The sequence below is a fragment of the Microcaecilia unicolor genome, chromosome 9, assembly GCF_901765095.1.
Source record: "Microcaecilia unicolor chromosome 9, aMicUni1.1, whole genome shotgun sequence".
NCBI lineage: Eukaryota > Metazoa > Chordata > Amphibia > Gymnophiona > Siphonopidae > Microcaecilia > Microcaecilia unicolor.
The window spans coordinates 116519914-117096629 of NC_044039.1; the positions used below are offsets into that span (position 1 = coordinate 116519914).

At 44.5% G+C, this 576716-nt stretch overlaps 1 protein-coding gene across 1 annotated transcript; it reads left to right on the plus strand.

The window, feature by feature from the left end:
* The first annotated feature begins 260 nt into the window (after positions 1-260).
* Positions 261-258983, plus strand: TTC6 (tetratricopeptide repeat domain 6). Its single transcript, XM_030213691.1, has 36 exons — positions 261-530; positions 8226-8242; positions 17973-17990; positions 18350-19511; positions 22639-22728; positions 26179-26268; positions 37790-37879; positions 38462-38629; positions 52690-52823; positions 65948-66124; positions 80457-80616; positions 85438-85542; positions 88102-88203; positions 109736-109822; positions 112382-112770; positions 123338-123833; positions 131514-131643; positions 134337-134512; positions 143460-143596; positions 153154-153323; positions 169325-169445; positions 179650-179800; positions 181492-181574; positions 184365-184441; positions 189019-189170; positions 201827-201961; positions 205045-205194; positions 214176-214316; positions 221693-221806; positions 222001-222036; positions 227896-227969; positions 237706-237916; positions 238267-238419; positions 245406-245576; positions 256656-256881; positions 258623-258983. The coding sequence occupies exons 1-36, from the start codon at positions 261-263 to the stop codon at positions 258760-258762; spliced, it is 6303 nt and encodes a 2100-aa protein (XP_030069551.1). The 3' UTR covers positions 258763-258983.
* The last annotated feature ends 317733 nt before the right edge of the window (positions 258984-576716 follow it).

A 576716-nucleotide genomic window follows, 5' to 3' on the forward strand; every position in this document is an offset into this window, starting at 1 on the left:
AATGGCAGATGGCTCTGGACGCAACCCGGGACCATACGGCATGAAGGGACCGGGAGGGCAGAGTCCCCACTGACCCTCTGGTGGAGATCCGCGTGGGGACGCAATTGATGAAGGCCCTCCTAGACACGGGGGCCCAACGTTCCGTCATCACCACAGCCATCGCCCCGGCCACAAAAGAAACCATACCAATTATCGGTGCTTCTGGAAAATCGCTCACAGCCCCCCTCCTCAGGGAACGCCAAGTCCAGATCGGTGGGACGATGGTGTCTCACCAGTTCATCCATATCCCCGAGTGCCCCGTCCCCCTGATTGGCCGCGACCTACTGTGCAAACTCCAAGCCACCCTGAAGTTTAAACCAACGGGCGAAGTGGAAGCCCATTTCGAAGACCAACCAGTGACGCTCCTCTGCCCGGTGCGGGAGGAATGGAGACTATATGCCCCCCTTATTGCAGGCCCTAACGACAGCTGCTATTACCAGGACACCCCTTTCGCACAACAGAGAAGGGACCTAATGGAAGAGGTGCCCAACGTATGGGCGGAGGTGAACCCTGGTGGACTAGCCGTCAACGCCATCCCCCTCTGGATCGAACTCAAACCAAATGCCCAAGTTGTCAACCAAGGACAATATCACATCCCTTATGCAGCCCGGCATAGCATGCAAACACACCTACAGAAACTCCTTCAGCACGGGGTCCTGAGACCTGTCAGATCTGCTTGGAACACCCCATTATTGCCCGTGAAGAAGCCAGGAACGTCGGAGTATAGGCCCGTCCAAGACTTGAGAAAGGTCAACAACCAGGTAGCCGACATAGTTGCCCTCGTACCGAACCCTTATTCCATTCTCGCCCAAGTGCCAGCCCAGACCAAGTGGTACAGTGTCATTGATTTGAAGGACGCCTTCTTCTCCATCCCCCTTGCCGCCGACAGCCAGAAATTGTTTGCCTTCACGTGGGAAGACTTACAGACTGGTAATAAGCAGCAGTTTACCTGGACACGACTCCCCCAGGGATTCAAGAACTCCCCCACCCTCTTCGGCGGCCAACTCGCTCAGGACCTGAAGACGTATCAGGACGAGTATGGGCCGGTCGTCCAATACGTGGATGACCTGTTGGTGGCCCGTGAAACGTACACGGACTGTGCAGAAGCTACCCTTTACCTCTTGAAAATCCTGGAAGCCCAGGGGTACCGGGCCAGTCGCAAGAAGGCACAGATATGCGAGATCGAAGTCGAGTATCTGGGGTTTCGCCTCCGAGAAGGAACCCGAAGGCTCGGTATCCCCCGAACCCAAGCTATCCGCAACCAACCCACTCCTGCAAATAAGAAGGAACTACGGGCACTCCTCGGAGCCGCTGGATATTGCCGCATTTGGATCATCAATTTTGCTATCCTGACCCACAGTTTGTATGCCAAACTGAAGGGGCCTGAACTCGAGGGCCAAGATCTCCGGTGGGAGAAAAGCGAACTGAAAGCCCTTCAGGACCTTAAGGATGCCCTTGCGGCCCCACCAGCGCTCGGACTGCCAGATGTGACTAAGCCGTTCCACTTGTTCATCGACGAAAAGAAGGGATTGGCACTTGGAGTCCTCACTCAACTGGTCGGCACCTGGCAACGCCCTGTAGCATATCTCTCCAAGGGAATGGACAATGTGGCACGAGGATGGCCGGGCTGCCTCCGAAGCATTGCGGCGGCCTGTCTGTTGATACACGAGGCCAATAAACTCACGTTTGGCCAGACACTCTTTGTGACTATGCCCCACACCATCCGCGGCCTACTCGAGAGCCACGGACCCAGATGGATGACCAACTCCCGATTGGTCAAATACCAAGCCCTCCTGTGCGAAAATCCGGAGGTGCGGATCCTGGACACCGCTAACCTTAATCCCGCTACTCTCCTTCCGGCCCCTGAACCACCACTCCACGACTGTGAAGAGGTAATGGCCACTGTGCACTCGAGCAGACCTGACCTGAAGGACCAACCCTGGCAAGGGGGCATCACCCTTTTTACCGATGGAAGCAGCCAGGTGATAGAGGGAATTCGAAGAGCTGGCTATGCGGTGGTGTCTGAGGACCATGTGATCGAGGCTATGGCTCTGACACCCGGAACATCAGCCCAGAAAGCGGAGCTGATCGCCCTCACCAGAGCCCTCCTGTGGGCTGAAGGAAAAGTTGTCAACATTTACACCGACTCCAAATACGCTTTCCTCACCCTCCAGGTGCACGGAGCCTTGTACAAGGAGAGGGGATTTCTGACAGCTGAGGGGAAAGGACTTGCCAATGCCGCTGAGATCTGCCAGTTACTCGAGTCAGTATGGAAACCGAAGAAGGTGGCTGTGATGCACTGCAGGGCCCACACCGGAAGAACGGACCCTATTGCCCGGGGAAATCAGCGGGCAGACGACGCTGCAAAAAGAGCAAGTCAACTCTCTTACCTTTCTTGTTCCTCTGACCCTGTATTCGTTGTTCACCTCCCCACCGAGATCCCTATCTATGCCCCGCAAGAAATGGAATGGGCCCGGCAAGAGGGCCTGGAGTCACGCAATGGCTGGTGGATGCTACAAGACGGACGCATATGGATACCCGAAGCCCTGGCGTGGACCGTGGCCAAGGAGGCCCACGAACGAACCCACCTAGGCAAGAACGCTCTGGGACGCCTGCTCGAGAAGACCTATTACATTAACAAATTATCTCTGTGGACCAAAAATGCTTCCAGTCAATGCTTAACTTGTGCTCGGAACAATCCAAGGACGGGACCCGGTCCGACGCCAAGCCATGTTCTCCGGGGCACTAGCCCATTCCACGTTTGCCAGATTGATTTCACGCATATGCCCCCAGCACGAGGATATAAAGCCATCCTCGTCGCTGTGTGTACCTACACTGGATGGATTGAAGCGCAGCCCACCAGAACGGAAATGGCGAAGGAAGTCACCTCCTTATTGATCCAGCACATTCTGCCGAGATACGGCCTCCCCAAGCAAATAAACTCTGACAACGGCCCTGCATTCGCCAGCGAAGTTACGCAACAGCTCAGTACGAGACTGGGCCTCGACTGGAAGTTGCATTGTGCCTGGAGGCCCCAGAGCAGCGGTATAGTGGAGAGAGCTAACCGTTCCCTGAAGAATCAGCTAGCCAAGCTGTGCCAAGAGGCAAAGGCCAAATGGCCCGACCTGCTCCCACTGGCCTTGCTACATATGAGGTGCACCCCCAAGGCCACAGGCCTTACTCCTTATGAGATGATGTATGCTAGACCACCACCACTACCCTCTTTTCCCGACTCCTTGCAGATACAGGGCGAGAATTCCTTAGTGAGACAGATGAAAGCCTTACGCGAGGTAGTACAGGACATCCAACAATACACTGAGAGTGTAGGTCCCTTAGTCCTTACCAGTCCTACACACCAGTTTAGGGTGGGGGATGAGGTTTGGGTAAAGGAGTGGGATGAATCGGACTGTCTGAAACCCAAATGGAAAGGGCCCTCCCTTGTTCTCCTAACGACTCCAACCGCTGTTAAAATTGCAGGAAGCCCAGTGTGGATACATTGGACCCAACTGAAGCCTGCTGCCCCCACTAGCAGTACCCCGCAGCGTTGGACTGCACATCCACATCCTGACGCTCCACTACGGCTGACCCTCAGAAAAACGTGAACCGATAGATTCATGCCTGCCCAGCAACAGGAACTCAGCTTTTGGACCCACTGCATCTTTGGCTCTTTGTTTATTGCAGCCTTCATCCTGGGCCTTATCATCTTCTTGTTGCAAAAGCTCGGATACCTCCCACCACATATATAATGCTGAGCCTGCTACTCCTCCTTTGCTCAGTCCCGAGCCATTACCCTCTGAGCCAGAACTGCACTGAATGTTTGCGCCTGGTGCGCCATCGTATAGAAGGAGGGTACCACCTAGTCACCACCCTCATCCACCAGTCGCAGCCCCCGGACAGCGGTTGTCGGCTCCTTCCGACTTGCGCCATCAACACCCCGGCTGGCCTCCAACAGTTCCACAGGTGCCTTCAGGGCAACCTCACCGTCTGCCATAGCCCTACCAAGCCAAGATACTACAATGTCACCCTCAGTGTAGGACTCCCTGCATATGTGGCCGGGTCCCCGGGGGTTGAAGGGGATGGCATTCTGTACTACGTTAATTCCACTCGCATCCTTGCTGGCGGTACCCAAACTGTGGCTACACTCACCTTCGACGTTTGCGCCGCCATGGACAAACACCCTTGGTCCCGTAAGTGTGGAAGCCAAAGTTGGCGTGAGGCATATGTGAACGACCACAAGTATGTCTGCCCTTTCAGTCCAGACATGAGATGCTGCTCCCCTTGGGTTTGGCTCCCGTGTGCCGGCGACACTCGAGCCTCGGGCTGGGAACGAGTATGCGCTTACACGGGAGGAGGATATACCGGATGCACCGGCCTGGGCGAATTTCGTCGAGGTTCCGGTAACTATGTGTCCCTAGACTGGCCCATCCGAGGCCACGATATGCCATGGAGAGGAACGTGGGGCCTTGGCATTGACGGAGGAGGAATGGATCCGCTGACGTATATTACCATATATCAAAGCCTCGAAACAAAGCCTCCCACGCACTACCAGACTACTGTCGTTGGGTACCAAGAGGTATTCGATGAAATCGCTCGCGCTGAAGAAGCCGCGACTAAGTTCCCCATCTCCCCAGAAGCGCGGAATATGTTCCTTAACCTGGCCGAAAACATTGCCTTCTCCCTGGGGATTACCAACTGTTTCGTCTGTGGAGGCACCGATATGGGAGAGCAATGGCCTTGGGAAGCGAGGGAGATCCGACAACAGACATGGAATGCGCTCAACACCACAAACATTACCTTTCCCCAGCGCCCGAAGCCGTACGAGTGGGCCCTGAGAACCAATATCATAGGTACCCTCTGCGCTAGTCGAGCGCCATCGAAGCATTATTCTGTACCCGTGGGGGATTCCGCTTGCACGGGGGTCCTTCAGTTTAACGGCAGTCGACATACCTGGTGGCAGACGGACCGCCTGCCTGCCCCGGAGCCCATCTGGACTGAACCCACCTTGAACGTAACGTGGACGCGCGGGGGAAATGCCTCCCTTAAGTGGGTAGCCCCGGAGGGCTACTACTATATTTGCGGGCGCAGGGCTTATGAACAGCTCCCGGCCCGCTGGTACGGTACCTGTTTCTTGGGCACCGTCCGACCTAGTTTCTTCCTTCTGCCCCTGCGAGTCGGCGAGACATTGGGCATCCCCCTTTACATGGAAACGGGGCCTAATAACATTGGCAGACGTAAACGGTCCCTCCCAAGTACCAAACCCAAAGTCCAGATAGGAGACTGGAAGGACAACGAGTGGCCGCCAGAACGTATTATTCATTACTATGGACCGGCCACATGGGCTGAAGATGGTACATATGGGTACCGTACTCCTATCTACATGCTGAATCGCATCATCCGCTTGCAGGCGGTGCTTGAGATCCTTACCAATGATTCGGCCTTTGCCCTCAATATTTTAGCCCGACAGAACACTAAGCTTATTACCGCAGTTTACCAAAATCGCTTGGCTCTTGACTACCTCTTGGCCCAGGAAGGCGGGGTGTGTGGCAAGTTTAACCTCAGTAATTGCTGCTTACAGATTGATGACCAAAGCCAAGTCATCAGCGAGATAACTGACCGGATGGTCAAATTGGCCCACGTCCCCGTCCAAACCTGGAACAGCGCTTGGGATTGGACCTCCTCCCTAACTAGCTGGTTGCCGACCTCCGGGAGCCTAAAGGGTCTCCTCGTCATGGGGGGCCTGTTTTTGCTGTCCTGCCTATTAATACCCTTGTCTCTCCCCTTTGTTTTCAGGTGTCTCCGCTCCACCATGGAAAGCATCGCTGACCGCCGTGCTGCTGCCCAACTTATGGCTCTCCAGATGTACTCCCCCATTCCCCAGTCTGATGAAGCTGATGATGAAGCACCTTGTGGCTGACGTGCATCTTTCACCTCCTGAGTCACTTAATGGGCCAGTACCCTTGTGTCAGCATAAGACCGGATACAAAGGGGGGGGGGGGATTCCACTAGGGGCCCTCCGTCTCAACCCCGGCGAAGCAACCAACGGCTGCGCAAGGGCTTAGGGCTCGCTTGTTGCCTCCCTCGCTAACTATCCTTGTCCTTTCTTTCCTTTTTCAGGGTTCATGGAGGTGATACTCTCCACCAGATGGATGTTCAAGTATCAAAAGGGGGGAATGAAGGAGTGGAACGCTGGATACTACTCGAATACTATGAATACTACTGACCACCAGAACAACCTCATGTTTTGTGCCTACTGATGGACTTATACTTATGGACTCTATCTCTGCTTTTGGCCTTTTAGCCATACTTTATTAATGCACTGGACCTTTTGTGCCTTACATATAATGAGCCTACACTAAGACCAAAACCTGTGCAGTTTAGACTTTTTACTAGTAGTATGTATTTGTTAACCAGCAGCTAGATAACAAATTGTAGTAGTCAGCAATTTAGGATTGTATGGAAGGCAGCTGGCTCTGCCAGCCCAGTCTCGTGATCCATGCATAGAGGCTGTATTGTGTAGATGTGCTGGAACACTGCAATAAGTTACATTTCTTGCAAAGTAACAATTTCTATGAAAGCTATGAAACTGACGTATCTTTTCTCTGTGAGAACTACAGAACTACTAATGTATTGCGCATGTGCCTGTACTGCGCATGTGTGTGTGTGACGTATGATGCGTTTTATGCGCATGACTAATAATCTGTATAAGAACGAGTGTCAGATGACGCTCGCGACGCAGTATTCTGAGATTGTACTCGGGGCTGTGTGAATTGCTGGCAATAAAAAGCTGTTTTGTTTTGGAACCAATTTGTCTTTCGCCTCCTGATTTTCGGACCCGTTACATGTCCTCATTATTCAATATCTGCCTTTTAAATAGTTGTAATAAAAATATCAAATGCATTTTTATAATATACCACTGCAATCCACAAAACAAAAGGAGCAAGTTCCCAAATGCTATCTTTTTCTTTTAATCTAGGCACAGGAAAAAAAATTAAAAAAACAAAGATTTTAAATGCTCCCAGGTTTCAACATAATTCATGTTTGATGTGGGAAATAAATGTCTTAAATAAATAGAAAGTGTAAACGTTGAACACCTGATTCTCATAATATAATGTCTGTTTTACTGGCCCTTTACCAGGAGAAAAAAAAATCTCTGCACGAATATAACACGTGCTACGGTACGGTGTTCCTATAAACAGACCTTCCAAATGACACACTAATTACGATTTAAAACAAATTACCACTCTGTCTATGTAAAGCTATTCCGTTATTTTACTTCCTCTGTGGACATTCGTATGCTGAAGAAGCTGGCATGTTTGAAAATATAAGTGAGATTAAAATGCTACCAACAGTAAAGAACGACAACGTGGCTGCAGCAATTCATAGGTTTGTTTGCTTTGAGTGTACGGGGATGACGGCACCGAGAGGAAGCGGAAACAGAATAACGTCAGTGGCTTTTTCAACTTTTTGACGTCATCCCGCCTCCTGTTTTTTTTCCACTTTCTTGAGAGGGAGAGATGTTGTGTGTATCCTAGGGGACGGGGGCGGGGCATCGGATATGGAAAGCTGTGGTGGGATTGTTAGTGGGCGATATCAGGTATGAGTTTCGACTGGGGTGAGGTGGATTCCATATCGCGGACAAGGAGAGTGGAAGGTAGTGAGAGAGGTAGCAGATCATGGGGCGGGGAGCCCGAGCCATTCCCCCGATTCTCCAATGCGTGTGAAGAGACCGGTCCCCCGATCCCTTTATGCGTGTGAGGGGTGTTCGGCGTGTGAGTGTGAGTACAGCCGAATGCGTTTGTCACACGCCAAAACGCGTGGTATCTTTGTACCAGGTGTCTGATGCCCTAAGCCCTTGGTCTTCACTATTAGGGGCCGATTCTCAGAACCTACCACCAGTGTTAAGGGCAGTTAGCACCAGAATAACTCCTATGTTCATATGTGCAGATGTTAAAAGGGATCTAGGGTAGGAAACGACCTGGTGCCAAAAGCAATTTGTATTTAAATGTATGTGTAGTCAAATAATGCTAATGAGGTTATTCCTTCCAATTCTCGGAGAACAGCCCATAAACAAGCCCTGTCCTTAACGATGGAATTCTAACGCCAGCTCAGAGCTGGCATCAGAGGATTTGAAGAGAGGATTTCTTAATCTTTTCTGTTTAAAATCTGCTGGTTTTCATTTCTTTTAGAAGCAGATGGAACACAGGTACTGATTTATAATGCACCAATCCGAACAAACCTGAAAGTGAAAACACACATTGGTGCCTGTTTTCTGTGGTTAAATATAAGCCTTCCAAGTAAAAAAAGAAGAAAAAAAATGAAAAGCTTATATTTAAAGGTGCAGAAGTGCGGCCGCTGATGTGTGCTTATTCAGAAACTCTTTTGCACATGCCAAATGGCAAAAATTTTCCAGCCCAATATAAATATTAATAAGGTAGATATGAAGATTAATGAGATTAATATATTAAATATAAATAAATCATGTTATAAATATTAATAAAGTAGCCACAATCATAAAAGGACCCCCCCCTTACGAAGAAAAGAACTTACTGAACTCACCATACATGGCAGACTGAAGCAGTAGAGAGTGACTGAAAGGCTTCCCGCCACCACACAGGCGCACTCAGGCATTTAAAATAAGCCTGCAGCCCGCCTCTGCGGGGCTTCTATTAGTCCACTAGCCGTTAAGCCCGTTAAAACGGGCGCGTATTGGAATGTTTTTTTTTCCCAAGGCCCCCCTCCCATTGCAGCTGCAAGGCCACCTGCCATCCTCCTTCCCTGCCAGCTCCAAGGCCCCCTCTGTCCCTCCCTCCCAGCTCCAAGGCTCCAGTCCTCCCCCCTTCCCAGCTGCAAGGCCCCCTGCCCGCCCTCCCTCCCTGTTCCAAGGCCCCAGGCCCTCCCCCCCAGCTCCCAAGGCCCCCTTCCCTCCCTCCCAGTTCCAAGGCCCCCTGCTCTCCCTTACAACTGTAAGGGGCCCCATTCCCTCACAACTGTAAGGGCCCCCCTGCCCTCCCAGTTCCAAGGCCCCCTGCCCCCCCTTGCCTTCTTCCCAGCCAGCTGGAAGGCCCCCTTCAGTCCAGCTCTCCCAGCTCCAAGGCCCCCCTCCTTCTGAGACCTCCCATGTCCCCTCCCCCCCTAAGGTAGCCGCTACCGCCCCCCCCACCCCGGAGTCGCCCCGCCCCCCTTCACCCGGCCCGGGCCCTCTCTTCGTTATTCAACTTACAGCAGCGCCAAAACAGCAGCAAGCAGCAGCTCCCGTTGGCCTTCCTTCACTGCCTGTGCCTCGCCCTCGTGTGATGTCGCGAGGGCGGGGGCACAGGCAGGGAAGGAAGGCCGACGGGAGCTGAAGCTGAGCTGCTTGCTGCTGTTTCGCCGCTGCTGTAAGTTGAATAACGAAGAGAGGGCCCGGGCCGGGTGAAGGGGGGGTGGTGGCGACTCCGGGGGGGGGGGGGGCGGTAGCGGCTACCTTGGGGGGGGGGAGCGGTAGCGACGTCAGCGGTTCCCTCCCTCCCCTTCCGCGCAGTTTCCCTCTCTGTCCCGCCCCCTCCCCCCGTCATCACGTCGACGCGGGGGCGGGACAGAGAGGGAAGTCTCTACTGCGCATTTGCAGGTGAGTCGGTCACTTGCCATTTATAGGTTTGATAGGAAAAAACAGCCAACCCGCGGCTGCGGCAGCAAAAAGCTCCTGCAACCCATGGCTTTCAAAGAAAACCATGGCGGTCGTGAGAAACCTGCCCAGCAGCTTTGCCGAGCATGTTCCTCCCCTTTTACAGCTTGCATATAATTTGAATACCATTTCCTTTGAGCATTGGAGGAATAGTTTTCTACGCTGTTCCCATGGTATGGGCTGTGCGCTGTTCACTTTAGTGTGGGAATTCTGAGCATCGGGGCCTTATTTCTTGAGTGTGGCCAACAGCTATAGAAATGATTTATAGTAGTAGTAGGTCAGGTATTTCAGGATATCCCTAATACCTCCATCGTATTCAAATCCTGCTCATTCATAATCCTGATCCATTGATGGCCCTCAAGGGCTGTGGGAGTGAACACTAAGCCCTGGAGCAGGGATTCTCAACCCAGTCCCTGGGGTACACCTAGCCAGTCAGTTTATCAGGATATCCACAACGAATAGGTAGCAAAACAGCAGTTCAATGTCAATAAAAAGTTCAAATTTATTCACCACATAAAAGCATAAATACATAAATAGTTAAAAGCCTGAGATGGCTATGTTTTGCCTTCTCATGGGCTGTTTAAACCTGTACATAAACGTTAGTTTAAATCATAAATACAATTAAATCTTTAAAAATTAAAAAGCCAAATCATAAACCATAGACTTCAGCCGAAACCACATATAGATTCTGTAATCGTTTTTTTTATTTTTATTTATTTATTTATAATTTACAATATATAACAAAGATACATAATCTTTGAGGAAATAACACTAAGGTAAGTTTCACTAAGTGTTAATTATTAGTCCACATTAAGGAGATCCAAGATGTTCTAAAAAAAAAAAAATCCAAAGGGAGTTGGTATCTCAAGAAATAACTCAGTGTCCACAATATAAAGGCTTACTCATTTACTTTAATCCCGCTAATGGCTTTGTTCTTGCCCTTTAGCCTTCCTGGTCTTAAGAAAATCACTCAATTGTTTAACATCATAAAAAAACATATTTCTTATCTTTAAGTATTACTAAGCATTTACATGGGAACCGTAGTTGAAAACGAGCCTGTAAAGAGAGTACTTCTTGTTTCATTTCTAAAAATGTTTTCCTCCGCTGTTGTGTCCATTTAGATATATCTGGGAAAATAGAAATTTTTCCTCCCAAAAAGTCCACCTTGGCTTTTTGAAAATAAGCTTTTAACAGCGCTTCTCCTGGAGAAAAACAAAAGTCACAAGAAGTGTTGATCTGTTTTTAATTTCTTTTCTAGATTGCTCTAGGAAAGCTGATAAGTCCAAACCTTCTAGATCTTCTTTGTTTGAATCTGGTCTTCCTGATCCTGTTGAATGTTAGTTACATTTTACGGGTAAATAAAACAGTTTCTGAACAGGTGGAAGCATCTGTTTTGAATATTTAAATTGTTCCTTCAAAAATCTGAAGAACATCTCTCTTGGTGAAATCAAATCACTCAAAGGAAAGTTTAGAATTCTAAGGTTTAGATTTCTCATATTATTTTCTAAGTTTTCAATTTTTCTACTAATTAACAGTTTATCACCCTCCATTTGAGCTTGAACTTCCTGTAATTTTTGTAGTTCCATTTCTGTTTTCACTTGTTTAGCTGATAAAGTTTCCATGCCGCTTTTCATATCTCTTATTTGAGTAGAATTATTCAAAGATACAGTAATAAATGATACACAGACCTTGTGAAGGTTTTCTAGGGCAGTCCATATAGCCTCCAGCGATATTTCGGCCGGTCTCAGCAGCGGTTGAGTCGCCACAGCACACAACAAAGTCTCTGCTTGAATCGCATTCGGGGTAATATTCTTTTGTTCCACATCAACTGCTGGGGCTCGAGATAGCTGGTCTCCTTCCATTTTCTCCCCCACAATTGATCTTTCTTCAGGGGCCTGCCTCCCCTTCGGAGATAAGTCCACTACGCTCTCCGGAACTAAAGCTCAAATAGGTTGTGGGAATGGAGGGGTTAGTGGGCCTGTCGGGCTGAGCGAATAATTGCTCTCCAAACCTGTGCTCTCCCTTGCACTGGAAGCAGATATGCCTGTTGGAGTAGAAGCCAAGAAAGCTAAAATCGATGTTTGCCGAGGTCCAGGGGTATCTACTCTAAGGAGAGGAGGTCCCTTAGGTGTCCCCTTTCTTTTCGGCAAGCTCTTCTAAGAATTCAAGGCAAAAGGTACTCAGTAATTCAACAATGCGAGCGTTCCCTAGAGAGCAAGCGTCTCTGCTTCCTATACGTCCGCCATCTTGGATCAATCTCCTGCCAATCATTTTTTTATTTTGACAATTTTTAAGCCCTGGTTGCATTTGACAGATTGAAAATATGTGTTTTAAATTATTTTTGAGCATAGCTGTACTCTTTTTAGCTGGGCTAGTGTTAGACATTCAGGGGCCCAGTGTAATTGCCCTGTTTGCCACCCTCTAATGCCGGCTCTGCTTTTGCATCATGCCCTTATTTATTTTAGAACTTATTGTTGCAGCCTTTTAGAGATTTTTTGAAAGAATAATTAAGCCGAGCAGTGACCTGTAACCCCTACACATCCAGCTCAAAGAACTTGTACAGAAAAATGTTATAATAGAAAGCATAAGGAAAAACAATCACAACTGTTTCAATTGACTAAAAGATAAGAAATATCACTCAAGTCCTCAATTTTGGATCAAAGATTACAAATCTAGAAGGGAAAAAAGAAGCAACATTGAAAAGAAAGAAAATATACCTGAAGGTTACCTGAAGGGTTAGATCAATATATATAAAGGTTCAAAGAAAACAAACTTCGTAGATTGATACCTGACCACACATTTATAACTATATCTAAGAAAAAATGTGGCACCAACACCAAAATGGATCACATCTGGGTTCAGTAGTAAAAACTGCCTTTGCTTCTTCTGAGTATCCCTGGCAACATCTGGAAAGATTCATACCTTAAGACCTAAAAAGAGCAGGCACATCAAGAGGGTCCTCATTTTGTTCAATATTGTCACGTCTCTCCAAGGTGGTAGTATATCTGAGAAAAAGGTGATAAAGATTCTTCAGGAATCCCCAAAACCCCTTTGAGATATCTCCGAAGCATATCTCTAGGTGACACTCGTATCTACCTGAGGAAAATTCAGGAAACATAAATTATTAGACCTAATATAGTTCTCAAAGGACTCCATAAGTACATAAGTATTGCCATACTGGGATAGACCGAAGATCCATCAAGCCCAGCATCCTGTTTCCAACAGTGGCCAATCCAAGTCACAAGTACCTGGTAAGATCCCAGAACAGTACAATACATTTTATGCTGCTTAATAAGCAGTGGATTATCCCCAAGTCATTTTAATAATGGCTTGTGGACTTTTCTTTTAGGAAGCTATCCAAACCTTTTTAAAATCCCGATAAAGTAACTGCTTTTACTACATGCTCTGGCAACGAATTCCAGAGTTTAATTACATGTTGAGTGAAGAAAAATTTTCTCTGATTCGTTTTAAATTTACTACTTTGTAGCTTCATTGCATGTCCCCTAGTCCTAGTATTTTTGGAAAGAATAAACAAGCGATTCATGTCTACCCATTCCATTCCACTCATTATTTTATAGACCTCTTATCATATCTCCCCTCAGTCTTCTCTTCTCCAAGCAGAAGAGCCCTAGCTGCTTTAGCCTTTCCTCATAGGGAGGTTGTCCCATCCACTCAATCATTTTCGTTACCTTTCTCTGTACGTTTTCTAATCCCACTATATCTTTTTTGAGACGCGGTGACCAGAATTGCGCACAGTATTTGAAGTGCAGTCGCACCATGAAGTGATATAAAAGCATTATAACATCCTCATTTTTGTTTTCATTCCTTTCCTAATAATACCTAACATTCTATTTGGTTTCTTAGCTGCCGCCGCACACTGAGCAAAGTGTTTCAATGTATCATCAACGATGACACCCACCTTTCCTGGTCGGTGAGTTCTAATGTGGAACCTTGCATTACGTAGCTATAATTCGGATTCCTCTTTCCCACATGCATCACTTTGCACTTGCTCACATTAAACGTCAGCTGCCATTTGGATGTCCAGTCTCCCTGTCTCGTTAGGTTGTCCGATTTATTCCTCAAATTTCCAAGGTCTTTAATAAAGCCACTTGGACCTTCTGAGTCTCATCAAAATCTTTTTCCAATACTTGACAAAGTCTTTAATACAGCCTCTTTCCCAAAATTACAGATTTGGGGGCACAAAGCCTCCCCAAAATCCACAATTATTGTCCAGAGGTTATCCAAGGTAATCTCAGGTGATTTCACCCATTGAAAAGTAGAAATTTGTGGCGTTGGTACTTGTGGAACTGAAGAAACTTGGTCACTTCTCAAGTGGTTCTTGAATCCTCCCTGATAAAAGTTGATGCCGGCACTGACTCTCCCCTGGTGGGGGGGGGGGGGGGGGCAAAGATGTTAAAACTGCCACCCCCGTCACAGCTGCTGGATGAACTGGAGCCTCACACATAACAGTGTCCACTGCACTTCCTGGTTGTGACACAGGCCGTCCAGCAGCAGTGAGCTACTACTGCCTGGTTGGGGCTCTATTATTGGGTCATAGTGCCTAAAATTAGGTGTATGGAGGGTGCCTGCTAGGAGCTTATTTTATAAAGGAATGCAGATACCTACTTTCCTTTTCTAGAATACGAGCCTAACCAGGTAATTTTTATTTATTTATGATAATTATATTCCACATTATCCCAAAAACAAGCTTGAGTTCAATGTGGCTTACAGTTTAGATTAAAAATACAGAGTTTGAATTTCAACAATAATGAAATAGTATGATGAAGTGGCTGAGAGTAACAGATTAGCAAATAAACTACAAATCGTTTACGTATTGATAGATTTTTTTCAATACAGAAAAGCGACAAGATTATCAACTGGTTATTGTTATATTAACTAATGTACTGAAATCTGGAATGAATTGGTGAAGAAATGAGTTTTTGCAATTTTTGGAATTGTAAGTATTTAGGATGAAATCTAATAGATTTTGGATGAGAGTTCCAACATTCCAACATAGATAAAATCAACAGAAAGTACCGATTTATATACCGCGTTAACATTTAGGCATAAGCACTTATGGCAGCCATAGTGCTAGTGTTAGTACCTAAATGCTAATGATATGTGCCTAAGTTATAGTATCCTATAATTTAAGTGTGTAAATGTGAACTCTGCACATAAGTATGCTCCCCCCTTGCAAATATGTGCTACATAAGTGTTTATAGTGGAGGCCAAGGTCCCCTCTGATAACTACCTAGTCTCAGGGAAAGGCTATAATATATGGGAATTCCTTCTCTGATATATTTCTACTTACCATGGGAAATATACCATTTGGACCTATGGGGCAAATAGGGTTTCTGCCTCCTTACACCCACCCCAAGGTACAGTGGACAGAGGAAGCAGAGAAGACAGAGACTATGTTCCTTCGAAGGGGAAAGTCTTTATTACTTACCAAATTAGGTAACAACAAAGCATTCAGTCAGTAACAAATTTGTTATGAGAAGGGAGAGAGACCGCTGTGGTAAAGAGTCACTCAGTCGATCATCTCAGCCTCTGTCCAAATACCACACAGCAGCCACTTATATATTTTTTTGCACAATGGAAATTCCCTCCCAAATCATACAACCTTGCAATTTCAGCTATTTTTTGTCTTACTTCAGCTAATTTCTTACTTTATTGTTTACATAAAATGGAAAACACTGAATGTTATGGAATACAGAACACACAATATCTAAATGTTTATGAAAAACAGAAGTCCAAGGTTTCTTTCACAGAAGATTATAGTCGCCACTCTGCTACAGGAATCTTTCCAAAACCCAGGTCTTATCTCTATTTTGTCTAGGAACCTCAACACATCTTCTCTCTCAAACTGTTTACATATTCTTTGTGTCCTTGCTGAGCTAGAGTCGGTGGCACCATTTCTGTCAGATGAGGGGAAGAGCACTCCTTGCTGGTATGACCTTGAATTGTCAGCTCTCAGCAGAAAGTAAAAATGCAGCTTTCAGGCATTTTAAGTTTGAGCCTTTAGTTGTGCAGTTCATGGGTCATAACTGAGTTGTCAGCAGTGGCGTGGCGGGGGGGGGGGGGTGGTCTGCCCCGGGTGTCAACGGGTGGGGGGGTGCTCCGCTTCATCCATCCACACCCCCCCCCCTTGGCATGGAACCGCCTCCCCCACCGCCTCCTCGTCGGCTCTTCCCTCACTGTGTCCCGCCCTCTGACATAACTTCCTATTTCCTCGAGGGTGGGACACAGAGGGAAGGCCTGACGTCGACGAGGCGATTTTCTTCTTTTTACAGCAGCACTGCAGATGTGAGGCACCATGCTGTTGTGGACAGAGCTGGAACCTGGTTGGCAGGTGGGGACTGTGTCGAGGGGGGAGGCGGCGCCACACTGGGGTGGACGGAGCTGGAACTTGGAAGGCAGGTGGGGACTTTGTCGAGGGAGGGTGCGCGCCGTGTTGCCCTGCACCTGGGGGGGGGGGGTGCGCAGTGGCGATCCGCCCTGGGTGTCAGGCAACCACGGAACACCACTGGTTGTCAGTGGTCAGAAAAGTGCAAATCAATTCATAAGTTATGCAGATATTTGCAGAATAGGCATTTAGGCAGAATTATTTGTGCACGTATGCATACAAATGTCATTACTCTTAAACATTTAGATGTGTAATGGGCATGTAAATGTTAACGCCTGTGTTATAGAATTGCCCCTATAGCACTTGTCAAACTAACTGTGGCTGTGACACCATTATCATGGCCACAGAAAGCATGTGACCCCCCCAGAGGCACAGGCTGATGACACGTTATGAACAGGCTACCCAGGTTGTGACTCTAAATGTGGACTCTGCAGCCCCCCCCCCCCCCCCCCCCCCCATTTAGAGCCGCAATCCACAGTTTGGGAAGCCCTTGGCATTAAGGTTTCTTGGTAATTGCCTTTAACACCGCAATTAATGTGTTAAATAAAATTAATCACAGTTAGTTGAATTAGTCACAGCGTTCTCCTGCCCACATGTCTGGCATATTGTTCCTTCCCCTCTTCCCCAACAGCACTTACTTGCTGTGACTCTGAGTCCAGCCTTAGCATTCCAAATGCTACGTCATCTACTTGTTGTTGAAGAGCCTTTGGATTTGGCTGTTTGGCTGGAGGTTGCTAGGGAGCCAATGGGCTCCTATTGGGGGAGGCTGCTAGATAGGAGTGCATGGATCTACTGCTGCCACTATGCCTGCTGCTGAGGAAAATGTTGCTGCCAAAGCTGTCTCCTGCTTCTGCCTACACCACTGTTAGCTGTAGTGTTGCCTGCCACTGAGGAGCATATGCTGCTGCTGCTACTACTGATGCCACTGCCAGTGAGTGATCCTAGGGTATGGCCACGAGTGGGCCCAGGCCCACCCACCTTCACCCAAGACCCACCCAGAAATGATAAAATAAAAAAAAAAGAAAGAACACATGGGGCTCATTTTCAAAGCACTTAGACTTACAGAGTTCCATAGGTTTCTATGGAACTTTGTAAGTCTTAAGTGCTTTGAAAGTGCGCCTCATAGTCAATTAAAAAAAAAAAGTGCAGCTCTTTCACCAGGCAATGTTAAAGAAACTTGTGTGCCTCAGTGGCTGGCTCAAACAGTAAGATAATGTATGCTTATTATTTTCCATATGCTGAATGCATTTTAGCTGTTCTTATGTTAAAAAAGACATTTTTGTTTGTATGTTTGCTTTCTTTATGCTGAAAGTGTTTTTTGGCTGTTCTTATGTTTAATAAACTCAATATTGTTAGTTTCCTCTGCTCACTTGTCCTTATGTGCATGACTAATAGTGAATTACATCCAAATCTAGCAAATTATATACAGAGAAACATAACAATCGAGAATGTAAAAAAGAGAGAAATTCTATAACTTACTGTAGTAGATGAAGGGCGCAGAACACTGGTTCAGTACGGTAGGCACACTTTTAAACATATATAGGGGGTCTTTTACAAAGCTGCGTTAACGTTTATTTGCTCACGCTACAAATTGACATGCACTAAACGCTGAGATGCCTATTATGTACCTATAGGCATTTCAGTGTTTAGCGCAAGCTGATTTTTAGTGCAAGCTAAAACTGCTAGCCCAGTTTTGTAAAAGACCCCCTAAGTAACCAAAATACCAGTAGAGGGTGAAAGAGACTGTATATAGTTCTCAATTATAACTCTTTCAAATTTCCAGCTTGTGTACTAAAACAGATTATGACAAAATTTGGGGGAAAAAGCCTCAGAATCCTTCCTCTACTGTTTTTTGCTCTGTAGGCAGCAGGATTTTCCAGGGTAAGTTACATCACGGGCATATAAAAAATAATCCCAATTCCAAGTCATTAAAACTCTGTGTATTCAATCCATATGGATACCCTATTTTCTAACTGTGACTAATCTTTAACCCCCCACCCCCACTCCCACCGCACACACACACAGAACTTAACTTTCACTGGTGAGTACTGTCAGTGCTCTATTATCAACCCCCACCAGTGGAGGAAAGGTTTTGAGGCTTGTCATACTCTGTTGTGGAATCCTTTGTTTTGGTACACAAGCTGGAAATTTGAAAGACTTATAATTGAGAACACTTTTAAACACGCACACATATGAGAATATTAACGTGCTGTCTCAAAATTGTATTTGTAATCTTCTAGCTGCAGGTCATATAAGAACATGGCAGGAAAACAGAAGCCTTTACCTGTTGGGCTCAATTATTCTCAAGAGCAGAAGATGAAGAAAGAATTAGAACGTTTACACAAGCAGTCCCAGAAGGATTCTTTTTATTTTAAGGATTCGGTGAATGCTACAGGTATACAACCATTCTCTACAGATCTAACATCAGATCAGTCATCCCCCCTTCACTCTCTTACTCTCCAAATGCCTACAGCCGTCTGTAAACCAGTCAGCAACATGACTAATACCTTTGGAAAGGAACATGATAGCACTCGGAATGTTGACAAAGAAGAGAGAGTTTGCTCCTCTTCAAGACAAGAAGGCCTTGACCATGAAGTAGCCACTAAAGGTACCAAATCCTCCCTCCGAAACGAAATGAAGAGTAAGTCTGCTGTCAGAAAACAGGGGAAGTATTTAGAATTTAAACTTTTGACAAAGGATGATTCTAATAATGAGTTTAAAGGTGGAAGGAAACCAGCTATAGCATCATTTGCAGGCACTATCAAGACTGCCATTGTGCTTCCACGTCCAGAGCCTCCTGTGAAGCAGAGGCCTTACAAATCAACTGTTCAGCCAAGAGAACGTTCCCAACAAACTCTTAGCTTGCCACAGAGAAAAAAAATTAATGCAGAGAGGGAGGAGATATTTTATTCATCAAGCAAGACTATAAGCACAACTGAAAGAGTGAGCAGTGAGAATGAAGAACACAATGAAAGTCACTTTTTAGCCTTTGACTCGATGATGAACAGGGATCATCAACAACAAATAAAAGAAGCAAGCCAAAAATACAAGAAAGAAATGACAATGGATAAGGAACAGCTCATAACTGCTGAGCAAGCTTTGGCTGTTGAGAAGAAAAGTAAAGAGATGAAAGGGAGCACCAGTTTTGGCAAACCCTCAAATGCAAATCCTCAGGCAGAAGAGACATCGGAAACATCAGTGGTATGCAGGGAAGACCTTGAACAGCGCCAACCAGAAGCATTGAGTTCTCCAGAGCCAGCACTTAGGGTCACTGCCAGGTCTTTGTCTGAAATTGTTGCCTCTCTACGATCCCCAGGCACGACTGACCTTCATGCTTCAGACTATGTGGTGAAAGAGCTCATGGAGCGTGTTCTTGGTCAGAGCTACAGCTTTCATAGGGATGTAAGTAAAGTAAAGTCTGAAAAATATTTTCTATTTGGTAAATATTACTTTTGGAAATACAGAGCAGAAGTGGTGATAACTTGAGTAGTACATATCCTGACATCTTCCAACATAAGGCAATATTATTGCTACTTTTCAATTACAATTGGATAAACAAATTAGGAAACAAAGGAAGTGATTTTAGAAAGCTTGTTTTCAAATCAGCATATGCGTTTATGTATTGACTTCAGAAGAGGCAGTAGTCATATGTTTCCTTGTCATCAAGCAGATGAAGCCATTAGGTATGGGTTGTGTCCATCAACCAGCAGGGGGAGATAGAGAGCACTCAACTTTTCACAGTGCCTCATGGCCAGCCAGCTCCACTGCCTCTTCAGTATTCTCTATCTCCCCAAGCAGGGTGGCTGCAGCTTCTTCGAGCTGCATCAAAAATCTGCCTGGGGGTGGCTCCTGGCTTGCCAGTTGTTAGCCGGGGTGTTAGAGGCTATAGCAGCTTCACTTTGAAGGCACATAGGTTAGCCCTTTCCCTGCCTTACCCATGCCCCCGTGGATGTGGACATATTAGCTTGATTTTCCCTGTCCTTTCCCACTCAGTGGATGCAGGCACATTGGTTCGCCTTTCCCTGCCTTTCCCACTCATCTGAGCCTCCGGAGTTCTTATTACCTCTGCTTTCCTCACAGCATAAAAAAAAAAAAAATGGAACAGAGGTTTCCTTTGATTCTTCTATGGGACCGGAGCTGTGATACTCGGTCCGGTGAGGTAAGAGTGCTTTTTAACTCCTCCGGGGTGGGCCCGCGATCGGGGCGTTTTTGGCGCAAAACCGCCATTTTGAATTTTCCCGCCGTTTTCGGCGATGGCTGCAGAGAATGTAAAGTGCTGTTCCCGGTGTGGCAAGCGCAAATCAGCAGCGGGGCTCTGTAAATCGTGCTGTACAGGTGTAAGAGCCGGCCTGAGCATGGCGAGCGATGATTCTTCTCGCTCAGAGCTGGCAGCGGACTCCATTTTGAATTCTCTGCATGGTGTGGCCTCCGTAGAGACGGAGAGCCGTGAGCCCGGGGGGGGGGGGGGACCTCAAATTGAAGCTATTCAGGGAGCGGCTAGCCCCGGACGGGATCTGGGAGCCCAGGGCGAGTTTTTCTCCCCTGATTTTGTGTTATTATTGCATAAAGCATAATGCTGAAAAGAGCTCTCCCTCAAGGGTCGTCTGAGGCCCCTTCTATTGTCCCCCCCCCCCCCCCGGTGGATTCTGGCCTGGGACTGCCCGCTGAGGCTATTTTCCCTGATAATTGGCATAAAGAAAAGCGTAGAAGGGCTAATTCCCCTTCAGATTGTGGTGCACCTCCTCCCCCCCCCCCCCCCCCCCCCCCCCCCCCCGTGTTCGGGCTGTGAGGATTCGGAGAGTTCTGGCAGGCCTTCGTGGTCTGAGGAGCCAGAGTCAGGTGCAGAATTACCACAGGATCTGGATGATCTCTCCGCGGTGAGGATTTTCCACCAAGCTCTTCCGAGCAGGGACCGTCCTTAATTGTTAATTTGTACAGCGCTGCGTAACCCTAGTAGCGCTCTAGAAATGTTAAGTAGTAGTAGTAGTAGTGATGAGCTGCCAGCGCTTATTTCAGATGCCCTACAGGTCCTTTCTATTGAAGAGCCTGACAGTGGCAAGGCCTCCTCTGTGAATCCTAGGATGGTTAGTACCAAAAAGCCTGCTCGAGCCTTTCCTTTGCATGACTCCATCCAAGAGCTTATTTCCGCTCAGTGGGCTGACCCCGAGGGACCTTTGAAAGTTTCTAGGGCTATGGGGCAATTATACCCTCTGCGTGAGGAGCATTTGGCTCGCTTTGCAATGCCTAAAGTAGATGCCCTAGTCACTGCGATGACAAAGAGAACTACCCTCCCTGTGGAAGGAGGAGTTGCCCTGAAGGATATACAAGACCGTAGGCTGGAAGCAGCATTTAAACGGTCCTTTGAAATTGCAGGTCTTACTGTTCGGGCGTCTGCATGCAGTTGTTATGCTGCTAGAGCCTGCCTGGCGTGGTTGCAACAGGCAGTGGAACAGCCCGGAGATGGAGCGGAGCCCTTCTCGGATGTGGCTCTGCGGCTGGAGTCGGCCTTGTCCTTTTTGACTGATGCCCTTTATGATATTGTCAGAGCTTCGGCTAAACAAATGGCAGTAGCAGTGGCGGCTCGCCGTCTTATTTGGCTATGACATTGGGCCGCGGACATGGCCTCTAAGCAAAGGTTGGTGAAGTTGCCCTTTCAAGGCCTTCTCCTATTTGGTGAGGAGTTGGAGAAAATTGTTAAAGGCCTGGGAGATCCTAAACCCAAGTGCTTGCCCGAAGATAGGCCGAGGCCTTCTTCCAAGGGCCAGACGGTTCACTCCTCTTATAGACCTCGCTTCCGTGAAGCTAGAAGGTACCGCCTGGGGCGTTCTGCTGGGTTCACTTCTCGTGCCCGTTTTTCAGCAGAGGAACTCCTTTCGCTCGGACAAGTGTTCCGCAGCCACCGGCTCTAGGCCTGGAGTTGGGGGGATCCCTCCACCAGGGAAAGCTTTGCAGTGGGGCAGGATCAAGTCGGGCCCCCTGTTGCAGGTCACACTGGACTTGTGGTAGCAGCGGCAGCCAGAGTGAGGACAGATGCCCCATTGGACCATCATGCTGTTTTTTTTTTAGTGCGGAGTCTGGGGGTCCTCTGGACCTCCAGAGCCTTACTGATGGGGAAGTCTGGGGGTCCATTGGACCGCTGGAACTGACACTGATGGTCCATGTCCTGGGCATGCATTCAAAAGCTGTACTTAACGCACAACTTTTGAATGCATTCGCCAGGTGCCATCCACCCGCTTTGCTCCCTCATGATGGAAGCTAATAGCGCACATATCATTTGCATACTATTAGCTTCGATCATGAGGGTGTTAGGTCAAGGTGCTGCTGTGGTGGTAAAACTCGTTGCTGTTCCATGCAGTGCCAGAGTTTTGATTGATAGGGCCTCTGTCACAATTTACTGTGTATTAATATTGGCTATGTACTGCAGATCCTTTGTGCACTTTAGTATATAGGGGCCTATCTACTTTGGTAGTTCTACATGTTTAATGGTCTTGATTTAATTTTATTTCTGGGGTTATATTTTCCAAAACAGGAGACAGAACTGAGTGTTGAATCAAGTTCCATTGAGAAAGAACCACTTGCAAAACAAAAGTTGCCATCTGCTGATCAGCAAGCAGACCAGGTAATGTGCATCATTTTCTAGAGAAAATAAAAATGAAAAAATATAAAGACTTATACTACTATGTAGTGGTTTTTGTACTATTTCAGGAATATATATGCAGTTACTGTTGGGGGGTGAGTGGCCTGGTAGCATATTTGTTTTGTTTTTGTTTTTATTTACCTTTTGGTAGGCTACTTCATCATTCCTTTTGGGTTTCTGGCTCAATCAGAATCCAATTCAAAAGTAGATACTGTACACCTATAGTCACAGTCCATGGCTTTTCCCCTTCTTACTATACTCTTCACATTACCGATCCTCCAGCTGAATGGCACATCCTTCTATTCCATCTGCAGTCCACCATAAGTGAGCTTTGAATTGCCAAAAGGTGTCACTGTTATGCAATGACTGGGACTCCCTCCAACCCAGGGAATGTAAATACTGCTTCTGCAGTGTTCCCTATTTATTTATAGACCTCTCTATCTCGCAGTTCTAGACAGTTTCCAGAATAACATACACAGTAAAATCATACAAAATAAATTGGCACTATCCTGACCCTGTCCTGGCCAGTCTAAAAACATTGCTACCGGGCCATAGGGCTGATCAATCTGCGTGTTTCTAATGCATTTAAAATTCCAACGGATTCATAATTAATCACATTAACATCACAAGCAGGGCTGGCTCAAGGAATAGTGGTGCCCTGAACCAACTTGCTTTGGCAGAGCCCTCCCCCACCCATTGCATTGTTTCCTGCGCCCCCTCCCTCCCTTCCCCCATAGGTTTGGCATTTTTCCTCCCAGTCCAGTCTCTCTTCCACCCTCCCCCCCTCCCCCCACAAGTCTGGCACCTCTCCCTCACCTCACTCCCTTGCAGTCCTGTAAAACCTTTATCGGTTGCCGGCAACAGCAGCATAACAGGCTGCCTTTGGCTAGCCCTTGGGTCTTCCCTCTGCTGCATCCCGCCCATGGGAAATTGCATTAAAGGAGGCAGGATATACTAGGAGGAAGACCAGAGGACTGGCTGAAGGCAACCTGTTATGCTGCTGCCACTGGCAATTGATGTAAATTTTACAGGACCACAGAGGAGTGAGAGAAGTGATGGAACAGTGCCGGACCTGCAAGGAGAGGGAAGAGGGAATGGGAGAGATTGAACTTAGGAGGGGGAGGTGAAAAGGCTTAACCTGTAGACTAGGTGAGGTCAGAGGCTGGGTATTTTGTAGCCCCTAATCGTCAGTGCCCTGGGCCAGAGCTTAATCTGGTCCAATGGTTAAGACGGCTCTGATGACAAGATTAGCTTCACCATACATTAAGTTCTACAGTTTGTTATTGTCACTTGTGTCCTCATTGTGATGTTGACCCACAGCTCTGTATGTTTTTAGGAACTTGATTTAGATGTTTCGTTTTACGATATAAATTAAGTTTTACTTATGGAATATTTTAAGTTTTATATGCTGAGCCGACAGGCGCGTGGCTGCTCTCTGCACACCTCCAGCGGCGTGCACCTCCATACGCTGCTGCCTGAATATCATATGTGGTCAGCAGATGGGTGCCTCTGTACCCCTCAGAAAAGAATTGCCAATCGCCACTACAGACGTTCAGATATTTGAAAGGTATTAATCCGCAAATGAACCTTTTCCGGTGACGGGAAGGCGGTAGAACTAGAGGACATGAATTGAGGTTGAAGGGGGGGGCAGACTCAGGACTAATGTGAGGAAGTATTTTTTCACGCCTGATTATAAAGTTTCAGATCAGGAATCCCCAGGCCTCCTTGTCTCCAGTCTCTCACCAAAGACGCCATTCTCATTTTTGGTTTCTTCCCCGCCCAACAGAACTTACTAAATAACCTGTATACACTTCTTAAATCCCTTTGAAGTAACCTCAATGGAAGCACTTGAAGCATGTATAACCATCTGGGAAACTGAACCATTTTCAGAAGGCTTATCCTCCCCATCAGAGACAATGGAAGATCCTCCAACCTGCCAGTGCCCGGCGGGTACCCTCCAATAGACTCCCCACATTTAATCTGTACAGTTTTCTAGTGTCCGTAGCTAGTTTGATTCCAAGGATGGCAAGGCCTCTGATTTTTCCAGATTTAACTGAAACCCCGCAAAATCTCCATATTCCCGAAAGGAGTCTAATAACGTGCAGTAAGAGACTCTCTTGGGTTTGTCAAATGTACCAAGATGTCATCGGCAAAAGCCACCACCTTAAAATATTGTGCCCCCATCTGAATTCCCTGAATATCCGGGTTCGCCATCCACCCGCTTTGCTCCCTCATGATGGAAGCTAATAGCGCACATATCATTTGCATACTATTAACTTCGTTCATGAGGGTGTTAGGTCAAGGTGCTGCTGTGGTGGTAAAACTCGTTGCTGTTCCATGCAGTGCCAGAGTTATTATTGATAGGGCCTCTGTCACAATTTACTGTGTATTAATATTGGCTATGAACTGCAGAACCTTTGTGCACTTTAGTATATGGGGGTCTATCTACATTGGTAGTTCTACATTTTTAATGGTCTTGATTTAATTTTATTTGTGGGGTTATGTTTTCCAATAATGAGCTGAATACTTTTAAACACTTAATCAATGTACTATGTATCTATGTACTATGTATCTTTTTTCTATATTAAACTCGAAGCAGAGAAAAAGACCTCATCAGTCCTTGCATGGCGTTACTGTGCTTAATGTGCTCAAACTCCAGCGTTCCTTGGACTCCGTTATAATCCTCGGTCTTAAAAAAACTCTGCTTCTATATAGTGGATTATGAATATAATAATAATCAATAATAGTTAATCGTGATATTTCTTTCCTCTAAAATCTAATATTGTAAACAATACTTAATGTTACTTAGCTTTTAATCTTGCCCTATGGGGCTCTCCGTTTCGCTATATGAAATAAGCTTCATCAGGAGGCCAAGCAACTTTTGGCTGATCACGATATCTTACAACATGGCATCTCTGCTACTATGACACCGGTAGTGAAAAAGCCCCCTGATGAAGCTTATTTCATATAGCGAAACGGAGAGCCCCATAGGGCAAGATTAAAAGCTAAGTAACATTAAGTATTGTTTACAATATTAGATTTTAGAGGAAAGAAATATCATGATTGACTATTATTGATTATTATTATATTCATAATCCACTATATAGAAGCAGAGTTTTTTTAAGACCGAGGATTATAACGGAGTCCAAGGAACGCTGGCGTTTGAGCACATTAAGCACAGTAATGCCATGCAAGGACTGATGAGGTCTTTTTCTCTGCTTCGAGTTTAATATAGAAAAAAAGATAAAAAGAGAAAATAAGAGAAAATAAAAAAAGACAAAGATAAGTAGGATCAATAGAATGGATACCGCATTGTACATAGTACATTGATTAAGTGTTTAAAAGTATTCAGCTCATTATTGCTACTACGGTGAAAGTTTTTTTGCTGAAATTGTGTCCAATAAGATCTTTTTGTTATGTTTTCCAAAACAGGAGACAGAACTGAGTTTTGAATCAAGTTCCATTGAGAAAGAACCACTTGCAAAACAAAAGTTGCCATCTGCTGATCAGCAAGCAGACCAGGTAATGTGCATCATTTTCTAGAGAAAATAAAAATGAAAATTTATATAAAGACTTATACTATTATGTAGAGGTTTTTGTACTATTTCAGGAATATACAGTGGGGGAAATAAGTATTTGATCCCTTGCTGATTTTGTAAGTTTGCCCACTGACAAAGACATGAGCAGCCCATAATTGAAGGGTAGGTTATTGGTAACAGTGAGAGATAGCACATCACAAATTAAATCCGGAAAATCACATTGTGGAAAGTATATGAATTTATTTGCATTCTGCAGAGGGAAATAAGTATTTAATCCTCTGGCAAACAAGACCTAATACTTGGTGGCAAAACCCTTGTTGGCAAGCACAGCGGTCAGACGTCTTCTGTAGTTGATGATGAGGTTTGCACACATGTCAGGAGGAATTTTGGTCCACTCCTCTTTGCAGATCATCTCTAAATCATTAAGAGTTCTGGGCTGTCGCTTGGCAACTCGCAGCTTCAGCTCCCTCCATAAGTTTTCAATGGGATTAAGGTCTGGTGACTGGCTAGGCCACTCCATGACCCTAATGTGCTTCTTCCTGAGCCACTCTTTGTTGCCTTGGCTGTATGTTTTGGGTCATTGTCGTGCTGGAAGACCCAGCCACGACCCATTTTTAAGGCCCTGGCGGAGGGAAGGAGGTTGTCACTCAGAATTGTACGGTACATGGCCCCATCCATTCTCCCATTGATGCGGTGAAGTAGTCCTGTGCCCTTAGCAGAGAAACACCCCCAAAACATAACATTTCCACCTCCATGCTTGACAGTGGGGACGGTGTTCTTTGGGTCATAGGCAGCATTTCTCTTCCTCCAAACACGGCGAGTTGAGTTCATGCCAAAGAGCTCAATTTTTGTCTCATCTGACCACAGCACCTTCTCCCAATCACTCTCGGCATCATCCAGGTGTTCACTGGCAAACTTCAGACGGGCCGTCACATGTGCCTTCCGGAGCAGGGGGACCTTGCGGGCACTGCAGGATTGCAATCCGTTATGTCGTAATGTGTTACCAATGGTTTTCGTGGTGACAGTGGTCCCAGCTGCCTTGAGATCATTGACAAGTTCCCCCTTGTAGTTGTAGGCTGATTTCTAACCTTCCTCATGATCAAGGATACCCACGAGGTGAGATTTTGCGTGGAGCCCCAGATCTTTGTCGATTGACAGTCATTTTGTACTTCTTCCATTTTCTTACTATGGCACCAACAGTTGTCTCCTTCTCGCCCAGCGTCTTACTGATGGTTTTGTAGCCCATTCCAGCCTTGTGCAGGTGTATGATCTTGTCCCTGACATCCTTAGACAGCTCCTTGCTCTTGGCCATTTTGTAGAGGTTAGAGTCTGACTGATTCACTGAGTCTGTGGACAGGTGTCTTTCATACAGGTGACCATTGCCGACAGTTGTCTGTCATGCAGGTAAACGAGTTGATTTGGAGCATCTACCTGGTCTGTAGGGGCCAGATCTCTTACTGGTTGGTGGGGGATCAAATACTTATTTCCCTCTGCAGAATGCAAATAAATTCATATACTTTCCACAATGTGATTTTCCGGATTTAATTTGTGATGTGCTATCTCTCACTGTTACCAATAACCTACCCTTCAATTATGGGCTGCTCATGTCTTTGTCAGTGGGCAAACTTACAAAATCAGCAAGGGATCAAATACTTATTTCCCCCACTGTATATGCAGTTACTGTTGGGGGGTGAGTGGCCTGGTAGCATATTTGTTTTGTTTTTGTTTTTATTTACTTTTTGGTAGGCTACTTCATCATTCCTTTTGGGTTTCTGGCTCAATCAGAATCCAATTCAAAAGTAGATACTGTACACCTATAGTCACAGTCCATGGCTTTTCCCCTTCTTATTATACTCTTCACATTACCGATCCTTCAGCTGAAAGGCACATCCTTCTATTCCATCTGCAATCCACAATAAGTGAGCTTTGAATTGCCAAAAGGTGTCACTGTTATGCAATGACTGGGACTCCCTCCAACCCAGGGAATGTAAATACTGCTTCTGCAGTGTTCCCTATTTATTTATTTAAACATTTATAGACCTCTCTATCTCGCAGTTCTAGACAGTTTCCAGAATAACATACACAGTAAAATCATACAAAATAAATTGGCACTTTCCTGACCCTGTCCTGGCCAGTCTAAAAACATTGCTACTGGGCCATAGGGCTGATCAAGCTGCGTGTTTCTAATGCATTCCAACGGATTCATGATTAATCACATTGTTAACATCACAAGCAGGGCTGGCTCAAGGAATAGTGGTGCCCTGAACCAATTTGCTTTGGCAGAGCCCTCCCCCACCCATCGCATTGTTTCCTGCGCCCCCTCCTTCCTTTCCCCCATAGGTTTGGCATTTTTCCTCCCAGTCCAGTCTCTCTTCCACCCTCCCCCCCCCCCCCCCCCCCCCCCACAAGTCTGGCACCTCTCCCTCACCTCACTCCCTTGCAGTCCTGTAAAACCTTTATTGGTTGCCGGCAACAGCAGCATAACAGGCTGCCTTTGGCTAGCCCTTGGGTCTTCCCTCTGCTGCATCCCGCCCATGGGAAATTGCATTAAAGGAGGCAGGATATACTAGGAGGAAGACCAGAGGACTGGCTGAAGGCAACCTGTTATGCTGCTGCCACTGGCAATTGATGTAAATTTTACAGGACCACAGAGGAGTGAGAGAAGTGATGGAACAGTGCCGGACCTGCAGGGAGAGGGAAGAGGGAATGGGAGAGATTGGACTTAGGAGGGGGAGGTGAAAAGGCTTAACCTGTAGACTAGGTGAGGTCACAGGCTGGGTATTTTGTAGCCCCTAATCGTCAGTGCCCTGGGCCAGAGCCTAATCTGGTCCAATGGTTAAGCCGGCTCTGATGACAAGATTAGCTTCACCATACATTAAGTTCTACAGTTTGTTATTGTCACTTGTGTCCTCATTGTGATGTTGACCCACAGCTCTGTATGTTTTTAGGAACTTGATTTAGATGTTTCATTTTACGATATAAATTAAGTTTTACTTATGGAATATTTTAAGTTTTATATGCTGAGCCGACAGGCGCGCGGCTGCTCTCTGCACACCTCCAGCGGCGTGCACCTGGGGCGGACCGCCCCGCCCTTGGTACGCTGCTGCCTGAATATCATATGTGGTCAGTAACCTCAATGGAAGCACTTGAAGCATGTATAACCATCTGGGAAACTGAACCATTTTCAGAAGGCTTATCCTCCCCATCAGAGACAATGGAAGATCATCCAACCTGCCAATGCCCGATGGGTACCCTCCAATAGACTCCCCACGTTTAATCTGTACAGTTTTCTAGTGTCCGTAGCTAGTTTGATTCCAAGGTAAGTGAAATAATCTACTGCCCATCTAAGAGGAAATACCTGTCCCCACAACTCCTGCACCTGGAGCAAGGATGGCAAGGCCTCCGATTTTTCCAGATTTAACTGAAACCCCGCAAAATCTCCATATTCCCAAAAGGAGTCTAATAAAACAGTAAGAGACTCTCTTGGGTTTGTCAAATATACCAAGATGTCATCGGCAAAAGCCGCCACCTTAAAATATGTGCCCCATCTGAATCCCTGAATATCTGGGTTTGTCATAATTTCTCTTATAAGGGGGTCCAAAGACAAAACAAATAGCAACGGCGAAAGGGGACACCCCTGCCTCGTACTCCTGCGCACCGGAAAAGATGATGATTTCCTCCCATTCACCAATACCCATGTCATAGGCTCCGAGTATAGTGCCCTAAGAACCGATAAAAACCGGCCCGAGAAGCTATAAGCCCTTAAGGAAGCAAACATAAAATCCCAACGAACTCTATCAAAGGCCTTTTCTGCGTCAAAACTAATAAGAATCGATGGAACGGCTTTACGCTGCATAAATTCCAGAGATGCTAAAATTCTACAGAGTTTTTTCGTAACCGAGCGACTCTGCACAAATCCCACCTGTGCCTTGTGAAGCAATCCAGGGAGAACCGGAGCCATTCTATTCGCCATAATTTTTGCCAGTAGCTTAGCCTCATAGTTTAAAAGAGAAATAGGCCTGTATGATTGCGGCAGCAGAGGATCTCTGCCCGGCTTAGGCAGAACAACAATATTTGCCAGTGCCAGAGAAGGTGGCAACAACTCCAAGCCTTACTACCTTGTTGAAAATTTTGTTAAGGGGGAAACCACCTCCTCTCCCACAAGTTTATAGAATTCCGCCCTAAAGCCATCCTCACCCGGAGCCTTGAACATCTTTATTGCCACCAGCACTTCTTCCTCCTCAATTTGAGAGTTCAAAAGTACTACTACTACTACTTAACATTTCTAAAGCACTACTAGGGTTACGCAGCGCTGTACAGTTTAACATAGAAGGACAGTCCCTGCTCAAGGAGCTTACAATCTAAAGGACAAATGTACAGTCAGTCAAATAGGGCAATCAAATTGGGGCAAGTCTAGATTTCCTGAATAGGTATAAAGGTTAGGTGCCAAAGGCAACATTGAAGAGGTGGGCTTTGAGCAAGGATTTGAAGATGGGCAGGGAGGGGGCTTGGCGTAAGAGCTCAGGAAGTTATTCCATGCATAGGGTGAGGCGAGGCAGAAAGGGCGGAGCCTGGAGTTGGCGGTGGTGGAGAAGGGTACTGAGAGGAGGGATTTCTCCTGTGAGCGGAGGTTTCGGGTGGGAACGTAAGGGGAGATGAGGGTAGAGAGTAATGAGGGGTTGCAGACTAAGTGTATTTGTAGGTTAGAAGGAGAAGCTTGAACTGTATGCGGTACCTGATCGGGAGCCAGTGAAGTGACTCGAGGAGAGGGGTGATATGAGCATATCGGTCCAGGCGGAATATAAGACGTCCTGCAGAGTTCTGAACGGATTGAAGGGGGAATAAATGGCTAAGTGGGAGGCCAGTGAGGAGTAGGTTGCAGTAGTCAAGGCGAGAGAGGTAATGATGAGAGTGGATTAGAGTTCGGGTGGTGTACTCAGAGAGGAAAGGGCGAATTTTGCTGATGTTAAAGAGAAAGAAGCGATAGGTCTTGGCTATCTGCTGGATATGCGCAGAGAAGGAGAGGGAGGAGTCGAAGATGTCTCTGAGGTTGCGGGCAGATGAGACGGGGAGGATGTGGGTGTTATTGACTGAGATAGAGAGTGGAGGAAGAGGAGAAGTGGGTTTTGGTGGGAAGACAATCAGCTCGGTCTTGGCCATGTTCAGTTTCAGGTGGTGGTTGGACATCCAGGCAGCAGTGTCAGATAAGCAGGCCGATACTTTGGCCTGGGTTTCCGCAGTGATGTTTGGTGTGGAGAGATAAAGCTGGGTGTCGTCAGCATACAGATGATATTGGAAACAATGAGCTGAGATCAGCGAGCCAGGGAAGAGGTGTAGATTGAAAAACGAAGGGGTCCAAGGACAGATCCCTGGGGAACTCCAACAGAGAGCGGGATGGGGGTGGAGGAAGATCCATGAGAATGAACTCTGAAGGTATGGTGGGAGAGATAAGAGGAGAACCAAGAGAGGACAGAGCCCTGGAACCCAAATGAGGACAGTGTGGCAAGAAGTAAATCATGATTGACAGTGTCAAAAGCGGCGGATAGGTCGAGGAGGATGAGGATGGAGTAGTGACCTTTGGATTTGGCAAGGAACAGGTCATTACAGACTTTAGCGAGTGCTGTTTCTGTCGAAGTGAGAGGACGAAAACCTGATTGAAGCAGATCGAGGATGGCATGAGAGGAGAGTAAAATCAAGGCAGCAGCTGTGAACGGTTCGTTCAAGTATCTTGGAGAGGAAAGGTAGGAGGGAGGTCTCTATCTCCTTGAGTCAGTGAAGGAAGAGCCATATTATCTAGGTAGAACTCCCGGGTAATCCCTCTTCAGCAGGGTGTCATATAGCTCACGATAATAGTTAAGAAAAACCTCGCCGATGGCCTCATCAGAGTGTACTCTCTGCCCCCTCTTATCTTGAATTGTTAGAATCTTTGGAGACCCTCCCTTAGGGTGAACTAACCTAGCCAATAGCCTACCCGTCTTATTCCCCTGTCTATATCACAAATATCTGTAATATATCTGAGATTTAAGCACGCTCTTAATTATCTCCTCACGTAATACCACTTTCGTAGTTTTCCAATAAAGAATGGGGTCCGACCCATGGTGAGCATTAGTGTTCTCGAACCCCTTCCAACAGCTCACCAAACGCTCCCGAAGGCCCGGGCCTTTGTATAAGTCTAGGGGGAACTGCCATCTATATCGGCCACCTCCCAAAGATCCAAGGACCACTCCATCCACACCCAAGCATGGTCAGAGATAACATAAGGTCCTAACTCTGCTTTGATTACTTTACTAAAGTCCCTTTTAGAGACTTAGTAACATAGTAAGTGACGGCAGAAAAAGACCTGCACGGTCCATCTAGTCTGCCCAACAAGATCAACTCATATGTGCTACTTTTTGTGTATACCCTACCTTGATTTGTACCTGTCCTCTTCAGGGCACAGACCATATAAGTCTGCCCAGCACTATCCCTGCCTCCCAACCACCAGCCCCGCCTCCCACTACTGGCTCTGGCACAGACCGTATAAGTGTGCCCAGCACTATCCCCACCTCCCAACCACCAGTACCGCCTCCCACCACCGGCTCTGGCACAGACCGTATAAGTCTGCCCAGCACTATCCCCGCCTCCAAACCACCGGCTCTGGCACAGACCGTTTAACTCTGCCCAGCACTATTCCCGCCTCCCACCACCGGCTCTGCCACCCAATCTTGGCTAAACTCCTGAGGATCCATTCCTTCTGAACAGGATTCCTTTATGTTTATCCCCACGCATGTTGAATTCCGTTACCGTTTTCTCCTCCACCACCTCCCGCGGGAGGGCATTTCAAGCATCCACTACTCTCTCCGTGAAAAAATACTTCCTGACATTTTTCTTGAGTCTGCCACCCTTCAATCTCATTTCATGTCCTCTCGTTCTACCGTTCTAGGATATAATCTATTCTGGCCTGTGTAGAGTGGCCTCTAGATAAGTGAGTATATTCTGTCTCCGTTGGATGGATCTCCCTCCACACATCAATGAAATCCATTGCATGCCCCAATTGTCTCAGTCCCTTGTTAGTGTGATAGCCAGTGGCGTACCGAGGACAGGGCGGTGGGGGCGGTCCGCCCCGGTGGCACGCTGCTGGAGGGGTGAAGGCAGCCGCGCGCCTGTCCGGCTTCCGCTGGTCTCTGTTCCCTCTACCCCGGAAAGGTTTACTTCCTGTTCCAGGGTAGAGGGACAGGGAACCAGCAGAGCCGCATGGCTACTCCCAGCAGCTAAGAATGCACCCGGGGGGGGGGGGGGGGGGGAGTGCGCAGGAGCGATCCGCCGACCAAGGATCGTCACTGATGATAGGAAGCCTGTCAATCTGGTTTAGATGTATCCAAAATGGGATCCCAGATCGCAATAAAGTCCCTTCCCAACCACCCAGGAAGCGTTTTGATGTTGTAAGAGAAGGTTAGTCACCCTCTAAAGAAAGTTGCAAATTAAAAAGATATGTTGTTTCACTGTCACCTCTGCTAGAAACAAACCTCCCCCCCCGAATCCACTGCTATTTTCTGCGACCCTACCGGCCCACCCTTTCCTAACCAAATTGCAACCCCTCCTTTCTTCCCCCTGGGCATGCCGCTGTCATACATTCCCCCACCCACCAGGTTCAGAGCTTAGTGTGTTCCGAAGCTTGCAAATGTGTCTCTTGCAATAGTGCAGTATCTATACGATTTTGTTGTAGGTGCTGCAGAATTTTTGTTCTGTTAACGGGCCCGTTTATTCCTCCCACATTCCAAGATACTAACTTTACCATGTGTCATACCAATAAGGAAAGGCCCATCTGCAAAGCCCAAAGATTTTCCTGTTTCCCACAGGAGGGTCCCAGCCATCCCTCCCCTGGAACTCCATTTCACTTTGAACACAGCCTTTCACCATCAAGAAGGGAGAGAGAGAAAAAAAAAAGAAAAGGGAACTGCCTCCCAACCCACCCTCTTCCTCCCTGCCCCTCACCCCTCCCACTCCCCTTGCCCACCCTCCCACCTCCAACATAAGTTCCCCACTCAGGAACTGTCATGTATAACGCCACCCCAGCGAATCCAGATCTGAACAGACCTACCCCCTGATGTGCACCCACCAATATAGAAAATTACCACAACATCCTTACCACACATACTTGAGTAAAGTAATAATAAAAAAAAAGAATTATTCACTATCCTCCCCATTCACTCCAAACTCAGACATAACAGTACCCAATCCCACAAAATTCCCTCAGAGACCATACCAACTGCTCAAATGATCGCACTCCCTCCCAGCCCAGACAGAGTCCCTAGTTCACTCAGGAATGCCTCCAGGCGAAAAAGCCATCCACTCTCAATCCAATCAGTCTTATTCCTCCTTTACTCATCTTTATCATGAACCAGCAGGCTGTGCACTTTCCACCGTAGACAGGAACTCACGAGCCTCCTCCACTGCCATTATAGTTTTAGATGATCCATTATATGTGATTTTCAGGGTAGCAGAGTAAACCAGAGCAAATTTCACTTTCAGGGCAAACAGTTTAGAACATATTGGAGCAAATGCTCTGCGCTGCGCCGCGACCCCAGCTGAGTAATCCTGAAAGCACAGAATCCGGTGATGGTCATACGTCAGCGCTTTCCCCGTACGCGTTGCCTGAAGGATAGCTTGCTTATGCATGAAGTCCAACACCCTTAGGATGACCACCCTCGGCCTGTTTGAGGAACCCTGCTGAGGGCCTACACGGTGCGCGCACTCAATGCGTAGCGGGCCCCTGCTCCTTGATAACTGCAATTCCTTAGTAAGCCATTCCTCAAGAAAGTCAATCAGATTCTTATCAACTATGGACTCTGGCAGGCCCACTAGTCACGATTATTCCTTCTCGATCTATTCTCAAGGTCCTCCAATTTTGCTTCTAGCGCTGTCACCTTCTTTTGCAAGAAGAGACTGCGTCCCCTCCACCTCTGTGACCCTATCCTCCACTGCACTTGCTCAGGTTTGAAAAGATACACATCACGGGAAATTTCTTCCAGCTGAGATTGCAGTCGCTCTTGCTTAGAATCTATCGGGAGAGGCACCGTTCCAACAAGTCCTCCAGGACCGCTGACATCTCTGCTGTTATCTCCACAACCCATTCTGACAAAACTGAAAGGCCCGCGGGACTGGAATACGCCGCCATTTTGTCTCCACTGCTTTTGCCACGCACCTTCTCTCTGTGCGCTGTTTTCGCCGCCATTACTCACTTGCAACTTATTTAAAGTGAGCCAGAGGGTTCCTGGGTGTCTCTGATGAACAAATTTGGGGTAAGCCTCGGCGGATGCCTTTGTAAAGATGCTGGAAAATGCTTAAGGGTCCGGAGGAGCTCTGCCTAGCGTCTTTCTTCGGACATGACGTCACGTGACCTGTGTTTTTTAATTTATAATTTATGTTTAATTAATAGTCTCTGCCCCTGAAGCAGCCTGTAATACGCAAAATGAGGACATGTTGGGCTATCTTTAATGAAAGCCATTTTACTCATTTTCTGTGATCCACTTTTTTTTCTGCTACTACTGACTGGGGATCCACCTGCCTCCTTGTCTTAATCTGCAATCCATCATAAGTTAGCTTTGAGCTTGTCTAAAGGTGTCACTATTATTCAATGAATAGGACTCCCTCCAGTGAATGTAAATACTGCCTCTGCGGTGGTTTCCCAATTTTTGCCAGTCCAAAATCATTGCTACTTGGTCCATAGGGCTGATCAATTTGCATGTTTTTCTAATGCATTACAAATTCCAAAGGAAAGTCAGAAGTAATAGTGCTAAAACTAGTAAAAAAGCCCCGTTTCTGATGCAAATGAAACGGGGGCTAGCAATGTTTTCTTCTGTGTGCATGTGGGAGTGTGTGTGTCTCTGGCCTCTCTCCCCTCCCCCCTCTGAGTCCTTCACTGTTACAGAGCCAGCGATTTGATTTCGTGCTCTGCTGTTTTCCTTCACTGACTGTGTTACAGAGAGGGCGGGGCAGACACTCATAGGGAAACCGGATATCTCGCCCCCTTCACACTTCCGGCTGGAGGCTTCATAGAACGTTGGTGTTGCCTTTTATATAGAGAGATTATTACTCAGTAGCAGTTGGTTAAATGGCTCTGACTTGCCCAGAGAGTTAAGGAAAAAGGACATTTCATTTTTCCATCCCAGGAATTTTCCTAACTTTACCATTAGACCACACCTGATTGTGTTCTTGTTTGTAAGATGGATTTCTCAAAAATATTATTAGGTCTTGGATTTTCCTCCTATGCCTTGCCATGTTACCACAATTGGAGATGGTCAAATAATCAGTCACTGTACTTGATCAGTCCATATTGGCTGTTAAGTCACACATTACATCACATAAATTTTGAACCAAAGAAAACTCCCCGCACTCACTGATCCCCCTGATCCATGTTCAATTTGAAGCTCCTATTGCCTCAACCCCTGATCCCTACCAGCACCTAACAGGATGGGGGCCAGGAGCCTTCAATTTGAACTTGATCCTGGGATGGGAACCACATTTTTTGAAAGGATCAGGTAGTGGTGGGGGTTTAGGAAGGATCCCAGGAGAGTCGTCATGATTTAAAAAAGGATTTGGGCTTCAGGGAGTCAGTCTGGGAGTACACTATTACAAGTGCTTTGCAGCTCATTATTATTTAACGTGCATGAAGGTAAAGTTTTGGCATTAAACTGCGTTATTGCCAATTAATGGGTATTAATTTTTCTCAGCAATGCACATTATTGCTAGTTAATGCAGTTAATGGGCATTTACATGGTTTGAAAAAAATCAATGGTATCTATGGCTATAGGATGATACCCACCATCTAAATAACAATGTGTTTGTAAAGAACCAGACTGTTTTTGAATAATCAATGACCAGCATATTTTTACCATGTGATACTTACTTTTGATGTTAGATAGTATATTTCAAAACAAAGTTATACTCTTTTATCTCCCTACAGGCATATGAATGAAGGTACATAAGCATCATGGGGTCCATATTCAAAGTGATTTAAACAGACAGGAGAACCTCCTATTTGCTTAAATGACTTGTGCCTATCTAGCTGCTGATATTCAGCAACACTTTACTGGATCGTGCCACTGAATATCGGCACTCACCAGCCATGTTGGAAGTGAGCAGGTTGAAAGGTGGTACAGGGAGCGGAATTGGGGAGGATCTGGGAATTACTCGGGTGCCAGATATATTCAGTGCTGGTGCCTGCATAGCTGACCAGACATGTAGGATCACATAAAGGGCCATACTAACTTTGCCCGGCTAGCTATGCCAATGCTTGCATAACTTCTGGGACCTGGTCTGCAGAATACAGTGTCCTCCACCGTCTCCTACCCATCCCGACGAGCTGTGAAAGCCTCTCCAACTCCCCCTCTCTGACATGTCCCAATTGCCCCTCCCACCCTTCTGATGTAATAACTGTCCCCCTTCCCTTCCCACTGAGAACATGTTAAATGTTTAATGGTCTTGATTTAATTTTAATTGTGGGGTTATGTTTTCCAAAACAGGAAACAGAACTGAGTGTTGAAACAACTGCCATTGAGAAAGAGCCACTTGCAAAACAAAAGTTGCCATCTGCTGATCAGCAAGCTGACCAGGTAATGTGCATCATTTTCTAATGAAAATAAAAATGAAAATTTATATAAAGTCTTTTATACTATTATGTAGAGGCTTTTGTACTATTTCAGGCCCCAGGCCTACTTTTAGTTCATGATAGTTCAGTGGAGTGACTGGGGCAGGAGCAAGTGGGGTTCACTCCTGCTCCACAGGGACTGCTAGGGGCTAAGGTAGGCTTGGGGCCTGCTCTGAATAAGGGTGGGAGGAGTGGGGAGAGGGATCAGTGATTATGTGGAGGTGTGGGAGAGGAGTTCATGCATACTCCGTTTATGTGGTTCCTGGCCAATATTCAGCCAAGACCTGCATAAGTTTCTTATGTGGGTTCTGGCTGAATATCGGCTGGGAACCATATAAGAGCCAGCAGACTGACCGAGTCTGGTCAGACGCCAGTGTTCAATGCTGGTGCTTGGATATGGCCCATCACTGAATATTGGAGCCTAAATCTGATTGCGGCAGTCAATGATTAAAAAATTACTGACTGCCACCAGCTGAATATTGACCAGAATGTCACTTTTAGGAGAAGATAGTTCATTTGTTCATTATGGTTTTTTTTTCCCCTGTAGATTTTGAAGTTAGTCGTTCCTGATCAGGCATCACCAGAAAATTTCCTTGTCAATGTGCCATGTCAAACACCTGTGGAAAGTGCTCATTTGAAACGTCCAGTTTCATCAGCAGTTTCAATGCCCCCTAAACTAGCAGTTGGTACCCCTAATGTTGCAAAGGACACAAAGGTAAAATCTGTTTCTTTGGATGTTTTGGGCCCTGTTTTATTGATGTGAATGCAAGTATTTTTCCATCAGTCCTGCCTAAGCTCTGCCCCTCTGAACACCCTTTTGCAAATATACGATATGTAAGTTAAGTGGGTATTTGTACACTAGCACTTAGGCACCACGCTAGCTCTCATGTGTGCAGAAGCGCACATATGTATGTAAATGCTAGTTTCCTTAGCGTATGCAGCAGATGAATCCAAGAACTGGTGGGTTGTGTCCATCTACCGGCAGGTGGAGATAGATAGGCATATTTTCAAAGCACTTAGCCTTCCAAAGTTCCATAGGTTTCTATGGAACTTTGGAAGGCTAAGTGCTTTGAAAATATGCCTAAGAGATTACAAAGCTGAAGGCACTGATACCAGACGGCCAGCTCCTCCTTCACCTCAGTACATCTCTAGCTTCAGCAGGTGGTGGACGGTGCTTCAGCAGCTCCTGGGTTTGTCTGTTGGATATACTCCTGTGTCCCGTGGGCCAGTTGAGTTTAGGGGTGTCTGGCTGGTGTTGCTGACTTTGGGAGCATACTCAGTCTTCTGGGTCCCTGCTTCACCCTTTCCCCCCTTGCCTCCGGTCTTTAGAGCTCTAGCCTTCCTCACCAGTTAAAAAAAAATCCAAAAAAACAAAACCAAGAGAGCTCCTTTGCCTTCATATGTTGTTAAAAAACAAACAAACAACAACAACAGAAGAAACAGAAGATTTCTGACAGGACCGGGCAGTACAGGGTTTCCCTGTCTTACAAGCAGATGATCAAAAGCAAACGCCGGCGCTAGAGGCTGTTTGTGCCATACTAGCACCGGCGTTTGCTACCACCCCATGATCAGAGCCCTCGAGCGTGAAACAACGCGCTCGAGGACTCTTAGCGCAAGTAGCATGCAAATGCATGCTAAACAGGGCTCTTATCGCAAGTAGCTTGCAAATGCATGCTAATCAGCACTTAACGCATTCATCCCCAATGATCAGTGTCCAGCGCACCAAAGATTGGGTCGCTGGCCGCGACAAACCCTACACCAGCTCTGAGCTGGCGTTAGGGTTTGCAGATCATTGGGGATGAATGGTGAGCCCTGTCCAGCATGCATTTGCATGCTGGCAGGCCCCCATTTCCCCCTACAGCAAACCTGCCAGCGAGGGCAGTTGAGGACATCCAAAATTTGGACGTTTCTGTGACGGGGCAGTTGAGGACGTCCAAATTTTGGACATTTCTGCAATGGACAGTTAAGGACGTCCAAAATTGGATGTTTCTATGAGAAAGACATCTTTCTCATAGAAACATCCAATTTTGGACGTCCTTAACTGCCCGTTGCAGAAACGTCCAAAATTTGGACATCCTCAACTGCCCCGTCACAGAAACGTCCTCAACTGCCCCGTCGCTATACCTCTAACACCCCCTTGAAATTTGGCTGTTCCTCAACAGGGCAGTTGAGGATGTCTGTCTTCCGATTTAAAGATGGGTGTCCTTCTCTTTTCATTGGTCTCCAGCCCAGACCTGTCAAACAAGTGCGGGAGGATTGTGCTGAGCGCATGCTCAGGCACAATTCTCCCGCACTTCTACCCCATAATCAGAGATAATTGCACTGCTTAAATTTGCATGCATTATCTCTGTTTCAGCGCTATTTTAGAGCGCTGTTTGGAACAGCACGGGGCTTTTGATCATCTGCCTGTTAGTGCTGTGCTTTGTCTGTGTGCTGGTTAGGCAGCAGGCTGCTGCGTCTGTGGGACTCTGCTTCTCCTCCGGAGACACCTGCTGTTCAGTGAGTCCCTGCCTTTCTCTTTTCGGCGCAGGGGTACCGTGCTTTAATGTGGGTGAAGCTGGCATTTGAAAGCTGTTCCCGCTGCAGTAGCAGATGCTCCGCAGTGGGACTTTGTGTGGTGGCGTGTTTGAACACCGGGGAGGGAAGTGCTGAAGTTCCCCTTCCCTGAGCAGCCTATTCCCGCGCTAACGCGCGCATTTTTGCTGGTGTGGCCCTCTCTTTTCTCCTGCTATCAGCTCTGATCCTTTCCCGCCCTGCAGCCTTGATGTGGGCAGGGGGGAGCGGCTTCTCCTAAAGGATCTTGTGTTCCATTAGAGGTTGCTGGTACAGGGGATTCCCCTTTATTTTCTCCAGTCTATGGTTTCCTTTACCAAAATCACTGTTGAGTCAGAAACTGTGTGCATGTAGCTGGGGCAGTGGCACAAATTATTCTCAAACTGCCTCCATTATGCAAGGGGATCCATGGGAAGAACAGAACTACTTTAAGCTGTTTCTATATCTTCTGGGCATGATGTCCTCTGGGACCCTTAATTTGAACCTTTCTTCTTAAAGAGAGCTTGGTCTCTGTAGCCCTTTTCGTTATTGGGGGGAGTTTTTATGCCTGTCTCTGGCAGATGAGTTCTAGAGGGCTAAGTTTTCCAGAAGGAATCTGATGGTCCTGCGAGATGTGCCTTGTTTTTTTCAGGATGCACGTCAGCCACTGGAGGCTTCTCTGGGGCAGGGGATTTCTGACCCCCCCCCCCCCCCCCCCCCCCGAGCTCATTCTGCTGCTCTGTATGCCTATATGTTGCAGACGTTTGGCAGGGGAACTGACTGTTCCTTTTTAGTTCAGCCTTTGGAGTTTTCTGGCTTGTTCCCTGTCTCATTCTCCTCTGATGGACCCTGCCCACGAAGAGGGAATGTTTTCTCTCTAGCTCTGCAGTAGGGTCCATTTCTCCCCTGTCTTCCTCTATTCAGAGGGAGTCTTTTCAGGGCAGTCCCATTCTGCACAAAGGCAGCAAGAATCACCTGAGCTGGAAAGCCATGTTTGCCTAAGTGGGTACATTGATAGCAAAAGGCCTCACTGTCTGTGGTGAGTTTAGATTTTCTTAAAGTTCCTGTGTTGGCTAAGGGAGCTTTCCTGGCTGTGGGAAACAGTGAACAGCATCAGAGCAGGGCTCCTTGTATGTTGGCCTCTGAAAGGGCCTATTTAGTATTTTTATTTACAGACCTCTCTGTCCCCATCAGTTTTTCTCTGAGGGCAGTTGCTGAATAGCTTGGAAGTTTCCCTCCTTCCTTTGTGAAACTCTTTTTATACTGGCAGTACAGGCATTGCCTTGAGCACACCACCCTGAGTGTGCTCTTTCTTTGATCTTGGAAGCTCAGCAGGTTGGGCCTGGCTGCTTTCTACTTGGATTGGAGACTGCCTGGGAATACAACGTGCTGTAGGTTTTTGTTTTTTCTGCTCCTGCTTAGTGTGCCTTTGGCTCCAGGTTTCTGTGGGAAATGTTACATATTGTTGTTTTTCCTAGGGCTACTGCTGTGGTCTCCATGGTAACCATGGAACCTCAGTGCTGTCATGGGGGTATTTGCTCCAGGTGCGGTAGTTTCAGCAAAACAGTTTTCTTTTCCGGAAGATGGTTGGCTTTCAGCCTGAAGGTCACAGATTTAAGGCTGGTTGTGCATCATCATTAGAAGCTGTGGCCCTCGGCTCCTTTCTGTGGGCATATTTTACTTCCCTCTCTCATACTGCTTGCCTTGACAAGCAGTTCTTTCCATAGCTGGGACAGTTTACACTAGGCTACAGTACCTAAGGTTAGCTGTGGTTGTTTCCTACAGCAGCTCTGTTCTTCTAGTTTTGCTCTCTGGACACTGATCAAACTATTGCATTCCAGCTCCGGCTTCCACTGTATCTGTGGCACCTCTAGCTAGCAATTTGTTGCAGTGTCTCTAAGGCTTTTATTGCACTTTTTCTTTGTATTGGACAGCTAGCTATATTCAGAGCTGCTTCAATTTAGCTTGCACTTCAATTTCCCTGCACTTCTCCCTTAGGAAGCATTTCTTTTCTTTCCTCTTTGGCCCCCTCATCTTCAGTTTCTCTGTTTGGCCGTTCTGAGCCCTCAAGTTCAGTTCCAGGCTTTGCCTGTCGGCATGGCTATGGCTCCATTCACCTTTTCCTAGGTTTGGGTGTTTTGCGGCTTTCTCCGCAAGAACAGCATCAGAGTGCCACCTCGCACTAGATGAGATCCTGAGAGTTTTTCTTTCCGGGTCTTCTCAGAATCCTTGAGCTGGGTGGTCACCCTTTAAATGAGCCGTCCCATTTCAGACAGCTCTGGTACGATTTTTTTCCTTGGACTGGGGATTGGAGGATCTAGGTTCAGACTTGGGTGCACAGTCTGCTGAGGGCACTGAGGCCTCGGGCCTGGCTATGCATTCATATCTTGGGCTCTGTGGCCGGCACTTTGGAGGTAGTGCTGTGGGCGGTGCTCAGATGACATCTACAGCTCTAGCTTCTCGATGAGTGGTCCAGAAGTGTCAGCAGTGTCTTCCGTGGCTGCTGTTGGTATGCCTGCGCATGAACTGGTGGCTTCGCAATTCCTCCCTTTGGAAGGGATTCCTTGGCGCCTCCGCAGTGGATGATGGTGGTCACGGATGTGAGTCTCTCGGACCGGAGAGCCCTTTGCCTCCTCCTTCCGTCTCCGGGGTGGTGGATGGCACAGGGGACGGTGTAGCTAATCTCCTGCCTGGATCTGCTTTTGGTGCTGTTTGTCTTCTAGCCTTTCAGGACACATTGCAGGCCCGGTGGTGTTTGTGCTGTCTCCTCTGGCTGGACCTGCTTTTGGTGCTGTTCGTCTTCTAGCACTTCAGGAGACATTGCGGGCTAGGTGGTGCTTGTGCCGTCGGAGAAGATGAGGCAGTGGCTGCTTCCTTGGCAGAATGGGACCCGGAGTCAGACACTGGCCATCAGGGCATGTCGCCCCCATGGAGTGGGCAGAGGACCTTGTGTTCCATTTCTACCGCGGCCCACTTTGCAGGCTTTTCCTATGGTGATTTCTCTTTTCTGCCGGTCTTCTGGTCACGGCAGAATGGTTATTCCGCACCAGTGCTTTCTCCAATAGGCCTCAGGTAGAGAGCTCCGTGGGTAGATCAGATGGCGTCCCAACTGGACGCCCAGGTGCCTTCTGTCTCATAGAGAGGGGTGATTCGGCAGGGCTGGTTGTTCTATTGCTTCCTTAGCCGGAGGATGTTCTTTGATAGGTGTTCCTCTTTGGCCTCTCTGCGGCCGAGTTCTTTTTGGATCGATCTCCACCGGGGTCAGTCATTCTGGTAGCTCCGGATTAACCACGGTGCCCTTGGTATGCTGGATATGGTGAGGCTCCTGGTGGTGCCTTCATTTTGGATCCGCTTGACTTTGGGCTCTTCTGGTTCCGCTTCTGAGTGGATGATCCCTCTCGCTTTGGTCTTACGGCCTGGTTTTTTGAGAGGCCGACTCTGAGGAACAGAGTTCTTTGGATGCTATGGTTGCTGTTCTGTTGCAATCTTGTATGTGGTCCACGGTCCACTGCAACCGCGTATTCTGGGGTGTTGAGGATTTTTTGAGGCTGGTTGCGGCCCACACTTGGTCTTCATTGCGGGCGTCTGTTCCTCAGCAATTGAGTTCTTTCTGCAGGATGGGTTGCAGAAGGGCCTGGTCTGCCCTTGCACTTGGAGGTGGTGCATTTCTTGCAGAGTGCTTTGCTCCTCCGCTGCTGTGACCTTCTTCTCCTTGAAACCTAGTTTGTATTCTCCGAGTCTAGCTTGGGGCTCCTTGCCTACCGAGCATTGCTTCGGACTCCTTTTGTTCCTTTGCAGAATGCTTCGCATAGGAACTTACAAGCATTGTTCTTGGTCGCCAATTCTTCGGCACGCAGAGTGTCTGAATTTTTAGTACAGCCATGCCGAGCTGTTTATTTCTGCAATTTGCTGAGTCTGGAGTGTCCTTGCTTTCCGTTCTTTCTTTCTTTTCCGGCTGTGGTTTGGCGTTTCTTTTTCAGCCCCTCTTTCTTCCCTCCTTTCGGGAGGGGGATTTTCACGTGGAGTACACGGTTCTTCATCTTCTGGATATTCAGAGGGCTCTCCGGTGTTTGCAGATGTTGCATATTTTTCAGCGTTCAGATCCTCTCTCTGTCTTTGTCGCTGGTTCTTGCTGTGGGACGGCAGCCTCTGGTCTGATCTGATTTTTTTCTCTTTGGATTGCAGATACTTTGTGGATTTTTTGGAAAGGTTGCATCCCGCCGGTGGCATTTCAGGCTCGTTTCACGAGTTTGCTATTTACTTCTGGGCGGAATGGGTGTGCTTTCACTATTCAGATTCTGCCTTTGCAGTGGCGGTTCTGTCTCAGGGAGTGGCGACTTCCCACCCTACTTAGGGATTGCTTTGGTACATCCCACCAGTTCTTGGATTCATTTGCTGCATACTAATATTATGCCTTACCTGCTGATAATTTTCTTTCCTTTAGTAGCAGCAGATGAATCCAGGATCCCGCCCTTTGTCAGCCGCGCTTGTTTTGCCTATCTGTTCTACATAGTAACATAGTAGATGACGGCAGAAAAAGACCTGCATGGTCCATCTAGTCTGCCCAAGATAAACTCATATCTTGAATTTGTACCTGTCTTTTTCAGGGCACAGACCGTATACGTCTGCCCAGCAGTATTTCCCGCCTCCCAACCACCAGTCCCGTCTTCCATCACCGGCTCTGGTACAGACCGTATAAGTCTGTCCTCCCCTATCCTAGCCTCCCAACCACCAACCCCTCTTCCCCCCACCTGCTCCGCCACCCAATTTCAGCTAAGCTTCTGAGGATCCATTCCTGCTGCACAGGATTCCTTTATGCATATCCCACGCATGTTTGAATTCAGTTACCGTTTTCATCTCCACCACCTCCCGCGGGAGGGCATTCCAAGCATCCACCACCCTCTCCTTGAAAAAATACTTCCTGACATCTTTTTTGAGTCTGCCCTCCTTCAATCTCATTTCATGTCCTCTCGTTCTGCCGCCTTCCCATCTCCGGAAAATATTTTTTTGCGGTTTAATACCTTTCAAGTATTTGAACGTCTGTATCATATCACCCCTGTTCCTCCTTTCCTCCAGGGTATACATGTTCAGGTCAGCAAGTCTTTGCTCATACGTCTTGGAACGCAAATCCCATACCATTCTCGTAGCTTTTCTTTGCACCGCTTCCATTTTTTTTAACATCCTTCGCAAGGTACGGCCTCCAAAACTGAACACAATACTCCAGGTGGGGCCTCACCAACGACTTGTACAGGGGCATCAACACTTCCTTTCTTCTGCTGATCACACCTCTCTCTATACAGCCTAGCAACCTTCTCGCTACGGCCACCGCCTTGTCACACTGTTTCGTCGCCTTCAGATCCTCGGATACTATCACCCCAAGATCCCTCTCCCCCTCAGTACCTATCAGACTCTCCCCGCCTAACACATACGTCTCTCGTGGGTTTCTACTCCCTAAATGCATCACTTTGCATTTCTTCGCATTGAAGTTTAATTGCCAAACCTCAGACCATTCTTCTAGCTTCCTCAGATCCCTTTTCATGCTTTCCACTCCCTCCCGGGCGTCCACTCTGTTGCAAATCTTAGTATCATCCGCAAGTAGGCAAATTTTACCTTCTAACCCTTCGGCAATGTCACTCACAAATATATTGAACAGAATCGGCCCCAGCACCGATCCCTGAGGCACTCCGCTACTCACCTTTCCCTCCTCCGAGCGAACTCCATTTACCACCACCCTCTGGCGTCTGTCCGTCAACCAGTTCCTAATCCAGTTCACCACTTCGGGACCTATCTTCAGCCCATCTAGTTTATTTAAGAGCCTCCTGTGATGAACCGTGTCAAAAGCTTTGCTAAAATCTAAGTAGATTACGTCTATAGCACGTCGATGATTCAGTTCTCAAGTTACCCAATCAAAGAATTCAATGAGATTGTCCTGGTCTTTAGTTTCCAAGAAAAAAAAAAAGGAGAAGAGGAAAGAGAACAGAAAACACTGAAGAGGACTCCATCGCAGTCGTGGTTTCTCTTAAATCAGACTGACAAGTTTCTGTTTTCTATGGTTGGTGAGGAAGGCTTCCTGGTTTCTTGTCTGATTCTGCTTGGTGATGAGACATGTACTGAGGTGAAGGAGGAGCTGGCCATCTGGTATCACTGCCTTCAGCTTTGTAATCTCTATCTCCACCTGCTGGCAGATGGACACAACCCACCAGTTCTTGGATTCATCTGCTTCTACTAAAGGAAAGAAAATTATCAGCAGGTAAGGCATAATTTTACCATTCTGTAGAGTTAGAGTTGCCCTGTTAATATTCTTATACCTTGAAAATTAGCTTCTGGTATCCACAACATAGAAACTTCTTCTATTGTCACAGCCAAGGCCTACTTACAAATGTCAGGTTATATGGCCATTGTGACCCACGCTCCTGTTGTCTTTTTTTTTAAGATCGCCATCTGACCAGGATGAGCTGGTCAGAAATCCAGCCTGGAGGGGGGTTCTGATCCAAGATGGCGTCTGAAGCAGATATGCGTTCGGTTAGTTCCAGACTACCAGAGAAACGCCAATAGCCTGGGGCTTCCTTGGAACCATTGATGGGGAAAAGGAAAGGAAAGTCTGTGGTGCCTACCTCCTCAGGCCGTGCAGATTCTTCAACCATGCGACAGGCGACTCTGGATACGATGGTCCTACGAGCGCCGGCATTCACGTTGAACGCTTCGGTAATTCCACATCAAGATCGGGGTCCAGGGGAAGAGCCTAGGGGCCAAGAAAGCAGGAAAGGCGACAAGAGCAAGGTAAAGAGCTGCACATGACAGTAAAAAACGGTCACCCGGCAGTCAACAGTTTCTGACTGTTGCACCAGCTAGCCTGGAAAGAGTTAAGGACACTTACCGTGATAGGGGAAGAAATAGAGCCATAGAATAGCTAATGCCTGCATTTGCAGCTTTCGGTATGCAACACTGTTCCCGGCCTGGGCCCCTCTGTCTTGTAGGCAATAGTGACAGGGACTCTGTAGTACTCTCTGCAGTGGATATTTGGTTACCGTGCTTCTTGTGGTGTCTTTTTCTCCACTCATTGCATCTTGATTGCTTGGAGACATGGCCTGTACTCTTGTGTTGCATACCTGGTCCCGCCTTTATTGTTCCTCCCGCCTTTCAGGGGACAAGTCTTCCAGCACAGTGGCAGCCTTATAGATATTTGGGGAATAGGCCTCCTGGCATTCCCTGTCTCTGGTGGCTGCACTACCCGTTCCTTGGCTGGATCTGCGGGTACTTTTGCTTTGGGGTCTGCATCCTGGTTAGGTGCTTCTCTAGCCATCATCCCTGCCCTTTTAGGGTCCCTTTTTGAGGATGTGTCAGCTCGGGTCGCAGGCTTCCTCCCTGATCTAGGTATTTCCTTTGACCCCTTGGGCTCTGGGTTGGTTATCTTAGCTTGGGATTGACAGCACTGACCATTTTTCTGTTTTGCCCATAATGCTGCAGTAGCACTGGTTACCTGGGGCACACAGACCCTTGGGTTCTTTTTGATTCATCCTCAGTGCTGTCAAGTTTGTCTCATTAAGTTTCCTTGAGTTCACTACTGGTTTTCAAGCTCATGGATGGCACAGCAGGGTGTCAACCTTTCCATGGGCAATAGTGCTATGTTGGATTACTGGCTTTCTCAGTGAGCTGTTATTTTGTTTTCTGCTTATCTTCGGCTGTGTAGCTTCAGTATCCTAATTGGCTTTGCAAGATATTGGGTATGGGCAGTGTGTTCCTATGTTTTCCATAGTGTCTTTCTTTTGGTGGCTTTAATCTAGCTATGCTATTTCCTACATGGTGTCTTGACTGCTCTCCATTTCTGTTTAGGGCAGTACTTTGGTACCCTGTGTGGTACCAACGTCTTCTAGGCTGAGAGTTCCAGCTTTTGGAGGACTCTGGTCTGGAGACACAATTTATACCTTGGGACTCTAGAATCCTTAGGGATGTATTGTAGCAGTCTTGTAGCTGTGGTTGTCAGCACATTGTTTCCCAGGGGCTAGCAGCTCCTTCTACATGGTGAGTGCCTGGCAGCACACTTTATGTCGTGGTGTGGTTTCATTCCTGTGGCAGCATTTGCCAACATTCTGGTAGGCTGTTTCTTGGAAGCTTCCTGGTATGCTGCACGTGATTTGCTTTTATTATAGCTCCTGGAACTTGCGCAGGGATGGTATAGTGAAGGTTGCCAGCTTCCATGTTCATCTCTTTATGGGGACATCCTGGTAGACTATGCAGTACCAGCATTGTTCTTGGTGCAATGGAAGCCCTGTCTGTTTCTCGTTTTCCCGCAGTGTGCCTGATTGAACAGCCTTGCTCATCTTTGGATGTGGAGACTTGCACCATATTTGAATGCTGAGCCTTGCCCCATCTTTGGACTCATAGTCTTGCTCCATCTCTGAGCGATGGGTCTTGTTCAGTCTCTAGTCGTCGAGTGTTGCTCCATCTTTGGATGACAAGTCTGGCTCCATCTCTACCTCACCAGCTCTCTCTCCACTAGTCCGTTCCCCTCTCTCTCCTTCCCCTCATTCCCTTTCCTCCTTTCCTGAAGTTACTATTGAGGAAACTACACTTCTCCTTTCTTCCTCAAAATGTACCACCTGTTTCTCTGATCCCATTCCCACCCACCTTCTTAATGCCATCTCTCCTACTCTTATTCCTTTTATCTGTCACATTCTCAACCTCTCACTTTCCACTGCGACTGTCCCTGCTGCCTTTAAACATGCTGTGGTCACACCTCTCCTTAAGAAGCCTTCACTTGACCCTACTTGTCCCTCTAATTACCGACCCATCTCCCTCCTTCCTTTTCTCTCCAAATTACTTGAGCGTGCTGTTCACCGCCGCTGCCTTGATTTTCTCTCCTCACATGCTATTCTTGACCCACTACAATCTGGTTTTTGCCCTCTCCACTCAAACGAAACTGCGCTTACTAAAGTCTCCAATGACCTATTACTGGCTAAATCCAGAGGTCAATATTCCATCCTCATTCTTCTTGATCTTTCCGCTGCTTTTGACACTGTCGATCACAGCATACTTCTCGATACCCTGTCCTCACTTGGATTCCAGGGCTCTGTCCTTTCCTGGTTCTCTTCCTACCTCTCCCTCCGCACCTTTAGTGTTCACTCTGGTGGATCCTCTTCTACTTCTATCCCTCTGCCTGTCGGTGTACCTCAGGGTTCTGTTCTTGGTCCCCTCCTCTTTTCTATCTACACTTCTTCCCTTGGTTCATTAATCTCATCCCATGGCTTTTCCTACCATCTCTATGCTGATGACTCCCAAATCTACCTTTCTACCCCTGATATCTCACCTTGCATCCAAACCAAAGTTTCAGCGTGCTTGTCTGACATTGCTGCCTGGATGTCTCAACGCCACCTGAAATTAAATATGACCAAAACCGAGCTTCTCATTTTCCCCCCCAAACCCACCTCCCCGCTCCCCCCGTTTTCTATTTCTGTTGATGGCTCTCTCATTCTCCCTGTCTCCTCAGCTCGAAACCTTGGGGTCATCTTTGACTCTTCTCTCTCCTTCTCTGCTCATATCCAGCAGACCGCCAAGACCTGTCGTTTCTTTCTTTACAACATCCGTAAAATCCGCCCCTTTCTTTCCGAGCACTCTACCAAAACCCTCATCCACACCCTTGTCACCTCTCGTTTAGACTACTGCAATCTGCTTCTTGCTGGCCTCCCACTTAGTCACCTCTCCCCTCTCCAGTTGGTTCAAAACTCTGCTGCCCGTCTCATCTTCTGCCAGGGTCGCTTTACTCATACTACCCCTCTCCTCAAGACCCTTCACTGGCTCCCTATCCGTTTTCGCATCCTGTTCAAACTTCTTCTACTAACCTATAAATGTATTCACTCTGCTGCTCCCCAGTATCTCTCCACACTCGTCCTTCCCTACACCCCTTCCCGTGCACTCCGCTCCATGGATAAATCCTTCTTATCTGTTCCCTTCTCCACTACTGCCAACTCCAGACTTCGTGCCTTCTGTCTCGCTGCACCCTATGCCTGGAATAAACTTTCTGAGCCCCTACGTCTTGCCCCATCCTTGGCCACCTTTAAATCTAGACTGAAAGCCCACCTCTTTGGCATTGCTTTTGACTCGTAACCACTCGCCTCCACCTACCCTCCTCTCTTCCTTCCCGTTCACATTAATTGATTTGATTTGCTTACTTTATTTATTTTTTGTCTATTAGATTGTAAGCTCTTTGAGCAGGGACTGTCTTTCTTCTATGTTTGTGCAGCGCTGCGTATGCCTTGTAGCTTTATAGAAATGCTAAATAGTAGTAGTAGTAGTAGTAGTAATGTCGAGACTTATTACGCTTTAGGACGTTGAACCTTGCTTCGACTCATGTCATCGAGCCTTGCTCCATCTCTGGATGTCGGGCTGAAGCTATTGAGTCTTGCTACGTCTGGATGTTGGACCTTGCTCCATCTCTGGACATTGGGCCTTGCTCGATCACTGGACGTCGAGCCTTTCTCATTTGCTGGATATCACTCAATTTACCACTCCATCTCTGGATGTCACTCAATTTACCACTCCATCTCTGGATGTTTGGCATTGCTTCATTTTTGGATGCCGTGCCTTGCGCCGTCTTCAGGTGTTATCCTCCTACTGTGGTGGCACATGGCCCTGTCTGAGTATCAAAGTGAGCGCCTTCGCATAAGGTTGGGGCTTGCCCCGTCTCTGGTTGATGGGTTTGGCTATGTCTCCAGATATCAAGCCTTGCTCTATCTCGGCCGGCTGGCTCTTCCTTTGGCGCTGGATGCCAAGACTTCATCATCTATGGCTATCGGGCTAGGCGTGTTCTAGCTGTGCAACTGCTTTCATTTTTGGCTGCCGCTCTTCGCTCCGTCTTGTACACATAGACTTGCTCTGTATTGGCTGGCTCTGCCTTGGAAGTTGGCTGTAGCTCCGTCTCCGGGGATCATCCCTACTTCTTTCTCTAGATGCCATGCCTTACTCCTTTTCTGGGGCTTGAGCTTGCTCAGCTGTTCCAGGTAGTACCTGACCCATTTCGTCAGTTTATGCCTTGCTCTGATTGCTAGGATTTGAGCTTTTCTCAACCTCTAGTTCATGGTCCTTCCCTGTTTCTGGAAGTTGGGCCTTGTACCGTCTCTATGGTCTAACCAGGTTTTGTCCCTATCACATTTTACCACAGCTTAATTCATCATGGGAGTCATTACCACAGGTCAGTAACTCCCACAGTAAATTAATAATGTAATTTGTGATCAACCTTGCAAGCTATGTTATTTTTTATCAGTGGGCCGCTAACACGTGGCCTGATGTGACCTGAGGGCAACTTAAAGGGGCCAGTAGTAAGGGAAGTGCCACATGGATCCTCTTCCCATTCAGCAAGGATCCCTCTTATTCCCCTGAAGATAAGCCCCATGCCATGGAACATCCGCCCCCCCCCCCAAACCCCTGAAGACACCCTCCAACCCCCAGAAACAGACCTTCTACCTTCCCAGAAACATCCCCAGTTATGCCCTGAGCCGGAAATGTGCCCTGTGCAACATGCCCCCTAGTGCTCCTATCCCGCCCACTATGTTGTGGTAAAACAGGGGAAGCAATGGATGGGATACAATTTTGGCACCTCTGCTTTCTTTGTACCCTGTGCCCACCACCTGCACATAGCTCGCTGTGGCCCTAGATGACCCCCATTCCCCTGGAACAGAACCCCAGACCTACTAGCCCAAGCTTTGGTGTCAGACTTGGGGGTACCGGAGTGATTGATCCTCAGTCACTCCTGTCTCCTAGGCTGCCAGGTTCAAAATGGCACTAATGGTAGTCCTTATTTGGCAGCTTGAATGCTAGCGGCCTGATAACTCCACAAAGAATGCAGTTTAATGCAATCTGCATTAGTCAATTTGAATAATAATGAGGTGCTTTGCATACATTTGCATGCTTTGCATTTCATTATGGAGGATTCATTGCGGTGAACTAATATGCATTAAGTGGCAAAACTCCTGCATCATCCTTCTAACACAGGTTAGTAATTACTTCCCTTAGGGGCACAGAATAATTCAAAGTGGTTTACAATATAATAAATATAAAATTGCAAAATAAAATAAATAAAAAAAGTTCAATTAAAAACACACAAAAATATTTAAGATTTCTTCATCCCCATTCTAGCAGTAAACTCCCTATACTAAAAACATATATGGGTGTACATGTATTTAGTATTTTGGAAAACTATTTGTTGTTTTTGTTTTTTTACCCCTGAAATGTATGCTTTTTTTTTAGGTCTCAGACTCGCTGAATGTGAAAGGAAAAGCTGTATTGATTAAACCACTGGAACGTTTTGGAAAGACATCAGACAAAAAGTCTCCGAGATACCAACCTGTATCTCTACTTGCCACGTGGACTCAAAAGAACAAGTACAGTCATGTTGATATACTACCAAATTGAACACTAATTAGAATCAGACTGGACAATATTCATGTATCTGGTTAGCTGGTTCTGCTAACTGGATATGTGCTGACGGGTGGGATATTCAGCAGCACTAACTGCATAGTGTTGCTAAATATCCTCTCTGACCATCTAGGCACTCTCTGGACAGTGCTGGGGCAGTCCATAGGTGAAGGCAGGGGATATCTGGTTAATGGTATTATTCAGACTATTAACTGCTGCTAAGCAGATTCTAATGCTGGTCAGCGCTGATCACTGGATATTCAGTTGTGGCCTGACATTGAACATCTGCTGACTGCCATGAGCTGAATTTCAGCCCCAGAATATGAATGATTTGAAAAGTATTGAAAAGGAAAATTTTGTGAAAGCCTTCTAGAGTGAATCCTTAGGTACAACAAACATTTTATTAAGTCTCAACTCTTTAAAATAATGAAAAGAACTTTGTTCTAATCTGTTGGCCACTTCCATCTTAATAAACAGTCTTATGAAGTGGACTATGTGCATGAAAAAATTAGTTGTAGCATGACATTTAACCTTCATGTAGACATACCGGTTAATGTAGAAAATGATTTAACTGGCCAAACATGGCCGCTGACCAGTTAAATCACTTGTTCGGGGCTATCTGCTAATTTTTAGTGGCACTTAACCGGTTATCGCTGCTTAAAATTAGTGGTTAGTGCCTTAGTGAAAACTGGCTTATTTTGGGGGTGTTCCTGGGTGTAGTCAGCAGTTGGCCAGATAAGTTCCGATATTCAGCTCTTAACCGGCCAGGGGGACTGCATAAAACACAGTCCTTATCTTCATGTGGTAACCCATTGCCACTTAAGTTCTGAATGTTGACTTAAATGACTGTGCATTAGCTGGCTCCACATAAAGCCCAGGCATGACCCTGTATTGAATATCCGGGAATAATGCTGGCAGTGGTCAGCAAAACGCTCACCACCACTGGTTGAATGTTTACCCCATAATTTACAATTGTTTAGTTTAAAATAGCACCTAGTGTCAGCCCTGTGGCTTAGGTCATAATGCTGTGCACGTCAGCATGGGGATATGGCTGTGGTATATTAGGATCCTCTGGGGTTCCTGTGCACCAAAACTTATCAGGTTTTTCCTTATAATTTGAGAGCTGTGTGGGACTACTTTTAAACAAAATGTATGTGTGTGTAGCCTGCAGACCTTACATCATTTTTTCAAAAGCAAACATTTTCCTTTGAAAACTGAGTCAGGAAAAGTCTGTGGCTAAATGTAATCCTGCTATTTGTGTGAATACATTTTATATGTAAACTTATATACATACATTTGGCAATTCAACATAATGTGTAGAAGCCTACTTTCAACCACCCCTCCAAAAACAGCCCCCCAAGGTGCAGGTAAAATTAATGTAGTAGTAGAACTATAGATATAAATTAACCTGTAGTAATCATGGATAATTTTCATAGACTTTATTTCTGCACATAAAACTCCTTTTATTTGTGGAGATTCCTTTGAAAATTGCCTTCATGAGGTGCATGTAAAAAACCTGTATAATGCATCAGCCAACAGGGGCTAGGCTTTTCCATGAACAGAGGCCAAACACATAACAGATGAGTCATGTATGGACTAAATGAACTGTACCAGTTTATTGTTTAATTGTACTTGATGTACTTCACCATTCAAAATAGGCCAAGGCAGTGCACACAATACAATTAAATAGGGAAGAAAAGAACTCCAAAAATCAGACCGAAAAGAACGCATCCATACAGGACATAAATCATTCAGGAAAAAGTAAGAAGCCAGTGAAGCAGGTATAGATCAGTGCCCTAAGTACCATTCTCCCAAAAAACATCAAATGCATCAGGGAAAAAATGGGTCTTTGAAAGTATTTTAAACATGTTAAAAGAAAACTCCTCACTCACTAACAGAGGCAGTTGGTTGCAAAACATAGGGCCTAACCAGAAAAACGCACAATACCATGTAGTAGCCAGACAAATTAGAGAGGTGGAAGGGATAGCAAGCCGTCAAATATAAGGATCTACTCGGTATGTGAAGCCAAATAGGAAAGATTACCTTCATAGTATGCTCTGTGAATCAAAATGAGAACCTTAAACTCTATATGCCAACAGACTGACAACAAGTGGTATCATATTAACAGTGGTGTCATGTGGTCAAAGGGCTGCACTCTGCCAATCAGTCGTGCTGCAGCATTTTGAAGAGTTTGAAGTAATTTAGGTTGTTGATCAGTTTTAGCATAAACCTTATTGCAGTAGTCTAGTCTTGAAACAAGTAATGTGTGGAGCAGTGAATGCAAAGACTGCTCATCAAAATACGGAATTCAAAAAGGCATGGGATGAATACAGGATTTCTAATTAGAAAATGAATGATATAAAAAAACAAACTTAAATGGTGGCACTTAGATGGTGATTCTGGATGGAAGGCCAGTGCTGGGCAAGCTTATACGGTCTGGGTCCCATATATGGCAATCTGGTTTAGGATGTGGCGGGAGCTTCGAGGGAAACTCCAGTAATTTGAAATGTGAGGACAGTGACAGGCACACTTCTACGGTCTGTGTCCTGCAAATGACAAAACAGATTTGGATAGGCTAAAGTGGGCTTTGGCAACTTCAGTAACATAGTAGATGATGGCAGAAAAAGACCTGCACGGTCCATCCAGTCTGCCCAACAAGATAAACTCATATGTGCTACTTTTTGTGTATATCTTACCTTGATTTGTACCTGTCCTTTTCAGGGCACAGACCGTGTAAGTCTGCCCAGCACTATCCCTGCCTCCCACCCACCAGCCCCGCCTCCCACCACCGGCTCTGGCACAGACCGTATAATCTGCCTAGCACTATCCCCGCCTCCCTCCACAGTAGTTGGAACGTAAGGACAGGGCTGGGCAACTTCTATGGTCTATGTCCCAGAAATGCAAAGAGAGACAATGGCATATGAAAATATGGGAGGAGGTTTTGGAAGCCAAATTTAGGCTCTTAGATAGAAAGCTGAATCCCCAGATCCTCCAGGGTAGCATTTTCAGAAATACTCCCCATTCCACGCACAGGACCCAAGGTAGGCAGAGCTCTGAAATCTCAATGCATGACTGAGACGATGGTGCAGGGATGAAGGATTTCGATTTGTTAGGAAATGTGTAACATTCTGGGAAAGGGGGAGCCTGTTTTGAAAGGATGGGCTCCACCTTAACCGAGATGGAACCAGGCTGCTGGCGCTAATATTTAAAAAGGAGATAGAGCAGCTTTTAAATTAAAATGGGGGTGGGGGGTGGAAGCTGAAGTTGCCCAGGAGCGCATGGTTCATTGTGGAGTATCTCTGAAAGATACTGTTGAAACAGGATTTTTAGGGAATCCAAATTGAGAAGTTTTTATAATGATGAAAGAAAGCCAGGACTGTTTAATGGGAGGATGCAAATTGGGGAGTCGGGATAGGAGGTAGTGTCCTACTATGGATTAAAAACTGGTTAAAGGGTAGAAATCAGAGAGTAGGGTTAAATGGTCAGCATTCTCAATGGAGAACGGTAGATAGTGCAGTTTCTCAGGGGTCTGTGCTGGGACCGCTGCTTTTTAACATATTTATAAATGATCTAGAGATGGGAGTAACTAGTTGAGGTAATTAAATTTGCTGACGACACAAAGTTATTCAAAGTTAAATTGCGAGGGGATTGTGAAAAATTACAAGAGGACCTTGCGAGACTGGGAGAATGGGCGTCTAAGTGGCAGATGACGTTTAACGTGAGCAAGTGCAGAGTGATGCACGTGGGAAAGAGGAACCCGAACTATATAGCTACATAATGCAAGGTTCCACGTTAGGAGTCATGGACCAAGAAAGGGATCTAGGTGTTGTCGTTGATGATACGTTGAAACCTTCTGCTCAGTGTGCTGCTGTGGCTAAGAAAGCAAATAGAATGTTAGGTATTATTACGAAAGGAATGGAAAACAAAAATGAGGATGTTATAATGTCTTTGTATCGTTCCATGGTGCGACCGCACCTCGAATATTGTGTTCAATTCTGGTCGCCGTATCTAAAAAAAGATATAGTTGAATTAGAAAAGGTGCAGAGAAGGGCGACAAAAATGATAAAGGAGATGGGACGACTTCGCTATGAGGAAAGGCTAAAGCGGCTAGGGCTCTTCAGCTTGGAGAAAAGGCGGCTGAGGGGAGATATGATAGAGGTCTATAAAATAATGAGTGGAGTTGAATGGGTAGATGTGAAGCGTCTGTTCACGCTTTCCAAAAATACTAGGACTAGGGGGCATGCAATGAAGCTACAATGTAGTAAATTTAAAACGAATCGGAGAAAATATTTCATCACCCAATGTGTAATTAAACTCTGGAATTCGATACCAGAGAATGTGGTAAAGGCGGTTAGCGGAGTTTAAAAAAAGGTTTGAACAGTTTCCTAAAGGAAAAGTCCATAGACCATTATTAAATGGACTTGGGGGGGAAAATCCACTTTTTCTGGGATAAGCAGTATAAAATGTTTTGTACGTTTTTGGGATCTTGCCTGGATTGGCCACTGTTGGAAACAGGATGCTGGGCTCGATGAACCTTTGGTCTTTCCCAGTATGGCAATACTTATGTACTTATGTACAACATACATGCTCTATATGAAACAGCAGCGTGGAATCTATGTGGATAGAAATTCCATATGTGAAGGGAAGGAGTGTACTGGTAAGGCTGTATTATCATCTGCCAGGACAGAATGAATGCACAGATTAAGAAATGTTTACAGAAATTAGGAAAACTGGCAAATTGGGCAACATTATAATAATGGGTGATTTCAATTACCCAAATATTGACTGGATCATGGAGTGCTAGGATGGTAAAATTCTTAGATGTAATAAATGACTGCTTCTTGGAGCAACTGGTCCACGAACCAACAAGAAGGGGAATGCAGGGCATGGTACAAGAGATAACTGTGTTGGATCCACTGGGAAAAAAGTGATTTATAACATGATCAAATTTGAGCTGATATCTGGAATAAAGTCACTAAGGAAATTTACTTTTAATTTTCTAATGGGTGACTAGGACAAACTGAGGAAAATGGCTAAAAAGAAGCTAGAAGGATTGGCCACAAAGGTTAGGACTTTAAATCAGGCATGAACATTGTTTAAAAATACCACCATGGAAGCCCAGACCAGATGTAATCCACATATTAAGAAAGATGGAAAGAAGAGCAAATGACAGCTAATGTTGTTAAAAGGTGAAGTGAAAGAGGCTATTAGAGCCAAAAGAATATCCTTCAAAGAATGGAGAAAGGATCTGAAGGAAGAAAATAAGAAGCAACATAAGAACTGTCAAACTAGATGCAAAACATTGATAAAGAAGGCTAAAAGAGAATTATCAAGAAAAATTTGTTGCAGAGAAAAAAACTCATGGTAACACCTTTTTCAGGTACATCAGAAGCAGAAAGCTTGTGAGGGAATTCTTGGGGCCATTAGATCATGAAAGAGCAAAAGGGGCACTCAGGGAGGACAAGGCCACAGTGGAGAGATTGAATGAATTTTTTGCTTCAGTCTTTCCTGAAGAAGATGTAAGAGATCTACCTGTATCGGATATGATTTTCAAGAGTGTCAGTGTGGATAACCTGAAAGAAATCTTGGTGAACCTAGAAGGCGTACTCAGGCAAATCGACAAGTTAAAGAGTGATAAATCACCTGGACCGAATGGTATATATCCCAGGGTACTGAAGGAACTCAAACATGAAATTTCTGATCTGCTGTTACGGGTCATTTTACTAAGGTGCGCTGAAAAATTGCCTGCCATAGCATAGACGTGTGTTTTGGGCGCGCGCAGAATTATTTTTCAACGCACCTACAAAAATGCCTCTCTTATTTTTGTTGAAAATTGATGTGCCGCAAAATGAAAATTGCTGCGCATCCATTTTGGGTCTGAGACCTTATCGCAAGCCATTGACCTAGCAGTAAAGACTCACACGGTAACCAGGCAGTAATTGGTCTACGCGTGTCAAATGCCATTTGACGTGCGTAGCTGCCGCGCATCAGAAAAAATTTTTTTTTTCGATGTGCATAGCGGATGCGCGCCAAAATTGAAATTACCGCAAGGGCCACACGGTAATTGAGAGTTAACTCCAATTTGGCACACATTGAGCGTGCTTAGGCGCCTAAGTGACTTAGTAAAAGAGCCCCTTAGTGATCTGCAACCTGTTATTGGGTGATGTTAGGGGAGTGCAACCAAGGCAACTGCCCTGGACTCCTGTACCATTAGGGGCCCCAAGCCTGCTCAAAGCTGTAAGAGGCACAACCTGCTGGTGGGCATTGTGACTCCCCTCTCAGTTTTTTGTGTTGGGCTCCAGCATGTCTAACAATGTCCCTAGATAGTTGGTTAGTTTACTAAATGGGCACATAAAAATGTCCAGTGATGAAATCTAGTTAGTGTCTAAATCAAAAAAAAAAGTAGACTTACCCATGTGGAAAGAGTTGGTAGCCTTCATTCAGGTACCAAATGACAAGTTTTGATATGAATAAAAACATAATTACAACAGATACCATTTTGATCAGTTGAAGCGGAGAGACAAAGAGTTTAGTAAGCACAAAAACTGCATTTTTATTTCTGCAGCTGAGGGGTTTTATGGGACAGTTTAGAAGTTGCTACTCTGCTGTCTGTTCTGAATCTGTTCTGTTGCTACATCTAATGCTTCAGTCTCATATTTCACTAGTGATAGGTGTGTAACAATAATTTAAATACTATATTATTATTTATCAGCTATTTTATATTCAGAAAATACAGCTGATGATAATCCTGTTGTCCTATATAGCACTGTGGTTGTATGACCTTCCTATGTTGTTTTTTAAAAAAGTCCTCATTTTAGGTCCCTATTTATTTAGTGCTGTTCACCTTGTGTCAGGTAATACTGGGTGACTTTTCACCTTTTCCTGTCAGTAAGAGCTTTACAGCCAGGCTTATTGTGGAAGGGTAAGCGCTGTTCTATCCCTTCACTCTTTATTGAGGTTAAAAAGCTTTTTATGATTAGCTTTTGTTGTTCGTGATGGGCTTGTGATGTTTGCTGGGTATAGAAGAAGTCCTTTTTATGTTGTCTGATAGTTTGTAAATGGATATTACTTAAAATTAAACAGCTGTGAATAGACTAATTTAAAAAGAATGTAGAAACAGTCAGATTGGCATTTAAGTGACCCCATGCATGCCATTACTTATCTGCAATGCTTAAGACTTATTTTGGGAGGAGGGGGACAAGATTAGGTATTAAAACAAATAGTGGCTGCAGTCAAGGGAGTATTTTCCTGCTCATAAATAGTTACTGTCAGATTATCAATGGTGCAGAAACTGCATGAAATTTTTTCAAACTTTATTTAGGGCAGTAAGTGGAATAGGCCACACACAGAGTTGTCTTTTCTTGTCTGCTGTTTCAAAGAATGATAAATTACCTGTTTAAAGAGTGTTTGTGCTATGAAAACATACACCTTTACCTGTAACATGTCCCAAACAGTTGTAGCTTTTATTGGCATTCTCTTTCAATACTCGCCCTTTCAGTGAAGTTCTAACCTATGGATAAAATACAAAAATCGGATCAAAACATTGCTAAATGCATTATAACTAATTTTAGAGTGCAGTTAGACTTTTTATAGCCATTAAAAAAAACAAACCACTTGCACCAAGAATATTTGTTTAAACAACTCCAGAATACAATGTTGTGAGCTAGCATATAATGAAAATGATTACTTCCCACATTTTTTAAGATTTGCTGTTCAGTAAATGTATTCAAATTTAATTTTAGTTCAGGTATTTATATTAGTTTCAAACTTCATTTGAACAGAAAAGACAAATCTTTGGTAGGAGCTTTTCAGAAACTCAGAGTGTAGTTTTGAAGGCCCTGCAGTGGAAAGTCAGAGGTCAGAGGGTAGTTCTCCTTGCTAAGCAGGATGACACTAGCCACACTTATGTGTTAGCATATGCTGTTTGCACTAACCTTTAGTAAAAGGACTCCTATCTGTAGTTTCCATCAAGGGCATTCCTTTCCCATATAGGAGGGCCATCAAGATCCTGGGTGTCACTCTTGACCAAAGCTCTGCTTGCATTCTTATGTTTCCCAGTTGATATTCTCTAGCTTTTTTTTTTTACCCTGAAGAAGATTAGATCACTCCATCTGTTACTTGAGCTTCCATCTCTTCCTAACCTCCTTTTTGCCTTGGTCATTTATAAACTTGATTATCGCAGCTCGCTTTTCCTTGGTCTTCCTAATTCAAAAATCCACAGACTTCAATTGTTTGAAAACATAGCCATCAGGCTCTGTGTTTGGAAAAATTTGACCATGTCTGAAAATTGGCTTCCCATACCCTACAGAATTCCCTATAAGATACCGCTGACCCACAAATTCAATCCTAAAGACTCCAGGAGGCATATTTTCAAAGCACTTTGGGAGGCTAAGTTCCATAGGTTTCTATGGAACTTTGGGAGGCTAAGTGCTTTGAAAATGAGCTTGCAGGTCTTTTTAGGTAACCTCCTCATCCCTTACAATCCCCAAAGGACACTTCGGTCCTCCAACCAACATTTATTGGTCATTCTATCTTATTTTCAGGTCCACTGGGAAGCCATTTGCCAGTCCTGCTTTAGTGTCTCAGCACCTCCCATAAGGAATAGTCTCCTGCTTTACCTCAGATTGGAATCATCCTTTTCTAACTTCAAGTCTCATCTTAAGGCTTTGTACTTTTCAGCTGCCTTTCCATCGGTTCTGGACTAGTAACACTGTTCACGCTTCTCAGGGCCTGTGGGGACAGTGGTCAGGCATCATGCCCCAATATCTGTCGTTCTCTTCCCTACTGTTTTCTCTGTGTAATTATTATATCCTTACCCCTCATCCACTCCTCTTGTCTCCAGTCCTATTGTGTCTTACTTTGTCCTCATTCTCCTTCCCCCATTTTTTTCTTAAAAAAAAAATGATGTAAACTGCTTAGATTCTATTTTTGATGTAGACAGTTGTGATAGTATGAATGAGAGTTGAGCACTGAGCCTTGACAGACCAACTGGATCAGGTATGGAATTTAAGAATTATTTATTTCTTTAAATCAAAATATACTGAAGCCCGTTTATTGCACAAGCAGGCTATCTTACACATAGAGTTGTTTGTAAAGTCAGTCAGAAGTCCTCCAAGGGTTAGCTTTTGTCCAACCCCAAACACAGGACGCAGTAGATTAAAGATAGCTTTTCTCTAACTCAGGCCTACCCCTAGCCTTGCCCCACAGGTTCAAACTCTCCTACCTTGGCAGTCTTCTATTCTCATACATATATAGTGGAGGCATATGTTGAGGGCAGTTCTCTTATTCTCCTGGGCCCTTCTTCATACACCTAAGCCCTTTCTGTTCTGGAGCCTTCCTGTTCTGCTCCCCCTCTAGGAATTTTAATTCTGTCTCACTCTGGGCCTCATCCTTCTGGCTGAGCAGGCTAGCTCTGCCTGTTTGAACCAAAGTCCTTTCTACTGTCACATTGCCCGTCTGTATCCTCTTAATGTGATTCTGTGAGGGAGTATTATGAAGGGTGACTAGCAATTTCCTACATACTCCCTAACACTGTATATCAAATAAAATTGAACCTTGAACCAATCACCAACATCAAAGATCACTGCTGGACTCTCCTAAGGCTCTCAGCCCCCGTAAGAAAACCTGTCCCATTAGGAGAACTTTTTGTTACTACTGCAGAGCATTAAGGTGAATCCCATGATAGAGACTCCAACAGCCTCATCTTGTTTAAGCACAGAGGCCAAGACAGCAGGATAAGCCTGAACAGAAACCAGAAATACTGGGACAACCCATGGGATACCCGGGTTTTTGAAGACTCAAAACATTGTCAGTCCCTTTCTCCCTCATATATCCCAGTTGGAGGCAGAATTTATATATTCAAAGATGATGGGAGTACAATAACTACAGACAGTTGGTTACTGTGGATAGTAATTGAAGTTTGAAAGCTCCATTTCCATCAGATCCCAAGGGATCACACCCTTTTCTCTGGCAAATGGAAGGGCCTTGTGGTATCCTCCTCCTGAAGGAAGTGGATTCCTTGCTTCAATACAGGGTAATCGGAAGAGTCTTTCAGAGGGAGATTAAAACAGGCTTTTATGCTGCTAGGTATTTCTTGATTCCAAAGAATTTGGGAGCTAGAGACCTATCTTGGACTTGAGAGCTCAACATATTTTGCTGGAGAGAAAAATTCAAGATGAATTCCTTTTAAATCACTATCCCCATGATTGATGTGAAGGACTGGTTATGGTTTCTGGATCTAAAAGATGCATGTACCCACAACTCCAGTTCATCCCAGACGAAAGGTTTCTGAGATTCATAGTAAATGAAGCCCCTTTTCTGTACAAGGTCTTGTTATTTGGCCTCTCAGAGGCTCTAAGGCTGTTCATAAAGGTGGTCATTTTAAAGCCCTATTTGCATTTTGGACATGCAGAAACCAGCATTTATATGTGTGTTTTATACAAATCTAAATCCTGATTTTAGGAAGCTAGGATATATATGACAACTTGCAAATATGTGCATATGGCAAGGGGGCATGGTCTGGGTGTGTTATGTGTAAGATTAATACAAGACAAAAAGATGCACGTGCATTCCCCGTTTCTTTCTTTTTCTTTTTTAAGAATTTTATGAGGTACCCAAACATAGCGTACAAAACTCAAGAGAGGCAGAATAGATGCACAGAACTATTTATAAGTAGACACACATTAGGCTGCAAACAGGTCTGTAAGTAATAGAAGACCAGTTTCAACATAACCTCCCCCCCCCCCCCAATAGAGAAACAACTAACAAAAAAAAGAAAAGGGGCATAAATTTGTGTACAAGTCAGATCTAACAGCACAAGAAAACTTACGTAGTAAGCAGTCTTCTGCGAGCCATGTGTGAGAGACAGTTCCAAAACGGCTCCCAGGTCAAGCGGAACTTCTCCCCAGGCGTAGAATCCAAATCTGTAAAGGCGCGCCGTTCCAATATTGCTTGTTCAGTCATGCTCCAAATCTGCCAAAGTGATGGACTCCACCATCTAAGCCAGTAAGCCATTTTGCAATAATTCCACAACCACCATGGTTAGTGATGCTGTGGTTATAAAGATCTGGCCTTTTTCATTTAAGTTTGGGATGTAATCATAGTTCTTTCATGCATATCAACCCAGCACTCATGTACCACCATTGTTTATGGTTGTAAATACTGCTTAATAAAGATTTACCCCAATACTTTTCTGGAGGTGTGATGCAATCATTCTACTGCTGTTTAGAGTGGCAACCTCTGTTCCAGGCATGTTACTCCAGTGGTTACTGTTTAGGGTTCCAACTGTTGCTTCATGCAAATTACACCAGTACAATCTTGGAAAAATTAAGTAGTCATGTCACTACTGCTAAGAGCTGAATTTTCACTCTATGCAAATTACTCTAGTCTTTCTTTACTATATTTTTGTTTCCAGTGATCATCTATGTTTATTATACTATTTTGAATACCATTACTGTTTCTGTTTTCATGAACTCCTCCGGAATGGCATTCCAGACATCTATTACTCCTTCCATGAAGAAATCTCTTCTGACATTTTTCCTGAGTCTATTCCCTTAAAGCTCATATGTAAAGAGGACACAGGAGCAGTAAGCAGGCAGGGCCCACTAATCAGCCCTCTACTGGACATGGCACCCCAGATCTGGGGACGATTACATGGGTTTTCCACCTGTGGTGGCTGCTTTTCCTTTGGGTTGAGCCCTTGTTAGCTTCCCAAAAATCTGAACCAGGGGTGCGGTGTGATAACCAGCCCTGGATGAAAGGCAGAGAACACATGCATACAGGAACTCATCAGGAAGATTTAGATGCAAAGCAGAAATTCAGCATGGACTTGGTACAAAGTCAAGGTGATCTCTGCAGAACTGCATCGAGGGAGCCAAAGTGATAGAAAGCACAACAAGGTGCAGAGCAAGCTCTGGTAAATAGGTCTAGCTGGGTTTAAATACAGACCGTAGAGGAACACGATGGCTTTTGAAAGGAAGTGGCAGACATACTGCAGGCTAGGGCAGCCAGTAAACCTAGTGGAGCCTATTGACACCTGCTGGCTGGAGGTCAGAGGTTCACCCGAATGAGGTCCTTCCTGGAACTGAGCCACTTACAGGCTGGTATTTGAACATCACAATATCATGACCTCAGTTCTAGTCTCCTTTTCAATGAAAAAGGTTTCATTATTATGCATTTTTGATATCTTTCAGGTTTATTTACATGTCTGTATCATATTCTTTCTGGCTGTCCTCTTTTCTAGGGTATGCATAACTAGGTTCTGAAAGGGTATCGCATAGGGTTTTTATTACAGACCCTGCACAATTTTGGTTGTTTGTCTGTGGACCCTTATGCTTTCCAAGATATGGCCTCCAGAACTAAACATAGCAAATTAGGTTAAGCCTCTGCAATGAGCTATACAATGGTATTATCACCTCCTTTATATCCACTGGCTGTGTCTCTTCTTAATAACATCGGAATTCTTTGGAACTTGCTACCACCTTATTATACCATTTCATTGTCCTGAGATCATCAGGTGTTACTGTCTCAAAGTCTCTTTTCTTACCAGTGCACATCAGCTTTTCACTTCCTGATATGTACTGCTTCCACATATTTGTGCACCCCAGGTACATGACACTGCATGTTTTGGCATTTACTCTTAGGTATCGAACATTCAGGCAGTCTTCCAGCGTTCTCAGATTGCTTCTACTCTCTCAGAGTTGCAATATTATTCACAAAGATGTTCAGCACAACTGGCCCTAGAACTAGGTACCCTACTAATCACCTTCTCTTTTTGTATTAAATTCATTTTGCCACTACCATATGTTGTCTGTTACCTACATAACTCATATAAAATGTACAAATTTAAAAAAATGTACAAAATTTAACACAAGCTGGTTGTATTTAACTACTGTAAGGTGCCACTCCTACTATAAATAATGTGGTGATGCAAAATGACTTTGCTCTCTACTTATGTAACAGCCTTAAGCCAGGCAATATCTACATTCACCTGTAATCTGTTATTTGTTCGTTTGTGGGACTGTTGTAATCTCAAAAGCTATTATGCAAAGAAAAGTGAAGATACTGAGATTTGATTCTTTTTATTTTGCAGAGGTCCTCAGCGCCTAATAATTCATCACTTGTGCATGGCTTCTTTTAGCTATGTGTTACCATCTTCTTTCCAACTGGCATCAAGAGTGCTTCACACAGTGGACAAATATGATCATCGTGTCACATCTGAACTTCAGAACCTGGATATCAGAACCTGGAACTCAAGGGAGAGAAGCCGGTAGGAAACCTCTTACCAAAGTTTTTTTTTTTTTTACTGTTTTCATTAATTGTAGTTTATGGGATGTTTTTTTCATTATTGCATATTCATTTTTATCCTTGTCATCTATACCAGATCAATCCATACTAATGTGTTATGTCCATGTACCAGCAGATGGAGACAGAGAAAAGTAGTTCCAAGTAATTCACTTTTTAACGGTATTGTGCAGCCTGGAATATTCAGTATTTTCCCTCTCTCCAAGCGGATGATAGTTGGATTGTGTAGCTCCTTGTTGGTGTTGGTCTGGCAGCTTCTGAACCGGTTTTTTATTGGTGTCAGTTGAACAGGGAGTTACTTTAAGATGAATTTGTTTTTTTTCTCTGGGATTCCTGCTTGAGCTAGATAACACCCACTGGTTCTGGGTCCCTCATCTTCCCAGCTGGTGTGACGCTCAGTGGTGCTGGGTTGCTCTCCCCCCTCCAGCTATCCTCCTTTATTGGGTTGTGCTGGGCCGCTCTCCTCCGCCTGCATCTAAATCCTGGGTTGTTAGTATAAGGAGTGAAATGAGGCAGATGAACAGGATAAGACAGGCACTGCTCTGTGTGGGGGAAAAAAAAAGGTTGTACACTCTCAACCAGGAAGTATTTTCTTTCTGGTTAATGCCTTTCCTTCTCCAGGTTTTTCTGGGTGCTGAGGTAAGTGTTTTCTTTTTCTGCACTTGCAGAATTTTGTTCTATGGGACGTGTATTTTTGTGGCTCTTTTGTTTCAGGCTCATTTGTTCCAGTTACAGCGGCCGTGCTGATGCGGTTAGCGGAAAACTTTGGCACTAAGTGGCTCCTATGAGCATTTTTTCTTCTCCTCTTGGCTGAAGGTTGCTCAGTGCTGATTTGTCATCTTGTTGCCATTTTTTACTTTCAATGGTACTATTTTTCTCCCGCTTCTTTGCAGAATGGAATCCCGCCTTTAGGTCTGGATGGTTTGCTGAAAAATTGCCTGGTTCCAGTTTTCTTCCCAAGTTTAGTGGGCTGTGGGGACTGTTAAGGTTCTTCCGTCAAGATGAGCTGTGGTCTTGTTAGCGAGGCCTTTGTGGAGCTGTGGGCAGTAATTATTGTTTCCCTGTAACTGGTATGTTCCTGTTTGCAGCCTGTTGCCCTCTGTCCTGGCTGTGGCGCAGTGTCTCATTTCCCATATCTCTCATTTTTATGAGATGGCAATCTGTTTCTCTAGGGCATGGCTACAGACAAAGATCTCGTCTCCTGCTATAACTAGGGCTGTAGAAGGCCATTTGCTCAGAGTTTGCAGGCTTCTCTGGTTTCGGGGTTCCACATAGTCCCATTTCTTAGAGGTTCCTCTTGGGGAGGATCCATCGGTGGTGAGAACTTTCCAGCACCTGGAGTTGTCTGGACTAATCTCTCAGGTGTTGCAGGTTCTTAAACTCTTGGAGGACCAGCCTCCTATGGACAGAAAGAGTGACTCTCTTTTCAAGGGCATTCGCTGGCTGCCTCAGACCTTTCCCTATAATGATGACTTGTGAGAGATTGTAGAAGCAGAGTGGCAGTCCCCAGATGTGCCTTGCATATTTGCAGGGCCATTGCTTGGCTTTACCAGCTCCCTTTGTCTAATCAGAAGACTTTTAAATTGCCAAAAGTGGATGCTCTGGTTACTTCTGTCACCAAGAAGATAGCAATCTCAGTGGAAGATGGGGTGGTGCTTATGTACCCGCAGGATAGAGGCTCTCTTGAAGAGATCCTTTGAAGACTCAGCATTGGCATTGCAGGCTGTCATTTGTGGTGGAAATGTGACTCGAGCTTGTTTCAGGTGGCTGAGTTTGCTGAACCCTCAGGGATCAGTTTGACCCAGGCTTCTTTGGATGTCATCAATTTGGAGATGGACACTTCCTTTTTAGTGGATGCCTTGTGTGATATAGTCCATTCCTTTGCAAAGAATCTGGTTATGGCAGAGAGGCGTTTCTTGGTCTGCAACGTGGTGTTCAAGGTATGTTTGAGTCAGCTTCCCTTCAAGGGCAAGTTGCTTTTTGGGGAGGAATTGGGGAAGTTGGTTAAGAATTTGGGGGAGTCCAAAGTCCCAAGGCTTCCCGAGGGTAGGTCACAGATGTTTCCTGTTCTTCGGTTAGGGGCATCTTAAGGAACTTAGGAGGTATCGGCTGGAATAGGGGGCAACTCTTCAGTCCTTTTGTGGCGGATGGCGAGGTGGTCACATTAGTGGCCAAGGTGGGGGTGGGGGGGTGGAGGGCAGTGCCTTCCGAGCTTCACATTGAAGGTTCCCATCAGAAGCAGGTTGCAGCAGTTTTACCGAAGGTGGTCCAGATAAGGGCAGACCAGTGGGTCCTATAGGGATGTGCTGTGGAGTTTCATCATCCTCTTCAAGACACCTTTCTAGTGTCACCTTGCAAGTCTCCCATCAAGACAGTAGTGGTGCATCAGACCCTTGACAGGCTCTTGGCTCTCTATACGGTTATTCCTGTTCCCTTGGATGAGAGAGGTTCTGGGAGAATATGCCATTTAAATTGTCATGCCCAAGAAAGAGGGTTCCTTTCAACCAATTTTGGATCTCAAGCAGGTGAACTGGGCATTGCGCGTCTCCTCCTACTGTATGGAAACCCTCAAATTGCTCATTGAGGTGGTGCGAGACGTCACTGGATCTGTTGAATGCATACCTCCACATCAGCATTCACCCAGAACATCGGAGATTTCTGGGTGGCCACTACCAATTCTGGGCATTGCCTTTTGGTCTGACTACATCCCCAAGGATCTTCTCCAAGTGCTGGCAGCTCATCTCAGGAAGGATGGCATTTTAGTGCATCCTTACCTGGAGGACTGGTTGATTCGGGTGAAATCATTCAAAGAGGGTCAGGCTGTCACATCCCAGGTGATTCGCCTGCTTCACCATCTTGAATGGATAGTGAATCCCGGCAAGAGTTCTCTTTTTCCGGGTCAGTCCTTGGAGTACCTGGGGGTGCACTTTACACTTATGAGAGAAAAGTGTTTCTCCTGGAGGCAAGGATTCAGAAGATCCATTCTCAGATCTGCTGGCTTCTTGGCTGTAGCAGCCCATCAGCCTGGGAGGTGCTGCAGGTGTTTGGGTCCATGTCTGCCTCCATAGAGGTTGTTCCATGGGTTGAGAGTCCACATGTGACTTCTGTTTGCGCATTGGTCTCCTCAGTTGGATCCCCTTTCTTGCAGGATCTTGCTTCAGCGGCCAGTGCATCGCAGTCTTCAGTGGGGCTAAATAGGAACCATCTGATTCGGGACATGGCCCTGTATCCTCCAGAGTGCATTCTGGTGACTACAGATGGCAACATGTCTGGTTTAGCAGCACATTGTCAGGGTCAAGTTGCTCAGGGGTGCTGGTCAGTGGAGGAGTCCCTCTGGTCTACCATCTGGAGACGCAGGTGATTTGGCTAGTGCTGCGGGTGTTCCAATTGCTGGTGCATCACAAGGCAGTCCGGGTGTTGTTGGACAACATGACAGCAGTCATTTATGTCAATCGTCAGATGTGGGGGAGACCAAGAGCCCTCTTCTGGCACAGGAGACCGTCATTCTTATGTCCTGGGCAGAACAGCATCTCCTGTTGCATGGGCAAGCAACGAGGAAATGGATTATCTCAGTTGCCATCTTCTGGATCTGGGAGTGGTGCCTTTTGACCTTTGGCTTTCAGTCAATTGTTCGTCAATGGATCTCATGGTCACGGCAGAAAACACAAAGACTCCAAGGTTTTCAGGGAGAAGTTGTCAGAGGGTTGGATGTGTTGCCTCAGCCTTGGCCTCTTTTAGGACTGTTGTATGTTTTTCCTCTGTAGCCTCTGATAGGTTCTGTTCTCCAAAAGATTCAGGATCACTGTGGTCAGGTGGTGTTGGTAGCTCTGGACTGGCTAAGAAGTCTGTGGTACGCGGATCTGGTGCAGTTGCAAGTGGGCACTCCACTTTGGCTACCTGTGTCAGATAATCTGCTGCGTCAGGGTCCTGTGTAGATGCCAGATGCTGAATGCCAGATGTGGCTTGGTTCTCACTGAGCAAGTGAGCTTGCTGAAGAAGGGTTATTATCCAAGTGTCATTCACACTTTGTTGAGTTCTAGAAAGCAGCCCACCTCCTTAGCTTATGTTCGGGTCTGACAGATTGTCGAAGCATGGTGAGATTGTCACTCTTTGAGCCTCCTTGAGTCAAATCTTGGAGAAAGGGTTGGCCTATCTTCACTTTGGGTACATTTAGCGGGAGTTGCTTGCTTCAGAATTGATGATCACGCTGAATACAGACGTTTTGTGTTTTTTCCAGGTGGCTAAACATTTGCAGCACATCATCCCTTCCGTGGAATTTGAATTTGGTATTGTCGACCTTGGTTAAGGTGCCTTTGAGCCCTTGAAGTATGCGTCCTTAAAAGATCTCTCTCAAAAGGTGGTGTTTCTGGTGGATATCACCTTAGCTAGATGTATTTTGAAATGCAGGCTTTGTTATGTCAGGAGCCCTTCCTCATCTTTTCTCAGGAGAAGGTTTCTTTGCAGCCAGTTCTGTCTTTCCTGCCTAAGTTGGTCTCTTCTTTTCATGTCAATCAGTCTATTTCTTTGCTTTTCTTTTCACAGGAATATTCTCCTGAGTCCCTTTTTCTTCTTGATGTCTGCAGAGCTCTGTGGTATTATGTACAACGGACAGAGTAGTTTCAGAAGATGCACCAGCTCTTTGTGATATTTGGTGGCCTGTGGAAAGGGGAGGAGTTTCAGAAGATGGACCAGCTCTTTGTGCTATTTGGTGGTCCGCGGAAAGGGGAGGTGGTATCTGAGGCCTCTATAGCCCGTTGGATTAAGGAGGCAATTTCTTTAGCATATTTGCGCAGCGGCAAGCTGCCTGAGGCGTTGAAGTCTCGCTGCACAAGAGCACAGGCCTCCTCCTGATCTAAGCATTCTTTCATTCCTCTGCAGTGTATTTTCAGAGTGGCGACTTGGTCATCACTTCATTCCTTTGTGAAGCATTACCGACTGGATGTCCAGGCGAAAAAGGTTGCATATTTTGGGGCTTTGGTGTTAACCCGGGGATTTTCCCACCCTCGTTAAGTACTGCTTTGGCACTTCCCACTCATTGGGAATGATCTGGAGCAGTCAATAAAGAAGGGGAAGTTAGATCTTACCTGCTAATTTGCTTTCCTTGAGTCTCTGCAGACCATTCCTGCACTAAGCCTGGGAGGTGTTTCTGCAGATGGTGGGCATGTTTTCTATGTGGGTGGGGGAGTCCGAAGCTAAACTTTGTCCGGTCTGTTTCTTGCAATCAGTGATACCTTTTCTGGGTATCAGTAGATGGCTGTTTTCTATGTGTTTGCTGCTAACTGTCCTGTAGTTCCCAGCCGCCTCTTTAGGAACTACAAAATAAAGGACTTAGAGCAGTAGTGACAGTGGGAAAAAAAAGACTTTGAAAGCCCAATGAGTAATTCTAAATAACCTGGCTTCATCACTGTTAGAATGCTGGTCTTGATGGACCATCAGTGTGTCTGAACTTGCCACTTCTTATGCTTTTTCAGCACTTTAGAGTCTTAGAAAAGTAATTTACTGGGCAGCTGAGGAGGCCCACAGTAAAACAGGAGGAACCTTTAGTGAAAAAGTGCCACAAGGGAGAGAGAGAGAGAAAAAATGTGCATCCTGACGTATAACCCATTTGGTGACCTTACCCTGAGAGAAACCTGAGTTAGCATGTTTTTTTTTTCATAGCTTATCCTATAGGGCAATGATAGACCTAGTAATATCTTAATCTTTTTAAGGTACTATTTTCCACCTGCCCCCCCCTCCCCCCAATAAAAAGCCTCAAAGAATTTGTCCTACACAGATCAACCTTTCTTTCAGGAATTTATGTACTCACATGGAATCAGCAAACCGTGACTGACCTCAGCATTTAGCAGGTTCTACTAATACAAGGAATCAGAGCAAAGCAAACACATGTTTTGTGAGTGGGACAGTCATTTCAAATCACTAGCATTTAAAGTAAAAAGATTTGTGCTACAGCTAATTGGTTTAGTTTTACTAGGAGTATGCATATTGATTGACATTTGCTTGCTTATATTATCCACCACTTGAGGCTGCATTATTCCATTGTAAACTTTTGCAGTGGGATTAAAGATACAAAATAGCAATAACCTGAAATTTGTTTAAAGTGGAATTTCAGTGATGAATAGCATTTGGTAAGTTTGAGGCCTTCTTGTTCTGTATGTTTGACTGCTCCCTGACATTTAGGACTCATTCGTTAACCTTATAGATGCATTGACTTATGAAGCTAGGATGTGTTTTATCCTGAGCTGACATTGTAATGCAAACTGCAGGTATCGCAACTGAATAATATTAAGTAATTTATTTGATACTAAGGCCAGGTCATCTGGGCCACAGAGTACTTTTTAGCTCGCAGCGAATTTTTGCTCTTTTGCGTTTCCAGCACAATTTGAATGAGCCTTAATTTACTATTTTTGCCCATTACGTATTTTTGCCTCCCTCCTATCCTGTCTAACCATTGCCATAATAGTCCTTTGGCTTAGAGCCATAGTCCATGGTTTCCTCCAGAACCTGGTTCAAGTACATTCTTAAGCTAGCCATAGACATTTGGAGTAGTTTAACAACCACATTTAGGACATTGTGGAAGTGTTTTAAATAATATTACCATAGTAGAACTATAGGACATGAATTGAGGTTGCAGGGTGGTAGACTTAGAAGTAACATTAGGAAGTACTTTTTCCACAGATGCTTAGAATACCCTTTCACGGGAAGTAGTGGGGACAGAAACAGTGACCAAATTCAAAAACACGTGAGATAAGCACAGAGAATCCCTATATAGAAAGAGGATGGAATCAATGCTTCAAGTGGATGGGTAGACTCTACTCTCTGCTCAACAAGGACTTGGGATAGGCTGTTTTGGCTCCTAAAGGTGGATGGGTTTAGTCATGGCTGTGACTAAGAAGATGACAATCTCAGTAGAGGCGGGCTGTACCCTTCAAGATGCCCATGACAGGAAGGTGGAACAGCTCCTGAAGCAAGCCTGTGCCTCCTCTGCAGTTAGGGTGTAGGCTTTGGCCTATGGAAGCTACGTTGCTTGCACCTTGTTGCATTGGATTCAGCAACAATTGCAGTCCCTAGAGGTGAGGCATTTGGTGGCCCAGAGGTGGATGTGGCTGAGCCGCTGGGTGGCCGATGTGGTCTCAAAGGCATGCTTGTGTAAGATTCCCTTTTCTGGTCGCCTGCTATTTGGAGAGGATTTGTAGAAGCTGGTGAACGAGTTGGGTGAGGCCAAGCCTCAGCAGCTTTCAGAGAACTGTTTTCATGGTGTAACCCCCTCATTCCTCAGGCCAAACCACGTCCTTGAAGCATCAGAAGGCTTTACCCTTTTGGCAGACTCAGAGGATGAGGGATTCTGACCTTATCTTCCATGGTGCCTGGTAAGAGATCCCAAGGATGGTCATCTAGGCTTTTTGGTAGTGTGGGTGGGTGGCAGACTTTCTCTATTCCACCACTAATGAGCCTGCATCACTTCCAATTAGTGGGCGCTAGAGGCGATGCACCAGGGGTATGCCTTAGAATTTGTCGAACTTGTTTCCAACAGCTTCAAGATTTTCCCCATGCGGGTCCACAGGGGTAGGCAACATTTATATGCAGAGGGCCACATGAATGTCAGTGTTATCCCTAGCAGTCTGCACACAGAAAATTAGTAAATGTGCCATATTATTCACTGCCAACAAAACTCAATGTGATGACTAAATCAACATAAATTATTATCAGAATGGTCTGTTACCATATGCTACTGTCCTTTCCAGACAGTTGCTAATACTGTCAAACAAGTCTTCTCCTATTGTTGTATCCTTCAGTGGTTCAATTGACAACAGAACTCTGGTTAATGCCTCTCTACAAGTTTCACATTTCAGAATGGAAATTTTGCAGTCCATCATAGCTTCTGTATGGATGAATGAGTTTCTGACCTCTTTGGATCTTGCAGAGGCCTATTTCAACATTGCCATCAAGGAGTCTCACAAGTACTTCCTGCACATTTGCATTTTGGGCAAGCATTTCCAGTTTAAAGCCCTTTCCTTTGGGTTGACTTTTCCAAGGGCTTGGTTGTCATGGAAGCACATCTTAGCAAGCTGAGTATCTAGATGCACCTGTACCTGGACGATTGGCTGATTTGCATTGGGCTCAAGGGCAGCTAGTGCAGAGGTCATCCAAGTTATGCCAAGAGTTGACTCCCAAGCAGGAGCTGTACATTAGAGTTTGCTTTAGCACTAGGCTGGGGGCTGTGTTCCTTCCCAAGGAGCATATGCTCAAGCTGCAGTCCCAGAAAAGTGGGCTTTGTGCTCAAGAGAGCCCTCAAACCTGGGATGACTTACAGTTTCTGGCAGCAAGATGAGGTAATGCTATGGGCCAAGTCTGCATTAGTCCATTCCAAAGGACTGTACTGTCCTCCTAAGCCCTGTGGTCCCACGAGTTCAAGAGGTGGCTCCCCTCATTCCCCCCCCCCCCACCCCCAGATACCATGCTGGAGCCTGGCATGGTGGGATGATCTCCACTACCTGCTCAAAGATGTCTCTCTGGATCTTTGCGAGTGGATATTGGTGACTACTGATGAGAGCCCCCAGGGATGTGGAGTCTACTGCTTAGAGTGGGTTGCACAAGGTCAGTGGACTCCAGCAGTCACCCGGAGACAAGAACCATTCATTCATTTGGTGCTACAAGAATTTCTCCATCTGTTAGAGAAGAAGGTGGTCTGAATGATGTTAGATAGTACCACGGTGGTGGCTTACATCAACAGGTAAGGAAAACCCCAGAATGCAACAGTAGCCCTGTAAGCTGCTTGTATTTTCAGTTGGGCTAAGGCTCATTTTTCTGCAACATTAGTGGCCCATATGTTGGGTGCAGAGAATGTGCAGGAAAACTTCTTCAGTTAGAACGTGTTGGACCCGGAGAGCAGGAGCTGTGCCTCTTATCCTTTCAGGATTTGGTGGCGCCTTGCCTGAATTCTAAGTGTGTTTGGATTTTCAGTCAAAGGAAGGAGCCCATCTCAGCGGAGCCTCTTTTTCCTAAATTTTATAAAGAGTGCTAAAAATTGCATGTGCAAATTTGAGCACATATCCAATTTGCATGTGTTTAATTGAACAATAAGCTAATTAGCACCGATAATTGAGATCTTAAGCAATTATTGGTGCTAATTGAAATTAATTAAAATGTATGTGCATTAATTTAGGTGTGGTATCTGCATGTAAATTACACTCATGGGTCCAAAAAAGGGGGTGCGACCATGGGAGGGTCAAGGGTGGATCAAGGGCCTTTCTTTAATTTATGCGTGTTGTTATGGAATAAAGGGGATCTGCATCAAGGTTTCGTTGGTGTAAATGGTCGCACCTAAATGTAGTCACGAGTCCTGACGCTAAGTTCTATTCTATAAATGACGCCTAATTTTAAGCGCCATTTATAGAATAGCAGTAAGTGCTGCTTTTTTCCGTGTCGAATTTTTTAGATGCTATTTATAGAATGTAGTCCTTTATGTGTTTCTCCTGTGGCCTCTAATCACCTGGGTCCTCTGGAGGGCAGCTATCCACTCTTTTCTCCTCCTTCTGGTGAAATAGGTCATCTGTACTGTCTGCATATGCCCCTTGTAACTTCCACGCCCGCTCCAACCTATTCTGCTGCTTCCAAGAGCCCACATACAAAGTTGAACATTTTTTTTTTAAAGAAAAGCATGGCAGTTGGGCTGATGATTCACTGAAAACCCTGACAATACACCACTGGACTGTGTACATATGTATATAACTGTCTAAATTCTGCCTAAGCGCTGTTCTGTAAATACCCACTTAACTTGCATAGCACATATTTGCAAGGGGGCATACATATGTATGTGACTCACACATGCATATATGCAGCATTTAGGTGCTAATACTTGGAAAATAGGTGCCTATGTGTATTTATAGAGTACTCGCCTAATTATAGGTGCCCAGTTATAGAATTGGTCTCTAAGGGGACAATTCATCAACTGGGTGCCTCCGTTTAGGTACCTCAAGGATCCGCCTATTCTATATGGCATCTGGGCACACAGATTCTGTTATAGAATACTAGTGTAACCCAATGTTGACATGCCTAACATTATACGTGCCTGTGGTTACACCAGCCATAGAAGTGGAATAACTGCAGATGCATAAATGCAGAAGAGACATGCATAACATACAGTATTTTGTAAGTTTTGTGTCTAATGGGAGCACCACCATGTGTATGTCCACTTTGTCACTTATGCATGCCATTACAAAATAGTGTATTTTTAAGGATCTACAAAGGAACATTGCAAACTACCAAAGCCTACTTAAAATTCAGAAATAATGACTAGAAATATAAGTAAAAATACATTAAATTTTCTACCTATAAAACTGTGTTGAAAGAATGTCCTTTTTTTTCCCCAACATTGCAATCACATTTCAGGTTTTTCTCATGAAAATACAATTTATGTGTTACACCAGCAGATGTTGCTGCCATATAACATTCATTCATTAATGAGGCTATGTTGCTATGGGATACATGAAGCGTTGTTAACCTGTAAGCTCTATTGAACAGGGACTGTCTCTTCATGTTCAAGTATACAGTTCTGATTACGTCTAGTAGCGCTATAGAAATGATAAGTAGTAGTAAATACCAAAGTACCCATAGATTAGGTAACATTGAGGACATTCCTAGACATACTGGCAGAGTCACAAGGCCGTGGCCTGCTGTTTACATCAGTTATAAAACGTGAAAAGAAACTGCATGTTTGTCTATTCTTGTTCTGAAATATATTAAATTATATATTGTAGCAGCTGCACAGATTGTGATGCTTCAAAAATCAAGAGACATGAAGTGCTTAGGGGTCCTTTTACAAAGGCATGCTGAAAAGTGGCTTGCGGTAGTGTAGGCACGGGTTTTGGGTGCGCGCAGAATCATTTTTCAGCGCCCTTGTAAAAAAGGCGTCTTTTTTTTCCCGAAAATGGACATGCAGCAAAATCAAAATTGCTGCATGTCCATTTTGTATCTCTGACCTTACCACTAGCCATAGATCTAGTGGTAAAGAATTTATGCGGCAAGGACCTATGAGCGTCAGATGCCACTTGGTGCACATCCGAAAATAAAAATTATTTTTCAGACGCGCATTTCGGTCGCGTGCCAAAAATGAAATTACTGCAAGAGTCACGTGGTAGTCGGGTGGTAAGTCCATTTTGGCACGTGTTGGGCACGCGTAGGCAGCTATACAGCTTAGTAAAAGGGGCCCTTAGCTTCCTAATCTAACTATAGTGCAGTACAATTGCTCTGGTAATCCACTCTAATGTGCTGAAATAAAGATCAGTGAAAGACTTGTGCAGTTGGTGCCGATGCTCACCACATAAGACTTTTTTCTTATATATTTGCCCCAGTTATGTGCTGTATCAAATACGCCTAGTAGAGGAATCCAGTCATAGAGCCTAAAAAAAATGATATTTACATAGCATCCTATCAGACCAGTCCAGATCAATGGGTTGTGTTCCTCTACTAGCGGATGGAGACAAAGGAAGAAAATAGTTCTTGTGATTGTCCCTTAAGGGTATTTATGCATCATAGAATGTTCAGTATTTTCTCTGTCTCCCAAGTGGATGGATGATGGGCTAACAGCCCTGCTCCTGACCTGGTTTATAACCAGTTTCAGTTGAAATTTAACTACCCTTTAGGTATTTTTTGCTCCTGAGCCAGTTTTATACTGAGACTCGGTTGAGTCTGGGAGTGCCTCTTTGGCTTGTTCTCCTGAACCAGCTTCTCAGCTGTGTTCCAGTTGAGTTGGGGATGCCCTCCTGGGTTTATTCTCCTGACCCAGTTTAATGCCTGAGGTTCAGTTGTTGGGGTGGCTTCTTTGGCATAAACTCCTGTTTAAAAAAGAAGGCAGCTGTTCTATGGAGCTGAGGTATATCTCAGGTCTCTGAGATACCTACCACTCCTCCCCCCACCCCCTACCGGCCATTGGACCACCAAAATCTCCTGTGGAAGTCAGCCTGATTTATGTCAGTTATTTCAGCACACTGATGTTTGTGCCTCTGTTTCTTATGACGTTCTGACTGGTATCCGGCTTGACCTTTTCTCACTGAAGGGCTCACTGACAGGAACCTTTGTCTTCCTGTTTCTATAAGCAGTGAAATGTTCTGTGTGACTGTCTATAAGCAGCGAATATTTCTTTGATTCTTTTATGTGGAGGATTAGCTACTCCTGTTTATTTGACATTAAATTTTCCTCAGTGTTCTAGACTATTAAAAATTTTCCTTCCAAAATTCTTTTTCTGTTTGTCAACAGGTGTTCATTTTTTTTCAAGTGTTTCCTGGCTGTTTGATTCACAGTAAGCAAATCAAGTAAAAAAAAAAAAAAAAAATTTACCCCTTACTAGGACATGTGCTCCTGTTCATTGCTGTATGCTGCTGTTTGATTTAATTTTGTAATAATATCTCGGCTATACTTGAACAAACATTGGATGCAACAACAATCCAATCTACTTTGATAGTATCTTTAATTTTTGAACAGGACTTAAATAACATTATGAAACTTTACATCAAAAACCTAAAAACCTGTTTTGGTGGAATTAAGGTGCAGATTTTCCCAGATGTGACTAAATCAACACAGCAAAGAAGGAAAGCCTTTTTGGCATTGAACGCTAGAACTCTTGAAATAGGTGCTACATTATTTCTTGCTTACCCCTGTAAGTATATTGTCAAATTAGGACAGGTTAAATACATCTTTTATGCAGTGGATCATCTAAAATCATTTCTGAAATAACATCAAAATATATAATGGGAATATTACGCCAAACTGTTACTAGATAATTGTATACCAAAATCTTCCCTAATTCATACTTCCCCCTCGTTTTCTTCTTTTTTCTTTAATGGGGTCTAAGGAAGCAGAACTATTATGCTATATATGATTTAAAAATGTAATTTGAATGTAAAAAAAATTTCCTTAAAATATGATTATCTGATTATGTATATGTAATTATGGCTGTGTTTCAATAACAAGGATGTTCTTGTTAAAATTTAAAAGCTAATAAATTAAATATAAATATAATTTTGTATTTTCTGGTGCAGTCACCTTAATGGTTACAGTAGCTGCCAGAATAATAGATATAGACTCTAATACTTTTCTCTCTCTTTAATTTGGGTATCAATTAGGCCAAGTCTGTTCTTATATGCAGCAGTCGGTTATTAATTGCGATTAACGTTATTTAGTTTTTCCTGTATGGAGTTCCTAAGAACTAACTGTACTTATCTTCTTCAGCCAGCTGGCTATATTTTAGCATAAATAGCCAAACTTGCTTTTTTTTTTTTCCATCAGCAGTATTATTCTTAAAAAAAAAAAAACCAAGAAAAAAAGATTCCTATTTTGTTAAAGCTGTACATTACAACTCTTTGCTGTGTTTTACCAAATTTGATGGGTGCACTCTGTTTTAACATGAGTTACTCATCTTGCTTGCTGAATTCAGGATACTTGCATTAGTTCTGTTCAACTGTGGTTCACTTCCACGTATATCCCCTGATACTATAAAGGTTGCTGAAAATTGCGTGCAAAATTTAGGCGCAGTCTTGATTTGCTTGTGCAATTTAATAGGATAATGAACCAAGTAGTGCTAATAATTGGCTTTTTAACAAGCAATTGGCACCAATAAGATTTAATTGGGTCTTGTGTAAAGTTAGGTGTGGGATAAAACCTTCAATCTTCACAGTCCAGTATATAATTCAATAATGTTTAAAAAATATCAACGATTCACTTATCTGTTGTCTGTTGATGTAACAATATTTATGCAATGATGTTCCCAAATAGACCAATGAAAAATATCTTCATTCAGAATGCTTTTAGATTAAAATTATATTGAGAGAAGCCCACATTATTGCAGTTACCCTTCAGTCTTTTTTTTCAGTAGTTCATCACAAGTGTCTTTCTCTTTAGTCATTATATCTGTGTTTTTCTTTAGTCATGACTTTTTTTATGTGTGTTTTTGGCATTGATGTTCAGTGGTTTCATATGCTTAGGCCTCCTCATTTGACTGATCCTGGCCCCAATAGTGCCCTCAGGTTTTGATTTTTGTTGTTTTTAGAGTTTTCTTTCCTTTTTACATGCCATGATTATGGGTACTTCTTAAAATCATGGTGTATAGTGGTCTTGATGGAATTGATTTGAATTATTCATTTGTTTGATGATGTCAGAGAAGCATCCCAGCACCATCAAGAAGTATGCATGCTGTAGTTACACCTCTTCCTTGCTTTCTTTTTACAAATATTATATGGAAAATATTCCTGAAATCATGTCATTTCCTGCTTTTCCTGCTTGTTATTTATTCCTTATTATAGAATTCTTCATCAAGGAATTCATGTCTCAGAATTGTTGGAGCACAATTTGAAGGATGGCATTCAGGTTTTACCCCCTCAGAAACCTAAAGGTATAGCTGAATGGCAGAGCCTCGCTGAATACTGTGTTGAACGTCCACAGTTGCAGCTGCTGGGGGAAAAAGTAAGATTTCATTCTTTTTTTTTTTTAATGTTTTAAATTTCATTTTTTAAAAACTACATTACAATCATTCTTATTATTATAACCTGTATTTTGCGTAAAAAGCACATGTTCAAGTGCTGCTGAGCCCCTATAAAACTGAAAAAAGGCCTAGTAGGATTCTCCAAGCAGGGAGGATATGGGGGTGAGTGAGCACACCAGGGCCCAGGGAATACAGGATACAGTCATACAAAAAGACAAGACTTAACACACTGGGGTACATATGCTCTAAACTCTGGTGCTGTTCTGAACAGCGCCGGAGTTTTACCACCCGATCAGCGCAGCTGATCAGCTCCCTCGTGCTCAAAGCTAATGACATGCAAGTTTAAGCGCGGTCATAGCATTGAGCATGAAGGACAACTGCGGGCAGATAGTGCCTGGGCATACGCTCAAGAGCTGTGCGTTAGGCACGGCTCTTGAGTTCATACCCAGAAGGCATAGGAGAAAAGCCCTGATTTGTCATACCCCTCCACCCTCCAAAGATGTGAGGGCCTGGTGGTCCGGTGGACCACCAGGCCCTCACCGCCCTTCAGGAGGAGGGAGTAGTATTCTGTCCCTCTTCCTCCATCTTTTGAGGGGGGGGGGGATGTCCCAGCTAAGGGGTCCCGCTGGCCAGCAGGATTAAAATTGTTAAGGTTTAGGGTCTAACTGGACCACCAGGGTTATAGGGTTATAGATTTGCAGGAAATCTCCAACGATATTAACCAAAGTCTGCACATCATGCACTCATGGGCGGATGCATTCAAGCTCAAACTTAATGCAGAAAAAACCCAATGCTTAATACTCACCTCTCAACACAATACGAGCAAATTCACCACCATAAACACACCAAATCTGACACTCCCTATCTCGGACACCTAAAAATCCTTGGAGTGACTATCGATCGTCATCTAACACTTGAGAATCATACGAATAACACAAAAGATGTTCCACTCAATGTGGAAATTAAAAAGAGTAAAACAGTTCTTCCCAATGACAGTCTTCCGTAACTTGGTACAATCAAATGGTGCTCAGCCACCTAGACTACTGTAATGCACTATACGCCGGCTGAAAAGAGCAGACAATCAAGAAACTCCAAACAGCCCAGAACACCGCAGCCAGACTTATATTCGGAAAAGCAAAATATGAAAGTGCTAAACCACTACGAGCAAAGCTACACTGGCTCCCACTCAAAGAACGCATCACGTTTAAGATTTGTACACTGGTTCATAAAATCATCCATGGAGAAGCCCCAGCGTATATGTCAGACCTGATAGACTTACCGACAAGGAAAGCCAAAAGATCAGCCCGCACATTCCTCAATCTTCAACTCCCAAGCTGCAAAGGTCTAAAATACAAACTTACACATGCAGCAAACTTCACCTACTTGAGTGCCAAGCTATGGAACGCACTGCCGCACAACCTGAGAGGGATCTACGAACTAACAAACTTTCAAACATCACTGAAGACCCATCTTTTTAAAAAGGCATACCACATAGAATAACAAATATAAATGTATACATCTCTCACACCTTTACTCAGAACTATTTTTATAATTTCTGCTTGCTTTATACTTCTACTGTATCACTCAAAATCTCTTTTTAACAATAAGTAACTACTTTTATAATATCTGCTTGCTTTAAACTCTAATATGTTGTTCAATATCTCTATGTAACAATAAGTGATTACGTTCTAATCTATTACCACCAAGAACAATACATTGTAAGCCACATTGAGCCTGCAAAGAGGTGGGAAAATGTGGGATACAAATGCAATAAATAAATAAATAAAATAGTCCTTTGGAGGGATGTGTGTGTGTGGGGGGGTCCCGCTGAGCCACCAGGTTTAAATTTTATTTTGAGGGGCAATTGGGGGCCTGGAGGGGCCTGGAATCCACCGGATCACAAGGCCTCTCACATCCTTGGGGTGGGGGCCTGGAAGCATGCAAATGCATACTGAACAGGGTCTCTCCAGTCTTCCCCAATGCCCTGACAAACTCTAATGCCAGCTCTGAGCTGGCATAGGATTTGCCACGGGAGCAGCACCCTTGTTTGGCGTGCTGCCTGCTGAGCATTGGGAAGGAATGTTAATGGCCCTGTTTAGCATGCATTTGCATACTATTATCTTCAGAGCCGGCGAGATTATTATTTCATGTGCTCGCCAGCTCTAAACATTTTGTGGAAATGCGGCATTAATGGCCTCTAGCGCCTGCATTTGCTTTTGAGCATCTGCCTGTGGGGGTGGGGTCTAACTACCCTTGCGCATTTGCCAATAATGTAGCTCAGCACAAGAATTTGGACCCTAACACACATTAAGGGCCTCTTTTACTAAGGCACGCTGGCATTTTTAGCATATGCTAAACATTAGAGACATCCATAGGAATATACGGATGTCACTAATGTTTAGCGCACCCTAAATATTAGCGTGTGCTAAAAATACTAGTGCGCCTTAGTAAAAGACTCCCTAAATGAACTATGAATCATACAAATACATGCAACACAGCTCATTATTACACAAAGTAAGTAATGGAGACTTCACAAGTTGCATTATTTATTGAACGTTAACAACATCTCAACACCTTACTTTCTCCTGATAGCATTGGCTTCCTAATGTGTGAGCTGATGCTCTCAGGGTTGGTTTTAAAGAGTACAGTGAGGTATAAAAAATTGCTCCCCTTAAAAGAAAATTGTCTCCCTAGAGACCAACCATCTACCCTGATCCCTTTACAAATTGAAGACACTGTTGGGATCTCTGATCCTTAATTTGAAGTCTAGCCAACCCCCCTGCCTCATCCCCCAGTCTTCAAGTCTAACGAAGCCCCACCTTGTCAGTCACCACCTGCACCCCACTCTACTTAGGGTATACGTGGTAGGTTGTGTGGGGCAGGAGCAATCCCCAGTCATTGCGATTTCAGCAGCTTCCTCTTTACAAATGGAACCTGTAGCCTCTCAGCAGTAGTCTTGTAGTACTACCAATAGAGATCAGGTTGCCAAATAAAGAAATGCCCCTGCCCCTCATTACCTATCAATAATAGTCCGGTAGGTACTAGAGGTGGGAAAGGGGAACTTCAAGTTAAAAGATCAGTGTCTTGTGGGGCCTTCAGTTTGTAAAGGGATCGTTGGTAGCATGGAGAAAATTGTTTTGCCTTTGTACAGGAATGGAGCCAGAGTTTGACGCCTCCTGCAGACTATAACTAGGCACCCTCAAGCATCTCATCTCTCCTTCCCCTACCCCTCCTTCCCCTCTGATGCCACTACCACCACCCTACCTCTCCTAGTGAAGAAAACAACTTGGTGCAAGTTTTGCAGTTGAAGAAAGGGCAGGAGCAACAGAGGTTCTAGAGCAGCAGGTTTTGGTGCCCCCCCTCCCCCAAACATCAGCGTCACCTTATCGTGTTTACTACATGTATCATGTTGTTATCTCATTGGCATGGTCGTTTAGAATATAGTGGGCCTGAAGTGGGGCCTGCTGTCTTTGTGTTGCTGTGGCCAGTAATAAGCAATATTCCTGGCTGTAGCAACAGAAAAAATATGCAGCACATGATTCACTAACCAGCCACACTGCTTACATTTTCTTGTGGTAAAATAGCTCACAAACAGCCCATTTTTACTGTGGGTTAAAAAAGAGAGACTTGGAGGGGCATTTTCAATATGGCATCTAAGTCCAACTTTGGACGTTTTGCAAAAAACGTCTAAAATCTGAATAGAAAAAGAAGGTCATGTTCAAAAAAGAAAAACATCTTGTCTCTTTTTTTTTTTTTTGAAAATAATGTTTTGAACAAGGTTTTGTGATTTGGACATTTTGTTTTTTTGTCCACTAACCCCCCCCCCCCCCCCCCCCCAAAAAAAAAAAAAAAATTATCCAAGTGCAAAACGCACAATATCAAGCATTGGGATGTAGGAGAAGCCAGCATTTTTAGTAGACTTGTCCCCCAGACATCCCAGGAGATGGGGCACTTGCAATCCTGAAAAAAGCACTTGGACAACAAACCACTGTGTACTGTATACAGTGTCAAGCCAGCGGTTTGTTGTCCAAATGCTTTTTTCAGGATTGCAAATGGAGACTTTATCTGATGATATTTCTGGGAATATGTAGGATTTGACTTAATTCCTAAATCCTGATGCAGGCCAGTAGGGCCAAAACACAAGTCATTTCGGGTGTCCTTTACTGCTCTTGAAAAAATCTTGAAATTTGCTGAAATAAAGAAGTTTGTTGAACACCATCTGTGAGAGGTTTCCTTTTTTCTTCCACTGTTTTTGCCTGGCGCATTCCATCCAAGGAGTTTTTTTCCCTTCTGTTTGGGATCACAGGCTCCGCACTCATTTATATTACACCACATCCAGTGCTGCTGCTTTTGCCTTGCCACCCCACTTAAAAGAGTTGAACTAGGGAAGTGAGACGTCAAAGAAATAAATCTAGCTAGGTCCCTGGCCCAAAGAAGAAAGTAGTGTCACCTGCTGTTTGAGCAGGGACTGTCTTTTTTGTGTATGGTGTACAGCGCTGTGTATGCCTTGTAGCGCTATAGAAATGATAAGTAGTAGTAGTGGTGCATTTGGAGAGGCCATTGTCCACATGCCTCCCTAAAGCGACCATGAGTAGAGAATAATAGGAATCCATAGCAGATAGCAAAGCAACATTGTTTCTCGTTTTGAAGGGCAGTCGTAGCCAACATTAGTATAGCTTATGCTCTTTTATACATTCCACTAAGAATTTATAAAATTATCTGTACAGTATGTATTATGGATAGTTATAGGTATGTTTGTTAAGACTGCAAAGTTTCTTATTCAGAACAAATTTATTTCAAAGGTTCCTCTTCAAGCAAGAGCTCTAAAAATGTTCTGGACTCCAGCTCCTCCAAAATTCTATGCACCGCTGTCACTTGTAAAAGAAGCCTTATTTCCAGAGTACAAGGTAAATATTTGTTGTTGCTACTTTTGCTTATACATTGTAAACCTTCAAAAGACATCCAGGCACTCATCATGATGGTATAGGTTTTTATTCCATGTTTATAATTAAAATACAATGTAAGTAGAATTGTATCATGAGTCAGAATAATGGTTTCCTGCTGTAGATGAAAATGCCAGTATTATAATAATTGTCAAAGTGAGGTGCTTACTGGTGAAACTCAATTTATTTTTATCTTAATGTTATTTTGTGTTATCAAAAAATAAAATAGTGAGGCAAATTATTTCTTTGAAGAATGGCAAATCATATTACTGGTCAATACAGTGGATCTTAAATTCTACATGCATATTTTATAAAATGTATGTAAAGTACATTCTGACAATTATTCCTGCTCTTAAGGAAGCATAATGGGCCAAATTCTATAAATGGCTCCTTAAAAATCGGCATTGTAAAACCATGCACTTAGCACAATTCTATAAACTATGTCTACATTTAGGCCACCTAAAACCAGGCCTAAATACTGTTGCCCAACTTGGGCGCAGATCGGGTGTATTCCATAATAATGCACATAGTTGTTTGAAATGCCCATAAACCGCCCATTCCACACTCATGGCTCTTTTTTGGCTGCATACATTGGAATTTACACACCACATTGTACAATATGCCTAAAAAGTTGTGCACATAAATTCTAATTAAAGCCAATTAGTGCTGCTAATTGGTTGTTAAGTATCAGTGCTGATTGACTTGTTAATCACGTTGTGTGCACAAAACTACTGTGCACAACTTAAGGCACCCTTTATAGAATTTGCGGGAATGTCTGCACCTGTAATCTAGGCATGACTTCTGCAGAATTTGTGCTAATATTTTATAAAGACACATAGGTGCCTATGTATTTTTTTTAAAATATGGGCTAAATTAGGGACAATTCTGCCCTGATATTTCACAGTACTATCCAATAGTACCATTGAATGTCTTTGCAGACCACCTCGACACTATCCGAATGGTACTGAGACAGAGTGAAGACGTAGCCAGAAGTTATCTGGTTAGCGACGACATTCAGTTTGCTATTCAGATAACTAGATAAAGTTAGGACAGCCTTTTTGCTGTATATTGCTGCTATCCAGATAGTGGCGCCAGTCACCATTGAATCTAGTTGTCTAATGCTGGCTATTTTAAGAAAATGACAACCATTGAGGTTGAATTATAGGGGTATGATATGTTCAACTATGCCAAACTTATTCATGTTTTTTTAGGTGAGAGATTTAAACATATACCTCCTGATATTCAGAGCGATTTAAATGGGCAGAAAAAACTCCGTGATGCTAACTGCCGATATGTTTATTTATTAAAATCTTGACATACCGCCTGGACTGGTGATCAGATCACATCAGTTTACAGTCTAAAAAAATTAATTAATAATGGAAAAGAACTACAGTGTTAAAAAGAAAGCAAAAACACTCATCCAAGAACAAAGACAAAATGCATTCAGTGGCACTAAACTGAGCAGTGCTGCTGAATATCATCTCTGTCCACCCATGTCAAAAGTGGGCAGGTTGTGGCGGCATTGGGGAGGTGCTGACGGTTAGGTGGGTGCTGGCAATATTCAGTGCAGAAGTAGTATATCTAGGCCGGCCAAGTACCTATACTAGTACTGCGAGAGATTGTAGCAGCCATGTTCTCTTAGCAGCCACAAGGTCCTTCGCTTCTGCTCCCATCGATCCCACTGGATTACCAGGGATATCAGGTAGGCCCAAGGGGCCTACTGAGATGGGAGGGGTCGAGGGGGGTCGTTCCGGGGAGTAGTGAGAGGGGGTTTGTGACTCACGGGCCTGGGGAAGGGGAAGAAAGGGGAATTTTCTTTTGAAGGTGGAGGGGAATCAAGGAGCTACAAAAAAAAAAAAGTTATGTGGGTCCTGACCAATATTCAGTCAGGGCCCACATATGTCTTATGAAGGCCCCAGCTGATTATCGGCATAAGCTCCAATGGCCAGGGCCTTTTTTAGTTAGCCAGTGCCCAGGCTGAATATTGGGGCCGGCCTTGCCCAGTGTCGGTACCCAGGCTGAATATTGGGGGCTAATATAGCTGGCCACAGTAAGTGTTTAAAAAAAACGCTGACCTGTACCGGCTGAATATCAGCCGGATAATATATATGTGTTGCAGCTGAATATCACAGCTTACATATTAAGATTGTTTGTATAGGCTGTGCCGACTGTTGAAATGCTCTGAGTCTGACCCCCTTTTTTCTAATGTAATTCTAAATCTATAGTGGATTATGTATCCTGAATTACAGCACTGCTGAATTTTCCAAAAATAAAAGTATTTGCCTGTATAAGAGCTTTTGAATATTGGCCCAAATAAATTTGTCCATAGGCTAATAAGATAGCATTATAGTTATGTCACCCTTTGGAAGTAAGCATAAACTTTGGACAAATACCTTAAGATGGTATCTGCTTTGGCGTTTATCAAACTGGGATAGGGTTATTACATTATGTTTTAATATTAAGTCATTGAGTATTTCCTTTTTGTTTTGTTAATGAAAATCATTTTATTTTGTTAATATTTAGAGCAGCTCTGTTGATCCTGGTGTGTACGAAGTATTCCTCTCTAGTCTGGGGGAAGATACCTTGGAGGATGAACTGATGTATCTAAATGAAGTAGATATTGTGGTATGTATCACATCAATAAAGCATATAATTAGGCACATGAAGAGCAATGCTATAACAATGCACATGCATTTATATGCCTGTGGAATTCATAAATGTACAGAATACTAGCACTTATATGTGAAAGTGCATACTTACCCATGAACGGAAAAAGAGGGTGTTTTGTGGGGCTGGTGGAAGATGGCAAAGTGGTAACAGGTAAATAATATATCTAATTTTAAATGGACAAGCATCTGTTTAACGTCGGGTGAATTTTCAACAGAGCAACTTCTACAGAGAGAACTACTGTATTTTAAATGGATTTTTTTCTCCATGAAAGTGCCAGCAGATTGCCTAAGTACTATTCTGTAATGGCAAGCATAAATGGCATACTATGTAATTGGAAGGAGGGTGTACATGTGGGCAGAGAAAGTGTTGTTCCATATCATTATGCTGATCAATCCATAAACTGGTGGGTTGTGTCCATCTACCAGCAGGTGGAGATAGAGAGCAATCCTTTTGCCTCCCTATATGTGGTCATGTGCTGCCGGAAACTCCTCAGTATGTTCTCTATCTCAGCAGGTGGTGGTCACACACAGCAGCAGCTCTGGATAGGCCTCCAAGCCTAATTTTTAGGTTTTGTTGAGTGCCTGGGGTTGAGGGCTCTTCTTGAGCAAGTGCAAACCTGGTGGTGCCAGGTCCCTCCTTTTCTCCCCCCTCCCGCTGGCTCCGTTAAAAAAAAAAAAATTTTGGACATCCTTAAGGGCGTTTATTTCGACGTTTATTTAAACGTTTATTGCAGCTACTCACTGGGACACCAGGTCGTTACAGCTCGGAGCGGAAAGCAGGTAATTTTACCTTTTTGTAGCAGGCAGGGGGTTCCCCGATTGATCTCCACATGGCTGATGTCGTCGGAGGGCGAGGGCGCAAAGAATCGCTCCCCGGACCGCGTGTGCGCGTCTAGCAGGGATGTGGGGGTTTTAAAGTCTGATTCGCCCTTGTTGGGTGTCAGTTTGGAGGCCGGTCAGTGTCCCGGTTCTTCCTCTGGTGCGGCGGTTTTTCCCGCCATAAACGCCCATCCCCCGCTGCTCGCCTCCGCCATCTTGGCCGGCCACGCTGCTCGGACGGCTTCTTCTTGGGCCGCCCTTGAGGTGGGAGACGTTAATGCCATGGCGCCCTTCATTTGGGCGACGGCAGAAAAGCGGCTAAAGTTAAGCGCCGTTCTTCCCGCGCGGCTCCTTCACGGAGTGTCGCGCCGGACGCCATCTTGGATGCGCAGCATGTTTCTCCCCTGCTCTTGCAAGCGCCGGTTGAGGGTGCGTCTAGGGCTGTAGCCCAGGCTGCTGAAGTGCACAGTCTGGGGGGTTTCTCCCCTGAGTTTATTTTGCTGCTGCATCAGGCCTTTCTTATGCAAAACACTGCCCCTTCTCCCTTGTCCGATAAAGGGGTTGAGGCCCCCGGAAGTAAACGCCCTCGGGTGGATTCCCAGGCCTTAGAGGACTCTGTTTCCTCCGATGTAGATGAGGGCAGCGTATCTGAGTTCTCCCAACGGTCCTTTGGGGATTCCTTGGAGGAGACGGATTCCCGCTCGGATGGAGCGGATGACCCCTCTGCAGCACGGATCTTTCGCTCAGAGGATTTGCCCAACCTGTTAGTGCAGGCCATGAGCATTTTGAAGATTTCCTCTCCAGAGGACATCTCTCCCTCAGCCCCTGTTGGCTCCGCCATTATGCTGGGGACGAAGCGCCCGCCTAGAACCTTCCACGTGCATGATGCCATGCACACCTTAATTTCGGCTCAATGGGATGTCCCGGAAGCAAGCCTTAAAGTGGCTAGGGCTATGTCCCGCCTCTATCCTTTGCCTGAAAGTGAACGGGAGACCTTTCTTTGGCCTACCGTGGATTCTTTAATCACTGCGGTGACTAAGAAAACGGCGTTGCCGGTGGAATGTGGCACGGCCCTAAAGGACGCCCAAGACAGAAGATTGGAGGCGGCCTTAAGGTTGTCCTTCGAGGCGGCTGCCTTAAGTTTGCAGGCCTCAGTTTGCGGCTCCTAAGTGGCCAGGGCGTGCCTGACGATTGTGCAGCGGGCTTCCCCCTCGGATCCTTCCTTGAGGGCTGACTGGCCGGCCCTGGAATCGGGCCTGGCTTATTTGGCAGACTTACCGTATGATGTCTTGAGAGCCTCGGCTAAAGGTATGGCTCAGACAGTCTCTGCGCGGCGGTGGCTTTGGCTGAAGCATTGGTCTGCTGACCACGCATCTAAGTCCCGCCTGGCTAAGTTGCCTTTTAAAGGCAAGCTGCTCTTTGGGGTCGAGCTGGACAAAATTGTGACCGATCTCGGCACATCTAAGGGCAAGAGGTTACCAGAGGTCAGGGCTCGGGCCAGTGGTGCTCGCCCTGGTAACTCCAGAGGACGGTTTCAGGAAGCCCGTCGGTACTGCCCGGGCAAGTCGTGCTCCTCTGCCCCCTCTTCCTTCAAAAGGAACTTCTCCCCCAAGCAGCATTCCTTTCGCAGAGACCGCCGTCCCGGAGGTGCGCCCTCCGGTCCTCCCCCAGGGTCTCGTACCCAATGACGGGGCCCTGGTCCATGGCCCAGTGCAGATTGGAGGACGCCTGTCCTCGTTTCTGGGCGAGTGGACCAGGGTAACTTCAGACGCTTGGGTTCTGGAAGTCATCAGAGACGGCTACAAGCTAGAGTTCTGCCGACCCTTAAGAGACGGGTTTGTACTCTCTCCCTGCAAGTCTCCGGTCAAGCTGTGGCAGTGCAGCAGACCTTGGACAACCTGATACGCCTGGGTGCGGTCGTTCCGGTGCCAGAAAATCAGATTGGCAAGGGACGTTACTCCATTTACTTTGTGGTACCAAAGAAAGGAGGTTCTGTCCGGCCTATCCTCGACCTCAAAGGGGTCAATCGGGCCTTGAAAGTGCGGCACTTTCGCATGGAGACTCTCCGCTCTGTTATAGCGGCAGTGAAGGCAGGGGAGTTTTTGGCTTCCTTGGACATCAAGGAAGCGTACCTGCATATTCCCATCTGGCCTCCTCATCAACGCTTTCTGCGTTTTGCAGTCCTGGGCCGACACTTCCAGTTCAGAGCCCTCCCTTTCGGGTTGGCTACTGCTCCGCGGACCTTCTCCAAAGTAATGGTGGTCATCGCGGCCTTCCTGCGAAAGGAAGGAGTACAAGTCCATCCTTATCTGGACGACTGGTTGATCCGAGCCCCCTCTTATGCAGAGTGCGGCAAAGCTGTGGACCGGGTGATTGCTCTTTTGAGCTCCCTGGGGTGGATCATCAACTGGGAGAAGAGCCAGCTGTGCCCGACTCAGTCCCTGGAGTATCTGGGAGTTCGATTCGACACCCAAGTGGGCAGAGTGTTCCTGCCGGACAATCGGATTGTCAAACTTCAGGCTCAGGTGGACCAGTTCCTAGTAGCCTCTCCTCTTCGGGCTGGGGACTATGTGCAGCTGTTGGGCTCTATGACGGCCACGATGGAAGTAGTGCCCTGGACCAGGGCTCATATGAGACCACTACAACACTCTCTGCTGCAGCGCTGGACTCCGGTGTCGGAGGATTATGCTGTGCGCCTTCCCTTGGACCCAGCAGTGCGCAAGGCGCTGAGCTGGTGGCTGCAGACAGACAAGTTGTCTGCAGGAATGCCTCTGGTGACCCCAGAGTGGATTGTCGTCACGACGGACGCCTCTTTGTCGGGCTGGGGAGCCCACTGCTTGGGAAGGACAGCGCAGAGGCTCTGGTCTCCTGCAGAGGCAAAGTGGTCTATCAACCTCCTGGAACTCAGAGCCATTCGGTTGGCGCTTTTGGAGTTCATCCCGGTACTGGCGTTGAAGCCAGTACGGGTCCTGTCGGACAATGCCACGGCTGTGGCCTATGTCAACCGCCAGGGAGGTACCAAGAGCGCCCCTCTAGCCAAGGAGGCCATGAATCTATGCCAGTGGGCGGAAGCTCCCGGAGAGTGGCAGCTATCTGCTCAAGGGTTCTTGGACATCACGAAGCGCTGGGGCCAGCCGAGCCTAGATCTGATGGCGTCATCGGCCAATTGCCAAGTGCCGCGCTTTTTCAGCAGAGGACGGGACCCTCGATCCCTGGGAGTAGATGCTCTTCTCCAACAGTGGCCGACACAGGAGCTTCTCTATGTGTTCCCGCCCTGGCCCATGTTGGGCAGGGTGCTGGACCGGGTGGCAAAGCATCCGGGCCGGATAATCCTGGTGGGTCCGGACTGGCCCAGATGTCCCTGGTATGCGGACTTGATCAGGCTCTCAGTGGACGATCCTCTGCGGCTGCCAGTGGAGCAGGGCCTGTTGCATCAGGGTCCCGTGGTGATGGAGGATCCCTCCCCCTTTGGTCTTACGGCCTGGCTATTGAGCGGCAGCGTCTGAGAAAGAAGGGCTTCTCAGACAAGGTCATCGCCACTATGCTAAGAGCGAGGAAGCGCTCTACTTCTACTGCTTACGCCAGGGTTTGGCGTACCTTTCCAGCGTGGTGTGAAGCAGGCTCACTTTCTCCCTTCACTGCTCCAATTTCTTCAGTGTTGGCGTTCCTGCAAGAAGGTCTGGAGAAAGGCCTGTCGCTCAGTTCCCTTAAAGTCCAGGTAGCGGCTCTGACTTGCTTCAGGGGCCGCCTGAAGGGTGCTTCCCTGGCTTCGCAGCCAGATGTGGTGCGCTTTCTCAAGGGAGTTAATCACCTGCGCCCTCCTCTGCACTCAGTGGTGCCTGCGTGGAATCTCAACCTGGTGCTAAGAGCCTTGCAGAAGCCGCCTTTTGAACCCTTGTCAAGGGCATCTCTGAAAGACCTGACGTTGAAAGCAGTCTTTTTGGTGGCTATCACTTCAGCCAGAAGAGTTTCCGAGCTCCAGGCACTCTCATGTCGAGAGCCCTTTCTACAGTTCACTGAGGCAGGAGTGTCTATTCGCACAGTGCCTTCCTTCCTGCCCAAGATTGTTTCTCGCTTCCATGTGAATCAGCAGCTCTGTCTCCCTTCCTTTTGTAGGGAGGACTACCCAGAGGAATACTCTGCTCTCAAATATCTGGATGTGAGACGAGTCATCATCAGATACTTGGAAGTGACCAATGATTTCCGGAAGTCGGATCATCTGTTTGTCCTGTTTGCAGGTCCTCGTAAGGGTCTGCAGGCTGCTAAGCCTACAGTGGCATGATGGGTCAAGGAAGCCATTGCAGCGGCTTATGTGGCCGCGGGGAAGGTGCCGCCTATCCAGCTGAAGGCTCACTCCACTAGAGCTCAGGCGGCCTCGATGGCAGAGTCCGGGTCCGTCTCCTTGGAAGAGATTTGCAAGGCGGCAACTTGGGCATCGGCCCATACCTTCTCCAGGCATTACCGCTTGACTGTGGCTGCTCGGGCGGAGGCCCGGTTTGGAGCTTCAGTGTTGCGGTCAGGGATTTCTATGTCCCGCCCTGGGTGAGTACTGCTTCGGTACATCCCACCAGTCTATGGATTGATCAGCATGATGATATGGAAGGTAAAATTATGTATCATACCTGATAATTTTCTTTCCATTAATCATAGCTGATCAATCCATAGCCCCTCCCAGATATCTGTATTGTTTATATTCTGGTTGCATTTCAGGTTCAAGTTTAGTCTTCAGTTCCTGTTCAGGAGGACTTCGTGTTCAAGTTTTTCAATGGATTCTTCAAGAGTTGAGACGAATTTGTGTTACAGTGAGCTGCTGCATTCCTCTCCCCTCCGTTTTACGGGGCTGGATTGAGACTTAAATTCTGCCGGCGCTCCCTCCCGCTTCGTGCGGCAGTAGGGCAGCTTTGTACCCCTCCCACTTCGGCGGTGTTAGGGTCAGTCAGCTCCTCCCGCGGTTGCGGTTGCAGGATAAGCCAGATCCCCCCCGCATCGGCGGGTGTGGTGTCCCTCCCCCGCTCCGCGGGGATGAGCTGGACGGATTCCCCTCCCCCACTTGTGTGGGGATGAGCTGGGTTAATTCCCCTCCCCCGTTTCGGCGGTGGTGAGCTGGGCAGAGTGTCCCTTTGTGGGTGTAATTCTCTAAGTGCTGAGTCCTGCGGCTGGAGCTTGGATATCGACATACTGAGGAGTTTCCGGCAGCACATGACCACATATAGGGAGGCAAAAGGATTGCTCTCTATCTCCACCTGCTGGTAGATGGACACAACCCACCAGTCTATGGATTGATCAGCTATGATTAATGGAAAGAAAATTATCAGGTATGATACATAATTTTACCTTGCTTACCTGTAACTGGTGTTCTCTGTGGGTAACAGAATAATGCAGACACACTGGTAGCCCTCTCCGCAGGCTGGCTGCCTAGATGCACTCTCTCAGCTTAACCCATTAGTGCCCAACGTTTCCATTTTATTAAGGGAACATTAGGCACTAATGGGTTAAAGCTGATTGGATTAAATTCGACCAATCAGCATAAAGATACAACTTCCCGCCTCCTGCCTTGCTCTTGGCAGCAAATCCCCAGTTAACTGAGTAGCCAGGATATCGCCGAAAGTTGCAAAGATAAAGCAGCAAAAAGAACTAGAAAAACATTACTTGGTAAATGAAGGTAAAACAAAAGTGTATTTATTAAGCAATGGAAAAAAAAAATACAAAGAACATGTAGAACTGAGAATACATTCTGTTTTTAAATAAATTTTACTATAACAGTATATCCCAATAGGGGTGAAGGAGGGAGGGATGGTGTGCCTGCATTATCCTGTTACCCATGGAGAACACCAGTTATAGGTAAGCAACAACACTTTCTCCGTGGGGCCGGATAATGCAGACACACTGCTGATTCCCTAACAGAGGGTTACTAAATAGTATATAATCTTGGGAATGCAACCTAAAACAGTGAAAAGGGTGGGGGACAGTCATGTAAACAAGTTTTGAAGAACCGTCTGACCAAAAACAGCATCTGCAAGTGATGCAGTATCAAGACGATAGTGCTGTGCAAATGTTTATGTGGCAGACCATGTGGCCACTTTGCAGATGTCGAGAAACGGAAAACCTTTGAGGAAAGCTTGTGTATGCACAGAATGAGCTCCAGTGGCCGTCGGCACTGATTGCGTTGAAGAGAACAGAAGGAGATACATGCTGCAATCTAGGAGGATACAGTTTGTTTGGTTACTGGTGAGCCAAGAGACTTTTGGTGATAGGACAGGAAAAGCTGAGAAGAATGTCTGTGAGAATTTGTATGCTTAAGATAAAATAACAAAGCTCTTCGACAATCCAGTGTATGAAGAGATGCTTCTGTAGTTGAAGAATGAGGTTTTGGATAGATCACAGGTAAAACAATATCCTGATTGAGATGACATACAGTGACCACCTTTGGTTGGAAGTTGGGTTGAGTACGTAAGGTAACCTTGAAAGGGAAAAATTGTGTATATGGAGGATAATGCACCATTGCTTGTAGTTCACTTATTCGTCTGGCTGAGGTGATAGCTATTAGGAACAACATTTTCCATGTAAGGAACTGCTAAGAAGCTGATGTTAAAGGCTCAAATGGTGGTTGCATTATTTGAATAAGGACTAGGTTGAGCTCCCAACCTGGTGGCTTGTTTGGGGGGTGCAAATGTATTAGGCCCTTCAGGAAGCGTTTGATTAGTGGGTGCATGGAAATTGATATTGATCCCACCTTGGAAAGAATCTGGAAATAGCTGCAAGGTGATCTTGAACTGAAGAAGGTTGTAAACTTGAAGCATAGAGGTGGAGCAAGTAAAACAATAAAGAAGAAATTGACAGAGTCCAGATCATAGTCGTTTGTCTTACACCAGTTGAAGAACCTTTTCCTTTCCAGTAAATAAGATTTGTGAGTGGAAGGTTTATGAGCACATGCAAAACATCGGAGACTGTCAATGTTTTAGAGAACGACGTGACCCTTGAAGTTTCTAAGCCATCAGTGACAGTTTTCCTGGGATTGAGATGCAGAAGGTGGCCGTTTTGCTGAGTGAGGCGGTGAGGATGAGTTTGCAGAAATATGGGCTTGGTCTGGGAAAGTCTGAGGAGCCATGGATACCATGGTTGACAAGGCCAGTTGGGTGCAATGAGGATAAGGAGTGCTGCATCCTGAATCACCTTGCGGATAATTCTGGGAATTAGAGGGATTGGAGGAAAAGCATAATAGAGGCCTTTTGTCTAAGGAAGGTGAAATGGATCCTTCTGCAGACTGAGAGCTGAGGGAAATCTGGAACAGAACTGTTGACATTTGTAATTGTGATCCGAAGCAAAGAGGTCTAAGCAAGGTGCCCCCCCACCGCAAAGGGGATATAGAATCCATTTTACTCAGAGAAGAACAAAGACTTATTTACTTTTTCAACAGTCTACAACCAAATGGACGTAATGCAGAAATAGATTATAATGTCTTTCTCTGAATATCTGGCCACCCATTCCGTTATCCATCTTCATCCTGCTCTACTCCATCTTTTAACCTGTTTCCCATGTGGTATCCCATCAAATTAACATTAGAATTCTTTACTTATATTTTATTATTTAAAACATTTTTTTTACTTTTTATTTTAATGTTCACTCTTAATCTTTTATCTATGGTTTTATGCTTTCAGGTTTATATATATTGTAAGGAGGCTGGAGGGTCTAAGCAGGTCAGGAGGAGGTATGGGGCCAGACTACATTCCCCACAAGGCCCTGAGAGAAGGAATCAGAGGGGTAGGTTCCAAAACCCGGTAGGGACACCACGTGGAAGGGAGGGGGAAAAGGACTGGAAAGAGCAGCTGCTGTGGCGGACGAGGGCCGGAAGGGGGAGCTGTGATGACAAAGCTCAATTCCCTTGGGTCAGAAATCAGTACAAGATTCCTTCCACCTGGGAGGGGGAGGAGGTCTCTAACCAACAAATTAGCAGAGAAGCAGAGTTAATGGAGTGCTTGGAGGAAGGAGAGTCTGGAGGGCCCAGCACACCAGGTTTGGAGGAACCAGTTGACTTGGACTCCGGGCAAGTCACTTAACCCTCCATTGCCCCATGTAAGCCGCATTGAGCCTGCCATGAGTGGGAAAGTGCGGGGTACAAATGTAACAAAAAAAAAATTGTACTCTGGGGCAAAGTTGCAGGGATTGAAGGCAGTGGGTGATCACAGGAGTCAAGTAGCTGTGTTGTGGGCGGTGTACTGCCATTCTGCAACCACCCAAGCGGAAAGACTTTTAAAACTGAAACCCAGGCGGTTGGAACTGGGAGAACTTGAATTTAAATGGAAGGTTTTTTCCTTTTTGCTTTGTTTTGAAACTGAAGGGACCTTAACCCCTTTGAACTGAGATTTGGGGAGGAGGGGAAATAAACTGCTTTGAACTAAAAGCTGTGTTGTCTGGAAGGACTTTGTTTTTGGACGGCTGAAGGGAGCCTACCACCCCCCTGAGGGTTTGTTACCGGGATTACAGTTATTACAATATATATATATATATATTGTAATAATATATATTGTAATATTGTAATATATATATATATATATATATATATATATATATATATATAGTTGTTTAAAATCACTTTTCAAACTTTTCAAGCAAAGCAATAGTATCTGGAAGAATGAATACAAATTTATTCTTATGACATCTCACATCACGGTCAACCTTAGCTCCATTTTTAAGGTCAAATGCATGATATCACGTTATTAGCTTCAAGGAGAGTATGTGTCAATTCATCACTATGTTAACACCCAATTTTGTTAAGTTTACACACAGTTTTATGTTATTCTAACACAGTTCATACGTTATAATAAATGTATGCATTCATTTTCCATTTTTCATATTTTATGTAGATAACTAAGGATTTTACAGTCAAGCCCTTGCTTTAGGATTCTTCCATTGTTAAGTAATACATAACAGCATCAGAGGTACCACAACAATTCAATGTTCCATTAAAATTATTTTTTAAAGTCCTTTCAAAAATATTTTTTCTAAAGAATTTTTTCTGACAAACCTTTTTTTGAAATTTATATATATATATATATATATATATAAGTAATATATATATATAAAAATACTTTTTATCCATAGATATTCATCATTTTATGTTTCTTCTGTATTCTCAAATTTTACAATAATTCTTAAGGATTAACCTTATATATTTTTTTATTGTACTTTAATTGGTTTACGTATTCCTTATGCACCAGTGCTTTTAGTTATTGCAATTTCATATTAAATAAATTATTAAAATTATTTAAAAAGTTTTAAATTAAAAATGTTTTTTTATTTTTCTAATAAATATTTTTTGCAAAGTTTTATATGAAAAAATCTTTTATCCATAGATTATTTATAAGTTGTTGCTTCTTCTGCAGTTTCAAAATTTAATATAATTCTTAAGAATTAATGTTATGCATTGTTATTCGTGAGGTTTGTTCCTCCTTTTTTGTTTAGTTTTGATTGGAGGATGCAAATGTATTAGGGCTTTCAGGAAGCGTTTGATTAGTGGGTGCATGGAAATTGGTTGACATTTGTAATTGTGATCCGAAGTAAAGAGGTCTATGCAAGGTGCCCCCCACTTTTTGAATATGTAACGAACAGTAGGGAGAGCTAGTGGCAACTTGTGAGGGTATAGAATTTGGCTCAACTTGTTTACCAATGTATTCTTTTGGCCTGGAAGGCAGAATGCCTGAAGAGTTGCTTGAAGTCGAAGAAGAAGAGTCCATATTCAGAATGCCTCTAGACAGAGAGACAGAGACCCCCGCACCTCTTTGCTTGTTCAAATAGAACATCGTGACCTGGTTGTCCATTAGTAGTAGAATTACCTGACCTTTAAGCTGGAAGGCAAACGTCTGAATTGCTTAGAAAACTGCTCTGAGTTCGAGCTGATTGATCTGTTAAGGTAGCTTCCAACTGAGTCCAATGTCCCTGGGTACGGTAGTGTAGAAGATGAGTTCCCCATCCATGGGAAGAAGCATCTGTTGTCAGTATGAGAGTTGTGGGTGGACGATGCAAGGGAGCTCCCTCTAGTAAACTGGAGGAATGAAGCCACCATAGAAGTGCAAGCTTTATTTGTGGGGTGACATAAACTCTGTGAGAAAGTTTGTGATTGGTCTGATCCCAGTGTTGTATCAAAGCCCATTATAGTGGGCGCATCCTGAGGCGTGCAGTAGACACCATTGCTGTGGACGCAGACATGTGACAGAGAAGACAGAGAGAGGTTCTGGCTGTGCAAGTGACTGAAGACAGTAGATGAGAGGCCAGGAGTTGAACTGCTTTACTGCGTTGAGTAGGAATGAACACTCGAGCCTGAGTAGTGTCCAGATAAAGTGCTCCTATAAAGAGAATGGACTGAGCTGGAACGAGGTTGGACTTGATAGTTTATTATGAACCCTTACTGAGTGAGGAGAGACATTGTTGTCTAGAGTGCTCTGAGAAGGTCGTTTTTGCTGTGTCCACATATTAATCAGTCGTCCAAGTAAGGAAAGACTAAAATCTCTTTCCTCCTTAGGTAAGCTGCTACTACACCTAATGTCATGGTGAACACCCTGGGCACTGTAGCCAGCCTAAATGGAAGCACCTTGCACTGGAAGTGAAGGTCTTTGAAAATAAGGCAGAAGTACTTCCAATGAGATGGATATATTAGAATATGGACGTAAGCATCTTTTAAGTCCAGTGTCACTAACCAGCTGTTTTGTGGAAGCAGAGGGAGGATTATTTGAAGATAATACATACGAAATTTTTTCTTCTTGAGGTACAGATTGAGCTGTCTTAGATTTAGTTATTTATTTATTTGTTGCATTTGTATCCCACATTCTCCGAGGACAAGCAGGCTGCTTGTTCTCACTGATGGGTGACGTCCACGGCAGCCCCTCCAATCGGAAACTTCACTAGCAAAGTCCTTTGCTAGCCCTCGCGCGCCCGCGCGCACCGCGCATGCGCGGCCGTCTTCCCGCCCGAAACCGGCTCGAGCCGGCCAGTCTTCTTTTGTCCGCACTCGATACGGTCGTGTTTTCGCCGTGTCGAGCCCCGGAAAGTCGACCTCGCGCGTCCAATTTATTTTGAGCGTGTTTTTTTCCTTCGGGAAAGTTTTCTCTTTGTCGGGAAGTGCTCCGGAAACCCCCCGCCGGGTTTCGTGTAAATCCTCCCCGTATTTCCAGCTTTTTGCCCCGGTAAGTTTTCTTTCGTCGTCGGGGTAGGCCTCTTTTTGGCCTCGGTCGAGATTTTTCTCCCTCTAAATTTTGGTGCTTCAAATTTCGCCATTTCGGCTTTTGATTTCGCCGGCGTGATTTTTCCGCCCATGACATCGAAGCCTTCCAGCGACTTCAAGAAGTGCACCCAGTGCGCCCGGGTTATCTCGCTCACTGATCGACACTCGTCGTGTCTTCAGTGTCTGGGGGCCGAGCACCGCCCTCAGAACTGCAGTCTGTGTTCCCTGCTTCAAAGGCGGACTCAGGTAGCGAGACTAGCCCAGTGGAACGTGTTGTTCTCGGGCTCTTCGTCGGCATCGGCACCGGGATCTTCGAGTGCATCGACGTCGTCAGCGTCCAGACCATCTTCCTCGGCCGCCCCTGCATCGAGTGCATCGAGGCATCGGGCCTCTGCATCGGCGCCGAGACATCGGATAGCTGCATCGACGTCGGTGGTACCAGGACCTCGTCTGCTGATGTCGTCGGACGGTGGTGCATCGGGTGGAGTGCAGGTGAGGGCTGTCCATTCCCCTGCTGGTGGCGGTGAGCCCTCGGGTGGGTCTCCGCCTACCCTGAGGGCTCCTGCGGTACAGCCCCCCCGAGATCGACCTTCTTCAGTCTCGGCCCCGAGGAAGCGACGGATGGATTCGACGTCCTCCTCGTCGGTGCCGGGGAGCTCCGGTGACATGCTTCGGAAGAAATCGAAGAAGCATCGACACCGGTCTCCTCCCCGTGTCGGCACCGAGAGCTCTGGGTCGCCGAGGGATTCGGCACCCAGCAGGCATCGGCACCGAGAGGACCGCTCACCCTCTGTTCAAGAGGTGTCGATGCGCTCCGCTCTGGACAGCCCGGAACAGCCTCCACGCCCGGAACAGGTACTGACGTCGACGCCTGCATCGACCTCTCAGCCTTTCTCTGCAGCCACTCTAAACGAGAGCCTCCGGGCCGTTCTCCCAGAGATTCTGGGAGAGCTGTTGCGCCCTACCCCTCCGGTACCGGCGGTGCTTGCGCCTCCGGTACCGTCGAGCGTGGCGCCGGCTGGCCCATCGCCCAGGTTGAGGTCCCCGACGTCGGTACCGCGTGCGGTGCCGGCCGCGGCCACCTCCCAGGAAGGCTCCCCGACCACGTCGGCGGAGGGAGCTTCGCCTATGCGGGCAAGGGAGTCTACCTCTCGAAGCCCCCATCGTGGACGGGGTTCCACGGAGTCGAGCAGGGCGAGGTTGCAGACACAGGTCCGGGAACTCGTGTCTGACACCGAGGGTGAGGCCTCGTGGGAGGAAGAGGAAGATCCCAGATATTTCTCTGACGAGGAGTCTGAGGGTCTTCCGTCTGATCCCACTCCCTCTCCTGAGAGACAGCTTTCTCCTCCCGAGAGTCTGTCTTTCGCTTCCTTTGTCCGGGAGATGTCTACGGCCATCCCCTTCCCGGTGGTTGTGGAGGACGAGCCCAGGGCTGAAATGTTTGAGCTCCTGGACTATCCTTCTCCACCTAAGGAAGCGTCCACTGTTCCCTTGCACCATGTCCTGAAGAAGACATTGCTTGCGAACTGGACCAAGCCATTAACTAATCCCCACATTCCCAAGAAGATCGAGTCCCAGTACCGGATCCATGGGGACCCAGAGCTGATGCGCACTCAGTTGCCTCATGACTCTGGAGTTGTGGATTTGGCCCTAAAGAAGGCTAAGAGTTCTAGGGAACATGCTTCGGCGCCCCCGGGCAAGGACGCTAGAACCTTAGACTCCTTTGGGAGGAAGGCCTACCATTCCTCTATGCTCGTGTCCAAGATCCAGTCCTACCAGCTCTACACGAGCATACACATGCGGAACAATGTGCGGCAGTTGGCGGGCTTGGTTGATGCTCTTCCCCCTGAGCAAGCCAAGCCTTTTCAGGAGGTGGTCAGGCAGCTGAAGGCGTGCAGAAAATTCCTGGCCAGAGGAGTTTATGACACTTTTGATGTTGCGTCCAGGGCCGCTGCTCAAGGTGTGGTGATGCGCAGGCTCTCATGGCTGCGTGCCGCCGACCTGGAGAATAGAATCCAGCAGCGGATTGCGGACTCGCCTTGCCGTGCGGATAACATTTTTGGCGAAAAAGTCGAACAGGTGGTAGAGTCTCTCCACCAGCGGGACACCGCATTCGACAAGTTCGCCCGCCGGCAGCCTTCAGCTTCTACCTCTACAGGTAGACGATTTTTCGGGGGAAGGAAGACTGTTCCCTATACTTCTGGCAAGCGTAGGTACAATCCTCCTTCCCGACAGCCTGCGGCCCAGGCTAAGCCCCAGCGCGCTCGCTCTCGTCAGCAGCGTGCGACTCAGCAAGGCCCCGCGGCTCCCCAGCAAAAGCAAGGGGCGAGCTTTTGACTGGCTCCAGCAGAGCATAGCCGACATCCAAGTGTCAGTGCCGGGCGACCTGCCTGTCGGAGGGAGGTTGAAAGCTTTTCACCAAAGGTGGCCTCTCATAACCTCCGATCAGTGGGTTCTCCAAATAGTCCGGCAAGGATACACCCTCAATTTGGCCTCAAAACCTCCAAATTGTCCTCCGGGAGCTCAGTCCTACAGCTTCCAGCACAAGCAGGTACTTGCAGAGGAACTCTCCGCCCTTCTCAGCGCCAATGCGGTCGAGCCCGTGCCATCCGGGCAAGAAGGGCTGGGATTCTATTCCAGGTACTTCCTTGTGGAAAAGAAAACAGGGGGGATGCGTCCCATCCTAGACCTAAGGGACCTGAACAAATATCTCGTAAAAGAAAAGTTCAGGATGCTTTCCCTGGGCACCCTTTTCCCCATGATTCAGCAAAACGATTGGCTATGCTCTCTGGACTTGAAGGATGCCTACACACACATCCCGATACTGCCAGCTCACAGACAGTATCTGCGATTTCAGCTGGGCACACGCCACTTCCAGTACTGTGTGCTACCCTTTGGGCTCGCCTCCGCGCCCAGGGTGTTCACAAAGTGCCTAGCTGTGGTAGCAGCGGCGCTTCGCAGGCTGGGGGTGCACGTGTTCCCATATCTCGACGATTGGCTGGTGAAGAACACATCCGAGGCAGGAGCCCTGCAGTCCATGCAGATGACTATTCGCCTCCTGGAGCTACTGGGGTTTGTGATAAATTACCCAAAGTCCCATCTTCTCCCAGTGCAGAAACTCGAATTCATCGGAGCCCTGCTGGATTCTCGGACGGCTCGCGCCTATCTCCCAGAGACGAGGGCCAACAACTTGTTGTCCCTCGTCTCGCGGGTGCGAGCGTCCCAGCAGATCACAGCTCGGCAGATGTTGAGATTGCTGGGCCACATGGCCTCCACAGTTCATGTGACTCCCATGGCCCGCCTTCACATGAGATCTGCTCAATGGACCCTAGCCTCCCAGTGGTATCAGGCCGCTGGGGGTCTAGAGGACGTGATCCACCTGTCCACGAGTTTTCTCGAATCCCTGTTTTGGTGGACGATTTGCTCCAATTTGACTCTGGGACGTCCCTTCCAAATTCCTCAGCCACAAAAAGTGCTGACCACGGATGCGTCTCTCCTGGGATGGGGAGCTCATGTCGATGGGCTTCACACCCAAGGAAGTTGGTCCCTCCAAGAACGCGATCTACAGATCAATCTTCTGGAGTTGCGAGCGATCTGGAACGCTCTGAAGGCTTTCAGAGATCGGCTGTCCCACCAAATTATCCAAATTCAGACAGACAATCAGGTTGCCATGTACTATGTCAACAAGCAGGGGGGCACCGGATCTCGCCCCCTGTGTCAGGAAGCCGTCAGCATGTGGCTCTGGGCTCGCCGTCAGGGCATGGTGCTCCAAGCCACATATCTGGCAGGCGTAAACAACAGTCTGGCCGACAGGTTGAGCAGGATTATGCAACCTCACGAGTGGTCGCTCAATTCCCGTGTGGTGCGACAGATCTTCCAGGCGTGGGGCACCCCCCTGGTGGATCTCTTCGCATCTCAAGTGAACCACAAGGTCCCTCAGTTCTGTTCCAGGCTTCAGGCCCACGGCAGACTGGCGTCGGATGCCTTCCTCCTGGATTGGGGGGAAGGTCTGCTGTATGCTTATCCTCCCATACCTCTGGTGGGGAAGACTTTGTTGAAACTCAAGCAAGACCGAGGCACCATGATTCTCATTGCTCCCTTTTGGCCGCGTCAGATCTGGTTCCCTCTTCTTCTGGAGTTATCCTCCGAAGAACCGTGGAGATTGGAGTGTTTTCCGACCCTCATCACGCAGGACGACGGGGCTCTTCTGCATCCCAACCTCCAGTCCCTGGCTCTCACGGCCTGGATGTTGAGGGCGTAGACTTTGCCTCTTTGGGTCTGCCAGAGGGTGTCTCCCGCATCTTGCTTGCTTCCAGGAAAGACTCCACTAAGAGAAGTTACTTCTTTCATTGGAGGAGGTTTGCCGTCTGGTGTGACAGCAAGGCCCTAGATCCTCGCTCTTGTCCTACACAGACCCTGCTTGAATACCTTCTGCACTTGTCTGAGTCTGGTCTCAAGACCAACTCCGTAAGGGTTCACCTTAGTGCAATCAGTGCATACCATTACCAAGTGGAAGGTAAGCCGATCTCAGGACAGCCTTTAGTTGTTCGCTTCATGAGAGGTTTGCTTTTGTCAAAGCCCCCTGTCAAGCCTCCTACAGTGTCATGGGATCTCAATGTCGTTCTCACCCAGCTGATGAAACCTCCTTTTGAGCCACTGAATTCCTGCCATCCGAAGTACTTGACCTGGAAGGTCATTTTCTTGGTGGCAGTTACTTCGGCTCGTAGAGTCAGCGAGCTTCAGGCCCTGGTAGCCCAGGCCCCTTACACCAAATTTCATCACAACAGAGTAGTCCTCCGCACTCACCCTAAGTTTCTGCCAAAGGTCGTGTCGGAGTTCCATCTGAACCAGTCAGTTGTCTTGCCAACATTCTTTCCCCGTCCTCATTCCTGCCCTGCTGAACGTCAGCTGCACACATTGGACTGCAAGAGAGCATTGGCCTTCCACCTGGAGCGGACACAGCCCCACAGACAGTCCGCCCAATTGTTTGTTTCTTTTGATCCCAATAGGAGGGGAGTGGCTGTAGGGAAACGCACCATATCCAATTGGCTAGCAGATTGCATTTCCTTCACTTACGCCCAGGCGGGGCTGGCTCTTGAGGGTCATGTCACGGCTCATAATGTTAGAGCCATGGCTGCGTCGGTAGCCCACTTGAAGTCAGCCTCCATTGAAGAAATTTGCAAAGCTGCGACGTGGGCTTCTGTCCACACATTCACATCCCATTACTGCCTGCAGCAGGATACCCGACGCGACAGTCGGTTCGGGCAGTCAGTTCTTCAGAACCTGTTTGGGCTTTAGGATCCAACTCCACCCCCCGAGGGCCCTGTTTGTTCTGTTCCAGGCTGCACTCTCAGTTAGTTGGTAAATTTTTTAGGTCAATCTCAGTTATGTCCTCGCCGTTGCGAGGTCCAATTGACCATGGTTGTTGTTTTGAGTGAGCCTGGGGGCTAGGGATACCCCATCAGTGAGAACAAGCAGCCTGCTTGTCCTCGGAGAAAGCGAATGCTACATACCTGTAGAAGGTATTCTCCGAGGACAGCAGGCTGATTGTTCTCACAAACCCGCCCGCCTCCCCTTTGGAGTTGTGTCTTCCCTTGAAGTGTATTGTCTTGCTACATACTGGACTGGCCGGCTCGAGCCGGTTTCGGGCGGGAAGACGGCCGCGCGGGCGCGCGAGGGCTAGCAAAGGACTTTGCTAGTGAAGTTTCCGATTGGAGGGGCTGCCGTGGACGTCACCCATCAGTGAGAACAATCAGCCTGCTGTCCTCGGAGAATACCTTCTACAGGTATGTAGCATTCGCTTTCTCCGAGGACAAGCATGGCAGCCCCAGGTCCGGAAAATGTTCCTAGCAACAAAAGTTGCTAAAGTCTTCGAGCGTGCGGGTGCGCGCACCGCGCATGCGTGGCCATCTTCCCGCCCATTGCGCGAGAGTCCCGCTTCAGTCTTCTTTTTTCCGCGGTCAAGAGCGGCTGTTTATGGCGGTTCTGTCCCCAAGAAAAGAAGAGCCTTCGTTTTTTTAGCCGGCTTTCGCTGTTTTTTCTCTCTGTTTGTGCTCGGGAACGAGCTGTTTAGTTTTTTCTTTTAAAAGAAAAGTTTTTCCCTTAGTTTCTTTAGTTTTGCCCTCAAGTTTCCTTTCGTCGTCGTGTGCGGCCATTTTGGCCGCCCGTACGGGTTTTCTCCCTTTTTTGTGCCTTTCCTTTGGCACCATCACGAATTTTGATTTGGCCGCCGCTATTTTTCTGTCGATGACATCGAGGCTCGCCAGCAGCTTCAAGAAGTGCACTCGGTGCAACCAGGCAATCTCAGGCACCGACCCTCACGCGTGGTGTATCCAGTGCCTCGAAAGAACATGCATGGATAACAGTAAAAAAGCAGTTCCATAATAGAGAAGAAACAAGAAAAATGATGACTACAGGCTGTGTATGTCAAACAATGAAATCAGAAAAGTGTGCTGAGAGAGATTGAAGGAAGGGCATAAAAGCAGGAATTTTGAATTGTGGGGTGCATTGTTAAGTAAATGGAGGCCTGGGCACTTGATGCAGCCTAATGAAATCAATTGTATATTTCTTTTGTTAAGTACATTGCAGTTTATTGCTTCTCCAGTGTTCTAGATAGGCAGGTCTATTTTCAAAAGCTGACTGAGTAGGGAGCGTCACTGAAAGCGTGTAGGATTAGGCTGATCTTTATTTGCCCTCCCCCACCAGGGAACCTGTCAGTTCTTTATCCTAGATTCCCCTGAAGAGGTCAAGTGAAATGGAAATAAAGCACATACACAAAATATATATAAAATAAAAGCAAAGGCCAGTGCAGAGCGAACTCCTGAATCTCTTGAACCACAGAGATTCTACAGGGCTGGCTCAGAGATACACTTCAGCCCTCTTCTTTTTATTGATAAGCAATCAATGCCACTTCATCATTTGATTCAGGAACCATTCACATGTTATCAGCATCACATGGAAAACATTATTCATTAATCATTACCTCTTGAAAGTTCAACAGAATCATGGAAAATTGTTGTAATATCAGAATATGTCAGCAATTGTCCTCCTAGCATATTAGTAACAATCTGACCTATATTTTATCTTTCTAATTCAGTGTCAAGTGTCTGGTCAAGCAATGGATCTTAAGTCACTTAATGCTGAGAAATCTATGATTTCCCAAAAGCACCTGTAATTAAATTTACTGATCAGGGGCATGGTTTCGTGTTCTTTATCATTCTGCTAACCCCAGAAATATGTGTTATGTCTAGCATCTATCTCAAGTTATTTCAACATTAGCTCAGTGTTAAGTAAATTATTATAATTTTAATTGCTGTAAGCAGAATCATCTAGCTACAAACTTTTTGTTTCCCCTGATTTAATTGTTACATTAAATTCCTGGGCAGCTCTTCATAATCATTTTCAACCCAGACCCGGGGGGGGGGGTCTCTATTCTCAGACAGATTTTCCAGACCATCATCACGCAACTAGGAGGGTGAGCCTTTAGGCTGCAGCCAGATTGACACTGTCTGGCTAACCTGAGGATTAGCTAGGCCCCAACTGGTGGCAGGCGAGTCACTCTAGGCAAGGTACTGAACAGTCTGATTGAGGCTAGATCTAGTGGGCTAGAGACACGTCGGTAGAAGTCCCAGTGACCAGTAGGAACTGAAGAGACACTGGAGCTAGGGACTGGACTGGATTGAAGACAAGGCAAGGCTGGACTGGAGGCAAGGCTGCAGACTCAGCAGAACTGAAGGCAAGCTGAAGGCAAGGCTGGATGGGAACACCAGAGCCACGAACCAAGTCATACAAGGAAACCTGTTGCGAAGGCACTGGAGTGGAGCCTGAACCCATCTTAAATACGGGAAAGCTGCAAGTGGAATCCCCCACCAGTTTCCTGGTACCGCTGCATGGGCCTTCTGCGCGTGAGAGCACCTAGAGTAGCCGGCCCTGAGCAGCCACAGTAACTCAGTGTGGGTGTGAACCACCCTTCTGACAGGGTACCCACATCATCGGCACAGCAGTGGGAGCATCCCGCCACCGCAGGATGGCAGCCTGGACCCTGGAAGGGACTGCGGAAACCGACCCTGACGCCCCGTGTGGCGAGAAGGTGAGTCGGGGTGTGGGGCATGGCACCAACAGCCATGACAGAAAGATAACTAACTGGGTAACATAACCTAGTTATCTTTAGTTAGATTATCAGAGGAACCTAACACAATAGATTTTTGGCTGAAATTTTCTGAAATCTAGTTGGCCAAACTTTGGGCAGATTTAGTTATCCCATTTTTTCTGCTCAGGGTTAACTGGGTAACTTAACCAACTAGAACTGATAATCAGTGATAACCAAGTAAATTCTGTTCCCTAATATAGCATCATCTCTGATTCTACCCCTTTTTAACAGGCTAAATGTATGTGCCTTGTGCATTAGCTGATTAAATATAGCCAGTCAGAGGAAGGAAATATTTAACCAATTAGTTTTGGCTACCTCTGTCTTTTGGTGGTGTATGAATAGATTCTTATAAATTCTGATACCTTTACAATACCAATATAAGATCAATTCAAAGATATTCTGGTTCATGAGATTTCAGAAAATTTAAAAACCCTTTTTTGTATATGACCATATTAAAGTTGTAAACTAAACTTTTGTTTGAACGAGTGTGTTTTGTTCTGCTTCCATTTAAATGTGGCATGCTATATTGTTTACATATCAAGTTCTGTAGTATTGTAAACTACAAGTTTATGAAAGTTGTAGTTCTGCTGCTATTGTCCTCCCCTGGTCCTACTGACTTATGGGCCTTTCCTATTGGCTGAGAGCAGGCTTTATACCTGCTGGGTAAGCAGTCCCCCTCCCTTTGTGTATAGGAGGAGATCTCCAGACTCCAAGTTATGCCTTAAGTCCTGCAATCAGCTTGTTTTGTGACTTGTTGCCAAGTTCTGGGGCTCTATTTTCACTCAACAGCGGTTAGTGTATCTGGGTTTTAAAAGGTTTGGACAAATTCCTGGAGGAAAAGTCCATAGTCTGCTATTGAGACAGACATGGGAAGCAACTGCTTGCCCTGGGATTTGTAGTATGGAGTGTTGTCACAATTTGGGTTTCTGCCAGGTACTTGTGACCTGGCTTGGCCACAATTTGGAAAACAGGATACTGGGCTAGATGGACCATTGGTCTGACCCAGTATGACTACTTTTATGTTCTTTATTGTTTCTTCACAACACTCACTAGCCAACTTAATGGCTGACCTTCCAGCCCCCCCCCCCCCCCCCCCCCCCCCAATCTGAGGATACTCAATTGAAGAACAGACTCCTTTCTGCAAAGGCAGGGGCTCCAGTTCAGCAACTTCAATTGTGTTTGTCTTTTGGTTACCTGCATTAAAGTATAATTGGAACTAGAGTCTTCAGTCTTCTCATGGTGGTGTTGCCAATAATTGTGCTGGTTATCTTTTGTTTGATCTTAAATTTCTTTATTTGTTAGACAAAGATACTATCAAGAAAATACAGTTCTATGTCAGACATGAGGTCGTCAATACCAGATTCTCTTTCAGCTGCTGAAGACTTAAAGGTAACTTCATGTTTTCTGTTTTCATTTTCCCGTGTATAACAAGGTTCTCTCTGTATTCCCTTTTTCCTTTAACTAGTGCAGAAAGAGCTCTGTGTTTCTAAAGGATGATTTTATATAGCCTTTTCTACGTCTGAAACATGTTTTGGTTTTTACAGAATTGCATGCAGGATTACATACATAAAAAGGTACACTTGGATGATTTTGCCTCCTTTTACCTAATCTCGGTATAGGCAGAGATGGAGCAGTGCTGCAATATATTCACATATTTTATAAAATACATATGTATACACATACCCTCGGATTCTGTATATGGCGCCTAGAGTTCTGCGCGCAAATCAGCACGTGTAGCTGATTTGTGTGCATAACTTAATTGAGTAATGAGCCAATCAGCTGTGATAACTGCATGTTAAACAATTATCTGTGCTAATTGGCACTAATTGGGATTTATCTGCATAGCTCACTAAGCGTATTCTATAAGGTAGTGCTGCTAATGGTACCGCATGGATCTCAAAAGGGGGGTGTACCATGGGAGGAGCATGGGCAGGTACTGAGCATTTCTAAAATGTATGCGCAGTGTTATTGAATAACCCGTTCTGCACCTAAATGTAGGCGTTGGCATTTACACCAGGTTTTCATTGGTATAATTTACTGCACATGATATTATGCTTATTCTATAAACCGCGTCTAACTTTAGGCGTGGCTTGTAAAATATACCCAAGCGTGTTTTTGATCGGCGCTGATTTTTTAAGCGACATACTACTACTACTTAACATTTCTAGAGGGCTACTAGGGTTACGCAGCGCTGTAGAAATTAGAATCTAGCCCATAGAGTATACATACATATTTAAATCTTCAGAGCAGATGTAAAATTTCTGTGAGAGCTTGTGCACTGTTCGGGATAGCTCTGAGAACCTGTTTTATAAAGGCTCGTAGGCACTTACATTGACTTTGTAGAATAGTTGCCTTGTAATAAATTTACCCCAACGGAGGTAATTCTATGAAGATCACCTGTATTTAGGCTCCAGGATGATGCGTACTAAGTACCAGTTCTATAATGGCAATTGCACACACAATTGCCATTATAGAATACTAGCTTAAGCTTGTATTTACATATCTAACTTTAGGCACCAGCACTTACACACTCACATTAGAGCTTCCAACAAGTACCAGCAGTATGTAACAAAACACTAGGTCATTAAAGAGTGCCTTTCCTGTCTATACCCCAGGAAGAATCAGTGATTCTCAGAGGACAAGCAGGCTACGTGACATCATCCATGTCTCTCTTAAGCAAGCTAGTATAGATTTATGAACATGTACAGCGTCTGCACTGTGCCTGTGCGAGTGCCTTCCCACCTTCTATTCCCATTCATTTGGAGACGGAGGATGAGCCCAAGGCTGAGATGTTCAAGGTCCTGGACTACGAATCTCCTCCTAGAGAGCCTGTGACAGTCTCCCTTCACCAGATTCTGAAAGTTGTTCAGGTGAAGAACTGGGAGTCCTCTCTGTCGGTCCGTGTCTTTTCCAAGAAGATAGACACCTTGTATCGATCCACAGTTTCTCAGGGTTTGCCATGCCTCAGTTACCTCATCATTAGATCAATACACTATTAGTCTACTCCTCCACTGTACCAAACCAACTACTGGGTTTTAACCTTTTCCATAGCAGCTTGCATTTAGGACAATCATGATCAACTGGGAGTCCCTTCCCCCAGGCTTCTTCAGCTTCTCTGTTCCCTGAGCTGATGAGCTAAACATAAAAAAGTTATTGCATGTGTTGATTTCCAATAGAAGAAAATCAAGAATTTATGAAATGGTATCAGAGAGAAACGGCAAGGGGTCTCAAAGTGATTTGATGTAATAGAAACTGACTATTTTTAATGAAGAAAGAACAAATGTGAAGGAGACTGAAGCCTACTTCCATCTTATTTGCAGCTGGTCAAGCCTGTCTGCATTCCACTCTTAATGTGCTCCCATCCTTTTCTGAATGTTTTCTTTCTCTAAGTCACATGTTCAGGTACATAAGCATCACCATACTGGGTCAGACTGAAGGTCCATGAAGCTCAGTATCCAGTTTCCAACAGTGGCCAATCCAGGTCACAGGCACCTAGAAATATCTCAACAGAATAAAACAGATTTTGCTTATCCTAGGAATAAACAATGGGATTTTCCACGTCCCCCTCTCTGGCTGTGGCCCCCCCTACCGCCGGATTCCAGATACGCCCCTGCTGGACACTGCTGCGGGAACATCTCGCTGATGTTTTCAGTTGGACATTTTACATGTTGTATTTTCGAACAGCAGAGGTGTTTTTTGCTTCTCTTCCAGGATGTTTTAGTTGTAGACGTTTATTTATGGTATTTTCAATTCTCTGAAACCTTTTATTTAATTTTCGGTAATACACCTTTTATTTTGGATGTTTTCTGATAAACATCTCTGATGCCATTTGGACATTGTATTGAAAATGCCCCTGATTGTCTACTACAATTTTTAAGTATTTCATTATATATCGTATAACCAAGCAGAGGTTTATATAATATTTTTGTATATTTTTCTGTTTGACAGACAAGTGCGATGAAGAAATCAGTCTCTTCCACTGAATTACCTGATTACAGTGAAAATGTTTTGATGTTGCCTTCAGATTTTCAAACCAGCATGACAGAGCTAGAGATCCTGAAGCAGAAGCTAACTCAAGCTAAGGACCTGACAGTTCCTGAAAGTATCTCCCCTGGTCTGTACACTGAAATCAAAACTGAGGAATCTTCTCCACCAAAGTTGTCTAAACAAGAGCACACCAAGGAGATGTTACTTGCAGAGGCAGTGAGGAAAGCTGGAAGCAAGTGTATTGTTCTCCCCCCAAAAAAGAGAAGAAGAGAATCTTTGAAAAAAATTGGCTCTCAAAATTTGAAAATGGTGATGGAGCAATTGCACCAGCCTGCAAGAATTCTTAAGAGGTTTTGTGTAAACAAACTATGTTGTTTTTTTTGTGGGAGCGCATATAAACATCCATTAGATTGATTTATTTAATTGTAACTTTTGTGAATGTTGGAGTCCTTCAATCTGGGATTTCAAACTGAGATTCAGTTGTCAGTAGCATGCACTTTAGTTTGTATATGCCCAGGGCAATTTTATAGGCATCTATTTTTGCCATAAAGCTGTGTTTTATGCACAAAAAGGCTTGTAAAATTCCCTCCATAATGCTTTTATGTGTTTGGGAAATATTTTACCATAACTGAATTTCATGTTTGACTTACAATGCTGTTTTTTGTGAGAAATACACAAAAAAAGGTTGAACATTGCTCCCCACCCCCGATTTACAAAGCCGCACGCTAATGCCGACACAGCCCATTCACTTTGAATGGGCTGTGTCAGTATTGCCGCGTGGCTCTGTAAACAGGGGGGTAAGTTTTTAGATATATTTGTATTCCCTTTTCTCCAGGAAGTGATTTTTCATTTGTCAAAAGTTGACAAAGAGGTTTTTTTTACTAAAGCTTAACTCGAGTTATCTGCAGCAGGGCCCATTTTATTTCTGTGGGCCCTGCTGCAGATAACTCGAGCTACGTATTATTAAAAGACCCCAAAGTGAGCTGGCCTGATGGCTTAGTTGCAGTTCTGTTTATTGCTATACCTAGGATCTAGGTTTGATTTCCAGGCCAGTATTCTAGTGTTCACAGTCTCTGGTGGGAGGGAGTCCCAACTATTGCTTGGTGATCATGCCTAGTGGCCAGACTAGGGTCCATACTACTGTGTTCTGGAAGAAGCTTTTGTCTGTGAGTGACCCATTGCCAACAACCATCATTACAATGGTTGGATTAAGTAAATTAGTAGGGTATAAAATAGGGATAACTGCAAATGAAAATTCATGGCATCATAGTTCAACAGAGGTCAGTTCCGAATGAGCTAACAGACCAAAAAGAAAAATTGGCAGTATTTTTTTTGTCTTTTTTGCAAATTAGCTTAGTACTGCCTCTATGTGCAAATCAAAGTAGGGTATACACAAAATTAGCACATATGAGTTGTCTTGTTGGGCAGACTGGATGGGACCGTGCAGGTCTTTTTCTGCCGTCATCTACTATGTATGTATGTATGTTACCCAAAAGGTGATGAATCAATTTTTAATAAATAAATTATAGTGTTTCTCAAGCTGGTTTTGGAGTAACCCCTAGCCAGTCTAGGATATCCACTATGATTATGCATGAGGGGAATTTGCATGTACTGCTTCCATTGCACCCAGATTGGCTTGAGGTGGGGGTTGGGTACTTATGACTAAATTGAGAAACTTCCTTATTACATCTGTCTGTTAGTATTTTTTTTTGTTACATTTGTACCCCGTGCTTTCCCACTCATGGCAGGCTCAATGCGGCTTACATGGAGAAATGGAGGGTTAAGTGACTTGCCCAGACTTGCCTTGTCTAATGTTTTATTCACCTCCCAAAATATAAGAAATATTCCAGTGATGGGCTTTAGCAACTCTACCTTATGCAGACTTCTACTTGCTACATTCATCTCATGTTTTTCCTTCTGCCTTTACTATTAAGGCTGTTCCTCTCCCATACAAGTCTTCTACCAAAATCCTTGATGTTAGTATTGACAACACTTTGTCCTTTCACACTCACATGTCTAAGGTGGTTTCTTCTTGTTTTTTGACACTCAGATAAGTTTCACCTGTTCTTTCTTGGAACCTTCTTCGTTACGTATTCTTTTGCATACCTTGGTTTTGCTCGAACGGAAATATTGTAATTTACTACTGGCTGGGCTTTCTAATTCCTAAATACAGACTTCAACTAGTTCAGAGCACTGCTGTTAAACTTTATTAAAATAAAAAGAAATATGAGCATGTTACTCCACTTCTTTTCGCTGAACACTGGCTTTCATATAGAATCCCATTTAAGTTTCTTATCCTCTGTCATCAAATTTAATCATCTGGCTATCCATTGTTTTTGGTTTCTCTTCTAACCACTTATGCAACAAGTAGGGTGCTTCGCTCATCTCAGCAATGCCTTTTATCCATTCCTTCCTTTTGGCAGGTGTACCTAGATACCAACAGAACCTCGTGTTTCAGTATGGTAGCACCAACCCTTTGGAATAAGCTTCTTCTTTGCCTTCGGGTTGAACCTTCTTTTGCTAAATTCAGATCACAACTGAAAGCATATTATTTCTCTCTTGCCTTTTCAAATGTGCTTCAGGAATAACTCCTAGTCCCTTTTTCTTGCTTTTGGCCGAGTGATTACAGTATGTGATCTTTTATTTTTCTGTCATTGCTGTTGTCCATTTGTCTTGTCAGTTTCCCCTTCCCTTATATTTTTAATTATTTTGTAAACTGCTTAGAATTTTGCTATATTTGTAGTATATGAAATAAATTGGACTTGTTGGACTATTCATAAAAAAATGTGAAAACAAAAAAATATTTGTCATGCATTTTAAAACAGAAATCTGTCCCCAAACTACTTCCTAAAGCACTACCAATAAAGAATGAGGTAAATATTAAAAAAACAAACTGCTGAGTAACCAAGATAATTGACTAATTTTAGTTGGTTATCTTTTGTACAGTTGCAGCTGAATTTAGGTGGTTATTTTTAGCTAGTCAAGTTCTGGGCAGATCTAGGTCAGAGAGAGAATGATGGCTAGCATCAGTTGTCGGGGCTAGCCACCTAACTTAGGGGCCCTTTTACAAAGCTGTGGTAGGGGTACTGCGGCAATGGCATGCGGCAAATCGGCCCTACGACAGGGCTACCACAGGAGCCCGGTGGTAGTGGTGGGGTGTGCTGCGCAACATTTCTGGCGCTCAGAAAACATATATATATATTAGCGCCGGAGGCCTACCCGGAGATAATCAGGCAGTGCTGCTCCCCTAGGAAATGGCTGCACCGCAAGTGCATGGCTATTTCTGTAAAAAAAAAAAAAAAAATCTTTTACCCATTGAAGTAAAAGGGGGCCTCGGTTCATGGCAAACCTGCACACTGATGCTACTGCAGGCATCCTTTTTCCGCAGCTTGGTAAAAGGACCCCTTATCCAACCAAATATAGGCACTGAAAGAGGATGCCTATATTTGACTGTCCAGCACTTTGAATCCTCTCCCTCCCACTTGCCCGATGAAATATAACTTTACAGCAGAGGATACTGTCCTCTCATCTGCATAATTAAAGACCCAGAATCTCTTTTAGAAAAGCACAGTAAAGTTCTGTACTTACTGTGCAGTCAATATACAAATTACCATGGGGTAATTTGGGGGATCATCTGCATGTGTACACATAGATACAGCACAGAAAAATACTTTACCATGTGGTAAATATACTTACAGATAGCATGGATGCACTTACCACGTCTTAATAGGAGTTCCATTAGTGATAGCAGGTGATAAAGTACTTTTTGTTAACTGCGACGCACAGTTCATGGCCAGTCCCCCTCCTATATCCCACCCAATAACATGGTATGCAGTTATTGTGTGAGTTTAGTATACTTTATTAAAAGGAGCCCTAAATCAAGCCAGCAGCCCTTCTAAAACTGGGAAGGATAGGTAAGACTCATTCTCCAAGGACAAACAGGATACTATAATCTCACATGTGAATGATATCAACCGACACAGCCCTGCACGGGAGTGCTCTCCAGCTTCAGTAGAACTTTTTAAAGTGTTCTACCATGCATCTTCCCGCCTGCCACTCTTGCATGGGACGTTGCCAGTCACCATTTTGCCATGGAGCTCAATGGCCACTCTCTTCTGGTGCTCTTTCAGCTTGCATCTGTTGTTAGTTTTTGAGGTGTTTTAGTAAAAGGACCTCTTAGTCTTGAATCAAACAGGTGGGAGAGAGTGATGAAGAACTGTCTTTCGCTGCAAAATTTGTTTTTCATCAGGAGAGTGGGAACTCCATTCTGGGGCTTGTCAGTCCTGAGCACTAGCCACTTGATTTTAGGCTCACTCTTGCAGCACCTATAGTAGATTTGACTGGCCACATTGGTGGCTAGTGCTGAAAAACAAAGTTAGCTATCCTATCTTTCTCTCTGAACTACCTCTGCCCCAGTCCTACCCCATATTTGACAGGTTAAATGTATCCATCTAGTGTTTAGGGAACTAAATATAGCCAGTTAGCCCAATCAACTTTCAAAAGCTTTAATGTAACTGGCTAAGTCCTTACCTAACTGACTAGATGTCTCGGAATGTTGGGGTAGATATTCAGTGGCTCCTGCCTTGATAACTGCTTCTCACTGGGGCTAGCCGTGGATTTTCAGTAGCATAATCCAGATAATGCTGCTGAAGACTGCCATTGCTATTGACCATCCTGCTGCTTTCCAGATAGTGCCAGGGCTGTGTTGGGTAGAGCTAAGGTAGAGAAGGGAGTTAAATAGTTAGCAGTGATAGTAAGTCTGCTAAGAGGGTAACTATCCAGATGAAGTTAGGACAGCAAAAGGCAGTTCTAATTTAGTTAACCAGATACTGGTCTGAATATTGCTGGTACCTGGCACTGGTATCTGGGTATGGCCTGATTCTGAATATCCAGGCATAAAAATCTGCGGCATCCAGCATTTAAAAAGATTCTGACTGCCGTCAGGAGGAATATGTTTTATATGGGGCATGTGGGTAGCAGAAGTATTCAGTATTACTGAATTCTTCCTTTAGCTTACAGCAAACCATCACAAACAAATAGTGGTGCAGAAATAGTTATAGGGTGAAGGCTGAAAATATTATTTCAAGTTTTTGTGCATCCTATATCTAGAACGTGATATTTACTTGGTTAGAACTAGGTTAAATCGACTACATCTTACTAGTTCAAAATTCCCCCTTTTATCCAGTGAAGGGCTTTTAATATTAAGATGTGTTAAGGCCATAATGTGCATTATTTGAACCTTAACACATGTGAAAAGGCAGTAAAACAAAGTTGCTTACCAGTAGCAGGTATTCTCTGAGGACAGCAGGATAAATGTTCTTAAATATGGGTGAAGCCTGTGCGGTATTGCTCACCGGCTTGTATTCTACATCTTTTAGAGTGAGTAAGTATTCACCTTCCCAGCTGTTGCAGTTGTGCAGGGCCTAGTCAGTCTGGTCTCCAGCATATAGAATTTAATTCCAAGGGGAGGTGAGCAAGTATGTAAGAATATTTATTCTGCTGCCATTGGGGAGAACACCTGCTACAGGTAAGTAACTCTGTTTTCTCAGAAGACAAGCAGGATAATATTCTTACATCAGGGAATCCCTAGCTACCAGGCTGCCTTAAACAAACAATAGGGAACATCAAAATTGTATTTGCATTCTACGTTTTTTTTTTTAGGCAGCCTAGAACTGAAAATAATGGGCCAAAGGGGGTGGAGTTGGATTCTAGGCCCCAAAATATACTCTGAGGGACTGACTGGCCAAACCGACTGTCACATCCAGATAGAGTCCTATTCCAAACAGTAGTGAGAGAATGTTTGGATTGAAGACCATGTTGCACCTCAACTATGGAGGCTGATCTCAAGTGGGCTGCCAACACAGTCATAGCTCTGACATTATGATCCATGACATGACCCTCGAGACAGCCCAGCCTGGGCTTAAGTAAAGACCTTGAGTGTGAAATCCATCTACATGAGCGCACCCCCCCCCCCCCCCCCCCAGGTTGGATGCATTTGTTGTCAGTGATCGTTCCCTTTGGCCTGTGACCATTGGGAAGATAAGTTCCATTGAGCTTATGCCATGAGAGTTATGTGTACAGTGGAGGCCATGTGACCTAGCATTCTCAGCATCTGGTGAGTTGATACTTAGTGACTCTGTCACATTTCTGTCATTACTGAGATCAGAGTTTTGATCCTCTGCTGCCCAAGAAATGTGTAAACCTCAGTCATGTCTCGCAGGCCTTCTATAAACTCCAATGTTTGTGAAGGATTGAACTGTAACTTGGACCTCTAGCACCCAAGTAGTCATGCACATTGATTCTTTTGCTTTTTCCTCTTATGTTCTCTTCACCAGCCAATCATCCAGATAGGCAAACATCTGTATCTGCACTCTGTGTAGAGATGCTGTCACGACTGCACAGCATTTTGTGAATACTCTTGGTGCTGATGCAAGGCCAAAAGGCAGTACATAATACTGGAAGTGGTGCTTCCCTCGAAATCTGAGATACTTCCTGTGAATTGCCAGATATGTGGGTATAAGTGTCCTTTAATCCAGAGAGCATAACCAATCTCCTTTTTAAGTCATGGGTATTAGGAAGCCTAAGAAAACCATTCTGAACTTTGGTTTGACCAGGTGTTTGTTCAGGACCTTTAAATGTCCTCATCTTCTTTGTGATCAGGAAGTACTTGGAATAAAATACTTTCCCTCTTTCGAACAGCGATTTGACCACAGTGGCCTTTAAGAGGGAAGAGAGTTCCTTGTAAGCAATCCTTGATGCTGAGACCTTAATTTTGATGCTCTCAGTGGGCAATTTGTAGGGATTATTTCCATTTGCAGACTAACCTACCAGGACAATTTTTAAAACCCACTGGTCTGAGGTTATAAGAGGCCAAGTTGGGGAACCAACCAAAATTCAACCTCCCTCCTATGGGAATTGAAGTTACGCTGTTTTGGAGCCAGTCAAAAGCTTGCTTCTTCTTTTGACTGGGGTGCTGTTTGGGACTTTTGGGCCCATGGCTGTCTCTGGTGAGATCAAAAACTCTCATCTGGGAGGAGTGAGAGCATGGAGGATGCCTATACCTTTGAGAATAGTAGAACCTCCATTGCCCTCTGTGGAGATACCTCCTGGAAGAGGAGGTCGAGCTGAGAATGGGCCTGGAGAATGACTTAAGCATGTTAGAGTGTTGCTTGATGAGGTTAGTACATAAGTATTGCTATACTGGGACAGACCAAAGGTCCATCAAGCCCAGCATCCTGTTTCCAACAGCGGCCAAACCAAGTTACAAGTACCTGGCAAGATCCCAAAACAGTTCAATGCATTTTATGCTGCTTATCCTAAGCAGTGGATTTTCCCCAAGTCAATTTTAATAATGGTCTATGGACTTTTCCTTTAGGAAGACATTCAAACCTTTTTTAAACCCCGCTAAGTAACTGCTTTTACTACATTCTCTGACAACGAATTCTAGAGTTGAATTACACGTTGAGTGAAGAAATATTTTCTCCGATTCATTTTAAATTTGCTACTTTGTAGCTTCATTGCGTGCCCCCTAGTCCTAATATTTTTGGAAAGAGTAAACCATCGATTCATGTCTACCCGTTTCACTCCACTCATTATTTTATAGACCTCTATTATATCTCCCAAGCTGAAGAGCCCTAGCCGCTTTAGGCTTTTCTCATAGGGAAGTCGTTCCATCCCCTTTATCATTTTCGTCGCCCTTCTCTGTACCTTTTCTAATTCCACTATATCTTTTTTGAGATGCGGTGACCAGAATTGAACACAATATTCGAGGTGCGGTCGCACCATGGAGCGATACAAAGGCATTATAACATTCTCATTTTTGTTTTCCATTCCTTTCCTAATAATACCTAACTTTCTATTTGCTTTCTTAGCCACCGCCGCACACTGAGCAGAGGGTTTCAACATATTATCAATGATGATGCCTAGATCCCTTTCCTGGTCAGTGACTCCTAACGTAGAACTTTGCATCAAGTAGCTATTGTTCAGGTTTCTCTTTCCCAGATGCATCACTTTGCACTTGCTCACATTAAACATCATCAGCCATTTAGATTCCCAGTCTTGTAAGGTCTTCTTGTAATTTTTCACAATCCTCTTGCAATTTAACAACTTTGACTAACTGTGTGTTGTCAGCAAATTTAATTACCTCACTAGTTACTCCCATTTCTAGGTCATTTATAAATATGTTAAAAAGATGCGGTCCCAGCACAGACCTTATTTCAGGCACAGAACAAGTCCCTTATATCAATAGAATATCTCAATCGAACTGTCCAATAGACAGTTTTCCTTCTTATTTACTGAAAGATATTCCTAAACAAGTTATAGATTGGATAGTTCTATTTGTAAACACCTCATTAAAAACTGTCTGGTTTTCTGAATCTATGAGAAAAATTGATATTAACTCCAATACCAAAACAGATTAATGGAGGTTTATCACAGACTTCTAATTATCGACTGACTGCAAGCATTCCTTTTTTGACAAAATTAACATAATTATCCTAGAATTTGTGGCTATTTCTCAGTTAACAAATTTTATAGAACGGTTTAATCTTTTTCATTATTCCCAATAAGGGTTTCAAACTTTTCACAGCACTGAAACTATGCTATTATCTTTAACATCAGAAATTAAACAATCTTTATATGCTGGTGGAAATTTCGGCTGCATTCAATAATGTGAATTATGTTTTATTGTTAAATTTACTTTCTTTTTTCGGATTAACAAATGCTGGTCTTAAATGGTTTGAATCGTTTCTTACTCAAAGATCTTATTCAGTACTAAAAGATAGTGCGTTATCACCTTCTGAGTTCTCCCTTATCTCCTGTTTTGTATAATTTATATATGAGTACATTGGCTCATATTTCTTTAGGTTCTGAAGCAAAACTTTGGCCATATGCAGATTATATTTTTTTATTGATTTCTATTGAGGAAGTGAATGACATGAGTTGCCTTAAATTAAATACTTATATGCCAGAAATAATTGAATGGTCCAAAGCAGTTAGATTAAAACTAAATGAAGAAAAAACAAAGGTATTATGGTTTTGCTTGGACCCTTCGGTTATTCCTCAATATATTAAAGTTGCTAAAGACCTTTAATTCGAGCAGACTGGGAATCTAAGGTGTTAGGTGTTATACTTGATTATTCACTATCTATGGAAGGTCAGGTAAAGAATACAATACGTAAAGCTTATTACAAGCTTAAACAACTTCACTTAATACGTTCGTATTTTTCATGTGAACACTTTCAAATTATAGTGCAATTGTCGATTCTTCCCTTACTGGATTATGGCAATTTTTTGTATTTAGGACTTACAGTTAAACAAATAAATAGGTGAAGAAATAAACCGTCACTTGCTTGAGATACAGGACAATGGCTCAGGGCTCAGGCTAAGAGCTAGGCCTGTAAGAATCAGAGATCACCTTTGACACAGTTACATTTACTGTAGCAAATGCTGAAGTAAGTGCTCAGAGAGCTGACAGAGAGTGGAGGGAATCTGCTCTGTAGATAATAAGGAGACTGGCACCTACAAGACGTCATGAACAAGATTGTTGTGGTTACGTAGAGATAGTACTGGGTCAGCTGCACCCCAGGTGAGAACATCCAAAGGAGGGGGCTAAGGGAAAGTTTGGGGAAAATGCAAAGTCATCTAACAAGATGCGCTCTGAGCATATCTTGTTTATACTTAGAGCTTGATAACATGTGAAGTCATTTTGATCAACTGATAAGGGCCAAGAACACTGGAGACAAAGCTGGGGTCCATTGAAATGAATAGGGTCAAAATTGTATATAAGGAACAATCTGAGGGGTATTAGATCAGGAGGAGAAGAGAGCAGAAGTCTTCAGAAGGTTGGAGAGAGAGACGTGTTGTGAACTGCTGCTCAAACCATACGAATACCTGATTTGCCTGTACTGCTATTGGTGAGACTGAAATAAACTATCTTCTTATATCCCAATTAGTCCTTCTGATTATGGAGTTTGTTAATTCCTAGACTGTGTAAAAAGCAGCCTGGGGAGGATGAGGTCAGAGTAATTGGTGGGAACATGCAAATTAATTACATAGGTTACAGATGATATAAAACACAGCAGCTAGGATGATATTTAGATGTTCAACTTATGACAGAGTTTCTCCATTGTTGGCCAGAATACACTAGCTTCCAGTCTTGAAAAGAGTTAAATTTAATTTGTGTCTTGTATTTAAATGTCTCTACGGTTTTTGTTTGGCTGATCTTATGAACAGCTTTACGCTGCTAAAAAGTACAGCATCATCAAGATCATGCAATTGGTTAATATTGGCTTTTCCATCTGTTAAAGGAATTTGTTTTAAGTATTCTCCAGATCTTTTATTTTTTTCTGCAGTTCATCTGTGGAACAATCTACCTTGTGATCTGCATCCTGTATCAAATTTATTTGTTCTTAGGTTTTAAAAACACATTTATTTTCTAATTAATTAGTTTTGTATCTATATTGAGTTTCTTTTTTAAAATTTGATATTATATCCTGATGAAATTCATCAGTATCTTTTACGTCACTCCACCTTGAATTCTGTATATGAATATTTGACGGGTTATAAATCCCATATAACATAACATAACGTTTATCTGCTGTCATTTATTATGTTACTGTATTTAGCATGGTAAAAAAGGGTTTAGGTTAGGGCATTCCTGGGGAAGGAAGAACGTTTTAAATTTAGCCAGGAAACATGATGCTGAATTATCCTGCTAAATTTGTGCTGTCAAACTTTTCCTAAATCTACCCATGCATAATTTTAGCTTCATAAGTGCAGCTGAATATCCGGATAAAGATAATCAGATACAAGCTTAAATTTTGTAATTTTCCAGTGAAAGGATTTTAGTTACGGTATTTATTTATTTATATGTAGCTAATTTTAATTATAATTTCTACTTTTTTATCCCTCAACTAGCTCTTTGTCATGGGAGAAGCTCAACATACGTAGTGACGACACTTTTCAGTTTCCAGAGATGCCTCGTCATTATCGCTATCCTAGCCTGCCTCTTCTTTTAGACTTCAAAACATTTGCAGAAAATCGAGGTGGAATTCCTGAGGGTTTTGTTGTTCGTGAATGGGTTAGAGATATCTGGAACACATGGTTTGATGAGGTCTTCCCACCCAGTAGACCTTCTACATCAGAAAAACATGAGGTAATGGATAAGGACAAGGTGAGATCACAAGAACAAGAAGAAGACATGCAGAGGATTGACTATGTGAAACGACTTGACTCTGTGAGCCCTGTCCTAGTAGACAGTTCATTATCTGTTGAAGATCTGCAAAGAGAAGTTGACAGACTAACAGAACTTATAGATCTGAAGGGGGAAACTTCAGTATTTAACTATTACAGACGTGGAGCACTGAATAGGAAGCTTGGGAAGCTAAAAGAGGCCTTGATTGATCTGAACAAAGTAGGTAGTACCAAAAATCTGATAGCATATATAGCACAAGATCTAGTACTTGGTTCTTTCTTAATGTGTTCAAGATTATACTACAGATCATAGTGCCATCATTTTCTGTCGCACTCAAACCTGTGTTTGCCTGTTTTACAATTACATTTGAAATGTACTGGGGACTTATTTTTCTCCGAGGACAAGCAGGCTGCTTGTTCTCACTGATGGGTGACGTCCACGGCAGCCCCTCCAATCGGAAAACTTTACTAGCAAAGGCCTTTGCTAGTCCTCGCGCGCCGATGCGCACGGCGCATGCACGGCCATCTTCCCGCCCGAACCGGCTCGTGTTCGTCAGTCTTCTTTTGTCCGCGCTCGGGACGGTCGTGTTTTGCGCCGTTTCGCGCCCCTCAAGTTGACCCTCGCGCGTCTTCGCGTTTTTTGCTGAAAAAAAAAAAAATTAGAAAAAGACCTTTACGGTCTTTTCCCCTTTTCCCATGTTTCCAGCTTTTGTCCCGCTAAGTTCCTTTCGTTTTCGGGGTAGGCCTTTTTGAGGCCTCGGTTCGGGTTTTTTCTCTCCCTATTTTTGGTGCCTTTACCGCCATTACGAGTTTTGATTTCGCCGGCGTGATTTTTCCGCCCATGTCATCGAAGTCTCCCAGCGGCTTCAAGAAGTGCACCCAGTGCGCCCGGGTAATCTCGCTCACTGATAGGCACGCGTCGTGTCTTCAGTGTCTGGGGGCTGGGCACCGCCCGCAGGCCTGTAGTCTTTGCGCCCTTTTACAGAAGAGGACTCAGGTAGCGAGATTGGCCCAGTGGAACGTGTTGTTCTCGGGCTCTTCGTCGGCAACAGCACCGGGGGCATCGAGTGCATCGACGTCGACAGCTTCAAGACCTTCGACCTCGGCATCGACTACATCGACTGCATCGAGGCATCGACCCTCTGCATCGTCGGTACCGAGACATCGAAAGGCTGCGTCTGCGTCGGTGGTACCGGGACCTCCACTAGTGGTGATGTCGTCGGACGGTGGTGCTTCGACTGGAGTGCAGGTGAGGGCTGTCCATTCCCCTGCTGGTGGCGGTGAACCTTCGGGTGGGTCTCCCCCTACCCTGAGGGCTCCTGCGGTACAGCCCCCCCCCGAGACCGACCTTCTTCGGCCTCGGCCCCGAGGAAGCGACGGCTGGATTCTACGTCCTCCTCATCGGTACCGGGAAGTTCCGGTGACATGCTTCGTTTGAAAAAGTCAAAGAAGCATCGACACCGGTCTCCTTCCCGCATCGGTACCGAGAGCTCTGGGTCGCCGAGGGAGTCAGCATCCAGTAGGCATCGGCACCGGGAGGACCGCTCACCCTCTGTTCAGGAGGTGTCGATGCGCTCCACCTTGGACAGCCCGGAACAGCCTCCATGCCCAGAACAGACTCTGACCTCGATGCCTGCATCGGCTTCCATGTCTTTCTCCACAGCCGCTCTGCACGAGAGTATCCGGGCCTTTCTCCCAGAGATCCTGGGAGAGCTGTTGCACCCTTCCCCTCTGGTACCGGGGGTGCTTGCGCCTCCGGTACCGTCGAGTGAGGCGCCGGCTGGCCCCTTGCCCGGGGTGAGGTCTCCGACATCGGTGCCGCTTGCGGTACCGACTGCGGTCGCCTCCCAGGAAGGCTCCCCGACGACGTCGGCGGAGGGAGCTTCGCCGGTGCGGGCGAGGGAGTCTACCTCTCGACGCTCCCACCGTGGCCATGTTTCCACGGAGTCAAGTCGGGCACGGCTTCAGACACAGGTTCATGAACTTGTGTCTGATACCGATGGTGAGGCCTCGTGGGAGGAGGAGGAGGACATCAGATATTTCTCTGACGAGGAGTCTGATGGCCTTCCTTCCAATCCCACTCCCTCCCCTGAAAGGCAGCTTTCTCCTCCCGAGAGTCTGTCTTTTGCGGCCTTTGTCCGGGAGATGTCTACGGCCATCCCCTTCCCGGTGGTTTTGGAGGACGAGCCCAGGGCTGAAATGTTTGAGCTCCTGGACTATCCTTCTCCACCTAAGGAAGCGTCCACAGTACCCATGCATCATGTCCTAAAAAAGACATTGCTGGCGAACTGGACCAAGCCTCTAAGTAATCCCCACATTCCCAAGAAGATCGAGTCCCAGTACCGTATCCATGGGGACCCAGAGCTGATGCGCACTCAATTGCCTCACGACTCTGGTGTGGTGGATCTGGCCCTAAAGAAGGCTAAGAGTTCTAGGGAGCATGCTTCGGCGCCCCCGGGCAAGGACTCTAGAACCTTAGACTCCTTTGGGAGGAAGGCCTACCATTCTTCTATGCTCGTGGCCAAAATCCAGTATTACCAGCTCTACACGAGCATACATATGTGGAACAATGTGCGGCAGTTGGCGGGCTTGGTGGACAAGCTCCCTCCTGAGCAAGCCAAGCCATTTCAGGAGGTGGTCAGGCAGCTGAAGGCGTGCAGAAAATTCCTGGCCAGAGGGGTATATGATACCTTTGATGTTGCGTCCATGGCCGCTGCTCAAGGTGTGGTGATGCGCAGACTCTCATGGCTGTGTGTCTCCGACCTGGAGAATAGGATCCAGCAGCGGATTGCGGACTCCCCTTGCCGAGCGGACAATATTTTTGGAGAGAAAGTCGAACAGGTGGTAGAGCAGCTCCACCAGCGGGATACCGCTTTCGACAAGTTCTCCCGCCGGCAGCCTTCAGCATCTACCTCCTCAGGTAGACGTTTTTATGGGGGAAGGAAGACTGTTCCCTACTCTTCTGGTAAGCATAGGTACAATCCTCCTTCTCGACAGCCTGCGGCCCAGGCTAAGCCCCAGCGCGAGCGCTCTCGTCAGCAGCGTGCGCCTCAGCAAGGCCCCACGGCTCCCCAGCAAAAGCAGGGGGCGAGCTTTTGACTGGCTCCAGCAGAGCATAGCCGACATCAACGTGTCAGTGTCGGGCGATCTGCCGGTCGGGGGGAGGTTGAAAGTTTTTCACCAAAGGTGGCCTCTCATAACCTCCGACCGTTGGGTTCTTCAAATAGTCCGGCAAGGATACACCCTCAATTTGGCCTCGAAACCTCCAAATTGCCCACCGGGAGCTCAATCCTACAGCTTCCAGCACAAGCAGGTACTTGCAGAGGAACTCTCCGCCCTTCTCAGCGCCAATGCGGTCGAGCCTGTGCCATCTGGGCAAGAAGGGCTGGGATTCTATTCCAGGTACTTCCTTGTGGAAAAGAAAACAGGGGGGGATGCGTCCCATCCTAGACCTAAGGGCCCTGAACAAATATCTGGTCAAGGAAAAGTTCAGGATGCTTTCCCTGGGCACCCTTCTTCCTATGATTCAGGAAAACGACTGGCTATGCTCTCTGGACGTGAAGGATGCCTACATGCACATCCCGATACTGCCAGCTCACAGACAGTATCTGCGATTTCAGCTGGGCACACGTCACTTCCAGTACTGTGTGCTACCCTTTGGGCTCGCCTCTGCGCCCAGAGTGTTCACGAAGTGCTTGGCTGTAGTAGCAGCGGCGCTTCGCAGGCTGGGAGTACACGTGTTCCCCTATCTCGACGATTGGCTGGTGAAGAACACATCCAAGGCAGGAGCTCTACAGTCCATGCAGATGACTATTCGCCTCCTGGAGCTACTGGGGTTTGTGATAAATTATCCAAAGTCCCATCTTCTCCCAGTACAGAGACTCGAATTCATAGGAGCTCTCCTGGATTCTCGGACGGCTCGTGCCTATCTCCCAGAGATGAGAGCCAACAACTTGTTGTCCCTTGTCTCGCAGGTGCGAGTGTCCCAGCAGATCACAGCTCGGCAGATGTGGAGATTGCTGGGCCACATGGCCTCCACAGTTCATGTGACTCCCATGGCCCGCCTGCACATGCGATCTGCTCAATGGACCCTAGCTTCCCAGTGGTTTCAGGCTGCTGGGGATCTAGAAGACGTGATCCACCTGTCCACGAGTTTTCTCAAATCCCTGTATTGGTGGACGATTCGGTCCAATTTGACTCTGGGACGTCCTTTCCAAATTCCTCAGCCACAAAAAGTGCTGACTACGGATGCGTCTCTCCTGGGGTGGGGAGCTCATGTTGATGGGCTTCACACCCAGGGAAGCTGGTCCCTCCAGGAACGCAATCTGCAGATCAATGTCCTGGAGTTACGAGCGGTCTGGAATGCTCTGAAGGCTTTCAGAGATCGGCTGTCCCACCAAATTATCCAAATTCAGTCAGACAACCAGGTTGCCATGTATTACATCAACAAGCAGGGGGGCACCAGATCTCGCCCCCTGTGTCAGGAAGTCGTCAGCATGTGGCTCTGGGCTCGCCGTCACGGCATGGTGCTCCAAGCCACATATCTGGCAGGCATAAACAACAGTCTGGCCGACAGACTGAGCAGGATTATGCAACCTCACAAGTGGTCGCTCAACTCCCGAGTAGTGCGCCAGATCTTCCAGGTGTGGGGCACCCCCTTGGTAGATCTCTTTGCATCTCGAGCCAACCACAAGGTCCCTCAGTTCTGTTCCAGACTTCAGGCCCCCGGCAGACTGGCATCGGATGCCTTCCTCCTGGACTGGGGGGAAGGTCTGCTGTATGCTTATCCTCCCATATCTCTGGTGGGGAAGACTTTGTTGAAACTCAAGCAAGACCGAGGCACCATGATTCTGATTGCTCCCTTTTGGCCGCGTCAGATCTGGTTCCCTCTTCTTCTGGAGTTGTCCTCCGAAGAACCGTGGAGATTGGAGTGTTTTCCGACCCTCATCACACAGGACGAAGGGGCGCTTCTGCATCCCAGCCTCCAGTCTCTGGTTCTCACGGCCTGGATGTTGAGAGCGTAGACTTTGCCTCTTTGGGTCTGTCAGAGGGTGTCTCCCGCATCTTGCTTGCTTCCCGAAAAGATTCCACTAAGAGGAGTTACTTCTTTCTATGGAGGAGGTTTGGCATCTGGTGTGACAGCAAGGCCCTAGATCCTCGCTCTTGTCCTACACAGACCCTGCTTGAATACTTTCTGCACTTGTCTGAGTCTGGTCTCAAGACCAACTCTGTAAGGGTTCACCTTAGCTCAATCAGTGCATACCATTACCATGTGGAAGGTAAGCCGATCTCAGGACAGCCTTTAGTTGTTCGCTTCATGAGAGGTTTCCTTTTGTCAAAGCCCCCCGTCAAACCTCCTACAGTGTCATGGTATCTCAATGTCGTTCTCACCCAGCTGATGAAACCTCCTTTTGAGCCACTGAACTCCTGCCATCTGAAGTACTTGACCTGGAAGGTCATTTTCTTGGTGGCAGTAACTTCAGCTCGTAGAGTCAGTGAGCTTCAGGCCCTGGTAGCCCAGGCCCCTTACACCAAATTTCATCATAACAGAGTAGTCCTCCGCACTCACCCTAAGTTCTTGCCAAAGGTTGTGTCGGAGTTCCATCTGAACCAGTCAATTGTCTTGCCAACATTCTTTCCCCGTCCTCATTCCTGCCCTGCTGAACGTCAGCTGCACACATTGGACTGCAAAAGAGCATTGGCCTTCTATCTGGAGCGGACACAGCCCAACAGACAGTCCGCCCAATTGTTTGTTTCTTTTGATCCCAACAGGAGGGGAGTGGCTGTGGGGAAACGCACCATATCCAATTGGCTAGCAGATTGCATTTCCTTCACTTACGCCCAGGCTGGGCTGGCTCTTGAGGGTCATGTCACAGCTCATAATGTTAGAGCCATGGCAGCGTCAGTGGCCCACTTGAAGTCAGCCACTATTGAAGAGATCTGCAAAGCTGCGACGTGGTCATCTGTCCACACATTCACATCTCATTACTGCCTGCAGCAGGATACCCGACGCGACAGTCGGTTCAGGCAGTCAGTGCTTCAGAATCTGTTCGGGGTTTAGAATCCAACTCCACCCCCCTAGGCCCATGTTTTATTCTGTTCCAGGCTACACTCTCTGTTAGTTGGATAAGTTGTTAGGTCAATCTCAGTTATGTCCTCGCCGTTGCGAGGCCCAATTGACCATGTTTGTTGTTTTGAGTGAGCCTGGGGGCTAGGGATACCCCATCAGTGAGAACAAGCAGCCTGCTTGTCCTCGGAGAAAGTGAATGCTACATACCTGTAGAAGGTATTCTCCGAGGACAGCAGGCTGATTGTTCTCACAAACCCGCCCGCCTCCCCTTTGGAGTTGTGTCTTCCCTTGTCTTTGTCTTGCTACATACGGGACTGACGAACACGAGCCGGTTCGGGCGCGAGGACTAGCAAAGGCCTTTGCTAGTAAAGTTTTCCGATTGGAGGGGCTGCCGTGGACGTCACCCATCAGTGAGAACAATCAGCCTGCTGTCCTCGGAGAATACCTTCTACAGGTATGTAGCATTCGCTTTGCTGTCATCGTTTTGAACGCAGTACATTTCTGTTACTGTATGACCAGTGGAACAACTTTCATGTGTAGAATATTTAATTGTATACAATCAGGTCAATTTTCAAACTCCTTAGTTGGCAATTTTTTAAAATGCTGGCCACAACCTTTGAATAAAATCCAGGAGATCAGTACGCAGCTGGTGTCACTAGTCGTTTTCTAACCGCCACCAGTGTTATTCCCAGAAATTCAATGCTAAGCCATGTCTGGGCTCAGGCATTGATATTCTCCCCCCCCCCCCCCCCCCCATATTCAAAAGCATTTAACCGGCCAGGATTGGCAATTGGCCATTTAAATGCCCCATAACCGGCTGTCCGTGAATTTTCAGTGGGACGTTGCTGACCATGACCCGCTAAATTTTTTCGGTTAGCAGATAACTGGATATATTGCGTGATATAATTGGCTATCTACAGATTTTCGGTGCATCGCCGGCTAAGTTTAGCAGCTATATTTGGTTGCATGAATACTAGGCTTATCTTTGGATAGTTCACACTTAACTGGCCAATGCTGAGTATCAGCTTGGCTGGTTAAGTTTGAACTTGCCAAAAATAAACCAGATATTCAATGTTGGTCACTGGAAATGGCCCAGCATTGAATATCTGGCCTAAGCACTGGTTGTGGGAGTTAGCTGGGTTAACTCCCAAGGTCTGAATATCGGGCCCTCTGGGTTTACAGAGCCAGCGAAACCATGCCCGGTTAATGCGATATTCAGCACTTAACTGGCTGTGGCGAACTGCATAAAGATATGACTGACTTTTACCCAGTACTTTTTATGCGGTTACCTTGACTGGTTAAGTGCTGAATATCACAACTTAACTGACCAAGTGCTGATTATGCCCCTGAAACATCCCCAAAATAGGTAGTTTTGAGTTGAGCACTAACTGGCCATTTTCACTGGGACTAACTGGGTAAGTGCACTGAAAATAAGTGGTTAGCTCCAAACAAGTGATTTAACTGGCCAGAAGCCATTTCTGGCCGTTTAAATTGCTTTGAATATCAACTCGCAGATATTCAATACCATTATCTGGATGGTGAGTGGTGCTGAATATTTGGATAGTGCAGGCAGTGCCAGCATTATCCATATTACAATATTCAAACTGCTATCTGGATAACTATCTGGATGAAGTTAGAACAGCAATTTAACTGTCTTATCTTAATCTGGATAGTTATCTGGATAGTGCCTGGTGGTCTGTAATATTTTTCAGTGGCACTATCGGGATATGACATTTTTATACTTATTTTTTTTCCTATTACAACATGATTGCAATTTGTATTTAACTTGGAAGTAGATATTTTTCTGTTTTATTTTATTTTCCTGACTAGGCTATAAGCGATGAACCAATGCTTCTTGACGCTTATTGGCACCGACATTTAATTTTCCTTCTACAAGGACTAACTGAAGATGCCTTGGATGACCTGAATTTTATAACTAAATACAACAAAAATCGTGCAGGTATATCACACAGGATACTCATCGAATAGCATCATTTGAATGCTTGGCTGGCTCAAAAGTTAGTGGCGCCCTAACCAACTTGTTTTGGTGGCACTCCCCCCCCCCATTGTATTGCTTCCAGCAACCCCTCCCTCCCTGTGGTTCAGTATCTCTCCCTCCCTTGGGCCGGCATCTCCTCCCCCCATTCCAATCTCTCTTTCCCTTTCCTTCTCCTCTGTCCCCTTCCTCATGGGTCTGGCACTATTCCCTCACCTCTCTCACTCCCCCCGTGGCTCTGTAAAGTTTGTCAGTTGCCGGTTGCAGCAGCAGCATCATGATAGCCTGCCTTCAGCCAGCCCCTGGGCCTTCCCTCTGCTGCATCCCATCCACAGAAAATTGCATCAGAGGAGGCAGGACATGGCAGAGGGAAGAACCAGGTGCTGGCCGAAGGCAGTAGAGAATACCACGGGGACAGGGCTTGCGAGGACGGGGCGTGTACATATCCCACGGGGACGGGGCGGAGACAGAGCCCACGAAGATGGGGACAAACTTTGTCCCTGTGTCATTTTGTACTTTGAAGCCTGTTAATGAACTGGACTTTTTTGTTTGAGTGATGCAGACGATATTTAGATTTTTTGGAAAAGCATGCAAACATGCTGGCCACAACTATCAAAATTTGTATGGGGGATCCTGTACATCCTGCTACCAGCACATCTTCTAAGAAGACATCTTCTATTGAAGCAGGAAGGACTGTGGAAGACAGGAGAGCTACACAGAATCTTGAGATTGTTGATGACTTCTTATTCATCCACAGATTCAAAAATCAAAACAGTGCTTCATAGGGCATATTTTCCCCCTCTAGGGCATACAGAATAAGTTGTATTTTGTACCCCTGTACATTTTAACTGGGTGGATTAGGTTTTTTGGGGGTAATAGAGGAGTGTGGTAGCCGTGTTAGTCCACTCTTAAGGTTATCAATAGAAATCAAACAAAATAAAACATGGAAAAGAAAATAAGATGATACCTTTTTTATTGGACATAACTTAATACATTTCTTGATTAGCTTTCGAAGGTTGCCCTTCGTCAGATCGGAAATAAGCAAATGTGCTAGCTGACAGTGTATATAAGTGAAAACATTCAAGCATTACTATGACAGTCTGACAGGGTGGGAGGATGGGGGTGGGTCGGAGGTATGCATGGGGACATCAAAGCACATCATTGATATTCTAACAGGATGGGTGTGGATAGGTGAGGGGTGGGGTGATCAACAGAGACATACAGCTTTATGGTTTATAATGGGCTAGGAACCCCAGATCCTTGTTAAGTCCTTTCTGTTGGGTGTTAAAATATTCAATCATTCTGACTTCAAAGGTCTTACGTTCTTGTATGGTTTTAAAGTTACCTTTCAGGATTCTCACTGTGAAGTCACTGGTACAGTGTCCTGGTCCTGTAAAATGTTGACCAACAGGTGTGGGAACCCTACTGGCACCAGCATTGTTCATGTGATGTCTATGTAAATTGAATCTTGTCTTAAGCATCTGGCCTGTTTCTCCAATATAGCATCCTTCCTTACATTTTTTACACTGAATGATATATACCACTCATCTTCCAATGTGGTATATATCGTCGAAGGCGAGAGGTATTTAGGTGGAATGGGGAAGGCAAAATGGACGGAAGAAAGAGGCGGAGATTAAAAGCCAAGAGGGAGGAAGAGGGTAGGAGAGAAGGTGAGGTGATGAAGTCGATGGATGGGCAGTGAGTTCCTGTAGCGGAGAGAGGTAGGGCGTGAGGGAAAAGATTAGGAAGGGACAGGGCTAGGAAGAGAATGTGAATAGGGGCCATAAATGACTGAGGTACTTTAGCAACTGGGAAGAAGATTAGATGTATAGAGAAAAATGCCCCCACCTAGAGCGGAGGCCCTGAGTGGATCGGAGTGGACCTGGGTGTCACCCCGGAGAAGGCTTTAAGGATATGCAGATGAGCTGCAAGTCCTCCACAGCACCTGAAAGGCAGCCGGTGGTAGAGCTGGGCACAGTATGCAGGCGCAGTATGCAGGTCCCTGGAGTAGGGTAGTGATGGGTGCAGTGCACTGTAGACAGGTGAACTCAGGTCCATACATCCCTCTACCTGTTATACTTGTGGTGGATACTGTGAGCCCTCCAAAACTCACCAGAAACCCACTGTACCCACATATAGGTTCCCCCTTTACCCATAAGGGCTACTGTAGTGGTGTACAGTTGGAGGTAATGGGTTATGGAGGGCCCAGCAGATAAGATAAGGAAGCAACAATAAGATGTGTACCTGGGAGTATTATTTATTTGAAGTCCACAGCAGTGCCCCCTAGGGTGTACCATTGCTGTCCTGGGATGTCTGTGGAACCAGTCTGCTAAAAATACTGGCCCTTCCCACTTCCCAGTGGCTTGATTTTCTACATTTTTCACTTGTATGGTTTTGGTTTTTTTAATGGCTTGAAAGAATAAATGCACAGAGCACAAAACCTTGTTTCAAACGGTATTTTGGATGTTTTGGGGTTTCGAAAATGGCCATATTTCCTATTCAGATTTTGGACGTTTAGGGCAAAACGTCCAAAGTCTGACTTAGATGTCATATCAAAAATGCCCCTCTATATCAAAGGATTGCTCTCAAAAAGTTGATATGCTTATTAACTAATAAAAATTGTTTTCAGGATTAACTTTTCTGGTTAATCACTGCAGATGCCTATATGTCAATGGCTGAAATCTACAAGAGTCGTGGTGATGACACAACAGCCATCCTTAATTACAATCAGGCCATCAGATGTAAGCCTAGAGATGATGACATTTACTTCAGAAGGGCAGAAGTATATGAAAGGAAAAATGAAGAACTTTTGGCAATGAATGATTATGTTCACGTAAGTTTACATTTTCTGTTACAGTAACATAAGAGGTTAGGATATATTTTCTTTTATTACATATATTGGTATACAAGTCTAATCTTTCTGCAGAAACATAAAATGCAGTTTTCTCCACGAACCTTAGCAATACTGCAAAATTGCTGCTGAAGAAGTCAGAGGCATCATTTTGAACCCAAGTATCGATAGAGCAAGAGTGTCCAGTGATTGCTCTTGCCTCCTACTAAGGGCCAGATGCACAAAGCTTACCTTGCTATTAATGTCTGCTTTAGGCTGGTTCTAGCCAGTCTAAAGCAAACATTTAGGTAGCTAGGAATGCACAAAGGGGTTTTCTGTGGCTCTAACGTGTGCCGTTAGCAGCCACCAGAACCCTATACAAATTTATTACAATGAGGTTATTAGTATTCTAATGAGCTCATTCATAATTTTATGTGTATGCCACGGGATGCACAGTTCCAGAGCAGCTCTAATTTAACAAGCAAATTTTATGGCTGCTCTGGATCTGTCAGAGAGGAGAGAAGCACAAGCAGGAAGGTATAAAGGCTGCCTGCTTGTGCTTCCTACCTCTCACCTCCTGGCACCCCCCTCCCGAATTTTTAAAAACATTTTCCCTGGTGGTCCCCCTTCCCCTGCGCAGGCACACACCCCTCCCCTCCCACACCCAACCCACACCCCCGCCCCTCCCTGTACCTTACAACAAGGTGGAGGCAGTAGGGCAGGAGCAACAGCTCCCCCTGCTGCCTCGGGCCTGCCCGGAACAAAATGGCGGCGCCCAGGCCCTGCCCAGTGCATTCTAGGACAGGGCTAAACACCATATAAGGATTTTTTTCTCTTATATGGTGTTTAGCCTTGTCCAGTGCATTCTAGAATGCACTGGGGTGGGAGGGTGGGTGGGGTTGTGTGCCTGGGCAGAGGAAGGGGTTTGGTCCACTGGACCACCAGGGAAAATGTTTTAAAAAGGTTCTGGGGTCACAGGGGAGGGGGGGTCATGGTTCACTGGACCACCAGGGAAAGTTTAAAAAAAAGATTGGGGGGTCAGAGTCCACTGGACCACCGGGATAAATTAATAAAAACCAGTGGTGGTCCAGTGCATCAGAGCTGTCAAATGGATTTGATAGCAGCTCGAACTCGCAAACAGCAAGGATGCGCAAAGAAGGATCCATGCAGCTCATTTGCATGCATTCCCCTTTGTGCATCTCTGGCTTCTAGTGATTCGCTAAGTTTTAGTGAGGCAGCTGTATTTTACCTTTGTGCATTGGGGCCTAAGTGTCAGGGGGCACCTGGTTACAGCCAGTAGGAGTGCAGGAGTAGGTAGGATATAAAGTAGGATGTTGGGATCCATTGGTTTTCCACCTGCTCCTTGATTTAGACCTTCCCTCTAATCTGGGAGGCAGCACTTATGCATACTTTGGGACAGGTGCAAAAGCTGAAATGGCTTTTTTTTTTTTATTTATTACATATGTGTATTTCTATTGTGAGCTCACTAGGGACAGAGGCCCAGATGCACAAAACCTAACAAGCTAACGTGGTTTTTATATCATTTCTAGCTGGTTTAGTGAGCAAGGAATAAAACGTGGCATGCACAAAAGGGTTCTCCAAGCTCTTTTCCTATCACTGTAGCAGTTAGCGAAAACGGAATGCAAAGCTATTATAATGAACTAGTTACTATACAAATGGGCATGCAAGGCATAGCCTTTTTCCAACCTGATGCATAGAAGCAGTCCCTTGCTTTATAGTGGAAAAGTTAACCGGAGGTCTGGAGCTGTTAGTCCTGACAGCTCCAGACCTCCCATTAAATTTGAGTGAGCTCCACACAACAAAATATCAGGGCAGAGAGTGCTGGAGGCAAATGCACTGTAACAGGAGGGATTGCTTTTAACCAGAACACAAAAAAGTGTGACAAAAATCCAGTCTGAAAGGCTGTAGGGAGCTGGTGAGTCCCTGCAATAGGAAGAAAGGATCTTGCTTCAGCTGTCCAGGGCCAGGCAGATAGAGAAAACTGCAAGCCAGAACGCTGGAGCAAACATCAGAAATTTCAATGAGATGAGGGAGAGCGCACTTTATTGCTTTACTTGTTTCTCTTGGTGAGACGCACTATATGGTGCAATGGGTGCTGCATGCAATACGTAACTAAGAGATAAGAGGGCTTTCACCCCTTTTCTTAGGGGAGTTTAATAATCAGTGTCCTTCAACCAGTCAGTGATCTGCCAGAGATGACAAGCTCTGTTATAAAGATCAAGATCCAGCAGACCCAGCCCCCCTATTGAGGGGCATAGGTCAATTGTTTATAAGTAACCGGGCCTTATTGCCTCTCCCAAGAAACCTTTGTGCCAAGCGCTGAAGCTGTAATTTGTCTCTCCTGTGCAACATCAGCAGGATAGTCTATGTTTAAATCATTTTTATTGAAAAGACATCTCTAAACATTATTTTCCTACACATTTACATTTCTTTTCCTTATTAATCACATTATCCAACCCTCCAACCCTTTCCCCTCTTTCTCTTCCCCCCCTCCCTCCCCCTTTCCCCAATGTTCCATATTTCTATGGGATAACACTATAAATTTAACAGGTAACTTCGAGCTGCTGGAGTCAACGTGTTCCAAAAAGGTGTCCAAATCCGTTGAAATTCCTCACCAACCTGTGACTGGAGGTCCGAGGTTCCTGTTCTCTCTATGCGCAACATGGTCAACATTCTAGTCCGCCATTGTTGATATGAGGGCATCTTTTCAGATAGCCACTCAGCCAGTATTGCTTGTTTACCAGTCACAATAGATCTCAAAACAAATGCTGTAAAACCCTTCGCCTTAGGGTGTCCCAATGTCGGTTGTCCAAACAATAGGTTCGGATTGTAATTCCATCTTTGCTGCCAAATCTGATTGACATACCGCACAATCTCTTTCCAGAATTTCTCTATTTTCTTACAAGACCAGAACATATGTCGCAGATTCGCACCATCTGCTCCACATTTCTGGCATTCTCCCCACGGAGAGAGTCCCATATAAAAGGCTCTTCTAGGAGGTATATGTACTCGGAGGACAAACTTATATTGTATTTCCCAATGTACAGCTTGGTATGTCACTCGTCTGATTGAGAGAACATGGGCTTTGATTTGCTCTGCTGTTATTTCTACATTCAGGTCTTCACTCCACAATCTTGACACTCGTGCATAGTCCAATTCTGAAGCCGAATCTCTTATATGCCTGTGGTAAAAAGACAGGGGCACCCTCTGCTGTGCCTCCGTTGAGAAAGCAGTAGATAATTCTTCTTGAGCATCTTCTGCCAATGATTCCCATGACATGGATGCTATATAATGCTTCAGCTGTCCATAATAAAATTTTTCTCCATTCAGCAGGCCATACTCCACTTGAAGCTCCTCAAAGGATTTTATATGTCCTTCTCTTGTCACCGTGTGCAATAAATATATCATCCCCCGTTTCTTCCACCTATGAAAGGCAGCGTGCAATTTTCCAGGCGCAAACGCCTCGTTATCACAAATTGGCAAAAATGGTGTAACCTTCGCTGATAGGTGGTGTAAATGGCAGATCCATTTCCAAACTGCCACGGCAGACTTCATTATCATGGAGTAATTTAAAATATATGGTATAGACTTCCCAGTGGAGTGTAAATAAGTACTGAAATGGCATCCTGTGCTGATGCCAAGTTCTAGCTTGGTGTCTGAATAGTCTTGTGTTCCTCTAAACCAGTCATTAATATGTCGCATACCACTAGCTATACTCAAATGTCTTACACTTAACAGTCCCAGGCCGCTGTATTCCACTGGTGTGCAAAGTGTCTCCATAGGGAGGCGGGCCTTCTTACCACGCCACAAAAACCCTTGAATCATAACATTTAACTGTCTTTCATCTTCTCTTTTCAGATACAGCGGCAAAATTTGAAAGACATATGTCCATTTTGGTACCATTATCATGTTAAACAGGGCAATACGACCCAGCAACAAAAGGGGTAACACTGCCCATGCATGCAAACTGGTTTTAGTCTCCCTTAATAGCTGTTGAATGTTCATATCATACAATTTATTTAAATCCGCTGGGATCAACACTCCCAAATATTTGATTTTGCCCAGGGCCCCCTGAAATGGGAAGTGACTCCTCCCTCCCCCCCTTAGATCCTATGGCCAGGGCTGATGATTTAGTCAAGTTCACCCTAAAGCCGGACAACTGCCCAAAGTGTTTAACTGTCTCCAATAATACCTCCACAGACCTCTCAGGATCAGTCAATGTAAGCAGGTGGTCATCCACAGATGCCAGTACTTTAACAGTATGCTTCTCAAGAGTGACACCTGTTATGTGCTGTTCACTTTTCAAGGTTTGGAGCAGGGATTCCAGGGATAACACAAAGAGCAAGGGTGACGGGGCAACCCTGTCTAATACCTTTCCCTATTTTGAACTTCTTTTCTTTAAGGCCATTGACTAACACCCTTGCTTTAGGTTGGTAATACAGTACTGTGATTGCTTGGTAAAACCATCCTGTAAATCCCATGTTCTCCAGTAAACAAAATAAATATTCCCACTGTACCTGGTCGAATGCCTTTTCAGCATCTAAACTAACCACTAAAGCAGGGTCACCCCTCTCTGTACAGGCCACCATTGCCAGCAGTAATCTTCACACATTTTGTATGGCCTGGCGGCATCTTAAGAAGCCCACCTATTCCTGCCCTATCAGTGTCGGCAAATATTCTGCTAATCGTTCTGCTAATATTTTCGCTAACAATTTAATTTCTACATTTAGTAGTGATATTGGCCTATATGCATCTGCACTATCAGGTGGCCTTCCCGGTTTTGGGATTAATGTGATCACAGCTGCATTTGCATATTTTGGGAAGTGTTCAGCTTCTATTATTATTATTACATTTAGTATTCTAGTAATTACTCCCTCATAGTATTCTAGTAACGCGGCTAATGCCTCCAGGGGTAGCATTTTTTTTAAGGTGCACAAAATAATATTTATTGAAGGTGTCAGGTAGGGGTCCTATTACATTCATAGTTGGGGAAGGAAAGTAAACATAAAGCTAGTCCTTAAAGTGTCCTTTTGAGACCTGCATTACCATCTTTCAATATACAGTGCTGGGTTCTAGTCTAGGTTCCCAGAGTTACAAGCACAGTCTTAGCAGTTAGTATGAGTCAGCCTATGTCTGGTCGGGTCAAAAAGATCAAATTGTACGTTCTAAAGTTGAGCTTGGCCTACCTGCTGTCGCGGCTGGTTTTCACAAATATGTGGTGGAGGTATATGCAGTTGAGCATCGCTGCTTCCCTCTGGATCTCCTTAACCTGATTCTGTCCTGAGCTTTTATACCTCCTAGTTCCTGTTTCCCTGGCCCCACCCCTCCTGTGTCACTTCCCCCTTGGGTGAGACTATGGTCCTTAAGATGGTTCTGACACAATGAGGGAGAATCCTTAAGGGGAAGTGGCAGCATCCTATAGAATCCCTCACACATTGAATCCTGCAACCTGTTAGATTCTAGGAAGTTGACTATCATAAGTACATAAGTATTGCCATAATGCGAAAGACCAAAGGTCCATCTAGCCCAGCATCCTGTTTCCAACAGTGGCCAATCCAGGTCACAAATACCTGGCAAGATCCCCAAAAAGTACAAAACATTCTATACTGCTTATCCCAGAAATAGTGGATTTTCTCCAAGTCCACGGGGGTAGCATTTTTATAATATTCCCCAGTGTACCCATCTGGACTGGGGGCCGACCTGACTTTTAGTGTCTTAATCACTTTTTGCATTTCAAATATAGTCAGAGCTCAGTCCCTCAGCCACTGCTGCCGACAACTTCAGCAAGCCAGATTTTTCCAGATATTCACTTATTTGGCTTTTACCCCTTGTGGCTTCCTTGGAGTATAAACCTGAAAAATATTCTGTTAATATTTGCCCAATTTTCTCCCTGGAGTTGGTAAGTACCCCCTGCCTGTCTTTTAGAACCGTCACTACCCTTGAACCTCCCCACTTTTTAATTACTTGTGCTAAGAGGGAACCGGTCTTATTCCCAAATCTCTGCAATTTGTATTTGTAATATAGAGAGGACCTAGTCTCACGTTCCTGCAATAAAGTGTTTAAGGTTATCTGTATCATCTTCATTTCTTCTAATGTTGTTGAGGTTGGTCTGTGCATGTGTGTGCACCATGCTCTTTGAAACTTTTTCCAAATTTATAATACTAGCTAGCCTACGTTTTTCTCCTTAAGCTGCAATATGAGATAATGTCACCCCTCATTACTGCTTTAGATGCAGACCAAAATAGTATGAGTTGTGCATGTTCCCTATTATTAATTGAGTAGTCCTCCCATTTACTCTTTACGTACGTTTGAAATTGTGTGTCAGTGTATAAATATGCTGGGAATCTCCACCCGGCCCCCCCCCCCCACCACCACCACATCAGCAGGAGTTTCTAGGTCAATCCAAATTAATGCATGATCTGAGACCTGTTCAGGTCTCACCTTCGCCAAGCGGACCAAAGAAAACATGGATCGTTCTACCATGCACCCTTGATCTATGGGTATATTCACGTTCTCCTGGATGCAGGACTCTCCATGGATCTAGTAAGCTTAATGTTTTTTGAAATGTTGTAAATTCTTTAAATCTAGCCCCTAAATAATGTGGGGAGGTCCTGTTTGTTGTATCTATCGACGGGTCCACTACCAAATTGAAGTCTCCTAATATTATCATTTTTGCCTTCCTATGCTGCAAACAGCTACTGGCCAGTGAGTTAAAAAAACCCCCGGTATATATCCATTTGGGCCATAGAGACCTACCAATAAAAACTCTACTCCCTGCAGCCATATATGCAAAGTTATATATCTGCCCTGCCCCCTTGTGCCACTAGCGTAGCTTTGTATGGCAGCCCTTTCTTAAATATTATTGCCAACCCCCCTTTTTTCTTTTGTACGGGCACTGCGTGACATTCCCCCACCCACGATCTTTGTAGCTTAGCGTGTTCTGTGTCACTCAACCTTGTTTCTTGTAGACATACAATGTCTGCCTTATGCCTTTTTAGGCCTGCAAGATCTTTGCACGTTTCATTGGGGAGCTAATGCCCCCCACATTCCAAGATATTATTCTAGCTGGCATATCTTTTTCACATATGTCCCGTTCTCTAGCCCACTGGCACACGCTACTCTTGCTATACTTTCCGCTATTTGACTTGTGAGGGAAAATCGTATTCTTCACTCTCTAATTACTCTCTCCAGCCCTCTGTTATCATATATATAAATTCCCTGTGCTAATCCCTGATTCCAAGAGACCAAGTCAAAGGCTTTCTCAGCATCATAACTCAATGCCAAGGCCTCTAGCCCATGCAGATTACAATACTCCCAAGGTGATAAACTTTTCCTGACAGAATGTTTGGCCCAAACAAAAGCCTATCTAATCTTTGTGGATAGGACGGTCAATATAGTACTAAGCCGCAGGGCCAAAGGTTTAGCTAAGATTTTATAATCAACATTTAATAATTGGATTAGTCCAGTGGTTCCCAAACCTGGTCCATGAGGCACCCTAGCCAGTCAGGTTTTCAGGATATCCACAATGGGGTGCCTCCAGGACCAGGTTTGGGAACCACTGGATTAGTCTATAAGAAGTAACATAATTATGAGCTTTGACTGGCTTGGGAATAAGAGTAATCAACACATAATTAGCCTTTTGTGGAAAGACTCCTGTTTGCAGTACTTGATCAATAAAGGATTCCAACACGGGAGCCACCTGAGGTTCCAACAAATGATAAAATTCTCAGGAGTAACCTTCAGGGCCTGCAGACTTATTCAGGGCCAATGAGCGAATCACTGCCTGTGTTTTTCCATCAGTAATAGGAGCATTAAGCAGAGCCAACTCCACCTCAGTAAGTCTAGGCAATCCCAAAGCATCTAGCTCAGACCAAAGAGGAGCAGTACCAGGCTGTGGGGCTGATTACAGTTGCTGAAAAAGATGCCTAAAAGAGTGAGCCATGGCCATAGGGTCAGTGCACAGATTGTCTTCACCATCAAAAATTGAATTTATCATATTTGAGCCTAACCAAGGATGCACGTGAAGTTTGTACTTATAACAAGTGTGGGTCCACTTACACTTGCTCGTGTAATTTGGCATTTAATGCAGCTTGCACCACCAGAAAGCTAGATTTTTGTGTAAAGTAGGTAGGATTACCTATATATTTTCTATGCTCTCGAGCCAGATCTTTGCTCAGACTCAAAATAGTTGATTAAGTTCTCTGCGCTGCCACATTACAGAGGCAATAACATCACCATTCTACACTGCTTTAGCAGTTTGCCAATAGAGGAGTGGGCTACCTGGTGTATAGCATTATAATGACAAAATGCTTCCAGGTTATGCAAGAGATACTTCTGAAAAGCATGGTCACCATATAAATATCTAGGAAAAGTCCAGCGAGGTGTAAACATTTCTGCCCTCTGTATCTCTATCCAGACCATAGAATGATCAGAAATTATAGGTTCCTCAATCTCGGCCTTTAAAACTCAAGCAAACCAAGATGTTGTGACAAAAATAGAATCTAATCTAGAGGCCGCATTATGGAAGAGATTCTCTATATGGCACCTAAAAAATTGGCGCGGAAATTAGTGCCGACTAAGTGTATTCTATAATTGGCACCTAGATTTAGGCACCAATTATAGAATACACTTAGTTGATATTTCAGTGCCTAAATTTGCATGCATCCATTTACATCAACTAAAACATGGTGTAAATCCCAGAGCATAGATTTAGGTACACTGGGCCATATTCTGTAACTAGGCGCCTAAATTTCAGAAAGCCCTCAAAACACCCATTTCTCCACCCATAACCAAGCCCATTTTTGCTTGCACACGTTAGAAGTTTGACGCACATCATTACAGAATACACTTAGCGAGTTGTGTGCTTAAATTCTATTCAGTGCCAATTAGTGCTCATTATCAGTATTTTTAATTTTTTCCCTTTATTTAGTGTTTCACATTGAATCCTAGAAGAACAGATGCTTTAATGAGACATGGGATATACTATTTTGAAAATTCAAACTGGAATATGGCAATCTCTGATTTCACAGCTGTGATTCAACAGAACCCCAACCATGGACAAGCCAGGTAACCATCTTATGTTTGTTTATTTATTTATTTATTTGTTCCATTTGCACCCCACATTTTCCCACCTATTTGCAGGCTCAATGTGGCTTATATAGTACTGTCAAAGGCGTTTGCCCAGTCGGTGGATAATAAATACAAAGTTGTATAGTGATCGTATATGAGATATAAGTGGAGGGTCGAAATGGATGAAGATTGCGTGTTGTCCTGTTCGATCATAGTCATGCTGTGTTGGTAGGTGAAGAGGGTTACGTGGGGTCGTTGGGGTACGCCTTTTTGAAGAGGTTGGTTTTTAGTGATTTCCTGAAGTTCAAGTGGTCCCAGACGACTCACTGACTCCTGGAACCCACACACGAGGGAGAGAGAGAGCGAGCTCCTATAACAACAAAGAGGGGAAGCACAGCCCTACTAAACAACACACCGAAAGAGACAGGGACACAGGCCACACAGAACACAAAGGGTTACTCACTGCCCATGGGGAGAGAAATCCTTCAAACCAACAAACAATGGAGATAACGCTCTCACTCAGCCCAGAGCCCCGGAGGCTGAACAACACAAACACAGATCCCTGTCAGAACCCAGAGCACGTTCTAAGAGAAAACTGTCCGGCTTTCCAGTTACCACCAAGTGTAAGTAACGCCAAAGCAGAGGGACTCGTCAGCTGCAGGCTAAAGTACTATCCCCTGACGTCAGCCCAACCCTGGCAGCCAATCAGAAGAGACGTCCCCCCTCCTCCTCAGCCAAACCGGCAGAATAATAACATCACCCCCCCCCCCCTTCAATGGCCCCCCCTACCCCGGCCACAAGGTTTAGGTTTGTGAGGGAAAAGGCGATGGAACCGTCTGACTGAGACTGGCGCATGGACATGAGCAGCGTCCTCCCAGGAGTTGTCCGTCGATCCATATCCCTTCCATGCAATGAGATACTGGAGATGTCCCTGGGAGCGCCTTGCATCCAAGACATCCCGGACTTCATATTCCCCTTGGGAGGCAGAGACGGCTGGCCTAGCAGGCAAAGCGGGCAAGGTACCTTTTCTCAGAATCACGGGCTTCAGCAAAGACACATGGAAGGTGTTATGTACCTGCAATGTAGGTGGTAACTTGAGCTGATAACAGACCCGAATCACTTGCCTCACAATAGGATACGGACCCACAAATCGAGGTGCAAAGCGGGATGAGGGGATCTTCAGACGAAGATTATGCGTGGACAACCACACCAAGTCGCCAGGCTGGAAGCGCGGTTCCACTCTGCGATACCTATCTGCTTGGCACTTCATCCGAGCGGAGGTCACTCGCAGCGCTTTCTGAACTGACGACCAAATTGCTTGGAGCGACGTCACCACGTCGGCTGCTGCTGGGACATCCATGTTGGTTTTCAAGGGGGATGGTATCCGCGGATGTCTGCCATTTACGATGTAAAAGGGCGAAGCGCCCGTGGCCAAGCTCACTCGGTTGTTATGAGCGAATTCTGCCCAGGGCAGCAGCTGACTCCAGTCGTCGTGGTGCACATCGACATACATCCGCAGGTACTGCTTCAAGCATTGGTTAACGCGTTCTGTTTGGCCATTGGATTGTGGGTGATATCCCGATGAAAAGTTCAGCTTTACCTCAAGGGCCCGATTCAGGGCTCGCCAGAACTTCTAGACAAACTGTACTCCTCGATCGGAGGTAATAGATTCCAGCAAACCATGGAGATGAAAAATAGCGCTGATAAAATACTGTGCCAGCTTCACTGCCGAAGGAAAGGTAGGCATGGGTACGAAGTGGGCCATTTTAGGGAACCGGTCCACCACTACCCAGACAACTGTATGCCCTTCAGAATTAGGCAGATCCGTAACAAAGTCCATGGCAATGTGGGTCCACGGTCTCTCAGGTACCGGTAAAGGCATCAGCAACCCCTGGGGTCTCCGACGGTCGGTTTTATGCTGGTCGCACTCAGGACACGCGGCCACAAACTCCTGCACATCCCGATCAAGTGAAGGCCACCAATACTGCTGGGAGATGAACCGCTTGGTTCCCAGGATCCCGGGATGTCCTGCCATTCGAGAGGCATGCCCCCATTGGAGCGTCCTTTCTCTCAGCCGGGATGGCACAAAAGTCATACCCACAGGTACTGCTAGTGTCATCGTGGGCACAATGACCGCGGGTTTAATTACAAACTGCAGGGGTTCTTCCTCCAGGTCAGCCTCCATGCACTTGGAGAGGGCGTCCGCCTTGGTGTTCTTCTCCGCTGGACGGTAGGTCAGAATGAAATCAAAGCGGGAGAAGAATAGTGCCCACCAGGCCTGGCGAGGATTCAGCCTTCTCGCTTCTCGTAAATAAGTCAGGTTTTTATGGTCTGTGAACACCGTGAAGGGCTCCTGTGCGAGCTCTTCGGGTTAGCCCCTCCAAACTGCTGACCCGCACAACGTTCACTGGCCCGCTCCCTGAACCGAATGTCCACCTGGGTGCAGAGACGGATGAGGTCATCCAGATCTGAGGGCAGCTCCCGACCTGTGAGTTCGTCCTTAATGTTGGCCGCAACCCCATGCCAAAACACCGCAGTAAGGCTTGGATTAGCCCACCCTAGCTCTGCGACCAGGGTCCGAAATTGGATGGCATACTCACCTAGAGAGAGTCGCCCCTCATGTAGGTTCAACAGCTGAGTCGCCGCCGAGGAGGGCTTCCCGGGTTCCTCAAAGATGAGCCGAAATTGCTTCAGAAACTTGGCCAAGTTATCTAGGAGGGGATCCTTCTTCTCCCATAAAGGAGAGGCCCAGGCCAGAGTGGGTCCCGCCAGTAGGGAGATGATATATGCCACCTTCGCCCTATCCGACGGAAAATCTCGGGCCTGTAACTCGAAAACAATTTGGCACTGATTGAGGAAGCCCCGGCAGGTCTTACTATCGCCCTCGTACCGCGGAGGCTGGGCCACCTGAATACCGCTGCCACATGCGAGGGAGCCTGGCGGGGTGCGAGCCGATGGGCCCTCCGCAGCCCCATTGCCGGTCAGCGAGTCCACCCGCTGACTCAGCGTATTCACGACTCCCGATACGTTGTAGCTGAGCATGCAGTTGCTGGAGCAACTGCATGGGAGATGGTTCAGTCGAGCTCATGGCTTTGGCGTTCTGTAATCCGTTGGGTTGGTCGTGAGCCCTTGGGCCCTGGCCGAGGCCAGCAGGGCGCCGACCCAGGCCAAGGGGAGACCGACCCACCACCACACACCCCAGCTACCCAATGCCCCTAAGCTACCCCTCCCCGCAGTCCCTCAGGTAGAAGGGAAATAGGCATACAGGCGGGCCTCGTGGCCGAACCGGAACCCACGCACACAGAGCCACTCGTGTGGGCCTCACGGCTGAATGGGAACCCAGACACACACAGGGAAGGGTGAAAGAACCCAGAGGGCCCCCCGGGACCCCAAAATGCCCGACACGCGCTGAACACCAGCAATAGGGCAGAGGGAGAAACAAAAAGAACCAGAGCGGGCCATGCCCAGCCAGGGGACTAGCGCAGGACAGGGAACTAACACAGCAGCCCCCAAAAGGGTAGGAAGCCCCCCCCAGGCAGAACCCAGAGGAACCAGACTCAAAAAGGGAAGCAGGAAGCCTAAGCCTTACTCCCACAGCATATAGAGGCAGAGATACAGCACACAAAGGGTTAAGCTTGCAGGGCCAGCACACGAGGGAGAGAGAGAGCGAGCTCCTATAACAACAAAGAAAGCTCCCCGCAGAGGGGAAGCACAGCCCTACTAAACAACACACCGAAAGAGACAGGGACACAGGCCACACAGAACACAAAGGGTTACTCACTGCCCATGGGGAGAGAAATCCTTCAAACCAACAAACAATGGAGATAACGCTCTCACTCAGCCCAGAGCCCCGGAGGCTGAACAATGCAAACACAGATCCCTGTCAGAACCCAGAGCACGTTCTAAGAGAAAACTATCCGGCTTTCCAGTTACCACCAAGTGTAAGTAACGCCAAAGCAGAGGGACTCGTCAGCTGCAGGCTAAAGTACTATCCCCTGACGTCAGCCCAACCCTGGCAGCCAATCAGAAGAGACGTCCCCCCTCCTCCTCAGCCAAACCGGCAGAATAATAACATCACCCCCCCCCCTTCAATGGCCCCCCCTACCCCGGCCACGAGGTTTAGGTTTGTGAGGGAAAAGGCGATGGAACCGTCTGACTGAGACTGGCGCATGGACATGAGCAGCGTCCTCCCAGGAGTTGTCCGTCGATCCATATCCCTTCCATGCAATGAGATACTGGAGATGTCCCCGGGAGCGCCTTGCATCCAAGACATCCCGGACTTCATATTCCCCTTGGGAGGCAGAGACGGCTGGCCTAGCAGGCAAAGCGGGCAAAGTACCTTTTCTCAGAATCACGGGCTTCAGCAAAGACACATGGAAGGTGTTATGTACCTGCAATGTAGGTGGTAACTTGAGCTGATAACAGACCCGAATCACTTGCCTCACAATAGGATACGGACCCACAAATCGAGGTGCAAAGCGGGATGAGGGGATCTTCAGACGAAGATTACGCGTGGACAACCACACCAAGTCGCCAGGCTGGAAGCGCGGTTCCACTCTGCGATACCTATCTGCTTGGCACTTCATCCGAGCGGAGGTCACTCGCAGCGCTTTCTGAACTGACGACCAAATTGCTTGGAGCGACGTCACCACGTCGGCTGCTGCTGGGACATCCATGTTGGTTTTCAAGGGGGATGGTATCCGCGGATGTCTGCCATTTACGATGTAAAAGGGCGAAGCGCCCGTGGCCAAGCTCACTCGGTTGTTATGAGCGAATTCTGCCCAGGGCAGCAGCTGACTCCAGTCGTCGTGGTGCACATTGACATACATCCGCAGGTACTGCTTCAAGCATTGGTTAACGCGTTCTGTTTGGCCATTGGATTGTGGGTGATATCCCGATGAAAAGTTCAGCTTTATCTCAAGGGCCCGATTCTCGCCAGAACTTCGAGACAAACTGTACTCCTCGATCGGAGGTAATAGATTCCAGCAAACCATGGAGATGAAAAATAGCGCTGATAAAATACTGTGCCAGCTTCACTGCCGAAGGAAAGGTAGGCATGGGTACGAAGTGGGCCATTTTAGGGAACCGGTCCACCACTACCCAGACAACTGTATGCCCTTCAGAATTAGGCAGATCCGTAACAAAGTCCATGGCAATGTGGGTCCACGGTCTCTCAGGTACCGGTAAAGGCATCAGCAACCCCTGGGGTCTCCGACGGTCAGCTTTATGCTGGTCGCACTCAGGACACGCGGCCACAAACTCCTGCACATCCCGATCAAGTGAAGGCCACCAATACTGCTGGGAGATGAACCGCTTGGTTCCCAGGATCCCGGGATGTCCTGCCATTCGAGAGGCATGCCCCCATTGGAGCGTCCTTTCTCTCAGCCGGGATGGCACAAAAGTCATACCCACAGGTACTGCTAGTGTCATCGTGGGCACAATGACCGCGGGTTTAATTACAAACTGCAGGGGTTCTTCCTCCAGGTCAGCCTCCATGCACTTGGAGAGGGCGTCCACCTTGGTGTTCTTCTCCGCTGGATGGTAGATCAGAATGAAATCAAAGCGGGAGAAGAATAGTGCCCACCAGGCCTGGCGAGGATTCAGCCTTCTCGCTTCTCGTAAATAAGTCAGGTTTTTATGGTCCGTGAACACCGTGAAGGGCTCCTGTGCGAGCTCTTCGGGTTAGCCCCTCCAAACTGCTGACCCGCACAACGTTCACTGGCCCGCTCCCTGAACCGAATGTCCACCTGGGTGCAGAGACGGATGAGGTAATCCAGATCTGAGGGCAGCTCCCGACCTGTGAGTTCATCCTTAATGTTGGCCGCAACCCCATGCCAAAACACCGCAGTAAGGCTTGGATTAGCCCACCCTAGCTCTGCGGCCAGGGTCCGAAATTGGATGGCGTACTCACCCAGAGAGAGTCGCCCCTCATGTAGGTTCAACAGCTGAGTCGCCGCCGAGGAGGGCTTCCCGGGTTCCTCAAAGATGAGCCGAAATTGCTTCAGAAACTTGGCCAAGTTATCTAGGAGGGGATCCTTCTTCTCCCATAAAGGAGAGGCCCAGGCCAGAGTGGGTCCCGCCAGTAGGGAGATGATATATGCCACCTTCGCCCTATCCGACGGAAAATCTCGGGCCTGTAACTCGAAAACAATTTGGCACTGATTGAGGAAGCCCCGGCAGGTCTTACTATCGCCCTCGTACCGCGGAGGCTGGGCCACCTGAATACCGCTGCCACATGCGAGGGAGCCTGGCGGGGTGCGAGCCGACGGGCCCTCCGCAGCCCCATTGCCGGTCAGCGAGTCCACCCGCTGACTCAGCGTATTCACGACTCCCAATACCTGTTGTAGCTGAGCATGCAGTTGCTGGAGCAACTGCATGGGAGATGGTTCGGTCGAGCTCATGGCTTTGGCGTTCTGTAATCCGTTGGGTTGGTCGTGAGCCCTTGGGCCCTGGCCGAGGCCAGCAGGGCGCCGACCCAGGCCAAGGGGAGACTGACCCACTACCACACACCCCAGCTACCCAATGCCCCTAAGCTACCCCTCCCCGCAGTCCCTCAGGAAGAAGGGATAGGCATACAGGCGTGCCTCGCGGCCGAACTGGAACCCAAGCACAGAGAGCCACTCATGCGGGCCTCACGGCCGAACAGGAACCCAGACACACACAGGGAGGGGTGAAAGAACCTCAGCACAGGAACCGCCAGAGTACAAACATAGTGAAGCCAATTTGTCACAGCAACCCACCTAGTGGAAAGCTTAAAGTGAAGAGTAAAGAGAAAAGGATTAAATAGGGCAAATAGAAAATAAAAGGATAAAAAGAGAGAAAAGAACCAGAAAGGAAAAGGAAGGAGGAAAAAAAAAAAATTATAGGAGAAGCGAAAACTTGCCATGAATTGGCCTTTGATTCTCTTCTTAGCCCTCCTGAGCTTCATGCTGGGCAACCTACCTGAGGACCCTGGCACTAATCAGATACCAATCGTATGCAGCACACGTAGAAAACCTAGAATGTAGAAACCATAGATGGACGCACATCTCATTTGTCCACATTGTTCACTCCAACAGACTGAAAGAACATCTGCCCCACTGTTCTACAAGGGAATCCGATTTTGAAAGATCTTCAACTCACTCTTCCTAGTATTAGGGAACGCACTTCCCCTGGCCACAAGAACAGAGACCAACTACCTTAGTTTCTGGAAGAGGTTAAAAACCTAGCTGTTTCCAAAGCTTACCACATAACAAAAACTATCACACCATGTCCCAGAAAGACTATAGGACTAAGCAAATGCCATACTTCTACCACACCTTCTAACATCGCTTAATATGAAATTCAACCAACAAGATTCTAAACAACCAATGTTCTACCTATAACTTTAATCCTAACCTAGACCCAATTATAAAGTAAACCTCACTGAACCCTGAATAGTAGCCACAGTATGAATTGAACCCAGTTAAAAAAAAAAGATTGAAAAGCTGGTCTCACAATCTACTTGCAAAACAATAAAGAACCACGTCATATTGATACATCATGAAGAAGGTTCATTTCAAACTACTGTATTCAGGAACACGTTTGTACAAGAGCTGTCACCCTCCTCCACTCAAAAAAAGGCATCCCTCTTCTCAATTTCTTCGCTATCATACAACTTGTTCTGAGCAATCTGATTTTGTTAAACAATCGAGAAATTTACAACAGCGTTTACTCAACAGAGGATATCCTACAAAGACCTGCTTTTAAGAGAGCAAAGTTTGTGAATCGTGATCTCCTTTTCACAGCAAGGATTGAAGGTCCTAAGTGAACGGATCCCTACATGTGTCCTGAAATATTCTCCTTACATAAAGTTGATTGTAAGGATCTTGAAGAAGCATTCGAATGTGCTTGTTTTGGGTGAACCATTTTGGAACAAAATCCTAAGAATAGCTTATGCATGTGACCATAATTTAAAGGAGCTTCTGTGTCCAGCGGATATTAACCTTCAATGTGTTCAAACCATAGGTGGACACAGAAAGTGTAACTCCTGTGGGATTTGTGAAGTGACTCTAGAAATGAGAGAATTTATTGTCCATCCTGTAACTCAACAGCATTACAGGTTGAAACATCAGACCACTTTTGTAGTTTATGCGATTGTCCATGTCCAAAAATGTATATTGGACAGACAACATGTCCTTTTAAGATCCGCATGGGGGAACGCAAAATCTGTTTAAAATGGAACTGAGTGGAGGAACCCATCATTCAACACTGCATTAATGAGCAACATGAGTTTAGAGATCTGAAATTCTTTGTATTGGGTTGAGTTCCCGATAATTTTTCAAATGGAAATAGAAAATCTTTGCTTTTTCAAACTGAAGACGATGACTACTACTACTACTTATCAATTCTATAGCGCTACTAGAGGAGCCAAGCGGTTTGAGCGCTAAGTTTGAGTGGCAACATTTTTTTAAAATAGTTTTTACGGACTTTTATGATTATGCCAGCAAAAGTATGTTAAACTGTAATTTTTTGATATCTTTTGAGCACCCCATTTCTTTAGACCCGCCAAGATGATGATGTTACCGTGTTAAAAGTGGAAGTTCTGATTCGGCAGCTATGTTTGTGGAGCAGAAGTATGCGAGCATTTTGCTGCTATAACTGTCATTTTAAACTTTCAAGTATTATTCATGTTTTTGGGAACACTTTTTGAGCTTTAAATCATGTTATTGCAGGTCTTTTGGTCCCTTTAACCCTGAAGCAGCTTTCTATGAAAACGCTGGCCACTGTCGGTTGGACCCTGCTCTATGCAGTTTAAGATAATTGGACAATTAAGGAGATTTAAGAATGGATTGAATCTAGAAGTTTAATAATTTAATTAAAAAAGACTAATTAAAAAAAAGAAGACTAGTTACTAGGAGAGATTCTTATGCTTGTGAGGATCCCTATTTAGAGTCTGTGAGAACATTTGTAGTTCCGGACTAGCATCTGAGACTTCCTCTCCATTTAACTTTTTACTAATTGAACCCAGTTCCCCAAGTTCTCGCCAGATGCACTATCCATTAGGCTACTTCTCCACTCCTACCCGTGAGAGTGCCAGCAGAGCACCAAATGCTATTCTGTAATGGTGCATGTTGAGTGGCATTTTGTGTAATGCAAGGGAAGCATGAGCATGGGTGGGAACATGGGTAGAGCTCTTGCTTAAGCATGTCACTTAAAGGGTACTGTAAGTTACATGTCCTTGCCACATTTTTGCAACCACAGTTAGACTTGCCAAAGACCTGACATAACTGCAGATGTTTAAATATGGCAAAGATGCACTTTCTTTACAATATTCTTTGTGTGGTGCTTGTAAGTGGCAGCACTGCCCATGCCCATGTGAATGCCCCCTTTTTATTTACATGCTAAGCCACTTCCACTCGCATTATAGACTAGCAGTTAGCTGCTTTACTACTACTTACGCATGTATATATACCTACCCTCAAAAGTGAAGGTAATCTGTTCATTTACAGGCTCAGGATGTGCATAACGGTAGGTGTCCTGTTAAAGAATTGCCCTTTCCTTTGGAAACCTACATTATTTTTTTTTCTTCTCAGGACATATCGAGGAAGAGCTTATCTTAATCAGTCCTTTTTTAAAAGAGCAGTTGAGGATCTTTGTGCTGCAATACATTTGGAACCCCTTAATTGGACAGCTTTCTATTACCGAGGGTGCCTACTGCGAAAGTCCTACCCATTCAGAGCTCTACAGGATCTCTCTGTTTCTGGTATGCTTATCTAATAAAGGTGATCTTTAAAATGTAATCTTTTATTACAGTAAATACAATTGGGTGAGATGGATATTGTCGCCCCCTGATGGTGGAAAGCTTTGAGGTCCTGTTGGGATGGTCCAGTGATAGGGAAAAGTGGAACTGGATGACTAGGAGGCAGATTCCCATTTATACTGGGAGGGTCACACAGCTCTTAGGTTGCTCTTTAAACACAAATCTCTATTAAAAATATTAGAGGTCCTTTTACTAAGCTGTGTAAGCGTTTGCGTGCACCCAACGTGTGCCAAAATGGACTTACCGCCCGACTACCGCATGGCTCTTGCGGTAATTTCAGTTTTGGTGCGCATCCGCTAGGTGGTTCTGAAAATATTTTTTATTTTCTGACTTGTGTAACGGACACGTGTCAAGTGGCATTTGGCGCGTAGATCATTACCGTCCTGTTACCGCGTGAGTCTTTACCACTAGGTCAATGGCTGGCGGTAAGGTCTCAGACCCAAAATGGACAAGCGACAATTTTTATTTTGCCGCACGTCCATTTTCGGCAAAAAAAGGCCTTTTTTACAGGCATGCTAAACAATGGATCGGTGCGTGCCCAAAACCCATGCCAAACTACTGCTAGCCATTTTTTAGTTTGCCTTTGTAAAAGGACCCCTTAATGCAGCAACAGTTCATGGAGAAAGCCAGGACTGGAAAACTAGGTTATCAAACACAACCCATATAATCTGAGCTCTCAGTGGCTTCCTGGTGGCAGTTTTGGCTACTGGTTCAAGGCTTTGTTGTTGAGCTCATTAGATTATTATTATGTTATTTACCTAGGCTGTTCTCAAGTCCTAATGCGTAAGTTATAGACAATTCAAAATACTGCGCTAAGGTTGATATTTTCTTTAAAATGTTCTGATCATTTGTCAGAGTATTATTTTAAAGTTCACTGGTTGCCAGTAGCTGCAAGGGTCATGTTCAAATGATCTTGTTTGATGTATAAGGTTTCTTATGGTCTAGCTCCAGTTTATCTGATTCGATGTTTTAGTTTGTCAAACTCTGTTTATGCTTCTAGGTCTTATAAATTTATTTTCCTTTCCATCAGTGAAGGGTAAAGTTTGAAAGAAATATATAGATATTCTGCTTTCTTATCAGGCAGCCAAGGGGTACTTTTACTAAGCCGCGTGATTTCATTTTTGGCGTGCATCCGATACACGCATCTGAAAAATAATTTTTATTTTTGGATGCATGTATCGTACGCGTGCCAAGTGGCATTTGATGTGTGTAGGTCATTACCTTCCGGTTACCACATGAGACTTTACCGCTAGGTCAGTGGCTGGTGGTAAGGTCTCAGACCCAAAATGGACATGCACCAATTTTGATTTTGCCGCACTTCTATTTTTGGCAAAAATTTTAAAAAGGCCTTTTTTACAGGCGCGATGAAAACTGGATTGGCGCGCACCCAAAACCCACGCCTACACTACTGCAAGCCATTTTTCAGCGCACCTTAGTAAAAGGACCCCTACATTAGGCAGAGAAGTTTCCCTTTTGATAATTCAGGAGTCGAATTATATACATTTTCGATGATTGCTTAAATCTTATTTATTTAGGAACTATGAAAGGAGATGAATGTATTAGACTTTTTGATTAATTACTTTTGTTACTGTATTTCCTTGGATTTCCATTCTCTTTATGTGTAATCTTCACTGAACTGCAAGGTATTGCAGGCTATAAGAATAAAATGTTAGGTTATTTCCACATCCCCCCCCCCCCCAAAAAAAAAAAAACCCAGGCTCTTAAGGTGACAGTAACACCCACAGTTATAACAATTCCCAAACACCCTACCCTAAATTCTTTGACTTTCAAGATCAGTAATCCTGAGGTATGACTTTGGGGCTTAAGTCCTATATGCAGCACAAAAAATTCAAAACAAACAAAAGTTTAAAACATAATAAATATTTAATGAGAACTTAAGTAAATAACAAAAAAAATAGAAATTTGGTAGGAGGGGGTTGAGTCAATGATTACATGTTGGCACAGCAGGGCAGTACACCCTAATATAGAGTGCAAACAGTAGTTGATGCCCGGGTGTATATATGAGACCTAAAAATTTCCCCCTCAGATCAAATTATTGATTGTATTGTAACAATCGATAGTGAACTTCTGACTATCTTAGATTTCAAGCTATCCCAGAAATAAGCAGTGGATTTTCCCCAAGTCCATTTTAATAATAGTCTAAGAACTTTTCCTTTAGGAAGCCGTCCAAACCTCTTTTAAAACCTGCTAAACTAACTGCCTTTACCACATTCTCTGGCAACGAATTCCAGAGTTTAATTACACGTTGAGTGAAGAAACATTTTCTATGATTTGTTTTCAATTTACTATTCTGTAGCTTCATGGAATGCCCCCTAGTCCTAGTATTTTTGCAGTTTTTGCACTTATAAGTATAAATATGCTGCTTACATATAGAAGTACTACTACTTACACGTACAAAGCCCTGAGTGATACTGCTCTTTTTCTTAATGTGTTTTTTGTAAAATGATAGTTTCTGCTGTACATGCCACCAAATATATATATATTTTTCCATGGCCTTATATGCGTTTCACAAAAGGCTCTGTGTTCATTGAGCCATTTGTAAAATATCTTGCAGATTGTATGTGTGTATGGAGGGGGGATTGTGATTGTGGGATGGGGGTTTGTGATCAGGGATGGGTGGATGTCACCACAGCCCCTTTAAGTTCTGGCCTGGGGGCATTGGTCTGTGGCTTTGTAGTCCAATTCTCCAGGGCCACTAGAATAATGCTGCTTGTGAGGTGGCTTGCAAGCAGAGTTATTCAGTTACCATAGGAGTCAGCAATCTGTGTAATTGAGACACTGCAAAATTTTGACTCCCATGATAAATCAGATGCAGTAAAAGCATGCCTTTTACTACTCCTTGATAACTTCCTGCTTAAGCATTTTACAATAAATACAAGATTAAACAAGGAAGGGAATAATGCAAATTACAAGGTCAGCAGATGAGGGAACCTTGATCACATATCTCTAATTTTAAATGAGATTTAATACATAAAAGGAAAGTTGGTAAGAAAAAAAGCAGTGCCTGAAAACAACTCCCTGAGTGTCAGAAGGTGGAACATGGCTAAGTTCAAGAGGGAAATGTCTTCCCCAAGTTGTAGAGCTTCAGTTGAGATTTAAATTTCTGGAATGAGGTTTCTAACCTGAGATCAAGATGCCAGAACACTAAAATAAGAATGTCTAGTGACCTCTAGCCAGATTTTCTGGTGTAGCAGTTCCTCTAAGCTAAGTGGGAGTCCTCCAACTGTATTGCTGCCAATAGGGGATGGTGCTTCAACATTGTTCTACGGAGTCCTACAAAACTTATCTGTCCCTTACTATTGAAAATGTGATGGTAAAACATCACCCCTCATTGGCAGAACTGTAGCTGAAGGACTCTCCCTCAGCTTAGAGAGAACAGTGCTGGCAAGGGGGGACTACAAGGCTGTTATGCTGAGAGCACCAGAGTGAGTGGGAAGGTATGTAAGGGGAAATCAAACCGACCACAAATTCAGGCAAACAAAATGAGCAGAACAGATGAAAAAAAATCCAAACAGAAGTTTATTAATGGTTCATGTGTTAAATTTGCCCCGACACGAGCAGTGTTTCGCCCATGGACTGCGTCAGGGGCTACAACCAAAAATACATATACATTACAAAAAAATATAAAATATAGCAATAAAATGAATATGAGCATATGCAAATAATGAAAATGCAAATCATACATAAAATCAAGTAAAACAATTAAAATTATGACATGCAGCTTTGATACTCATAAAACAATGCTCAGGCAGCATATACTTTAATCTCAACAAACATATATAAAAAATGACACTGTGAATACCAGATACAACTCAAACCGGACACATCCAAACATGGTGTATAGCAAAAATCAGCACCAAGATAAAACTAGAAACAAGAAAAACCACAGTTAATCATTGGAAGCACATTCCAAACCAGAAGATGGCAGCAAAAGATCAGAAAATTGATAAAGTATGGTTCTTACCCACATAAACCACAGGATAGCAGCATCATTCAGGCAGCGTCTTCATAGAGCAAAATGTTCTCACTAATACTCCCACTTATACAGCGCTTTAAGGTTAAAGGTCACAAAATCTAAACAAAACTTCCATACCATTTAAATATATTACGTACTCTAATAAAAAAAAAAATATATATATATATATCATCACACTATATTTTATATTTAAAAATGTACTAAAAATGGTAAAATAAAATAAACACCCAATGCAGCACATTGCTGCATGATGCACAGCATTGAGCGAAGCGCGAACATTTTAAAATGCCAATATTGTGCATAATAAATCAAAAAAACTAAAAACATGAGTAACACGCCACAAGCATGCACAATTTCAAAAGTTTAAATTAAGATTTAGACAATTTAATAAATTGGAAACTTGGTCCACTAATTCAGGCAGACTGGAACAAAAAAAACCAGTGGGTTATGATCAGAATTTTGAACAGGATCCAGTAGGACATGGGTAACCAGTGCTCCTCCCTCTGTAGTGGGGTAACATGATTGAATCTTTTTATACTCAAGAGCAACTTAAGTGCGGCATTCTGAACCGTTTGCACTCTCCTAATGTGAGAGGATTTCAAGTTCTGATACAATAAATTACAGTAGCTATAAGAATACATGTGGCTCTTTTAATTATTTAAAAGAGACTTAGGAAAACATATTTGCTTCAGGGCAAAAAGGGTTGGCTTCACCACAGAAGAAATACAGGATTCAAAGTGCAAACAATTATCCAGAGTAACTCCTAGGAATTTTACTGACTCTTTCATCTAGATCTGCACCTACCAATATTCAGGACATAAAGGGAGGGGGGATAATACACCAGGAAAAATGATAGCCTCAGTTTTCCTGAGATTTTATTTGAGTTCATTCTCATCTAACCAGTCTGCAATTCTCTCTAATGTAGTTGAAATATTAATAATAACTTTATTGATACAAGATTCCATAATAATTAGTAACTAGATATCAGGCTTATGCTGTTTTTGAATCATTGATCTTTACATTTAAGATTATGTACAGCATGGCTTCTGAATATATAATTTCTTTTAAATATTTCAGATAGATCTAGCTGAGTGGTTCATCAAAATAAGTCAATTCCTATCAAGATTAGATAGGAGATACACTATAAGGGCAGTTCTGTATTTATACGCATGTTACACACCCTAAAGGTTTCAAAACTTTACACTTGCATGCATATATTCACATCTATCCACATAAGTGCTAGTAAGGCACCTAAGAACTATTCTCCAAATGCTCGTTTACCCCCAAATGCTATATATGGTGTCTTATGTTGTGCAGCTAATTGGCCGCTTGGCCAAATTATGCTCACAACTTAATTGATTAGCCAATCAGATCTGATAGTTGGTACATAACAACCAATTAGTGCTGAATTAACATGCACAGCTTTCTAGGCATATTCTATAACGTGGTGCATGTAAATTCTAATGCACAGTGGTGAAAAGGGGGCATGGCCATGGGCGTGAAATGGGTGGGTTGTGGGTATTTCAACAAACTATGCGCATTATTATAGAATACATCCGATCTGCACCTAAGTTAGGCGCAGGTATTTAGGCTTGGTTTTAGGAGGTCTAAATGGGTGCACCTAAATTTTAGTCACAAGAATGGCGCATGAGAGTATTCTATAATCTACACGCAACTTGAGGCATAGTTTATAGAATCACGCTAACCATGTGGTTTTACTGCGCCGTTTTTTAAGGCACCATGTATAGAATTCCCCTTTAACTTACAGAGTGGGTAGTTGCAAGGGGGGAACAGGTACAGAGGGGTTGAGCATGGGTGGGACATAAGCAGGGCTCCCACTTAAGCATGTAACTTACAGAATATTGTATGTTATGCATGTCTCTGCCACATTTAGGCACGCACAGTTATACCAGCTCTAGGGATGGATGTCTAAATGTTAGGTGCACCAATACCAGGTTACACTTGTATTCTATAATGGACCCTAGCTTCCTAGGTTCCATTATAGAATAGGCACCTACAGTGTGGCATATAGGCACTTTTAAATTGCTGTGTCCAGTTATAGAATTGGGTCTACCCCTATCTGCCATTTAAGGGGAAGTTATCAACCTGGGCTACCATTAAGATGAGTTGGAGTGGAGGAGTAGCCTAGTGGTTAAGTGCAGCAGACTTTGGAACTGGGTTCGATTCCCACTGCAGCTCCTTGTGACTGTGGGCAAGTCACTTAACCCTCCATTGCCCCAGATTCAAAATAAGTACCTATATACATGTAAACCGCTTTGAATGTAGTTGCAAAATACCACAGAAAGGCTGTATATCAAGTCCCATTTCCCTTTCCCTTCCTCTTAACCTGGCTTATTATTAACTAAGTCTCATTGCATAAAATGGGACTGGTGCTAAAATAGCACAAGTTAGCGGTAAAATAAACAATCTTAATAGTAGCCCATATTGATGATTTCACCCCTTTAGAAGGTTACTAAAGAATTCTGTATTTCAGACATTCTTATTGAATAAAACTTAGTATGTCAAGTTTTCTAGTTGTTTGACGTTAGAAAGTTTGTTTATTTTATTATCAGTGATTTATCATTTATTCATGAAATTTTAAGGAATTATGATTTGAATATTTTAATTATTATTGGGTTGGCCCAAATAATTTATGCTTTAGGGTTATGTTTAGATAACTTTTATTTTGCGGTGTTTTTGTAAATTTTATTTAATGTATATATTGATATGTATTACATGTTGTAATTTTTGTATTTGATATTTTTTTGTGAATTGTATTTAATGGTTTTCATTTGTAGTCCACTTAGAACTTAATGTTTGGAGTAGACTAGAAATGCTGAAATTAAATTTAATATCATAGGTATATATAAAATATGCGAAACCTAAAGCTTGAAAACAATGTCAGGGGGCAAGGAATGTGTTGAATTGCATGGGGCCTAGAATTGAGCCTTGAGGGATGCCACAGTTGAGATTCCAAGGGGATGGAAGAGAGTGAAGCCAGTGAACATACAGCAGTTATGATTAAAACTAGGCAAATGTGTTATCCAAAATTCCCAGTGTCATGAGTCCTTTGAAGAAGGTCAAAGGCTGCAGATAAATCTAGAGAAAGAAGAAGAACCTCTCTGCCAAAATCCAAATTGACTCAAAGTCTAATAGTCCAACAAGAGTTTGCTCAATACAATGCTTAGAATGTGAAAACCGGTCTCTCTCAGGTGTGGGCTATTGATTTTATCTAAGAGGTCATACACTGGAGAGCAACAGACTTTTCTGTGACCTTTAAAATGAAGGGAAGGGATGATAGAGGATGGTAATTTAAGGCTTCAGAGGAATAAGACCTGGAAATTTTAAAGCAAGCCCCTGACATTCATTGCTATTTAACTGGTCAGCAGTGGCTGCTGACCACTTAAATAGAGTTTAACTGGCTAACTGTAAAAATTTAGTGGGAGATAACCAGCTAGCTCCACTTAATATTCATAGTTAGTGCATAGCGGCATAGCCAGTTAGCGCCGATACTCAACGCTGGGTTTAGCGGTTAAATAGGACTGCATAAATAGCAGTCGTATCTTTAACCGCTAGGAACTTAACCTGAATGTTGTCTTAACCGGTTACGTTCCAGCGGCTAAAAATCAAACCAGAAATTCAATGCCAGGTTCTGGGTTCAGCACCAACACTGGGCTTTAACTGTGTTGCCTGCCACTGGCTGAATATCAACCTCACAGTTTATGGTAACCTGCTCCTATTCAGAAGTGCCAGGCCATTCTTAAGTTCAATATTTGTATTAAGTAGAGGAGTGTGGTAGCCGTGTTAGTCCACTCTTAAGGTTATCAATAGAAATCAAACAAAATAAAACATGGAAAAGAAAATAAGATGATACCTTTTTTTATTGGACATAACTTAAGACATTTCTTGATTAGCTTTTGAAGGTTGCCTTCAATACATACCATCCTACAATCAGATTCAAAATTGACTACTCCCCAGAAAAAGTCAAATTTTTGGACACCACGGTCTCAATCAGTGATGGCATACAAACATCTATATACAAGAAACCCACAGACAGATGCAGCTACCTCCACAACTCCAGCTTCCATCCTTCACATACAAAAAGATCCATCATTTACAGCCAAGCCACAAGATACCACCGTATCTGCTCTGACCCAGGGGACAGAGACAGACACCTTAAAAGCCTGACTGCATCCTTCAAACAGAAAGGCTACAACCCCAAAATAATCTCCAAGAATATTGCCTTCTCCCTCAAAACACCCAGGGAGAATCTGCTACAGTACAAGGAGAAAAAATCAACAGACAGAATCCCCCTTGTAGTGACATACAATCCAGAGCTGGAAAAACTGAGGAAAATCATAAGAAATCTACAACCTATACTCCAGGAGGATGAATTACTGAAAGGGCACACTTCCCTGTAATTTATCCAGTTGCAAACTATGCCAAAATATTTCATAGGACCCCAAAGTCATCCACAAAGGAAAGATATTCAACATAAAGGGATCTTTCACTTGCTCATCTTCCAATGTGGTATATATCATTCAGTGTAAAAAATGTAACGAAGGATGCTATATTGGAGAAACGGGCCAGATGCTTAAGACAAGATTCAATTTACATAGACATCACATGAACAATACTTGTGCCAATAGGGTTCCCACACCTGTTGGTCAGCATTTTACAGGACCAGGACACTGTACCAGTGACTTCACAGTGAGAATCCTGAAAGGTAACTTTAAAACCATACAAGAACGTAAGACCTTTGAAGTCAGAATGATGGAATATTTTAACACCCAACAGAAAGGACTTAACAAGGATCTGGGGTTCCTAGCCCATTATAAACCATAAAGCTGTATGTCTCTGTTGATTACCCCACCCCTCACCTATCCACACCCATCCTGTTAGAATATCAATGATATGCTTTGATGTCCCCATGCATACCTCCTACCCACCCCCATCCTCCCACCCTGTCAGACTGTCATAGTAATGCTTGAATGTTTTCACTTATATACACTTTCAGCTAGCACATTTGCTTATTTCCGATCTGACGAAGAAGGGCAACCTTCGAAAGCTAATCAAGAAATGTATTAAGTTATGTCCAATAAAAAAAGGTATCATCTTATTTTCTTTTCCATGTTTTATTTTGTTTGATTTTTATTGATAATATTTGTATTGAAATTGCAACAGTGGAGGCATAGCCTAATGGTTAATGCAGCGGGCTTTGATCCTGGCAACCTGGGTTCAATTCCCACTACAGCTCCTTTTGACCTTGGGCAAGTCACTTACCCCTCCATTGCCCCAGGTTCAAAACTTAGATTGTGAGCCCCCTAGGGACAGAGAAAGTACCTGCATATAATGTGTACAGTGCTGCATACATTTAGTTGCTCAATAGAAATGATTAGTAGTAGTAGTAACAGTAGAAAGGGTAAATGGGGAAAGGAAAGTAATATAACAATATGAATAAGAATCATAGAATACAGCATTGTCATGAAATAACAACTAAAGATATAAAACAATGTAACCTTACAAGGAGGAAACAGGTTCGTAAGTCAATTCAATTAAAATAGGAAAAATACAAAATGGTCAAATTGTTTGCAAAAAAGAATTTATAGAAGACCAAAGCTGAGATACAGCACTTGAGAAGACTTTCAGGCTTATTTTCGAAAGAGAAGGGCGCCCGTCTTTCGACACAAATCGGGAGATGGGCGTCCTTCTCCCAGGGTCGCCCAAATTGGCATAATTGAAAGCCGATTTTGGGCGTCCTCAACTGCTTTCCATCTTGGGGACGGCCAAAGTTCACAGGGGCGTGTTGGAAGCACAGCAAAGGCGGGACTGGGGCGTTCCTAACACATGGGCATCCTTAACCCATAATGGAAAAAAGAAAGGGCGTCCCTGACGAGCACTTGGGCGACTTTACTTGGTCCTTTTTTTGTTACGACTAAGCCTCAAAAAGGTGCCCGAACTGACCAGATGACCTCCCCTTACTCCCTCAGTGGTTACTAATGGTGTACAGTTGTGGGGAGTGGGATTTGGGGGCTCAGCACACAAGGTAAGGGAGCTATGCACCTGGGAGCAATTTTTGAAGTCCACTGCAGTGCCCGCTAGGGTGCCCGGTTGGTGTCTTGGCATGTCAGGGGGACCAGTGCACTACGACTACTGGCTCCTCCCACAACCAAATGGCTTGGATTTGGTCATTTCTAAGATGGGCGTCCTCGGTTTCCATTATCACTGAAAATCATCTCTAAGGACGACCATCTCTAAGGTCGACCTAAATTTTGCGGCTTGGGCGTCCCCGACCGTATTATTGAAATGACAGATGGACGCCCATCTTGTTTTGATAATACAGGTTTCCCCGCCCCTTCACCGGGACGTTCTGTGAGGACGTCCTCAGGAAAGCTTGGGCGCCCCTTTCGATTATGCCCCTCCATGTCTCAGAATCGCAAAGAGGTTATTATTTTTCCAATTTTTGAGAATGTGTTGAATACCAATTGCGATAAGAATGTCAATCAAATTTGGTTTGCAAGTGGAGGATCCAAAACAAGGATGTAGAAAACAAAGAAGCACAATATCATAAAGAAACAGTAACAATACATTTAGTTATTAGCTTGATTGTGTGCCATGTCTGAATCCAAAAAGAAAAAATTAAAGGACATTCAAAAATCATGTGCCGCATATAACCTGGAGAAGAGTGACAGTGCCAGCAGAGATTATCTTGTTTGAGTTTGTCCCTCCACATTTTCCTGGGAGTTCAAAAGGCGTTATGCCAGTCCATTCTTAAGACTGCCAGCAATATCATTATGCAAGTATGGCAATAGTGGCCCATGAAGCTCCAAGAGCTGTGTTTGGTTTCACAGAAGAAACCATTTTTTCCACAGCCAAAAATTGTGAAAGGTTAAGACTAGAAAAATTACTGCATTTTCATGTCTAGGCTGATAAGCATCAGAAGACCAAACAGGTTCAATGTCTCATGGGTCAGTCTGCAAAGCAATGGTACAGTGGCACTTGCACAGTGGTTCAGGGGAGGGAGCTTTGGATGTTAGTAATCTTTCCCACAAATGCAGAAGGAAACTGATCTTAGTTAAATCAAACCACTTAGGGCTTCAGGCTTAAGGCGCCTGAAAATTTGCTTGGAATAAATTTCTGCCTAAGCGTGTTCTATAAGCTGTGCCTAAATTTAGACGCGCTAGATAAAATACGCTTAGTTGTCATCCTAGTGCCTAGAACTACATGCATCCATTTACATTAAGGAAAATGTGGAGTAAATACTGGCATGTAGATTTAAGCACAGAAGGGCGTATTCTATAACAGTGCTCATAAATTTTGAAACACTAATGAAATGCCCATTTCCCCTTCTATAACCACGCCCCTTTTTTGCTCTTCACATTAGTATTTAGGCGCTGTGAATTACAGAATAGTCAGCAAGTTATGTGCGTAAATTCTAATTATTGCCAATTAGTGCTTATAATTGCTTAAGTGCTGTTATCAACGCTGATTAGCTTATTAAGCCAATTAAGTTAGCGCATTGTTATAGAATATGCTGGGATTTGGGCGTGGAATGCTAGGTGATATACATGGAGGGGCATAATCGAACGCGAACGCCTGTCTCCATGGGCGTCTATGTCCGAAAACAGGTACGTGAAGAGGAGGGACAGACTGTATTTTCAAAAAAAATGGACGTTTTTTTTTTTAATTTCGAAAATACGGTTTGTACGGACCAAATGACATGGATTTGTTCGTTTCTGAGCTGGGCATTTTTTTTTTTTTTAGCGATAGTGGAAACAAACTGGCTAGCTAAAAAACGTCCTAATCCGAGCCATTTGGTCGTGGGAGGGGCAGGATTCGTAGTACACTGGCCCCCCTGACATGCCAGGACACCAACTGGGCACCCTAGAGGTCAGTGCGGTGAACTTCAGAAACAGCTCCCACATGCATAGCTCCCTTACCACGGGTGCTGAGCCCCAACCCCCTCCCCCAAAACCCACTACCCACAAATGTACAACACTACCATAGCTCTTTTTTTTAAATTCTTTTATTTATGATTTTCAATATACATTTATGAATATTCATACATTTATGCAATTTAGAAAATAACAAATGAAGATATATAATATAATTGTTGACTTTAAATTTAAATATTTGTCCACAAAATAGATCCAAGAACAAAGAATATATAATATAAAGGAAATTAAAGAAATTAATATACATCGAGTGGAAGGAAAAAAAAATCATGCACAATTCGACATAGCGTATGCTACCAAGAGAATCAACCTTGTTCTTTACTAGAAATAAATTGAACTAAGTTCTTTGGGTCCAAAAATATATAACTCGATGAATTCATGGAGATCACACACTTGCATGGACATTTGAGGAGAAAAGTTGCTCCTAATCGGGCAACTCTCTCTTTTAACATTAGAAATTCCTTTGTCCTTCTCTGAGTGTCTTTGGAAATATCCGGAAAAATCTGTATTTTGGCACCCAGGAACTCTGAATTTAAGTGGCGGAAATACAAACAAAATATACTGTTCCGATCATGTTCAAGTGCAAATGAAACAATCATTGTGGTTCTATCAGTAATAGTTTCAATTGAGTTCTTCAGAAAAGCAGTTAAATTTAACTCACGTTGCGTATTTACTGGCAATTTTCTTAAGGTAGTTATATATTGGGCATTAGTAATAGGTGGAAGAGCTTTAGGGGATAAGCCCAAAACTTCTTTGAAATATTTATTCAGCATATCCCTACCAGAAATAAGAGGAGATTTAGGGAAATTCAAGAAACGCAAGTTGTTTCTCCTGGTTTTATTTTCTAGATACTCAAGTTTCCGTGACTGAACATTATTAGTTTTTACCGTATCTGAAGAAAATTGTTTGATGGATTTAATTTCAGTCTGCAAAAGTTCCACTTTAGTATTTTGTTCTACAGCCTTTTCGGTAATTAGTTGTTGTGATTTTTTTATCTCCGCCACTTCTCCTCCCCAAAAATTAGAACTTTGTTGAATGTTCTTAATTAACACTTGGATAGCGTCCCATAACGTTTCAAGGGTTATAACAGACGGTCTCACAATACCTCCAATATTCTGGGAAGAGTCCTCCTGTAAGTTTGTCGGCATAGGAGATGTTAATCCTACATGCACTGATGTTCCGACAGGAGTAGAAGTGGCTGTTGGGCCTCCACCTGCAGCCGCCGGGACAATACCCGCCATAGGAGTTCCCGTAAGCTGTAGCTCCCCAGCCTCCAGTTCTCTCCCCAGTCTTGGAGGCGCTGTCAACGAAGGAGGGGTAAGCGTCACTCCTTCGACGCTATGCGCGAGCTTCTCTACGGGGCTTCCCGAAGGGCATGATTGTTCTCCCGGCGTCCACGCTCGCATCTCATCAAGTGTCAACTGGCGCATGGCTGGGGCATGTACCGCACTCGTGGAGGTGAGTGTCCTGGATTTCCCCTTCCTTTTCCCCATCAAAGCTGGGTTCAAGGGTTCTCCACAGCCTAGGAGACTTCAGGGAGATCAGAGCTAACGTAGCGCACGTCCACTCAGAAGCGCCATCTTGGATCTGGGAGTACTACCATAGCTCTTAGGGGTGAAGGGGGCACCTCCATGTGGGTACAGTGGGTTTTGGAGGCCTCCCATTTACCAGCACAAGTGTTACAGGTAGGGGAGATGGGCCTGGGTCCGCCTGCCTGAAGTGCACTGCGGTACCCACTAAAAGTGCTCCAGGGACCTGCATACACGCAGGGCTCTAGGACTTGTTGCTGCTGTAGAACCTTGGCACACCAGTTGACACCTGAAGACTAATGTCTCCAAAAACGTCCTTTATTGGAATAAGCATGTTTACTCACAGTTAACTGCAAATCAGAGGTTGTGCCCCACTGGCAAAGAGTCTCCCTGGTACTGAGATTAGCAGTAGGTCAGACCTGGCAGAATGCTGTACAATGCCCACTTTCAATAACGTGGGTAACACATGAAAAGGAGCTAAACCTGGCTTACAAAAATGGCCACTACCTGATGGACTACCAGAAACAAAACAGGACACACTCTGACCCAGTAAGCAGAGGGAAAAGCACCATGGGAGTATAGCCTACCAACTACCAACATCGTGAGCATTTAACTCAAGCTAGTGGAATCACGGAGCTCAATACCCTACACCCACCACAATGCATTGCTGATGCGACTCTGCAGTGCGCATAACAGAAAAGGTGCCACACTCACCCGAGAGCCACATCAGAACCAGGGAAAGGCTGTCTGAGGATAGAACACATTCTGCTGTCATGGAGGTGGGTACAGCATTTGAGGCTGGCATACAGGCTGGGAAAAAAGTTTGTAAAGTGGGTTTTTTTTGGTGGGAGGGGGTTAGTGACCACTGGGAAAGTCAGGGGAGGTGATCCCCGATTCCCTCCGGTGGTCATCTGGTCAGTTGGGGCACTTTTTTGGGACTTGGACCTGAAAAAAAGGGTCCAAATAAAGCGGACCAAATTCTCGTCAAACACACCCTTCTTGTTTCGATTATCAGCTAAAGACGCCCATCTCTCCTCGGCCGATAACCACGCCCCAGTCCCGCCTTCACCACGCCTCTGACACGCCCCTGTCCACTTTGTTTGTTCCTGCGACGGAGTGCAGTTGAAGACGACCAAAATCGGCTTTCGATTATACCGATTTGTTCGCCCACGGGAGAAAGATGCCCATCTCCCGATTTGGGTCGAAATATGGGCGTCTTTCTCTTTCGAAAATAAGCTGTATAGAATGCCAGGGTTAATGTGTGATATTCTGTAGAGACATCTTGGGAACACTCTCAAAAGCACCGAGTATTTGCTCTTACCACATATTATTTTTTGCATTTAAGGGGGACAATTCTGTATCTGGGTGTTTCCAATTAGGTGTCTCAAAGGGACCCATTTACAGGGGCGGATTGTGGTCAGGAGATAGACAGGGCTCCCAGTTACACAAATAGGATTAGATGCTATATATCATGTCTAAAAAATCAGTGCCAAATCGAAATACACCTACATTTCCAAGCAGTTTATAGAACATGCCGAGCACCCGTCCATCCGACTAAATTTCATTAGTTGCAGGCAGTTAAACCCAAGTAAAACTTGATGTAAATGCTGATTCCTTAATTAGGCACGGTGTGTATTCTATAACAATGCACATAGATTTTAGAAACGCCCACGACCCACCTATTCCACACCCATAGCCGCGCCCCCTTTCAACTATGTGACTTACAATTTATGCTCATCATGTTACAGAATATGCTTAGACATTTGTGCGTGTAAAGTCTAATTAATGCTAATTAATGTCAATTGCTTGTTAAGTGGCAGTTATTGGTACTGATTAGCTTGTTGATTAAGTTTTCTAGTTGTTGATTATGAATACAACTGGATTTGCACACACAATTTAAGTCACGCTATATAGAATCTGAGGGATAATTTATACAGTACTGTAAGTTATCAGTTGCATTAAGGCATATGCATTTACACCAGCTCTATGGCTGGCAGAATTCTGTGTGTTCTGCGGGGCGGGGTGATTCTGCATAAATTCTGCGCTGTGCAGTTGTGCAGATTCCCCCACAAGTAATAATATGGATGTTCCTTCTGCCACACAGCCGTCCATGTCCCTCAGTTTCCCCCATTCATAATTTGGACTTTTCACTTTGTAAAATGGATGTTCATGCTGAACGTTAACAGCACATGGATGTCCATCTCACATGTATTTTAGAACAAGCTGTATCCCGTTCTAAAATGCATGAGATGGATGTCAATTTGTGACGTACTGACTGGGTCATCCTTTCTAAAATGCCCCTCCATGTGTCCTAATGCTGAGGTTACATTTGGTTGATTTTCTTCCAACCGGAAATCATACTGTACTATTTCTCCATAAAAAAATAGAAAACCTAAAGTGATAAAATCAATATAAAATCTATAAAATTAATATATTTTATACCTCTACTTCTCTCCTTTTCAGTGCTGATCAATGATGGGCCTGAAAATTGGAAAGCATTTTTACATCGTGGGATCGTGTACACAGACTTAAAAAAATGGTCTGAAGCCATTTGTGACTTTGAAACTGTGATTGCTCTGGACAGGTACATTTCTGTATAAATAGCACTCTGTGATTGAACACAAAAATTTGTACTTCCTTAGCGTCCCTCCGGACCAGCCCAGAATGTGACTGATGGGTTGTGCACACCTTCCAGCAGGTAGAGACTGACAAAAAAAACTGTGACTCTAGCCCTTGCCAGCTCAGTCTCCAGCAGGTGGAAGGTGGTGAGCCCTTCAGTCTCAGTCTTTTTTCTATTCTGTTCTTTATTACTCTTTGTGATAAAAGGTTCTTTGAATTAGTTCCATGCATCTTAAAAAAAAAACCTGGTTCATAGAGGCAGAGGCCTGTGGGGGTCTCTTAGTGCCTCGGGGATGTTACACTCGGGGGGGGGGGGGGGGGGGGAGTCCCTCCCCCCATAGCCTCCCTGATATTTTTTGGTGCTGGCTTTTTTAGTTGCCTAGAAAGCTAGCATTCATTATTAAAAAATAAATAAATAAAAGTTTCCTCAAGCTCTTCATGGAAAGAGCTTTGGAGGCAGGGAGAGGCAGCTATGGACACATTTTCTGTTTTATTTTTCCAGTGATGTGAAAGCAGAAATTGATGGAGATTGGGAATAATGACTATATTACTACTGATATAAAATAAATATGAAATGTGAGTTGGATTAAAATGTTCAATATTTGACTAGTTCCGGAAAAATGAAAATATGTGAATTATCATATTGGGCCAATCAAATGACGTGATACCTAGGTAATATTATATACTAGTAAAAAAGCCCCGTTTCTGATGCAAATGAAACGGGGGCTAGCAATGTTCTCTTCTGTGTGCATGTGGGAGTGTGTGTGTCCCTGCCCTCTGGCCTCTCTCCCCTCCCCCCTCTGAGTCCTTCACTGTTACAGAGCCAGCGATTTGATTTCGTGCTCTGCTGTTTTCCTTCACTGACTGTGTTACAGAGAGGGCAGGGCAGACACTCATAGGGAAACCGGATATCTCGCCCCCTTCACACTTCCGGCTGGAGGCTTCATAGAACGTTGGTGTTGCCTTTTATATAGAGAGACTAGTAAAAAAGGCCCGTTTCTGACACAAATGAAACGGGCGCTAGCAAGGTTTTCCTCGGAGTGTGTATGTTTGGGAGAGTGTATGTGAGAGTGACTGTTTGAGAGTCAGAGTGAAAGTGTGAGTGTGTGAGAGAGAGAGTGAGTGTGGGTGTGAGTGTGTTTGTGACAGAGTGTGTGTGTGAGAATGAGAGTGTGTGCAAGTGTGTATGTGAGACACAGTGTGAGAGAGAGTGTGTGTGTGTGGGCGAGAGAGAGAGAGTGTGTGTGAGACACAGATTCTCTGTGAGAGTGAGTGTATGAGACCAAGCGAGTGTGTGAGTGAGTGTGTGGCACATAGAGAGTGAATGTGATACAGTGTGAGATAGAGTGTGTGAGAGTGAGAGTCAGAAAGACATTGTATATGAGAGAGAGAGCGTGAGCCCTGCCCTCCCAATCCATGCCCATCTGTGCCCTGCCCCCTCCATTCATCCTTTTCCAGCAATTCCCCTCTCTCCCTGAGCCGTGCCCTCCCAATCCATGCCCATCCATGTTCCTCTGTCACCTGCCCCCTCCATTCATCCCTATGCAGCAATTCCCATCTGTCCCTGAGGCCTGCCCTGCAATCCATATCCATCCATGCCCATCTGTCCCCTCCATTCATCCCTATCCAGCAATTCCCCTCTCCCTGAGTCCTGCCCTTCCAATCCATGCTCCTCTGTCACCTGACCCCTCCATTCATCCCTATCCAGCAATTCCCCTCTCTGCCTGAGGCCTGCCCTGCAATCCATATGCATCCATGCCCATCTGTGCCCTCCATTCATCCCTATCCAGCAATTCCCCTCTTCCTGAGTCCTGCCCTTCCAATCCATGCTCCTCTGTCACCTGGCCCCTCCATTCATCCCTATCCAGCAATTCCCCTCTCTGCCTGAGGCCTGCCCTGCAATCCATATCCATCCATGCCCATCTGTGCCCTCCATTCATCCCTATCCAGCAATTCCCCTCTTCCTGAGTCCTGCCCTTCCAATCCATGCTCCTCTGTCACCTGGCCCCTCCATTCATCCCTATCCAGCAATTCCCCTCTCTGCCTGAGGCCTGCCCTGCAATCCATATGCATCCATGCCCATCTGTGCCCTCCATTCATCCCTATCCAGCAATTCCCCTCTTCCTGAGTCCTGCCCTTCCAATCCATGCTCCTCTGTCACCTGGCCCCTCCATTCATTCCTATCCAGCAATTCCCCTCTCTGCCTGAGGCCTGCCCTGCAATCCATATGCATCCATGCCCATCTGTGCCCTCCATTCATCCCTATCCAGCAATTCCCCTCTTCCTGAGTCCTGCCCTTCCAATCCATGCCCATCCATGCTCCTTTGTCATCTGGCCCCTCCATTCATCCCTATCCAGCAATTCCCCTGTCTCCTTGAGGCCTTCCCTGCAATCCATATCCATCCATGCCCATCTGTCCCCTGCATTTATCCCTTTCCAGCAATTGCCCTCTCTCCCTGAGCCCTGCCCTCCCAATCCATGCCCATCCATGCTTCTCTGTCCCCTGCCTCCTCCATTCATCCCTTTCCAGCAATTCCCCTCTCTCCCTGAGCCCTCCCCTCCCAATCCATGGCCATCTATGCTCCTCTGTCCCCTGCCGCCTGCATTCATCCTTTTCGAGCGAGTCCCCTCTCTCCCTTCCATGACCCCCCCTCGCATCCATGCTACTCTCTCTCCCATGTCCCAGCCTGGCCCGCCCTCTTCTCCCCCCCCCCCTTCGCATCCATGCTGTCGTTTCTCCCCTGCCCTCCCGCTGCCATTGTTGTACTTTAGTGGCCACCCTCTTCTCTCCCCCAAACATGGTGGTTTTTTTTTTTTTCTTGTTTTTAAATTTACCTCCGTGGCGGTTCCGGCAGCGAAGCGTCAGGGAAGGAGGCGGTGCTCCCGACGTCTAGGTTTCCCTTCGCTGTGTTCCGCCTTCTTTTGACGTCATCCTTGACGTCAGAAGAAGGCGGAACACAGCGAAGGGAAGGCTAGACGTCGAGAGCACCGCCTCCTTCCCTGACGCTTCGCTGCCGAGCGATGCGATTGGTTGAGTGTTATTGCTCCGCCCTCGACGTCATCACGTTTGACGCGTGGGCGGGGCAGACACAATGCGATCTCACCCCCTTCACTTAGAATGTTGGCTAACAGAGGCTTCATTAGAACGTTGGAGGTGCGTTTTATATAGAGAGATATTATAGTACTATAGGAGAAAAAAATAACGTGGTTTTTTTTTCATGATAAATAATCTCTGTAAGCTCTTACAGCTCCAGTATACCCAGTGCAAAATAAGACAGCCAATGTAAATTCTCAAATTGGACATATTACAAACACTAAAATGAAAATAAAGTGATTTTTTTTCTACCTTTGTTGTCTGGTGACTGTTTTTCTTTGCATATTGGTCCCAGTCTGTGATTCTGCTTTCCTTTGTTTTCGCTTAAGTCTTCTGTGCCATTTGTCATTTTTGTCTCGTTTTTCTTTGCTTTCTTCAATATTTTTCAGGCTCTCTCTCTGCCCAGATTTAATTCATTTTTACTATCCATTCTTTAATTTCCTTCATCTACCTGTGGCTTTTCATCTTTTCCTGACCCTTGTTCTCCCCATGCCCCTTCCTCTTATTCTCCAGTCTTTCTCTATTCCCTTTTTCCTTCCAGCAGCTCTGCTTTCTCTCTCCATCCTTCCAGTGTCTCCCCTATTTCTTTCTGCATTCTTCCATCCAGCGTCTTCCCTCTTTCTCTCCCCATCCTTCCGTTTTCCCTCTCTCTCCCCATCCTTCCATCTGTTTTTCCCCCTCTCTCTCCCCATCCTTCCATCTGTTTTCCCTCTCTCCCCATCCTTCCATGTTTTTCCCTCTCTCCCCAATCCTTCCATCTGTGTTTTCCCTCTCTCTCCCCATCCTTCCATCTGTTTTTCCCCTCTCTCCCCATCCTTCCATCTGTTTTCCCTCTCTCTCCCCATCCTTCCATGTGTTTTTCCCCTCTCTCCCCAATCCTTCCATGTGTTTTTCCCCTCTCTCCCCAATCCTTCCATCTGTTTTTCCCTCTCTCTCCCCATCCTTCCCTCTGTTGGTTTCCCTCTCTCTCCCCAATTCTTCCCTCTGTTGGTTTCCCTCTCTCTCCCCAATCCTTCCCTCTGTTGGTTTCCCTCTTTCCCTCTCTCCCCAATCCTTCCCTCTGTTGGGTTCCCTCTTTCCCCAATCCTTCCCTCTGTTGGTTTCCCTCTTTCCCTCTCTCCCCAATCCTTCCCTCTGTTTGTTTCCTCTTTCCCTCTCTCCCCAATGCTTCCCTCTGTTGGTTTCCCTCTTTCCCTCTCTCCCCAATCCTTCCCTCTGTTGGTTTCCCTCTTTCTCTCTCTCCCCAATCCTTCCCTCTGTTGGTTTCCCTCTTTCCCCAATCCTTCCCTCTGTTGGTTTCCCTCTCTCCCCAATCCTTCCCTCTGTTGCTTTCCCTCTTTCCCTCTCTCCCCAATCCTTCCCTCTGTTGGTTTCCCTCTTTCTCTCTCTCCCCAATCCTTCCCTCTGTTGGTTTCTCTCTTTCTCTCCCCAATCCTCCCCCCCTCCCCGCGACACTCCGGGCGAGTCCTGCACTTAGTTTTTTTTTTTTAAGACTCAGAACGTGCGAACGATGCAGCCGGCAGCGATTGAAAGAGGCCTCTCTGGGCTGGCGTCTGCGTCGGAGCTTCCCTCACCCTCTGCGAGTCCCGCCTTCGTTGTTACAACTTCCTGTTTCGCGGGACTCGCAGAGGGTGAGGGAAGCTCCGACGCAGACGCCTGCCAGCCCAGACAGGCTCTTTCAATCGCTGCCGGCTGCATCGTTCGCGCGTTGTGAGTGTTAAAAAAAAAAACTAAGTGCAGGACTCGGCCGGAGTGTCGCGGGGGGGGGGGGGCGGGTGGCGGGCAAAAAAAGGTGCCGATGCATTGGGGGGGGGGTTGTTTAGTGTTTGTATCGGAAGGGGGGGTGCTGAGTTGCATGAATTCCTAGGCAGGGGGAGGAGTAGGGAAACACGCTACGCGTGTTTCCCTACTCCTCCCCCTTTCCTTGTTTTTTTGTGGAGCAGCTGTGCTGGCGACGTCATCCTTGGCTTCACCCAACTCAGCCAATCAGACGTGCTGCACGGTCTGTGAGTGTCATTGCTCCGCCCACGAGGTCATCACGTTTGACGTGTGGGCGGGGCAGACAGTCATGGATGAAAAATTGATCTCTGGCGCCTCACATTTAGAACGTTGGAAAAGTGAGGCTTCAGAACGTTGGTGGTGCGTTTTATATAGAGAGATGGGGCGTGGCTGAGGGCGGACCTATGAGTGAGGGTGAGTGTTCCTGATACCCTAGCCTACCAAGAGTCCTACCAAGAGTGCAGGAGTTCAGTGCTTTAGTGCCTTACTGCCACGGAGTGAGCTTCAGAATGTTTGAGGTGGGTTTTATTTATATAGATTTGGTTTCAGCCATTTAGGGGCCATTTTACTAAACTACGTAAGCATCTATGCGCTTCAAAATGGAGTTACCGCCCGACTACCACTTGGCACTTGCGGTAATTTCATTTTTGGTGCGCATCCGATACACGCGTCTGAAAAATATTTTTTATTTTCCAGCGCACCAAGTGCCATTTGGCACATGTATGTCATTACTGCCCAGTTAGTGCATGAGTCTTTACTGCTAGGTCAATGGCTGGCGGTAAGGTCTCAGACCCAAAATGGGCGCGCGGCAATTTTCATTTTGCCGCACGTCCATTTTTTGGCAAAAATTTTAAAAAAGGCCTTTTTCACAGGCGCACCAAAAAATGGATTGTCGCGTGCCCAAAACCCACGCCTACACTACCACAAGCCATTTTCGGCGCGCTTTTGTAAAAGGACCCCTTAGGTATATGCTCTGCAAAAGAAACCTAATAAGTTTCAAAAAGTAACCTATAATAACACTTGAGTATAATTTGTTTTGATAGTAGGATTCTGAGTTTCTCTCTTGAAGAGTCAAAGGTCTATTTTGTTCTTTTGCCCATACAGGTGATTGCTTTTCTGAAGCTTCAGGTTTCAAACAGAGTTTTGGGTCCTCTACAACCACATAGAGAATTAATGGGAGTACACCCACATACATGGGCAGCATTTCAAATTGCACTGTGATCTCCTCCTGGGCAGTGGTATATTGTTTTAGGTCTTCAGGGTCATGTGATATCATTATTAGAACCTATATTCATTCTTGACAAACCAGGGTCTTTACATTCCCAGAGTTTACCAGTGCTATAATTAGGATGCAGCTAGGATGGAGGGGGGGCTCAGTCATTGTGGTGGTATAACCTTTGAGGCTATGGTAATATGTTGCCACATTGGGTTCTTTTTGGGAGGGGTACCAGTACACCTGAGGCAAGACTCCTATTTAACTCTTAGCTCCATTTCTATTTCCTAGGGGAGCAGGTTCTGATTTCCAGAATCTTTGCGCTAGGTCACTCTCTTCAACTTCCTGAATTGCTCCCCATTTGTACTTCTCAGGTTAACCACAGAGGTTAGTGAGCACAATTTTCTTCTAGATTTTTAATATTGGCTAATTTGACCTTTATTAATTTCTGAAAACACAGCTGTGAGTAGTCATATCAAATGCCTCAGAAGATCAGATCTCCAGAATTTGTAGTCAGTTCAGTCATAAGTGCATTAGTATTGCCATTCTGGGACAGACTGAAGGTCCATCAAGCCCAGCATCCTCTTTCCAACAGTGACAAATCCAGGTCACAAGTACCTGGCAAGATCCCCAAAAAATACAATACATTTTATGCTGCTTATCCTACAAATAAGCAGTGGATTTTCCCCAAGACCATCCAAACCTTTTTTAAACCGCGCTAAGCTAACTGCTTTTATTACATTCTCTGGCAACGAATTCCAGAGTTTAATTACACGTTAAGTGAAGAAAAATTTTCTCTGATTCGTTTTAAATTTGCTACTTTGTAACTTCATTGCGTGCCCCCTAGTTCTAGTATTTTTGGATAAACAAACGATTCATGTCTACCTATTCCATTCCACTCATTATTTTATAGTCTGGTCTGGGTTAGAATTCCAAGTTACTTTTACATAGGCATTCAGGTTTAACTTAGATTCAGAGTTGCGCAGATTCACACAGATACTCAGGTTCAGAAATCACAGCTTCAGCAGGGTTACGGATGACATCCAGGACCCTTGACACAGTGTATAGCTTTCAGCCATCAAACACAGGGACCCAGATAATCCCAGGAACCCTTTTTGAATCCGTGAGGTCCAATCTGGATGAACTCAGTGGCATTCTCATGCCTGGATTTAAGCATAGACAACTGCCTAGGGTGCCAACTCTTTAAGATACCAAATACTGAAGAACCTCCTCCTGCTTACTTTTGGGCTGGGACTATAAAAACAAAAAGAGGAAAAAACAAAACAAAAAACCCATACAGGAAAACTAATGATCAAAAATATATAAGGAACCCATGGGAAAACTGGAAATACACAAAACTAAATAAACATTTTCATACAAAAATATATATAAAAGTCCCAAATTCAAAACCATGTTTGTGATAAGCTTGCACCCAAACAAAACTGGGGCTAGCTATTACACTTCTGGAATACAAAACACCAAATACCTTCTTTAAATATGAAAAATCTTTAATGCTGTTCTTAAATAATCCAATCTCAAATCGGCACTAGATATACATAAACTTGCAGGGTCCCAACGTGGACCATGTTTCGCTGCTCGCTTTTTCAAGGAACCCATAACACAAGATTCCAGTATTTCACAGTATACTTTTGGACTAGGGGCATGTACTACTTCAAAGGCAGTTTGGCATTCATCTGCCGCTCTTCTGTCCCTCCAATCTTTGGGATCTCTGATCACCTCCCTATCTCCTAACTCTCTGGGATTTGCTGTCTGGGCTTGCCTATAGTCTCCAAATCTTAAATTATGGCCCTAGGCATTTAAGGATAATACTGGAATGCTGCCACACCCAAGCTTTCATTGGAAGTAGTAGACCTCTTATGAACTGCTCTAACAGCATATACTGAGCTACTTTCAGTACTTACTGCTTATCTGGTCTCAGCCATGTTCAGCAGGTCTCCCTTAAATAGTAATACAGTGAGCCCAGATTTTCAAAACGATGTAGGTGCATGCCCCTAAAACTTAACTGGTAGGTCTAGTCCCCTAGCCAGCTCATTTTCGAAAGAGAAGGGTGCCCATCTTTCAACACAAATTGGGAGATGGGCGTCCTTCTCTCAGGGGCGCCCAAATCGGCATAATCGAAAGCCGATTTTGGGCATCCCCAACTGCTTTCCGTTGCCGGGATGGCCAAAGTTCCCGGGGGCGTGTCGGAAGGGTAGCGAAGGCGGGACACGAGCATGCTGGGGCGTGCTTAAGAGATGGGCGCCCTCGGCCGATAATGGAAAAAAGAAGGGCGTCCCTGGCGAGAATTTGGTCCACTTTATTTGGTCTCTTTTTTTTTCAGGTCCAAGTCCCAAAAAAGTTCCCGAACTGACCAGATGACCACCAGAGGGAATCGGGGATCACCTCCCCTGACTCCCCCAGTGGTCACTAACCCCCTCCCACCCTCAAAAAAACAACTTTAAAAACTTTTTTTGCCAGCCTCTATGCCAGCCTCAAATGTCATACTCAGGTCCATCGCAGCAGTATACAGGTCCCTGGAGCAGTTTTAGTGGGTGCAGTGGACTTCAGGCAGGCGGAAACAGGCCCATCCCCCCCTACCTGTTACACTTGTGGTCGAAAATGGAAGCCCTTCAAAACCTACCCGAAACCCACTGTACCCACATGTAGGTGCCCCCCTTCACCCCTTAGGGCTATGGTATTGGTGTATAGTTGTGGGGAGTGGGTTTTGGGGGGGGGGGGGTTGGGGGCTCAGCACCCAAGGTAAGGGAGCTATGCACCTGGGACCAATTTGCAAAGTCCACTGTAGTGCCCCCTAGGGTGCCCGGTTGGTGCCCTGGCATGTGAGGGGGACCAGTGCACTACGAATCCTGGCCCCTCCCACCACCAAATGCCTTGGATTTGCTCGTTTTTGAGATGGGCGCCATCGGTTTCCATTATCGGCGAAAACCGAGGGCTCCCATGTCTAAATCCGGCGATCTTAGCATTTAGGTCGACCATCTTTAATGTTGACCTAAATGTTGAGATTTGGGCGCCCCCAACCGTATTATTGAAACGAATGATGAATGCCCATCTCATTTGATAATAGTCGGCCCCGCCCCTTCGCGGCACCGTCCTCGGAGATGGGCGCCCTTAGAGATGGGCGTCCCCGGTCGAAAATGCCCCTCCAAGTCCACTTATTTCTAGGATGGCTTTCTTGTAACTCTTTCTTATTTTCCAGTGGTGTTAACTCTCTGCTCAGCTGCCTGGTTCTTCCTAAGTACAATAACAAGATACAGTTTTAAAAACTGCCTACCTTGTTGATTTTCTTAAAAGAAAAAAGAAGAAAAAATATACAATAGCCTAATTGCTACCAAAAACATATTGGTGTCTGCCTTTGTTGTTATTTTCTTTTTTTCTGTTGAAGAACTCGCAGCCTATAGCTAGGGAGTCCCATGCTGTGAGATCTTGCTCTCCTACTTGTTCTTGGAGAAAACCAAGTTACTTACCTGTAGCAAGTGTCCTCTGTAGACAGCAGAATACAAGTCGCATACCCAACCACCTCCCCAAGGAGTTGTATTCTACTCAAGCTGAATAAAAGAGTGGTCTCATGTGATGGTGACAGGTGGAAGTGGTATACATGCATTCTGAAGTGACTCAAAAGTTTCTAATACATACCAAGTTGGAGAAGCTTTCCTGTGTAGGCACTATCAATAATGTCACCCATGCCGTGAAGACTTGTATCTTGCTGTTTATGGAGAACATCTGCTACAGTAACTTAATTTTATTTTTCCAAGGAGGTTTTTAACTTAGAGTAGTAATTGATTTTATCTGGAATTAACTTTAAAGCCTATGAAATTCATTGACTTGGTAAGGAAAGCTTCTGACGATTTACAATATGTGATATGGTTTTCTTACTTTGGGGTTTATTTAGGGGCTTATTTTCAAAGCATTTAGACTTACAAAGTTCCATAGGTTACCACTTAAAGCAATGTTAATATACTTACCTTAATGCTAATGAAAAACATTATGCAGAGGAGATAATTGGAAGCAAAATAGGAAAGGTAAATTAAGAAATATAAATGGTGCTCTTTGATTTACTTCTAGAAGCATTGCTGTGGCATATGTAAATATTGGCCTGATTTTTCTGTTACAAATGGATCAGTATTTTAAAGCCATTAAAAAATTCACCGACGCCATCAAAGCTAATCCTGTATATGTAAGAGCCTACATATGCAGAGCTCAAGCATATCATAAGGTACGTTTTTATTTTCCTATTTATTCTTTGTAATCTGTAAACACTGTTTTCAATGTTAGACAGTAGTGTGACCATCAAATGTGTGGCTTACATAAATACTTCTGGGTGTACGTCCATCTTTCAATCTAGAACTTCTAGAACTGTGGTCTCCAAATTACAGCTTGAGGGCAGCAATGATCCTTGGGTCAAGTTTTTGTGGCATCTCAAGCATTTCCTGTCTCCAGATCAGATTCAGCCCATAGATTGTGCCCATAGAATAACCGTTTATGGACATTTCCTTCAAGAATTTGTCACATAGGGGACATTTTACTAAAGTGCGTTGAAGTTATAGGACTTACTGTACCTTACATGCAAAATATAAAATGCAGTAAGTACAAAACCTGTGTGGTAAATGCAGGGGGTGTGCCCTGAATCTGACCTGAATTTACCTCACAGGGCAGGGAGTTACCACACAGCACTGCGTTACATGCAGTGCCAGCACAGGAGCACCCATGCTATGAGGCACTACATGTAACGGGATATGGGCCCACTTTCAGTAAGTAAATAATGGTGGATTGCCACAGTGGCACAACCCTTTCCCCAAGTCTGATCCCTTCCCTGATCCAGATTCACCCCCCATATTGCTCCCTGTCCAATCCAGTCCCCCTCCAAAAGACCCCTCCCACCTTATCCACAAGGCCCCTCTCCCAAACAAAAAGTGCCACAATGGTCCTGCCTCCTTCTTACATCTCTCCCCTAAGCAAAGTGACCCTCCCCTCAACTCAGACACCCTAGAACCCTCGGGAATTATCCAGGGGCCATTCTATATAGATTAGTGGAGCAAGGCAAGATGCCCCCTAGTGGTACTACTGTAAGATTATTGCTAGGGGTCATGGGGGCTATTTTGTTGCCAGAGCCATATAGGGCTGGAATGGAGGGGGACCGCTCCTGGCTTGTCCCACTAGCCCATCAGGGATAGCCCGCCCCCAGGTAAGTCCCAGGGGTTTTGGGGGGGGGGGGAGTTGGGAATGTGGGGAGGGTAGTGTGAGAAGGGTGGGGTACTATGACATTTCATGTTTGTGGAAGGGGCTTTGAGGGATTGGATCAGGTGGGAGGGGTCTTTCAAGGGTTCAGATCTGAGTGGTGTGATCTTGGTGGGGCCAATATGGGGGATTGGATTAGGGGAGACCTGTACTGATGCAGTTGGAGATTTGGGGAGAAGATGGATGACCGTATTGCAAGGGCCATGGCTACTCTACCGCACTGCCAGTAGCGTGATTGCACTTACTGCCTACTGCTGTGGTGACAGTAGGTGCAGGTTGTGCTATTTGCAGTTGTGACATTGCACAGTAGTGGACCATGCACTAACTGTCACTTTTGGTCATTCTTTCTATGCCTATGTCACACCCACCTATTGCATTAAGCAGCTAGCACAGATTTTTGCCATGCTGGCTGTTTTAATGTGCATTAGAGGTTAGCACAGGTTTGCACTATCGTCAAATGCACAGTGATACTAGCATTAGGTGCTTAATGCAGCTTAGTTAAAAGGCCCCTTAATATTATACTTGGTGTGATTTTTTTCTGCAGGTTTTTCAAATTTAAGGAAGGCTAGGAAATAATATTTTAATGACGCATAGAAATGTTGTTCCATGTTCAAACTATACTTATTATTAATGATGCAAGAAATTGCTTTTTTTTCTTCCACACCATAGGTACATGACTTAAAAAATGCATTAAAAGATATAACTCGAGCCATCCACCTTCAGCCTGATGGACAACATCTAAATGTACTAAGGTAGAAATATCAGTTTTATTTCAATTATATATATATATATATATATATATATATATATATATTTTTTTTTTTTTTTTTTTGTTTTTTACGGTGACAAAAATCATGCTTGGTCGTAGCACAGTTTGAAGATCCTTTCAAACAGTTACAGTTTATTACACTTGCTATGCTGCTCAGCTTAATATAAGCATTTACATATATAAAACAGAGTTTTATGCATAGAAATTGCTTGTTATAAAATTACATGGACCTGAGGAAGGTAGCAGGTTGCCTGTTTTATAAAGACATTGATGCCATGTGTAACCCCTGGAGTAATTTTATATTATTTATTTATTATGACATTTGCATCCTGCATTATCCCAAATAGAGTTCAGGTTTAATGTGGTTTACAATCCAATTATAAGCAGGTACTATCTCTGTCCCTAGAGGGCTCACAATCTTGGGTTTTGTACCTGAGGCAATGGAGAGTTAAGTGACTTGCCCAGGGTCACAAGGAGCCACAGTGGGAATTGAACCCAGGATGCTGCGATCAAAGTTTGCTGCACTAACCTTTAGGCCGCTCCTCCAGTTCACTCTATTATTTTTTTATTTATTTGTTACATTTGTATCCCACATTTTCCCACCTATTTGCAGGCTCAATGTGGCTTACATAGTACCGTAAAGGTGTTCGCCAAGTCCGGTAGAGGAACAAATACAATGTGATGTTAGGGTCGAATAAGGTAGGTATGTTTCAGGCACATTAGGTTTTTAGTGATTTCCTGAAGTTTAGATGGTCAGATTGTGTCACAGCTTTTGGCAGAGCGTTCCATAGTTGTGTTCTTATATAGGAGAAGTTGGATGCATGTAAGAGGGCCTTTATGTATGAACAATCCTTTACAAAGTTACACCTTTAAAAGACATTTCTATAAAGGGGTGTCTCTTTGAAGTCTATTCTGTAAAGGAAAGTAGGCACCTACCAAGGCCGGCTTAACCACTGGATCAGATCAGGTGAGGTACTGGCTCATGGTACTGGTGATAAGGGGCACCCAAATCCCCCAACTTCTAAAGAGCTAGTTGCGAGCCTGAACAAAGATCCAGAGACTGCTGCATCAGGCTCCACTGCAGCATCTGGCTGGGAAGAATTGGTGCAGAAGTCCTGCAGCATTTCGGGTCTGCTAGTGGAAGATTGTGCTGATTGCTGTATTGGCGCATATAGAGGGAGATTCTGTTCTAAGCTCCAGGCTTCCTCTGCCCTTATTTGGTGCAGTGAGGTGTTCCATTGTGAGCATGACATCAGCACCAAGGTGGGGATTCTGTCAGTGCTGGCGAATCATGGTGCTTAGCACTGTGCCTCAATTTGAGCAGTCAATTGAGTCAGCAGCTCTAGAGGATCCTCAGCCTGCTTAAGAACGGGAGGACAGTGAGTCTGCTGTAGTTTCGTTACTCTCTCCCATCTACTCAGCTCTTATAAAAGGATTCAGAAGCAGGTTTTGGGGGTTTTCCTTTCAACTTCAGGTAAACCCTTAATTTAAAGTCTCTGATATTTCTAGCTCACTGAGACTTTCTAGTGCAAGCTGGCAGTCACAGATAGTGTGAGGACCCCATTCACGTAGTAGTATCGTCGCGTTTTTGCAACATTTGGTACAGCATTAAAATGCTGGGTTTTATTTTTTGACAGACATGATGAATAGCAGTTGAGCCATGTCAAATTCTTGAAAAAGTAGCAAAGAAATAAGGAAAAAAATTTAAATGACAAATGAATTGAGAAGAGGCATACCTCCTGTGGTCCTAACCATACCAAGAAAAAAGGGAAACTGAGGGGTATGCAGTACAGTTGGAGGTACAATATTGGTTACAGTGGGTGGGAATTTCCACACATAAAATATCTTTTCTAGAGACTTTACTGCTTGGAATCCTCTCCAGTCAGTTCCCGTCACATGGTTACAGTTGTGAGTGAAATATACACGCTGTCCATGGAGAACAGACTGTGTGTGTTTTTGAGGCAGGGGAAGGGAGACAATGGTAGTGGGGGTGGGAGAGGAATCTCTGGGTATTTGTAAATGAAGTATCATTGTGCCAAGTTCCAGCTTTTATTCAAACTGGAAGAGTAAAGGAACAGGAGGAAACTGCCAGCTGGAAAAAAATGGAATCAGTACACCAGTTTATAATTCATAGTAACATAGTAGATGACGGCAGAAAAAGACCTGCACGGTCCATCCAGTCTGCCCAACAAGATAAACTCACATGTGCTACTTTTTGTGTATACCTTACCTTGATTTGTACCTGTCCTTTTCAGGGCACAGACTGTATAAGTCTGCCCCGCCTCCCACCACCGGTTCTGGCACAGACCGTATAAGTCTGCCCAGCACTATCCCCGCCTCCCAACCACCAGCCCCGCCTCCCCACCACCGGTTCTGGCACAGACCGTATAAGTCTGCCCAGCACTATCCCCGCCTCCAAACCACCAGTCCCGCCTCCCACCACCGGCTCTGGCACAGACCGTATAAGTCTGCCCAGCACCATCTTCGTCTCCCGCCACCGGCTTTGCCACCCAATCTCGTCTAAGCTCTTTAGGATCCATTCCTTCTGAGCAGGATTCTCTTTTCCTGTTCCTGACACATACACACATCATCAGTACTTCTACAGCAGTTATACCATTCAGTGCAAGTATCCTTATTCTACTATTTTAGATCTGAATGCGTAATCAGGCTCACAGCCAGCTGTTTAGGGTTGAGTTTCATGATTGAGTTACAAGAATGGAGTTCTTTTTTAGAAAATCTTGAGATTTTTACAGGATATATTTATTTTTTATAGAGCACAATATCTGTATGAGATGAAGAAATGTGAACTTGCAAGCTTCTGTATACATTATGCAGCTGAAATGTCTGAAGGTATGATATAGAATTAGTCAATATATAGAAGATATACGCTCTAGCGACAATGAATAGTCTTTGATGTTTTCTATTTTCTGCCAAACAAAAGCAAAGTGAATGTTAGGGAATATTTCAAAACGATGGAAAACAACTGAATATAGATGGTTTGGGGTGGTGTGCTGTGGGTAGGACAACTGTCACAGCTACTGATATGTGGAGGAGGAGACCTCTCCTTACCTCTTCTTGGATCCTGATCAGTATGATGGAAAGACTTTTTTTTCAAGACCCTAGCTTGCAGGATACTCTGTATTCTTCCCATGTCTCACAAACTTACAAATGGAGCTTGTTGCCACTCAGAAAGAAACCCAATGTCCACTCCAGAAGTCTACATGTAAAACTGTTCTTTATTGAATGAATCAAGATCAAGCTCAGCTCATCTGTTGAGCTTCACAAACGTAAAAATAAGAAATGACAAAACACAAACAGTGGGTTGTTGTTGCTGAATTCTTCTCCTTGGGTTTCCTCTCTTCTTCTCCTTTTTATTTAGTTAGTTAGTTAGTTAGTTAGAGTGTCTTTTACTAAGGTATGCTCACATTTTTAGTGCGTGCCAAAAACGTGAGCATGCCTTAGTAAAAGACCCTCTTAGTTAGTTAGTTATGACATTTATATCCTATATTAGCCCGAGTAGAACTCAGGTTCAGTCTGACTTACATAAATATTAGAAAAGCATGAACATGTTCAAAATATACTGTATTAACAGAAAGTATAATACATTATATAATGTTAGACCAGTAAAACTTGAGTTAGGAACGGATGTAATTAAATACTTAGGGCCCTGTTTTACTAAGCCACACTGTAAACTTATTAGCGCATGCTAAAAATTAGCATGCACTAATGCTAGTGACACCCATTCCTATAGGTGTCTCTAGTATTAGCATGCACTAAAAAGTTAGTGCACTTACAGCATGGCGTAGTAAACGGCCGCTAGTGATTTAAGCTAAATAATTGAAATATGGAAGAAAAAGGATTAACTGGGGTAGACACAAGTAGTTGGAGGTGGGATGAGGTAAAAATTAATTCCATGAGTTTATTTGAGAAGAGTACTTATTTCCTTAAAGGCTAGACTGAAGAAGTGAGTTTTCAATAGACTTCAGAATAACAAATAATCATTGATGCATTTGATGGTTTTAGGTAAGAAGTTCCAAATTTTAGTGCCGTAATATGAAAAGTTAGCAGTATGAATTGTTTTGTAGGTTACGTTCTTACAATTCAGGAAATGTAGGCTAAGATATTCTCTAGATGATTTAGAGGCATTACGTGAGAGTACTTTAATGAAGTTGTTCATGTATATTGGGGACGAACCATACAAAATTTTGTGAATGAAGGTACATAGCTTGAAAGACATTCTATCTTTTATTGGAAGCCAATGCATACTGTCCAGAAGGGGGGTTGCTTTGGTGAAGCATGGTAGTCTGAATATGAGACATGTGGCAATGTTTTGAGTAGTTTGTAGTTTTTTGAGGAGATCCCCTTTAAGTCCTGCATAAATACAGTTGCAGTAATCAAATTTTTTTAGGGCTAGGGATTGAACTAGGTAACGGAAGACTGATTTTACAAAGAATGGTCTTAGTCTCCTCAGTTTCCATAATGAATTGAAGACACTTGAGACCACTTTGGAAATTTGTTTTTCTAGATTGAGGAATTGGTCAATTGTGACTCCTAAGGTTTTCATAGTTGTATCAAGGGGATATGTGATGTTCTCAAATGTAATTGATTTAAGATTTATAGCGTGATGAGGATTAGTAAATATTAAGAATTTAGTTTTATTAGTGTTCAGTTTTAATTTGAAATTGGATGCCCAAGATACTATTAGAGATATACCTGATGATATAAGTAATTTCATTTATTTCTTTAGTGAATGGAATATAGATGGTAACATTGTCTGCATAAATGAATGTTGGGAGACCATTTTTCTGCAATAAATTGCATAGTGGCATCAACATGATGTTAAACAGGATAGGGGACAATGGAGAGCCCTGGGGCACTCCACAAACGGGGTACTATGCTGATTGAATTGTACCTGATTGTTTCACTTTGTATGATCTAGACCTTAGGAAGCCTGAGAACCATTTTAACACAGCTCCACAGGTTCCGTAATAGTCAAGATTATTTAGAAGGATATTATGATCAACAGTGTCAAAGGCACTGGACATATCACATTGACTTCCACTTCTGGGACCTCTGTCTGTTCTACTCCTGCTCCTGTGAAATCACTTTTCATTGCAACTCTTACCTGTAGGGATTTCTTCAACCCTCTTTGCCCTAGGGATGGGCAGCCAGAAAAGTTTTTTTGTGTGTCATTTCTGGAAATGTTCAGTTTATTTGTTTTTGTTTGGCCATTTTGTAGTTATGGGAGCAAAGTCATTGAATGAACACTCTTTTGAAAGAGTGTGCACTATTTTCTAAAAAGGCACACTCAGGAAAAATGTGCATTATTTTCCCGATAGTGCACACATGTGCAAACTATTTGCATATGCATAGTGGTTGACGTGTACAATGGTTTGAATGAGTGCACTATTGGGAAAAGAGTGTACCGTTTTGGTAAATAATAATGTGAACATTTTCAAAAGAGTGCACGTTCGGTTTTAGTAAAACTGAGCATGTGCGATACTTCGCACATGCTCAATTTCATTAAAGTTGAGCATGCGCAACATGAGGGGAAGCAGGGCAGGCAATGTAAGAAGAGCATCGCTGGAGAAACGCTTCAGCTGGTGAGGGTTGGGGACCCTTATGAAGAAAGGTTGTACAGGTTAGGGCTCTTCAACTTGAAGAAATGACATGACATCATAACAAGAGAAATATCAGTCTGATTATCTCATCCTACAAATGGTTATTTAAATACAAACTGAAGAGACTATTCTTTATAATCAACATACTCTTAAACGTGTCTATTGACAAATAAAAAGCATATATATATATATAAATGTGTGAAAGGTGCTCAGTGATCACCGGTGGTCACAGCTAGTATAGCAGTGAATTGCTATTAACCCTTCATTCAATCATTTCACCATAACTGTTAAGAAATATTAAGATGAAAACAACTTATCTGATCGCGGGGCTGAATAGCTTGTTGACTGAAATAACCAGCTGATGATATGACCACCAGATGTTAAATAAATCAATAATCAAAAAAATCTTGCAAATGCTGAGAGAATCTTCTCCTTGTGTGACATCCCAAAACTCCCCCTCTGGATTAATAAGTGACCTGATGCATCAAAATGGTATCCAAAAATGTAATGTCCAAATTATCCACTGATGAATCCACAGGTAAATGTCCACTTGACAAAAAGTCGGGGACATAAAAATCCCAATGTTGCTACTATATCTTGTTTAATTGTTGCCACGTATTCCCTCTCAATCACACTTTAAACCTTATCAAACAAAAAACATCCAGTCACAGTTCACTATCAAAGTTGGCTGTAAAGAGTCTCAGACATATGTTCCATGATCGGGACACAGGTAGATTTTGGAAAGCCATTGCTTACCCTTGGAAATAAGCTATAATAGATCTTCTCTGGGACCTGCCAAATATGTGTGACCTAGACTGGCCACTGCTGTAGACAGGATACTAAGCTCGATGGGCCTTGCTCTGTTTCCATCCAACTCATCTTATGTCCTTATAGACACTTATGCATCTACAGTGTGTTTATGAATAATTTTACCTAGACTCGATGGTGGCATTGTTGGGATGTATGTATGTGCAAACTTCTGTAAAGTATGTATGTATGTAAATTAACCCAAGAAATGTGTGCGTGGTAAAACATAAATGTAAGAGCATGAATTCCCAGAGATAATTTTCAAAGCAAAGGTGTGCTACCTATACTTTTGTTTAAAAACTGTCCTGATACCCACACAATGAAAAGTACCGTATTTTTCGGACTATAAGACGCACCGGACCATAAGACGCACCTAGGTTTTAGAGGAGGGAAATAGGAAAAAAAATTTTTTCCTTTTTCCCTCCTCTAAAACCTAGGTGCTCCGGTGCGTCTTGTCCGAGTTCAGGATCGCCCTCCCCTACTCACGTCAGCGATGTTCCCTGGTGGTCTAGTGATGTCGGGGCAGGAAAGAGCCCCCTCTTTCCTGCCCAGCGTGCTGCTCTCCGTCCTCCTCCGTCCTCCTGTATGCTGCCTGACGGTCTCGGCGAGATTCAAAATGCATTTTGAATATCGCCGAGACCGTCAGGCAGCATACAGGAGGACGGAGGAGGACGGAGAGCAGCGCGCTGGGCAGGAAAGAGGGGGCTCTTTCCTGCCCCGACGTCACTAGACCACCAGGGAACATCGCTGACGTGAGTAGGGGAGGGCGATCCGGAACTCGGGGGGAGGGCGATCCGGAATCGGTACCTTCGGACTATAAGACGCACCCCCCATTTTCCTCCCAAATTTTGGGGGAAAAAAGTGCGTCTTATAGTCCGAAAAATACGGTATGTGTGTTGTTTTTACATATGTGTTCAGTTGTGAAATTGTCCTCAAAATGTTGCTCACATGATCAGGTTCCTCCAAGGCACTTATTTATTCCTCTTTTATGACCTCTAGGTTCTTCTACTATCCAGAAAGCCCTTGCACAGGCATTTCATCAGGATTACAGTGCTTCCACTGAGACTTTAAGAATAGAGTCTCATGTTAATCCTTCCCCTGATAAATTTACTCTGCTTGGGAAAACCCTAATGAAAGCAAAAAACATAACGGTAAGGGTATTTCTTTGTAAGTATTTTCTAATTAAGGATAAAAATATGATATGACACATTTATATACAGAAAAACAAAGGAGCAGCAAAGCCTCACAGGTAAACAAAAGCAGCAAGAGAAAGTGAGGTCCAATAAATGAAGAATCCAAGATGTAAAAACAATTCAGTTTATTTAAATATGCAGAGTAAAAGGTCAGTGTTGGAGAAAGACTCGACACAGCCATGTTTTGGCGGTGATGCCTGTGTCAGCAGTCTACAAACCACAGCAAACAGTTTGCTGTGGTTTGTAGACTCTTGACACTGGTATCCAGTGTTTTTTTTGTAGAAAAAAAGGTGCCGGTACTCATTGTGGGCGGGGTCACCACATATGGCTCCACCCCTATGATAGCCACACCCCCTATACCAGCCATGGCGCATATAAACAGACATCATTGAAAATATTACAGTTACTATAGGAGAAAAAAATAATGTGATTTTTTTTTCATTATAAATAATCTCTGTAAGCTCTTACAGCTCCAGTATACCCAGTGCAAAATAAGACAGCCAATGTAAATTCTCAAATTGGACATATTACAAACACTAAAATGAAAATAAAATGATTTTTTTCTACCTTTGTTGTCTGGTGACTGTTTTTCTTTCCATATTGGTCCCAGTCTGTGATTCTCCTTTCCTTTGTTTTCGCTTAACTCTTCTGTGCCATTTGTCATTTTTGTCTCCTTTTCTTTGCTTTCTTCAATATTTTTCAGGCTCGCTCTCTGTCCAGATTTAATTCATTCTTACTATCCATTCTTTAATTTCCTTCATCTACCTGTGGCTTTTCATCTTTTCCTCACCCTTGTTCTCCCCATGCCCCTTCCTCTTATTCTCCAGTCTTTCTCTATTCCCCTTTTCCATCCAGCAGCTCTGCTTTCTCTCCCCATCCTTCCAGTGTCTCCCCTATTTCTTTCTGCATTCTTCCATCCAGTGTCTTCCCTCTTTCTCTCCCTATCCTTCCGTTTTCCCTCTCTCTCTCCCCATCCTTCCATCTGTTTTCCCTCTCTCTTTCCCCATCCTTCCATCTGTTTTTCCCTCTCTCCCCAATCCTTCCATCTGTGTTTTTCCCTCTCTCTCCCCATCCTTCCATCTGTTTTTCCCCTCTCTCCCCAATCCTTCCATCTGTTTTTCCCCTCTCTCCCCAATCCTTCCCTGTTGTTTTCCCTCTTTCTCTCTCTCCCCAATCCTTCCCTGTTGTTTTCCCTCTTTCTCTCTCTCCCCAATCCTTCCCTCTGTTGTTTCCCTCTTTTTCTCTCTCCCCAATCCTTCCCTCTGTTGTTTTCCCTCTCTCTCTCTCTCTCTCCCAATTCTTCCCTCTGTTGTTTTCCCTCTCTCTCTCCCAATTCTTCCCTCTGTTGTTTTCCCTCCTCTCTCTCCCCAATCCTTCCCTCTGTTGTTTTTCCCTCTCTCTCTCCCCAATCCTTCCCTCTGTTGTTTTCCCTCTTTCTCTCTCTCCCCATCCTTCCATCTGTTTTTCCCCTCTCTCCCCATCCTTCCATCTGTTTTTCCCCTCTCTCGTTCCCCATCCTTCCATCTGTTTTTCCCTCTCCCCAATCCTTCCATCTGTGTTTTTCCCTCTCTCTTTCCCCATCCTTCCATCTGTTTTTCCCTCTCCCCAATCCTTCCATCTGTGTTTTTCCCTCTCTCTCCCCATCCTTCCATCTGTTTTTCCCCTCTCTCCCCAATCCTTCCATCTGTTTTTTCCCTCTCTCTCCCCATCCTTCCCTCTGTTGTTTTCCCTCTCTCTCCCCAATCCTTCCCTCTGTTGTTTTCCCTCTTTCTCCCCAATCCTTCCCTCTGTTGGTTTCCCTCTTTCCCTCTCTCCCCAATCCTTCCCTCTGTTGGTTTCCCTCTCTCCCCAATCCTTCCCTCTGTTGGTTTCCCTCTTTCCCTCTCTCCCCAATCCTTCCCTCTGTTGTTTTCCCTCTCTCCCCAATCCTTCCCTCTGTTGGTTTCTCTCTCCCTGCCAAGTTTCCCCGCGAACGGCGCGAAGTCGCGACGCACGCGCCACCAGCCCCCATTTCCGGCCGCTGCTGCTTCTCCTGTTGAGCAGCAGCGGCCGCTACACAAAGAAAAAGAAGATTAAAAAAAAAAAAACTTCAAACCTGGCTGAAACGCGGCACCCCGGCACTGTAGACAGCCATTAGTCATTGGCTGTTGCCCCGCAGCCGCTCCTCCTCTTGCCTCTACGTCACTGCCCCTGGAGGAAGACCCCGGAGGAGCGTAGTAACGTAAGGCAAGAGGAGGAGCGGCTGCGGGGCAACAGCCAATGCCTAATGGCTGTCTACAGTGCTGGGGTGCCGCGTTTCAGCCAGGTTTGAAGTTTTTTTTTTTTTTTTTTTTTAAATCTTTTTCTTTGTGTAGCGGCCGCTGCTGCTCAACAGGAGAAGCAGCAGCGGCCGGAAATGGGGGCTGGCACTGCGTGCGGGACATGGACTCACGGGGCGGGGGGAGCCAAAAAAAAAGGTGCCGGTACGCCGTACCGTTGCGTACCGGCACAAAAAAAGCACTGCTGGTATCCCTGCTAAATCATGGCCATATCTTCTCCAATGCTGACCTTTTACCTCTGCAAATTTAAATAAATCAAATTGTTTTTACATCTTGGATTCTTCACTTTTTGGACCACACTTCTTCTTTCTGCTCTTGATAAATTTATGTGGGGTCCTTTTACTAAGGTGCGCCAAAAAGTGGCCGTCGCTGGTGTAGACACATGTATTGGACATGCGCGGGTCCATTTTTCAGCGCACCTGGAAAAAAGGCCTCTTTTTTTTTTTTTCCAAAAATGGACGTGCGGCAAAATGAAAATTGGCGTGCATCCGTTTTGGGCCTGAGACCTTACTGCCACCCATTGACTTAGCAGTAAGGTCTCGCGCATTAACCGGGTGGTAATCGCCAGTGCAAGTGTGTTGCGCCCCAGAAAATAAAATATATTTTCCGGCGTGCGTAGTGGGCGCACGTAAAAAATAAAATTACCGCCCGGGCCACGCAGTAGCCGGGTGGTAGTTCCAAATTGGCGCACATTGGGCGCACGTAGGCACCTATACGGCTTGGTAAAAGGACTCCTGTAACATCATCAAAAGAGGAATGTGACCTACTTTACACAAGATACCACAGTTCTGATCACAAGCCAGAGCCGATATAAACAAACCAAAAGCAAAAGAGCAGCCCTTATAGATGTAAAAAAGAAGAATATCTTTATTAAGGCTCCAATAAGGGAATTAGGAGAGCCCAGAAGAGAACATCTTTTAGGGACATGTATCCATAGTGTCTGTGCTTGAAAACTGCAATGGTTTATTAATAACAATATGCACAGGTAAATCCCATAGTCGAGATACCATGAACAAAAAACTTGCAACTAATTCAAAATTCTGCATACAATCATCTGGCTGTTATTAATGGGGTATCAAATGGCACATGTTTCAGTCAAAACATTGTGACTGACTGACATTTACTCCTTGATGAAATGCTCAGAGAGATATGTTGTATGTGTAATTTTTGTTGTTTTCTTTGTAGATATGCAATGACAAGAATGCTATTGTTCTTGTCAAAGCAAAAAAGTGCATGGTTCTGATATCTGGTTTTGGGAGATCCTACCTCAGACGACTTTATTCAAAATGCATTTTGCAGTGCTTAAATTTCATATAAATGCCATTTATCTTTGGGAGCCAAGATAAACTTCAATGAGCCACTTAGTGGTCAGTATCCTCTAAGTTAAAAAAAAAAAAATCCAATGCAGTGAGGCACTCTTGCAAAGAAGTATCCTTCTTTACCTGATGGCATCAAGACCCTACCACTTCAACCTTGATATCATTGCAGAGAGGTTGCAAGGAAAATAGCTATATCATAATTCATAATCAATAACAGTCATTTCACATACATGGGTTAACATGGAAGGAGGATGTCAGAGATAGTGTTTCCTTCCTGACTCAGCAGTGAGAGCAGGGAAAGGAGAGGTTCTTGTTGAAGGGACAGAAGGAATTAGAGAACATCACAATGGGAGAGAGGAAATAAGCAGTGATAGGTGCAACTTGTAGCTGGCAGCCAAAGGACAACCCTAAAGCTAAGTACAGACGGTTTTTGTTTGGGTTGGATAGAGATCCACAAACCAAATGCTAAAGATTTAAGGGAAGAGAGAAAAGCTGGGTTGGATAATGTGAAGATTGAGCACTGCATTTAACCGTATTCAAATGTAAATGAATGACAAAATCAGTTGCAGAAAATATTCTGCTTGGTACAAGGGGAAGCTGTTTTTCAGAGGGCAGGAGTCACTGGTTTTTCTCCTATGGGGAGTTTTTTTCAGTGACCTAAGAAACCTGACCTCTGAAAGATTTTGATAGTATATACAGGACCAGTGATAATAAATACTTTCAGAAAACAGCTTGAGCGCATGTAAGAAAATATCATGCAAATGAGTTCTGAATAGAACAGCCAAGCTGGGAAGATTTGAGGTCCTCTTAATAAAAGTAAGAATGAATAAATAAATAACTGTGATTTATAACCAGCTGCAGTTGTTTGAAGCAGAATATTTTGAACACCACGTGGTAATACAACATTAGAATTAACAATATTGATACAATTCAACCATAAAGCTTTCCAGAACCACCTTCATTTTTATGTATGGATTGAACCCAGTTCATTAGCATGAAGTGGGACACTTCCAGTTTCTTCTTTTTGATGGTGCCCAATGGATGCTTTTTCAACATCAGATTGAATCAGTGCAGATTTTCTTCTGGTCTTCTCCATTTTAACTTTTTATTTTATTTCTCATGCAGCAATATAATTGGATATCAGGTGGGACTGGTCAGGTTTTTATTTTTCAAAATAAAATTGTTCTGTGTTGCATTATCTATTTTTTCAAGAATATTAGGGAAATAAGCCAGCAGTGTTTAAAGCGTGTACCAAGTGCAATCATATAATCTGTCCTGTCAATATTCAGCCCAAGTTGACAGTGTTATTTAAAATGCTGATTGCTGCGGGCAGAATTAGCCCCAGATATTCAGTGTTGAGCCATGTCCAACACTGAATATCCAGAACTAATTGCAAAAGTACTGGCCATGGGAGCTTATGTGGGACCTTGCTGATATTCAGCAAAGACCCGCATAAGGATAAGTAAATGTTCTGATTGGTCTCTCCCACCTGAAGAAAAATCAGGCCCTAGCCTGATTCCCCACCTCCCATAGGCCCCCTTCCAGGCTACTTGGAATCTCCCTGGTGGTCTGGGGGGGAGGGGGTTGTATGGGCAGGAGCAATATCCACTTGCTCTTGCCGTTTATGAATCTGGCCACAAAATGGCCGCTGCAACTCCTAGCGGCAGTCTCGAGGTACTTGTAGCAGCTCCATTGAGGCCAGACTCTCAATGGGCAGGAGCAAGTGGACATTTTTCCTGCTCATATAAACCTAGACCACCAGGGAGATTCAAAATTGGTCTTGGTTTTCTTCGCAGGGGAAGTGGGGGTGGGATCCAGAAGTCCTGATGCTGGTATCTGAAAACTTCCCTGGGCACTGGACAATATTCAGACTAGTGTCCAGTTAACGTAAAACCGCTTTTTTGTGATCCTAACTTTAGCTGCTTACTTAACCGGTTAACGGTCTGAATATCGCTGCAAACCGGCTAAGTACTGGCTCCTGTCAGGTTGTGCCCAAGCTCCACCCATGGACTGTCCTGGCACTTATTGGACAGTGCAGGGGTGGTTTGTGGTGATAATTCAGCAGCCACTGAAGATCAGCACTTCATCCACAAGCGATTTAACCAGGCAAGAAGTCTGTCCTGCCTGGTTAAATTGCTTTGAATATCAGCCAGTGTGTTTGTATATATCAGACTTGTGTACTCTTACTCTGAACCTGCACTCATCACAGTTTACATAACATTACATAACTGTAAACAACACATGCGAAGGTCATAAAACTTACTAAACCCTCACTGAACCTCACCCCCTCCAGATATTATCCCCTCCACTGATATCCAGTCAAAGGAATGTTCATCCCTCATTTTCCTTTCCAATCAAAGCTATTAACTGCCTGCAGAGAATGTAGCTTCATCATCTGGAGAATATCTTGTCTTATATTTCCCTATCTGTAAGAATCTCTCTATATAAAACGCACCTCCAACGTTCTAATGAAGCCTCAGAAATTTGTTTCCAACGTTCTAAAGCTGAAGCAATAATATCACAGTGTGTCTGCCCCGCCCTCGCGTCACAACGTGATGACGTTGAGGGTGGAGCTCTAACACTGAACGAATCCGATCACATGCATCTCGGACCTATCACTCTCCCTGCCTACGAAAAACCCACAGAGACCCCCTCCCCCCCCCCCCCCCCCCCCCCCCCCCCCGGTGGGCCAACCTCCCGAACCACCCGCGAACAATAACCGCCTACAAAAAACCACAGTGACCAAGGCAGGGGGAGGAGCAGCCAAACACACACCTACAAACCGTGACCCAGCCAGCAACAAACAGCGACCCAGAAAGGGGGAGGAGCAGCCCGAAGCACAACAAAAAACGCCGACCCAGACAAGAGAAAACAACGACCCAGGCAGGCGGAGGAGTAAGGAAACACACGGAGCGTGTTTCCCTACTCCTCCCCCAGCCTAGGAATCGCTCGAAACTAAAGAGGAGGGAGGCAAATAGCTGCGGCTCCAACTGCAGCGCTGCCGTCAACCCCGTTCAAACAAAGCAAACAAACCTATTAGATGCTGCAGGACCTGTCCCGGGAGACGGTTACCGGGGAGACTGGAGCACCAGTAGCAGCAGCCCGCGGACACCGGGGAGACAGGGGCGGGGCTGTCCTTTGCTCCTCCCTTGGCCCGCCCCATCTGGCAACGTTCTTTCTTTCTGTCTCTGGTCAGCAGCAAAAGCTCAGAGATCTGCCTACATCGCCCCCACCCCACCACCGACAGCAAAAACCCAAAGACGACCGTAAAACCCCCCATAGTCTAAGTACTGTGCCGCAGCAAAACTCCACACATCCAACTCCTGTCCCGCCCCAGTACAACCTCAGTGGAACTAAGCAAAGCAAGTATACGGTAAGCAAGGAAGACAGTTGGTTAATCTCTGTTTCCACTACCCTACAAAGCCGTCATTCCTATATACCCAAACACAAGCTAACCTAGGAGCTACTGCTTCACATTGTCGTTTTTAAAATGTTGTTCCATCTAAAACCAATGTAAAGCTGTTTCAACAGGATAGACAGTGCCTTAAAACGTGCAGGACAAAAGGAGGGGGGACACAGACAGACCCTGCAACTGGGAAACAGGGAGGGGGGGGGGACCCTGCAACTGGGAAAAAGGAAGGAACGGAGGGAGGGAGGGAGGGAGGGGGGACCGACCCTGGAACTGGGAGGGGGGGAAGGGTAGGGGAAGGAAAATAGGAGGGGAGAGAGAAGGGGGGAGGGGAGAGAGGAGGGGGAGGGGGAGGGGTGGGGAAACCTGGCACATACTCTCATTCTCACACACACACTCACACCCATTACCACTCTCTCACTGTCACACACACACTCGCACATTCACTCTCTCTCACACACTCTCTCAAAGATACACTGAGGACAACCTTGCTAGCACCCGTTTCATTTGTTTCGGAAACGGGCCTTTTTTTACTAGTGTGATATATAAAACAATCACTCTGCTAATTTCTCCTATCAAGGCACCAAAATTTGCAATTCTCTTCCTAACTCAATCAAGTTTACAGATGATTACCTAACTTTTAGAAGTCTTCTAAAAACACATTTCTTCAGTCTGGCCTTTCTGAATACAAAGAACTCTATTTGAATTTTACCCACACCCTTTTCTTAATCTCATTTCCCATCTTGTCCTGCCTAATTATGCTCTCACCTAGCCACCTATTTGTTTGTTCTTGAGATAGTCTAAATACATGGTTATTTACTGCACATGTATTAATTTTAATTCTTGAAGTTATTTGTGTTAAATTCTGTACATTATTACGTTTTATTCACTTTATTGTTTGTTTCTAAGCCTTGAACTTGTCTATTTCGGGTTAATGTGGGGTATAAATGCCATGAATGAATGAATGAATAAATAAAGAGATAAATTGTGGGGGTGGTTTAGTAGTGGGTGGTTGGAGAGGAGAGTTATTATTATTATTTATTGCATTTATATCCCACCTATTTGCGGGTTCAGTGTGGCTTACAATACATTGTATTGATGGAAGTACAATTTGTTACAACTCGATTTTGGTTACATTGTGAGGAGTAAAGTGAAAACAAAGTCTACGTATCGCAAGGGGAATAGAATAATGGAACAGAACAATGGAATAGTGGAAGAACAACGGATACTGATAGGATTACAGAACAATAGCTAGAGAACGTTTGGTTATAACATTTTTACCTGTAGATTAAGGTTTGACTGTGTTAGAATTTCGGGGGATAAGAGTATAAATGAGTATGTATTGATGCAGTATTAACAGTATGCGTGGGCTTCATGTGTTTTAATCCTTTCGATAGATTTTTTCGAAGAGATAAGTCTTCAATGATTTGCGGAAGTCGGTCAGCTCGTAAGTCGTCTTCAGGTTGCGTGGTAGTTTATTCCAGAATTGCGTGCTCATATAAGAGAAGGTTGATGCGTGTAGCACTTTGTATTTTATGCCTTTGCAATTTGGGAAGTGGAGGTTAAGGAAAGTTTGGGATGATCTTTTAGCGTTTCTGGGTGGTAAGTCTATTAAGTCAGACATGTAGGCTGGGGCTTCACCGTGAATAATTTTGTGAACTAGTGTGCATACTTTAAAAGTGATTCGTTCCTTGAGTGGGAGCCAGTGTAGCTTCTCTCGTAAGGGTTTCGCACTTTCGTATTTTGGTTTCCCGAAGATGAGTCTGGCAGCTGTGTTCTGGGCTGTTTGAAGTTTCCTCAGTATTTGCTCTTTACAACCTGCGTACAGGAAGTTGCAGTAATCCAGATGGCTGAGTACGAGTGATTGCACTAGGCTGCGGAAGACGGATCTTGGAAAGAATGGTCTTATTCTTTTCAGTTTCCACATGCTGTAGAACATCTTTTTGGTTGTGTTGTTTGCGTGAGTTTCGAGTGTTAGGTGGCGGTCAACAGTAACTCCAAGGATTTTTAGAGTATCTGAAATAGGAAGATTTAGTTTTGGTGTGTGTATAGCAGTGAATTCATTCGTGTTGTATTGGGAGGTGAGTATCAGGCATTGAGTTTTTTCTGCATTCAGTTTCAATCGAAATGCATCTGTCCAGGTGTTCATGATGTGTAAGCTTTGGTTGATTTCGTTGAAGATTTCTTTAATGTCTTGTTTGAAAGGGATATATATTGTTACATCGTCGGCGTATATATATGGGTTGAGGTTATGGCTTGATAAAAGTTTTGCCAAGGGAATCATCTTTAGGTTGAAAATGGTTGGTGATAGGGGTGATCCTTGCGGTACTCCACATTCTGGTGTCCATGCTGCAGATGTAGTTGAATTTGATGTAACCTGGTAGGAGCGCAGGGTTAGGAACCCCTTGAACCAGTTTAGGACATTTGCCTCCGATGCCAAAGTATTCAAGTATATGTAGTAGGATTCCGTGGTCAACCATATCAAAGGTACTTGACATGTCAAATTGTAGGAGGAGTATATTGTTGCCGGTTGCAATCATTTGTTTAAATTTAGTCATTAATGTAATTAGTACTGTTTCGGTGCTGTGATTCGATCGGAATCCTGATTGGGCATCATGCAGTATTGAGAACTTGTCTAGGTAGTTTGTAAGTTGTTTTGTTACCATCCCTTCGGTTATTAGTGGTATGGATGCTTACTGGTCTGTAATTAGTTATTTCACTTGCATTTTTCTTTGCGTCTTTGGGTATTGGGGTAAGTAAAATTTTTCCTTTTTCTTTTGGGGAAAAGTCCGTTTTGTATCATGGAGTTTACATGGTTCGTTAGGTCTGTTATGAATTGTTGAGGGGCTGATTTCATGAGGTTGTTTGGGCATATGTCTAGTTTGCAGTAGGATTTGGCGAATCTTTTGAGTGTTTCAGATATGTGGTCTTCTGATAGTAGTTCGAATTCGGTCCAGGTTCTGTCTGCTGGGTATATTCCGTCTGCTGGGTCTAGACAGTCGAGGAGTGTGGCGTATTCAGTAGGGCTGGTGGGTATTTTAAGTCATAGTTGTATAATTTTCTCTTTGAAGTATTCCGCGAGGTTGTCAACACTTGGTATGTCTTTGCTGCTGTTTGTAATTGGTGTGGTGTCTAGCAATTTGTTCACAAGGTAGAAGAGTTTGTGTGTGTCTTTGTAGTTTGGTCCAATTATCGTTTTGTAGTGTAGTCTTTTAGTTATAGCGGGAGGTCTAGTATGTTGTCTCTTTTTTATTGGAGCTGTTTTTGTTCCTTGGAACCTGGACTTCTGGCCTGTTCTATGGACTGTTGGGGGGGGGGGGGGGGGGTGGGTTAGGGGGGGATTCATTTTCTCGTCATGTAAAACTTAAAAAATGTTTAGAAGTTTAGTGCTTTGTATTCATTCGTCTTTTCCGGGCTTGACCATGTTTTTCCTTGCATTATGGTGGGATGTGTTGTGTTCTTTGATGTACACTACATTTGCTCATGTTTGGGTCTCCTTGTAATTGTTGGAATTGAATAAAAGACTTCTAAAAAAAAAAAAAGTCCCCAATTCCCCCTCCCAGCCCTTCTGCTTCCCACCCCTTCTCTCAGCCCATACCATGAACTCCCCCAGGAAAGAACTCCCCCCCCCCCCCATAGTAGTCTAGGTATCTCGGTCCTACCTTTGCTCCCTGGTGGTCCAGTGGGAGTGTTTGGGGCAGGAGCAAAGCCCCCTCACTCCTGCCCATTGGGGCTTACAGTACCAAATGACTGCTGCAATGAGCAGCTCATAGCAGCCTTTTGGTAATGGCAGCCACAAGGAGCAGAAAGAGGGGGCTTTACTCATGCCCCCAATCCTCCCACTGAACCACCAGGCAGCAAAGGTAGGTCCAGGAGGCTTACCTAGATGGTGGGGGTGCAGGTCTGTTCTGGAGGGGGTCTTCTTCATAGTGCAGGCTGGGAGGAGGGGGTGGGAAGCAGGAGGGCTTTGTCAAGGGGCTAGAGAGGGAATCAGGGACTTTTTCTAAGCTAAGAAAGATAATGCAGGTGCCAGCCTACATTGAGTGCCAGCACCTGCATAGCTAAGCGGCCTAATTTAGGACAACTTTTGAGATGTCCTAAATTAGGCCTCTTAGCTATGCAGGTGCTGGCATTGAATACTGTTGGCATCTGCATAACCCCAGGCTCTTCCCTATCACCACCCCTTGTACCACTCCTGACCTCACTTTTTTTGGCTTTAGTGCCGCTGAATATCGGGGGTAGGCAGTAACAGGCGATTTAAGCGGGCAGGAGCCTCTCCTGTCCTCTTAAATCACTTTGAATATCAGCCAGTATATTTCTAACAGCATTTAAAAGAACTCTGACTGCTGTGGGCTGAATATTCATTGGACAGATTATATGCATGCAGTTGGTACACTCTTTAAGCCCTGCTGATCCACGTCTCTGATATTCTTGTTGCCTTGCAGTTTTATTTAATTGCATGTTTCCGTGTGTATTTTCTGCTTTCTTGATGTCCATTCTTCTTGTCTTTTTCCATGGTATTCTTTCCATTTTGTTTTTCTTCTGTTTCTATTACTTCTTTCCCTATCTCATTCTCTGACATAATTCCATACCTTCCCCTCATTTGTCTCCATTTCCCTCTTCTCTGCCTCTATTCTAACCATCTTTTGACTCGTTTTATCTACTCACATCTGATCTTTCCCCACCCCTTTGCTTCTCATTTCTTTCACTATTTCTCATCCTCCAGTTCTCTCTGTCCCCAACATTTCACCTCCCCAAGGTTCACTGAGTTGTTCCCTCTATCCTTCTCCTGCTATCTGGCTCATTTTCTTTTTCCTGACAGTCACCCCCTCTGACTTAGGTACCTTTATCCATCATCCCTGCACCGACTCCTTCTCCCTCCTCTTGCTCTCATTCCTTTTTAGCCATTTCAATTCACTCACCACTCTCAAGTTCTCCCACTCCCTATGTCTGATTCTTTGACCTCTTGTTTCCCCACCTCCTCTTTGATTCACTTTTATCCACAATCATCCTATTGCATTCTCTCTTGACTCTCTACATTCACGCTCCCTCATCAGACACAAAGCAAACAATTATGTTGTAATATGGACATCATCCCTTATGTATCTTGCATACTGACCCTAATTCCCATAACCCACTGTACCTGTGTGTGCATCTACCTCTTTCTCTCAAACTTTCCATCCCCCACATCATCCCTGTCTCTCACATACAGTTACTATCACTACCTTTGCCCTCTCCTTGACAACACCATCTGTGGCCTTTTCATCTTCCTATTACCACAGACTTTGTCCACACATCCTCCTGCTCTATTTGCTCGACCTTCAGCTGTCTTGCAACCTAGTACATGAGGAAAGGCAGACCCTTAGGAGTAAATAGTGCTAGACATTCAAGGCTTTCATCACGGACTTCAGTAAAGTATATTCAGGGGAGTGTAAAGAGACAGCATTACCTTCCTCATTCCCACAGCATTCAACCCTTATTTATCCTGTATCTAACCCCTTTTGCTTCTCCCATTTACCTGCATTCATGCACATTACTGATGAAAATATATCTCTTTTACGACTACAGGAAGCTATAGAAAGTTTTAAAAGTGCCTTGAACATGCTGCATCCTTTAAAGCCCAACAACTCTTCTTCAACAGAGGCAGCAGAAATATTTTATTTCTTGGGTCTTTGTTATATGGAAGAAGTCAGTTTGTTCAAGGTAAGCATAATATGTGTAACCATTATTGCTCAGTATGTTTACTATATCTGCTAAGCAGTGCATATGAGTGATGTTAAAATTATTTCCACTTTTTTTTCTGGGTGGACGCAGTATGGAAACAATTATCTGTAGTTCTCATGTGAAAAAAGTATAGGAAACTGTCCCATTAGGGACAGTGCAAGTACCTGTATGTAAACTGCCTCAACTCATGCTCGAAAGAGGTGGTATATCAAATTAATAAACTATAATGATGCTTACCTGATGCTTCACCGTCAGATTGAGTTGGAGGTTCTGGAGAACATAATGTACGTTCATTGCTGGTAGTTGCAAATCTACTTCAAATTTATTACCATTTTCTTTGGATGTGATTACAGCCAAACTTAGCAATTGAGTTGAGGGGTTAAAGAACTTCTTTACCTCCCTATATACAGTCTGTCCACACTTCTGGATTCAGTTGTCAGGGTTCCAAATGGTGGAATTTAATTCCCATTGGAAACAAGAAGTATTACTAATTACCTGCATTTCTGGAAAGAACTAAAGACCTATCTTTTCAAGAAATTTTATAGTTAAATTAATTTATATATTTGTTACATTTGTATCCCACATTCTCCCACCTATTTGCAGGCTCAATGTGGCTTACATAGTACCGGAGAGGCTTTGAAGTCTCCGGTGAACAAATACAAGGTAATGTTGTGATAGGATAGAGTTCATGTAGCACTGTCACATTAGGGATTCGTATAACGTTAGAGTTGAGTAATGTGGGAATTGATACCTTTGTCAAAGTTCTTGTAATTGCTTAATTATATAATTTTAATTTCATTGTTTAATTTAAGCCACATTGAACCAAAACTTGTTTTTGGATAATGTGGGATATAAGAATGAATAAGTAAATATGTAAATAAAAAGGTTCACATGTCAGATTCTTCTACCTTGGATCGTTTGTCTCCAGATCTCACTGTCTTAAGACAATGCTTTACCTAAAAAAAAAAATACTTTTACTTGCACTGAGCAGAGATGTTCCAGGAATAGGGGTTGCAACAGTGCACATAGCTTTGTATTTCAAAAACTCATATGTTTTAGTTGGAAAAAATACTCACAGCAAAAGCAGGTATAAATCACTGTGTGCAGGGGTGTGCTGGAGCTGACTCACACTGGCTTGTGAGAACCATTTGTTAGCTTTTTAAGAATTTTGGGAGCCAGTTGTTATAGTAGCTACTTCAACAACCGGCTCCCAAAGGGAAGACAGAACAGGAGCTAGAGAAGAGAGAGGAACACTTGCTGGACCCTTGGGTAGGGGGGTAGGGGGCAAGAGGAGGAAAGAGAGAGGGAGAGATGCTGACATGTGGTGGTGGGGGGGGGGGCATAGGGACTCAAAAGAGTTAAGTTGGGCAGGACAAGAATAGGGACACAGAGATTGGAGATGCTCAACATGGCGGGAAGTCAGGGGTGATGCTGGGTCAGATAGACAGGGATGCAGAGAGAAGATGGATGGTGGACATGAAGAGAAAGGAAGTGACAAATGGACAAGGAGACTCTGGCAAAACAGAAGGAAGAGGAAAGCAGAAACCAGAGACTGGGATGAACACAGTAAGAAAAATAAAATGACCAGACAACAAAGGTAGAAAAAGAATTTTATTTTCTATTTATAATAGAATATGTCAGTTTTTGGAATGTGCTGGGGCCCATAACAAAAACCTCACTCATTGGCCTTAAATCTCCAACTTTGAGAAGGGCCTCCTTTGGCATCTCTGAACTCCTTTACCTTTGCTGGCAGGGATACCGAGCCCCGCCAACCAAATAAATGGACTGCCTCTGTTCTCCACTGCTTGTTTCTGGCTCTGAGCAGCATGCCAGGACTTCTCATACAAGTATGTGTAAGAATTGTGGCATGTTCCTCAGAGCCAGAAACAAGCAGCAGTGAGTGTCAGTAGTCAATTTATTTTGTTGGTGGGGCTCGGCATCCCTGCTAACAAAGGTATGCCTAGTGTGCCCGCACAGGGGAGAGGAGGGAGAATGCATTGCCCCCCTAGTCCTCCCCCCCCCCCCCCGGGCTCCTCCCCCAGATTGCAAGCCTGGCTACACCTGGAGAGCCCATTGTTAAAAATTTCCCAGCACACCACTGGCTGTGTGTATTTTTTTTTTCTTAGGCAATATTCAAAGTGAGATACACATATACTTTCACTTTTAAATTTGCTGCAAAATCTATGGGTAAAAAGACTTCACAGAATTGTGACAACATGGGCAGTAAGAAAATTGCCTTATAAATTAATTACAGTCCAATATTTAAAAGCACCTACCTGGATAACAGCACCAGCTATCTGGATAAACACTGCTAACCAGGATATTTAGAGACACTGTCCGAATACTCCCTTATTTTATAACTTGGGGGCCTACCTTTACATGTTGAGTACATACATAAGTTACACATGCATAAGTTATAGAATACTGGCTCTTATTTGCATGACTATAATAGTATGTGCATAAGTGCTAGTTGGTCATTAAGCAGTGTTCTATAACTTTAGTGCACAACTTGCTTAGGGGTCCTTTTACTAAGTTGCATTAAAATGGGGCCTACACTAGTGTCAGTGTGTGTAAAAGGCTGTCTCCTTTTTTTTTTACATGGCAGTGCGGTAAGTGAACCACTTAGCGCATGGCCATTTCGGGGGGGGGGGGGGGGGGGGAGAGCACTTACCACCACCCATTGAGGTGGCGGTAAGGGCTCCCATGCTAACCCAGTGGTAACCAGGCAGCGATTACCACCAGGTAAGCACTGGCACTACAAAGATAGAAAATATTTTTGTAGAGCTGGAAATGGCGTGCGCTGGGGGTGGGAACTACCGCCGGGCTCCTGTTGAATGTTGGAATATTGAAGTTTTTATGTTTGGCTAATTTATTTGTTATGGTCTTTATGTTTTCTGTCATGGTCAATTCAAAGATAGTCTTATCTAATATTTTGTATTAAAAGGCGTTTCATAGTTTGCTAACTTTTAGAGTCACAATGGAGCAATATGTCTATTTCAAATTAAAATTGGAGATCCTGCATATTTATGAGAAAATCTTTCTAATGCTTTGTGTTCTGTTAGGCCATTGTAGCGTTCACCGATGCTATTAAGATTCTTCCTGATTTCGCTGATGCATATTATCAAAGAGGGATGTGCAGGATGCGTCTCCAACAGGATGTGTGCATTGTTGACTTCAATCAAACACTTGAAATTAATCCCAATTTCTTCCAGGTATAGTTTACACGTATATAGGAGGCACTTCTAATAAACTGGCACCTTTATTTAGGTGAGCTGATACTGAATGCTGGGCGCCAGTTCTATAAATGCATCTGTGTATCAGAATGCTGTTATAGAATACTAGTGTAAGCCAACATGGACATGCCTAAATTTAGGTGCGACCATTTACGCCATGTCAATGGCATGTGTAAATGTGCATGCATACAAGCACCAAATGATGCACATAACTGACAGTATTCTATAATTTACACACAACATTTGAAAACACCCATGGCTTCCTTATATATATGCTTCCCCCCTACAATTACGTGCCCTGCTGAGCAAGGATGTTGTATCTGCAGTTAAACACATTTCATGGAAATTGAACTTTTCTAACCTTATTTTGCCAATATGACAATACATTTTGTTTCCAAAGTTTTGTGTGTATTTATTTTATAAAAATCCTTTTGAAACAAAACATACTGTGAGGTTGGTAAATGAATGGAAAGGGAATGGGATTTGATATATTGCCTTTCTGTGGTTACGATCAAAGTGGTTTAGTATATAGAGTTCACTTTCCTTAAGATGTGATTTACTGCAGAGTTCTCTTCCTTAGCTCTTGGGCACTGCCTTATAGAATAGCACCTAGTGCACATTTGTGTGTAACTACCAATTATTGATTTTATGATGCAAGAGCCAGGTATTTGTGACCTGGATTGGCCACTGTTGGAAATAGGATACTGGGCTTGATGGACCTTTGGTCTGTCCCAGTATGTCAACGTTTATGCTCTTATGCCATGTACGTCTAGGCGCCAGTTTATAGTATTACATCTATAATGCTGGTATTTGAGATTTATCTAAGTTGTATAAGGAATTATGGAGAAATTGTTTTCCTTTTTGTTCATACCAGACCAGTCCAGAATGAATAGGATATGTCCATCCACCAACAGGAGGAGACAGAGAACAAAATAGTCCCAAATGATTTGTCCCATAAGAATGCTCAGTATTCTCTGTCTCCTAGTGGATGGTAGATGGCTTGTGCAGCTCTCTCTTGAATTTTCTCTTTGAGCTCCTGTCGCAGTTTGTTCTTAGTTACAGTTGAGCAGGGGGTCTGCAGGTACAATTGTTCTCATTCCTCCCTGAAGATCTATTCTGAACCTAGATGACACTCGGTGGCGCTGGGTCCCTCATCTCCTGCATCCTGGGCTGTGTTATGGCTGCAGCCTCTTGAGCCACATTTTGGATATAGCCCCATTTGGCTGCAGCTTCCTAGGCTGTCTTTGGCCTACAGCCTCTTTGGCTGTGTTCTGGTTAGGGCCACCCAGGCTGTGTTTCTGCCATCAGCCATCTAGGCTATGTTGGGCTGCCAAACTTCTAAGCTGTGTTCTGCCACTAGCCTTTGACGCTGTGTTATGCCAGCAGTTTTCTGGGCTGGGTCCTGCATCCAGATTTCTGGGCTGAGTTCTGCCTCTAACCTTTTGGAGTTGGGTTTTGCCTCTAGCCTTTTGGGGCTGGGTTCTGCCTCCAGCCTTCTTGGTCGTGTCCTGGCGACCACCTCATAGTCCATAGGACAGTGGCATTTTCTAGCTACGCAGCAAAATTTGTTCTCTGAAGTTGGAACACGTTGCCATATCTGCATTTGAACCTCACTTCCATTTCTGGCTAGTCAGCACAGCTGTCTTGGGGCTCTGATTTATCTCTGAATATGAAGCGTGGTTCTGTCTTGGAAGTACGAGCTGCAGTTCAGTCTATGGATATGAAGCACAGCTCCATCACTGAATATGAAGCGGAGATCCATCGCTGCATATGAACCACAGTTCCATCTCTGGGTATGAAGCACAGCTCTATCCCATCTTTGATTATGAGGCACATCTCCATCTCTGATTACGAAACGCAGCTCTGTCTCTGAATATGCAGCACAGCTCCATCTGTATAAATAGGGCACAGCTCCGCCTCTGCAAGTAGAGCTCAGCTCTATCTCTATATCTTCTCACCTGTTCCATCTTTACATGTTCTGCACTGCTCTGTCTTTGTCTTAGAGCACAGCTCCTCCTCTGAATGTAAATCACAGCTCCATATCTGAATGTAGACTGCAACAACATCTTAAGAGGTGCAGCTCAATGCTGTCTCTACATATGTGTCACATCATAATCAAGCGGAAGAGTTGGAGAAACTTACTGACTTCACGGTAAACCTGGAGGATGTAATGAGGCAGTTCAGCAAACTGAAGAGTAGCAAATCTCCTGGACCGGATGGTATTCATCCTAGTACTGATAGAACTAAAAAATGAGCTTGCGGAGCTACTGTTAGTGATATGCAATTTATCCTTAAAATCGAGCGTGGTACTGGAAGATTGGAGGGTGGCCAATGTAACGCCAGTTTTCAAAAAAGGTTCCAGGGGAGATCCAGGAAATTATAGACCACTGAGTCTGACGTCGGTGCCGGGGGAAATGGTAGAGGCTATTATTAAAAACAAAATTACAGAGCACATCCAAGGACATGGATTACTGAGACCAAGTCAGCACGGCTTTTCTGTGGGGTAATCTTGCCTCACCAATTTACTTCAATTCTTTGAAGGAGTAAACAAACATGTGGACAAAGGGGAGCCAGTTGATATTGTGTATCTGGATCTTCAAAAGGCGTTTGACAAGGTATCTCATGAAAGGCTACAGAGGAAATTGGAGGGTCATGAGATAGGAGGAAATGCCCTACTGTGGATTAAAAACTGGCTGAAGGATAGGAAACAGAGAGTGGGATTAAATGGGCAGTATTCAAAATGGAGAAGGGTAGCTAGTGGGGTTCCTTGTGGGTCTGTGCTAGGATTGCTGCTTTTTAATATATTTATAAATGATTTAGAGATGGGAGTAACTAGCAAGGTAATTAAATTTGCTGATGACACAAAGTTATTCAAAGTCATTAACTCGCGACAGGATTGTGAAAAATTACAGAAGGGCCTTACGAGACTGGGAGACTGGGCGACTAAATGGCAGATGAGGTTTAATGTGAGCAAGTGCAAGGTGATGCATGTGGGAAAAAAGAACCCAAATTATAGCTACATCATGCAAGGTTCCACGTTAGGAGTTACAGACCAAGGAAGGGATCTGGGTGTCGTCGTCGATAATACACGGAAACCTTCTGCTCAGTGTGCTGCTGCGGCTAGGAAAGCGAATAGAATGTTGGGTATTATTAGGAAAGGTATGGAAAACAGGTGTGAGGATGTTATAATGCCGTTGTATTGCTCCATGGTGCGACCGCACCTTGAGTATTGTGTTCACTTCTGGTCGCCGCATCTCAAGAAAGATATAATAGAATTGGAAAAAGTGCAGCGAAGGGCGACTAAAATGATAGCGGGGTTGGGAAGACGTCCCTATGAAGAAAGACTAAGGGAGGCTAGGGCTTTTCAGTTTGGAGAAGAGACGGCTGAGGGGAGACATGATAGAGACATATAAAATAATGAGTGGAGTGGAACTGGTGGATGTGAAGCGTCTGTTCACACTTCCCAAAAATACTAGGACTAGGGGGCATGCAATGAAACTAGAGTGTAGTAAATTTAAAACAAATCAGAGAAAATGTTTCTTCACCCAACACATAATAAAACTCTGGAATTCGTTGCCGGAGAACGTGGTGAAGGCGGTTAGTTTGGCACAGTTTAAAAAGGGGTTCAATAGTTTCCTAAAAGACAAGTCCATAAACCACTACTAAATGGACTGGGAAAAATCTACAATTCCAGGAATAACATGTATAGAATGTTAGTACATTTGGGAAGCTTGCCAGGTGCTCTTGGCCTGGATTGGCCGCTGTCGTGGACAGGATGCTGGGCTCGATGGACCCTTGGTCTTTTCCCAGTGTGGCATTACTTATGTACTTATAATCTCTGCAGCTACAGCACAGAACCTGTTCTGGATGAAGAGCAGAGCTCCTGCTGTAGATGTGCAGCGGAACTTGTACTCTGGTTGTAGAGTGCAACGCCTGCTTTGGGTCTAGAGCACAGTTCCTGTTCTACATGTAGACCGCAGCACCTGCTCTGGAAGTAGATCAAGGTGCCTCCTCTTGATGTGGAGCACGGTGCCTGCTCTTGATGTGGAGCACCGTGCCTGCTCTTGATGTGGACCACAGCACCTGCTCCCAATGTGGAGTGCACTGTCTGCTCTGGGTGTAATGCACAGCACCCGCTCTGGATGTAGGACACAGCATCTACTTGCATGTAGACTTGCGGCTACAGTTCTTAAAGTCAACCCTGACTGTTTCTCAGCATTCAGCACTTGCCTCCATTTCTCAATGTGGACCCTGGTTTCTTCTATGCCGAGAAGAGTGCAATTCTCCATTTCAAAGGAATGTTCTGAGAATAGCTCTGGGGCCATTGGTTAACCTTGGCATGTCAGGTAGTGGTCAACCATATTCCACCAGTTCCCCTGGTGTACTGGCTCAGGTTATAGCAGTGGACTGAATGTACCTGATACCTTCTGCATCAATACACCTCCACTTCTATGATTACTTCTACATTTTCTTCTAGAGGTTACACTGCCTAGGCCCTAGGGCATCTGACCCTATAGCACTGACTACAGCCTTTTTCTAATTAGCTGCAACTTTGGCTGTCATCTTTTCATTTCCAATAGAAGCGACCTCTTATCTTCTCTTATAGTTTAGGCTCATTGCCTGGCCGTCCTTTCAGTTTTCTCTCAGCCCTTCTTTCTCTGTGGCTATGTAACTTCTTGTGCTCTCTTTATTTTTTTGCTGGTTGTTACCAGTACCATGAATCTTTTTGATCTGGTAGCCTGTATTGCAGCTTCACAATTCTGTCTTGGAGATTGTTTTTCCAGAGGCCTGTGGTCCTGAGTCTCTGTGGTGCATTGTCTTCTACAAATCCTTTTTAGCAGCAGTACCTTTGCCCGTCAAGTGGCACGGTTTTGTGTTTTCTTTTTCTGGATCTTGTTCTTTCTTGCTGATGCTACTTTCCTTCAGGTTCCATGGTTGCCTCCGATGGTCTGTTCATGAGACTTTCGACTTGGCCCTTGGTTTAATTTTCCTTATAGTTAGGACATTGATCCTGAATTGTTGTTAAGAAGTCTAGTCCCTCCCGAATTGGAGCACTGGACTGGAAGGAAAAATTATGTCTTACCTGATCATTTTCTTTCCTTTAGTCCTACCAGACTAGTCCAGAAACCCTCCCTAATTGTATTTGTTGCCATATATTGTTTCTTCCAGGCTTCACTACTTCAGCTTTGATTCTCAAGCAGCTCCTGAGGCAGTGAAATATCTGTCTCTCAGTTGAGTATGGCCTTGTATCTCCTATAAATGGTTGTTGGCTATACTACTTCCTTTGGCTCTACAAGGTGGTATTACAGTATGATTCTGGCTACCCTGCTGGCTATGCAATGTATGATTTTCAGTACCACTGCTTAGCTATTCATAATACTGAGCATTCTATGGATGTATTGCTCCCTTATGGGACTATTTTGTTCTCTCTCTCCTTCCGCTGGTGGCTGGACACAACCTCTTCATTCTGGACTAGTTTGGTAAAGGAAATTATCAGGTAAGACATAATTCCTTATTGTCTGCTCCAGTCCATTCCTGACAAGTGGGTAATATGCACTCCTACAAGCAGAGGGAGACTGAGAACTAACCTGTATAAGGGGCTGTGCAACCTTGACCTGCTCAGTATTTCTCCAGCAGAGGTAGGTGAGTCTGTGTAGCCCTGCTCTTCTTTGGTTTGGTGTGCCATTTTTGGCCCCATTTAATAAGAAAAGTTAGATTAGTAATTAAGGGGTGCCAGAAACAGAATACACAGGCAGTGGTAAAAAAACAAATACCAAAAAAATTCTCTATCTGGCCTCGGGCTTGGGCCCCTGCGCTTTTGGGAGTGTATACTGCGGTCTCTGGGTTCCTCCTCCTTTTATCCCCTCCTGCTCTCCTTTGGTGAGTGGTGTGCCTTGGCCTTCTCCCCCGCTTATCTGGGAGAAGTTCCTTGAGGCGGGCCCATAGTTGGAACAGAGCACCACCGATATTTAAAAAAAAAAGTTGACACTCTGGGCCAATTGCAGCACGCTATCAGGCGGGGGAGCGTCTTATGTGCTGGGAAGCTTGTGGCTAGACACTGCTCTGGTACAGTGTGGCATGGCCTCCCAGGCAGAGAAGGTGCATAGGTTTGCAGCCTGTTCCACTCAGCGGGTGGTCTCTCTGCACAGTGGTCTTTGCCTCGTGTGCGAGGAGGCAGACATGGTGATGGGCACTGACCCAGAATCGGGTGTCCCAGTGGTGGGGAGTGCTGGGAAAGCCCCTCAGCAGAGTAAGGAGGCTTCTCTCAGGGGAAATTGCACTCCCGGTGCGTGGCGCTCCCGACGCCGTTTTGGCAGGAATGTCTGCCATTTTGAGTGTGAATGCTGTGGGGCTGGACTCAGGAGAGGGACAGCCACTTCTTACCAGGCATGATGCCTCTGCGGCCCCCTCTCATTTTACCCCCAAATTTGTTCTATTACTTCATCAGGCTTATAGCCTGAAGAAGGGGCTCCTTGTGGAGGCTGTAGGAGATCTCCCAGCGACCAGGGCCCAAGAAGAGTCACTTGGGGTGCCTGAGGGTGCCCTTGGGGTCAAGACGGCCCACATTGCAGCTGTGGAGGACCTGGAGGAGGTGCTTTCCATCAGGTCAGAACTCCCACTGTCTGAGGATGAGTCTGCCTAGGTGCCTATGGGGGAGGATCCCTCAGTTCGGATTTTTAGGCGACAGGAGTTGCCAACTTTGTTGGCGGAGGTCCTTCTGGCTCTCAAATTGTCAGAAGACCCTCCTCAGGTGCCTCGGAAGGGCGACCCGCTGTTAAAGAGGGTGTGCCGGCTGCCCCAGACCTTTCCGTATCATGAGGATTTGCAGGAATTGGTGGAGGGTGAATGGCAGACGCTGGATTCACCCTTGCAGATTGGTTGGGTGACGGCTCGACTTTATCAGCTCCCTATGTTGGACCTGGAGTCTTTCCAGGCCCATAAGGTGGTGCTCTGGTGACAGCGGTCACCAAGAAGACAGCTGTTCCTGTAGGGGGTGGGGCAGCCCTTAAGGACCCTCAGGATCGTCGAATGGAGGCTCTTCTGAAGCTGAGGTTTTCAGCCTTGGTGTTACAGGCTGCCATTTGTTGGGGTTACGTGGCACGGGCCTGCTTTCGGTGAGCTGAGCACCTCCTGGACGCACTGTCAGCATCCTCCTTGCAGGTGTCTTTGGATGTCATTAACTTGGAGTTGAGCATGGCCTTCTCTCGGATGCTCTCAATGACTTGGTCTCTTCGTCTGTGAAGAACCTGGCTCTGGTGGTTGCGGAAAGCCGGTTTCCGTGGCTCCAGAATTGGTCGGCAGATGTGGCCTCCAAGGTTCATTTGAGTCAGGTTCCATTCCAGGGCAAGTTGGTCTTTGGGGATGAGCTGGAGAAAGCTGGTGAAGAGCTTGGGAGAATCCAAAGTTCCTTGGCTCCTAGAGGAGTGGTTCCGCTCAGCTCCCAGTTTGGCAGGTCAGGGACACCTTAGGGAGCTGTGAAGGTATCAACCAGGTCGAGGGGCCAGTTCCAAGTGTAGTCGTTACTGGAGTAGAGGTCAGCCTTTTCAGTCCTTTTCAGTCCTTTTCTTCCTTACAGGGCAACAGACAGGGAGGTCATGATGGGGCCTCCGGAAATGCTGAGCTGAGCTTTTGCTGAGCTGGCGCTATAAGAAACACAGGGGGAATGTCCTTGAGACAGCCCAGTTTGGGCGAAACGTGCATGTCGGGCAGATGATCCCCTGGGTCCGACAAATGTAATAAATTGAAAAGATAAGTAACGCTAAAATATATTTAGAAAGTTAAGAGGAGAATGCATTAAAAAGAAAAAAAGAACCGGTGAAGATTTTGATGTTGCTGAAATCGCTGTATTTTAAAGTGATAGCAATTAACATCACTGAGGTTCTTAGATGAATAGATGAATAGACTTTGAATTACCTGTGATATAACTATGGCAGAGAATGTGTTATGAGCTGTGTATTTTGGAAAAAGACTCTATTATACTAAAGATCTGAAGGAGACTAAATCTGGATTGTATGGGTAGAAGTATCTCTTTAATGCAGCCAAAAGTACATATTTTGTGAGCCTTATCCCCCAAATTCGATAAATGGTGTTAAAAATTGTGCGTGCAAATGTGGGTATGTGCCCAATTTGTGTACATGAGCCAATTAGTGCTGATAATTGGGCCCTGACAATCAATTATTGATGCTAATTGGCATTAATTAAAATTTATGCACAGATCCAAAAAAAAGGGCATAGCCATGGGAGGGTCTTAGGGAGATCAGGGGCATTCCTAGAATCTATGCACACTGTTATAGAATAAAAGGGATCTGTGCATAATTTAGGTGTGGGGATTTACCCTAGGGTTTCGTTGGTGTAAATGGTGGTGCATAAAAGTAGTTGAAGTTCCTGGTGCTAAGTGCTATTCTATAAATGGCTCCTAACTTTGAGTCACTCTATATTTAATCAGGGAATTCCAAACAAAATCAAAGTAAATTCTAAATCTCCTAACTTTGAGTGCCATTTATAGAATAGCACTTAGTGCAGCTTTTTATGATGCTGATTTTTTAGGTGATATTTATTGAATTTGTTCTATACTTTCAGCCACTCTAAGAAGGGCTAATTTCAGGCAGGCCTATTTCCTTTCAGGATTGCAGCAATAAATAAATTTGCATACATTAGGTATTCAAAGTATGCAATTCTATGTCTTGAAAGTTTGTTATAGATATTTTGAACTGCAAACTATCCTGATGTACCTCTAGGACAGGGAAGGGTTAGGAAAAACTGCTCTGTTCTTGTCATGTGCTTTCTTGAGTTCTGTTATTGATGATTTACTCTACCACTTCCACTGGGAAGAGCATTCCTTGTATCTAGTACCCTTACGGTAAGGAAACATGTCTTTATGTTCTTCTAGTGCCTTTAAGTCAACATAGTGTTTCTCTCCCTTAAGTGGGCCCTGTGCTAACAAGTTGTCTTTTATAAAGGCCTGTCTGAGTCGTGCTGTCTATTATGGTTCAAAAGGAAGATACATTAAGGCAATTCTGAGCTGTAATGAAGCAATCAAAATCCAGCCTGATTGCGTGAGAGCATATATATATCGGGGAGCATTGAAATATTACATTAAGGTAGGCTGATTATTTAGGTACTATTTTAATATATTAGCATTTTAATTTTATTTATTTATTGATTATTGATTTTACATATTGCCAAACATGCCTTGGTAATTAACACAACATTGCTAACCCTAAAAATATAGGGACCCATTTACTAGGGATGGGTACCTAGATAATTTTTGTGCCATTTTGTTTTGAATTTTTTTTTGTTTCCAATGAATGTTGTTAATAGTTTGCCTCCTTCTTAAAGATTGCATGTTATGAGGGAAATTCTATATATGGTGCTGAACGTTAAGCACTACGTCAGTGCGGAAAACCATACTAATGGATGCAAGATGCTAAATGGAGCCAAAACGGCAGATTCGCACAAAAGCACATTTAGGTACCCATTTATAAAATAACGCCTAAGTGTTTCCATATGGATCTGCAAAAGGGGCATGGCCATGGGAGAGGCATGGGTGGGTCAAGGGCGTTCTCTTAAAATGTGCACAGTGTTATAGCATTCGGTGGATCTGCACCTGGTTTCATTTAGTGTAACTCCTGCCCAAAGTTGAGCGCGGATCCCAGTGCTACATGCTATTTTTTAAAGGCACTGATCCCAAAATACCCATTATAGACTACCATTCAGTGCAAAATTTTTTAAGCGCCGAATTTTGAGTGCCATTTATAGAATTTTCCCCTATATTCACATGGTGCACCTTCTTGGCATATACCCGCAGATTCTTAACGAGCCATCAACTATCAATAATTGTGTACTAACAACCAATTATAGATGTTAATTAGCAACAATTAGGATTTGTGCGTGCATCTGTCTGCACACTAATCTATAATCTCGGTTCTTAAATCCAAAAGGAGGGCTTGGCATGGGCGTTCCAGAAAGTTGTGTGCAATGTTATAGAATATTGGGTTTCTGTGCCCAATTTGGGTGCTGGGATTTATACCAGATTTCAGCATAAGTCTGGCATCCAGAGTTAGGCATAGAACAGTGCTTAGCGCCCATTTTTTAGCATGATTTATAGAATATTCCTCATATTGTGCACTCTTTCCCAATAGTATGTCACGTCCAATAGTTTACACATGCACCCAAGGAGGAAAAGAATGTGCACTATATCCTTTTAGTGTGCAGACTTTAAGAAGAAGAGGCACTGTTACTGACGGATGACATTAATTTCAAACAGCCCATCCCTACAGTTTATTGTTGCACTGTTTTGCACCTAATGGACGTTAATAGCCAAAGTTAAGGTGAGTTAAATGTAGATCTTTTGTAGTAGCTGGTGGAGGAATTCCCTACATTCTGCGGAAGGCAGTCATGCAGTTACTGTGGAGTAATGATTGCTACCTTTAACAGCACAGCTGATAATTTTCCTTAAGTTATCATTTAAGGAAATGATCACAGAAAGATGTAGCTCATCATTACAGTACAGCCTGTTACTTATCCATGTACTAGATACAGCAAAAAACACCAAGAGCCTTCAGAAACGGGACACAGTTCCTTTAATTATAAAAATCGATTTTCTAATATGGACCGATCCGGGCCGTGTTTCGGCGCACAGCCCTGCGTCAAGAGTCAAATATGATCTAATATGAAATGAAAACTGTGTGCAGCAACCAAACTTCTACCTTTTGAAATAAAAAGTAATTCTCCTTTTCTGTGCATCCGCAGTCCTGACGTCTCTGTGTTGTATTTTTCCGTATACTCCCTCATCCTCTTATGTATGTAAGACCATCTGCATCATCCTCTTATGTATGTAAGACCATCTTTACACCAAGCTTTAAGATACTTATTGAATTCCTCTGTTTTACGTAGTCTTTCCTCTCCTGCATATGAGAAGGGAGAGGAAAGACTATGTAAAACAGAGGAATTCAATAAGTGGCTTGAAGCTTGGTGTAAAGAAGGTGGTTTAGATACTGTGGAGGATGGGGGCAGTACGTGGAAAAATAACAGGCTGTACTGTAATGATGTGCTACATCTTTCTGTGACAGGATATGCGCCCAGTTTAGGCGCGTACATTTGCATCACGTTTCAGTTGGTGCAAATGGGTGCGCGTAAAGTTAGGTGTGAGTCCTGGGCATAAGCACTATTCTATAAACTGCATCTAACTTTAAGTGTGGCTTACAGAATAGCACTTTTTTGGCGCCATATATAGAATTCACCCCTATATGTATGACTTCTGATTTTAAGTTTTTGTAGTTTAGCATTTTAAGGGTTTATTATTGAGGCAATTAGATGCTTTCCCATGGTTTATTGGTATATTCATGTCTCAAAAAAAGTTTTTAGTAGTGTTTTTGGTGAATTCCAGGTTGATTCCATTCATTGATCCAAAGCACAATTTTTGTAGATCTAGCTCTCCTTGTCCAGACCTTCAACAACAGCCCCCCTCACATCAGCAACAACCTCCCACTCCCAAATCCACGAATCAGCAACAGCCAAATCCCTCTCCCCAATATTAAAGTGAGGATGATAAAATAAGGGTTCTGAACAAGTGAATAAGGGTTAGGAGTTAAGAGCAGCATCAAAAAGGTGGGCTTTTAGCTTAGATTTGAAGACAGCCAGAGATGGAGCTTGACGTACCGACTCGGGAAGTCTATTCCAGGCATATGGTGCAGCAAGATAAAAGGAACGGAGTCTGGAGTTAGCAGTGGAAGAGAAGGGTACAGATAAGAGAGATTTACCCAATGAATGGAGTGTAAGGAGAGGTAAGAGTGGAGAGGTACTGAGGAGATGCAGAGTGAATGCACTTGTATGTCAATAAGAGGGGTTTGATCTGTATGTGGAAATGGATAGGGAGCCAATGAAGCGACTTGAGGAGAGGGCTAATATAAGCATAGCAACATTGGTGGAATATAAATCGTTTCAGAATTTTGAATAGATTGAAGGGGAGAGAGATGGCTTAGTGAGAGACCTGTGAGAAGCAAGTTGCAATAGTCTAAGCGAGAGGTGATAAGAGTGTGGATAAGGGTTTTGGTAGTGTGCTCAGAAAGGAAAGGACGAATTTTGGTGATATAGAGAAAGAAACGACAGGTTTTAGCAGTTTGTTAAGAGCGAGGAGTCAAAGATGACCCCCAAGGTTACAAGCTGATGATACGGGGAGGATGAGAGTGTATTACACAGAAATAGAGAATGGGGGAAGAGGAGAGGTTGGTTTAGGGGGAAAGATAAGAAGCTCAGTCTTGGTCATGTTTAGTTTCAGATGGCGGTGAGACATCCAGGCAGCAATGTCAGGCAGGCAGGCTGATACTTGGGCCTGGATTCCTGCTGAAATTTCTGGTGTGAAGAGGTTGATCTGGGAGTTATCAGCTTGAAGGTGATACTGAAAACCATGGGATGAAATCAGAGCACCAAGGGAAGAAGTATAGATGGAGAAAAGAAGAGGTCCCAAGACAGAGCCCTGAGGTACACCAACTGATAGTGGGATAGAAGTGGAGGAGGATCCACCAGAGCATACTCTAAAAGTGCGATGGGAGAAAGAAGAAGAAAACCAGGAAAGAACAGAGCCCTGAAATCCAAGTGAGGACAGCGTATCAAGGAGCAGGCGGTGATCAACAGTGTCACAAGCAGCAGATAGATCGAGAAGGATGAGAATAGAATAGTGACTTTTAGATCTGGCCAGGAATAGGTCATTGGAGACTTTAACAAGCACTGCTTCAGTTGAGTGAAGAGGGCGAAAGCCAGACTTAAGTGGATCAAGAATAACTTGAGATGACAGAAAGTGAAGACAATGGCGGTGAACAGCACGTTCAAGTATCTTGGATAGGAAAGGGAATAGGGAGGTGAGGTGATAGTTGGAAGGACAGGTAGGGTCCAATGAAGGTTTTTTGAGGGGTGGTGCAGCTGTGGAATCTGTTGCTGGACCCTGTGGTCAAGGCTACCAACTTAACAGGGTTGAAAATTTCCTGGAGGAAAGGTCCATAAAAATTTTCTGGTAGTCTTGCAAAATGCATTGCTTATCCCTGGAAATGTGCTTTAAAAAATTCAGTCTATTTTATGGGATCTTCTAGGTACTTCCAGGGCCGTGCCAACACGGTAAGCGAGGTAAGCACCGCAGGGGGGCGCTTGCCTTCAAGGGCGCCGCTGCGGTGCTGCCCCGCCTTACTGCTTCCGCTGCTCCGCCTCCCACCTACCTTTAAAAAAAAATTTGTGAAGCCGAGTTGCAGGCTGCGCCTCGCGTCTGCCCGGCTGCTTGTAAAACAAGTAAAATCAAATCTCTTCTCCTCGTCATCGTCGGCCCTCACTGTGTCCCGGCTTCCTCTGAGGTAACTTCCTATTTCTGCGAGGGCGGGACACAGTGAGGCCCGACGATGCGTTGCCTAAACTTCAGTTCTCTGGCATCCTCCTGCAGTAGCCTCTGCCCCTGGCCAAGTTTTCTCATTCAAGGTCAGGAAGCGTTTCTGAAAGAGAGAGGGCAATAAAAAAACAAAGGCTCAGGGAAAAGCTGCAGCTCCTGCTCTCCACAGGCAGGCAGGCAGGCAGGGAGAGAGAGAGTTTCAATGATCTGTCAGGCAGGGGGAGGGAAGACTCTGGCTGCCACAGCATGGGGCGACAGCTCTGCCTCCCTCCCCTCTCTTCTGCTTCTCACACGTGTCACTTTCCGGAATCCCCAGAGTTTAAGGTGCTGTTGTTTCTACTGCAGGATTTGTTTTCTATCTCTCCCAGGTCTCCCAAAGATTGAAATGACTTCTAGGCTTACTAACAAATGTACTCGTTTTACCTGAAGGCTGCAGGGGATTTCGATGGAACTTGCAGCCTCCATAGGACACAGTGTGTGCCCTTGCTAATGCTTGCCAATGCCAGAGAGTCTCGGGACGGGAGGGGAGAGAAGTACAACCATTTCAAACCTGGGGTGGGGGTGGTAAGTATCCCCCCTCCCAGTATATCCCGTGAATAAGGCAGATTGAAGGGTTGAAAGGTGAGGACATTAGACTAGGATTCACCAATTTTCTCTGACCTGTTGTCTTTCTGTGATTTCACAAATTTAAGCAGCTGTGTGTGTGTTTTTTTAAACAGTTCTCTGCTCACGTTGATCTATAAAAAGTGTCACTTATTAATATAAACAGCTGTACCTCCGTTTATAACACATCTTAGCAGTCCGCTTTGAAATTCAAAATACTTATGCCTCCCTCCTCCATCCACCCACCCACCCACCCACAGGCACAACACTACAATGTGCCTGGGGGGGGGGGGGGGGAATCCCCTTTCTGCTGAGCAAGGCAAGGAAGGACAGTGACAATCTGGGTGTCTTAGGGGTTTGTTTGTTTTTTGAGAGAGAGAGAGAGAGAGAGAGAGACTGTTGTTAACTTTTTACCAGCACACCACTGGAGAGGGGTGTTGTGGGGGTTCTCAGATGGGGAGGGGAAGGAGTTCTCAGATGGGAGAAGGGGTGGGGGTTCTCAGATGGGAGAAGGGGGATGGGGAGGGGGCTCTCAAATGGGAGAAGGGGGCTGGAACTGGGGTCTAAGAAGGGGTCATGAGGGAAAATGGGGCATGCCTGGGTCAGGTGGGAGAATGAGTTGGGCTGAAAAGGGGGGCCCTAATGCAAGGCATGTGGATGAAGGGGGCTGAAACTGGGGGCTGAAAAGGAGGGTAGGTGGGATAAGGGGGCTAGTACTGGGACTGGGGGCTGAAAGGGGCAGGGGGAAGTGGCTGGAGGCTGAAGCTCGGGACTGGTGGGAGAAAAGGGCTGGAGCTGAAACTGGGGACTGGTGGGATAGTGGGGCTGAAAAAGGGGGCAGATCCTGGATGGATGGGAGAGGGAGGGTAAATGGTGGATTGAAGGGGCAGAGAGAAAGGGCAGACAGTGAATGGAAGGGGGAGAGAGAGAGGGCAGACAGGGGCAGATGGTGGATGGAAGGGGCAGAGATAGAGGGCAGACATTGGATGGAGGGGACAGCAGAGAGGGCAGACACTGGATGGCAGAGAGAGAACAAAGAGATGCTGGATGGAAGGAAGACAGTGAAAAGAAGATGAGGAAAGCAGAAACCAGAGACAACAAATTGTAAATAAAATATATATTTTATTTTTTGCTTTAGGATAAAGTATTATTGTAGCTGTGTTAATAAATGTTTATAATAGAACATGTAAACAAGGTAATATTTTTATTGGACTAATTTTAATACATTTTGGTTAACTTTTGGAGAACAAAACCCCCTTCCTCAGGTCAGGATAGGATACTGTAACAGCACTGTACTGTATTGATCTGAGGAAGGATGCTTTGGCCTCTGAAAGCTAAATGTATTAGTCCAATAAAATGGTATTATTTTATTTTCTATATTTGTTTTATTTCTATTTGTTAATTTGTAAAGTGGTGATTGGTACTTGTTAGTTTTTTCAAATTTACATCTGCTGTCTTCATATTTTGCACAATACTAGGGGACAGTTTCTGTTTCTGTGGTGTTGCATTGTATGCAGAGTCTGGCATCTTGGGGGTTCAGTTTAATTTTTGTCTAAATAGAAAGTTTATTATTACCTATTCTATAATGGATTAGGGTGTATCTGTGTTTGTGAAAAAGACATGGCTTTCAGTTGGCATTGACTGTGCAGGATTGACGATCTGTATTATTCTGCCTGGTTTCATTTTACAGTAGGTGAATTGATGCTCTAGTGCTCACTGTAGTGTTTAAGATGCTTTCCTTTTCCTTGTGTGACTCATAGAAATTACTGCTTATGGTATGGTAGAATTGCTCTATAGGTCCAGAGTGTTTTGTATTCTCGGCATGCCTAGTACTAGATTTTGGAGGGGGGGGGGTGTTAAAAAACCTGCACATGAATGGAGAAAATAGGCAGAAGCTGGATCCACTGGACAGTCAAGTCTGCAGAGGACCCAGCTTTTACTTACAGATGTAAGACAAGAAATGAAGAAGAAAGGAGGAAAGTAAAGAAATAAATGGAAAGGAAGACCTGGAAATTGAGTTAAGAGGACAGATAGCAGCAGAATCAGGTACTGGGCCAGCATGATCAGAAAAACAAAGTCACCAGACAACAACGGTAGAAAAAATAATTTTATTTTCATTATAGTGTTTGGAATATGTCCACTTTGATAATCAGGTGCTCCACGTTAAAAGTTTATATTTACTTATTTATGGTATTTTATGCTAGACGGGGGGGGGGGGGGGGGGGGGGCGCCAACTGATAGTCTGCAGGGGGGCACCAGAGACCCTAGGCACGGCCCTGGGTACTTCTGATCTGTTTCGATGACTGTTGGCAACAGGATGCTGACCTGAGTGGTCCTTAATCTGACTTAATCTTTTTTTTTTTAAATCTTGTTTATGTTTACTACAGATGTCGATGACACATTAATACATCTTTGTGCTTTGTAAATGAAATGAAATAATTTTAAAAATTCTACATTTTGTGATATAACACACAGCAATACTTCCTTTTTTCATTGCAGGCATATTGCAGGGCAATTGATGACTTAACTAAAGCAATTGAAATGGATAAAACCTGCTCTTTAGCATATTTCAACCGTGCAGTCTGTTACCACCAAATGAAAATTTATGATAAGGTATGAAATACGTTTTTTCCTTAGCATCAGCAGCAGATGAATCCAGGGTCACATATGCAAATGAAATTTCACTACACTAGATGATCATGTATTTATTTCTGTCCAACCATGGTTTTTTTTTATTTTTTAACTTGTGTGTGTATGATATTTGGAATTTAAAGACAGTATTTCCCCACCCTCTCAATTTTTTTCAGGCTTTGAAAGACTATGGGATTGGTCTTCTTCTTGATGTAAGGAAAGACATTGAATTTAAAATATTAATTAACCGAGGTCTGCTCTATCAAGAACTGCATGAATATGACAGTGCATTACAGGTGTATAATTCTTATCATATATGATGTTGTTAAAGAACTTGGCTGTGTAACAGATATTGTGAGTCCCTTATAAAAAGTTAGAAATATACTTGCAAAAGTACTGCTACTCTTTATTATTGCAATAGCTTTACTCGAGCAAGTATTATTTAATAAGAAGAGGGTTATGTGAGTGTAGTGACACTAACAAAAATGAGTCATGCAGTTGAATTTTGAAAATTATGACCTGGAAAGAGTTTGTTCAGTAGGAGACCTGTGAGGAGCAGGTTCCAGTAGTCTAATGCAAAGTGATGAGAGTAGGGTTTGTGTAGAATATAAGAACACTAGTAAAATGGCAATTATGTTTTTAAGGGAACTGTTAGGAGAGAGTATGTGTGAGAGAGAGGTATGTGTGAGAGAGTTAATGAGTATGTGTGTGAGAGAAAGAGTGTATGTCAGAGAGAGAGACAGAGAGAGTGTGTGATTGAGAGAGAGACAGAATGTGTGTGTCTGTCTGTCTGTATGAGTGAGAGAGTGTAGTGTGTGTCCTGTGTGCATCAATTATGCTCTCTCCCCTGCATTCATCCATATGCAGCAAATGTCCTCTGTGCCCTGCCCCCTCCATCCATCCATGTGCAGCATCTCTCCCCTGCCCCCTCCATCCATCGTGGTGCAGCAATTCTCCTCTGTCCCTTGCCCTCCCCACTACATTTGCATCACACCTCCCCCATCCATCTCCCTCCGAGTTCCAGGCCCCCCTCCCTCCCTCCCTCCCTCCCCTCTCTCCCAACCTCCCCTCTCTCTCTCCCTTCCTCCCCTCTCTTTCTCCCTCCCTCCCATAGGCGTAGACTGGGGGGGGCGAGGGGGGGCAATGCCCCCCCAAATGACGCGAGGCGCCGCCGCGCCATTAGTTAAAGAAAAACAAAAAACCACATGCAAGCACGCGCTCCTCTCCATCCGCTTGGCTTCCCTGCCCTCTCTATCTGCGTCCCGCCTTCCTCTGACGTCATTTCCTTTCGGGCGGGACGCAGACAGAGAGGGCAGGGAAGCCAAGCGGATGGAGAGGAGCGTGTACGTCTACCCCTCTCCATAGGCGCCCGGTATAAGAGGCTTGGGGAGGCTAAGCCTCCCCAGCCAGAAGTGCAGCAAGGGCAGGGCAGACTGGACCACCCCGGGTGCAGCTCCCGCTGCCTTGAACATCTCCCTCCCTCCCGTGGACCCGCGCGATCATTACCGCCACCCCCCCCCCCCCCCCGACTACTGCAGTATCGCTCTCCCCCTCCGCTCCTGTCCTGTCACGTCGTCTTTGAATGTCAAGGATTCCTTCCGGTAGCATCAAAATTGGCAATGATGTAAGCGCTGCTTTCAGCCTGCCCCGGAAGCACTCTCTGTACAGTTTCCCGCGTAGGAAGGACGCTGTCCAGAGAAGGCTTCTGGGGCAGGCTGAAAGCAGCGCTTACATCATTGCCAATTCTGCTGCTACCGGAAGGAATCCTCGACGTTCAAAGACATGACAGGAGCGGAGGGGGAAAGCGATACCGAACTAGTCCGGGGGGGGGGGGGGGTGAGCGATGCATCATGCCAGCCAGCTGCTAGACCAAAGGGAAAGGGGTGGAGAGAGGAGGATGTGAGGTGCCACATCTAAGGGGAAGAGGGAGGAAGGAAAGCAATGGCAGGGAATAGGAAAAGGGGGGTGGAGAAAGGAGTGAGAGTGATGGGAGCAAGAAGGGGAGGGAAGAGAAAGGTGGGATGCATGAGGACGCTGGAGGAGAGAGAGAGAAAGTGGAAAAGTGCAGGGGAGAGCCAGGGACATGCAAAAGAGCAGGGGAGAGTCAGAGAGAGATGGGGAGAGAAAGAGGGGACATGGAAGAGAGCAGGGGAGAGCCAGAGAGAGATGGGGAGAGAAAGAGGGGACATGGAAGAGAGCAGGGGAGAGCCAGAGAGAGATGAGGAGAGAAAGAGGGGACATGGAAGAGAGCAGGGGAGAGCCAGAGAGAGATGGGGAGAGAAAGAGGGGACATGGAAGAGAGAAGGGGACAGCCAGAGAGAGATGGGGAGAGAAAGAGGGGACATGGAAGAGAGCAGGGGACAGCCAGAGAGACATGGGGCGCGAAAGAGGGGACATGGAAGAGAGCAGGGGAGAGCCAGAGAGAGATGGGGAGAGAAAGAGGGGACATGGAAGAGAGCAGGGGAGAGCCAGAGAGAGATGAGGAGAGAAAGAGGGGACATGGAAGAGAGCAGGGGAGAGCCAGAGAGAAGATGCTGGATGGAAGAGGAGAGAGAGAGAGATTAGTGGAAAGATGGGGAGAGAGAGAGAGAAGCTGCTGGGGAGAAACTGGGGCAGACCCTAGCTGTCAGACGGAGAAATGCTGAATGAAAGGAGGGAGAAAGAGGGAAAATGCTGGAAGGAGGGGGCAGAAAGAGGGAAGACAGTGGACGTAAGGGTAGGGAGGGAAAGAGGAAAGACACTGGAAGGATGGGGATAGAGAGGACATGCTGAATGGAAAAGGGTCGAGAGAGAGAACTGTTTAGAAGGAAGGGAGATAGAGGGAGACAATGGATGGAAGGAGAGGGAGACAATAGACGGAAGGATTGGGAGAGGGTAATGGGTAGAAGGATGGAGAGAGAAAGAGGGATGACACTGGATGGAAGGGTAGAAGAGAAAGACATGGATGGATGGAGGGGAGGGAAGAAGGAGATGCACACGGATGGAGTAGAAGGGAGAGAGGAGAAATGCCGGACATGGATGGAGGGGAGGAAAGACAGAGGAAGTTCATGCACATGGATGGAGGGGAGACATGCTGGATTTGGATGGAGGGGAAATTGCTGAATTTAAGGGCTGGATTGGAACACTTTGAGGGCAGATGCTGAAACTGGAGAAAGGATAAGGACAGGGCTACAGATGGTAGACAGGACGCATAAGGACACAGGAGGATGGTGGACATGTTGAGAGAAAAAATATCAAATGGAAAGAAGACACTGGGACCAAAGAATAGAAAAACTAAATGATCAGACAACAAAGGTAGAAAAAAGTATTTTATTCAGAATTTATTAACTGGAATATGTCAGCTTTTGGCAATGTGCATCTGTGATATTTTGCATGTAAGTTTCAATTTTTCTAGTATTGCTGCATGCTGAGTCTGACTTCTTGAGGTAACTTTCCAGTTTTGCCTTCATATCTGTTGTGTCATGTGTTTTTCATGTGTAATCAAGGTGCAGTATTCTACTAGTGTGTAGTATTTACAGCCCTTTTTTTTGTTTGTTTCAATAGGTTGTGTACTGGTGTTTTAGAGCCCGGTGTAATTACAGTGCTGCTTTTCCACGCATAAGGTTGTAGCTCATCCTGTCCTTGGAATTAGTGCTGTTATGGTTTGCTAAGGTTATGAGTGTGTTTTTGCACAAGTTTGTGTATAGTGTTTTGCAGTGGAGAGATTGTGTACTGGCATTACTGAGGTGGCACCAAAACATCGGAAAGGGTTTTAGAGCCTAAATCATGACACACTACCTCTTGAAGGATCTATATATAGTTGTTAATAAAAGGAGCTCATTGTGAACACTATCCACCCTAAAAGGGTGTTTTGTGGCGTTACATGAGAATTGTGATATTATGATCCCTTGTTTCATATTGTTGACGGTCTGCATTTTCTATATGGGTAGTATATTGGTGTATTAGGGTCTGCCTAGTGTTATGGTACAGTAAGGTTTGAGTATGTTTTTGCACAAATATGTGCATAGTGTTTTGCAGTTGAGCGATTGTGGTTAGTATATGCTTTGAGCAACCACTTTATTCTTTGACATATGATACATATCTAATATCTAAATTTAACAAAAGGTATTGTGACTATTTTATTTTTACTTATTTTTTTTCTGTGTTAATTGTGGCTATAAGCTCCGCCCCTGGCTCCACCCCCTAACCCCGCCCCCTTTAGCCTCCCCAAACAGTTGGGTCACCGACCGCCTATGCCCCTCTCTCTTCCTCCCTCCCTCCGGCGCAGGCAGCAGTCTTTCCAGCGTTCCTGGCAGCGGTAGCGTTGTACACGCTGCCTTTGGCTCTGCCCCGAAGCCTTCTCTTCAAGTTCCTGTTCCCGCATAGGTGGGAACAGGAACTTGAAGAGAAGGCTTCCGGGGCAGACCGAAGGCAGCGTGTACATCGCTACCGCTGCCAGGAACGCTGAAAAAGCTGAAGATTGTTGCCTGCACCGGAGGGAGGGAGGGAGGAAGAGAGGGGGTAAACGGAGTCACCATCTTGGACCTCGCGGGGGGGGGGGGAGCAGAGGGAAGATGGATGGGACTGGGAGGGGTGGGAAGCAGAGGGAAGGAGCAGGAGATGGATGGGTCTGGGTGGGGTGGGAAGCAGAGGGAAGGAGCAGGAGATGGATGGGACTGGGAGAGGAGGTGAGCAGAGGGAAGGAGCAAGAGATGGATGGGACTGCGAGGGGTGGGGAGCAGAGGGATGGACCAGGAGATGGATGGGATTGGGAGAGGTGAGGCACAGCAGAGGGAAGGAGCAGAAGATGGATGGGACGGAGGGATGGTGAGCAGAGGGAAGGAACAGAAGATGGATGGGACTGGGAGGGGTGGGGAGCAGAGGGAAGGAGCAAGAGATGGATGGGACTGCGAGGGGTGGGGAGCAGAGGGATGGACCAGGAGATGGATGGGATTGGGAGAGGTGAGGCACAGCAGAGGGAAGGAGCAGAAGATGGATGGGACGGAGGGATGGTGAGCAGAGGGAAGGAACAGAAGATGGATGGGACTGGGAGGGGTGGGGAGCAGAGGGAAGGAGCAAGAGATGGATGGGACTGCGAGGGGTGGGGAGCAGAGGGATGGACCAGGAGATGGATGGGATTGGGAGAGGTGAGGCACAGCAGAGGGAAGGAGCAGAAGATGGATGGGACGGAGGGATGGTGAGCAGAGGGAAGGAACAGAAGATGGATGGGTCTGGGAGGGGTGGGGAGCAGAGGGAAGGAGCAAGAGATGGATGGGACTGGGAGGGTGGGGAGCAGAGGGAAGCCTACTAGAAAGAAGACACTGCATAAAACAGAAGACACTGGGATCAAAGCGAATAGAAAAACTAAATGATCAGACAACAAAGGTAAATAAAAGTATTTTATTCATAATTTATTAATTGAAATGTGTCAGCTTTTTGAAATGTGCATCTGTGATATTTTGCCTGTAAATTTCATTTCCTTCCTCCATATTAGCATATTCATTTGCATATGTATATATGCAAATGATATGCTAATATGCTCCGCCCATTCTTTGCCCCCCCAAATGAAACAGTCAAACTACGCCTATGCTCCCTCCCCTCTCTCTCTCTCCTTCTCTCCCTCCCTTCCTCACAGTTCCAGGGTCCCGCCTCCCTCCATCACAGTTCCAGGGTCATCGTGCCTCCCTTCCTCCCTCCCTTTCAGTTCCAGGCCCCCTCCCTCCAATTTTTAAAACTCATCTTCACTTACCATGTCGGGGTTATCTTGTCTTATTGGTATCTATTTTAATATGGACCTCATTTTTGTTTTCATTCTTGTGAATGAGCATCACCTCCAAGTGTCTTTGTATCAAGTATCACTGTTATTATCAGCTGTTACACTTATTAGCTTTGATATGTTTTTTTTTTTCTATCAGTGTCAGCTGTTTGAAATCGTGCCTTTAAAAAAAAATTATTTTCAGGTTCTATTGGCTTTTACAACTCGTGATTTTGTGCATCCATTCACAGCTGACAGAAAACATTACAAATTTGAATACTTACGAGGCATCTGTTGAGGTCACATAAAATTATTATTATTCAATATTCTTTCTCAGGACTTTAAAGATGCCATACTGTATAATCCACATGATTCTAAGATTCATCAGATGACTGCAGTCTGTTATCACAGGTACAATTATTTTGCTAGTTATTATTAATTTGCTGTGCATACTGTAAATTGAGAACATAATATACACATAAATAATGACTAGAATACCTTGTTCTTTGGTGAAAAGCAATAATGGAACTACTGTCATGGGTCACTTGACTGTTTCTCATTGGCAGAGAATGCTTTTCTAGAGCTTTCTAGAAAAGCTTTCTGGGCATGTGTGGTAGCTTCCCATTCACCCTCAGATGTACAGTTGCTCAGATTTTTCTTTGAAAGAGAATGTCATTGTACCAGTTTACAGCTGATCTTACCCTGGACAGTTGTTATTTTCCATGTATGCTAGTTGTTTTCATAGCTATGGATTTTTCTTCTTTCCAATAAAACCAAGAAAGCATGGGACAATTATAAAGGATCTCTAAGAAAGGGGAAGGGATAGTAGAGATTAGTAGTTGGTATTGATGGTTAGAGGCCATATGGTCTTTATTTCTTGTCATTTTCTAAGGGGGCAGTATTCAGCCAGTGGCAATCAGTGTTTCCTTAAATGCTGGCTGCCCTTGGTTTAGTTAGATCCTGATATTCAATGCCAGTTCCTATCCATGTATCATTAGTGAGTGTCTGATACAAGGTGGCCACCGGGAGTTACCTAGGGACAATTTATATTCAACTAGCCGTTAAGCCTGTTAAAACGGGCGAGTATTGGTCTGTTCTATTTTCACATCTAATTCCTTCCCTCCCTCCCTCCCAGGAGCCTTCTTCTCTCCCTCCCTCCCAGGAGCCTTCTTCTCTCCATTGGTTAGCCTTGCCTAGCTCGCCGCAGCGGCTCCGCCCAGGAACATCGCGGTTCTCTCCATTGGTTAGCGTTGCCCAGGGACATCGCACTTCTTTCCGTTGTTTAGCCTCGCCCAGCTCGCCGCAGTGGCTCCGCCCAGTAACATCGGGCATGGTGTGGCGCGCACTTGCGCCACCACCTTTGACCCCCCCCCCAGCATCAATCCCCCCCTCTTTCCGCCATCGCCGTGTTACCTCCCGTGAGTCCTGTCGTCAGTTCGCCTCCATCGCTCCATCCGTTTCCCTCTCAGTTCCACCCCCTCCTTCTCCGATTTCCACGCCCATGTCCAAGACATGCTCCCTATTGGTCTGTACTGCTGGTGGAGGCGGGGCTTGGACTCTATCAACGTTCGGTCTCTACTGTGCATTTGCAGGTGAGTCGGTCACGTCTCATTTATATAGATTGATAGCATTACCCAGATAGCTACCTGGTTAACTTAGGGCAACATTTTTCTGTCCTAAATTAACTGGATATTTATCAGAAACTACTGTTGAACATCAATGGTGCATGGGTAACTCCCAACTCTGCTTCAACATTGTATTGTGCCTCCAGGTATCAAGTTTATTTGGGGAGATACCTTTGCTGAAGCATTTATCTACATTGAGGTATAGATTCCAGTGTGCAAGATTTCATTATGTTTTAGAGTCTGAGAGGCCCTGAGATCAGGCCTACACGTCAGAGATCCATTGGCCTTCGCTCCAAACCTTCTCCTCCACAAGAAAAGGAGTATCTCCTCTGGAAAACCTGGTTTTATAGAGGAAATGGCAGAAACCACTTTATTTCATTTGGAGACAGAGAAAGAGCCCAGTGCTGAATATCGTCCAGTCAGTTAATACAGATTCTTGTGTTATGTGGGTGTGTGAAGCAGTCTGGGTGCCTGACTGAGATCTTGTCCAAAGTTCAGAGTCTGTGAATTTAACTCTTTCTGCTTCCTACCGGCAGAAGGTGCAGACTCTGCGCTATAGCAGAATGCTCAGGTGCTGCATGGTGGTGCCATTTGTGTGTTTTAGGTAGGACCAGTGACCCCATGGTTTGCATTGGGGCATCACCTACATGTGCTACACAGTAGCGATATCCTCATGTGCTGTGCTGCATATCACCTGCATCTGCTGTACAGCGGCGGTAACCATATGATGCAGTTCCATCACCTTATTTCCTTCGTAGTGGCAACAATTCACGTGCTACGCAAGGCCAACTACGACAGGTACTGCGCTGGGCCAGTGCCTCATTGTCCTGTGCTGTACCAGCTGCTGTATGTACTCTATGGTGGCAGCATCGGTGTGTCCTGTGCAATGGCAGCAGCATTCGTATATGCCACATAGTAGTAGCGCCAAGGTGGTGGTGCAAGGGCAGTAACATCTCTGTGCGGTGGTGACAAACTTATATGCGAGAGCAGCAGCGACATTGACTGAGCGATAGTAGCAGCCTCATCATCTGCATGGGACCAGTAGCTACACCTACTCCGCAGTGGCAATAACATCTTAGTCTATACGGCAGTAGCAACCAGCAGCGGCCTCACAAGTACCACGGCTTCAGTGTTTACATAGGGGAATCTCTCAGGGGTGCAGTGTAGTAGTTACAACCACATGTGTAGGCCATTGTCACTTTTCACATTGTTGCGCAAAGGTGGTGACTTTTTCTTCTGTGTTCCAGCCTTCCAACAACACAGTACTGGTTGCATTAGTGCTACTCCACCATGCGGTCCTCTACAGCATTGCAGTGACAGTTTCCTTTCTGCTGCACAAACACAGCTTTTTCTTTTGGGCAGAGTTAACCTCCTGTACTTCTTGATAGCAGCATCCTCTTATACTGTAGGCTTGCTTGAATCGGCCTGTGCTGCTTAGCAGCTGTCCCTTGCCTTCTTGGTGGCACCTTCCTCTGAATTGGTAGGGTTGACTCCCTCCTAGTGTACGTAGACGTAGCAGTGACTGTTGCGCTATTTTACTGTATTCAGCAATTCTTAACAGCCGCTCCATGAGATCTGCCTCTGGTATTCGTGAAACAGTTATCTCCTGAGCTCCATGGTGTCACCAGCCTCCTAGGTTTTTCGCCTATGGCGTATTACTGCATGGCTCTCTTGGGAGATTCTGGTGTCTCATGAACTGTGGATTTCTAGTGTTACTCTTCTTTTTCCTCGCATACAGTTTTTCATTTGCCTGTATTAATGTCTTCCAGGCTAGCTACCTCAGCTGGGTTAACAGTGTGTATTTTGCTTCTACAGGGCACAGATTTCCAGCACCCTCTTATCTTGGATACTTGTAATAGCTATCCGAAGCAGCTGTCTCACTTGATGGTATTTAACAAAAAAACATTTGCAGCTTCACAGTGCTCTGCTAGTAATTGCTTCAGATATAATGTGTAGCATGTGAGGGTGATGGTTAGCTGAAGATGGATGTATTTCTATATTTAGCCAAGCATGGTACTGCTTTTGCCTAGCCTTCGGTTGGCTACAGAGGTGATAACTGCTCTTAGTGCATATCATGGGAGCCAGCTTTATCGGTGCTTGAGCACCCCCTATATTGAACAAACTCCTCTACTGTGTCCAAGGTGAAGTAATTTCTGTTGGGTTTAGCACCCCTAATAATTTTGAAAAGTTGACTTCAGTGGTACACATGGAACACATGGCTGTGTTTGACACATGAAGGGCTCTCACGTCTGTCTTTTTATTGCTTCATCTTCGCAAGTTGATTGGTTTTCAACCTCAAGATGTTTATTACACAAGAGTAACTTCCAAGAGAGCGTCTGCAAAAATGGATTCGGATTCAATCCACAGACATATTTTTGAAGGCGGCATCCTTCTGAAGGGTCTTGTGGGTGGCATATGCAGGTGCCATGGGTGTAATTCAGATAGAATGACCGCAGGTGCAGCTGTGGCTACTGTTTTACAGGAGTGGCTTCAATTGTAGCTTTCTCACTTCTTTGTCACACGCAGTAGCCTCCAGTATGGTGCTACTTGCCGAAGACTATTATTTCATGCATCAGCCCGCTGTCTCTGTCTCTAGCTGCGGCATATATAAGAACAAAAGAGTAGCCATACTGGGTCAGACCAATGGTCCATCTAGCCCAGTATCCTGTTTCCAACAGTGGCCAATCCAGGTCACAAGTACCTGGCAGAAACCCGCATCATGGCACCATTCCATGCTACTCATCCTAGGGCAAGCAGTTGTTTCCCCATGTCTGTCTCAATAGCAGGCTATGGACTTTTCCTCCAGGAGCTTGTCCAGACCTTTTTTAAACCCAGATAAGCTAACCACTGTTACTACATCTTCCGGCAAAGAGTTGCAAAGCTTAATAATTTGTTGAGTGAAAAAATATTTCCTCCTATTTGTTTTAAAAGTATTTCCATGTAACTTCGTTGAGTGTCCCCTAGTGTTTGTACTTTTTGAACAAGTAAAAAATTGATTTACTTCTACTTGTTCTACAGTACTTGGCAATCTGCTATAATCTACTGATTCTAGTTTCTTTTATTGCACCGCCTGCCATGCCACCTTCATGGGGCATTAACTAGCCTGCGTGTAAATTACTAGACACCACACCTCTTCACACCCTCCAATCTGGTGAACTTTCTTTGTCTGCGTATGGACCATCAATAGCCATGCCTGGCTCGTCAACATTCCTAAGGCTGTTGTATGTTTCCTGACAGCTCCTAACACACCTGTGTGGTTGATCCTAACATATATTTTGGCAGCGCTGCATACCATAGCCACCTTGGGATCTCTACTTTCAACAGTGAATTATCTAGTGATGGGTGATATGCCTGATATTCTACTGTCAGCTATTTTCTCTCCACCCGGTGCCTCTTATTCTGAAGGTTGATATCTCTTCATTTGCTGCTCCTGGTGTTGCATCATTTTTAGTCATTCTGCTTGTAAGTCCTCTGCTCTTCCATTCTTCTGAGGCATTGTAGTCTCCAGTTCATTGACCCTTGGAGCCACTGTTCCTTTTACTTGTTTCATTCAGCAAATTGCCAGGACTTCCATATGGCTCAGGTCATCTAGTTTGGAGCTCCTGGAGGTTTCTTTGCCTCAGCTTCACCTCTATATGATGCAGAAGTTGTGACCTTCAAAATTCAGGTGTTTGGGTTCCAAGACTTACTGGCCTATCAAACCTCATAGACGTTTGTGCTTGTTTATTCTCCACGGTAGCTCCTGGATCTTTGGTTCCTTTCCTGCCCACATTGTTCTAGCATCCTTCCTATGATTTCATGGCTGTGTATGGCATTCTGTCTCACAGTTTTGCTCTATGGACGTTCACCTCAGTTATCATTCACCACCTTCCTTCACCAAGTGACACTGTTAGCACTTCTAGGGTATCTTTAGAAGATACCTTGCTCAGGGATCCTATTCTTGCATTATGCAGGTTGATCCTTTCATAGCTTTACTCGGGCCTAGCATGCTCTCTGTAAGACATTAGACCTATATTTTCTTGTGTTTTTTCCTCTTCTTTTAGTCCCACCCTGATGGGGACACTGCTTTGCTACATCCCATTTGTTCTGGACTGGTCTGGTCTGGTATGGATACAAAGGAAGGGGAAATTGTCTTACCTGAAAATTTTTTTCATTTAGTTCTACCAGACCAGTCCAGAAGCCCTTGCTATCTAGTTTCTCGTTATAGGCTATCTTTATTCACATGTCATTTCTTCGGCTTTTCATTTCATTACCTTCAATATCCTATGTCTCCTGGCTCATAGCCAGATGCACAAAGGTCTCGTTCAGGATCCATCTGCGCTTCCAAATCAGATGGGCATACCTGTATTGCAGCTTCCTGCCTCCCGCTGCTGGGAAAAAGTGGGAAAAACCTCTCTGCTGATCAGGGCGTTGTAGAAAACTATGGGTTCAGCTCCTTATGAAGCACCAGCGAAACAGGAGCTCGCTGTCGGGCGTACCCACTAGTTCTAGTGCAAGAGCAGCTAAGTGCCTGTTTATTTTCATTATAAAATACAAAATTTTACAAACAAAAATTTCAAAAAGAATTTTGAATAATGAGCATAAAAAGCGAGGTTCTTGACTTGTGAGGATGCTCGCCAGCTGGTTTACAAAAGAAAGTCAAATTTCAAAAGTAAACTCTGAGAAGCGTGGTCCACTGTTCAATAAAAAACAGTGAGCACTGAGTATCTGAAGTCTTTTCCTGTGACAGCATGGAGAGAAATTTACTTGCATGTTGTGGACTTGTATTTAGATGAACTGAGATGTGAAACATCTGAAATTTTGACTCCAAAATCAGGACTTGGATATTTTTAGCAGATGAATCTTTGTTTTTTTTTTTAGGCATTTTAAGATGTCCATCTGCTTTCAAAATAAACACTATAATGTTTAAATGCAAGGGGGTCATTCACATGGAAGGGTCATAAGCAGTGCTGTCACTTAGGTGAACCACTTACTGTAAGATACGTATGCTCTTGCCACATTTAGGCATCTGCAGTTGTGTTAGGTCTGTGACTGGTGTAAATGTGGAGGAGTGGCCTAGTGGTTAGGGTGGTGGACTTTGGTCCTGGGGAACTGAGGAACTGAGTTCGATTCCCACTTCAGGCACAGGCAGCTCCTTGTGACTCTGGGCAAGTCACTTAACCCTCCATTGCCCCATGTAAGCCGCATTGAGCCTGCCATGAGTGCGAAAGCGCGGGGTACAAATGTAACAAAAAATAAAATAAATGTGGTCACATTGATTTTAGGCACCCTGATCTCAGGTTATGCTAGTATTCTGTAAGGTAATCTGGGTGCCCAAATGCCATTATAGAGTAGTATCTCACTGTGTGGCATTGGGGAGCCTAAAAGGAAGTGACCAATTCACAGCACAACAAAAAAAACTTTTTTTGTTTGCTACTGGGCAAAAACCATTTGTCCCATACTAAATTCAGTGTGCGTATTCCAAATCCGAAGTCAGAATAATTGTAACACGTCAGGAAATTTTGTTGTGCATAAGTTTGCCCAAATTAATTAAGCACTTGGAAAGCATTGAATAATTTTTTATAGAACGAGTTTTACTCCAACAATTACCTGATCTACATCAAAGTTTTCGTAGTAAACAGTATATGAAAATGTAATGGAATAACAACATTTCAAAAAAGTCTCTTATTCCAGTTTAAAAGTCTTACTTCAGCAAGGCCCAGTACTGTTAAAAGTGCTTGAGGCATCTGCTTTTGCATTTGTGACCGGTCATATTTTCCCGTTGCAAAAACCAGCAGTAGTCCCCCATCATGTTGGGATTCCAGCGGCCTTGATATCTGCTCTCCATTGTAGAAATGTCTTTATGGAACCTCTCTCCATGTTCGTCACTTACGTGTCCCAAATTGGGTGGGAAAAAGTCAAGATGGGAATGTAAGAAATGCATTTTCAATGACATTCGGCAGCCAAGTTGTTCATATGCTTTAAGCATGTTGTGTACTAGTTCAGCATAATTTTCAGCCCATCTGTTCCCAAGGAAGTTCTGCACTACTAGCACAAATGCATCTCAAGCTGCAAGTTCCAGAGGGTTGAGTTTTGTTCTGAATGTGTCATCATGCATTAGTTTTTTGATTTCGTGGCTAATAAAAATTCTGGCCTTTATTTTAGCCTCAGTTTTCAGTGTGCTAAACATCTCCTTCAAATACTGGAAACCATTTCCATCAAGATCAAGTGCAATTACAAAATGTTTTATTAAACCAAGTTTAATGTGAAGTGGTGGAAGGTAAACTTGAAGTGGATCGACCAGTGATTTGTGTTATACATTGTACCGACCAACTGTGTGCTCGAGAGTGAGAGGCCACTGTCTTATTTTGTAATGATTTTTGTCATCATGACTGTTCCATAGGCACAAGAAACACATATGCTTCATGTACCCTAACTGTAGGCCAAGCAGCAGTGCTACCACTTTCAGGTCAGCACAAATATTCCAATTATGTTCAGGGTATTTGATCATTTTCAAAATTAACTCCATAGAAGCATGGGTCTCTTTCATTCCAACCCCATGAGCCAATGGAACAGATGGTTTTTCGTTACCATTGTGCAACAAGACAGCTTTCAAACTCGTTTTGCTAGAGTCTATGAATAGCCTCTATTCATCGGGAACATGTGTACCATCTAACTCCATCATAAGACCATTTACATCAGTACAGAAACAGACATTGCTTTCCATTTCATAGTATGCAGCTAACTTGGTGTGTCGATGATGAAAGTGTGACGTTGTGGTGCTTCGTTGTAGCAAATTCCATTCCCGAAGTCTAGAAGCTAGCAGTTCGGACTTTTCTTTAGATAATGACAGATCTCTTACCAGATCATCTAAATCTTATTGGCTCAGCAAGTGCGGCTGACCCTCCAGTTGTTCTGGATCAGGAAATACATCATGCCAATTAATATCTTCTTCTTCAGGATCAGAAGCGTCAGTTTCAATTGCCATTCCTGCTGCGGGAGGGGCAGGCACTGGATTCTCTACATCGTGTGGTATTGGTTTAAGAGCAGACTCACAGTTAGGATACACAATTTGTGACTTGTTTCTCTTTGAATATCCGGCGATTTTAGTCATGCAAAAATAACAGTCTGGTGATTTTTCTGCTCACGCCAAATCATCGGCAGTGCAAAAGCCATTCCTTTCCTTTTACCATTCAACCGCTGCGTTAGCCCAGAGTAACACACAGTGCAACAAACATGAGGTGCCCAGCTTTTATCTTGATCTCCAATTTGACAGTCAAAGTAATACTTGTAAGCAAGGCGCACTCGCTTTGTCAGATTCTTGCGCTGATCAGTGTATTTGCCACATATGTAGCAGAAATTGTCCGGATCGTTAACACATTTGTGTCTATCCATCTTGCCTTATATACTTACTGCTGACATCAGCCAATAGACCTGTCTGGGCGCGTCCGTTGGAATATTTCCAATATATAATGCATTAATATTATAAGTGAATAGGCTTTGCATGTATAACTTAAAATCTAGACGTGTCAGGCAAATTTGGAGTTCATATTTGGAATCGGCGGGTTCAATTTATTTTTTTATTTTTTTTTAAATTGATATTTCAAATTACTTTACAAGAAAAAATCTTGTTTAAGAAAAGTGTTAAGTTACAACACTAACAGTACAAAGTGAAATAAATTTAAAGAAATAAACACTCAAGACCAAAAATAAGGGGATTCTAAGAATCAAATGCAGGATTGTCACAAGTCTCTAAATCAAAATATGCGGCATATATGAACAGAGCATAAATTTAAACTCCAGCTATTGGTCTTCTAGCTGATATAAATGTTGTTAATTGTTGAGATTCCAGAAATACATATTTTACTTGACTCAGTCTAACAACACATTTGCAGGGAAAATGTAGATGAAATGTCCCTCCTAATTGATCGGCGGGTTCAGTTTAGTATAAATCACATGTTTTTCTCTCAGTAGCAAAATCATTGTTGCGTGGAATATTACCCTCATAAGTACATATGTCATCTTTCTTTTTTTTTAGGATTCTTCACATCCTAGGTGCTCTTTTATAAAGGTACTCATGTGGAGAGCAATTCTATAGGGGGGGGCACTAAGATTTAGATGCCAGAGGCTCCTACTTTCCTTTATAGAATACTAGCATAACTGGGTACATACATATATATTTATATGGTTAGGCATGAGACTAACCATATAGAGCTGGTGTAAATGCTGACACCTAGGGTTGGGAGATACACATGCATCTTCTAATATTATTTAAGTTGCCCCCATAGGAGTGCACCCCATCCTCATTCCAACCAGGCTCTGCCAATGTGAATACCTATCTGCAAAAGTATACACTATTGAAGAGTAGTGCATAGCCAGATTATTGGCATTTACGTGCATATATGCCAACCTAACCTTATCGACTTCCTTAGAGAATTAACCCCATAGAGTGCTATTCCTGAACCATCAGGATAGCATCTAAAATCTTTTTCCAGTGTATAGTAAAGTATTAAACTTGAAAATCACCTCTTATTTGCTTTTAGACTTTGCCAGTTTGAAGAAGCAGTGAATGAACATAACCAGGTTTTGAAGTCTGACCCTATGTTTCTGGAGGCCTACGTTGCCCGAGGCAATTCCTATATGGAATATAGTGACCCAAGGGGAATTAAACTTGCACAAAGAGACTTCCAGAGAGCAGTGCATCTAAATCCACTGTATATAAAAGCCCGCATATGCCTGGGATATAGCTTACAGGTAATGTATGAAGATAGCTTGGCATGTGGCAGTGGATAATTGAAAAGATTGAAGCTGTCTGTACTGCAGGAATATCTGTCTGTCTAGAACTGTGTAAAATAAGTTGGTGGTCTTTATGCTTGAAATTACATTGCACATTAATAAGCATTCTGTTTGGATCTCTGCAGAATGACTACCAAAAGCAAAGTTTTCACACACAAGGATAGAGCTGAAATAGTTTTTTGGGACAGTATGACAATACCCATAATAATACTGGTAACACAACCACATTTGCCAAATATGTTTTGATTCTGATGTTTTTAATTGTATGTAGTACATATTTTGTCAAAAATTTTAAAATGTATTTGCAGATAGAAGGAAAGTTCCAGAAAGCTTGGCACCAGTTTACAGTTCTTCTTGATCTTGATCCAAAATGTTACCTTGGATATGAGGCAAGAGCTCTGGTTAATCTGCAGATGGGAGATACATTTGCTGCATTTCAAGATATATCAGCAGCTTTAAAGGTGAAATTATTTAATTGACATTTCTAGCAGCATATATTCTAGTATTTGTACTTCATGCTTCATTGTGTAGAAAATATAAAGAAGTGTTATGTTATGAATATTATAATCCAAAACATGTAGAGGACAGAAGAGACCAAATCAATTAACCAACAAATACTCTTCTATTGTGTAATAACCACAGGGATTTTAACAAGTACATGCATAAATCTCCCTTAATGAGTTTTTTCAAAAATATATGTTTTATGTTTTGTTATTTATATTTGGGTTTTCTTTTTTTTATTTTAAGAAAAGGGGAGGGAAAAGCCTCTGGAGAGCCTTTCATTCCCTTCTTTTCTTAAGGAAAATAGCTGATGCTATTCCCTTTCTTTTGAAAGTGGAGGATGAGCCTAGGGCTAAGATGCGTGAGGTCCTACACTACATGTCTCCTCCTAGGGAGGCTGTAACTGTCCATGTCCACAAGGTACTCCAGGAAGTCCTCGTTAGGAACTGGGAGTCTCCTCTGTCGGTTCGGGTCATGTCCAAGAAGATTGACACCCAGTATTGGATCCAAAGCGCACCTGGTTTTGATAAGCCTCAGTTGCCTCAGAATTCCATGGTGGTGGAATCTGCTCTCAAAAGAGCCAGGAGTTCCAGGGACTGTGCTTTGGCACCCCCAGGTAGAGAAGCTAGAACCCTGGATTCTTTTGGGAGGAAGATGTACCAGGCGTGCAAGTTGTCGGACCTGGCTAAGATGCTCCCTCTAGAGCAGGCCGAGTCACTTCGCCAGTTGGTCAAGCAGCAGAAGGCATGTCAAAGTTCTTGGCCAGGGGCACTTACAACACTTTTGATGTGGCATCCAGGATCTCTGCTCAGAGTATAGCAATACGCAGACTCTCATGGCTGCGTGTTTCTGACTTGGAACATTCTGTTCAGCAGAGGTTAGCAGATACCCCATGCTGGGGGGATAACCTTTTTGGAGAGAAGGTTGAGGAGGTCACTGACCAAATCAAAAAAACATACTGATACCATATCTTATCTCTCCTGAGCTAGGTGGACTTTTAGCAAAACAAGGAGGAGTTCCTATTACTATCAGAGGCATAAGTATAACCCCTTGGCTCGCCAACCTGTTCAGGCTCAGCCCCAGTGTGCTCATTCATGTCAACAGCGTGTGCCTAAGGCCCCTGCTGCTTCCCAGTCAAAGCAAGGGATGAATTTTTGACTGGCTCCAGCAGAACATTGCCACAGTAAAAGTGTCCGTCCCATACGACTTGGGAAAGAAAGCCAGCAGATCAATGTCACAACAAAAAGATTTTATTGAAGATACCGTGTATGAACAAATCGCCCGACACAGGCTGTGTTTCGCCCACCTAGGGCTGCGTCAGGGGCTACAATGAACAAATATATAATAATTATCATAGATCATAATAAATAAAATATAACACACATACGAACATAATATATCAAATATATAAATTGACAAAAAACAATTAATAAAATATGGAATATTACTAGGTATACATAGAGAGTATACTAGAATAATTACATGAATAAACGTATCGATACGCACTGTCCAATATAAATAATATATATATATTGTGATAAGTATGAGGCTGTCCTACCCTGGTTAGGCCCCTAGAGGGCGCTGTTCCCCTAAAATGTCCAGGGAGAAGGGCTGGGTGAGTCCCTAAAGGGAGCCAGTAAGGGGATGTATAGCAGGAGGTCGCTAGGACCGAGGAGAGTCCTGGAGGAGGAAACAGGTGCAGCAGGTTATGGGCTGGGTCCTGTTTAGCCATTAACCACTTAAGACCCCACCAGAGTGTGAGGGAGAGAGGAGAGCTAGCAGCTGAAGCAGAGAGCTGGGAGCTGATGCAGAAAGATCCCCATGGAAAATACTGGTGGAGCCCTATGGACTGGTGGTGAACTGTGTGTATAAAGAAAGGAAACTGGCTGGGGTAAGAAGGCCCTTGAGCTTTAAGTATAAGAACTGTGTGTCCAAGTACAGAGAGAGGCAGGCTGCAAAGCCTGGGGTTGGAAGTCCCCAAAGTATTGCTGTACTGAGAGAAGCAGGCTGCAAAGCCTGGGGATAGAAGGCCCCAAAGTATTGTGGAGCTAAAGGAAGTGTGCCCTAGGGGCTGAAATAAAGTTTTGTATGAATAATATTCTGTTGGTGAGACCTGACTGTGTTTGCCTTTTGAGAAGCAGGTCACCCCGAGCCGAAAGGGGTATGATACTAATTTGCATATAATCTGCATACTAAAATCCAGCTCACCCTGAGTGAAAGAGGGACCTCGGATCTAGAGGTTGGAGCCTCCTCTCACAAGAGGAGGTGGTGGGGATGTCACAAAATACATGTACATAAAAGAGCATATATAAGAAAATATATATATAAAAGAAGTATATATAATGCAACAATTGTATGACAGTGCATATAAACATATATAAACATATATATAAAAGCATAATGAAATCTGACATCACGTAACAGCAAAGCAAGGGCACTGGTATAGATTACGAACTTCAATACAAATATGTATACAAAAATTTATAAATGAGATAATAAAAGGCACATACCTAATTTGAAACCTTCGTAAAGGGGCAAATATGGTGCATAAAAGTCAAGAAAAAACCAGCTAAAACGGGAATCCCTATAATCATAAATCAAAAAGAATTAATAAAAAGCAAAAAATAAAATTAGAGCGGATCAAGACTAATAATATGACATTAGTTTAGGTATCATAGGGGGTATTGACACTACATTGTGTATTGACATGACTAGTGCAACGTGTTTATAAAAAATACTATATACAAAACGTCTTGCAATCAAAACAACATCATGGCACAGCAATGTCACATATATAAACACTAAGTGCATCATTTTATAACACGGCACTTGTAACATTTTAGATATTTTATTATTACATTGCACAGTGTCCCCAGAGCTTGTATGCGCTCTTCAGTGGTGGACCATTCGATCCAGTTTGACTCTGGGATTTCCATTCCAAATTCCTCAGCCACAAAAAGTGCTGACAATGGATGCATCTCTCCTAGGATGGGGAGCTCATGTAGATTGGCTTCACACCTAAGGTGTTTGGTCCACCCAGGAAACAAATCTTCAGATCAACCTCCTGGAGCTCTAGGCAGTCTGAAACACTCTAAAGGCTTTCAGAGATCTGCTAGAAAAGTTGCACTGTCTAAAGTGTATACATATTGAGATTTTTAAATCTTTCCCCATTTGCCTTATGATGAAGACCACTGACCAATTTAGTAGTCACCCTCTGGACTGACGCCATCCTGTTTATATCTTTTTGAAGGTGCAGTCTCCAGAATTGTACACAAAATGATGTCTCACCAGTGTCTTATACAGAGGAATCATCACTTCCTTTGTCCTGCTGGCCATTTCTTTCCCTATGCACCCAAGCATCCTTCTAGCTTTTGCTGTCACCCTTTCTACCTGTTTGGCCACCTTAAGGTCATCACATATGATCACATCCAAGTCCGGCTCCTCTTTCATGCACAAAAGTTCTTTGCCCCCTAAAATGTACCATTCCTTCAAGTTTTTGCAGCCCAAATGCATGACCCTGTATTCTATAACTTTAAATCTTAGCTGCCAAATTCTAGAACATTCTTCTTCAATGAATGTCAGATTTTAGACAAAGTCATGATACTGAGACCTTGTTGCTTGTGTGATATTGATGTATGTGGAATGCCAATAATGACATAGCATCTTGTCTTATCTTAGTGGATTTTTCATCAGTATTCGATATGCTAAAGTGTTTGGAGGAGGCTAAGTTTAGAGAATTTGTTCTGCCATGGTTTGACTCTTTTTTTTTTTTTTTTTTTCCTCCAAGGGAGAATTCAGCAAGGAGCCCTGGGGGATTTTAGTTTGAAGCCAAATTATGGTGTGCAGTGGCATTCCTAGGGGGGGCGGACACCCGGGGCGGCGCCCCCCCCCCCCCCCCCCAATGCAGCGCGGCCCCCCCCCCCCCGGGTGCACACCGCTGGGGGGGTGCCGCAGCGCGCGCCTGCTCAGAGTTCCCTGACTTCGCGCGTTCGCTGCAGCTCCCTCTGACCCGGAACAGGAAGTAACATGTTCCAGGGCAGAGCAGAGGGAGCTGCAGCGAACGCGTGAAATCAGTAATCTCAGAGCAGGTGCGCGCCGCGGCACCCCCCCAGCGGTGTGCACCCGGGGCGGACCGCCCCCACCGCCCCCCCCCCCTTGGTACGCCACTGATGATGTGGGGAGTCCTTCAAAGTACTGTTTTAAATCCCCTGCCCTTCATTCTTTATTTAAAATCTATATATTGATTGCATGCTAGTTGTTTGCAGATGATGTACAGTTATATGCACTTTTGGAGGGCAATAAATTCATGTCTGTCTGCAATTGTGGCATGGGTAAAGACTAGGAAACTTACATTTAATTCTGATAAGACAGAAATGTTGTTTTCCGCCTGGTTTATCTATGACTTAAGTGATGCTATGTACTGTGCACTTTCATATTAATGGTGGTCTTCTTGCAGTGACCTAATTTACATGGAATCTAGAGCTAATTATTGTTGTCGTTCTTACTTTCTGTAGGCAACTAATGTGTGAAAATTCATATATTAATGATTACCTTATGAGGCAACAGAGCCAACTGATTTTGTTTATCCATTCTGCAGTAACTTCATGTGTAAGACCACTGCAAAGCACCGTTTTACAGGGTTATGTGTTAAATTACTGCAATGACTACAAGTTATTTAGAATGTAGCAAATCATCTATTGATGGGAACCCATTTTTAGGATCATAATGTTACTGTTAGAAAAGCACTCCGTTTGTTGTTAGTGGAGATTAGTAAGCTTGACTCAGGAGAGAGACCTTGGGATGTTAGTGTCTGAGGATCTGAAGGTGAAGAAACAATGTGACAAGGCGACGGCCATGGCCAGAAGGATGCTAGACTGCATAGAGAGGGAGAAGAAGAAAGGAGGTGTTGCTGCCCCTCTACAAGTCATTGGTGAGGCCCCATTTGGAGTATTGTGTTCAGTTTTGGAGGCCATATCTTGCTAAAGATGTAAAATGACTGGAAGCGGTGCAAAGAAAAGCTACAAAAATGGTATGGGATTTGCATTGCAATCCGTATGAGAAGAGACTTGCTGATCTGAACATGTATACCTTGGAAGAAAGGAGAAACGGGTGACATGATACAGATGTTCAAATATTTGAAAGGTATTAATCCGCAAACAAACCTTTTCCGAAGACGGGAAGGCGGTAGAACTAGAAGACATGAATTGAGGTTGAAGGGGGGCAGACAGGAGTAATGTCAGGAACTTTCACGGAGAGGGTGGTGAATATGTGGAATGCCGTCCCGCAGGAGGTGGTAGAGATGAAAACGGTAATGTAATTCAAACATGCGTGGGATAAACACAAAGGAATCCTGTTTTGAAGGAATGGATCCGTGTAATCTTAGCAGAGATTAGGTGGCGACGCTGGTAATTGGGAAACAAAACCGGTGTTGGGCAGACTTCTACGGTCTACACCCGGATCGTGACTGAATAGATAGGGATGGGCTGGAGTGTAAGTTTTAAGGGACTTCAACGTTAGCATCAGAACTTAGTACAAGAAGAGTGCTGGGCACACTTGTTTGGGCTGTGCCCTGAGAATGGCAAGGACAAATCAAACTTGGGTATACATATAAAGTATCACATACCATGTAAAATGAGTTTATCTTGTTGGGCAGACTGGATGGACCGTACAGGTCTTTATCTGCTGTCATTTACTATGTTACTATGAATATAAACATTTTATGATCTTGTGTTTGGCATTTAAGGCCAGTATTGGTCCTGTTTATTTATAGGGCCGACTGTACTGCTATGTCTAGTTTGAGTGTTGAGATCGCATAGGCTGCCAAAGATTGTCAAGTACCTTGAACGTGCAAGAGAACTTTTTCTTATGTTGTACCCAGCCTATAGAATCAGTAGCCCTGAGAATGTTAGTGATTGGCATTCAACTGTAAGCTTAAACCTTGTTTATTAAAGCAAACTTATGGTATCTATGGGCGGGAGTGGGTGTGGAGGGTTGGGTTGTATTTTATTGATATTGAATACTGTGTGCAAGCTTTTTTTTTTTTTGTAATTTATCTTTATTAACAGCAATACAAGACATGCTTATACAATGTTCATGTTCATGGCAATACAGTGGACACCAATATACTGTGATAAACTATACTTATGTTTTATTTAATTGGCTATTGCAGGGGTTCCCAAACCTTTTTGGTTCACAGCACCCTTAAAGAGGTATATTTTCAAAGCACTTAGCCTTCCAAAGTTCCATAGGTTTCTATAGAACAAATCAAGGACAAATCAAGTTTATTGAGGGGAGAAAGGTGGGGCCAAGTCTGGCCATTTCAGTGATTTTTAAATGCAGAGGAAAGAGGTAGGCAGGGATCCCAGGAGTATGACAGAAACTCACTCCTTGCTTCCCTTCTCTCCCCAGCATCTAGCCCTTGAGCAAGTGGGAGGTAGGTGGATGGCAAGATGGGGTATGTTTTTGGTACATCTGCTCTCACTCACACACTCCCATACACTTGCCTATCCCTTTGCTGCTCCTCCCATTCCCCTTCCTCTATTTCCATTCTTGCTTCCTCTCCTTCCTTTAACTCTTTTCTCTCTCATTGTCATTCCCTCTCTAACCGCTTTGCCTTCCCTTTCCTCTTGCATTCTTTTTTTCTGAGACTGTATTGCTATGTCCCATACAGTCCCAGAAGTGCCAAAGAGATAATGAGGAAAAGGTAGAAATGAAGCACATAGACAAAAAAAAAAACATGTTACTTACAAGTTGCAGTTCTGGTTCTGTGGGCCACATCTGATCTGGGGATAGGAAGAGCATGGAAGTATCAGAAAAACCTACTCCACAGATAGCATCTGGCCTGCAACTTGGAGATCCCTGCTCTAAGAAAATGACCTTCTCTGAATACATATGTGTTTTCTAGTTTTTCCCTGATTAATGTGGAGTCCTTATTTTTTCTTTTCAGCTCATAACCACAGCAGAGCTGCTTACAAATCGTGGCATCATAAACCAATTCATGGGACACCTACCTAATGCTATGAAGGACTATCAAGCAGCCATTGTACTTAACCCTAGCTATCCTTTGGCTTATTTCAATGCAGCAAATATGTACTTCAGTAACAGACAGTTCTCACAGGTATGCATAAATATCCATTATCTCATTATGGGAAGATAAAAACAGCTTTTTATTGATTCCTTTTCATACATTATTTCTGAGTATTTGTTACTAAGATGTACCAAAAATCAATGGGAAAAAAACTCCGCTCAATTTGAAAATATTCCAACAAAAAATAGCGGATCAAATCATACTATTGCACGAAAATGAATTGATCATAAATGAAGGAGAGGACCTCAGACTGGTAACAACTTAATCTTGATCTTAATTAATAAGATTACATGTTAATAAGATTACATATATTGTCACCGTACCAACCTCCTTCCTCAGTGTTCACACAACTGTACATATATAAATATAATGTAATGCAAAAAAAACAGCCACAATATAGAGCAAGGCTACTTAGCTTGTTGCAGCTTAAACTGAGGGCCTCCCCAACGGTCCCATTTCGCCGGGTCAAGCTTCATCAGGGGAAGGACGCCCAACTGCAAGCCACTGCTCGATTAAATGATGGCCCAATCCCAATGTGCCAGCAATTCAGCAAAACATAAGTGTACTAAGATGTACACAGTAATACATTAAGGTCATTCAGGTGCATCACATGATGTGTTTGTAGATCCTTTGCAAAACCTCATATTTAAATAGTGTAGTAATATAATAACAGAGTTGATAATGGTGAAAAACATGCAAATATAAGTAGTAACTAATTATATACTTATCTCTGTCCATACTGCAAGGTTATTCTTCTTTAGAGCGTTATCACTTGAAATATATTAATTCTTATCCCAGATAATTTTTTGATGTATTCCTCAGTTGTACTCAACCATCTCGGATAAGGTAGTGTGGTTGCCGAGTTAGTCCACTTTCTCTCCAGACTCCTTGGAATGCCTTTCCTATTTCACTTATTTATAGTTTGATAATTTCATCTTTTGCTCATACATGACCTGAAGAAGAAGGTTGTGCCTTTGAAATCTTGACAAAAAATGTATTAAGTTGATCCAATGAAAAAAGTTATCATATTTTCCCTTGGGGTTTTTTTATTTCTGTGATCATCCATCTTAGGCAGATAAGCATACATCACTCTGTCGCCCTCCAGCCCCCTTTATGTCACATGTCATTTCGGAACCAGCGGCAATGTACTAAATGGTTAAAAGGCTTTCTAACTTCCAGATCCTACCAAGTCAGAGCAAGTTTGTCACTTTCTTGGACAGCTGACTGTGGTGTGCTACAGGGTTCGCCTCTTTCCCTAACACTATTCAACATAATGCTAACTCCTCTGGCCGTAGCTTTTTCCAAACTTGGTCTCAATCCATTCATCTACGTGAACGGATGACATCACAGTCTACATTGCTTTTAGAAACGACTTAACCGAAATAGCTGACAACATCAGACTTGGATTACACACCGTGCGTGCTTGGGCGAACTCCTTTAAATTGAAACTCAACACAGAGAAAACTCATTGCCTTCTACTTACCTCACCCCATAACAAGTTCAATCCCACCACCTTAATTGCACCTGAGCTTGTCCTGCCAATCTCTGAGTCTCTGAAAATTCTAGGAGTAATACTTGATAGAAATCTAACGCTGGTAGAACAAACAAACGCAACCGTCAAAAAGATATTCTTCACTCTTTGGAAATTAAAGCATATAAAATCTTTTTTCCCTAGAGAAGTATTTTGCAATTTAGTGCGGTCGCTAGTTTTAAGTCATCTTGATTACTGCAATGGAATCTATGCAGGGTGCACGGAACTGCTTCTCAAAAACTTACAAACTGTTCAAAACACAGCTGCAAGATTGATCTATGGTAAATCGAAGTTCGTCAGTTCCAGACCATTACGTGAAAAACTGCACTGGCTACTTGTCAAGGATCGTATAACATTTAAAATTTGCACCCTGGTGCATAAAATCCTCTATGGCGAAGCTCCAGCTTATATGGATAATCTTATCATCTTACCACCCAGGAATTCTTACAAATCTTCTCGTTCTTACTTACATCTCCACTACCCCACATGTAGTGGCCTCAAGTATAAAACCAGCTACGCATCTACCTTTCCCTATATCAGCGCACGATTGTGGAATGGTTTACCCAAATCAGTTAAAACTACTTCCCAGTTAAAACTACTTCCGAAAAACAGGCTTTCAGAATATCACCGAAGACCACCTTATTTAGAAAAGCTTACGCTACAGTCCCGCATTGCATTAGTGACTCCTGAACTGTTACTGTTATGCAGCCTTATTGAATTCTTCTGCACCTTTCTCTTTTCTTCCCCTCTGTCTTTCCTCACCAACTACTTCACCCTTAATGTATCTGATTGTTTGTTACTAGATTGATGTAAGCCTTTTTACACTGATGTTAGCCTTTTTGAACTAATGTAAGCCACATTGAGCCTGCCCATGGGTGGGAAAGTGTGGGATATAAATGCTATAAATAAATGTCTGTTCACAAAGCTTTGTCTTCATAATAATGTAAATAGCTACCAGTACCAGCATGACTGTTGCAAGCACATCCAGCCACCTAATCCTCTGCTTAATGTTTCAGTCAGACCCAGTCATTGATGCCTGCATCTTCACTAGGACAGATCCAGCTTCTGTTTAATTCTTGCAATACAGTCTACTGAGCAGACCCAGCTGTATGGTTGAATGCGTTTTCACCAGGACTTTCAATTTTTCATACTATCCACTATGCTATTCATTCCGACAACCCTAAAATTAGGTATTGCATATTCAAACAGAGAATTTTAAATACGTATTTTGTATGTTGTATGTTAGGCAGTGATTAAAAGCAATTCGGTGTCACTGGGAAGCTCAACAGAGTATTCTGTTCCCCCAGGGATAGCCACATATAAAGGATACAGTATTGTAGATGGCTGTGTGGCTGGGGGCCTACACATACAGTGAGAAATTCTATAAATGGTGCTCAAAATTCAGCACTGAAAAAAAACCGGCACTGAATAGTATTCTGTAATGGGCTTTCTGGGATCAGCACCCTTTATCGAATAGCACATGGCACTGAGATTCATGCTCAGTGTTGAATGTAAGGAGTTACACCAACTGAAACCAGGTATAAATCCCAGCACACAAGGTGGGCTTGGATCCCCCAAATTCCATGACACTGCACACATTTTAAGGGAACACCCCTGGCCTGTCCATGTTCTTCCCCATGGTCACTTACCTTTGCAGATCCATGTGGGATCAGGTGCTATTCTATAAATGGGCACATGTGTTTTTCTGTGGCTCTGCCATTTCTGCCCCATTCTAATACTTTTCATCCGTAAGAACACTTTTGTCACACTGAAAATTTGGCGCGTAAATAGCGCCTAACGTTCTGCATCATATACAGAATTCCCCCCATAATCCATAGAATCTTGTAGTAATTAATGTTTTTTTGAAAGGTGTATTTATCTAACAGTTCCTCTAGTACAGACAGAGGATGATGAATTTCAATCAACAATAGGTTCAAATGGGGCAGTTCTAGGTCCTTTAGTATAACAATAATCAAAAGTAATAAAACCTATACTAATATGATGGGCTACCCTTGCTTCAGAAAAAGCCTTGACTCTTGGCAGTGCAGGCCAAAACCATTGCTGGACTAAATAGGGTGCCAAGTAATCCAGCCACTGCTTTCCAAAGATGTGACTGGACGGGAGCTTACTTCTGCCTCCACTGTAATGACAACAGTGGTGTCACAGCACTCCAGACAGCTCCTGCCTTGTCTGTTGCTTGTGAAAGTCCTAGTGCAGTCTTGTTTTGGTTCTAAGTAAAAAGACCTTGTTCATAATCCCTTATATGGAATATCTGACATGTTACTGGGAGCTTTGCAGTTCCCACGTATTGACTATCCAATGGTCCTGACTTTTCCCAGAAGAGGAAGGATTAATTTCTTTTGCCCTTCTCCTGGTGCATTTTTCTTTCATTCTCCTAAGTAGTGTAGTTTCTTCAGCAGATGAAATTTTCTTTCCCATGCTGTCTGAAAACTATCTTTTTAAAGTGCTTCTATTACAGATGCTGGTCAGCTGGCCATAACTAGGAGATGCTCCATTCCCACCCTCTTTCCTGGATTTCCAGCTCTCAAAATTCATAGATTCTCTAGTTGTCTTCTGATGATGCATGTTTGCATCAGTATTTTTTCTTGAAGGTTGTTTTCAGTCCAGAAACAAATTGGGTCCTGACATAACACTTCCATATTACCCCTTCTTCCAGTGCAGTGCACCTTCCGCTAGTCCTATCACTGTCTGCTCTTAAAAACTGTTTTAGCTTTCTGGAGTGTGGATTTGCATTTTGGGTTTATTAGTCTTTCCAAATCCAAGCACAAGGTGAGTTAATAATCAGGTGCAGTAGATAGTATAGATGTGAACTGATTTTGTAATGGTTCATTGTGGCGCCTTGTGATGTTAGCTAAACCATTTAACCATCCATTACCTCAGGTATAAACTTAGATTGTGATCCCTCAAGGGACAGGGAAATTTCTACTGTACCTGAGTGTAACTTGCCTTGAGATACAGATGAAAAACATGAGCCAAACGTACAAACAAATGGCTACAGCTATACTAGATGATAGGTAACATGAATCCAGAACCCTGCTATTTGAAGTTTATTTATAGTGAGCCTGAGAGTATACCTTTGTACCACTAGGTGGGGCAATTACATAAGAGAAAAATAGTCTTGATTTGAAGGCTGTTAAAAAGTTGTCATTTTGACTTACCCAATGCAAAAGTACAGGATGGAAACTGAGGGCCAGTTGCAAAAAATATAAAGAGCCAGCAACATGGTTTTTACACCGGTTTAGCAAGCACGGAGTTCAACGAGATACGTATAAAAAGGTTCTGAGAGCTCTTTTACTGTCACGATAGCAGCTAATGAAAATTGAATGCAAAGTTAATATAATGAGCTAATTACTATAGAGATGTTCATGCAAAGCGATGCACAGCTGTTTTACGAGCAATTCACAAAAGCAGCCCTTACCTTTACCGTGGAAAGTTTAAATGGTGGTCAGGAGCTGTCAGTTCTGCAAAAATGACAGCTGAAACACAGTGGAGGGAAGAATTCATTGGGGTGGAGGGAAGAATCAGCCTGGTAGAGCAGAGATTCAGACATGCGCCTTGGGAAACTTTCATCCTGTTTTTTATAAGAAGCCATCCTCTGTGATGCAAAGTATGGAGGCTTGGGAAATGCATAAACTATAGAGGGCCAGACCTTTCCCCATTTTATTAAACTAATCGGAAAGGAACATGAAATCAGATGTCGAATTTTGAAGATTTTTTTTAAAGGAGCTTCTAAGACACCCTTGTCATCTCCTACTTCCAAGAAGCAACTCAGTTGCCGTTCCTGGTGAAATTAACTCCTTCTGATCTGCAGTGCTCCCTGTGCTTGCTCTCCCTCATTCATCCAAATGATCCTTTTAACTTTACTCCTCTTGATTTCTGCCCTGGACGTCCTGCAGCAGGGATCACAGGCTGAATCCAATCAAGCAGCAAGTTTTACTTTGCTCCAGCCCTGGTCAGCAAATGTAATTACCTCACTAGTTACTCCCATCTCTAGATCATTTATAAATATGTTAAAAAGCAACGGTTCTAGCACAGACTCCTGGGGAACCCCACTATCTACCCTTCTCCATTGAGAATACTGACCACTGTTATGATTCTACTGAGACAGGCAGGGGAATGACTGGCTTCTGATTGGCCTGTCAGGGATTGAGCTGATGTCTGAAGCAGCAGACGTCAGAGGTCAGACCTATTTAAACTTACCTCTCCCTACAGCATACGCTCTAGAGTTAATTCCTGTCAGCTGAGCTCTGATTCTCTGTCTGTGCTTGTGGCACAGTGTATATTTTGGGGAGTTTTGCTTGCTCTCCTTTTGTTTGTGGTCTCCGTGTTGAATTTATTGGGGTTCTAGGTCCCCTCAATTTAGGCTTATGTGGGGGAAGGCTGTTAACAACCCCATCTGACTCCAATCATTGAACCCACTAACTTCCAATCTAAAGTGAATAACCAAGGACCAATTATGGACCAGACAACTCTATCAGGAGTCTGTCTGGGTAGACTGATACGGTCTGTGCCAGAGCCGGTGGTGGGAGTCAGGGATAGTGCTGGGCAGACTTATAGGGTCTGTGCCAGAGCCGGTGGTTGGGAGGCGGGGCTGGTGGTTGGGAGGCGGGGATAGTGCTAGGCAGACTTATACGGTCTGTGCCAGAGCCGGTGGTGGGAGTCAGGGATAGTGCTGGGCAGACTTATACGGTCTGTGCCAGAGCCGGTGGTGGGAGGCGGGGATAGTGCTGGGCAGACTTATAGGGTCTGTGCCAGAGCCAGTGGTTGGGAGGCGGGGCTGGTGGTTGGGAGGCGGGGATAGTGCTGGGCAGACTTATACGGTCTGTGCCAGAGCCGGTGGTGGGAGGCGGGGATAGTGCTGGGCAGACTTATACGGTCTGTGCCAGAGCCGGTGGTTGGGAGGCGGGGCTGGTGGTTGGGAGGCGGGGATAGTGCTGGGCAGACTTATACGGTCTGTGCCCTGAAGAGCATAGGTACAAATCAAAGTGTAGGGTATACACAAAAAGTAGCACACATGAGTTGTCTTGTTGGGCAGACTGGATGGACCGTGCAGGTCTTTTTTCTGCCGTCATCTACTATGTTACTATGTCTAGGGATGCACATTTCCCCAACCAGACCCAAAGGGGTTGTCATTTATTCTGGTTAATCTTTTCACTATCCATATTAAATTAACAAATTCCCTATAAGTAATAAATAAGGAAGATGAATGACAGGTTCCATTTCAGATTTTATTACTCACCCAAGTCAGATTACATATGCATAGGAATGGAGCAAGGTATTCTTATGAAGAGGTCTTTGACAGAGATGACACAGGTCAGCCTCTAGTCTCTAAGTCCTTTTTTACATACCAATGTCAACCATATTTATACCCTTTTCTTCCATTAGGTTCTATGGAGCTCTAAAAAAAACTATTCCTACGTAAGTAGCCCAGGTGGCCGGATGGCACCTAACCACAGATTTTGATAATTTTATCCTTGGAACAAGTCCCCCACCTTTATCCGGCAGATGGCCAGTCTTCTTCTAGCCACAATGTTCTTTCACTTCTGCTTTTCTCATGCACTTGGCACAAGGTCCCTCCCAGCTATATCTGCGGTCAAAAATCTATTTTCATCACTCCACACTATCAAACTAAAGTCAGCTTAGAAAATGTACTTTTAAAACCAATTCTTCCCTTGGCCTGTCTTACCCAGCAACCCCTAGGTTGGGCAAAGCTCTTCCAGCAGGTCCCAAGCAAGGTAGTAGGCCTCAGGCCTGTACCATATTTATACAGCTCCCCTCTTGCTGTCCCCACAGCGGGGGCAGCATAAAGAAGAACGTCTAGATTACTACCGTCTATTCCAGAAGGTGTTAGTCTACAATGTGTGGGAGGGTATTGGCCTCTGAGATCTTCAGTGAACCCGTACCGTGCAGAGTGCATGGAAAAAAACAGAAGTATATGCATAGGTGCTACCACATGCCTATTGGTGAGGAATATGGTGTCCCCTCTACACAACCCAACCCTTTGGCCTGTTTCTAAACCTGGAGGTAACCCCTCTTGAAACTTTTTCAAATCTGTGGTTATGCAAACGTCCATCTGTTAAATCTGTTACATAAAAGCTATTTCTACAAATCTAAAAGCAGGATTACATGTGATAACGCATGATTACATAAAAATATATGATTACTACGATTGCTATGTTCTTAAAATTTCTCTACCATAAGCTGATTAAAATATAAATATATATATATTATATATATATATTTCTGCAAGTATATATTGGTTACATATCAGTTAGCATCTTTTAACACTCAGCAATCCTATGTGTTCTACTGAATAGCTACAGAACTTTCTACGGCATCAAGTAATGGTTGATACAGGAAAACAAAATGTCTAGCTCAGGGCTGAGCAGACCCATGGAAGGGATACGAGGCTTGCTAGGTCAAATGACTTAGATAATATTGTATCCTTTGGTGAAAGTATAGAAACCAATTGAGAGCAAAGATTATAGAGAATGCAAAGCAAAGGATGGAAAGAATTCAGCCACAATTTCCCAAACAGTCAATTCAGGAATGGGCCGCACTGGGTGAACCATTAGCATCAGGGAAGGCAGAATTAGCCAGAGTGGAATTGTCAGGAGAGTTACCTGGGGGTAAATACAGCTGGACTGGGCAGTTCAGAAACCGTATTGGTTACAGTAGAGCTTATAATGGAAAGTAGAGAAATATCAGCCAAAGCAGAAGGCTCAGGAGAAGTAGAGGAAAGTTCAGATAGGGTAGGGTTCTCAGTAGAAAAGGTAGTAGTTGCTGTGTCACTATCAGGAGAAGAAGAGTTAGGACGAAGTACAGCGTAATTGTTAGTGGGGAGAGAACTGAGCGTGGAATTTGGAAGTTCCAACTGGCAATGTGGGGACGTCTGTGGTAGGGGAAATAGACCTAGTGAAGTTGTCAAAAGGGATAATGTAAGACCCTGTAGAAATTTCAACAGTTAGAAAAACTGTTAAATTCCATATGGCAGTGGAGTTTTCAGCTGACAAGGTAAAGTTGCCATTGAAAATGATATCAATACAATTACCCTTTAACGAGGTGTCTGACTTAACAAGAGCCACACCCAACAGTGCAATTATTAAAAATGCAATACCCACACACAAAACAGTAAAACATACAAGTCCAATGATATTCAAACGAGCAGTTGGAAAACAAAAGATGATGGAGTCGTCTTGCACCAAGCACTGAGAGGTCAGCAACAGTAGGTTCACGTTGAAGAGCCGCAGATGTTGGTGCTATGCTGCAAGGCAATGTCATTAGTGACTGGAATTTGTTGCATTTAAATAGTCTTGTGAGGGAAAGAAATGATGCAAGCTGCTAAGTAGGTTGGAAACTTCAATGTTGATGTTCTGGAGGGCATAGAAAAGATTAGAAGCTTCAAGATATATGTTCTGAACGACGTAGAAATCTGAGGATTCAAGAGCAGTTAACTGTCCGATTAGAACCTGTATGTTCACAAGTTGGTCACGTAGATCAGGTGATGGAATGAGTGGTGACTGGGGAATCAGTGTAGGTGGAGATGCTGGATTTTCATGATGACTTGGTATTGGTGTTGGTGGGCGAAGGAGCAGCAAAGGTGGAGGCTGTTGGTCTGATGAGGGAGGTGGATGGTTCTGCGATGGTTGGGCTGGTAGCGACCTTGGTTGGGCTGCAGTCTCACCTTCAGCTTCTCCCTTCCCTCTTCACACAGTGTCCCGCCCTCGCAGAAACAGGAAATGCATCATCGCAGAAGGTGGGACACTGTGTGAAATAGGAAGGGAGAAGCTGGACCCGGAGGCGAGCCCCGCAGTGCCTTCTTCGTCACTGACGTCGCTGCCATGGAAAGTAAAAGGGTTAAAACATATGCACGTGGGGGGGGGGGGGGGAGGAGGAGGTGGAGGCGGCAGGAACAGAGAGGAGGAGGGCTGCCAGTCGGGGAGCTGAAAGCGGGAAGGAAGGAGGGACCGTCGGAGTGCTGCCTGGCTGCAGTGCTACGCCAGCCCTGCATTTGTGGGGGCAGCAGCCAGGGGAAGGTCACGGTTGGGCTCCTCTTATACGGGGCGCCTATGATTGATCCTGTTATCTTGTCATGTGATCCGCATAGAACTAGCAATGTTAATTGTGGAATACAAGATTCGTGTAACATACCATATAACATGCTGGAGACGTGGAGGGGCATAATCAAACGAGGTGCCCAAGTTTTCCTGACGACATCCTCGCAGGACATCCCCGCGAAGAGGTGGGAAACTCATATTATCAAAATAAGATGTGCATCGATCTTTTGTTTCGATAATACGGTCGGGGATGCCCAAATCTCAACATTTAGGTCGACCTTAGAGATGGTCATCCCCGGTTTTCGGCGATAATGGAAACTGAGGACGCCCATCTCAGAAACGACCAAATCCCAGCCATTTGGTCATTGGAGGAGCCAGCATTCGTAGTGCACTGGTCCCCCTCACATGCCAGGACACCAACCGGGCACCCTAGGGGGCACTGCAATAGACCAGATAAAAGCTCCAAGGTGCATAGCTCCCTTACCTTGTGTGCTGAGCCCCCCAACCCCTCCCCCCCCAAAACCCACTCCCCATAACTGTACACCACTACCATAGCACTTAGGGATGAAGGGGGGCACCTAAATGTGGCTACAGTGGGTTTCTGAGGGCTCGCTGTTTCCTCCACAATTGTAACAGGTGGGGGGATGGGCCTAAGTCCGCCTGCCTGAAGTGCACTGCTCCAGGGACCTGCATACTGCTGTCATGGAGCTGGGTATGATATTTTAGGCTGGCATAGAGGCTGGAAAAATATATTTTTTTAATTTTTTGAGGGTGGGAGGGGGTTAGTGACCATTGGGGGAGTAAGGGGAGGTCATCCCTGATTCCTTCCTGTGGTCATCTGGTCATTTAGGGCACATTTTTGTGGCTTGGTCGTAAAAATAAAAAGGGTCAAGTAAAGTTGCCCAAGTGTTTATCAGGGATGCTCTTCTTTTTTCCATTATCGGCCGAGGATGCCCATGTGTTAAGCACGCCTCAGTCCCACCTTCGCTATGCTTCCAACACGCCCCCGTGAACTTTGGTCAGCCCCACGATGGAAAGCAGTTGAGGACGCCCAAAATCGGCTTTCGATTATGCCGATTTGGGCGACCCTGTGAGAAGGACGCCCATCTTCCGATTTGCGTCGAAGGATGAGCGCCCTTCTGTTTCGAAAATAAGCCTGTTAGCAGTCTGCAAGTAATCCCAGTTGTGGAAAGGGAGCAAAATGAATGAGGAGGAGCATTTGGTTTTCTTGCTTGTGTCTTCTCTGGTTACTTCAAGTACAAAGTCATAACAGTCTGAAATCTCTTAAACCTTTGAATGCTGTTATATTCTTTTGGTATGGTGTTTACCTTCTGGAATAGGGGGAGATACAAAAGAAAAAGTATTAACAGGGCCTGTTATTGTGTTCTTAATAACATGACCTAAAGCACAGAAATTCTGGATTAGCAAGGTTCATTGCAATTTGAAAATCAGGAAATATCTCCCATCACTTTGAACTGTTTTATTACATATATTTTACAGGCTAAAGACTATTACTCTAAGGCATTAAATCTTGACCCAACAAATGAATCTGTACTCTTGAATCGAGCAATTACTAATACATTATTACAAAATGTCCATGAAGCATTGGAAGATTTTGAGAAGGCAATTTCTGTCTCTCCTTTATCAGCTATTATATATTTCAACAAGGCAAATCTGCACAGCACTCTACAACAGTACAAGCAAGCTGACCAGGACTTTTCTAAAGGTATGGTAGATTTGTCTTAGTATGTAAAAGAAATGTTGCATTTGCTTTACATGCCACTCTAATATGTTTCTTTTTATATTATATTATATATTATCTATCACTAAAGTAAGATCCTGTTGCATATTGGAAAATGTCTATGCAATCGTTGTAGGGCAGATGGGTATTTAGAAATATTTAGTTCCTATATACTTCCCAACATCATTTATAGCCAGATTTTTAAATTTGACACTTAGGATTGAGAAAGAATTGTGGTTACCATGTTAGCACCTACATAGCAGAAAGGGAAGAGGTGGCTGAGAGGTATGAGCTTACCTTGAACTTGTGGTACAATGGCACCAAAGCAACCACCCACCCGCAAGGGTAATTTCAGCGACCCTGAAATTGAACTGCTGGTCCAGGAAGTCCAGAGGAGGCACATGCATCTCTTTTCTGTCCTCGCTTGGATTTCAGAATTCTGCTCTCTCATGGTTTTCTTCCTATCTTTCACAGCGTTCTTTTAGTGTATACTCTGGTGGATCCTCCTCTTCCTCTATCCCGCTGTCAGTGGGTGTACCTCAAGGATCCGTCCTAGGACCTCTCCTTTTCTCCATCTATACTTCCTCCCTTGGTGCTCTGATCTCTTCCCACGGTTTTCATTATCACCTTTACGCTGATGACTCCCAGTGTGCCATATGCTTACGCACCCGCAACTACACCAGCCATGGACCTGGAGTAACTGCACTCGAGTAAATGCAGCAGTGCCATCAATTGTGTGCCCATTCCCTGCCTACATGTATGCCCTCTTGCATTTATGCACTATGCCACTTCCACAAATCCTTACAGAATAACGCTTAGGCGCCTTGCTAGCATTTGCATGAGTAACCGTATACTTACATGCATAAGTGCTAGTATTCTGTAATCTTGAACGTGGCAACATTTATGAGCCCACACTTACATCATGTAAAAGGCAGGTGTAAATGTTGGAGCGTAAATGGTGGCACCTAGGCTTGCAAATTACAGTATTCTACAACTTTGATGCCTAAGTGTGTGACCTGCCCATGTCCTACTCACATGCACACCATCTTTGTAGTGACACACTAAAGCACTTAGCGGCTAACTCATAGAATAGCGCCCAAATGCAGTTAGAAGCCTAACTGTAGTTTACCACCATTTGCATGCCTATCTTCCATTTGAGTGCGTAAAGTTGGGCGCCTAAATTGTGGCGCACTATATCGAATTAGGGGGTTTGTGTGTTTCTTTTGATTTTGCAATTTGGGAACCCTCCTAATTTATTGTAATGATGATATGGAAGCTTGGCGTCAAATACTTCCTTAGCACAAAAACTTTAAATATGTCAGTAGAAATGTAGTTGGATACCATAGTATCGTGAGTGTATACTTAACTTGCATTGTCTTATGTTACATTACATTAGTCTTATATTCCGCAACATCCTCTATAGTTCCATGCGGATCTCAAGCTAACATTAGCACAAAACAAACAGAACAAATAGTAACTTAGGTAGAAATTATCTGTTTGTCTAACTCTTCTACGTCTTCAAAATGTTTCCCTCTCACTGTCTTCTGCTGTCATATTAATGTGAATTTGTTGTTTGTATCACTACTTTTTGTACAGTAACACATGTGGTGGTTATTGCTTTAACTTTTTTCAGGAATGGATTGTTATCCATGTTTAATTACATAGGGTTATTTCTAAGTGAAATCACCCTAATGTGTTATTTGTTTGTTTTGTTCCTTTTCAACAGCATTACAACTACAGCCAAATGACGCTTTGACATATAAACTCAGAGCAGATGTCCGTGGCAAGATGGGATTCGTAGAAGAGGCTATTTCTGATTACAAATGTGCAGTAAAACTTCAGCAGACCGTGGAAATAAATGCATAAAATATTTCCTATGAGATGATGAACTTTATATTTTGAACAGTAGTTCCCATTTTATTTCAGGATTATATTGTATATAATTCGAACTATTCTAGCATCACTGTACAATAGATAAGGCCCACTTTTGGAGATTGTACATATCTTTGTAATATGTTTATAATCATTTACAGTTAAACATTTGATACTTTCAACCATATGTTTAATTAGTATCATATTATTGATTATATTCTGTATCTTTATTCATAGATGAATTTCTACAAAAGATAGGAGAAGCCTAGAAAGCTCAAACTCAATAACCTATCTGGCTTAGTTTATTATCTTCAGTGATGAAAAGCTAAAAATCAGCTGAGACAGAATTACTTTTATTAAATCTGCATCAGTTTCCACATCCAGAGCCAAGGCAAGGGTAATGGGCACCCTAGGTGAACTTTCAGCCTTACACCCCCTTCAATTTTCAGGTCCCCAAGATTTTGATAATTAAACTCAAGAATCACGATCATCGCACAAAAATCCGTTAAAAGTGCAGGTTAAGGTTTGTGCTGATGGTTCTGTCGGAGTCTATTGTTTCATTTTCACTACAGCTGCTCTTTGCTGCCCCTAAAAAGCTGCCACCCTAGGCATAAAAATATGACAGCCTAGTCATGGTAGTAAACTAGTAACATAGTAGTTGATGGCAGATAAAGACCTGCACGGTCCATCCAATCTGCCCAACAAGATATCTCATAGCATATGATGTGATATAACATATACATGCTTGATCTTGAACAGTCCTTGCCATTTTCAGGGAACAGATCCACAGAAGTCTGCCCAGCAATGGCTTAATTTTCAACTACTGGAGCTTCCATTGAAGCCTACTCCAGCCCATTCATATCTGCCTAGCCAAAATAGTCATAACAGTCATGCCCAATGGTCTTTCTTTTCATTCTCATTCCTCAACCTTAATATGATGCATAATATGAAGCATTATAATAGTTTGTTTTATTCTACACTAGTAAAAAAGGCCCGTTTCTGACACAAATGAAACGGGCGCTAGCAAGGTTTTCGTCATTTTGCTGTTGCCTGTGAGGTGCGATGCCCCCCTCCCGGCGCCATCCCACCCACTGCGAATCAGCCGGCCGCAGCCATCCGACCCACCATGCCCATCGCACCCACCTTCGCGTTGGTTTGGCGGCGGGGGACCCGGAACCCCGCCACCACATGTCCTGTGTGCTGACTACGGCGTCATCTTTGGCATTGGTAGCTGTGCAGGGCGGAGTTCTGTGCGTCTGACGTCATGGACGTGCAGGACGTCAGATGCACAGAAGCCCTGCCTCCACAGGCTAGGAACGCCGAAGATGACGCCATAGTGAGCAGACAGGGCTTGTGCTGGCGGGGTTTCGGGTCCCCCGCCGGCAAAGCAATGCGAAGGTGGGTGTCTCAGGAGGGGGTTGTTGTGGGGGGGGGGTGTTGGAGGTCCTTGTTTTCAGCTGGAGCTTTGGGGGGGGGGTGTACGAATCTGTGGGCGGGGCTTGTATTTTCTGAGGTTTGGTGCCTTTCCGCGGGTGTGTTGGCAGGGGGAGGAGTAGGAAAACACGCTCCACGTGTTTCTCTACTCCTCCTCCCCCTGCGTGGGTGCGAACCGTTTGTTTTGTTGAGTTTTTTTTCCTGCCCTCGACGTCATGACGTTTGACACGAGGGCGGGGCACGGGTCAGTGGGGTGGCTTCACCACCATGAATCCACGAACCATTCTGGGAGACTGACTGACTTCAGTGACGTCAGTGTCCTCAGAACGTTGAGGTTGTGTTTTATTATAGTAGATTCCTTTTCCCATAATACCTAGCATTTTATTTGCTTTATTGACAGCCATGGTACACTGTGCAGAGGAATTCAATGTATTGTCCACCAATGACATCTAGATCCTTTTCCTAGGTGGTGACTCCTAATGTGAAATATGGATTTGTGTACAGAGAAGGGTGATGAAAATGTTAGAGGATGCAACAGCTCCCTTATAGAGAAAGGATAAAGAGATTCTGGCTCTTCAGTCTGGAGCAGAGAGATCATAAGTGGTTTATAAAATTATGTGTGAATTGGTAAATAAGAAATGCAAGTAGAAAGGAATTCCAATCAAAATAATAGGAAAGTGACAGTAAAATCAGGAAAAAGGAAACAAGCTACCATTGGAGCAGAAAGATAGCAGATACAGCCCTGTCAGCTCTCCACTACTCTCAGATCAGCACCAAAACCTAGTAAAATAGGTGAGTTTTCAACGTGCTCAAAATTTCAGACAGGAGAGTTTGATGTGAAAAACAGACGGCAATGAATTCCAATGGGTTGATGCTGTAAAAATGAAAACAATCTGATGTGTAGATTTAAGATGAGCACTGATAACTGAGGGAAAGCACTCTCGTATTACAAACAGATCATATCAAAGTAGTAACATGGAATTGGGGCCTGTCACCACCTCAGGCCTACCTTGCAGTGAGGAATCACAACAATAAATTAGAAGAACAATGGATGTGATTTCTAAATTGTTTTAACCCTCATTTGCCTCAAATTACCAGAATAGAACCGTTCATGTTGATCTCGGATGCATGCTGAAGAAATAAGTCAAAAGTTTATAAGCACTGTATAACTCAAGAGGAGAGGTATAGTATTAAGCATAATAATAAATATAGTGCAATCATTTGCCCACACCATATACTTAAAAAATTAAGTGAGGAAAAATATGGAAAGACATGCAAGGAGACACATGAAGGAGCACTAGCGCCAAGCCAATTATACCTATTTCTTCAAAAGTGTCCCAAGTCACATGATTTATGGGAATGGAGTGAAGACTTCCATGCTCCTCTAGCCAATCAAGCATAGAAATATTTCAAATCCCCTGTTCTAGTGAATTAGAGAGTTGTACGGGGACAGAAATTTCACTCGTCCTCACTGCCCATCACCTGTACTAAAATAACCCGACTTGCGGTAAAACAACCCAACTTAACAGTAGTTCCTGTTGATAACTTCCTCTCTCAGTGCTTATGGGGATTTCAATGCTATCAACCATATCTATTAATTTTTTTTAGTGCTATTATAATTGTTAAGTTAGCATAGAAACACAAGGAAACGGTAGGTAGGCTTGCCTGGCTCTACACTTCCGCTGTAACCCCACAAGACTTGCATCCATCCCCGCTCGATTCCCATGGTCCTGGAGGGGATCATGGGATTCCTGCTAACCCCATTCCCATGCAGCTCTCTATAGTGAAGGCTGAACTAAATGCCTATTCAGGATGAAAGGATGCCAAGTATGCCATCTCTTAAAAAGCATCCCTAATTATGCGAATAATGGGGCACAAATTGAGGACTCCTACACACCTTCCCAAGCTAATCAGGTTAGAAAAATAGGAAGCCAATGCAACAAAAACAATATCGGAGTAATATGTTCATGTAAATGGGCCCAAGTTAGTATTATGCTACAGCATTTTCACTACCTGAAATGCCTGAAGTGCAGAAATGGGGAGACTCAGTTATATACCATTACAGTGACCGATATATAAACTCATTAATGATTGCTGCACAGTTTGAAAATCATCTGTAGGCTGTCTGGAGAGTCAAGGTACCAGCAATGTCAAGCGCAAGCTAAGACCTGCAGCAGGTTGAAGAACAAGCTGACATTAGGACTACCAGTCAGCAACATAGCAGAAGCCAAAACTAGGAACTAAAAGTCCAAAACTGGGCATGGCCTGTATGAGAGTCCTTAACCTTTCCCATACCATTTCAGGTGAATGCACATCCCTAGGTGCTACCCACATTCTCTTTGAATTCTGTCCTGGGGCCTTCCTGTATGAGATCGGTCACTAGAATTAGCAATGTCATTTGGAAGCTGGTTGACTTACTGGGGCAGCTGATGACACGAAGCAAAAAGGGCAGCTCACTTATGTAGGAGGAAGGTTGGAGTGCTAAAGATAGATTAGGGTTTAAACTTTGGATGTTTTAAAGGCATTCTAGCAATCTGTATTAACATTGATGCAAAAGTCTGAGGACCTCCCTAGTTGGCAGAGACAAGGACCGTGGGAGGTAAAAAAAACAAGAGACAAAGAGGTTTGAATTTTGCTCCTGCTTTCATACTAAAACAAAATTCCCTCCTAAACAAAACCCCTCCTTTAATTATAATAACTGACTGCTAAATCCCTCCCTCTTAATAGGGAAAGAAAAGGGAAGCAAGATCATCAGAGTTGTAATTCTGCGAGTGACAGGTGATGTCACTGCATACACAATTTATCTTCTGATTGGCAGAGTCTGTGAGGCATTTTTTCTGACACCAAGAAGAATGGTGTAGAAAAATCCCACAGGCTATACTCAGCTTTGCTAAGAGAGACTCCGTGTGCTGTTTGTTCCCTTGTCCATAACCAGACATGCTTTCCATAGAAAATTACCCAGTAGATTACCCAGGGATCAAAAAGTAGGCCTGGGGGGAGGATTGTCCATTGCAGTTCTGAGGTGTGGGGATTGGAACATTCAGACTGGTACCAGAAAGTTATGTGATTGTCAGCTGATAATTCAGTGCCGGCACCCACATAGCTAAGCAGACATAGTTAGGACAGGTTTTTGTGCAGTCCTATATGCCTGCTTAGCTATGCGGGCACTGGTACTGAATATTGCCAGGAACTGCATGACTGCTGGCTCTCTGTCCTTGGAACGATCCTCTCCAGCCCACTTCAAAAATGGTCAGAGCCAATATTCAGTGGCACTGCCCGGTTAAGTGCAGCTGAGTATCGGTGGGTATCTGGCCCCAAGCGATTTAAGCGGACATGAGCCTCTTCTGCCTACTTAAAATATCAACCCACTGTTTACTGTGATGGTGATTCATACAATGACGCAGCATGGCTGATGCTGTAGATGTTTATGAACGTTTATATACAGAATGTGCAATAAAGATTTTCTTCAATTCTATTTATGAGAAGTATGGTTGAGATTATTTTGGGTAATAGTTTTAATTGTATTATTTATTTATTTGTTACATTTGTATCCCACATTTTCCCACCTCTTTGCAGGCTCAATGTGGCTTACATAGTTCCGTAAAGGCATTCGACAATTCCGGTATGAACAAATACATTAATGTTGTGGTAGAATAAGGTTCATGTGTACAGACACATTAGGAAAACATAGAGAGGAAGAGAATCATAGAGAGGAAGAGTTATTATATGTTCATTACGAGCTTTGGTTTCGTTGTGTTGCAGGGTACAGGCATTTAAGTTGGGTCGGTAGGGTATGCCTTTTTGAACAGGTTATTTTTTAGTGATTTCCGGAAGTTTAGTTGATCATAAGTTGTTTTCACGGCTTTTAGTAATGTGTTCCATAGTTGTGTGCTTATGTAGGAAAAGCTGGATGCATAGGTTGATTTGTATTTGAGTCCTTCGCAGCTGGGGTAGTGGAGATTTAGGTATGTTCGTGTTGATCCTGTTGTGTTTCTGGTTGGTAGGTCTATGGGGTCTGTCATGTATCCCGGGGCTTCGCCGTAGATAATTGTATGAACCAGGGTGCAGATTTTGAAAGCAATATGCTCTTTGATTGGGAGCCAGTGCAGTTTTTCACGGAGGGGTTTGGCACTTTCGAATCGCGTTTTTCCAAATATAAGCCTAGCTGCCGTGTTTTGAGCGGTCTGAAGTTTCTTTATAATTTGTTCTTTGCATCCCGCATAAATTCCGTTGCAGTAGTCTACATGGCTTAGTACCATTGATTGTATCAAGTTGCGAAATGTTTCCCTCAGGAAGAATGGTTTCAGGCATTTGAGTTTCCACATTGAGTGGAACATTTTCTTTGTTGTAGATTTCACTTGGTTCTCTAGTGTGAGGTTACAGTCGATTGTAACACCGAGAATTTTCAGGCTGTCTGAGATAGGGAGGGTATAGTCTGGGGTGTTTATGTTTGTGGGTTTGTTCGTATTGTATTGGGATGAGAGGATGAGACAGTGTGTTTTTTCTGTATTGAGTTTTAGTTGAAATGCGTTTGCCCATGAGTCCATGATATTCAAGCCGAGCTTGATTTTGTTGGTGATTTCTGTCAGATCACGTTTGTAAGGAATGTATATTGTGACATCATCTGCATAGATGAAAGGGTTAAGGCCTTGGTTGGATAAGGATTTGGCTAATGGGGTCATCATTAATAGATATGGAAATAATGTATATATTATCAATTATCAATACTCATATATATACAGTGGGGGAAATAAGTATTTGATCCCTTGCTGATTTTGTAAGTTTGCCCACTGACAAAGACATGAGCAGCCCATAATTGAAGGGTAGGTTATTGGTAACAGTGAGAGATAGCACATCACAAATTAAATCCGGAAAATCACATTGTGGAAAGTATATGAATTTATTTGCATTCTGCAGAGGGAAATAAGTATTTGATCCCCCACCAACCAGTAAGAGATCTGGCCCCTACAGACCAGGTAGATGCTCCAAATCAACTCGTTACCTGCATGACAGACAGCTGTCGGCAATGGTCACCTGTATGAAAGACACCTGTCCACAGACTCAGTGAATCAGTCAGACTCTAACCTCTACAAAATGGCCAAGAGCAAGGAGCTGTCTAAGGATGTCAGGGACAAGATCATACACCTGCACAAGGCTGGAATGGGCTACAAAACCATCAGTAAGACGCTGGGCGAGAAGGAGACAACTGTTGGTGCCATAGTAAGAAAATGGAAGAAGTACAAAATGACTGTCAATCGACAAAGATCTGGGGCTCCACGCAAAATCTCACCTCGTGGGGTATCCTTGATCATGAGGAAGGTTAGAAATCAGCCTACAACTACAAGGGGGGAACTTGTCAATGATCTCAAGGCAGCTGGGACCACTGTCACCACGAAAACCATTGGTAACACATTACGACATAACGGATTGCAATCCTGCAGTGCCCGCAAGGTCCCCTGCTCCGGAAGGCACATGTGACGGCCCGTCTGAAGTTTGCCAGTGAACACCTGGATGATGCCGAGAGTGATTGGGAGAAGGTGCTGTGGTCAGATGAGACAAAAATTGAGCTCTTTGGCATGAACTCAACTCGCCGTGTTTGGAGGAAGAGAAATGCTGCCTATGACCCAAAGAACACCGTCCCCACTGTCAAGCATGGAGGTGGAAATGTTATGTTTTGGGGGTGTTTCTCTGCTAAGGGCACAGGACTACTTCACCGCATCAATGGGAGAATGGATGGGGCCATGTACCGTACAATTCTGAGTGACAACCTCCTTCCCTCCGCCAGGGCCTTAAAAATGGGTCGTGGCTGGGTCTTCCAGCACGACAATGACCCAAAACATACAGCCAAGGCAACAAAGGAGTGGCTCAGGAAGAAGCACATTAGGGTCATGGAGTGGCCTAGCCAGTCACCAGACCTTAATCCCATTGAAAACTTATGGAGGGAGCTGAAGCTGCGAGTTGCCAAGCGACAGCCCAGAACTCTTAATGATTTAGAGATGATCTGCAAAGAGGAGTGGACCAAAATTCCTCCTGACATGTGTGCAAACCTCATCATCAACTACAGAAGACGTCTGACCGCTGTGCTTGCCAACAAGGGTTTTGCCACCAAGTATTAGGTCTTGTTTGCCAGAGGGATCAAATACTTATTTCCCTCTGCAGAATGCAAATAAATTCATATACTTTCCACAATGTGATTTTCCGGATTTAATTTGTGATGTGCTATCTCTCACTGTTACCAATAACCTACCCTTCAATTATGGGCTGCTCATGTCTTTGTCAGTGGGCAAACTTACAAAATCAGCAAGGGATCAAATACTTATTTCCCCCACTGTATATATATATATATATATATTTTTTTTTTTTTGTATTATTTCAGCTATGCACCTTTATGCTGCATTTTTTCAGTGGGAAGCAGCTTGGCTGGCAGAAGGCTAAGGAAGCTCTGTCACTTGACTGGGGTGGGGGTAGGGGGCTGCTGGACCAGGAGGTACTGCTAAGGATTATTGCACAGTAAAATCTCTAGGAACAATTGATTTCTTGTGGTTTCTGGTAAATTCACAGTACCTGTCCCAGCTCCGAGGCTTTGGAATAATCTTCTTCCACCGCTATGCAAGGAGGAATCATTCCCCAAGTTTAAAAGTCTTTTGAAGGCTAATTTTTAAAGATGGCTTTCAACATTTGAGCCTTGAGAGCACGGACTCCTGCTAAGTAAGTCTGCCAGTGAGCTTGTTTGTGATGAACTCTTCTGTGCTCCTTTGGTTTGCGTGTATTGTGCTTTCCTATCAAAACTGGCGTTCTCTTTCAATTATTTTCTTATTTGTTGTTACATGGTTAGCGCACGCTAATTTTTAGCACACGCATTGTAGAATGTGAAGGGGGGGGGGCCATACTGGTAGCATTTTGATAACGTATTTGTCCCAAACACCCTTGGAATTGATTTAAAATTGATGTCTTAACAGCTTGTATAACATCCAGTGAACTTATGCCTTTCATTTCTTTCTTTTAAACTCTTTTCCCATAATTTTTGTATTTATTCTCCCTCCCTCTTGCTATCAGCTGTCATTGTAATTCTTTTCTTTAGTTCATTGTAAGCCGCTTTGGGGCTGCGTTCCGTGGCAAAAGGCGGGGTATAAATGATTTAAAATAAATAAATAAATTGCACACCGTCTTAACCTGTTAGCCAGAAAAGGCTATAGTAAGTGCTCAATAAGCATACACATAAATATAAACAATTAAAGTGCCTAAAACCTGAAAGACTGGATTGTTGTTAACCCCATTCAAGTGATACCACACATGTAAGGTAAAATTCCTTAATTCATGTCACTCCTTGGAATTTTAGTAACTTTTTAACTCTATTTGTACTGTCTAGGTATTATATAATTAGTCATTTTTTGCTTGAGGAAAACATTACTGGCCTAGAAAGGGTATCCCCCAAATAATAAAAAAAAATCATTTACATGATATAATTTTTTTTAAGTATTCCTCAAAGCTCCCTTAAAATATTTAAATGGAGAAGATGGTAGGTTGCACTTAATGTCATCTAGAAATAGTGTCTGAGAGCAGAGCATAAATTAAGGCAACTACTGTAATTATGTGGTGACTCCTTACTGCATAGGCTAAAATGAGCTGGCAATTTGTTAAGCTGCAGTGTCTAATTTGGGCCTATTGTTTAAGCAGTGGCCATCACCCAATGACGTGATCATCATTAGACTGCTCATCTTATGCAGCAGTGTTCATTCGTCCAAGTCCTTTTTTTTTTTTAATAAAATGCACAGTAACATTGAAACATAGCTTATAGGAGACCTAAGGAGGATAATTTTTTAATAGGGTCTCTAGGTAGGAAGGCACATAAACATACATGTTGCATCTATTTGATAAACTGCTATATATATATATTGGCAAGATAGAATACTCTTGAGTGTTATCTATCAGGAGGAAAAGACTTCAGAAACTCTGTATTGATGTGATCATTGATGTGAATTATAGACTGTCATAGATCTCATACATACTTGATATTAGAGACTATGATACAGGTTCCTCATTAGTCAAAAAACTCCCATGTTATCAAAATCAAAATTTGTCTTGTAGATTATATTATTATATTCAATATATATATATAGCAGTTTACCTCAGGGGCAAGTATTAGCAGTTAGTTGAAATCTATTTTATAAAGTAATTTATATGCCATTATAAAGTAAGTGCTGGCATTTACACTTGAGGCCATGCATGTGTTGCACAACTGTGTCCCAGCTCCACTCAACCTCTGCTCATGAAACTGCCTTTGCATATTTATTTATTTAAATGGTGTAAATGTATGCGTGTAGTGTACTTCCCATGAGGTAATTTTAAAAGGGCATTTATGGGCCTATTTTCTCCTATCAAACTTTCTCATTCCTGCTTTATATGTTAGGCAGCCTATTTTAAAAAGTATTCTCTTCATGATCACATGTGTTGATCTCCCACGCAAACCTTTATGGTGTACTTGTACGCTGCAGTCAGTCAGGCCATGCTCGGCTAGAATAGGTACTGATTAATGGAATACAAGAAACCTAGGATTCATATTTGCAAGTTGGCATCAGATATAAGTTTGCTTCTCAAAGGACTGCAACAAACTTTGGAACTTTGGATGGTGCGAGTATGAGGGGAAAAGAGTAAGAAAACAAATTATTACTTGGAAAGAAAGGTTAAAATGATTATTGTCTGTGAGAAAATGTACATGTTTGAGCAGGTTGGATCACTAAGCTGCTGCTATATTGCAGCCATGTACTCCTTTGAGATACTTTTCCCTCAATATCTAGAGAATTATATTCCTGAGTACTGTAGATTACTGATGTACAGGTTACAACACTGACTTGTGGTCCCACAAGAGTCAGTGAAATATTAAAAAAAAAAAAAACAACTGTTCTAAACTTATATTGGCAAAATTGGTTTCATATATACTTTTAATAAATTGTTGCTTGTAAACATAATTTCATTTCTGAAAATGCCTTTCTATTAGCTAGCTAAAGAAAAATACAAATTATCGAGAACAAAATTCATTAGGCTTTGTATTTGACTGAAGAGCAGTTCACATTTCCTCCAGTAAGAGACTAGTACAGTGCTAAGTTCTACATTCTGAACTTCATTTTTTTTTTTTTTAATCCTGTGCATAGGATGCTGTGGGTGCTTGAGCACTCCAGATACTGAGCAAACTCCTTGATAGCGTCAAGAGAAGGGTAATTTCCATAAAGGGTCTTTTACTAAGACGCGCTCACGTTTTTGGCCCACGCTAAAATTGTAGGCGCTCTAAACGTTTAGCGTGCCCACAATTCTAGCGCGCTCTAAAAACGTGAGTGCACCTTAGTAAAAGACGCCCATAGAGGTTACTATCCACAATGATTTTGTAAAGTTGGCTCCTAAGCTCCTGTGTCTCCAGTCCAAAGATTTCCTACTGAGCCAAGCTCTTAATGCCATCAAGAACATTACAGGGGATGTGTCAAATCATTATGATGTGTATCCTACATCCTTTGAGAGATACAGAACTTTATGAGCGATACCAAACCTTGTCCTTACAAATGAGAATATTTTTGGTGTTAAAGTGGCTGATCTTCTGAGATCCAGTGATCAGCAGATGATGTGACTTTGTATTAGAGCAAGGCAGTGGCGGTACATTCAAAGGTTTTATATTTCAGGAAAACAAACTTTGTTAAGACAAAGGAATATCTCAAGAAGTGACTAAGGGGCCACTATTCAATGGAGTTATATAACTGGTTGCCACTGAATATATAACTCAACTATTCATAGATTTCCATCTACTACAGGGAGAAATTCTATAACCAGGCACCTCCAGTTAAGCCTCTCAAAAATGCATGATAAGAGCCTATTTTATAATGACACCTGTAGACATAGCTGTAAGCTCACCACGCTCAAGTTAGCCATGTCCTCTGAAATGCCCTGCTCCCTTACTGAGACCAGTGTGCTGATGTCATCAGGCAATGTCAAAGGAGAATCAGGACCCATACTAGCTATCAATGCTACTGGTAGTTTGAAGGAGTTTAAACACCTGAACTAGAATATGAACTAAAGGAGGTTCTGGTGCTGAGCAAATTCTTCCATCAATCCTCTGACTCCTTTCAGGTTTCAAAGTTGGCTCCCACACTAGAGAAAACCGTTGGTTGGACCAGATTTTGGAGCAGAATCATTTGGGTAAATCTTAGCCTTTGCTTTCTTCTTCCTCATGTTGATATTCACAAATTTCCTAAATACTATGGTGGAGTTCAGGCAACCAGCTTCCAACCGTCAGCCATTTTGGCTCTTACCCCCCACCCCCCCCCCCCCATCCCTGTCATTTTGATATAATTTGTACCCTGGTATAATGGTGCCCCTGTTACTTGCCCACCTTACATCATGTGTCTGAAATGCCTATTATGTCTAACTCTTTATTTACTACCATATATTCTAAGGTCATTATTTAAAAAATATTTGTGTGTAACTACCAACATTTCTGCATGTATATCACATACACATGAAACTACTGGATTTCAGAAAGCTACTATTTACACATGGAGAGCCACAGCACACAGAGATTTCAAGGTTGTGTGGTTTGGGTGGGGCTAAAATCTATACATGTATTCCCCATTTCACAAAGGTAATACACATGAATGGAGAAACATTTCCGCATCATGTTTTATGCCAGCTCAAAGGCACAAAGAAGTTTCAAAAAGTGTTCATTTTGGCCAAGGCTTTACATAAAGGATTAAGGGGGATCATTCTCCTTGAGCCCACATAGTTTAATTCTACCACCAATAGAGTAGTGTAAGCAGGAGCGTATCTGGACTTCGCCGGTAGGGGGGTCCAGAGGTGAGGGGGCACATTTTAGCCCCCCCAAGCGACCCCCCCCCCCCGCCGCCATTGCCGCCGCCGCCCAAACCAGAACCACCTCCAACAACTGTCGCCCGCCCGACGACCCTCTCGATCCCCCGCCCGCTGTTGCTTACCTGTGCTGGCAGGGGACCCCAACCCCGGCCAGCCGAAGCCGTTGTCCTTTGATCGTTTGTTTTCTTTCTGAGTCTGACTCAGACGTCCTGCATACGTCCTGCACGTTGTGTACGTGCAGGATGTCAGAGACGCGTCAGACTCAGAAAGAAGAAAACAAACGAACGAAGGACGATGGCTTCGGCTGGCGGGGGTTGGGGTCCCCCGCCAGCAAAGATTGGTGACGGCAGGTTGGCGGCGGGAGGGGGGGTTGTGAGGGCTGTCGGTAGGGGGGGTCCAGGGCCAAATCTACGGGGGCCCTGGCCCCCGTGGCCCCATTACAGATACGCCCCTGAGTGTAAGGGCAGGAAACACTCCCTCACTGATGAAGTTCAGCCTCCTTTTGGCAGATGGCGCTAGTCTGCTGAGGTGGAGGCTGAAGTGTGACTCAGTTCAGTCACATGGCAACAGGTGGTGCTAGGCTGCAGAGGCTGAGCTAGGGGGGCAGGGCTCAGGCCAGGAGAAAGCTAAAAGCCCCCGATACAGAGGCTCCAGGTCCAAGGAGAGAGAGAGTGAGCAGAAGGCCCTGACACAGAGGTCTCAGAAGGAGACAGGCCCTGATACAAAAGCTTCAGGTACAGGAGTGAGAAGAAGGCCCCAACACAGAGGCCCAGGGAAGAGTGTAAGGAGGAAGAGTCCCTCAAGAAACCTGTAGCGTGCTCAAGGTAGGAGGGTCACATTTTACTTAACCTGTGATGGTAGTATTTGGTGTAGAGTCCACATGGAAGATATACAGAATGCAAGTAGAGTATTAGTGAGCCTGCTAGGAGCAGTCCCTAGGAGTACTAGGAAGTATGAGCTAATGGAATTGGACTTCAGGATACCTAAGGCAAGGTAGTTTCTTTTTGTGTAAAATGAATGCCACTTGCATTTGTGAGAGTAACAGACTTTTGGTAAATTTTGTTCACAATAAAGATTTTTCTTTTTTGTTTACCTTGTCTGCTGCCTGTGTCTGTGAAGGGTCCATGCCTGAATGCTAGTCCACACTATTACACACCATAATGAAACCAGGTTAAATTTTTGGCCTCATTACTTAATTGGTGGCATTTACATACATAGGTTTGTTTAATGGCAGGCTGCAGGAAGTATCACATGTGTGTTCTGCTCTCCCTCCTGATAGGCTCTGTCTTCTCAGGAGATTAGCATGCAGTTAACCAGAGTATAGAACATCACTGTGAAAACTCAGAACCAAACTCTTTAATGCAAATCAAGCAAAAGAAAATAATTTACAGTTGTAAATGTGCTGCACAAGAGTCTCTGCCTTGCAGAACTGAGAGTCTGTTCGCTACCAGCTCACCCTGTCTGTCATTGCAGAGATAAGCTGGGGTGGCTTTCCATACTGAAGAGTGAATGCTGTAAATACTTTTAAATGGGTAAAAACCTGGTCATTTACAGTAGCTTAAAAGAGGGGGTATATGCAACAGGGACAGCAAAGCAGGGGCGTAGCCATGGGTGGGCCCAGGCCCACCCACTTAAGCCCAGGGCCCACCCAGGAATGGTGCACCCCGAGTCGAGCTGGTCTTAGGGCGATGCGGGTGACAGGGCCTTGCGCTCTATGAGGCCCCGCGTGGCGCGCCTCCTTCCCTCCCTCGGCCCAACCGGCAGCCCTCCTCCACTCCTCCTCCTCCATTCCGTTCCCCCCTCCGTTCCATCCCCCCCCCGCAAGAGCGTTGAACCTGTCATTTTTCTTTTCAGTAGCAGCGAGCGACGTCACGACACTGCTTCAAGTTCTCCCTTTCCTCTTCACACAGTGTCGGTCCCGCCTTTATGATGACGTATTTCCTGTTTCCACAAAGGCGGGTCCGACACTGTGTGAAGACAGGGAAGGGAGAACTTGAAGCTGGCGAACTTGCAGTTCCTTCACATCGCTCGCTGCTACTGAAAGAAAAAGGACAGGTTCAACACACTCGTGTGCACGCGGAGGGGGGGGGTGGATGGAGAGGACTCGGGCTGTTAGGGAGCTGAGGGAGGGCAGGGAGAATCGCTGGCCATGGATGGGAGGGGAGGGGGGAACGGAGAGGACTCGGAGGGCTGTTGGGGAGCTGAGAGAGGGCAGGGAGAATCACTGGCCATGGATGGGAGGGGAGGGGGGAACGGAGAGGACTCAGAGGGCTGTTGGGGAGCTGAGGGAGGGCAGGGAGAATCACTGGCCATGGATGGGAGGGGAGGGGGGAACGGAGAGTACTCGGAGGGCTGTTGGGGAGCTGAGGGAGGGCAGGGAGAATCGCTGGCCATGGATGAGAGGGGATGGGGGAACGGAGAGGACTCGGAGGGCTGTTGGGGAGCTGAGGGGGGGGCAGGGAGAATAACTGGCCATGGATGGGAGGGGAGGGGGAACGGAGAGGACTCGGAGGGCTGTTGGGGGGCTGAGGAAGGGCAGGGAGAATGGCTGGTCATGGATGGGATGGGAGGGAGAATCGCTGGCCATGGATGGGATGGGAGGGCAGGGGGAGGGAGAGGGGAGCTGAGGGAGGGCAGGGAGAATTGCTGGCCATCACGGCAGGGGGAGGAAGAGGGAGAGAACAGATCGCTGGACATGAAGAGGAGGGCGGGGGTGGGGAGAGAACTGATCGCTGGAGGGGAGGGGAGACAGGAAATTGCTGGACATCAGGACATGGATGGATGGATGGAGGGGAGAGAGGAAATTGCTGGACATGGATGAGGAGAGGGGAGGGCAGGGGGAGAGAACATAAGGACACAGGAGGATGGTGGACATGGTGAGTGAAAAAAATATCAAATAGAAAGAAGACACTCCATAAAACAGAAGACACTGGGACCAAAGCGAATAGAAAAACTAAATGATCAGACAACAAAGGTAGAAAACATTTTTTTAATTCAGAATTTATTAATTGGAATATGTCAGTTTTTGGAAATGTGCATCTGTGATATTTTGCATGTAAGTTTCAATTTTTCTAGTATTGCTGCATGCTGAGTCTGACTTCTTGAGGTAACTTTCCAGTTCAGAAATTTGCCTTCATATTACTACTACTACTACTATTTAACATTTCTAGAGCGCTACACTGTTGTGTCCTGTGTTTTTCATGTGTGATCAAGGTGCAGTATTCTGCTAGCGTGTAGTATTTGCAGCCTTTTCTGTAATTATAGTGCTGCCTTTCCACGCATAAGGTTATAGCTCGTCCTGCCCTTGGAATTAGTGCTGTTATGGTTTGGTAAGGTTATGAGTGTGTTTTTGCACAAGTTTGTGTATAGCGTTTTGCAGTGGAGAGATTGTGTGCTGGCCTTACTGAGGTGGCACCAAAACATCAGAAATGGTGTAGAGCCTAAATCATGACACACTACCTCTTGAAGGATCGTTATAAAATATGGTCGTTAATAAAAGGAGCTCACTGTGAACACTATCCACCCTAAAAAGGTGTTTAGTGGCTCTACATGAGAATTGTGATATGATCCCTTGTTTCATATTGTTGACGGTCTGCATTTTCCGTATCGGTATATTGGTGTATTAGGGTCTGCCCAGTGTAATATTTATGATACAGTAAGGTTCTGAGTGTGTTTTTGCACAAATTTGTGCATAGTGTTTTGCAGTTGAGCGATTGTGGTTAGTATATGCTTTGAGCAACCACTTTATTCTTTGACATATGACACATATCTAATATCTAAAATTCTTTGACATTTGATACATATCTAATATCTAAATTTAATTAAAGGTATTGTCAATGGGGTGGAGCTAGGGAGAGGTGCCAGACCGGGGACTGGAGGCGGGGAAGAGAGAAAAGTGGTGGACCGATTGGTATTAATTGCCTTCAGAGAAAGTCTTCAGCTAACAGAGCTTGAGGATCCTCATTAGCTAAAGTATTTATATTTTGAGGTGGAGGTTTGGTGGGGCAGAGATAATTTTGTGCCCACCCACTTTAGGCTCAGGCCCACCCAAAATTGGCTGTCTGGCTACGCCACTGCAGCAAAGTCAGCTTACAGTACTTAGAAAAACATGCTGTAGTCAAACTCTCAAACTCCAAAAGGAGAGAAGAGCAGGCTCCAGCCCACATAACAGGATCAAGACCAGCTAATAAAAAAAAGTCCCACAAGGCATAGGGAACTGGGACATGTGCTCAGGAAAGCCTATTACAGAGCACTGCAGGAAGTACATAAGTATTGCCATACTGGGAAAGACCAAAGGTCCATCGAGTCCAGCATCCTGTTTCCAACAGTGGCCAATCCAGGTCACAAATACCTGGCAAGATCCCAAAAATGTACAAAACATTTTATACTGCTTATCCCAGAAATAGTGGATTTTCCCCAAGTCCATTTAATAACGATCTATGGACTTTTCCTTTAGGAAGCCGTCCAAACTCCACTAAGCTAACCACCTTTACCACATTTTCTGGCAACAAATTCCAGAGTTTAATTACACGTTGAGTGAAGAAACATTTTCTCCGATTTGTTTTAAATTTACTACATTGTAGCTTCATCGCATGCCCCCTAGTCCTAGTATTTTTGGAAAGCATGAACATGCTTCAAATCTACCCGTTCAACTCCACTCATTATTTTATAGACCTCTATCATATCTTCCCTCAGCCGCCTTTTCTCCAAGCTGAAGAGCCCTAGCCATTTTAGCCTTTCCTCATAGGGAAGTCGTCCCATCCCCTTTATCATTTTTGTCGCCCTTCTCTACACCTTTTCTAATTCCACTATATCTTTTTTGAGATGCGGGAACCAGAATCGAACACAATATTCGAGGTGCGGTCGCACCATGGAGCGATACAAAGGCATTATAACATCCTCATTTTTGTTTTCCATTCCTTTCCTAATAATACCTAACATTCTATCTGCTTTCTTAGCTGCAGCAGCACACTGAGCAGAAGGTTTCAACGTATCATCAACGACGACACCTAGATCCCTTTCTTGGCCCGTGACTCCTAACGTGGAACCTTGAATGACATAACTATAATTCGGGTTCCTCTTTCCCACATGCATCACTTTGCACTTGCTCACATTAAACGTCATCTGCCATTTAGACGCCCAGTCTCCCAGTCTAACATTTGTAGCCCAAAGGCACTCCTTAAAGGCACAAGCAATGTAAACTGTTACAGGCAATACAATCTGATATAACAATGTCCAAAATATACATATAAAAAAACACCACCTACCTCCATGAATATGGGGGTATAACTAGGGTTACCATATGGCTCCAGAAAAAGGAGGACGGATTGAGCCAGCCGGGTTTATACTTCCATTGCTTTCCATTGAAAGCAATGGAAGTAAAACCCGGCTGGCGCAATTGCTTTCAATGGAAAGCAATGGAAGTAAAACCCGGCTGGCTCAATCCGTCCTCCTTTTTCTGGAGCCATATGGTAACCCTAGGTATAACACTCCCTGCCTGGTACCACTATCTAATTCTCAACTTATACCACAAAGTCCATGCAATGTCCATAAATAAAGCTGGAACTTGAAGCTTGGCAACTTCTTGCTTGTCTATGGTTCACTGCTACTCCGGCAGCCTCTTTCTATCCCTCTTATTTAAATAATTAGCATGTGTAATTTGTTCCTGAATCATATAACAGCAGCAAAATTTCTAGTGTTCATCAACTTAAGTAGTCAGCCTAAACTCGTCACAGAGAGGAGAAAGCAGATTATGTGAGTTAGAGAGATGGGGGGTGGGGGAGTGTGAAGGAAGAGAGAAATTCTGTTCAACCCAGGGCTACCCTGCCCTGTCTTCCCTCCTCGCCACCACCATCCCATAGCTTCTCTGCTGCAGCCTCTCCAAACAAGTGAGTTTCTGGCTGCCTATGACAAGATGGGTACATCTACTTTCAGTGACTGGTACATAGGTTCATTCTTTATTATATCACTTTAGACAAACACCAAATTAAGAAAAAGTACCGCAGAAATTTCCTCATGGTACAGATAGAGGAAGATTTTGGTGTCCTACTACACTTCTGTATAAAATAGTTATCCAAAAGTTTTATCAAAGCTTCATTTCTTATTGAAAAGTTAGCTGAATGTAATTTTATGCTCCGGTGATTTGTTTCTATTTTAACTCTGTGGCTCAGCCTGCACGGAGGCCCTGTGACTGTTTAAACAAGTATCTAGTGAATTGTTAAAGCAGGAGGAAATGATTCAAGTGTTCAAGTTTAAACTTATCTATCGGTAATAGTTTTCATTTTGTAGATCCCGATATAAAAATTCACGTGATGTCCCTTTCACACATTTTGCAACCTTATTTAAAGTTCAGTAATGAAATTGGAACTCAGATGTGGTATGGTACCAACTGTTGTTTGGGCTTGTTAGTGTTGACATGGTGCTGGTATTATTCAAGTTTTCCATAAATAAATCAATATGGGACACAATAAATAAGTGGCAGGTGCACACATGCACTGTAAATAAAAGAGTGTGTCCTTCCTAGAGCTTTAATGGTGCTGCATTATCCGAGCTCTCATTATCTTTCTTTTGCATGTGAGTAGAAATAAGAAACTATGGTTGGAAAAAAAGAGCCATAACTGTATACCAAAGGAAATGATAATTATAGGATAACCATGATATGACAGCTGATGGAAGTTTTAATTGGGTAATATTGAATATATGGTAATAATAAATGGAAGAACTGCATTGTATCCTCTCTTTTAAAAATTCATTTTCAAATATGCAAAATAACTTTATAATCTGTAGTAGAAGGCCATGGAGATGAATTTAGAAGGCTTGAGTGGCTTTTACACATGTAACAGTGTTTACACATTTAAGGGGGGAAGTTACCAACATGGGATCCCATTAAGGCGGGCTATTTTACCACACTGTCCTATTTTAGCACAGATCACATTTTATGCTATGAGACCTAGTTACTAATAACCTGTCATAACAGTAGCCCATGTTGATAACGTCCCCCAAGGGTTAGTTCTATATATGGTGCCTGAAAATTCCACGAGGAAATCAGTTTCGCCTAAGCGTAGTCTATAAGATTTATGCACGCTATATAGAATATGCTTAGTCGATGATATTGTGCCTAAATCTGCGCATACTCATTTACACTAATGAAAACCTGGCGTAAATCCTGGCAAGAAGATTTAGGTGGATTGCACCGTATTTTATAACTATGCATGTAAATGTTGAAATGCCCATGAAATAGTCACAAACACTTCCATTGGGATGTAGGAGGAACCAGCATTCTTAATAGACTGGCCACATTGACATCCCATCAGAGCAGTGGGGCATCCTAGGGGAGCACTGCAGTGGACTTCATATAAAAGGTCCCAGGAACATATTTCACCATTACCCCCTTATATTGTATAGTGACCCCCTCCAAAATCCATCAAAAACCTACTGCACCCAACTGTACACCACAGTGGAGGAGTAGCCTAGTGGTTAGTGCAGTGGACTTTGATCCTGGGGAACTGGGTTCAATTCCCACTGCAGCTCCTTGTGACTCTGGGCAAGTCACTTAACCCTCCATTGCCCCAGGTACAATTTACCTGTATATGCTATGCAAACTGCTTTGAATGTAGTTGCAAAAACCACAGAACAAAGGTATATTAAGTCCCATTTCTCTTCCCCCCCTTTTCCCGTATGGCTGCAGTTGTCACCTATATGTGGGTCCAGTGGGTTTTGGATGGCTCATACTTTCCACAACAGTTAGAGTGGGTCCCCTTCTCTATATTGCACTGCACTGATCACTAGGCTACTCCAGGGACCTTCTTGCTGCTCTAATAGGACTTGCCATAACATCTGAAGGTGTCATAAAGGCTAGTATGAACTGTTTCTTTCACATCTTTGGGGGATGTGAGGGGGATCAGTGATCACTGGGGGAGTAAAGGGGGGGGGTCAATCCTTAATCCCTCCAGTGGTCATCTGGCCCATTTAGGACACCTTTTTATGGCTTAGACTTTATTGAAATAGGTCTCACCAACAATGCCCAAATTTTACCCTGGATTTTTTGCTTTGTTTCATTATGGTAGAAAAACATTCAAGTTGTGGGAATGCCCAAATCCCATCTCCAACATGCCCCCGACCCCCCCCCCCCCCTTGTATTTTGGACGCACTGTAGATGAACTACATATAAAAACATCTTTAAAATATGTTTCACAAATAGCGATTAGGACGTTTTTGCAAGAAAAATGTCCATCTGCCGGTTTGTGCCGCTTTTCGGGCATTTTTTTGTTGTTTTGAAAATAAGCCTGATAGCGGAATTAGAAAAGGTACAGAGGAGGGCGATGAAAATTATAACGGGAGTGGGACAACTTCCCTATGAGGAAAGGCTAAAGCGGCTAGGGCTCTTCAGCTTGGAGAAGAGACGGCTGAGGTGAGATATGATAGAGGTCTATAAAATATTGAGTGGAGTGGAATGGGTAAAAATGAATCACATGTTTACTCTTGCCAAAAATACCAGGACTAGAGGGGACACAGGTGGGAAAATGTGGGATACAAATGCAATAAATAAATACATTTAAAACAATCTGGAGAAAATATTTCATCACTCATCATGTAATTAAACTCTGGAATTCATTGCCAGAGAATGTGGTAAAAGCAGTTATGTTCTATAATAGATTAGCTGCAGTAATTTGCTTTTTTAGAATACTAGCTTAGCACCTTATGCCTGGAATAAACTTCCTGAGCCTGTACATCTAGCTCCGTCTCTACCTGTTTTCAAATCTATGCTGAAAACCCACCTTTTTACTGCTGCTTTTGGCTCCTAGCCACTACTCATTTGCCTCCCCCCCTTGTTCCTTCTCACCCAGTACTTCCCTCGCCCTTGTCTTGTCTGTCTGTATTATTTTTTCTCCGAGGACAAGCAGGCTGCTTGTTCTCACGACTGGGGTTGACGTCCGCGGCAGCCCCCACCAACCGGAAGAAGCTTCGCGGGACGGTCGGCACGCAGGGCACGCCCACCGCGCATGCGCGGCCGTCTTCCCGCCCGTGCGCGACCGCTCCCGCCAGTTACTTTTTTTCCGCGACTGGAGAGAGTTGTGCAATTGCCTCTCTCTCCGTTCAGCCGCCGGATTTTTCGACCGCGTTTACGCGGATCGTTGCTTTGACCCGTTCGGTTCCTCTTTCTTTCTTTCTTCGTATTGTTAAAAAAAAAAAAAAAAAAAAAGATTTTCGCGCGTGTGGAGCACGCGCTCCCCTTTTCCCTCGCTTCCAGCGGGGACGCCTCATTGCGGCCTAGTGGCCGCTCGGTCGGCTAGTTTTTTCGTGGTGTGATTTTAGCCACCATTGCCGACTTTGACTTCGCCGACGCGATTTTTCCGTCGATGTCCTCGAAGGTCCCGAGTGGATTTAAAAAGTGTGGTCGCTGCGGCCGGCCGATCTCGCAGACCGACACCCACGCTTGGTGCCTCCAGTGCCTCGGGCCGGAGCACAATCTCAAGTCGTGCGCGCTGTGTCTCGGTCTCCGGAAACGGACTCAGGTTGCGAGGCAAGTTCTGCGGGACCGTCTTTTTGGAACTTGCGCCGGCCCCTCGACGTCGACCTCGACGGCATCGGTATCGAAGGCCGGATCTTCGGTACCGGTATCGATGCCCGAGACATCGGCACCGATGGCAGCGACCCCAGGAGAACAGGTCCCGTCGGCCCGCCGGTCCGCCGGTGAGAGTGGGGTTGAGAGGCCGCGTGGGCTGTCGGCCCCGGTCACTCCCTCAGCTCGTGAGCCACGGGACCGAACCCTGTCGGACCCGGTACCTCGAGACCGAGGGGGATCGACCTCCTCCTCCTCCATGCCCTCCGGCGCCGGTGACGTGCACCGGAAAAAAGATAAGAAGCGCCGTCACCGGGAGCCCTCGGTGCACCCTGAAGGGGAGTCGACGCCGAAGCGTCATCGCAGAGAGGAGAGATCTCCGTCGGTTGTGGAGGTACCGACGCGTCGGGGTTCCGGCACCTCGGTGCCGTCTCCTGGCCCCCAGCAGCTTCTGGCACCGACACCCTTACCGGCCCCATCGCCTTTCCCGGCAGCGGGCCTGGACGAGTGCCTCAGAGCCATCCTTCCGGGGATCCTGGAAGGGCTGATGCGCCAGGCTGTGCCGGCGTCGGGGGTGCTTGCGCCCCCGGCACCGATGACTGTGGCGCCGGCGAGCTCTAGCCCGGCGCCGGGGCTGTCGACACCGCCGCCGCTTGCGGTGCCGGTCTCGACCGCCACGCAGGTGGAGTCCCCGTCGACGTCGATGGAGGGAGCTCCGTCCCCGCCGGCGCGGGAGTCCACCGCTCGACGACACCGAGACCTCGGTGCCTCGACGTCGAGTCGGGCCCGGTACCGGACTCAGCTACATGAGCTAATGTCCGATACCGAGGATGAGGACTCGTGGGGGGAAGAGGAAGACCCGAGATATTTCTCCTCAGAGGAGTCTACGGGCCTTCCCTCGGACCCCACGCCGTCACCGGAGAGGAAGCTCTCACCTCCTGAGAGTCTCTCCTTTGCCTCCTTTGTGCGGGATATGTCTATAAGCATTCCCTTTCCCGTGGTCTCTGTGGAAGAGCCGAGGGCCGAGATGCTCGAGGTCCTCGACTATCCATCACCACCTAGAGAGTCCTCCACGGTACCGCTGCACAATGTCCTGAAGGAGACGCTGCTTCGGAACTGGGTGCGACCACTAACTAACCCCACCATTCCCAAGAAAGCAGAGTCCCAGTACAGGATCCACTCTGACCCAGAGCTCATGCGGCCCCAGTTGCCCCATGACTCAGCGGTCGTGGATTCTGCTCTCAAGAGGGCACGGAGTTCGAGGGATACCGCCTCGGCGCCCCCGGGGCGGGAGTCTCGCACTCTGGACTCATTTGGGAGGAAGGCCTACCAATCCTCCATGCTCGTGACCCGCATCCAATCTTACCTGCTCTATATGAGCATCCACATGCGGACCAATGTGCAACAGCTGGCGGACCTGGTCGATAAGCTCCCGCCGGAGCAGTCCAGGCCATATCAGGAGGTGGTCAGGCAGCTGAAGGCGTGCAGAAAGTTCCTGTCCAGGGGGATTTTTGACACCTGTGACGTGGCATCTCGTGCTGCGGCCCAAGGTATAGTGATGCGCAGGCTCTCATGGCTGCGTGCCTCTGACCTGGACAACCGCACCCAGCAGAGACTGGCTGACGTCCCTTGCCGGGGGGATAATATTTTTGGCGAGAAGGTCGAGCAGATGGTTGACCAACTGCATCAGCGGGAAACCGCTCTCGACAAGCTCTCCCACCGGGCGCCTTCAGCACCCGCCCCCGCGGGCGGGCGTTTTTCCCGGGCTCGGCAGGCTGCACCCTATTCTTTTGCGAAGCGTAGGTACAACCAGCCGGCCCGAAGGCCTCGTCAGGCACAGGGACAGCCCCAGCGCGCTCGTTCCCGTCAACAGCGTGCGCCTAAGCAGCCCCCTGCGCCTCCACAGCAAAAGCCGGGGACGGGCTTTTGACTGGATCCACGGGAACATAGCCGCCCTACAAGTGTCCGTACCGGACGACCTGCCGGTCGGAGGGAGGTTAAAATTCTTTCACCAAAGGTGGCCTCTCATAACCTCCGACCAGTGGGTTCTCCAAATAGTGCGGTGCGGATACGCCCTGAATTTGACCTCCCTGCCTCCAAATTGTCCTCCGGGAGCTCAGTCTTTCAGCTCCCATCACAAGCAGGTACTTGCAGAGGAACTCTCTGCCCTTCTCAGCGCCAATGCGGTCGAGCCCGTACCACCCGGGCAGGAAGGGCAGGGATTCTATTCCAGGTACTTCCTTGTGGAAAAGAAAACAGGGGGGATGCGTCCCATCCTAGACCTGAGAGGCCTGAACAAATTCCTGGTCAAAGAAAAGTTCAGGATGCTTTCCTTGGGCACCCTTCTGCCAATGATTCAGAAAAACGATTGGCTATGTTCCCTGGATTTAAAGGACGCATACACTCACATCCCGATACTGCCAGCTCACAGACAGTATCTCAGATTCCGCCTGGGCGCACGGCACTTTCAGTATTGTGTGCTGCCCTTTGGGCTCGCCTCTGCCCCACGAGTGTTTACAAAGTGCCTCGTGGTGGTAGCGGCCTACCTACGCAAGCTGGGAGTGCACGTGTTCCCATATCTCGACGATTGGCTGGTCAAGAACACCTCGAAGGCAGGAGCCCTCCGGTCCATGCAGTGCACTATTCAACTTCTGGAGCTGCTGGGGTTTGTGATAAATTACCCAAAGTCCCATCTCCAGCCAACTCAGTCTCTGGAATTCATAGGAGCGCTGCTGAATTCCCAGACGGTTCAGGCCTACCTTCCCGAAGCGAGGGCCACCAATCTCTTGGCCCTGGCTTCGCAGACCAGAGCGTCTCAGCAGATCACAGCTCGGCAGATGTTGAGACTTCTGGGTCATATGGCCTCCACAGTTCATGTGACTCCCATGGCTCGTCTTCACATGAGATCTGCTCAATGGACCCTAGCTTCCCAGTGGTTCCAAGCCACCGGGAATCTAGAGGATGTCATCCGCCTCTCCACCAGTTGCCGCACTTCACTGCTCTGGTGGACCATACGGACCAATTTGACCCTGGGACGTCCATTCCAAATTCCGCAGCCCACGAAAGTGCTGACGACGGATGCATCCCGCCTGGGGTGGGGAGCCCATGTCGATGGGCTTCACACCCAGGGTCTGTGGTCCCTCCAGGAAAAGGATCTGCAGATCAACCTCCTGGAGCTCCGAGCGATCTGGAACGCACTGAAGGCTTTCAGAGATCGGCTGTCCTGCCAAATTATCCAAATTCGGACAGACAATCAGGTTGCAATGTATTACGTCAACAAGCAGGGGGGCACCGGATCTCGCCCCCTGTGTCAGGAAGCCGTCGGTATGTGGCGTTGGGCGTGTCGCTTCGGCATGCTTCTCCAAGCCACGTACCTGGCAGGCGTAAACAACAGTCTGGCCGACAGACTGAGCAGAGTCATGCAACCGCACGAGTGGTCGCTCCATTCCAGAGTGGTACGCAAGATCTTCCGAGAGTGGGGCACCCCCTCGGTGGATCTTTTCGCCTCTCAGACCAACCACAAGCTGCCTCTGTTCTGTTCCAGGCTTCAGACACACGGCAGGCTAGCGTCAGATGCCTTTCTCCTTCATTGGGGGACCGGCCTCCTGTATGCTTATCCTCCCATACCTTTGGTGGGGATGACCTTACTGAAGCTCAAGCAAGACCGCGGCACCATGATTCTGATAGCGCCCTTTTGGCCCCGTCAGATCTGGTTCCCTCTTCTTCTGGAGTTGTCCTCCGAAGAACCGTGGAGATTGGAGTGTTTTCCGACTCTCATTTCGCAGAACGACGGAGCGTTGCTGCACCCCAACCTTCAATCCCTGGCTCTCACGGCCTGGATGTTGAGGGCGTAGACTTCGCTGCGTTGGGTCTGTCTGAGGGTGTCTCCCGGGTCTTGCTTGCCTCTAGGAAGGATTCCACTAAAAAGAGTTACTTTTTCAAGTGGAGGAGGTTTGTCGTTTGGTGTGAGAGCAAGGCCCTAGAACCTCGTTCTTGCCCTGCACAGAACCTGCTTGAATACCTTCTGCACTTATCAGAGTCTGGCCTCAAGACCAACTCAGTAAGGAATCACCTTAGTGCGATTAGTGCTTACCATTATCGTGTGGAAGGTAAAGCCATCTCTGGAGAGCCTTTAGTCGTTCGATTCATGAGAGGTTTGCTTTTGTCAAAGCCCCCTATCAAGCCTCCTACTGTGTCATGGGATCTCAACGTCGTCCTCACCCAGCTGATGAAACCTCCTTTTGAGCCACTGAATACCTGCCATCTGAAGTACTTGACCTGGAAGGTCATTTTCTTGGTGGCAGTTACTTCAGCTCGTAGGGTCAGTGAGCTTCAAGCCCTGGTAGCTCATGCTCCATATACCAAATTTCATCACAACAGAGTAGTGCTCCGCACCCACCCAAAGTTCCTGCCGAAGGTGGTGTCGGAGTTCCATCTTAACCAGTCAATTGTCTTGCCAACATTCTTCCCCAGGCCGCATACCCGCCCTGCTGAACGTCAGTTGCACACATTGGACTGCAAGAGAGCATTGGCCTTCTACTTGGAGCGGACACAGCCCAACAGACAGTCCGCCCAATTGTTTATTTCTTTCGACCCTAACAGGCTAGGGGTCGCTGTCGGGAAACGCACCATCTCCAATTGGCTAGCAGACTGCATTTCCTTCACTTACGCCCAGGCTGGGCTGACTCTTGAGGGTCATGTCACGGCTCATAGTGTTAGAGCCATGGCAGCGTCGGTGGCCCACTTGAAGTCAGCCACTATTGAAGAGATCTGCAAGGCTGCGACGTGGTCATCTGTCCACACATTCACATTTCATTACTGCCTCCAGCAGGATACCCGACGCGACAGTCGGTTCGGGCAGTCGGTGCTGCAGAATCTGTTTGGGGTGTAAATCCAACTCCACCCTCCAGGACCCGAATTTATTCTGGTCAGGCTGCACTCTCAGTTAGTTGTTCTTCGTAGGTCAATTCTGTTGTTCCCTCGCCGTTGCGAGGTTCAATTGACCTGGGTTCTTGTTTTGAGTGAGCCTGAGAGCTAGGGATACCCCAGTCGTGAGAACAAGCAGCCTGCTTGTCCTCGGAGAAAGGGTATGATACATACCTGTAGCAGTTGTTCTCCGAGGACAGCAGGCTGATTGTTCTCACCTACCCTCCCTCCTCCCCTTTGGAGTTGTGTGTTTCATCTTTTGCTAGTCATTCAACTGGCGGGAGCGGTCGCGCACGGGCGGGAAGACGGCCGCGCATGCGCGGTGGGCGTGCCCTGCGTGCCGACCGTCCCGCGAAGCTTCTTCCGGTTGGTGGGGGCTGCCGCGGACGTCAACCCCAGTCGTGAGAACAATCAGCCTGCTGTCCTCGGAGAACAACTGCTACAGGTATGTATCATACCCTAGATTGTAAGCTCTATTGAGCAGGAACTGTCTCTCTGTGTCAGGTGTTCAGCGCTGCATGCGTCTAGTAGCGCTATACAAATGCTAATAATAATAATAGTGCCTAGATTTTGAGTGCCTAACTTTTAGCATCCTTTATAGATTTGCCCCTTTATTCTCTAGTTTGGATATGAAGCACTTCTACCTCTCATCACCATTTGTGGACATACAAGAATCTCAGGCTTGAGCAGTGAAAACTTTTTTTTCCAACCATAGTTTCTTATTTCTACTCACATGCAAAAGAAAGATAATGAGAGCTCGGATAATGCAGCATCATTAAAGCTCTAGGAAGGACACACTCTTTTATTTACAGTGCATGTGTGCACCTGCCACTTATTTATTGTGTCCCATATTGATTTATTTATGGATAACAGACCTGTTAAGAAGAAAAGACTAGATAACTTACTCAAGATCACATGGCGAGCAAGAGAAATGGGACCTGAATGTGAGCTATGAAAGGTTTCAGAGCTCTCAGTTTTCACCACTAGGCTGCACCCTCAGCATGCATTTCAAAAAGGTCATTCCAGCAAATTGTATGTCCTGCCATTAAACCAGATGCAAAAGAATAACGACTAGTCTAAAAATATTTCTTGCTGCTTTTGTCAAGGAAAGGTTAACAGCATTATTTAGCAGTAATCATGAAAGTGTGAGTCATGGCTTCATTCTGCCTCTGCCAGCACAGTGCCAACACTTCTATTACCTGATATCCAGAGAGCCAGAGCTGCATTGGCCTAGCACTGTTTGGTTGAACCTTTTTACTGACTTTTATCCTGGATTCTTTCTAGGTTGTGAAACTATTTATTTGCCCAAGAAAATAAGAAGGCTACTATCACAAAACAAAGAGCAGCACACGGCAAGCCAGCAGCAATGTAATACAATCTAAAAGTATTAAAAGCAACCTTAGATAAAAGTGAAATAAATCAGTCCAATATTTTTTGGCTGTTAGTGCCTGCTTCAGGGGCAAATTTAAAAGTAGTTATGGACAGGGATTCCACGTAGGTGATCACCTATGATGCTTATGAGGATGCACATGAAAGGGTATCTGGCCCCTTATGTAGCTTAAAACAAGTCCCCAGAGGGTAAGCAGCCTAAAATATCTCCAGGAAGGCATCCACCATAGATTGTTAAGGGACACTACATCCATTTAGAGCTGCTGTCTTATAGCAGCACACCTATCCTCCCACAGATACAAGGGAGAAGATATAGTGGAATTATTAAAGGTATAGCGAAGGGCAACAAAAATGATAAAGTGGGATGGGTCGACTTCCCTATGAGGAAAGGCTGAAGCATCTAGGGCTCTTCAGCTTGGAGAAAAGACGGTTGAGGGGAGATATGAAAGAGGTCTATAAAATAATGAGTGGAATGGAATGGGTAGACTTGAATCGTTTGTTTACTCTTTCCAAAAATACTAGGACTAGCAGCCATATGATGAAACTACAAAGTACTAAATTTAATATGAATCAGAGAAAAATGTTCTTCACTCAACGTGTTATTAAACTCTGGAATTCATTGCCAGAGAATGTGGTAAAGGTGGTTAGCTTAGCAGGGTTTTAAAAAGGTCTGGATGGCTTCCTAAAGGAAAAGTCTATAGACCATTATTAAATTGACTTGGGGAAAATCCACTACTATTTCTGGGATAAGCAGCATATATATACATAAGTATTGCCATACTGGGAAAGACCAAAGGTCCACGAAGCCCAGCATCCTGTTTCCAACAGTGGCCAATCCAGGTCACAAATACCTGGCAAGATCCCCAAAAAGTACAAAACATTTAATACTGCTTATCCCAGAAATAGTGGATTTTCTCCAAGTCCGTTTAATAACGGTCTATGGACTTTTCCTTTAGGAAGCTGTCCAAACCTTTTTTAAACTCCGCTAAGCTAACCACCTTTACCACATTCTCTGGCAACAAATTCCAGAGTTGCATTACACGTTGTGAGAAGAAACCTTTTCTCCGATTTGTTTTAAATTTACTACATTGCAGCTTCAACACATGCCCCCTAGTCCTAGTATTTTTGGAAGGCGTAAACAGACACTTCACATCTACCCATTCAACTCCACTCATTATTTTATAGACCTCTATCATATCTCCCCTCAGCCGCCTTTTCTCCAAGCTGAAGAGCCCTAGCCACTTTAGCCTTTCCTCATAGGGAAGTCGTCCCATCCCCTTTATAATTTTCGTTGCCCTTCTCTGCACCTTTTCTAATTCCACTATATCTTTTTTGAGATGTGGTGACCAGAATTGAACACAATATTCAAGGTGTGGTCGCACCATGGAGCGATACAAAGGCATTATAACAGAAGGTTTCAATGTACATCAACGACGAAACCTAGATCCCTTTCTTGGTCCGTGACTCCTAACGTGAAACCTTGCATGATGTAGCTATAATTCGGGTTCCTCTTTCCCAAATGCATCACTTTGCACTTGCTCACATTAAATGTCATCTGCCATTTAGATGCCCAGTCTCCCAGTCTCGTAAGGTCCTCTTGTAATTTTTCACAAGCCTCCCATGATTTAATGACTTTGAGTAACTTTGTGTCATCAGCAAATTTAATTACCTCACTAGTTACTCCCATCTCTAGGTCATTTATAAATATGTTAAAAAGCAGCGGTCCGAGCACAGACCTCTGGGGAACCCCACTAACTACCCTTTTCCATTGAGAATACTGACCATTTAACCCTACTCTCTGTTTTCTATCTTTTAACCAGTTTTAATCCACAATAGAACACTACCTCCTATCCCATGACTCCAATTTCCTCTGGAGTCTTTCATGAGGTACTTTGTCAAACGCCTTCTGAAAATCCAGATACACAATAAAATGTATTGTACTGTTCTGGGATCTTGCCAGGTATTTGTGATCTAGATTGGCCACTGTTGGAAACAGGATGCTGGGCTTGATGGACCTTCGTCTGTCCCAGTATGGCAACACTTATGTACTTATGTAATGCCAGTACAGAAAAGCAGGTAAAATAGACAAAGGCAGATTTTGTAGCACAGAATTGGAAATGGTCACACATCTCATCGCTGGTTGTGATGTGATGTCAGAAATACTGTGTATAGAATGCCACAATATGTGCATCTCATCCTCTGGAAGCAAAGTAAACCCTACCATATTGCTGTGTCAAAAGTCAAACAAACAAAACACCAGGATTATGATTCTGCCACAATTACGGAGAATGAAGAGGCTGTGAATGCCTGTGATATTCCTGTTCACACAGATGAAAAGCTTCATAGTAACATAGTAGATGACCTGCATGGTCCATCCAGTCTGCCCAACAAGATAAACTCATATGTGTATACCTTACCTTGATTTGTACCTGCCTTTTTCAGGGCACAGACCGTACAAAGTCTGCCCAGCAGTATTTCCCACCTCCCAACCACCAGTCCCGCCTCCCATCACCGGCTCTGGCACAGACCGTATAAGTCTGCCCTCCACTATCCTTGCCTCCCAACCACCAACTTCTCTTCCCCCACCTGCTCCGCCACCCAATTTCGGCAAAGCTTCTGAGGATCCATTCCTACTGCATAGGATTCCTTTATGCTTATCCCACGCATGTTTGAATTCCGTTACCGTTTTCATCTCCACCACCTCCCGCGGGAGGGCATTTCAAGCATCCACCACCCTCTCCGTGAAAAAATACTTCCTGACATCTTTTTTGAGTCTGCCCAATGCAAGAACACTGCACATTGTAGTAAAGGAGAAAAGTGCAAGAACAGCATTATTAATAGAATTGTCAATTCCAAGTGAAAGAGATCCTTGGGTACATAGAAATGTAGAAAACATAGAAGAGAAAAATGTAGGCTGAAAAAGACCATATGGCCTCTCCAGTCTTCCCATCCATGCCATCTACTCTCCCTATCACTCCCTTAGAGATCCGATGTACTTGTCCCAAGCTCTCTTAAATTCAGCTACTGTTCTCAACTCCACCACTTCCACCAGGAGACCATTCCATAAATTCACCACCCTTTCCATGATGAAGTATTTCCTCAGGTTACTTCTGAGACTATGCCCTTTCTCCTTCATCCTATGCCCCCTAGTTCCAGAGCTTCCTTTCAACTGAAAGAGACTCACATATTGTTCATTTGTGCTGTGTAGGTATTTAAATGTCTCTATAATATCTCTCCTTCCCAACCTTTCTTCCAAAGTATACATATTGAGATTTTTATGTCTGTCCCCATATGCTTTATGACGAAGACCACTGACCATTTTAGTAGCTGCCCTCTGACTGGTGCAGACTCCAGAATTGTATACAGTATCCTAAATGATGTGTCACCAGAGTCTTATACAAGGGCATCATAGAAACAAGATGGCAGATAAGAGCCAAATGGCTCATCCAGTCTGCCTATCCACAGCAAATCACTATCTTCTCCTTTCCCTAAGAGATTCCACGTGCCTGTCCCAACATTATCATCTGATGAACCAAGTGTTTGGGCTTTGTGCTACACTTCTCAAGCTAACGTTAAACCTGTCTCCACTTGGTAAAAACTTCTACAAGACTGGAAATACACCTCACTTCTTAATACTGAAGAAGCATGGTCAAATGACACCAAACAGCAAATTACCTTAGATCAGTGGAAGAAACTCTGGTCTACGATGCTGAAATCCACAAGATCTACTGCAATCACACAGTCTATATACTTTTTCCTGCACAGAGCTTTTGGACACTCACTAAACTAGCTCTAATATGCAGATTTGAGAATACAGAATGTTGTCTCACCAACTTTCAGAAGGCACTCTCAAACATCTACTATCTGACTGTATGCAGCTGAAACACTATTGGAATAACATTAGGAAAATCATATGCCAGATACTTAATATTTCTATACGCTAAGCTACAACATTCTCCTGCAAGGGGCGCAATGCCTCTCTATCTCCCTAAAGGAAGAACACCCCAAACTATTGTATATTTTGCTACATGTTGCTATTAAGCTAATTCTACAACACCGGAAAGATTTTTCTACATTGGAATTTATCCATTGGTGGAACTCCATATGCCTCGTTGCAAAATATGAATGAATTGCAGCAGAGAAAACCAGAACACTACGTGCTTATGATGAGACTTGGACTCCTTTACAGGATTACATAGACTCAACTTAAGATGTAAAATTTCATAGGCACTTTTGTTATCGTACTTAGCAAGTTTTGACTTGTACTACATCGACAATATGCAGTGCGTTTTTTCTAGCAAACAAGGTGCAGGTACTCAAATGCCAGGTCACCCTTCAGGAGTGGGGTGATCACTAAGGGACCCACCCTACAATAGCCAGGCCCCCTGCAACCAGTCACAGAATTTATGCAAGGCAGAATTGGTGTATAGAGCCTGAGCTCTTTCATTAAAACTTGGGGACCATGGGTCAATTTTAGCAGACAACGGAAAAGATGCCGGTACTCAGTACCCCCAATACCCCCTCAAAAAAGCCCTGACCAGCTATGTCCAATATTCAACACTGGCCAGTTAAATTTATAGTGGCCAGAGATAGGACTGCTACATAGGTGGTCCGATTTGGCTGATAAACTTAGCTGGTCTGTGCTGAATAGTGCTGGTTATAGCCCAATATAGCCAGTTGTCTTTTCAGCACTAACCTGCAAAACTCAGTGGAGGTAACTTGGTTATCTTGCACTGAATATTAGCGGTTAGGTGCCGAAACACTATTTAACTAGTCAGCGGACAATTCTGGCTACTACTACTACTAATTGACATTTCTGGAGCGCTACTAGGGTTATGCAGCGCTGTACAGTTTAACAAAAAAGGGACAGTCCCTGCTCAAAGGAGCTTACAATCTAAAGGACGCAATGACAAGTTGGGCAGTCTAGATTTCTTGAATACAGGTAGAGTGGTTAGGTGCCAAAGGCGACATTGAAGAGGTGGGCTTTTGAGCAAGGATTTGAAGATGGGCAGGGAGGGTGCCTGGCGTATGGCTGGTTAAATAGCACTGAATATTGGCCAGAAAGTACAGAATTCCCTCATCCATTCTGGTATCTATGATGCTGTGGAGAAAAAACTTATAGAATATTGTAAGTTATGTATATATCTTCGGAACATAGGTGCGCAAGCTTATACCAGCCCTATGGCTGGTGTAAATGCTCACTTGTAAGTTATTTGTGTTACGATTCTGCTGGATAGGCAGGGGAAGGTTTGGGACTCACTCCTGATTGGTTTGTCAGGGGCTGAGCCAGCAGACGTCAGAATCCTGATCCATTTAAGCCTGCCTTTCCCTGGCAATCATTGCTTTGGTGTTGATTGCTTTGCTTTGCTGAAGCCAGCCTGTGTTTGGGCTCTTGTGTTTACATGGGAGTTTAGCCTTTCTCCTCATGCTTGCTGTTTCTGTGTGTGTGTGCTGGGTATTCCCAGCATGAGCCTGATTGCTTCAATTCCACCACTGGTTTGCTTCTCTAAGGTTGTGCTGTCTGGGGTAAGCTGTTGCCTGAGTTGTTTAGGTTTGTTGTTTGTTTAGGTTTCGCTCCCCCCCCCCCCCCCCCCCGGTGTTCCCTTGGTTATGCTGAGCTGCTGCTCTGCTCCCTATGGTTTTGTCTTCCCTTGTCCTTGTATTTTGCCCCTGTTTGTTTTAGTTCTCTTTTGTTTGCTGTAGCTGTATCCTGTGTGTGGAGAGCAGCTTTCCTGTTCTGGTCTATGTGTGTCAAGGCAGCTTCCTCTGTTTGTTTACTCTCCCCATATCTTGTCTGCAGAGTAGCTCTGCCCTGTTCTTTCCCTTTAGCAGTTCCTTTTTTCCCTTGGGGGTTGTGGGGCCAGTCTGTGTATTTCTTAGGTAGTTCTCCCCTTCTCTTTGTATGCTGTATAGTACAGCCTTGTTCCCTTGTGCGCTGATTGTTTCAGCCTAGAGTGTATTCCTATAGTTGGTTTCCTTTTTCCCTGAGTGCTGTGTTGTTTAAGCCTAGAGTGTTTCTTTCTGGGGCTTCCTGTATTCTTGTTCGTCTGTGGCTCAGCGTTGTTTTCTTGTAGAGGCTTCTGCCTCTCCCCCTTTCCTTTGTGGCTTTCCCCTGCATTGTGTGCGCTGCAGTTCCATGTGGAATCCGTGTTTTTCTTTCTCCCTCCCCAGAGTGAGGCCCGCTTGCTTGGTCTCTGCGTGAGTGGGTTCCCGATAGACTGTGAGGCCCGCCTGAATGTTCTATCTTCCCCTTTCTGGTGGTGCCTGTTGGCTGTTGTGAGTGTGCAGGGCTTGGTGGCTGGGGTGGTGCACAGGGCCTGTTCAGTCTACCCTAGGCCTCGGCTCAAGGGCTCACGTCCAGAATAACAGTATGTATCTCACGTGTTACATTTGTTTTCTATGAAGGAAGGTAGGCGCTTACTTTTCTTTATAGAATAGGCTCCTATCAGATGCCCAGTTATAGAATTTCCCTCTTTATATGAGACTGCTGAAAAAAATTGGGGAGGCTCCAGAGGGTTTCCTGTTCTCCACCCCATCGTGGCTCACAATTATACAAATCATATCAGGCCTTTTAATGAATTAAATGGACTGATACTATCCATATAAATTTTTGCAATTCTACAGATAATGGTGTTATCTGTTGACCAGGCAGTGCCCAATGCATAACTCCCTTTGAAAATCAACCTGTAATGGTACTAAAAACTTATGAAAGCAAATTATTTGGGGGTCCTTTAGGACCCATTTCCATTCAGTTCATTTAAAGAGGAACATGAAAATGGCCTCATTTGTTTTTAAACAAATACACATCTCTGATACCTTATTTCACCTTGGTCTTTGCCTGCAGAATACACACAGCATCTTGTCATGGCCGTGGCTGTGCCCTGAATCCTGACTCACCTTGCCACTCCAGGGGTCAGTCTCTGCAGCTTTTTCAGGGCCTCCGGTGGCTCTGCCATCAGGCCAGACCACCTGCACGACCTTCCCCGGTGCACTCCTGTGATCCAGTGTCCCTTTTCCCATGCTGCCCCAGCAGACACCGGCTCCCTTGGGCGCATGTGTGGAAGACAGGGTTTTAAGGTGCCAGAGGTGGGAATGTGGTCTGGGCACCCAATGATGACATCACAAAGCTGGGATCTCTTAAGGGTTCCCAGGGCTCTTCTCCATTGCCTTCACAACGGATCACCAAACCTAGTCCTCTGCATGTAGCTGTCCTGGTTCAGCTTTGTCCCTGCCTCAGCCTTGCCTCTGCCTCATCTCAAGCCTTGCATCTACCTCGTCTCCAGCCTTGCCTCTGCCTTCTCTAGCCTTGTCTTCTGTATTGTTCCAGCCTAGTCTCCAGTCTTGTTCCAGCTTTGTGCCTGGCCCATTTCCCATCCTTGTTTCACCTCTCCTACCTCATTCCTGCCTTGTCCCAGACCCTTTGGCCTTCAGATCCTCAGTTCTTCTGGTTCCCACTACTTCCTGGTTCCAACTAGTTGGGCCAGCCCCCAAGAGCTCTTTTAAGAGCCACTCTTCACTCTGATTTGTCAGGCCTCCCCACCCATGAGTTCTTTTCAGAGCTACTTGTTGGTCTAGTCTCTGTGGAACGTGACTGGTGGCAGCCAGTGAGGACCTAGCGTAAACCTAACTACATTCCAAAGGCTCACCTACCTGTACTGCGGCACATCATGGGACTCCACCTGGTACTGTCAGTTGAAGACTTGATTGTAAAGAGGAGTAAGATAGCCCAACTTAAGAAGAAATGTTGATCTGTAAGTTCATACATGCAAGTAACAATGAAAGGCCATCAAGGTAAAAGTATCACACAGCAATGATAGTAGTACAGAGCTCATAGGCAACATACAGTATGGTAAGCAACATTGTTGTAAATCTTGCAATTAGAGATAAATTGCACTAAAACTCAGTTATTTTAGGAATGGCAGCAGTTTCAGTATAACACAGAAGAGAGGGAATCCAAAAGGTGCGTTAAGTCTAGTAGCACTATAGAAATGTTTAATAGTAGGAAGCCTTACTCTCCGCCCTGGTATTACAACCTTTGGTGAAGCTCCAAGAAATAACTTTGGACTCTATCTGGGCTGCTCTTGAAGTACTGCACAAGATAAGTACAGCATTTATTTCTGTCTCACTGAATAATGTGAAACAAATAAAAACTTTGAAAGAAAATATAGATATTCTACTAAGCAAAAATCATTAGAAGGGGACTTAATTAAAGTGAAGGAACAACAGGCACAAATGACTGGGGATCGATTGATTTACAGGAATATTGAAAACCTAGAAAATTTAGCCAGGAATTTAAATCTTCAGATATTAAATTTTCCGCAGACAAAATATACCTCGCCTAGAGAAATGTTTAGTAGATTCTTAAAAGAGGTTTTTAAGTACCCAGAGCAGTCTCTTCCACCATTACATAAAATATACTATATTGGAGAAAAAAGAGTACAACAGGACTTACCACAAGTAACTTCTATTCAACAAGCACTTCCAGCAGAAACTTTGGATTTAACAGGCCTCCTTGAACAATCTATTGAAGATATTAAACACGAGCAACTGTAATAGTTTCTTTTGTATTTCAGCAGGATAAAGATTCTTTGCTTCGTTTATACTTCAAAAATATCCAACCTGATTTTTGGGGGGCCAAAATTTTGTTTTTTTTCCGGACATTTCTCGCTGGACTCAGCAACGCAGGAAGAAATTTCTGGACTTAAAACAGAGAGCCATGTGGCTTAGTGTTTCCTTCCAACTGAGGTTCCCCTGTAAATGTCTGATTTACTTTGAAAATACTAGATACATTTTCTATGAGCCAGAACAGTTTTGTAAATTTTTAGAGTTGCAAGAAAATAAGACTGCAGCCCAATAGACTTTATTAGCCGGTATAGTATAAATTAAGGATAACCACCTACTCTGTATTTACTGTGACTGATATATTTCATTAATAATCTAACTTCCTATGATTATAAACTTGGATCCTTTCTAATTGTGGACTATAATTACCAACTTATATTTTCTGTTATATAAAATAATGATATTCTTGATATTAATGACCTACAGGTGGTAGTGTTAATTTGTAGTTGGTATATCCTTCAAAGATTTGTGATCTTGTTTATAATGAAAATCAATAAAGAAATTAAACATAAGACTTACCTTGAGCAATCCTAGTTCTCCTATTTTCTAGTGTAGTATTCAAGGCTCAGGAGTCCCTGTTAGGGACTCTGTAATGGAATAAACCAGCCAAAGTAAAGATACTGAAAGCAGGGGCCTAGCTAGACCTTGGCGGGAGGGGGGGGGTCCAGAGCCCAAGGTGGGGGGGCACATTTTAGCCCACCTCCCCCAGCCGCTGACCCTACCCCTCCACTTTCAGACCCCCCCTCCCCCGCCACTGCTGCCAACCCTCCCCCACCACTTTCGACCCCTGCCTCTACCAGGTACCTTTGCTGCCTTAGTCTTCTTCAGAGTTGGCCTCCGGCGCGTTCGCTGATCTGTGCTGTGAGTTCTGACTGACGTCTTACATGCATAAAGCAGCATTTGGATGTTTTTCTCAGATGTTATACTCAGCTCCATTAGAACAGAATGCAGAACCCTGGAATAATCTAATGGTGGGTGCAGTGCACTGTAGACAGGTGGACCAGGCTCCTACCTCCCCCTACCTGTTACACTTGTGGACAAAACTGTGAACCCTCCAAAACTCACCAGAAACCGACTGTACCCACATATAAGTGCCCCCTTCACCCTTAAGGGCTTATGGTAGTGGTGTACAATTGGAGGTAGTGGGATTTGGGGGGCTCAGCAGACAAGGTAAGGGAGCAATTGGTGAGATGTGTACCAGATAGCATTTTACGAAGTTCACTGCAGTGTCCCCTAGGGTGCCCTATTGCTGTCCTGGAATGTTAGGGGGACCAGTCTACTAAAAATGCTAGCTCCTCCTACATCCCAATAGTAACTTGATTTTGTCCATTTTGCACTTGGATGAATTTTTTTTGAAAATGGACCAAAAAAACAAACCGTCCAAATCAAAAAAAACCTTTGTTCAAAGCAGTATTTTTGAAAAAGGATGAGCTGCAAGAGCCAGGCAAGGAGAAGATCTGCTAGATGAAGGAGGAAGTCCCAGGGTGCAGCTCCAGTCCAACAATATTGCCACCAGCTCTCAGGAACTCTTTACTGAGATGGCTAGCAAGTCACCTGATACAGATGCCCTGTAAAATAATTTAGAGAGAAGACCCCTGGTCAGGTGTGCTTAACAACTACTTGAATAAAACAATCTGCTCTGCTAGGATCAGAAAGGAATTTGTTCTATCCTGCAAGTTTTCGCAACACTGATGGAGCATCTGTGGATATAATTCTAGTCTACTGTGTCTATCTCCATCTGAGTGATTGCCTCCTTCCTTTCGCCTGCTCAATTTTTGTCCTCCTTTTTTCCACCCACCTCCTTCCACTCTTAAGGCTGCCTAGGCACCAGATAAGCCATGAGTGACTTGCTTTTCAGACTTTACCTGGACAAATCTTCTGCATTTCTGCTTCATGAGTAACAAATCACCAAGACCAGATGATATTTACACCCAAGTTCTAAAAGAACTCCAATCTGAAACAGCAGACCTACATCTAGACATCTGTAACCTATCATTAAGGTCAGCTGCACAACACACATTGGGAATGCGTTAGCACATTTTCTTCAAATGTGAGCAACAGAACCACGTCAAGGTCCATTCCCTTGTCTGTTGGCATTCATACACATTCACACCTGGAGGCACCTATTTTCCTTCCTTTGCCTTACTTGGCTAAAAGATAACAGTGGTACAGAAAGTGCCTTCTCTAAAGAGACACCACTGTGGGAAAAGCAGGTGCCTTCACTCTTTCACACACACATGGATGCTCACATGCACACACATGCATACTCAATCATACAAAGAGGCACTCACACATGCATACTCTAGAGGTGGATTGAGGCCAGCAGGGCCGAAATACAGCTCCAGTTGTGTAAGATATAGTGATTTAAGCCAAATCAAACTGATTTATATCAGAGCGGTGCATTATGAACATGGATGCTAAAGCTCAACCTGCACATCCCCCACTCAGGAGATCATGAAGCAATGGGCCAGAAATTGCCTGATGATGTTATAAGCAGGGAAAACACAACCTGAACTTTATCATCGATCTTCAATAAGCAGCCACTGGAAGGGCAAAAACAAAAAATGCTCCTGTAGTTTCCACATCATGAACATGGATGATGAAGTTCAAGCTGTATTTCCTGTGCTCAGGACAACATGAGGCAATGGGCCAGAAATTGCCTGATGATGTCACAAGCAGGGAAAACACAACCTGAACTTTATCATCTATCTTCAATGTGCAGCAACTGGAAGGGCAAGAATAAAACATATTTGCACCCTTAGCTCTTATGGAAAAGACATGGATGCTAAAGCTCAAGCAGCATTTGCCCAACTCATGAGATCATGAGGCAATGGGCCAGAAATTGCCTGATGATATCACAAGGAGGGAAAACACAACCTGAACTTTATCATCGATCTTCAATAAGAAGCCACTGAAAGGGCAAAATCACAAATTTCTGCTCACTTTGGTCAGCACAGTGAACATTGATACCAATGCTTAGACAGCATTTTCCTTGCTCACATCATGAGGCAATGGGCCAGAAATTGCCTGATGATGTCACAAGCAGGAAGACTATAGCCTAAACATTTTCATCTATCTTCAATATGCAGCCACTGAGAGGGCAAAAATAATATTTTCTCCCTTAGCTCATGCACAGTGATCATGAATGATGACGACAAGGCTGAATTTTCCTGGTTAGGAGAGCATCAGACAATGGGCCAGAAATTGTCTGATGATATCCCAAGAAGGGAAAACACAACCTGAGCGTTCTCATCCATTTTCAATATGCTGCCTCTGGGAATGCAAAAATAAAAAAAAATATTTGCTCTTGTAGTTTCCACATCATGACCATGGATGATGAAGCTCAAGCTGTATTTCCCATGCTCAGGACACCATGAGGCAATGGGCCAGAAATTGTCTGATGATGTCCCAAGGACAGAAAACACAACCTGAGCATTCTCATCCATCTTCAGTATGCAGCCAGTAAGAGAGCATTCATAAAAATATTTTCATCTCTAGCTCTTGCACAGTGAGTGTGAATGCTGAACCTCAGCCTGTATTTTCCCTGCTCAGGAAAGCATCAGACAATGGACCAGAAATTGTCTGATGATGTCACAAGTAGGGAAAACACAACCTGAACTTCCCCATTTATCCTCACTATGCGTTAACTGAAAAAATATAAAAGATGCTTTCACATGAAAACTCTCTAGGTTTTATGTGGAGCAAGCCTGATCCAAAACTCTAATTTTCCTAATAAGTTTTAGTAGTAGAATTAATAGATACTATATAGGGGAACATTTCAGCACAGCAAAACCCCTGGTTTAGTTATAGACCTATACTTGAAGTGGCATTTTAGTAATGTAAACCATACTCTTTTCCCTCTACAGAGAGAGGGAGACACCAATACTTGTAAGATATGCAACTATATTTCTATATACAAAGCATGTATTATTGCACAATTATCTGAGGTCAATTTCAATTGTTTTTCAACACTTACCTGGATCTTTTTAGCAGCTCCCAGAGCAAGAGATGAACATGAAGTCTGCTGATCCTGTACCAGTATTCTGGTGCTATGATTAATCTTTATTAATATAGTGGTAAATACCCCACTCTAAATAAAGTACCAAGTTTTTATGCAGTATAATGGTTATCATGCTTATTATCATTGAATCTAATGATTTGACTTTCTGCAGTTATTCCCTGATTTAAGCTCCTGTTGAGTTCTCTACTGAGGCAAAACTAAGCCAAATGAATCAAGAGAGCATTTGTCCATTGACGCATGCAAATGAAGACATAGATAAAATTGGGCTGTAATTAAAGAACAGAAACACTTTTCTAATAAGAGTTCTGAGAAATGAATGAAGAAGTGCACAGCTTTAAATAGATATATTTAAATAAATAAATCTGGTGCTTCACAGGTCCTCGTACAAGAGATAAACTGGAAGTAGCGGCGGGCAGTGTGTACAAAGGGCAGGGACTTAATCAACGTGAGCTTTTGACCCGCACTTACTGGAAATTCCTCATTCATGGGAAATAATTGCAATCCCCGATCCCTATCACGAACGGGATTCAGCGGGTTACCCGCACCTGTTGACGAAGGATAGACACACGCTGATCTGTTTTGTGTAGCGTGCGTGCAGCCCCGGACATCTAAGGGCATCACAGACCTGTTATTCCTCGATCTCATTAGTATAGTGGTATCACACTTGTTTCCGTAGTGTAATGGTTATCACGCTCTACAATAAGTATAATGATGTCAGTTTAAATCAAGCACTTACCTGGCTCCTAGTGCACAAGATGAACTGGAAGTCTTCTGCTCTTCCACCATTATTCTGGTGCTTTGGTTAATCCTTGTTAGCAGAGTGGTAAATATTCCACTCCGGATTAAGTGCCAAGTGCCGTGAGTACTAACCATTACAGTATGGAAGTTGTTCCGTAGCATAATGATTAACACTCAGGGCAATGAACCCGATACCGTGAGTACTAACCATTATAGTATGGAAGTTGTTCCATAGCGTAATGATTAACACTCAGGGCAATAAACCCGATACCGTGAGTACTAACCATTATAGTATGGAAGTTGTTCCATAGCGTAATGATTAACACTCAGGGCAATGAACCCGATACCGTGAGTACTAACCATTATAGTATGGAAGTTGTTCCATAGCGTAATGATTAACACTCAGGGCAATGAACCCGATACCGTGAGTACTAACCATTATAGTATGGAAGTTGTTCCATAGCGTAATGATTAACACTCAGGGCAATGAACCCGATACCGTGAGTACTAACCATTACAGTATGGAAGTTGTTCCATAGCGTAATGATTAGCACTCAGGGCAATGAAACCGATACCGTGAGTACTAACCATTACAGTATGGAAGTTGTTCCATAGCGTAATGATTAGCACTCAGGGCAATGAATCCGATGATTTAAGCAAACATAATTTAGCACTTACCTGCTCTTCCACCGGTATGCGCACTTACCTGCTCTTCCACCGGTATGCCAATATTTTATTAATCCTACTCCTAAATAAATACCTGGTGGTCAGGATTCAACCCAGAATCAATTCCAGGCCAGTAAAACCTGGCAGACTTCAGGAAATCTAAGGGCCCTGTTTACTAAGCCATTGTAGATTAAGTGCCAAGTTGTTCCATAGTGTAATAGTTAGCACTCTGGGCAATGATCCTGATGATTTAAGATCACATAATTTAACATGTATCTAGCTCCTTATAACAGCTCTTTCACTAGTATGCCAGTAGTTTGTTAATCCTCGTTAGTATAGTGGTAAGTATCCTACTCCAAAATAAATCACTTGTAATCTAGTGGTTAGAATACAACCCAGAATCAATTCCAGGCCAGTGAAAGCTGGTTTCAGAGTGCAAGACTTGAGCTCTCAAGCCAGCTTTCAGGAAATCTAAATTTGTTACAATGGGAGAGTACATAAAAGGTCATTAGCTGGATGGAAAATTCTAGGGGAAATTGAACATAAGTGAGAATAATGTAAAGTAGAGCTTATAAGGGCAACAAATTTTTTTGTTATAAAAGTAAATAAAAATATGGCCAGTGCACAATGGATAACGCATCCAAGTATACTATAGATCAGAAGATTCTAGGTTCAACTCCTGCCAGGTTGATGCTTTCTTTAGCTTTAACATCCTCTATGGTACTTGAATTAGAGGATGGTAAAGTAAAAGAAGCTGGTAGGGATTTGCATGGCCAAAGAATCATCAGTTCATTTTTGGATGCTTCCAAAGTTTTTATGACATTTGTATGGAGTTTTCTTTTTTCCAGATATTTAATATATTCATTTTTTATATTTTATGTACTTTGTAATGAATGCAAATTGATTATTTCTATATTCATTTATAGGTTTATGTGTGTGTCATTTGTTCGATCGCTAAATTTTTTAAGGCTCCCAAATGGACTGAATGTACTCCAGCAAATGCACATCTCTAGAAGCTGGTAAAATAACCAGGACAGTGAAGATGCAAATAGAAGAAAAAGTACTTAATCTAATCAAACATGCAGAGGCCAAAGAATGCATTCCAAGACTCAGAGATGAAGGAGAATATATAGCGAATGATGAGAAAGAAAGAATACCTTACTTAAGTATTTGTTTTTTGTGTTCACTGAGGATAGTCTGGGAGAATTATGGAAAACTGAGAGAAATGAAGTGAATTCATCTCGATGATTTTCAGATTACTGTCTATGAGGTGCTAGCTAAACTAAAATGTGGATATTAAGGAGTTTAAACAATTTTCCAATTTACACAAGCAGGCCTTTGTTAATGAAGCAAGACTTTCCCCTTTGTTTACTAAGCCAAGCTAGCAGTTGCCACATGGCTATGCCAAGATAGTGTTACCACCCCTCTCGGCTGGACTGTAGTGATGTGCTCCCAGATACCTGTTGTTGTAGTCATGGCGAATATCCAGGGAACACACACTCACAGCTGAGTAGAACAAATAAACTAACCTCGTCCTTTACTCTCAAAGAATAAAGGAGGAAAAGAAGCTAAATTTAGGATTTGTTCCTGAAATGGAAGAACCGCACCTTCAGATCTGCAAGATATCTTTTTCTTTATTGAATACAAATGCAAGCAAATTTTCATTCAAATAAACTCAAATTCATAATTAGTGTGTGGCTTAATAGACCTGCAATAACATATTCAACATTCAAATGTAGAACTACATGTATACCCTTAACTTTTTCTGTTTCTTTCAACAAAATCACCTAAAAAGGCAGAAAAGAACCTTTTCAGATAAGTATTTAAATTGTCTTTTTATCAAAATCAGATATTTGTTTTAATACTCTTTCCTTGCTATTGATGTCAGAATTTGAGTCTTGGTGGGTATTATGGATGTTTGTGCAGGGATCTCACTTGAACCCAGAACACTTAAGCAAGTCAGGAAAACATGGATTTTTTATATTTGATGTTATTGTGTTCTTTAGTTTTCCCTTAAAATGTTGTAAACCAATAAAAAACTATATGTCCTTCAACACCCTTTGCAAATGTTACTTATCTGTGTTTGAATTGATTTGGTGATTCCTTTCTTGCGTTGGCGCTCAGCCGGAAATCCTGCAGAGGATAATTCACCGATCTCTTCTTCCTAAACCTCACTTATAAAGAAAATAAATGGAGGCAAAACCCTGAACTCCCTGTGCTTGTCTAGGCACTGACTCCTCTCTGGTGTCATTTAATCAGTTCTCAATACTGTGGCCACACTCTCTATTTGAAACAAAATAATTTACAGGAGTACTCACTTCACAGCCTATTTCTCAGTGTTAATTCCCTATTCTAAACTGTGGCAGAAGGCTTTTGCACTCCATTCAGGGATCTTACACAGTAACACATTCCCTATTCAGATAGTAATACAACATTCCATCCCACAAACCTCACATAAAAACATAACATTTCCCTTTATAGCTATCAAATCAATCTTGAGAATACAGCACCCTCATACAAAAGCAGTGCTGGATTTTCTTTAATTTGCAGTCTGATTCCAAACCCTGCACTGAACTCAGAACTCTCACAAACAACCCACCTTTCCCACAGACACAGCCTAAAAGTTTCTTTTTCCAAATATCAAATTCACCTTCAACCTCTCCTCTGTCACAGCCTCTCAACCCTTAACAGTCACCCACAACCTGTGTCTCAACTGTTTCCCTATTCTAAAAAGAGTAGGCAGCCATGTGTCCACTTAGTACCTTTGCATACAGACTCTCATTCCACCTTCTATTACCTTAAATTCCCTATAGCTTAACCATTCCATTCACTGTATGCAGAAACATACCTTTTCTCCACTCACTCAAAACACATCAGTTTTCCCCAAATGTATTCAGCAATACAGCCATGAAAAAGGTAGTCTGTTTATTTAAGTACTCACTTTTTCTAACTGTTACATGTAAGCCTGTCTCTAAATTACTCTTCCTATCTCTTATTTCATTTTAAACCCATAAAATCTATACTTTTTCTCTTAAATTTCACACACCCAGCAAACATTTTTTTTACTCTCTCTCTGCTCAGCCAGCTCTCTCCTCCAGCTCAGCAGTCTCCCTAGCAACTCACCCCCCCTCGAGGAACATCTGACATCCCTCAACCAATCAGCTTGTCAGAAAAAGACAGGTTTTTTTTCCCCTTATCTGTTTTAGAATTTTGGCTGTCCCAACTGAATCTCCAGATTGCTTCCCCTTTCCCCCATAGAAGTTACTACAAAACTTCCTATATATAGCATTTCAAAGTCAATTTTAACCTAACCTGTACCCAAAACAGCAAGAAACATTTTATAGTACAATCCCCACCTAATCATAGGTTATTCTTTTGTCAAAAAACATATTTAAAAAAATCTCACAATTTCTTCACCTAACTCTATTAAAAATTCCCAAACTAACTTTAAACTTTTCCAGCCAGCACCATCCACCAAAACCCTGGAACAGCCCCCCCCCCCCCCCCCCCCAGAGCCCCAGGAAAAAAACATTTAATATATCTTACCATATATTACAATAGCCTACTCAAAGTGAATGGGCTGTATCGGCATTAGCGCACCGCCAGCCGCTAGCGCAGCCTAGTAAACAAGGGGGGTTGTGAGAGGAGGTAATTAGTATGGGTGAAAACTGAGCTCCATCTAACTTGCAAAAATATTCTTTGTGTTGAGGCTAGTGTGATGGTGCTTTTCAAAAAGTAAATTAGTTTTGCTGTTGGAGAATGTGTATGATTGACTTTATGTTTGTGAGTGTAACAGTGTTTTAAAAGTATATAAGGTGGTGCTGCTTTGCAGTGTGAGAATGTTTATAAGTATATTAAGTTTTTATTTGGAAGTATGATAGAGCTTTTGAAGTACTTTACATTTTGGGTATGTCCAGGAAGATAGGCCTTAAGTCTGCCCAGAACTGGCTAGCTGCAAATAACTACTGAGAGCCAACAATGAATGTCTGCAGGGGAAGAAATTGCCCTGGATCCAGCCTCCCAAGATGTACTGAACTTTCCAGTAGTTTGTATTAAATAGAACTGGGGTTTTTGATTTCTTTGGTTCTTGTTATATGATTGGAAATTAATACAAGAAATGAAAAAAGTATATAGTTTTGCTGTTTAGAAGTGCAATAGAGATGGAAAATGATATAATTTTGTTGTCTTAGAGGGTGAAAATGTTTAAAAGTATATTGTTGTACTATGTGAAAGTATGATAGAGCATTAAAATAAATCATTTTCCTGATTGAGAGTGTGATTAATTGGTAGAAGTATATTTTCCTATACGGGAGTATAAGAAAGTTTAGGAATGTATTATTCTATTCTATCTGTTGGAAAGGCTTCACATCCTCGCTCCTCTTCCTCTTCTATGATTGGAGTGGGGACCAGCGGGCGCATGGTGAAAATGTGTTATCTTTAAAGTATGGTTTTGCTGCTGCGATTGATCTTTAAAAAGTATATTGTTTTGCTGTTTAGGAATATAAAAGTATAGTTTACTATGTGGGACTGAGAGAAAGGTAAAGAGTGTGCATTCTGTTTGAAGTGTCATCTAAAGAATGGTTATGCTGTTGAGCGTGACTGATTTTTAAGAAGTATATTGTTTTGCTATTTGGAAGTGAAAAAGGTTTGTTGTTTGGAGGATATATTGAAGTTTGGGAGTGTGATCTATTCTTTAAAAGAGCCTTGGTATACTTGGGGGACAGCAGATAGGAGAAGGGTTCAGAAGGATAAAAACTGCCATGGCATGGAATGGATAAAGGATAGCAGGGCTTCTCCTTCAGCTCTGAAGTTATGAGGGAATAGGGGGGAAAACAAAGCTTTCAATGTCCTACCTTTGGTGGGTGGTCTTTCCACCATATGCTACTCACTTCACTAAAAAGTGCAGTCCATAGCAGTGTAGCTGAATAAAAATGAAGACCTTTTACTGACAGAATAGTTACACATTTGTGTAAAATTAACCATCAGTACACATTGTATTTATTTATTTATTTATTGCATTTGTATCCCACATTTTCCCACCTCTTTGCAGGCTCAATGTGGCTTACAATACATCATGATAGGTGGAAATATAATTAGAAAATATACATTTAATGGTACAGAAGGATCTTTTGTAACATTATAATGAAAACATGATAGTAATATACAGTGGGGGAAATAAGTATTTGATCCCTTGCTGATTTTGTAAGTTTGCCCACTGACAAAGACATGAGCAGCCCATAATTGAAGGGTAGGTTATTAGTAACAGTGAGAGATAGCACATCACAAATTAAATCCGGAAAATCACATTGTGGAAAGTATATGAATTTATTTGCATTCTGCAGAGGGAAATAAGTATTTGATCCCCCACTAACCAGTAAGAGATCTGGCCCCTACAGACCAGGTAGATGCTCCAAATCAACTCGTTACCTGCATGACAGACAGCTGTCGGCAATGGTCACCTGTATGAAAGACACCTGTCCACAGACTCAGTGAATCAGTCAGACTCTAACCTCTACAAAATGGCCAAGAGCAAGGAGCTGTCTAAGGATGTCAGGGACAAGATCATACACCTGCACAAGGCTGGAATGGGCTACAAAACCATCAGTAAGACGCTGGGCGAGAAGGAGACAACTGTTGGTGCCATAGTAAGAAAATGGAAGAAGTACAAAATGACTGTCAATCGACAAAGATCTGGGGCTCCACGCAAAATCTCACCTCGTGGGGTATCCTTGATCATGAGGAAGGTTAGAAATCAGCCTACAACTACAAGGGGGGAACTTGTCAATGATCTCAAGGCAGCTGGGACCACTGTCACCACGAAAACCATTGGTAACACATTACGACATAACGGATTGCAATCCTGCAGTGCCCGCAAGGTCCCCCTGCTCCGGAAGGCACATGTGACGGCCCGTCTGAAGTTTGCCAGTGAACACCTGGATGATGCCGAGAGTGATTGGGAGAAGGTGCTGTGGTCAGATGAGACAAAAATTGAGCTCTTTGGCATGAACTCAACTCGCCGTGTTTGGAGGAAGAGAAATGCTGCCTATGACCCAAAGAACACCGTCCCCACTGTCAAGCATGGAGGTGGAAATGTTATGTTTTGGGGGTGTTTCTCTGCTAAGGGCACAGGACTACTTCACCGCATCAATGGGAGAATGGATGGGGCCATGTACCGTACAATTCTGAGTGACAACCTCCTTCCCTCCGCCAGGGCCTTAAAAATGGGTCGTGGCTGGGTCTTCCAGCACGACAATGACCCAAAACATACAGCCAAGGCAACAAAGGAGTGGCTCAGGAAGAAGCACATTAGGGCCATGGAGTGGCCTAGCCAGTCACCAGACCTTAATCCCATTGAAAACTTATGGAGGGAGCTGAAGCTGCGAGTTGCCAAGCGACAGCCCAGAACTCTTAATGATTTAGAGATGATCTGCAAAGAGGAGTGGACCAAAATTCCTCCTGACATGTGTGCAAACCTCACCATCAACTACAGAAGACGTCTGACCGCTGTGCTTGCCAACAAGGGTTTTGCCACCAAGTATTAGGTCTTGTTTGCCAGAGGGATCAAATACTTATTTCCCTCTGCAGAATGCAAATAAATTCATATACTTTCCACAATGTGATTTTCCGGATTTAATTTGTGATGTGCTATCTCTCACTGTTACCAATAACCTACCCTTCAATTATGGGCTGCTCATGTCTTTGTCAGTGGGCAAACTTACAAAATCAGCAAGGGATCAAATACTTATTTCCCCCACTGTAACAAGCAGATATAGTAAGACAGTTCTGAATATATATGGAAGAGTTGGGTGTGTTCATATTTGTTAGTCTTTGTGGTATGCCTTGTTAAAGAGATGGGTCTTCAGTAGTTTGCGGAAGTTAGTTAGTTCGTACATCGTTTTTAGGTTGCGCGGTAATGTGGTAGGTAAAGTTAGACGCATGCGTTAGTTTGTATTTTAGACCTTTGCAGTTGGGGAAGTGCAGGTTAAGGAATGTGCGGGATGATCTTTTAGCATTCCTGGGTGGTAAGCCTATCAGGTCTGACATGTAGGCTGGTGCCTTTCCGTGAAGATACCAATAGTTATAATAATTGCAAAAAAACAGCACTGACTCATCTGCTGGTCTGACACAGATAATGAATAAGATGCTCAGTAGGCCGGTATTGCCTGGAGGCTTCCTGTGATTCACTTCAGTCACTTGATGGATGAAGGATTGGCGAGACAGTTAAGCATGAACCTGCCTATTCTAGCTTATCTGTCTCCTTAGACGAGCCTTGGCTTCTGAGGGTGTGACCATTGATTTGCCGCTTGGACTAGGTCCTGTAGCACACGGCCTGCATTTAGATTCTCACAAAAAGGATGGTATCAGGTGGAGTTGAGGGACAGATGAGGTCTTGACCAGTGCAGGCAGGCCATGTTTGCACAGTAACATAGTAACATAGTAAATGATGGCAGATAAAGACCTGTACGGTCCATCCAGTCTGTCCAACATGATAAACTCATTTTAAATGGTATGTGTTACTTTATATGTATACCCGAATTTGATTTATCCTTGCCTTTCTCAGGGCACAGACCGTAGAAGTCTGCCCAGTACTGTTCTGTACTAAGTTCTGAAGCTAACATCGAAGCCCCTTAAAATTTACACTCCAGCCCATCCCTATCTATTCAGTCAAGATCAGGGCATAGACTGTAGAAGTCTGCCCAGCTCCCGTTTTGTTTCCCCAATTACTGGCGTCGCCACCCAATCTCCGCTAAGATTCCATGGAACCATTCCTTCTAAACCAGATTCCTTTGTGTTTATCCCACACATGTTTGAATTCCATTACCATTTTCATCTCCACCACCTCCCGCGAGAGGGCATTCCACATATCCACCACCCTCTCTGTGAAAATATACTTCCTGACATTATTCCTGAATCTGCCCCCCTTCAACCTCAATTCATGTCCTTTAGTTCTACCACCTTCCCGTCTCCGAAAAATGTTCATTTGTGGATTAATACCTTTCAAATATTTAAACGTCTGTATTATGTCACCCCTGTTTCTCCTTTCCTCCAAGGTATACATGTTCAGGTCAGCAAGTCTCTCCTCGTACGGTTTGCAACGTAAATAATGTACCATTTTTGTAGCTTTTCTTTGCACCGCTTCCAGTCTTTTTACATGTTTAGGAAGACATGGCCTCCAAAACTCAACACAATACTCCAAGTGGGGCCTCACCAACGACTTGTAGAGGGGCATCAACACCTCCTTTCTGCTGCTGGTTAAGCCCCTCTCTACGCAGCCTAGCATCCTTCTGGTCACAGCCGTCACCTTGTCGCATTGTTTCTTAACCTTTAGCTCCTCAGACTCCAACACCTCCGTGAACACCGAAGAGAAATAATTGTTTAGCACATTCGCTTTATCTTCATCACTCGCCACATAGTCATTGTCATTATCTTTCAGTCTCGAAATTCAATTCCTATCTCTTCTCCTTTCTCCAATATATCTGAAAAAGGTCTTGCCACCTCTCTTTACATCTTTAGCCATTTTTTCTTCCGCGCACACTTTCGCTAGCCATATTTCCCTCTTCGCTTCTTTGAGTTTAATCCGTGATCCTCTCATTTTTGTATTTCTTGAACAAAGCCTCTTTTGCTCTTATTTTTTCAGCTACTTGTTAGGAGAACCATATAGGCTTGCTGTTCTCTTGTTTTTGTTTATTTTCCTCACAAAAAGATCACTCGCCATATTTATAGCAGCCTTTAGCTTGGACCACTGTTTTCCCACTTTTCTTACGTCTTCCCACGCCAATAGCTCCTTCTTCAGGTATTCCCTCATTTTATCAAATCAGTACGTCTGAAATCCAGTACTTTGAGTTTTCTGCGTCCGCACTCCGCCTTCTTCCTTATATCTAACCATACGGTGTGATGATCACTATTACATAGGTGGGCACCCACCCAGATATTGGAAACACTACCTCCATTAGTGAGCACTAGATCCAGCATCGACCCTTCCCTCATGGGTTCTGTCACCATTTGTCTGAGCAAGGCACTTTGACAGGCATCCACAATCTCCCTACTTCTTTCCGATTCCGCAGACGGGACCGTTCCAATCTAAATTGAAATCTCCCAACAGTAGCACCTCTCCTTTCATACCAATCTTTTGAATATCTTCTATCAGATCCTTGTCTAACTTCTCCATTTGCGCAGGAGGTCTGTAGATAACCCCAGTGTGGATATAGGTTCTGTCTTCTCGTTCCAGGATGATCTATAAAGCTTCTTGCTTTTCCCAAGTTCCCCGCATTTCAGCCGCTCTGAAATTGTCTCTCATATGCAGAGCCACTCCTCCACCTCTTCGGCCCTCTCTATCCTTCCTAAAAAGATTATAGCCCAGTACAGTCATATTCCATTCATGGAAATCGTTGAACCACATCTCCGTAATAGCAACAATATCCAAGTTTTCTTCAACCATCAGGGCTTGCAAGTCTTGAACCTTTTTACTTAAGACTACGAGCATTTGTGCACGTAGCTTTCCATGCGCTTAGTGAGTTTGGGTGGTTTTCTATATTTACATGACCTTTCCCTCTGCCATCATGTTTATTCTGCGGGTGACTTTCCGAAATCCCGTTTCCTTTTTTCAACCCCAACCTCTAGTTTAAATGTCTAGAAACATACTGTCTGAATTTCTCCCCAAGGATCCTTTTCCCATCACAGAAAGATGTAGCCCATCATTACAGTATAGCCTGTTATTTTTCCACGTATTACCCCATTCTCCTATGTATCTAAAACCTTCTTCTTTACACCAAGACTCAAGCCACTTATTGAATTCCTCTGTTTTGTGTAGTTTTTCCTCTCCCCTCCCCCACATAGGAATTACTTCAGAAAAAGCCACAGTCTGAACCAAAGATTTCAGTCCCTCCCCAAGCTTCTGGAACGCTCTTCTGTGCTGTAAACTTGCTATTGTTGGCCAGGTCATTTGTCCCCAGGTGAATTACAACATCAGTGTTTGAAGCCTCGCTCTCTTCTCAGATCACTTTCAGTATTTGGTCTGTACATCTTGAAGGTGAAGATCCTGGAAGACATTTCACTGAGTTGGAATCCCTGAACTATGTTCCTAAGTTAATGCCTCTGATAATGGAGTCTCCGAGCAGTAAGAATTTTCTGCTTTTCACCATTCTGTCATTATTTGGGGGATGTTTCTTGAGTTGTGCTACTTTCATTGCCTCTGGTTCTACCACAGTACTTCTTTTATCACCATCATAATGATGCAACGCTGCAAAAGAATTTGACAGGGGCAAAGCTTTGAAGGGCAAGTGTTTCTGTGTCACAGATCTTAGTCTACCAGCAGGGCCGGTCTTAGCAAGTGCGGGGCCCTGTGCAGACCAATTTGGTGGGGCCCCATCCTAGCCCCGCCCTAGCTCCGCCCCACACCCTAGCCCCACCCCATTGATAAGATTATTCCATTTTTAGAAATTGTTTTTATTTATGAAATTTCAAATAAAGACAAATGAAGCTAAACTTGTACAAAAAAACTGATTGAAATAATAAGCACAATGCTATCATGAAACCTCCCCTCCCCAGAAGTGGAGTGGCCGAGCCACGGGATCATCATGAATGATGCGGACGGTCGTCCGAAGCGAGCGGAGGTCGGAGCAGAGGCAGAGCGGGGCCCCCTTAGGCGCGGGGCCCTATGCGGCTGCCTTGGTCGCCTTTGCCTAAGACTGGCCCTGTCTACCAGAGCGTACTGTGACCCATGTATTCCTCTGATGTTTCATTCTCTGAGGCAGTGGTTGTGGTAAATTAGCTGGGAAATGAGTAATCCTGGATGCTTCTTTAACTGTAGTTAATTCTATGTTTAGTTTGTTGATCTCTTCTTTCAAGGCTGATATTTGGAGACAGATAGGACAAGCTCTAAGGTTCCAGATAGTTTGCCTTAGGATTAAAGGAGAACATATATTGCACTGAATGAAGGTCATAATGATGTGATTCACAGAAAAGGTGAACTATGAAAGGGAATAACAAGAATTAGGACTGACCAATTAAGTGTAATGAAGATACTTGTTCCTTGATTGCCCTATATAAAGGGAGTTTACCTAAGACACAGGTAACCTCAGTTACCAATCAAACCAAGTCTGAAAATGCACAGCGTAGCTCACAAGATAAACTTAGGTTCTACCAAACAGCTCAAAACTAAATTGCCCCTCCTCCAGAGCTATGAGTCACCAGATGCTATGTAACCAAATTGATTGAATTAAGTCTCTGACAGTGTAGATTCAACACATAATTCTAGAAAACAGACACCAGATTCACCAGATTGAGTAGCTCTGGAGTGGAGAAGAGAGAGGTGCCACACGGCAGGCTGCACTGCAGCCCAGCTCTGAGCAGATCCGAGAATGGAAATTCCAGCACCTGTTCACAGCAGCCCTGGTTAATGGACTGTGAATTTCACATCTGCTACCTTCCTCCCTATGTAAAGGAGCACTGGGGGCAGACCAGCTTGATGACAGAGACAGACATAAGAGCCATCACAGCAAAATCAGAAAGGAAGGGGCCGGGGGCAAACAGGCGTGAGATTTGAGAATGGAAAATCAGTGCAAGCAACTGGTGCTAACTCTGATGTTGCATGTGGCCTATGCAGGTAGGAAACTTCTAAGAAAAGTCACTGCTTTTGTCACCCTGTCCCATACTGAATCAGCTGCTCTTCTGCTTGGCACCTTCCACTATCGGCAGAGTTGCACTCTGCATTTGTTTCTTTGCCTCATGTTACGCTGCATGTAGAATCGGACTTCTTGGGACTTCTATTTCTAACTTGTGGTCGTTTATTCTATGCTTAGTGAGTGGGAACTCAATAATTGGATAGAGACTTGAGAGAACAGGGATTTCAGGTCTGGGTGGAAAGGGATAAGCACCACAGGGTCCATGAGGAAAGCAGTAAAATGAGAGAAGGACCACTGTTACAATGTCCAGACAATGAAATTAGAACACAGAATTTTATGCTTATTGTATTGATACATCTATGTCAAATTTCAGAAAAATGTTCATCTACTATCTATCTACTTATCATTTCTATAGCGCTACAAGGCGTTCATCTTTTTTATATTTCTGCATTTTGCACAGTTTGAAAGAAAAGATTACTTCTCTTGAGAGAATTTTGCTCAGGTTTGACACTACATGGACCACTATGGAAAAAAACCAATCCCTCAAGCCACTATGATCAGGAAATTTGTGCCTGTGTCCACTGAATTCGACAAGGATCAGATACACCTTATGTCGAGTACTTTTTTTGTGCGCATCACTTTGATATCACTTTTGCACAGAATGGATAAAGGATAGCAGGGCTCCTCCATCTCTGGGGCTGCAAAGGAGTGAGGAGAAGCAAAGCTTTCAAGGCCCTGTGATTGGTGAATATTCTTTTCACTAATATGCCACTCACTAGACCCACTCTAAAAAGGTGCTGCCATACTAGTCTGACTGAATCAAAATGATGCCTCTTTATCAATGAAATGGCCAAAAATAAAGTTCAGAAGAATAAAATAGACTAGAAGAAAAGCAGGTGTCATCTGAAATAGATGAGAACAAATAGGAGAATCACAATTTGGAACAGACGTGTAGGGGTTTTCTTCTTCACTAGCAGACTCTTCTTGTCTCTTCAGCCTCATCGAGTCATTCCCTACATCTTAAGCCCTTGGAATCTCCAGAGACCTGTGACAACAGCTCCTCGAAAACAAGTACTCTCTTCTTTCCTTCATAGAGTCCTTAACCCACTCCTTCCTTCAGACAGACAAAGCCATAGGGAAATCCACGTGAACAGACCCTCCAACACAATAGATAAATAGATGCTCTTCTCAGTAGGCTCAAAAAAACAAAACAAAACATTTTTCTCTTCTTTCCCTAGACCAGCTTGGCACACAAGATCCTCTGCTGCCAGTCCACTCAACTATTAATGATGTAAGGTCCTTTTTAGTGTGAATGATGGGGTAAAACATTTAGGGCCCTGATTACAAAGGCACACTAGCATTTTTAGCACATTCTAAAAATTAGTGTGTACTAACCGTGTAGACACCCATACGAATATTACAGGCATCTTTGTAAACAGGGCCCTTAATAATTTGAGAAATATAGCAAATTTATTAGACTGTTCCTTAGTATGTAAACAGTCTATTCCAACTACGATTTGACATAGACATAGGTTTATTGCAAACTGTGCATCATCAGAATTTAAACTGAAGATTAGCTCAGTCGGATATAGATGATTATAAAAATAGTGAGGTGATAGAATGTCTATTTGCTATGAAAGATTTTATTGCGGACTCTCATTCAGGATTGATTTTTATTGCTGAAACATGGATTCCCGATTTTAACACACCAAGTTGCTATCTCTATCTGCCACCCTGACTATAAGATGCTTAATAGTCCTAGGCTAGGTAGGAGAGGCGGTGGTTTGGCTTTAGTTTACAAAGATTTTTTAAAATATTAAGTTAGTAGATAAGGCGTGTGAAGAGGCTTTTTTTGAACTCATGGCTTGTCAGTTTATGAATTGGAATAATCGTGGTGCTTTGGGTATTCCATTATTATACAGACCATCTACTAATTGGAATTTTAGTTATCAGAAATTGTTTGAATCAATCTCTTATTATGTTACAAACTTTGGGGCCATGTTTACTAAGGTGCAGTGGCGTAGCCAGACCTGACATTTTGGCTGGGCCCAGAGCTAATATGGGTGGGCACTTATATATATATATATATATATATATATATATATATATATATATATATATATATATATATATAGGCATGAGTAGTGCGCCCTACTTCTAGCATTTTTCCTCTCTCTCCCTCCTTTCATCCAGCATTTCTCCTGTTTCTCTCTCCATCTGACCAACCAAGGTCTCCCCCTTGCTCCCCTTCCTTCTCCCCAACAGCTTGTCTCTCCCCTGCCCTTTTCCATGTCCCCTCTTTCCATTCATCTTTCTCTCTGTACCCTTCTTCTATCCAGCATCCCAACTCTTTCATTCCATCCAGCATGTCCCCTTTCTCTCTCTCCCTTCCACCAACGTCTTCTCTCGCTCTCCACCTTCTGTCCAGTGTCTCCCTCCTTTCATCCTTCTCCTCTCTCTTCCTCCTTTCATCCAGTGTCTCCCCTTTTTCTGTCCCCATCCAACATCTTTGATCTCTCCCCCCCCCCCATGCAACATACACCCACACTATCTTCCTCCTCCCCTTCCAAACAAAATATTTTTCCTCCACCCCAGCATCCACGTACCTTAGCTCCCCAGGCACCCAAACGGCTGCTGAGATCAGCTCAACTGCATCCCTTTTACACGCTGCCACTGTGAGCAGTCTCAACAAAAGAAGAAAATGAAGCGCGGAGCCCCCGCTGCCGCAGCAGCCTTCAGGCATGCGCTGTCGGTCTGCCGGTCCTCAGCCCTCGTCGGAACAGGAAATTGACGTCAGCGGGGGCAGAGGACGGCAGAGCCGACAGCGCATGCCTGAAGGCTGCTGCGGCCCCGCACTTCATTTTCTTCTTTTGCTGAGGCTGCTCACAGAGAAGCAGCGGCGGCGGAGGATCATCGCAGCGGCAGCGGGAGACTTTCCCGCTTTGGCGGGAGTGCGGAAGATGACCTGCCAAAGCGGGAGTCTCCAGCTGAATGTGGGAGACTTGGCAGACAGGTGGGCGGGCGGGCCTGAGCCAAGATTGGGCGGGCCTGGGCCCACCCAGGCCCACCCGTAGCTACGCCCCTGCTAAGGTGTGCTAGCATTTTTAGCGCACGCTAACGTTAGATACACCCATATATTCCTATGGTTGTCTCTAGCATTAGCGTGCGCTAAAAATGTAAGTGTGCCTACAGCACCGGCTTAGTAAACAGGTTCCTTAATGATGATTATATTGGGAGATTTGAATTTACATTTGGAGGATCAAAATGATCCCAAAGTACTCCAATTTACTCAAATCTTAAAATCTTTGGGTTATGTACTAGGACTAATTATACCTAAACATGAGAAATGTCATATGCTTGATTTTAAGGCCTATCCTAGGAAATTAATAAATGCTTCTATTAGTAACCCTAATTGGGAGCCATTCATTTGGTTGGATCACTTTTTTTTAACTTTTTGTTTGAAAGCACTTGTTGTAAATACTGGCATATGTTCTAGACAGTGACAATCCTAGGTTGGCTGCCACCCGGGGCGGATCGCCGTTGCGCACCCCCCCCCCCCCCCCCGGGTGCAGCACGACACCCCCCCCCCGGCGCAATGACCCCCCACCCCCCCGTGTGCATTCTTTAGCTGCTGGGAGCAGCCACGCGGCTGTCGGCTCCGCTGGCTCCCTGCTCTCTCTGCCCCGAAACAGGAAGTAACCTGTTCCGGGGCAGAGGGAGCAGGGAACCAGCGGAGCTGACAGGCACATGGCTGCTCTCTCTACCCTTCCAGCAGCGTGCACCCGGGGCGGACTGCCCCTACTGCCCCTCCCTCAGTACGCCACTGATTCTAGATCCGAAGTTTAAGTGCAAAGGAAGAGGGTTGATCCAATCAATTTCTGGCAATTGGTATCACCTCAGTTGGAAGTAAAAAATCTAGGTTCTGAGTTGTCTGTATGGAATAATGTTGTTAATACAGTACGTTGTTTTAGATGATATTTCCCTTTTTAAGGAAAAGAAATTATGGAGTAATAATAATCCTTGGAACAATAAATAACTTGAATTGAAAAAAAGAATTTGTAGAAAAAGGGAAAAAATTTGGAACAGAAATAAGGACCAACAATATAAGTGCCAAATTGCCCAGTGGAAGAAAAATTATTACATTCAGAACATTGAGATAACAGATAATTCTTGTAAGATACCTTTAAAAATCTTTAATAGTATAACTAATACAGATAGGCTGCTTATGATTCCAGAATCTTTACAACCTACTGCAGATGATTTAGCACAATTTTTTCAGTCAAAGGTAAATAAGATTAGGCAGTCAATCTCTAAGATTCAAATGGAACAGCTATCAAATGTTCCTGGTGATAGGAATTGGGGAAGTTTTAAGAGGTAACATCAGACTCAGTTCAGAAGGTACTTTCCAAACTTGCAAAAAAATCATGTCTTTTAACTATACGCCCATCCTATCTATTAGAAGGAGTTCCTCTAAATGCATTCAAAACACACACTGATTTTGTGAATTCTGTTTTATAAGCAGGTTTTTATCATAAGGATTTGACAGGTAAAGTGTTGACTCTCCTTCCAAAATCAATAGGGCCTGATTTGTCAAATGTTGAGAATTATTGACCCATAGCAAGTAATCCATTACTAGAATTCTTGATGAATGATCAGTTGAAGAACTATCTGGAGCTTCACAATATCTTACATTATACACAACAGTAGCTGCATAGAGAGGGATATAACCAACAGAAGAAAGGAGGTGTTGATGCCACTGTACAAGTCATTGGTGAGGCCCTACTTGGAAGCCGTATCTTGCTAAGGATAAAAAAGACTTAAAGCAGTTCAGAGAAAAGCTGGTATGGGGTTTGCATCACAAGATGTATGAGGAGAGACTTGAGGACCTGAATGTGAATACCTTGGAGGAAAGGAAAGACAGGGGTGATATGACATAGACATTCAAATTTCTGAAAGGTATTAATCTACAAACAAAACTTTTCCAGAGACAGGAAGGTAGTAGAACTAGAAGACATGAATTGAAGTTACAGGGGGCACAACTCAGGAATAATGTCATGGAGTACTTTTTCATGGAGAGGGTGGTAAATACCTGGAATGCCCTCCCATGGAAGGCAGTGGAGATGAAAACAATAACAGATTTCAAAAATGCATGGGGTAAACACAAAGGAATCCTGGGCAGAAGGCAGGGAACCAAAGAAGCTTAGCAGTGATTAGATGGCAACATCAGTAATTGGGAAGCAAACCTAATGCAGGGCTGACTTCTATGGTCTGTGCCATGATCGTGGCTGGACAGATTCAGATTCAGTAGCTTGAGAACAAAGCAAGTACTGGGCAGACATTTACAGTCTGCGCCTTGACTGTTGCTGGACAGATTTGAATGGGCTAAAGTGAGGTTTCAATGACATCTTCAGAAGTTGGAGAACAAGGACAGTGCCGGGTAGATTTTTTCAGTCTGTGCTCTGAAAATGGCAAAGACCAATCAAGATGAAGTATAAATATGTAGTATCACATCATATCTTATGCTATGAGTTTATCTTGTTGGGCAGACTGCATGGAGCTTACAGGTCTTTATCTGCCATCATCTACTATGTTATTATATTACTATGAATTAAACAATGGGTTTTGCTTAAGTAGGATGAAATTTAATGTCAGTACCCAAGAAAAAGATCTAGGTGTCAAAATATATGCTGAAATCTTCTGCCCTGTGTGCGGCGGAGGCCAAAAAAGCAAACAGAATACTCTGAATTATTAGGAAAGGTATGGTAAATAAAACCAAGAATACTATAATGCCTCTGTATTGCTTCATAGTGAGATATCACCTTGAGTATTGTGTTCAGTTCTGGATGCTGAATCTCAAAAAAGATATAGTGGAATTAGAAAAGGTTCAATGAAGAGCAACCAAAATGATAAAGGGGATGGAACTCCTCTCATGTGATCAAAGGCTAAAGAGGTTAGGGCTCTTCAGCTTGGAAAAGAGATGGCTGAGTGAAGATGTAATTGAGGTCTACAAAATCCTGAGTGGTGTAGCACAAGTAGAAGTCAATTTTTTACTGTTTCAAAAACTACAAAGACTAGGGGACACTCAATGAAGTTACATGGAAATACTTTTAAAGTAAATGGGAGGAAATATTTTTTCATTCAATGAATAAGTTAGCTCTGAAACTCATTGCCAGTGGATGTGGTAACAGTGGTTAGCATATCAGGCTTTAAAAAATGTTTGGACAAATTACTGGAGGAAAAGTCCATAGTATGCTATTGAGACAGACATGGGTGAAGCCACTGCTTGCCCTGGGATTGTTACCATGGAATGTTACTACTTTTTGGGTTTCTGCCAGGTACTTGTGATCTGGCTTGGTCACTGTTGGAAACAGGATACTGGGCTAGATGAATTATTGGTCTGATCCAATAAGGCTATTCTTATGTTCTTAATCGTTCTGAAGAGGGTTAGCCTGAATGGGCACTTTTTTAACACTTGCACGTGCCAGAAAACAGCAGTATTGGGACTTACACGTGCATTTCCTTTCTGAAATGAGATTATGTGTCTAGATTTTGATTCTGGAAAGCTCTACCCAAACCATACCCCTTTCCTATGTACATGTAGTGCAGATTTACACATATGTGATCTGCTGAGTGAAAAGGTGGGGGTATGTGACTAATTTATACCACAAGATAGAGGGATATCAACTTCACAATCCTGCAAAAAAGTAATTAAGTACTTTATAGGCACTTGCACTTTTAGGATGTAGAATATGAAAAACATCAAAATTGTGGGGAACAAATTACGTGGAGGGGCATAATTGAATGGCGCCGGCCATCTATATGGGCGGCCATCTATTTGGCTGGCGCCACAAACAGCGATCCTGAAACGTATTATCGAAAAAGATGGCCGGCCATCTTTTGTTCCGATAATACGGTTGGGGCTGGCCAAATGTCAGAGATAGCCGGCATTGGTTTTCAGTGATAATGGAAACCGAAGCCGGCCATCTCAAACCCGGCCAAATCCAAGGCATTTGGTCGTGGGAGGGGCCAGTATTTGTAGTGCACTGGTCCCCCTCACATGCCAGGACACCAACCGGGCAACCTAGGGGGGCACTGCAGTGGACTTCAAAAATTGCTCCCAGGTGCATACCTCCCTTACCTTTGGTGCTGAGCCCCCAAACCCCCCCCAAAACCCACTACCCACAACTCTACACCACTACCATAGCCCTTACAGGTGATGGGGGCACCTACATGTGGGTACAGTGGGTTTTGGGGGGGGGGGGTTGGAGGGCTTCCATTTACCAGCACAAGTGTAACAGGTGGGGGGGGGGGTGGGCCTGGGTCCACCTGGCTGAAGTGCTCTGCACCCACTAAAAACTGCTCCAGGGACCTGCATACTGCTGTCATGGAGCTGGGTATGGCATTTGAGGCTGGCAAAAAAAGTTTTAAAAATATATTTTTTGAGGGTGGGAGAGAGATGGTGACCACTGGGGGAGTAAGGGGAGGTCATCCCCCATTCCCTCCGGTGGTGATCTGGTCATTTGAGGCACCTTTTTGAGGCTTGGTCCTGAAAAATATTGGACTAAGTAGCGCCGGCCAAATGCTCGTCGGGGCCGGCTTTCTATTTTCCATTATCGGAAGAAGTCGGCCATCTCTTCCCCATTCCCCCGTCCCGCCTTCGCTAGGCTGCCGACACGCCCCCTTGAACTTTCGCCGGCTCCACAACGGAAAGCAGTTGGAGCTGGCCAAAATTGGCTTTCGATTATACCGATTTGGACAGGTTTAGGAGATGGCTGGCCATCTCCCGATTTGTGTCGGAAGATGGTCGACGATCTCGTTCAAAAATAAGCTGGATAGTCCCTCTTTCTACTGACCCTACAGTACACAAAACTTTCAAAAATGAAAGTTGCCCAAATGTACCCCTCCCAAATTTTATAGTTTTTATGTCTGTTATTTCTAACCCCAGTTTTGGTAAAATTTTACCAGTTTGCTAAAGTCAGGTTTTATATGGGTATACAAAATACACATGTAAACTGTAAACAGGGCCTCTAGAATATGGGCCTCGGAGTGGTTTCAACTTTACAGTTTATGAAAGGTTAAGTGATAGTAAAGCTTACCTATAAACTGCACTTTGGTTTGTGCTCATCTATAGCTGCTTGCATCCCAGTTAGGTCCCAGGCATGCTAGCACCATTACCACACCTTTGTCTTCAATGTCTTGGGTGTTACTGCCACTGTTGGTGCTGCATTACCCCTTTGAGGTCTTCAGGGTACTCTTGAGTCTTGGAATACTGTTGCCTCTGTGGCACCAATTTCAAAAAAGTGATGGAAAGCTCTACTGTGCAAAATTGCTTTCCCCATTGATTTTAATAGACCTGAATGAAATGAAGCAAAGTTTTCAGAGTTGAAAAATTAGGCAAAATGCCGATTGACTCAAACAGAAACTAAACCATACATTTTTCCCGTGCACATTGCAGTCAATTACTATCTTCTCTTATACATTCTTAAATGGGAACAGCATTTGAATACATATTCCTCGTGTTTACATTGCTAGCAGGGATAAATTAACCCTTTAGCCATAGTAAGAAGATATACAGAGATGCTAACGCTTTTTCCTGAGGCCAAAAATAATAAGTGGTATTCCTCAACCTTCTTACCATAAATTACAAATCCAATATATCAGAGGTAGCTCAGCAGGAAAATAAGTTAGCCAATATTTATTGGTTACACTTGTTACCAAGAAGAGTGTCTTTTCATTGCTGTCATGGGATAGCAGTGGTAGGGTTTGGTTCAATGACAGTTGGGAGATGGAAGATGGGGGAGTCTTAGCAATGGAGCTAAGGAGCAATCTAGAGGTGATCCTGACCAGAGGGTCATAAAATAAACCATGAATGAAGATGGTGGCCATTCTCCTTAGTGAACTGGATTGGCCAATGCCAGGTTAAAAAGGGTTACTAGAAACTAAAAAGGTGTTCACAGAAACTAAAAGGTCACCAAAGCTCTCTAGTGAGATGAACTCTCTCCTACAGCAGTGAAACACTGCTCTTGATCATAGTTCCATACTTCTTTTTTTATTTATTAATTTTTCAAAACTTAAACAGGTTACATCCGTTAAGTGAAACACAGCCATAAGAAAAGAGAAAAAAAAGAAAATTCAGTACAGGCAATACATACCTAAGACAATTAGGCTTTCTTAGATCTCAACAAGTGTGTGTGTGTGTGTGGGGGGGGGGGGGGGTAGGAATTAGTGAAGATTATACAAAATATTTAACACAAGACTTAAGAAAATTATGGTGCCGCTTTTCTCAATACTTAATTTCTCTCTCTCTACAGCTGTTTCGAGTCCAGAAAGGATTTAAGCTGTTCAGGCATATCAAACACATATTTTGTCTGATTCAACCTTACTATACATTTACAAGGGTAGGATAGCAGGAAGGTTCCTAATTCTAAAGTTCTTGTCTTCATAGAAAGAAACATTTTCCTCCTTTGCTGAGTTATTTTTGTTACGTCAGGGTAAAGCCAAATTTTTTCACCTCCAAAATTATAGTTTGCGGATTTAAAATAAAGTCTCATAATTGAGTTCAGATCTTGCTCGAAAACAAAGGAGACAATCAGTGTAGCTCTTTCAGTCACATTGTCAAGAGATTGTTCTAATATTTCTGTAATATTGTTCACATCTATATCATTAATCGGGTTATCTTTTTTCTTTCTGTCTGCATTTTTTGTCTTATTCGGTATGTAGTATATTTTGTTTATTGGTGGTATAGCTTCTTGCGGAACATAGTTCCATACTTCTATTTCGGCTTCTGACTCCATCTCTGAGTTCAACATCCAACTTTAAGTTTTGGTTCCTGTTCCAGCTCTGAATTCCTATTCCATCTGCCCCATCCACTGCTCTAGCACTAACACATTCAGTCTCTACTTCCTATAAGCAAACCCATCTTCTATCCAGGAGTATTGGCATGAGTAGGTGATCTGACAAATGCAGAGCTAGAGGAGAAGATATTTTGTAATAGTGACATTTCTGAGAAGAATCCATATAGCAGCAATACTGACAATGAACAGGAAAAGCAAAGTTGCTGAGGAGGAGAATATGCAACAAAAATGGGACACGCTGTCACTGACAACAACCTTAAAGTCAGCATAGTAGTCAAATGTAGGAAGGCGGAGGGAAAGATGTCTTGTTTAATAGGTGAGAAGCTAATAATTGGTGCAGAGCTGCAGAATAAATAGGAAGCAGGAACTCTTACTTAAAAGACTCTCTATGGTAGTCTTAAAAGGGAAGGACAGACTTGAAACAGATTTGACAAATGACCAGAGAGGAGACTTCACCAGTTCCAGAGGGTGGACAACTGAGTTTCAACAAACCCTGAAAAAAGGAGAATGGCAAATCACTCTAGTAGTCCACTTTGAGATGGCTCTGCAGCATATCAAAACTTCAGTTAATAAGACTAGTGAAAAAGAAAGTATTAGAAAAGAAGGGAACAACTTTCTACAATAGTAGCTACAAAGAAAAGGCCAGAACTATATCTAAAGATCTGACAAAGCAGGTCAACTGAGCTACACAAAGCTAAAATGAAGATACCAGTGAGGCTCAGATGGAAGAGGAGCAGCCAGAGTGAAAGGGAAACACACTACTGCATGACTGTTGTCTTGATGTGGTCTAGTGTTTAAATCCTTAGCAGATCAATATTTAAAGGTGACAGGGAATATTGGGGACAAACAAATACATATATTCAGCCCCATTAACTATGATAGGTGATGTCACTGAATATATTTTGAAAGTTCTTGCTGCTGAGATATTCAACCTCTTTAAGTATAGCTGAGCATTTTAACTCAGGACAGCTATTTTCTATCCTAAATTAAGCCACTTGGGGGGGGGGGGGGGGGGGGGGGGACTCATTAAGGTGCCCGAAGATCCTTAACCTGAACAACGTATTGTGAGGCATACTAAAGCATACTATTTGTATAGGTGGTTTAGGAGGTATAAAATGATTTATGAATTTTTGAATATCAAAATGCATATTCTTTTCCTCTTCAGAGTTAATCCCTTTACCTTCTGCAAATCAGGAAAGTGCCTTCTTCACCAAGCTAAGGGGTCCTTTTAATAAGGTGTGTCGAAAAATGACCTGTGCTGTTGGAGACCCATGTATTGGACGTGCAACTGTCCATTTTTCAGGAAGCTTACAAAAAGGCCTCTTTTCTTGGCCAAAAATGGACATGTAGCAAAATGAAAATTGTTGCGTGTCCATTTTGGGCCTGAGACCTTACTGCTACCCATTCACTTAGCGGTAAGGTCTCACACATTAACTGGGCGGTAATCATCAGTAGACATACAATGCCGATTACCGCTAGGTTAGTGCCACATGCTGGAAAATAAAATATATTTTCCGGCACACGTACTAGACGTATATAAAAAATGAAATTACCACCCAGGCCATGCAGTAGCGGGCGGTGGTCTGAACTGGTACACGGGCGCACGTAGGCACCTATGCGGCTTAGTAAAAGGGCCTCTAAAAGTATGTGTGCCATGTAAAACCATATGTTCCGTGCCCCCTTCCTGGCGAATGTATATTGTCTATGTTTTTAGCATACCCAAATTTAGCGCTTGACCAAAACCAGGATCTTTAATTTCAGCCAAAACTGAATCTGTGATCAAAATTCATCACTCGATTTTGGAAGAAACCGAAACTGCCCCCACTTCCTCCCCCCAGCCGGCCAAAAAGAGTCCCCCCTTCCCATGGCCATCCACTGGTGGCAGCCCCCTCACGGACTCAACCCCTAGTAGTAGTAGTAGCATCTCCACTCCAGAACCCATTTCCCCTGGTGGCAGCCCCCTCTTGGGCCTACTTTGTTGTTAGTAAGTAGTAGGTGCAGGAGGCATCCCCACTTGCTACTGTGCAAGCCCAGCTCTAGGCATAGGCGCCGACTCCGTGGGTGCTCGAGCATCCCCCATATTTTCACCTGCCGGAAGTCGGAACCGGGAGTTCCCTTCCCAGCCAGCCCGACCTGCCCAGTGCCTGCCATCTTCTCCCTCAACGGTCCTCCGCCGGTCCGCGCTCACCTTCCTGCGTGCCGCCCAGATTTTAAAACTCATCTTACCTCGAGGTCACAGCCTTCCCTTCTCTCTCAGCTCTGGTCCTGCCCTTGCAGAAACAGGAAATGAAGGCGGGACCAAAGCTGAGAGAGAAGGAAAGGCTGAAGCGCCGAGCCTGCTCGCTCTTTCACTGCTGCCGCCGGGACCCCGAGATAAGATGAGTAAGTTGGCTCCTGTGGCTCCAGGTCACAATGGCCTCTGGGACTTCCAGCAGCAGTCCTGTGAGACTGCCACTGGAGGTCCCAGTAGCCATTTTGAGACTAGAACCGGTATGGGCAAGAACGATCCTCTACCCAACTTGCCTTTTCAATCCCAAAGGATTGCCCAAAATGCCTTACAAAATGCCTTTCTAGTCTCCAAGCAACACCTTCAGTCATAAAGGACAGTATAGGTCAGGGATACCTCCTCCTCCACTGTGACATCACCACATCTAGTCACCATAGCAACACTGAAAAAATACTTATAAACATACCATTCATAAATAATTCAAAATTCAGTACAATAAAAAAATTAAAATGTCACTTTTCAATACCATAACATAAGCATTAGTACTGTATAATGAAGCAGTTCTTTAATATTTAGGAGAGGAATATAAATATACAATAAGTGACCAATATAAGAAAGGAGAGATGATCTCTAGGTTCCCCATTAACTAGGGAAGTACTGCTCCACGAAGAAGCATAGTTCAGTATCTCTTAGTATCTACATAAAGTCTACGCAAATTTAATGGAGCACTTTTCATACTATATTGGTCCATAAGCCACATATTTTCTTACTCTCAGCCTTTGCACTGGGGTTTTCAAAAGTACATTCATACTTTTACTTCAAAACTTGTAGCAGATACATGGTGCCTCTTTCTGTGGTTAGAATTTTGCATAGATTTGAACATTCTATCTGTGCATATTTTCCCTTCCCAATCTAAACATGTCTCTAGGAACGGTTCATCTCAATATGACTAAAATTATGCAAATTCACACTTTTAACTAAATTTAGAGGGAAATATTTTCAGACAACCCATTACTTCAGCTAAAATGCTTTGAAAAGTAAGTTTAAAATAAAATCTACAGAACAAGTTCATTTGTATAATGGGAAAATACCCTCATACCCAAGCAAATGGTTTAAAAAAAATTGCCCCCTTTATATTCCCAGGGCTGTTCCACTTTGAAAGAACTGGAAAACTCTTACTACTACTACTACTACTATTTAGCATTTATATAGCGCTACAACTTACCTTCATCAGCTGCCTCTGCCACAGTCATTTCTTGTCACTAGGGTTTCAGCACCTAGTGGTGGCAATGCACCAGGATGTGTCTGCTGAGAATTGATAATAACAGCAGACAATGAATAGAGTACCCGCTGGCTCCATTTTATAAGGACAGGTTGGCCCAGTGTTGGACTAGTTTTCCTGTTTACTTTGGGGGATCTGTGAAGTACAAAAAAAGGCTTTATCAGCCTATTTTAATAAATGAAGCCAGTTGGTGCCACTGTCCCCAGTTTGTCCAGCTCAGGATTAAAGACTAACAACTGGTATGTGATTTCTAGTCTCTAAGCAACACCTTCAGTCATAAAGGACAGTATAGGTCAGGGACACCTCCTCCTCCACTGTGACATCACCACATCTAGTCACCATAGCAACACTGAAAAAATACTTATGCGCATAGATTGGATGCAGGGTAACAAACACAAAAGGGGCTGAATTAGAATAAATTAAAAACTTCTGAGCAGTAGACTCAATTTTAAATTTTTCAACCATGGTCGGTCTCTATTTGCAAATCTGTCATATCCATCAATTATATTGAAAAATATAAAGTGGACTAAAATCTCACATTCACCTAGCTCATGCTAGATCTGAAATGGATAAGAATATACCGCCTGATATTCAGCAATTTTTAACTGGTCAGGAACCTGGCCGGTTAAATAGCACTTAACCAGCTATCCATGAATATTTAGTGGGAGATAGCTATCTCCCGCTGAATATCCGCGGTCAGCACTTAGTGCATAACCAGCTATATTGCATAATATAGCCGGATACTCATTAATATTCAGTGCATTGCCGGGTAAGTTTGGTGGTCAGATTTGGCTGCCGAAATAGCAGGCCTATCTCTAGTCGTTTTCAATTTAACTGGCCAACGCTGGATATTGACTTGGCCTGTTAAGTTGAAACTGGCCAAAAATAAACTGGATATTCAATGTCAGTCTCTGGAAAGGGCCCGGCCTTGAATATCCAAGCTCAGCGCCAACCACAGGAGTCAGCCTATCTAACTCCCACAGTCTGAATATCAGGGTCACAGATATCAGGGCATCAAATACTTTAATACTTTGTTTTCCTCTTTTTTCTGCCCCCATTTACTTTTTCTTCTTTCTCATCATATCTATGTTCTTAGCCATTTTAAATCCAGCATAGCCCAGTTCACTTTCTGATGCAATGGCAATAAAAAGGCAGGATGAGAAGAGGCCCAGAACAGAACCACTGGACACTGTTCAAGGAGAAGTGGATGACATTATAATGTTTTTGAGTCATACTGACAGCACCTGACAGGGTGGATAACACTACAGCATATTTATCATTGCCAATTGTATAAATATTCCTAAAGGAGAATAGAAAGTAGACAATGCTATTATACTTAATATCAGTTGATATTATGATACAAATTGAGCCACAGAGCTGGGAAAAACAAAGGAAACTTTCAAAGTACACGTAAACAAAAAGGAACTGAAACAGAACACAACACAAAGGGGAGATTGAGGGGAAAAAAAGGGAATTTGGGATATAGCCTAATAAAAGATGCGGGTAAGAAGGAGGAGGTAAGAGATGAGGCACAATTCATGGGAAAGAACAAGAAGGGTAGATTGAGCTGGGGGGTGACAGAGAAGATGCAGCATAGATGGAAGGGATAAGAAGGCAGAGGGCACATTGTAGATGAGAAATGGTACAGGAGCGGGATGAGAAGGGTAGAGGGGTGTGAAAGGGGTGCAGCATGGGACAGAAGACTGAGAAGAGATGAATGGTGCTGAGAGAGGGACACAGTATAGAAGGGAAGAGTTGATCTGGGAGAGAGGATACAGCACAGAGGAAAGGGTGAGAAGGAAGGAGGAGAACTGGGAGTGAGGTGAGGGGGGATATAGCATACGAGAGAAGGTGAGAAAGGATGAAGATAGCTGGGAGCGAAGTGAGTTGGGATAAATCATAGAGAAGGGATGAAGAAAGCTGAGAGGAAATGCTTAGAAGGGAGGGGAGAATAGAGAAGGGGCAAGGACAAACTATGAGTGGTTACAAGTCAAATGAAGAGACATGTCAGGGGACTTCAATAGCATAAATATCTCTCTATATAAAACGCACCTCCAACATTCTAATGAAGCCTCAAGTCTCCCAACGTTCTAAATTTGTAGTTGTGTAGATCGCTTTTTCTCCATGAGTCTCTGCCCTGCCCTTGCCTCACAACATGATGACGTCGAGGGCGGAGCACTGAAACTCAGCAAATCGCATTGCTCGACGAAAAGTGACGTCAAACCTGAGGAGGACGGAAGGCAGTGATTGGGGCGGGCTCTGCCTGCCTGGCAATGCCAGAGATCCCGACGACGAGGAGCTGTCAGAGCCTCGGTCGCTTTCACTTCCTGGATGCTGCTGTTGCTGCCCCGCCGCCAACTCCGATAATTCCGGGAAACAAAAAAAAAGGCAGCGACTTAGGAAGATGGCGACACGCAGAATCCGCCCGATTAAGAAAGGCTTTACTGGATGCCCGGGACAGTTCGGGACAAGGAATCCACAGCTGGTCACACCCCGACCCAAGGGGGGGGGGCTGTCATGACGCGATCCTTTCCGAGAAGACCCGCTCCCTTTTCCACCTTCAGAGACTCTAAAACTCAGGCTAGGTAAGTTTCAATCACCTATTTGACAATGTGTAAAATATTGCATTGCATTCCGTCTGATTCTGTATATATATCTATATGTATAAATTCGTTTGTTAATATGCTATTGGAACTTACCTAGCCCGAGTTTTAGAGTAATATAAAATGCGTAAATGTTTAGAATATTAGCACATATGTGGGTATACTTATACGTATATGTGTGCACACTTATGCATGTATCCAGGATACTGCCTAAGTGCTATTTTGCAAATATATATTTGTAAAGGGCGTTCATGGGGGCAAAATATGAGTGGGACATAGGCAGGGTTCCCACTTAAGCACATAAGTTACAGAATACTGTGAGTTATGTGCATCTGTGCTGAACTTAGGCAGTCACAGATACACCAGTTCCATGGCCGGCATAAGTGAGAGTGCCTAAGTGTTAGGCGTGTATAGTATTTTATAAAAGGACAGTTGTCATCTACATTACTTTATAGAATAGACTCCTACCAAGCACCTTCTGGGCACCAAATAGGAGGTGCCCAGTTATGGAACTGCCCTCTGTCTGGATAGTGGGTGGAGCTTGGGCAGACTTAGGAATTATCCGGTTAGTCTTCTAATTCGATAATTATCCAGATAAGTTAGGCCAGCAATGATGCTGTCTTAACTGTATGCAGTTTCCTAGCCAAATCATGGTCTCAGTATTACTGTTGTCCAAACGATGGCCCCAGTCACTGCTGAATCCAGATAATTCAACTGCCATCTGGATAGCATTGAATATCTGAGTTCAGCTGCAGTAGCTAGCATGTAAAAACAAAAAAAAAAAAACCCCGCTGAACATTGATCAAGTAGATTATAGAATCATCAGATCTAGAAGAAGACCAGTTGTCAATTATTACATATTTAAAAACATGTGATATACTAGTGGTTCTCAACCCTGTTCTTGGAATCCACATGTTAGTCTGGTTTCAAAATATTGACAATGAACTAGCAAGAAATATATTTGTGTGACCCAGGTCACTAAAATACCCTAGAGGAGGGCTCCAGAGATGCTGGCTCCTAAATCTTTGCCTAGCCCCTGGACAAAGTAAAAGGTATTGTTGGTCTTATTCCTTCCATCCTAACATAGGTAGAGAGCTCTCAAAATCCAGAGCTCCAGACCTTGAGGGACAGGGTTCTGGAAACTAACGGGCCCTTTCACTAAGCCACAGTAGGCACTAGCGTGTGCCTACTATGTAGCAAAAAGCACTGCCGTGGGACACGCTGAGGCATCCCACACTAATGTACCGATCAGAACATGCTAATCCTGCACTGAAAACTATTTTTTATTTTTCAGTGAGGGAGGCGTGACTATTGGCAGAGAGTAGGCATGTCCTGCTCTAGTTGGGTAGCACGGGGTTAGCCCAGGAGCCCTTAGTGCCTACAAAATGCCCACATGCTAATTGGGAATTAAGGGGTCCTTTTATGAAGCTGCGGCAAAAAGAGGCCTGCGCTGGCGTCGTCGTGTGTTTTTGCATGCACCAAGGCCCTCTTTTACCACAGTGGGTAAAAGGCAGGTTTTTGTTTTTTGTCAAGAAATGGCCATGCGGCAAGTGAAGCTCTTGCCACGAGGCCATTTTGGGGGGGAGCACTTACTGCCACCCATTGAGGTGGCGGTAAGGGCTCCCACGCTAACCCGGCGGTAACCAGGCAACGTGTGACACTGCCTGATTACTGCCAGGTACACACTGGCACTACAAAAATTGAAATATTTTGGCAGCGCCGGAAATGGCGTGCTGGGAGAGGGAACTACCGCAGGGCTGCTGCGGTAGCCTGGTGGTACTTCACTTTTAGCGAGCGGTAAGCATTGGGCTTACTGCCTCTTCGTAAAAGGGCCCCTTAGCATGTGGCCATTAAAGAAAAATAAACAAATGCAGCCATTTTACCTCTGTGCTAAAAGTGGCCGCAACACACAGGAAACCCTCAAGCTAACAACAGTGCTAGCCACTTTTTAGCATGGTTTAGTAAAAGGGCCCCTAAGCCAGTTGTGATGAAAAAAAAAAAAAAACAACAAACAAAAGCAAAAAAGGCAGAGAATTTATCTGTGTTAGTTATGTCCAGAAGGAGGGGGTCATAGAATTTGGGAGGTGAGAATATCTATTTCTGAAAGCTTGACTAAATGGGGTCAAGTTCAAGGTCCTGGTAGTTAAGTGTTATACAGGATGGAAGAAGCTAGATAATCCAGAGCCAGTTGAGTCATAATCCCATGGCCTCTGTGGGCTCAGCAAGTCAAAACCAAGAGATGCGATTGGGAGAAACCCGGACAGTCCCTTCTGTGTTTCCCCTTGGAATCAGAGAATTCTGTGAGATGACTGGCTGGCCAGAAGGAATATTTCTGGTGGAATTCACTCTGTCTGATATATAAACATAAGTGTATTATTTGTGAGAAGCCTGGCCACTTACACGCACAGTTCATAATATCTGGCTCCCAGTTCAGAGACTACTAGAGCAATGGAGCTGAGCGTGTTTAAGTTAATGTCTGTCGGGGGAAGCTTTGCTTGGGAAGTTTTAGGGTTGGGAATTTGTGTGTGTGTGTGGGTGGGGGGGGGGGGGGGGGGATACATTCCTGTGCTGTATTTAGGAACCATATATCTGAGGAGTTTTTATTAGTTATGTTTTCTGTTTTGGTTTTCTTTTGTGCACACAGTTGTTTGTATATAGTTGAGATCAACAGGCATGTCTCATCTGATGCTGTACAAACCTCACAAATCCCGGGATAGTCAGAAAACGAGGCAATATCCTGATATTGAGTATGCAACATATGCATCAGCTGACTCCATTTAGAGTATTGAGAGAATGGAAGATTAAACATTCTCTGGAGTTCTCAAAAGCTCATGAATTGATTGTCCTGTACAAGATCTTTAATTGTCCATCTCATTCTGTGCCCAACTAGTCCAAAAATAGGTTAATTGACGATCTCAAGACAAGGGTTACACCATAGTAGGATTAGTTTAGAGTATTGTACTGTTCTGGGATCTTGCCAGGTATTTGTGACCTGGATTGGCCACTGTTGGAAACAGGATGCTGGGCTTGATGGACCTTTGGCCTGTCCCAGTATGGCAACACTTGTGTACTAACTTTGAGAGCACAATACTAAGAGCTGTGCCACTTATTCTCCATGCAACTTCTCACCTAACATCCTATACATATATATTTTTTTGTTACATTTGTACCCCGTGCTTTCCCACTCATGGCAGGCTCAATGCAGCTTACATATTGTATACAGGTACTTATTTGTACCTGGGGCAATGGAGGGTTAAGTGACTTGCCCAGAGTCACAAGGAGCTGCCTGTGCCTGAAGTGGGAATCGAACTCAGTTCCTCAGCACCAAAGTCCACCACCCTAACCACTAGGCCACTCCTCCACATATTGTCCACATTCACACAAAACATTCAACCATTCATCCATACACCTCAGCATGCATCTAACTCAGGATATCTCTTCCCACAAATAGAGATGCATTGAATTTCACCTTCCCAAAACCTATACCAACATTATAAACTTAACATATCTTTTTAGAAACACAGAAAGAATAAGCCAAGATTACAAACCAAATAAAGTCAGTAAGGGCTCAAAAGTAGTGCACCACCTGACAGTCCATGGTATAAAAAAGAACTGCTGTATTACTGATGATTGTCATGTAGTAGATTTACCACCGTCATGCTGGAATTTTTTCAACTGAGAGGGATCCTCAAAATTGAGGGTCCGATTGGATAAGTCACATTCATTCATGCAGGATAGAACATCTATACTGGGCTCCGAGCTGTTTCAGTTGTGGATGGCAAACTAATAGCTGTTTTTGCTGTTGTGCTGTAGTGGCAAAGAGATCTGGAGTTAAAATCAAATAGATACCTTGCCAGCAAAGATCAAGTGTACCTTTGGCTTTCTGCAGTATTTCAAGTGCTTGTGGATAATGGAGGGCGAAGTCAGTGAGATCCCTGTTGGATCTGACCTGGAATCATTTGTTGCTAAGCATCCTTTCAACTTCAAATGGGCACTTAAACCAAGGATTCAATAGTTTTGGGAGAAACACCTTGTGATAAGGCTAGTAATCGTGGACCCAAAGAGAAGCAGCTAACCCCCGAACTATAATACCCAGAATCCCTTGCGAGAAGGAAAGAAAAGGGTAGACCCAAACGTGCGGAAGGAATTTCTGACACCAACAGGGGAAGAAGTAACTGAGCACAAGAGGGTCCAGTCACTCCATTCACCACTAGGAGGAGATGAAGGGAAGAAGCCCAGTTCCTTGGCTGCAAAGGCAATATATAATTCCTCCCAGCTGTGAGGAGGAAAAGGCAGATTTCTTGAAAGCTCCCAGCAACCAGGGGGGAGAGGAGACTTACTCAGAAGAAAAGGAATCCATTGAGTATGTGGAGGAGGTGAACAGACCTGCCTCTAGAACTTCCCTGCCTAAAAGAGCAAGCTACCATTGATTGGGAGAATAAAAATGCAGACCTTTCCAGCACTTGAAGACAGTGTGGGAGGCCACAGATGTTTTGGTGCTGTGAAGTGGGAGGTGAACTGCCAGCCATGCTCACTGCAGGGCCTCTGAAGTGCAAAGAAGAAGGAAAGGTGATTTAATTATTGTTTTTTTTTAAGGCATTTTCTGTGTGGGATTGATGAACTGTTTGTGACACAGAGAAGGGGGGAGCAGAACTGTTAATAAACTCTTATTGGGGGGGGCAAGGTTCTCCTTGGAATTGAAGGGGAGCCCCCACCTGGCCTTTTGGGGAGCATTGGAACTGAATTGAGCCTGAGTTTGGAACTGAATTTTGTTTTGTTTTTTTTAACTGAATTTTCATTGTGCTGTTTGGACTGAATTGAACCTGAATTTTGGAACTGAATTTTGATTGCGCTTTTTGGAACTGAGCCTGAATTAAACTTTTTTGAACTAAGTCTTAATTAAAATGTTGAACTGCACTGGAACACTGTGAGCTGAACAGGATTTCCGGTGACAACCCCAGAGAGGAAGTGGAGGATCCCTTTACAACCTCTATAAATTCAACCATCCTTTCAGCCCCTTCAGGGAGCCCAAGTATTCTATTATTTTGATTGTTTGCAACCTTGAGCTCTTTCAAGATATTCAGAATCTGTTGGCAATCAAGCTGGAGATGCCGCGGGGAGCCGTTCTTGGTACCAGATTAGTTGCTGCTGAAGCTCCACCTCCTAGCCCTGGAATATCAGTTCTGTGCGCCAGAAGGAGCCAGCAGACCCTGACTATCATGAGCTGTGGGGTGTTTCCTGAGCGGAGACATTGTGGGGAGCCATTCTTGGTACTGGATTGGTTGCTACTGAAGCTCTGCCTCCTAGCCCCAGAACATCAGCACTTTGCACCAAGGTGCATGGCCATTGGCATGTGGCCATTGGGGTATACCTGAATGGGTGTGACCAAAGAGGCATGCCCCTTTAAAACACTTTGAATGATTTCAGGGGACTTCAAGGGAACTTAGAGGGCTGTTATCAATGGGGAAGCAGAAGGGTTCCATTAAGAAGTTAATGACATCTACTCCTAAGACTGTTGGCCCTATGGGTAAACATTTAACAGTGAAATCATCAAATGTGAGTACTTCATCCGTTTCTTCCAATGGTGTCTCTTGAAACCCAGAGACATATGTTATCCATCAACAGCCTACAGATGATATACTTCATCTGACTGTGGAACCTGATGGTTTATGACACCTCAATAAATACAACCATCCCTTCAGCCCCTTCAAGGAGTATTCTAATGTTATTTTGGTGGCTCCAATTGTTTGCATATTCACAATCTGTTGGCAATCAAGTTTATGCTGGAGACCCCCATCAACATCCAGAATGCGGGACTCAAGGTGAGTTACATGATCATAGCATGTACTTAATTGTCTACTTAACCTGGATTCTGTACATGACTTGCAACTTATTGAATAACAAGTCAATCAGCGTGGATAATCGGGCAATAACAAGCAATTATCGGCACCGGAAGAAAGTGGTCACTCCCTATACATACTGGTATCCAAGGGGTCTGTTATATTTGTATACAATAAACAAATCTTCTAGTTTGGGTATCAGGATATCAGCATGCAATGGAGGCCGTACATACAAATATAGTAACGTAACATAGTAGATGACGGCAGAGAAAGACCTGCATGGTCCATCCAGTCTGCCCAACAAGATAAACTCATATGTGCTACTTTATGTGTATACCTGGACCTTGATTTCTATCTGTCATTTTCAGGGCACAGACCGTAGAAGTCTGCCCAGCACTAGCCCGGCCTCCCAACCAACATGCATATTCACTGAGAACAACCTGAAAAACTGACTATCCTGAAAATAATACTGGCTAGATATACCAAGAGAGCCACTGCAATATACAATATGCTAAAGATGACATTCTAAAAACTAAATTGATAAAACAGATATTCTATTTTTGTTCTTTGAGGTTTTTTTCCTCCTGCACTTTTTTTTTTACAACTATCTTTCCTGATTCCTTTTCCCATTTCTCTTGTTAATTGTATCTTTCCTCCTACATCTTTCCTTTCTTTATCTTCCATTTACCATTTACTCTAGCTTTCCCTTTCTTCACTTTTCTCATTCCTCTCCAGCTTCTTCCAAGCCTTTTATATTCATTTTTCACTCTTTCTCTCTCCCCCCTTCTCAGTTTCACCTATTGGTAGGCCCAAGGAGTTTGACAGGAGACGGTGTCACATGACAAGGCTGGAGTTGTGGCTGCCATCTTGATACACTCAAACCAAAGCAAACTATTGGTCCACACCAAGCCACGTTTAGGCGGTCCTTATTTCTAATATGCATTTGCTATTTTGGGTGACTCAGTATGATGTCAAGCTCCGCCTACTGGCTTCAGGCCAGATAATGGGCCAAGCATGCTCTCGCCATCTCCTGTCAATCATCCTTGGATAGGCCCATTCTCTTTCCCAGACCTTTTATCCCTTTCTTGATTTTCTCCCACTTCTTTCCTTCTCCAGCCATGTTTCTTATACTCCCTCCCCTCTCTATTTCCCAGCTCCTCACTGCAGTAACAGCAGTGTATTAGTAGAGGACAGTAATAACTGCTATATTGACTGTCTTGCAGCTGTAGCTCCTGATCTTGTTCCCGCAGTGCCTACAACTACATACAAGCTAGCCCATGCCAGATGGCGGTAGATAAAGATTGATGAGTCAATATTCAGCCAGAAACAGTTAGCTTTTCTTTAATCACAGGTATCCAGTACCAGCACCTATAAAGGTATCAGCGCTGAATAGCCAGGAAATTGGCGGCTGCAGAAGTTCCCGGCATTGACATTAAATGGCTGTACCCGGATAGCTACCTGGTTTACTTAGGATAACCTTTTTGCTGTCCTACGTTAACTGGATAGTTATCCAGGAAGTGCCGCTGAATCTTGACAGTGTCCAGGTAGCTCCCAGCTACAACATTGGACTGCCCCAGCACTACCTGAATAGTGCAACAGCAGTCTGCTCAGTCACACTATCTGGGTATGTGTCACTAACTATCTGGGTTTGTTTTCATCAGTCAGAGATATCTGGGTGGGAGGTGCCCCTACCTGGATAACTATCTTTGATTATTGACCCCCAAATGGCTGATTCCATCTGCTCAATTATTCTTGTTTACACTGCTAAGGGCTATTATCGCAGTTCACATCCATAGAGGTTTAACCTCTTCTATCAGTTTTTTCTCTTCCTTTTTGGTTGTCTGCTATCCTGGAGGGATTACCATATAATTTTGAAATACACATCACCCCCTCTTGTCACATACAAAGCCTACTAGGCTTCATAGGAAAAAGAGGAACATTGGAAAATGCCAGGAATGGGATGTTCCAGGGGTATAGAGGTTTTGAAAATGATGTGCATCTTTAGAACCCCTTCGCCCCTGCATCCCTAGGGCAACCTTAGCACCTTCTTCCTTCCTGAATTTTTAGGGCTCCTCATACTGGATCCATTTTTTTTTTGCCATAGTGTGGTCTCTGGTTGAGAGAAATGTACAGCATATAAGAGTTTCAACCATTTGAAGAATGGGGAATTCTTCAACCCCCTAACTAGGATATCTTGAGCTTTCTTAAGATGCAACAAATTTAGAAGACCAGAAAGACACATGAAAAAAATTTGCTTGAAGCAATAATAAGTATTTTTCTCTTATGCACTGACTTATTTCACTAGATATATTAATATTTAAACTCTGTTTCCTGATTGTTTAAGCTGGATTCTCATGGGAAGATATGACTTTTATATTCTTGAAGAAATATAGGCTTTGCTGACTTATTCAAACTAAAATATCTGTATTTGCACAGCAGAAAACACTTTAAAGCAGTTTTAAATGTTTGAGGAGATAGGGATTATTAAAGGTATGGTCATGTAAATTGCTATTCTAGTAAACTATAAAAGTCCCCAAAATCAAGACATTGAGGGACTGAAATCAGTGTCAGGTACTACTTTTAAAATCAAAGAGGCCTTCTTTTCCTCTTACTTTTATTTACTTTCCTCACAAAAGGTTTGTTGCCCTTACAAAGCGAATGCTACATACCTGTAGAAGGTATTCTCCGAGGACAGCAGGCTGATTGTTCTCACTGATGGGTTGACGTCCTCGGCAGCCCCCTCCATCGGAAAGTTTACTAGCAAAGGCCTTTGCTAGTCCTCGCGCGCCCATGTGCACTGCGCATGCGCAGCCGTCTTCCCGCCCGAAACCGGCTCGAGCCGGCCAGTCCAGTATGTAGCAAGACAATACACTTCAAGGGAAGACTCAACTCCAAAGGGGAGGCGGGCGGGTTTGTGAGAACAATCAGCCTGCTGTCCTCGGAGAATACTTCTACAGGTATGTAGCATTCGCTTTCTCCGAGGACAAGCAGGCTGCTTGTTCTCACTGATGGGGTATCCCTAGCCCCAGGCTCACTCAAAACAACAACCATGGTCAATTGGGCCTCGCAACGGCGAGGACATAACTGAGATTGACCTAAAAAATTTACCAACTAACTGAGAGTGCAGCCTGGAACAGAACAAACAGGGCCCTCGGGGGGTGGAGTTGGATCCTAAAGCCCAAACAGGTTTCTGAAGAACTGACTGCCCGAACCGACTGTCACGTCGGGTATCCTGCTGCAGGCAGTAATGAGATGTGAATGTGTGGACAGATGACCACGTCGCAGCTTTGCAAATTTCTTCAATGGAGGCTGACTTCAAGTGGGCTACCGACGCAGCCATGGCTCTAACATTATGAGCCGTGACATGACCCTCAAGAGCCAGCCCCGCCTGGGCGTAAGTGAAGGAAATGCAATCTGCTAGCCAATTGGATATGGTGCGTTTCCCTACAGCCACTCCCCTCCTATTGGGATCAAAAGAAACAAACAATTGGGCGGACTGTCTGTTGGGCTGTGTCCGCTCCAGATAGAAGGCCAATGCTCTCTTGCAGTCCAATGTGTGCAGCTGACGTTCAGCAGGGCAGGAATGAGGACGGGGAAAAAATGTTGGCAAGACAATTGACTGGTTCAGATGGAACTCCGACACGACCTTTGGCAGAAACTTAGGGTGAGTGCGGAGGACTACTCTGTTGTGATGAAATTTGGTGTAAGGAGCCTGGGCTACCAGGGCCTGAAGCTCACTGACTCTACGAGCCGAAGTAACTGCCACCAAGAAAATGACCTTCCAGGTCAAGTACTTCGGATGGCAGGAATTCAGTGGCTCAAAAGGAGGTTTCATCAGCTGGGTGAGAACGACATTGAGATCCCATGACACTGTAGGAGGCTTGACAGGGGGCTTTGACAAAAGCAAACCTCTCATGAAGCGAACAACTAAAGGCTGTCCTGAGATCGGCTTACCTTCCACTTGGTAATGGTATGCACTGATCGCACTAAGGTGAACCCTTACGGAGTTGGTCTTAAGACCAGACTCAGACAAGTGCAGAAGGTATTCAAGCAGGGTCTGTGTAGGACAAGAGCGAGGATCTAGGGCCTTGCTGTCACACCAGACGGCAAACCTCCTCCAATAAAGAAGTAACTTCTCTTAGTGGAGTCTTTCCTGGAAGCAAGCAAGATGCGGGAGACACCCTCTGACAGACCCAAAGAGGCAAGTCTACGCCCTCAACATCCAGGCCGTGAGAGCCAGAGACTGGAGGTTGGGATGCAGAAGAGCCCCTTCGTCCTGCGTGATGAGGGTCGGAAAACACTCCAATCTCCACGGTTCTTCGGAGGATAACTCCAGAAGAAGAGGGAACCAGATCTGACGCGGCCAAAAAGGAGCAATCAGAATCATGGTGCCTCGTTCTTGCTTGAGTTTCAACAAAGTCTTCCCCACCAGAGGGATGGGAGGATAAGCATACAGCAGGCCCTCCCCCCAATCCAGGAGGAAGGCATCCGATGCCAGTCTGCCGTGGGCCTGAAGCCTGGAACAGAACTGAGGGACTTTGTGGTTCACTCGAGATGCGAAGAGATCTACCAAGGGGGTGCCCCACACCTGGAAGATCTGTCGTACCACACGGGAATTGAGCGACCACTCGTGAGGTTGCATAATCCTGCTCAACCTGTCGGCCAGACTGTTGTTTACGCCTGCCAGATATGTGGCTTGGAGCACCATGCCGTGACGGCGAGCCCAGAGCCACATGCTGACGGCTTCCTGACACAGGGGGCGAGATCCGGTGCCCCCCTGCTTGTTGACATAGTACATGGCAACCTGGTTGTCTGTCTGAATTTGGATAATTTGGTGGGACAGCCGATCTCTGAAAGCCTTCAGAGCGTTCCAGATCGCTCGTAACTCCAGAAGATTGATCTGCAGATCGCGTTCCTGGAGGGACCAGCTTCCTTGGGTGTGGAGCCCATCGACATGAGCTCCCCATCCCAGGAGGGACGCATCCGTGGTCAGCACTTTTTGTGGCTGAGGAATTTGGAAGGGACGTCCCAGAGTCAAATTGGAGCAAATCGTCCACCAATACAGGGATTTGAGAAACTCGTGGACAGGTGGATCACGTCCTCTAGACCCCCAGCGGCCTGATACCACTGGGAGGCTAGGGTCCATTGAGCAGATCTCATGTGAAGGCGGGCCATGGGAGTCACATGGACTGTGGAGGCCATGTGGCCCAGCAATCTCAACATCTGCCGAGCTGTGATCTGCTGGGACGCTCGCACCCGCGAGACGAGGGACAACAAGTTGTTGGCTCTCGTCTCTGGGAGATAGGCGCGAGCCGTCCGAGAATCCAGCAGAGCTCCTATGAATTCGAGTCTCTGCATTGGAAGAAGATGGGACTTTGGATAATTTATCACAAACCCCAGTAGCTCCAGTAGGCGAATAGTCATCTGCATGGACTGCAGGGCTCCTGCCTCGGATGTGTTCTTCACCAGCCATTCGTCGAGATATGGGAACACGTGCACCCCCAGCCTGCGAAGTGCCGCTGCTACCACAGCTAGGCACTTTGTGAACACCCTGGGCGCAGAGGCGAGCCCAAAGGGTAGCACACAGTACTGGAAGTGGCGTGTGCCCAGCTGAAATCGCAGATACTGTCTGTGAGCTGGCAGTATCGGGATGTGAGTGTAGGCATCCTTCAAGTCCAGAGAGCATAGCCAATCGTTTTGCTGAATCATGGGGAGAAGGGTGCCCAGGGAAAGCATCCTGAACTTTTCTTTTACGAGATATTTGTTCAGGGCCCTTAGGTCTAGGATGGGACGCATCCCCCTGTTTTCTTTTCCACAAGGAAGTACCTGGAATAGAATCCCAGCCCTTCTTGCCCGGATGGCACGGGCTCGACCGCATTGGCGCTGAGAAGGGCGGAGAGTTCCTCTGCAAGTACCTGCTTGTGCTGGAAGCTGTAAGACTGAGCTCCCGGTGGACAATTTGGAGGTTTTGAGGCCAAATTGAGGGTGTATCCTTGCCGGACTATTTGCAGAAACCACTGATCGGAGGTTATGAGAGGCCACCTTTGGTGAAAAGCTTTCAACCTCCCCCCGACCGGCAGGTCGCCCGGCACTGACACTTGGATGTCGGCTATGCTCTGCTGGAGCCAGTCAAAAGCTCGCCCCTTGCTTTTGCTGGGGAGCTGCGGGGCCTTGCTGAGGCGCACGCTGCTGACGAGAGCGAGCGCGCTGGGGCTTAGCCTGGGCCGCAGGCTGTCGAGAAGGAGGATTGTACCTACGCTTACCAGAAGCATAGGGACCAGTCTTCCTTCCCCCGAAAAATCTTCTACCTGTAGAGGTAGAGGCTGAAGGCTGCCGGCGGGAGAACTTGTCGAATGCGGTGTCCCGCTGGTGGAGAGACTCTACCACCTGCTCGACTTTTTCTCCAAAAATGTTGTCCGCACGGCAAGGCGATGTCCGCAATCCGCTGCTGGAGTCTATTCTCCAGGTCGGCGGCACGCAGCCATGAGAGCCTGCGCATCACCACACCTTGAGCAGCGGCCCTGGACGCAACATCAAAAGTGTCATAAACTCCTCTGGCCAGGAATTTCCTGCACGCCTTCAGCTGCCTGACCACCTCCTGAAACGGCTTGGCTTGCTCAGGGGGAAGAGCATCAACCAAGCCCGCCAACTGCCGCACATTGTTCCGCATGTGTATGCTCGTGTAGAGCTGGTAAGACTGGATCTTGGCCACGAGCATAGAAGAATGGTAGGCCTTCCTCCCAAAGGAGTCTAAGGTTCTAGGGTCTTTGCCCGGGGGCGCCGAAGCATGCTCCCTAGAACTCTTAGCCTTCTTTAGGGCCAAATCCACAACTCCAGAGTCATGAGGCAACTGGGTGCGCATCAGCTCTGGGTCCCCATGGATCCGGTACTGGGACTCGATCTTCTTGGGAATGTGGGGATTACTTAATGGCTTGGTCCAGTTCGCAAGCAATGTCTTTTTCAGGACATGGTGCAAGGGAACAGTGGACGCTTCCTTAGGTGGAGAAGGATAGTCCAGGAGCTCAAACATTTCAGCCCTGGGCTCGTCCTCCACAACCACCGGGAAGGGGATGGCCGTAGACATCTCCCGGACAAAGGAAGCAAAAGACAGACTCTCGGGAGGAGAAAGCTGTCTCTCAGGAGAGGGAGTGGGATCAGAAGGAAGACCCTCAGACTCCTCGTCAGAGAAATATCTGGGATCTTCCTCTTCCTCCCACGAGGCCTCACCCTCGGTGTCAGACACAAGTTCACGAACCTGTGTCTGCAACCTCGCCCCTGCTCGACTCGGTGGAACCCCGTCCACGGTGGGGGCGTCGAGAGGTAGACTCCCTCGCCCGCATCGGCGAAGCTCCCTCCGCCGACGTAGTCGGGGAGCCTTCCTGGGAGGTGGCCGCGGTCGGTACCGCACGCGGTACCGACGTCGGGGACCTCAACCTGGGCGATGGGCCAGCCGACGCCACGCTCGACGGTACCGGAGGCGCAAGCACCGCCGGTACCGGAGGGGTAGGGCGCAACAGCTCTCCCAGAATCTCTGGGAGAACGGCCCGGAGGCTCTCGTTAGAGTGGTTGCAGAAAAAGGCTGAGAGGTCGATGCAGGCGTCGACGTCAGAACCTGTTCCGGGCGAGGAGGCTGTTCCGGGCTGTCCAGAGTGGAGCGCATCGACACCTCCTGAACAGAGGGTGAGCGGTCCTCTCGGTGCCGATGCCTGCTGGGTGCCGAATCCCTCGGCGACCCAGAGCTCTCGGTGCCGACACGGGGAGGGGACCGGTGTCGATGCTTCTTCGACTTTCTTCCGAAGCATGTCACCGGAGCTCCCCGGCACCGACGAGGAGGACGTAGAATCCATCGTCGCTTCCTCGGGGCCGAGACCGAAGAGGGTCGATCCCGGGGGGGCTGTACCGCAGGAGCCCTCAGGGTAGGAGGAGACCCACCCGAAGGCTCACCGCCACCAGCAGGGGAATGGACAGCCCTCACCTGCACTCCTGACGATGCACCTCCGTCCGACGACATCAGCAGACGAAGTCTCGGTACCACCGACGTCGATGCAGTCGCCCGATGCCTCGGCGCCGATGCAGAGGTCCGATGCCTCGATGCAGTCGATGGAGCGGCAGCCAAGGAAGATGGTCCGGACGCTGACGACGTCGATGCACTCGATGCCTCCGGTGCCGATGTCGACGAAGAGCCCGAGAACAAAACGTTCCACTGGGCTAATCTCGCTACCTGAGTCCGCCTTTGTAACAGGGAACACAGACTGCAGTTCTGAGGGCGGTTCTGGGCCCCTAGACACTGAAGACACGCAGAGTGCCTATCAGTGAGCGAGATTACCCGGGCGCACTGGGTGCACTTCTTGAAGCCGCTGGAAGGCTTCGATGTCATGGGCGGAAAAATCACGCCGGCGAAATCAAAAGCCGAAATGGCGAAAATTGAAGCACCAAAATTTAAGGGGAGAAAAAATCTCGACCGAGGCCAAACTAGGCCTACCCCGACAACGAAAGAAAACTTACGGGGCAAAAGCTGAGAAAATACGGGAAGGGCAGAAAACCCGAAAGGGTCTTCCGGAACACTTCCGGAGCGCTTCCCGAACTTTTGTAAAGGAAAACAAGGAAAAAACACGTCGAAAAGGACGCGCGAGGTCGACTCTCTGGGGCACGAACGGCGTAACACGACCGTACCGAGCGCGGACGAAAGAAGACTGGCCGGCTCGAGCCGGTTTCGGGCGGGAAGACGGCTGCGCATGCGCAGTGCGCATGGGCGCGCGAGGACTAGCAAAGGCCTTTGCTAGTAAACTTTCCGATGGAGGGGGCTGCCGAGGACGTCAACCCATCAGTGAGAACAAGCAGCCTGCTTGTCCTCGGAGAATAGCCCTTTTCAGTTTTGCCCGCTGCTTTCCTAATTCTTCTAGAAGTTCCCATCCAGATAACTCCTTTAGGTAATCCCCCATCTGAACAAAGTTTGTTTTTTCGAAGTCTAGAACCTTTACTTTGATTGAATCCTCTCCACACCTATCTTAATATTAAACCACACCATCCAGTGATCATTGGATGCCAGATGATCACCCACTGTAACATCAGAAACTCTCTCCCCATTAGTAAGCACTAAGTCCATTATGGCCCCATCCTACGTGGGTTCCGTTACCGACTGCTGGAATAGTTCCCCATGTAGAGAATCCAGGATCTCCCTACTTCTAGAAAACCCCACAATAGGAATACACCAATCAACATCTGGCATATTAAAATCACCTGTTAGTAGTAGTTCCCCTTTCACAGCTATATTATGAATGTCTTCAATTAAATCTCAGTCCATGTCTTCTGTCTGAAAAGGCAAAATAGCAGTAACAACTATGCCTTGAGGTAATAGTGGCTTTAATGTGCATGTGTCTGAAGAAAGTGAAAACACTAGCACGTATTTTCACATGTTATTCTGAGCATAAATATAAGCTTTACAAAACTTTTATATGCAGGACATTTTTGCGAGGCTAATGTTTGTGTGCAAACTAACAAGCATAGATGCATGCATGTGGTGACAGTTTTGTTTTGTTTGGACATGTGTACAGTGAAGCCACCGTGACAGCAGAACCTTTGTACTCATGCGTCTGGCAGCCTTTCCCTGATTAGCATGCAAGTTCTGTGCACTTTGAATTTGAATCTCATGAGGTTACTGCATCGCCACAGAATATTTTCTTGATAAACTTGCAGTAGAGGCCAGGCCACGCGCTCAGCTATCAGTGGCTTTCTGCATTGACCGCTCAGTTTGTATCTGAGGCAATGGAGGGTTAAGTGAGTTACTCAAGATCAAAAGGAGCTGCAGTGGGATTTGAATCTGGGTTTCCTGTTTCTCAGCCTGCTGCTCTACCCATTAGGCCACTTCTTTACTCGTATAACTCATTGATATAAAAGCAATAAGCATACCATGGTTCATTGTATGAGGCTGGAAGATAAGGTACTACTTCTTCCAAGAAAGAATGGTAGAGTCCTAGATCAGTGTTATCCAACTCCAATCTCAAGTGCTACAAGCTAGTTGGATTTTCAAGGTATCTACACTGAGGAGGAAAGTTATCAAGGTGGGGTAAAAGATGGTCTTTCACTGCACCTTAACTTACTGTGGTAGTCAGCAACCTACAGCATAAGAGTCCTGCAGGCTGATGATTAGTGTGGTAAATGAATATTGCTGCTTTCTAACCATCCCACAAAGTGTTATTCTAGTGGCCCGAAGCATCGGGCTGCCAAGCATTAAGTTTCAGGGTAGTGAGCCCTTGGTACATAGTGGAAGTCTACGATAGACTGAACACCAGTAGCAGAATCATAACAGGTCCACGATAGTGTCAATGTCTGGAACTGGACAACACCAGAGATGGTTGAGCAAGCCAGCTGTAGTGGCCCAGGAATTCAAAGACACACAGAAGCTGGTGGCTTCTCCAGAACTCACTCATACACAAGGAGGCAAAAGATTGCTAGAACCCACACACACGATGAAGCACAAGGCTGCTGGAACCCACACACACGATGAAGCACAAGGCTGCTGGACACACGATGAAACACAAGGCTGCTGGAACACACACACACATAGAAGTGAAAGGCTACTGGAACCCACACACACAAAGAAGTGAAAGGCTGCTGGAACCCCCACACACAATGAAGCGAAAGGCTGCTGGAACCCCCGCCCCCCCCCCCCCCCCCACACCTACACACACACACACACACACAAAAAAAATTGAAAGGCTACTAGAACCCATGCACACGATGAAGCACAAGGCTGCTGGAACCCGCTGACACACGATGAAGCACAAGGCTGCTGGAACCCACGCACACGATGAAGCACAAGGCTGCTGGAACCCACACACACACACACAAAGAAGCGAAAGCCTACTGGAACCCACACACACAATGAAGCACAAGGCTGCTGGAACACACGCACAATGAAGCACAAGGCTGCTGGAACCCACACACACAACGAAGCACAAGGCTGCTGGAACACACACACAATGAAGCACAAGGCTACTAGAACCCCCACACATAAACAGACGCTAGAAGTGTTACAGGAACCCACTCACACATACAGACACTGGAATACAGCACAACGGGAACCCACACATACATCAAGGTCAGCTGTTAACTGGAATCCATTGCACAGCGAGGTGGCAGAACGGCAGGAAGAAGGAATGGCATCTCAGGACCCACAGGAGCAAGAATGCAACAAGGGCGGATTTGACGCAAGAGTGCCTAAGCCTGCACCCGCCGGAGTTATATGCTCCGCTCACCTTGTGGGTGCGCCGGAGTCCAGTCGGAGCATGTCCCACAGTCCTTGTTGGACAGAAAGAGTGATTCCTTCCACTGTTGCTGCCCGCCGGTGCCGCTCCTGACTCCAGAGTCACGGTAGGACAGTGACACCGAGCCACAGCCTGATCCTCCCAGCTGTGACCTCATCCCCCAATGCAGATTTCCATCCCCCAATGCACATTTCCACCCCCCAATGAAGCCCCCATTCCAATGCTGTCCCTACCCCATTCTCTCCCACATCCCCCGATGATGCTCCCCTTACATGTCCTAATACTTCTAAATGGGGCAAGTTGGTACCTCATTGGTGGTCCAGAGGGTCTTTTGGCAGGAGCTTTGCCCAGTTGCCTTTTGCAAAATGGCACCCCTAGCAGTAGTCTCATGCACCTTACCATTAGGGATAATGCTTTTGTTTAAGAAGAGCTTCAATGGAGGGTGGAACAGCTAGTGGCGTACCAAGGGGGGGGGGGGTGGTGGTGGGGGCGGTCCACCCTGGGTGCACGCCGCTGGGGGGGGTGCCGTGGCGCACGCCTGTCGACCTGTCTCTGAGTTTGCATGTGTTCACTGCTCCCTCTGCCCCGGAACAGGTTACTTCCTGTTCCGGGGCAGAGGGAGCAGTGAACACATGCGAACTCGGAGCCGACAGGCGCGCGCCGCGGCAGCCCCCCCCCCCAGCGGCGTGCACCCGGGGGGGGTGGGGCACATCGGCGATCCGCCCCGGGTGTCAGCCAGCGTCGGAACTCCACTGGGAACAGCATCAGGAGGAGTGGGACAGCATTGGGGGGGGGGGGGGGGTCATCAGGGGAGGTGGAATCTGTACAGCAGCCCATTTAAACTTCAGCCAGGAGCATCGGACAAGGGTTTTTTTGGCCCTTACTGTGTTTTTATAGCCTTAATGTGGCTCCTTTTCCCACATAATCTAGGGAATTCTATATATGGCGTTTGGAGGGGCATAATCGAACGCGAATGCCCATCTCCATGGGCAACTATTTCCGAAAACGGGTACATGAAGGGGCGGACCAGACCGTATTTTTGAAAAAAATGGGCATCCATCTTTCGGTTCGAAAATACGGTTTGTACGGACCAAATGTGCCATGGATTTAGTCGTTTGTGAGCTGGGTGTTTGTTGTTTTTAGCGATAATGGAAACTAAAAACGCCCAGCTCACAAACGTCCTAATCCAAGCCATTTGGTCGTGAGAGGGGCCAGGAGTCGTAGTACACTGGCCCCCCTGACATGCCAGGACACCAACTGGGCACCCTAAAAGTCAGTGCGATGGACTTCAGAAACTGCTCCCACATGCATAGCTCCCTTACCACGGGTGCAGAGCCCCCAACCCCCCTCCCCCAAAACCCACTACCCACAAATGTACAACACTACCATAGCTCTTAGGGGTGAAGGGGGCACCTACATGTGGGTACAGTAGGTTTTAGAGGCCTCCCATTTACCACCACACCACAAGTGTTACGGTGGGGGGAGGGGGGGGGGATGGGCCTGGGTCCGCCTGCCTGAAGTGCACTGCAGTACCCACTAAAAATGCTCCAGGGACAGGACTTGTTGCTGGTGTATAACCTTGGCACAGCAGTTCACACCTGAAGACTAATCTCGCTGAAAACGTCCTTTATTTGAATAAGCACGTTTACTCACAGTTAACTGCAGATCAGAGGTTATGCCCCACTGGCAACGAGTCTCCCTGGTACTGAGATTAGCAGTAGGTCAGAGCTGGCAGAATGCTGTACAATGCCCTCTTTCAGCAACATTCAAGGTAAGAACTAGGTTCTGTAACGTGGCTAACACATGAAAGGGATCTAAAACTGGCTTACAAAAATGGCCACTACCTCATGGATACCGGAAACAAAACAGTGCACATTCTGACCCAGTAGGCAGGGGGAAAAGCACCATGGGAGTAGAGCCTACCACCTACCAACATCGTGAGCATTTAACACAAGGTAGTGGAATCACGGAGCCCAATACCCTACACCCACCACAATGCATTGCTGATGTGACTCTGCAGTGCACATAACAGAAAAGGTGTCACACTCACCCGAGAGCCACATCAGAACCAGGGAAAGGCTGTCTGAGGATAGAACACATTCTGCTGTCATGGAGGTGGTCATCTGGGCAGTTGGGCCACTTTTTGGGGACTTGTTCGTGAAAAAACAGGGTACAAAAAAAGTGACCCAAATTCACGCTAAAAACGCCTTTCTTTTTTCGATTATCGGCCAAGAATGCCCATCTCTCCTCGGCCGATAACCACGCCCCAGTCAACTTTGGTCGTTTCCGCGACAGATTGCAGTTGAAGCCGCCCAAAATCGGCTTTCGATTATACCAATTTGGGCACCCACGGGAGAAAGACGCCTATCTCCCGATTTGGTTCAAAATATGGGCGTCTTTCTCTTTCGAAAATAAGCTGGATAGTATTACTTACTATTTAAGCATTATAATGGAAGCAAGGTGCCAAAATGGGCCAAAAATGGCAGATTGTCATGGAATTGCATTTACATTCCCTGTTATAGAATAGCACCTAAGTGTTTCCACATGGATCTGAAAAAGAATGAAGATCATGGGCAGGTCAAGGGCATTCCTTTAAAATGCACGCACTATTATAGAATTAGGGGGATATGCAGTAGAGAGTTGCACGGGGACAGAAATCCTACCCATCCCCACCCGTCCCTGCTGGAATCTTACCCGTCCTCACCCATCCCCGCTGGAATCTTACCCGTCCCCACCCATCCCCGCAAAAATTAAAACCATTCCAACCCGTCCCCACCCGTCCCCGCAAAAATTTAACCCATCCCCACCCATCCCCGTAAGAATTTAATAGTACATAAAAGAAAGTTCCAGTCAGCTCCCTTTCTGGATTTGAGCCACAGCACTGTAGGCAAGGAAGGAATAGAAGTTGGAACTTGGAACACTCTGGTGCGCACATGTAAGATTTGTCTCTGATTCACTGGCAGTGTGTGCTGAGGATGAGTCCATTCACGCCACATGCACGCGCCAGTAGGTCAGGTGACATCTGATTCTCGTGCCTGTGTCAGAGCTGAGGTCTGTGCACCAGCCTGGGAGCAAAGAGGATTAACAGTAACATAGTAAGTGACAGCAAATAGACCTGAACGGTCCATCCACTCTGCCCAATAGTCACACTCATGATCAATTCATCATTAAATCAACGAGTGTGATATTATATACTTGATTATGGTCTTTCTTTCGTGTTTCTGGAACAAAGACCACAGGAGTCTATCTGGCCCCATCCTTATGTTCCAACTGCTGGAGTTGCCATCGAAGCCCACTCCAGCCTATTCATGTTCTCATTTGTGGGACACAGACCGTAAAAGTCTGTCCAGCACTGTCCTTATGTTCCAGCCACTGAAGTTGCTGTCTAAGCCCTTTCCAGCCCATCCTACACCAGATTGCCATGTATGAGACACAGACCATACAAGTCTGCCAGGTATCAGCTCTAGTTCATCACAGCCAGAGTCGCCATCTAAGTGTCACTTGACATATCCACACACATGCAGCCATTTAAGGTTAGCTTTTATATAACTTCCATTTTCTAATTAGAGATCCTCTGTGTTCATCCCACGCCTTTTTGAATTCCGTCATCATTTGTGACTCTACCACCTCCTTAATGGAAGACTTTCCACATTTATGCTGTTAAAGCAAGGAAGAAGAGGAGGAAGAGACAGCACTCAAATAAATTGGTATTCGGTAGATGAGAGGCTGGTGCAGGTGCAGCTTACACTTCCACGGGAAGCCCACAGAACTGGTTCCATCCCCGCGGGAACCCCGCAGGAACTGCCTCCGTCCCCGCAGGAACCCCGCAGACCTGCTTCCATCCCCGCGGGAACCCCGCAGGAACTGCCTCCGGAAGCCGTGCAGCTCTCTAATATGCAGCCAACTTGTGCTCTGGGATTTACACCAGGTTTCAGTTGGTGTAAATGCTCATGCCCAAAGTTAGAAGCAGATTCCGGTGCTACGCACTATTATATAAAGGGCACCCATCCTGGAGCACCCTTTATAGAATACTGTTAGCAACGATATTTTGGGTGCTGATTTTTCAGCACCATATACTGAATCTAGCCCAATGTGCACTATTTCAGAAAGAGGACACACTCTTTCCCTGATAGGGCATACATACACTCAAAGGTTTGTGCATGCACACTGATTTGCACATGTACAGTGGTTCATCTATGCATTGTGGTTTCACTATTGGGAAAGAGTGCACGCACTTTCTGAAATAGTGCACCCTCTTGCCACATACTCCCAAATTCCGTGTGGAAATTGAAGCGTATTCTATAACAATGCGTAAAGCTTAATTAACTAGCTAATCAGCACTGTCAATTGAATTTTAACAAGCAATTATCAGCAGTAATTGGCATTAATTACAAATTTACACGCACAACTAGCTAATTGTGTTCTGTAACATGGTGCGCTTAAATTCTAAGTCACATAGTTGAAAAGAGGGTGGGGCATGGGTGTTTCTAAAATCTGTGCACTTTGTTATAGAATACACCCGATCTGCGCCTAATTTAGGCATCTGGATTTATGCCAAGTGAAACATTGCCTAGATGGACATGACCAAATTTGGTTACGTGGAGAGACACTCGACATATTCTATGTACCACTCAGATATTTACGCCTCCACTGCATGCAAATCTCTCTCATGAATATTCATTGTGGATATCCTGAAAACCTGACTGGCTGGGGTGCCTGCAGGACCAGGTTTGGGAACAACTGCTTTAAAGTATACACATAGGCATATTTTTTTTACTGCACGGATTTTTCTGACGCCATGTATAAAATCTAGCTGATAGTGTGTACCATTTGCGAGAGTGTGCACTTTTATCGGCAAACAACAAAACATGGCTGAGCGGAGATATGATTGAGGTCTACAAAATCCTGAATGGTGTAGAACGGGTAAAAGTGAATCAATTTTCTTACTCTTTCAAAAGGTACAAAGACCAGGGGACACTCAATGAAGTTACAAGGAAACACTTATAAAACTAATAGGAGGAAATATTTTTCACTCAGCTAATAGTTAAGATCTGAAACTCGTTGCCAGAGGATGTGGTAACAACAGTTAGCATGTCTGGGTTTAAAAAAGGTTTGCATAAGTTCCTGGAAGAAAAGTCCATAGTCTGCTATTGAGCTAGACATGGGGAAGCAACTACTAACGTAGAATGTTGCCATGGGCGTAGACTGGGGGGGGGGGGGCATTGCCTCCCCAAAACGACGACGACTGGAACGGCAACTTTTACCCGAAGTCGCAGCAACGAACGGGCATGCAGCGCTGCAGTAGCAAAAACAACAAGGAAGCAGGTTCGACTCCGTCCTTCACTTCCCTGCCCTCTGCGTCCCCCTCCTTCCTCTGATGTCATTTCCTTTCGGGCGGGACGCTGAGAGGGCAGGGAAGTGAAGGACGGAGTCGAACCTGCCTCCTTGTTGTTTTTGCTACTGCAGTGCTGCATGCCTTTTCGTCGCTGAGACTTAGGCTGGCTCACTTCCATTCCATTCCCGATCTCGTCCACTGTAAGGAAGACATTTCACTGTTTCCACTCCCCCGCGCAGCCATCGTCGTTCACTGAAGTGCCATAAACCTTAATTTGCACTTATCCAAGTCTCCCACCCAATGCCCACATCCTTTCACTAGCCCAGCCACTGCAATGATTTGCCCTTTGATCTGGATAGCAGATGTATGTAAGAAAATCTTTATTGGGTGGGAGACTCCGTCCTGTCTCCAAACCAGGGAAGTAAAATATCCAATTAAAAGATCACATACAATGTTTAGTGTTAAATATTTTCTAGCATAAAAGCCAGGGATCAGCTAAAGGGGCAGATCGCACAAGCTGTTGTACGGGGCTGGGGGAACATGTGGATAAATCGGGGGAGCTGTTCCATGTATTTATTATTTAAACTAGGTATTGTAGTTCAGGGGTGGGGCAAAGGATAAGGAAGTCGTATTGGGGGTAGGAAGACCAATTCAAAATTAGCACCTGCAACTTTTGGGTGGATGCCTCTCCCTTCCATACGGCCACTCCAAACTATGCCTCCGATTTAAAGAGTTAACCATTTTAAAATAGTCCGTAAATCGTTAACTTGTGAAATGATATTTACAACCGTAGAGGGACTGTTGTGTTGTTTCTTACTTTAAGGATTAAAAAAAACAAAACAAAAAACAACCCAACACAAACGTATTCATTTGAATATATATATATATATATATATATATATATATATATATATATATATATATATGCAGATGAATATGCTAATATGCTCCGCCCCATCCTTTGCCCCCCCAAATGAAACAGTCAAACTACGCCCATGAATGTTGCTGCTATTTAGCTTTCTGCCAGGTACTTGCGACCTGGATTGGCCACTGTTGGAAACAGGATACTGGACTGGATGGACCATTGGTCTGACCCAGTATGGCTATTCTTATGTTATAAAATATGTTTTTCTGCACATTTTTGTTTGGTGACAATGTACAATGATATAGAATATGTCACTGACATTTCCTATGTTGTTGCAAATGACAGCTAAAGGCAGGAGTAGTGTGATCAAGACCCGACACAGCACTTTGTTTCTGCATAAAGCCTACGTCAGGGGTCTGTGCTCAAAATCACTGGAGGATATATAACACAATGTAATCACTGGAAAACAATATGGACATACGATGACCCCTGCTCCTGGATCATGTCTTTGTCAAGATTGTTTTCCAGTGATTACATTGTGTTATATATCCTCCAGTGATTTCGAGCACAGACCCCTGACGTAGGCTTTATGCAGAAACACAGTGCTGTGTCGGGTCCTGAAGAATAAAGATTGTTTTCCGTTATATTCCTCGTCCTGTCTTTTTATGGAAGAGCTTTGCTGATCACACTACTCCTTCCTTTGGCATTCTTTGACGTAATGGTATACAGTCCTCCGCTTTTGCAGTGTTCCCTAGTGTATGGTAGAAATGATAGTGGGATTCTAGTAGCACAGAACATCCTTAGTGCTTGGAAAGTGATGCAAAGCTGGCATTGAAGTTGAATCTGTAGTAGCATACTGACAGAACTGCAGCCTTATCAGCGCTTCGTTTTTCTGTCTCAATATAATTTTTTCTCTTTAATGATAATGATAATTTCAGCAGCTTTAATTAATTTGTTCTCCTCAAATATCAACAATTCTGTTCAGCAATAACGCAAACATGAACCCAAGCAAAAAAGAAATTCATTGGCTTACAAATTCAAAGCAATTTACACTTATGCACCAAACAATTAACACCACCATTTCCTGAGGTAATTCATTAAATAGAAAACAAACAAGAAAATAAAAAGCATGTCCTTATTTCAGAAAAGAGCACTGGCCTTTAACCAATTGTTCCTGGTCTCCTTCTCCACACCACTCATCTCTGTTTCGACAGGTAAATGACAAATTACTTTTGTAGCTGCACAGTCTGTTAAATCCAACAGGGCAAAATCCAGATGAACAAAAAGACAGAGTGAAACACGCACACTGCCTTTAAGCAGACAGTCAAACTAAACACTGGTGAGCATGCATACATCTTCCATATTACTGTAGAAAGTTTCCAAATACTCATCAGCATTGTAGAGAGGAAAAAATAATTTGCTTACTAAAATTTTTGTTAAACTGGTGTGCTAGGGGATATTTATTTATTTTAAACATATCTAGACCACACTATTCCATGCACTAGGCAATTTACAAGTAAACATGCAAAATAAAATCCATATACACTAATAAATACATAAAGACTTACAAATAGTCAGTGTAAGCAATTACAAAGATGACATATAACTGCTTAAAAACCAGTACCCGTATCAAAAAGATTCTGGTAAAAGGGTAAAGAGTCATGGATTTGATATGCCGCCTTTCTGTGGTACAAGCAAAGTGTTTACATATATTTTATGCAGGTACTTTCTCTATCCCTAGTGGGCTCAGAATCAAAGCTTTGTACCTGGGTAATGGAGGGTTAAGTGGCTTGTCCAGGGTCACAAGGAGCTACAGTATAAACAAAAAAGCTTTAAGAAGCTTTCAACATTTTTGGTAAATCTTGACACAGTGTAATTCACAGGGAAGAGAACAGTGAAGTGTGCATGGTATTACATTTTGTTAGAATAAAAAATGTACATTGCAGATTTTGCAAGCTCTCCAAAATACAGCAGCTAAATTGTCGTGTTGTACAAAGGAAGTTTGATCATGCAACTCCTTTGCTGAGAAAATTACATTGGTTGCTTGATCAAAGTTTGCCAATACTGAAATGACATTTTCATTTTCTAATAGCACACACTGATGCTGTTATTAAGCCATATCTACCACAGGGTCCAGTTTAAGTAGTGATGTGCATCAGATGACGTTAGAGCATGCTGTAAGTTACCATAATGGTGTTTAATTTCAATAACGGTCAGAAATATTGGCATATGCATCGATTATCCTGAAATTGATTGGCAACCTTACCCAGCATTCCAGTAATGCAACTAGCAGCACAATCCTGTGTGAGGTTTCCATCTTTTGGCACAGACTGCTTTTTACCAAGGAGGTGAAGTGGCTTGTAAACATCGCTTGGTTACTTTAGCTCCTGACGCAACCCTTTCGAGGGCAAAACACAGCCAGTGCCGGGCTTTTTTATAGACCTCACATGAAGTATTTCTCAAAGGATCCTTTCCTGTGTGATCTGCTCCTTTCATACAACACTGCTTTCTTTGCATTTTCTAACTAGCGCATTTCCTCAACTGCTATGTTCTTACACCTCCATGTCCCCATCCCTGTTGCACTTCCTACCTCCTTGCTGATACCTTCCAGCCATACAACTTCTCTTACTCCATGACATATCCTTTGCCTCTTCTCTTTTCCCTCACCCTTGACATGTCTGTCATTAAGCCTCATTGCACTCCCCCTTTCTCTGCATATGCTAACATCTCTTACCCATGCCTTTTCTTTCCCAGTGATGCTTTTTTTCTCCATATAGTCTGTCCTCCCAAGAGAGTCTTTAACTATTTCACCCTTTTTCTTCTCCATATAAGCCTCCAATTCACCCTATCCCATCCTTGCTGATTGTCCTTCTTTCATCCATCCTACTGACCATGCTGATTCTTCTTCTTCTACTTTTCCATCTCCATCTTGATGCATCTCTTCCTTCTCCCCCTAAGCTCATACATCTTGATATCCAGTGCATTTTTTCTAGCAAAAAAGGTGCCGGTACTCAAATGCCAGGACACCCTTCAGGGGCGGGGTGATCCCTGAGGGACCAACCCCACAATAGCCATGCCCCCTACAACCAGTCACAGAATCTATGAGAAGGCAGAATTGGTGTGTAGAGCCTGAACTCTTTCATTCAAACTTGGGGTCCACGGGTCAAATTTAGCAGACAATGGAAAAGGTGCCAGTACCCCAAGTACCCCCTCAAAAAAAGCCCTGCTGATATCAGTCATCCTTTTGTACCCTAGGCACCCTCCCCTCTTTGCCCTCTGCTCCTTTTCAGTTTATCATGTGTGTGGTACATTTTATCAACCTGAACAAGGAATATGTTCAGAACCCAACAAAGTGAAACGCCCATGCTGAGTTCTTTTACTATTTGTTATTGTAATCTTTCTCATTCTAATGCATACAACATATTTCCTCTTCATTGGAATTTATGCATCACAGCCTTACCCCTAGTGACTGCTGACAATTTCTCTGAGACTAAATTATCACCAAGTCATAAAACAGTCATTTATGCACATCATTCTTGTTCTGCAGCACAAACATTCTGGCAGTTTCCGCCACAGTATTCTTGGAAATTGTCTATCTAGTTTACAGTGGCTCCCTAATTAGAGGAAAATTGGCTATTGAATTACATAATTACTGTTATCATATGGAGGCTTTGGGGCATCAAAGACTGGTATGAGGTACAAACAGTTCATCACATTTTTACTGTTGATGATTTAAAGAAATTTGGCACATAATAGAGCTCTTAACGTTGTATGACAACTTATGTATTTTAACACTTGTGCAAAAAAATAATAATAAGGAGAACAGAAATACAATATAATACATGTTAAGCAAGTCAGTGTAATGTTTATTATGTATCTATCTATTTAGTCTTAGCATCAGATGGGTTGGGCAGTAGAGGGAGGGAAGTGAGGATACTATTAGATAAGGACCTATATACAAAGATTATTGATGTCAAAAAAGATTGTTGAAAAATGGAGTCCTAGAAGGTCAAATGCATGTTCTATTAGGTATGTATGCCCCAAACATGAAGCAAGCATTTGGGGTTTTTTTAAATAAACTTGGACTATCTCTTTCAGACTTTACAAAGGGGAAAATTTGTTACTGAAGAGGATTTTAATGTATGCATGTTCCCTAGCATTGACTGTGGCTCAGAGACTAAGGAGGAAGGAGGCAGCATTGCAAGGGGATAGATGCTCTGGTTCAGCCATGGCCAGAGAAGCCCTTGTATGTCTTCCCTCTGTGGCCTCTGATAGGCTGACTATTGATCAGAATAGCATACCACCCTCATCTGGTCCTTCAGGTGGCTCTGGATTGGCTCCGCTGGCCGTAGTATAAGTATCTACTGCACTAACTGGTGGCCAAAGCTGCTTCCTCTATCAGAGGCTGTGGACTTCTGCGTCAGACCAGTGGAAATGGAAGATCTAGATTCCTTCTGGCTTTAAAATCTGACCTTTGAAAGAAGGCATTTTTAATGAGGTGGAACTTGTGATTTGCGGTGACTTCCAATTTGTTTAAGTGCGAGAATTCTTCCACATGAGATGGACATGGGGGAAGCCACTGCTTACCCTGGGATTGGTAGCATGGAATGTTGCTACTAAGTGGGTTTCTGCCAGATACTTGTGGCCTGGATTGGCTACTGTTGGAAACAGATACCGGGCTAGATGGACCATTCGTCTGACCCAGTATGGCTATTCTTATGTTCTTATAAGGTCATTTAAAAACCTTATCAATGTGTAAGCAATAGCATTAATCCCCTAAGTGAGCATGCGCCATTTGAGACTTAGCACACAAAGTTGCACACACAGGTTCTAGAATAGTACCAGTGATGTGCGCAATTGTTAAATTATCTGCTAATTGGCGTTAACATCCAACAATTGGCTATAATTAGTGTTAAATAACACTAAGTGGCGTTAATTTGCACTTACACGTTTAATTGCCCTTAGTATTCTACAAATTGAGCATGCAAAATCCATAGTGTGCAACTGCATAAAGGATGTGGGCCCCAAACACTGATTATTATTGAGAGGGATCACAGAGACAGATGAAGAGAGTGTTTACTCAATGCTGTAAAACCTCAGGACAGAAAGACTAGCTCAAAGGAGTGGCCTGATGGTTAGTACAGTGGGCTTTGACCTTGGCAACCTGAGTTCGATTCCCACTGCAGCGCCTTGTGACCTTAGGCGAAGTCACTTAACCCTCCAGTGCCCCAGGTGCAAAAACTTAGATTGTGAGCCCTCTAGGGACAGAGAAAGTACCTGCATATAATGTGTACAGCGCTGTGTACATCTAGTAATGCTATAGAAATGATTAGTAATAGTAGAAATGAATAGTAAAGAAGTAAGGGGCCGATATTCAGACCACGGGAGTGGTCACCACTAAACAGGCTGATAATCAGACTGCAGGAGTTAGCTGGGCTAAACCTGGATATTCAGTGCCAGGTCATTTCTGTTGACAGGTGTTATGATTCTGCTAAACAGGCAGGGGAATGGCTGGAACCCGCTCTGCTAAACAGGCAGATGAATGGCTGAAACTTGCTTCTCATTGGCCTGTCAGGGATTGAGCTGATGTTTGTAGCTGCAGACGTCAGAAGCCAAGATCTACTTAACCTTACCTTTCCCTACAACCTTCGCTTTAGCATTTGATTCCTGTCATCTGAAGCCTGCTTCCCTTTCTCTCAGTCTGTACTGTGGCACACTGTGTGTTCGTTGGGGTTTGCCTACTCTCCTTGTAGCTTGTAGGTTCTGTGCTTGCTGGGTGATCCCAGCATGAGCTTGATTGTTTCACTCCTCTGTACCTGAGTCTGTTCCCTGCTTTGCTGGTGTAGTGTTGTCTGTGGTAAGCGTGTCCGTTATTTCGTTCCTGTCTGTTTGTTTAAGTTTCCCTTTCCTCTGTGTCACTCTTTATGTGCTGGGCTTGGTATTTGCCTGCTGTTGTCCTGCCTCTGTTGGCAGCCTCCCTGTCCTTGTATTGCTCCTATTTGTTTGTTTAAGTTTTCCTTTGTTTGCCTTACCTTTGTCTGCCGTGTAAGCCCTGCTTCCTGCAGTTTGGTGTCTCAGAAGCAGCCTTTCCCTTTAGCTTGTTTTTTCCCTTTGTTTGCTGAGTCTGTTTCCTGATTATGGTGAGCATGGCTCCTTATCTGATCTGTGTATGTTAAGGCAACTTTCTCTGTTAGCTTCCCTTTACCCTTGTGTGTTGTGGGGCCAGCCTTGTGCATTCCTGTGTATGGATTCCCTCTACCTTGAGCCAGTGGTGTAGCCAGAAGTCAATTTTTGGGTGCGCCAAGAGGTTGGATGGGTGGGCACTAGACAGTGGTGTGCTGGTAAATGTTTAACAACAGGCTCTCTCCCCGGTTCACTTCTGCCCCCCCCCCCCCCCCCCCCCCCCGTCCACCTGTGCACGTCCCCTCAAAATTGCAGAGCTGGCTATAGCTGGGGAGAGAGCCTGGGGGGTGGAGGAGGCAATGCATTACTCTCTCCAGGAAAAAAAACATTAAATGATCCCAGGTTCCAATCTAATTCATGTTTAATGTGGGATAAAATGCCATAAATAAGTAAATAAATATAAACTTTTAATGTTGAGCACCTGATTCTCAAAGTGGACATGTTCCAATCATTATAATGAAAATAAAATGATTTTTTTTCTACCTTTGCTGTCTGGTGACTTTGTTTTTCTGATCATACTGGCCTAGTATCTGATTCTGCTGCTATCTGTCCTCTTTACTCCATTTCCAGGGCTTCCTTTCCATTTATTTCTTTACTTTCCGCCTTTCTTCTTCTTTTCTTGCTCTGGGTCCTCCGCAGACGACTGTCCAGTAGATCCAGCTTCTGCCTATTTTCTTCATCCATGTGCAATTTTCTCCTCTCTTCCTTTTCCCTAATCTCATCTCCTTCCTCACTCTTCTCTCCCCTCCATCCATGTCTAGCATTTCTTCTCTCTCCCTTCCCTCTCCTCCATCCATATCCAGCAGCCTCCTCTCTCCTGCCCTTCCCTCCATCCATCCATGTCCAGCAACCCTCCTCTGCCCCCTGCCCTCCCCTCCATCCACCCATGTCCAGCAACCTTCCTCTCTCCTCTTCCCTCCCCTCCAGCCACCCATGTCCAGCAACTCTCCTCTCCTCTCCCCTCCCTCCATCCATCCATACCCAGCAATTCTCTTCTCTCCCCTGCCCCTTTCCATCCATCCCCAGCAATTCTGTTCTTGCCCCTGTCCCCTCCATCCATCCATTTCCAGCAATTCTCCTCTCTCCCCTGCCCCCCACCTCCATCCACCCCCAGCAATTCTCCTCTCTCCCTTACCCCCCCCACCTCCATCCATCCATCATCCCCAGCAATTCTCCTCTCTCCCCTGCCCCCAGCTCCATCCATCCATCCCCAGAAATTCTCCTCTCTCCCCTGCCCCCACCTCCATCCATCCATCCCCAGCAATTCTCCTCTCTCCCCTGCCCCCCACCTCCATCCATCATCCCCAGCAATTCTCCTCTCTCCCCTGACCCCCACCTCCATCCATTCATCCATCCCCAGAAATTCTCCTCTCCCTTGCCCCCCACCTCCATCCATCCATCCATCATCCCCAGCAATTCTCCTCTCTCCCCTGACTCCCACCTCCATCCATCCATCCCGTGACTCTCCTCTCTCCCCTCCTCTCCTGCTCCCATCCATGTCCAGCGATTCTCCTTCACCCCCATGCATCCTTCCCTCCCATTCCACCTGCCCACCCTCTCTCTCTGATGGCAGCGCTTCCCAGACGCTGCCTACCGCCGCCACGATCTACCTCCTCCCTCTGTCTCACTCTCAAAAGCAGCGGTAGCGATTCAAACACGCTACCTCCTGCTTCTAACCCGGAAGCGTCTCCTCTGCAGAGGAGACGCTTCCGGGTTAGAAGCAGGAGGCTACCACTGCTGTTGAGAGTGAGACAGAGGGAGGAGGTAGATCGTGGCGGCGGTAGGCAGCGTCTGGGAAGCGCTGCCGTCAGAGAGAAGAAGGCAGATGCAGGATCAGCGCTGCCTGCTCTCTCCGCTCCGCTGCTGGGTGGGCCTGAACCCAAACTGGCAAACAGGCCCACCCGTGGCTACGCCCCTGCCTTGAGCACTGTGTGGCACAGCGTTGTGTATTCCTATAAGCAGCTTCCCTTTACCCTTGTGTGTTATTGGGCCAGTCTTGTGGATTTCCTTTACCCTTGTGTACTGTGTGGCACAGCCTTGTGTATTCCTATAGGTGGCTTTCCCTTACCTTTTAGTGCTGTACAGTACAGCCTAGAGTATTCCTTTGAGGGGCTTCCCTTATCCTTGTCTGCCGAGTGGCACAGCCTTGTGTAGTCCTCTAGCAGCTTCTGTCTGTTGCCCTTTCCCTTGTGTCTCTAGCTAGCGCTGTGTGTGTTGCTTGTGCTCCAGTCCCTTGGGGGACACCTCGTTGTTCTTTCTCCCTTCCCAGTGTATGACTTGGCTCCCGTTCGGCCGTGAGGCACGCCTGAGTGCTCTATCTCCCTTTTTCTGGTGGTGCTAGTTGTTTGTCCTGTGTGTGCAGGGCTTGGTGGCTGGGGTTGTGCGTGGCGCCTGTTTGGTCTACCCTAGGCCTTGGCCAAGATCCTTCCTAGTCCTCGGTCTGGACTCAAGGGCTCACAAACAGATTAACAACAGGCATTGAATATCCGCCTTATTTCTGGCCAATTAAAAGATAACCAGCTATGCTGATATTCAGACTTAGCCGGATATCCTCTGACTGGTCAAAGATAACCCACATATTCACTTGGCCAAATATAGCCGCTAAAGTGGGGCTGAAAATCGGCAAACAGCTGGTTATGTTGGCGATTATAACCTGCTATCAACTAACCACTAACTGGTGGTATTCAGCGGGATAATACCGACTTTCCCCTGCTGAATATGCTCTGATCATAGGGGCGGCAAAGCCCCACGCTGTTCCAGTGCTATTTTTAGAGCGCTGTTTGGTACAGCGTGGGGCTTTTGATCATCTGCCCATTACTGTCTTATTGCTCACCCCTCCCCTGTATTGTCTTGCCTGCCTTTTGACTCAACCTAATGCAGGATTCTTTCTGTCCATATACTATTCCCTGCATAAGCCATGTAGGTCTTTGCCCTAATAGTATCACCCAAGAAGATGCAATCTGTTCAAGAATATGAGTGATGAGGATTAGAAAAATATTCCCTTCACACATCATATAGTGCTAGGTCAGCAACAACTCTGCAAAGATTTTTAGTATGTGTGAAGCCCAATTTTTAGGGATGTACATTTCCCATGTCATTTTGTGTCAATGCTTGCATGAAATTACAAGGAAACTAAACAACATTTCTGATTTTTTCCATGCATTGTTAATAGAACATATTCTTCCAAAAGAGCATGCGCTGTTCACAAATAATGCACACTCATGAACAGTGCATGCACTTTCTGAAGTCCAAAATGCATATAACTCACACAACAAAGAGCAACAGATATATAACCCACACAAGAATCTCTTCGAAATTGTGTGTCATCAAGGATGTATTAATTGGTATTAATTTTAATTTTTACAATTTTATAAAAAGAAAGAGAGGAGCCTCAGTATCACACTGAGCCACTACTACATTCCGTGGCAGACAACCACCAAAACGTATCTGTGTTTGGTTTGACTCTTGTCAATAAATCTACTTCCCTGCCATACTTGTTGTTGGATGTTTTTCTGTTTGTCTGTTCTTGCTAGAAAAAAAAGAGGAATGATGAGGGAACAGACTGAAATGTCTAGTTAGTTCATTTATTGTAGTGAGCAGTGCTTATTGCAGTGGCGTAGCCAAGGGTGGGCCTGAGCCCACCCACTTTGGACTCAGGCCCACCCAGTAGCAGCACACCTATGATGTGGCTGGCAGGGATCCCCAAGCCCCACCAGTCAAACTCCCAACAATTGTCTCTCCTGCATACCTTGTAAATAGCAGATCTTCACCTGCAGCGGCCCCACAGCCTTCCCTCTGATGTATTTCTGCCTATGCAGAAACAAGAAGTTGCATCAGAGGGAAGAATGTGGGGTCAACATGAGCAGTGTGTATTAGCTGCTATTTAAAAGGTATGCAGAGGAGGGGAGATGTTTGAGATGTTTGAGAGATCATATGGCATGCAGGCGACAGAGGAAGAGACCAAATCACTTGTGGGACAAGGCAGAGTTCTTCTGCCCATAGGAGCCGACTCTGTGGGTGCTGTGGGTGCTTAAGCACCCCCAATATTGAGAAAATTCCTTGTATGTGTCCAGGGAAGGGTTATTTCCATTATGCTTAGCACCCCCAATAATTTTGAAAAGATGGCTCCTATGCTTCTGCCCACCCATTTTGGGCCCAGGCCCACCCAAAAGGTGTCTGGCTACGCCTCTGGCTTATTAAACGTTGAGGTTTCTAGTTGCCCACAATTCTCACCCTGTCTAAAAGCCTTTCAAGTTGTAGTCAACCCTATTCAACCATGGCTAAACATTCAGCCTCACAGTACTGGTTTCAATAAAGCAAGCAAGTTGACATTTATTTATTTGTATTTATTTCCAGAGTTTCTATACCACACTATCTAGATTACCTGATGGTTCACAAATTAACATACATATTTAAAATAACTTAGGGGCCCTTTTACAAAGGCGCGTAAGGGCTTACGCACATCCAGCGAGCGCCAAATCAGCAATACCGCCCAGCTACCATGTGATCCAGGTGATAATTCTAAGGGCCCTGTTTACTAAGCTGTGTTATAGGTGTGTTAACATTTTTAATGCACGTTAACCATGTACAAGCGTTAACTGTGTACGCACCTATAATATCCCTATAGGCGCCTACATGGTTAATGCTTGCGCTAATTGTAGGCGCATTAAAAATGCTAACGCTTCTTAATAAACAGGGCCCTGAATTTGGTGCATGCTAAAAACATGCGGTAGAAAATATTTTCTATTTTCTACCACGTGGTGCATACCTGGCTTTAATTGGCAGTGGATGCACGCTGCATGCCTACCGCCCAGGTAGCGCATAAGACCTTACCGCTAAGTCAATAGGTGGCGATAAGGTCTCTGGCTGAAAATGTACGTGCACTAGTTTTTATTTTGCTGCATGTCCATTTCTGGTCCCTTGAAATAGGGCCCTTTTTTCAGAATGCGGTAAAAACTGGCATGGTGCATGCCCAAAAGATGTGCTCGCACTGCCGCAAGCCACTTTTACCTCGGCTTAGTAAAAGGGCCCCTAAAATGAAAGACATAATAAAAATTAAACAAGTTAAAAATAAAAATTATAAATAAAATAACCTACTTAAAAATTCTCAGTAAACTTACAACCTTAAGCTAAAAGCAAGCTGAAACAAAAAAGCCTTCAATAACTTTCAAAATTGCAGATAATTTTGTATGTTGCGTAGTTGTTCAGGAAGTGTATTCCAGAATCTGGCACCTTCAACATAAAGCATCCTAGATCTATAATCCTCTAATCTGATATGTCTGAATGAGGGAACATCCAGTTAAAATTTTTCTGGTCACTGTAATGCACGGGGGTGGACAAAGCTGTTGCTAGTCACAAGGGTACTTCATTATTCAATGTTTTAAAAACAAGAGTCAGAATCTTAAATTGCGTTCGCTATTTGACAGGTAACCGATGCAATCACTGTAAAACTGGGGAGATATGATCAAACCTCAGTGTGTTGAACAAAATCCGAGCTACTGCATTCTGCCCTAGTTGTAGTGGTTTCAATATATTAGATGGAATACTCAAAAAAGAATTACAATAATCGAACAATGGCATTACAAATGGTTGTGCTGTTTTTCTGAAATGGTCCTCTGTTAACAGATCCTTTTAATCTTCTCAGCATCTTTATTTACAAAAAAGAACTTTTCCACCAAGATTCTAAGATGGATTGAAAATGAGAATGAGGAATCAAGGATAGCCCCAAGGAATTGTATTTCTCACGCTACTGGAATATATATCCCTTATTTTTAATTCTACAGGGCAAAGCCTATCTGGATGGTCTGACAAAGTCATTGTAGGAGTATAAACCATTATGCATTTTATTCTGCAGACTCCCACAATATATTAATTACAATATTCAGTCCAAAGCCTTCCATTCAAGAAATTCCCTGAAAAAATGAATTGTACACAGAAGAGAACGTGAGGATGAGTAGAGCCGTTTAAAAGAAACAATGGGCCACCTGTCAAATCTAGCAGGAGTATTGCTTGCTTTTGCTCACTATAATGCTAGTAACCTCTCAGTATGGTCGGCTTTATTATCAGCCATCTGTTTAAACTACTGTTAATAACCTCTCAATTAAAGCTGATAGGTCATCAGATAAATATGGAGCAAAGAAAAGACTTCTCATGCAGGCGTAAGCAGAAATCAAATGACTCACTGGACAGAAAAAAATCTGATACAATAGATGAGGAAATGTTCTATTCTTTGAATGCCAATTACCAGAAAACTCTGCTAATGAAAATGATAGCGTGGCATCTGGAGCCAAGGTTTTATCTTCCAGTAACGCAGAGTAAATAACAAAGATAACACTCATTTCTATCAAGGTCTACCCCTGGAACATCAAACAGTATTGAAGGGGTGCTGGATCACCTATAGCTTCAGAGCTATTATCATTTGATCATTGGAGGATGGAAGAGATCAGTGGCACTGTACCATCTATAATGCTGACCCTCATTACAAAAATAGGTGTAATGCCACCAAACTACTCTTTTAAATACTCAAATGGATCCTCAGATGACCCATGAGTAAAAATCTTCTTTCAAGCTCAAATCTGGCCAGTATCCTCATTGATCCATTCTTTAATTTTTATAGTTTTGCATTTTCAAAATCATTTTTCAAGAAAATTAATATCAATTTATATCAGAATCTTGCCACTTATCTTATATATCAGTTCTAAGTTCTGTGCAAGGCCACCTCTCCCAACATGAATTCATGTTTTGGTAGTCTGCGTCATGGTCGAGATACCTAAAAAAATAATAAAAACAAGAGAATCCAAATTTTTCTCAAAACTTTTCTTAAATTCTTCAGGCAAGCAAGCTGTTATTACCAGAAATACAATCAAATTTTGCCAATGGCCGATAACAGTTCCAATCAATATGGACGTTGTAACCTGCTCCCTATAAACAGTTCTCACAAAATGACATCACAGATGACACTGGCCCATACAGAACAGTTGATTATATTAAAGACGTGATTCCAATTCTTCATTCAGACCCTCTGGAGAAACAGTTCATAATTCATAAGGGGAAGGGAAATGGGACTTGATATACCGCCTTTCTGAGGTTTTTGCAACTACATTCAAAGCGGTTTACATATATTCAGGTACTTATTTTGTACCAGGGGCAATGGAGGGTTAAGTGACTTGCCCAGAGTCACAAGGAGCTGAAGTGAGAATTGAACTCAGTTCCCCAGGATCAAAGTCCACTGCACTAACCACTAGGCTACTCCTCCACCTTTGTCCTTTAAAATTTAATAATTGCTCATAGTTTCCACCCTCTTACCCAATACTGATAGCATCCAATGTTCACCATCTCAGATCAGACTGAAAATGTCGGGCACTAGCTCAATGGTTAACCCAATGGAGCTGCTTCTGTATTGGTATTTACTTGTGACTTATGTTCATTAAGTCGTACCTGTACTGGTCGTGAAGTGCGCACAACATACAGTAGATCACATGCATATTGAATTAAATAAGTAACATTCTCTGAATCACATGATGTATTAACTCGACTGGAATATATTTTACCAGATACTGAATGTGTCCAATTTTCACCACAAAGAACATATTGACACCATTGACGGTAGCTGCACATCACATTGGTACCGTGTTGCTGATGTACTGGTATTGATTGAATCATTGTATTTGCTTTTCAGCGTGGGTCTAATATTGGAGAATTAGAAAACACTGGTTTAAGTACATAAGTATTGCCATACTGGGGAAGACCAAAGGTCCATCGAGCCCAGCATCCTGTTTCCAACAGTGGCCAATCCAGGTCACAAATACCTGGCACGATCCCAAAAATGTACAAAACATTTTATACTGCTTATCCCAGAAATAGTGGATTTTCCCCAAGTCCATTTAATAACAGTCTATGGATTTTTCCTTTAGGATGCCGTCCAAACCTTTTTTAAACTCCGCTAAGCTAACCGCCTTTACCACATTTTTTGGCAACGAATTCCAGAGTTTAATTACACGTTGAGTGAAGAAAAATTTTCTTTGATTCGTTTTAAATTTACTACATTGCCAGATACAGAATAAGTGAGCACAAAGCTAAAATATGAATATGTGGACAAAAATTAAATTTAAACCCCAAGATGCCACACTATGCAAGCAGTGCAATACTAGAGAAAGAGAACTAGAAATAGCTCACTGCACTCTGCAAAATATAAAGAAAGCAGTGTGTATTTACTGTAAATATGACATTTCCATTCACTGAATTAAGAATAAAATTCTTATTACCTTTGTTTTCTGATTGTTTTGGTTTTCCAATTATGTTTGTCCCAGTCTCCAGTTTCTGCTTTCTTCTGTCTCTTCTTAACTTTCATTAGAAGATCTCCAGTCCATCTGCCACTTTTTCTCTCCCTTCCTGTCACTAACTCTCCTATATCCATCTCTGACTTTGATCTTTTCCTTTTGACTTTCCTTCATTTATTTTTCTTCCTCTCTATCTACTCAGATTTCATTCATTCTTACTATTCAGTCTTCAATCTTTTTTTTTTTTTTACTACATCTACCTACAGCTTTTCATCTCCCTCACCCCAGCCTTCCCATTCTTTATCCCAATATTCCCCAGTTTTCTTCCAGCACCTTCTCTTTCCTCCCTTCTGTACAGCACCCTCTCTCTCTCTCTCTTTTTCACTTCTCTGACCAGTATCTTCTTTCTGTTTCTCTCACCCACTCTGTTTAGCATATCCTCTTTCTCTCCTCCATCCAGCATCGGTCCCTGTAACCCACCTCCCCCTTGTATCCAGTATCCCTCCGTGTCCCTCTCTTCCTTCCATGTTAGCATCTCCCCCATATCTCTAATCCTCCAATGTCCAGCACCTCCCACTGTTTTCTTACTCCCCCCCCATGCCCAGCATCTCGCCTGTCTTCCCACTCACCCCATATCCAGCATCCTCCAATATCTCTCTTTCCTCCCTACTCAATTTAGCATCATCTCTCTTTCCCCCTCATCCAAGCCAGCACATTTCCACCTCCCCCCAGATCCAGCCCACCTCCATCTCCCAAATTCAGAGTTGAGGAAAATTACAGAATGCTTGAGACATGTGGGAATGTGGTCACGTTTCTCTGTTCAGGTAGCCAGCCTGGACTCGAAACATGCTCCATCTCCCCCCGCACGTAGCTGTGTCTTATCTTCGTACACGTTCCAAATCATTTTCACACAAACAGAATTATACACTTTAATGAGAGAGTGCACTGTTGGTCACTCAGAGTTGGAAAGCAATCCTTCCATTACACACGTCCATTTCCCAGCCCAATAAAAAAAAAATTAAAAAAACCTCCTTTTTTCTAGTCGCGGTGGAGAAATGGTCCAGCGCGCGTCCAATACATGCACCCACACTACCACAGGCCACCTTTTGGCATGCCTTTGTAAAAGGACCTCTTAGTGCTGCTACAGGATTATTGAATGAATCCTTACTGTCTACAAAATGGGTGTTGGTAAGTGACTATGCAGTAAATTTTTTTTTAATGGCCGTGCACTAATAGCAACATTAGGGCATTGCACTAATACAAAAAAAAATGGAAAACCAGTCATTTTAAAGCTGTGGGAAAAATCCATGCAAGGGAATGATAAGGCCACTTTTTGCTGCAGCTTAGTAAAAGGACCCAAAGAAATTTAAAAGCATAGCTTGTGAATATGGCCCAACATTAGTCTTCAAAGATCAACAGTTTCCACGGTGTATCTTCTATGAATATCTATTAGATAAATTACAAACATTTGCATAAACTAGTCAGATCATCTGAGAGGAGTGATTATTGGTAGCTTCTTCAAAATATTAACGTGCCTGTATCTTGTAAAATACTTTTGATCTTACTCTGAAGTCTCCATTTTTTGCATTATTTTATCGATTTGTTTACATTTTTAATATATTGTATATCTTTTATAATTATACTTTCATGACAAAATAAATATATAAGAAAGTAGAAGAAAGACCATGCCTTAAATTCCCACTTGAGTTGTTCATGTTGTTTATGTGGATAAAGGATTGTGGATGTCCTGTTAATTTGGCGATGAAAAAAATTGTGAGTGATGTAAATCTTTCCACAAACTCTTGAGGACAATCAGCATAGCAAGACCTTTATTTAGTTAAATACAAAAAAATCATGCGTAAAAGTAGACCTTAATAATTGTCTTTGAACCAGCAATGGAATATTCTCCGTATTTGTCTAGTACATATTGCTATAAATACAATTTCATTTCTCTTCATAGTCCTAATGCACCAGCATTAATCATTCTTGACTTATAGAACACCTTTATGATTTTTAATTAATTCAGTCATTAAAGAAAGAAACCCTAGGTTATCTATAACTCTTGTCCTTATAAATTGCCAGTCAGTGGCATTTTAATTATTATAACAAGGTATCAGTGTTAGGCAGCACATCGACACCTAATTTCAATCAAAGTCTTAATGGTAGCAATGCCTAGGAGGCAGAACCCTCAAAAAATGTTATTCCTTGCAATGTAAAATAGATTACATAGATATTTTAGTATGCTAACCTATTATGTTTCTACTGATTTGATGTCAGTAGTCTTACAGAGCTGAAATGGATAATGCTTCAAGTTGGTAGGGATCAGGACCGATTCTGCTGATCTAGTACAGCTGATGTCAGTCCCTAAGCTGTAAATCACCACTTCCTTGCATTAGGATACTTCTAAACATGTCTCTTTCTAATCACATGTGGAAGGACATTTCAAAAAGAATGTTCAGTTATCCAGATCCAGATGGCAGACGTTCCCCTATAATTTTAGAAGAAGATCAGCCGATTTAAGTATCACCGCAAGTTGTGTTAGGGTAGTTGCATAGTAATGAGATGCTAAACATGCATTTTCATGTTTTGCATCTCATTACCACTTCAATATCGCTGTAGTAATTTTAGTTAGGCGGCATTAGGGCCGTATAAGTTGTGTTAAGGGCCAAATAACGCAACTTAAGGCTCTACCACTGCATGATGAATTCCCCTCTTAATCTCCTGCTTCTGAATACAATGCCCAAAAAAGGTCTCACTAAGGAAATTTTTGTATTTAAATTAAATATAAAACATTTATAATGAAGGATTATTTAAGTTGATTCAATATATTATCTTCACTTTGAAATATTGATTTTCACAATTTGATATTTTGCTGGATCTTCAATTAAAGCAGCTCTCACAGGGGTCCTTTTACTAAGGTGCGCTGAAAAATGGCCTGCGGTAGTGTAGGTGTGGGTTTTGGGTGCACGCAGAATCATTTTTCAGCGCACCTGTAAAAAAGGCCTTTTATAAAATTTTTGCCGAAAATGGATGTGCGGCAAAATGAAAATTGCCGCGTGTCCATTTTGGGTCCAAGACCTTACCACTAGCCATTGACCTACTGGTAAAGTCTCACATGATAACTGAGCGGTAATGATCTACGTGCACCAAATGCCACTTGGTGCACATCCAGTACGCGTGGCCAAAAATAAAAATTATTTTTCAGCTGCGCGTATTGGACACGTGGCAATAATGAAATTACTACAGAAGCCACCTGCTAGCCGTGTGGTAACTCCATTTTGGCGCATGTTGGGTGCGTGTAGACACTTACACAGCTTAGTAAAAGGGCCCCACAGTTTCTAACCCTCCTGTTTATTAAGCCATGCTAGCAGCTGCCGTCCCCTGATACTGACACAGTCCATTCACTTTGAATAGGCTGTGTCGGCATTGCTGCGCAGCAGCCGCTAGTACGGCTTAGTAAACAAGGGGGTAAGAGAGTGAGAGATGAAGTTTTACCTGAAAAGATTGATAATAGCTGAATATCAGCATTAGCAGCACTGTAGGTGTTCAGGGATACGAGGGCAGAGGAGGCCGTATACAAAGACTATTCTCTCAATCTCAAGTGACGGGTGCAATGCTTTATCTGCATACAGGAAACCGTACAAGAGTGGTCTCTGGAAGGAGCTTTCTGAGAAGAATTAACTGGGTTGTACAGGGTACTAATTTGTTAAGAGCTGCCATACTGGGTCAGGCAAAAGGTCCATCAGTCCAGTATTCTGTTTCTAACAATCCTATCCAGTCCACAAGAATCTGGCAAATCTCACAAAGTAGCAAGATTCCACACTACTGATCCACAGTGGATCCCCCCAGAGCTACCTTAATAATGGTTTATGGATTTTTGCTCCAGGAGTTTTTGTTCAAATCTTTTTTAAAGCACAGGCACATTAACTGCTTTTAGCCTATCCTCTGGCAACAAGTTCAGAGCTTAACTACACATATTTTCTCATATTTATTTTAAAAGCATTATTGTATATTATTGAGTGTCCCTTCATCTTTGTACTTTTTGAAAGAGTGAAAAATTGATTAACTTTTACGCCACTCAAGATTTTGTGACCTCAATCATATTCCCCATCAGCCATCTTTTTTCTAAGCTGAAGACCCTTCATTAGCCTTTCTTTATAGGAGAGTTGTTCCATCCCCTTGGTCAATTGATCACCCTTCTCTGTATTCACTCAGCTTTTAAAGTTTGTTCTCACTTTAATTTCAATTACCAGTTAAATTGTGTACCTTTAATCCCCACCCCCAGTGGATACCTTTGGGTATAAAATATACTCTATATAAATCAAAATGCTGCTATTCGTGTTTATATATTAGATTCTTGATATACTACCTTTCTGTGTTTATTACATATGGATACTTTTTTGGTTCCAGTGGGCTCACAATCTAAGTTTTAGTAGCTGGGGCAACAGAGGATTGAGGGCCCCTTTATGAAGCTACGGCAAAAGGGGGCCGGCGCTAGCGTCTGCTTTACACGTGTGCCAAGGCCACCTTTTACTGTAGCTGGTAAAAGGGAATTCTCGCCTTCCTGCAGGAAATGGCCATGCGGCAAGTAAAGCATTTATCGCGTGGCCATTTCGGGGGGGGGGGGGGGAACACTTACCGCTACCCATTGAGGTGACGGTAAGGGCTCCCGCGTTAACCCGGTGGGTAACTAAGCAGCACATGGCTCTGCCCGATTACTGCCGGGTACACTAGGGGTGGGAAGTACCGCCATGCTACTGTGGTAATCTAGCGGTACTTCCTATATAGTGAGTGGTAAGCCCTCGTTGGACTTACTGCCGCTTAGTAAAAGGAGCCCTAAGTGACTTGCCCAGGGTCACAGGGAGCCACAGTGGGAATTGAACCCAGCTCCCATGGTTTCCAGCCCATTGCACTGCATTTGGCTACTCCTCCCCTCCTCACTGCCAAGGAAAGTTTTAAAAATGTATTTTTTTCTGGTGGCACTGCGTTAACTTTCTGAACTGCAATAAACAGCTTCACATGTTGGGCAAGGCTGATTGCATTCTGTTGCTTGGCATATTTGTAGAAAATGAGACTCATTACAGCAAGTGTGATTATTTACGCTGTGTTGCATTCCATAATTACAGAAGGTCCTTTTCAGCCTCAAAAATGATCATTTAACTCATGCTGCTATTTTTCAATAAGACCCTCCAAGATTCCTGCTGTGTCTCTCTACTGCATTTCATTTCATTTGCTAGAGGACCTGGGATAGAAACAACCATATTGCTTGGAAGAAGACATGCATTTTAAAAATGTTATGGCCTCACTGTTAGAGGTTGCAGTGCAACTTGAAGCTTCACAAGAGAGAAAAGATTGTGAGCGATCCAGACCCCTTTATTCAGCTACTTATGTGCAGGGAAAATTTTATAACAGGTTTCCTAGGTGGAAATGTCAAGCAGGGGCCTATTTTGGACCTATTATATAAAGACACATAGGCCACATACATTTATACCTGCTTAGAGTGTACCTGTGTAATAATAAACAATGCACATAAGACACTTAAATTGTTCATATACTGAAAGGTGCCCCCTAGTGGTAGTACTGTGAGACTACTGCTAGGGGTCATGGGGCCAGGTGGGGGAGCAGAGGAAGACCTCTCCCATTCCAGTCCACTACACCATCACAGATTACTTCGAGTAAGTCTTGGAGGTGTTACGGAGGCTAGGGGTATGGGGAAGTGACTCATTCAAGTTATCGGTTATGACACTATGCCAGGTACTTGTGACTGGGTTGGAAGCAGGACACTGGGCTAGATGGAGAATCAGCAAACTATTTAAATATTGGTGGAAGACTACAACCATGAATGCCCATAATCTAGCCAATAACGTTCCTGATCTGGAAGCCCTAATGGAATTGGACATTGCGGACGATCCGGAGACATGGTTTAATGAGTCTAGTGAATGGGATATCACCATATCTGACTATAACCTAGAAATGCAGAGATTACAAAAAAGGAGGAGGAACAGCTCTCTATGTAAAATACAATATTAAAGCAGCTGAAATGCATTAGGTGTGGGGAAGAGATGAAGCCCTGTGGATTGTGTTGGAAAGAGGAGTAGACAGCGATTGGATCAATGATATTGCAAAGGTAGGAATGAAAGGGAAGGTGATGATACTGGGAGGCTTTAATCTATTGGATGTGGATTGGCGTATCCCATCTGCACATCTGGAAAGAAGTAGAAAGATAACGGATGCCCTACAACGGGCTTTGCTTAGACAAATGGTGAGGGAACCCACCAGGGAAGGGTCATTGCTGGATTTAATACTCAGAAATAGAGAGAGTGTGTCTAATACCCTAGGTGGGTACCCACCTGGATGGCAATGATCATTGCAAGGTATGGTTATATATTTGTGACAAAGTGGAGTCCAGTTACCCCAACTCAGTCCTGGATTTTAAATAAGCAGATTTCAGCAAAGTGGAGAAGTACTTGAAGGGTGGGAGGAGATAAGATGAAAGGACAGGGGACTAAACTGAAAGGGGCTATAAAAACAGCAACAGATCTTTATGTAAGAAAAGTAAGTAAAAGCAAGAGGAAAAGGGCACTTATATGGGTTTCCAAAGAGGTGGTTGCAAAAATAAAGGAAAAATAGATATTCGCAAAATACAGACGTTCTAAAAATCAGGAACAAAAAGAATACTGCATAAAGCTGAGGGAAATGAAGAAAGAAATCAAGATAGCAAAAGCACAGGTAGAAGAAAAAATGGAAAAGGATGTAAAGCAAGGTGACAAGACTGTTTACAGATATACTGGTGAAAGGAGGAAGGCCAGAGATAGAATTAAAAGACTCAAAGATATTGATGGTCAATGTGTAGACATAGATGAAGGAAAAGTAGAATTACTCAACAATTACTTCTGTATTCATGGAAGAAAAATCCAGCAAAGGTCTGCAGATGGTTAGCAAAGTTATATATATGGGGATGGTGTAGATACTGCTCTGTTCATGGAACAAAGTATTTATGCAAAACTGAACATGGACAAAGCCTTGGGACCTGATGAGGTGCATTGCAGGATAATGAGGAAACTTAGGTTTTTCAGGCCCTCTAAAGGATGTATTTAATAGATCCTTGAAGACCAGTGAAGTGCCACAGGACTGGAGAAAGCTGATGTGGTCCCTCCTCACAAAGGCGGTAACAGAGAAGACATGGGAAACTACACACCGGTGAGCCTTATCTCTGTAGTGGGAAAGGTAATGGAGATGGTGCAGATGGAAAGGATAGTCAACTTTCTACAATCCAATGAGTTACAAGATCTGAGGCAACATAGCTTTACCAAAGACAAATCATGTCAAACAAAACTGATTGACTGGGTGACAAAAAAAGCTGGATCGAGGACATGCACTGAATACGGTCTACTTAGATTTCAGCAAAGCCTTTGATACTGTTCTTCATAGGTGGCTCCTAAATAAACTGAGCAGCTTTAGGATGGGACTTGAGGTGATAAATAGGTTGACTGGTAGACAGCAGAAGGTGATGGTAAATGGAATTCATTCTTTTTAATGTTACAGACATTTAAATTCTTGGTAAATTGTAAGGAACAAACTAACGCTTTCCAAACATGAAGAAGCTACAGAACTAGATGACATGAAATGAAGTCACAAGAAGGGAAACGTAAAATCAACATCTCGGAAATACTTTTTCACGTAGATGGTGGTGGATGCCTGGAATGCTCTTCCATGGGAAGTGGTGGAGTGAAAAACAGTGATAGAATTCAAAAAAGTATTTGATGACGACAGAGGTTCCCATATGGCATGAAGATGAAATAAAAGCATAGGGCATTTCTACTCAAAGTAAAGCTTAAATTGTATTCACACATTAACAAATCAATAACAATAACAAAAAATGGCATAGAGGGTGTTGACTGCACCAGATAAGAGGTGTGTGTGTGCGTGCGTGCGCGCACGTTTTTTTTTTTTTGGGGGGGGGGGGAGTAACCTGCATAGAGTTGCAGGTGCAACCCTAGCCACCTTTCTGAGCAGACTGAATGAATCATGCTGGTCTGACGTCTTTTATCTTAGTATCCCCCTTGCTTACTAAGCTGCTCTAGCAGCTGCCGGGCACTAATGCCAGCACAGCCCATTCATTTTGTAAATAGGGGGGTATGTTAGTATGATTTCAGTGTGTTAATACGAAATCCTTTCAGAAAGGCTATCCCTTATCCAGATCATATTCCTGGCCTGCTGATTGGCTGCATGTTTATATACCATCAGAACTACATACATCTATAGACTTCCTGGACCTATACGTCTAGCTCCATCTCTACCAGTTTTCAAATCTATGCTGAAAACCCACCTTTTCACTGCTGCTTTTTAGCTCCCATTAATTCCCTCACCCATAACTGTCTTGTCTGCCTGTATTATTTAGATTGTAAGCTCTTTTGAGCAGGGACTGTCTCTTTGTATCAGGTGTTCAGCGCTATACAAATGCTAATACTAATAATATTCATAGTCTGTCCACAGGTTACCAGAGCCTGCATAAATAGCAAGCTAATCTTTTCCTTTAACATAATGTCTATGTTCTGTCCTCTGACAGCCTTTCCTTGGTTGTGATGTGGCTCTGGGGTGAGTGTGACACTTTTTCTGTTATACTGACTGCAGAGTCACATCAGCAATGTATTATGGTGGGTGTAGTTATAGGGCAATGTGATTCCACTTGCCTGACTGTTTAGAACTGTTAAATGATTGGTTAAGCTGTTGCCAGTTGGTAAGCTCTGTTCCCATTGGTGGGTTTCCCCCCTGCTTACTGGGTCAGAGTGTCCCCTGTTTTCACGGTTGCCGGATGGGCGGTTTTCCCGCCCAATTGGGCGGTTTTCTGCAACCCGCCGCGGGAAACTTTTGCCCGCGGCAGGTTGCGGTTTTTTGGGCTTATTTTGTTTTTTCTGTGCGGGTTTTGGGGCGGTTTTTCGGCCGGCGGGGGGTGGGGCTAATGGCGTCAGAGGCGGGGTTTGTGATGTTTTGGGCAGGGTTTGCTGACATATTGGGCGGGGCGATGACGGTGGGGGCGGTGCTGATGACGGCGGGGGCGGGAGTGATGACGGAAGGGGTGGGGCTGATGACGGCAGGGGCGGGGTGATGACGGAAGGGGCGGGGTTGATGACGGCGGGGGTAGGGGTGATGACGGCGGGGGTGGGGTGTGTGTGGTTTTTGGGCGGGTTTTCGACGGTTTTGTGTGGGAATTTTTTTTTTTTTTTGGCAACCCTGCCTGTTTTATTTCTTCTAGTTATGAGGTAGTTGCCATCTTGTAAGACAGTTCAGAACCCTTTCTTGTGTTACCCTTGGTTAGTGCACTTAGTTTTTACCTTGTATGTTGCTGAAAAAGGGCATTGTACACCATTCTGCCAGCTCTGAGCTACTGCTAATCAATGGCGTTCCTAGGGGGGGTGCGGTGGGTGCGGTCTGCCCTGGGTGCACGCCACTCGGCAGTGCCGCGCGCCTGTCAGCTCCACTTGTTCCGTGCTCCCTCTGCCCCGGAACAGGTTACTTCCTGTTCTGGCAGAGGGAGCACGGAACGAGCGAAGCTGACAGGCGCGCAGCACCCCCCCAGCAGGTAAAAATGCACCTGGGGGGTGTCCTTTCACGGGGGGGGAGGGGCGCATCGGCGATCCGCCCCGGGTGTCAGCCACCCTAGGAACGCCACTGCTGCTAATCTCAGTACCACGGAGACTCTGTGCCAGTGGGGCAGAACCTCTAATCTGCAGTTAACTTTGAGTAAATGTTATTCAATAAAGGACTTTTAGGATAGAGTCTCCAGGTGTGAACTGGTGTGCCAAGGTTGTACGGCGGGATATAGAACTTATAGCAACAGAGGCCTGCACGGTCTATGAAGTTCCATTCTCCAAACACTATTTGCCCAGCTGGTCATAAACAAAAGGAAAGAGTGGGTAACCTAGGGTTGGGGTATTGGCTGAAGAACTAGAAAATCTGGGATCAAATCCTACTTGTTTGTCCACTGACCTTTATGATCTGGCTGTTTTTGGGTTCTGTTTTCAAATTGTCCACATTAGGAGAAAGAATATAGGTATTTACCTGTGTGCTTTACACCCCTTTTCAAAGTGAGATTTATTTATTTATTTTTGAACCGTGCTTGTTATCGTATTTACACTTGTTTGTTTTTGTTTTTTGTTTAGGTAGGAACTTTTATCACCGAAAATAATGGTCATTGATTGGAAAGTGCAATCTATGGGGTTGATATTCAAAGTGATTTAAACAGCCATTTAAATCACTTATGCCGGGCTAACCAGGGACATTCATCAGCAATTAACCAGATAGTACTGCTGAATATCCCCTGCTGAAACCAGCTAATTTTGTGTGCGGTCTGAGGGTGGATTCAGCACTTATACAGTATTAACACTTAACCGCCTGCGTTAACTATGTAAATGTAATCCCACATATCCCAGTCCCATCTTTATCTGGTGTAACTTATGTGTTTAAGTGCTGAATATCAAACCCGATATTTAATTCTGGTGCCCGGACATGGCCTGGTATTGAATATCTAAGAATAATACCGCCGGCAGCCAAAAAACACTGACCCCCACTGGCTGAATAATATTTTTTCTTTTGTTGAAAATACCTTTATTGATGCTGATCTAAACACACATCTGTCAATGTCATTAAAAGTGTGATTGTTGAGGAACAATACACAGTTGGCCCTCTGTACCCTTCTGAGCAGACGTGGTGTTAGTATGGAGAGAGGCTGGCATACTACACTGCCTATCCTTAGGGCCTTGTTGGGTGGGGAGGGAGAAGACTAGTTTCAGGGCCTTAACCTTTGTGGAGCTTTTCATCCTGTGCCCAGCAACCACTTCTCTCAGTAGCTGCTTCTTCTTAATTACCTGTCCAGACAGAGGTTGGCTAAAGGCGAAAATAATATCCTGCATTGATGAGCGATTTATTAGCTGCTGCCAGCTTTATGTCCAGATATTCAGAGGTCCTTCTACTAAGCTGCGGTAAAAAGTGGCCTGCAGTAGTGCAAGCGCATCTTTTGGGCAAGCGCTGGGCCAGTTTATACCGTGTCTGGGATAAAGGACTTTTTCTCAATGGGCCAGGAAAAGGACCTGAGGTAAAACTGAAACCAGCTTGCACCTATTCACGGCATGAGCCCTTAATGCCACCCACTGATCTAGCAGTAAGGGCTCACACGTTACACATGCGGTAACCGATCGGTGAGCACCAACTGCCAATTAATGATGGAAATGCTGCGTATGGTAGGAAATAAAAAAATAACTTGTCCAGGCGTTATGGGCGTGCACCAAATCCAAAATTACCGCCAGGGGTGTGTGCTAGCCTAGCTGGTGGTAGTCTCATTTTGGCATGCACTTCACACGTGTAGAGCCTACCGTGCCTTTGTAAAAGGGCCCCTCAATGCAGTGCCATGTCTGGGCCCCAGCTTTGAATATGCAGGTATGTGCGGACAGATGGCACCTATCCGGATAAGACCAATATTCAGCCCTTAACCGGATAAGTGAAACTGGACAACTGAAGTGGAAATTAGTTGAATATTCTGGGTACAAAGAGGAATAGAAAATCGTAGACAGAAGTAATGCTTTAAGAAGAGTGTGCCTTCTTTACACAAAGCTTGGGTGGAATTCAGTAAATGGTGCCCAGAGTTAAATGCTGGAAAGATTCGCACTGACAAGCACTTACACCTGCTGAAACCTGGTGTAAATGATGACACGCAACTGGTGACAGTTGAGCGTCTAAATGACCCTGTTCTATAACATTGTGCCTAAATTCTGGGAATAGCCCTTACTTACCTCTGCCTCTCCAATCATCATGCCCCCTTTTGACATGAAAGTTTTAAAATTTAGGTGCTTATTTTATAGAATAGGGAGCAGTGCAGATCCATGGTAAACCCAAATGACCACCACTTAACAGCAATTATTGGGGTCCTCTTATTAAGGTGCACCGAAAAATGGGCTGCGCTAGTGTAGGCGTGCATTTTGGGTGCTCGCAGATCCATTTTTCAGCGCGACTGTAAAAAAGGCCTTTTTAAAATTTTTGCCAAAAATGGATGTGCGGCAAAATCAAAATTGGTGTGCATCCAACTTGGGTCTGAGACCTTACCGCTAAGTCAATGGCTTGTGGTAAGGTCTCACGCATTAACCGTGCAGTAATCGTCTACACGCCTGGTTTCTGCCACGCGCTGGAAAATAGAAATTATTTTCCAGCGGGCGTAGTGGACACGCATCAGAAATTAAATTACCATAAGGGTCACGTGGTAGTTGGGCGGCAACTCCAAATTGACTGTGTTGGGCGCGCATAGGCGCCTACACGGCTTAGTAAAAGGGCCCCATTGTTTGTTAATGGCACATTAATTAGTTTGCACACGGATCTGGGATCCATGCCCAAATTTGTGAGGCCAACTTTGGGTGGCTTATATAGAATCCGGGGGACAGTGTGCACTCAATGACATTTGTACTCAGACCCCCCCCCCCCAAAAAAAAAAAACCCTGAGAAAAAATTTTGGACACCCATCCCTAATTTTGAGGCCCTTTTACTGAAGGGTGTTTAGCCCTTAACATATGGTTAGTGCAGACTAACTGGTTACCGCACAGTGAGATAAAGCGTTTTGCAGTATTTTGCCTGTTTGTGCCCAGTAGCCCACACATTACCTATTTAAAAATATATAATTTAGGAGGGGGCGTGTCATAGGTGGGGTATGGGCGTTCCTGTATTATCTGGCTAGTATATTAGGATTAGCATGCAGTAACTGAATAACATAGGTTAATATGGGAGTGCCTCCTACATAGAAAGCAGTAAGTGCTTCTGCATTAATTATTTGCAGGTACCGCACAGTAATTGGAATATTAGTTCACGATATGCAATTAAAAAGGCTGCAAACGTACTGTGTTAAATCTGGGCTTAACGTGCAAAAATCCAGCATTAGAACGCACTAAGCCCAGATTTTATCGCACCTTATTAAAAGGGTCGCTTTAATAGCATTAGCAAAGCTATCCTTTACAGTAATGTGTAAGTTAAAACCGCACTTACTCTTGGAAATATTCAAAGCAGGGATCCAAACAAGAATCAAAGCAAGGCATACGAGAACACGAAGGAATGAGAAAAGACTAAGAACAGGTATCCACTGGAGCAAGAATCTGGCACAGTAACAGGAACTGGATAAGGAACATGATACTAGGCAAAACAGATGCTAGGACCAAGCCCGGAACCAGTCCAGATGAAGTCATCTGTCTGGGCAGAGCCCTATCAGAGCCAATCCGGATAAAACACACCCCATGGACAGTGGTAGACAAGACACAGAAGTACACACCCATTCAACAAAGACAGGATACATCGTCCAACAAAGATACACAAGGGAGAGGAGGCTCATGCCCACCCAGCATGGCACAGTTCCAGCTTGGAACTATGCCATACACGTAACCCCCTAAATTCAAGTACAGGGAAATAAAGTGACTCAATCAAGGTCACAGCTAGAATTGAATCGGTGACAACTAGAAATGAGCAAGTGACAACTAGAACTGAACTAGTGTTTCCAGATTTATAAGTATGTGCTTTCCACTGTGCTGTACTGCCAGCCCCAGAAGATAACATTTTTCTTTTTCTATATTCTCATAACCTTCACAGAGAGGATGAAAAAAAGACTGAAGTAACATTTATCACTTGACATTTTCAAGGATTTCTTTGAGGACAAGGTGGAAATCTTTGTTCTTATCCTGAAACTTATGAAGATAAAGCTTCTTTCTCATGCACCACTGGACAGCTTAATACAAAGATGAATTCTATTTAATGATGGATTTAAATTTAAGATGAGAGAACTTCTTTGGTAAAATTAAAATCCTGTTTGAACAAGGCTGGGAAAAGAGCAGGTTAGGGTGGACAGTTAATCAATAGAAACAGATTGTTGATCAGCTGTGATTAATATATGTCATTTGTGACTTGTCTCTGTTCATATTTGATGAGTTTATCATTTTTGACCACTTTTGGATGTAAATCTCTGCACAAGTAATGTCACGTTTTTGTTTTGTTTATGATGTGAATCAGTTTGAATGGACTTGCCCACAAAAGTGGTATAAACCTTAATGATGATGATGGCTTTTGAAGATTTCCACTCATAAGATAATTAATATGTGAGTGTTTGTGTAGTAGACTCCCTTGGTTAACTGTCTTTTGAGAGAGATAACCGAGGGATACAGTGTGAAGGTGTGGGGGAGAGGCACATTTTTTACTTCCTGGGTCCTGAGGGGTGCGAAAAAAACTTGCTTCTAAGACCTACTCTTGGAAAGACTTTACATGGCCGTAGTGTCTCCCTCACTTTCTCTCTTCATACTCACCCAAATGATTTCCAGTGTAGTCCAAATTCGACTGTAAATATAAAATTGGAGTCTTTGCTGAGTGATGTTTAAAAAAAAACCTGTTATCTTCGCAGAAAAACAGAAAGAGAACAAACATTATAAAGATACTGGAAATGTCTTCTTCACTTCTTCCTTTGTTTTAGGACTTCTCTGCATTTCCAGTTCAAGATCTTCGGGTTTATGTGTCAGAAATCTTCCTCTTTTCCATACCACTGTCTAACAATCAGAAAGTGCTGACCTGTGATGTGCTACAAAGGAATCCTCTCTCCTCTTACATCAATGAGTTCCATTCTGGCCTGTAAGATATATCACAAAACCAGGGACGTCATCTCTATGGGCATCTTCACTTAAGATCTAATATGAATATCTTTATTCCGTTTAACCAGTTTGACGCTCAAAGCAGATCACAATAGAAAGAATTGTGCAATAGTCCCAAGAAAAACATGGCTTCACAACAGAGTATGTAACAATAACTCCCAAGTAATTCATTTCTTAGCAAGTACTGATGGAACAGATGAGCTTTCAAATAATGTCTAAGGGAATAATAACATCCAACTGCTCTAAAAGGACATGGTAGCCTACTTCACAGCTCAGGTCCTTCACTTACAATAGATCTTTATCTCGTACAGGATTTTTGACATACAGAATTAGATGGAATAGTTAAATGAATTTCTTGAGACAAACACAGAGATTTAATTGAGAAATAAAGAGAAGTCGACTTACAAAGATATTCGGGCACAAGGCCATGTACGAATTTAAAAATAAAAAGGAGTTAAAACACAATTCTAGCTTTGATAGGAAGCCAGTGTAATTTTAAAAGACATGGAGTAGCATGATCTATTGACCTGACGAAGAAATCTGTATGAAGATGAATATATTCAACCAACAGTGCCTTGACACAGGCCGTGTTTCGCCCACACATAAGCTGTCTGTGTCGGGCATTGTTGGTTTAATAAATTCATCTTCATATAGATTTCTTCATCTGTTCTGCTTTTTGTGTCGCCGTCTTGGATCTTGCAGATAGACTGCCCTGTTGTTTTCTTTGATCTGTTGAATTGACATCAAAAATTAATTTGGTAGCAGCAGTATGAACAATTGTTGGTCTGGTAAACTAAGCAAGACAATACTGCAGTCTAAATGGGTTAAAATAATAGCCTGTAGCACTAACTGCAATTGAGAAGGATCCAAAAATGATTTAGCCCTGTGTAATAGTTTCAGATTGGCAAATGTTTTCCTAATAATCCCATTTATGTGTTTTTCCAATGTTATATTAGAATCCACTGTAACCCCCCCCAAGATCTTAGGGCCCCTTTTACTAAGCCGCATGGGCGCCTATGTATGCCCAACGCACGCCAAAATGGACTACCGTGTGGCTGATGCATGTCCACTAGAAGCATCTGAAAAATAATTTTTATTTTTGGACGCACGTAGTGGACGCTCACCAAGTGGCATCTGACATATGTAGGTCCATACTGCCCAAATTCTTTACCGCTAGGTCTATGGCTGGCGGTAAGGTCAGAGACCCAAAATGGACACGTGGCAATTTAGATTTTGCTGTATGTCCATTTTTTACAGGCACGCTGAAAAATGATTCTGCGCGCGCCCAAAACCTGCGCCTACACTACCGCAAGCCACTTTTCAGCGCATCTTTGTAAAAGGACACCTTAAGTTTGAAAGGAGAAAGAGTACAGTGTTAGTTAACTTTAGTGTCACTGTGGGCATGTCAACCTCTCATCCTTTAACCCATCATGGACTAGATTCTATACATGGCGCCTGAAAGTCAGCACAGAAAATATTTCCACCTAGGCGTATTCTGTAAACCGCATCTAGATTTAGGCGCGGTTTATAGAATACAAGCAAGAAAGCCCGTTTCAGAACAAATGAAACAGGCCCTAGTAAGGCTGTCGTCTAAGCATGTTCTCGTCTCTCTTCCCTGCCCTCCCCTCCATGTCGAACGATTCTCCCCTCCCCTCCATGTCCAGCGATTCTCCCCTGCCGTGCCCTCCCTTCCCCTCCCTGTCCAGCGATTCTCCCCTCCTCTGCCCTCCCATCCCATCTCATCTCATCCATGTCAGCAATCCTCCCCTCCCCTCCAAACCTGAGGTCACAGCGGCGGCAGGCTCGGCTTGCTTCGCCTCCAGCCTTCCCTCTCAGTATCCTGCCCTCCTCTGACATTATTTCGTCTTTCTGCGAGGGCGGGACACAGAGGGAAGGGAACGCTGGAGGCGAGCTGACGTAAGCTCATTAGCATATGGTTATGAACCCAGCGAGACAGCTATCCAGGGGCGCAGATTGACAAATTATTATATAGAGAGATGCCTTGCAGCCATGTCTGCACCTAACTCTAGGTACATCCATTTACTCCAAGTAAAAACTTGGTGTAAATACCGGTGTCTAAGTTAGGCATGGAGCAGGTATATTCTATAACTGTGCCCATAGATCTTTGGAATTCCCACAGACTGCCCATTCCATGCCCCTGGCCATGCTTCCTTTGTGGCAGCATGCCTTAGAATTTATGCACACCACTTTACAGAATATGCTTAGCAAGTTGTGTACGTAAATTCTAATTAATGCCAATTGGTGTCAATTATTTGATTGGCTTGTTAAGTAACTAAATTGTGTATGCAAATCCAGAATATGACTGGATTGGCACATACAATTTTGGTTGCACTATATACAGAATACGCTTAGCAAGTTGTGTGCGTAAATTCTAATTAATGCCAATTGGTGTCAATAATTTGATTGGCTTGTTAAGTAATTAAATTGTTTGCGCAAATCCAGAATATGACTGGATTGGTGCATATAATTTTGGTTGCACTATATAGAATCTGGGCGAATATGTTGGTTTTGTCTGGGTTAATTTGTTATCTATTGGCAAGCATCCATCCAGAGATTTTTTTCAAACACTAGATTCATCAAAGCAAAAGCCTCCGTTAAGAATGTTCGATAAGAAACAATATAGAGATGTCAGCGTAGGAAAAACAGGATAGCCCAAAAACTACTCAAGAAGACATTGAATAGAATGTGTGAAAGAGGAGAGTCCTGAGAGACTCCTTGAAACATCACAAACTACTTCCAGTTCAGAAAAGACCTAAAGACCTACCTCTTCAGGAAATTCTATGAGTAAAATATGAACTAATCATTCTGGAACAACAATACACAACACAACCTCTAACTGTAACACATCTTTTCTTTTAAGAAATGAACTAAGACATATCTTCTCGAGAAACCCAATTACTATTCCATACGCACTAATAGTTATCTTGCCAACCACTGTAAAACACAGATCATATAACCTTGTAAATGCAATTGAATCAGTGTAATTTCTAACAACTGTTGGATAATTGTGGGATACAAGTATGAATAAATGAATAAATAAAATACCACCTAGCACTATTGCTTGTACAACATTTTTAAAATCTGTCCAAGACTATATTGACTTCAGCTTAACTATTAATAGGCTTCATCTAAGAAGTGCTCAAAGGCTGACTCTTGATTTTCCACCTATGAAAATTGGTCTGGGAATGATATCCTAATTCAGATTTGGAAAATCCCTTCTCACATCTCTTTTCACAAGACACTTAAAACCTACTTATTCTCTAGACAATGATAGCAGTTTAGATGAGTTTATTGTACTTCAGTAAAAGGGCCCCTAAAAGTGTTATGATTTCTCTCTTGCTTCGTGAATGTTGGCAGTTGGTTCCATTCTGTTGGTGCTGCCCTTGTTAATGTCGTTTTACTTGTTTTTGCCAATCTAGACTTTCACTTTGGAGCACTGTAATTGTTCATTCTCTTCCGACCTCAATACTCTCTAGGGTGCATATCTTACAATATATTTATTTGAAAAAGCTGGAGTCTCACCCTAGATTATCCTGTGTACCATCACTAAAAGCTTAAATCATATTCTAAACTCAATAGGTAGCCAATATCCCCCTGATTCGATAAACATAAAAACATAAGAGAAGTTATACTGGGTCAGACTAATGGTCCGTCTAGCCCAGTATCCTGCTTCCAACAGTGACCAGTCCAGGTTACAAGTACCTGGCAGAAACCCAAATAACAGCAGCATTCCATACTACCAATCCCAGAGCAAGCAGTGGCTTCCCCATTTCTATCTCAATAGCAGACTATGGACTTTTCCTCCAGGAACTTGTCCAAACCTTTTTTAAACTCAGATATGCTGTAACCACATTCTCTGGCAACGAATTCCAGAGCTTATCCCAGGTAGCAATCTATTCAGACTTAGACTTAGGAATCTTTATTAGTATGAAAAACAAATATATAGATGACAGTATGTTCATGTGTTGAAAAAAACACTATGGAAAGAGGACAATTTTCAAAGATATTTAAGTAGGTAAAATAACTGTCTGAAAATTACTCTCACTTCAAATTATGAGCAAGTTTTCATAGTTAAGTATAAGCAGGTTTTTTAGTCAAGTTAAAAGAGGCCTTGCTGTGTGCGTGGAAATTAAAACAGCATGAGCAAATGACATTTTCAAAAGTGGGCATGCTACTTTACCTCCTTCTGCATAGGTGCTTTGAATTTGCTTCATGCCCTAAACTGTACCATTCCTTTAGGTTTTTGCAGCCAAAATGTTTGAACCTGCATTTTTTTATTATTATTAAATCTTAGCTGTACACACAAAATTGCACACTAGTTAGAAAATTGGATGCAAAATTTTCTAGAATTAGGGAGTATATATATTTCCCACCTTCCCCTATGGCTCTTTCCAAAGGTCAAGTGGAAGAGTAGCCTGATGTCTAGTGCCGCTAGCTAACAACCAAGGAATCCAGTTTTGAATCCCACTTGCTGCTCCCTATGATCTTGTGTAAGTCACTTAACCCTATTTGCCTCAGGTACAAACAGATTGTGAACCCTTCAGGGACAAGAAATTGCCTACCATGATTTACTGAAAAAAACTGGTATGAGCAAAATCCTGTCCCTTTCTCATAATATAACATTCTGACTTTTATAATTGAGTTTACTTAAGACTTGACTGACTTAGAAAAATGATCACAGTAAAAATTGCAATGTGTGCTTCTATTTACCTGCACTGTCTCAGCAGAACTGAGAATTAGCTTAGTCTTAAATGTCACAGAAAATTAACTTTTGCATTTCAGAATAATTCCTTCATAGTTTCTTAAGAACAATTCACAAGTGAAATATATTTGCAGAGCAGTCATGTCTCATTGAATGCACAAGATCTCCCCTTTTCATCTTATTTTTGGTTTTAGTATAGTAAAGTTGAGGCCGACAAATCTTAACTTTAAACAGTTCTGATAAAATTGAAATTCTTATTTCAGGTCACAGGTTTTATTTGTTGACAGCTTTTCAGTCTGTCTCAGCATGTCTCCATGTTGGCTTCCACTAGAGACTGAATTGTTCTTCATATTTGTTTCAGTGGGTCTCCCTCAGGCCCTTACTAAGGTGCACTGAGGGAGACCCACTGAATGTAAGCGTGTGTTTTGGATGCGCGCAGATCCATTTTTCAGTGCACCTGTAAAAAGTGCCTTTTTTTTGACTTAGCGGTAAGGTCTCACGCGTTAACTGTAAGGTAATGATCTATGCATGTTGAATGCCTTTTACTGTCTGGTTAGCGCCACGCACCAGAAAATAAAAATTATTTTCCGTCGCGCCTAGTGGACGCATGTAAAACATGAAATTATCACCCGGGACATGCAGTAGCCGGGCGGTAATTCCAAATTGACGCATGTTGGGCATGTTTAGGCGCCTACACGTGGCTTTGTAAAAGGGCCCCTTAGTGCTGAAATTCTGGCTGTTCAAAATTCTGGTGCCATTATCCACAGTTGCTCTTATTCTGGCAGGGTAGAAAAAGCCACAATAGGCCTTTGGGAGCATAATTTTCAAAGCCGTTTATATGGGTAGTTAGGAATATAGGAAGACAAATGGATAGCCTGAAAATTGCTCTACCTCAATGCAGATAAACATTCATATCTTGTTTCTCAGTGCATGCGCTTTTCACCACATTTAGACGAGACATTCTTGGAAGTATTTTTAGGTCGAGAGAGGAAATATGTATACGTTATTGTCCATGAAAAAGTATGCACACAAAATTGTGGCTACATTTTGAAAACTGGTGCAGTTTGAAATCTGTTGTTGGAATTTTTCTTCACAGTTCTTTTCTTTTTCCTTTTTTATATAGAACTTCTATTTAGGTTTCTTGATTTGGTATTTTCCTATCCTTCCAGAGTAATAAAGTGTCAGCTCTTGCTGTTGCTAAGATCGCTAATAAAGGAGGTGGCCACATATCATTGTTATCCCCATAGCTCTCAGGTATTTCAGAATGCTGAGTCTATGCAATAGCACCCTGTGTGCAATCTCGGGGAGCAATTCTCTAACTGGCCACCCTCTTTAAGGCACCCCAGTGCCACACAGCTTAAGTCTATTCTACAACGGCAACTAGGTGCCCAGATGCTGCTAGAGAATATTAATGTAACCCAACATCGGCACATCTAATATTTTTGCAGCTGTAATTACACCACCCACAGACATTCATAAATGTAAATGCGGCAAAGGCATGCGTAACTTACAGTAATCTGTAAGGTACGTGCATAAAAGGAAGACATGCCTATAGGTACCTGGTCAAAATAGCTCCGTCAAAATGGCCCCGACAAAAAAGCTCCTAGCAAAAAAAAGCTCCAGACAAAATAGTCCCTGTCATAACATCCACTGTCAAAACGGCCTGCCCACAAAATAACCCTTGACAAGTTAGCCCCCCCCCCCCCCCCCCCCCCCCCCCGACAAAAGGGCCCAATCAGGCTGCCCAGAATATGGGATTGCATTTTTTTCCTAATAATCTTACCTTGCCAAACAGGATAAGGTTGGTAAGACTATGAAAATGATGACAATATTGTTTTTTTTTTTAATTAGCATGTTGATGGAAGAATAGTTTCTTTAAATAGCAGAACAGATCATGAATACCACTTTGTAGCTACAGAATTTTGTTGATTTATATATGCTTTATGCAATTGAATGCTGGTAGGAGTCTTTATCAGTGAAGATTTCAGTTGTAGTTTATTATATTTTTTTGATTTGTTATTTTTTCTTATGGGGCTGTTTTGTTAAGGGGGCTATTTTGTGTAGGGGCTATTTTGTTAGGGTGTGAAATGTCAAGGGTTATTTTGTTACAAGGCTTTTTTGTCGGGGCTATTTTGTCAGGACTATTATGACTGGGTGCCATGCCTATATCCAGGACATGCTCTATCCATGTGAATATCCCTTGCATGCTGTAGTGTATCTAGAATGGGGCAGTGGGGGCGGTCCGCCCTGAGTGCCAGCAGCAAGGGGGTGCACGGAGCAGGGGCGTGGCCATCAGCTCTGCCGGTCCCCTGTCCCAGAACAGTATGATGACGTCAGAAAAGGGCAGGGAACCAGCAGAGCTGACAGCTGCATGCCTGCTCTGTTCACCCCTTATTTGGAGGAGGGGGTGTACTCTGCCTGGAGGTGTGTGTGTGCATGCTCTGCCCGGGGAGGGGGGTGTGCTCCACCCTGGGTGCCATATAAGGTAGGTACGCTGCTGCTTGCATGTACATGCTATCCTCACCGGCCTCCCACTTAGCCATCTATCCCCCCTTCAATCTGTTCAGAACTCTGCTGCACGTCTCATATTCCGCCAGAACCGATATACTCATATCACCCCTCTCCTCAAGTCACTTCACTGGCTTCCGATCAGATACCGCATTCAATTCAAGCTTCTCCTTCTTACCTACAAATGCACTCAGTCTGCTGCCCCTCACTATTTTTCTACCCTCATCTCCCCTTACGTTCCCGCCCGTAACCTCCGTTCACAGGATAAATCCCTCCTCTCAGTACCCTTCTCCACCACCGCCAACTCCAGGCTCCGCTCATTCTGCCTCGCCTCACCCTATGCTTGGAACAACCTTCCTGAGCCCTTACGCCAAGCCCCCTCCCTACCCGTCTTCAAGTCTTTGCTTAAAGCCCACCTCTTCAATGCTGCGTTCGGCACCTAACCCTTACCGTTCAGTGAATCCAGACTGCCCCAATTTGACTGCCCCTATCGGACCGACCGTTCACTTGTCTATTAGATTGTAAGCTCTTTGAGCAGGGACTGTCTCTCTTTGTTAAATTGTACAGCGCTGCGTAACCCTAGTGGCGCTCTAGAAATGTTAAGTAGTAGTAGTAGTAGTAGTAGAATTCAGTAAATGGTGCCCAATTTTTGGCACCAACCAACTTGAGTGCTAAGTACACGTCCTTTAGAGAATAGCATTTGACATGGATCCCTCATCCTCGCCTAACTTTTGGGTGCCATGCTTACACCTGCTAAAAGCAGGTGTAAATGCCAGTGACCAATTTAGGCATGCTTCCGGCAAATTTTGTAAATCTACATATAACTTTTTGCAATGCCCCTGGCCACACTCCCTTTTCAGATATGCGTGATTGAAGCTAGGCACTAAGCTCTATAGGATAGTGCGTAGAAAGATGTGCGCACAAATTTTTAAGACTGTTAATTAACATTGTTCGCTCACAGTTATTGATGCTTCCAAGCTTGTGCACACAAAGAAATTGACAAATATCTCTGATGCATGCACAAAGGTGTGTGTGGAAATTTGGGCATGATTTATAGAATCCAGGAGTATGCCACTTACATGCATCTGTACAGAACAGCGTTTAGTCGCTTTGCTGCCGCTTACATGTATAAGGGCACACTTACCTACTTAATTGCTAGCATTCTATAATTTAAATGCACAAGGAATACGCAAATGCAAGCGCCCAGTACCGAATTGCCCTTTCAGTCTCAGAACCTTGTTCAAATTGTCATGGTTGCTGGGTTAGACCATTTGACCCTTGCTTCTACAAAATCTATTTTAAAATGTAAGCTCAACAGTTCTGGCAAAACCTTTTCTGTAAATTGCATTCAATTAATGGCCTTATAACCTTCGTTGATGTCTAAACTTCTTAAATTGTTCGGTCTCAAGACTTCGAAATCTCTCTTAAGAGCAGTCATCACTCTTCTTTCTCTAATAGCTGCAGCATTTTATCTCAAGAACGGACATTTGCGATATCCTCAATCTGTTTGTAAAAAGCTAATAACTGTAGTTTGTGCTGCCAATTCAGTTCTTATTCCTTTTTTCTCTATATTGTTTTCTTTTAGTAAATTGTTATAGTCTATGTAGCTTTTTAATAATGAGGGTCATTTACTAATGACGTGTGCTAATGCCATTATCACCTGCTACCTATCACAAGGCCTATTGCATACATTGGGACCTGTGGTCGATCCTATAATAATAGCATTAGTGTGCACTGTTGGTGAAGGACTCTCAATATTAGGTAATAAATATTCAAGTTCTTCTCTGATGTCATATTATAGGGTGGGAAGTGGGGAAGGGGAAGGTAAGTCTCATTTCTAGCCCTGCTTAAATGTTACTTATCTTTCCAGTACCTGAGTTCCATTTTTTGATCTTTACCACCAAAAATGAACAACTTGTAAACAGAAAATGTGCTTCCTTATTATTAATATTTGGTTATCTGTCTTTCATAAGAATACATCAAATTGGAGTGCAGTTTGTAATAATGGTTAACAATTACAGCTTAAAATGGAACTAATTACAATGATCATAATATTCAGCAGAAATGTGACCACAGAAAGATATATAGATAACTTATCCAAGTAAATTAGATCACTGAATAGGCCAGCTTCATGTAGATTAGTTATTTGCATGAAATTGGAACTGCTATTTCTGTGGTCACACTTATATGGGTAAATTATCTGGATAATGGCTGAATATTGCTATGATCTGGATCACTTTAGTCTCTGCCCCAGTTTAACTTTTGGCTCTTTTCAACTGAAACTGAATACTGAGAAAATGCACTGCCTTATCCTTTCATCTCAACACAATAAGTCCAAACCTTCAACGCTAATCACCCCAGATCTTACCCTTCCAATCTCAGAGAGTCTAAAAATACTTGGTGTAACAATTGATCACAATTTATCACTTGAAAGCCAAGTGGAGGAGTGGCCTAGTGGTTAGGGTGGTGGACTTTGGTCCTGAGGAACTGAGTTCAATTCCCACTTCAGGCACAGGCAGCTCCTTGTGACTCTGGGCAAGTCACTTAACCCTCCATTGCCTCATGTAAGCCACATTGAGCCTGCCATGAGTGGGAAAGTGCGGGGTACAAATGTAACAAAAAAATAAATAAATTCCACTACAAAGATAATGTTTTTCTCATTATGGAAACTTAAACGAATTAAACCTTTTTTCCCCGAGAGAAGTATTTTGTAATCTAATACAATCAATGGTATTAAGCTACTTAGACTACTGCTATGGAATTTACGCAGGTTGTAAAGAACAACTTACAAAGAAACTTCAGACCGCCCAAAACACTGCAGCCAGATGGTAAAATCCAAATTCGATAGTACTAAACCTCTTCGAGAAAAACTGCATTGGCTTCCAATTAAGGAGCAAATTACCTTCAAAATCTGTACCCTAGTCCACAAAATTCTTTATGGAGAAGCCCCAGGATACATGACCAACTTAATTAACCTATCTTCCAGGAATACATCTAGATCATCCCGTTCATACTTAAACCTTCAATACCCTAGCTACAACGGCCTCAAATATAAATCCACTTCCACCTTCTCCTTTATTAGTACTCAACTATGGAATGCGCTGCCAAAAGCTGTAAAAACTATTCACAATCACCTTAATTTCAGGAAATCACTCAAGACTAGCTTATTCAGAAAGGCCTATCCCAAGGATTCAACATACGTCCCTACATCCTGCAACACAGCAAATTAATGGACCATTTTGGACATTCTTAACCTTCCCTCCTTTTTCCCTGTATACCGTATTCTTTTGATGCTCTCTGATCACTACACTACATAGTATTTGTATATTTACCAGATTGGCGATTGCCTCTACGGTTTGATGTAAGCCACATTGAGCCTGCAAATAGGTGGGAAAATGTGGGGTACAAATGTGATAAATAAAAAGATTAATCAGTTTATCTGGAGGCAGTGGCGATCCTTGGTCGGTTACCACCCGGGGCGGATCATCGCTGCACCCCCCCCCCCCCACCGGGTGCAGCAGCGCCCCCCCCCCCCACCAGGTGCAGCAGCATCCCCCCCCCCCCCCCGGGTGCAGCACGACAGCCCCATGGCGCATCGACATGCCCTCCCGGCGTATCACCCAAGCTCCCCCCCTGGGTGCGTTCTTACGTGCTGGGAGCAGCTGCGTGGCTGTCTGTCCCGCTCGTTCCCTGCTCCCTCTGCCACGGAACAGGAAATAACCTGTAACAGGGCAGAGGGAGCAGGGAACCAGCAGAGCCAAAAGCCGCGCGACTGCTTTCTGTACCCCTCCAGTGGCGTGCACCCGAGGTGGACCGCCCCCACTGCCCCACCCGTGGTACGCCACTGTCTGGAGGGGCATGAATCTGAAAACAAAGGACTTGAAAAAAAGTGCTTTTACTTTAAAACCCTTCTCATTAAGAACAGAACGGGGTGAAGTTATCAACAGATGTGTTATTTTACTGCTAACCTCAGTTTTTAGTAACTAGGTCTACCACTGTATAAAATGTGACCTTTGCTAAAGTAGCATGAGTTAGTGGTAAAGTAACACATCTTAACTGTTGAGAACTTTCTCCATTAGTGTGAAGAGTTTCAGTCTCTGGGAACCAGAGCTGATATTGTGATGTCATAATGTTTCATTCCACCAATGCCTAAGAGCCAATCTCATCTGTGATGTCACAATGCCCTATACTAGATTGCCCTATACTTGTCTCACTTTTATCAAACATATAAATGGCAAGTGACCGACTCACTTGCAAATGCGCAGTAGAGACTTCCCTCTCTGTCCCGCCCCCGCGTCAAGACGTGATGACGGAACAGAGAGGGAAACTGCGCTGAGGAGGGAACCACCGAGGTCGCTACCATTCCCCCCCCCCCCGAGGTCGCTACCGCTACCCCCCCCGAGGTCGCCGCTATTGCTCCCTCCGCCGGGTCGCCGCCAGACCCTCTCCACCCGGGCCAGGCCCTCTCTTCTCCATTGAACTTACAGTGCCAAAACCGAAGCATACAGATCAGCTCCTTTCGACCTTCCTTCCCTGCCTGTGTCCCGCCCTCGCTGACGTTACATCACACGTGGGCAGGACACAGGCAGGGAAGGAAGGCCTATGGGAGGCGATCTGCCTGCTGCGGTTTCGGTGCTGTAAGTTCAATGGAGAAGAGAGGGCCCGGCCCGGGTGGAGGGGGAGGGTGGCGGTGACCCGGGGGGTGGGGTAGCGGTAGCGGCGACATCGGGGGGAGGGGTGGAGGCAACCTTCGGGGGGGAGGGCAGGAGAAATGCTGGACATGGGAGGTCAGAAGGAGGGGGGCCTTGGAGCTGGGAGGGAGGGGCAGAGGGGGGCCCTTGGAACTGGGAGGGAGGGCAGGGGGCCTTGGAGTTGGGAGGGGAGGGGGGGAAGGACTGGGGCCTTGGAGCTGGGAGGGAGGGACAGAGGGGGGCCTTGGAGCTGGCAGGGAAGGAGGGAGGGTGGGGGGCCTTGCAGCTGGGAGGGGAGGGGGGAGGGAATGGGGCCTTGGAGCTGGGAGGGAGGGAGTTACACATCAAAATAAAACATACCAATACTCGCCCGTTTTAACGGGCTTAACGGCTAGTTACATATAATATAGCAGTGGTTTTGATTTCTAGAGGCATTTCTTTTTTCTTTAAATAAGGGGGAAAGTTATCAACGTGGGCTATTGTTAAGACATGTTATTTTGCTGATTAACCCAATTATTAGTAACTTGGTCTCTTTGAATAAAATGGAACCTGTGCTAAAATAGCATGAGTTAATGGTAAAATAACACATCTTAACAGCAGTCCACATTCATACCTCCTCACAAAACCTACATGGATCATAATAATATTTGAATCGATTTTGTATCCAGCTACAGTCAATAGTGTAAACTAAGGATAGTCGTGCTCATTGAACAACTTACAGCATTAAAAAGGGATTGGTTTGATGGGGCACACTTCAGAACTACTTGTTCATGATTGAATTCTCCTGTTGGAAGGTAGGGGAGGAGAAAGGAAGGGGGGAGGGAGAGGATTTGTTGTTGCTTTTTGTTAAAAGCCATTCTTTTATAATTGAAGATGATATAACAAGGTTGAGTGCAGTTAATTGGAATTCTGTTGAAACATTTAATAAATATGAAAGTTAATAAAAGATTTAGTATAAAAGCTAATTTACAAAATCATATATTGCAGTTCAAGTGGAATCTAACTTCAAAATATTGGCCCAAAACAGCTAAAAGGCATCTGTTACAATCAACATAGTATAGCATAGTGGTTCTCCAGCCAGTCAAGGTTTCAGGATATTCACAATTAAAAAAAAAAGAGTCGGTGAAAAAAAACGTCAAATGAACCCCAGTATGGCGCTAGCTGTTGTTGAAATTTCCCATGTCCTTCCAAATGAATGCACATACCTTCTGTCATCTAGTTTTCTTCCAGTACATTGCACTCTCTACAGCAGGATGCTCAAATGATATTAGCACCCTGAGCCAATTTGCTTTGGTGGCACCCTCATCTGGTGCCCCTTCACTCCCTCACTCACGGGTTCGGCATCTCTCCCTCCCTTGGGCTGGCATCTCCCATCTCTGTCCAGTCTCTTTTACTCCCTCTTCTGTCCTCCTTCCCATGGGTCCAGCACTGCTCCCTCACCTCTTTAACTCCTCTGCGGTCATGTAAATTTTATATCGGTCGCTGGCGGTGGCAGCAGCAGCATGACAGGCTGCCTTCAGCCAGCCCCTGGGTTTTCCCTCTGCTGCGTCCCACCCACAGGAAATTGCATCAGAGGAGGCTGGATGTGGCAGAGAAGACCCAGGGGCTGGCTGAAGGCAGCCTGTCATGGTGGTGCTGCTGCCAGTGATCGATGTAAATTTTACAGGACTGCAAGGGAGTAAGCGAGGTGAGGGATCAGTGCTGGACCTGCAGGGAGAGGAAAGAAAGAAGGGGGGAGACCGGAACAGAAGGGAGGGGGAAAGGCTTAACCTATAGACCAGGTGAGGTCAGAGGCTGGGTATTTTGGCTCCCTTAATTGTCGGTGCCCTGGGCCACAGCCTCGACTTATGGCTGTTGCATATCTCAACAAGACACAATGGAAAAAAGTTTCTTTGTGTTACAGGTTCCAGTGATTCTTTAAGGGAGATGGTGCAAAATAAATCTCAGAACCTTCTCATACCTATTCCTGAAAGGTGTCTTTTGCTTTCTTTGCAGCTCTGGGCTTTTGCTTGCAGTTATCAGACTAATTTACTATTTTCTAGACCTCCATGTTCAGCTGAGATCATCTCCAGTTCCAGAGGGATGACTGAAAAGATGAAGAAGGTGGTGCAAGTTAAATCTGTACCGTCTGCTTCTGGTGAAAATGCAGGATGCAGAATAGCCCATGGGGATAATAAAAACCAGAAAGTAGCTTTTTTTAATTAAAAAAAATGCAGTTTTATTGCTTCAAATGTCTGTCAGCAACAGTATAATATACTATTCAGAGCATAATTTTCATTTGCCAGAACTGACTTTTTTCATCCATGTTTTTAATTTTATTTTTTACTGCTACTTTTCTCTTCCTAAAGTCTTATACCATAACAGAAGAGGATTGTGAAAACTTGCAAGAGGACTTTATGAGACTGGGCAATTGGGCACCCAAAGTAGAGGCGTGGCCTAGTGGTTAGAGCACCAGTCTTGACATCCAGCAGTAGCAGGTTCAAATCCCACTGCTGCTCCTTGTGATCTTGGGCAAGTTGCTTAACCCTCTGTTGCCTCAGGTACAAACTTCAATTATGAGCTTTCTGGGGATAGGGAAATATCCACTGTACCCAAATGTAGCACTTGAAAAGGTGTGAGCAGAATCCAAATAAATGATTGACAGATAGGGGGGAATTCTAAAAATAGTGCCTGAAAAATTTGGGAATGGCCATTTGCACCAACAAAAACATGGGTCAATCATTGCTTGTTGAAAAGCCAATTATTGATGCTAATTAGCTTGTTATTTAATTACAATGCACATGCAAACTGGGTATGCATCCAAATTTGCATGCACATTTTTCATCGCTTTTTATAAATTAGGGGGTTAATATGAGCAAGTAGGAAAGAGGAACCCAAACTATAGCTACACGATGCAACGTTCCATATGAAGAGTCAAGGACCAGGAAAAGGATCTAGGTGTCATCCTTGATGATATGTTGAAACCCTTTGCTCAGTATACAGCGGCAGATAAAACAAATAGAATGTTAGGAATTATTAGGAAAGGAATGGAAAACATAACTGAAAATATTATAATGCCTTACTTTTGCTCCATGGTGCGAATACTATGTGCAATTCTGTTTGCATCTCAAAAAAAGATATTACGGAATTAGTAAAGGTACAGAGAAGTGCGACAAAAATGATAAAGGGGATAGGATGATTTCCCTATGAGGAAAGGTTAAAGCAGCTAGGGCTTTTCAGCTTGGAGAAAAGACAGCTGAGGGGTGATATGATAGAAGTCTATAGAATACTGAGTGGAGTAGAACGGGTAGATGTGAATCACTTGTTTACTCTTTCCAAAAATAAAAGGACTAGGGGACATGCAATGATGCTACTAAGTAGTAAATTTAAAACAAATTGTAGAAAATACTTCTTCACACAATGTGTAATTAAACTCTGGAATTCGTTGCCAGAGAATGTGTTAAAAGCAGTTAGCTTAGCAGGTTTAAAAAAGTTTGAATAATTTCCTAAAAGAAAAGTCCTTAGGTCATTATTAAGATGGACTTGTGAAAATCCACTGCATATTTCTAGGATAAGCAGTATAAAATCTTTTTTACTTTTTGGGGATCTTGCTAGTTGCTTGTGACCTGGATTGGCCACTGTTGGAAATAAGATACTGGGCTTGATGGACCTTCGGTCTGTCCCAGTATGACAACGCTTATGTTCTTATGAAGATCTTTCCACAGATGTCATCCTGACATCAAAGTTACCATCATTTTCCATTCTATAAAAGCTTTCAGAATTTGTCATTATGTCCATTGTTTCTTAAATGGATGAATTTCTGACAGTTTAACAGTTCTTTTGTAGATGGTCAATCAGGTCTTACTGTGGACAAGGGAGAAAGCATTGACTAAATTCTCTACGTAGCCTCACTGATAGCTGTGGCTAATATCAGAAATAGCTGTGGTCAAATTTCAAGTTGTGGTTCCAGCTTATCTGGCTTTTATTTACAGAATCAAGTATTTACAATGTTGCTATACAGGCACCATTTAGGTATGCACAGTCTTAGGCTCTTTTATACCAAGCAAGTGGGTAAATCTGAAAGTTTCAGTGCACTTAATGCCCTTTCAGTATAGGGTTCTCAGGTACCAAAGTCTTATGCTTCTCTGGTCCTTCCTCAGTTTGTAGAGGAATGCAAACTTCCTTGGGTTGTCCAAGTGCTTTCATTTCAGAAATTACCAGTTGAGACTTTTTCCGATGATCTTTCTGGGAATATGTATGATATATGAGAAATTCCTAGACCCCCTGATGCAGGCCAGTAAGACCGAAACACGAGTTGTGTCGGGTCTCCTTTATTACTCTTGAAGTATACTGAGATAAAGAAGTTTTTTCGACATCATCTGCGAGATGTTTTCCTTTTTCCCTCTAGTGCTTTTTGCCTGGTGCATCCCATCTGTGGAGGCTCTTCCTTCTGTTTGTGACTGATAGTTCAATAGTGAGACATCTTACTCCAGCTTGAGATGTTATTCAGAGTAAAGTTCTGAGATTTTGAGTGTGTTGCTTTCCTCAGTTTACCTGAGGAAAGGATCTTTTCTCTCATTCCATATAGAAGGTTTCCCTTTTAAGCAGCTACTACCTTGTGAATCAATTTTGTTCCAGTAATATCACAAGATGGGTCTAGCATATTCCTTAGAGTGTATGTATTTTAAGCATTCCTCTTTTACTCACTTTCTGGTCTTTAAAGTTCAGATGGTCTTACAGTTAGGACTGCATATTCCTCCCAGGACTATAGACTTCACTAGGAGATTGGCATTTACTATCCCTTCCTGAAGACTCAGCTACATACGGCAGCTACTTTTTCATGCTTCTTCATATACCATAGCTTCAGACTTATTGAACCCTCAATGCAGTCTCTCTAGACACGAACATGCTTAGAACATTCACTGGGGCACTGCACTGAGAATATGGGGCTCTTTTACTAAAGCACAGTGAAATCTGGGCTTAATGCATTTTAATGCTGGACTTTCCCTCATGTTAAGCCCAGATTTAACACAGCACTTATGGGGTTTTTAAAAAATATATTTTAATGCAGATTATGCACTAATGCTGTCATTTGCATGCCAAAACCAAAACAAAAAACCCATCCCAATATATCTTAAGGCAAGCTCCAATACTAACAATATTGTAAATTTTTGAAAGGAGTATGAGAATTTGGTATGGCTTACCACCCTGGGTCTCCCTTCCAGCTGGGGCCCAGGTGGCTCCTGCTTGTCTTGTTTCCCTGGGGAATGGCTGAGGTCCTATGTCATGATCAGAAGGCCTTCCTAGCCTGCTTACTCCATGGTAGTAGAGGAAACCGATGAGGTTACCGTTCCTTTCCTTTCTTCGTGCCGTCTGTCTTTTATCAGGGGTTCAGTAACAAAACCAGAAGACACTGACAGATTCGCCAAGTCAAATTTTCTTTAATCAGTTTATTTCCAGAAAGCCATTTGACACAACCCTGCTCCATGTTGGTAGTGCTTACACAGCTTCATTCCTCCTCTCCTGGTTTAAAATAACAGTTAACGCCCAAAACCGCTGCAAACAGAGTTTTCAGGCACCACAGTAATCTTGACATTCAAACCCCTGTAGCCTGTCCTTTGGTTCCCTTATTGCAGTCCAATCTCTTAGCAGTGCTCCTTACAGTCTGCCATAGCTTGATAGTCAAGCTCTTCCACAGCTTCCTTCCAAACTTTATTGTCCCTTCTTCCCCCTTTTTACACAGGTCCGGTAATAACCTGACGCATAAAGCTTTTACCTTTCTTTTGGAGGTTTGAGCTAGAGCGGAGACGTCCATCAGCTCTACTTCCTTCTCATTCTGCATACCCCCCTCATTCTTATCCCACTCCATAGCTTCTACCACCCCTGCCTCCTGCAGCTGTTGCTCATCACTTTGATTGGAACTCATGTCCCAATCATTCCCTTCCCCCTCTGCGTCCTGTGAGTCATGGGTTTTACCTTGCCCTGGTGGTTTCTGGGGACTGCAGTTCTCTCTCCTATATTGATCTCTTACTGAGCTCTTTTCCACCAGAGGGCGAACTTTTCTTCCAGGGGGAATCTGGGACTTGTTGTCCCTTTCCCTGGGATGAAAGTTCTCCTCCTACTTCCTCCTCCACTTGGCTAATGTAGCACTTCGGCTATCCTGCTCACAAGCTGCACCTGCAGCAGGGAAGTTTTAGTGAACCTAGCTGATAAACAGCTCACTAAGGGATCTTTTTACTAAGGTGCACTGAAAATGGCCTGCGGTAGTGTAGATGCATGTTTTGGGCGCACGCAGAATTATTTTTTAGCGGCCCTACAAAAATATACCTTTTTTTGCCAAAAATGGATGTGCGTCAAAATGAAAATTGCCGTAAGCCATTGACCTACTGGTAAGGTCTGTTACGGTAACTGGGCGATAATGGTCTATGCTCGTCAAATGCCACTTGGTGCGCGTAGCTGCCATGTGCCAGAAAATAAAAAATATTTTTCAGACGCGCGTAGCGTCATGCGCCAAAATTGAAATTACCGCAAGGGCCATGCGGTAACCGGGTGCTAACTCCAATTTGGCACGCATTGGGCACATGTAGGCACCTACGCGGCTTAGTAAAAAGGCCCCTTAATTACTCAGAGCATCACCGATCTCCTTTACTTACTCCAATCTGTGTATGGATTTTTTTTCTCCCTGTAATTTAATACACCTGTAATTCAGTACACTAATAGTGAATTTCAAAAATAGTACAGCTGTGTGATGGCTATTTAGAAGAAGACATCCAGCCTGCAGTTTTCCAATGTTGGGCACCCTATGTCCCTGATGAAGGAGCTTCTGAAACGGGTATCCTTGTTGGACGTTGTTGCGGCATTGAACTAAGATAAGCTGTCAGCTGAGTTGCTGGGATAAGACTTGTATAATCATTTGGAGAAGTTTTGAAAAATGTCTTCTTATTTGAGTTTGATGGAGACACTTGTAGTATTTTTTTTAATCACTTAGGGCCCTGTTTACTAAGGCGTGTTAGAGTTTTTAACGCGCCTACAATTAGCGCGAGCGCTAACTGTGTAGGCGCCTATAGGGATATTGTAGGCATGTACACGATTAACGCGTGTTATAGAAGCTAACATGCCTATAACGCGGCTTAGTAAACAGGGCCCTTAGCTTCAAAGCAGGAGCGGTCCCAACGGGGAATAAGCTCACTGCCAGCGATTTAGGATTATATCCGCCTGCCATCTTGGCAGACTGCAACATATTCAAACTGAGGAAAGCTATGTGGTGAACCGGGTCCCAGTTTGGATCACTCCTGCTTTGAAGCTAAGTGATTTCTTACATGTACAGTATATACTCATTCTTGTTGAAAAGCCTCAAGAAGAATTTATGTTTATATTTGAGATAAAAATGTATGGAGGTTTTTTTTTAAGACCAATGATAGCGAACTGTGAGCTGTTTATGAATTATAGGCAGGGCTTTTTTTGAGGGGGTTCTTGGGGGTACTGTGTACCGGCACCTTTTCCAGTGTCTGCTAAAATTGTCCCATGGACCCTAAGTTTTAATGAAAGAGCTCAGGCTCAACACACCAATTCTGCCTTGTCATAGATTCTGTGACTGGTTGCAGGGGCCAGGCTATTGTGGGGTGAGTCCCTCATTGATCACCCCACTCCTGAAGGGTGGCCTGGCATTTGAGTACCGGCACCTTTTTTGCTAGAAAAAAAATGCACTGATTATTGTAGGTGTCTACCTGACTGCAGGTCTGCCTGCTTTTTTGGTTAGGTAAGACAGTCAAAGCCAACAGAGGTCTTTTTCCTCCTTGTTAAAGAAATTTAAAAAAAAAAGGTAATTAAGTAGAAAGACACTGAAGAGATGTTATAAGAACTGTGTGGTTGTATGATCACCTTATACTTTACATTTTATATCCTGGAGTAGATTTGAAGCATTATTGATCCACTATTTGTATTTTTTGGTGTGTTCACTTTTTGTAGTGGTTCTTCTTTCTTAGTATATTTACCTTGACATATTTTATTTGAACGTACATGCAACTGAAACATCTATATGCCAATATACTGTATATACATCTAGATGCCTCTAAAAGAAGGACCTAGGCATCATGAAATGTCCACACATTTTCTTGTGTTAAGATTATGATCTACCTTCCGAATGAAAACCTTTATTACTATTGTTTGATTATCATAGTCTGTCACTTTTTTTCTCTTGGCAATAGATTAACATCTGAAATGTGGGTCATCATTTCAAATAGAATAGAATATGGGGCTGAGTCGCTAACCCCCAGATTCTGTATAGGTTGCACAAATTTAGGCACAGATACCAGACCCGCGCATAAACTAATTAGTCAATTAGGTAATAAGGTGCTAACAAGTTAACAAGCACTTGGCAGTAATTAGGAGTTACGTGCGGATCTGTCCTACGCCCTGTTCTATAACATGCATGCCTAAATTTCAGAGCACACGAATCCAAAGGGGCTGTGGCCATGGGACGGACATGAGTAGGTCAGGGGCATTTCCAAAATTTAGGTGCAATGTTATAGAATACCTGCATTTGCATGCCTAACTACCATTAGTTGAGTGCCAAATTTACACCAGCCTTTGACTATCATAAGTGCTCATGCCCAAAGGGGCCCTTTTACAAAGCAGCGGTGAACCCACCATGGGCTTACCCCATGCCAATCTGGAGCTACTGCTGCCCAAGGCGGGCACCGGCGGCAGTTCCATGCCCAGCGTGTTGCATTTCTGGAATTAGCAGAAATATTTGAAACTTATTTCTGCAGGTGCTAACCCAGCGGTAATCGTGCAACGCTGCATGCTACCCAGTTACCGCTGGGTTAACATGGGAGCCCTTACCGCCACCTCAATGGGTGGTGGTAAGTGCTCCCCCCTCCCCGCATGGCCACGCAGTAAGTGAAATCTTACATGCCCATTTCTTCTTTTGGCCTTTTTACCCACTGCGGAAAAAAGGGCCTCAGCGTGTGGCAAAAACAGCCCTCACCGCTAGCACAACTTGGTAAAAGGACCTCAAAGTTAGGTGTGAAATGCAGAGTGCACTTTACAGAATACTGGCTTAGCATTGATCATCCCAGTGCCATTTACTGAATTTTTCCCCCTAAGCCTGACATATCATTTTCACATGAACACTAAAATCATCCTCAGAATCATAATTGGGAGCAGGGGCAAATTTCATCCGGGCCCCTGGTTTGGCTGACGTGGGGTCCCCAACCCCCGCCAGCCAAAGCTTTCTTCAGCACCATGAAGGAGGGTCAGCATGCATAGGACAGGAGGAGCAAGAAGAAAGAAGAGCAGGGCAGGAATGCAGTTGCGCCAGAGACCAGCGCTGAAGAAGGCTTCGGCTGGCGAGGGTTGGGGACCCCCACCAGCAAACGTATTTGTTTGCAAGGCGAGGGCAGTGCGAGGAGGCGAGGGGGGGCAAGGAGGTGCGAGGCGGTGGGGGGAGGTGAAGTGAAGTGAGGCGTGATAGGGCGACGGGGCGGCATTCAAAATGTGCCCCCAACCTTGGGCTCTGGCCCCCTCCCACCGTAAGGTCTGGCTACACCCCTGATTGGGAGGAAGGCAGTATTTAAAATTCAAAGCCATTTCTGCAGGTGAAAAAAAGCATCTCACCCACTGTCACGGTGTGTCACAGAGTCCAGAGTAGTGAGCCCTTGGGCCACTGCCAGTGACCGGCAGCAGCAGGTGAACCACCCAACAGGAAGCGAGGCTGAACACAGACAGGCTGGTACAAGCAGGACTAGAACTAGCAGGATGGGAACTGAAGCTGTAGATGAGCAGGGCTGGAATAAGCAGGACTGGAACTACCAGACTGGAGCTGAAGCTGTAGATAGGATTCTCAAACAGGAATGGCTGGAACTGGATTCTGGAATGGGCTTGGCTTGGCTGGAATGGGATTCTGGAATGGGCTTGGCTTGACTGGAAGCAAGACAATAAACAAGGCAGGAACATGATTCAGGATTCTCAAACAGGCTTGGCTGGAACTGGATTCAGGCAGAGCTGGAATGGAAGCTGAAAGCAGACAGGGCTGGAACAAACAGTGGAGGAACTGAAGCTGAAGACAAACAGGGCAAACACAAGCAGGATTAGAACTGAAGCTGAAGGCTTGCAGGGCTGTAACAAGCAGGGTGTCAGGCTTTCAAGGCAGAAACTAGGTTCGTGAGCCCTGGGCCACTGCCGTGGAGCAGCAGTGGCAGGCAAAACCACCCCACACCAGAGACAAGGCAGCACTCTGACAGGAACAGCTAGACTTCACCTGCACTTGACCGCCCTTCCCCAGGAGTTGAGCCCCTGGGTGCTGGTGGCCGGCAGGACTTACCGGACAGGGTAGGAACTGAATACCAACTAGGCTGAACAGAGACTGAGGGTCAGAGGGGAAAGGAATATATTTGGGCAGCAAGGCAGGAAACTGGACTAGGACTCACAGACAGACAATACTACACAAAGCAGGAAATGGACAAGCTAAAGGACAGGAACTGAAAGCTGCCATGCAGCCACTGAAACAGGGTACAAATACTGACGTACAAGAGACAGGACTGAAAGCTGCAGAGCAGCCACTAAGCAAGAGACACAGACAAACAGAAACTAGACAAGGAATACAGACCAGAAACAAGACTAGGGAAGTAAGCAAATAAAGCTAAGCTAAACTACACATAGATAACTAGAAATAGACAAGGAACATTACAAGAAACCAGAATAGGCAGAAGTGCAACAAAGCACCAACAAACCAGGGTCCTTTGACGATGCAAAGGCAAACTCAGAAGGTTTCCAGGTGGTAATAAACCCATCAGCAGCTGAACTCAGCTGCAGGAATCATGAGGCAGCTACGGGTGAGGCTAGCTGCCAAACATCAAATCAAGTCTGGAGGGCTGGAATATCTGGACCGGACCGGAAAGAAAGTCTGGAAAGTCTATGGCAGCCACCAGTTCTGGCCACCAGAGGGCAAGAGGAACACAAACCAAGACACAGGCAGAAAGCATACTGAAGCACAGAGAGGCTTAACACACACAGGTGCAGTATAGTGGAGTAATTAGAGCCATGCTGGAAGCAGCCAGCACACAGAGACAGAGACAGAACTAACTCAGGAAGAACAGACAGAAGCCAGCTCAGAAGCTGACCGCCGGAAATAAGGTGAGTCTGAGACGGGTCACGACCACAATCGTGACACAGGGTTGGAGTAGAAGTTGAAGACTGGCAAGACAAGAACTAGCAGGACTGGAACTGCAACAAACACACACAGACGAAAACTCATCTGAAGATCTCTGTTGCAAAGGCAAGAAGTTCCCAGGTGCTTAATAAAGGCAATTACAGATGAGGTCACAAGTGAGGCTTGGCTGCAGGAACCCCAAAGCAAGTCTGGAGTGCTGGAACATCAGAACAGGGCTGGAATGAACTCTGGAACATGTTTGGGAAACAGGAAGAAGACAGTCCACAGCAGCCATAGGGCCTGGTCCAGGGGCGTATCTGCCTGGGGCCACAGGGGCCTGGGCCCCCGCAGATTTTGCCCTGGCCCCCCTACCGCCGTCAACCCTCCCCTCCGTCGCTTACTTTTGCTGGCGGGGGACCCCAACCCCCGCCAGCCAAGATCCGCTTCCTCCTCCGAGTCCTACCTTTAAAAATATTTCTTCAGCTGGCGGGGGACTCCAACCCCCGCCAGCCGACCCGAGATCTTCTTTAACTTTCTTCTATCTTCGTCCTCCGCGTGGCCGACGTGTTGCTGCTGTTGTGCAAAGCTGAAATCCAGTTTCGGAGTCTGACGTCGCAGCACGTTACGACATCAGTCAGACTCCGAAACTGGATTTCAGCTTTGCACAACAGCAGCAACACGTCGGCCACGCGGAGGACGAAGATAGAAGAAAGTTAAAGAAGATCTCGGGTCGGCTGGCGGGGGTTGGAGTCCCCAGCCAGCTGAAGAAATATTTTTAAAGGTAGGACTCGGAGGAGGAAGTGGATCTCTGCTGGTGGGGGTTGGGGTCCCCCGCCAGCAAAAGTAAGCGACGGCGGGGAGCGAGGGTTGGCAGCGGGAAGGGAGGGGGGTGTCCGGCAATGGTGGGGAGGGGGGCGGCGGGGGGGGGGGGGCTATAATGTGCCCCCTCCCTCTGGCTCTGGCCCCCCCTACCGCCGGAGTCCAGATACTGTTACCACCCCTCTCGGCTGGACTGTAGTGATGTGCTCCCAGATACCTGATGTTTGTAGTCGTGGCGAATATCCAGGGAACACCCACTCACAGCCGAGGGAGTGGAACAAATAAACTAACCTCGTCCTTTACTCTCAAAGAATAAAGGAGGAAAAGAATCTAAATTTAGGATTTGTTCCTGAAATGGAAGGACCAAACTTTCAGATTTGCAAATTATCTCTTTCTTTATTGAATACAAATGCAAGCAAATTTTCATTCAAATAAACTCAAATTCACAATTAGTGTGAAGCTTAATAGAACTGCAATAACATATTCAACATTCAAATGTAGAACTACATGTATACCCTTAACTTTGTCTGTTTCATCTAAAAAGGCAGAAAAGAACCTTTTCAGATAAGTATTTAAATTGTCTTTTATCAAAATCAGATATTTGTGGTTATTCTCTTTCCTGATGTAGAAATTGGTCTCTTTGTGTGCACAATTGGTGTTTTTGCAGGGATCTCATGGATTTTTAATATCTGATGGTCTGTTCCTTTGTTTTCCCTTAAAATGTTGTGAAAAAATAATATATTTCTTTCAACACCCTTGGCAATGTCACTTAGTTGTGGTTGAATTTATTTAGGTGATGTCTTTCTTGCATTGGAGCTCATCTGGAACCCTTCAGAGGATGACTCCCCCAGATTTCTTCTCCCTAAACCTCACTTATAAAGAAAATAAATGGAGGCAAGACACTTGAACTCCCTCTGTTCTTGTTCAGGCTCTGGTGACTATTAACCAATTCTCAATTCTGTGGCCAAACTCTCTAATTGAAATAAAATAAGTTAAAGGTTTTCTCACTACAAAACCTATTTCTCACTGTTGTTTCCCTAGTCTAAAATGATCCAGCAGGCTTTAACATTCCATCTCACAGACTTCACATAAAAGCATAACTTTTCCCTTCACAGCTATCAGATCAATCTGGAGAATACAGCACACTCAGACAACAGCAGTGCTGGATTTTCTTTATTCTGAAGTCAGATTCCAAACCTTGCTTGCACTGAACTCAGAACTCTCACAAACACACCTTCCCCCCAGACACAGCTTAATGGCTTCTTTCTTCAAATCACAGATTCACCTCTCAGTCCTTCCCCTGTGTCAGAATTAAAATCCTTACACACTTTTTCCTGACACCCTTATAGTTTCTTTCACTTAGTATAACTACCAGCAGAAATCACAGTCTCTCAGAACCTGAGTCTCAACTGTTTTCCCCTATTCTAAAAAGAGTAGGCAGCCATGTGTCCACTTAATACCTGAGCCTACAGACTCTCATTCCACCTTCCATGACCTTAAATTCCCTTAGAACTTAACCATTCCATTCACTGCATGCTGGGACATACATACCTCTGTTTCACTCCAAACCAAACTAAATTTGGTTTAAAACTTCTCACAGCTTTCTATTAGTACAGCTCTCTCCCACCCAAAATACATCAGTTTTTCCCCACATGTATTCAGCAACACAATCATGAAAAAGGCAGTCTGTTTATTGAAGTACTCACTTTTAAGCTCAAATCATCTCATTCTCAGCACCAAAGCTCACCTTCACTCACTTTCAATATTAAGGTAAAATTATGTATCATACCTGATAATTTTCTTTCCATTAATCATAGCTGATCAATCCATAGACTGGTGGGTTGTGTCCATCTACCAGCAGGTGGAGATAGAGAGCAAACTTTTGCCTCCCTATATGTGGTCATGTGCTGCCGGAAACTCCTCAGTATGTCGATATCAAAGCTCCATCCGCAGGACTCAGCACTTAGAGAATTACACCCACGAAGGGACACTCTGCCCAGCTCACCACTGCCGAAACGGGGGAGGGGAATTAACCCAGCTCATCCCCGCGGAGCGGGGGAGGGACACCACACCCGCCGATGCGGGGGGATCTGGCTTATCCTGCAACTGCAACCGCGGGAGGAGCTGACTGACCCTAACACCGCCGAAGCGGGAGGGGTACAAAGCTGCCCTACAGCCGCACGAAGCGGGAGGGAGTGCCAGCAGAATTTAAATCTCAATCCAGCCCCGTAAAACGGAGGGGAGAGGAATGCAGCAGCTCACTGTAACACAAACTCGTCTCAACTCTTGAAGAATCCAAGTGAAAAAACTTGAACACGAAGTCTTTCTGAAGTAACTGAAGACTAAACTTGAACCTGAAATGCAACCAGAATAAAAACAGTACAGATATCTGGGAGGGGCTATGGATTGATCAGCTATGATTAATGGAAAGAAAATTATCAGGTATGATACATAATTTTACCTTCCATATCATCAAGCTGATCAATCCATAGACTGGTGGGATGTACCAAAGCAGTACTCACCCAGGGCGGGACATTGAAATCCCTGACCTCAACACTGAAGCTCCAAACCGGGCCTCCGCCCGTGCATCCACAGTCAAGCGGTAATGCTTGGAGAATGTATGAGCCGAAGCCCAAGTTGCCGCCTTGCATATCTCTTCCAAGGAGACGGACCCGGCCTCTGCCATCGAGGCCGCCTGAGCTCTAGTGGAGTGAGCCTTCAGCTGGATAGGCGGCACCTTCCCCGCGGCCACATAAGCCGCTGCAATGGCTTCCTTGACCCATCTTGCCACTGTAGGCTTAGCAGCCTGCAGACCCTTACGAGGACCTGCAAACAGGACAAACAGATGATCCGATTTCCGGAACTCATTGGTCACTTCCAAGTATCTGATGATGACTCGTCTCACATCCAGATATTTAAGAGCAGAGTACTCCTCTGGGTAGTCCTCCCTACGAAAGGAAGGGAGACAGAGCTGCTGATTCACATGGAAGCGAGAAACAATCTTGGGCAGGAAGGAAGGCACTGTGCGAATAGTCACTCCTGCCTCAGTGAACTGCAGAAAGGGCTCTCGACATGAGAGTGCCTGGAGCTCGGAAACTCTTCTGGCTGAAGTGATAGTCACCAAAAAGACTGCTTTCAACGTCAGGTCTTTCAGAGATGCCCTCGACAAGGGTTCAAAAGGCGGCTTCTGCAATGCTCTTAGCACCAGGTTGAGATTCCACACAGGCACCACTGAGTGCAGAGGAGGGCGCAGGTGATTAACTCCCTTGAGAAAGCGCACCACATCTGGCTGCGAAGCCAGGGAAGCACCCTTCAGGCGGCCCCTGAAGCAAGCCAGAGCCGCTACCTGGACTTTAAGGGAACTGAGCGACAGGCCTTTCTCCAGACCTTCTTGCAGGAACGCCAACACTGAAGAAATTGGAGCAGTGAAGGGAGAAAGTGAGCCTGCTTCACACCACGCTGCAAATATACGCCAAACCCTGGCGTAAGCAGTAGAAGTAGAGCGCTTCCTCGCTCTCAGCATAGTGGCGATGACCTTGTCTGAGAAGCCCTTCTTTCTCAGACGCTGCCGCTCAATAGCCAGGCCGTAAGACCAAAGGGGGAGGGATCCTCCATCACCACGGGACCCTGATGTAACAGGCCCTGCTCCACTGGCAGCCGCAGAGGATCGTCGACTGAGAGCCTGATCAAGTCCGCATACCAGGACGTCTGGGCCAATCCGGACCCACCAGGATTACCCTGCCGGGATGCTTTGCCACCCGGTCTAGCACCCTGCCCAACATGGGCCAGGGCGGGAACACATAGAGAAGCTCTTGAGTCGGCCACTGTTGGAGAAGAGCATCTACTCCCAGGGATCGAGGGTCCCGTCCTCTGCTGAAAAAGCGCGGCACTTGGCAATTGGCCGATGACGCCATCAGATCTAGGCTCGGCTGGCCCCAGCGCTTTGTGATGTCCAAGAACGCCTGAGCAGATAGCTGCCACTCTCCGGGCTCCAAGGTATGGCGACTGAGAAAGTCCGCCTTGACATTCATGACTCCGGCAATGTGGGCCGCTGACAGCTGCTCCAGGTTCGCTTCTGCCCACTGGCAGAGATTCATAGCCTCCTTGGCTAGAGGGGCGTTCTTGGTACCTCCCTGACGGTTGACATAGGCCACAGCCGTGGCATTGTCCGACAGGACCCGTACCGGCTTCAACACCAGTACCGGGATGAACTCCAAAAGCGCCAACCGAATGGCTCTGAGTTCCAGGAGGTTGATAGACCACTTTGCCTCTGCAGGAGACCAGAGCCCCTGCGCTGTCCTTCCCAAGCAGTGGGCTCCCCAGCCCGACAAAGAGGCGTCCGTCGTGACGACAATCCACTCCGGGGTCACCAGAGGCATTCCCGCAGACAACTTGTCTGTCTGCATCCACCAGCTCAGCGCCTTGCGCACTGCTGGGTCCAAGGGAAGGCGCACAGCATAATCCTCCGACATCGGAGTCCAGCGCTGCAGCAGAGATTGTTGTAGTGGTCTCATATGAGCCCTGGCCCAGGGCACTACTTCCATCGTGGCCGTCATAGAGCCCAACAGCTGCACATAGTCCCAAGCCCGAAGAGGAGAGGCTACTAGGAACTGGTCCACCTGAGCCTGAAGCTTGACAATCCGATTGTCTGGCAGGAACACTCTGCCCACTTGGGTGTCGAATCGAACTCCCAGATACTCCAGGGACTGGGTCGGGCGCAGCTGGCTTTTCTCCCAGTTGATGATCCATCCCAGGGAGCTCAAAAGAGCAACTACCCGGTCCACAGCTTTGCCGCACTCTGCATAAGAGGGGGCTCGGATCAACCAGTCGTCCAGATAAGGATGGACTTGTACTCCTTCCTTTCGCAGGAAGGCCGCGATGACCACCATTACTTTGGAAAAGGTCCGCGGAGCAGTAGCCAACCCGAACGGGAGGGCTCTGAACTGGAAGTGTCGGCCCAGGACTGCAAAACGCAGAAAGCGTTGATGAGGAGGCCAGATGGGAATATGCAAGTACGCTTCCTTGATGTCCAAGGATGCCAGGTACTCCCCTGCCTTCACTGCCGCTATAACAGAGCGGAGAGTCTCCATGCGAAAGTGCCGCACTTTCAAGGCCCGACTGACCCCTTTGAGGTCGAGGATAGGCCGGACAGAACCTCCTTTCTTTGGTACCACAAAGTAAATGGAGTAACGCCCCTTGCCAAGCTGACTTTCTGGCACCGGAACGACTGCACCCAGGCGGATCAGATTGTCCAAAGTCTGCTGCACTGCCACAGCTTTGACCGGAGACTTGCAGGGAGAGAGTACAAACCCGTCTCTTAAGGGTCGGCAGAACTCTAGCTTGTAGCCGTCTCTGATGACTTCCAGCACCCAAGCGTCTGAAGTTATTGTGGTCCACTCGCCCAGAAACGAGGACAGCCGTCCTCCAATCTGCACTGGGGCGTGGACCAAGGCCCCGTCATTGGGTACGAGACCCTGGGGGAGGACCGGAGGGAGCACCTCTGGGACGGCGGTCTCTGCGAAAGGAATGCTGCTTGGGGGAGAAATTCCTCTTAAAGGAAGAGGGGGCAGAGGAACCCGACCTGCCCGGGCGGTACCGACGGGCTTCCTGAAACCGTCCTCTGGAGGTACCGGGATGAGTACTAGCCCGAGCCCTGACCTCTGGTAACTTCTTGCCCTTAGACGTGCCGAGATTGGTCACGATTTTGTCCAGCTCGACCCCAAAGAGCAGCTTGCCTTTAAAAGGCAATCTAGCCAGGCGGGATTTAGAGGCGTGGTCAGCAGACCAATGTTTCAGCCAAAGCCACCGCCGCGCAGAGATTGTCTGAGCCATGCCTTTAGCTGAGGCCCTCAAGACATCATACAGCAAGTCTGCCAAATAGGCTAAGCCCGATTCCAGGGCCGGCCAATCAGCCCTCAAGGAATGATCCGAGGGGGAAGCCCGCTGCACCATAGTCAGGCACGCCCTGGCCACATAGGAGCCGCAAACTGAGGCCTGCAAACTTAAAGCAGCCGCCTCAAAGGACGACCTTAAGGCCGCCTCCAATCTTCTGTCTTGGGTGTCCTTTAGGGCCGTGCCACCTTCCACCGGCAACGCCGTTTTCTTAGTCACCGCAGTGATTAAGAATCCACGGTAGGCCACAGATAGGCCTCACGTTCACTTTCAGTCAAAGGATAGAGGCGGGACATAGCCCTAGCCACTTTAAGGCTCGCTTCAGGGACATCCCATTGAGCCGAAATTAAGGTGTGCATGGCATCATGCACGTGGAAGGTTCTAGGCGGGCGCTTCGTCCCCAGCATAATGGCAGAGCCAACAGGGGCTGAGGGAGAGACGTCCTCCGGAGAGGAAATCTTCAAAGTGTCCATGGCCTGTATCAACAGGTTGGGCAAATCCTCTGAGCTAAAAAGCCGCGCTGCAGAGGGGTCATCCGCTCCATCCGAGCGGGGATCCGTCTCCTCCAAGGAATCCGCAAAGGACCGTTGGGAGAACTCAGATACGCTGCCCTCATCTATATCGGAGGAGACAAAGTCCTCCAAGGCCTGGGAATCAACCCGAGGGCGTTTACCTCTGGGAACCTCAACCTCTTTACCAGACGAGGGAGCAGGGGCAGCGTTTTGCATAAGGAAGGCCTGATGCAGCAGCAAAACAAACTCGGGGGAGAAACCCCCCAGACTGTGCACTTCCGCAGCCTGGGCTACAGCCCTAGACGCACCCTCAACCGGCGCTCGCAAGAGCGGGGGGAGAGACATGCTGCGCATCCAAAATGGCGTCTGGCGCGACACTCCGCGAAGGAGCCGCGCGGGAAGAACGGCGCTTAACTTTAGCCGCTTTTGTGCCGTCGCCCAAATTAAGGGCGTTCATGGCATTAATGTCTCCAACCTCAAGGGCGGCCCAAGAAGAAGCCGTCCGAGCCGCGTGGCCGGCCAAGATGGCGGAGGCGAGGAGCGGGGGATGGGCGTTTATGGCGGGAAAAAACCGCCACGCCGGAGGAAGGACCGGGACATTCATCGGTCACGAAACTGTCACCCAACAAGGGCGAATCAGGCTTTAAGACCCCCGCATCCCCTCTAGAAGCGCTCAAGCGATCCGGGGAGCGACTCTTTGCGCCCTCGCCCTCCGACGCCATATGCCACGAGGAGAAGAATCGGGGAACCCCCTGCCCGCTATAAAAAGGTAAAAATTACCTGCTTGCCGCTCCGAGCTGTAACGACCTGGTGTCCCAGTGAGTAGCTGCAATAAACGTTTAAATAAACGTCGAAATAAACGCCTTTAAGGACGTTCAAAATTTTTTTTTTTTTTTTAACGGAGCCAGCGGGAGGGGGGAGAAAAGGAGGGACCTGGCACCACCAGGTTTGCACTTGCTCAAAAGAGCCCTCAACCCCAGGCACTCAACAAAACCTAAGAATTAGGCTTGGAGGCCTAGCCAGAGCTGCTGCTGTGTGTGACCACCACCTGCTGAGATAGAGAACATACTGAGGAGTTTCCGGCAGCACATGACCACATATAGGGAGGCAAAAGTTTGCTCTCTATCTCCACCTGCTGGTAGATGGACACAACCCACCAGTCTATGGATTGATCAGCTTGATGATATGGAAAGTACCCTTTTTCAATATCACATTTCACTTTAAACTCACAAAATCCATACTTTTATTCTTACTTTTACACAGACACACACTATACATTTTTTCTTTCTCAATCCATGTTCACAGCCCTGGTCTCTCTGCTGCTCAGTGCTCACTCCAGTCTCCCTGGCAACTCACCCCCCCCCCCCCCCCAGAGGATCTGACATCACTCAACCAATCAGCTTCAGTGTTGCCAGGTGGGCGGTTTTACCGCCCAATTGGGCGGTTTTCCGCGACCCGCCGCGGGGAATTTTTGCCCGCGGCGGGTTGCGGTTTTTTGGGCTGCTTTTTGGCTTCAGGGCGGTTTTTTGGGCGGCTTTTTCGGCCGCGGTGGGCGGGGTTAGTGCCGTTTTTGGGCGGGGTTAGTGACGTTTTTGGGCGGGGTTAGTGACATGGGAGGCGGGGCCGATGACGTGGGAGGCGGGGCCGATGACGTGGGAGGCGGGACCGATGACGGGGGAGGCGGGGCCGATGATGGCGGGGGCGGGGTTGATGACGGCGGGGGCGGGGGTGATGACGCGGGGGCGGGGGTGTCAGGGGCGGGGTTTGAGTTTGGGCGGGTTTTGGGCTGGATTTTGGGCTCCTTTGGGCGGGAAAAAATTTTCAACCTGGCAACCTTGATCAGCTTGTCAGAGAAAGACAGTTTTTTTTCTGATCTCTTTAGAATCTCCCTCCCCCAAAGAAGTAAATGCAAAACTTCCTATACAGAGAATTTCAAAGTCAATTTTAACCTGACTTGTACCCAAAACAGAAAGGAACATTTTAAAGTACAATCCCCACTTAATCATGGTTTATTTCTTGAAAAATAAAACCACATTTAAGAAACATCTCACACTTTCTTCAGCTAACTCCATTAACAATTCCCAAACTAAACTTTAAACCTTTTCCAGCCAGCAGCCTCCACCAAAACCCTGGCACAAGCCCCCCCCCCACCCAGAGCCCCAGGAAAAAACATTTAATATATGTTACCATATATTACAATACGCCCCTGGCCTGGTCACCAGGAGGCGAGGTGAGTGTAGGCATGAGGGCTTTAAATATTGCCCAGCTTAAATGCTAGTAAATGTGCAGTGCATGCTTTGTTCAATGCATACTTTTTATCAGCAAACCATAGAGGTAGGGAGAGGGAGGGAGGAGAAAGAAATACACATAGTTTTGAACATTTGATTATTCAGATTAATGTACTTAAGGTGTCATTTATTAATGTTTAGTGCATGCTAACACTGTAATGACATGGCCCTGTGGCAGATAACATGGGTTAATGATATTATTACAAGCTGCTCATTAGTAAATGACTTTCTTTATTTTTTGCTGAAAAATTACTGTGGAAAAAGCAGGCAGAAATGTCTGTAGGTAATTTTTCATTAGGAGATAATGAAGACACAGCTATCGGGGACTGGGTAATTTTGTTTTTGTCATTGCTACACATCCCATTGGTTAACATTACTTGTGGGGTTTGCAAGATGGTGCAGAGACCAGCTCTTGTCCTTAAGGGGCCCTTTTACTAAGCTGTGTTAAGCACTAATGTGGAATTAGGGCATCTTTTACTCAAGCTTAGCTCAAGTTATCTGCAGCAGTGCCCATAGGAATAAAATAGGCCTTGCTGCAGATAACTCGAGCTAAGCTTTAGCAAAAGACCCCTATAATGTAGTAAGCAATAGCCTTAGGTGGAATGTGCTAAAGCATTCTGTTAGTTTTGGCATCTGCATGCCCTAAGCATGCGGTAATTATTTTTTTGCATGTTTTTGGGAGGGCGTGTGCTGGGACAGAGAATGGGTGTGGATGTGCTAATCAGTTAACTGGAGGCGGTAAGTGTTCCCGTGGTAATTTTGTTTAAAATGGCTGTGCATTAATGCTAACAATAGTGCATGACCATTAATGAAACAAATAGAAAAAAGACCTTTTTTTAGCTAGACATGGGCTTAGCGAGTGGGAAAGACCTGTTTAAGGACATGCTAAGCCCAATTCTTAGCAAGCTTAGTAAAAGGGCCCCTAAGATAATTATGTGCAAGGATCTCAATTAAAGGGACCACGTATCAAAATTTCCTGCACTAACATGCCCAAAATACAAGGGCTGTTTAAAATGGGGGATCACTTCCCCTCTATACCTAATATTAAAGAAGGCTCCCTTGATGCTGCTGATCCATGCCTCCCTCACCCCCCCCCCCCACCCCTTATCCCAATCTTGTACAGAAACCCTTCCAAAAACATAATACCCGCCCTCCGATCCCATTCAGATGGCCCTCTCAGTTTTCAGATTGTACTGTATCAAACGATGCTACATCATGAATGCCTAGGCTGCTCCCTAGAATGCATGCTAAATGGTAGCAGACTTTAGTTACTCGGGGACCCTTTTACAAATCTGCATTAGGCACTGATGCGCACCTATCATAGAAAAAAATGGCCTAACACAGGATGCTCTAAAGTGTTGTGTGTTAATTTTGCCATCTGTGCTAAGTGTATGGTATTTATTTTTCTTATTTTTTGGGAGAGGGAATGTCAGGGGCAGAGAATGGGCATGGATGAGTTAATCAGCTAATGTGATGGCATTACTGCAGCACTAACTGGTTAGCGCATCCATAATGCAGGAACCCTTAGACCTCCTAAATAGAGGGCGATAAATGCTCCCGTGTTAATTTTTTTTAAATGACTGTATGCTAATGCTAACATTAGCGCACGACCAGAAATGCAACGAATAGAAAAATCTCTTTGTGGTGGCCATGCTAGAAATGGGCATAGGGCTTGGGAAATGGCCGTGTAACGACGTCCTGAGCCCATTTACTAATGCAGCTTAGTAAAAGGGCCTTTCCTTGCTTGGAAATTTGTTTCCTTACTCATATGATGGCTTGGCCAGGGGCTGGGACTGGGGGCTGAAAAGGGGACAGGGAGAAGGGAGCTGGGGCTGAAACTCGTGACTGGTGGGAAAAAAGGGCTGGGGCTGAAACTTGGAGCTGAAACTGAGGACTGGTGGGATAATGGGGCTGGAATTGGGGGCTGAAAAGGAGGGCAGGTGGGATAGGACAGGTCCTGGATATGATGACTTGACCATTTTCCTGGAAACTTTTTAGCCAATTTTAGTATTCAGGAATTGACAAATCCAAACGTCATCTCCGTTAAAATTCCTGAACATGTAGATGATTCCCGATTTTTCATTTCCTTTCCCATGTTCTCCACTGTTCTCGTATACTTTAAAAGAAGGAGACCATAATAGCAGAAATTCTATAAATGGTGTTCAAAAATGTCACTTACGCCTGCTGAAATCTGATGTTAATACTGGTGCCCAAGTTAGGCACACTAAGCCACCATTGTATAACTACGCACAAATTTCAGACCGACCCTAACACGTCCATGGCCATGTCTCATTTTGAGGTACACACTATCGGAAGTAGGCGCCCAATGTTATAGAATAGGGTGCAGCCAGATGCACATGCAAATTTTAATGGGTTGAAATTATTATCAATAATTACTTGTTAGCACCCAATTATTGATGGCTTTGAGCACATTAGTTAATTAATTTGCAGGGGCATTTCTGGCATGTGCACAAATTTGGGTACTCATGCCACTAAATCAGGGAAGGTGAGTACTTGGGCCGCTGGTGGACACCAGCAAGTGGCAGACAAGACACCCGGGCTAGGCACAGGACTAGGTAAGGCAGACTTGGACTGAGGCAGGCAAGGCAGGCTCTGACTGGAGACAGGCAGGCAAGGCAGGCTCGGACTGAGATAGGCAGGCAGGGGAGGCTTAGACTGAGACATGTAAACAGGACTGGAACTGGAGACAGGCAGTTAAAGCTGGAAATGGAAATAGGCAAGTAGGGCTGGAGCTGGAGACAGGCAAGCAGGGCTGGAGTGGAGGCATGGCCTGAAACTGGAGATGAGGCAGGGCTTGGAACTGGGGACGAGACAGGGCTTGGAGTTGGGGATGAGGCAAGGCTTGGAGGTGGAGGTGGAGATGAGGCAGGGCTTGGAGCTGGAGAAGAGGCAGGGAAGCTGGAGCCAAGACAGATGAGGCTAGGCAAGGTGATCTCATTGCCAAGGAATGAGTAGGGCAGCACCATCTCCTTAAAAGGAGTCCTGGAGCTGACATCGGCCTGGGGTGTGCTGAAGCCCCCTCCCCCTGTGGGTCTACAAAGTCATGCTCCTGATGCATGTTTGTGCCTAGATGGCCCCAGCCCTGGTGGGGTTGAAGCAGTGAGACCTTGTTGATTGTGAAATACCCTAGAGTGCCGAGTGGAGCAGTCTGCCACCAAGTGAGAACCGCAAGAGAACACTGTGGTCCTATGCCCCAACATCTCACGAAGTGAGTGTGCCACCCAGGGCTTGATACATGGCCAGGGACGTGACAGTACTCCCTCCTCAAAGGGTTGCAGCTACGGGGCAGCAGGCAATGGGGCCCACTCTGGAGCAATAGAACAAAGCGGCAACAAGGAAGATTCCAAGAACTATTTTCAGAACTGAGAGCCTTCCTGGGATCAGGGGAGTCCTGAACCATGCCCTCATGGTGTGATTCTTCAGGTCCAATACAGGACATTGGCGGTCTCTTCAGCACATCCTTAGACTTGGGATCTGCCATGGCCTTGGTCTTGGATGCTAGGAAACAGCAAGCTGTGCCCAGAAGAAGCCTCCCTTCCAGGAGATCTACAGCTTCCTTGTTTCCCAGACGAGGAGGACAATTCTCAGCTTGCTGCTCAGGACATGCCTTGCCCAGAACCCCATTGATCTGAGGCAGATCTTCAGAAATACCATCGATGGCTAAGGTGATAGCAGACAACTCAAAATCCAAACAATGTTGATGACAAGAATCATTCCAGGCAGTGATATCACCTCGCTCCCAATCTACAGTTGTGTTGTGTTTCTGGAGCCATGGTAAATCCAAGATGACGGGCTTCACAGAGGTCTGGAGGACTATAGTGCAGTGTCCTCCTGGTGAGCTCCTATATTCAGATATACTGTAACCATCTGGGTTTTCAAATGTCCTTGAATGTTCCCATAGACAGAGGAGACCAGAATAGTCTTAGATAGTTCCTGGGTAGGAATGGTGAAATGCCGGACAAGTGCTTCATCTTTGAAGTTCCCACCTGCTCCAGAGTACAGGAGGACCTTGATACTTTTCTCTCCTTGATCTATATCAAGCACTGCTGGAAATAACAACTAGAAATCCCAGGGAGTGGATCCAGTGCCACACCCCCCGGCCAGGACTTGGCTTGCCGATCCTGACTAATTGGTGCACTTCAGTGCATAGTGTCCTTTCTCCCCACAAAAGAGGCATAAATTCAAGGTCTGACGCCTCTGTTTCTCCTGAACAGAGAGAGGAGAGCAGTCTACCTGCATGGGTTCTTCAAGGTCAGGGTGAGCCCTCACTCAGACTGGGAGTAAGTAGAGGGTATTAGTAGCTAGATATCTTCAAAGCTGTCTTCTCCAAGGAGCGCTGTTCCCGGATTCACTCCTGGAACTGGATATCTATCATGTTACAGAGACTGATAAGGTCATCCAGTGCAATAGGGAGGTCTCACCCAGCCAGTTCGTCCTTGATTTGGGGTGCCAACCCCTGCTAAAAGGCTGTGACAAGGCTCTCGTTATTCCAGCTCAATTCAAAAGCTAAAGGCGTGGAACCGTATAGCATAATTGTCCAGGGTCTGTATCCTCTGCTTTAGTCTAAGAAGCTCAGAAGCTGCCGATGTGATCAGGCTCTTCAAAGACCCTCTTGAACTGTCCCAAGAAACTGGGGGTTGTCATCGAGTAGCGGGTCAATCCATTCCCAGAATGGAGATGCCCATGCCAGGGCTTGGCTAGACAGCAAGGAAATAATATAGGCTAGCCAGGCCCTATTGGAAAAGAAGTCTCTAGCTTGTAGCTCAAAAATAATCCAACACTAGTTAATGAACCCTATAAAATCCTTGGGGTTCCCATCGTATCTCAGTTGTGCCACAAGGTGAATAACAGGAGTGGTGTATGTGAGTTCTGGAGCAGTGTCTGGAGAAGAAAAGGCCAAGGCCTAGGGTGCTATAAACATTCAGGAGTCCAAGCGATTGGACAGGGCCTGAACGATCCCTGCAAGTTCCTGATACTGGTCCATACGAGAGGCTAGGTCCTGGACAGAACTAGACAAGTGCTGCAGCTGAAGAGTTATTTGCTGGAGGAGCCACAAGGCAGGTGTCTCATCTGAGCTCATGGTCTTCGCAATCTGTCATGAACTCAGGGAAGGTGAGCCCTTGATCCACCATTGGACACTGACTAGCGGCAGGCGAGCCACCTAGCCAAAGGACTAGGCAAGGTAAGTCAAGCTCAGACAAAGTAGACAGGCAAGGCAGAATCGGACTGAGACAGGCAGGCATGAAACACTTGGATTGGAGGCAGGCAGGCAAGGAAGACTTGGACTGGAGATAGGCAGGCATGGCAGACTCGGACTGAGACAAGCAAACAGGGATGGAGATGAGGCAGGGCAAGCTGGAACCAAGACAAACAAAGCTAGGCAAGGTGAACTCGTTTCGAAGGTAGTGAGTGTGGCAGCACTGCCTCCTTAAAATGAGTCCTGGAGCTGATGTTGGCCTGGGGTATGCCAAAGCCCCCTTCCCCTGTGGGTCTACAAAGTTTCATTCCTAATGTGTGCGCATGCCTAGGTGACCCCGCCCCTGGTGGAAGCAATGTGGTCTGCGTTGCTCACGATACCGCCCCCCGAAGTGCCGAGGGGAGCAGCCTGCATCCAGGTGAGAACCGCCAGAGAATGCAGTGGTACTGTGCCCCAACGTCCCTTAAGGTGAGTGCACCACCCAGGGCTCAAGACACGGCCAGGGTCGTGACAGCTCAAATCTGGGTGCTATATATAGAATCTGGAGGAATGGGCTTACAGGAAGAATAAGACTGTTCTAAAAATTCTTAGGCTTTTAAAAGTAATTTTATACAACCCTTGAGCTCTTTGCTTTTGAGGCATTACCATCTTTGATAGCAGGACTGGGAATTAGAGTACTGCTGGTAGTCTGATGTGATGGATCCCAAGGCTGGCCATAAAAATCAGACAGCTGTTGTATAACACAGAAAATTAAGAATACTATTCAGTTTTACAGTTTCACATGAAGCTCAGGGAATGATCTTTCAGAGATAATATAATTCAGCTAGCCCTTACTTTTAAAGACCTTCAATGTTTATGGCAGGGACAGCTCTAATGGTCTTGGCGTAAGGACAAATATTAACTTGCTTAAGAAATAATATTGCTTTCACCAGAGACCATTTGGTTATGCGAATGTGTGAATACAATTCAATTTCATTGACATTTGTTGCAGGTTAATGGCAATGGAGAAGAACAGTAAAGCTGATCCAATGACCATCTTATTGTCTGATACTGCTTAAAAAATTGCATGCAGAATTTTATATTCAGTTTTACTGTGATGATTACAGAAGAAAGTAGATTTTAATGAGTAAAATAAGTTTGACAGATGAACTCCAAAATATATAGGAGACATGCAGAGACAACAAAAAACAAATAAACCCTTAATGTTTGCATTGGAGGACCTCTTTAGGGTGTGTAGTCTCATCTCAGTACCTGAATATCCACAGTGATCTTGTCAACATATAACATGTATATCCTTTGTCCTATAAGACCTCAACAGAGCAACTTGCTCTATCCATTCTACAAATGCTTATACAATGAACATATGAATCATGCAGACAACAGACTTCTGACACTGTACTCATTCAGCAAAATTTTATTTCCACAGAGGATCTGTTCTCTTGAGCAGCTTTAATGAGCACACATTAATAAAGAGAGATGAGAGATGGCAGCCTGTTTATCGGTTAGTTACTTTTTCCTCCTTGGTTTGTGATTGTTCTATGGTTGTGATTAATCTTTCCTATCTGACGTGGCATTTCTTTCCTTTACATTTACATCTTTAACCTTTACACCACCTATATCTCGTGGAGGAGTGGTCTAGTGGTTAGGGTAGTGGACTTTGGTCCTGAGGAACTGAGTTCAATTCCCACTTCAGGCACAGGCAGCTCCTTGTGACTCTGGGCAATTCACTTAAAGTGAATGATACATACCTGTAGCAGGTGTTCTCCGAGGACATCAGGCTGATTGTTCTCATGACTGGGTGACGTCCGCGGCAGCCCCCACCAACCGGAAAAAAGCTTCACGGGCGGTCCGCACGCAGGGCACGCCCACCGCGCATGCGCGGCCGTCTTCCCGCTCGTGCGCGACCGTTCCCGCCAGTTGAATGCCAAGCAAGAAAACAACATGAAAACGCAACTCCAAAGGGGAGGAGGGAGGGTAGGTGAGAACAATCAGCCTGCTGTCCTCGGAGAACACCTGCTACAGGTATGTATCATTCACTTTCTCCGAGGACAAGCAGGCTGCTTGTTCTCACGACTGGGGTATCCCTAGCTCTCAGGCTCACTCAAAACAAGAACCCAGGTCAATTGAACCTCGCAACGGCGAGGATACAACAGAAAATTGACCTACGAAGAACAACTAACTGAGAGTGCAGCCTGACCAGAATAAATGCGGGTCCTGGAGGGTGGAGTTGGATTTACACCCCAAACAGATTCTGCAGCACCGACTGCCCGAACCGACTGTCGCATTGGGTATCCTGCTGGAGGCAGTAATGTGATGTGAATGTGTGGACAGATGACCACGTCGCAGCCTTGCAAATCTCTTCAATAGTGGCTGACTTCAAGTGGGCCACTGACGCTGCCATGGCTCTAACACTATGAGCCGTGACATGCCCCTCAAGAGCCAGCCCAGCCTGGGCGTAAGTGAAGGAAATGCAATCTGCTAGCCAATTGGAGATGGTGCGTTTCCCAACAGCGACCCCTAGCCTGTTAGGGTCGAAAGAAATAAACAATTGGGCGGACTGTCTGTGGGGCTGTGTCCGCTCCAAGTAGAAGGCCAATGCTCTCTTGCAGTCCAATGTGTGCAACTGACGTTCAGCAGGGCGGGTATGCGGCCTGGGGAAGAATGTTGGCAAGACAATTGACTGGTTAAGATGGAACTCCGACACCACCTTCGGCAGGAACTTTGGGTGGGTGCGAAGCACTACTCTGTTGTGATGAAATTTGGTATAAGGAGCATGAGCTACCAGGGCTTGAAGCTCACTGACCCTACGAGCTGAAGTAACTGTCACCAAGAAAATGACCTTCCAGGTCAAATACTTCAGATGGCAGGTATTCAGTGACTCAAAAGGAGGTTTCATCAGCTGGGTGAGGACGACGTTGAGATCCCATGACACTGTAGGAGGCTTGATAGGGGGCTTTGACAAAAGCAAGCCTCTCATGAATCGAACTACTAAAGGCTCTCCAGAGATGGCTTTACCTTCCACACGATAATGGTAAGCACTAATCGCACTAAGGTGATTCCTTACTGAGTTGGTCTTGAGGCCACACTCTGATAAGTGCAGAAGGTATTCAAGCAGGTTCTGTGTGCAGGGCAAGAACGAGGTTCTAGGGCCTTGCTCTCACACCAGACGACAAACCTCCTCCACTTGAAAAAGTAACTCTTTTTAGTGGAATCCTTCCTAGAGGCAAGCAAGACACTGGAGACACCCTCAGACAGACCCAACGCAGTGAAGTCTACGCCCTCAACATCCAGGCCGTGAGAGCCAGGGACTGAAGGTTGGGGTGCAGCAACGCTCCGTCGTTCTGCGAGATGAGAGTCGGAAAACACTCCAATCTCCACGGTTCTTCTGAGGACAACTCCAGAAGAAGAGGGAACCAGATCTGACGGGGCCAAAAGGGCGCTATCAGAATCATGGTGCCGTGGTCTTGCTTGAGCTTCAGTAAGGTCTTCCCCACCAAAGGTATGGGAGGATAAGCATACAGGAGGCCGGTCCCCCAATGGAGGAGAAAGGCATCCGACGCCAGTCTGCCGTGTGCCCGAAGTCTGGAACAGAACAGAGGCAGCTTGTGGTTGGTCTGAGAGGCGAAAAGGTCCACCGAGGGGGTGCCCCACTCTCGGAAGATCTTGCGTACCACTCTGGAATGGAGCGACCACTCGTGCGGTTGCACGACTCTGCTCAGTCTGTCGGCCAGACTGTTGTTTACACCTGCCAGGTACGTGGCTTGAAGGAGCATGCCGAACTGGCAAGCCCAGCGCCACATGCCCATGGCTTCCTGACACAAGGGGCGAGATCCGGTGCCCCCCTGCTTGTTGGTGTAATACATTGCAACCTGATTGTCTGTCCGAATTTGGATAATTTGGCAGGACAGCCGATCTCTGAAAGCCTTCAGTGCGTTCCAGATCACTCGGAGCTCCAGGAGGTTGATCTGCAGATCCTTTTCCTGGAGGGACCACAGACCCTGGGTGTGAAGCCCATCGACATGAGCTCCCCACCCCAGGCGAGATGCATCCGTCGTCAGCACTTTCGTGGGCTGCGGAATTTGGAATGGACATCCCAGGGTCAAATTGGTCCGGATGGTCCACCAGAGCAGTGAAGTGCGGCAACTGGTGGAGAGGCGGATGACATCTTCTAGATTCCCGGTGGCCTGAAACCACTGGGAAGCTAGGGTCCATTGAGCAGATCTCATGTGAAGACGAGCCATGGGAGTCACATGAACTGTGGAGGCCATATGACCCAGAAGTCTCAACATCTGCCGAGCTGTGACCTGCTGAGACGCTCTGGTCTGCGAAGCCAGGGACAGGAGATTGTTGGCCCTCGCTTCGGGAAGGAAGGCCTGAGCCGTCTGGGTATTCAGCAGAGCTCCTATGAATTCCAGAGACTGAGTTGGCTGAAGATGGGACTTTGGGTAATTTATCACAAACCCCAGCAGCTCCAGGAGTTGAGTAGTGCACTGCATGGACCGGAGGGCTCCTGCCTCCGAGGTGTTCTTGACCAGCCAATCATCGAGATATGGGAACACGTGCACTCCCAGCTTGCGAAGGTATGCTGCTACCACCACGAGGCACTTTGTAAACACTCGTGGGGCAGAGGCGAGCCCAAAGGGCAGCACACAATACTGAAAGTGCCGTGCGCCCAGGCGGAATCTGAGATACTGTCTGTGAGCTGGCAGTATCGGGATGTGAGTGTATGCATCCTTCAAATCCAGGGAACATAGCCAATCGTTTTTCTGAATCATTGGCAGAAGGGTGCCCAAGGAAAGCATCCTGAACTTTTCTTTGACCAGGAATTTGTTCAGGCCTCTCAGGTCTAGGATGGGACACATCCCCCCTGTTTTCTTTTCCACAAGGAAGTACCTGGAATAGAATCCCTGCCCTTCCTGCCCGGGTGGTACGGGCTCGACCGCATTGGCGCTGAGAAGGGCGGAGAGTTCCTCTGCAAGTACCTGCTTGTGATGGGAGCTGAAGGACTGAGCACCCGGAGGACAATTTGGTGGCAGGGAGGCCAAATTCAGGGCGTATCCGCACCGCACTATTTGGAGAACCCACTGGTCGGAGGTTATGAGAGGCCACCTTTGGTGAAAAAATTTCAACCTCCCTCCGACCGGCAGATCGTCCGGTACGGACACTTTGAGGGCGGCTATGTTCCCGTGGATCCAGTCAAAAGCCCGTCCCCAGCTTCTGCTGTGGAGGCGCAGGGGGCTGCTTAGGCGCACGCTGCTGACGAGAACGAGCGCGCTGGGGCTGTCCCTGTGCCTGACGAGGCCTTCGGGCCGGCTGGGTGTACCTACGCCTTGCAAAGGAATAGGGCACAGCCTGCCGGGTCCGGGAAAAACGTCCACCAGCTGAGGTGGATGCTGAAGGTGCCCGGTGGGAGAGCTTGTCGAGGGCGGTTTCCCGCTGATGCAGTTGGTCCACCAGCTGCTCGACCTTCTCACCAAAAATGTTATCCCCCCGGCAAGGGACATCGGCCAATCTCTGCTGGGTGCGGTTGTCCAGGTCAGAGGCACGCAGCCATGAGAGCCTGCGCATCACTATACCTTGGGCCGCAGCACGAGATGCCACATCACAGGTGTCATAGATACCCCTGGACAGGAACTTTCTGCACGCCTTCAGCTGCCTGACCACCTCCTGATAAGGCCTGGACTGCTCCGGCGGGAGTTTATCGACCAGGTCCGCCAGCTGCTTCACATTGTTCCGCATGTGGATGCTCGTATAGAGCTGGTATGACTGGATGCGGGTCACGAGCATGGAGGATTGGTAGGCCTTCCTCCCAAACGAGTCCAGAGTGTGAGACTCCCGCCCCGGGGGCGCCGAGGCGGTATCCCTCGAACTCCGTGCCCTCTTGAGAGCAGAATCCACGACCGCCGAGTCATGGGGCAATTGTGGCCGCATTAACTCTGGGTCTGAGTGGATCCTGTACTGGGACTCAGCTTTCTTGGGAATGGTGGGATTAGATAATGGTCGCATCCAGTTCCGAAGCAGTATCTCCTTGAGGACATTGTGCAGCGGCACCGTGGTGGACTCTCTAGGTGGTGATGGATAGTCGAGGACCTCGAGCATCTCAGCCCTCGGCTCATCCACGGAGACCACGGGAAAGGGAATGCAAATAGACATATCCCGCACAAAGGAGGCAAAAGAGAGACTCTCAGGAGGGGAGAGCTTCCTCTCTGGTGAAGGCGTGGGGTCCGAGGGAAGACCCGCAGACTCCTCGGAGGAGAAATATCTGGGGTCCTCCTCTTCCCCCCATGAGGCCTCTTCCTCGGTATCGGACATAAGCTCATGTAGCTGAGTCCTGAACCGGGCCCGGCTCGACGTTGAGGCACCGAGGCCTCGATGTCGTCGAGCGGTGGGCTCCCGCGCCGGCGGGGACGAAGCTCCCTCCATCGACGTCGACGGGGACTCCACCTGCGTTGCGGTCGAGACCGGCGCCGCAAGCGGCGGCGGCGTCGACGGCCTCGGCACCGGGCTAGAGCTCGCCGGCGCCACAGTCATCGGCGCCGAGGGCGCAAGCACCCCCGGCGCCGGCACAGCCTGGCGCATCAGCCCTTCCAGGATCCCTGGAAGGATGGCTCGGAGGCACTCGTCCAGGCCCGCTGTCGGGAAAGACGAGGGGGGCCGGTAGGGGCATCGGTGCCGGAAGCTGCTCAGGTCCAGGAGACTGCACCGAAGTGCTGGGACCCTGACATGGCGGTACCTCCACCACCGAGGGGGACCTCTCCTCTCGACGCGGACGCTTCGGCGTCGACTCCTCTCCAGTACCGAGAGCCGGATGCATCGAGGGCGACCGGCGACGGTGCTTCTTTGCCTTCTTACGGTGCCCGTCACCGGCGCCAGGTGGTATGGAGGAGGAGGAGGTCGATCCCCCTCGGTCCCAAGGAACCGGGTCAGACAGGGTTCGGTCCCGAGGGCCACGGGCCGAAGGAGTGACCGGGGCCGACTGCCCACGTGGTCTCTCACCTCTACCCTCACCGAAGGACCAGGCGTCGATACCGATGCCGTCGAAGTCGACGTCGAGGGGCCGGCTCAAGTTCCAAAAAGACGGTCCCGCAGAACTTGCCTCGCAACCTGAGTCCGTTTCCGGAGACCGAGACACAGAGAACACGACTTGAGATTGTGCTCCGGCCCGAGGCACTGGAGGCACCAAGCGTGGGTGTCGGTCTGCGAGATCGGCCGGCCGCACCGACCACACTTCTTAAATCCACTCGGGACCTTCGAGGACATCGACGGAAAAATCACGTCGGCGAAGTTAAAGTCGTCGATGGTGGCGGAAATCACACCTCGAAAAACAAATCGATCGGGCGGCCACAAGGCCGCAACGCGACGCCCTCGCTAGAAAACGAGGGAAAAAGGAGCGCGTGCTCTCTTTTTTTTTTTTTTTTTTTGAAAAACTAAAGAGGAGCGCGCGGCAACAATAAACTAAACAAAGTAACGAAAATCGCGTAAACGCGACGGTCTTTCCGGGGCTGCGAAGGGAGAGCAGCGACGGCACGACTCTCCTCAGGCGCGGAAAGGAAAAGACTGGCGGGAACGGTCGCGCACGAGCGGGAAGACGGCCGCGCATGCGCGGTGGGCGTGCCCTGCGTGTGGACCGCCCGCTAAGCTTTTTTCCGGTTGGTGGGGGCTGCCGCGGACGTCACCCAGTCGTGAGAACAAGCAGCCTGCTTGTCCTCGGAGAACCTTCCATTGCCCCATGTAAGCTGCATTGAGCCTGCCATGAGTGGGAAAGCGTGGGGTAAAAATGTAACAAAAAATATATATATATAGAAAGTTGTGATAAAAGATAAGTAATCAAAGATAGCAGAGCTTTGGTCAGTTGGCCAATGGAATGATTTTTTTTTTGCCTGGTGGGTACAGCTGCTACCTGAAGACCTGAAAGTTTCTGATTCAAGACTCAGCTAGGGAATATTTTCTTATAAAACCTAAAAGGGTCTGACTCTTTTTAATCTATATAGAGCCAGACCCATTATTAGCAACCACTACCTTCCCCGCTTCAAGAAATGTAAATCATGGAAAACGAGAAAGTAACAGAAATCCCAAGTCACCAAGATGTTAAAACTGTTCTTACTTTCTTGTTTATGACTCTAATTAAGGATTGCATAGCTACACTAATAATGTTCATTAATTCATACTAACTGCTAAATGTTCAGATTCTGAATTATCACTGAATAGGAGTTAGCAGGAAAGGAAAGAGGGTTATATAACAATATATCTTTTATGTACAGCAAGCAATGTGATAAATCAGGAGAGCAGAAAAAGAGCTAAAGGGAGAGGTCAAGTAGAGCTTAGAGAAGATAGAATATATAATTATAGAATCAAAATTAATGTGGTTACATAGATAGTTATGTGGGTATGTTTTATAAAAATATATTTCAGATGTGGAAAATATGATAATATGAGCAAGATGTTTATACAGCCATAATAATTGCTAAAGGAAATAGTGACACTGTAGAAAAAGATTATAATATTCATTTAAACAGACTGTTATTCTACATCAAGAACTTTCTGATAGCAGGAGTTCCTATAAATGTAATGATATTATTGTGGAGGAAATTACACAATACTGAATGCTGGCCTTCTTGATGGAATAAAAGGGAAGACATTACCAAAGTATCATAGAAGGGATAAAGCAGAACTAGCAACAGTGGACTGAAAACCCAGGACATCGAGAAGGTACAAAGCAGGTAGGAAAGGAAGACTGACATCTACATACCAAGATATTGATTGCAAAGGATTTAAGTTGATAATATTGTTGATTTGAGCATGATTAAGGATCACTTGGGAGACAGCGAAGGTCACTAAATAAAACAATGATGCTGTATGATCTGGAAGATTTATTGATCAGCAAGAATGACTCAACACGGTTGTGTTTTGGCCCAATGGCCTGCCTCAGGAGTCTTCCTGTGTTGTGTAGGCAAATCTGTCAGTATCACTTGCTGTACAGGAGTGTTTCAAATTCTTTTTGCTGTTATGGTACGTAAAAAAGGTGGGAAGCACTGCTGCTACTACCTGCTGGCCGCTCCGACGTCGACGATGAGGTAACTTAAAATTCAGAGGGAGGGGGGCCTTGGAGCTGGGTGGGGGGCCTTGGACTGGTGGGTGGGAGGGAGCTGGGCCTTGGAGCTGGGTAGGGGGCCTTGGAGCTGGTGGGTGGGAGGGAGAGAGAGACAGGCCTTGGAGCGGGGAGGGGGGCCTTGGAGCTGGTGGGTGGGAGGGAGAGAGAGAGAGAGAGACCGGCCAGCCGGCCGTGGAGCTGGGATGGAGGGAGGGTGCTGGGGAGCCCAGCCCTGGAGCTGGGGAGCCCTGGGGATGGCCCGGGAGCTCGGAGGGAGGGGTGGCCGCCCTGAAGCTCAGAGGGGAGGGGTGGTTGGCCCTGGAGCTAGGGTGGGGGCAGGGCTAGGATGGGGCCCCATCAGATTGGTCTGCATAGGGCTCCACACTTGCTAAGACCGGCCCTGCTCGCAGGTCTTGGCAGCCTCGCTAGACTGCCACAGGACTACCACCAGGCAGAATAGTGGCAGCGAGCAGGAAAGAATGGGACTTTTTTCCTGCTCCCACAGAGGCCATTGGACCACCAGGGCCCTTCAAGGTAGAACCAGGGAGGGCTGTAATGTGCGGCTGTGGCGGGCAACCAGGCAGAGCCTCTGGGCCCTCGTGCTCTGCCTAGTTATCCGAATGGTCAGTCTGCCCCGTCCCAAAGCATATATAGGACTAGATACTATAAATGGTGCTGAACAATTGGTGCTGAAAAATGTAAGTGCTCAGCGCTATTCTATAAAGGATTCACGGCCTTTATAGAATAGCGGGTAAGCGTATAAATGGTGCCTAACTTAAGACGCTGGCAGTTACGCTTGCTAATAGCAGGTCTAAATGCCGGCACCTAACTTAGTTGCCGATGGGGGTCTATTCTGTAACAATACATGTAAATTCTGGGAATGCCCTCCAAATGCCCTTGGCCATGTCCTCTTGAATTTGCGCGCTATAGGATTTACGCTCGGAGCATTATAGAATACGATCCATACATAAATCCAAATTAAGGCCAACTAATACCAATAATTGTTTGTTAGCAACCAATTATTGGCTCTGATTGGCTGATTAATCAACTAAATTGCATGCACATATCAGCAGTGCATGTTGATATGCACATACAACTTTAGTCGTCATATATACATTTCCCCAGATATTGTATGGCAATTTCTTACCACAGCTATAGAAAATAAGACACAGTGAAGCTTCCTACCCTGAGAGCTGACTAAGAGGTCCTTTTACTAAGGTGTGCTAAAAAATGGCTTGAGGTAGTGTAGGCGCGGGTTTTGGGTGCGTACCAATCCATTTTTCCGCGCACCTGTAAAAAAATGCTTTTTTAAAATTTTTGCTGGTGCATGTCCGTTCTGCGCATCCAAAAATAAAATATATTTTTCAGACGTGCACCAAAAATGAAATTACAGCAAGAGCCATGCTGGCGCACGTAGACGCTTATACGGCTTAGTAAAGGGAATGAATTGTAGCAGTATATATATTTATTTAGATTTTGCTCACACCTTTTTCAGTAGTAGCTCAAGGTGAGTTACATTCAGGTACTCTGGATATTTCTCTGTCCCAGGAGGGCTCACAATCTTAAGTTTGTACCTGAGGCAATGGAGGGTTAAGTGACTTGCCCAAGATCACAAGTAGCAGCAGTGGGATTTGAACCGGTGCTCTAACCACTAGGCCACTCCTGCTTTGGCCCTGTGATATGGGTTAATGCCATCGTATTCCATTTATTTTGTACGCGTGCACCTACAGAAACAATCTCTAGATTTTATCCAGGTGCAGCATGCTTGTGTCAGGACTGTTTTAGGAGTACCAGCTCAAATGGAAACAACGCACTTCAGTAATGCTTTTCAACAGATTAAATGACAGAGAAAGGTGGGAGTTTGTGCCACAACAAACCATTCATTCTTTGAAATAGCATGAGCATTATGCAAAGATGTCATGCCTCAGCTTTGCAAACCCCAGAGGTCCTTCTTTCAGATGTGTGAAGATGGTACACGACCAGAAAGTGGCATTTAGAAAACTAGGTGGTAAATATTCTGCCGAGGGTGAACTTTAGATGAATAAGAAATCCATTTAAATATAGTTCTATGGTAATTCAGCAGCAGTAAATGTACGGGTGCTACTGCTGAAAATCCATGAATAATAGATTTAATGTTATGCCTGTCTTCATACATTCATAGCTGAATACATACGTTTTCTTTTCAGATGCTGAATTTCTCCACCGAAGGGAAAACCTGTAATACTGCAAGGCCCAGTACATATCACACTCCAAAAGTGTATAACTTGGGCTGTTTAGTGATTAAAAACACCAATCTTATAAGTTCATTCATTCATTGCAATTTTTTTTTAAGTAGTCATGTGATGGTGCCACTGTTTGCATAAGTGCTTTTAAAAATTGACCTCCAGAATTATTTTGGAGGCAGTGTCTCCAAGTGAGTTAATTTTCTGTATACCATGACGGTAATAAACCTCAGTCCTACGCCAGATCTCTCAAATGTATAGTACTTGTCTTAGTATTTGCATTCTGTCAAATGGGTTTCCTTCTGGAAAGTGTAGAATGCAGTATGCACAAGCAACCAGAACAGGATTAATACAGAGGCAAACTAAGCACACGCCTAAGGCCAAAGGCAATAGGGGGCCTGAAGACTTGCCATGTCTTCCACCTGAGAATATATTCTTCTGACAGATGAGAGAGAGGTACTTGGGGCCAAGGTAAGGTTGTTAATCAATGGTTTTAGTTAAGGAAGGACAATGGCTTGCAGAACCTATGAATTGGCAGTATAATTGACAAGTAATCTACTCATGGTCTAAATCCCCTGTAGTGGAAATGCGGTACTTCCTGCTTCCAAGTTTGGAGCTGCTCAGGAGTCCCCCCCCTCCCCCCCGCTGACATTCTAGCCAGTAGAGGAGAAGGAGGAAGAAGGTGGTATGATGATATTACACTTTCAATTGCGAGGGACAGTCCTGTTTGCTTCCACTCCCTCTTTCTTCTCTCTTGCAGAAACATCCACTTTCTCTTCAGTCTCTCTCCTAGCGATTGACAGAAAATTTTCATTTTGTGTTGTTTTCTGTGTCATTTGAGAATATTCGTTTGTTCAGGGGTTTCCCCCCCCCCCCCTCCACTTTTGTCATCATGGGAGATGAGACAAAATGAAAATTTTCTGGGCCCATTCCCTGCAGCCCCCACCAAGAGTAGACAATCCCTCCATTCCCCCACATTTCTCCATGGTGCCCTCCCCCCCACCTACCTGAAAATTCCTGGTGGTATAGTGGGGTCCATTGGGACAGGAGTGATGCTCTTTTGCTCCTGCCCATGGACACACCCCACTCAATATAGCAGCTGTATCCTTTCACCATAGTCTCGCAATACTATGGTGAACCCTTGCAGAACCACAAGACTATAGTGAGAGGTCGCAGCTGTCATGGGCAGGAGCAAATAGGCATTGCTCCTGACCTGGTTGACTGAGTCCAAGTGGCCATGCATTGGTGAGGAGGGGGTGGGTGGGGGTATTCTTCTCATTAGCTGATAGGAGGCTTGAAGGAACTCCCTATAGGCCCTAATCAAATCCTTTAATTACTACATTGTTACAGACACTTAACTGGCTATGCACTAATATTCACAGTGAGATAGCCAGTTATCTCCGCTGAATATTAGTGCTTAGCACATAGTGGCCAACGGGCTAGCTGTGAATATTCAGCACTTTACTGGCTGCAGGAGTAGCCTAGTGGTTAAAGCACCGGTCTAGTAATCCCGAGGTGGTCAGTTCAAATCCCACTGCTGCTCCTTGTGATCTTGGGCAAGTCACTTAATCCTCCATTACCTCAAGTACAAACTTAGATTGTGAGCTCTCCTCGGACAGAGAAATATCCAGTATACTTGAATGTAACTCACCTTGAGCTACTACTGAAAAAAGTGTGAGCAAAATCTAAATAAATAAAATAAATAAATAAATAAGTTTAGCAGCCAAATTGGATTGCCTAAATAGCAGTCCTATCTTTGGTCACTATAAAATCAACTTGGCCAAAAAAAAACCCTGATAATGGCCTAGCATTGAATATCCAGACTCAGCTGATCATGGGAATTAGATGGCCTTCCTAACGTGGGCTGAATATTGTACAGATAGTCTCCACATTGAACCTTCTAGGGTTTATCTTTGATGATAGATTGACCTTTAAACAACATATGTCATCTGTTATGCAGTACTGTTTCTTCAAATTGAAGTAAAATGTTGTTTTCATAATCAAGCTCTTCATATTATGCTTCATTCCTTAGTCTTAGGTGACATTGACTATTATAATGCCCTCTTTCGTGTCATTCTTTTGACTGAAATAAAGAGGTTACAACTGATGCAAAATACTGCCAACAGAATGATCTCAGGGGTGGGCTATTGGGATTATGTTAGCCCTCTCTTGAAAACTGAAACATTGACTCCCTATTATGATGAGAATAAAGTTTAAAATTTTGTCACTAGTCCATAATATTCGGGCTAATGGTTTTCTTCTCTTTTTGTTTCATGTTCTTTTTCCCTATGGCCCTGCTCATGTTCTCCGTTCTTCTCAACAGAATTTGCTGATTATTCCATCATTTAAACAGATTTACCTTACTATTATGCGTAACTCCATTTTTGAACTTGATGGGCCCACATTGTGGAATATTCTACTACAATGTTTAAGGCTGGAGGGTTCCTATTACAAATTTAAGGTGGGCTTGAAAACATATTTTTTGTAAACAGATAAAATTGTCTCAGTGCCGCATATGGTGAAGCTTGGTCTTGGCATGGCTGGATCCGTAGTGTGCAGGATTGCAGGACTCTTTTTAATTTCTCTTGCCTATTTTATGGCGTTCTTTTCTGTTTTATTATTGGTTTTTTATTTTTGTAAACTGCATGGATAACTAATATGTGGTATATCAAATTAAAATGAACTTCAAAACTTGGAAGCATTGTTTAGCTCTGATAGCTCCTTCTAAGAAGTGTTGGCTTTCGTGTCTGACTTGCTCATAATAGTCCAGAGATAAACAAAAAAAGGCAACAGTCTCCTTACTATAATATAATAATAGTAAAAAAAGGTAGACTAATAGAAAACATAAAAATATAAAATCATTTATTGATATGAATCATAAAACAAACCCGACTTGGCCACGTTTTGCCCTCAGGCTGCGTCAGGGGTCAAAACTAAGAGGATAGTTGATATATATGAATTAAGTTTGATGATTTGATATCTATGTTTTTATTTCTTAGTCTATTAGTCTACCTTTTTTTTTTTACTATTATTATTTGCTCATAATAGTGGCACACAAGCAAGGTAGAGCTGTGGTGTTGGCTTGGGATAATCAGAGGATTCATTTCACTATATTCAGTGTGGGTGAGCCAGCTGCCAACTTTCAGCAGCAGGCTGTCATTATTGCTGAAAAACTTCATTTTCCAAAGAGGGCTATCTTTATCCAGTTAGCGGTGATTTCCCATCTACTAACCAGATAAAATGAGGTCAACAAAGACTATCCAGTTAGTTATCTAGGTATTGAGCTGATTATTACTGGTACCTAGATAAATACCAGCACCTTTTTTAGACCCAGTGTTTGCAAATGTATCTCATACATATTCATTGTGGTAATCCTGAAACCCAACTGGCTAGGAGTGTCTCCAGAAGAGGCTTGAGAATCAATGCTCTAGTTATTCAGACAATAATAGTGTGATAAAGGAGACATTTCACCATCACTGTCTTAAAAGGTTGAGAAGGTTGAAATTTACTCAGAGGGTACACCACATTAAAATAAAATAAAAGCTACACATTCTCTGCAGGAGAAAATAACTTTAAACTAAGCCATTTCTCTAATTGGAGACAGCAGCACTACAGGTACGTGTGGAGGTTATTTGAGAGCTGCATGCTCCCACTGTGCTTCCTGCTAGGCTTATAAATGAAAATATTTCCTCCTTTTGATAGTGTGTTACTCCCTTGGGTGAAGGGTGGGGTGGGGTGAGGAGGGGAATGGGGACCTAGTTTTTGAATTGCTGCTGGAAATATTTCTATTAATATATCAACAAGGAATTAAGTGGAAGTAGGGTAGTACAGTTTATAGTTTATTAAAACTTGCTATTCCACCATATCAGAACAAGTAGGTCAAAGCAGTGGCGTAGCTACTATGGGGCCACAGGGCCTGGGCCCCCGTAGATTTGGCCCTGGAACCCCCTGCCGACGACCCTCTCAACCCCCCCTCCTGCCGCCAACAACATGCAGGACATCAGACTCGGAAACAAAGCGAAGGAAGAAGACTTCGGCTGGCGGGGGTTGGGGTCTCCCGCCAGCAAAAGTAGCAGACGGCAGGTTGGCGGTGGGGGGGGGGGGGGGGGTTGAGAGGGTCGTCAGCAGGGAAGGGGTCAAAGTTGGTGGTGGTGCTGGCGGGGGGGGGGGGGGTGTTGGCAATGGCAACGGGGGGGGGGGGGGGTTGGCGGCGCTGGGGGGGGGGCTAAAATGTGCCCCTCACCTCGGGCTCTGAACCCCCCTCCTGCCGGTCTGGCTACGCCCCTAGGTCAAAGTGGCATACAGACTAAAAACATAGGAAGAATGGAGCCCCAATTTGTATAAAAAAGAAATCCAACCACTCAAGAAATTCATCCTTCTAGAAACCATCATTAGTTTCTGTTATACCTTCTACAATCATCATTAGTTCCAAATATACATACAATCACAACAAGATAGTAAATTAATACATTCATAACATACATCCAAAAATGTGTATCCTCAAATATGGACTTCTGCAACTATTCAGGTCACAAGCTTCCATAAACTTGTTGGAAATGAAAAGTCTTTAGGATTGATTTAAATTTACAACATTATCATTTTGTATAGCTTGTATATCTTGTTTCTTCTAAACATCTGTTGAAGAAGCTCCAAACTATCCAAAATATGACAGTCCGGCTGATATATTTGCTTAAAAAGTTTGACAGTATTTCAGCTTACTATACCATCTTACACTGGCTCCCAATTGAAGCCAGAGCACAGCTTAAATGTTTTTGTTTTCTTTAGCGATGAACCAAAAAAAGTGAGGATGAATTGAGGAGGAAATCCAGAAAACTTTATTAGTAATAAAACATAAACACCCCAGATTATACCCTCCCTATTTCTGGGGCGGGACCAGAGGCAGAGCTGAGAGAGAAGGGAAGGCAGGCTGAAGCGCCGAGCCAGGCTGGAACTTGGAGGGAGGGAGGGGGGGAGGGAGGGGAGCCTGGAACTCAGAGGAGAGGGAGGGAGGTGCGCCTGGGAGGAGAGGGGGGCCTGGAACAGAGGAGAGGGAGGGAGGGGCCTGGAACTCAGAGGACAGAGTGGGGGGCCTGGAAATTGAAGGAGAGAGAGAGAGGGAGGGAGGCCTGGAACTCGGAGGACAGGGGGGGCCTGGAGCTCAGATGAGAGGGGGGAGGGAGGGGGGAGGCTGGAACTTGGAGGATAACCTTGCTAGTGCTCGTTTCATTTGTGTGAGAAATGGGCCTTTTTTTACTAGTCTTAATCAATAAGTACTTTGAAAATGTGCCCCTGTGTGTCTTTGGAGGAGGGGCAATTATATAGAGCAGTTTGGTAAAAAGAGAGAACTGAAGACTTCTGAGTGCTTTCAGAGCTCAGCTGTGCATTGTCAGACTTGGTTTGATTCTATTCTGATTTTACCTGTCAATCTCTTAATATCTATTTGATATACTGCTGACTTTCCTTCCTTCCTTCTATCCTTTCCCATTAAAAAAGATACTTAAAAAAAAAAAAAAGGTAACCTCTCTTTCCACTTGCAGTTTCTGACTTTATAGTCCCTCCCTGACCACCCCTCTCCCACACACCCCTTGGTTAACTCCCTCTATATAGGAAAATCAAATGACGGATATCTTCAGTACACCCTAATTGGTCAATCCTACTCATTCATATCCCTTAACACAGTTCACCTTTTCACACTTGAGAGTCACATCAACATGACCTTCATTCAATGCAGTACATGTTCTGCCTTAATCCTAAGGCAAACCATCTGGAACCTTAGAGCTTGCCCTATCTGTCTCCAAATATCTGCTATGAAAGATGAGATCAATAATCTCAAGAACGAATTGGCTACAATTAAGATAGCATACAAGATTACTCAATTCCCAGCCAATTTACCACCACCACTGCTGCTGCAGAGAATGAAGCAACAGAGGAAAAGATGGGTCACAGTAGGCTCAGGTAGATTAAGACCTGTGACACAGAAGCATTCACCCTCCCAACCTTTGTCTCTGTATAATTCTTTTGCTGCACTGGATAATTTTGATGCTAAGAAAAGAAACACTGAGGTGGAACAAGAAGCAAGGAAGGAAGCACAATCCAAGAAACATCCCCCATACAATGACAAATTGGTGCAAAGCTGAAAATTCTTACTGCTAGGAGTCTTGATTATCAGAGGTATTAACTTAGGAACACAGTTCAAGGATTCCAACCTAGTGAAATGCCTTCCAGGATCTTCAGTTACCAGAAGTACTGACCAAATACTGAATGTGATCCAAGAAGAGACCAAGGATTCAAATACTGATGTTGTAATCCACCTGGGGACAAATGCCCTGGCAAGTTTACAGCACAGAGTGTTTCAGAAGCTTGGGGAGGGACTCAAGTCTTTGGTTCAGACTGTTGCTTTTTCTGAAGAAATACTGGCATGTTCTTGGTATTCATTGTTCTTTGAAGGATTATCCCAAGTTCACTTATTGTAGGGGGAAAAATTGGGGGAATTTTTATCTAACACCAAACCTTTCCAGTCTGCTGATATGGGTCACTTTAAATGTGGAGCTTGCATATAATGTAAGTATGCTTTTGAAACAGCAACAGTACAGATTCCCCAGCCATACACATTATTTTATATACATCCAAAGACTGATTGTAATTCTATCGGGGTTGTTTATTGGTCTTTACTATATTAGTGAAACCACTAGAAAGGTGAAGACACACACTGGGGAACATATCAACAGTATTAAGACCAATAAGAAGGATGCACCTTTAATAGCAAATTGGAAGGAATAATATCATTCAATTGCTGAGTTGAAATTTCTGGTGCTGTTGCAGGTTCAAATTCAGGGAAAAGTGTACCCTGATAGATTGATTTATAAGGAGCAGCAATTTATATATTTATGGAACACCACACAGCCGGGGGGATTGAATAAAGATTGAATGGGAATGATTGATTGATAACAGGTGAATTTGATGTAGGCATTAAAACCCCAGGGCTGTGTAGCTTCAGCACGCCGCCGTCAGGTGAGATGCATACTGGACTGGTTTCCCATGCAGACTTCATAGTTGCCTAAACAACATGATAGTTATGATTTAAGAAGTGTATATGGAGTAGCAAGGTACAATTTTTATATTTATTTTGTGGGTTGTATTTAAGGGGAGGGATAGCGTATGGGGGGACAGTTTCATGTCATGCATATGTTTTTACAGCGTTCCTTTTCATAAAGCTTGAAGCGAAATTTGACCAGAGTCAAGGTATCATGCTGGATTTTGTATACTTGCGCCATTAAGTTTCTTCAGCGATTCACATGGAGTCCTGAATGATTACAGCATTTTTAAAAACTATGGAAGCTGAATTTGCCTGAGCTTTTTGTGCTCTTGTTCTCAAATGATTTCAGTATGTTCAGTGATTTTGCCATTAAAGATTTTTTTGGAAGAGCACGGAACACCAGCAATAAGTGTTCTACAGTTTGACTGGATCATTGATGTTCTTCACTGGACAGCTATTTGATTTTCAACAAGTCCTGAGTTCTTATTGAGTGTATGATGTGGAGGGGCATAATCGAAAGGGCCATCCAAATTTTCATGAGGACATCCTCGCAGAACGTCCCCAACCAGGGGCAGGGAAACCCATATTTTCGAAACAAGATGGACGTCCATCTTTTGTTTCGATAATATGGTCAAGGACGTCCAAATCCTGACATTTGATCGTCCCTAGATTTGGTCGTTTCTGATTTTCAGCGATAATGGAAGCCAAGGACGTCCATCTCAGAAACGACCAAATGCAAGCCATTTGGTTGTGGGAGGAGCCAGCATTCGTAGTGCACTGGTCCCCCTGACAAGCCAGGACACCAACCAGGCACCCTAGGGGGCACTGCAGTGGACTTCATAAATTGCTCCTTTACCTTGTGTGCTGAATCCCCCAAAACCCACTACCCACAACTGTACACCACTACTATAGGGGGGCACCTAGATGTGGGTACAGTGGGTTTGTGCTGGGTTTTGGAGGGCTCGCTGTTTCCCCCACAAACGTAACAGGTAGGGGGGGATGGGGCTGGGTCCGCCTGCCTGAAGTGCACTGCACCCACTAAAACTGCTCCAGGGACCTGCATACTGTTGTCATGAAGTTGAGTATGACATCTGAGGCTGGCACAACATATTTTTAAAATGTTTTTTGAGGAGGGGGGGTTAGTGACCACTGGGGAAGTAACGGGAGGTCATCCCCGATTCCCTCCGGTGGTCATCTTGTCAGTTCAGGCACCTTTTTGTGGCTTGGTCATAAGAAAAACACAACCAGGTAAAGTCGTCCAAGTGTTCGTCAGGGACGTCCTTGTTTTTTCCATTATGGGTCGAAGACGTCCAAGTGTTAGGCACGCCCAAGTCCCGCCTTCGCTATGCCTCCGACATGCCCCCGTGAACTTTGGCCATCCCTGCAACGGAAAGCAGTTGGGGACATTCAAAATCGGCTTTTGATTATACTGATTTGGACGACACTGTGAGAAGGACGCCCATCTTCTGATTTGTGTCGAAAGATGGACGTCCTTCTCTTTCGAAAATAAGCTGATTGAGAACTTCAGGGTGAAGAAATATTTAGAACTAATTTATTGATACAGATTGTAGTTCATCATTGGACATATTTGTGGACATTATTCCAGCTTTCTATATACATGGTTCATATATATGTGGGATTATTAGTGTGTTTAGTGTGTAGTGCCCAGGTCCCACCTACCCACCCTCAGCTGCCTCAACAGCCCCCTTCTCGTTTCTTCCGCCCAGCACCCTGCATTTTTAAAATCTAATCTTTGAATCAGCAGCACAGCGCCAACGTGCAGCATTTGTGAAAGAAGCAGGTTGCCTGGGGCCTTCCTTCACTGTGTCCGCCCTCCTCTGATGTAACTTCTTATTTCCATGAGGGAAGGCCTGAGGCAACCTATTTCCATGAGGGAAGGCCCGAGGCAACCTGCTTCTTTCACAGACGCGCTGCTGATTCAAAGATTAGATTTTTAAAAAGCAGGGCACCAGGCGCCAGAAATGAGAATGGGGGCTGTCGAGGAAGCTGAGGATGGGCAAGTGGAGACTGGGGACTGCGGAGGAGAGGCAACAGCGCTGACCTGAATAGAGGGACTAGAGCAGCGGAAGTGGAGCACCCCCCTTTTTATTTGCACTCGGGGCAGACCGCCCCCACTGCCCCGCCCTTAGTACGCCAGCCTGGCAGGACTTGGGGAGCCGTGTCAGTTACATCAATGATGCGACTGGCTGCTGGAGGAAAGGAGCAAGTGCTGACACAAAAGTGGAGGGGCTTAGACTGACCCAGGCCCATCTGTGGCTATGCCCCTTTTTTAACCTGGCAAATTTCCCCCAGCTAAAATCCAATTTTAGCTGGTTAATCTTTTGAATGTTGCCTCCGAATATGCAAATATACCTCATAAATATTTATTGCAGTGACCTTGAAAAATAGAGCTGTTACTGCACACATTCACTGATGCAAGAACTGGGACTGAGAATCATTGCTGATATTGGTATTATTGGTAAATTTGTGAGAGCAGTGGTGCAGTTAATGCTTTCTGAGTTGTTGAAAATTTTGCTCCTGCTGACTGCACGCCGCAAAGTCCTTGAAACACTCAACGAAACACTGGCCACCGTCAGACAAATGAGGTGGCGTGAGAGCTAAAAACTAAGTAAAATATTTTTCTAAAGTGATTTGTAGTAGAGCCATTATTTAGGAGGTTTTTTTATGCCGATGATAGATAATGGAGACCTTGAAGACTGTTGTTTAATAAGCTAGTCTGGTTTCTGAGGCTTTTTCCTCTATGCGTTTAAAATAGCACGTTTCCTATTGCCTGTATTTGATTTGATGTGAGAAATATGTGAGTCATATTGATATTTAGTACTCCACTGCCTTCCATTTATAGGTTTTTAGTGAAATTGATATTAGTCAATCCTGATTTTCATGGTCAATAAATGGGTTTGGTTCTTACAACAGAATGACCCAGGTATGGAACCCAACCTGTTAGATATATTTGCAAATATGATACATGAATAATAATTACAGATCTATGGAAAAATAAAATTGCCCATCAGAACCAAACCTAGTCATCACTGGCCAGGTTTATGCATTTTGTGGCCCCTAAGCTGTAATATTTAAGAGGTCCCCCTCAATTATGTAGGAAGTAAATTTTAGGTTTAATAGTTTTCCATGCTAGTGAAGTGTGAGGGCCCCCTAATCTGTAGTTTATGTGTAAATCCAGCCCTGGCTAATGGCATAACATGAATAACATCACTGCCTCTTTTCCCAGAAAAAAGCTGTGAAGCTCAGAAACCAGGGCTTTCATCTGATGAACATTTCTTTAATGTCTTATCATGAGTAAAGTTGTGTGTTCTCTTATCTTTCTGTTCTCTGCTCTTTCTTCAGCCTTGAAGCTTAATAGATGCTGTGGCTGCTTGATATTGGAAAGCACTTTTGAGATTGAACTGCAGTGCATAGCAGGTACACTGTAGAACTAAATTCTTAACCTAATGAAATAAAGGAACTTGTAACCCCCAAATAATGCTACTATTGGTTAGTAATAAAGTGGAATCTCAAATAATTGTTAGGCTATTCAGTGCTTGAACATTCCATTGCCTCACCTATGACTCACAGCAAGCAGATACTACTCTGGCGGTACACAAAGATCTGTTTTATGCCCAAGGAAATTGCATTTCTGAGTTTTCATATGCAGCACTTAGAAAAATTAAATTTCCCTTTCTGTAAAGAATGATAAACATGGCTTTGGCATAGCTTAAGAATGCAGTGAGCAAAGTATCTAGGGCCTCATTTACTAAGCTGCGTAAGCGTCTACACGTGCCCAACGTGCGCCAAAATGGAGTTACCGCCTGACTACTGCATGGCTCTTGCGGTAATTTCATTTTTGGGGCACCATCGATACGCTTGTCTGAAAAATATTTTTTTATTTTTGGACGCACATCATGGACGCGTGCCAAGTGGCACTTGACACACGTAGGTCATTACCGCCTGGATTCTTTACCGCTAGGTCAATGGCTGGCAGTAAGGTCTCAGACCCAAAATGGACGCGCGGCAATTTTGATTTTGCAGTACGTCCACTTCCAGCAAAAAAAAAGAAAAGAGGCCTTTTTCACAGGTGTGGTGAAAAATGGAGTGTCGCGCCCCCAAAACCCACGCTTACACTACCGCAAACCATTTTTCAGCGCGCCTTTGTAAAAATACCCCCTAGTTAGTTAGCTGAGGGGCCCCTTTTACGAAGCAGCGGTAAGCCCAACGTGGGCTTATCACTCACTAAAAGGGAAGTACCACCAGGCTACCACAGCAGCCCGGTGGTAGTTCCCTCCCCCCTCGTGCGCAATTTTCTCTCGCTGCAAAAATATTTCAATTTTTGTAGTGCCAGTGTGTACCTGGCGGTAATTGAGCAGTGCCGCACGCTGCCCGGTTACTGCTGGGTTAGTGTGGGAGGCCCTACTGCCACCTCAATGGGTGGTGGTAAGTGCTCCCCCCCCAAAATGGCCACGTGGCAAGTGGTTCACTTGCCGCATGGCCATTTCTTTAAGAAAAGAGGAGTGTGGTAGCCGTGTTAGTCCACTCGTAAGGTTATCAATAGAAATCAAACAAAATAAAACATGGAAAAGAAAATAAGATGATACCTTTTTTATTGGACATAACTTAATACATTTCTTGATTAGCAACCTTCGAAAGCTAATCAAGAAATGTATTAAGTTATGTCCAATAAAAAAGGTATCATCTTATTTTCTTTTCCATGTTTTATTTTGTTTGATTTCTATTGATAACTTTAAGAAAAGAGAAACCTGCTGAGGTAAAAGGGGCCTCGGCACACGTCAAAAGCACGCGCTGGCGACATTGCAGGCCCCCTTTTGCCGCAGCTTCGTAAAAGGACCCTTGAATAAATAAGTATAGTTCAATGGAAAAGCTTTATCCCAAGCTGATTAAGGGGACCTTTATCAAATTCAGTAAATGCAAATGGATGTTGCTGGCTTTTGTGATAGCTAGTGTACAGCACCAACCTGCAGGCTGTCATGGTTGACCATGCCTTGTCACTGCCCCGTTTCTGCATATGACCCACGCCTAGGTAGCTAGCGTAGGATTCTTAGCACTCTGGCTGGTTTTAGCATGTGGCAGCCATTAGTGCAGTTCTTCGCTAACATCGACAGTGTGATCAAACCTGTACTAGCTGCTTAACACGGCTTAGAAAAAAAGTCTCTAGGGGGCCCTTTTGCTAAGCTGTGGGAAAAAGGGGGCCTGCACTGCTGTCAGCTGGTGTTTTTGATGTGCGTTGAGGCCCCCTTTTACCTCTGCGGAAAAAAGGCTGCCTTTTTTTTTTTGAGGAAAAGAAATGGCCATGTGGCAAGTGAAACACTTACTGCAAAGCCATTTCACAGGGGGGGGGGGGGGGGGGGGGGGATCCATTATCACCACCCACTGAGACTGCGGTAGGGGCTTCTACACTAACCTGATGGTAAGCCCCAGTGCTACAAAAATAGAAGATATTTTTATAGTGCTGGACATGGCGCATGCTGGGGGTAGGAACTACTGCTAGGATCCTGCGGTAGCCTGGCGGTAGTTCCAGATTGGCAAGCAGAAAGCCCGTTGCTCTGAGCACTCCACCAGAACTCTTATCCACACTCTTATCACCGCTCATCTTGATTATTGTAACCTACTTTTCGCCGGACTCCCTCTTAGCCATCTCTCTCCTCTTCAATCAATCCAAAACTCTGCTGCGTGACTCATCTTCCGCCAAAGTCGCTATGCCCACATTAGCCCTCTCCTTAAGTCACTTCACTGGCTCCCTATCCGTTTCTGTATGCAATTCAAACTTCTCCTACTGACCTATAAGTGCATTCACTCTGCCGCTCCCCAGTACCTCTCCACTCTTGTCTCTCTCTACGTTCCCCCTCGAGAAGATAAATCTCTCTTATCTGTCCCTTTCTCCTCTACTGCTAATTCAAGACTCCGTTCCTTTTATCTTGCTGCACCTCACGCCTGGAATAGACTTCCCGAGCATGTAAGTCTAGCCCCGTCTTTAGCCGTTTTCAAGTCCAAACTCAAAACCCACCTCTTTACCACTGCATTTGACTCCTAACTCACTTACCCTTAATTGTTCCGTCTGTTTACCTGTCTTATCTAGATTGTAAGCTCTTTGAGCAGGGACTGTCTTTTGTGTATGGTGTACTGCGCTGCGTATGCCTTGTAGTGCTATAGAAATGATAAGTAGTAGTAGTAATTCTGTAAATATGCTGACATTAATCTAAAGCTGAGGTTATCATTTCAGTACTGACAATGACTACTCCGGTGGTTGTTAAATTACTTAGGACTCCTTTTAATAAGCAGCGGTAAGCTCAACATGGGTTTACCGCTTGCTTTACAGGAAGTACTGCCGGGCTACCTCAGCAGCCCAGCAGTACTTCCCAACCTGTAGCATGCCATCATTTCCGGCGCTAGAAAAATTTATTTTTTAGCGCCAGAGTGTGCCCGGCAGTAATCGGGCAGTGTCACACGCTGCCCAGTTACCACCGGGTTAACGCGGGAGCCCTTATTGCCACCTGAATGGGTGGCGGTAAGGGCTCCCCCGAAATAGCCGCATGGTCATTTCCTGCAGGAAGACAAGACTTACCTTTTATCAGCTGCGGTAAAAGGGGGCTTCAGTGCACGTGTAAAACACACGCCGACGCCAGCACCGGCCCCCTTTTGCCGCAGCGTGGTAAAAGGGGCCCTTAATTTATAATAGGCGAGGAGACCATTGGAAAGCAAGGCTCATTTTACTAGGGGTATAAATGAGTGAATATAGAGCTAGATTCTATATATGGTACCTAAAAAAATCGCTATGCTACAAAACATGCTTAAAGTTAGGCACGGTTGATAGTATAGCGCTAACTTTAGGCGTGGCCCTTTGCACAAACTAAAACGTGGTGCAAATGCTCACGCCTAAATTTATTTATTTATTTATTATCTCATTTATACCCCACATTTTCCCAACTGCGTCAAGCTCAATGTGGCTTACATCGCACCGCATAGGTGGACGCCAACGCAGTCAATTAAGCTAATACAACATTAAACCTACATAAGAAATAATGGAGAGGATGGGGAAGGAACGAAAGGAACAGGGAAACCAGGAGAGCGGAGGGAAGGGTGGATGTGTCCAAAATTGTCATTAGATTGATGTGTATCAAGCAGTGGAGACACATGCTGAGTCCTTGGGGTAGGCTTTTCCAAATAGCATAGTCTTAAGAGATTTCCACATGCGTGGAGTCCCCATATTTTATAATTACGCACATAACTCAAAAGCACACCATGATCCACCCCATAACGCCCATGACCCTCCCATTCCCGTGCCCCCTTTTTTGGTCCGCACTTAAAATTTAAGTGCTCATCCCATGCCTATGTTTACACACGTAAGTTCAAATTAATTCTAATGAGTGTCAATAATTGCTTGTTAAAAGTCAATTATTGGCACTAAGTGGCTCGTTATAATAATTACATTGCATGCGCAAATTCAGCACACAAGCAATTTTTATAGAATTCAGGGGACAGTGTTAACATTTTAATAGTGCAACACCATGCGGCTTTTTATGAGTACTCTTTTGAAAAAGTACATGGGGCTAGGGTCAGATAATGTAGCTGAGGCAGAAAATGCTGCATCAGTTGTGCTCTGGGTGTTGCTCCAGCATTTTACAAAATATCTTCAGAAAATATGAATTGACTTATTATTCAAATACAGAAAAATACAGCTGACACGTTTCTGGACATATCTGTGGCATGACCAGGAAAGAAAAAGATATGAAAAAAAAGTAAAAACTGAAAAAAAAGTAAGGCTAAGCAACATGAGCCGGAAATGTTGGAAATGGCTGGCATGCACATGAATGATTTCTAAACAAGATATCTTCACAGATGTGAAAAAAAAGTAATACAGAGAAAGTATGAAAAGTGGTTCGCTTAATGGGAGATAGAAACAGCGAACTAGTAGACATCTAAAGTGGACTAGCTGAATCAGAAATGGAAAGCTCAAAACACCATTACAGATCTTGAAAGGAAAGTTGAAATCTCGGAATCGAATGCTGAGAAAATGAAGGCTAGAATAGATAAGAAGGAAAATTGCAGTAAATGAACAGTATTTGAGTCCTGTGATAACCCAAGCCTGCACAAGAAAGTAAGCTGCTTCACCTTTTTTGAAAATTGGCTGATCAAGGAACCTGGAGTGAATCAAGATAATGTGTTTGGCTTCAACAAGTGCAGAGAATGAAGGGACAGATGGAGAGTCAAGGCCTCATTCAATAACTGTATAACTCTTACATTTTGCTGATAACATAATGTCAAGATGACAAGAGCACACCATCTGAAAATAGCATTCCATAAATAAAAACAGCAAGCTTCTAAAGCTCCAGAATCTCTCCGCATGTGTGGCACAGAAAATGGTGCAGGTGTGTGCATTGAAGAGGAATACGGTAGTGTGGTAGCCGTGTTAGGGGCCCTTTTACTAAGCCACGTAAGGGTCTAGGTGCGCCCAACGCGTGCCAAAATGGAGTTACTGCCCAGCTACTGTGTGACTCTTGTGGTAATTTTGTTTTTGGCGTGCATCCGATATGCATGCACGATAAATAATTTTTATTTTTGGATGTGCTTATTGGACGCGTGCCAAGTGGCATTTGACGCCCATAGGTCATTACTGCCCGGTTACCTCATGAGACTTTACCACTAGGTCAATGGCTGGCGTTAAGGTTTTAGACACAAAATGGACGCGCGGCAATTTTCATTTTGCCGCACGTCCATTTTCGGCAAACATTTTAAAAAGGCATTTGTTGCAAGCGCACTGAAAAATAATTCTGCGCGCACCCAAAACACGCGTCTATACTACTGCAGGCCATTTTTCAGTGCACCTTAGTAGAAGGACCCCTTAGTCCACTTTTAAAGGTAATAAATAGAAATAATTCAAAACATAGAAAAGAAAATAAGATCATACCTTTTTTATTGGACTAACAGTACATTTTTTGATTAGCTTTCGAAGGTAACCCTTCTTCTTCAGATTGAACATAAGCAAATGTTGACAAATATCAGAATATATAAGTGAAACATAAAACCATTCCAATGATAGTCTCACAGGAAGAGAAACTGAGTTGGGAGGGTGAGAGACAGGGAGAGATGGATGGCTGATAAGAGAGTGACAAAGCAGATTAATTTTATGGCTTTTAGTGGGATAGAAAGCCATGATCTTTGTTGAGTCCTGTCTGGTGGGTGTCAGAAAATACTTTTTATTTTTGGTGCGCGGTGCTACCAGGCAGTAAAAGGCAATCTACGCATGTAGACCTTTACCATCCGGTTAACACGTGAGACCTTACCACTAAGTCAATGGGTGGCGGTAAGATCTCAGACCCAAAATGGATGCTTGCCAATTTTCATTTTGCTGCACGTCCATTATTGGTCAAAATTTTTAAAAAGGCATTTTTACTGGTACACTGAAAAATGATTCTGTGCGCATCCAAAGCACGCGCCTACACTACCACAGGCCATTTTTCAGCGTACCTTAGTAAAAGGACCCCTCTGATCCCTGGGACATTCCCATTCTGACTGATAAGAAACTCAGTGCAAGGAAGCTGGACATGGTGGTAAAGGAGAAAACCAGGAGAATGGCATTGATAAGAGAAGTGTTAGTGCAAGTGACAATTATGTGTCTTGAGTGGAGAGGGAGAAGATCCTCGAGTACCAAGAAATGCAACTAGAGACCAAGAAAATGTGGCAGAAAGATATAGAAATAGTTCCCATTGCTTTGTGTTCCACAGGATGATTAAAAGCAATTTCCAAGCACACCATGTTACATCCTATGAACTCCAGAAGGAAGCTATGTTTTGCACAGCAAGTAGTACAGTGAGCATTAGCAGTAAATCCGAGATACTGAGACTGTACTCCACATCCCCTGGTTTAGGAGTGAGGTTGTGAAATGTGTAAAACTCACTCATTTTCTATCTTTAATAGGAAATCCACAAAAACACAATTCCTACGATTTTCAGATGGCTGTGGGCAGCGCGGTTAAAGCCCACCAATGGCGCTGAACCCAGATATTCAGTGCCAGGCTGCAGTTCCGTAGTGCGGGTGCCTGACACCCGGGGCAGGTCGCCGCTGCGCACCCCCCCAGGTGCAGGCACGGCGCCCCCCCTCCGGAGCGCATGGCGCCCCCCCCCCCCCGAAAATGCACCCTCCCCCCAAAATGAAGCCTACCTTGTAGCGGGAGGGCCGATCCGCCCCCAGTGCACGTCACTGGGAGCTGCATCGGCTCTGCTGCTTCCCTGCTTTCTCTGCCACAGAACAGGAAGTAACCTGTTCCGGGGCAGAAAAGAGCAGGGAACCAGCGAGCTGACATCCCCCCCCAGTGCGTGCACCCGGGGCGGACCGCCCCACCGCCCCCCCCTTCCTACGCTACTGCCAGGCTGTTTCCGGCGACTGGAATCGAATATCCGGTTTTATTTTTGGTTGCCAGCCGATAACCGGTTAAGCTGATATTCAGTGCTAACTGGCCAATGGCTAGCGTATAAAGATAGAATAGCAATTGATGCAGTCCTATTTATGCGCTAACCTTGTATGGCTAGTGCTGAATATCGAGTCCTAAGTGTGACCTGCCCTTGAAACGCTCCCGGTGATGGGGGATCCAAGATGGCGATTTAGGCAGATGCACCTGCAGGCGCTCTTGTGACGGCTCCAGCTTGTTCCCTTCGAAACGCCTCCCAGCCCGTGGTGTTCAATGGGCAAGCAGAGGGGGAAAGTTAGGGAGCTCCCCTCGACTCCCAATACAGTTCCAGCGATGAGGCAGACAACTGTGGTCCTTCCAAAGACTTTGTCTCCTTCTGCCCGAACTGACGCTTTGGTGTCAGTTAGCAGCGTGAACGAGACGTTCTTGAACCCTGTCGAGCACACGGCTCCACTGCAGCTGAGGAGAGAGAGTGCTGCCGATACTCTTGCAGCCTGGGAGGCAAAGGCTTTGGAACCAGGTTTACAAGGAGGGAAGGTATTGTCAGCAAAGGAGATCATAGATCCTGGGCGAGAGGCTATTATTGAATCAGCATTAAAGAAATTGCCTTCTGGAATTGTGAGTACTCACTCTCAGATGGGAAGTCAATCTCCCTCCCCTCTACCATCTCGGGGGATAATTAAACCAGCCGTTTTGGGATATTACTTATGACATGCATTCTGTGATTAGAGGAAACTCTAAAGACATTAAGGTTAGTTCTGATACGATTGTGATTCAAGCGCAGGTAACTGCTCAGCAGTCCTCGAAGGTCGAATGTTTGGAAACTAGAATACAGACCCTGGAGAATATAAAGGTTGCCTCAATTATGGATAAAAATGTTCTACATTGATGTTTAGAATACGTGGAAAACAAGGTTAGAAGACTTCCTTTGAGATTTCTCAACTTCCCAAGGTCACCTTTGATTTCTCCTATAGATATGGTAAAGAAATATTCTCATAAGCGAGAAGTGGACAATATGAATCTTACCTCCTTTTTGGAAACCTCTTTGGATGTGATTACACAGAGAAGAACTATGTTGGTTACTTTTGCCTTGGAACCTGATTGAAATGCAGTTTTGAAACTTTCCTTTAGACATTTGGAGACACTTTTTTGGGGTTCAAAAGTGTGCATATTTCCTGATCTTTCAAGAGAAACACTAATGAGGCGTAAGGCTTTCCTGGCCCTACGGCTAGAGTGTTAGCCTTAGAAGCCAATTTTGTTGTACGTTTTCCTTGTTTATGTTTTATATTGTATGAAGGTAAATAATTTCAATTTTTTGACCCAAAGCAGCTAATTGAATTTCTAGAAGCTAAGGAGGAATTGAATGTCATAACTAATTCTTGAATGTGAAAGGCAGGCTAGAGACAGTAATTGGAAGGAGCATCTACCTATATAATTTCCTTTTTTTTCTTGAATAATTATTTCTTATATCTTGGGTTCTTGATTTCCTGTTTAGTGGATGAAAAATTGATGTATATTTTTCTAAACTGTTTATGTGAATTTTTATTTTTCAATGTTTTCTGATTATCTCTGATATTGTTGAGATATGTATTTGAAAATTCAATAAAAAAAAGAAAAAAAATGCTCCCAGTTATGCGCTAACCACAAATATTCAGCCGAGATATCCGGTTATCTCTCGCAGAATATTTGTGGATAGCCAATTATGTGCCATTTAACCAACCAGCGGCCGTTGTCGACCAGTTAAATTGTTTCGGATATCAGGCCCTATCCCCTGACTTTTTAATTTCCTCAAGAGCCTCTCACAGTGGACGTTATCAAATGCCTTTTGTTTTATATGTAAACCGTTCTGTTTTGTCAATGAAATTTGAAACGGTATAGTAAATAAATAAACGACAAACGATACAGGGTGTGCAGGTAAATTTATAACAACAGGCTCTCTCTCCGGGTGTAGCCAGCCCTGCAATTTTGGGGGGCCAGGGGTGGACTGGGGGGAGGGACAATGCATGCCTCTCTCCCCCCTCTCATATGGGCACACTAGGCATATCTTTGCTGGCAGGGATACTGAGCTCCACCTGTCAATAAGTGGACTGCCAACACTCCCCGCTGCTTGTTTCTGGCTCTGAGCAGCATGCTGGGACTTCTCTCGCATGCATTCTGTCGCATGCACGGCAAGTCCCAGCTTGCTGCTCAGAGCTGGAAACAAGGAGTGGGGAGCAGCAGCTGTCTATTTACTTGGCTGGTGGGACTCAGCATCTCCGTAAAAGAGAATTCTGGAGGGGGACCGAGCCCACATTTTGGGAACCAGTTGTTAAAGTAGCCGGGGGGGGGGGGGGGGGGGGTGCGCCTACTTAAACAACCAGCTCCCAATATTCTCTCATGAGCCCATGAGAGCCCGTTCCAGCACACCACTGACTGTACTTCTTTTTGAGTAGTTGATTCAAGTAATTTGGAATTATTCCTATTTATCTGCTCTTCATTAAACTCCACCAGAGTTGCCTCAGCATTTTCCACATCTTCTCAGTATATTCTAATGTTTCTCTTTTAACAGTGTTCTTTCAAGATAGCTCACTCTGAACCATATGGTCCTGAAGACTGACTCCAGGCCTTCTTTCTGGTTTGAAGATGGCTCTGTTTCTTTCAATGTGTTAACACAAACAGCTGGGTTTCACTCTGGTTCCAGAGAATCCTATCCTGTCAGAATAAATTTCCCTTCCCCACAACATTCTCTAAAGATTATTCCTAATGATTATTGTATCATTGAACTCAACTTTCATTAGCATACAATAAACATGATTTGTTTCTATATGGAAATAAATCAGGCACATTTTTAGACAGGTTAATTAGAGCACACTATGCATGAGATTCATTACTGTGATTAAAGATAAAAAGAGACCGAGCTCCATGGAAGCTATTAAATTAATGTAGCCTATAGGGGTTTTTGCAAACTATTGTACCAGAGATAAAATGACAATGATAGAGAGCGAGAATTTGTTTTCAAACTTTGAAGATTCTTTCTCTCAAGCAGTCACTGGAATTAAATTCTTCCTTAACCACAAATAAGATGGAATCCCTTAGGGGACTCAAACATTTTAAATCATATGGATGAGACAAGTTTAGTGCAGAATTCTATAAAATATTAATAGAACACATAAGGCTACTATTTAAATGTGCTACAGTTTTGAGAGGGAAACTACTTGAATCATCCAATACAGCTAGTACTACATTAAAACATTAAAAGATAATTTCTTCCCCCAGAAGAACAAGACTCAGGCACATATCTTTGCCAAATAAAGATGTAAAGAGTTTTGCTAAAGTTGTTGCAAATACTTTAGAATTAATTGCTTCAGACTTCAAGGCCCTCATTTACTAAGGCGCATTAATGCTTTAATATCAGTTAATGCATGTGTAGAGGATAATTTTATAACAGGGGACAAGGGGTAGGCCTTTGCAGAGACACTATTTTACTATTTTTTTTAAAAAATTGTTTATTTATAACCATTTAAATTTTTACAAGCGATAAAACAACTTGCTGGAAATACAGAGGAAGTAATATATAGGAATTATTTCAGTCAGGTAATTCTATTCGCTTCCTTAGACCACTAAACAGGGAGAGTGAAACAAGACAGAGAGATCAATTAAACAGTAAACAGAAAAAAAAACCATGGTACTAACCTGATTATTCCCAGATATTATTCATCTAATTCATTTTTCCACATTGATCATCTCGTTGGCTTCTTCAAGGCCAATACGGTGTATAGTCAAATCATTTCATTGAAAACATACGTATTGTCCAATATTACTTAGAAATAATACATCTAATTACATTCTTTCTCTTTTAAAAACCAGAAGTTATTTAACAATACATATACTTAAGTCTCTAATTCAAATCCCACTGATTAAAGTAATCCCAGTTTTCACAGGCTTCATTCCTTTTAAAGTAATAATTGAGGAAATCTTTCTGAGGAAAACTTTAGGAGTCCTACCTGGAACTCTGGGAAAAACAATAATCTCGATATTAATCATCTATAATAATATTCATTTTATTATTCAAAGTTGCTGGTCTATTATCATTTTGAAAATCATAACCACTTCTTGCTCGTGTAGAATCATTTGTTATATCAATTTTTCACTGTTCAGTTAAATTGTCCATGTAACTCTCTAATAAAAGGTGGGTCATGCCTGGATATTCCTTGGGATTTTAATTATTTATTTTCTGTGTTCCTTTTGAACCTGAAGGGGGATGCCCAGTATCATTTAAATGTGTGGGATTTTCTGTACTGTTTCATTGGCTATTAAGATGTTTTAATAAGTGACCTGCTGAGTGAAAACGTACCAAAAGTGGGGTATGTGGCTTCTTTATAGCACAAGATAGAGTGATATCAACTGCATAATCCTGCAAAATTTCAGCCTCCGGTATAGACTAATTACGTCTTTAAAAAATGAGAAACATTTATCAACAAAAAAGTAACCTAGCAATCACCTACCCTACTTTAGGTACCTGCAGTTTTTAGGCTGTAGAACATAGAAAACATCAAAGTTGTGAAAACATTTGCATAGACCCATTCTACTGACCCTATAGTACACAAAACTTTCAAAAATGAAAGTTGCCCTTCCAAACTTGTATAGTTTTTATCTCTTTTTGTAACCCCACTTTTGGTACCTTTGCAGTCAGCAGGTCACATATGTATTGCATTGATTTAAATATTTTATTTATTTATTTGCAAAACTTTCTAGCTGACAGGCAGAATAGAGTGTTGTACAGGCTACCATAGAAAACAGGAAAGGACTCCATCAATGTCAAGGAAAGCAAGATAGTTAAGTTTAAAGACAGGTAAAGCTAAAAAACACACGCGCACACACACACACACACACACACACACACACACACACACACACACACACACACACAAAGCATGGTTAAGGGGTAATATCATAGGCGTAGTTTGACTGTTTCATTTGGGGGGGGCAAAGAATGGGCGGAGCATATTAGCATATCATTTGCATATATACATATGCAAATGAATATGCTAATATGGAGGAAGGAAATGAAATTTACAGGCAAAATATCACAGATGCACATTTCAAAAAGCTGACACATTTCAATTAATAAATTATGAATAAAATACTTTTATTTACCTTTGTTGTCTGATCATTTAGTTTTTCTATTCGCTTTGTTCCCAGTGTCTTCTGTTTTATGCAGTGTCTTCTTTCCAGTAGGCTTCCCTCTGCTCCCCACCCTCCCAGTCCCATCCATCTCTTGCTCCTTCCCTCTGCTCACCATCCCTCCGTCCCATCCATCTTCTGCTCCTTCCCTCTGCTGTGCCTGACCTCTCCCAATCCCATCCATTTCCTGGTCCATCCCTCTGCTCCCCACCCCTCGCAGTCCCATCCATCTCTTGCTCCTTCCCTCTGCTCCCCACCCCTCCCAGTCCCATCCATCTTCTGTTCCTTCCCTCTGCTCACCATCCCTCCGTCCCATCCATCTTCTGCTCCTTCCCTCTGCTGTGCCTGACCTCTCCCAATCCCATCCATCTCCTGGTCCATCCCTCTGCTCCCCACCCCTCGCAGTCCCATCCATCTCTTGCTCCTTCCCTCTGCTCCCCACCCCTCCCAGTCCCATCCATCTTCTGTTCCTTCCCTCTGCTCACCATCCCTCCCAGTCCCAACCATCTCTTGCTCCTTCCCTCTGCTCCCCACCTCTCCCAGTCCCATCCATCTTCTGTTCCTTCCCTCTGCTCACCATCCCTCCGTCCCATCCATCTTCTGCTCCTTCCCTCTGCTGTGCCTGACCTCTCCCAATCCCATCCATCTCCTGGTCCATCCCTCTGCTCCCCACCCCTCGCAGTCCCATCCATCTCTTGCTCCTTCCCTCTGCTCCCCACCCCCCCCAGTCCCATCCATCTTCTGTTCCTTCCCTCTGCTCACCATCCCTCCGTCCCATCCATCTTCTGCTCCTTCCCTCTGCTGTGCCTGACCTCTCCCAATCCCATCCATCTCCTGGTCCATCCCTCTGCTCCCCACCCCTCGCAGTCCCATCCATCTCTTGCTCCTTCCCTCTGCTCACCTCCTCTCCCAGTCCCATCCATCTCCTGCTCCTTCCCTCTGCTTCCCACCCCACCCAGACCCATCCATCTCCTGCTCCTTCCCTCTGCTTCCCACCCCTCCCAGTCCCATCCATCTTCCCTCTGCTCCCCCCCCCACGAGGTCCAAGATGGTGACTCTGTTTACCCCCTCTCTTCCTCCCTCCCTCCGGTGCAGGCAACAATCTTCAGCTTTTTCAGCGTTCCTGGCAGCGGTAGCGATGTACACGCTGCCTTCGGTCTGCCCCGGAAGCCTTCTCTTCAAGTTCCTGTTTCCACCTATGCGGGAACAGGAACTTGAAGAGAAGGCTTCGGGGCAGAGCCAAAGGCAGTGTGTACAACGCTACCGCTGCCAGGAACGCTGGAAAAGACTGCTGCCTGCGCCGGAGGGAGGGAGGAAGAGAGAGGGGCATAGGCGGTCGGTGGCCCAACTGTTTGGGGAGGCTAAAGGGGGCGGGGTTAGGGGTGGAGCCAGGGGCGGAGCTTATAGCCACAATTAACACAGAAAAAAAATAAGTAAAAATAAAATAGTCACAATACCTTTTATTAAATTTAGATATTAGGTGACTTCCGGTGATGCGGTGAGCGGGTCGGCAGCAGCTTCGCTCGGCTCTGAGGTCCCTCGCTCTTAAGCGCCATTCTTATGAGAATTTAAATTAAAACATCCACCTACCACGATACTGCACAGTGCGCGCACTGTATGGACAAGTTTCTCCACAAATCGCCGACGGAAATGGCACAGAAATCTTCAAAAAAAGAGAAAACTAAAGCGGGGGGAAGCGAATCCAAAATGGCGGACGCGATAGCGGTCGCGGCGCCAACCCCTATATTTACAGACGCGCAATTAGAACAAATAACAATGGCAGTAATAAAGGCCATGGATCCGCGCTGGAACACGCTTTCTGAACAATTGGAGTCTTTTCAGGCAAGGTTGGACGGCTTGGGGAAAAGAACTGGGGACTTAGAAACAAGAGTTTCAACTATCGAGGACGAAACTCAATCACAATCCCCAGACATAGCCTTACTGAAAAAACAATTAGCAGAACAAAATCAGAAACTGGAAGACCTGGAAAATAGATCCAGGAGAAACAATATAAGAATAGTAGGCATCCCGGAGAAGGTTCCAGAAAAAAATTTGGAAACATGGCTGGAAGCATGGCTGGCAAAGGAACTAGCAGTAACAGACTCTGGAAACCCTCTTGTGGTGGAAAGAGCGCACCGCGTAGGCCGCAAAGATGACTCTAAAAATCGTCCCAGGGTGATTGTGGCGAAGATACTTAATTTTAAACATAAAGTGGAAATAATGCATGGATTCCGCCTTAGGAGAACAGAACTTGAGTATGAAGGTCACAAGATTCTGATTTTCCAGGATTACTCTCAGTCTGTTCAGGAACAGCGGAGAGGATTTCACCCGCTATGCTCCTGGTTAATTGCAAACCATTTAAAATTTGCCTTGATGTACCCAGCCCGCCTCAAGATTTTGTTTCAGGACAAGTGGCATTATTTTCAAACTGTGGCTGCAGCTAAATCTTTTCTTGCAGATAAAGGACACGTGGTGGAAGGCTAAGTAGATGCATGTTAACTTGTGTGCATTGTTATATGAAACTTTGTGGTTCTATTATAGAGTGGTGGTTGTTACATAGGATGTTACAGGAAGCGCTGGGAGCGAGGGTCTCTTGCCTCTAACGGGAGAGAACATTCTGTGTTTGCTCACAGAATGACTGGGGTGCAAGATTGGGAATTGGGGAGAAGGGATGGGGAAGGGAGAAGGGAGGGGGGTTGGGAGTTAGATAAGGAAGGTAGGATTAAGCATGGGGAAAGGAACAAGGAGGTCAATGAGGAATGTCAGGTGCTCCAAAAAACGAGGACAAGGTCACTTCTGCATAAGAAGGGGAGGAAAGTCGGGGGCATTAGCATGATTATGCTTACAACTCACTGGGGGGAGGCTGGGTCCCCTGGGGAGAGGGTTGGAGATTGGAATCGCTGCTGGGGCATAATATTCACAATGTATGGCTCATATTAGGAAAACACGCCTTATCTCATGGAACGTGGGAGGGATAACATCGCCAGTAAAACGGGCAAAAATCTTAGCGGCATTAAGACGCCATGAAGCGGATATTGTTTGCTTACAGGAAACTCGCCTTTCAGAGATAGAACATAAGAAGTTAAAGAGGTCTTGGGTGGGGGACGTATTTTCAGCCTCGGCAGATGGGAGGAGAAGAGGGGTAGCGGTCCTCCTTAAAAAGAGCTTAGCTGCCAAAGCAGAATTAATAGCAAAGGATGAGCAGGGCAGATACGTATTGATAAAGCTGTGGCTACAGGGGAAGGAAATGGCGCTGTTGGGTGTCTATGGCCCTAATGTGTTTGAACCTACTTTCTATCAAACTTTAATACAAAAATGTGCTAAACTACAGTGTCCGCTAATAATACTGGGTGACTTTAATTTAGTGATGGACCCAATACAAGATTGTTCAAATCCTAAAAGGGATCCTTGGGGAGGAAGCAAGGCAAAGGCGCTCAGGGTGTTCACGAATACATTGGGGGTATTGGACACGTGGAGAATAATGCACCCGGGTGAGAAAGAATACACTCATTTGTCACGAGCACACGGGACTCTCTCCAGAATAGATTACATCATGGTAAGCAGAGAGCTGTTCCCAGGTGTTTTGCAGGCTGCAATAGGTCCGGAGGAGATATCAGATCACAGCATGGTGTGGGTGGATTTAGAGGCGCCTAGCTATTTTCAAAGTAACCGGGGATGGAGATTTCCAGGGTATTTGTATGGGAACAAAGACTTTGCGCAATTTATTGCAACAAAGTGGGAAGATTATGCCAAATTCAATAACCAACACTTAGATGATCCTAACTTATATTGGATGGCAGCGAAAGCGGTCCTCAGAGGGGATGTTATAGCATATGTAACGGCACGGAATAAAAAAATAGCTAGGGCTATAGTACAAATGGAAAAACAGGCACAGAGGGCAAGAAAACAATATGCGGCTAACCCAAATAAAAAGACATGGGAGCATTATAAGACAATACAAGTAGGCCTTAACTCATACCTACATGAGAAGACTACTAGAGCGATGTTTTATCAAAAATTTAAATTGCATAAATATGGGAACAGAGCAGGCCCCTTATTAGCCCAATTAGTAACGAATTGGAGATCCCACCGGGTGGTCACAGCTGTGAGAGACAGTCAAGGGGCGCTACGGACCAAAAATGAGGATATCAGACAGATATTTGTGCAGTATTATTCTAAATTATATCAAAAACAACAAACGATTAGGGAACAGTCCTTGGATAGTTATTTGGGGGGGCTAGGGGTTCCGCGTTTGCAAGATTCTGAAATAAGACAGTTGAATGAACCTATTCAGGGCCAGGAACTTCAAAAAGTGGTTAGAGGGTTGGCGCTTTCCTCTGCACCAGGCCCTGATGGTTTCTCAGGAGAGTTCTATAAATTACTGCCTGAGGCTTCTCTGGGAGTCCTAGGAGCGTATTATGATACAGTGGTGGAGAATCGGAGGTTCCCGCTCTATGCTAATTCAGCACTTATAACTCTGTTGCCGAAGCCGGGTAAACCTGAAGATCAAGCTGAGGGTTATCGGCCAATATCACTACTTAATGTGGATAATAAAATATTTGCAAAGATATTGGCTAATAGACTAGCAAAAATTCTGCCGAGGCTAATTGGGGAGGACCAGACAGGGTTTGTACGCGACAGACAAGCAGGAGGGAATGTCCGCAAGCTGCTCCTGGGAATGGCCCGTAGCAAACATGAGGAAGTACCAACACTCCTTCTAAGCCTTGATGCCGAAAAGGCATTCGATAAAGTGGACTGGGAATTCATGTTTGATACGATGCGTTATATGGGTTTTCAAGGCTGGTTTTATGAGGCTATCACGGCATTATATACAGAGCCCTCAGCCGCGATCCTTCTTAATGGAGTGAAAAGTGAGAACTTTCAGATATGTAGGGGGACGCGCCAGGGATGCCCCTTGTCGCCCCTGTTATTTGTTATAGCGCTGGAACCCCTGCTTAGAGCAATAAAAATGGAAAAGGCAATACAGGGGGCTAAGATAGGAGTCAATGAGATTAAGTTGTTGGCATTTGCTGATGACTTACTAATTTTGACTACTAACCCCAGTGGGGCACTCCCGATATTATTAAATATAATCGAGAGATATAGCCAACTCTCGGGGTTTACTCTTAATCTCGCCAAGTCAAATGCCATGATGGTATATGGGGAAGGCAATCTTATTTCCAAGCAATTTAAGGTGAATTGGGTAGATAGTGAAATCAAGTATCTGGGGGTCCGTATACCTAAAGATTTAACACAGTTATATCAACTAAATGTTTTTAAATTGTTGAGAGATACATGTACAAGATTGCAAATGTGGCATGATTATCCACTTTCTCTGTTGGGTCGTATTGCTATAATCAATATGATGATAGTGCCTAGGTGGCTATATACTTTTCAAGTGCTCCCGTTGTTTTTGACAACTTCAGTGGAAAAAAAGTGGACTAAAGCCATTCAACGCTTCCTCTGGCGGGGGAAAAAAGCAAGAATACCGTTGTGGATAGTCCAGACTCCAGTGGAATATGGGGGCTTGGGACTTTTGAACATCAGGAATTTAACAATAGCGAGTGGTATGCGCCACATAAATGATTGGATCAGAGGAACGAGCTATTTTTCAGCCACAGCAATAGAAACCGCAGCGTTACATCCAGTTCACCCAGGATACATGCTGCATGCCCCAAAAGCGATACTGCATATGGAGTTTATGGATACTGGAATCTTCACATCAGCACGAGCGGTCTGGAGATGGGTTTGCAGACTGCACCATTTTTCTGCAAAGACGACACCGTATCTGCCCATATGCGGGAATCTGGATTTCCCACCGGGGCAGCTACACAGCGCTTACCGGAGATGGAAAACACAGGGACTGATCTATTTAACACAGGCGTTAACAGCGGAAGGAAAGATCCAGTCCTTTGAGGAATTGAAAAAAAGATATCAGTTATTATCATCGGACATTTTCTACTATTATCAACTGAAACACTATATAGCCGGCTTACCATGGGAGGATTTGACCGAAGACGTCCAGGAGGAGTTGGCGGAGGCATATTCCATCAGATCCCAGCAAAAGGTTCCTTTGAAATTTCACCATAGACACCTTAAAGATGCAAATACAGAGCTTGATCCTGGAAGGCTGGCAGAGGCATGGAGTGCGGAGCTGGGTGTCACTATCAAAGCTGCAACATTAAAGGAACACATTTTGGGACTGAGGCACCTAACTCAATCCTCAAAACATTGGGAAATGCAGTACAAGGTAGCGCTCAGAGCCTATGTACCACCAAGGCGGGCCTTTCATATGGGATTATCCCCGGATGGAGCTTGTCCAAAATGCGAGGCTGCAGGAGCCACTCTTGGACATATGTTCTGGGGCTGCCCGCAAATACGTACCTTCTGGGACAAACTTTTGAAATGGATCTCACTCACTTGGCAGGCTAGCTGGCAATCCAATCCGGAGATGTTATTTGGAAAATTGCACATTCATAAACCGACCCCACAGGGCATGCGGGAATTTTCGATCAGAGCTATAATTGTGGCAAAATCAAATATTTTAAAATCTTGGCTGTCTAATAAAGCTCCCTTACTTCAATCTTGGAGAGGGGAGATGATACAACTTATGAGATATGAAAGGCTGGAAGCAAAACGACAACCCCCCGCCAGAGAAAAACGATTTTTTCGCAGATGGGGCCCATTTTTGGACACATTGACTCCTAGAGCACGAAGTCATTTACTGAATATGTGAAAAGTAAAGACAAGACTTGATTAACAATAAAGGACTGAGATACCTCCAAAAAGGGAAGGGGGGAAGGGAGAGGGTGGGTAATAGTTTAGTCAGGGAGGGGGAGGTGGGTGGGAGTTGGGGGGTAAGGAAGATTAAAAGTTGAAGACTAGCTGTTAACTATAGAGACTAGTAATGCTGGAAACGTGTTGCAAAATGTGGAATGTTATGTCTTCTAAAATCAATAAAAATCATTTAAACATAAATTTAGATATTAGATATGTATCATATGTCAAAGAATAAAGTGGTTGCTCAAAGCATATACTAACCACAATCGCTCAACTGCAAAACACTATGCACAAATTTGTGCAAAAACATACTCAAACCTTACTGTACCATAACACTAGGCAGACCCTAATACACCAATATACTACCCATATAGAAAATGCAGACCGTCAACAATATGAAACAAGGGATCATAATATCACAATTCTCATGTAGAGCCACAAAACACCCTTTTAGGGTGGATAGTGTTCACAATGAGCTCCTTTTATTAACAACTATATATAGATCCTTCAAGAGGTAGTGTGTCATGATTTAGGCTCTAAAACCCTTTCTGATGTTTTGGTGCCACCTCAGTAATGCCAATACACAATCTCTCCACTGCAAAACACTATACACAAACTTGTGCAAAAACACACTCATAACCTTAGCAAACCATAACAGCACTAATTCCAAGGACAGGATGAGCTACAACCTTATGCGTGGAAAAGCAGCACTGTAATTACACCGGGCTCTAAAACACCAGTACACAACCTATTGAAACAAAAAAAAAAAAGGGCTGTAAATACTACACACTAGTAGAATACTGCACCTTGATTACACATGAAAAACACATGACACAACAGATATGAAGGCAAAACTGGAAAGTTACCTCAAGAAGTCAGACTCAGCATGCAGCAATACTAGAAAAATTGAAACTTACATGCAAAATATCACAGATGCACATTTCCAAAAGCTGACATATTCCAGTTAATAAATTCTGAATAAAATACTTTTTTCTACCTTTGTTGTCTGATCATTTAGTTTTTCTATTCTTTGGTCCCAGTGTCTTCTTTCCATTTGATATTTTTTCTCTCAACATGTCCACCATCCTCCTGTGTCCTTATGCGTCCTGTCTACCATCTGTAGCCCTGTCCTTATCCTTTCTCCAGTTTCAGCATCTGCCCTCAAAGTGTTCCAATCCAGCCCTTAAATTCAGCAATTTCCCCTCCATCCAAATCCAGCATGTCTCCCCTCCATCCATGTGCATGAACTTCCTCTGTCTTTCCTCCCCTCCATCCATGTCCGGCATTTCTCCTCTCTCCCTTCCACTCCATCCGTGTGCATCTCCTTCTTCCCTCCCCTCCATCCATCCATGTCTTTCTCTTCTACCCTTCCATCCAGTGTCATCCCTCTTTCTCTCTCCATCCTTCTACCCATTACCCTCTCCCAATCCTTCCGTCTATTGTCTCCCTCTCCTTCCATCCATTGTCTCCCTCTATCTCCCTTCCTTCTAAACAGTTCTCTCTCGACCCTTTTCCATTCAGCATGTCCTCTCTATCCCCATCCTTCCAGTGTCTTTCCTCTTTCCCTCCCTACCCTTACGTCCAGTGTCTTCCCTCTTTCTGCCCCCTCCTTCCAGCATTTTCCCTCTTTCTCCCTCCTTTCATTCAGCATTTCTCCGTCTGACAGCTAGGGTCTGCCCCAGTTTCTCCCCAGCAGCTTCTCTCTCTCTCTCCCCATCTTTCCACTAATCTCTCTCTCTCTCCTCTTCCATCCAGCATCTTCTCTCTGGCTCTCCCATGCTCTCTTCCATGTCCCCTCTTTCGCTCCCCATCTCTCTCTGGCTCTCCCCTGCTCTCTTCCATGTCCCCTCTTTCGCGCCCCATCTCTCTCTGGCTGTCCCCTGCTCTCTTCCATGTCCCCTCTTTCTCTCCCCATCTCTCTCTGGCTCTCCCATGCTCTCTTCCATGTCCCCTCTTTCTCTCCCCATCTCTCTCTGACTCTCTCCTGCTCTTTTGCATGTCCCTGGCTCTCCCCTGCACTTTTCCACTTTCTCTCTCTCTCCTCCAGCGTCCTCATGCATCCTACCTTTCTCTTCCCTCCCCTTCTTGCTCCCATCACTCTCACTCCTTTCTCCACCCCCCTTTTCCTATTCCCTGCCATTGCTTTCCTTCCTCCCTGTTCCCCTTAGATGTGGCACCTCACATCCTCCTCTCTCCACCCCCTTTCCCTTTGGTCTAGCAGCTGGCTGGCATAATGCATCGCCCTCCCCCCCCCCCCCCCCCCCGGACTAGTTCGGTATCGCTTTCCCCCTCCGCTCCTGTCATGTCTTTGAACGTCGAGGATTCCTTCCGGTAGCAGCAGAATTGGCAATGATGTAAGCGCTGCTTTCAGCCTGCCCCAGAAGCCTCCTACGCGGGAAACTGTACAGAGAGTGCTTCCGGGGCAGGCTGAAAGCAGCGCTTACATCATTGCCAATTCTGCTGCTACCGGAAGGAATCCTTGACATTCAAAGACGACGTGACAGGACAGGAGCGCAGGGGGAGAGCGATACTGCAGTAGTCGGGGGGGGGGGGGGGGTGGCGGTAATGATCGCGCGGTCCACGGGAGGGAGATGTTCAAGGCAGCGGGAGCTGCACCCGGGGTGGTCCAGTCCGGTCCAGTCTGCCCTGCCCTTGCTGCACTTCTGGCTGGGGAGGCTTAGCCTCCCCAAGCCTCTTATACCGGGCGCCTATGGAGAGGGGTAGAGGTACACGCTCCTCTCCGTCCGCTTGGCTTCCCTGCCCTCTCTGTCTGCGTCCCGCCGAAAGGAAATGACGTCAGAGGAAGGCGGGACGCAGCTAGAGAGGGCAGGGAAGCCAAGCGGATGGAGAGGAGCGAGTGCCTGCATGTGGTTTTTTGTTTTTTTTTAACTAATGGCGCGGCGGCGCCTCGCGTCGTTTGGGGGGGCATTGCCCCCCCTCGCCCCCCCCCAGTCTACGCCTATGGGTAATATTGGTAGTTTCAATCAGACTGTTTCTTCAAAAGCTAATCGAAAAAGCCAGGTTTTGAGTTCAGTTTTACAGTCCTTGAAGATTAATTGCTCCGGAGAGAAAGGGGAAGATTATTCCAAGTGTAAGGAGCAAGGAAGAAGAATGCACAGCTAGAAGGAAATGACGAAGGAAATCAAACTGTGCTAGTGATTCCCGTGCGGCAATGCTGACAAAGCCCATTTGGCATTGCCGCGTCGGGAATCACTAGCGCAGTTTGGTAAAAGAGGCCCTAAGTGAGAAAACCTTGAAGGCTCTGTTTTCTTTAGTAAAATTTAATGAAAATACTGGATTGTACTGAAATTCTGGTACTAATTAACCAAAATATTGTTTAAATTGTGATAAATTTGCACTTGGTGCCTTTTTAAGTGGCCCCTCTGGGCCTTTGCCTTTTTCATTATTTTCTGTTCCGTAACTTTGATACGGCACACGGTTCCAGCTGAAACTACATTTTCGAATTTGGCTGAAAATGAATGAATCATTTCGGTAGTAGTTTCTGTTACAGACAAAACAAGAAAAAAACATTTTCGGTCAGCCTCTAAGCTACGTACAGCCTCACTTTGTGATGTTATGTATCTTGGATAATGAACAACATAAAACTTATCAATATTTCAAACCAGGTCCTGTCCTGCCCCCTCCATCCTCCAGGAAGGGAGTCCACTGAAAATACACAATGATAGACAGGGAAATTATTAAATATTTGTCCGGGAGGAAACTTTCAGGCCTCAGGAGCATAGTTTATGTTTCAACAATTTTTAGTGATGATTTAACAAGAAAAATCAATCGTCCTCTTCAATATACAATACAACAACCTTTTTAGATACAACCGTTTAAAAGTATACAAGATAATATTATATCATCAAATATGTTTAATCAAGAACCCCTTCTCCCCTCCCAACCCCTTATCCTTCCCTCCCTTGCATGTAATTGAACAAAATTTGAGATAATGCTCTTGCTACATAACTTATGTCCCATATGACTTTTCTAACATATCAAGCTTTTCATTCACTCTTCCAAGAAACTCCTGGTAACCATCTTAAACACAGCTTATCATCTATTGTCCTTTCTTATGTCCTTTCTCTCCCTCCCTCCCTCCCCCTCCCCCTCCCCCATCCCAACTATTCATAAAACAGCATAACAGCAACACAAAAGAAAGAAAAATGGAAAGGAGACAAGAAAAAAAAGGGGGGGAGGGGAGAGAGAACACGGGGAAGAGGGCCTCCCCCCGGCCAACACCTATACATGTATGTTACTTATTCCGAATGCCTTTTCTGACTGCCATGGAGCACCCCCATCCCTTTTCTCTGTTCCTTACATGGAGTTTAACAGCAGACTCCTGGCCCTGTGCGGGAGAGACTCAATGTATGCATCCCACACTGCGTGGAATAACTTTAATGGTTTAGGTATATGCTTGGCGTATTGACACTCTAGGAGCATCAAGGCATGCAATCTATTTCTCCATGTCCAAAAAGATGGCGCCTCATCCCCTACCCAAACCCCTAAGATCACTGTTTTCGCCAGGATCCCCACTTTCCTAACAAACAATGTATGTGCTCTATTACATATATGAAATGCTTCATACTTATCCAGCAACACTGCTTCCGGGGAAAGTAAAACCACCTGCCCCAACAATTTCCCTACATAACCTATCACTGCCTTCCAGAACAGCTGGGTTCTCGGGCATTCCCTAAAGGAGTGGAAAAAGGTATTTTGTCCCTGCTTGCATTTCTGACACACCGGGGTCTCTACTGCTCCAATTTTAAATAATCAATCCTGAGTAAAATATGCCCTATGTAAAATTCGAAATTGGCATTCCCTCAAGGCCACGTTTACCGAGATCTCAGGAATTCTCTTTATTAGTGTTAGTGGCTCCATATCTCTCCCTACATTCCCTATATCTTGTCCCTATCTCATAAGGATCCCCTCAAATGTCCTGCCGTGGGAGCTCAGCTGTATAGCTTTATGCAACCCTGATATCGAAAGTCCTCCTTCCCGAAATTTCTCAAAGGACGCCTGAACCTTCTCTCCCAAGGATGGGGTCAAGGCACTCCTCTCCAGTGAGGCTACATAATGCTGCAATTGTATATATGCCATCCGATCTCTCTGTTCTACTTTCCCGGCACTAGAAGGGCCTCCCATGTTTGCAGTCTACTCTCTGCGTCTAACACATGCTGTAACAGTGATATCCCTTTTGCGGCCCATCTAATGAAACTAGCATTATCTTTCCCCGGTATGAAGTGCACATTGCCCCTAATCGGAAGCTGGTCCGATACCTCACCTCCACCCCCTACCTCTGGAGCATAGTTTAATAAAGCAGCCCCCACAATTTTTCCCATTTTCCAAGAACTTGAGTCGCTCAGCTTGAAGCCGACAAGTTTCTAACAGGCTAAGCAAGTTCTGTTAGGGTTACCATATTTGTGGAGACAAAAAAAAGAGGACACAAAAACTAAAAATGGTTCCTACCTTGGCTAAAGAAATATATAATTGTAGCAATTGTGTAAATGGCTTTTACTTAATGTACACACATCAAACTGTGACTATCATACATTACAGCAGTAGACAATCTACTTTTCAAAAACTTCAGATTTGAGTTTGTCTGAGTCTGAGCCCAAGCATACTTATCAGAAGAGCGGATATCTCTCAACAACTTTGGCTGGCTTCTGCAATATCTGTGAAAGTCTTTGCATGACATATGCTTAAAGTTGTGTGCTGCATGAACAAAATTCTTTTACCAAATTGAACCAGTATGGAAACAGAGAGGAGATCAGCAATACTTTTCTCTCTCTAAGCCAGGCTTTTCCAACCTACGGTCCGCAGGCCAAATTCCGCCCTGCCAACCTCATTCTCTTGGCCTGTAGAAGCTCCAGGTGAAGTCCTCTCATAGGATCCATTTCTCTGCCACAACTGGTCTAATCAGGAGCTTCAGCTGCACAGTTCAACTTCTGTTGCTACGCAACTCAACCTCGTGCTGAAACCAGTCACGGCAAAGAAGCAGGGACCTCATTGGAGGATTTCACCTGGAGCTCCTGCAGGCCACTCACAGCAGGGAAGCAAGTCTCCATCATAGGTGAGAAGAATGAGACAGAGTGAAGGCAGTGGGCTGTGGTGCAGTGGGAGGGTACATCTAAGAGAAAGAGAATGGGTGATGGCAAGGGGAGAGGGTACATATGAGATAGAGAGAATAGGTGACAGCAGTGGAGTATATATAGTAGATGACAGCAGAAAAAGACTTGTACGATCCATCCAGTCTGTCCAACAAAACAAACATACGTGTTGTGAAGATGAGGCTTCTGCTCCCACTCTCCAGCAGGCCTCACTGGCCTGAGACCTGTGAACAAGACTCCAAACAGTCTTTTCCTAGCATCCTGAGCAATCCAACTTCAAGCTCCTGGGCCCCTTTTTCACTCAGGGTGAGCTGGTTCTCAGTATGCAAATTATATGCATATCAGCATGTTGTCCTTTCACGCTCAGGGTGACCTGGTTCTCCAGAGGCAAAATTAAACAGGTCTTACCAACAGCATATTCAGGCAATTCTTTATTCCAGCCCCTGGGCACAGTTCTTCTAGCTTAAATACTTTATACATTTACATATCTTCACACTGAGCCTCCCCACACAGATTCCTGGGCTCAGCATTGACCTCAATACTTTGGTGACTTCTAACCCCAGGCTTTGCAGCCTGCTTCTCAGTACTGGGACACACAGCCCTACTTCTTTATTGGACACCCAGTCCTTCCTTTCTTTGAACACACCGTTCCTCTAAGTACTGAGGCTACACAGTCCAACACTAATGCTTTAGGGACTTCTTACCCCAGCCTGTTTTTCTTCCTTGAGCACACAGTCCACCACAAGTCCATAGGGTTTAGCCAGTTCTTTCCAGGGGGATTCTCCTTCTTCAGCTACCAGCTCTCTTCTCTCCCTTTTACACTCAGGTGGGGTATAAAGTGGTTAATTAGCTACACAGGACCTAGCCCATAACCTCCTACACCTGTGGACCTCCCAGGGCTCCCCCTGGTCCTAGCGACCTCCATCTATTCTCCTAGTGCCCTCTAGTGGCCTACCCCGGACATCCTGGACATTTTTAGGGGAACAGCGCCATCTAGTGGCATGCCCCGCCTAGGACAGCCTCTTATTTATCACAGTGTATACCTTACTTTGATTTGTACCTGCCTTATTCAGGGCATAGACCGTACAAGTCTGCCCAGCAGTACTTCCCGCCTCCCAACCACCAGTCCCGCTTCCCATCACTGGCTCTGGCACAGACCGTATAAGTCTGCCCTCCACTATCCTCGCCTCCCAACCACCAACCTCTCTTCCCCCCACCTGCTCCGCCACCCAATTTCGGCTAAGCTTCTGAGGATTCATTCCTTCTGCACAGGATTCCTTTATGCATATCCCACGCACATAGGAGCCGACTCTGTGGGTGCTGTGGGTGCTTCAGCACCCCCAATATTGAGAAAATTCCTTGTATGTGTCCAAGGAAGGGTTATTTCCACTGGGCTTAGCACCCCCAATAATTTTGAAAAGTTAGCTCCTATGTCCACGCATGTTTGAATTCCGTTACCGTTTTCATCTCCACCACCTCCCGCGGGAGGACATTCCAAGCATCCACCACCCTCTCTGTGAAAAAATACTTCCTGACATCTTTCTTGAGGCTGCCCCCCTTCAACCTCATTTCATGTCCTCTCGTTCTACCGCCTTCCCATCTCCCATCTTCCCATCCCATGAGAGAGAGAGAGAGCATGGGTATCAGCACGAGGGGTACAAATGAGAGTGAATGGGTGAAGGCAGGAGGAGCATGGAAGGGAAAGAGAGAGTGTGAGTGTGCTCAAGCGCACACACATGTGTCTTTTCCTTTCCGAATATTACAAAATATTAAATGTGCCCCCCCCCCAATACAAAAAGGTTGGACAAGCCTGGTCTAGACGAACTAATAGGTCAGAGATGGTTTCTCTCATTATGTAGGTAGGTGTGCTGGTCATAGGCACATAAAAGAAAGACAGGATATTTCCCTAAAAATTAAAAAACCCGGAAGACATATTTGAAGACGTCCAAAAGGAGGACATGTCCTCTTAAAACAGGACATACGGTAACCCTAAGTTCAGTAGTTCAGTGGTTTCCTAGCTAAGGACCCTATTTACCATAGTGTGGTATAAATATGCTGTTTTCATGTGTTAATTGCAATAAGCCATAATAAACCATAAACCATAAAATTCATGTAGGGTAACTGCAAAACCTCTGTATTAATTATTGGAGACATTACCAGCATTTTCCCATCAGTTAACACACACAAATATTTTTTTCTAATGTGCGTTAACCCTCAGATTCTATAAATTGTGCTAAAAATTGTGCACACAAATTTGGGCACGTACCCAATTTGCATGCACAATTTAATTGAACAATGAGCCAATTAGTGCAAAAAATTGGGATCTAACAATCAATTATCGGTGCTAATTGGTATCAATTAAAATTTACACATGCATATTTATGCACCCGGATCTGCGTGTAAACTCCAAAATGGGGGCGTGGCCGTGGGAGGGGTCATAGATGGATTGGGGACACTCCTGTAATTTATGCACGCTGTTATTTAGAATAAGTGGGGTCCGCGCCTAACCAGGGCGTCGTGATTAACGTTAGGTGCGGTTCCTGGCGTAAGCACTATTCTATAAACCGTACCTAACTTTAAGCGCTGTTTATAGAATAGTGCTTAGCACGTTTCTTAGCGCAGATTTTTTTTGAAGCTATTTCTCAAATTCAGTCCTAACTGCATTGCAGGTGGCATGTTGCGGCTACCACACCTATGCAGGTGTGTTAACTGTGTCATAGACCCCTTAATCCTGAAAAAGTCGCCATAATTGGAAGAGAAAGAGAGAGCATGAGTGTGCTCAAATGCACACACATGTCTCTTTGCCCTCCGAATATTACAAAATATTTTTACATTTGTTCCCTTTTTTAATGAGCCACAAAAGTTTGAGCCACTCAAATGAGTATCATCGAGTTTCAAAGGTTGTTTTGAAGCCTGGAGGTTTTGGGGCAGGTGGGTGGATTTACACTTATTGCCAATGTTATTTTATATCTGTAATAATAACTGAAGCATAGGTTGCTGGGGCATGATATTGATTCACCTACACATTTCTTATTAATATATAATTTCTGTTAATTTCTTCATAATTACATTGTGATGAAACTTCATTTTCCTTTTTAAAATAATGCCAAATGTCTAAAAATGTTTTCTCAGAGAAGCAGTCCATGAGTAATGCTAGATACTTACAATACATACAGTGGGGGAAATAAGTATTTGATCCCTTGCTGATTTTGTAAGTTTGCCCACTGACAAAGACATGAGCAGCCCATAATTGAAGGGTAGGTTATTGGTAACAGTGAGAGATAGCACATCACAAATTAAATCCGGAAAATCACATTGTGGAAAGTATATGAATTTATTTGCATTCTGCAGAGGGAAATAAGTATTTAATCCCTCTGGCAAACAAGACCTAATACTTGGTGGCAAAACCCTTGTTGGCAAGCACAGCGGTCAGACGTCTTCTGTAGTTGATGATGAGGTTTGCACACATGTCAGGAGGAATTTTGGTCCACTCCTCTTTGCAGATCATCTCTAAATCATTAAGAGTTCTGGGCTGTCACTTGGCAACTCGCAGCTTCAGCTCCCTCCATAAGTTTTCAATGGGATTAAGGTCTGGTGACTGGCTAGGCCACTCCATGACCCTAATGTGCTTCTTCCTGAGCCACTCCTTTGTTGCCTTGGCTGTATGTTTTGGGTCATTGTCGTGCTGGAAGACCCAGCCACGACCCATTTTTAAGGCCCTGGCGGAGGGAAGGAGGTTGTCACTCAGAATTGTACGGTACATGGCCCCATCCATTCTCCCATTGATGCGGTGAAGTAGTCCTGTGCCCTTAGCAGAGAAACACCCCCAAAACATAACATTTCCACCTCCATGCTTGACAGTGGGGACGGTGTTCTTTGGGTCATAGGCAGCATTTCTCTTCCTCCAAACACGGCGAGTTGAGTTCATGCCAAAGAGCTCAATTTTTGTCTCATCTGACCACAGCACCTTCTCCCAATCACTCTCGGCATCATCCAGGTGTTCACTGGCAAACTTCAGACGGGCCGTCACATGTGCCTTCCGGAGCAGGGGGACCTTGCGGGCACTGCAGGATTGCAATCCGTTATGTCGTAATGTGTTACCAATGGTTTTCGTGGTGACAGTGGTCCCAGCTGCCTTGAGATCATTGACAAGTTCCCCCCTTGTAGTTGTAGGCTGATTTCTAACTTTCCTCATGATCAAGGATACCCCACGAGGTGAGATTTTGCGTGGAGCCCCAGATCTTTGTCGATTGACAGTCATTTTGTACTTCTTCCATTTTCTTACTATGGCACCAACAGTTGTCTCCTTCTCGCCCAGCGTCTTACTGATGGTTTTGTAGCCCATTCCAGCCTTGTGCAGGTGTATGATCTTGTCCCTGACATCCTTAGACAGCTCCTTGCTCTTGGCCATTTTGTAGAGGTTAGAGTCTGACTGATTCACTGAGTCTGTGGACAGGTGTCTTTCATACAGGTGACCATTGCCGACAGCTGTCTGTCATGCAGGTAACGAGTTGATTTGGAGCATCTACCTGGTCTGTAGGGGCCAGATCTCTTACTGGTTGGTGGGGGATCAAATACTTATTTCCCTCTGCAGAATGCAAATAAATTCATATACTTTCCACAATGTGATTTTCCGGATTTAATTTGTGATGTGCTATCTCTCACTGTTACCAATAACCTACCCTTTAATTATGGGCTGCTCATGTCTTTGTCAGTGGGCAAACTTACAAAATCAGCAAGGGATCAAATACTTATTTCCCCCACTGTATATATTTACTCTTTCAGTTGATTCTAAATATGAGAGTGAAATGTTATATTTTGGAGCAATCTAGTTTGGATAACTGGTACATTCATATGCATTCATCTCTATTGTGTTGGCATACACAGGGCTTCAAGTGTTTTTATTATTATTTATTTTTTGTATATAAGAGGCTTTTGAAGTAGCCTTTTTTGTGTTTTCCAGTTTTATGTGTGGTTATTTTGAAGAAAATAAAGCATGTGGGTTGCATTAATTCAGCCTTAGTGATATGCTTTACCTTTTGAATGGGTTCATAAAGATCTCTTTATAATGGACAAATCTATTTGTTGAATTTACTGTTTGTACTCCCTGTTTGTCACAAAAAATAATGTTTAACTTCATTTTAAAAGATCCAGTATATTATAAAACCATTTTATTTATACACATAAGAACATAAGAATAGTCATACTGGGTCAGAACAATGGTCCATCTAGCCCAGTGTCCTGCTTCCAACAAGGGCCAATCCAGGTCACAAGTACCCGGCAGAAACCCAATTAGTAGCAACATTCCGTGCTACCAATCCTAGGGCAAGTAGTGGCTTCCCCCATGTCAATAACAGACTATGAATATTTTCTCAAGAACTTGTCTAAATCTTTTTAAAATCCAGATACGCTAACTGCTGTTACCACATCCTCCGGCAAAGAGTTCCAGAGCTTAACTATTCTTTGAGTGAAAAAATGTTTCCTCTTATTTGTTTTAAAAGTATTTCCATGTAATTTCATTGAGTGTCCCCTGATCTTTCTACTTTTTGAAAGAGTGAAAAATCAATTCACTTCCACCCATTCTACACCACTCAAGCTTTTATAGACCTCAATCATATGCCCGACAAATAACACCAGTCCCAGTGCTGATCCCTGTGGCAATCCATTGTTCACCTTCCTCCATTGAGAAAAATGACCACTTAACCCAATCCTCTGTTTTCTGTCCAATAACCTATTCCTAATCCACAGAAGGACATTGCCTCCTATCTCATGACTTTTTAATTTTCTCAGGAGTCTCTCATGAGGTACTTTGTCAAAGCTTTCTGAAAATCTAGATAGAATACATCAACCGTCTCACCTTTATACACATGTTTATTTACGCCTTCAAAGAAATGAGGCAACTTGGTGAGGCAAAACTTCCCTTGGCAGAATTTATGCTGACTCTGTCCCATTAAACCATGTTTGTCTATTGTGATAAGGAAGAGGCTATCCTACCCTGGTTAGGCCCCTAGAGGGCGCTGTTCCCCTAAAATGTCCAGGGAGAAGGGCTGGGTGAGTCACTAAAGGGAGCCAGTAAGGGGATGTATAGCTGGAGGTCGCTAGGACCGGGGAGAGTCCTGGGGGTGGAAACAGGTGCAGCAGGTTATGGGCTGGGTCCTGTTTGGCCATTAACCACTTAATACCCCACCTAAGTTGTGATGTAGAGAGGAGAGCTAGCTGCTGCAGAAGAGAGCTGGTAGCTGAAGCAGGAAGAGCCCCATGGAAAGTACTGGCTGAGCCCTATGGCCTGGTGGTGAACTGTGTGTTACAAAGAAGGACTGAGTTAATACGGCTGGGGTAAGAAGGCCCTAGAGTATCAAGTATAAGAACTGTGTGCTACAAGGAAGGACTGTGTGTCCAGGACTAAGTTAGTACTGAGCCCAGATGCCTGTGTGGGAGGGCTCAGGGGGAAGAAATCTGTTGGGTATTGAACTGTGCAAGAAGAAATGTTTAAGCTGGAAGATTGCACTGAGTAGGAAGAAATGGTTTAGCTGGAAGAACTGTTTAAACTTGTGAAAGTGTTTTAAGCTAAAAGAAGTGTGCCCCAGAGGCTGGAATAAAGATTTGTATGAGAAAATCCTGTTGATGAGACCTGACTATGTTTGCCTTTCTGAGAACCAGGTCACCCCGAGTAGAAAGGGGTAGTAGACTAATTTGCATAAAATCTGCATACTGAGAACCAGCTCACCCTGAGTGAAAGAGGGACCTGGGATCCTGAGGTGGGAGCTTCATCTTCATAATAGCTTTATCTTCACACTATGTGTTCCATAATTTTATTCTTCATAATAGTTTCTACTATTTTTCTTGGCATTGAAGTTAGGCTTACTGGTCTGTAATTTCCTGGATCATTCCTGCAACCCTTTTTATAAATGAGTTACATTGGTCATTCTCCAGTCTTCAGGTACTATGGATGATTTTAACAGGTTATAGATCACTAACAATAGATCAGCAATTTCATGTTTGATTTTTTTCAGTACCCTGGGGTGTATGCCATCTGGTTCAGGCGATTTGCCATTCTTTAACTTGTCAGTTTGGCTTAGCACATCTTCACTGAGATTTTCAGTTCCTCAGCATCATCACTCTTGAAAACCATTTCTGGTACAGGTAAGATTTCTTACATCTTCATTAAATCTCTCCGCTATGGCCTTGTCCTCCCTGAGTTCCCCTTTTGCTCCTTCATGATCTAATGGTTCCACGGGTTCCCATCCAGGCTTTCTGCTTTTGATGTACTTGAAAAAGGTGTTACTATGAGTTTTTGTCTCACTGAAAGTTTTTCTTCATATTCTCTTTTGGCCTTCTTTATTAGTGCTTTGCATCAAGCTTGACACTGCTTATGCTGCTTCTTATTTTCTTCATTCAGTTCCTTTCTCCATTTTTTGAAGGATGCTGTTTGACTCAGCCTTTTTCACTTCACCTTTTAACTATGCTGGCTTTTGTTGGCTCATCTTTCCACCTTTGTTAATATGTGGAATATATCCGATCTGGACTTCCACGATGGTATTTTTAAACAACATTAATGTCTGATTTAAAGTCTTTACCTTTGTGACTTACCTTTTAAGCTTCTTTTTAACTATTTTCCTCATTTTGTCATAGTCACCCTTTTGAAAATTGAATGTTGCTACAGTAGATTTCTTTGATGACTTCACTCCAGATATCAGCTCAAATTTGATCATGTTATGATCACTGTTTCCCAGCGGATCCAACACTGTTACCTCGCATACCATGTCCACTAAAATAGCTCCCTCGCTTGTCAGTTCTTGGATCAGCTGCTCCAAGAAGTAGTCACTTATTACATCTAAGAATTTTACCTTTCTAGCGCGCCCTGATGTAGCATTTATCCAGTCAATATTGGGGTAATTGAAATCACCCATTATTATGTTGCACAATTTGCCAGTTTTCCTAATTTCTGTAAACATTTGTTTGTCCGTCTGTTCGTTCTGTCCTGACAGACGGTAATACAGCCCTTCCAGTAGATTCTTTCCCTTCACACATGGAATTTCTATCCACAAGGATTCCATGCTGCTGTTTCATGTAGAATATTTATTTTGTTTGACTCAATTCCCTCTTCCATATCATCAAGCTGATCAATCCATAGACTGGTGGGTTGTGTCCATCTACCAGCAGGTGGAGATAGAGAGCAAACTTTGCCTCCCTATATGTGGTCATGTGCTGCCGGAAACTCCTCAGTATGTTCTCTATCTCAGCAGGTGGTGGTCACACACAGCAGCAGCAGCTCTGGCTAGGCCTCCAAGCCTAATTTTTAGGTTTTGTTGAGTGCCTGGGGTTGAGGGCTCTTTTGAGCAAGTGCAAACCTGGTGGTGCCAGGTCCCTCCTTTTCTCCCCCCTCCCGCTGGCTCCGTTTAAAAAAAAAAAAAAAATTTTAAACGTCTTTAAAGGCGTTTATTTCGACGTTTATTTAAGCGTCTATTGCAGCTACTCACTGGGACACCAGGTCGTTACAACTCGGAGCGGACAGCAGGTAATTTTACCTTTTTATAGCGGGCGGGGGTTCCCCGATTCTTCTCCTCGTGGCACATGGCGTCGGAGGGCGAGGGCGCTAAGGGTCGCTCCCCGGGTCGCTTGAGCGCTTCTAGAGGGGATGCGGGGGTCTTAAAGCCGGATTCGCCCTTGTTGGGTGGCAGTTTCGTGACCGATGAATGTCCCGGTCCTTCCTCCGGCGTGGCGGTTTTTCCCGCCATAAACGCCCATCCCCCGCTCCTCGCCTCCGCCATTTTGGCCGGCCACGCGGCTCGGACGGCTTCTTCTTGGGCCGCCCTTGAGGTTGGAGACATTAATGCCATGAACGCCCTTAATTTGGGCGACGGCACAGAAGCGGCTAAAGTTAAGAGCCGTTCTTCCCGCGCGGCTCCTTCGCGGAGTTTCGCGCCGGACGCCATTTTGGATGCGCAGCAGGCCTCTCCCCCGCTGTTGCGAGCGCCGGTTGAGAGTGCGCCTAGGGCTGTTGCCCAGGCTGCGGAAGTGCACAGTCTGGGGGGTTTCTCCCCCGAGTTTGTTTTGCTGCTGCATCAGGCCTTCCTCATGCACAACGCTGCCCCCGCTCCCTCGTCTGGTAAAGAGGTTGAGGTTCCCAGAGGTAAACGCCCTCGGGTTGATTCCCAGGCCTTGGAGGAATTTGTCTCCTCCGATGTAGATGAGGGCAGCGTGTCTGAGGTCTCCCAACGGTCCTTTGCGGATTCCTTGGAGGAGACGGATCCCCGCTCGGATGGAGCGGATGACCCCTCTGCAGCGCGGCTTTTTCGCCCAGAGGATTTGCCCAACCTGTTGTTACAGGCCATGGACACTTTAAAGATTTCCTCTCCGGAGGACGTCTCTCCCTCAGCCCCTGTTGGCTCTGCCATTATGCTGGGGACGAAGCGCCCGCCTAGAACCTTCCACGTGCATGATGCCATGCACACCTTAATTTCGGCTCAATGGGATGTCCCAGAAGCGAGCCTTAAAGTGGCTAGGGCTATGTCCCGCCTCTATCCGTTGACTGTGAGTGAACGTGAGGCCTATCTGTGGCCTACCGTGGATTCTTTAATCACTGCGGTGACTAAGAAAACGGCATTGCCGGTGGAAGGTGGCACGGCCCTAAAGGACGCCCAGGACAGGAGATTGGAGGCGGCTTTAAGGTCGTCCTTTGAGGCGGCTGCTTTAAGTTTGCAGGCCTCAGTTTGCGGCTCCTATGTGGCCAGGGCGTGCCTGACTATGGTGCAGCGGGCTTCCCCCTCGGATCATTCCTTGAGGGATGATTGGCCAGCCCTGGAATCGGGCTTAGCCTATTTGGCAGACTTGCTGTATGATGTCTTGAGAGCCTCAGCTAAAGGCATGGCTCAGACAGTCTCTGCGCGGCGGTGGCTTTGGCTGAAACATTGGTCTGCTGACCACGCCTCTAAATCCCGCCTGGCTAGATTGCCTTTTAAAGGCAAGCTGCTCTTTGGGGTCGAGCTGGACAAAATCGTGACCGATCTCGGCACGTCTAAGGGCAAGAAGTTACCAGAGGTCAGGGCTCGGGCTAGTGCTCGTCCCGGTACCTCCAGAGGACGGTTTCAGGAAGCCCGTCGGTACCGCCCGGGCAGGTCGGGTTCTTCTGCCCCCTCTTCCTTTAAGAGGCATTTCTCCCCCAAGCAGCGTTCCTTTCGCAGAGACCGCCGTCCCGGAGGTGCTCCCTCCGGTCCTCCCCCAGGGTCTCGTACCCAATGACGGGGTCTTGGTCCACGCCCCAGTGCAGATTGGAGGACGGCTGTCCTCGTTTCTGGGCGAGTGGACCACAATAACTTCAGACGCTTGGGTGCTGGAAGTCATCAGAGATGGCTACAAGCTAGAGTTCTGCCGACCCTTAAGAGACAGGTTTGTACTCTCTCCCTGCAAGTCTCCGGTCAAAGCTGTGGCAGTGCGACAGACTTTGGACAATCTGATCCGCCTGGGTGCGGTCGTTCCGGTGCCAGAAAGTCAGCTTGGCATGGGGCGTTACTCCATTTACTTTGTGGTACCAAAGAAAGGAGGTTCGGTCCGGCCTATCCTCGACCTCAAAGGGGTCAATCGGGCCTTGAAAGTGCGGCACTTTCGCATGGAGACTCTCCGCTCTGTTATAGCGGCAGTGAAGGCAGGGGAGTACCTGGCATCCTTGGACATCAAGGAAGCGTACCTGCATATTCCCATCTGGCCTCCTCATCAACGCTTTCTGCGTTTTGCAGTCCTGGGACGACACTTCCAGTTCAGAGCCCTCCCGTTCGGGTTGGCTACTGCTCCGCGGACCTTTTCCAAAGTAATGGTGGTCATAGCGGCCTTCCTGCGAAAGGAAGGAGTACAAGTCCATCCTTATCTGGACGACTGGTTGATCCGAGCCCCCTCTTATGCAGAGTGCGGCAAAGCTGTGGACCGGGTAGTTGCTCTTTTGAGCTCCCTGGGATGGATCATCAACTGGGAGAAGAGCCAGCTGCGCCCGACTCAGTCCCTGGAGTATCTGGGAGTTCGATTCGACACCCAAGTGGGCAGAGTGTTCCTGCCAGACAATCGGATTGTCAAGCTTCAGGCTCAGGTGGACCAGTTCCTGGTAGCCTCTCCTCTTCGGGCTTGGGACTATGTGCAGCTGTTGGGCTCTATGACGGCCACGATGGAAGTAGTGCCCTGGGCCAGGGCTCATATGAGACCACTACAACATTCTCTGCTGCAGCGCTGGACTCCGATGTCGGAGGATTATGCGGTGCGTCTTCCCTTGGATCCAGCAGTGCGCAAGGCGCTGAGCTGGTGGATGCAGACAGACAAGTTGTCTGCGGGAATGCCTCTGGTGACCCCAGAGTGGATTGTCGTCACGACGGACGCCTCATTGTCGGGCTGGGGAGCCCACTGCTTGGGAAGGACAGCGCAGGGGCTCTGGTCTCCTGCAGAGGCGAAGTGGTCTATCAACCTCCTGGAACTCAGAGCCATTCGGTTGGCGCTGTTGGAGTTCATCCCGGTACTGGTGCTGAAGCCTGTACGGGTACTGTCGGACAATGCCACGGCTGTGGCCTATGTCAACCGCCAGGGAGGTACCAAGAGCGCCCCTCTAGCCAAGGAGGCTATGAGTCTATGCCAGTGGGCGGAAGCGAACCTGGAACAGCTGTCAGCGGCCCACATTGCCGGAGTCATGAATGTCAAGGCGGACTTTCTCAGTCGCCATACCTTGGAGCCCGGAGAGTGGCAGCTATCTGCTCAGGCGTTCTTGGACATCACGAAGCGCTGGGGCCAGCCGAGCCTGGATCTGATGGCGTCATCGGCCAATTGCCAAGTGCCGCGCTTCTTCAGCAGAGGACGGGACCCTCGATCCCTGGGAGTAGATGCTCTTCTCCAACAATGGCCGACACAAGAGCTTCTCTATGTGTTCCCACCCTGGCCCATGGGGGGCAGGGTCCTAGACCGGGTGGCAAGACATCCCGGCAGGATAATCCTGGTGGGTCCGGATTGGCCCAGACGTCCCTGGTATGCGGACTTGATCAGGCTCTCAGTCGACGATCCTCTGCGGCTGCCAGTGGAGCAGGGCCTGTTACATCAGGGTCCCGTGGTGATGGAGGATCCCTCCCCCTTTGGTCTTACGGCCTGGCTATTGAGCGGCAGCGTCTGAGGAAGAAGGGCTTCTCAGACAAGGTCATCGCCACTATGCTGAGAGCGAGGAAACGCTCTACTTCTACTGCTTACGCCAGGGTGTGGCGTATCTTTGCAGCGTGGTGTGAAGCAGGCTCACTTTCTCCCTTCACTGCTCCAATTTCTTCAGTGCTGGCGTTCCTGCAAGAAGGTCTGGACAAAGGCCTGTCGCTCAGTTCCCTTAAGGTCCAGGTAGCGGCTCTGGCTTGCTTCAGGGGCCGCCTGAAGGGTGCTTCCCTGGCTTCCCAGCCAGATGTGGTGCGCTTTCTCAAGGGAGTTAATCACCTGCGCCCTCCTCTGCACTCAGTGGTGCCTGCGTGGAATCTCAACCTGGTGCTAAGAGCATTGCAGAAGCCGCCGTTTGAACCCTTGTCGAGGGCATCTCTGAAAGACCTGACGTTGAAAGCAGTCTTTTTGGTGGCTATCACTTCAGCCAGAAGAGTTTCCGAGCTCCAGGCGCTCTCATGTCGAGAGCCTTTTCTGCAGTTCACTGAGGCAGGAGTGACTATTCGCACAGTGCCTTCCTTCCTGCCCAAGATTGTTTCTCGCTTCCATGTGAATCAGCAGCTCTGTCTCCCTTCCTTTCGTAGGGAGGACTACCCAGAGGAGTACTCTGCTCTTAAATATCTGGAGGTGAGACGAGTCATCATCAGATACTTGGAAGTGACCAATGATTTCCGGAAATCGGATCATCTGTTTGTCCTGTTTGCAGGTCCTCGTAGGGGTCTGCAGGCTGCTAAGCCTACAGTGGCAAGATGGGTCAAGGAAGCCATTGCAGCGGCTTATGTGGCCGCAGGGAAGGTGCCGCCTATCCAGCTGAAGGCTCACTCCACAAGAGCTCAGGCGGCCTCGATGGCAGAGGCCGGTTCCGTCTCATTGGAAGAGATATGCAAGGCGGCAACTTGGGCTTCGGCCCATACATTCTCCAAGCATTACCGCTTGACTGTGGCTGCTCGGGCGGAGGCCCGGTTTGGAGCTTCAGTGTTGCGGTCAGGGATTTCTATGTCCCGCCCTGGGTGAGTACTGCTTCGGTACATCCCACCAGTCTATGGATTGATCAGCTTGATGATATGGAAGGTAAATTATGTATAATCATACCTGATAATTTTCTTTCCATTAATCATAGCTGATCAATCCATAGCCCCTCCCAGATATCTGTATTGTTTATTCTGGTTGCATTTCAGGTTCAAGTTTACTCTTCAGTTACTTCAGAAAGACTTCGTGTTCAAGTTTTTTCACTTGGATTCTTCAAGAGTTAAGACGAGTTTGTGTTACAGTGAGCTGCTGCATTCCTCTCCCCTCCGTTTTACGGGGCTGGATTGAGACTGATAATTCTGCCGGCACTCCCTCCCGCTTCGTGCGGCTGTAGGGCAGTTTTGTACCCCTCCCGCTTCGGCGGTGTTCGGGTCAGTCAGCTCCTCCCGCGGTTGCGGTTGCAGGATAAGCCAGATCCCCCCGCATCGGCGGGTGTGGTGTCCCTCCCCCGCTCCGCGGGGATGAGCTGGACGGATTCCCCTCCCCCACTTGTGTGGGGATGAGCTGGGTTAATTCCCCTCCCCCGTTTCGGCGGTGGTGAGCTGGGCAGAGTGTCCCTTCGTGGGTGTAATTCTCTAAGTGCTGAGTCCTGCGGATGGAGCTTTGATATCGACATACTGAGGAGTTTCCGGCAGCACATGACCACATATAGGGAGGCAAAGTTTGCTCTCTATCTCCACCTGCTGGTAGATGGACACAACCCACCAGTCTATGGATTGATCAGCTATGATTAATGGAAAGAAAATTATCAGGTATGATTATACATAATTTTACCTTTAACATATAGCACAACCCCCCTCCCCACAAACTGATCCACTCTATCGTTGCGATATAATTTGTACTCTAATAACACAGTGTCCCATCGATTGTCCTTCTTCCACCAGGTCTCTGAAATGCCTATTAATCTACCTCTTCATCTAGTGCTATGTACTTCAACTCTGTCATCTTATTTCTTAGGCTTCTAGCATTTGTATATGGACACTTCAAATTGTGGTTTTTTCCTAGCATCTACAAGCTGCTTTGATGTTGTCAGGGATAATTTGCATCCTTTACTCTGTTCTCCCATTAAACACTTCTGGCTTTCTTTCACCATTATTGAAACCTCGCTATTGAGAGTCCAATGTAATTACACAGAAATATTTCATTTTTTAACCTTTCTTTAAGCTGCATCCTTTAGGGACTGTAAGTTCCATATAGGTGCTTTTGGGTTTGTCTTTGCTTTTTGGGGGGAGTGGAGGCTTTTTTCTCTTCTAGGGTCACTGGTTTGTGATATTTTCTGCATTTTCTGAGAGAAAAAAAAGGTAGATCATAAATAACTTTCTACAATAGAACAGAACTGGTGGCGCAAAAAAAAAAATATTAGGAATCCCATACAACTTCCTGTCCACTTCATTCACTTTGGGAGAAACCACAGGACACTAACTCCCCCCCCCCCCCCTGTTTACTAAGCCGCATGGCAATGCTGACACAACCCATTCAAAGTGAATGGGCTGTGTCAGGATTAGCACATGGCAGCCGCTAGCATGGCTTAGTAAACAGAGGACTAATTGTGGCCCTGAATTTGGAGAACTCTGTTCCTTTGCCTATGCAGAAAAATATGTAGCATAAAAGGAAAGAAAAGACAGTACAGTTGCATATTTGAACATAGAAATCTAAAAGCTAGAATCTATAAGACCAAAGGTAAACTAATAACAAAAGAGGACATAATTTAGCCACACAGAAGGTAATTTTATAAAAATTAACCTATATTTGTAGGGATATGTATGTGAAGCCTCCTATTTGCAGCCTGTTTTATAAAGACATTTTATGAAGTACCAGCACAGATCCTACACACATCATCAGTAGAATGATTCCATGTATATTTACCACAGCTCGAAAGCAGGTGTAAATGAATGTGTATATAATGGCTGAATTTAGTGCCGGCCCAAGGCAAGATGCCGCCTGAGGTGGAACTAAGATGCTGCCCCTCCCCATGCCGAGATGCCTTCCCCTCCTGGGGTGAGATGCCACCCCCGTTCCTACTTCCAGCCCGTTCGTGGCGTTTACCTGTTTCATCATGTTCCAAACCCGGCAGCGGCAGTGATTCTCATACACTGCCCTGCCATCGGCACCTGCCTCTTCCCTTTACTGAGGCTGCCTGAGCCTCTGACGAAACAGGAAGTTACATCAGAGAGGCGGCCGTAGTTATGGGAAGAGGCGGGTGCCGGCGTCAGGGCAGCATATGGGAATCGCTGCTGCTTCTGGGTTTGGAACGTGATGAAACAGGTAAATGCTGCGAACTGGGTGGACGAAGGAAGGGGGAAATGCCGCTCCCTGAAGAGGACTAATGTTTGGGCCGCCCCTGGGTGAATTCTATATATGACACCCCCAAATAATCAGGCATGGTTTATAGAATAGCGCTTATGCCCAAGAATCATGCCTAACTTTAGGCTCGGCCAGGGCAATACTGTGAAAGCTCTTTTATGTGCATAAAAAAGTATTTGCATGAAATAAAATTTCTTTATAAAATTACCTGCCTCAGGAATAACCCTATCTCTGCACAAAAGCCACACATACTTTCCTATTGTGTGTTTAGTGGACCTCTTGTTGATTAGGGCTGAGGGTCACTCCTATGGCGGGTACATAATCAGTTACTAGTGTCTGTGGCCAAAGCCCCTCACCTTCCCACTCAGTATGTGGCCAGTGAGCTTGCTGTAGTAGTTGTGTTGAATTAAATGCAGAAAATATCAAAATCAGAAGACCACTGGAGCCAGAGCATCATAAAGATAAAGAAGTTCCTTTATTGGGTACTCCAGTATTTAACGAATATACACAAAATAAGAGAAAAAGCAAAAGGCAAATAATCCATAATATCAAAGTAAGTTGATGACAATATTGATTATAACTCTTTGTCCAAGAACTTTGTTTATCTCCAATTCCAACATCCTTCAGACACATACAGTGGTGGAAATAAGTATTTGATCCCTTGCTGATTTTGTAAGTTTGCCCACTGACAAAGACATGAGCAGCCCATAATTGAAGGGTAGGTTATTGGTAACAGTGAGAGATAGCACATCACAAATTAAATCCGGAAAATCACATTGTGGAAAGTATATGAATTTATTTGCATTCTGCAGAGGGAAATAAGTATTTAATCCCTCTGGCAAACAAGACCTAATACTTGGTGGCAAAACCCTTGTTGGCAAGCACAGCGGTCAGACGTCTTCTGTAGTTGATGATGAGGTTTGCACACATGTCAGGAGGAATTTTGGTCCACTCCTCTTTGCAGATCATCTCTAAATCATTAAGAGTTCTGGGCTGTCGCTTGGCAACTCGCAGCTTCAGCTCCCTCCATAAGTTTTCAATGGGATTAAGGTCTGGTGACTGGCTAGGCCACTCCATGACCCTAATGTGCTTCTTCCTGAGCCACTCCTTTGTTGCCTTGGCTGTATGTTTTGGGTCATTGTCGTGCTGGAAGACCCAGCCACGACCCATTTTTAAGGCCCTGGCGGAGGGAAGGAGGTTGTCACTCAGAATTGTACGGTACATGGCCCCATCCATTCTCCCATTGATGCGGTGAAGTAGTCCTGTGCCCTTAGCAGAGAAACACCCCCAAAACATAACATTTCCACCTCCATGCTTGACAGTGGGGACGGTGTTCTTTGGGTCATAGGCAGCATTTCTCTTCCTCCAAACACGGCGAGTTGAGTTCATGCCAAAGAGCTCAATTTTTGTCTCATCTGACCACAGCACCTTCTCCCAATCACTCTCGGCATCATCCAGGTGTTCACTGGCAAACTTCAGACGGGCCGTCACATGTGCCTTCCGGAGCAGGGGGACCTTGCGGGCACTGCAGGATTGCAATCCGTTATGTCGTAATGTGTTACCAATGGTTTTCGTGGTGACAGTGGTCCCAGCTGCCTTGAGATCATTGACAAGTTCCCCCCTTGTAGTTGTAGGCTGATTTCTAACCTTCCTCATGATCAAGGATACCCCACGAGGTGAGATTTTGCGTGGAGCCCCAGATCTTTGTCGATTGACAGTCATTTTGTACTTCTTCCATTTTCTTACTATGGCACCAACAGTTGTCTCCTTCTCGCCCAGCGTCTTACTGATGGTTTTGTAGCCCATTCCAGCCTTGTGCAGGTGTATGATCTTGTCCCTGACATCCTTAGACAGCTCCTTGCTCTTGGCCATTTTGTAGAGGTTAGAGTCTGACTGATTCACTGAGTCTGTGGACAGGTGTCTTTCATACAGGTGACCATTGCCGACAGCTGTCTGTCATGCAGGTAACGAGTTGATTTGGAGCATCTACCTGGTCTGTAGGGGCCAGATCTCTTACTGGTTGGTGGGGGATCAAATACTTATTTCCCTCTGCAGAATGCAAATAAATTCATATACTTTCCACAATGTGATTTTCCGGATTTAATTTGTGATGTGCTATCTCTCACTGTTACCAATAACCTACCCTTCAATTATGGGCTGCTCATGTCTTTGTCAGTGGGCAAACTTACAAAATCAGCAAGGGATCAAATACTTATTTCCACCACTGTATAGTAGGTGATTGAATTTGCTGCTAGCTCTTTACTAGTTATTTCCAGAGTTCAGGTTTTATTAACATGTGATATACCACACCCAGGAAGTTTGTCCAGGACTAGGTGGTTTACAACAATCATATGTAGATATAATAAACATTAAAAAGAGCTACAATTTTAGTCAGGAGAATGAGGAAGTGCATAAGAGAAGGGGATAAAGAGTAAAAGATCCTAGAGGAAGAGGAAGAAACATGTTTACAGGTAAAAGCAGATTTTTCCACTACTGCATTCTAATCCCACCAAAGGCCAATTAAAAGCCAATCATGTAAGACATCTGTAAAAAGATAAATTTTCAGGCCTTACAGTTGGTAAGAGAGGATTCCAAATGGAGATGTAAAGAGACTGCATTCCATAGAGGAGGTCAATTAATGCTGAATATTTTAGAAAGAATATTGTCAAAACAGATCTGTCGTTTAACAAGAAATTATTGACACTTATTGGCATTAATTAGAATTTAAACGAGGAAATATCTAACTATTCTATAATGTGATGCACATAAATTCTAAGACACATAGTTGAAAAGAGGGCATGACCATGGGCATGGGATGAGCGGGTCATGGGCATTTCTAAAATTTATGTGCGTTGTTATAGAATACAACAGGTTTGCATGTAATTTAGGCTTTGACATTTACACCAGATTTTACTTGGTATAAGTGCCCGCGACTAAATTTAGTCACACGGATAGGTGCTTGTTGTATTCTATATCCCGTGTGGAAATTTAGGCTTATTAGGCTTATTTTATACAATATTTCGTTTCAGCTCTGATTTTTTTTAGGTGTGATATATAGAATCTAGTCCATAATGTCTAAAAACTTCTAGGAAATGGCCATTTTTGAAACAAAAGATTTTCCTCAAGACTTCAAAAGTTGGATTTAGACGTGAAATTATTTGGCTCCTAATTATGATCCAAAGGGAGCAAACTTTTACATCTAAATGTGAAGATTTAAAACGATGTTGGAGCTGGCTATTAACAATACCAGCAAGTGTGTGTTTTCCTTGCCATTATGAAACTGACACTACTGATCTCAGATATGAAACAAAAAGTGAGGAGAGTGAATAAGGATACCAAATAATTTGTTTATTCACATAAAAAATAAAAAATAACGTAATTTGCATTAAAAATGACCCGACACGGCCGTGTTTCGGCCCAAAGGCCTGCCTCAGGGGTCTTTGTAACCTAAGTAGAACAATAAAACAAATGGAGGATATTGTTACAAATATATCGTAGACATAATGTAGTGAATGAAACAACAGACATTAGCTAAATGTATAGCATAAATGAACTAACAAACGGAAAATTGTCTATAACTCGATCTAAAAACATAACTTTGAGTAATAAAAGTCAAATATATATGTGAAGTTTAAAAAAATTAAAAAAATTTTTTTTAAACAATTATGGATTATTAAAACACATGGATTATGCTTTAAATAATACATCGATCTGTAAAAATGAACAATGTGTTTATATACAGATTATAAAAGAATGAAAAATATGTGTTATCTATATAATTATTCCCCTTGGAGTACACATTCCAAGGCATATTCTCCGAGGTATTTTATAATTCATTTATTTTATTCTTCACTTTAAAATGAGTTATGGTTAAAAAAAACTTTCCTTCACGTTTAATTTACTATATTCATGTGCTAGTTTGTAGCAATTCAAATTTGTTGTGAAAAATACATAAGATTTGGTTCATTGTCATGATTATTTAAGACTAATATATGTTTACTATAAATGTACAAATATTCCTATATTCATTTATTTAAATACATATATACATATATTAATCTATATATAATTTTTAATTATATTTTATAATTATATAGATAGCACATATTTTTCATTCTTTTATAATCTGTATATAAACACATTATTCATTTTTACAGATCGATGTATTATTTAAAGCATAATCCATGTGTTTTAATAATCCATAATTGTTTTAAAAAATTAAAAAAAAAAAAATTTTAAACTTCACATATATATTTGACTTTTATTACTCAAAGTTATGTTTTTAGATCGAGTTATAGACAATTTTCCGTTTGTTTGTTAGTTCATTTATGCTATACATTTAGCTAATGTCTGTTGTTTCATTCACTACATTATGTCTACGATATATTTGTAACAATATCCTCCATTTGTTTTATTGTTCTACTTAGGTTACAAAGACCCCTGAGGCAGGCCTTTGGGCCGAAACACGGCCGTGTCGGGTCATTTTTAATGCAAATTACGTTATTTTTTATTTTTTATGTGAATAAACAAATTATTTGGTATCCTTATTCACTCTCCTCACTTTTTGTTTCATATCTCACGGTTCCGTGAGGGTTTTTACCTCCTTTTTGGTTTTAACTACTGATCTCAGTCCATCAGTTTTTATTTTATTTATTTATTTATTTGTTGCATTTGTATCCCACATTTTCCCACCTATTTGCAGGCTCAATGTGGCTTACATTATGCTGTAGTGGTGATCGCCATTATCGGAATGAGAAATACAGAGTGGTATCGCATTAAAGTTCATAAGTGACAGAGTACTTTAAGCAGTCGGGTATAGAGAGTTCATTTTCGGAATGGGAACTAAAGTGGTATTGCGTTAAAGTTCAATGGTGACAGAGTAAATTAAGCAATCAAGTATTGAGGGTTCACTTTTGTCCAGTTCTGGTATAAGTTTCGTTATCTGGAATTTAGGATAGATCATTGTGGTATGCCTTTTTTTAACAGGTTGGTTTTTAGTGATCAGACTATTATGACTGTTGGAAGGGGTTGGGGAACGGGCAGGGGATAGGGAAACCTTGTGGGGCCCTTATCCAGGTATGGGCAGCTCCTTGAAGTCACCTAGGTGTGCCAAAATTCAGTGGCATTATCCAAATAACCAAGCAGACATAGTTAAAACTACATTTTATATGGTCTTTCTTGCCCAGCTGGTTATCTGGGTACCAGCATTAAAAATTGGCAGCACCCAGCTGCAATGTATGGCAATATTAACAGCCATAGTTGAGAAATTCTTCATGTGTGGTAAAAACATTACTGATTCTCTATCCCACAGGGATACACCTTACTTTGGGGTCCTTTTACTAAGGTGCACTGAATAATGGCCTGCATTAGTGTAGGTGTGTGTTTTGGATGCGTGCATAATCATTTTTCAGTGCACCTGTAAAAGGCCTTTTTAAAATTTTTTGCCGAAAATGGATGTGCAGCAAAATGAAAACTGGCACGCGCCCATTTTGAGTCTGAGACCTTACCACCAGCCATTGACTTAGTCGTAAGGTCTCATGTGGTAACCGTGTGGTAATCATCTATGTTCGTAGAATGGCGATTACCACCTGGTTTTTGCCGGTGCATGTAGTGGATGTGCGTCAAAAATGAAATTACTGCAAGGGCCATGCTTAGTGAAAGGGTCCCTTTGAGAATGAATAGAAGCTCTGGCACAGGAACAGAGGAGAAAACAGCTGAGAAAAGGAAATGTGAGAACATGCATAGCAAAAAGCAGAAAAGTGGGTGAATAGTTGTTGTTCAGTGCTTAAATATGCACTTCATCTACAAGTCAGACCTAAAGGGTTTTAGTTTCTTACATCATAGACTAGGGCACCTTTTTGGTTGATTTAAAGAATTATTTAGGGGTTGTTTACGTAGTGGCATTCATAAATCAGTACTTAAAGGTGATGAGTTACATCAAATTCCATTACACTGGAGTTGATTTATCAGGGGTTGCTGTGGTGCAGAGTCAGGCCAGCACAATACACACCACTGCAAATAACTATGGTGATTGATTACCACTGTTTATATGACTGGCTCCAACTGTGATGGATGTTAACTATGCACCAGGGTGGTGTTCTTCTGAAGAGATCTAGCACAAGCCTTTGACATATTCCTTCAATCTAAGGCCAGGTATCTAAATCAGTAAGAACTCCTTTGTTGGGGAGCAAATTAAGGGCCTGATTTACTAGGTCTGACTTTTGATTTACAAAAAGGTCTTTTGACCACTGCTGCAGAATATAAATAAATCAGGCCTAATTTAGTGGGCTATTTCTATTTTTTTTTTAATTTGTAATTCCTAGTGTGATCTGGTGCTGTTTTAAGCCTAGCATCCAAAGAAGGCTTTGTTGTTTTGTAGGCTGTACTTCACTAAGGATATAAAAAGACTTGAAATGGTTCAGAGGAATGCATCAAAAATGTTATGGGGTTTGTGAGACGTGCAAGAAGATGTGTGAGGAGAGACTTGAAGAGCTGAATCTGTATACCCTAGAGGAAACGAGGAATAGGGGAGATATGAAACAGACCTTTAAATACTTGGAAGGTATTAACATGCAAACTTATCTTTTCCAGAGTTGGGGAAATGGTAGAACTAGAGGACATGAATTGAGGTTGCAGGGTGGCTGACATAAGAGTAATATCAGGAAGTACTTTTTCACAGAAGGTAGTGGATGCTTGGAATACCCTTCCAGTGGAGATGATAGGGACAAAAAAAACCACAACAGAATTTTAAAAATGCATGGGATAAACACAGAGAATCCCTACATAGAAAGAAGATGAAATCAAAGCGAAACTTAAATGACCACCTAATTTTAAACAAGGCATAGAGGAGTTTAACCTGCATGGTACAACTCTGGCACCTTGTTGGGCACACTGGATGGTCCATACAGGTCTTTATCTGCCATTATTTATGTTACTATGTTTATAGAATACTCCTCACCCTCAGGTTGGAACACATTTGTGAATGTCTCTTGTATGGGGAATGTTTAATTTTAATTTAATTTTGTGATTTATAATCCACTTAACCTTTAAGTTCTAGGCAGAGGACAAATCCAACTAGAAAGACAATTTACATTGAAACTTGAATAACTGGAAAACTGTTACATTAAAGCAGAGGTAAAAATCATTACATAAAACAAAGAAGAAAATTGTTATAATTAGAGCAAAGTGTGTGCTTGTCAGAACATGGTAGCCGAAAAGTAAATGCAAGTTAATGTGATAGCCATGTCATTACTTAGACATGTTTGTATGCATCCTTTGATCAACTCCCTTTTGGGGTCATTGAGTGCGTGTCAGAAGTTCATGTGGCTTGTAGGTTGAGTTTGTTTGTGACCCCATAGTATTTGTAAAAAAAAGCAATGTTTTCAATTTTCTAGGGAAGCTCAAATAGTTTGGTACCTGTCTGATCCTTTTTGGTAATGAGTTCCACAGTTCATCTCCCTTGTCTATCAATGTTGCATTGGATGTTCTTTTACTTGTTTATTTGGAGGAATCAATCTGATGTCAGTTAAGGATCTGAGCATTCTTTTAGGTTGATACACTTGCACGAACTTTTGTAAATAGTTTGGGGTGATCCCTTAAAGGCATTTGAAGATTATGGTGAATAATTTAAACTCAACCCGTGCCTTGCAAGGAAGCCAGTATAATTTGTAAAGGCATGGAGTGGCATGTTCTCTCTATTTTCCTCCTCCTAATAGTTTGGATGCTGCATTTTGGACAATAATATTTTCTCCTAGCTAAAGTTATTGCTTTCTTATACTTATTAATCGCAGCTCTCCATTTGTCCCTGGATAAAATAGATTTATCTTTACTCCATTTACGCTCCAGTATCCTACATTCTTGTTTTAATTTTAAAAGATCTGGAGGGAGCCATTTATCACTTCTCCCCAAGAGTGAAGAGAAGCTATTTTATCCAAGACCTCACATCCAATATCAAGCCAATCATTTTCCAAATCCAGGTATCTATCTTCAGGAAGCTCTAAATGTATGGCATCCCAGAAAGTTTTAGATTATATTGTCCCTCTAGTAACTTCATTATTTTATCTGGGAAGCCTAGATACAATATGTTACAGTAGTCTAGGTCCATTATGACTAGTGATTGGACAATAATCTGGCAGTGTTTTTTAATCCAGTAGATGTCTGATATGGCAAAGTAGCTTCAGTCTGTAGAAGCATTTGTGTACTTTATTTATTTGCGTAGACGTGGTTAGTTACAAATCTATCCAGACCCCCAGCAGCTTTATTTCTGTTATTATGGCAATCATGGATCCTGCTAACTTGGGTAGTAGAGTTGGTGGGCTGTGGATCTCTTTTCCTAACCATAGTATATTGGTCTTATCTGGGTTTGTCTTCAGACTTCATTCACAGAACTATCTAAACTGCGAGTTGAAAACCTCATTCATCAGCGCGTAGACTGAATGTAGATCAGTCCATGGGAAGAGAAGAATGATGTTGTCCACATAGGAGAAATATTTGATCCTGAATGGCTCCAGCACTTCTCCTATGTTACTTAAGTAGAAGTTAAAGAGAATTGGAGACAAAGGCGATCCTTGTGGGACCCCACACCTTATAGTCCAGGGATGAGATAATGAATGACTCCATTTTACTTGGACTGATCTATGTCGCAGGAACCCTGTGAACCACGAAGTACTGCATCTATGATTCCTTCTTCAGCTAAGATCTCTAGTAGATAAGTATGGTTCACAAAATCAAATGTAGCCAATAGATCCAACATCATTATGATGATTTAATGGTCCTTCTCAAGAAGTATGTGGGATTCTGATAAGAGGCCAGCTGTCACTGTTTATGTGCTGTAGCAGGGACAGAAACCTGATTGCAAATAGTTTAAAAGACTGTGTTGATCTAGAAAGTTCTGGAATTGTGTGGCCACTATAGCCTCCATTATTTTTGTCAATTTGGGAATATTAGCAATTGGGCGATAATTGTTTTGAAGTGTTCTATCAAGGGATTCACCTTTTAGGAGTGGGGATAGGACAATGCCTCCCATCTCTCTAGGAAAGATTCCTTCACTTAGGATGTTCTCTATCATCATTTTGTCATGTTGTACTGTTGATGGAGGGGCTTCTTTGAGCAATTCTGCTTTGCAGGATTCTAGGGTATAGAAACCTTGGAGAATTTGCGCAACGTAGATCTAAATTCCTGAATGTCTAAGGTGTTGAAAAAGGCCCAGTGGCAGTCTACTGGAATGCTGTTCTCTGGGACAGGATTATTCTTCCTCTCTCTGGTCCAGTGGTGGTCTGCTGGACTGCTGCTCTCTGGGTCTGGATTTTTCTTCCTGTCTTTGGGGACTGTTATCGGTATGGATTTAAGCAGGTTATCCACTTCAGCCTGGAAGTAATCACAAAGGCATCTGAAGAGATTGTATTTTCTTCAAGCTGTGTATGGTTCGTTAGTGAATTCACTAGTTGAAAAAACACCTGAGAGGAGTTACCACTGCTGGTAATCCTACGGGAGATGTATTTTTGTTTCTCCATTTGAATCATGTTTCTGTACTTCCTGATATGCGATCTCCAGAGGTTGCATTGCTACCTCTACTTTAGAATAACAATTAAACAGTCAGAACTCAGTTGGCACACATTCTCCTGGATTCTATATATTGTGCCCAAATTTCCGCACCCAACTTTGTGAGCGCATCAAGGTGTGTGCGCAAATAAATTGACTAGTGAGATTGGAAACATCAATAGTTGGGTGCTACAGCCAATTATTGTTTTGCGCATACATCTTGCTGCATGCTATTCTATAAAGAATGGCACCTAACTTCAATTGTGCATATCTGAAAAGGGAATGTGGCCAGAAAAATATCAGCGGCGTTCCAAAATATTGCATGCAGATTTACAAAATTTGCCCAAAGCGTGCCTGTTAGGCACCAGCATTTACACCGGTACCGTCAGCAGTTCGCTCTCCGCTCCCCCCACACTACTTCTTTGTACCTGCATTTCCCCTCATAGCGGATCCAGTTTTTCCACCTTTGTGGTGGCAAGTAGTATACGCTGGAATCTCGGTTTTTAATTTTAAAAAACTGCAACCTATGCAAAATGAAGGTATAAGACTTTTGAGGAACCTACAGAGGTTTGATCATGTTATGCTGCAGTTTTTGAAATACCACTTGTTACCAGTTCAGTTCAGGATATGTTTTAAACTGTTGATGCTGACATATAGAGCATACTATACCCTTCAACTGATTTATCTACATTCTCAAGTAAGTCCTTATACAACTTCTAGAGTATTAAAATCTTTACAGGATCCTAGGTTAGTTGTGCTACTTCTGTCAAGGAGTGAGAATCAACCTGCTCTAATGCTTTCTACAGGTTGGCACCTACATTGTGGCATAACCTTCCTAAGGAGATACAAGCAGAATAAAGTTTTACTAAGTAAGTTTTCAACAATACCTTAAACTATTTCAGACAAGCCTTTGGTAATTATTTAGATGATGGGGGAAGATAAACTAGTGGTTCTGCAGAATATAGTTTCACATTAGATGTAATTTTATATTATGGTACATTTGTGTCTTTCCTATCTGAACTAATGGATTTCTTTTTAATGATTCATTATTTTTATTGTAAACCATTTTGTATGTATAAGTTTAGCGGTATATCAAGTTTTAATAAAACATAAACATCGATGTGGACATGCCTGTCCTGGAGGTCCTGAGTAAGGATGAACAGGGCATCCAAGGCTGGGTCTGATGTCGGTGCCAGGGAAAATGGTAGAGGCTATTATCAAAAACAAAATTATAGAGCACATCCAAGGACATGGATTACTGAGACCAAGTCAGCACGGCTTTTGTGTGGGGAAATCTTGCCTGACCAATTTACTTCAATTCTTTGAACGAGTAAACAAACATGTGGACAAAGGGGAGCCGGTTGATATTGTGTATCTGGATTTTCAAAAGGCGTTTGACAAGGTACCTCATGAAAGGCTAAAGAGGAAATTGGAGGGTCATGGGATAGGAGGAAATGTCCTATTGTGGATTAAAAACTGGTTGAAGGATAGGAAACAGAGAGTGGGGTTAAATGGGCAGTATTCACAAAGGAGAATGGTAGTGAGGTTCCTCAGGGGTCTGTGCTAGGACTGCTGCTTTTTAATATATTTATAAATGATTTATAGATGGGAGTAACTAGTGAGGTAATTAAATTTGCTGATGACACAAAGTTATTCAAAGTCGTTAACTCGCGACAGGATTGTGAAAAATTACAGAAGGACCTTACGAGACTGGGAGACTGGGTGACTAAATGGCAGATGACGTTTGTGAGCAAGTGCAAGGTGATGCATGTGGGAAAAAAGAACCTGAATTATAGCTACGTCATGCAAGGTTCCACGTTAGGAGTTACGGACCAAGAAAGGGATCTGGATGTCATCGTCGATAATACACTGAAACCTTCTGCTCAGTGTGCTGCTGCGGCTAGGAAAGTGAATAGAATGTTGGGCATTATTAGGAAAGGTATGGAAAACAGGTGTGAGGATGTTATAATGCCGTTGTATCGCTCCATGGTGCGACCGCACCTTGAGTATTGTGTTCAATTCTGGTCGCCACATCTGAAGAAAGATATAGTAGAACTGGAAAAGGTGCAGCGAAGGGTGACTAAAATGATACCGGGGATGGGACGACTTCCCTATGAAGAAAGACTAAGGAGGCTAGGGCTTTTCAGCTTGGAGAAGAGACGGCTGAGGGGAGACATGACAGAGGTATATAAAATAATGAGTGGAGTGGAACAGGTGGATGTGAAGCGTCTGTTCACGCTTTCCAAAAATACTAGGACTAGGGGGCATGCGATGAAACTACAGTGTAGGAAATTTAAAACAAATTGGAGAAAAAGTTTCTTCACCCAACACATAATTAAACTCTGGAATTCGTTGCCAGAGAACGTGGTGAAGGCGGTTAGCTTAGCAGAGTTTAAAAAGGGATTAGACTGTTTCCTAAAGGACAAGTCCATAAACCACTACTAAATGGACTTGGGAAAAATCCACAATTCCAGGAATAATATGTATAGAATGTTTGTACGTTTGGGAAGCTTGCCAGGTGCCCTTGGCCTGGATTGGCCGCTGTCGTGGAGAAGATGCTGGGCTCGATGGACCCTTGGTCTTTTCCCAGTGTGGCATTACTTATGTACTTATGGGTACCCAACCAGGAGCCACCAACACCACCAGCTGAGCCACCACAGGCTCCATCCCCTCAGGGCCACAGCAGTGAGACTCTTCCAGGGGAAGGTGAAGCCATAGAGAATCCAGCCTTGGATGCACCCATGGCAGCCACTTTGGCAGCAGTCCTGAGGCACGTCACAGAAATGCACTATGACACATAATTGGTGCACTTTGTAACAGAGGTGTGGATGCTGAGGGAAAAGTCTCAGAGGCCACAGTAAGCCTCCAAAGACCACAGAGGGGCCAAACCCTCCACACCCTGACCTATAGGGATGGAAGTTGCAGTGTGTTGTGCCATGCTTCAGAGGGCACAACAGTGTTCTCGCATTAAGATATAAAAAATATATGATGTGAAGTCATCCGTAATCCCCCAGATTCTATATAGCATGATGACCCAAATTGTGCGCTGAAATCCGGTTGTATTCTGGATTTGCGCAAGCAATTTAATTACTTAAAAGCCAATCGGTGCAATAATTGCCACTTATTAATTATTAATGCCAAGTATTGACACTATTTGTCATTAATTAGAATTTACATGCACAACTTGTTAGGCATATTCTATAAAGTGCCATCGTGTAAATTCTAATGCGTGCTTCCAAAAAGGGGGAATGGCCAGAATAGATAGGCCTTAGGCATTCCGAAAATCTATGCACAGGGTTATAGAATATATCTGCTGTATGCCTTAGACGCCGCTATTTACACCATTTTACTTGGTGTAAATGGACGTGCCTAGAGTTAGGCGCAGGCATGGACGCTAAGCGTATTCTATAATACAAGCCTGCTAGGCATAATTCTATAAACTGTGCCTAAATCTAGGTACTGTTTACAGAATACACCTAGGCAGAAATATTTTCAGCGCCAATTTTTTAGGTGCCATATATCAGCTCTTTAAGGTTATAGGGCTTCTTATGAGACATCCTATTGCAAGACCCAATCTCATTTACTCTCCAAAGGAATTTTTTGTAAATTTCCAAAAAGGTTTTTACCCAATTAAACTTGTATCCAGTGTTCTACAACAAAACTCCACCATATTGAAACAGTTTATCTATAAAAGAGGATCAATAATCAGAGTGATCCCAAATTTCACAAAAGCACTTAGCTTTGATCCTGAGGCAGCTGCCACACATTTCTTTTCAATGATGCCCTCATGGGAAATATAGGGCTTCATCGACAAAGCCGTGCTATTGATTCTCAGTGCAGCAAATGAGAGGAAGCCCATTCGACTCCTATGGGCTTCTTCTCATTTGCCGCACGCAAATCGGTACTATGGCTTTGTAAAAGAAGCCCATAGTGTTAGAATGCAGGCATGGTGTGTCAGCACTGAATGCCTGTATCCGGTGTATACCCAATCTTTTATTCAGATCACAGTGAAATGTGACCCATCAAGGACTACTGCAAATTCATCTTGTTGACTTACCACCCAGTAATGCTAAAAGATCGACCCGCACATTCCTTAATCTACACTTCCCCAGCTGCAAAGGACTAAAATACAGACTAACACACGCGTCCAGCTTTTCCTACATGAGCACGCAACTCTGGAATGCATTACCACTTAACTTAAAAACAAATTACGAATTAATCAACTTCTATAAATCTCTGAAAACCTATCTATTCAACAAGGCTTACCACAATGAGCAATAATTTAATGAAAACATAATACCACTCCAACTACACTCTTTACCCTCTCTCGCTATACCCGTATGCTTAATTCTATATTGCTATCCATGTACTCCATGCAACTCCAATGTATCACTTACTCGAGAATGGCGATTGCCATAACGGAACTTTGTAAGTTAATTCGACATTGTCATCCATGTTTTTCATGTAACACCAATTGTTTCTTTCACTCTGGAATGGCGAATGCCATAACGGAATATTGTAAGCCACATTGAGCCTGCAAATAGGTGGGAAAATGTGGGATACAAATACAACAAATAAATAAAATATTTTATGTTGTAAATAAATCCTAATAAATAACCCCCCTGCACATAGCAGCCACTGAAGCAGCTGCCGTTCGCTAATGCTGACACAGCTCATTCACTTTGAATGGACTGTGTTGGCATTGCCACATGGCACCCATTAGTATGGCTTAGTAAACAAGGGGGATAAATAAATAAATGTTTATGTGTATAATCAGCATGCAGCTATATGTGTAGTTTATGAAATTGCTGAATCAAGACTAGGAGGACCTTCTAAAGAAATGGAGACACCTCAGGAAAAAAAATCATGGTAAAACAGGTGGCAAAATAAAAGGGGAGCCTTCCAGGCAGGTGAGTTTGTCATACACTGAGCAACAGATCCTGTCAAGTGTGGGTGATGCCATCTTCCCTGGGGTCAGGCATTTGGATACTTCTGATTGTGCTTTAAAAGAATGTAAGTACCTATCAAAGTCTTACCCTGCAAGGTGAGTTCTCCTTGCATATATTTTTATAGTCTCATATACTTTTCAGCTGCTTAGTGTATTTATTACAACCTGCCACTTTGCGCAAATCTGCAAATTCAATCAGGGTTTCCATGTACTCTTCCATGCAACTGCTATGGAACACACGTGCATGCCTATGATACTATTGGGCTCATTTTCAAAACAGAAAAACATCTAAAAAGTCGCATAAAGCAGCATTTGGATATTTTTCTCAGATGTTATACTCAGGTCCATTAGAACAGAATGCAGGGCCCTGGAATAGTCTAATAGTGGTGCAGTGCACTGCAGACAGATAGACCAGGCTCCTACCTCCCCTTACCTGTTACGCTTGTGGGCAAAACTGTGAACCCTCCAATATTCACCAGAAACCGACTATACCCACATATAGGTGCCCCCTTCACCCTTAAGGGCTATGGTAGTGGTGTACAATTGGGGGTAATGGGTTTTGGGGGGCTTGGCAGACAAGGTAAGGGAGCAATGGTGAGATGTGTACCTGGTAGCATTTTATGAAGTCCACTGCAGTGTCCCCTAGGCTGCCCTATTGCTGTCCTGGGCTGTCAGGGAGACCAGTCTACTAAAATGCTGGCTTCTCCTACATTCCAATGACTTCATTTTGTGCGTTTTGCACTTGGATGATTTTTTTTTTTTTAATGGACCAAAAAACAAAACATCCAAATCATAAAACCTTGTTCAAAACAGTATTTTTGAAAAAAAAAAAAGGTGTTTTTCTTTTTTGAAAATGAACTTCTTTTCTATACAGATTTTGAACATTTTTGCAACTTAAGATGTCATATCGAAAATGCCCCTCCTCGTATGCCTTTCTGTTTTCAAAATGAGGTTCAGACCAGAGGAGATAGAGGGTAGTCAGATTGGTGTAGGAAGTGCAGAACAAATGGTCATTAAAGGCTGTGTGCTGGAAGGCAAAGGATGAGCTGCAAGAGCAGTGCTTTTTTTGTGCCGGTACGCAACGGTACGGTGTACCGGCACCTTTTTCTTTTGCTCCCCCCCCCCCCCCGCCCCGTGAGTCCATGTCCCACACGTAGTGCCAGCCCCCATTTCCGGCCGCTGCTGCTTCTCCTGTTGAGCAGCAGCGGCCGCTACACAAAGAAAAAGATTTTTAAAAAACTTCAAACCTGGCTGAAACGCGGCACCCAGGCACTGTAGACAGCCATTAGGCATTGGCTGTTGCCCCGCAGCCGCTCCTCCTCTTGCCTCTACGTCACTGCACTCCTCCGGGGTTTTCCTCCAGGGGCAGTGACGTAGAGGCAAGAGGAGGAGCGGCTGCGGGGCAACAGCCAATGCCTAATGGCTGTCTACAGTGCCGGGGTGCCGCGTTTCAGCCAGGTTTCAATTTTTTTTTTAAATCTTCTTTTTCTTTGTGTAGCGCGGCCGCTGCTGCTCAACAGGAGAAGCAGCAGCGGCCGGAAATAGGGGCTGGTGCCGCGTGCATCGCGACTTTGCGCCGTTCGCGGGAAACTTGGCAGGGAGAGGGAAACCAACAGAGGGAAGGATTGGGGAGAGAGAGAAAGAGGGAAACCAACAGAGGGAAGGATTGGGGAGAGAGAGAAAGAGGGAAACCAACAGAGGGAAGGATTGGGGAGAGAGAGAAAGAGGGAAACCAACAGAGGAAGGATTGGGGGGGGAGAGAGAAAGAGGGAAACGAACAGAGGGAAGGATTGGGGAGAGAGAGAAAGAGGGAAAACAACAGAGGGAAGGATTGGGGAGAGAGAGGGGAAAACAGATGGAAGGATGGGGAGAGAGAGGGAAAACAGATGGAAGGATTGGGGAGAGAGGGGAAAAACAGATGGAAGGATGGGGAGAGAGAGAAAGAGGGAAAACAACAGAGGGATTGGGGAGAGAGAGAAAGAGGGAAAACAACAGAGGGAAGGATTGGGGAGAGAGGGGAACAGATGGAAGGATGGGGAGAGAGAGGGAAAAACAGATGGAAGGATGGGGAGAGAGAGGGAAAAACAGATGGAAGGATGGGGAGAGAGAGAAAGAGGGAAAACAACAGAGGGAAGGATTGGGGAGAGAGAGAAAGAGGGAAAACAACAGGGAAGGATTGGGGAGAGAGGGGAAAACGGAAGGATAGGGAGAGAGAGGGAAAAACAGATGGAAGGATGGGGAAAGAGAGAGGGAAAACAGATGGAAGGATGGGAGAGAGGGGGAAAAACAGATGGAAGGATGGGGAGAGAGAGAGAGAGGGAAAAACAGATGGAAGGATGGGGAGAGAGAGAGGGAAAACGGAAGGCTAGGGAGAGAAAGAGGGAAGATGCTGGATGGAAGAATGCAGAAAGAAATAGGGGAGACACTGGAAGGATGGGGAGAGAAAGCAGAGCTGCTGGATGGAAAAGGGGAATAGAGAAAGACTGGAGAATAAGAGGAAGGGGCATGAGGAGAACAAGGGTGAGGAAAAGATGAAAAGCCACAGGTAGATGAAGGAAATTAAAGAATGGATAGTAAGAATGAATTAAATCTGGACAGAGAGAGAGCCTGAAAAATATTGAAGAATGCAAAGAAAAAGGAGACAAAAATGACAAATGGCACAGAAGAGTTAAGCGAAAACAAAGGAAAGCAGAATCACAGACTGGGACCAATATGGAAAGAAAAACAGTCACCAGACAACAAAGGTAGAAAAAAATCATTTTATTTTCATTTTAGTGTTTGTAATATGTCCAATTTGAGAATTTACATTGGCTGTCTTATTTTGCACTGGGTATACTGGAGCTGTAAGAGCTTACAGAGATTATTTATAATGAAAAAAAATCACGTTATTTTTTTCTCCTATAGTACTGTAATATTTTCAATGATGTCTGTTTATATGCGCCATGGCTGGTATAGGGGGTGTGGTTAATGTGGGTGTGGCTATCATAGGGGTGGAGCCATATGTGGTGACCCCGCCCATAATGAGTACCGGCACCTTTTTTTCTACAAAAAAAGCACTGTGCAAGAGCCAGGCAAGGAGAAGATCTGCTAGATGAAAGATGAAGTCCCAGGGTACAGCTCCATTCCAGCAATATTGCCACCAGCTCTCAGGAACTCTTCACTGAGATGGCCAACAAGTCACCTGATACAGATGCCCTGTAAAATAATTTAGAAAGAAGACCTCCTGGTCAGGTGTGCTTAACAACTACTTGAATAAAGCAATCTGCTCTGCTAGGATCAGAAAGGAATTTGTTCTATCCTGCAAGTTTTCGCAACACTGATGGAACATCTGTGGATATTATTCTAGTCTACTGTGTCTATCTCCATCTGAGCGATTGCCTCCTTCCTTTCTCCTGCTTAATTTTTGTCCTCCTTTTTTCCACCCACCTCCTTCCACTCTTAAGGCTGCCTAGGCACCAGATAAGCCATGAGTGACTTGCTTTTCAGACTTTACCTGGACAAATCTTCTGCATTTCTGCTTCATGAGTAACAAATCACCAAGACCAGATGATATTTACACCCAAGTTCTAAAAGAACTCCAATGTGAAACAGCAGACCTACATCTAGACATCTGTAACCTATCATTAAGGTCAGCTGCACAACACACATTGGGAATGCGTTAGCACATTTTCTTCAAATGTGAGCAACAGAACCACGTCAAGGTCCATTCCCTTGTCTGTTGGCATTCATACACATTCACACCTGGAGGCATCTATTTTCCTTTCTTTGCCTTACTTGGCTAAAAGATAACAGTGGTACAGAAAGTGCCTTCTCTAAAGAGACACCACTGTGGGAAAAGCAGGTGCCTTCACTCTTTCACACACACATGGATGCTCACATGCACACACATGCATACTCAGTCATACAAAGAGGCACTCACACATGCATACTCTAGAGGTGGATTGAGGCCAGCAGGGCCGAAATACAGCTCCAGTTGTGTAAGATATAGTGATTTAAGCCAAATCAAAGTGATTTATATTAGAGCGGTGCATTATGAACATGGATGCTAAAGCTCAACCTGCACATCCCCCACTCAGGAGATCATGAAGCAATGGGCCAGAAATTGCCTGATGATGTTATAAGCAGGGAAAACACAACCTGAACTTTATCATCGATCATCAATAAGCAGCCACTGGAAGGGCAAAAACAAAAATTGCTATTGTAGTTTCCACATCATGAACATGGATGATGAAGCTCAAGCTGTATTTCCTGTGCTCAGGACAACATGAGGCAATGGGCCAGAAACTGCCTGATGGTGTCACAAGCAGGGAAAACACAACCTGAACTTTATCATCTATCTTCAATGTGCAGCAACCGGAAGGGCAAAAATAAAACATATTTGCACCCTTAGCTCTTATGGAAAAGACATGGATGCTGAAGCTCAAGCAGCATTTGCCCAACTCATGAGATCATGAAGCAATGGGCCAGAAATTGCCTGATGATGTCACAAGCAGGGAAAACACAACCTGAACTTTATCATCGATCTTCAATAAGAAGCCACTGAAAGGGCAAAATCACAAATTTCTGCTCACTTTGGTCAGCACAGTGAACATTGATACCAATGCTTAGACAGCAATTTCCTTGCTCACATCATGAGGCAATGGGCCAGAAATTGCCTGATGATGTCACAAGCAGGAAGACTATAGCCTAAACATTTTCATCTATCTTCAATATGCAGCCACTGAGAGGGCAAAAATAATATTTTCTCCCTTAGCTCATGCACAGTGATCATGAATGATGAAGATAAGGCTGAATTTTCCTGGTTAGGAAAGCATCAGACAATGGGCCAGAAATTGTCTGATGATGTCCCAAGAAGGGAAAACACAACCTGAGCATTCTCATCCATTTTCAATATGCTGCCTCTGGGAATGCAAAAATAAAAATATTTGCTCTTGTAATTTCCACATCATGAACATGGATGATGAAGCTGAAGCTGTATTTCCTTTGCTCAGGACAACATGAGGCAATGGGCCAGAAATTGTCTGATGATGTCCCAAGAACAGAAAACACAACCTGAGCATTCTCATCCATCTTCAGTATGCAGCCAGTAAGAGAGCATTCATAAAAGTATATTCACCTCTAGCTCTTGCACAGTGAGTGTGAATGCTGAAGCTCAGCCTGTATTTTCCCTGCTCAGGAGAGCATCAGACAATGGGCCAGAAATTGTCTGATGATGTCACAAGTAGGGAAAACACAACCTGAACTTCCCCATTTATCCTCACTATGCGTTAACTGAAAAAATATAAAAGATGCTTTCACATGAAAACTCTCTAGGTTTTATGTGGAGCAAGCCTGATCCAAAACTCTAATTTTCCTAGTAAGTTTTAGTAGTAGAATTAATAGATACTATATAGGGGAACATTTCAGCACAGCAAAACCCCTGGTTTAGTTATAGACCTATACTTGAAGTGGCATTTCAGTAATGTAAACCATACTCTAATCCCTCTACAGAGAGAGGGAGACACCAATACTTGTAAGATATGCAACTATATTTCTATATACAAAGCATGTATTATTGCACAATTATCTGAGGTCAATTTCAATTGTTTTTCAACACTTACCTGGATCTTTTTAGCAGCTCCCAGAGCAAGAGATGAACATGAAGTCTGCTGATCCTGTACCAGTATTCTGGTGCTATGATTAATCTTTATTAATATAGTGGTAAATACCCCACTCTAAATAAAGTACCAAGATTTTATGCAGTATAATGGTTATCATGCTTATTATCATTGAATCTAATTGACTTTCTGCAGTTTTTCCCTGATTTAAGCTCCTGTTGAGTTCTCTACTGAGGCAACACTAAGCTAAATGAATCAAGAGAGCATTTGTCCATTGAAACATGCAAATGAAGAAATTGATAAAATTGGGCTGTAATTAAAGAACAGAAACACTTTTCTAATAAGAGTTCTGAGAAATGAATGAAGACGTGCAAAGCTTTAAATAGATATATTTAAATAAATAAATCTGGTGCTTCACAGGTCCTCGTACAAGAGATAAACTGGAAGTAGCGGCGGGCAGTGTGTACAAAGGGCAGGGACTTAATCAATGTGAGCTTTTGACCCGCACTTACTGGAAATTCCTCGTTCATGGGAAATAATTGCAATCCCCGATCCCTATCACGAACGGGATTCAACGGGTTACCCACACCTGTTGACAAAGGATAGACACACGCTGATCTGTTTTGTGTAGCGTGCGTGCAGCCCCGGACATCTAAGGGCATTATAGACCTGTTATTCCTCGATCTCATTAGTATAGTGGTATCACACTTGTTTCCGTAGTGTAATGGTTATCACGCTCTACAAAAAGTATAATGATGTCAGTTTAAATCAAGCACTTACCTGGCTCCTAGTGCAAAAGATGAACTGGAAGTCTTCTGCTCTTCCACCATTATTCTGGTGCTTTGGTTAATCCTTGTTAGCAGAGTGGTAAATATTCCACTCCGGATTAAGTGCCAAGTGCCGTGAATACTAACCATTACAGTAAGGAAGTTGTTCCGTAGCATAATGATTAACACTCAGGGCAATGAACCCGATACCGTGAGTACTAACCATTATAGTATGGAAGTTGTTCCATAGCGTAATGATTAACACTCAGGGCAATAAACCCGATACCGTGAGTACTAACCATTATAGTATGGAAGTTGTTCCATAGCGTAATGATTAACACTCAGGGCAATAAACCCGATACCGTGAGTACTAACCATTATAGTATGGAAGTTGTTCCATAGCGTAATGATTAACACTCAGGGCAATGAACCCGATACCGTGAGTACTAACCATTACAGTATGGAAGTTGTTCCATAGCGTAATGATTAACACTCAGGGCAATGAACCCGATACCGTGAGTACTAACCATTACAGTATGGAAGTTGTTCCATAGCATAATGATTAGCACTCAGGGCAATGAATCCGATGATTTAAGCTCACATAATTTAGCACTTACCTGCTCTTCCACCGGTATGCGCACTTACCTGCTCTTCCACCGGTATGCCAATATTTTATTAATCCTACTCCTAAATAAATACCTGGTGGTCAGGATTCAACCCAGAATCAATTCCAGGCCAGTAAAACCTGGCAGACTTCAGGAAATCTAAGGGCCCTGTTTACTAAGCCATTGTAGATTAAGTGCCAAGTTGTTCCATAGTGTAATGGTTAGCACTCTGGGCAATGATCCTGATGATTTAAGATCACATAATTTAACACGTATCTAGCTCCTTATAACAGCTCTTTCACTGGTATGCCAGTAGTTTGTTAATCCTCGTTAGTATAGTGGTAAGTATCCTACTCCAAAATAAATCACTTGTAGTCTAGTGGTTAGAATACAACCCAGAATCAATTCCAGGCCAGTGAAAGCTGGCTTCAGAGTGTAAGACTTGAGCTCTCAAGCCAACTTTCAGGAAATCTAAATTTGTTACAATGGGAGAGTACCTAAAAAGTCATTACCTGGATGGAAAATTCTAGGGGAAATTGAAAAGTGAGAATAATGTAAAGTAGAGCTTATAAGGGCAACAAATCTTTTCGTTATAAAAGTAAATAAAAATATGGCCAGTGCACAATGGATAACGCATCCAAGTATACTATAGATCAGAAGATTCTAGGTTCAACTCCTGCCAGGTTGATGCTTTCTTTAGCTTTAACATCCTCTATGGTACTTGAATTAGAGGGTGGTAAAGTAAAAGAAGCTGTTAGGGATTTGCATGGCCAAAGAATCATCAGTTCATTTTTGGATGTTTCTAAAGTTTTTAATGACATATGTATGGAGTTTTCTTTTTTCCAGATATTTAACATATTCATTTTTTATATTTTATGTACTTTTTAATGAATGCAAATTGATTTCTATATTCATTTATAGGTTTATGTGTGTGTCATTTGTTTGATCACTAAATTTTTTAAGGCTCCCAAATGGACTGAATGTACTCCAGCAAATGCACATCTCTAGAAGCTGGTAAAATAACCAGGATAGTGAAGATACAAATAGAAGAAAAAGTACTTAATCTAATCAAACATGCAGAGGCCAAAGAATGCATTCCAAGACTCAGAGATGAAGGAGAATATATAACGAATGATGAGAAAAAAATAGACTTACTTAAGTATTTGTTTTTGGTGTTCACTGAGGATGGCCTGGGAGAATTATGGAAAACTGAGAGAAATGAAGTGAATTCATCTCGATTTTCAGACTACCGTCTATGAGGTGCTAGCTAAACTAAAATGTGGATATTAAGGAGTTTAAACAATTTTCCAATTTACACAAGCAGGCCTTTGTTAATGAAGCAAGACTTTTCCCCTTGTTTACTAAGCCAAGCTAGCAGTTGCCACATGGCAATGCTGAGAGAGCCTACTCAAAGTGAATGGGCTGTATCGGCATTAGCGCACCGCCAGCCGCTAGCGCAGCTTAGTAAACAAGGGGGTTGTGAGAGAAGGCAATTAGTATGGGTGAAAACTGAGGGCCATCTAACTTGCAAAAATATTCTTTGTGTTGAGGCTAGTGTGATGGTGCTTTTAAAAAAGTAAATTAGTTTTGCTGTTGGAGAATGTGTATGATTGACTTTATGTTTGTGAGTGTAACAGTGTTTTAAAAGTATATAATGTGGTGGTGCTGCTTTGCAGTGTGAGAATGTTTATAAGTATATTAAGTGTTTTATTTGAAAGTATTGTTACCACCCCTCTTGGCTGGACTGTAGTGATGTGCTTCCAGATACCTGCCAGAAATCCTGCAGAGGATAATTCACCGATCTCTTCTTCCTAAACCTCACTTATAAAGAAAATAAACGGAGGCAAGACCCTGAACTCCCTGTGCTAGTCCAGGCACTGACTCCTCTCTGGTGACATTTAATCAGTTCTCAATACTGTGGCCATACTCTCTAATCAAAACCAAATACATTTAAGGATTTTTCACTCCAAAACCTATTTCTCACTGTTGATTCCCTATCCTATAATGCTGCAGAAGGCTCTGGCACCGCATTCAGGGATCTCACACAGTAACCCATTCCATATTCAAATGGTGATTCAACATTCCATCTCACAGACTTCACATAAATACATAACTTTACCCTGCATAGCTATCAAATCAATCTGGAGAATACAGCACACTCATACAAAAGCAGAGCTGGATTTTCTTTAATCTGCAGTCTGATTCCAAACCCTGTACTGAACTCAGAACTCTCACAAAAAACACACCTTTCCCACAGACACAGCCTAAAAGTTTCTTTTTCCAAAAATCAAATTCACCTTCAACCTTCCCTATGTCACACTTTAAAACCCTTTTACACTATTTCCTGACACCCTTATAGGCTTTCTCATTTAGTACAATTCCCAATACAAATCACAGCCTCTCTCTCACCCTTACCAGTCACCCACAACCTGTGTCTCAACTGTTTTTCCCTATTCTAAAAAGAGTAGGCAGCCGTGTGTCCACTTAGTACCTTTGCATACAGACTCTCATTCCACCTTTCATTACCTTAAGTTCCCTATAGCTTAACCATTCCATTCACTGTATGCAGAAACATACCTTTTCTCCACTCAAAACCAAATTAAATATGGTTTAAACTTTCTCACAACTTTCTATTAGTACAGCTCTCCCTCACCCAAAACACTTCAGTTTTCCCCAAATGTATTCAGCAATACAGCTATGAAAAAGACAGTCTATTTATTTAAGTACTCACTTTCAAACTGGTATACATAAGCCTGTCTCTAAATTACTCTTCCTATCACTTATTTCACTTTAAACCCATAAAATCTATACTTTTTCTCTTAAATTTCACACACCCAGCAAACTTTTCACTCTCTCTCTCTGCTCAGCCAGCTCTCTTCTCTCCAGCTCAGCAGTCTCCCTAGCAACTCACCCCTCGAGGAGTCCAAACTGGGATCATTAACCCTGTTCAAATCTCCTCCCAGAATGGTTTTGCTATTTGAAGTGAAAATGTTTTGTTCTTTGGAGGCTATATTGAAGTTTGGGAGTGTGATCTATTCTTTAAGAGAGCCTTGGTATACTCGGGGGACAGCAGATGGGAGAAGGGTTCAGAAGGATAAAAACTGCCATGGCACGGAATGGATAAAGGATAGCAGGGCTTCTCCTTCAGCTCTGAAGTTATGAGGGAATAGGGGGAAAACAAAGCTTTCAATGTCCTACCTTTGGTGGGTGGTCTTTCCACCATATGCTACTCACTTCACTAAAAAGTGCAGTCCATAGCAGTGTGGCTGAATAAAAATGAAGACCTTTTACTGACAGAATAGCTACACATTTGTGAATTTATCTTCACTGGGGAGCAACATTTGAATATACAGTCCCTCCTCTTCTTAGCAGAGTACCACTATAGCCACATAAATAACATGCCTACAGAGGCTGAGTCAATCTCTGAAGTCAGAACAGCACTCACCAATCTTTTGGTGGCTCTGACAATTCACATGGCCACAAGAAGCAAGCAACCCCCGGCTTGTGCAGGACAATAATGTCCTATGGAGCACCCGCATAAGTCGTGACCTCATTTGAGGTTCTGATTCATAGTTTGAGAAGTAAGGTGCATTCTTTAACCCCCTTTATACTCACCCCTACTAGAAACATTACCAATTTTAGATAGAGATTTTTGTAGTAAAACATTTATCAGAATATAGGCCTAGCTTAGAAAAATCTAGCCCATAGCCCTGGGATATATATCCCAGGGCTATGGGCTAGATTTTTCTAAGCTAGGCCTATATTCTGATAAATGTTTTACTACAAAAATCTCTATCTAAAATATATATATATATAATCATCTATCTATATCTATGACACAAAAGGTATACATGGGTGGTCAAAATAAAATTAACCATCAGCACACATTGTATAATGTAGACTTCAAGGAGAAGTGAAGATACCAATAGTTCTAATAATTGCAAAAAAACAGCATTGAATCATCTGCTGGTCTGACACAGATAATGAATCTCTTTCAATAAAGACAAGATGCTAGTAGGCCGGTAATGCCTAGAGGCTTCCTGTGATTCACTTCAGTCACTTGATGGATGAAGGATTGGCGGGACAGTTAAGCATGAACCTGCCTATTCTAGCTTAGCTGTCTCCTTAGACGAGCCTTGGCTTCAGAGGGTATGACCATTGATTTGGCGTTTGGACTAGGTCCTGTAGCACACGGCCTGCATTTAGATTCTCACAAAAAGGATGGTATCAGGTGGAGTTGAGGGACAGATGAGGTCTTGACCAGTGCAGGCAGGCCATGTTTGCACAGTAACGATAGTAACATAGTAAATGACGGCAGATAAAAGACCTGTACGGTCCATCCAGTCTGTCCAACAAGATAAACTCATTTTACATGGTATGTGTTACTTTATATGTATACCCGAATTTGATTTGTCCTTGCCTTTCTCAGGGCACAGACCATAGAAGCCTGCCCAGTACTGTTCTTGTCCAAAGTTCTGAAGCTAACGTCGAAGCCCCTTAAAATTTACGCTCCAGCCCATCCCTATCTATTCAGTCACGATCAGGGCGTAGACTGTAGAAGTCTGCCCAGCTCCCGTTTTGTTTCCCCAATTACTGTCATTGCCACCAAATCTAAGATTCCTTTGTGTTTATTTTATTTTTGTTACATTTGTACCCTGCGCTTTCCCACTCATGGCAGGCTCAATGCAGCTTACATGGGGCAATGGAGGGTTAAGTGACTTGCCCAGAGTCACAAGGAGCTGCCTGTGCCTGAAGTGGGAATTGAACTCAGTTCCCCAGGACCAAAGTCCACCACCCTAACCACTAGGCCACTCCTCCACTCCTCCATATGCATGTTTGAATTCCATTACGCAGCCTAGCATCCTTCTGGGCATGGCCGTCGCCGTGTCACATTGTTTCTTAACCTTTACCTCCTCAGACACCAACACCCCAAGGTCTCTCTCCTGAGTCGAGCTTACTAATATCTCCCCTCCTATCCGGTATCTCTCTTTTGGGTTTCTGCACCCCAAGTGCATCACTCTACACTTCTTGACATTAAATTTTAAAGGGAAAGTGACGTTAAGGATGAGGTCTATATAGTAAGAGCGCATGTGTGGGCGTTTTTTGGGAAACAGTCTTGAGTAGGAGTGGGGCTCCACACCAGGTACGCTATGAAATTAAAGTTTAGAAAGAATTGTAGAATTATGAATGATACGCATTAAACCAGTAACACTATGGGTAAAGTAAAGTGCGAGGTAGAAAGCATAAGTAAGCAAGAATATGAAAGGACATTGATAACAATATTTGTATTTATGTTTTAGATAGTGCAGTTCCTGAGGAAGCGGGAAACCAGCGAAACACAGCTAGTGTTGAGAACTGAGCAAGGAAACTGAGCTATGATGGACTGAGGGGAAGTAGATTTGAGGAACAGATATTGGCACACAGAGTTGTCACAAGCACAATATCACAGTAATCAATTACTCCGGGGAATAACCATACCACAGCCGACAAGAGAGAAGATCAAGCTTAAGATAAGTGCAGTAATTCTTAAGAAGGCTTAAAAATAAATGAGAAGAATACATTTAAGTACAAAAAATTAGAATTGAGCTTGAAAGGAGGAAGGGAACGCTGCAGTGCAGTGATCTGGGGTATAACATATTACTGACCACATCTGACCGGAGTAATATGTGATTACAGACCACTGTTGGTAAAGGTAAAAAAATTAATAGTAAAAAAAATTAATAATAAAACACACAGTAAGGATACTCACTGCATAATCAAACATATAAAATGCAAATGACCGTACTCACCTGCAAATGCGCAGTAGAGACTTCCCTCTCTGTCCCGCCCCCGCGTCAATACGTGATGACGAGGGCGGGACAGAGAGGGAAACTGTGTGAAGGGGAGGGAGGGAACCGCTCCCCCCCCCCCGAGGTCGCCGCTACCGCTCCTCCCACCCGGAGTCGCCGCCGCCGCCCCCCCTCCACCCGGCCCGGGCCCTCTCTTCGCTATTGAACTTACATCACCGAAAACGCAGCAGGGCAGATCAGCTGAGCTCCCGTCGGCCTTCCTTCCCTGCCTGTGTCCCGCCCTTGCCGACGTTACATCACACGAGGGCGGGACACAGGCAGAAATGGAAGGCCGATGGCAGCTCAGCTGATCTGCCCTGCTGCGTTTTCGGCGATGTAAGCTCAATAGCGAAGAGAGGGCCCGGGCCGGGTGGAGGGGGCGGCGGCAACTCCGGGGGGTGGGACTGGTGGCGGAGACTCCGGGGGGGGGGACCGGTAACGGTGACCTTGCGGGGAGGGGCGGCGGCGACCTTGGAGGGGAGTGAGGGAGATAGGGGAGGGGAGGGGAGGGCATGAGAAATGCTGGATATGGGAGGTATCAGAAGGAGGGGGGCCTTGGAGCTGGGACGGAGGGGGGCCTTGGAGCTGGGAGGGAGGGACAGAGGGCCTTGAAGCTGGCAGGGAAGGAGGGAGGCCTTGGAGCTGGGAGGGAGGGACAGAAGGGGGCCTTTGAGCTGGCTGGGAGGGAGGGACGGAGAGGGGCCCTTGGAGCTGGGAGGGCATGGGTCCTTGGAACTGGGAGGGCAGGCAGGGGGCCTTGGATCTGGGGAGGGATGCAGGGGGGCCCTTGGAGCTGGGATGGGGGGGAAGGAACGGAGGGGGGCCTTTGGAGCTGGGAAGGAATGGGGCCTTGGAACTGGGAGGGAGGACAGAGGGTCTTGGAGCTGGGGGGGGGGAGGGACTGGGGCCTTGGAGCTGGGAGGGAGGGGACGGAGGGGGGCCTTGGAGCTGGCAGGGAAGGAGGGAGAGCAGGGGGCTTTGCAGCGGCGAGGTGGGGGGGGAGGGGGCCCTGGAAAACCCCCATACCAATACTCGCCTGTTTTAACGGGCTTAACGGCTAGTAATAAAATAAAAAAAACAATGGTTTTTTTTTTATAAGTAACTATATAAGTAGAACCAGAAAGAATAGATACTCCAGACAACTGTCAAGTATTAAATTTTAACTGCCAGACCCTCGACCATTCTTCTAATATTCGGAGATCCCTTCTTATCGTTTCTACTCCCTCTAGGGTATCCACTCTATTGGCTATTTTCGTGTCATCCGCAAAAAGGCACACCTTTCCTTCCAACCCTTCAGCAATATCTCCCACATATATATTAAACAGGATTGGCCCCAGCACCGACCCCTGAGGAACTCCACTGCTCACCTTCCTTTCCTCTGAGCGGATTCCATTTACCACCACCCTCAGCCACCTGTCGGTCAACCAGTTTCTTATCCAGTTCACCACTTCTTATCCAGTTCACCACCCTTTCAGCTTATTCACGAGTCTTCTGTGGGGGACCGTATCAAAGGCTTTGCTGAAGTCCAAGTAAATTACATCTAGCGCACGTCCCTCATCCAGTTCTTTGGTCACCCAGTCAAAGAAGTCAATAAGATTCATTTGGCAGGATTTTCCTTTGGTAAACCCATGTTGCCTTGGGTCCTGTAACCTGTCAGCTTCTTGAAAGTTAACTATCCTTGCCTTCAGCAGCGACTCTATTATTTTTCCTACCACCGACATGAGACTTACTGGTCTGTAGTTTCCCACTTCTTTCCTGTCTCCACTTTTATGAAGAGGGACCACATTCGCTCGTCTCCAATCTCGCGGAACCTCTCCTGTCTCTAAAGATCTATTAAATAAATCTTTAAGAGGTCCCGCCAGGGCCCCTCTGAGCTCTTTCAGTATCCTGGGATGTATTCCATCCGGCCCCATAGCTTTGTCCACCTTCAGATTCTCCAGAATTTTCCTCCGTGAACACCAAAGAGAAATAATTGTTTAGCACGTTCGCTTTATCTTCATCACTCTCCACATAGCCATTCTCATTATCTTTCAGTCTCGCAATTCCATTCCTATCTCTTCTCCTTTCTCCAATATATCTGAAGAAGGTCTTATCACCTCTCTTTACATCTTTAGCCATTTTTTCTTCCGCTCGCGCTTTCGCTAGCCGTATTTCCCTCTATGCTTCTTTGAGTTTAATCCGATAATCTTTTCCATGATCCTCTTGTTTTTGTATTTCTTGAACAAAGCCTCTTTTGCTCTTATTTTTTCAGCTACTTGTTAGGAGAACCATATAGGTTTCCTACTTCTCTTGTTTTTGTTTACTTTCCTCCCAAAAAAGATCACTCGCCATATTTATAGCAGCCTTTAGCTTGGACCAATGTATTTCCACTTTTCTTATGCCTTCCCACGCCAATAGCTCCTTCTTCAGGTATTCCCCCATTTTATCAAAATCAGTACGTCTGAAATCTAGTACTTTGAGTTTTGTATGTCCACACTCCGCCTTCTTCCTTATATCAAACCATATGGTATGATGATCACTATTACATAGGTGGGCACCCACCCAGATATTGGAAACACTACCTCCATTAGTGAACACTAGATCCAGCATCGACCCTTCCCTCGTGGGTTCTGTCACCATTTGTCTGAGCAAGGCACTTTGGCAGGCATCCACAATCTCCCTACTTCTTTCCGATTACGCAGACGGAACATTCCAATCTATGTCAGACAAATTGAAATCTCCCAACAGTAGCACCTCCCCTTTCATACCAATCTTTTGAATATCTTCTATCAGATCCTTGTCTAACTTCTCTGTTTGTGTAGGAGGTCTGTAGATAACCCCAGTGTGGATACAGGTTCTATCTTCTTTTTCCAGGATGATCCATAAAGCTTCTTGCTTTCCTCAGGTTCCCCGCATTTCAGCCGCTCTGATATTGTCCCTCTCATACAGAGCCACTCTTCGGCCCTCTCTATCCTTCCTAAAAAGATTATAGCCCGGTACGGTCACACCCCATTCATGGGAATCGTTGAATCACGTCTCTGTAATAGCAACAATATCCAAGCTTTCTTCAAACATCAGGGCTTGCAAGTCTTGAACCTTTTTACTTAGACTACGAGCATTTGTGCACATAGCTTTCCATGAGCTTAGTGAGTTTGGGTGGTTTTCTATATTTACATGACCTTTCCCTCTGCCATCATGCTTATTCTGAGGGTGACTTTCTGAAATCCCGTGTTTCCTTTAGTCACCCTCACCCTCTAGTTTAAATGTCTAGAAACATACTGTCTGAATTTCTCCCCAAGGATCCTTTTTCCCATCACAGAAAGATGTAGCCTATCATTACAGTACAGCCTGTTATTTTTCCACGTATTACCCCTCTCTCCTATGTTTCTAAAACCTTATTCTTTACACCAAGATTCAAGCCACTTATTGAATTCCGCTGTTTTCCTCTCCCCTCCCCCACGTAGGAATTACTTCAGAAAAAGCCACAGTCCGAACCAAAGATTTCAGTCACTCCCTAATCTTCTGGAACACTCTCTGTGCTGTAAGCTTGCTATTGTTGGCCAGGACATTTGTCCCTAGATGAATTACAACATCAGCGTTTGAAGCCTCGCTCTCTTCTCGGATCACTTTCAGTATTTGGTCTGTATATCTTGTAGCTCAAGATCATGGAAGACATTTCACTAGGTTGGAACCGCTGAATTATGTTCCTAAGTTAATGCCTCTGATAATGGAGTCTCCAAGCAGTAAGAATTTTCTACTTTTCACCATTCTGTCATTATTTGGGGGATGTTACTTGGGTTGTGCTACTTTTTCATTGCCTCTGGTTCTACCACAGTACTTCTTTTTTCACCATGATAAAGATGCACCGCTGCAAAAGAATTTGACAGGGGCAAAGCTTGGAAGGGCGAGTGTTTCTGTGTCACAGATCTTAGTCTACCAGAGCCTACTGTGACCCTCGTATTCCTCTGATGTTTCTCTGAGGCAGTGGTGGTGGTAAATTAGCTGGGAAATGAGTTATCCTGGATGCTTCTTTAACTGTAGTTAATTCCATGTTTAGTTTGTTGATCTCTTCTTTCAAGGCTGATATTTGGAGACAGATAGGACAAGCTCTAAGGTTCCAGATAGTTTGCCTTAGGATTAAAGCAGAACATATATTGCACTGAATGAAGGTCATAATGATGTGATTCACAAGTGTGAAAAGGTGAACTGTGATAGGGAATAACAAGAATTAGGACTGACCAATTAAGTGTAATGAAGATACTTGTCCCTTGATTGCCCTACATAAAGGGAGTTTACCTAGGGGTGGGTGGGTGAGACTAAGACACAGAGGTAACCTCAGTTACCAATCAAACCAAGTCTGAAAATGTCCAGCATAGCTCACAAGGTAAACTTAGGTTCTACCAAACAGCTCAAAACAAAATTGCCCCTCCTCCAGAGCTATGAGTCACCAGATACTATGTAACCAAACTGATTGAATTAAATCTCTGGCAGTGTAGATTCAACACATAATTCTAATGAAAACAGACACCAGATTCACCAGATTGAGTAGCTCTGGAGTGGAGAAGAGAGATAGAGGTGCCACACGGCAGGCTGCCCTGCTCTGAACAGATCCGAGAACGGAAATTCCATCACCTGTTCACAGCAGCCCAGGTTAGTGGACTGTGAATTTCACATCTGCTACCTTCCTCCCTATGTAAAGGAGCACTGGGGGCAGACCAGCTTGATGACAGAGACAGACATAAGAGCCATCACAGCAAAATCAGAAAGGAAGGGGCCTTGGGCAAACAGGAATGAGATCTGAGAATGGAAATTCAGTGCAAGCAACTAGTGCTAACTCTGATGTTGCATGTGGCCTATGCAGGTAGGAAACTTCTAAGAAAAGTCATTGCTGCTGTCACCCTGTTCCATACTGAATCAGCTGCTCTTCTGCTTGGCACCTTCCACTATTGGCAGAGTTGCACTCTACATTTGTTTCTTTGCCTCATGTTACACTGCATGTAGAATCGGACTTCTTGGGACTTCTGTTTCTAACTTGTGGTCTTTTATTCTATGCTCAGTGAGTGGGAACTCAATAATTGGATAGAGACTTGAGAGAACGGGGATTTCAGGTCTGGGTGGAAAGGAATAGGCACCACAGGGTCCATGAGGAAAGCAGTAAAATGAGAGAAGGACCACTGTTACAATGTCCAGACAATGAAATTCGAACACAGAATTTTATGCGCATTGTATTGACACATCTAATTTCAGAAAAATGTTCATCTTTTTTATATCTCTGCATTTTGCACAGTTTGAAAGAAAAGATTACTTCTCTTGAGAGAATTTTGCTCAGGTTTGACACTACATGGGCCACTATGGAAAAAAAACAATCCCTCAAGCCACTATGATCAGGAAATCTGTCCCTGTGTCCACTGAATTCGACAAGGTTCAAATACACCTTATGTCGAGTACTTTTTTTGTGCGGATCACTTTTGCACAGAATGGATAAAGGATAGCAGGGCTCCTCCATCTCTTTGGCTGTAAAGGAGTGAGGAGAAGCAAAGCTTTCAAGGCCCTGTGATTGGTGAATATTCTTTTCACTAATATGCCACTCACTAGACCTACTCTAAAAAGGTGCTGCCATATTAGTCTGACTGAATCAAAATGATGACTCTTTACCAATGAAATGGCCAAAAATAAAGTTCAGAAGAATAAAATAGACTAGAAGAAAAGCATGTGTCATCTGAAATAGATGAGAACAAATAGGAGAATCACAGGGGGCGGAGCAAGATGGCGGCAGTACCAGCAGTTCGCGTTAGCAACTAGTCCAACACTGCTGGAACGTTACGATTTCTCTTAGTGATTTCTTTTTTGAACTTACCTCAAACCTTTTGAAAATGCCACATACTAAGAGAAAGGGGACCGTTAGGGCGCGTGCCCCGCCGTCCCTAACTTCAACGCCCGACCAGCAAACGATTGAACGGTTTCTCACGCGACAGTCCACTATGCAAGTTTCGGGTGGTCCCGCTGATCTATCGGCGTTAGGAGACGCCGATAGCCTGGGAATTGACACGTCGTTGTCTCCCCCGATACTCTTCCCGCCTTTGCAGCCAGCAGTACTCGATTTCGAGGGTGGAACGCTGACCCCGGAAGTCGGGGAAACAGATCTACCACTGGGCCGGCAAATCGTTGTTTCTGCTGGAGCTCCCCAGACAACGGAGTTGAAGGGCAATGTAGCCCAGCAAGAGAGGCCTATGATATCTAAAGCCCCAACTGCGAAGGTGACACTGGAGGCGATATGGGAAGCGCTCCAGTGTTTGGACAACACTGTGAAAACTTCATCAGGCAAGATTGATATACTTTCAGAAAATGTTCAGAATTTAAATGTTGCATTTACTACCATGTGCTCCGAGACAAATGAAAAAATTAAGCTTCTAAACGATGATTCTAGGAAAATGAAAGAAATAACTTCAAAATTGATTCAGGACAATCTTCAGATTCATAATAGACTTGAATATTTCGAAAATTACAATCGAAGATTAAATCTTCGATTGTTAAATTTTCCACGTACTTCAGTATATTCTCCTTTGGATGTATTTAAAAGATATTTGATGGAAAACTTAAAATTTACCTCTGACAATATCCCGCCTTTGAATAAAGTCTATTATCTACCTGTTAAAAAAGTAAGTGAAGATTTACCGCTTACACAACAACCTCAAAGAGATATGAATGTTTCAGAACTTTTAGAAACTTCTTTATCTTCAACAATGGATAGACAAACACTTCTGGTCTCATTCGTATTTCAACAAGATTTGGATTTGGTTAGAAAATTGGCTTTGAGAAATCTACAAATTCCTTTTTATGGAGAGAAAATCTGGGTATTTCCAGACGTTGCTAAATCCACACAGACTAGAAGAAAGGACTTTTTAGCATTAAGATCAGCTACATTGGCACTGGGAGCCACATTTAATTTAAACTATCCATGCAAATGCAACATAAAATACTTGGATGTTAAATATGTTTTCCTTAATCCTGTTCACTTGAAACAATTTATAGATCAGAAGAAATTGTCATGATGTAGATTGTATTCTAACAGTGCTGTTTCTAGGATGAGAATATATTAATAGTATAGTGGATAATCTGCTAAGTCTTTCTTTATTGTTTTCTTATTTTTCTCTCTCCTGAGTTTATATTGGCTCCTGCCCCTTCTAAACGGTGGACTAAATAAGATATATTATTTTTGCTTTATGTTTAAGTATATGAAGTAATCTTTCTTCCTTTTCTTATATCTGAATTTCCTATTCAAGTATGAAAATGGCTTGTAAATTTATTTAAAATGATAAATAAAGAAATAAAAAAAACAAATAGGAGAATCACAATTTGGAACAGATGTGTAGGGGTTTTCTTCTTCACAAGCAGACTCTTCTTGTCTCCTCAGCCTCATCGAGTCATTCCCTACATCTTGTCATTCCCTACATCTTAAGCCCTTGGAATCTCCAGAGACCTGTGACAACAACTTCTCGAAAACAAGTACTCTCTTCTTTCCTTCATAGAGTCCTTAACCCACTCCTTCCTTCAGACAGACAAAGCCATAGGGAAATCCACGTGAACAGACCCTCCAACACAATAGATAAATAGATGCTCTTATCAGTAGGCTCAAAAAAACAAAACAAAACAATTTTTCTCTTCTTTCCCTAGACCAGCTTGCCACACAAGATCCTCTGCTGCCAGTCCACTCAACTATTAATGATATAATGTCCTTTTAGTGTGAATGATGAGGTAAAACATTTAGGGTCCTGATTACAAAGGCACACTAGCATTTTTAGCACATGCTAAAAATTAGTGTGTATTAACCGTGTAGACACCCGTACGAATATTATAGGTATCTTTGTAAACAGGGCCCTTAATAATTTGAGAAATATAGCAAATTTATTAGACTGTTCCTTAGTATGTAAACAGTCTATTCCAACTACCATTTGACATAGACATAGGAGGTTTATTGCAAACTGAGTGCATCATCAGAATTTAAACTGAAGATGAGCTCAGTCGGATATAGATGAGTATAAAAAGAGTGAGGTGATAGAATGTCTATTTGCTATCAGAGTTTATTGCGGACTCTTATTCAGGATTGATTTTTATTGTTGAAACATGGATTCCCGATTTTAACACACCATTTGCTATCACTATCTGCCACCCTGACTATAAGATACTTAATAGTCCTAGGCTAGGTAGGAGAGGCGGTGGTTTGGCTTTAGTTTACAAAGATTTTTAAAAATATTAAGTTAGTAGATAAGGTGTGTGAAGAGGCTTTTTTTGAACTCATGGCTTGTCAGTTTATGAATTGGAATAATCGTGGTGCTTTCGGTATTCTATTATTATACAGACCATCTACTAATTGGAATTTTAGTTATCAGAAATTGTTTGAATCAATCTCTTATTATGTTACAAACTTTAGGGCCATGTTTACTAAGGTGTGCTAGCGTTTTTAGCGCATGCTAACGTTAGATACACTCATATATTCCTACGCTTGTCTCTAGCATTAGCGCGCTGAAAATGTAAGTGTGCCTACAGCACCGGCTTAGTAAACAGGTCCCTTAATGATGATTATATTGGGAGATTTGAATTTACATTTGGAGGATCAAAATGATCCCAAAGTACTCCAATTTACTCAAACCTTTGAATCTTTGGGTTATGTACTAGGATTAATTATGCCTAAACATGAGAAATGTCATATGCTTGATTTTAAGGCATATCCTAGGGAATTAATAAATGCTTCTATTAGTAACCCTAATTGGGAGCCATTAATTTGGTTGGATCACTTTTTTTAACTTTTATTTGAAAGCACTTGTTGTAAATACTGGCATATGTTCTAGACAGTGACGATCCTAGGTTGGCTGCCACCCGGGGCGGATCGCCGCTGTGCACCCCCCCCCCCCCCCCCCCCCCCCCCGGGTACAGTGGCATCCGTCCCCCAGGGTGCAGCACGACACCCCCCCCCCCGGTGTATCAAACACCCCCCCCCCCCCCCGGGTGCATTCTTAGCTGCTGGGAGCAGCCACGCAGCTGTCGGCTCCACTGGCTCCCTGCTCTCTCCGCCCCGGAACAGGAAGTAACCTGTTCCGGGGTAGAGGGAGCAGGGAACCAGCGGAGCCGACAGCCACGTGACTGCTCTCTGTACCCCTCCAGCAGCGTGCACCCGGGGTGGACCGCCCCTACCGCCCTCGGTACGCCACTGGTTCTAGATCTGAAGTTTAAGTGCAAAGGAAGAGGGTTGAGCCAATCAATTTCTGTCAACTGGTATCACCTCAGTTGGAAGTAAAAAATCTAGCTTCTGAGTTGTCTGTATGGAACAATGTTGTTAATACAGTATGGTTTTTTAGATGATATCTCCCCTTTTAAGGAAAAGAAATTACGGAGTAATAATAATCCTTGGAACAATGAATAACTTGAATTGAAAAAGAGAATTTGTAGAAAAAGGGAAAAAATTTGGAACAGAAATAAGGACCAACAATATAAGTGCCAAATTGCCCAAGGAAAGAAAAATTATTACATTCAGAACATTGAGATGACAGATAATTCTTGTAAGACACCTGTTAAAATCTTTAATAGTATAACTAATACAGATAGGCTGCTTATGATTCCAGAATCTTTACAACCTACTGCAGATGATTTAGCACAATTTTTTTCAGTCAAAGGTAAATAAGATTAGGCAGTCATTCTCTCAGATTCAAATGGAACAGCTATCAAATGTTCCTGGTGATAGAAATTGGGGACGTTTTGAAGAGGTAACATCAGACTCAGTTCACATATATGTCATGATATTCTTCTGTATGGAGGGTCATGGCAAGGAGTAGTGTCATTAAAATTTTACCAAACAAATCCTTTTCCAGTTGAAACCAAGTAGACCTTTTAGAGAGTTGATATAGAAAAACATAAACCACCCCTGTCGTAAGTGGAAGCCCATGTGATACATCCATAAATCGGGGACTTGAGCTCTGATTTGGATGTTAAAAATAAGACTGCATAGCAAATTATATTGTCTCATGAAATCCATTTTCCTCTAACAGCCCAGAGTTAACTTTTCATATTGGAGAGAAATATAGTTCATTATCACACTCAATCCACATAGAAAGAGTAGCACTGTCTGAGATGATAGTAGGGTTACCTTATGTCCGGGTTTCCCCGGTCATGTCCTCTTTTTGGAAGCACCACGGGTCATCCAGCTGGAAAAATTTTGAGATAAGTGCCTTGTAGTATATGTAGTGGACTCTGATACAAAAGTCAAAGAACATGCGGTACAAGATGCATATTGAAGATTAGATTTTAAAGTAAGAAAGGAAGAAAAGTGTGCAAAAGAAATAAAAAATAAAAATTGAATTAAAACATTAAAAATATTTATATAGTGAGAGGTTTTTGGCCAGTGATGATGCACCTATTCTGGTTTTATCACTGAGTACTCCAGGTTGCTTTGAGGTCTTTTCCTCCATGCATATGGTGTTGAGTCAAGAGCACTTTTCCATAATATTGGGTTGGACTATGTTGTTTAATACCAGTATTGTTTTAATCAGCCATCTCCATTTTCTCTGAGCATATCTCATCTTTTTCACTGTAGTTGTGCCTCCCCAACTCTTCTCGATACACTCCTGCTGCTTCCCCTCCTATCAATCCCCATCCTGGCCCTCTCCAAGGTAACTCTTACCCCACTTGTGCAGATCTAACTGCAACCCTCTTCAGTCTTTATTCCTCTTCTTCTCATTCTTCCCTCTTTTCTCTTTTTCTCATATGCCCTGTGGAATGTCCTCTGTCTCAACAAGATTGCCCACATTCAGGACCTCTTATTCCTCATACTCTGCACCTTCTTGCACTAACTGAAACTTGAATTATCCCTTAAGTCATTTCTTCTGTTGTTATCTTCTATCATGGGTGTTACCTTTTCTCCCACACACCTCACCCAGCTTGCTACAGCAGTGATATCGAGCTGCTACTCTCCCCTTCCTGTAGTTTTCTTCTACACTCTCACTCCTTTTCTTCCTTTGAAGTCCACTCCATCCTCCTGTTCACTCCACTACCACTCCATATAGCTGTCATTCCTTGACTCCTTGATATATCTCCATTTCTCACTTGCTTTGACTCCTGGATTTTCTTCCCTCTTGAATTATCTTCCCCTTCTCTTATTCTTGTGGACTTTAAGTTTCTTGCTTTAATCTCCTCATTCAAATTCCAACTGTGTTCTCCTACCCCTACTTATTTACATGCACATCTTGTATTTTTTCACCAACTCATCACTCACAGACTTCTCTACCTCAGTTTGTCTCTATCTGACCATCGTCTGATAACTTTCACACTTAACCACATAGTCTTGCCCAATCACTACAAACACATTAGGAATCTTCAGGCTATTGACTCTTGCACTCCCATAACACTATACTCTCCTCTGCTTTAGATATTCTCACTCCCATTCCCTATCCTATAAGGTATACCAAGCCCCATTCCATTGCTGACCTCCTGAATCTGCTACCTATCTGCTACCTATATTCTTGTACTTACTCTGCAAAGTGCCTTTGACTAAAATTCAAAGCCCATGCTGACTTCATACATTTCAAGTTCTTGCCAACCTCCTTCCAGTCTGCTATTGCTCTTGCCAAACAAGAATGTTATGCCCATTTGACAAACTGTCTTGTCCCCAATCCTTGCAATCTCTGCCACACTGAATCCTGCCTCAGATGCCTCCACATCCAATGCCCCATCCATTTCTGCCTGGACTATGACTGAGTACTTCCATGACAAGGTTTACAAGTTAATCTTGAGTTCCCTACCAGGTCAGCTCAATCTCCCCTTCCCCCACTTCATTTTCACACCGTCATCCTTTTTCACCTATCTGCTGCTTCTGACACTCTTGATACACTGTACTCACTTGGATTTAGGGGCTCTGTTCTGTCCTGGCTTTCTTCTTATTTCTCCCACCACATTTTTAGTGTATGCTCTGGTAGATCCTTCTCCACTGCTACTCTACTATCATTCAGTGTACCTCAGGACTCTGTCTTGGGACCTATTCTGTTCTCTTTCTATATTTGCTCCCTTGGTGCTCTAATCTCCTCACATGGTTTTTAGTACCATCTTTAAGCTGAAGACTCTCAGATTTACCCTTTTACACTAGGACCAAATCTCAGCCTGCTTGTCTGACGTTGCTGCTGCAACCTAAAAATGTACATGGCCAAGATTGAGCGTCTTATCTTTTCCCCTAAACCAAGCATCTTCAAATCTGATCCTCAAGGGCCTCAACCCTGCCTGGTTTTCAGAATTTCTGTAAAGAACATGTATGAGATCTATTTGGATGCAATTGAAGCATAAATGCAGATAAGATCTCATATATACTCACTTTGGAAATCCTGAAAACCAGGCTGGGTTGTGGCCCTCAAGGATCAGATTTGAGGACCCATGCCCTAAATCTGCCTCTCCTCCTCCTCCCATTCATTTCTATGCATAGCACTGTCATCGTCCATGACTCCTGAGCTCATAACTTTGCATTCATCTTTAATTCCTTTCTTTCTCTGATTATATTCTCTTTATTTCCTAAAACCAGATATCTAAGAATTTGCACGGAAGCGGAAGATTTCAAAAAAATGTCCAAAAAGCTCACTGGCAAATTAACCGATCGAGGATCTCCTGTTAACATTCTAATCAACTTCAAGAGATCAATCCAAGGCAAGAGGTGAGATGCTCCAGAAAAACTTTATTAATAAAGTTTTTCTGGAGCATCTCACCTCTTGCCTTGGATTGATCTCTTGAAGTTGTTTTTTCCACCTGTTTCTTTTCTGTGTTGGATTTTTGTGGAAATTTTTGGACCTTTTTTGCGGTTGTTGGAACATTCTAATCAAGCCTATACTAGAGCAAAGCATAATTCAAGCGAGGCACTATTAGTTCCACGATGTCACGTCTGTGGCCGTGACCACCCTCAGACTTACCCTGTTTCTGGGAGTCAGTGGCTGTGCTGGCTTCTGCTTGTCTCTGTGTCTGTCTCTGTCTTAGTTTCTCTCTGGCTCTGTGTGCTGATTGCCTTACTGGACCTCACCTCTGTGGGCTATGCCTCTTCCAAGATGGCTGCCGCCTCCTCCTCTATGCCAGTATCCAAGATGGCTCCTGCTTGTCCTTCCTGTGGGCTCACTTCCTCTGTGTGTCAAGCATCTGTTTGGAGGCAAGGAACTTCCTGCTTCTGTCCGGCTGGTGGTGACTCATCAGTGAGTTCCTTTATAAGGAAGGCCTGTGCTTGCAGTCAGGGCCTTCGCATGGTGTCATTTGTCTGGTGTCATGCCCAGAGGCCGACAGGTTGGTTAGTGTGTTGCTGTGCTGCTTCTAAGCCTGTCTTCTGTGTGGGCTTCTGCCCTTCTGTGTGGGCTTGCCCTTCTGCTTAGTCCCTGTGGGCTTCTTGCCCTTCTGTGTGGGCTTGCCATTCTGCTTAGTCCCTGTGGGCTTCGTGCCCTTCTGTGTGGGCTTGTGCCCTTCGGTTCCCAGTACCTGTGGGCTGCTTGCCCTTCTGCGTGGGCTACTAGCCTTCTACCTTTAGTCTGTGTTTGCAGCCTGCCCTACTCCTTGCTTGTATATTCTGTGTGCACACCCTGAACTTTGTACAACCTGTGTGCACATCCTGATTGCTATCCTTCTACCTTTAGTCTGTGTTTAGAGCCTGCTGTTCAGCCCTGGTTTCCCCGTCTATGTTTACAGCCGGCCCTACTCCCTGCTTGTATATTCTGTGTGCACACCCTGACCCTTGTATAACCTGTGTGCACATCCTGGTTGCTTTCCTTCTACCTTTAGTCTGTGTTTAGAGCCTGCTGTTCAGCCCTGGTTTCCCTGTCTGTGTTTGCAGCCTGCCCTACTCCCTGCTTGTATATTCTGTGTGCACATCCTGAACCTTGTATATCCTGTGTGCACATCCTGGCAGCTAGTCTTTCTGCCTTCGCTGTGGAGGTAGCCTCTGCAGCTCAGTCCGGGTTTCCCCATCTGTGTTGGCAGCCTGCCCTACTTCCTGCTTGTATATCCTCTGTGCACATCCTGGTTCCTCCTTGTTCGTCCTGAGTCCTGGTTTTGGCTAGCTAGTGTTATCCGGTTTCCCGCTCTGCCTAGCTACCTTCTGTCCCGTGTGTCTACCTTGTGCCTTGCTTGTATATCCTGTGTGCTTATCCGGATCCCTGCTTATGTATCCTGATTCCTGTATCTGTCTAGCTAGCGTGTATCTTCTGGGGGATTTGTCCTGTTACCTGCCTCGGCCTAGCTAGTGGGTTTGCCCAGGGGGCATTCCCAGTCTCCCCTTCTTCCTTGCTTGCATGTCTGCCCTAGTCCCTGCTCCTGATAGCTTCTGTCTGTCTTGTCTGTCTGGTGTGCCTGGCTTAGCGGCTGCGTGCAGCACTTAGTGCAGTCTAGTATTGTTCCCCTGTGTTTCCTAGACCCGAGGTGGGTCCTCTGGATCTTCAGTTCCGGCCTTGCCCTACAAGTCCTGTCGGCCGCCCGCACGCTAGAGCTCAACTCTAGCGGAAAGGTGGCTAAGTACAGGTGAAGCGGTTCCTGTTCTGCTGGTTCAGTTGCCTTTCCAGTCCAGAGTTCCGGTCCGGTCCTTCCGGACGTCCAGTTCCAAGACGGTCTTGCCTGCCTCTGCCGCTCCGCGGCAGAGGCCCAAGGGCTCACAATTCCCAGTGCTGCCTTGAGGACCTGACAGTTGCCAAGGCCCTCGAGCACGCGACACACGAAAACGAAATATGGATTTCCAAACAACACAAACTTTCATTTTACAATACACTCAGAGGGCATACGTAGCCACCAAAATCATTAGGCAACATTGGAGAATAATGCAAAATCATCCTGCTTTCAAGGAACAAGATATACGCATAGCATATTCTCGCAGACCCAATATCAGGGAGGTGTTACAAAATGGCATAGATTCCTTGCCTCCAACATCCATAGTGGGACATACTACTTGTGGATCCTGTATTTTCTGCTGACTAATGACATGTTCTAATAGCTTCACAAACCCAATTGATAACAAAATATATTAATTAAATATAACACAGACTCTGCTGAAGCACGCTCGTAATATACATTCTGATGTGCCCCTGTAAGAAAATATATGTAGGTAAAACCACCAGAACACTCATACGAAGACTAAGCAAACACAAACACAACTTGTCCCATCAAAAAATGGAAGCCCCAATAGCGATCTATCATAAGGAACATCATCACACATTTTCGGACTATCGATGTATAGTGATTGATCAGATAAGACCTACTATCAGAGGAGGAGTTAGAAATTGCAAGTTGTTCCAATTGGAGCAGAGATGGATATACAAGTTGCAATCGCTCATCCCACGAGGATTAAACAACAGGATTGAGTGCAAGGTGTTCCTATAAAATGTAGATAGCACAGGGCATCTTTTCAAACTTGGTCCTAGCCCTTTAAGATTCCATAGACCTATCGAACGGCAAAAACACTTGATTGGCTGATGAATGAGGGCGTCCTTTTAAAAATGGGCATGCGCCATTTTGCAGATAGTTGTCATTAGGGATGCAGGAGAACGAAGGCACTCACTCAAAGGTAAATTAGTAACCATAAGCTTAAGAAGATGGTTCCATGAAACCCTGGATTTTACTCATCAATTCTCTTTTGGGTTTAGGTCTTTCTGAAAAAAAGCGGCCACAGGTGTAGCTCCCGATGAAGCAAAAAGTGAAACAGAAGCACTCTGTTGAGTTCACCACATAAGCAGCGACGATTTCAGATAAGTGCTTTTTCATGTTTTTCATGTCAAATGACAACAGTATGAGAAATTTGTAACACTGTACAAGTCATTGGTGAGGCCCCACTTGGAAGTCGTATTTTGCTAAGGATGAAAAAGACTTCAAGCAGTTCAGAGAAAAGCTGGTATGGGGTTTGCATCACAAGATGTATGAGCAGAGACTTGAGGACCTGAATGCGAATACCTTGGAGGAAAGGAAAGACAGGGGTGATATGACATAGACATTCAAATTTCTGAAAGGTATTAATCTACAAACAAAACTTTTCCAGAGACCGGAAGGTAGTAGAACTAGAAGACATGAATTGAAGTTACAGGGGGAACAACTCAGGAATAATGTCATGGAGTGCTTTTTCATGGAGAGGGTGGTAAATACCTGGAATGCCCTCCTGTGGGAGGCGGTGGAGATGAAAACGATAACAGATTTCAAAAATGCATGGGGTAAACACAAAGGAATCCTGTACAGAAGGCAGGGAACCTAACTTAGCAGTGATTAGATGGCAACATCAGTAATTGGGAAGCAAACACAGTGCTGGGCAGACTTCTATGGTTTGTGCCCTGATCGTGGCTGGACAGATTCAGTAGCTGGAGAACAAGGCCAGTGCTGGGCAGACATTTACAATCTGTGCCCTGACTGATGCTGGACAGATTTGGTTGGGCTAAAGTGGGGTTTCAATGACAACTTCAGAAGTTGGAGAACAAGGACAGTGCCGGGTAGATTTTTTCAGTCTGTGCTCTGAAAATGGCAAAGACCAATCAAGATGAAGTATACATATGTAGTATCACATCATATCTTATGCTATGAGTTTATCTTGTTGGGCAGACTGCATGGAGCTTACAGGTCTTTATCTGCCGTCATCTACTATGTTATTATATTACTATGAATTAAACAATGGGTTTTGCTTAAGTAGGATGAAATTTAATGTCAGTACCCAAGAAAAAGATCTAGGTGTCAAAATACATGCTGAAATCTTCTGCCCTGTGTGCGGCGGAGGCCAAAAAAGCAAACAGAATGCTCTGAATTATTAGGAAAGGTATGGTAAATAAAACCAACAATACTATAATGCCTCTGTATTGCTTCATGGTGAGATCTCAAATTGAGTATTGTGTTCAGTTCTGGATGCTGAATCTAAAAAAAAAAAAAGGTTCAAAGAAGAGCGACCAAAATGATAAAGGGGATGAAACTCCTCTCATGTGATGAAAGGCTAAAGAGGTTAGGGCTTTTCAGCTTGGAAAAGAGATGGCTGAGTGAAGATATAATTGAGGTCTACAAAATTCTGAGTGGTGTAGAACAAGTAGAAGTCGATTTTTTATTCTTTCAAAAACTACAAAGACTAGGGGACACTCAATGAAGTTACATGGAAATACTTTTAAATCAAATGGGAGGAAATATTTTTTCATTCAATGAATAGGTTAGCTCTGAAACTCATTGCCGGTGGATGTGGTAACAGTGGTTAGCATATCAGGCTTTAAAAAAAGGTTTGGACAAATTCCTGGAGGAAAAGTCCATAGTATGCTATTGAGACAGACATGGGTGAAGCCACTGCTTGCCCTGGGATTGTTACCATGGAATGTTACTACTATTTGGGTTTCTGCCAGGTACTTGTGATGTGGCTTGGTCACTGTTGGAAGCAGGATACTGAGCTAGATGGATCATTGGTCTGACCCAATATGGCTATTCTTATGTTCTTAATCCTTCTGAAGAGGTTTAGCCTAAATGGGCACTTTTTAAACACTTGCACGTGCCAGGAAACAGCAGTATTGGGACTTACACGTGCATTTCCTTTCTGACATGAGATTATGTGTCTAGATTTTGATTCTGGAAAGCTCTACCCAAACCATACCCCTTTCCTATGTACATGTAGTGCAGATTTACACATATGTGATCTGCTGAGTGAAAATGTGGGGGTATGTGACTAATTTATACCACAAGATAGAGGGATATCAACTTCACAATCCTGCAAAAAAAATAATTAAGTACCTTATAGACACTTGCACTTTTAGGATGGAGAACATGAAAAACATCAAAATTGTGGGGAAAAAATTACATAGTCCCTCTTTCTACTGACCCTACAGTACACAAAACTTTCAAAAATGAAAGTTGCCCAAATGTACTCCTCCAAAGTTTTTCAGTTTTATCTCTGTTATTTCTAACCCAAGTTTTGGTAAAAGTCAGGTTTTATATGGGTATGCAAAATACATATGTAAACTGTGAACAGACCCTCTAAAATATGGGCTTCGGAGTGGTTTCAACTTTACAGTTTATGAAAGGTTAAGTGATAGTAGCGCTTACCTATAAACTGCACTTTGGTTTGTGCTCATCTATGGCTGCTTCCATCCCATTTAGGTCCCAGGCATGCTAGCACCATTACCACACCTCTTGCCTTCAATGTCTTGGGGTGTTACCGCCACTGTTGGTGCTGCTTTACCCCTTTGGGGTCTTCAGGGTACTCTTGAGTCTTGGAATACTGTTGCCTCTGTGGCACCAATTTCAAAAAAGTGATGGAAAGCTCTACTGTGCAAAATTGCTTTCCTTTGATTTTAATGGACCTGAATGAAATGAAGCAAAGTTTTCAGAGTTGAAAAATTAGTCACAAGGCCGTTTGACACAAACAGAAACTAAACCATGCATTTTTCCTGTGCACGTCACAATCAATTACTATCTTCTCTTATACATTCTTAAAACGGAACAGCATTTGAACACATATTCCTCGTGTTTCCATTGCTAGCAGGGATAAATTACCCCTTTAAGCGTACTAAGAGGATATACAGAGATGCTAACGTTTTTTTCTTAGACCAAAAATAATAAGTGGTATTCCTCAACCTTCTTAACATAAATTACAAATCCAATATATCAGAGGTAGCTCAGCAGGAAAATAAGTTAGCCAATATGTATTGGTTACACTTGTTACCAAGAAGAGTGTCTTTTCATTGCTTTCATGGGATAGCAGTGGTATGGTTTGGATCAATGACAGTTGGGAGATGGAAGATGGGAATCTTAGCAATGGAGCTAAGGAGCAATCTAGAGGTGATCCTGACCAGAGGGTCATAACATAAACCACAAATGAAGATGACGGCCATTCTCCTTAGTGAACTGGATTGGCCAATGCCAGGTTAACAAGGGTTACTAGAAACTAAAAAGGTGTTCACAGAACCTAAAAGGTCACCAAAGCTCTCTAGTGAGATGAACTCTCTCCTACAGCAGTGAAACACTGCTCTTGATCACAGTTCCATAATCTATTTCTGCTTCTGACTCCATCTCTGAGTTCAACATCCAACTTTAAATTTTGGTTCCTGTTCCAACTCTGAATTGCTATTCCATCAGCCCCATCCACAGCTCTAGCACTAACACATTCAGTCTCTACTTCCTATAAGCAAACCCATCTTCTATCCAGGAGTATTGGCATGACTAGGTGATCTGACAAATGCAGAACTAGAGGAGAAGATATTTCGTAATAGTGACATTTCTGAGAAGAATCCGTATAGCAGCAATACTGACAATGAACAGGAAAAGCAAAGTTGCTGAGGAGGAGAATATGCAACAAAAATGGGACACGTTGTCACTGACAACAACCTTAAAGTCAGCATAGTAGTCAAATGTAGGAAGGCGGAGGGAATGATGTCTTGTTTAATAGGTGAGAAGCTAATATTTGGTACAGAGCGGCAGAATAAATAGGAGGCAGGAACTCTGACTTAAAAGACTCTCTATGGTAGTCTTAAAAGGGAAGGACAGACTTGAAACAGATTTGACAAATGACCAGAGAGAAGACTTCACCAGCTCCAGAGGGTGGACAACTGAGTTTCAACAAAGCCTGAAAAAAGGAGAATGGCAAATCACTCTAGTAGTCCACTTTGAGAAGGCTCTGCAGCATATCAAAACTTCAGTTAATAAGACTAGTGAAAAAGAAAGTATTAGAAAAGGAGGGAACAACTGTCTACAACAGTAGCTACTAAGAAAAGGCCAGAACTATATCTGAAGATCTGACAAAGCAGGTCAACTGAGCTACACAAAGCTAAAATGAAGATACCAGTGAGACTCAGATGGAAGAGGAGCAGCCAGAGTGAAAGGGAAACACACTACTGCATGACTGTTGTCTTGATGTGGTCTAGTGTTTAAATCCTTAGCAGATCAATATTTAAAGCTGACAGGGAATATTGGGGACAAACAAATACATACATTCAGCCCCATTAACTATGATAGGTGATGTCACTGAATATATTTTGAAAGTTCTAGCTGCTGAGATATTCAACCTCTTTAAGTATAGCTGAGCATTTTAACTCAAGACAGCTATTTTCTGTCCTACATGAAACCACTTGGGGGGGGGGGGGGGGGACTAATTAAGGTGCCCGAAGATCCTTAACCTGAACAACGTATTGTGAGGCATACTAAAGCATACTATTTGTATAGGTGGTTTAGGAGGTATAAAATGATTTATGAATTTTTGAATATCAAAATGCATATTCTTTTCCTCTTCAGAATTAATCCCTCTACCTTCTGCAAACCAGGAAAGCGCCTTCTTCACCAAGCTAAGGGGTCCTTTTACTATGGTGTGTCGAAAAATGACCTGCGCTGTTGGAGACCCATGTACTGGACGTGCGACTGTCCATTTTTCAGCGCCTGCAAAAAGGCCTCTTTTCTTGGCTGAAAATGGACATGTAGCAAAATGAAAATTGTTGCGTGTCCATTTTGGGCCTGAGACCTTACTGCTACCCATTCACTTAGCGGTAAGGTCTCACGCATTAACTGGGCGGTAATCATCAGTACACATACAATGCCAATTACCGCTAGGTTAGTGCCACATGCCGGGCGGTAGTTCTGAATTGGTACACGTTGGGCACATGTAGGCGCCAATGCGGCTTAGTAAAAGGACCTCTAAAAGTATGTGTGCCATGAAAAACCATATGTACCCTGCCACCTTCCTGGTGAATGTATATTGTCTTTGTTTTTAGCATACCCAAATTTAGAGCTTGACCAAAACCAGGATCTAATTTTTGCCAAAACTGAATCTGTGATCAAAATTGGTCACTCGATTTTGGAAGAAACCAAAACTGCCCCCACTCCCTCCCCCCCAGCCGGCCAAAAAGAGCCCTCCCTTTCCAGGCCCATCCGCTGGTGGCAGCCCCTTCTCAGACCCAACCCCCTCCAGCAACCCCCCTCCAGAACCCATTCCCCCTGGTGGCAGTCCCCTACTTGGCCTACTTTGTTGTTGGTGAGTAGTAGGTACAGGAGCATCCCTACTTGCTCCTGTGCATGTCCAGCTCCAGGTCACAATGGCCTCTGGGTCTTCCAGCAGCAGTCCTGTGAGACTGCCACTGGAGGTCCCAGCAGCCATTTTGAGACTAGAACCGGTATGGGCAAGAATGATCCTCTACCCAACTTGTCTTTTCAATCCCAAAGGATTGCCCAAAATGCCTTACAAAGTACAATTTATAAACATACCATTCATAAATAATTCAAAGTTCAGTACAATAAAAAAATTAAAATGTCACTTTTCAATACCATAACATAATCATTAGTACTGTATAATGAAGCAGTTCTTTAATATTTAGGAGAGGAAAATAAATATACAATAAGTGACCAATATAAGAAAGGAGAGATGATCTCTAGGTTCCCCATTAACTAGGGAAGTACTGCTCCACGAAGAAGCATAGTTCAGTATCTCTTAGTATCTACATAAAGTCTACGCAAATTTATTAGAGCACTTTTTATACTATATTGGTCCATAAGCCACATATTTACTTACTCTCAGCCTTTGCACTGGGGTTCTCAAAAGTACATTCATACTTTCACTTCAAAACTTGTAGCAGATACATGGTGCCTCTTTCTGTGGTTAGAATTTTGCATCGATTTGAACATTTTATCTGTGCATATTTTCCTTCCCAATCTAAACATGTCTCCAGGAACAGTTCCTCTCAATATGACTAAAATTATGCAAATTCACATTTTTAACTAAAGTTAGAGGGTACATTTTTCAGACAACCAATTACTTTCAGCTAAAATGCTTTGAAAAGTATGTTTAAAATGTATATGCAGAAAAAAACCATATGTTTGTTCAAATAAATTTTTTATGAATGGATTGTTTTATTGTTGTTTTTTATTCTCAGAATGGATGCTTTTGGTTTGCCGTGCTTTCCTGTCAAAGAAATGGAGTTCCTGTAGGTTATTTTAAAGTTTTGTGTATTTTTAAAGAATGTAAACCGTTCTGGTTTGTGTATGCAATTAAGAAACGGTAAAGAAAATAAACGATAAACAATTTAAAATAAAATCTACAGAACAAGTTCATTTGTATAATGGGAAAATACCTTCATACCCAAGCAAATGGTTTAAAAAAAATTGCCCCCTTTATATTCCCAGGGCTGTTCCACTTTGAAAGAACTGGAAAACTCTTACCTTCGTCAGCTGCCTCTGCCGCAGTCATTTCTTGTCACTAGGGTTTCAGCACCTAGTGGTGGCAATGCACCAGGATGTGTCTGCTGAGAATTGATAATAACAGCAGACAATGAATAGAGTACCCGCTGGCCCAGTGTTGGCCCAGTGTTGGACTAGTTTTCCTGTTTTCTTTGGGGGATCCGTGAAGTACAAAAAAAGGCTTCATCAGCCTATTTTAGTAAATGAAGGCAGTTGGTGCCACTGTCCCCCAGTTTGTCCAGCTCAGGATTAAGACTAACAACTGGTGTGTGATTTCTAGTCTCCAAGCAACACCTTCAGTCATAAAGGACAGTATAGGTCAGGGACACCTCCTCCTCTACTGTGACATCACCACATCTAGTCACCATAGCAACACTGAAAAAAATACATATGCGCATAGATTGGATGCAGGGTAACAAACACAAAAAGGGGCTGAATTAACATAAATTAAAAACTTCTGAGCGGTAGAGTCAATTTTAAAATTTTCAACCATGGTCAGTCTCTATTTGCAAATCTTTCTTATCCATCAATTATACTAAAAAATATAAAATGGACTAAAATCTCACATTCACCTAGCTCATGCTAGATCTGAAATGGCTAAGAATATACCGCCTGATATTCAGCGATTTTTAACTGGTCAGGAACGAGTCCTGGCCGGTTAAATAGCACATAACTAGCTAAATCAGCTGATTTGATAGACGGCACCGAAATGGGGGGCCAAATGGAAAGGGTGGCCAAATCAAAATGGGAGGCCAAAATGGAAAGGACAGCCTTGAAAACAGCTGACTTACGTGAAAATTAGTAAATTTAAAACAAATCGGAGAAAATGTTTCTTCACCCAACGTGTAATTAAACTCTGGAATTCATTGTCGGAAAATGTGGTGAAGGCGGTTAGCTTAGCAGAGTTTAAAAAGGGGTTGGACGGTTTCCTAAAGGACAAGTCCATAAACCGCTACTAAACGGACTTGGAAAAATCCAAAATTCCAGGAATAACATGTATAGAATGTTTGTACGTTTGGGAAACTTGCCAGGTGCCCTTGGCCTGGATTGGCCGCTGTCGTGGACAAGATGCTGGGCTCGATGGACCCTTGGTCTTTTCCCAGTATGGCATTACTTATGTACTTATGTACTTATAAATGGCTAGCTTTTCGGAGAAAAGGGCAAAATAAAAAGGCGGCCAGGAAATCAGCTGATTTGAGCGAAATGGCCGGCTTTTCGGAGAAATGGCCAAAATAAAAAAGGCGGACAGGAAATCAGCTGATTCGATAGACGGCCAGTACCGCGGTCCGCGACACCGCTTCATCGCTGTCGCGAACAAAGAAATGTCAGGTCTTACTGTGTGGGGGGAGCACGCTGAGAACTCCTGCAAACACCTGCACTGCTCGCTGCCGACAAAGAGGCCCTCCCTGTCTTGTCGGCATCTCTTATGCGGTGCCTGGGACTCCCACTGGAGCCCCGCCCCCTTCTGGCCTCCCAACCAACTGCAGGCAGGGCCTCCTGCCGCATCATCCAGACTGTCAGTGGGGAAGCCGGAAGGGAAGGGGCGCTCCGGCCGGGGAGCTGCTGTGCAGCAGCCGCCATGTTATGTGCGGCTGCTCGGCATGCTCCTCGCCGGCCTTCCTTTATACTGAAAAATATAAAGTGGACTAAAATCTCACATTCACCTAGCTCATGCTAGATCTGAAATGGCTAAGAATATACCACCTGATATTCAGCGATTTTTAACTGGTCAGGAACGAGTCCTGGCCGGTTAAATAGCACTTAACCAGCTATCCGTGAATATTTAGTGGGAGATAGCTATCTCCCGCTGAATATCCGCGGTCAGCACTTAGTGCATAACCAGCTATATTGCATAATATAGCCGGATACCCATTAATATTCAGTGCATTGCCGGGTAAGTTTGGTGGTCAAATACGGCTGCCGAAATAGCAGGCCTATCTCTAGTCGTTTTCAATTTAACTGGCCAATGCTGGATGTTGACTTGGCCGGTTAAGTTGAAACTGGCCAAAAATAAACTGGATATTCAATGCCAGTCTCTGGAAGGGGCCTGACATTGAACATCCAAGCTCAGCACCAACTGCAGGAGTCAGCCTGTCTAACTTCCACAGTCTGAATATCAGGGTCACAGATATCAGGGCATTAAATACTTTAATACTTTATTTTCCTTTTTTTTTCTGCCCCCATTTGCTTTTTCTTCTTTCTCATCATATCTATGTTCTTAGCCATTTTAAATCCAGCATAGCCCAGTTCACTTTCTGATGCAACGGCAATAAAAAGGCAGGATGAAAAGAGGTCCAGAACAGGACCACTGGACACTGTTCAAGGAGAAGTGGATGACATTATAATGTTTTGAGTCATACTGACAGCACCTGACAGCAGGGGTGTAGCCAGACAGCCAATTTTGGGTGGGCCTGAGTCCAAGGTGGGTGGGCATAGAATTCATGCCCTACCCCGTCCCTAGCCCCCCTCTGCTCTTCATCCCTTCTTCCACCTGCAAGTCCACAATATTAAATACCTCAGCAGAAGGGGATATACAAACCCCGCAAGCTGAAGATTTCCTCCTGCTCAGACAGTCAGCGCTCTTCCAAACAAGCCAGCAGCACTTTCCTTGAGCTGATGCCATGGCCAGCAGGCTGTGCATGCATGAAAACTAAGCATGTGAAGAGGGGCTGGTGTTGGTTTCAGCTCAAGGCAAGTGCTGCCAGCTGCCGTTTGAAAGAGCACTGTCTGCCTGAGAAGGAGGAAATCTTCAGCTGATGGGTTTGAGGACCTCTGCAAACCATAGCAAGAGTGCACAATTTTGGGTGGGCCAGAGTCCTAATAGGGTGGGCCCTGGCCCACCCAGGCCCATCCATGGCTACGCCACTGCCTGACAGGGTGGATAACACTACAGCATATTTATCATTGCCAATTGTATAAATATTTCTAAAGGAGAATAGAAAGTAGTTATACTTAATATCAGTTGATATTATGACACAAATTGGGCCACAGAGCTGGGAAAAACAAAAAGGAACTGAAACAGAACACAACAAAAAGGGGAGATCGAGAAAAAAAAAAGTGAATTTGGGATATCCTACTTTATAAATGAAGAGTGACTGACGTCACAGATCTATCCCGAGTCCCGACGTTGTTAGAGGCAGTAACAGCGGCACGTAGAGGCAGGACCAGTGGATCAATGGCGGTCTGTAAAAAACGCCCAACCTGCCTGCCCAGTCCGTCATTGCCACCCAGCGATTCTCCTCTCTCCCATGCCCCCCCTCCAGGCACCCACCGAGTCTCCGTCGCTCCTTTGAAAGCCCTGCCCATCTGTAGCCTTCCCTTCCAGGTCGTTCACTCAGAGTCCTGCCCTCGCGGAAAGAGGAAATGATGTCAGAAGGTGGGGCTCAGAGGGAAAGAACTCGAAGGGAAGGCTACAGACGGGCAGGGCTTTCAAAGGCACGATGGAGAATCGGTGGGTGCCTGGAGGGGGGCAGGGGAGAGAGGAGAATCGCTGGGTGGCTACGGGGGGGGGGGGCAGGGGAGAAAGGAGAATCGCTGGGTGCCTGGAGGGGAGGCAGGGGAGAGAGGAGAATCGCTGGGTGGCTGGAGAGGGGGGGCAGGGGAGAGAGGAGACATGCTGGGTGGCTGGAGAAGAGGGGCAGGGGAGAGAGGAGAATCGCTGGGTGCCTGGAAGGGGGGCAGGGGAGAGAGGAGACACACTGGGTGACTGGAGAAGAGGAGCAGGGGAGCGAGGAGAATCGCGGGGTGGCTGGAGGGGGGCAGGGGAGAGAGGAGAATCGCTAGGTGGCAACAGGGGGGGCACACACTCTCTGTCTCTCTCAACTCACTCTCACAGTCTCTCTTTCACACAGACACAGACACACACACACTTTCTCTGTTTCACTCACACATATACACACTCTCTGTCTGTCTCTCTCTCAACTCACTCACACTCTCTTGCACACACACTTTCTATGTCTCTCTCTCACACACATATACACACTCTCAATCTCTCTCTCTCAACTCACGCTCACACTCTCTCTCTTTCACACAGACACACACACACACACACACAGATAAAGCCGTAGCGGAGAGATTGAATGAATTCTTTGCTTCGGTCTTCACAGAGGAAGATTTAGGTGGGGTACCGGTGTCGGAAATGGTATTTCAAGCGGACGAGTCGGAGAATCTTACTGACTTCACGGTAAATCTGGAGGATGTAATGGGGCAGTTCAACAAACTGAAGAGTAGCAAATCTCCTGGACTTGATGGTATTCATCCTAGAGTACTGATAGAACTGAAAAATTAGCTTGCAGAGCTACTGTTAGTAATATACAATTTATCCTTAAAATCGAGCGTGGTACCGGAAGATTGGAGGGTGGCCAATGTAACACCGATTTTTAAAAAAGGTTCCAGGGGAGATCCGGGAAATTATAGACCAGTGAGTCTGACGTTGGTGCCGGGGAAAATGGTGGAGGCTATTATCAAAAACAAAATTACAGAGCACATCCAAGGACATGGATTACTGAGATCAAGTCAGCACGGCTTTTGTGGGGGGAATTCTTGCCTGACCAATTTACTTCAATTCTTTGAAGGAGTAAACAAACATGTGAACAAAGGGGAGCCGGTTGATATTGTGTATCTGGATTTTCAAAAGGCGTTTGACAAGGTACCTCATGAAAGGCTACAGAGGAAATTGGAGGGTCATGGGATAAGAAGAAATGTCCTATTGTGGATTAAAAACTGGTTGAAGGATAGGAAACAGAGAGTGGAGTTAAATGGGCAGTATTCACAACGGAGAAGGGTAGTTAGTGGGGTTCCTTAGGGGTCTGTGCTAGGACCGCTGCTTTTTAATATATTTATAAATGATTTAGAGATGGGAGTAACTAGCGATGTAATTAAATTTGCTGATGACACAAAGTTATTCAAAGTCGTTAACTCACAACAGGATTATGAAAAATTACAGAAGGACTTACAAGACTGGGAGACTGGGCGGCTAAATGGTAGATGACGTTTAATGTGAGCAAGTGCAAGGTGATGCATGTGGGAAAAAAGAACCCGAATTATAGCTACGTCATGCAAGGTTCCATGTTAGGAGTTACGGACCAAGAAAGGGATCTGGGTGTCGTCGTCGATAATACACTGAAACCTTCTGCTCAGTGTGCTGCTGTGGCTAGGAAAGCGAATAGAATGTTGGGTATTATTAGGAAAGGTATGGAAAACAAGTGTGAGGATGTTATAATGCCGTTGTATCGCTCCATGGTGCGACCGCACCTTGAGTATTGTGTTCAATTCTGGTCGCCGCATTTCAAGAAAGATATAGTAGAATTGGAAAAGGTGCAGCGAATGGCGACTAAAATGATAGCGGGGATGGGACGACTTCCCTATGAAGAAAGACTAAGGAGGCTAGGGCTTTTCAGCTTGGAGAAGAGACGGCAGAAGGGAGACATGATAGAGGTATATAAAATAATGAGTGGAGTGGAACAGGTGGATGTGAAACGTCTGTTCACGCTTTCCAAAAGTACTAGGACTAGGGGGCATGCGATGAAACTACAGTGAAATAAATTTAAAACAAATCAGAGAAATTTTTATTCACCCAACGCATAATTAAACTCTGGAATTCATTGCCGGAGAACGTGGTGAAGGCGGTTAGCTTAGCAGAGTTTAAAAAGGGGTTAGACGGTTTCCTAAAGCACAAGTCCATAAACCACTACTAAATGAAAATCCACAATTCCAGGAATAACATTTATACAATGTTTGTACGTTTGAGAAGCTCGCCAGGTGCCCTTGGCCTGGATTGGCCGCAGTCGAGTTAAAATTACAATAATTTGTGGATTCAAAATGGAATTGTGAAAGGGTTTTTTTTAAACCGATGAACATCTTACCCCACACAATCGGGATAAAATAAGTTCTGCATAGAGGATACCACCCTTGGAGGATTTAACAATATTCGTTTTGAATAGTGTGCTCGAGTCCCATTTAATAGTAAAAGGTAGCTCTTTAAATTATAAACAGGCAATTTTGTGATGTGGACTTTTCAAAACCACTTTTACAGGACTTGTATGCATAAGAGACTGACAGAGGTTGCAATTCCATTCATTTGTTATCCCTAATACCAGATATCAGACGAGAATTACACAGCCTTCTCTCCATTGTTCAAAAACCTTGACATCAATATAGGAAGGAGTTGTTGTTTTAATGTGGTTGCCTTGTCTAAACATTACTTAATCATCCTGAGTGGTGAGTATTTATTTTAGTAGCTGATAAGGGGTACAGGTGAACTCTGAAGATTACACAAAACAAAATGGCCTGCTAGACTGGAAAGTTCTAGAAATGATTAATGAGGTCTTTGTCCTAAATATCGAGGGTTGGTTGGCTTCTGGCATTAATCTTTCTTCTGCAAAGTATGGCTCATTCATCAAAGGAGAATTAGGTAAAACTTGATTTAAATGGCAAGATGGAATGAATTTCCTCTAGAAAGTCCTGACAAGCTAAGGATTTATTGTCAAACTCTCTAGCTAATGTGTTCATGCATGTGGGAGATTCCTGTATTTTGTCTGCTTTAATCAGTGTGATTAGATTAAAAAAAACCCAACAACATTCATGTGGTTTAGAAAGGTTTTTTTCTGAAGCAGTTAGAAAATAGGTTCATGACCCTGCTTCCACAGAAAATGAAGTTGGAAAGCAAGCAGAGTATCAGTGGGGCCAGTACCACAATACTGAGCAATCCAGATCCAAACAGACCACACATATCTGATCAAATAGGACATTTTAAAATATAGTGACAGATTCCTAAGTAATTATATTACTCCAGCAGATGCACACACACATACACTTCCTCTAGCTGAGTATAGAAAGTATTTTTATATAATGGGCACTTTAACCAGGTCAGAAAATCACAGAGCTGTAAAACTATGAGGCACCCTGTTCTCTGTGAAAATAACAACAACAAAAAAAAACACAGCGAAGATGACTAACAGGAACAAAAATAAAAATCAAAAACAAGAATATATCAAATTTGTATTTAAAAATATGAATACATAAAAAAGTAATAAAAAACATTAAAAAAGACGACATTTGGTTGTAAAAAAATAAAAAAAACTTTATTTCCCAAAGGATAGCAGGGAGAAAGGGACTCGACACAGCTGTGTTTCCGCTGTACAGGCCTGCGTCAGGAGTCTTCTCACCGTATGTTGATAATTAATTCTATCCAATTGTAGAGGAAATATGTGTGTCTCTTTTTTAGTACTGTAGCTGACGCGTCTCTCGCGCTTGCCGCGCTCTCGAGGACCTTGGTATACCTTCAGGCTTCTTCCCCGGGAGCGCGGGGTTTGTGAGTCCATAGGCCACTACCGTGGAGCGGCAGCGGCAGGCAAGATCACCTTCCAGGTGGACATGGGACAACCCTGGACAGGAACCCCGGACTGGAGTTCTACACAGGGATACTCGGAACTGGAACGCACCGGACGGGTGCGCACTGGAGTGGGGCCCACTGGACTGGACACACTGGAGTGGCCCCACTGGACTGGAACATACCGGAGTGAAACCCGCTGGACTGGAACCCACTGGAGCGGAACCCGCGGAACTGGAACACCCTGGACCTAGGCTTCACCTACACTTGACTGCCTTTCCCCGAGGGTTGAGCCCTAAGGTTCTGGCAGCCGGTAGGACTTACAGGAACAGCAGGAATGAAGATCCAGGAGTGCCCCCTGGCACCTAGGCGAAGGCAAGGCAGACAAGCAGGGACTGTCCGGGTTCTGGCAGTCGGCAGGAATCAACACAATGACTAGTAAACTGTACCCAGGCTAATAGGAACGTTAGACCTAGGCAAACCAGTCATACACAGGAACATACACAGAGCAAACTCAGGAGACTTGGAAGGCTATACACCAGCTAACAACTAAGCTGTGCCCAAGCTAACAAGTCATGCACTGGAAACAAATGCAGAACACTAGCAAAGCTTTATACAGGCTACAAGCCACACGGTGCCTAAGCTGGCTAGTCAAGTGATAGGAACAAACCCAGAGAACTAGCAAAGCTATACACAGGCTGCAAGCCAGACGGTGCCTCAGCTGGCTAGTTTATCACTAGGAACCAACACAGAGAACTAGCAGAGCTATGCACAGGCTACAAGCCAGACGGTGCCTAAGCTGGCTAGTCTACACCAGGAACAAACACAGAGAACTAGCAGAGCTATGCACAGGCTACAAGCCAGACGGTGCCTAAGCTGGCTAGTCTACACTAGGAACAATCACAGGCTTGGGATAGTGGCTAGCAAGGGCGGCTAGTCTAACACCAGGAACAAACACCGTCTTGGGATAGTGGCTAGCAAGGGCGGCTAGTCTAACACTAGGAACAAACACAGAGAACTAGCAGAGCTATGCACAAGCTACAAGCCAGACGGTGCCTAAGCTGGCTAGTCTACACTAGGAACAATCACAGTCTTGGGATAGTGGCTAGCAAGGGCGGCTAGTCTAACACTAGGAACAAACACAGTCTTGGGATAGTGGCTAGCAAGGGCGGCTAGTCTAACACTAGGAACAAACACAGTCTTGGGATAGTGGCTAGCAAGGGCGGCTAGTCTAACACTAGGAACAAATGCAGAGAACTAGCAGAGCTATGCACAGGCTACAAAGCCAGACGGTGCCTAAGCTAACTAGTTATGCACTGGAAACAAACACAGAGAACTAGCAGAGCTATGCACAGGCTACAAGCCACACGGTGCCTAAGCTAACTAGTCATGCACTGGAAACAAACACAGAGAACTAGCAGAGCTATGCACAGGCTACAAGCCACACGGTGCCTAAGCTAGCTAGTCTAAACAAACATAGAACACTAGCAAAGCTATACACAGGCTACAAGCCACACGGTGCCTAAGCTAGCTAGTCTACACAAACACAGAGTACTAGCAAAGCTATACACAGGCTACAAGCCACACGGTGCCTAAGCTAGCTAGTCTAAACAAACATAGAAACTCACACAGAGCAAACACTGAAACTGTGTACAGAGCACTCTATACACCAGGACCTTTAGATGAGATGCAAAGGCCAGGACTGTAGTCTCCAAGTGACTAATAAAGCCCATCAACACCAAAGCCACAGCTGCAGCAATCACCTTGTGACCAAACAGAGGCTTGACACTCAGAGCAGTCAGCCCATAGGAAGGAACAGCGGGAGCCATCTTGGATACTGGCAAAGAGGAGGAGGCGGCAGCCATCTTGAAAGAGGCAAAGCCCACACAGGTGAGGTTCAGTGAGGCAATCAGCACACAGAGCCAGAGAGAACCTAAGACAGACACAGACACAGAGACAAGCAGAAGCCAGCACAGACACTGACTCCCAGAAACAGGGTAAGTCTGAGGGTTGTCACGGCCACGGACGGGACAGTAGCGTTAAATAATACTTGAAGCCAAGTCAAGCGAAAATGATCGGAGCAGCGTCTCGTCTCTATGCAAACTCTGTGAAAATAAGCACATGAACCTGAAAAGGAAAGCAGGATGTACAATTACACCTTAGTCTTGTGTGACTTATTGTAGTATTTTTAATTGTTTGATGGACAGAGGCTGGCACCTATACCTTTTATCTCTTCTACTACTTGTCTCTTCTGCACAGTCTTTTTCATATAGTCCTTATCAGTGGCATAAATTCAAATACCAGGCCCCCAAGCAAGGATGGGGAATGGTGGGCCCTTTGAGGATTCAGTAAACCAGAAGTGGATGATGGTGGAAGGAGTTTTCCTTTCTTGGATCTCCCTTGCCCATCCCAGCTCTCCATACCTGTTTCCAGGTCCTTGTTTCTCTTCTCCCTTCTGTCTTCCTAATGATCCTTCCAGAGTCCTCCTCCTCTTTTTAACTCCCCCCCCCCAACTTACCACTTCCTAGATCCTTCTCCCAGCACCCCCTTTTCTCATCCTCCTTTCACCTGGCAGGCCCTTGCTAAAGCACAAAAGGGGATCCATGGTTCTCTAACCCTGGAGCTGCTGAATATACAACAGTTCTTATGTTCCCTTACAGATCCAAGCTGAAACCCAAAATGTACCAACAGAGCTAACACAAGGCTCAAATACATTATAACAATAGACAGATTATTTATTTACATAGCAGCAGAAATAGTAATACACAGGCAACTATAATGGTAAAAAGGTTCGTATCAAAACGAGAGCTCAGAGCAAACGCACAGTATACCCTAAGGTAGGCTTCTAGCCCAGCCACTTATCCAAGCCCAATAGCAATAACATAGCAGCTATACAACCTGGATGTAGATGGCACAAGATGACCAGTAGGTAGCAGAAGATTCCCCCAGATGAATCAGCAGGCAAGCAGAGTGGGGCTGCTGATCTGGACAGATGGAAAGTCAGCAACCTTTTGCCTGGTTTCCAGCCTCTTTTATGCGGAGATCGCAGGCTTTAGCTGGTTTCGTGATGTGAATTCTGGCCTTGCTGTTGACTCATAGACCCTGAATGTTTAACATAACAATCTGGTCTGTTCAGATGTTATGATTTGAAGAATCACAATATTGTCCCAACTTGAATCATGCTGAAGGGTCACATTGACCAAGGAAACATTGTTTTGATGACAATATGTAGATGTTGTCCCAGATGTCCAGCAACTGTGTCAGTCCAGCTGGCAGGGGAAATTCTGGCAGTCCTTGGCTGATCTGGCCCAATGCCTGTAGTCTTTGTAAGAAGGCTTTATCCCAACATGTATCATGATGCTTTAATGACCCAGGTTCTGACTTCTATATAGCTTTGTAATACAGTGCCGTGTAGTGCTATAGATAGTGCTTTATGTAGGGTCTTTTGCTCCCACAGACACATTAGGGGTGTCTAGGTTATAATTTCAATTAAATTAATTTGGGCCTGTCAAATTACAGAGGGGAATTTATACATAAAATATTAGAAGTAATTTACCTAAGAAACAAAAGTGGAGGGGAGGGATAACCATATTAGATAAGGCAACAAAAGACATCACAAAACACAGCTGGGTTAGTGACAAATGCAGCAGAGACTGATGAGGCAAGGCAATTAACTGTAAAATTACGTAGCACTGCTATGTGTCATTAGAAGAAAAAAGTAATATAAGAAGTTTTCAGTGCTTTTTAAAAATTCTTAAGACAAGTTTTTGTATGAATACGAATTGGTAATTTATTCCATAAAGTGTGAGCCACAACACTGAAACAGGAGTCACAGGTGCAATCTAGGTAAATGAGTCAATGAGAAGGGATAACCAAGAGATTTTGCTGAAATGATCTGAGTGAATAGGAAGGTTTGCAAGGAGTAAGAAATGGAACAAAAAAAAGGGGGCAAACCAGAATAGTAACCTGATGGGCTATGACAAGATCTTGAAAGGGATATGGTAAGAAATTAGTAACCAGTGCTCAGAATATAATAAGAGGATAACTCTGTCAAATTTCTTTTCTCCATATAATAGTTTAATGGAACTGTTTTGAATATTTTGAAGACTCTTTACTTGGGAAGATTTTATTCCTTGAAGTAAGGAGTTTCAGTAGTCAAGGCGGAATAAGATAAGTGAATGTAGTAATAAACTTAATGCATCCTGAGCCAAATGGGATTTTACTATATGTAGCTGTTTCGAAGTGGAAAAAAAGATTTCTTAACGACAGTGGAAAGATGCAAATTGATGTAAGGTCAACATCAAAGGTAACACCAAGAATCTCAACAGTCAATCTAAATGTAATAGTTCTTCCCTGGATCTCTGGTGGTATGAATGCCAGGGGAACAAAGCAGCAATTGTCTTCAAAGAATTCAGCTGCAATTCAGTCTGCAATAATGTAATTTTTTGGAAATCTCAGTTATGGATTCAGAAGTATAGAAATTAAGTAGAGCTAACAATTGTGTATTATCCACATAAATAAAGAATGTTAAGCCTAATGACTGAAATGGGAATGCTAAAGGTGAAAGGAAGACATTATAGAATATAGGTCGAATAATAGAACCCTGAGGAACCCCATAAAGAATAGAATGTGATATAGAGACATCCTCTGATTCTGTAAATGCCATTCAAAGAGAGGTGCGCAATTATAGAGTAAGGTCCTTTGTGCATGTGATAACTATCAATAATTGGCCTTAAGTTGTAATTGACATTAATTATAAGATATATGCGTAGCTGATCTATGCCCCTATTCTATAAACAGCATGCCTAATTTCTATAGCCTTCATCTCCTAAAGGAGCATGACCATGGGAGGGGTATTGGTGGGTCAGGGGCATACCCAGCCTGTAGGCATGGTTTTATAGAATACTTGCATTTACACACCTAAATGCCAGTAGGTAGATGCGAGCATTTACACCAGCCATTGACTGGCATAAATGCTCACACCTAAACATTGGTGTGAGAATGTGGACTTAAGATAGTATCTTATAATGGCAAATCTATGCAGAACTGCCATTATAGAATTTTCACTTAGCGCCCTGTATCTTGGCACCTATATATAGGTGCCATTTACTGAATCTACCCCACAGTGTTTTGACAGTGAACTCTATAACCGTAAACTGCCTAGAACTTGGAATAGGTTGGTCTATAATTTTTTAAGTAAATAATAAGTAAAGGAATGTTTATCAAGGTAAGACTGTAACAAGTCAAGGGAAATGCTAGAAATGCCCAGTTCAGAAAGCCAGTGAAGAAGAATAGGATGGTCCACAAGGTCAAAGGCAGTAGAAAGATCACACAAAATAAGCAGGGCATCTTTACCCTGGTCCTGATTGGGCCTAATGAAATCTAGTATGGCAAGTAGTGTGTGCTCAGTGCTATGGTATGGGCAGAACCCTGTTTGCCTAGGGCAGAGTGCATTAGTCTGATCTAAGTAGGAAACAAGTTGAGAAACAACTACTTTTTCTATAACTTTTGAGTAAAACAGTAGATTAGAAATATGGCAGTAATTGTTGGATCTGAAGAATCACTTCTAGAATCTTTGGGAGGGGGAAGATACTGCAGTTTCTTTCCATTCAGAAGGGAAAATACCAGTACTGAGACTCAAAGAGATCATGGAGTGACTAAAAAAGATAAGGGGTTACAGGAACCTCTTCAAATAAGGTGTGGGATTAGGGTCAGTAAGGGAAGTAACAGAGCTTATACCAATAACTTATGAAGTTTTTGATGGGGTGGGGATACAGAAGTGATCTAGACAGCTGAAACTAAGAGAAGAAATATTAGAAATTGTGGAACTATCAGTGATATCAGTTGAGAATGAATGAGGTGAGCAAAAGACATAGATGGAAGAATGCAAGGACTCAATTTTCTGTGTAAATGAAACTGCTAAGGCCTCAGTAGTCACTGTTGATGTAATGGAAGTGGGCAATGAGGAGCTCATCCAGTGCTGAAGTAATTTATGTAGTCTTGCTGGATTTAGATCCTTTCTTAAATAGAGGAAAAGTAGTCCTTTTTTGCTGTATCAGTGACAGCCTTATATGCATGTGAATGGTCCCAAAAGGCTGAAAAGGAAGAAGCAGTACAATACTTATGCCACCAGTGTTCTGAATTGCAAAGCTGTCTGTGCATAATAGGAAGGCCAATGTGATATCAGGTACTTGTCCGGTTAACCTACAGACAATATTCTGTGACAGAGGCAAGTTTGTCTAGTGAAGTATGGGGCGCACTGTCCCAGAGGAGGATTTGCTGAGATAGTGAGGTAGAGATAGTTCACAATGAGAAAAAAATGTAGGCGCATCCCCATGTGGAATGCATCTATGAGATCATGAGGAGGTCACCACAGTTAATATCAATGAAGAAGTTAACTTAGTGAAAGAAATAAAGTGGTGATCAGATCAAGGCATCAAAAGCATATTAAGGTCCTGAATAGAGGAAGTAGAGGCAGAGGGTACATCTTTCAGCAGCAGTAATAATAATAATAGAGAAAGCCAGCATGGATTCTGTAAACCATTGACTGCACATACCAGCCCAGCTGCAGTGTGCCTCTGCTTCAGTTTCCTAGGTAACAGGAAACCCATGTGGGAAGTGATCATGGGCTGCTTCCAGGTCTTTGAGGTGCTAGGTTTCCCTATTTTCATCGTTGTCATATATTCATTCATTCACTCCCTCCTTCTCCAGTTAACCCACTAGAGCAGGCTTGTTCAATCTTTTTCTATTGGGGGCCACATTTTATATTTTGTAATATTTGGAGGGTCAACCCAAACTTCCAGCACCACAAGGCTCAAGCATACAGAGAACTGAGTTGTGGTGGGGAAGCAGGAATCCTGCTGTAAGCATCACAAGAACTGCCAAGCTTCCAAGGGCCATAAAAAAGCACTTGGTGGACCGAATTCTGGCCCTCAGGCCATAGGTTGGACAAGCCAGCACTAGAGGCACTTCCTTCCCTCCAAAGCGATTCTCCCCTCTCAAGTGCTGATTCTTTGCATGCCACTTCACCCTGCAGCTGCAAGTCCAGTCTCATGATAAGAGCTGTAAGATTTTGAAGCTGTTATTACATTACATGTCATTTATACCCCAGGGGTATCTGGAGTCCGGCAGTAGGGGGGGCCAGAGCCAGAGGGAGGGGGCACATTTTAGCCCCCCCCCCCCACCGCTGCCACCACCACCTTCTTTCTCCACCCCCCCCTCCGTCAACCCTCCCCCGCTGCTTACCTTTGCTGGCGAGGGGCCCCAACCCCCGCCAGCCGAGGTCTGCTTCCTCCTGCCTTTAAAAATATTTCTTCTGCTGGCGGGGGACCCCAACCCCACGCCAGCCGACCCGAAGTCTTCATATTTCTTCTTCGTCCAACTCCTCCGTGGCCATGCTGTAAGTAATGCTGTTGATTGAATCCAGTTCGGAGTCTGACGTACAACGTGCTGCAACGTCAGACTCCGAACTGGATTCAATCAACAGCGTTACTTACAGCATGGCCACAGAGGAGTCGGACGAAGAAGAAATATGAAGACTTTGGGTCGGCTGGCGGGGGTTGGGGTCCCCCGCCAGCAGAAGAAATATGTTTAAAGGCAGGAGGAAGCGGACCTCGGCTGGCGGGGGTTGGAGCCCCCCGCCAGCAAAGGTAAGCAGCGGGGGAGGGTTGACGGCGGGAGGGAGAGCCAGGGTGAAATCTGCGGGGGCCCAGGCCCCCGTGGCCCCACGCAGATACGCCCCTGTTATACCCCACACATACCTATCAAGTTCAGTGTGGCTTACATATTCAAGAGGCTGGGCATTCCCAGGAAAGCTTATATCAAACAAGTAGAATTTACACAAATCAGAAAAGACGGAAATAAGATCTCAGATCAAGGGTATTAAGGTACAAATCCAGGAACCAGCCAACACCAGATTGTTATGTCAAATATTTCCTGAATAAAAAAGTTTTCAACAGTTTCCGGGAAATGCCATAGTTAGCCTGACTTCTAATGTTACATGAAAGGCTGTTCCAATGAGAGGTGGCTTGATATGCAAAAGAACTAGCAAATATGCAAAAGTACTAGCAAAAAGTAATAGCAAATATCCATGCAATATGAGAAAAACCAGAGAACACAATTTAAACATTACAGGCGCATGCATTGGTAACCATGCAATTACAAAAGCAATGGTGTAACCCTTTCAAACTTAGGTAATTTGAAAATCAAACGAGCAGTAGTGTTTAACTGAGTCTGCATTTTCTTAATTACTAACTCACTGCATCCCATGTAGACTATATTACAATAGCCGAGATGGGATAAAACCATGGTCTGAATGATCACTTTAAACACTTCTGGCAGAAATTTCCACAATACCTTAAAAACTCTGCTTGCTATTTCATGAGCTTCAAATGTAAGATAACTATCACAGATTACCCCCAATATTTTCAGGGTAGACTCCAAATGAAAAATCATCCCGTCAAGATTCAGCTCTTTTCCACGATTGTATTAAATTGACAACACTCCTTTCATTTTCACTCTACAACATCTGCAAGTCAAAAACCCTTTAAACCAAATCAAAACTGAACTACTGATACCATAATAATCCAAGATAGTTATCAGGACCTCATGGTCCACCAAGTCGAAGGCACTTGACATATCAAATTTCATTAGGAAAACTCTCTTCCCTAAACTAACCTCCCTTCTAATGTCTGCTGATAATGTTGCCAGTATAGTCTCTATGCTATACCCACTCCTCAAACCCGATGGAGAATAGTGCAAAATATCATAATGTGTCAGATAACTGGTCGGTTGTTCCGTGACAACATCCTCCACAAGTTTTACCAACAGAAGGCTAGACACAACAGGTCTATAGCTTGACTCAATACTCAGCTGCAGTGTGGGATTGTTAGGAATGGGAGTTAGTACAATATGACCCTTTGTCACCAGAAACCTGCCCTTATCCAGCAGTTAATAGTTCCTTGATGCAAGAAAGACTGGTCCCGCAGGAGCCAGAGATGATGTCTTATTAATGCTTCTCCTGCTGCCGATGGAGTGGGAGGCTGCTGCACCAATCTCAACCTCATCTGCAGGAGTACAGGTGATTTAACCTACAAAAGTGGAAGTCTCCTACTAAATGCGGGAGACTTGACAAGTATTAAACAATGTATACAAGGTTGCTATGATCTTCCCAAGGAGTATTCCTAACCATACCCTCTCCAGTGGACATCACTCGATGTGCCACCCATCAATGAGCCTACTCTGGAGTAGTCCCTACATTCTGGACTGCACTCCATGAAAGGCTTTGCTCAACACAAGACTATCTCTACTTCAGGAAGTAGGTGAAAGCTTGGCTCTTCTCCCAAACTTTAATGGGATAAGCAACTAACTTGCTAGTCACACACACAAGGACTAACACTGGCTGCACATACAGTAGCAGGACTTGCATACGCACTCCTTCCCTAGCTGAAATCATTTTTATGCACCTTTCCGACTCTACATTCAGCTTTCTTTAAGTTAGTCCTCTTATTGTGTAACTCCTGTTACTCTATCTTATCTGTCTATATGCTTCACCTTGCACCTTCGCTTACATTCTATGCTGTCTATTAAGATAGTTTATTGTGCATTGTGTAGACATTGTAAGTAACGTATGATGTCATAATATATACTATTTTTCTGTTGATATTGTGTGCTGCTGATGTCCAGATTGATCTTGTTGTAGACCACCTTGGGTGAATTTCTTCACAAAAGTGGAAAATAAATCCTAATAAATAAATATTTATAAAAGTATTTTGTTTTTGGTTTAGTGATTCCAATGTCTGCTTTGGGGATATGGATGTGCAATATCTTTAATATCTTTGTTATGTAGTATAAGAGAAAATGCATTTGTTTACTGTTTTCTTTATTTGCTCTTGTACTTCACAGATAACCATTCATACTGCTCATAAGACTTCTGAACTCTTTGGGCTCTGATTACTATGACAATACTGGGTATAACTCAATACGACAGGAAAAAACTGAAATGTAGAGTTATTTTTTCATGCACTGTAAATAAAACACACTCTTTTAGCAAGAGGGCGCACACTTGTGAAATAATATGCACTCTTTATGACATTGCTCCAAATTAATAAAAAAGAACAAAACAAAAAAATCCCATAAATGACATAGGAAACTATACAAAATTGGCCTGCATACCCCTATGTCCAAAGCGGCAACAACATTGTGTCTGAAGTGAGCAGTCAATTCCCAATCACCATGATTTTATTTTATTTTACTTTAATATAAAGAGAAAGTCACAGCTTGCATTCCTTTTACAACTACAGGAGAAAAGAGTTATGAGGGAAACTACTCAAAGAAACATTTGAAAGACAATTTTTTAAAAATCTGATAAACAAAACATTTCTCTCTAAAAACAGATCACTGTGTTCCTCTTTTGGTCTCTTTAATAAACCAGTTTTTCCACTTGCCCGCCAACAACAGAGGATTATAGATCAGCCTAGATTTATTTGAACTGCCGGATGAAATGTGTATCTGTGACTGCATTCTCATCAATCCCAAACCAATCTGAGCATGTCTGGATTTATTTTATTAGGATTAGGATTCATTTACTGCCTTTTTGAAGGAATTCACTCAAGGCAGAGTGCAGCAAGAGTAAGTCAAGACATAAACAATAACAGCAGTAAAAATATTCAAATAATAATACAAGGTATGGCACAGGATGCTACATTATAATGTCAATATAATATACAATAAAATATTTTAATAGCACAGGATATAAGAAAAGGTGGAACATATAGATACATAAGATAAAGTAACAGGAGTTAGAAAATAAGGGAAACAATTTAATTTAAAACAAATATACAGATATATCCTGTGAAGAAATCCAAAGTAGGTTAAAAATCTGATTCTACAGTGTTTGAAGTGACAAATCTGGGTTTGAACTGGGTACTCTGACTCTTTGTGCATGCCTGTGCATGCTAAATCACTGTGGGCTCCTTTTACTAAGGTGTGCTAATTCATTTAGTGCATGCTAACAATTAGCACAATGAGCATGAATTTTATTGGCACTGAATTTTTGGCACCATTTATGGAATCCGGACCATAATCCCCCAAATTCTATAGAAATCGCTAAAAGCTGCGCACATAAACTTGGGAACATGCCCAATTCATGTGTGCAATTTAAGTGAAAAACAAGTCAATTAGCGCCAATAATTGAGATCTTAACAAGCAATTATTGGTGCTAATTGGATTTAATTAAAATTTATGCACATAAATTTAGGCGTGGGACCCACATGTAAATTTTACGCATAGGTCCAAAAAGGGGTCATAGCCATGGGGTAGTCATGGGTGGATCATGGGCATTCCTTTATTTTACGCACATTGTTATAGAATAAAGGAGCTCATGCATTTACATGAAGGTTTTCGTTAGTGTAAATGGTCACGCTTAAATATAGTTGCGGTTCCCAGCATTAAGCGCTATTCTATAAATGGTGTGTAACTTTTTTTTTTTTAATTTTAACAGGAAGCTTTATTGAATGAATCCACAGAACATACAGTAGCAAACATTAACAGTGGAAAACCACATGATGTGCAGATTCATTACAGCTGAGGAGCCCCCCAAAAGTGGCTTCATCTTATACATCAATAATATTTCTGTCTTTTTGTATTTAAGTGAGATGACAACAACAAAATGAAAAGAAAGCAAAAACAAACCCTTCCCAACTTCCAAGAACCTGTCCCACACCCCATAGACCCACACCACTTCCTCCGCACAAGAATAAAATCATTATCAGTCTTCATTACACTAAGGTAGAGAGCAAAGGAGCCCCAATTTTTCCCCATTTGGTTAGTGTCTTATGTTCCTGGGCCAGTAGCTTCTCCAAATCACAGATATACCATAAAAGATTGTGCCATTTGAGAATTGAGGGGCATCTTGTCTGCTTCCAGGCTCGTGCAATCACTAGTCTTGCAGCACTGAAACAATGCTTTGCAAACACTCGCCCCACACTACTGACCCCTGGTAAGGCCCTATTAAATAAAAACATAGCAGGGTCCCAAGGTATAGAAGAACCCACCCAAGCTTGCACCCATGAACAGATTTCCAGAAAGCCATCATATATGGCCTAACGTACCAGACTGATCACATTGTCGCCAGCATAATGGGGATACATTCACAAACATATGATGAAGTCTAACAGGCATTAGGTACCAGCGGTAGATTAATTTAGTACAGTTTTCTTGTATATTTACCGCTGGAGAGACCTTAACAGAAGCTATCTCTACCCAGCTCAGTTTCCCACCTTTCACGATGTCTACAGGCTGATGGCAAGGCATCTCTCAAATGGCGATACAGCCAGGAAATTAGAAACCTAGTACCCTTAAAGTCAGCACATATCCCCTCTAGGAAGGTTTCCTCCCCTAAAAAAGTGAATAAGCTGATGATAAGCATAGAAGTCACTTTGAGGCAGCTGATAAGTGGCCGCCAAGTCAGCAAAAGAAAAAAAAAACTGACAACATCCACTAATTGCCCCCAAGACAGCAACCCATGTCTCTTCCACCTAGTGAAAACTGAGGGAGAGCACCCCGGAGGAAATGCAGGATTATATGCTATAGGAGACAGCCGTAATTTATAAAAATCCTTAGTTCTATCCATTTTGTCCCACAAAGAAAAGGTGTGTTTAATGATCGGGCAAAGGGCTGGTTTCAAATATCTGTGTTTAGGTGGTAACCAAAGCAATTGCCCTAACCGCAAAGGGCTTCCCACCATATGATGCTCCAAATTTACCCACAGCTTATGAGTAGATGCCTGATACCATTCAACTGCTGCCTTTGCTTGAGCTGCCCTATGGTATAAACCCAAATGCAGAACCCCCAAACCACCTTGATTCTTACGAGCTAGATACAGAGTAGAACGTAGAATTTAGGGTCACTTACCCTGCCAAATAAATGTTTGGAGGTGTGTTTGCAAGGACAGAAGCAGCTGATCACTAAGAGGCATTGGTATGGATTGGAAAAGGTAGAGTAAGCGGGGCAAAACATTCATTTTTACAGTAGCAATTCTACCAAACCAGGACAAATTCAGAGGGTCCCATCGCTGTAGATCAGTCCTAATCTCTTTGAGCAGGGGGGTTATAATTAGCAGAATTTAAATCTTTAAATTTCCTAGTAATGCAAACCCCCAAATATCTCAATACAGGTTTAGTAGTTTTCAGCATTTAGTCCCTGTGCCATTGCTTCAGTCTTAGTAAAATTAATTTTAAAACCCAGATACTTGGCCATAGGATTCAAATTCCTGAAATAAAGCAGGAAAGGAATCCAAAGGAGAGGAGAGAGTCAATAAAACATCATCTGCAAAAAGAGCAACCTTGGACTCCCAAGCTCCAGCATGCACCCCACAAATCCTGGAATTATTCCTAATGTTTAATGCCAATGGTTCCATCACCAGGGCAAAGAGGAGTGGTGAGAGTGGGCATCCCTGATGAGTACTTCTCTGTAATTCAAAGAAGGGAGAGATATTCTCCCTTCTTGTCCTTCCAACTACTGCCCCATCTCTCTCCTACCCTTCCTCTCCAAGATACTTGAACGCGCCGTTCACAGCCGCTGCCTTGACTTTCTCTCTTCTCATGCCATCCTCGATTCGCTTCAATCCGATTTTCGCCCTTTACACTCGACAGAAATGGCACTCACTAAAGTCTGTAATGACCTGTTCCTTGCTAAATCCAAAGGTCACTACTCCATCCTCATCCTCCTCGACTTATCCGCCGCTTTTGACACGTTAACCATAATTTATTTCTTGCCACACTGTCGTCTTTTGGGTTCCAGGGCTCTGTTCTCTCCTGGTTCTCCTCTTATCTCTCCCACTGTACCTTCAGAGTACACTCTCATGGATCTTCCTCCACCCCCATCCCGCTCTCTGTTGGAGTTCCTCAGGGATCGGTCCTCGGACCCATAGGCGGTCGGTGGCCCAACTGTTTGGGGAGGCTAAAGGGGGCGGGGTTAGGGGTGGGGCCAGGGGTGGAGCTTAAATCCATAATTGTCTGATAACACACAGAAAAAATAAATAAATAAAAATAAAAGTCACAATTAATACCCTTTATTAAATTTAGATATTAGATATGTATAATATGTCAAAGAATAAAGTGGTTGCTCAAAGCATATTCTAAACACAATCGCTCAACTGCAAAACACTATGCACAACTTTGTGCAGAACCTAATACACCAATATACCACCCATATGGAAAATGCAGACCGTCAACAATATGAAACAAGGGATCATATCATCACAATTCTCATGTAGAGCCACAAAACACCCTAATTCATGTTTAATGTGGGATAAAATGCCATAAATAAGTAAATAAATATAAACTTTTAATGTTGAGCACCTGATTCTCAAAGTGGACATATTCCAAACACTATAATGAAAATAAAATGATTTTTTTCTACCTTTGTTGTCTGGTGACTTTTTCTGATCATGCTGGTCCAGTATCCGATTCTGCTGCTATCTGTTCTCAGTGCAGATCAGGAAGTCATCCTCCTTAAATATCTCCCTGGCAACCCAGCCAACCCCCCCTCCCCCTGCTCTCCCAGCAGTAAGGTAAACAAACCATAAACCAATTTCTACAACTGATTCACAAGGCTAGAGGGCTTTCACTGCAGCTCCTGCTGTGAGGATGGAGGTAAATCAACAATTTAAACCCCTCAGAGCACAGCAGGGGAGGCTTAGCCTCTCCAAGCCTCTTATACCGGGCACCTATGCTCGGACCCCTTCTCTTTTCAATCTACACCTCTTCCCTGGGCTCGCTGATCTCATCTCATGGTTTCCAATATCATCTTTATGCTGATGACACCCAGCTTTATCTCTCCACACCAGACATCACCGCGGAAACCCAGGCCAAAGTATTGGCTTGCTTATCCGACATTGCCGCCTGGATGTCCAACCGCCACCTGAAACTGAATATGGCCAAGACCGAGGTTATTGTCTTCCCACCTAAACCCACTTCTCCTCTCTCTCCACTCTCTATTTCAGTCGATAACACCCTCATCCTCCCCGTCTCATCTGCCCGCAACCTCGGAGTCATCTTCGACTCCTCCCTCTCCTTCTCTGCGCATATCCAGCAGACAGCCAAGACCTGTCGCTTCTTTCTCTATAACATCAGCAAAATTTGCCCTTTCCTCTCTGAGCACACCACCCGACTCCTCATCCACTCTCTCATTACCTCTCGCCTTGACTACTGCAACCTACTCCTCACTGGCCTCCCACTTAACCATCTATCCCCCCTTCAATCCTTTCAGAACTCTGCTGCGCGTCTTATCTTCCGCCTTGACCGATATGCTCATAATACCCCTCTCCTCAAGTCACTTCACTGGCTTCCGATCAGGTACCGCAGTTCAAGCTTCTCCTACTAACCTATAAATGCAGTCAATCTGCAGCCCCTCATTACCTCTCTACCCTCATCTCCCCTTACGCCCCTACCCGTAACCTCTGCGCTCAGGACAAATCCCTCCTCTCAGTACTCTTCTCCACCACCACCAACTCCAAGCTCCACCCTTTCTGCCTCGCCTCACCCTATGCTTGGAATAAACTTCCTGAGCCCATACGCCAAGCCCCCTCCCTGCCTATCTTCAAATCCTTACTCAAAGCCCACCTCTTCAATGTTGCTTTCGGCACCTAACCATTATACCCTATTCAGTAAATCAAGACTGCCCCAATTTGACTGACTACACACTTTGTCCTTTAGATTGTAAGCTCCTTTGAGCAGGGATTGTCCTTCTCTGTTAAATTGTACAGCGCTGCGTAACCCTAGTAGCGCTTTAGAAATGTTAAGTAGTAGTAGTAGTATATTCCCATTTATTTTAACACATGCTCTAGGTGAGGAATAGAATTCTTGAATCCAACCAATAAAACTTGGCCGAAACCCAAACTGGTTCAAAGTGTGATATAAAAAAAGGCCAATAGACCCTATCAAAAGCCTTTTCCGTGTCAACACTGAACAAGCAGTAGGGCACATTTTGTTGTTCAGCTATATACATGATATCAAGCGTGCGCCGAATGTTATCAGAGGCCTGTCGATTAGGAACAAAGCCTACTTGGTCTGGGGGAAATCAAAGATGCTAAAAAACAGTAATTAATCTAGAAGCCAACAACTTTGCCAAAATTCGCACATCAACATTCAGTACCAATATGGAACGATAAAAAGCACAGTCAGTTACATCTTTATTAAGTTTAGGGATCACAGCTATCCATGCCTCCTTCATAGAAGGTTGTAAGACCCCTCTGGAACACACAAAATTTAAAACTTCTGTCAGTACTGATGCTAATTGAGGAGCAAAAGCTCTATAAAATTCCCCTGTAAAGCCATCTAGACCTGGTGATTTACCTGTTTTCAATGATTTAACAGCCTTAAGGACTTTGTAAGGCTCTATAGATCCTAGAAGACCCTGTGCTTTTATGTTTAGTTTCCAAGTCCCTAATCTGATGTCTCCAACGCAGTGCAGCAGACTCTCTCTCTGCCGCTTGAGATGCCCTGCCCGTCTCATAAAGTACCTCATAAAGGCCTTGAGGGCCTCCCAAATCACAGCAATGGAGGGACCAGAATTCAGGTTGAATTGCAAATATTCCTTAAGTACATTAATATATTCTTTACAGGTATAATCATCTCGAAGCAAAGTGTTATTAGATGTCCAGCATCTAGCTGAAAAATCGTCAGAGAGCGTATTGAGATTTATGATACAGGGGGCATGTTCCGAAACAGTAATATTTCCTATTTGAGTTTCAAGAATATTCCCTCCCAAGGATTCATACAAAAAGAGAAAGTCAATTCGGGAGTAAGAAGCATGCACTGATGAATAAAAAGAGTAATCCCGGTCCGTAGGATGGCAGTCCCGCCAAGAATCAAACAATCCCAAATCAGTCAGAAGGGATCCCAAATGTTTAGCTATGACTCTGTCTTCATGAGAAATAGGGCTAGAGCAGTCTAATTCTGGGTTTAAGGTAGCATTGAAATCCCCACCAAGAATAAGCTGGCCTCCTATTAGGGTCTGTATATTCCTTTTAAGCAATTGAATAAAAGAGGGTTGACCTGTATTAGGGCCATATACGGATCCCTAGGTGTACTCCTGGGCATCCAGCTCTGCTCAGACCAAAACAAATCACCCAGCAGGGTCTCGCTTCACCTGAAGTATTTGTACAGGTAGACTATTGGGGAAATGTAAGGCCACGCTACGCTTCTTACTATTGGTAACATCAGAGGCAAAAAAATTTTTTGAGTAAGAAGCAGGACGAAATAGGTGCTCATGGGCCCATTTCAGATGGGTCTCCTGCAACATCACAACATGCGGGTTCGATCTAGACAATTCCTGACAAATCAATTGCCTTCTTCTGGGCACATTCAGGCCCTTTACATTCAGAGTTAGGATATTTAAACTAGCAGCCATAAACTAAAAATATTTTTAAATACACACAGAGAAAGTAGTGTGATAACCCCCCTCCCACCCCCTCCCCAACTTCCCCAAACAGTATTCCAGTGTAGCAAGGGTGAAAGAGAATAACAGAACTCTTCCCCCCCCACACACACACACAGCCCTCAACCAATACCCCCGACTCACCCACGCATTCATTCAACGAACAAATTGGAAGAAAGAAAAAAAAATTTCTGTTTTTCTCTTTCTCTTTTTTTCCCTTTTTCCTTTATATTTCCAGCCCACCCCCATGCAGAGCACAACAAAAGTCCAACTCCATTTTAAGATGAAGCAGTGTTTACGTTTAGATGAGGCTTCTTAGCTTTGTTGAAGACTTGTTGCCATTGACACACTTTGTCTCGAGCGTTTGCATCAGTAGAAGTAGTCACAGTCTCTGCTGCAACGATTCCAGCGGATTGTAAAATCTGCGTTGCACTGATTGGAGTACACACCTTGTACTGTTTCCCAGACATCGTAAAGCATAGCGATGGAAAGGCCCAGCGATATTTCAAATTGTGAGTCCCCAGAGCCTCCAATATAGGCCTCATGTCCCGACATTGCTGCAATGTGTTCGCAGAGAGGTCTTGGTAGACAGAAATTGGGGAGTCATTGAATAGCAAATCCTTCCTTTGGTGCGATAAGGTGAGAAGATGTTCTTTATCAGAATATTTCAAAAATCGCACCACAATGTCTCTTGGCTTATTGTTAGGTGGAGCACCCAGAGCATGATGGGCCCACTCAATTTCTGGAACTAGAACATCTGGTGTTGAAGTAAGTATCTGCATACAGATTTCGTGCACCACTTCCTTAACATCTTCCTGAACACCTACTTCAGGGACTCCCCTAAATCGAAGATGACATGGAGACGTAAGGTCTCCCTCTATTTTCCATGTCATTCAATTTATATTGTAGCTCCTCCAGCTGAGTCGCAAAGCTGTCCTCTCTTTGGCGCATTTGCTGAATGGTTTCCATGTGTTTGTCCACCCTCGCCTCAAGGTCCTCAATACATGCACCTACGTCTTTTAGCTCACTTCGCAAAGTTTCTATACGTTCAACAATATCAGCCTTCATGTGTGCCAAATCCTTCGAAGGAGCTTAAAATGAGATTCACGGGTGGTGCCTATATTGCCCTCCGATCCTGCTGATTCCGAGTCCGATGCACCTTCCCGCTGGGAAGAAAAATGGTGTGAGGTCACTTTGGAGAGGTGTTGGCTGCCCTGTGCTCCCGACTTAACTTCTGACCCCTTGGATTTCTGAGACATCGCAACCTCTCTCCACTCAGGTGACTCTCACTAAAGAGAAAGAAAATTTTTTTTTTCTTTATAATGCTTAAAGTAGCAATAATAGGTGGGCGAGCCGGGAGCTCCAGAATCAGTCTGCCATGTTGGTCAGTGACCTCATCGGAAGTCCAATGGTGTGTAACTTTAAGCACCATTTATAGAATAGTTCTAAGCATTTTTTTCTGTGCCAATATTTTAGGCACCATTTATAGAATTTAATCTATTGCGTACAGCACTGCCTACGTCTAGTAGAGCTATAGAAATGATAAGTAGTAATAGTCATAACTTTGTGCATAACTGTTCTATAATGTATCTACAACAGGTGCGGATGTGGGAGAGGCATGGGTGGGTCATGGGGTTGTCTAGAAATTACACATGAGCTTGCTTTATAAAATACTGTCAGTTATGTGTGTAATTGTCAACTTTTAGGTGTGAGCGTTCACTCCAGCCATTGCTATGGCATATGTGGTCACGCCTAAAGTTACATGCATCAGTGCAGACTTACGCAAATATTCTATAATGGCAATTACCAGAACGAATGTCATTATAGAATATACGCGTAGGGCCAAATTCTATAAATATCGCTGCGAAATCAGCACCAACAAAATAACACGTTAAGCGCTATTGTTTGAATGGCACTGAAAGTTAGGTGAGTTTAAAGAATACGCTTACCCCTGGATTCTATATAGCATGCCTAGAGATCCGCGTCGAAATCCAGGCATATTCTATAACAGCACACTTAATTGGCTTAATAAGCTAATTAATGTTGATAACTGCTCTTAACAAACAATAATGACCACTAATTGGCAATAATTACAATTTACTTCCACAACTTGCTAAACGCATTCTGTAACGCACTGCACCTAAATTCTAATGCGTACAGGCGAAACGGAGCATGGTTGTGGGTGGGGAAATGGGCGTTTCATGGGCACTCTGAAATTTACATGCGTAGTTATAGAATATGGCCCTGTGTGCCTAAATCTATGTGCCGGGATTTACGCCATATTCTCATTGGTGTAAATGGAGGTGCGTAATTTTAGGTGCTGGGATATTGACTAAGCATATTCTATATACCATGCCTAAATCTAGGAGCCGCTTATAGAATACATTTAGTCAGATGTGTGTTCTGCGTGGATTTTTTAGGCACCATATATAGAATTCCCCCCCTTAGCATCTAACTTAGAAGTGAGGATTTACACCAAGTAAACCCTGGTGTAAATCCTCACGTCTACATTAGGTACAGATCCTCCTTATTCCATAACAGCATGCATAAATTCTAGGAACGTCCCTGATCCAGCTATGAACCTCCCATGGTTGTGCCCCCTTTTCTGAGCCCATGTAAAATTTACGCACAGATCTGTACATCTAAAAATGTGCGCACAAATTTCAATTAAGGTCAATTAGTGCTGATAATTGATTATCTCATTTATTGGTGCCAATTGGCATGTTAATCGATTAAATTATGAGCGCAATTTTAAGCTCCATTTATAGAATTTTGGGGTTGGTGTGGGGCAATTCAGCCACCTAACTGTTGATAACCTTTACAGAATTACCTCCTATGTGTTTTTTTTAAATACTGTGGCCAAACCCACAGAAGCTGTGCCTAGATTGAAGCCTCAGGAGCAGACATAAATGTTCATGCATAAAGTATGCGAGCATGCCTGTATTCTATAAATAATTCTGCCTGTGCCCCACCCAAACTCTGTCCTTAAACGTACTTATAACAGGCCACATGCACCTTCTTGTCCCTATATGTACTTTTATGTATTTATAAAAGCCCTGCTGTGCACATAAAAAGTCATTTATACCTACTGTACTTGAATGTAACTTGCCTTGAGTTACAACAGAAAAAAAAAAAGAAGAAAACATTAGCTAAATCAAAATTCCTTCCCTTTCCTTTATGAAATTTCCCACTTAATGTTCTATCTGCTATTTACCCATCTGTACGTACATGTTTAATTTATTCATTCAGAGGTGAATTTTGTCACCCTCGCTCCTCCCAGAACCACCCCCTTTAAACTTTGGATTTTGTTCATTCCTTTTCCAGTAGTAGCTTCTAGGTGAGTTACATGCAAGTACCATACGAATAAAAGGATATTTGGAGGTAATTTTATAACTGGGTGCCTCCATTGGTGGTGTCTTGAGGCCGCAGGGTAGGAGTCTATTCTACAATGGAACCAAGGTGCCCAGGCTTTGTAACAGAAGACAAATGTAAACCAGTATCAGCACACCTAATATGTAGGCACCCAAACGTACACCAGCCATAAAGCTGGTGTTAGTGCAGGTACCTAGATGTGGCAGGGTCACACGTAACTTACAGTATTCTGTAAGTTATTTATATAATTGCGAGACAGGCCTATGCCCCACCCATCCTCCTTCACAATGTTTGCCCCACTTGCAAAGACACACTATGGGCTCCTTTTACTAAGCAGCGGTAAGCCCAATGCGGGCTTGGCGGTACTTCCCACCCCTAGTGCACCGTAATTTCTGGTGCTAAAAAAATTTATTTACTTTTGTAGCAGCAGAGTGTACCCGGCGGTAATCAGGCAGTGCCGCGGGCTGACCAGTTACTGCTGGGTTAACGCGGGAGCCCTTACCACCACCTCAATGGGTGGCAGTTAGGGCTCCTCCCTGAAATGGCCATTTGGCAAGTGCTTTACTTGCCACATGGCCATTTCCTGCAGGAAGGCGAGACTTCCCTTTTACCAGCTGAGGTAAAAGGGGGGTTCTCGGAACACGTGTAAAACACACACCGACACCAGCGCTGGCCCCCTTTTGCTGCAGCTTGGTAAAAGGGGCCCTATGTAAGTTAAGAGAGTATTTACAGAACAGTACATAGGTTGATTACTGACATTTACACCTGTACATGTGCACATGCATGTCATTATTCTGTACATTTACATGCGCAACAAGCACAAATGTACAGTCCCCCTGATATTCAAATCTATTTTCCCAGCCAGGAACGTGCTGTCCACCGCCTCTGAATATTGGGCCCATAATGTATAACTTTCATGAGTGAAACATCTATTATCAGAGCTCTGGATATTTTGGGTATTGACCACATAAGTGTTTTTCTGAACATCAGCTTCCTTTTCTTTCCTGTGGTGGAGGAGGTGGAGTCAAAAACAACGAGGGAATTCAAAAATGCATGGGCTAAACACAAGGAATGTCTAAATAGAAAGTGAATATTAACACAACATGGCTGTTGAGATGTTGGGCGAGAGTAGAGGGAACTAAGGTCAATGCTGGATAGACTTCTATGACTGTGTCCCACAAATGGCAAAAGACAGATGAAGATTCGGCAACTCCAGTATTGTATATCACTTTATTATCATATGCTGAGAGTGAGGATGCTGCACAACACATGGGGGAGGGGAATACATCTTTTAAATAGCAAGTTAAATACTGTTAACAATACTTTGGTTATAACATATATTGCCCCAAGAATCCATCATATTTAACTGTCTTTATGTGGTTGACATGATGGTTGCCATCCAGTGTTCAAACATGAATGATTATAACCTGCACAGAGTGGTTGCCTTGTTGGGAAGACTGGATGGACCGTGCAGGTCTTTATCTGCTGTCACTTACTGTGTGTGTCATGTGTTATCAATGTCGATTGGAAATGGTCAATAAAAAAACAACGTTAAAAGAATTGTCAGCATGCTGACTCATGAGATGTGAGACACATTGAATAGAGGTGTGAGTGTCAGGTTTTTAGCCTCTGCTAATGGAAGCCACAGTCTTTTACAGTTTTATCCTTGGCTTTATTCAAAAGGACAACATAGCAGTCATGTGCAAGTTTACCTGTGGTACATGTCAGTATAAACTTAAGTCCAATAACATTACATTTGGGATTAGATCCCACTAATACCTTTTCAGTTCTAAGCAGTTTACAAACAAAGGGATGTAAAAATTAGAACGTTCCTCTGAGATAGATAGCAATAGATTGCTTTGGGGACAAGCAGGAATCTAATTATAATACATATTTCCTAAATAATAAAGTTTTTATCTTCTTTCGAAACATGAGATATGATTCTGAAGGAGAGAGCGTTCCGGCAATGTCTTTCCAGAGTCTGGCTGCTTGAACTGTAAGAGATTTGCCAAACAGCGCTAGTCTCTTCTTACCCTTAGATGAGGGGAAGATGAAAAAATGAGCAGTTTCCTGTCTCCTAGTTCTTGCAGAGGTTGCGAAGCAGAAGTGAGCTAGCAGATAGTTAGGGATTAGTCCTTGTAGTGTTTTAAAAAGAAAGCAATTGCGCCTATATATGGCACCCAAAGTTGAGTGCCCATCTTTGGATACGATTCCAAGATGTGTATGCAAATAATTGGATAATGAGCTCTAAACCATCAATAATTGGGTGCTAATGACCAACTATTGGTGTCAATAGGCACTCATTAAAATTTTCTCATGCATCTGGAAATCTTAGAAAATATTTTAGTTCTAAGATTTTCAGGATTCTGGTACAACCATTAATCTTTTCTAGACTAGACTGTTGTAACCTTACTCTAGCTATTTGTTCTAAATCATTAAGCCATCGGTTACAACTAGTCCAAAATTCAGCAGTAAGATTGATCTTTGGTATATCTAAATTTGAATCACTTCACCCTTTTTATTCCAAATTTTACTAACTACCTGTTACCGCAAGAATTCAATTCAAACTGGGTGTCACCACTTTCAAAATCTTCACAGAGGACACGGCTGCCTGTATGTTAGATCTAGTGACTTTATTACAAGGCTCCACTATAAGATATAGAACTCGTAGTGTTTTTCAATGCAGATATCCAGTGTTTGGGGGGATTAAATCGGATAGACATTTTTCTTCCTCTATTCAATACCAGGCAGCTAGTCAATTTGTGGAATCAACTCCATTTTTGTTGAAGATCATGTTCTCGTTATCTTAGGTTTAGAAAGAATGTAAAAGCTTTTTTGTTCTGTAAAGCTGGATTATCTGCTATTTAACTGGAGATCTGTGAATTGTTATAATCCTTTTTGTAATTCCCGGACAAACTAGTCTGGTTCTTGTTTTTACTGAATCTGACCGTGAACGTTATAAGTATAGGCAGAATACAAGAACTGGTGTAACATAACATAACTTTTCAGAATACACCTGACGTGCCCATGGCCACAACCCCTTTTGAGATATGTGCAATGGGAGTTAGGCATGGGATCCACGAAAAGTGGAAGTGCACTGGTTTCCTACGAAAGTCAGTCAGACGAGGAAAAAAAGAGTAGGACAAATTGGCTGTTTCCAAACAACGAGGGAGACGTACATGTAATTCCAAATCTTTACTGGAGAACAACGAATGACTCGACATAGCTGCTGTGTTTCCGCGCCAGAGCACCTGCATCAGGAGACTTGTAATCTAATGCCTTTTCTAATATTAGAAAATATTTTAGTTCTAATAGCTCTGAGTTTTCTCATAATAATAAAAGACTAAATAGTTGATTGTACATGGTTGTGCATAGTTAATAGTTTGTCAACTTGTACCCCCGTGATTTTAGAATGAAGATTTAAGGAAAAAGTATTCCTATCTTGGCTGCCCTAACCTTATCCAGTTAACTATGCAGATACTGGGCCAATACCCAGATAAATGTCAACACCCTTTTTATACCCAGAGTTTTAGCACAGGTATTCAGGCATGATCCAGTCCTGAAAATACAGGTGAAAAATAGCCTGCAGAAGCTGGTAGTTAAAAACAAACTGACTGCCATCAGTGAATATTTACCCCTGTGTTCTATGCGTAGGTTAGCCCAATCTGATCCTTCCTTTATTTCCAGTGAAGTTGGATCTAGGTCCTTTCAAGTCTTCTCAATGTGTTAAAGATTTAGGAATCTAATTTGGATGAGGTATTAAACATGAAGCCACAGATGTCACCTCCTGTAAAGGTTGCATTTTTTAAATTAAAAATGATACGCATACTGCAGCCACTGCTGGATTTGGATATTCTGGGATTGATTTTCAAGGCTTTAGTTATACCTCATTTGGGGCCCCTCTTACAAAGCAGCGGTAAAAGGGACCCTGCAGTAGCATCCACGTGTGGATTCGCTGCGCACTGAGGCCCCCTTTTACTGCAGCGGGTAAAAGGTTGTGTGTTTTTTTTAATAAAGAGAAATGGCCTTGCGGTAAGTGAACTACTTGCTGCATGGCCATTTCCTAGGTGAGCCCTTACCACCACCCATTTAGGAGGTGGTAAGGGCTCCCGCACTACCCTGGTGGTAAACGGGCAGCATGTGGCTCTGCCCAGTTACTGCCAGGTAAGCCCTCAGCGGTAGGCCTGATTTGTTGCACACCAACATGGCAGTAGCCCTACCACCCCTTAGTTAAAGAGCCCCTTAGGGACTCCTGTAGTAAAGTGTGAAGTAACTGCACAAAATGTGCTTCTCATGAAAAGTAGTGCAAAATACCTGGCATGAACATCAAATTTTATGCAATTCATGCTATTTTTCACTTGAAGTCACTTCATGAAACTAAACTTTGCAGAAATGAACTTTTGCATGAAGTCTGCTTTGTGTGGAAGTTTATTTAAATTTGCTGATTGAGCTGTTGTAACGTAAAATTATGCATAGAAGCTCATAAATGGAAAAAATGCAAACATGAGTGTGCGAAAAAGGCTTTGTAGGTCCATTTTCTCAAGACAAATAACTGTACAGCTGGAAGTATAATTACATTTATCAGATCTCAGGAAAAAACTACTGTGCAGTTAGCATTTAAAGGGTCCTAATGCAAATCATATACCGCCTGATTCCTGATGTCTAGCAGTTTCCAAAGCATCCCCTTCCATAGCAGCCAGGTCTGTGGGTGCTTGAGCACCCCCAATATTGAGCAAATTTCTTGACTGTGTCCAGGGAGAGAGAATTACCTTTGGGTTTAGCACCCCCAATAATTTTGAAAAGTTGGCTCCCATGTCCCCTTCAACTCCAGTTCTGGGAATATGTGAATTAAAGAATGGTCCCCTGCTAGAAGGCCTCCAATTCCAGATGCCTAGTTGTCTCCTAAATTCTCCCTTATTTGGCAGTCTGACCCTAGTGATAAAACAGCAAGCCTACTGTCCCATTAGAAGTTGGGAGTACCATTTTGAATGCAGCAGCCTCTGAGGTAGGACTGAATGGCATTTGCTTCTACCCTCATTGCCATCAGATCTGGGTGAGTCAGGGTCCTGAAAGATGAGATGTTTAATTAAAGGCCAGGATTTAATTGGGAAGGGAGTTTTTCTTTAGGTATTTTAGTCATGGGTCATGGCTAGTGGGAATGTAGCACACTAGACCGCAAGGAGGAGGCCTGAGAGACCTATTTTTCATTATTTTATGGTCCACATTGGGGCTGATGGAGGAGGATTGGTGGTGACGGTGTTGGTGGTGGTGGGGAGTGGCAATTAGACACCAAGACTGGAAACCTCCAGGTGGAGTCCAGGGGCCTCCAATTTGGTCCTTTAGGGAATCCTTAAATTGGAAAAGCAGCAGCCACTCCATGAAGTTGGTCTTTTATAAAATGTTTTGAATGTTGCCACTAGTGTGAATGTGGTACATTCTTGGCCATGGCAGCATGCACAAAATGTGTTGAGAAATACATCTACAGGATGCAGATGAACCATGAGTGTAATTAAACTCTGGAATTCGTTGCCAGAGAATGTGATAAAGGCAGTTAGCTTAGCGGAGTTTAAAAAAGGTTTGGCCAGCTTCCTAAAGGAAAAGTCCATAGACCATTATTAAATGGACTTGGGGAAAATCCACTATTTCTGGGATAAGCAGTATGTTTCAATCATTTTTATTCAAAACTTAAGAAGAAAAGTTAACATAATAATGTATGAACGTCTGATATTTTCCCCCCATGTGGCTAAACTAACACATAGTACTTCTACCCCCTGGGATAAGCAGTATAAAATGTTTTGTACTTTTTTGGGATCTTGCCAGGTATTTGTGACCTGGATTGGCCACTGTTGGAAACAGGATGCTGGGCTTCATGGACCTTTGGTCTTTTCCAGTATGGCAATTCTTATGTACTTACGTAGATTTGTATTCTGTAGTTAAATTTCACAATATCAGCTCTGACTGCTGTGGCAGTCTGGGGGCAGAGTTAGAGGAGTTGCCAGTTATGCGAGCACCAGCTAAGGGGGCAGATAGGACCACACAAAAGGCACTCCTATCTTTGCATGTTTAGCTATAAAGGTGCCAGCACTGAATATCAGCTGGCACCACATAACTTCTGGGTCACTGCCTGCACCCTGGTTCATAAAATCATTCACGGCGAGGCCCCAGTCTACATGGCAGACCTTATAGACCTACCAACCAGAAACACAAAAAGGTCAGCAAGCACATATCTAAATCTCCACTACCCCAGCTGCAAAAGACTAAAATATAAAACAACATATGCGTCCAGCTTCTCTTATATAAGCACGCAAATATGGAATGCACTTCCAAACATCATGAAAACAATGCACGACCTAATAAACTTACGGAAATCACTAAAAACCAACCTGTTCACAAAGGCAAACCAGAATGATCCAACCTAAACACCTGAACACTCCAACACAATCGAAACTACTACCAGAACTGGACAAAACTTAACTCTCTCTCCTGAATACTTATATACTCCGTCATCTATGATCATTAACACTTGACCACTCTGTATTTCTCTTACCGGAACTGGCAATCGCCATCACGGTACTATGTAAGCCACATTGAGCCTGTAAATAGGTGGGAAAATGTGGGATACAAATGCAACAAATAAATAAATCCAAATATTTACTGTGGGTGCTCAGACATATCCCAGTATTGAATATTCAGGCTTAATTCTGTCCACAGCTGTCAGCGCCTTAAAAATCACTGATTCCTGCAGGCTGAATATAGACTGGTAAGTGGATGGTAGTGATTTTTTTGAGTGATGAGGCTTAACATCTCATGTCATGAGGCATACAGGTATTACAATCAAGCTAAGATTCGGCTTTTACATTTAGAACACAGGTTCAGATTTCGATTTGCTTTTTGTAATTTAAATTGAGAACGTTATCCTGATTGAAATCTATTTTATCCTGGAATGACTTTAAAACAGTGTTGCAATCTGTGGTAGTTAGGACCCCATTTACAAAGTGGCGGTAAGCCCACGCGAGCTTACCGTTCGCTAAAAAGGAAGTACCTCCAGGTTACCGCAGCAGCCTGGTGGTAGTTCCCACCCCCAGTGCCCCGTCTTATCCAGAGCTACAAAAATATATATTTGTAGAACCAGTGTGTACCAGGCAGTAATTAGGCAGTGCCTCATGCTGCCTGGTGTAACCAGGTCTCCCTTCCAGGTGGGAGCCGGGGTTGACCCTGTTTAGCTTTCACTGGCTTCTGTCTGCTTTCCTAGCCAACCACCGCACTTTTGCTCGCTCTCTCTCTCCACCTTGCCAGCTGCTGAGAAAATCAGTCCCACTCCAGCAGTAAGAGCAATCCGAGTTCTTTATTGTTACAGATGTCAGCCTTGTTTAAACACCTCCAACTATCAGCAAACTTTAATCCATTTTCAATTACAGGCTTTTGTTTTCAATTCTCCCTCCCAAACCTCCAGCCACACTATCTTCACCCCAGACAGGGTTGCCAGGTAGAAATTTTTTTTCCAGCCCAATCCGGGCCAGAAACCAGCCCAAAACCCGCCCAAACACAAACCCCGCCCCTGACACCCCCACCCCCGCGTCACTGGCCCCGCCCCCGCCGTCACCGGCCCCGCCTCCCACGTCATCGGGCCCGCCTCCCCGTCATCAGCCCCGCCTCCCCGTCATCGGCCCCGCCTCCCACATCATCGGCCCCGCCTCTCACGTCATCGGCCCCGCCTCCCACGTCATCGGCCCCCGCCCAAAACGTCACTAACCCCGCCCAAAAACGTCACTACCCCGCCCCCCGCGGCCGAAAAAAATCAAAAAGCCGCCCAAAAGCCGCCCGGAAGCCTTAAAAACCGCCCAAAAAACCGCAACCCGCCGCGGGCAAAAATTTCCCGCGGCGGGGCGCGGAAAACCGCCCAATTGGGCGGTAAAACCGCCCACCTGGCAACACTGACCCCAGATAGTTTTGGAGATTTAGCTGGAACCACCTCCTCTCTCCCCTCCTACAGTTTAAGTTCCCAAATGCACATGCCTTTCTGTCTTAAAACCCTTCCCCCCTTCCACAGCACTACCTCTTGGGAACAGCCAATATGGTAGCAAGTTGTGCTTTCCAGTTGCTCCCCCACTGCTTTGCTCCCAGCTTCCCCCAACTCCACAACCGGGGTAATGCTGAGGCCACAAAAGCTCTCACCCTGTCTGCACAGGTTAGAGCCAAACCACCCACCTCCATACATTCCTCCTTACCTTCTCCTTCTACCTCTTCTTTATTCCACTGCATCTCCTCCTCCTCCCCAAGCTCCCCCAGCTGTTCCCCATCTCCAGGATCAGACCTCATCTCCCAATCAGTCATTCCACCCTCCCCCTCCTGAGAGTTCAGCTGACCCTGCACTGTCTTCTGGGGAGTGTAGTTTTTTTCCTGCATTACAGCTTTCCCTGGCAGTTTGATCCCTAGAGGGCGCCCTGCTCTCCTGGCTGGGCTGAATGACCGGGGATGATGCCGGCTGAAAGAACAACTAACCCCTTTCCCTTGTACCAGCCCTCCAGAGTGCTCACACTGGTTACCGCTGGGTTAGCGTGGGAGTCCTTACCGCCACCTCAATGAGAACCACTGTCTTACATGGAACTTTTGTTCCAGCAAGATGTCCTATCTTTTTGCCAATGGATACACTGCAAGAATTAGATTTTTATTTGTATATATTTTTTTTAATGTTACAATGCCAATTTTCTTACATATGGTACATTGGCTCAGCTTCAACACAAAACTGCTGACAAGGTAGGTCTAGAAACTTTTAACTGTGCTGGAATGCTGTGCTGCTGATTTATAGATTGCATTAAAGAAAATTAGAATACAGCCATTTGCAAGATGCAAAGAAACCTATAGAGCCCTGCGGTGTAAGCTCTCTGTTTACACATTAGTCTTTTCAAAGGCTGAGAGGATATTAATAGTAAAACTGTTAACCACTGTCCCTCTAGATTTAAGTGTGGAAAGGAGAAATCACTTTGTCATTTTTACATTCTGTTAGCATTTCTGCATGAGCGTAAATACTTTTTTTTAAAAGCTAATGAGAGGGCATATGGCACTAGAGGGAGTGGAGGAGGGGACCAAGGAAGTCTCTTGGTCCTGCTTTTATTCCTCTTTCTCTTCCACTATTAGCACTCACACTTGCTGTTGCTGTCATATATTAAATCATGAGCAGCTATCATCTGCTACTTGTTCTATATCATATGAAGGGCTATTTATCACCAGCAGGAGTGTATAGTATGCTTTAAGACTGTCCGAGCATGTAGACTTGACAATTGGTACTTGGAGAATCATGGAGGGAGGAAAGTGATTCTGATAGTAAAAGCTGTGTGTATTAATGATCAGAAACATCAACAATGGCACCTGCTATCTATCAGCTGTGAACTGAAGGTTTGTAGAGACATACAGTATAAAAACATGTCGAAACTATCACAGAAAAAGAATGCCCAACGTCTCACTGTTCTACTGCTTTTTTATCCGACAGTGGTAATAAATAAAAAATGAAAATAAATTGAGCCAGGGAAGTTCAAATTTTGCTATTACAAGTATTCAGGCTGTTTCACTGCAAAAATCAGTTTAGTCCAGGTTTGTGTACTTCTATGGATTTGTATAGCCTGCTTCACTGACACAGATTACTCAGTAATCACTGTGGATTCTTTTGGATTCATATTAGGTAAATGAGACTTTTATTAGAGGTTCTAAAATCTACAATGATTAAGATATGTACAATGATTGAGTTATATACACACAATGATTAACTATATAACTAAAAAGAAACAATACCTATCTATAAACAATCATTACATCACTGGTCTCTACATCTAAGCAATGCTAATAGTTCCTAGACCAGGAAAAGAAGCAATAATACACAATCATCACTGGTCCTTACATCATCCAGGCTCTTATCGTCAGCTGGGGGGGGGGGGGGGGGGCTGTTCACAGCGAAAGCCAGGAGTTTTTTTGACCAGGAAACATGGTTCTCTGCGCAGTTCATACGTTACTCACAGATGAGCTCCCAATTTCACTGAAAGAAACTCCCCTTTTTATTAGACTTAGAACTCGTGTTTAGAGCTAAGGAAAATTACAGGATGCTTCTTTGTTTAGGTAAACAAAGCCATACTGTGGGAATGTGGTCACATGTTTCCTAGTCCAGGTGACCAGTCTGAACTCGAAAACAGGCCCCATCTTTCCCTTCACATAACAAATTAATTAGAGCTGTGTCTTATCTTCTACATTCCAACTTATTTTCATACAATCAAAGTTAAACGATCATTTTTAAACAGAATTACTTCTAATCATAAATACAGACCTCGAGTGCACTGGTTGATCAAGGCAGAGTTGAAAAACAATCTTTAAAATTCACTTCCACTACAGTTTGTCCAACCCGCCCCCCCCCCCCCCCCCCAAGTCTTGACCCAGTCGCAGGTCCCCACCCCTCAAGCCTTCACCTAATCTTCCTCTCTCATGTACCAACCCTAGCCTTCACCCAGTCTCTTCTCCCTCCCCTGGCTTTAGCAGCAGAAGCTCAGTGGGATTCCTGCTTCCTCGCATGAGTCAGCTGTCTACATACTTGAGCTGTGCAATGCCTGAAGTTTGGGTTGGTCTCACGGTTTCAAGTCTAGACCAACCCAAACTTCCTGCACAGCCTAGCTCAAGCTTACAGATATTGGCTCATGGTGGAGGAAGCAGGAATTCTGATGAGTTTTTGAGGGTCAGGAAAAAGCTCTTGGTGGACCAGGTGTTGGCACACGGGCTGTAGGCTGGACAAGCCTGCAACAGAGGCTTTCATCAGGCCCTAAGCCTTGAGTTTATTCTTGATTCATGGTTGTGAGAGCCCTTTCTTCTTCTCAGATCTCCAGGGTGACTCTATTTTCTACTTTGTCACGCTTCATGATGTGACCTCACCTTCAGTATTGCATTCAGTTCTGGTCGCCGCATCTGAAAAAAGATATAGTGGAATTAGAAAAGGTTCAAAGAAGAGCAATCAAAATAATAAAGGGGATGAAACTCCTCTCGTATGAGGAAAGGCTAAAGAAGTTAGGGCTCTTCAGCTTGGAAAAGAGATGGATGAGGGCAGATATGATTGAGGTCTACAAAATCCTGAGTAGTGTACAACAAGTAGAAGTGAATCAATTGTTTACTCGTTCCAAAAGTACTTAGATGTGGGGGTAAGTTTTTTGTCATGACAATAAATTGTAGGAAGTTTCTAAGTTAGGCACTATAGTATTTGCTGCCTCATGATTTAACAACTTTTATCAATTGCACAATCTTTTTGGTAATGTCTGTGGCATTATGGTTTGTTATACTCATTGAAACCCTTCTGTTTGGCAATATAGTTTGAGGTATACAGATTTTTTTCTTTTGACACTTGAGTTAAAATGAAAGTCAGTATTTTATTGTTTATGAAAATCATCTTTGCTATGTTTTAAAAGATATATTGAAGACATTTTATTAAATGAATGCTGATGTGAGAAACATATACATGTGAATTAAAGCCCTGTTAATCCTTTGCCACTATTCAAGATGCCATTTGTATAATTAATTGTGACTGGTAGATAACAAAATAAATGCAAATTTTTAAGGTATTTTGTCATTAGCTAAAATACCATTATAGCAGTTACAAATAAAGTTTACATAATTAATTGCAATTGGCAGATAACCAAATAAATATACCCAGAGCTTCAAAAGATAATAGAAGCCCTGTTTATGCTATAATATATAGATATACATATACACAGATACATATGTATATATATGCATATATATATGTATATATATATACACATATAGTGACAAAATGCTGTTTTTTCAAAATTAAGATCAAGTAATGCCACTAGATATTATATTTTTGGCTTTTATATTTGAAGATGTATATATCTATTTATTCTGTGCTGATTTGAATGTTTTTGAAGGCTCATGATATTATCAGTGTAATGTTTGAAATTTGTTGTATATTTTAAAATGTTTTAAAAAATTATTTTTAAATTCAGTTATAGCCAGTATTATATAATATGGCCTTTCTATAAAATATATTATTAATAATTAAAATAAGCATTTTAAACATATATTAATATATGAAAAATTTTTTGTCCAAAAGTAAGGAATATTGTAGATGAAAATATTCGAGTTATTCCCCAAGTTTTCCACGTCATCACTGTGGTGAGTTACCATTACCATTTTTGTTTTGATTAATTATCCATTTATTTTCAAATTACTATATAAAAATATATGAGAATGTTAAATTATTAAATGCAATGTTAAAATATTAAATGCTTTAGGTGTTTATATAGGCTTATATATGTATGCTTGATGAGTCTAAATATTATTTTTAATTCTTGGTTTTATTCATTATATGTTAACAATTTTTAAAAATATATTATTTCTATGTTTTGTATTTTATGTAGACCCCTGACGCAGGTGCTAGTCACCGAAACACGGCCCGTGTCGGGTCAAGGCTCATTCATTAAAGAACTTTGTTCCATTTTAAAGGCCCGTGGTGCTGTTTTTTTGTTTGTACCATAGGGGCAGAGTCATAGATGGTGACCCCGCCCATAATGAGTACCGGTACCTTTTTTCCCCACAAACAAAGCACTGGTCTATGTTAGCCATCAATGCAGGACTCACCCAGCCCACCATCTCCAGCTGCCTTGCCCAGTTCCTTGATTCCTTATTCACCCACACCTCATACTATATTACCCTCTTCACTACCTTCCAAGTACTCCAGAACAACATGACTCATTTCTACACCATAGACCATTTCCTCTCAGTCATTGGCGTCATCAACTGCATACACATCATACTCAGACACACACACACACCCCCGGGGCACACGAGACCTATAGAAACAAAAAAATCACATCACTCCATGAACATGTAGGTCATGTGTGATGTCCAGGGGGAGACTGTGGACATGTGTGCTCGGTACCTGGGGTTCACCCATAATGAATATATCCTGGAGCATTCTGGAATCTACTGGAGGTTTGACTGAGGGGAGATCACCGACGGCTGGGTGCTAGGTAAGTAGTACTGGGATTCCTAACTCCCATACCCACTCCCCTCCTTATGTTACCATCCTACCTCCCTCAAGATGCCCCCAGAACCCACACCCATGACCCACATTCCACAAGATCCACATACAAATGCACACCCATGTCTGTGAATCCTGCTCCCCTCCCCACAGGTGACAGAGGCTATCCCCAGCAAACTTGGTTAATGGCTCCCATTGTCCACCCCCAAAATGAGGCAGAGAAGGAATATAACAATAGCCACAAAAACACCCGCACACTCATTGAGCACACTTTTGTTGAGCTGATATACAGTTTCAGATGTCTGGACTATTCTAGAGGGGAGCTCTTCAACAGCTCAGAAAAGGTCGCCAAGATATTCATGGCCTGATGCATACTGAACGACTTTGCACTGCAATGAAGACAACCTCTACCAGAGGACACAACAGCAGCCAGAACAAAAGGATGAGAGCCCCTTCCCCCCTGCCCTCACAGCTGACCAGACCGCACCAGCTGAGATCCGCACCAAAGACTCATACAGACCAATTTCCAGTAAAGGACAGAACAGTATTTATTTGTGCTCACCATATCTTATTCTATCCCCCACCACACCCACTGCCACCCTAAGCTCTTCTCCACCCACTCCTCCAGCACATACCACCAACCCCTCCCCAGAGCAGCCCCACCCCCTCCACAGCACACCCCCCACCCCATCCCTCCAGCACACATACACCCCTACCACCTGAATTTGAGCTTCCTGCTAGGGGCCTTCTTTTTGGATGCCATTGGAAGTGTTGGTCTATAGAGGTTTGAAAATCCCAAGATGCATGTTTTTATAAGGCACTTTAGACGTATCAGCTGTGGGAACTTAGACATTCGGGGGATAACCTTTTTATTTTTTAAATAACGGCTCACATATGAAAACATTTTTTGGAAAATATCTAAATAAAGTGATTTAGATGCCATTTTCGACCCTCAACGTTGCCTTAATATTGCTAAGGGGGAGGTGGCTTCTCATCTGCCATAAATTCTAAACACATGGAAAACTGACTCTTATGCTCTCCATTCTGTCCCCACAGCATCAGGCAGCTGAACCCTGTATTGTACTTCAAATATTTTTACATATAATTGCTAGTCTTTCTGACATTAAGAGAATCAGCATTCCATAGAATAGCTGCCTGACAAGAGACAGTAGACATGGAGGGGCATTTTCGATATGAAGTCTAAGTCTAATTTGAGATGTTGCTAAAAACATCTGAAAATCAAGTGGAGATCATAGTAATTTTCAGACCAGAAAAACATCTTTTTGGTTTGAAAATTGCTATAGACATTTTTATGTTCAGTGTGTCTTTCTTTAGGTACCTTTTTTGAAAAAAAAAGTCCTAGAGATACAAGCCAAAAAACAAGCCATTGGGATGTCTGAGGGCCAGCATTCTTAGTAGACTGGCCATACAGGCATTCCGGCAGAGCAGTGGGGCAGCCTAGGGGGTATTGCAGTAGACGTCACATAAAGAGGGGCATAATCGAACGGTCCCGGCCAAATAGATGGCCAGCCATCTTTGGGGCTGGCTCCGCAAGGGGGCAGAGCCAACCGTATTTTCGAAATAAGGTTGGGGCCGGTTAAATCGATCGCCGGGTTTAGAGGAGATGGCCGGCTTCGTTTTTCAGCCATAATGGAAACTAATGGCGGCCATCTCAAACCTGGCGAAATGCAAGGCATTTGGTAGTAGGAAGAGCCAGCATTTGTAGTGCACTGGCCCCCCTCACATGCCAGGAAACCAACCGGACACCCTAGGGGGCACTTCTAGAAATTAAAAAAAAAAAAAATAGCTCCCAGGTGCATAGCTTCCTTACCTTGGGTACTGAGCCCCCCAAATCCCCACCAAACCCCACTCCTCACAACACTCTACACCATTACCATAGCCCTAAGGGGTGAAGGGGGGCACCTACGTGTGGGTACAGTGGGTTTTTGGTTTTTTTGGAGGTCTCAACATTAACCACCACAAGTGGAACAGGTAGGGGGGGTGGGCCTGGGTCCACCTGCCTGAAGTGCACTGCACACACTAAATACTGCTCCAGGGACCTGCATACTGCTGTCAGGGAGCTGGGTATGACATTACAGGCTGGCAAAAAAAACCTTTTTTTTTTTGGGTGGGAGGTGGTTGGTAACCCCTGGGGGAGTAAGGGGAGGTCATCCCCATTTCCCTCTGGTGGTCATCTGGTTAATTGGGGCACTTTTTTGTGACTTGGACCTAAAAATAAATGGACCAAGTGCAGCCGGCGAAATGCTCGTCTGAGCCGGCCATCTTTTTTCCATTATGGGGTGAAGCCAGCTATCTCGTAACTACGCCCCCGTCCTGCCTTCTGTACCCTCCCTTGAAGGTTGGCCAGCTCCGCGACTAAAAGCAGTTGGGGCCGGCTAAAATCGGCTTTCGATTATTATGATTTGGCCGGGGTCAGGAGATCGCTGGCCATCTCCCGATTTGTGTTGGAAGATGGCCGGCGATCTCTTTCGAAAATAAGCTCAAAAGGGTCCCAGGTATAAATCCCACCTTAACACCCTTATATTGTATTGCAAGTCCTCCAGGAACACACACACACACAAAAAACTATTGTAACTGGATACCACTACAATAGCCCTCAAGCCTGCAGGTGTCTCCTATATATAGGTACAGTAGGTAGTTTCTAGTTGTTGGAAGACTCACAATTTCCACACGTGTACTAGTTAGAGTTGGATATGGGCCTGGGTCACTTTCTCTGCAGTCCACTGCACTGACCACTAGCCTACTCCTGGGACCAGCTTGCTGCTGTAATAGGAATGGCCATAATATCTAAACATAGGCAATCGGTGGCCCAACTGTTTGAGGAGGCTAAAGGGGGTGGGGTTAGGGGTGGGGCCAGGGGTGGAGCTTAAATCCATAATTGTCTGATAACACACAGAAAAAAATAAATAAATAAAAATAAAAGTCACAATTAATACCTTTTATTAAATTTAGGTATTAGATATGTATCATATGTCAAAGAATAAAGTGGTTGCTCAAAGCATATTCTAACCACAATCGCTCAACTGCAAAACACTATGCACAACTTTGTGCAAAAACAAACTCAGAACCTTACTGTACCATAAATATTACACTGGGCAGAACCTAATACACCAATATACCACCCATACGGAAAATGCAGACCGTCAACAATATGAAACAAGGGATCATATCATCACAATTCTCATGTAGAGCCACAAAACACCTAATTCATGTTTAATGTGGGATAAAATGCCATAAATAAGTAAATAAATATAAACTTTTAATGTTGAGCACCTGATTCTCAAAGTGGACATATTCCAAACACTATAATGAAAATAAAATGATCTTTTCTACCTTTGTTGTCTGGTGACTTTTTCTGATCATGCTGGCCCAGTATCCGATTCTGCTGCTATCTGTCCTCAGTGCAGGTCAGGAAGTCATCCTCGTTAAATATCTCCCTGGCAACCCAGGGCACCTCCAGCCAACCCCCCCCCCCCCCCCTGCTCTCCCAGCAGTAAGGTAAACAAATTAAACCATAAACTGGTTACACAAGGCTTTCACTGCAGCTCCTGCTGCGAGGATGGAGATAAATCAACAATTTAAACCCCTCAGAGCAGCGGGACTCCACAGCTGATCCATCCTGCTGCTGCAGGGAAGACTTAGCCTCCCCAAGCCTCTTATACCGGGCACCTATGTATCTAAAGCTGTCATAGAGTCTGGTATCTACTTTCGCTGTCACACCTTAGGGGGTTGAGAGGGGGCCAGTGACCACAGGGCAATTAAGGGGGGGGGGGGGGGGTCATGCCTTAATCCCTCCAGTGGTCAGTTTGGGTGCCTTTCTGTGACGTAGTCATAATTGAAACAGGTCTAAATAAAAAGTCCCAATTCTTTCCCTAGATGTTTTTATCTTGTTCCATTGTCATTGAAAAGTGTCCAAATTCTGGGACCATCGAAATCCCGCCCAAAATACACCCCCAACATGCTCCTATGTGATTTAGACATACTGCAGAAAAAAGTATCTCAAAACTGAGTTTTAAAAATTGCAACTTGTACATTTTTATGGAAAAAAACTGACCATCTGCTGCTTTGTGCGGTTTTGACACAATTTTCTTTTTTGAAAATGAGCGCCATAATCTCTCTTAGAATGATGTTGCTTAGGCAGGAAGCTGTAGGTGAGGTCAGTGGGGAGGAGGAAAGGAGGGGAGAAAAGTGGCAGTGGCCAGGGGGAGAACAGCGGTGGTAGTGGTGGGTAACAGCAAGGGGGGGCAGCAGGGGGCCCTGAAGATTTTTTGCCTTGGGCCCAGCTTTGTCTCTTGATGTCCCTGCCAGATATCATCCTAGCAGCCACATTTTGTATTAACTGAAGACATGATAATGATTTCTTTGTAAGTCCTATATATAAAACATTACAGTAACCTATATGTGGAAAAACAAAGGCATGAACTAATTTTTACAAATCGTCAAGCATGAACAAATTTGGCATATACCCACCCTTAATTCATGCTCCACATCTCCACCCAATATCCCTCCCCTCAAGCTCTCATTTGCCCTATCTGCACCTACCCACTCCCCCACCCCCTTTTTCTTAACCCTTTCTCACCTCAGCCCTAACTCCTACCTCTTAGCTGCTCCCTTTTCCTGTACCTGTTCTCCTCCCCTGTCCTCAGTGTCAGCTACCACCTGTTTGTGACTGATCACCCTATGTAGTTGTGGTCAGCACCTTTACCTGGATAACTGGACATTATATCTGAATATTCAGTGCTGATATCTGGATAGTGGCTGGCGCTGAATAGGAAAAATTTTAAATGCCTCAGCTGGTATGTAAATGAAGTTTGAATAATGACCCATAAATATATTCCCAATTTTGCATGGGAGTACACATATTAAGAAGTATCAGCAAACTGTTTGTTTTGGCCAGGGATTTAAAGAGTGATGTAAAGGGCAATTGTGCCTGACACTCATTTAAAATGTCCTTGAAATGTAATA

What these genes read in the sequence shown, in the direction of transcription:
- TTC6 (XM_030213691.1), top strand. Translation starts at nt 261, where the DNA reads ATGGTGTCTCACCAGTTCATCCATATCCCCGAGTGCCCCGTCCCCCTG. An exon ending in CTGATCAGCAAGCTGACCAG is followed by an intron (nt 37,880 to 38,461) that starts GTAATGTGCATC and finishes TTTCCCCTGTAG; the next exon opens with ATTTTGAAGTTAGTCGTTCC. An exon ending in TGCAGCTGAAATGTCTGAAG is followed by an intron (nt 184,442 to 189,018) that starts GTATGATATAGA and finishes TATGACCTCTAG; the next exon opens with GTTCTTCTACTATCCAGAAA.